This window comes from Mobula hypostoma, chromosome 7 (assembly GCF_963921235.1).
Source record: "Mobula hypostoma chromosome 7, sMobHyp1.1, whole genome shotgun sequence".
Taxonomy (NCBI): domain Eukaryota; kingdom Metazoa; phylum Chordata; class Chondrichthyes; order Myliobatiformes; family Myliobatidae; genus Mobula; species Mobula hypostoma.
The window spans coordinates 42,257,168-42,833,883 of record NC_086103.1 but is presented as its reverse complement, the minus strand read 5'-3'; the positions used below and the strand labels follow the sequence as shown (position 1 = coordinate 42,833,883).

The window sequence follows — 576,716 nt, the reverse complement described above, 5'->3', positions numbered from 1 at the left end:
TTCCTGCGGTCCACGTAGTCAGAATGAAAGTCAAGTTTTTATCACTCTTAGGTCATGAGACAGCAATACAATGCAAGGCATAAAAATGACTAGAGGTTACAAAAATAAACAAACAGTGCCAAGATAAATGAGCTTTATGGGTTTATAGACCATTCAGAAATATGATTAGAGAAGAAAGAAGCTGTTCCTAAATCATTGATTATGGGTTTTCAGGTTCCTGTATCTTCTTCCTGATTGCAGTAATGTGAAAAGGGCATGGCCCAGATGGTGTGGGTCTTTATTGATGGATTCTGTAGCCTTGAGTCATCGCCTCTTGGAGACATTCTTGATAGTAAGGGTAGATGGACCTATTACGAAACTCTGAGTCCACAACCTGTTGGTGTTGCTTGTGATCTGATGCATTGGAAACTCCATAGCAGGCTGTGATGCAACCAGTCAAAATAATCTCCACAGTATGTCTATAGAAATTTGTTAGTCTTTTGTGACATACCAATTCTCTTCAAACTCCTAATGAAGTAAAGCCGCTAGACCATAAGATCATAAGACATGAGAGCAGAATCAGGCTATTTGGCCCATCAAGCCTACTCTGCCATTCCATCACAGCTGATTTACTATCCCTCTCAACCTCATTCTCCTGCCTTCTCCCTGTAATCATTGACACCCTAACTAATCAAGAACCTATCAGCCTCTGTTTTAAATATATTCACTGATTTGACCTCCATAGCCATCTGTGGCAATGAATTCCACAGATTCACAACCTCTGGCTGAAGAAATTCTTCCTCATCTCTATTCGAAGTGGATGTCCCTCTATTCTGAGACTCCCCCAGTTTAGGAAATATCCTCTCCGCATCCACACTGTCAAGGTTTTTCAATATTTGACAAGTTTCAATGAGATCCCCTCAATCTTCTAAACTCCAGCAAGCACTGGCCCAAAGCGATCAAAATCTTCTCGTATGTTAACCCTTTTGTTCCTGGAATCATTTTTGTGAACCTCCTCTGGATCCTCTCCAATACCAGCACATCTTTCCTTGGATGAGGGGCCCAAAACAGCTCTCAATACTCCAGGTGTAGTCTGACTAATGCCTTAGAAAGCCTCGGAATTGTTTCCTTGCTTTTATATTCTAGTCCTCTCGCAATGAATGCTAATATTGCGTTTGCCTTGCTTTCCACTGACTCAACCTACATGTTATCCATTAGTAAATCCTGCATGAGGACTCCAAAATCCTTTTGCACTTCTGATTTCTGAATTTTCTTTCCATTTAGAAAATAGCCCACGTCTTTGTTGTCTACCAAAATGCATGACTGTACATTTGCCAACACTACATTCCATCTGCTACTTCTTTGCCTATTCTCTGAATCTGTCTGTTCTTTCCTGCTTCCTCAACACTACTTGCTCCTCCATCTATCTTCATATTACCTTCAAATTTTGTCTCAAAGCTATCAATTCCATTATCTAAATGACTGACATATAATGTGAAAAGAAGTGGTCCTAACACTGACCCCTGCAGAACACCATTTGTCAACAGTCTAGTGGTGCCTAGTGTGCCTTCTTCATGATTACATCAATGTGCTCTTCGCAGGATAGGTCCTCTGGGATGTTGAGATCCAGGATCTTGAAGCAGCTGACCCTTCAGAGAGCACTGCTGTATATTCTCCAGCCTTCCCTTCCTGAGAACCTGGGCCTCCGTATCTCCCTCTGCAATTGGGTCCTCGACTTCCTAATCAGAAGACCACAACCTGTGCGGATTGGTGATAACATCTCCTCCTTGCTGACGATCAACACTGGTGCACGGCAGGTGTGTGTGCTTAGCTCACTGCTCTACTCTCTATATACACATGACTGTGTGGCGAGGCATAGCTGAAATACCATCTATAAATTTGCTGACAATGTTGATAGAATTTCTGGTGACGAGAGGGTGTATGGGAGTGAGATATGCCAACTAGTGGAATGGTGCCACAGCACTCAATGTCAGTAAGATGAAAGAGATGATTGTGAACTTCCGGAAGGGTAGAATGAAGGAACACACACCAATCCTCATAGGAGGATCAGAAGTGGAGAGAGTGAGCAATTTCAAGTTCCTGGGTGTCAAGATCTCTGAGGATCTATCCTGGTCCCAAAACATTGATGCAGTTACAAAGAAGGCAAGACAGCAGCTATACTTTATTAGGAGTTTGAAGAGATTTGATTTGTCAACAAATACACTCAAAAACTTCTCTCAATGTAGCGTGGAGAGCATTCGGACAGGCTGGCATCACTATCTGGTATGGGGTAGCTACCGCACTGGACCAAAAGAAGCTGCAGAGGGTTGTAAATTTAGTGGGCTCCATCTTGGGTACCAGCGACAAAGTACCCAGGACATCTTTAGGGAGTGGTGTCTCAGTAAGGCAGAGACCATTATTAAGGACCTCCAGCACCCAGGACATGCCCTTTTCTCACTGTTACCATCAGGTAGGAGATACAGAAGCAGCTTCAGGAACAGCTTCTTCCCCTTAGCCATCCGATTCCTAAATGGACATTGAACCCTTGGGCAGTACTTCACTTTTTTAATATATAGTGTTTCTTTTTTTGCATGATTTTTAATCTATTCAATATGTTTATTATTATTTTATTTTGTTTTTTTTCTTCTCTATTATGTATTATTGCTAAGTTAACAGATTTCATGTCACACATTGGTGATAATAAGCCTGATTCTGACACCTACAATCAATAAATTCCTTGGTCTTGCTGACATTGAATGCACTTGAGCAGCCATGTCCGATGATACTTGAGCTATGCCTAGCCATACAGTCATAAGTTTAGAGAGAGTAGAGCATTGGACTTAGCACACATCCTTGAAGCGTGCCTGCGTTAATTCTTAACAAGCAGGAAACATTATTACCAATCCACACTGACTGTGGTCTCCCAATAAGAAAGACAAGGCTCCAGTTGCTGAGGGAGGTACAAAGGCTCATGTTTTGAAGCTTGATAATTATTTTGCAGTGTTAATGGTGTGGACCACCTTTAAACGGCAGCCTGTTGTACACCTGGTGACCACCTTCTAAGGTACCTCCTAGTTGTAGACTCCTCCACTATTGTAAACACCCTCTCCACATCTGCTGCATCTGGGCCTTTCAACATTCCACAGGACTCTATTCTGTTATTATACTCTATAAGAGCTGGCAAGCATTGGGTGGATGCAGAGTTGAAGGCAGAAGGGAAAGGGAAGAGTGGAATTAGTGACGGATGGAGAGATGATAGATGAATGTAACAAAAGACTGCAGGTAATGTAATTTGATAGGAGCATGGAACCAAGTGGTGTGGGCAGATGGAACAGTTGTGGGAGGCATGTGTGGACGATGGGCAGATGAAATGAGTGAAGTGGGAAAAATAGGGTGATCAGAGGCTAGAGATGGGATGGGTATATGATGAACTGGTTAGAGCACAATTCAGCATCCTCCAGCTGATGGTCAGTGAATGCCTCTCCTGTGTAATAACCTCATTTCCTTCACCAATGCAATATTAATGATGTGCTGACATAATGTAAATAATGATATGCTTAGCATACTGAATGAATGTAAAGCCATGACCAATATGATTTTATTATATAACTGTATATTTTATGAATAAAATCTGTATAAAATCTGTGATTAGGGCATGATGGCTTTCTCTTAAAGCTGGCCATTTCTTCCCCAAGCCCTCACCTGAAGTGTATTCTTAATCTGGGATGCTACCTTCCATGCTTTGCAGTTGTACTTCATCATTCATCCTCCTTGTTTAAAGTTCGAAGTACATTTGTTATCAAAATACTCATACATACAACCTTGAGATTTGTCTCCTTACAGGTAGCCAGAAAAGAAAAAAAAAACCCAAAAGAACAAATAAAAAAAAACCCGTTGAACACCGCTGTGTGCAGAGAGACAAAGCAAATCGTGCAAGCAAATCCAGTTCTGAACAGTTGACAAAGTGAGTTCTGTCCACAGACCCTTAGTCCAGAGTAAACCTCGCTGAGCAGTGAGCTGAACTAGCCTGTCCCTCGTCTCGGGCCTTGACACCCTGATCTCTTCAGTCTGGCCCGGCGCCCGAATCTTCGTCCACACATTTATTTTTCTTTATTTTTTTTCCCCTTTCTTTCTCTCTTTTCTCCCTCTGTCCCTCTCACTATATCTTCCTCTGATGCTCCCCTCCCCTTTTCTTTCTCCCTAGGCCTCCTGTCCCATAATCCTCTCCCTTCTCCAGCCTTGTATCTTCTTGCCAATCTACTTTCCAGCTCTTAGCTCAATTCCTCCCCCTCCTGTCTTCTCCTATCATTTTGAATCTCCCCCTCCCCCTCTCAAATCTCTTACTATCTCTTCTTTCAGTTAGTCCTGACGAAGGATCTCAGCCTGAAACGTTGACTGTACCTCTTCCTATAGATGCTGCCTGGCCTGCTGCATTCCACCAGCATTTTGTGCGTGTTGCTTGAATTTCCAGCATCTGCAGATTTCCTCGTGTTTGAGGAAAGGAAGGAGAAGCCTGGAACCAAAGAAGTTTGGTGGTGTGAGAGAGATAGAAACAACTGTGGAAGATGTGTGTGAGTAACTTGGTATATAATGTTTTTTCACCAATCATTTAGGAAGGCCTCATCTACAAGTCATGTTTTGTAACCTCACTGATCTGGTTAATTAGATGGGACATCCTGATTAGGTAAATGTGAACGTGCCAAGTGGATAGGGCATCCTGAACCTTGGGCAATTTATTCTGCTTTTCTAACAACTGAGGCTAGCAGTAAGCATCCCGTGCCTGGACAGTGAATATCCATCACATGACATTCTTCATTCTAGGCAACTTCCTAGTGAAACTTCCCTGCACCCTCTCTAACATTGTAACATCTTTCCCATAACAAGTAGTATTTACGCTGAGGTGTGACAAATAGGTCCTTAGGTTATGGTTGTTGAACATCCAGTGAGATTCTACAGAAGACAAGGCTGGCATATTGGATTTTGTGCTGAATTTCAGAATCTATGTTGTCTGGTAGAGGTGAGTACCAAAGAAGATAAAGAGTTCTATCTTTTCTCAGTGTCAAATACTAATCTATTTGCTGGTGCTGATAGCTAGGCAGTAACAGGCTGGACTATATAAATGGAAATTAACTATTCACTGGAATTCCTATCAATCAGTCAGAATATGTACGATTAAACACCAATAAAAACAATGTCAGAAATTTGTTAAATTCTCAGACATCCACCAATGGCTATTTTATTAGATACCTCCTATACCTAATAAAGTGGCCGCTGTGTGTATGCTCGTGGTCTTCTGCTGCTGTAGCCCACCCACTTCAAGGTTCGATATATTGTGTGTTAAGAGATGCTCTCCTGCACACAACTGTAGTTAACTGAGTTACTGTTGCCTTCCTGTCAGCTTGTTCTGGTATGGCCTTTCTTCTCTAACCTCTCTCATTAACAAGGCACTTTTTTTCAATAAAACTGTCACTCACTGAATGTCTTTGTTTATCACGGCATTCTCTGTAACTGCTGTGCGTGAAGATACCAGTTTCTGAGATACTCAAACCTCCATGTCTGGCACCAACATGGTCAAAGTCACTTAGACCACATTTCGTCTCCATTCTGATGTTTGGTATGAACAACAACTGAACCTCTTGACGTGCTTTTATGCATGGAGTTGCTGCAGCATGTTTGGCTGATGAGATATTTGCATTAACAAGCAGGTGTGCCTAATAAAGTGGCCACTGAGTGTATTTTCCTGTTTTACACAGTACTGTCAAGCCTGCGAAAATCCTTTTAATAGAATAGTAAGATAACAGTTCCCAATAATTTGGAATTTTACTCCATGGTTGTGAACAGAGCAGAGTGGAAACTAATCACTCTGGTCTCCAACAAAAGTAGAGATAAATATCTGGTGTCATTGGACAAAGTTATTACAGGATCAGAAGCAACACAAATCAGAGAAAAAAATCATAACATCTGTTTAACCACTGATATCTTAGATGATAGATCAAATAATTGATGAATTATTAATTTAATAGATGACATTTCAAAACTATTACAAGATGGTAGAATGGTGGCATTTTGTTCTTTTAGGTGAATTGCTTCTGGATGATTATTGACTGTTGAATGAGAAGGTTAACATTTAGAATATCAAATTATTAAATATTCAGTTTAAAAGTATTGACTATGTCAAATAACGTGTGATTTAATAAGAGAGTAAAGGCATCCTTTGTACAGCATATTATTTATGCCACAGTGACTGTTGCTATAGTAATGATATATAATTCATCCATAACTGAATTAATTATGGATTATTTTATTACTTCCATTCAGTCTTTTTATGTACACACTTACCTTCTTTGTAATAGAACTTCAGTTTAGTTAATTCACAATGATACAGAGAGGAAGCTTGCAGACACAACACCAGGTTTACCTTTCAATTCTCTTTGAAAACACGATCAGTTTTCCAGACGCTATGATTATCGCTGTACCAGAGCTTTACCTGCACCATTGCCAGAAAAGCTGCTTATACTTAGAAACAGGAATTATACTGCATGATTAGCAAATTTACAGCATTAGGGCAGGTCATTGTAAGTTCACACATTTGAAGGTGGATCTGAACTCATTTAAACCGGAAAGCTTTAGATTAGAGTGCTACCTGCAAGTCCCATGCATTTCTGAAGAGGAGGGGGATTTCTAGCATACAACCTATTTAGATCAGGCTCTGTTAACCTTTGAAGAGCGAGGCAGCTATACATAGTATTTTGATACTAAGGCCAGTCAATACTTAAATCAACTTATCCAGAGTCCTGATGAAGGGATCTCAGCTTGAATAGTTGCCTGTTTATCCCTCTCCTTGGATGCTGCCTGGCCTGCTGAGTTCCTCCAGTATTTTGTGTTTGTTCATCCAGCTATTTATTTCCATGTTATTTGTGGGAGGCTGCTCAGTGCTAATTTGTTAAGGCCTTTCCTAGAGCTTACAGTTCTAAACAATTGAATTGGCCATTTTGCACAATGGAAGATCGCAATCTCATGATCCAGATATAAAAATTCAAGTCTTTCTTTCTTCACCCCTTCTAGATTGATAGTTTTTAGATAACACATAAATTCTCTAGTAACAGCAAATATATTATAAGGTGCATGTTGCCAATTAAGTGCAGCACATGATAAAATATGCCAGAGAATAAGTTGGCGGACCTCAAAGGGCAGCTGAAGTTCCCCAACCATATCACAGCCACCACCCTACAACCAGATACTGTCCTTGTGTCTGAGTTTACTAAGCAAGTGGTGCTGCTGGAGCTGACAGTCCCATGGGAAGATCGCTTGGAAGGGGCCTTTGAAAGGAAGCTCTCTGATTATGCAGGACTGGTCAGCAACTGTCAGCCGGCTGGATGGAGAGCGAGGTGTCTCCCAGTGGAGGCTGGTTGTAGGGGATTTGTAGCCCGTTCTTTAGTTAGAGCCTTTAGCATTTTGGGCTTCGAGGGAAAGAGGAAGAGGAGAACCATCCGCAGTACCACCGATGCGGCAGAGAGGGCCTCAACATGGTTGTGGCTCAAAAGAGGGGAGCCATGGAGTCATAAGTAGCTAGCCATCTGGACACAAGCTGGGGTCTGATCAGCCCCGGCTGGGTCACCTGGAGGAGGTTGTATGATGCTGAAAGACCCGAAACACCCGATGATTCCAGGAACATCACTGAAGATGTGTCCAGAAGGAAAGCAATGGCTTGTGCATTGGGGCAAATCATCACCCTTGTACACAGCTCAAGTTCAAGTTTATTGTCATAGGTGTACATACACAGGGTATAAATCTCATGAAAATTAGCTTTTTGCAGCAGCAGCTCTCGACCCAAAACTTCACGAATCAGGTTCAAGTTCATTTATTGTCATCTGACTGTACATATATACAACCAAACAAAACATCAAAACAATTTTGTTGTTATTTATGAATACAGTAAGATACGCCGTGGCCAAGATTCAAATGGAATTATTAGTGTTCTCTCATCCTTCTGAAAAATCCTAAGTTAATAAAACTCTGAATTTCCCCCATAGTAATGAAAGTTCATTGAGCTGAAATGCTAGCCATTTCTCTTTCCAGAAATGCAGATTATTTTCAACATTCTCTTTTGTTATTTCAGAAATAAAAGCAGTTTCCCCAAGGATTTGTCTAGGAACGAGTGATCATTTGAGATCCAAATCTGGATGTCCAGAACATGGTAGTAGGAAGTCCCTCTAAAACTCTCCACTGATTGTAGGTAGAGAGTCTGTGAGGAACTTTACTCTCTCTGTTCATCATTAGTCTAATAGAATGGTTTAAAGTGAAAGTAATGTCATTAAATAGTCATACTAATTTCAAGTGAAGAAAAAAAATAAAAGAACTTGCCTGTCTTTTGTATCCGGATGCTGAAATAAAGTTTCACTTGTATAAAGTGCAAATAAGTGGTAACGCAATACACCTATGATTTTTTAAAGAAAATTGATATTGTAAAATATTGTGAAGAGAATGCTTATTTTGAGATAAACTTTGGAGATTTGTTACTTAAAATGAAGTTTAGCTGCATCTGTGTTAAACATTTGTGACATTTGGAAATCCAAATCTAATTAATTAAACAGGTGGAAGCCAAGTGGTCAGGGAAAAAAAAATCTACCATTCAAAGCAATTAACTTGGAGTAAGAAGTGTGGAGGTTTCATCAAATTTTCCATCATGCTACAGATGCTGCAAAACACAAAATCAGATATGAAGCATCAGTTATATATTTTGTTAGGTTAGGGGATTTTTATGAAACAAAATCTATTTGATTCAGCTATTTGAAAAATGTGGTGCTATTCTAAATGGAAAATGTGGTTCAATTGGCAGTATTCTTACCTCTGAGTCAGAAAATATGATTTCACGTCTCGCTTCAGAAAAATGAGCACAGAAATTTAGGTTGTCTCTGCAGAATATGCTAAACTGGTGCTGGTCTGAAAGTACTGAGTAACTTTTTGATGGGATTTTAAAGAAATGTAGGTAACAGAACCCATGGCAACAAGTTGGTGAGGAGCAAGGTAACTATTCCTGAAGCTGTGACCAATATTTCAAAGTCAGGTCAAAGTCAAGGTATATTTATTATTGAAGTATGCATATGTCAACATATATTAGCTAAAGATTCATTTTCTTGCAGGCATTTACAGGAAAATAAGGAAATATAATCGAATTTATGAAAACTACACATAACATAGTATGGCAAAAGAAGAAAAATAGTGCAAATAATTAAAGAAAAAGTAAAAAAGTAACACCGAAAACATGAGTTACAGAGTCCTTGCAAGTGTGTCTATAGCTTATGGAGTATGAAGTTATCTGCACTGGTTCAGGAGCCAGAAAGTTGCAGGATAAAAACTGTGGAACATATTACATGATTAAAACAGATATCTCTACAATTAAAATAGATAATTGTTATTTGTGTTTGTTGGACTTTGCAGCACGGAAATTATTTGTCACACTTGGGTGTTGATGGAACTATATTCAAGTAAGCAAGTGGAGAATCTTTCGTAGATCTGGTACTTTGTAGCTGGTGGAAAGACCTGAGCATATCAGGATGCCATTACTTGTTGCAAGATAATTGTCTTTGACCTGCACTTGTTGCGGTTGCATTTATATAATTGGAGACTCAGAGATTTTTAAGGTAGGGGGCTTGGTGAAAGAAATGTCATTAAATATTGAGGAAGTTGATTTAACTTACTTGGTTGTAAAGTGATGTGGGGCAAAGATAAAATAATGTGAGAATTCATTCCTTTTCTTATTTTGCAGTATTAGTTGTAGCATTTTACCACAATGAAACTGCAGTATCAATACCCTTTTAACCAATGTACCTCAACCTTAACTATACAATGTGTTTCTGATTTCAATTGTGCCATATAATACTCTGCACAGAGGCAATAGACCCTCTTTCTCCTGCTGTTGTATGTTTTATAACAGGCAATTCTATCAATAGGATGTAAGGATGGAATATAGCAGGCAGCCAAAATAAAAGAAATCTGCTTCACAATCTTTTAGTTCTATAAAAACAGGAATGAAAGGAACATTTCAATTTTAAACCAAAGATGCCAAGATTAGATCATGGGCATTCAAGCAAGCAGTGAGGAAAAACTGAGACAGATTGCAATGCAATCATGTGAATAAAATAGTCTGTTTTACACTACTATAATACATTAACAAGAGTAGAACTGTGGCATGCTTTAAAGTGAAAGATTTCAAATGTCAAAATGAGTAAAGTGGTGTAATTTTTGGTGTTAATAACTTTCATTGTGAAAATGAAATAAATATTAATTATGTTAATACTGCCACAAGATGCAAATCTTTTATGCAAATAAAGTAATCTGAGGATTTTGATAAATTACCAAGTCAAGTCAAGCCAAGTCACCTTTTATTGTCATTTCAACCATAACTGCTGGTACAGAACATAGTAAAAATGAGACAATGTTTTCCAGAACCATGGTACTACATGAAACAATACAAAAATTACACTGAACTACGTAAAACAACACAAAAACTACACTGAACTACGTAAGAAAAAACACAAAAACTACACTAGACTACAGACCTATCCAGGACTGCATAAAGTGCACAAAACAGTGCAGGCACTACAATAAATAATAAACAAGACAATAGGCACAGTAGAGGGCAGTAGGTTGGTGTCAGTCCAGGCTCTGTGTATTGAGGAGTCTGATGGCTTGGGGGATGAAACTGTTACATAGTCTGGTCGTGAGAGCCCGAATGCTTTGGTGCCTTTTTCCAGATGGCAGGAGGGAGAAGAGTTTATATGAGGGGTGCGTGGGGTCCTTCATAATGCTGTTTGCTTTGCGGATGCAGCGTGTGGTGTAAATGTCTGTGATGGCGGGAAGAAAGACCCCAATGATCTTCTCAGTTGATCTCACTATCCTCTGCAGGGTCTTGCGATCTGAGGTGGTACAATTTCCGAACCAGGCCGTGATGCAGCTGCTCAGGATGCTCTCAATACAACCTCTGTAGAATGTGGTGAGGATGGGGGGTGGGAGATGGACTTTTCTCAGCCTTCGCAGGAAGTAGAGACGCTGCTGGGCTTTCTTTGCTATGGAGCTGGTGTTGAGGGACCAGGTGAGATTCTCCGCCAGGTGAACACCAAGGAATTTGGTGCTCCTAATGATCTCTACGGAGGAGTCGTCGATGTTCAGTGGAGAGAGGTCGCTCCATGTCCTCCTGAAGTCAACAACCATCTCTTTTGTTTACATTCAGAGACAGGTTGTTGGCTCTGCACCAGTCCGTTAGCCGCTGCACCTCCTCTCTGTATGCTGACTCATCATTCTTGCTGAGTCACGGTCGTGTCGTTGGCGAACTTGATGATGTGGTTCGAGCTGTGTGTAATAACAAGAGTCTAGATCAAGGGTTCCCAACCATTTTTATTCCATGGATCCCTACCATTAACCAAGTGGTCTGTGGATCCCAAGTCAGGAACCCCTGGTCTAGATGGCCTAATATGTATAAAACTTTCGCTTAAGTGATTAGTACAAAGATGTTGTATATTGTTTCACGATATCAATGGCCATCATATTTATAATAAGTAGTTGTTCCTAATTTGACCAGAATAATGTAAGGAGCATAAAATGTCAGAAAAATGGAATTTACATGGATGAGAAAAAAATTAAAAGAAAAAGGCTCGAATACATCATCAAACTAAAATGGAAGAAGGAAGGCAACAAAGGTACTAGGCACAAGTGTAGGGGAAATAAATCAAATTTGAATATCCTGTTTGGCAGAAAGAGGGAGTGGCTGATTATTTGGTTTATAAACTGCAGATGGATGAATTGAAAGTGCAGATTGTTATTAATGATTATGATATAGTTGGGATCACAGAGACATGGCTCCAGGGTGACCAGGGATGGGAGCTCAACGTTCAGGGATATTCAATATTCAGGAGGGATAGACACGAAGGAAGGGGAGGTGGGGTGGCGTTGCTGGTTAAAAAAGAGATTAACGCAATAGAAAGGAAGGACATAAGCCGGGAAGATGTGGAATCGATATGGGTAGAGCTGCGTAACACTAAGGGGCAGAAGACGCTGGTGGGAGTTGTGTACAGGCCACCTAACAGTAGTAGTGAGGTCGGAGATGGTATTAAACAGGAAATTAGAAATGTGTGCAATAAAGGAACAGCAGTTATAATGGGTGACTTCAATCTACATGTAGACTGGGTGAACCAAATTGGTAAAGGTGCTGAGGAAGAGGATTTCTTGGAATGTATGCGGGATGGTTTTTTGAACCAACATGTCGAGGAACCGACTAGAGAGCAGGCTATTCTGGACTGGGTTTTGAGCAATGAGGAAGGGTTAATTAGCGATCTTGTCGTGAGAGGCCCCTTGGGTAAGAGTGACCATAATATGGTGGAATTCTTCATTAACATGGAGAGTGACGTAGTTAATTCAGAAACAAAGGTTCTGAACTTAAAGAGGGGTAACTTTGAAGGTATGAGACATGAATTAGCTAAGATAGACTGGCAAATGACACTTCAAGGATTGACGGTGGATATGCAATGGCAGGCATTTAAAGGTTGCATGGATGAACTACAACAATTGTTCATCCCAGTTTGGCAAAAGAATAAATCAAGGAAGGTAGTGCACCCGTGGCTGACAAGAGAAATTAGGGATAGCATCAATTCCAAAGAAGTAGCATACAAATTAGCCAGAGAAAGTGGCTCACCTGAGGACTGGGAGAAATTCAGAGTTCAGCAGAGGAGGACAAAGGGCTTAATTAGGAAGGGGAAAAAAGATTATGAGAGAAAACTGGCAGAGAACATAAAAACGGACTGTAAAAGCTTTTATAGATATGTAAAAAGGAAAAGACTGATAAAGACAAATGTAGGTCCCCTGCAAACAGAAACAGGTGAATTGATTATGGGGAGCAAGGACATGGCAGACCAATTGAATAATTACTTTGGTTCTGTCTTCACTAAGGAGGACATAAATAATCTTCCAGAAATAGTAAGGGACAGAGGGTCCAGTGAGATGGAGGAACTGAGCGAAATACATGTTAGTAGGGAAGTGGTGTTAGGTAAATTGAAGGGATTGAAGGCAGATAAATCCCCAGGGCCAGATGGTCTGCATCCCAGAGTGCTTAAGGAAGTGGCCCAAGAAATAGTGGATGCATTAGTGATAATTTTTCAAAACTCGTTAGATTCTGGACTAGTTCCTGAGGATTGGAGGGTGGCTAATGTAACCCCACTTTTTAAAAAAGGAGGGAGAGAGAAACCGGGGAATTATAGGCCGGTTAGCCTAACGTCGGTGGTGGGGAAACTGCTGGAGTCAGTTATCAAGGATGTGATAACAGCACATTTGGAAAGCGGTGAAATGATCGGACAAAGTCAGCATGGATTTGTGAAAGGAAAATCATGTCTGACGAATCTCATAGAATTTTTTGAGGATGTAACTAGTAGAGTGGATAGGGGAGAACCAGTGGATGTGGTATATTTGGATTTTCAAAAGGCTTTTGACAAGGTCCCACATAGGAGATTAGTGTGCAAACTTAAAGCACACGGTATTGGGGGTAAGGTATTGGTGTGGGTGGAGAATTGGTTAGCAGACAGGAAGCAAAGAGTGGGAATAAACGGGACCTTTTCAGAATGGCAGGCGGTGACTAGTGGGGTACCGCAAGGCTCAGTGCTGGGACCCCAGTTGTTTACAATATATATTAATGACTTGGATGAGGGAATTAAATGCAGCATCTCCAAGTTTGCGGATGACACGAAGCTGGGTGGCAGTGTTAGCAGTGAGGAGGATGCTAAGAGGATGCAGGGTGACTTGGATAGGTTGGGTGAGTGGGCAAACTCATGGCAGATGCAATTTAATGTGGATAAATGTGAAGTTATCCACTTTGGTGGCAAAAATAGGAAAACAGATTATTATCTGAATGGTGGCCGATTAGGAAAAGGGGAGGTGCAACGAGACCTGGGTGTCATTATACACCAGTCATTGAAAGTGGGCATGCAGGTACAGCAGGCGGTGAAAAAGGCGAACGGTATGCTGGCATTTATAGCGAGAGGATTCGAGTACAGGAGCAGGGAGGTACTACTGCAGTTGTACAAGGCCTTGGTGAGACCACACCTGGAGTATTGTGTGCAGTTTTGGTCCCCTAATCTGAGGAAAGACATCTTTGCCATAGAGGGAGTACAAAGAAGGTTCACCAGATTGATTCCTGGGATGGCAGGTCTTTCATATGAAGAAAGACTGGATGAACTGGGCTTGTACTCGTTGGAATTTAGAAGATTGAGGGGGGATCTGATTGAAACGTATAAGATCCTAAAGGGATTGGACAGGCTAGATGCAGGAAGATTGTTCCCGATGTTGGGGAGGTCTAGAACGAGGGGTCACAGTTTGAGGATAGAGGGGAAGCCTTTTAGGACCGAGATTAGGAAAAACTTGTTCACACAGAGAGTGGTGAATCTGTGGAATTCTCTGCCACAGCAAACTGTTGAGGCCAGTTCATTAGCTATGTTTAAAAGGAAGTTAGATATGGCCCTTGTGGCTACAGGGGTCAGGGGGTATGGAGGGAAGGCTGGGTTCTGAGTTGGATGATCAGCCATGATCATAATAAATGGCGGTGCAGGCTCGAAGGGCTGAATGGCCTACTCCTGCACCTATTTTCTATGTTTCTATGTTTCTATAATACTGCAAATTCCTCGCTAGGACCGGGTTTTTCTTCATGTCACTCCACTAAACATTTATAATCAGTTTGCACTGTTGCATCCCTACTGTGACCTGCAGTTACGATTCAAATAGCTGTAGTTGATGAATATCTGAGCTACTTGTAACTGGTAGATGAACGCATCCTGGAAGTGTTCAACAAGCAAAGACAAATTGACTGGAAATTGATAACTATCAGCTAACAAATGAAAGCCAGCTGAGATTTGATGATTTTATCCTTTAGTGAAACAATGAAAAGAAGCAGGTGATATGAACAATCAAAAGTACCACATTGTAGCAACATTAAAGCATATGAATTGAAGGGGAAATGGTAAAATGGATGAAAGCTTTGGGTGAAGAATAGAAACCAGAGAGTAGTAGAGAATAGCTGTTTCACAGTCCACAGTCCAGAGAAGATCTCTTGATATCAAGGATACACCCCTTTGTGATATAAAATAATGTTCTAGAGCAGGGTATACAGAAGACCTCTTCAAATTCTGAACTTAAAACAAAACCTGGAAATATACTTTTTTCCTTGGACCTCCCCCCTGAATTGAGGATGTTGTAAGTTCTTAGGAGACTTTTGATACCGGTGTGGGACCCATAATCTCTTCAACGGATGAAGCAAGTGACTTATGATGTGGCCTGTACCTATCACTGTATATGCAGGGCTCTTGTCTGCATGGCTTCGAGGTTCTAAATACCATAATGAATATTCCCAAGTCAAATAGGGACGTACTTACCAATATCAAGGACTTCAATAGCAAACACGAGGAATTCTGCAGATGCTGGAAATTCAAGCAACACACATCAAAGTTGCTGGTGAACGCAGCAGGCCAGGCAGCATCTCTAGGAAGAGGTACAGTCGACGTTTCAAGCCGAAACCCTTCGTCAGGACTAACTGAAGGAAGAGTGAGTCAGAGATTTGAAAGTGGGAGGGGGAGGCAGGGATCCATCCTCTCATATCCCTTTTGCCAATCACCTGTCCAGCTCTTGGCTCCATCCCTCCCCCTCCTGTCTTCTCCTATCATTTTGGATCTCCCCCTCCCCCTCCGACTTTCAAATCTCTTACTAGCTCTTCCTTCAGTTAGTCCCGACTAAGGGTCTCGGCCCGAAATGTCGACTGTACCTCTTCCTAGAGATGCTGCTTGGCCTGCTGCATTCACCAGCAACTTTGATGTGTGTTGCTTCAATAGCAAACCACTTTTGTAAGTAATGCCATACCATAGGCACCAGGTACCAATGAGCCAATGACATTTAATGCCAAGTTATTTATAATAACACCACAATTAAATAATTGTGATCAGTTTGGAGACTATTCCTTCATTTTTATATGCAAATCATTTTTATTACAGACTCAGCTAATTTAGTATCTGTAGAAAAGGTTATCCCCTCAAAGTGTTTAAGAAGAACCTGCCTCAATGACTATCGCCCAGTAGCACTTACATACACAGTGTTTTGAGATATTGGTCATAAAACACTTGGATCACTCCCATTTGCCTTCTGGTGCATCATATCCACAGCAGATGCCATCTCATTGGCTCTTCACTTAATCCTGGAACATCTGGATAGCAACATCAGGATGCTCATTATCGACCACAGCTCGGCATTCATTACTATCATCCCTTCAAAACTGATCAATAAGCTTCAAGACCTTGGCCTCAATGCCTCCTTGTGCAGTTGGATCCTGGATTCCCTCACTTGCAGACTGCAGTTAGTTCAGATTGGCAGCAACATCCCCTCCACAATCTCCATCAGCACAGGTGCACCACAAGGCTGTGTGCTTAGTCTCCCGCTCTACTCACTTTACACTTACGACTATGTGGCTAAGCACAGCTCCAAAGCCACATTCAAGTTTGCTGCTGACACCACTGTCGAAGGCCAAATCAAGGTGGTGACGAATCAGCATATAGGAGGGTGATTGAAAATCTGGTTGAGTGGTACCACAACAATAACTCCTACTGATTGTCAGCTGATTATTGACTTCAGGAGGATAAAACCAGAAGTCTGCGAGCCAGTCCTCATCAGAGGATCGGGGTGGAGAGGATCCTGAGCCCAACATGTCAGTGTAATTATGAAGAAAGCACAGCAGCCCTGTGTTTCCTTATGATTTTGTGAAGATTCGGCATGACATCTGAAATTTTCACAAAGTTCTATTGATGTGAGGTGGAAGCTATATTGACTGGCTGCACGACAGCGTGGTACGGGAGCACCAATGCCCTTGAACAGAGAATTCTACAAGAAGTAGTGGATACAGCCCAGTCCACCATGGATAAAGCCTTCCTAACCATTGAGCACACCTACATAGAACATTGTCACATGGAGGCAACAAGCATCTTCAGGGACCCCCTTCGCCCAGGTCTTGCTATCTTCTCCCTGCGGCCAACAGGAGCCTCTGGACTCACACCACCAGGTTCGGGAATTGTTATCACCCCTCAACCATCAGCCTCTTGAACTAAAGGGGATAACTTCACTCAGCTTCACTTTCCCCATCACTAAACTGCTTCCACAACCTATGAACTCACTTACAAGGACTCTTCATCTCATATTCTCGATACAGTATTGATTGCCTTTTTTTTGTATATTTGTGCATTTTGTTGTCTTTTGCAAACTGGTTGAATGCCTTTGTTGGTGCAGTCTTTCATTGATTCTATTATGGTTATCATTCTGTTATGGATTTATTGAGTACGACTGCAAGAAAATGAATCTCAGGGTTGTATATAGTGACATAGATATACTTTGATAATAAACTTACTTTGATTTAGTGTAACCCTTTTCCATCTAACTATTAATCAGGTACTATTCATCTTGAACCATTGCGTGAAGATTACAGAGGTGTCTGTGACTCAGGGACTCTAGTCATCCAGTGTATTTGGTTATACCTAATCGTATTATCCTGATATTGTACACCCCAGGGAGGAGGCTCTATTCTTTCAAATTATATTTTTATATAAGGTTAAAATGCTTTAAGTAGAGTGACAGTGCCTACTTTTATAACTCTTCCTTCTGTATAAAGGACACTAAATGTGAAATGGCCTGCAACTCAGGTTACTCATGGTATGAAAAGGAAAAAAACCCCTCAGATGCTAGAAATCAGCAGCAGATAGGGATGCCTTTCATGTTGACAGCGAATTCACCGTTAATTTCCAAAAATGCATTTTCACTCTAATTCAACCCCTCTGAACCTATTGAACTCTGCTCAGGAAGGAGCCAGCCTGGCATCATCATCACAGCTGCTGATGTGGTCACATGCTTTTGTGGTCAGCTAAATTGGGCTCTACTTCACAGAGGCCAAGTCTTAGCTCTCAGACACTCTGATATCTCCCACTGAACCACAAGCCCACTGCTGAAAATGCCTTTCTGTCAGAAAGTTACTTTCTCAGGAAATCTACTTTTCTTAGTCTTTACAGTCATACTTTTTCCAATCTCACACAGCCTACTATCTTTTTCTCAAGATCCAGAATCACTGTCTTATCCAATCCTCCACATCTCTACCATGCATGACTAATCTCTGCATCTTCACCCTCCAACAGGGTGGTCTGAGGATCCTGCTCCTCCTTGAACTGTTGCACAACCAGTCCTCTCATTTGCCTGGATGAACTTATTCTTAACTTAATAATCTCTCTTTAAAATAGTAAGACTACTACAGGACCTTGGCCAATTGGGCCATTGGGCCGAGGAATGGTAGATGCAGTTTAATTCACATAAATGCGATGTGTTGCATCTTTGTAAGGCAGAACAGGGCATTACTTACCCAGTAAATGGGTGGGAACTGGGGAGTGTTATCTAACAGAGAGGCATAGGAATAGGAAACAGTTCCCTGTAAGTGGTGACGTAGGTAGACAGGATGGTAAAGAAGACATTTAGTATACTATTCCACATCAGTAAGGATATTGGGATGTTATGTTGCCACAGTACAAGACATTGGTAAGGTCACATATGGAGTACTATATATAGTTCTGGTCAATACGTTGTTTTACCCTGGTTAAGATTTCTACTGCTATGCTGTGAGGTACTTTGTTTTAGCAGTTTTCTGTAAAAGCAGTGTCTTGCTGGTAAGAGTGTTTTGGCTTCAGCTAAAGATAAGGAGCCACGCTGTCCAACATAGGAATGTGTGGAAGCCAGTCAGGATTGTGGGATAGGAGAGAAGGTTCTAGAGAGCTGTGGGGAAGAGTTTTCTGAAGGACAGAAGTCTGGTTTGGGGTCTTTTGTCCGGAGCTGCGGAGCAGGGCACAAGGGAAGAATGCCCTTGAAAGGAGGGTCCCCATTGCAAGAGGGTTTTGTACGGATGAATGGCTCCAAAGAGGAAGGGCCAATTCTCCTGAGAGAGAGCCAGTTCATTTAAAATGGTCTTTAAACGAAGTCCAGAACGTGATGGGTGCTTTATTGCAGATGGTAGGTCCAGCGCGTGAGTAAAGAGATACACTCCTGACTACTCCAGTATGAACTCCAATGTTTATGTGCACATTGGACTGGTTTAATTGTAATAGGCCCTTTTATTTTTCTTTTCTTTTTCTGTAACTGTTTGTTAAAGTTGAAAATTTGGTAAATATACTTTCTTTATCATTTTATACTAGTGCATGATGTCATTTCTGGGCTACTGATAACAGTGTATGGGCAGTGTTTAGACGGCATTCGCTATGATCTATGTTCCTTAACTGGAACATCCTAACTTTCCTGTTTGGTTGAACCCAAATCATACCAACCCTAGGTGTATATTGTTTATGAAAACCGGCCTTCTCGCCGCTCAGTTACATGGCTGTTAGCAGAGTTAACTAATGAGCCAAGTTGGTGTACGAGCTCTGGTGAGAGGGTTACATTTGGAAAGGGTCAAAAAGATATATGAGGATGTCACTGGTACTGAAGGGTTTGAGTTGTAAGAAGTGGCTGGGGAGTAGGAGCCTTACTGAAGTTAATAAAATCAAAAGGGATGTAGATAATGTAAAAAGCCATTGACTTTTCCCAGAGATAGGGGAGTCCAAAGCTGGAGGTTAAAATGAAAGGATAAATACTTACAAGAGATCTGAAGGGCAACTTTGTCACACAGAGGGTGGTCCATATATGGAAAAGAGTTGCCAGAGGAAACGGTAGAGAGTTGGGTACAATTATGACATTTAAAGACACTTGGACAGGATACATAGATAGGAAAGGGATATGAGCCAAATTCAGACAAATAGAACTACCTCAGTTTGTGAACTTTGTTAGCATGAGCAAATTGGATTAAAGGGCCTTTATTCTGTGCTGTATGATTTTGTGCTCCATGATTCTGAAAGTTCATATTAAGGGTTCAATATGAAACGTTAAGTCAGATGATATCTGATTACTAAGTGTATGGAAGTTTCACTGTGCCCGTGAGAAAAGGCATTTATGAAGAGGAGACTTTGTGCAGTCCATAAACACACCAGTATGCTCACACTCACACTGGCATACCCTCCTTTTGTTGAAGACCTTCGGTACTGGCAATATTTGCTGCAATTTCATAGCCACATTGGTGATTCCCGTGACAAAGATCTCACACCCACACAGAAACCCCTTGCAGCAATTTAAGATTCAAGATTGTTTAATGTCATTTCCAGTTTACAAGTGTAAAGGAGAACAAAATAATTATTCCTCCAGATCCGATGTAGCACAAAAAAACACTAAAATCAAGAGCGCATTAAAAAAAAACCACAATGAGTACAAATACATATGATATCTTCTATACATAGATTGATTGTATCCACTGTACATAAAACGATGGTAGGTGTTTCTGCACATAACTCTGTCAGGAAATGATAAAATAGTGGGGGAGGGGTTGTGGTGTGGTGGATTAGTTGGTGGAGGTGTTAGTAAGCCTTACTGCTTGGAAAAAGTAACTGTTTTTGAGTCTGGTGGTCCTGGTGTGGATGAACATATCCCCCTCCCTAATGGGAGTGGGACAAACAACCTATGAGCAGTGTGGATGGGATCCTTTATGATATTGCTGTCCCTTTTCCAGTACCTTTCTCTATACATGTCCTTGATGATGGGTAGGTTGGTGCTGGTGATGTGTTGGGCAGTTTTGACTCCGTGTTAGCCATCAGATTTCTGCATGGTCCATCACCGATGAACGCTACCTCATTATTTGCTTTTGTACTATTAATTTTGTAACTTTTAGAAATTTCTATGTCTTGTACTCTATGCTGCCACAAAGCAACAAATTTTACAACATATGTCAGTGATAATAAACCTGATTCTGATTGTTTCTTCGTGTGTTTCCCCAATTATTCTTCCAATAAGCTTTCAAGTGTGTTATTTTTTTTTCTGCTTGTTGCATCAGTTTTAAGAACAATGTTTATTTATAAGCTACTTTAATCTTGTCAACCCATTGCCTTGTTATAATTCCTTGGATTCTGTTCTCTGGCTGAAGGTGTTCTGATCTGACTACTTGTACTTTGTTATAATTATACATGTAAAAAGCTAAATAATTGACACTTAATTGGATTCCCCTGTGGATGTAGACATGCTGCGGTTGCAATCGAATCAACAATTTTACTTGTCAAAGACAAACAGATTGTTACATTAAAAAGTGGGAAATTAATCAAAAAGATTAATAGAAATTAGCCATTACAGCAAGGTGGTGATTTGAATTCTCAGAACACTTTTTTTGGTAATGTTTTTCCATAGTCCCCATTTTCTGGGACATATAAAAAATGAGTTACAGTTTAAATTAAAATGAAAGTGCAATGTATTGGCTTGGAAAACTAGGTTAACTCCTTTTTTAAAATTCCGCATGGCACTGCCACGACTCTGGTTGCTTCAGAAGCATATGACTCATGCCTCAAGTCTGCTGCTAAAAATTTTAAATCTTGATATGATACTAAAGGTATATTAATGGGGTATCTTGTTAAAAATTATCAAATATTGAAAGTCCTAGATGGAGTGGACATGGAAAGGACGTGGGAGAGTCTTGGACCAGAGGGCACAACCTCAGAATACAAGGATGTCCCTTTAGAACAGAGATGAGGAGGAAGTTCTTTAGCCAAAGGGGGGTGAATCTGTGGAAGTAATTGCCACAGATGGCTGTGGAGGCCAAGTGAGTAGGTATATTTAAAACAAAGGTCGATAGGTTCTTGATTATTAAGGACATAAGAAGTTATGACGAGAAGGCAGAAGAATGGGGATGAAAGGGATAATAAATCAGCCGTGATCGAATGACAGAGCGGACTCAGTGAGCTAAAAAGCTTAATTTTGTTCCTATGTCTTATGGTCTAATGCTTGGAAACCAAGCTTAATATATTTCCTTTTTCCTGTTGTGTGATCAGGCAATGCAGAAAATCCTGACTGTTGCAAGCACACCCTTAATCTGAGTTTTGTAGTAACAAACTAAACCTGATAATGTACAAATATATTGTCAGATTACTGAACTCAATGTAAGTAATATCTAGTTAGGTTTCAATGATAACTTCTTCATAATTAACCTTGCAATCTTCTATCCTCTCTTTTGTAGCTGAGGTGTAGAGATTGTTAAAGGGTATATAATCAGTTTTGGAACTATCAATATAAACAAGAACCAGCGATCCATTGAATGCTTATTTCGTATCTGGGAAGCACAAACTTCTTTGATATCTACAAATATCAATCGGTGTTGAAGTCACAGTCTAAACAAAGATTTCTTTCTATTAGACAGACACTGTGATGTCACACAGCAATAAGCCACTTGATTTAAGGATCTTGGAAACTAAGCACAGTATTTATAAAGACATTATGTATGTGGATATACTTCAATATTGCAAGAGAGCACCATGATGACTATGAGACAGGCTGACATGTGTCTTCATAGAGACTGCAGATGCTGGAATCTGGAGTAAAGATCAAACTGCCAGAGGAACTCAGTGGGTCAGGCAGTAGCTTGGCGGCAGAGAAATAGTTGATGTTTTGCGTCATCACAGATGCTGCTTGTCTCGCTGAGTTCCTCCAGCAATTTGTTTTCTGATGCCTTCCTGTAATCAAGTTCTGCATCTTTCACTCAAAAGGGCAACTAATTATCCTGAACATAAACTCAGTGGCAACTTTATAGGTATCTCCTGAACCTAATGTTCATGGTCTTCTGCTGCTATAACCCATCCACTTCAAAGTTCACCATGTTGTGCATTCAGAGATGCTCTTCTGAACACCACTGTTGTAGCACGTGGGTTATTTGATTTACTGTTGTCTTCCTGTCAGCTTGAACTAGTCAGGCTATTCCCTTTCTGACCTCTTTTATTGACAAGTCATTTTCGCCCACAGACCTGCTGCTCACTGGATGTTTTTCCTTTTGATTTTCCATGATTCCCTGTAAACTCTAGAGACTGTTGTGTGCGAAAATCCCAGGAGAACAGCAGTTTCTTAGATACATAAAGCACCCTGTCTGGCACCAAGAATCATTCCATGGCCCAAGTTAAATCAAACTACTTCCCCATTCTGATGTTTGGTCTGAAACACAACTGAATGTGTTGACCATCCCTGCATGCTTTTATGCATTGATTTGCTGCTGCATGATTGGCTCATTGGATAGTTACATGAATGAGCAGGTGTACAGATGTACCAAATAAAGTGGCCGCTGAGTGTGTGGGTCATGATGGGAAATTTTGACAGAAGGCTCCCTGAAATGGCATCTATGTTTCAAGTTTTGGGAATGACATCCCAAGACACTGACCAGAAAACAACTGAATTCATGTGACATATTATATCCTCATGTAGGTCAGCAAGTCCATTAAAGTTGAGATATCTACCAACCAGGATAATTCATGCTGTTGGGATGCATGTTGTGGTATCCAAATCCTCCCATTTTACACACAGTGTTGCTACATTCACCTTATGATGTTGCTTCTTAAGTTAATGGTGACCCTGTTGATCTAAAAGAAACAGTTTAATTTGATACCCAGCATACAAAAAATTAGAAATCAGTACTTCCCCATTATCTTGCAAAAGGAATAAGCAATCCTAGTGAAGATTGTTAAAGATGTTCACAATCAAAATGCATGGACTATACATGAATAACTTAACCCATATTAATCATATTCTGGTATGTCAAGTTGCATTAAAGAGCTTTATTTGTTTATGCCTTTCTGTATGATAATAACTTTAAGATGCATTGTAATCTTAACCTGATGAAATCCTTTCTGGGAAACTTTTTGCCCTGTATTTCTTCTTTACATTGGGTTGCCTGCTGTTCTCCAGCAAGCATTCCTTCAGGGTAGTCCTGTGGCAGACATATCTAATTATCAACAGGTTCATATGAGGGGTGATTGATAAGTTCATGGCCTAAGGTAGAAGGAGTCAATTTTAGAAAACCTAGCACATTTATTTTTCCTACATTTCCACACTTAGTCCAGCGGTCGTGGAGCATACGGATCCCTTCTTTGTAAAAGTCGGCGTCTTGGACCTCCAGAAGTGGTCCACAGCAGGGGTGATTGATAAGTTTGTGGCCTAAAGTAGAAGGAGATGAGGAGAAACTTCAAACTTTCTGCATTTTCACTTAAAGAGTTGAACTGTACCTGCATGTAACAAGAGCTGTATAACTCATCTCCTTCTACCCAAGGCCATGAACTTATCAATCACCCCTGCTGTGGACCATCTGGAGGTCCAAAACGCTCTCATTACATGCACGTGCAGTTCAACTCTGAGTGATAATGCAGAAAGTTTGAAGTTAATAACTCATCTCCTTCTACCTTAGGCCACAAACTTATCAATCACCCCTGCTGTGGACTACTTCTACAAAGAAGGGATCAGTATGCTCCACTAAGTGTGTATATATAGGAGGGGACTATGTTGAAAAATAAATGTGCTAGGTTTTCTAAAATTGACTCCTTCTTCCTTAGGCCATGAACTTATCATCCCTCGTACTTGTTGACATCCTGGCAGACATATTTAGTCCTTTGAACCATTTTGGAGAAACTTGACCACTGAATGGATTTGTTGCCCCCTTTCAGGATTGTGGAATTCACGTCATCACTTTTACATTGTATTTTCCTATTCCAATACTATTTTTCTTCAATGCTTTCCATCTGTAGCTTTGTTTTATTGATTTATCTCTTCGTTCTGTTTAGAGACATTTCCATTGGCCATTCTTTTTGCCAGAGTGCATTAAAGTCAGTCTGAAGTTTAACCTGAGACATTAACTCTGTTTCCCCATCCATAGGTGCTCCTAACCCACTGAGTGCTTCCAGCATTTTCCGTTTTTACACTTCTGATGTGCATGAATGAATGAGCACAGACCAGAAATTGACAGTGAAATTACATAGGACATAGAACAGTACAGCATAGTATAGGCCCTATGGCCCATGATGTTGTTCTGACCCTTTAACCTTCTCCGAGATCAATCTAACCCTTCCCTCCCACATAGCCATCCATTACAATCACCATCTTTTAAGCTAGTGTATGTATCATTTTTAAAAATTCTAGATACAAATAAATATGCAAAGGAATAGATGGAAATCATGGCATGAGGATATGGAAATATGTATGGAAATCATGTGGAGATACCAGCCTGGCTTGGGAGATCAATTATTGCTGCCATCAGAATTCCTCTACTCTTGGGCTTCCTTACAACATGATGATTGACATTAGCAGGCAGATGATTTGAAGGCTTATCTTGCTGACTCCAGTTGAGGTGAGATTTTCTCAGACCTTCTACAGGTGTATTGAACAATGCCATGCTGGGCTTGTTGATCTTGGTGTGGCCGAGGGGTTGAGATGACTTTGGAAATATAGATAGACTCAATCTTGCAAAGCATTGCAGTGATATACATCAAAAGGGCAAAGGAAGATAGGTACACTTGAACAAGAGCTTTAATGAGAGTACTTACCAAAATGCAGTCTCAGGCTTGCAGATGATTAGGCAGATCAGATGTTTGAATAGCATTTCAAATGAAACTATGGTGCCACTGAGTGTAATCTTTGATCGAGTGATATGATAACTCTTTTGCAGTTGCAATATTCCAATGAATCGGAGGAAGTTTATTTCGGGCCTTTCTTATCAGAATGAGTAATTCTGCTATTTTGTATTTTTTCTGATCTTAAGTATATACTAGTGCAGTAGACAGCAAGTTCTCCTTTGTGGGCTTTGTTATCTGTGGAAGTTACCATGAATACTAATGCAAAGTGGCTGGCATTGTGGTACGTCTGCAAAACTGCCCCTATAACCTGGTTTGATTCTGAACTCTGGGGTTCTCTGCAAGTTTCTCTTTGGTCCCCTGGTTGCTCTCACAAAGAAATACTGCTGGTGTCTTTGATACAAGTTTAGATAATTGACTGGTGTAGGTGGTGGGAGGAGATTTAGTGAAGGGGCATTGATAGTCATGAGAGATTATAAGTTACAGGAATAAATGGGGCAATGGCACTGATGGTAATGCCATGAGTCTGCATCAATGATGGTCAATATGGCCTTTTGCTATTTTATCAGAAATATAACCTGATGTAGTCATGTAATATGAAAAGTAACAATATCCTGCTTAGCACTACCCTGCAGAAATTCATTATAGTGACTCCAAGTCTCCAGACCAAACTCTCTCTCTCACACACACACACACACACACACACACACACACACATATATATATTTAAAAACAAGTTCTACCTAGGCTGTGTGCTACTGGACAGGGAGTCTTGCATCAATGTGGTGCAAGGGAACAATGTTACGGGATAAGCGGTCACCCAAATTAGATTAAAGTGAGGAAGAATTCCTCCTTGCAGAGGATATGGCATTTTTGGAATTTTCTACCGGAGGAAGGTGTCAATTGAATACATATAATGTCTAAATAGACACACGTTTGTTCCATCAGGGTATCCAGGTTTATGGCATACAGGCATGGAAGTGGAGGCACAAGGAAGACTGCAGATGCTAGAAACCTGGAGAAACATAAAAATGTTGGAAGAACTCAGTGAACCAGGCAGCATATATGAAGAGAAAAAAAACGTCAATTTTCAAAGTTCAATGTAAATTTTATTATGATGGTGTGTATCGCCACTGCTCTACATACCATCCTGACATATTTGGAGAAGAAGGATGTTTATGTGAGAATGCTGTTCTTGGACTACAGTTCAACATTCAACACCATATCTCCATCCAGGCTCGACAAGAAGCTCAGAGACCTCAGCCTTGACCCTGCCGTGTGCAGCTGGATCCTGGACTTCCTGTCGGATCATCAGCAGGTTGTAAGAGTGGGCTCCCTCACCTTCAACCCTCGGACTCTCAATACAGGAGCCCCTCAGGACTGTGTACTGAGTCCCCTCCTTTACTCCCAGCATACCCATGACTGTATCGCCACCCACTGCTCTAATCTGCTAATTAAATTTTCCATGATTCAGGACATTTACGAGGACAGGTGTGTAAAAAGGGTCTGTAGGATCATTGGGGACCCAAGCCATCCCAACCACAATCTATTCCAGCTGCCACCATCCGGGAAGCAGTACCGCAGCATAAAAGCCAGGACCAACAAGCTCCAGGACAGCTTCTTCCACCAGGCCATCAGACTGATGAAGTCACACTGATCTGAGTGTACTCTATATTATGTTGACTGTTCTATTAATTATAAATTACTATGATTGCACATTGGACATTTAGATGGAGACGTGAAGATTTTTAATCCTCATGTATATGAAGGATGTAAGAAATAAAGTCAATTCAATTCAAAATATATGTCAACACGTTCTACCCAGATATTTATGTTCTTGCAGGCATTCGTGGTAGAACAAAGAAATACAATAGAATAAAGAAAAACCTTTAAGCACACCTACACAGAGCGTTGTTGCAGCATCCATCATCAAGGAACCTCACCCGCAGGACATGCTCACTTCTTGCTGCACCATCAGGAAGAAGGTACTAGAAACTCAAGACTCACAACATCAGGTTCATGTACAGTTATTACTCCTCAGTCATCAGGGTCTTGAACCAGAGAGGATAACTTCACTCAGCTTCACCTGCCCCATTACTGAACTCTACCTAATGCTAACCTATGGACTCACTTTCAAAGACTCTTCATCACATGTTCTTGATAGTTATTGCTTGCTTGCTTATTTATTTATCTAGCTATCTATCTTTCAATCTACGGTATATACTTTGATAATAAATTTACTTTGAGCTTTGAAAGTCTACACACAAAGAATGACAAATTATGAAAAATACAAAAAAGATAAATAAACAGACAGATAGATAGATAATTAAACAGCCCTGGGAAAAGTTGCAGAGTCCTTGAGAGCTTGTCCAAAGGCAATGTTGAATAATCAGTTCAGTGTTGTGATGGGTAATGATGTCCACATTGGTTCAGGACCCTAATGGGTGAAAGGGTCATTGTAGTGTACAGATCTATCTCTTTCAGTGCAATGACTTCCTTTTGCACTAATTATTGACTGATAACTTACCCTTGTGCATTGATTTGTTGCTCTCTCTGCAAAGTGAATATACACGTTAATTTCACCTCCAAATGCGTACCTTTATTTATTTGATATGTAATTGTACAAACACTAAAAATTGGCGATGAGTACAAACCTGAATGACAGCGAATATCACCAACTGTACTCGTAGTAACAAGACGACAGAACTCAGAGGAAGGGAGAGAGACGGTGAGAAGGAAGAGTGAACCAGTACAGAGAGGGCAATCACAGATGCTAGCACAGGGATGCGTGAGTGACAGTGCACAGTACACAGTGAAAAACACACAGCTAGCCAAACAAAAGTGAAAATAATATGGTGATGGCCTTAATCAGGGAAGCTGACAAATTTTATAGTGCTAATGAGGACTGGAAATCATATATTGAGAGGGTTGAACTGTAGTGTAATGCTAGCAATGTGGATGAGGAAAAGAAAGTCTCCACATTTTGCTTAATGGGTGCTAAAATTTAGTCTCTTACACAGCTTAGTAACTTGTGTGGGTCTTTAGCATTACCAAGGTCTTTTCTAATGGTAGCTTAGAATACAGTCTGTTGTAGGCAGCCTCTGAAATTACTGACCCTGTATCCACCTCCATTTTCAGTTTTACATCAGATACATCTGTTGTGATCTATATGATTTTGTGGTCTGCATCAGCAATACTATGCAGTTCGAGGTATGACAGCTTAACTTTTTCAGACACTGTCTTGTCTGATTGAGTTTCACATTCAGTCACTTTATGCATTTGTTTAGTTTTGTGTTGCAACTTTTCACTCAGTGTGGTTTTTCTCTTTGGTTGTGCTTTTTGTCTCTATGTGGCCTTGTCTGTGATACTTTTGGCAAGCTTTTTCTTTTGAACCAATAGACATTTGTATCATTGGAAGATTTACCACGTCAATAACACTTTATGGCTTTTTGCACCATTAAGGGACATTTTGTGCATCTCACATTCTAAACTCTTTTTCTGTATTTCTGATGCATCCTTTGCTGCTGTCTCCATTGATGTCCATTTTCATGTTGTCTTTTTCTGACTGTGGCCTCTTTTGAGTGCATTAACTATGCGTGCCATATACAAGTCTGTCCCTTAATACATCAGAAAGTCCAAATCCAAAGTCAGAGTATTGGGAATGTTTGGGCCGTTCTGTAATGTATTCAGAAATGCTTTCATCCTTTGACTGGTTCCTTTTGTGAAATTTAAATCCCAGCTATTACTAGCAGTTTTGGGCTCCAGTGAATTTGTAAAATTTCAACGATTTCATGATATCTATGAAGCTGCTGGTAGCGGAGTGTTTGTCATTGCTATGTTGCCAATCTGTGAGTGAACAGCTATTTGAGTAGGAAATAGTCCTTAAATTCCAAATGCATTCTTTGAGAATGGTGTGGTCAGAGGCAGCTATGATTGATATGCATGAGTCATGGGAGCTGCAAAATTATCTGGAATTGATATTTACAATAATCCTTTGATCAACCATCCAACTGCATATTCCTATTAAGGAATATACAGTATATGTGTTGTAAATGGGAGCTGTTATGGTCTTATAAGTTTAGCCCCTGAATGGTCACCCAATGAGGAAGTCTTCAATGCAGTAGATTTCTGCTTTGCCTACTCCTATCAGCTGAGGGTGAAGATGCTGGTTTGGTATTACGTAGCACAGGGAATCAATGATAGCAACAAATTTCATAAGTGACATTTATCAGTAGGCATGGGCTGCAAAACCCTTGAGCCCTGGGGTTTTGAGGGTGAGAATGACCTTGACTTACACTATAAGAACAGTGGAAGGGCATGGGTGAGAATGTGCTTCAGGCTTTTTGAGGATTACTTTGAGGAATCATAGCCTTCAAGACCTTGCATCTTGGTGAAGTGTAGGACATCCTGTGAAATCTGAATGGAAAAAGCGTTGTGACTCTTGAAATGTGGTCCCATAGATGGATTCACGTAATCATGAATCCCGGGGTTCATGTAATCATGAACAAGAGTGTTTGGTCTTGACAAATAGACTTCTTAAATTGGATTTGCATTTGGCACAGCGTTTCTGAATGCTCAGTGGAATTAGCTATTTGGTGTGAGTGAGTAGATGTATTTTTGCTTTGATTAGCTATTTAAATGATATATTTCTAAGCAATCGGCATTTGTGAAAACTGGTTGTTCTGTGAGCAACTGGCCTTTTTCAGTCTAACATGGTAGAAATGGTGTCATCTAGGTGTGTCTGATGATGGAGCAACAGTGCAAACTAACATAAAAATCCTCCTCCAAAATAAGAATTGACTGTTAGCAGACTTGAAGTTAAATTTCTAACCCACTAACTTGTAATTACCCTCCCTGTCGGTCTGAGAAATGGGAAGGTACAAATAACATAAAGAGAGTGATTTCCCAGCTGACACTAATAAGAACCACAGGAATTAGACCTGAATAGTGATTCTGGGTACGTTCAGTACTGCGTACGAATCTCATTAAACCTGAGAAAACCGCTATGGCAAAGAATGGCTAGCTTGAGAGGCCTTCCAAGTATCAGGCTGATAAATGCAGATTACAGCTTCTCACAGTGTCTAACAACCATCGCCACAAGACATTTGTACAAATAAAGATTTATAGCTGAAAATCTTAGCACTCTCATTTCTTCTAGGGTTTACTGTAATCACAATTGGCTTATTCTGGCTCCATACTTCATCATCAGACAATCACGTTTGCTTGCCTTGCATTTGAGCATAAATCTTCATTGTATAAATGTTGTTTCAAATGTAACATGGTTCCATAAGGGTAATGACACAGAATACTAGGAAATTGATTTGACCTGTTTTATTATCTGGTAATTTACCCACTATTAGTCTTTTGTTGCTGAATTCTGGAAATCTCCAGTCACATTTTGTCATCTCAGTAGACCAAAATGAATCATTTTATTCTCTTCTACACATGAAATGGTGAAACTGTAGGAGTGTAGCATTGTGAATTATCTAAATTCCTATCGTCAGTTACAAAGTGCAATTTATCAGGAGAAAATGATACGTAGATACTAAAAGACCCCAGCAAAGCAGCTAGAAGAACTTAGTGAAGTATTATTAATGCTTAAGCAATAAACAAAACTAATATTAAAGGAAGTGTCCTTAGACAAAATGCTCTGGAGTCTTGATTTGGCAGTTGCTTACTAAGCTAATTCTGGATCTTCTGATTCCTCATCTGCTTAATGTTATATGGTTTTGCTTTTAATTATTTTTTCCAGTTCTGTTCAGTTCATCCAGATAAAATGGTTGCTATGGGAACTCAGATGAGTGGCAGCTGTTTCAGCAGTACCCAAGCTCTTTCTTGATATCATTTTCCATTCTACTGCTGATGCAGTTTGTTTTATCTTATGTTATTGCTCAAACCCGGTGAATTTTTATAAGTTTTTCTATCACTGACATTTACTCTCTGTGGCCAATTTATTAGGTACACCATGCAGACATGGTCAAGAGGTTCATTTGTTGTTCAGACTAAACATCAGAATAGGGAAGAAATGTGATCTCAGATAATCTTGACCATGGAATGAACGTTGGTGCCTGATGGGGTGGTTGGAGTATTTCAGAAACTGCTGATCTCCTGAGACTTTCACACACGAGAATTTCTAAAATTTACAGAGAATGGAGAGAAAAACAAAAAAAAATCCAATGAAAGGTAAAGTGCCTTGTTAATGAGAGAGGTCAGATGAGAACGGCTAGACTGCTTCAAACTGACAGAAGCGCAACAGTACTGCAACTCAAATAACCATGTTTTATAATAGTGGTGTGCAAAAGAGCATCTCTGAATGTACAACACATTGAACCTTGAAGAGGATGGGCTACAGCTGCAAAAGACCACAAACATACACTCGGTGGCCTCTTTATTAGACACAGGAGGGACCTAATAAAGTGGCCATTCAATGTATATCCTCTACTATTGAGTTAGCTCCACCTGCCGTGAATTAACCCATTGCTTGGAATGAACATTGACCAAGCCTTCTGATCTGTTTCAAGACCTTCTTGACAAAGACACATTCAAAAGAGATGGCTCATGTTTTCTTATTTTAAATTCATAGTTAGCAATTCACTCTGTGCACAAAGTGCACCAGAGGACAAAGAATCTGTGAAGACCACACTTATTATTCAAATCCATTTGCTTTCAGACATCAGTTCAACAGAAACATGACATTTAGCATCAAATTGAATCTCCTTGAGACAGCATATGAGGATATAAAAATCACTATTTTAAACAACATTTTAATAATGTAAACAAAGATCAGAACTTGTTCATTTGATTGATAGATGACGACATATGAAATAAAATTTGCAAATCAGATCATTAAGTTATTTTAGTGTCAGATCAATTTCTAAGCCGTCATTTTGGGTTACTGCTGCATTTAAAACTTGCAGTTGTTATAAATGCAGTGCTAACCCAAAATTACTCTTTAGAAATAGGCCCCTTAGACTACTTCAGTTCTTTACAACTATCTATCTTAACTATGCCTCACATACTTTATACACCGACAGTATCTCCTCTCTCATTCTTCTCCATTCCTGGGAAATCAAACCCGGCCTATTCAGTTTCTCTTCATTACTGGAACTCTCCATACCTGACCACATCCTGGTGAATCTCCTCTGTACATTTTCCAAAATTATTACAATCTTTCTACAGTGTAATGACCAGAAGGTCTTGATCTATGTTTGTTTAAAGTTCCATTAATGAGACAGTCTGCCATAATTACTAGCAATTCTGGTCAAATTTATTTGGACCTTGTTTGCACATGTAAAGTGCTTCCCATTGAGTGTCAGCTTACCACCTTTACAGCTCGACAGGCACAGGCCTGTGCTTGGTCAGATTACAACTTTAGATCCAGTGTACGCAGTACACTTTTTTTTACTGTATGTTAAATGTGTCAAGCTGTCAATGAAGATCTTATTTCACCCCACCTAGCAATCCATTATTTTCTTGAATGTTTCTTTTGTTTTATTCATTACTATTTTATTTGTTTTGGTGTCTTTCTGAGACAATTCTTTGGTATGTTTTCAAGTGTCAATTTTTAAATCTTACTTAATATCTGTGTTAAGATAGATAGTCCGCATCATTCTATTTTGGTCTTTAACTTCGCTTTGTCCTTTATTGCAAGGGAGTTATTGTTACAATCATGAAAAATGTTGGTGAGGCCATATCTAAAGTACTGTGATTTCACATCAATTGTGATGAAGTACTTTGAGTGGTTGGTCATGGACAAAATCAACTCCTGCCTAAGCGAGCCCTTGACCCACTGCATTTTAACTACTGCCACAATAAGTCTACAGCAGATACAATCATACTGGCTCACCACTCAGCCTTGGACAACCTGGACAACAGCAATGCTTACGCCAGGCAGCTGTTTATTGATTACAGCTCAGCATCATACCCTCAGTACTAATCATCAAGCTTCAAAACCTGGGCCTCTATACCTCACTCTGCAACTGGATCCATGACTTCCTCATTGGGAGACCACAGTCAGTGTGGATTGGAAATAACATCTTCTTGCTGACAATCAACATGGCACACCTCAAGAATACATGCTTAGACCACTGCTCTACTCTCCCTACACCCATAACTGTGTGTCTAGGCACAGTTCAAACATCTATAAATTTGCTGATGCGACAACTGTTGTTGGCAGAATTTCAGATGGTGCCGAAAAGGCACACAAGTGTGAGATAGATTGCAACAAGAACCCTGAGTGACGTTGCAATAAGAATCTTGCACTCAACATCAGTAAAACCAAGGAATTGATTGTGGACTTTAGGAAGGGGAAGTTGGTCCTCATCGAGAGACCAGCTGTGGAAACATGAGCAGTTTAAAGTTCCTGTATGTCAAAATCTCTGAGGATCTACCTTGGACCCAACATATTGATGCAATTACAAAGAGGACACAACACCAGCTATATCTCAATAGCAGTTTGAGGAGATTTGGCATGTCACCAAAGACTCTACCAAATTTCTACAGGTGAACCGTGGAGAGCATTCTGACTGGTTGCATCACCGTCTGGTAAGGAGGGGCCACTGCACAGGATCAGAAAAGCTACAGGGGCCAGCTCCTTCATGGGCACTAGCTTCCCCAGCATCAAGATCCCCAGTATCAACATCTTCAAAAAGTGAGCACCCAACATTATGAACCCCCATCATCCTTGCTACCAACAGGGAGGAGATACTGGAGCTTGATGACACACACTCAATGTTCTAGAAACAGCTTCTTCCCCACTGCCGTCAGATTTTTGAATGGATAATGAACCCATGTACACTACCTCATTATTTTTCTCTCTCTATTTGCCTACTCATTTAAGTTAATATAGACATTTCTCTTTTTATTGTGTCTTGCACTGTACTGCTGGCACAAAACAACAAATTTCACAATATATCCCAATGATATTAAATCAATTCTAATTCTGATTCTGAGTACGTTTAGTCCCCTTATTTAAGAAAAGATATACTAGCATTGGATGCAATTCACAATGCATTCACCAAATCATTTCCTAGAGAGACTTGTCATAGTATAAGTGGCTAAGGAAATTATATGTGTATTGTTGATGCTTGGAGGAATGAGGGGTAGTATTATTGAAACACACAAGATCCTAAGAAGGTATAAAAGATCACAAGAAAAGCAAATGTTGAATGGTTTCCACCGGTGGGAGAGTCATGAATAAAGAAACATAGTTACATGATTAAGGACTGATCATTTAAATATTAGGTTCATAGGAACTTCTTCTTGCGGAAGTTGTTAAATTGCCATAATTCATTACCACGGAGAGTAGTGAAAGTTGGATCATTGGAGGTAGTTAAAGACTAGTTAGACAAGTTTTGAAAGTTCAGGGAATTGAGCGTCATGGGGAACGTACACAGAAGGGAGTTGGGGCAAGGGTCAGATCAGCCATGATCACATCGAAAGGCAGGGCAGGTTTTGAGGACCAGTAGTCTATTCCTGCTCCTGTTTTCTTGTGTTCTTTTGTTCTACTTTTACTACTTCACAGTTTTTCAAAAACTCTTTCAGATCTTACAAACTGTCCCTTAAACCAAAGTTGGCATTCCAGTGTCTACATGGTGCATTTTTTAATCTTTTTCTATTTCCATCCTTTTATTCTGTTCCTTACAAGGTTTTCTTATTTCCCATTCAGGTGAGGGAACCAACAACTAAAATATGAGATCCAAATTTAATCTTAGTTGAATGCACAAACTGCCCCAGCCAGAGAAACAGGAAGCTATGAAGTGAACACCGTTTGCTTTCAGGCATCGGTTCAACAGAAACATGGCATTTAGTATCTGAGATGCTATCAATTTGATGGCATTCCAGATGCTAACAGATACAGATCACATTTGTTCCATTTATTCACGCAGCACTTCTGTCCAAGTTGATAATGAACTAACAAGATAAAGAGTCCTTAAAGTGAGACCACCCGTTGTGGGAATACCAGAAATAGAATGACCGTAGTTATCCCCTTTTGTTTAAGAGCCTGACGGTTGAGGAACTGTAACTAATCCAAGTCCATTCGGATTGGCAAAAACATCTCTGCAATCTCCATCAGCACAGGAGCACCACAGGGATGTGTACTTAGGCCCCTGCTCTACTCGCTTTATAGATATGACTATGTGGCTAAGTACAGCTTCAACACCATATACAAGTTTGCTGATGACACCTCTGTTGTAGGCTGTATCAAAGGGGGTGATGAATCAGCATACAGGAGGGAGATTAAAAACTTGGCTGAGTGGTGTAATGACAACAACCTCTCACTCAATGTCAATTAGACCAAGGAACTGATTGCAGACCTCAGGAGAGGGAAACCAGAAGCCCATGAGCCAGTGGTCATCAGAGGATCAGAGGTGGAGAGGGACAGTAACTTTAAATTCCTGGGTGTCATTATCTCACAGGATCTGTCCTGGACCCATCATATAAATATAATTGTGAAGAAAACACTACAGCACCTCTACTTCCTCAGGCGTCTACGGAGATTTGGCGTGTCGTCAAAAACCTTGGCAAACTGTGTTGGAAAGTGTGCTAGTTGGCTACGTTACAGCCTGGTACAGGAACACCAATACCTTTGAGCAGAAAATCCTACAAAAAGTAGCAGAACCGGTACATCACGGGTAAAACTCTCCCAACCTTTGAGCACATCTACAGGAAACATTACTGTAGAAAAGCAGCATCCGTCATCAAAGATCCTAACACCCAAGCCAGGCCCTTTTCTCTCTGCTGCCATCAGGTAGAAGGTACGTGTGCCTCAGGACTTGCATCACCGGGTTCAAGAACTATCTCTCAACTATCTCTCTTGAACAAAAGGGGATAACTACACTCATTTAAGGAGTCTGTTATATCGTTATTTCATACTCGTTATTCATTGCTATTTAATTATCCTGGCATTTGCATAGTTTATTGCCGATTGTTTACAGTTACTGTTCTATAGATTTGCTAAGTATGCCCACATACAACCCCTGAGGTTCCTTTTCTGTGGGCATACTTAGCAAATCTGTAGAACAGTAACTGTAAACAGGATCTGTAAACTGTGCAAATGCCAGGATAAATAAACAGCGATGAATAACGAGCATGAAATAACGATATAACAGAATCCTTTTCTCCGATAATACATTTCACTTTGAACTTTGAGCTTTGAACCTGGTGATGCGAGTCCTGAGGCACTTGTACGATCTACCTGATGGCAGCAGTGAGAAAAGAGCATGGCCTGGGTGGTCAGGATCTTTGATGATGGGTGCTGCTTTTCTATGGCAATAATCTGAAAAGAAAAGAAATGTTTTTTTTAAGTAGTTTATAAAAATACAGAGTAGATGATAATTTTTGTGGCATAGGCATGCTGTATTTGATGACCGCAGCAATGCTGAATTTGTGTTTTCTTCACTCATGTTTGCATGATGCTCAAGTATATCATACAAAGATTAGATTATGCATTCCTTCACTTTATAAATAGTTCTTGAATAGATTAATTTGTACAGTATTTTTATGAACATTGCTTCTCTAAGTTATTTCCTAGGTAGTGTATGACAATGGTCAGTAAAGCATGGCCAGACGCTTCATTTCATTTTGCTGCTTCTTCACAACAGCACTACCGTGATTCAGAATTTAATACTGAAATAAATTAAACTAAACTCCACATTTTTATGTCATAATGCACACAGATGCCATCGTACTAGCTGGAAAAAGGCCATTGATGCTAAGTGCTATTTCCTTCAGTTACTTCGGTATTGGATAGGCTCTCTTTCTAACAAGACTTTAATCGTTGGAGCTTTCTGTTAATTCAGCTGCTTGAAATGGAAAAAGTGATTTTGAGTCTTTGAGGGAATTCTGATACTGTGAATCCAGATACAGTGGCAGCATAAACTAATCATGTCTGTTACCAAGTAAAATACAGCCTCCTGAACCTGCTTTTCTATTGAATAAGATTACACTTGAACTTTTGCATCAGCCGCACTTCCCCCCATTAAATCCATTACTCTTGATTTCCTCAATTCCAGAAAGCTGTCAGTCTCTATTTTGAACATCAATATTTGAAGCTCTTAGACTTCCAGTGATTCATAATACTCAGCATTTTACTTTTTATACCGCAGTAGGTAAATGACATTATTATACATTTGTTCTATCTACAAAATCTACATCTATTCACTTTGGAAATGTCTTTCACTAGGAAATCTTCTTGTCCTCATTTACCAGACTATGAGCCTCTGCATCCAGCACATCACTCTCCACAACTTCCAGCATCTTCAATGGGGCCATCTCAACAAACACATCTACCTTCCCACTTCCCCCTACTCTCCACTTTCTGCTCCCTCCACGATAATTTTTGGTGGCCAAGCACAGCAGTTAGAGTTTTATGTGCTGAAAAGTAGAAGATCAACATTCTTCACATGTGAATGACTGAGAGAAATCCAACTAGGCCGGCACATAATCGAAGCACTCAATGTGTCATCAATAGGCAACTGCAGCCCAAATGGTAGCACTAGCCACAGACTGTCACAGCTGCTTAATGCTAATGAGAAGGTGTTTGAGAAGGGCATTGGTAAACTCAAAGGCACGAAGGTCAGAATTGAACTGGATGAAGCAGAAACATTAAGACTGATATACTGCATCCAGTACTCCCGATGTGGCCTTCTATATATTGGCGAGACCCGGCGCAGACTGGGAGACCGCTTTGCTGAACACCCACGCTCTGTCCGCCAGAGAAAGCAGGATCTCCCAGTGGCCACACATTTTAGTTCCACATCCCATTCCCATTCTGACATGTCTATCCACGGCCTCCTCTACTGTAAAGATAAAGCCACACTCAGGTTGGAGGAACAACACCTTATATTCCGTCTGGGTAGCCTCCAACCTGATGGCATGAACATCGACTTCTCTAACTTCCGCTAATGCCCCCCCCCCCTCGTACCCCATCCGTTATTTATTTTTATACACACATTCTTTCTCTCCCTCTCCTTTTTCTCCCTCTATCCCTCTGACTATACCCCTTGCTCATCCTCTGAGTTTCTCCCCCACCTTGTCTTTCTCCCCAGACCTCCTGTCCCATGATTCTCTCATATCCCCTTTGCCAATCACCTGTCCAGCTCTTGGCTCCATCCCTCCCCCTCCTGTCTTCTCCTATCATTTTGGATCTCCCCCTCCCCCTCCCACTTTCAAACCCCTTACTCACTCTTCCTTCAGTTAGTCCTGACGAAGGGTCTCGGCCTGAAACGTCGACTGTACCTCTTCCTAGAGATGCTGCCTGGCCTGCTGCGTTCACCAGCAACTTTGATGTGTGTTGCTTGAATTTCCAGCATCTGCAGAATTCCTGTTGTTTAAAGCGCATCCAGTGCCTTAAGCCTAATCCAAAAGAGGATGCTGAACTTCACAGTTTGGAGGCATCTGGCATTCTCTTCAAGGCTGAGTGGAGCGATTGGGCCATGCCCATTGTCCCGGTGGTCAAGAAAGGGAGGGCTGAAGCTGTTCGCATATCAGGGGGTTTCAAAGTGAGCATCAACCCTGTGCTACGTACTGTACAGTATCCTCCGCCACGAATAGAAGTCATATTCGCATCTTTGGCAGGCAGAGTTAGGTTTTCAAAGATTGACTTGTCACAAGCCTATTTGCAAATGGAGTCAAGCAGGAAGTTCCTCACAATCGACACTCACAAGGGACTGTTCCAGTATAATCATCTTGTCTTTGTTCTTGCATCAGCTCCAGCAATTTCTCAAAAAGCCATCGTCCAAGTGCTCCAAGATATCCTAGGAACACAAAGTTACCTTGATGACATCATTGTGACTGGCGAGAATGATGAAGAGCACCTTCAGAACCTTGGTAAGGTGTTTACCAGGATGAGTGAGTATGGTCTGCGCGCAGGAGAGAGAAATGTAAGTTTTTCAAGAATGAAATCTCATATTGTGGACGTGTCATTGACAAGCAAGGCTTACATAAGTCACTAGAGAAGACTGAGGCAGTGCTATAGGCACCCAAACTGGAAAATGTGTCACAACTCAGGTCAAACTTGGGCCTTGTAAACTACTAGAACCGGATTCTCCCAAACTTTGCTACTGTGTTGCACCCATTTAATACATTGTTGCAGACAGGAGCAAAGTGGGAATGGTCGGAAAGATGTGAAAGAGCATTTGAGGAAACAAAGAGAGTAATATTATCAGACGAGCTGCTCACCTGAGCTATCGGTGGTGGCCGGGGATAGACAGACAGATTGAAGACTTGACCAAGAACTGTTCAGGATGGAACAACATTCAAAATGGAATCCCACGGGCACCATTACACCCTGGGTGTGTCCATCTTTATCGTGGCAAAGAGTGAATATTGACTTTGCAGGGGTCAATCATGGACTCCATGTTTCTGATTGTTGTGGATGCTCATTTGAAGTGGGCCGAGGTCATACCAATGAAGTCAACCACCTCAGCAAAGACTGTCTCCACTGAGGATTTTCTTTGCTGGAAAGGGCTTACCTGAAAAAAAAAATTGTGAGTGACAACGGACCTCAATACATATCAGAGGAGTTCAGACTGTTCATGAAGAAAAACATTTCCAGTCTGCTCCTCACCACCCAGATGAGTTAGCTGAAAGGTTTGTCCAAACCTACAAGAAGTCCATTAAAGCTATGGACAAGGAGGACATTTCTCTTCGGCATAAGGTAGACAACTTCCTTTTTGTGTATTGAACCCTGTTGAGTGATGACAAGTCAAATACCCGCAATGCTGTTCGTGAACAGGAATCCAGAATCTCACATAGACCTCCTGAATCCAGATCTACGGAGGAAAGTACAGAATAAACAGTTCAGCCAGTTGCCGAGTGAATCAGCAAGCAGCTTCGAGGTCCCAGTGGGTGATTACTGAGAAGACAAGTGGACGCCTGGTAGGATTGGTCCAAGAAGTGCACCACTGACGTACTCAGTGGATGTTGGGAACACCAGTACCTTTGAATGTATGCTGACTGACTGCATTATGGCCTGGTATGGGAACAACCAGTACCTTCGAGTGGAAAATCCTACAAAAGGTAGTGGATTCGGCCCAGCAAATCACAGCTAAACCCCACCCCAACCGTTGAGTTAATCTACATGAAATGCAGCATCCATCATCAAAAATCCTCACTGTTGTGTGTTTACAACACAGCTTTGTACTTAATTATATCGACTTGATGCTCATGCTCTGAACATGTCTTTATTTCTCATTCTCGCTTCCATGCTCCCTCATATCACATGCTGTTCTGTCCCTGACTGATGACATCATCACCATACTTGTCAAGTGTCAAACTACATTAACTGACCCTATCATTTCAATGCATGACACTCACCTCCCAGGCCATGCTCTTCTCTCACTGCTCCCATCAGGAAGAAGCTACGGGAACCTCAGGACCCACACCACCAGGTTCAGGAACAGTTACTTCAACCATCAGGCTCTTGAACAAAAGGGGATAGCTACAGTCATTTAAGGACTCTGTTATATTGTTATTTCATGCTCGTTATTTATTACTATTCATTTACATCTACATTTGCACCGTTTGTTTACAGTTTACAGCTACTGTTCTATAGATTTGCTAAGTATGCCCACAGAAAAAGAATCTCAGGTTGTATTTGATGACATGTATGTACTTTGATAACAAATTTTACTTTGAACTTTGATCATTGTGTAGGTTTTAAGCCAAGCAGCTTTCTCATGGTTATTATGGGGACCACACCATCTCTGCTGCTTGTGCAAAATGGTGCAGTACACAGGATAAGACACATTGATCACGGGTGCATGTGCCTTTGGGTAGCCTCTGGTTCTGATGAAACGTTGCAGCTTTATGATTCAGTGGGGATTCTGTACACATTAAAGAACCGGATTATGAAAAGAATGCTACAACCGAGTGGAAGGCCAGGTCCAAAATGGGCTGCGGCATGAAGCATAGATAGCTATGGAATTGCAAAATATGTTTTGAAACAAAATGGGAGAAGTAAGGAGGGATAATAATATCTGAGGAAGAATGGACAATAATATGGAGGTATCAATGGACATGTACCAGTTCACAGAAATGGAGGGAGCTTAGGTGGAAAAACTTGATTAGATATTTTATTACACCCTCTCAGAAATCCCATTATGATAGTAATCTCCCTGTTTGCCGGAGAAGTTGTGGAAATCAAAATGCAAACCATTATCATATTTTCTGGGAATACCGCGTTATCAAAGACTATTGGAGTGGGATATATAATGCCCTACAAGACACCTTTAAATGTGAAATACCCTTAGAGAGTAAGACCATATATTTTGGGTATATAGCTCAAGAATGGTTGAAAAGAGATAAATATTTAATGAATATACTGCTGGTGGCTGGTAAAAAGACCCTTACCAGGAAATGGTTATCACAGGAAAGCCCAGCTTTAAATGTATAGATGGAAATTACAATGGACATTTAGAAAATGGAGAAGATAATAGCATCTGTTAATCATAAGTTGGAACAATTTGATTCATACTGGGAAGAATGGTTTAACTACATAATATCTCATAGGCCTGATTTTATTCTCACAAGTCAATGAATATGTTGTAAAAAAAAATCACTCCCTACTACATAGTTTTCTTCTTTCGATTGTTCTTTCTTTCTTCTTCTTTCTATAAGTGTATACCTCAGATAAATATTATGTGGAGATTTGTGACAAATATGATTATATGATATATATGTACAGTATCTGAAATATATCTTATGGAAATGTTTGTTTGATGACGAACTTCAATAAAAAATAATTTTTAAAAAATTGCCAGAGTCAAAGGAAGACGACAGTGGGAAAGGTTGGAAGTTTCTCTCATGAGCCTAAACGGATAGTTCCATTTAATTTGCTCAAAGCATTTACTGAAACTTTCCACAGGCATAAAGATTGAAAATGAACATTTTCTCAAGCAATAATCCAAAATGGATGGTAATGTTTTGACAATCTGATCTACTTCAGATGACACTTAGAGCTGAGCAGACCTCCTCATTACACTTGTGATTTAGTATGAACAAAAGTTCATCTCCTTTATTTATACGCTGCATACAAGATCAGTGAGTTCTGGGTCAATGTTTCCTCTCTCCTGCTCTGACTTCAGAATCAGAATCACAATCTGGTTTATTATGACTGATGTATATTGTGAAATTTGTTGTTTTGTGGCAGCAGCACGGTACAGAAAAAATTACCATAAAAATTACATTAAGAAATATATAAAAATAAATAAGTAGTGCAAAAAGAGATCAAAACAGTGAGGTTAGAAATCAGAAATCTGATTGCAGAGAAGAAAAGGCAGTTGATAAAGCACTGAATGTGTGTCTTCAGGCTCCTGTACCTCCTCTCTGATGGTAGTAATGAGAAGAGGGCATGTTCTGGGTGATGGGGGTCTTTAAAGTTGGATGCTGTGTTTCTGAGGCATTGCCTTTTGAAGATGTTCAAGATGGTGGGGAGCTAGTGCCTGTGATGGAGCTGGCTGGGGTTACAACCTTTCGCAGCATTTTCCAGTCCTATCCATTGGACAGTTCGAATTCTCTGCATGGTACAGACACTTCCTCTCCCTATTTTCACTGTCCTCCTGCAGGTAATGCATAGGCTGTAACATATGCAGCCAAAAATGCCCATTTAATATATATTATCACAGAGAAGAAAAGAAGACCTGAATCAAAAGGCACATTGGCTGGCAGATGGAGTAAGTCAAACCTCTTATTTCTTCCAAGGAACTCACAATGGCTTGAGACCAGTCCAAAGCATTTGTCAATGTGCGGACTGTAGGTGGCTGGGGTGCTGGGCAGGGCATGATTCAGGTTCATCTGATTTTAGAGTTGCTTATCCGCCTGGTTAAAACATGTTTCTGAAGGTATAAATCAGTGACAGTGCAGTTCAGGAAATGCACAGTGAACATTTTGCAGCAACAAAGTGTGAGATTTATGCAACCCTTTAGTCCAATTTTAGATATCTCAGGAAGCACAAACCAAATCCATCAGTAGCAAGCATTTACTGCTTTCACCATATTGCATGCTTTAAGGTATTTTACTAGGTTTATGAGGATAAGAAATAATTTTTTTTAATACAAAATGGCATTAAAGCTGCATTAGGAGTAGCATGGTACTGATATTAAAAGTGCCTAAAGATGATGCTCATGCAACATTGCAGGCACTTTATAAAGCAAGTGTTGCCATATGTGGCAATTAACGTGCCCAATGAAAGGACAGCCCAAATCAATTTCACACAATTAGATAAACAACTCTGACCTCAAGGTTTTAGGCCCTCGGCGGACCTGCACACCTCTCACCACTGCTGCAACTTGCCTCAAAGTTCTGCTGTGCAGAAATGCCATGCAACTTGGCCGAAAGGCTGAGACTCACTGAGAGAAATCCTAGAGATACCAGGAGGAATGGCTTTTGGCTATTGGGAAAGTGGATGGGTGTAGGAGGCAACCAAGAAATGTTCCAGAAAAGTAGTTTGATACACTTGACAGGGAAGGCAGACGATCTCACTCTCATTAGTGACACCTCACCTTGGATCAATTGAGGAAGATGTAACGCACTTACTAAGTAAGTGGAGGGGATTTCTCCTTTTCTTATGCAGCACAGAAACAAGCCCTTCAGCCCTAATCTGCACAGAACATTAGCTACCCATTCACGCTGATCCTACATTCATTCCAATTTTATTCACCCACACTCCCATTATATCCCCCCACAAGTTGCTACCACTTCCGTATTAATACAGTAGCAATTTAACCTACCATCTACTTGTCTTTGGGATGTGAGAAGAAACTGGAGCACATGGGGAGATCTCATGGTACACTTACTTCTGTGGTCCATTACCTGCAACTATACGGGCACTGGCTTCCCCTCTCTCATACATTGATAGCCATTCTCTCTCTCTCTCTCACACACACACACACACACTCTCTCTCTCTCTCATTCGCTTTGAGGAAACTATGCGTCATGTCCTGCAATTAGCTAAGAAGATACAAAACCTCTGTGGATAAAGAGTCTTTTGCTTATTATGTGCATATATCAGCTTGCTGTGCGCAGCATGACCTTGTTGTAAGCAAATCCAGACTTCTCATTTAAGTATGTCTTTTGGTTTTATTTCAAGTTTTGAGATTAGTCTTAGTGCCCTCCAGTAACAGGGCACAACAACCTACTATTGTGTTGGGGTTGCGGAAGATTAAATATACCGTCAAGAAGAGAAAAAGATTTTCATTGCTGGTGCTCAACCATGATTACTGTCACCAAATAACAGGAAAGCCTCATACTGAAAATTTCGGATAATTAAAGCAATAATAATTCGATCTGTGAATTTTGAAGCTGCCTCCAAATTCATTACTTTGAAACCACGAGATGTTAGCTTGGTGGGTTATTCATAAAGAGTGTGACATCCACACTATTGTGATTTGCAACTAATTGACATCTTACCTTTGGTTTTAAATGCTTGTGGAGAGTAAACCCTCAAACTTTACCACAGAGACTTACTTGTAAAAATCTGATCGGGCGTTCAGTTGTCAATGTCATCAACGTTTCCATGGTTGCAAGTCCACTGAGACGTCATCCTTTAACACAGCTTTGCAGATCCAAAACCTCATTTCCTTTCTCTACCTTGAGACACTTTACTTTTATGGCTTGCTCTCAGATGCAAACTTGCAACCATCAATTTGATAAATGGAAGCCAAGATTTCAATTAGAATCTTATTTTGAAGTTTAAATGTTGATTGACGTTTTTGGAACCATTATATAGAGGAAAAACTGGTCTTTAGATTATTAACAAATTAAGGACATCTGAAAGGCATTGTGTCATTCCAAAACTTGCTAGGGAACAACACTTCATGATCTATATTCTGATCATACCTAAATCATCACTATGATGGCCACTGCCATGGAGTTTTGTGTATTGGTTGAATGTTAGACCATAAGATATAGGAACAGAATTCAGCCCATCCAACCTGCTCTGCCATTCTATCATGGCTGAATTACTAGCCCTCTCAATGCTATTCTTCTGCCTTAGCCCTGTAAACTTTGACACCCTGCCTAACAAGAACCTATCAAACTTTGCTTTAAGTACACTCAATGACTTTCCTCCACAGCTATCCATGACAATGAATTCCACAGATACACCACCCTCTGGCTAAAGAAGTTCCTTCTCATCTCTGTTCTAAATGGATATCTCTCTATCCTGAGGCTCTGATGACTCCAGTGATCGTTGGCGATGTTCTGTGGGCTGCAGCTATAATATGATTTTAAATATACCTCTTACGAATTACTCTCACTGCAGTCTGCAGCACGTAAGTTCCCTCAAAGCAATGGACTGAGCTGTTGATTCGGAAAAGGCAAAAGGAGGAGGTGTGTGTTTCATGATAAACTCTTGGTTGTGTTCCAATGTGGCGATTTTGTCGAACTCATGTTCCCCCAGCTTGGAACGCCTAACAGTCAAGTGCAGTCCATTCTATTTACCTAAGGAGTTCTCATCCGTGATCCTGACTACAGTTTACATGCCACCAGTGGCCAACTATAATCAAGCACTCACGATACTGCATGATGCTGTCTCCAAGCAAGAAGCAGTCCATCCCGACTTACTTCAAATCATAGTTGGGGACTTCAACCAAACTTGTTTGAAAAAAACCCTGCCCAATTACCATCAACATAAAACCTGTAGCACCAGAGGTCCCAAAACACTAAACCACTGTTATATTAAGATAAGGAATGCTTACCGTTCCATGCCCAGAGAGCACTTCAGGAAATCTGATTACTTGGCTGTCCGTCTCTTCCCTGTATAGAGGTTGAGGCTAAAGAACAAATCTCCAGAAATTAGGACAAAAAAAGAGGTGGTCATGGGACGCAGAGGAGCGGCTATGGGATTGCTTCAAGTCAGTGGACTTGGCTATGACTCATCTAGGTATCTGAATGATTGTAATGGTCTTCATTAAAACAGCTGTAGATGAATATGTCCCCACAAAATCATTCAGTCTTCCTCAATCAGAAAACCTGGATGAACTATAAGATCCAAAAGCTGCTGAGAGCCAGATCAGAGGCATTCAGGTCAAGAAAGTTACAAGAGTTCCAGGTACGATATCTGGAAAGCAATCCCATGGGCGAAGCAGCAATTCAGACTAACCTTGCATCAACAAAGTATGCTGGAGAGTTGTGGCAGGGCCTGGATGCTATCACCTTTTATCAAACACCAAAGGAGACAGCAGGGCTTCGCTTCCAGATTAACTCAATGCCTCTTCTGCCAACTTTGACCACAAAAACATGGCGGACCCATCAGAAACTCCCACAGCCCCCAATGATCCAGTGATTTCAGTCTCTGAGGCCGATGTGCGAGCAGCCTTCAGGGGTACCTGGTCATGTAACGAAGCCCTGTGTTGATTAACTGGCTGGTGTGTTTACTGAGATCGTTAACCTCTTGCCTCAGCAGTGTATTGATTAATAGGTGGGGGGAGCTGCTTAACCTTGCCAACCTTCACTGAGTACAACCATATTCCCAACAACAGAGATGAAATCCTAACTCCTAAAGTTACACATGGTCATTCACATCTTAAGGCCATAGCTGACAAGATCCCCCCACTTGACTTTTCTACTGGGATTGTCCAGTTACTTGGTAGACACACCACCCTGTGCACATAATGTATGTAAACAGTGCAATGATCAGCCCAATGTACCTTGTGCCCAAAGACTGGACCTGGGTTGGGTCACAATGGGTGAAGTCTGCCTCAATGCTGCTTATCAGCCCACTGCCAGCACTTTTAAGATTATTGCCCTGGAAAATGTGCGCCCAAGTCATTTCAGAACCTGTGCGAGTAGAATCTATATGAAAGAAAATATTGTAGGTAAGCAAACCAAGCACCCTGATACACTTATCTCTGCTCAACCAGAGGTCACCTTCTGTCACTCAGAAGATGATTATAAGCTCGCACCTTCCATTGAAAATGAGGTCTTTTTTCAGATCATGAACTAAGTTTAGCAAAGACGAGTCAAACAGTCAGGTAGTTTCCCTTCCCTTCTGCTCTCCACAACTACTCCTACCAAACAACAGAGAGGAGGCCCTTCGTTGACTCATGCACCTCAGTCGCACATTGAGAAGGAAATCAGAAATGAAAGATCATTATGTGGAGTTCATGGAGAGACTCTTCAGGATCAATCATGCCGAGTTAGCGCCTCCACCAGATCCAAACGAATAAAACAGATATTTGCCCAACTTTGGTGTTCATCACCCCAGAAACCTGCATGAATATGAATTATCTTTGATCCAATTGTGCAGTTCATAGGCATATCATTATCTTATAGGGTCCAGACCTCAACAACAGTCTGCTCAGGGTCCTCATACTTTTCAGAACTGAGTCCATTGCAGTGATGGCAGACATCGAACAAATGTGCTACAGCATGTGTGTGAGAGAGAGAGAGAGAGAGAGATAGAGAGAAAGAAAGAAAGAAAATTGGAAGTGTCAGTATCACAGTTGAACAAAGGGAACTATGGTGCTATGAGGGAGCTGGCCAAAGTTCAATGGAACAATGCCCTAGCAGGGATGGCAGTGGAACAACAATGGCAGGTATTTCTGGGAATAATGTCGAAGGTGCAGGATCAGTTCATTCCAAAGAGGAAGAAAGATCCTAAGGGGAGTAAGGGGAGGCCGTGGCTGACAAGGGAAGTAAGGGACATTATAAAGATAAAAGAGAAGAAGTATAACATAGCAAAAATGAGTGGGAAGCCGGAGGATTGGAAAACTTTTAAAGAGCAACAGAAGATAATTAAAAAGATAATACGTGGAGAAAAAAATGAGGTACGAAGGTAAACTAGCCAAGAATGTAAAGGAGGACAGTAAAAGCTCCTTTAAGTATGTGAAAAGGAAAAAAATAGTTAAGGCCAAAATTGGGCCTTTGAAGACAGAAAAGGATGAATTTTATTATAGGGAACAAGGAAATGGCAGACGAGTTGAACAGGTACTTTGGATTTGTCTTCACTAGGGAAGATACAAACAATCTCCCAGATATAATGGTGGCCAAAGGACCTAGGGTAATGGATGAACTGAAGGAAATTTATATTAGGCAGGAAATGGTGTTGGATAGACTGTTGGGACTGAAGGCTGATAAGTCCCTGGGACCTGATGGTCTGCATCCCAGGGTACATAAAGAGGTGGCTTTAGAAATCATGGACACATTGGTAATCATTTTCCAATATTCTATAGATTCAGTATCAGTTCCTGTGGATTGGAGGGTGGCTAATGTTGTCCCACTTTTCAAGAAAGGAGGGAGAGAGAAAACAGGGAATTATAGACCGGTTAGCCTGACGTCAGTGGTAGGAAAGATGCTGGAGTCAATTATAAAAGATGAAATTACGACACATTTGGATGGCAGTAACAGGATAGATCCGAGTCAGCATGGATTTACGAAGGGGAAATCGTGCTTGACTAATCTTCTGGAATTTTTTGAGGATGTAACTATGAAAATAGACAAGGGAGAGCCAGTAGATGTAGTGTACCTGGACTTTCAGTGAGCCTTTGATAAAGTCCCACATAGGAGATTAGTGGGCAAAATTAGGGCACATGGTATTGGGGGCAGAGTACTGACATGGATTGAAAATTGGCAGGCTGACAGAAAACAAAGAGTAGCGATTAACGGGTCCATTTTGGAATGGCAGGCGGTGACCAGTGGGGTACCACAGGGTTCAGTGCTGGGACCGCAGCTGTTTACAATATACATTAATGATTTAGATGAAGGGATTAAAAGTAACATTAGCAAATTTGCAGATGACACAAAGCTGGGTGGCAGTCTGAAATGTGAGGAGGATGTTATGAGAATGCAGGGTGACTTGGATAGGCTGGGTGAGTGGGTGGATGCATGGCAGATGCAGTTTAATGTGGATAAATGTGAGGTTATACACTTTGGTGGTAAGAACAGGAGGGCAGATTATTATCTAAATGGAGTCAAGTTAGGAAAAGGGGAAGTACAACGAGATCTAGGTGTTCTTGTACATCAGTCACTGAAAGCAAGCATGCAGGTACAGCAGGCAGTGAAGAAAGCTAATGGCATGCTGGCCTTCATAACATGGGGAATTGAGTATAGGAGCAAAGAGGTCCTTCTGCAGCTGTACAGGGCCCTGGTGAGACCACACCTGGAGTATTGTGTGCAGTTTTGGTCTCCAAATTGGAGGAAGGACATTTTTGCTATTGAGGGAGTGCAGTGTAGGTTCACAAGGTTAATTCCCAGGATGGCGGGACTGTCATATGTTGAAAGTTTGGAGCAACTGGGCTTGTACACACTGGAATTTAGAAGGATGAGAGGGGTTCTGATTGAAACATATAAGATTATTAAGGGATTGGACACACTGGAGGCAGAAAGCATGTTCCTGCTGATGGGTGAGTCCAGAACCAGAGGCCGCAGTTTAAGAATAAGGGGTAGGCCATTTAGAACGGAGTTGAGGAAAAACTTTTTCACCCAGAGAGTGGTGGATATGTGGAATGCTCTGCCCCAGAAGGCAGTGGAGGCCAAGTCTCTGGATGCTTTCAAGAAAGAGGTGGATAGAGCTCTTAAGGATAGCGGAATCAAAGGTTATGGGGATAAGACAGGAACTGGATACTGATTGTGGATGATCAGCCATGATCACAGTGAATGGCGGTGCTGGCTTGAAGGGCCGAATGGCCTACTCCTGCACCTATTGTTTATTATCTGTTGTCTATTGAGGTCATGCAATATTTTCCATCTGAAGATCTGGCCAAAAGTCTACAGAATCTTAATCTTGGACAGACCTCTCGACTATGCAGCATAGTCTGGGCCTTGGATGGTGCCTTGTTACTGACACCCTTACTTTCCAGGCCACTGACTGAAAGATCCTTTATGCGTCATGGCATGCCATCGACTATCAACAGCCTCTCTGACCCTTTTGGATTTGCTGCTCCAATCAGTGACCATGTTAAGAGAATTGACCTTGGACGCTTGTGGATGGGATGTCCCACTTCCACAAGGATATCATGAGCAGTGGCAGCAGTGGTGTTCTTTCCTTCAGAATCTTAAAGGCCTGAAGATTCCAAGAATGTACACAACAATTCCTCTATCTACAGATCAAAAGAACGAGGTCTGCATCTTCTGTGATGTGTCAACTAATGCTATTGCTACTGTTGTATACCTGAAGGTCACAGGCCCTGCTGGACATGGTGAAGTTGGATTCATCCTGGGCAAGGCAAAGCTTGCTCCCAAATCAGATCGCACCAGACCAAGGATAGAACAGTGCTGCTGTTCTAGCTGTTGAAATGGCAAAGGTGATAACCAAAGAACTGAATACAGAACTAAATGGATATCAAGCCTCTACTAACAGCAAGGTTGTTCTCGTTTATGTGTTTAATGAAACAAGGAGGTTCTATGTTTATGTACATAATAGGATAAAAATATCAGTCAATCAACCCAGAAGAGTCAATGGAGCTATGTTCCTATGGATCTCAACCTGGATGAACATGCCATAAGAGGGCTCCGAGCTACTCTGCTCACCCTCTCCTTGTGGATAACTGGTCCAGCATTTCTTGTTGATCTCTGCCAGGAAGGTCATCAAGGCCGGTATTTTCAAAGTGAAAACAGTTGAGGACTGTGTATTGAGACCTTTCAAGACCAGTCTCTGGGACTATTCTTTTGCCAAAGACTTAATGAAATGATCATTTGACTTTCACTTTCAATAGTTAAGTTTGACATCCTATGGGTGTCAGGCAGACAGAGTGCTAGCCTCCAGAGGCACAGTTCATTTTGTATGGACATCATTTCCTGTATATAAGCTATTTTTCATATCACTTTCAACATGGGTTAATTTGGATTTAATTTGAAGCTCACGGTAGGAAGACATTCATCTCTATCCTCTCATTATTGCCCCTGAAATAGCAATATCTTTTCACAAGTAAGATCTCATTTAAAAATCTTGAAGACAGTTTCCATCTTGGGTGGTTTTTGAGAAAGTGTTAAACTTGCTACATAACTTTGTACATATGCACTTTGAGGGCAGTAGACTTAAACACAAGAATTTTGCTTGGTATATTGGAAAACAGTTTTCTATTCAACCCTTTATATTTAACATTTGATTTAACAGAGCTTAAACTGGATAGCTCCCAAGGAAGAGCACAGCTTATGATGCACGATTAAACAACAGCCATTTCTTCAGATGGAAGCAACTTGTCAACATTGGTGCCAACTTACCTACATAGCACGGGGTGCAGTTTTCTGATTGTCCCAAGAATGATTAAGACTCGTCTGCAATACATAAAACCAGCCTGAATTTATGTTTACAAAGCATACTATTTAACGAACAACCATATTTGTGTTTTACCCACAAATCTGTCACCTTAAGCTGATATTCTGTAACTTCAGCGTAAATCAGAGGAAGTTCTGGGCTGAAGAGGAAACAAGTTGTGAACAGATGGAATAGGTGTGAATATCAATGACATTGTGCCAGCACTGCTCAAGGGCTTTGAGGCAGCCTCACTGTTCATGGTGAGCACTCTCTTCATGAGATAATGGACATGTCCTGTCCTCTAGCAATGTGTGCTGTTGTTGTACTAGTTCTGCATCACCTTCTCTGCAAGAATGAGGATGACCCATGACTTAACTAAATGGATCTGTCTTTTCCTCATAGTCTGTAATCTTTTATTATCAAGCCTTGGTTAGATCATTCAGAACACTATTTCTGGTTCTGTTTACCATTTTGTGAAAAGAATATAATGGCACTGAATAGAGGGTAGGGGTAGTATTAGGGATGTGATGTATACTTATCAAGAAATGTTGAACAGACCTGGAACTCTGTTCTTCATAAAGCGTGTGTCATTAATAGGTAGATTTGAAATTGTGAAATACTTTGATTGGTGGTATACAGAGAAAATATTTCCTTTCATGGAAAAGAATGGAACTGAAGATCGTCAATATCATTTAGTCACCGAGAAATCCAATAGGAAATTTAGAGGAAACTTCTTGATCTGTAGACTGATGAAAATATGGAACTTGCTACCATAGGGAAATCGATAGAAAAAATGAAATTCAGGGGAGGCTAGGATATCAGATGAAGGTGAAAAGAATAAAGAGAAGATTGCAGGAGGCCTTAGTGGGGCATAAACATTCATGTTTCCTGGTGGGTAGCTATTAGCGCAAGACGTCATCCGTTGGTGATGCAGCGTTTGTTCATTATGTGCCATGTCATATGCGGTAGGCAATCACGGTCTTTCCATGACAATGACTATTCTTGGCAGTTTCTTTTCAGAAGTGGTTTGCCATTGCAGTCTTTACAAAACGGGTGACCCCAGCCATTACTGATACTCGTCAGGGATTGGCATCAGTGGTCACATATCCAGGACTGATGATATTTACCAGCTGCTCATAAGACCATCCACCACCTGCTCCCAAGGCTTCACCTGGCCCTGATTGAGAGGGGAGGGCTAAACGGGTGCCACACAATCAACAGCACACGGTTGATGTCTCCTCAATGAAACGTTTGCATGTAAATTGCCAGGATCAGGGGCCAGCTCAACCCAACCAGGCGCTACACCTTGCCCAAGGGTGACCTGCAGGCAAGCAGAGGGAAGGAGGCCTTACACTTCCTTCGGTAGAGAATTATCTCCACCCTGCCACCCCAGGTGACGCAGCACAAGGGTGAGAAAGAAGTGTGCTTTTCAGCTTTTTTCTTGGCGGGTGGCAATCAGAACAAGAGGTCATTCATTGGTAAAGCAGCGCCAGGTTTAAAAAAGGCTCCGGTGCTTTTTGGCTTTTGTTTTGGTGGGTGGCAATAAAAAAAGGTGGAGTGGCCATTGTTGGAGTGGGGCACTGTTAGAGAATTTTGGCTTTGCACCTCAAAAGGCTTAGACAAGAACAGGGCTGGCCAAGCAGTGGTGAAGGTTCTAAGTAAGTAAGTTTCCAGTAAGTTGTTTTTTGGAGACCATATTAAGGAACCGGAGCTGCAGCTCAATGAACTTCGGCCCATACAGAAGACTGAACAGATGATAGATAGGGGCTACAGGAAGGAAGTCACTCCTAAAATGCAAGAGGCAGGAACCTGTGTGACTGTTAGGAAAGAGAAAAGAATAGGCAGCCAATGCAGAATACCTCTGTGCCTGTTGTCCTCAGTAATAAGTATCCTGTTTGGGGCACTGTTGGGTAGACAGCCTACCAGGGAGAAGATGCAGCAACTAGGTCTCTGGCACTGAGTCTGGCTCTTTGGTTTAGAAAGGAAGGGGGAAAAGGAGAGTGCAGTAGTGATAGGAGATTCCATAATTAGAGGAGCAGATATCAGGTTCTGTGGACGTGAAAGAGAGACCTGGATGGAACTTTGCCTCCCAGATGCCAGGGTCAGGAAGTTCTCTGATCAGGCTCACAACATTCTAAAGGGGGAGGGTGAACAGCTGGAAGATGTAGTTACCAATGATATAGGTAGGAACAGGGAAGAGGTCCTGAAGAAAGAATATAGGGAGATGGCCAGAAAGCTGAAAAGCAAGACCTCAAGGGTAGTAACCTTTGGATTGCTGCCTGTGCCACTTTACACTGAGGGTAAGAACTGAATGACTTGACAGATAAATGTGGGGCTGAAGAATTGGTGTGGGGGCAAGGTTTCAGATTTCAGGATCACTGGGATCTCTTCCGGGGAAGGTATGACCTGTACAAAAAGAATGGGTTACACCTGAACCTGAGGGGGACCAATATCCTTGCAAGCAGGTTTACTGGAGCTGTTGGTGAGGGTTTCAAATGGCAGGGGGAAGCGAGCCAGAGTGAAAGCGCTGAGGATTGGGCAGTGATATATAAGTAGACGCAGTGTGTAGTGAGACTATGGGGAAGGCCAGGCAGTTGATATGGCAAAATAGCAGTCAGTGGGATGTTAAAGTGTAACAGGGGGGCAAAATCAAAAAGGATAATGTATAGAGGACTGAAGATACAATATTTGGATGCAAGCAGTATACAGAATAAGGTAGATAATCTTGTAATAAAGTTAGAGATTGGCAGGTATGCAGTTGTCTGCATCTCTGAGTCATGATTGAAAGATCATAGTTTGGAGCTTAACATCTAACAATACACATTGTATCAAAAGGCCAGGCAGGTAGGCAATGGGGGTGGTGTGGTTTTATTGGTAAAAAAATAAAATCAAATCTTTAGAAAGAGGTAACATATGATTGGAAGATGTAGAATCCTAGCGGGTAGAGTTAAGAAACTGTAAGAGGATAAAGACTCTGATGGGAGTTTTATACATGCCTTTGAAAAGTAGTCAGGATTTGGGCTACAAATTACAACGGGTGATAGAAAAGACATGTGAAAAGGGCAGTGTTGTGATAATCTTGGGAGATTTCAATATGCAGGTAGATTGAGAAAATTTGGTTTGTGCTGGATTCCAAGAGAGCGAATTTGTAGAATGCCTACGAGATAACTTTGTCGGGCAGATAATGGCTGAGCCTACTAGGGGAATAGCAATTCTGGATTGGGTGTTATGTAATGACCCAGATTTGGTTAGGAAGCTTAAAGTAAAGGAACCCTTAGGAGGTGGTGATCATAATATGATAGCATTCACTCCGCAGTTTGAGAAGTAGAAGCTAAAATCGATATATCAATATTACAATGGAGTAAGGGAATTACAGAGTCGTAAGAGAGGAACTGGCAAAGCTGATTGGACGGGGACACTAGCAGGGATGACAGCAGAACAGCAATGGCTGGTGATTCTGAGGGTAATTGAGAAGATACAGGAAACATACATCTGAAAGATGAAGAAGTATTCTAAAAGGCAGATGAGGCAACTGTGACTGACAATGGAAGTCAAATACTGTTCAGGATTGCCTAAAGGAGAACTTGCAGTTTGAGTAGGTGGTAAAGGCAAATGGAATGTTTGCAGTCACTACAAGAGGAATGGAATACAAAAGTAAGAATGTAATGCTGAGGCTTTATGAGGCATTGGTCAGACCACACTTGGAGTACAGTTAGCAGTTTTGGGCCCCTTATCTAACAAAAGATGTGCTGCCATCAGAGAGAGTCCAGAGGGGGTTCATGAGATGGATTCCAGGAATGAAGGGGTTAACATATGAGGAGCACATGATGTCACTTGACCTGTACTCGCTGGAGTTCAGAAGAATAAGGGGGATTTCAGTGAAACCTATCGAATATTGAATGGTCTGGATAGAGTAGATGTGGAGCGGATATTTCCTATAGCATTGGAGTCTAGGGCCAGAAGGCACATCCTCAGAATTGAGGAACATCTATTTGGAAGAACGATGAGGAAAAATTTGTTTAGTCAAGGAGTGTGGAATCTGTGGAATTCCTTGCCGCAGACAGATTTGCAGACCAAGTCAATGGGTATATTTGAGACCGAGGTTAATGAGTTCCTGATTAATCAGGGTGTCAAAGGTAATGAAAAAAGGCAGGAGAATGTGATTGAGAGGAATAATAAATCAGCCATGATGGAATGGTGGAGTAGACTTGATGGACTGAATGGACTAACTCTGCTCCTAGATCTTAAGGTCTTATGTTGACCGGCTGGGGAAGTAGTCTGTGTCTATTCATGAATCTTGTGTATGAAACAAAAATTTTATCAATCTTAGATTTAATATTAATCATTGACCTAGTATCAATTGCTGTTGCAGAAAAGATTTCCACTTGCTGCTTTATGCATAATTTGCTTAGTTGTCTTTAGTTTTTAATCCTTGCATCTGGCATCTTTCTGGTAAATCGATGCAACATTCTTGGTGAATGCACAGGTGCAATCTCTCTACTAAAAACCCGGGCCTCTGCATTCAAGTCAGGTGATAGACCAGGTCTCAGAGCAGCGTGGAGAAACCTCATCTGAGGCATCAAGTGGGCAAAGACCACACACGCACAAAAAATTCAGGGACACCTACTGATAATGAACCCCAGCGTTTGTGGCTGGGCATCAAGGGCTTTACTGACTGCACAAGGAAAAACAGTGTCGACCGTACCAGTGACACCTTCCTCCCTGAAGCTCTAAACAACTTTTGTGCACATTTTGAGGCATGAAACAATACTGGCCACAAGAGTTACTGGCCACATGAGAAGAACTCTGCAGAGAGTCAACCTCCATATGGTGGGACAGACAATATCCTCAATCCAGGTGCCCAGGACAGTGTGCTGACCCCACTACTGTGCAGCCAAACATGTCTGACAATAGCCAATAGACAATAGACAATAGGTGCAGAAGTAGGCCATTCGGCCCTTCGAGCCAGCACCGCAATTCACTGTGATCATGGCTGATCATCCACATTCAGTATCCAGTATCAGTATCCTTCTCCCCATAACCTTTGATTCTGCTATCTTTAAGAGCTCTACCCATCTCTTTCTTGAAAGCATCCAGAGACTTGGCCTCCACTGCCTTCTGGGGCAGAGCATTCCACATATCCACCACTCTCTGGGTGAAAAAGTTTTTCCTCAACTCCGTTCTAAATGGCCTGCCCCTTATTCTTAAACTGTGGCCTCTGGTTCTGGACTCACCAATCAGTGGGAACATGCTTCCTGCCTGCAGCATGTCCAATCCCTTAATAATCTTATATGTTCCAATCAGATCCCCTCTCATCCTTCTAAATTCCAGTGTATACAAGCCCAGTTGCTCCAATCTTTCAACATATGACAGTCCCGTCATCCTGGGAATTAACCTTGTGAACCTACGCTGCACTCCCTCAATAGCAAGATTGTCCTTCCTCAAATTTGGAGACCAAAACTGCACACAGTACTCCAGGTGTGGTCTCACCAGGGCCCTGTACAGCCGCAGAAGGACCTCTTTTCTCCTATACTCAATTCCGCTTGTTATGAAGGCCAGCATGCCATTAGCTTTCTTCACTGCCTGCTGTACCTGCATGCTTGCTTTCAGTGACTGATGTACAAGAACACTTAGATATCGTTGTACTTCCCCTTTTCCTAATTTGACTCCATTTAGATAATAATCTGCCTTCCTGTTCTTACCACCAAAGTGGATAACCTCACATTTATCTACATTAAACTTCATCTGCCACGCATCCGCCCACTCACCCAACCTGTCCAAGTCACCCTGCATTCTCATAACAGTAAACAGACTTCGTAGTAAACACCTGAGCAATCACATTGTCAAATTTGCCAATGACAGAACATTGGTGGGGCTCATGACCAACAGCAATGAGATTGAGGTCTGGTGCCAGGCAAATAACCTTTTCTTCAATGTCAACAAGAAAAAGGAGATGGTTATCAATTTCAAGAGAACTGACAGCACTTATACTCCCTTTTATATTGGTGGCAGAGCAGTGGCAACTGCAAGAAGTTTCAGTCTCCTGGGAGTGCACATCACACAAAGTTCTCATGGTCGCAGAACACATCCTACACAGTCAAGAAAGTTCACCAACGCCTTTACATTCTGAGGAGGCTGAGAGAGCTGGACTTCGCACATTCATACTCAGGTCATTCTCCAAATGTGAGTAGAGAGAATCCTAATAAGCTGCATCATTGCTTGGTGTGGAAACTGCACGGGCGCAGAGAGGAAAGCTCTACAATAGGTAGTCAAAGCTGCCCAACGTATCACTGATACCAGCCCACCTGCCATCAAGGACATATATACGGAAAGGTGCTGGAAAAGGGCCAGGAAGATCATGATGAATCCCATCCACCCTACTTACGGACCGTTTGTTCCACTTCCATCAAGGAAGAGGCTTCATAGCATCCATGCCAAGACCACCAGATTCAGAAACAGGTACTTTCAGCAAGCAATAAGGCTGATCAATACCTCCACCCATTAACCCACCCCACCACAACCCCTCCCCCACTATTTTATCATTTCCTTTGAGTGTCACAGAGTCATAGAGAAGTACAACATAGAAACAGGTCGTTTGGCCCATCTAGTCCATGCTGAAACCATTTAAGTTGCCTACTCCCAAAGACCTGTGGCGTGGGACCATTTCCCTACTATCCACGTACCTATCCAAACTTTCTTTAAACTTTGAAATCGAGCTCGCATGAATGTGGCAATTCATTCCACTTTCTCACCACATTCTGAGTGAAGAAGTTTCCCCTCAAGTTCCACTTGAACTTCTCACCTTTCACCCTTAACCCATGACCTCTGGTTGTAGTCCCACCCAACCTCAGTGGAAAAAGCCTGCTTGCACTTACCCTATCGATACCTCTCATAAATCACCTTATGTACAGACACTAGACACTCCTCTACCTAGTGTTACATTATGTTGACACAATGAATCTCTATAGACACAATGAATTAAGCTATCATATGAACTCATATTTATTATGTGTATTTTTAATTATTATTGTTCTGTTTATGTTTTGAGTCTTTTTTTTTGTGCTTCTTTGGATCCAGAGTAACATTTTTTTTCATTCTCCTTACACTTCTGCATAAGAAATGACATCAAACAATCTTGAATTTTGAATCTTGAATATTTTCTGCACCAATTATATATCCCTCAATTATTTAATATATCTAAATCTAACTTTGATAATAAATTAACTTTGAACTTTGTGGAGCCGCAGATGAAGGAACTCAGGAAGTGGAAAGAACAACCATGGGGCAGCCAGTGGGTTACGCATAAGGATACTGAGAAGTCACAAGATTCTTCCATCTCTCTCCACCTCAGGAAACACATGCAAAAACAAATGATGCAGTAGTGAACTTCTACTGAGACAGGATAAAACCTCAGATACATAATGCACATATAATTTGCACTAATTAAGTGTGTTTGAACAGGATGAACTTGAAGCTAATTTGTATGCTTGTAACGTTTACTTTTTTGCTAATAAATGATTCTAAACAGTTGAAAACCCATTGGTTACTCACTTAACATTAACAACAGAATATGTAAAAAATTATGAAATATCAGTGAATAACATTAAAATTTCATTAATAGTAGAAAAATCGTTGTACTCCAGAACTCTGAAGTCAATGCTCATGATCAGCTATGTGACTGCAGTTTCTTGACCTCGCTTGCATTGTCAAGGTCAATGATTGTATCTTCAAACATTATCAGCTGGCATCTGCTTACTGCTTAATTCATCACCCACCACTCACCTGTTAATATGCCTATCTGACAGTGGTCATATGTAACATTGGTATGCTCCACCACATCTCTTCAAACTCCGCAGTGTTCAAAAGCACTACATCCCACAGCTTGCAAAGTCTCTGAGCTTTGTAACCACAATAGCAATGCAACCCAAATACTTGAGTGATGTTCAGTGATGCATGGAGCTGTGCTCAAATGGAGGCAGCAAGAGTCAGCTGAAGGGGGATAGCAGCACCTGTTTGCCTTAACAACACTGAAGGAGACAATGACGGGCATTACAGGGATCTACATTTATGAGATCATTATGGACTGGAGTCATTGAAGAGGGCAATGGATATCCCATAATCATTTCCCCCTCTTACATTCCAGCTCAATTTCAGCCCACTCCATTCTGATTTACAAGCTGCAGATGAAGCAGTCTTGCATTACTAAATTAAACTTTTATTTTGTTACACCATATCCTTTCCCATGTTCATACTTTCAGTACAGATAAGCAAAGAAAGCAACTTGAAAAGTAGGAAGGCAGAAATAATGATCACGGCTTTAAATAACTTCATAATCTAATTGCCATCTCTGATGATGGCGCTGCTTAACCAGGACAAAACAGAAGCAGGACATCTACATGGTGAGGCCTACAGTCAGGGAAGGGGGCAAGGATATGATGTGTTAGGTCACCAGAGCTCTGTAACATAGCACTCAGATGAAGTCTTCCATGAGGTAAGCTACAGGAAAAGGCTGATAAGTAAGCATAGTGAAGAAGTCTGGCTCAAACTTGGCATAAGTGAAGCACTGATATCCAAGTTGGCAGCAGTGATGGCAGATTACATTGCACATTGATATCTCACTAGTCTCCATTACAGGGGGCATTCACTTCAGGCGCAGGTGTTCTTGCCAAAATACATAATACTGTACATCCACAAGTGTATGGGCAAACTGTATATGCTGTATTGGATGTCGAAGGGCACAAAACAGCCAAAAATCATGAACTAAAGATCCAAATTTCTTGTTCAGAAACATGGCATTTGGCCTATTTTAACTTCCAAAGCTCTGAAAAATAACTATTCAATTAGTAATATCTTTCCCATATATTCTGCAAATATTTCTCCACTATGTTCAGCGAATTAGAATCATACAGCATGGATTCTGGCTCTTTGCCCCAAATAGTCCATGCTGAGCATGGTACCCACCCAGTTACTTTGGCCCATATCCCTCTAAGGACCATTCCCTCCAAGTGCTTCTCTTCATCTGTATCCCTCGTAATTTTACAAAGAACTATACTTCTCAGCCTTGCTTGACTTCTATATTTACCTCAACTTTCTCGTTTGCCACACTATTACTTTGGGTCCTATACCTTGTAGACTAGTTTAACCCTTCCCAAGTAACTTTAGCAAATCTCCCATTAGGATTTTGGCCTCCCTCCAGTTCAGCCGCAAGCTATTTCTCTTGTACAGGTTTGGCCTGGCATGGTACTGAAAATTTGTGCCAACCAACTGGTGGAATGCTCAAGGTGGTCTTTATCCTCTCACTGTTCCAGTGAGCTATTTAAGTAGTGTTGCACTAACAAACTTGGACTTATCCTCAGCAAGGCCAAGGAAATGATTGTGGATTTCAGAAAGGGGAAGCTGAAAGAATACGCACCAGTCCTTACTGAGGGGTAAACTGTGGAATGGGTGAGCTGCTTCAGGTTTCTGAGTGTCAGCATCTCAGAGGATCTGTCCTGGGCCCAACACATTGATACAATCATGAAGAGGGCACCCAGTGGCTCTACTTCATTGGTAATTTGAGGAGATTTGGTACGTCATCAAAGACACTTGCAAATTTCTGTTGATGTACGGTGTAGAGCATTCTAGCTGATTGCTTTATTGACTAGTATGGAGGCTCCAATGCACAGGGTCACAAGAGGCTGCAGAGGGCTTAAGGCTGGCCAGTTCTATCACAGGCACTGCCCTTCCCACCAGTAAGGACATCTTCAAAGAGTGATGCCTCATGGAAATTTGAAAGACCCTTAAGGACCCTCAGCACCCGGTGCATGCCATATTCTCGTTATTACCATTGGGGAGGAGGTACAGGAGTCTAAAGACCCCACTCACTGTTTTAGGAACAATTTCTTCCTCCCTCCCCCACCATCCGATTTTTGAATGGTCCATTAACCCATGAACATTACTTCATTATTCCTTGTGTACTATTTATTTATTTTTGTAACACAGTGATTTTTCATGTCTTCCACTGTACTGCTGCTGCAAAACATTAAATTTTGTGACATATGTCAGTGATAATTAATCTGACATTGATTCCTTTTTCCCAAAACAGATTCCAATGGCCCAAAAACCTGAATTCCAACCTTGTGCACCAGTAGTTCTACCAGTTCCAATCCAATACAGTCCAGAAGTTTGAATTAAAATGAAACAATTAAATTTTATTCACTAATGAATAATTCATAATAATTAATACGTGAACACTCTTTAATATATGTTATAATGTCACATTAACTGGCTACACCCTCTCAGAAATAAGTGACTCTTTGGACATGGCTTCAATATTGAATTAATAGAGTAAATGTACGTTTATATCGGATGTATTACTGATCATGAAAACCATAGCACCACTGCTCTCTCAAACTCTTATTACCACGATTTGCAAATCTGGGAGGCTGATTCCCAGGGTGAAGCACTCTCTTTCAGATGAGATGTTCAACTGAGACCCTATCATGTGGTCTACATAGCAAGTGATCCTATAACACAGGCTGAAGAAGGAGACATTCCTAGTTTTCGACCCATTGCTTATTTCTCTGCCTGTTCAACTCATTATCCTGCCGTTATCACGTTGATACAGTACCTTACCATTTAAAATACTTTACCCAATTGCCTACATTCCAAAGTTCATAAAGTAATTGACATGGTAAATACAGAGATGATGTTTCTCCTGACCAGGGTGTCTAGAACCAGAAGAGACAGACTCTAGCCATTCAGAACTAGATGAGAAAAACTTTTTGTCACCTGGAATAGATTTTGAACCTATAGAATACTCTAAATGAGGAGACTTCTTTGGTGAGTATATTGGATACAGAGATTGATACGTATTGAATATTAGGAGAATCGTATTTCCTTATGGCATGGAAGGAGGCTATTTGGTTTATCAAGTCCATGCTGGGTCTCACTTCATTCCCAGTGCCCTACTTATTTCCCTGTAACTTGTGTCTAGCATGAACGTTAGCTCCATCGTTGCACTGATTTGCCTGTCATTGCTCTGTACTGGAGTAATTTACAGTAGCTAATTTACCTACCAACCAGTACATTTTGGGATGTGGAAGCACCTAATGGAAACCTATGTAGTCACAGGGAGAACATGCGAGGTGCATAAAGACACTGAAGAACAGGTTCACCAAATGTAAACCCATGTGGTCACAGGGAGAGTGTGCAAAGTCCATAAAGCCATTCTGACGTTCAGGTTCACCTAATACAAACCCATGTGGTCACAGAGAGAACCATAAAGATCAGGTTCAAACCCAGTGCTGCAAGTGATATGTAGTTCATACAAGAGAATGCTGCTGAGATAAAAATTATCTACGATTTATTAAATGATGGAGTAAGTTTCTTGAGGCGGATTGGCTTCTTCTTGCTTCTATTTCTTCTATTTCTTATCACAGAACATGGAGTACATTTCATTGATAGTGAACCAAATCAGTACATTTTCAGATCATGAAAAATATTACGTTCAGCTTTCTTCTTTCCTCCTTCTTGTATAAAAATGATTTAAGAGATGTTGTCTTATTCTGTGTTACAATTCCAAACAATGGCTTTATTAACTTTGTCATATGTACATCAAAACAACAAAATGTACAGTGAAATGCATCATTGACATCAACGAGCAATGCAGGTCGAGGAGTTATAGTTAAAAACAAAATGCTGGACGCACTCAGTGGGTTGAGCAACATCAGTGGAGGCAAAGGGATGGTTGATACTTTGTGCGAAGACCCTGCATCAAAACTGAGATCTCAGAGGGAAGAGAGCTGGTATATGAGACAGGGGATGGTACTGATAAGTGGACCCATATACTGCAGGGAAATGAACAGATAAAGCCGGGTGGGAGAGGGGAACAATGGAGTTCAGAGAAAGGAGATTTTGGGTAATAGATGGTAAAGAAATGAAGTAAAGAAAAGAAAGGAGGTTAGTCAATGGACCAAGGGAGGGGAAAAGAAGGGCAAAGGTAGAGAAGGTGGCTGCAAAGTGATAGAGAGAACCAGGTAAGAGAGGGATTATGGGCAGGAGTAATTACTTTGGCACTGCTGAATATTTGAAACAAGGCTAATCTTATCCAGAGGTGCAGTAGGAACACATGGAGACTTTCAAGGTAATCTGAGCGACTCTCGACACCCTGTAGCCCCGGATTGCTCAAACCAAGTTTCAAGCATAAAACATGGAACATCTATAAAACATGTGGTGCACGGGAGCAGCCCACTACATTCATCCTATCTCAATCTGTCTACATATTTGATCTGTGTCCCTTCATTCCCGCCTGTCCATGCCTCTGGCTGCACAGAAAGCAGAATATAGAGCATTACAGCACAGGAACAGGGCTGTTGGCCCCTAGTGGTGTGCCAAACCAATTAAGCTAATGACACCTAACCATTTATGTCTGCATCTGGTCCAAATCCCTCAATTCTCTTCATATTCATTGAAAAGCCTCTTGTATGCCTTTGTTGTATCTGCCTCCATGACCACTCTGGGCTGTGCCCATTGCCCTGTGTAAAAACCTTGCCATCCACTTCCCTTCTCATTTTAAATCCATGCCCTCTAGTATTAGACATTTCAAGAAAGATAATGCCTGTCTGCTCGATGTATGCCTCTCATAATCGTTTGAACTTCTATCAGGTCTCCCCTCAGCCTCAGCTGCTCCAGAGCAAGCAATCTTAGTTTGTCTAATCTCTTTAGTACATTCCCTCTAGTCCAGGTAGCACTTTTCTGCACCTTCTCCATATCCTTTTTATAATGGGATGATCAGACATTTACGCAAGACTCAGGGGAGGAGTTTAGGAAGATTAGTGGTGCCTAACAGCTTGCGTCTTCAGAAGCAGCTCTATTTCCATCTTTAATATCCCTATTTTTCCTTTCCAGGGTTCTTTTGAAGACCCTGCCCTAAAGTTACACGCAGACTACGGTTCTTTGCGGGAAAGGGACCCACTCTCGGGGTTTCACAAATGGCCGTTACTCAGCACGCCAAGGGCTCGGCCTAAGAGCTTCACTCGCCTTCAGAGGACCAAGATTTTGTGGCTCTGGAGATGGGGCGATTGGAGGTCAGTGTCCGGGCAGGAGATTGTGTGTCATGGGAGACAGAAGATTTAAGGCTGTGTGCCCAGAGACCTGAGATCTTTGGGCACAGAACTCCGGAAAAAGCGATGCAATGGACTTCTAACATCGTAAACCAGCACGTTGTTTGTTATGTCTCCCCTCTCACTGTGAAATGGAGACATTTCTTTCTCCCTTATTAGGGAGAGAGAGAGACTGTGGTATGTTGAATACTGGGTGAACAAGTCATCTTTGGGGTACTGCAGGTCTGTGTCTTTGCTGCTGCTTTGCTCACGCTTGAGTGCTCGGTAGTGGGTGCCAATGTTTTTTTTGCTGGTGGGGCAAGCGGGGGGGGATTGTTGCTTGCTGCTGCTTATGCATGGGAGGGAGGGAGAGCTGGGGGGACTTTGGGGTTCCAACATTTAACTGTCATTCATCCTTTGGGAACACTCCTCTGTTTTGCTTGGATGGTTGCGAAGAAAAAGTATTTCAGGATGTATATTGTATACATTTCTCTGACATTAACTGTACCTGTGAAACCTTTGAAGTTGTGACCTAACTAGAGTTTTATAAAAGCTGCAGCATAACTTCCTGAGTCTTGAACGCAATGCTTTGACTAATAAAGGCACGTATGCCATATGTCTTCTTTACTACTTTACTGATTTTTGTGGCCACTTTCAGGGACTCTAAATGCCTCAGACCTTGCTTTTATATCTGCCTCTATCTCCTCCCTTGGCGGCTGTTCCAGGCACCCACCACTTTCTGTGTCAAAAATCTGCCTTGAACCTTCTCCCTTTCTTTCAGACCAGCCTTTCAACAATTAGTGTAGTTTGCAACATGCGTCTCGAAACATACGTTGAAATGCATCGTTTCCATCATCATTTTCTTTTCTACGATCTGCCGGGGGCAGCTCGCAAGTGTCACCATACTTCTGACACCAACATAGCATGCCCACGACTCACTAATACTAATCGCACATCTTTTGAATAAGGGAGGAGTCCAGCACACCAGCAGGAAGCACACACTGTCACAGGGAGAATGTTACAGCCAGCACTGGGGATCAGACTCTGATTTCTGATCACTGGTGCCATAGAACAACTGTGCTAATCACAACACTACCATTCCACCTTAAGCATTTGTCTTTTCTTCACATAGCATCGCTCTACCCCACCACATTTCCTACCCACATTGCCTGCCGAGTCTGCAGTGAGCTTAGTAAACCACTGTTCTGCTTGTACTTCAAAATGAGGTAGTCTGATCATCTCATCCTCTGAAGTTGATTTTATTATTGGGGTCTGAAGCACCTAAATGAATTTCACATCGAGCTTGGAAGCCGATCTCCAGGTGTTAGCTGCACTTCCCTTTCACATATCACCACAATGAGAATACATTGGACTCACAGTCAACATATTGCTAATAAAGTCACCCAATATCTGCATCACATTCATATTGCAATTACTTCGATGCTGTTATAATTGCAGTGACTTTTATTTGCACAGTTGTATGCAGCAGTGGGAGCCTTGTGTTTGCAATCAGCTACAACCCTAGAGTGTAAAAATATTGGCTTTTCTTTGCTTCTTTTTTTGTTCTTCTCCCGGAACAACCTTCAGAATAAATATTAATTCAACTTCAAGCAATTAAATGTGGAAATGAAATATTCAGTGAAGTAAAGAACATTTTAATGTGTGATGTGTGAATTAAACAGTTGATTATTCAAAACAGTTGGGGCTGATTCAATTAGAATGGTAATATAGTAATTACACCCTGATGTCTTGTTTTGTTATCCACTGGAAATTGAGACGGCTCTGAGATTAGCCGTTCGTTATATTAGCAACACATTAAAAGGTCAGCAAAAAGCAAATGAAATGGGTTAATGTACTTGTTCATTGATGCATTCCTTGTTCTTGCAGTCAGCATAAGGAGGCTGTAATCTATGTTGTCCTCATTCACACTAAAACCTATCTCTAAAATGTCACTTAACTTTGTTGGTATTGGTTGGAAGAGAAGCAGTAAATCCTTGCAATTATTAACAGAAGGAGGGACCCATTAGGTGGTGGTAGAGAAACAGATGAGCGTCGGGGAGTTTTGAACAGTAGCAAATGATCTGAGCTGATTCTGAAACCTGAACTCACCAGCTCTGAATATCCATGAGTCACAAGCAAAAAACAATCTCATCATCTGATGGATCAGTGAAAATGAAGCCTATGATTGATACTCAATTGTGAGTTGACTTTATACTTTTGACGTTGGATGAAGGGAGTTAGTTTAATTGTAGACAATCATTCTCAGCATTGCTTGTCGTAGGAATCCATATGAAAGCAAAGTGCGGCTAACATCTAATGACTGGCTTTTGTGCCCACTTTCCCAAAGTTCTCTGAACCCATCTACACTAGCTCACTAATTTTTTCCTCTCGTTTTTGACTAATTTAATTTAAGTTTAGATGGATACATATCTTTCTTATTGTCATTTATAGTTTTTTATCACATTTTGTGTGCCACTGTCCTGAAGAGACACCGGACTTCTTGGAGGGAGAGGGAGTTTAAAAGAAGTGAGTGGTGGCAGTAGGCACATTTTGCGCATCACATTCCCAAGGAGACATAATTAGACCCTTGTCAATGAACAAGAAAAAGAAGTTGAGTTTAAGCAGAGCAGCCATTCTGTGACTGGGCCAGCTTTGGAGTGGGAAATTGAGACTTTGGCTCATCAGGCTTCAGTGAGAAAAAGTGGAGGCTGTAGATTGATCTTTTTTCTTTCTGTATTTAGTGATTTATTTATGTTTTCTTTCTTTCTTTTTGCACACTTAGAGCAGTGGGGATGCAAACAGGATACTGGAATGCTCCTCTTGCAGGATGTGGGATGGCAGGGAGACCTGCAGATTCCTGCCGACTACACCTGCAAGAAGTGCATCCAGCTGCAGCTTCTAACAGACCACATTAAGGAGTTGGAACTGGAAATGGATGAGCTCCGGATCATTCAGGAGGCTAAAGAATTGATAGACAGGACATGCAGAGAGGTAGTTACGCCTGAGATACAGGACACACTAACTAGGTGACCATCAGGTGGAGGAAAGGGGACAGTGAAGAGTACCTCTTCAACAACAGGTATTCCAATTTGGATAATGTTGTGGAGAATGATTTAGAAGAGGAGAGCCACGGAGGTCAGGTCTTTGGCACTGAGCCTGGCTCTGTGACTCAGAAGAGAAAGGGGCAGAAGAGGTGAGCTATAGTGATAGGAGATTTATTGGTTAGGGGAATAGAAAGGAGGTTCTGTGGAAGAGAATGAAATTCTTGGATGGTCTGTTGCTTCTTGGGTGCCAGGGTCAGGGACATCTTGGACAGAGTTCTCAGCATTCTTATGTTGGAGGGTGAGCAGCCAAAGGTCTTGATCCTCGTTGGTACCAGGTAGGAGAGGTGATGAGGTCCTGCAAAGTGAGTTCAGGGAGTTAAAGGACAGGACCTGCAGGGTTGTGATCTCAGGATTGCTACCTGTGCCACATGCTTCTTGAGGCCAGAAACAGGAAGATCATACACTTTAACATATGGCTATGCAGTTGATGCGGGGAGGGTAAGGGGGGAGGGAACGGCTTCAGATATTTGGATCATTGGGCTCTCTTCCAGAGAAGATGGGACCTGTACAGAAGGGATGCTTTGCACCTGAAGTGGAGGGAGACTAACATTGTAGTGAGAAGGTTTGCTGGTGCTGCACTGGAAGGTTTAAACTAGAGTTGCAGGTGAATGGGAACCAGAGCTCCAGAACAGATTGTGCAGTGGTTGTGGAGAAGGATGTTGTAAAGGGGACATACAAAGTCAAGAATCGAAAGGTTGCGCATGGTGGGACTAATATTCTGAGCTGTGTATATTGCAATGCAAGGAATATTATAGGAAAGGTGGAGGAGCTTAGGTCATGGATCAGCACGTAGAATTATGTCATTGTAGCCTTTAGTGAGACTTGGTCGCAGTACTGGCAGCTCAGTGTTCCGCAGTTCCGTCACTTAAGATGTGATAGAGCAGAGGGATCAAAGGAGGAGGGGGGACAGGTTGTGTTCTTTCAAAGGTGTACTTCATAAGTGGTGAGCCTGTAAAAGTGAAAGTTTGAGAGTACAGAGTTTGTATGTTTTTGTCAGAATAAAAAGGCAAGGAACCTTGGTATTTTGAGAGACATTGAGGGCCTAGTTAAGAAAAAGAATGAAGTGTATAGGGAGTATTGGCAGGCAGGAACAAAAAAGCTAGTTGAGGTGTATGAGAAATGCATGAGAGCAGTTAAGAAGGAAATCAGGGGGGCTAAAAGAAGATTTGAGGTTGCTCTAGCAGACAAGGTGAAAGCTTCCCTTCCACAGATATAGTAAGAGCAAAAGGACTGCAAGGGGCAATATTGGTCCTCTGGAAAATCAGGGTGGTCATCTATGTGTGGACCTGAAAGAGATGGGGGATATTCTAAATGGTTTTTTTTTGCATCTGTATTTACTCAGGAGATGAACACAAAGCCTACAGATGTGAGGCAATGCAACAGCGAAGTCATGGACTCTATACAGATTACAGAGGAGGTGTTTGCTGTCTTGAGCCAAATTAGGGTGGATAAATTCCCAGGGCTTGACAATATATTCCTTCAGAACCCTGTGCAAAGCTAGTGTAGAAATTGCAGTGGCCCTTGCAGAGATATTTAAAACATCCTTTGCTGCAGGTGAGGTGCTGGAGGATTCGAGGATAGCTAGTGTTGTTCCATTGTTTAAGAAAGGCTCTACGAATAAGCCAGGAAATTATAGGCCAGTGAGCCTGTCATACTGTAAGTAGTGGGAAAGTTATTGCAAGGTATTCTAAGGGACAGGGTATATGAGTATTTGTATAGACATGTACTGATTAGGGATAGTCAGCATGGCTTTTTGCATGGTAAATTGCATCTAACCAATTTAATAAAGTTTTTTGAATAAGTGACCAGAAAAGATGATGAAGACAAGGTAGTAGATGTTATCTACATGGACTTTAACAATGCCTTTAACAAGGTCCCACATGGGAGGTTGGACAAGAAGATTCAGTCACTTGATATTCAAAATAAGGTAGTAAATTGGATTAGACATTGGTTTTGCGGAAGAAGCCAGAGTGATTGTAGATGGTTGCCTCTTTGACTGGAGGCCTATGACAAGTGGTGTGCCACAGGGATCAGTGCTGGGTCCATTATTGTTTGTCATTTATATAAACGATCTGGATGATAATATGGTGAACTGGGTCAGGAAATTTACAGATGACACTAAGAATAGGGGTGTAGTGGATAGTAAGGAAGACTATCAAAGCTTGCAGCGGGATTTGGACCAGCAGTGAAATGGGCTGAAAAATAGCAAATGGAGTTTAATGTAGATGAGTGTGAGGTGTTGCACTTTGGGAGGACAAACCAGGGCATAGTAGGTCTTACATGGTGAGCTTTAGGGCACTGAGGAGTGTGGTAGAACAGAGGGACCTCAGAATAGAGATTCATAATTCCTTGAAAGTGGTACCACAGATAGATAGGAGTCATAAAGAGAGCTTTTGGCACATTGACCTTCATAAATCAAAGTGTTAAGTACAGGAGTTGGGACGCTGTTTTGCAATTGTATAAGATGTTGGTGAGGCCTAATTTGGAGTAACGTGTCCAGATTTGGTCATCTGCCTACAGGGAAGATATAAATAAGTGAATAAGTGTAGAACAAATTTAGAGAGATGTCACCGGATTTGAGGACCTGAGTAATAGGAAAAGGTTGAATAGGTTAGAATTTTATTCCCTAAAACATAAAAGAATAAGGGGAGATTTTATATATGTATACAAAATTGGGACTGGTATAGATAGGGTAAACATAAGCAGGCTTTTCCCACTGAGTTTGGGTGAGTCTAGAACTAGAGGTCATGGGTTAAGGGTGAAAGGTGAAATGTTTAATGGGAACATGACGAGGATCTTCTTCACTCAGAGGGTGGTGAGAGTGCGAATAAACTGCCAGTGAAAATGGTGGATGCAGTGTTGATTTCAATATTTAAGAGAAATTTGGATAGGTACATGGATGTGTGGGCTATGATCCAGGTGGAGGTTGGTGGGCTAGGCAGTTGAATGGTTTGGCATGGACTAGACAGACCGATGAGCCTGTTTCTGTGATGTAGTGTTCTATGACCATACTATGTATTGCACTACACTGCTGCAGTAAAACAACAAATTTCACAACAAATATGCCAATGAAATTAACCCCGATTCTGATTCTGATTCTGATTCTGATTCTGATTATAAGCATGAACTGGTAAATAGCACAAGGATAATAACAGCTTCATAGACTGTGCATTGAATTAAAGCATTCAGTCCATTTTTTCTACAGGCTTCTCTTGAACAGTTAAAACATTGATACTCTTTCTTTGTTCTGCGGTTAACATTCCGTTTCTAAGTTTGCTGCTGTTAAAGTTAAGATTAATTTTTAAGGAGGATTTTTTATTACTTTCCATTCCTAAATTTTCCCTACCATGTGGCCAATTCACTGTGAAGATAACAAAATAATTGTATAAATTATGCAACACACATCAAGGTTGCTGGTGAACGCAGCAGGCCAGGCAGCATCTCTAGGAAGAGGTACAGTCGACGTTTCAGACCGAGACCCTTCATCAGGACTAACTGAAAGAAGAGCTAGTAAGAGATTTGAAAGTGGGAGGGGGAGGGGAAGATCCAAAATGATAGGAGAAGACAGGCGGGGGAGGGATGGAGCCAAGAGCTGGACAGGTGATTGGCAAAAGAGATATGAGACAGGAGGCCCAGGGAGAAGGAAAAGGGGGAGGGGGGGAAAACCCAGAGGATGGGCAAGGGGTATAGTCAGTGGGACAGAGGGAGGGGTTTACCCCCCTCCCCCTTTTCCTTCTTCCTGGGCCTCCTGTCCCATGATCCTCATATCCCTTTTGCCAATCACCTGTCCAGCTCTTGGCTCCATCCCTCCCCCTCCTGTCTTCTCCTATTATTTTGGATCTCCCTTTCCCCCTCCCCCTCCCACTCCCACTTTCAAATCTCTTACCAGCTCTTTCTTCAGTTAGTCCTGACGAAGGGTCTCGGCCTGAAACGTCGACTGTACCTCTTCCTAGAGATGCTGCCTGGCCTGCTGCGTTCACCAGCAGCTTTGATGTGTGTTGCTTGAATTTCCAGCATCTGCAGAATTCCTCGTGTTTACGTATAAATTATGTACTCGGGAGTCAGGATCATTTATTTCTTATGCAAGAATAATGAGATAACTCAGTGGTTCAAACTCCTGAATGAATGGATGGTCCTTGGAGGAAAGATTAAGGAGAATGGGATAACATTTCACCAGTTCAAAAAATCAGAGGCTATCTAATCGAAGTATGGAATGAGACACAAGAAGCTGTAGATGCTAAAATGTAGAGCGACACACACACAAAGCAAAGGAACTCAGTGAGTCAGGCGTAATTTACGGAGGGAAATGTTTGGCTGAGACCCTTCAACTGGATTGAAAAATAAAAGGGAGACAACCAGTATAAAACATTGAAACAATAACTCATATTCCAAATGGGTAGTTTACAACTCAACAGCATGGAAACTGAATTCTCCAGTTTCTGGTAAACTGTCCCTCTTTATCATTTTCTCTCTCCTCTTTGTCTTAGCTTTTCCTACACACAACCCACCTCAACATCTTTCTCCTCCTCCACCCACTCCATCTGCCCATCACCCACACAGCCCTCCCTCTGGTTCCCCTACCCCAATACTCTCACTTCCTTCTTTAGATCCCCTGCTCCACCTTCCCCTCAGATTTCATCACCTTCGGCCCTTTCTCAATTCCACCTATCACCTTGAAACTAATGGAGCTGTTCTCACTCTCCCCTACCCCATCTCACTTCTTCCTCACCTAAATCCACCTTCTAGCCCTTGCTCCATCTCTCCTCAGTTTTATACTCACTATCTCTCCTGCCTCTTTCAGGCCAGGTGAAGGGTCTGGACCTGAAATGTCAACCATCTATTTCCTTGCAAAGAAGCTGCCTGACCAGCTAAGAGTCTTGACTGAGGACACTATGAGGATGATTCTTCTGACACAGAAAGCAAAACAGTTTTGCAGTTATCTATTAACCAGGTTCTTTGGCCATGATGAATTTCCAAACATTCTTTTCTCAGATTTATAAGTACTTAGAATTCTCTACTCCAGAGAGCTGTGGATACTCAATACAAGGTTGAGATCAAAATTGATTTGACTTTTGAAGAACCAAGAATGGAACATAAATGTTGAATTAAGGCCAAAGAACAAATTTGCCAGTATCTTATTGAATGGTGGAACAGGCTTGAGGGGCTATTTTGGCTTCTCCTATTTATATTTCATAGGCAAAGAAGGCATTAGTATCTCATTGAAAATCTCAAAATAGTTATATATTTTTTATGAATATAATTAAACCAGGTCCTCGATCCTTTTATCTTCTGCGGAGTTTCTAAAAGTTATGCATATGTTCTTCCTTACTCCAAAAGCTAATTAACTTTAATCTGCTAGAGAGTAGTAAGAATGCTTAATGTTTTCAGACAGTCTTGCTGCTGCCCTTGCAGCCACCATTGTTAGAAGGTTAAAGTATGCAACAGCCAATAGGCTAGAGTTTAAAAAACTGAAGCTTGCATCTGAGAGTCAATGGCATCACATAGTGAAGGGAAATACATGTACACGTGGCTGAGGAGTGGTGAGTGCTGGAGAGGGTAGTTACTAAGTAGCTTGTTGAAAGACTAAGGGAGCATATGTAGAACACAAAAGGAACTTACTAATCAAATTTAACCCTTCTCACTAGCTTTCAACTCCTGGATTTTCAGAAGCCTTATGTTTAAATAAGTCTGTTATATGTGTTCACACTGCCCGGTTACAGTACTTAAAAGGCCAGCCCACGTTCTGTGAGCAGATTGGACACCCATCCTTCATCACACTTATTGGTAGGTTCAATTCCCATTGCTGAATTTTTCCATTATAACCTCTGCCGTGACTGCAACACATCTGGTTTTGGGAGTTAACACTCAGACTCTTCATGTGTTTTTTCTCTTCACTATGTTTTATCTGCTGAATGTTTACATCATTTTTGTTGTTATTTTAAATTTTACTGAGAATTTTTAATACTTGATTGCTTAGAAATGGTTTTGCTGGATGGAGTGAAAAGGTCAAACAGTTCCAGTAGGCAGATACACCACTTACCTTATGGTAATAAGAATGTGGGCTGCAAAGTGTTGGTGTATTGTGCCTCAAGGTCAGGTACACACAAGTTCAAACTGACCTGAAATGTTGCATGTCTAATATAAACAGGACTTACAATAGAAATTAAATACTTTTCCAGGAATATCCAGTGACTCATGTAGATTACTGTCTCCTGAACAATATTAGTTACTGATGAAGAACAATAAATTGATGAAAATTTCCATTTTAAGATAATGTGTGCATTGCTCATGCCCATCTAAATAGTTGCACTTTCTCCAGATCCTCATCTATTTAATTAACATTAACCTTACCAAGCACATTAAAGGTTTGGTCAAAATACTGCTCGAATAATTGCACGTTAATTTTATAGGCTGTAGTGCACTGGCAGTTGTTTAGGCCTGGATGTAATGGGGAAAATGTCCTTTCTCACACAACTGCTGATATTTTCTGATATAACTATGAACAACATTGGGATTTCCCACAAACTATGGACCCTTGAAGTTATGGTAAGTTGTTGAGAAAAACAATCTATGAAATATACCAGATCCAAAATTTCATGCCCCCATGTTGAGCTTGTGTGTGTATAAAGGGAACATCATGCAGGTCAGTGGGTGATATATTCTGAATATAGAAACATAGAAACATAGAAAAAAGGTGCAGGAGTAGGCCATTCGGCCCTTCAAGCCTGCACCGCCATTTATTATGATCATGGCTGATCATCCAACTCAGAACCCTGCCCCAGCCTTCCCTCCATACCCCCTGATCCCCGTAGCCACAAGGGCCATATCTAACTCCCTCTTAAATATAGCCAATGAACTGGCCTCAACTGTTTCCTGTGGCAGAGAATTCCACAGATTCACCACTCTCTGTGTGAAGAAGTTTTTCCTAATCTCGGTCCTAAAAGACTTCCCCTTTATCCTCAAACTGTGACCCCTTGTTCTGGACTTCTCTAACATCGGGAACAATCTTCCTGCATCTAGCCTGTCCAATCCCTTTAGGATTTTATACGTTTCAATCAGATCCCCCCTCAATCTTCTAAATTCCAACGAGTACAAGCCCAGTTCATCCAGTCTTTCTTCATATGAAAGTCCTGCCATCCCAGGAATCAATCTGGTGAACCTTCTTTGTACCCCCTCTATGGCAAGGATGTCTTTCCTCAGATTAGGGGACCAAAACTGCACACAATACTCCAGGTGTGGTTTCACCAAGGCCTTGTACAACTGCAGTAGTACCTCCCTGCTCCTGTACTCGAATCCTCTCGCTATAAATGCCAGCATACCATTCGCCTTTTTCACCGCCTGCTGTACCTGCATGCCCACTTTCAATGACTGGTGTATAATGACACCCAGGTCTCGTTGCACCTCCCCTTTTCCTAATTGGCCACCATGCCTGTGATGATATGGTTATCATGCCTGTGATGATATGGTTATCATGCCTGTAATCTGCAGCTATCTGTAGTTGAGCGATAAAGGCAAACGAATAGTGGCTATAAAGCGACGAGTGAAATCTGGTGACAACGCGGCTCTTGACTCCATGTACATATGGCAATGGAGAATCAAAGGGGCTACTTCATAAAATGTGGTAAATCAAAACGTGAGCATGTTCAGATAACAACAGTGCTGCTGAACCACTTTGTGGGAATAGCACTTGGTAGAGCAGATTGCAAGATTTGTGTTCTTCTGCTCACTGTTGCACAACATCGCCATCAAGAGGATTTAGCAATTGTTTCTGGTCCACAGTAACCACTTCCTGGCCAGGCTCTCCACAACCAGCTCACCCGGCGATTTTGTAATGAAAAAAAAAGTACCAACTGCACCAACAGTTCCTCATCTTACCATCCCTTCATCAATTTGCTAATTACCACTTTGTCTGCTTAGGTTATACAAATAAAAACAAATATTAAACAAAAATTGTAAATCAATTTACGCAAAAATGCACAAAGCACATCACTTAATCAGTCCACTATATTTTCTAGTCTGTAAATCATTGCCACTCCGCGCTACTTGATATAATGTCACATCAACGTTTACTACAGGAGGCCGGAACACATGGTTTGAGGGAGAATATTTTAATATGAACTGAAGACTGGCTAAAAAAAATCAGTCATTTTTATGTTGGCAAGCTGTAACTATTGAGGTGCCAGATGGAGCAATCTAAGGGTTTCAACAATTTTAAATTTCTGATATTACCTGAGTGTACTGTATTTCAAATTGGTGGAGCTACAAAGTGGGAGAGCAAGTTACGAGGAGGGCAGAAGGAACTTGCAAAAGGAGCCATCAGGACAAAATATTGGCAGATCAGATGGAATATAGTGTGGGAAAATGTGAGGTTATCTACTTTGGGGGAAGATTTAAAAAAGAAAGCAAAATATTCTTTAAATTGATGAGAGCCCATGGAATTGTGCAGGAAAGAGGGATTCTGGTGCCCTTGAACAAGAAACAGGAACAATTTGCATGCATGTAAAACAAGTGATGGGAATGCATTTAGAGTGGGCTTTGTTGCCAGAGTTGGTGGACCAGCATTGGAAAGACATGCTACAACTACTGGTGATGCTGTGTATAGCATGCAGTTTTGCTTCCCCTTGAGATGCTATATACTTACATTGGAGGCAGATCAGATAAAGTTTGTGAGTTTGAGTCCAGGAATGGAAGGGTTATTTTCTGAGGAAGAATTGAGTAGGTTGGGACTGTTCTCACTAGTGTTTGGAGACTGAGATACGTTCCTATTGAAACATATGAGAGTCCGGGGGCACTCTATAGCAGAAGTACTGAGATGATATTTCTCCTCATGAGAGGCATAGCTACTCAGAAGCACAGTGTCAGATTAAGAGAGAGAAAGAGAGAGAGATGAGAGTTCGCATCTTCTCTCAGGCAGTTGAGAATGTTTGGAACTCTCTAACTATTTTCAAAGTGGAGAAAGAGAGAGTTTTGGAGCAGAGATAGGGTCAAAAGCTGTGGGAAGTAGGCATACAGACTGAATTGTAGGCAAGGTCTGATCTTATTGAATGACAGAGTTGGCTGGAAGAGCTGTATGGATTCTCCTTGCTCCTGTTTCCTTTGTCTTTGATCTTGAGCTAGAACATGAAAGCTGGAAGTCTCCCAATTTTCACTTGAGATCAAATACCTTTCCATTCCAGACACTTAAGCACCATTGCACATGCACAATGGTTTTAATTTGCACTTGATAACTTCAAGAAGCAAAATTATGTTCAGACAACAATACAACGTAAGTTTGAAACAAAATAACATTTCTGAAGTCTAAGTTCTTTGGATCCACATGTTGGGAATACTCTTTCATAAATCTTATCCACTATGACATGGAGGAGCAGTTTGTTTACAGGCACATACGTTCTCTTCCAGTCTGGATCATCATAATCCATAGACAGCAAATTCAACAGTATGAAAAAAATTGGTAGATTGAGTGCACAGGCAGAAGCAAGATTGGATTCAGGATTGACACAAATCCATGTAAACACGAGGAATTCTGCAGATGCTGGAAATTCAAGCAACACACATCAAAGTTGCTGGTGAATGCAGCAGGCCAGGCAGCACCTCTAGGAAGAGGTACAGTCGGCGTTTCGGGCTGAGACCCTTCGTCAGGATTCATGTTGTAGCTTTGGTAAAATGCCTCTGAGAGGCAGTTAACATGGTCACTGGCCTTTCCTGTGCAGCTTGCCCAGCAGGTTTTGTTATTTCTAAATTGCGGTGAAGTTATTTCACAAGGTGTTTGGCCTAATTATTTTTAGTGCACTGTATCTATTTCTTCATTATTTCCTGTATACGGAGGAGCTGCATCAACTGACCGATGCATGAATTTGAAACTTGCCCAATCCAAATGATGGTTTTGCATTGAAAAGGCAACTCAAGTAATCACCAATGTTTATACTAAAATAGGAACTTATAGAGAAATGCACCCAATTGATGTTTACAAGCTTTTAAACTGATGCTGGGAATAGATATGAAACATGAATGTAATTATTTCTAATTATGCACTTATATATTTGCTTGGTCATGCAATAGTACACACAAATGCATGAGTGGAGTATTTCTTGTAATTTTATTCACTATTTACGATATTTCAACTTAACTATTTTTCTTTTTATGTCAGCGTTCCTGTCATAATGTTCTGTATTTGTATCTTGGGACTGCATTTTTTTTGCAGGACAGAGTAACACTTTACTTACTACATAAACCATATACCCACAGATTTCTGTGAAGTGTTTCTCAACAACCTGAAACTATTGGTGTTTTAAAGATCTTTTGTCAGAATAGGAACAAGTGCCTAAAACTTAAAAGTCAGCTTCATTGCAACACTATAAAATAATTGCTTTGATCTTTTTCTAATGAATTCATTTCTTCAGACTGAATGGTTTTATGGCTTCTGCTTGCGCCCAAGTGATGTTAGAAAACACAAGCAATAGTTTTATCAGAGTTAATTTCAATCCTCCCCCCCAAATAAAAATGATGCATGGGTAACTCTGTGGAACTGACCATGCAGTATGGCTACCGGGTCTGCCTGCTAGTTCACACGGAGAATTCCTCGGGGTTCATTCTTCCTCCTCTCATGACCCTCCTTGTCTCCTCCTTTCAACCCTCACCTGATTAACATTGGTAACAAAACTGCAAGCTGAATTTTAAACCTTCTTTGCTGTGATGAACAAGGAGAAAGGGGTGAACTGTCTCACGACTATCAATCAGTAGCACTTAAATCTACTGTAAGGAAGTGCTTTGAGATGCTGCTTATGGCTGGAACTAACTCCTGCCTGAACAACGACCGGGGCCTGCTGCAGTTTGCCTATCGCTGCAACAGATCTACCAAATCACTGTCGATACAATCTCACTGGCTCCCCACTCTGCTTTGGAACACTTAGACAACAACACAATGTACTTTTAAGCTGCTGTTTATTGATTACAGCTCAGCGGTCAGTCCCATAATACCCCTTGATATTGTGCCGAGAATACACATAAATTAAGATGTTTGCTGGCCTGGGCTTGCACCAGTGACATCAGCAAGTGGTCTGCCACCTGTCTTCAGGGGAAGGAGAGATAAGGAACAATGAAGCAGCATCTGGAGATGTGTAATGAAGGGACGGGAGAGAGATCTGTCTAGAGCGGCTCCCCCTTTGAACCCTGAACTGTTTGAAGTGATGGACAGGCGATACCCCAGCAGGGGGATAAAAAGGGACAGGTTCGCTAAGGCAGAACACACACACGACACTCGAGGTAATGAGACCCTGGAAGCGGTGCGCCTCTCACGCGTCGGTGGGAAGTACCGGACCATAAACGCACAGGGTGGAAAGGTACGATCAGCGGGAACCTGGTGTGTGTCCACCCTTGCTTGGGTGCCGGGTTCACTGCAGAGGATCGACCGCATCTGGAGGAGGGGTCACAGTCGGTGACCTCAGGTGACATCACAAAGGACCCGCCCGAAAATGCTTATGAGCAATATCACCGGTCTGTGAGTGGAAGCCGTTCTGAATGATCAGTTGTTCCCGTTCTTTCTCTCTCTCCCCCCACATTGTCCATCGCCACGGCAACGATTACTGCGAACTGAACTAAATCGAACTGGACTTTTGTGTCACTTTGAAATTGGTCATTTACCCCTAGTCAACGATAGAGCTTGATTGATGGTGTTATCTTAATTCTGTGCATATGTGTGTTTATCATTGCTGAACTGTTGCATTTATTATCCTTTCGATTACTGTGTTGCTTGTTTCTTTAATAAAACTTTCTTAGTTCCAGTAATCCAGACTCCAACTGAGTGATCCATTTCTGCTGGTTTGGCAACCCAGTTACGGGGTACGTAACAATACTAATCCCCAGGCTTTAAAGCTGAGCCTCTCTACCTCTCTCTGCATCTAAGTATTTGTCTTTCACATTGGGAGACCACAGTTTGTGCAGATCGGTGATAACATCTCTTCTTTGCTGACAATCAATACTGTCGCACCTCAAGGGTGTGTGGTCAGCCCTCTGCTCTACTCTGTCTACACTCCTGCTCTCTTTACACTCATGGATAAGCGCAGCTCAAATGACACCTATAAATTTGCAGATGACACCACTGCTGTTGGTAAAATCTCAGGGAGGCGTAGGCGTACAGGTGTGAGCCAGATTGGCTGGTTGAGTGGTGCCACAACAACAACCCCTCACTCAGCATCAGCAAGGCCAAGCAATTGACTGTGGTCTTCGGGAGGTGAAGTTGCGTGAACATGCACCAGTCCTCACTGACGGGTCAGTGGTGGTAAAGGTGGCCGACTTAAAGTTCCTGGGTGCCAACATCTCGGATAGTCTTTCCTGGACCAACCCACTGATGCAATCAGAAAGAAGGCATGCTGGTGGCTCTTCTTCAATGGGAGTTGAGGAGATTAGCTATGTCATCAAATTTATATTAATGGCCTTCTGACTGGTTGTGTCACAGCATGGTGTGGAGCCTCCAATGCACAAGACTGCAATAGGCTGCAGAGTTCCAGACTCAGAGAACCCCATCAAGGGCATAACCCTCCCTACCGTCGAGGATATTTCAAGAGGCTGTGCCTCAAGAAGGTAGCATCCATCATTAAGGAGCCTCATCATCCAAAAGATGTCCTCTTCTTACTACTATCATCAGGGAGGAGGTACAGGAGCCTGAAGATCCACACTCTATGATCCAGAAACCGCTTCTTCTCCTCTGCCATCAGATTATTGAATGGTCTACCAAGGCCGACTCATTATTCCTTTTTGTTTTACTTTTTATTTAATTTGCTATTTATAATAATTTTTTACATTGTACTGCTACCACAAGCAAGAAATCTCCTGTCACACAAGACTATGATTTACTAAGTTGATTCTCATTCTGATTAAATTAGAGCCAAATTTTTATATATTCAGATCCATGATTTAGGGCAAACTTGGATCTGCCCCTCAGAAATGTCACCATGTTTTGGTTGATATGCTGTTAAAATATCAGTACAATATTTTGGTAATAAAATTGCTATGAATTAAAAACACTCAGAAGATGTAATATCAGTTTAAATATTGTAATGAACCTGTGCTGCAAACTGAACTTTATATGAAATTAGCATATCATGAATTTTACATTAAGCATTGCAATCAGAAATGTTACTCTCAATAATAACTTATCTATAGCTATATTTTTATAGATGTTTTGTCCACTTCTGCACTGGCATAGCATTTGGAATGTTTTTGCTACATTTGAACCATAGGGACTTTTCAATAGATGACTGCAATATTCAATAGCCTGTTGAGCACAGAAAGAAAATCCATTAAAAGGCAATTTTCAGCAGCTGGAGTTGGGTAAGCAATTGACTGCATTCTAAAATCCAATTTCCTTTGTTTGTAGATTCTGTCTACTTACTTTAAAACCTGCAGACTGAGTGCATTTTAACAAGCTAACCTTTCCTAAATGCCCATCATCTCCTAATTGTGATTAGTTGGCACTTTCTTCCACAGAGTTTGGTTAATGAAAGTGCAGCCAATGAATGAAGAGAAGGTTAATACGTGAGGCAATATGCAGAGCTAGCTTATAAATAAGGACTGTCAAACACACAGCTATGGTTTGTACATTAGAGCTGGTCTTGTGTTTCATCTGCAATCATATTCACTGACTCATTTTTCACTAAATCAGTTTTCAGATGTGTTTCATCTTTATTTTATGACTGTTTGTAGCTCAGGGTACACTTCGTAGTCATACTAATTTGAACTGGACCAATGACTTTTCCTAGAAGTGAATTTCCTGAGCATAGAAAGGGAAAGGTAAGTATCCATTAGATTTCCCCCACAAAAAGAATCACAAAATTGTCTGAAAACACCTTTAAAATATTGTTAGCATGTATAATACCTGGAATCATAGAACTCAGAAAATCTACAGCACATTACAGGTTCTCTGACGCACAATGTTGTACCAACTATGTAACCTACTCTAGAAGTTGCCTAGAATTTCCCTACCACATAGCCCTCTAGTTTTCTAAGCTCCATGTACCTATCTAAGAGTTTCTTAAAAGACCCTATTGTATTCGCCTCTACCACCTTTGCAGGCAGTGCATTCCATGCTCCCACCACTCTGTGAGAAAAACATCCCTCTGACATCCCAGCAACACACATCAAAGTTGCTGGTGAACGCCGCAGGCAAGGCAGCATCTCTAGGAAGAGGTACAGTCGACGTTTCAGGCCGAGACCCTTCGTCAGTACTAACTGAAGGAAGAGTGAGTAAGAGATTTGAAAGTTGGAGGGGGAGGGGGAGATCCAAAATGATAGGAGAAGACAGGAGGGGGAGGGATGGAGCCAAGAGCTGGACAGGTGATTGGCAAAAAGGATATGAGAGGATCAAGGGACAGGAGGTCCGGGAAGAAAGACAAGGGAGGGGGGGAACCCAGAGGACGGGCAAGGGATATATTCAGAGGGACAGAGGGAGAAAAAGGAGAGTGAGAGAAAGAATGTGTGTATAAAAGTAAATAACAGATGGGGTACGAGGGGGAGGTGGGGCATTAGCGGAAGTTAGAGAAGTCGATGTTCATGCCATCAGGTTGGAGGCTACCCAGACGGAATATAAGGTGTTGTTCCTCCAACCTGAGTGTGGCTTCATCTTTACAGTAGAGGAGGCCGTGGATAGACATGTCAGAATGGGAATGGGATGTGGAATTAAAATGTGTACAGTAGAGGAGGCCGTGGATAGATGAAGCCACACTCAGGTTGGAGGAACAACACCTTATATTCCATCTGGGTAGCCTCCAACCTGATGGCATGATCATCGGCTTCTCTAACTTCTGCTAATGCCCCACCTCCCCCGTACCCCATCTGTTATTTTTATACACACATTCTTTCTCTCACTCTCCTTTTTCTCCCTCTGTCCCTCTGAATATACCCCTTGCCCATCCTCTGGGTTCCCCCCCATCCCTTGTCTTTCTTCCCGGACCTCCTGTCCCTTGATCCTCTCGTATCCCTTTTGCCAATCACCTGTCCAGCTCTTGGCTCCATCCCTCCCCCTCCTGTCTTCTCCTATCATTTTGGATCTTCCCCTCCCCCTCCAACTTTCAAATCCCTTACTCACTGTTCCTTCAGTTAGTCCTGACGAAGGGTCTCGGCCTGAAATGTCGACTGTACCTCTTCCTAGAGATGCTGCCTGGCCTGCTGCATTCACCAGCAACTTTGATGTGTGTTGCTTGAATTTCCAGCATTTGCAGAATTCCTGTTGTTTGCCTCTGACATCCCCCTTGTACCTACTTCCAAGCACCTTAAAACTATGCCCACTCGTATCAGCCATTATCAGCCCTGTGAAAAAGCCTCTGGCTATCCACATGATCAATGCCTCTTGTCATCTTATACACCTCTCATCCTCTGTCACTCCAAGGAGAAAAGGCCAAGTTCACTCAACCTATCTCATAAGGCACGCTCCCCAATCCAGACAACATCCTTGTAAATCTCCTCTGTACCCATTCTATGGTTTCCACGTCCTTCCTATAGTGAGGCGACCAGAACTGAGCACAGTACTCCAAGAGGGGTCTAACCAGGGTCCTATATAGCTGCAACATTACCTCTCAGCTCCTAAACTCAGTCCCATGATTGATGAAGACCAACGCACCTCCCTGTTTCCCAAAGGTATATTATGTCGTTATGTGCATCTGCTATCCCATCACTGCACATTATTCCAGCAAGGACCCTTGCCCTACAGGCCATTCCTTATCGCAAAGCAGGAACAGTGAAATATATTATGGTCACCAGAGAAAGGCTTAAGGAGAAGAAGGAGAGGATAAAGTCACCTAGACTGAACTTCTTAGAACAGAAGATGACGGGATTAGGAGATCTGCTGGGGCCACGACACACAGCACTTGGCAAATGGTTGCCGAGGTGAAGGCTGATCACAATGGGAATCTCTAACTGAGGAAACACTATCACAAATGTGTCGAGGTGAGCATACAAAAACAAAGAATTCATATTCTTGCCTCACTCTTTCATTCTCACTTCTCCCACCCCACACGCACTATGCCTGGCATTCCAGCCCTGATATTACATAAAATATAGAACATACAGCACAGAAACAGGCCCTTCTACACTCACACAATTTACTGCAGCCACCGCTGAGACCAGTATTCATGACAGAGGGAGTAAAATATAAAGGAAAAGTCTTGCTTAGTCTTCTACAAAGTGCCTTGGCTGTTGAAGACCCCATATTTTGTAGGGTAAGGTGATGCAGCTCGAGTGTTAAATGATAGACTGTGCAGGGAGGCAGCACAGCACAATGATTTGTTTAATTTTCCTGAGAAGCATTTAAAACGTGCTGCAATCAAAAACTCTGCTACTCGTGACCCACTCAAATGGTCCATTTGTTCAATGGATTGACATGATTTTCAGCCGGAGTTTCATGATTCTAATTGCTGAATGACGTTCAACAATCATAAACCCTTCAAACAATCTCCATCTCCAATGAATGCTAATGTAATCAATTTGCTGTAAAATGTATTACTCTTGACTGTGATGGCTGCATTGCTTACAAGTAACATCTATATTTGGCAATGGTCCAAAGATTTCAGTACTAGAATCATGGATTACACTTGCAAAGTGGAGCAGAAACACAAAGAATGCCAGGCTTATTGAGGTTAGTGCATTTTAAATGGGCGTTAACTTGGACCCTGCAGCGAGACATAGAATTTTTGATAATTTCTTTCCTCATTAATGAGTCAGCAGGTTATTTGCAACTGCAATGAAGGATGTGATGGGTGTACAAGTATTATCTCCATTTTATCACCTTGTTTTGGGAGTAATAGCTATGCAACAGGGAAAGGTATGTGTACAGGCTTACTTTGTTGAAAGCCTGCCCTGCCCTTATACTGGTAGCTTCTTTCCTCTACAGTGCTAATTGGCACCACAGATATTTATCAGGAATTTCCCCCTGATCTGCCAAATCTGCAGACTCTTCCTCCTCCTTTCTCATTATGCCTGCACCTCTGAACTCTAGAGGCCAAGCTGGTCTAACCGGCTCTCAGAATCCATCGCAGCACGTAGACCAGATGGCCTCACTTGAGAAGGAGAGACGAACAACAACTCTGCCACTGTGGCAGGGCTTTGTACAGAAGTGAGGAGCATGGTGGGGGAGAGTTGGCTGCATCTCAGATGAAGGCTTTGTGGGAAACGTAGCACTGACCACAATGTCTGCTAGTATCTGTGAAAGGACAACAGTGATGGCAAATCCCACTGTCAAGCTGCCATATAAGTTCCTCACGAAAACTGCAGCAAATGAAGTGGTTCTGTTGCGAGCAGAGAGATATTGCAGTGAGCAGCCAACTGAGACATGCAGTGGCTACTTGCAAAGACCCTACGGGGTGAGGAAGTACAGAGGAGATTCTTTTGACTTCAGCAGTTTGGTTATACCTGAGCTTGCAAAAATACTGTTCATCAGACAGGTATAGAGAGGATATTGTTCTTCCAAAATAAGCTCTGGAAACAAGCTGTTCTTAGTTTGGTATGTGTACACCTCCAGTATGGAAGTCCCAAAACAACCGGAATCGTTTCCATCTTGAGCAAAGCAAGATGACGCCAGTGAATCAGAATGACACCATGTAGGTTGCTTACAAAACTTCTAAATTTATTTTTTTTTTGATTACTCTTGCTGCAATCTGCACTATGTAATTTCCCTTTAAGCAATGTAGCTTTGAACTATCTTAATGAACTCGTGATTTTGCAATCTTCTAAAGGATTCAGCGGACCTAACTCTCAAGCGTGCAGGTAGCACCTTTAAGTGGATGAACGTACACTGCCATGGTTGTAAGAGCGGGAGGAGGAGTAGACGCCAAGCCAGACTGAAATGCAGAGGGATTTGACTCCCTCTACGCAGCATCTTGTTAGCAAATGTGTAGTCACTGGAGAACAAGATTAAGGACCTAAAGGGCCTAATCTGCTGTATAGTAAGGAAATGAAGAATTGCTGCATTCTCTGTTTCACAGAGACCTGATTCACTCTGAACATGTTGGATTTGGTAATCAGACCCAAAGGCTTCTTCATACATAGACACAAAATACTCTGCAGATGCTGGGGTCAAAGCAACACTCACAACATGCTGGAGGAACTCAGCAGGTCGGGCAGCATCTGTGGAAACGATCAGTCAACGTTTCGGGCTGGAACCCTTCGTCAGGACTGAAGAGGGAAGGGGCAGAGGCCCTATAAAGAAGGTGGGGAGAGGGTGGGAAGGAGAAGGCTGGTAGGTTCCAGGTGAAAAACCAGTAAGGGGAAAGATCAAGGGGTGGGGGAGGGGAAGCAGGCAGGTGATAGGCAGGAAAGGTGAAGAAGGAATAGGGGAAAACACAATGGGTAGTAGAAGGAGGTGGAACCATGAGGGAGGTGATAGGCAGCTGGGGGAGGGGGCAGAGTGAAATAGGGATAGGGGAAGGGAGGGGGAAGGAATTACCGGAAGTTGGAGATTTCTATGTTCATACCAAGGGGCTGGAGACTACCTGGACGGTATATGATGTGTTGCTCTTCCAACCTGAGTTTAGCCTCATCATGGCAGTAGAGGAGGCCATGTATGGACATACCTGAATGGGAATGGGAAGCAGAGTTGAAGTGGGTGGCAACTAGAAAATGTATGGAGTTCCTCTTCATACATAGGATGGACCAAACTGCTGATTCAGAGAATACAAAAGTTGGGGGTTTGTATTTCATGATAAACTCTCTGAGGTGTTCAGGTGTAGCAGTTTTGTTGTACCCTGACCTAGAACATCTAATGAATAAGTACCAACTGTCTACTTACAAAGAAAGTTTTCTTCCGTGATCCTGACTGAATTTACATACTGTCAAAGCCGATGGTAATCAGGTATTTGAGATATTGAATAATGCCATCACCAAACAAGAAATAGTTCATTCCGATGCATTTCAAATCATAGACAGGCTTGTTTGAAGAAATCTCTGCCTAGTTACCATAAGGTTATAACCTGCAGCACCAGAGGTTCCAAAACACCAGGCCACTGCCATACTACAATAAGGAATGCCTAGTGTCCCACGCCCAGAAATCTAATCACTTGGCTGTTCTTCTCCTACATGCATACAGGCAGAGGCTAAAGAGCAAGGCTCCAAGAAATTGGTACAGAAAAAAGGAGGTTGTGGAGGCAAGGAGCATCTTTGAGTCGGTCAGTTGGGCTGTGTTCAAGGGCTCATCAGTGAATCTCAAAAGTTGTCACAGAGTTTATAAGAAGAGTCATTGATGAGTGTGTCCCACAAAATCATTCAAAGTCTCGCCCAGCCAGAAGCCCTGGATGAACCATGAGATCCACAATCTGCTGAGATCCAGATCAGCGGCATTCAGATCTGGAAACCAAATTAGATACAAGAGGTCCAGGAATGATCTATGGAAAGCCAGCTATGGGCGAAGTGGCAATTCCAGATGAACGTGAATCACTGAAGGATGCTTGACAGCTGTGGCAGGGCTTGAATGCTATTAACTCTTAGAAAATGAAACCAAGTGACATAGGTGACAACAAAGCTTTGCTTCCAGATGCCTTCTATGCTTGATTTGACCAACAAAACATAGAGGAACCTTCACAGCCCCCAATGACTCTGTGATTTCTGTCTCTATGGCAGGAGGGTGAACCCGTGGAGAGCAACTGGCCCAGATGGGGTACGTGGCCAATTATAAAAGACTTGTGCTGATCAGTTAGCTGGGGTTTCCACTGATCTCTTTAACCTCTAGCTATGGCAGTCTGAGGTATCCACCTGCTTCAAGCAGGCTTCAATTATAGCAGCACCCAAGAACGTGGTAATGAGCCTTAATGACTATCATCCAGTAGCACTTGCATCCACTGTGATAAAGTGCTTAGTGAGGTTTCGGATAAAAAAAACATCAACCCTTGCCTAAGAAGCAACTTGGATCCTCTCTAATTTGCCTACTGGTACAACAGGTCCACAGCAGATGCCATTTCATTGACTCTTCACCCTATCCTGGAACATCTGGACACCAAAGATGCATATATCAGGATGCTCTTTATCGACTACAGCTTGGCATTCAATACTATCATCCCCTCAAAACTAATCAATAAGGTTCAAGACTTCGTCTCAATAGCTCCTTGTGCAACTTGATCCTTGATTCCCTCACTGGCAGACACCAGTCAATTCGGATTGGCAACAACATGCCCTCCACAATCTCTATTACCACAGATGTACCACAAGGCTGTGTACTTAGTCCCCTGCTCCACTTGGCTTATACTCATGACTGTGAGGCTAAGCACTGCTCCAATGCCCCATTTTTAAGTTTGCTGACGACACCACTGTCGTAGGCTGAATCAAAGGTGGTGACGAATCAATGTATCGAGGGAGATTGAAAATCTGGCCGAGTGATGCTGGTCAATATGTGTACATATAGCATTAATCTATTTACAGTTTTCTTTTTTAATTTGTATAATGAATGATAGAAAAATGGGGATAAATCTAAGACATATGTATATTATTTATATCAAGTAGTATTGTTGTATCCTGAAGACCAATGCTATTAAATTAATATTTCATGGCACTGCTTAACTTGACATGGTATAAATCCTGAGATATAACATGCCAATAACTGTCTAAAATTCTTGACCTGTCCACACCCAGCTACATGTGTCAGGTCAAGTACGGTTTATGTTCGGATTAGGGTTTAATTATAAATCCAAAATAACCTCTGATTCTCAGCTTAATCTGTCAGGTAGTATGTGGACTGAAGGAAAAATAGAAGAATGTTTTTCTGCCTCCTTGTCTAAGAAGTTTCTTTGATATTCCCAATGCAGTATGAGCTGCAAACTAAGTTGAGGCATCATAAGTTAGCAGCAGTGACCTGGAGTGGTTAAAGGCAGGAGTGCTAAACATTTTTGTGAATAGGTTGTAAATTGGCGATAATCTCCTATAACAATTTTCTCACGAGCAGTGATAATTTTGAGCAGGGATTATCATTGATTAATGAATTAGTAATAATAATTATTGACTTTTTTAAGGAAGAAGAATTGCTGCTTATTCATTATTTAACTGTTAATAAAGTGTATTAGAGACAGAATAATGCTTAACAGCGACTCCTTCAAGATCAACTGCGGAAACAGCTTAATTTCTACCTTTGATGTCTCTTTTACCTTTTCAAGGTAGATGGAGTTCTGTTGGAGATCCTGACCTGGAGTTACATTCAGACTTTGGTACTTTGTAGTGGTAGGACCCGATTTCAGGGGCTCATGACCAGCCACTCTTCAATATTCCAGGATGCGGCCTAGAAGGGGAGCACGCCTTCGCAGTTCGAGGCCTCGTGGCGCTGTGGACAACCCGACTCTGTGCTGGTGACTGAAGTGTTGTGGGAGAAATCAGAACATCAGGAACAGTGGATGGCTATAGGGGGTTCTGTACTCAGCAAATCGCATGCTCTCTCTCTTTCTCTTGTTGGTGGAGGAGAGCTTGTTGCCAATTCTCGAGTCGAAGAACTTGGGGGGACAAAAGACGATGCAGCAGACTTTATCATCGCAAATCAGCAAGTTGTCTTGTTCTGTCTTCCCTCTCGCTGAGTGACACCTCTCTGCCCCTTTATTAGGGAAAAAGAGAGTCTGTGTTACGTCGAGTTTGTCAGGTGAACAATTAGTTTTTGTTGTACTGCAGGTCATGGACTTCCTTGGGGGCTTTGCTATTGCTTGCTTGGTGGGTGGAGGCTGCTGGTGCTTTTTGCTGAAATAAGTGGGGGAGGGGGGGTTGTTGCTTTGCTGTTGATTGTGCGTGGAAGGGGAGAAGGGGGGCTTTGGGGTTCTAATGTTTTTACTGTCACTCGTTCTTTGGGGCACTCTTCTGTTTTTGTGGATGTCTATGAAGAACAAGAATTTCAGGATGTATATTGTATATATTTCTCTGATATTAAATGGAACAATTGAACTATCAATTGAAATAAATGAAGCATTATAAAAATCTGTTCAAAAGTTATTAATATTAGTTTTTAAAGGACAAGCGGAAAATAAGTATCATGGAGGCGCTAAACTACGTATAGTGTATTCTGTTATTATCACTGAATAACCAGTGTTCTCTCATAAAGGACAGAAGAAAAAAATACAGGCAGAGCAAAGCCAATACCAACTGGCACAACCGTTTTCTATACAAATACCGAGGTGTAACCAGGTTTGTGACTATTTCAAAATGTATCATCCAACGTTGATTGTTCTCACAACTGTCCAGCTGGCATGAGTTGTCTACTGTGAAAACATCTCACTGCTGTCGGGTTGTAAAAAAATCATTCACCTCTTCATTTGGCAGTAAAGATAATCATTATGTATATTATTATTATGGGTAAGGTTTAAAGAATTGAGGGGTGGCAACAAATTTTTTCCACGTCCCGTCTTTGGCATGTGAGCCATGGGTTTGTCACCCCTAAGAGCTAAGGATTAAAAATTAAGAGTGATCGCTATCTTTTACTTCCATGGGTAATGAATTTCAGATCTATGTGGGAGTCTGAATTTGAGTTCATAGGTTTTGCTGTGGACAGCAAATTCATTTTAAGTGACACCTTTTCAAATAGCAGAATTTCAGCAGTAGAGCTGGCAAAATCTGGTTAATAATTTTCAGACCAGTGAAGCTGAAAAATCATAGCAGAAACAAAGTCTGGATGTTGCACCATTGAAATATCCTATCAATGTTATTTTCAAAGGTTTCAAAGGTACATTTAATGTCAGAGAAATGTATACAACATACATCCTGAAATTCTTTTTCTTCACAACCATCCACGAAAACAGAGCAGTGCCCCAAAGAATGAATGACAGCTAAATGTTAGAATCCCAAAGACCCACCCAGCTTCCCCACCCATAAACAGCAGCAAAACAACAACCTCTGCCCTCCCCAACCAGCAATAGAAGCATCAATAGCCCCCACCGAGCACTCAAGCTCGCAGCAAAGCATCAATAAAGACACAAACCTGCAGTATCCCAAGGACTACTCGTCCACCGGTAATTTGACATACCATCTCTCCCTAATAAAGGAAAAAGAGGTGTCCCTGTTTCACAGCAAGAGGAGAGACATAGCAAACAACTCGGTGATTTATGATGTTTAAAGTCTGTTGCATTGCTTTTTCTGAGCTCTGTGCCCAAAGAACTCAGGTCTGAGCAGCCAGCTTGCTGCTTATGATCTTCCGTGTACTCCCATGACACACCAGTTTCCTGCGGAGGCACCCAACCTCGAGTCCGCCTGCCTCCAGAGCCATGAAATCTGGGAACCCTAAAGGCGCGCTAGTCTTCTAGGCTGTGTCCTTAGTATATCGAATAGCGGCCAGACGTGAGACCCGAGAGTGGGTTCGGTCATTATTAAAGTGATAAGAAATTTGAGGATGAAATGAAAATTGGGAGTGTGGCTGAATGTAATGGACAGACTTGAAGGATGCAGAAAGTTTCTAATATACCTAATTGGTGCAAAAAATGTGCAAAAAGAATTGAGTAATATTGTAGCTATATTGTCTGATTAAGCATTTTATGTTACTGACCTAATTCATTACGTGTTATTTGTAAAAGTATGTGAATGGCATACATCATCATGCCACCATATCATAAGCGCTTGCCCCGTTGGAAGTAAAAAGAAAGTGCACAAGTTATCCCCAGCTGTCCCGTGTTTTTCTTTTGATTAGTTTTACATTTTGGAGTTGCAAAACATAAAAGTGGTGACAAGTTAGTTTTAAACAAACCTGAAATGACTACCTAACTGATGAGGCGCAGCAAGAATTTGGAGTTAAAAGAAAGGAACAGCACATGGTTTCTTCAGAAAAGGAGAGAAACCATTACGTTTTAAAAAAAGCGGAAATTGTACAAAATTCATGGGTTCATAAAGAGTAGGTACAATTTGATAATAATAAATTTAAAAAGCAGAAATGGTTTGATTGCACAAGGGATAACTTGTTGATGTATACTGAACAAATTGAGCAGTATTTCAAAGCAAATGAAAAGCGAGTGCCAGTGTTGCTGAGTGTAATAGGTGGAAAAGCATACAGTTTTCTTAGAAGTTTGACTGCTGTAACCAAACCAGCCAAAATGAGCTTTGCTGTATTGTGAAAATAATGCTGGAACACTTAGAACTGAAAGGATTGTTGATTGCAGAACCCTTTAGGTTTCATAAGCGGAATCAAAAGGAAAGAGAGTCTATTCCAGCTCATGTAGTTGAATTGAAGAAATTGTCCAAGCATTGTCATTTAATGATGGGTTTAGTGATGCACTGAGAGATCATTTAGTTTGTTGAACCTTGCTAGAAAGTGTTCAAAAACAGCTCCTAACTGCAGCACAACGCACGATTAAAAGAGCAGTTGAAATTGCTGTCCCAGTGGAAACATCAGTGAGAGACACAATTGAATTGCAGACAGTGCTGATAGAAGATGTGAACAAAATTGCAGCTTTGAAACCGAAACCTGCCGGGCAGAGAAAACTGTGTTACCATTGTGACAGCGGTTCACATATACCAGACCAATGCACATTTAAGGGCAAAATGTGCAGAAATGCAACAAAGTAGGACAAAAATGCAACAAAATGACAAAGATCATGTTGGGTAGACAAAAATAAATGGACGACAGAGGGAGGAGAAAGAAGTAAATAGTCAAGTTGCAGTTTCAAGAGCTCTACTCTACGTGCTGTCAATGAAAAATCTGAATTTGATGACAATGAAACAGGCCTGGGTAGCCTTGAGATTTACAACGTGAAGGCTAACAAGAGGGAAGCAATATAGCTTACACCAGAAGAGATAAGTAAATTAATTAAAACGGAATTGAACAATGGCTTGGTTGTTTCAGTAATTTCACAAAATGAGTTTGAAGGACATTTCAAAGATAATGACGTGAAGCCTGCAGATATCCAACTAAGACCTTACACTGGACAAAATATCATTCTTGTATAAATGACATTCACAACAGTAAAACTCAAACATGCCATATTGGTATGTGGTAAAAACAGGAGAGCCAGCATTGAGGGGTCATTTCTTTTTAAAATGTGATTTTTATGGTTGTAAGTCTATGCTGGACTCCAAGAACAATGCCTACAACAGGTCTACCACATCAGTGATCTGTTAGTTGTTCGGAGCCGCTGGCAGGGAGGTCGAAGGAACCGGCGGATAAGTCAAAGAAGGAGAAGCCGGCACTCAGCTTGGAGAAGGAGAAGCTGGTGCTCGGCTGGGAGAAGGAGAAACCGGTGGTCAGTTGGAGAAGGAGAAGCCGGTGGTCGGTCAGAGAAGGAGAGGCCAGCGCACAGGCTGGAGAAGGCTTGGAGGAACTGACCTGGGTGCAGACTGTGCAGCTGCCTGCTACTTGAAGGCATCGGAGTTGGTGCGCAAAAACAGTGTGTAATGTATCCGTGAGTGACTGTCTAGGAGATTCCTCTTGAGTACACATGACAATGTTGGACATTGATTTTATGAGATGCTGTGAGCCTGTTTCCCTTGTTTAGTGGTGAGGCAGGCGACAAGGCAGCAGTGTGGCCTCAGTTGTATTAAGGACCAGGTTTCAAGTGGGCTTACTAGCTGCTGCAGTCCAGGTGACACAATGCTGGAGGCAGTGTAGTGTGGAGTCTGTCCTCAGTTGGGAGCAGGCCTCTCTCATCAGTGCTGCCCTCTAGTGTTCAACCAGCAGAATGACAGGCTGGATTGCTGGGAGCTGCACCATTGGTTGGAGACTTAGACTATATATGTGTTTTCTTGCCTAACGATGTATGTGTTTTTTTTTTCTCTTTCACTATTTTGAATCTATGTTATGTACCTGGGCCCCAGAGGAATGCTCTGTCTCTGTATCCATGTATGGTCTGAATGGTAATTAAACTTGATTTGATTTGATTTGTTGTACCATTGAAGCTGAGAGCTAAAAGTGTTGGAAGAGCTAGATGCCAGTCAACTAGGCGTGGTCAAAATGCAATCAGTGGCTTGAAGCTTTGTTCAGTAGCCTGGGATAAATCAGCAGATCGAGGAGCTCATGATGCACTATCCGGATGCCAAAACATCCAGAAAATACCAAGAACAGTTCATCTACATCCCTAGAATGGCCTGCATTGCCCTGACAGAGGATACATGTGGATCTTGGGGGGCCATGCAAGGGCACAAATTTCTTCGTAATAGTGGACGCAGCTACAAAGTTGCTAAAGGTATTCCTGATAGCCTTCCCTAGAGCCTCGCATACTGTTGGTGTGTTGAGAAGTCTCTTCTCAGACTGGAGTTCCAGAACACTTAGTCAGTGACTATGGACCAGAGTTTGTTGCAGAACAGTTTCAGTTATTTAGAAAATGAATGGAAGAAGACATATGACGTCTGCACTGTACCACCCAGCTACAAATGGCTCGGTGGAAAGGTATGAGCAGAGTCTAGAGGATGCACTACAAGCAACGTCAGTGGAACACACTCCACTGACACTAAACCAGAAGCTCACCAACTTATTGTCTGCATATTGCAATGCAAAACATTCCACAACCAACAACATGCCAGACATACTGTGCCTGGGTCATCGCTTACACTCTTGCTTGGATCTACTCAAGCCCATTCTAAGAAGGAGTATGCAGAACAATTAGCTGAGACAAATTGAGGGCTCTTCAAACAAGGAGGCTCGAAGTTTCACTCTTAGACAAGTAGTCTTGGCAAAGGACTGCGGAGGTGATCAAAAGTGGGTACTTGAAAAGATTAAAGACACAGTGGAGATTGCATCTGATGTCATCTGGAAATGAAGATCAATCAGTTGAGGAGAGCAGGGTCAATTGTTAGAGAAGAAAGGTGTCCAGAGCTGTGAGAACCACTTCCAGTTGTCCCAGAGTCATGGAGGAGGCCCCAGATCCTGAGAATGTTTCAAAGCCACAAGTTTCTCCTACTAAGCAGAGTGATTTACCCCTTTCAGTAACTAAATCTTTAGGCCTACCCCCTACCCCTCCCTCCTCTGTCCTCCTTCCCCTATAGCCCTGCTTCTCTACCCCTCCATCTTCCCACATCCTTCTCAGCTGATCTACTTATTCTCCTGAGAGAGAGAAAGCTTAGTTATCAGTTTAATTGAAAAATTGAACTTTTTGTTTGTTTGCCCTTTCTACTTCAGCTAACTCTGCAATATATTTTGCCTAGAGAATAAAACTGTACACAGGTACTCAGTACAGATGACATAAGCTGCCATCAGCCCCTTTCCACTCTGGTTTGATTGGCTTTGGGGTGACTAATGAGGCCAATGTGGGAAATGCCCTCTGTAGGTGGGGCAGGTGATGCTGACCAGTGGGATGGAGGGGTGGAGGCTCCTATTTCATGGCCTGCAGATTCTCAATACCATCCTAAATTCTCCTTCTCCACTTTGAGAAGTCAAGATCCAGAGGTTCCCAAAGAATAAGGGGTAGATTACTTTCCTTCAAGTAGTTTTGCGCATATCCTTGAATCTTTTTCTTTGTCCGCCTGGTCATCTCTTTCTATGACAGAGCTTAGAATAGCTATTTTGTCAACCTGATAGCAAGCATCTATCAGAGTCATTTGTCAAAATCAGTCAACTTTTGATCCATGGAAATTTTACAGGAGCTTTCTCCTGCTGTTACTATCTGTTTTGACTGTCATTCTAGCCACTTCCCTACATGCCTTGATAGAAATATGAATTTCTTCATCGGAGGCAGTAACAGTAATTGAAACAATACATTGTGGTAGATAGCTATAGGAGATTGTATTTTCTGGAGGAGCCTTGCAGATGTGGAGACTTCATTGTTGTTCTGCTGCTCACTGTGCCTTATCCACTGACTATAGCAGTCGCCACGGGAGGAAGAGGAGAGAGGGGAATCAAAGTCTGACAGCCATGTGCTGGGGCCAGAGAACAGAAGCAGGAGGAAGAGGATATCTTTGTTCAGCATCCACTTCCTCATCTCACAGCAGATCTGACTGGCAACACAGAATGTAAAGGACTCCATTCGGATAGATGACTTCATAAAGAACCTGCAAAATAAGACTCCCTAGTGCAAGTCAAGAGACCCTTTCTACACCATATTCAGGAAGGATAAGATGAAGGAACACATACCAATCCTCATAGAGGGATCAGAAGTGGAGAGAGTGAGCAGCTTCAAGTTCCTGGGTGTCAAGATCTCTGAGGACTTAACCTAATCCCAACATATCTATGCAGCTATAAAGAAGGCAAGACAGCGATTATACTTCATTAGGAGTTTGAAGAGATTTGGTATGTCAACAAATACACTCAAAAACTTCTATAGATGTACCGTGGAGAGCATTCTGACAGGCTGCATCACTGTCTGGTATGGGGGTGGTGGGGTGGGGGGTGGCTACTGCACAGGACCAAAAGAAACTGCAGAAGGTTGTAAATCTAGTCAGCTCCATCTTGGGTACTAGCCTACAAAGTACCCAGGACATCTTCAGGGAGCAGTGTCTCAGAAAGGCAGTGTCCATTATTAAGGACCTCCAGCACCCAGGGCATGCCCTTTTCTCACTGTTACCATCAGGTAGGAGGTACAGAAGCCTGAAGGCACACACTCAGTGATTCAGGAACAGTTTCTTCCCCTCTGCCATCGGATCCCTAAATAGACATTGAACCCATGAACACTACCTCACTTTTTAAATATATATTATTTCTGTTTTGGCACAATTTTTTAATCTATTCAATATACATATACTATAATTGATCTATGTATTTATTTATTCTTATCTTTTCTTTCTATATTATGTATTGCATTGAACTGCTGTGGCTAAGTTAACAAATTTCACGTCACATACTGGCGATAATAAAGCTGACTCTGATATTTTTAACAGCATGCAGAGTGCATTAATATTCAGCAAGAAGAGGACAGGTGACACAGTAAAATCTTCTCACATCCTGTCATACAGATCCCCATTAATCTCTGAGTCATTGCTGTAATTACTTAAATGGTTCATTGCAACACCTTCTTATTCTGGCTTCTGCCTCTTCCTTTCCAGTCCTGATGAAGTGTCTCAGTCCTACACATTGACCGTCTATGCCCTCTATAGATGCTGCCTGACTTGCTGAGTTCTCCCAGCATTTTGTTTGTGCTGCTCATTATAGCATTTTGTTATGTCCCAGAGAATGGCACTTCATTCATTAAACTCAGACTTCCTTATGAAGTCCATTTGTCAATGAGGTCTCCTGTTTGTAGGTCTCAATTATGTAAGATCATCTGACACACCTTATGCGTACATGAAATTTCTTCCAGCATTTCTCCACTAAATGACATTCTGGGATGAGAAGACTGTACCCATCAACTATTGGAGTCACGTTATACGGGCTAGTATGTCTCCATGTTAACCTGCCATTTATCCAATTGACGAGGACATGCATGCCCCTCTGAGCAATTGTGGGCCCTTTCTCCTTTTTATTTGCAAGCTCTGTTTCTTATGGAGAAGTCAGTATAAATATAGTTGCTGTGGGAAACATGCCTTAAAGGAATGCCACTCTTTTCTGCTTGCTTCACGAAGTCCAAAGTATATTCATTATCAAAGTATGTAAGCTATATACAACCTTGAGATTGTCTCCTTACAGGCAGCCACAAAATGAAGAAACCCAACAGAACCCATTAAAAAGAGAAGATTGTCAAACACCCAGTCTGCAAAAAACTGAAACAAATCATGCAAACAGTAAGTAAGCAAATAACCTTCAGAAATAAAGTTCAAGAAAGTGAGTTCACAGCCACGAAGCCAGGCACAGCCAATCCAGGAGTCAATAGTTGCACAGGCCACAGCCTCAGCTCAGTGGAGAGTTGAGTAAACCTTGCTGTACACTGGCCCGACCATTGCCTCTGACTCTGACACCCTCACCTTTTCGAACTGGTCTGGTGCTTAAACTGGCCAAGCCTCAGCTTGTTCCTCACTCTCAGAGCCGGGACCTGCCACTTCGATACACTCTTTGGCCTGGATCCCACTGCCTTGATTCAGCTCATACCCGACCTCTCCAATCTGGTCCAGCGCTTCTGTCAGTGAGACAGCAGGCCATTCTTCACTCTCAGGCCCAGGCCCAGGCCCCACCACTTTGATTCAGCCTGAACGCACCACACTGCAACTGTTCTGCACCTTCCCACCACAAAAATGCCAGGTCGTTATTGGTTGTAGTGATTGTTTGCCAGAAAAAGTGTGATTAATAAAGTAGTTGGTAGTTTGGTTTGCTGCCCGTATGTCATCGTTGTGTTTCACCAGAACCATCTTAAACTGGAAACAGTTTAATGACTCAAGAGAATCAGGAGCCATTTGGTCCCATTTCACAATGATTTGATGGGTGAAGCCCATTGGGTCATGCAGGTCCTGTTTTAGTCATTTTTGGGTAGAAATCATTTTATATTTGAATATTGTACAATATTAGATCTAAACACACTTGTCAGAACTTGTTCTTAACTTGAAAAGCTTCTCTTTTAACTCCACCCAATTTCTTCAAAACAAAGGTGTGCCCATGGGACCAAGCTATACCCTAATCTACACCTATCTTTTCATGGGCTTCATGGAATAGCCCTTGTTCAGCATGACAGGGTGACAGTGGTGTAGCAGTTAGCAAAATGCTAATACAGTGCCAGCTGGAAGATCAGGGGTCAATTCCATCTACTGTTTGTAAGGTGTATATTCTCCTCATGACTGCTAGGGTGTCCTCTAGGTGTTTTGGCATCTTCCCATATTCCAAAGATGTATGGTTTGAGTTAGTGAATTTTGAGCATGCTCTGTTGTCATGGCAACCCTTGTTGCGCTGCCCAGCACAATCCTCGCTGATTGGATTTGACCATAAAAATATAGGCCCATCCATTTCACCATGGCTGATCCATTTTCCCTCTCAAAACTATTCTCCTGCCTTCTCCCTGTAACCTTTCATGCTCTGACTAATCAAGGAACTATCAACCTCCCCCTTAAATACACCTAATGACCTGCCTCCATAGCCGCCTGCAGCAACAAATTCCACAGACTCACCACCTTCTGGCTAATAAAATTCCTCATCTCCATTCTTAATGGATGTCCCTCTATTCTGAAGTTGAACACTCTGGTCCTAGATTCCCCCACCATAAGAAACATCCTCTCCACATCCAGTCTAGGCCTTTTAATGTTCCAGTAGGTTGCAATGAGATCCCCTCTTATTCTTCTAAGATCCAACAGGTACAGGCCCAGAGCCACCAAGCACTCCTCTGAACCCTCTCCAACATTCTTTCTTAGATAAGGGGTGCAAAACTACTCAAAATACTCCAAGGGAGGCCTCACCTGTGCCTTATAAAGCCTCAACATTATATCCTTGCTTTTATATTCCAGTGGTTTTGAAGTCACAAAAACTCCCGAGTTTTTTTGCAACTCAAATTTTTAAATTTTCTGCTTGTTAAGAAAATTGTCTACACTTTTGTTCCTTCTATCAAAGTGCATGACTGTACACTTCCCAACACTGTATTCTATCTGCCACCCCTTCGCCCTTTCTCCTCATCTGTCCAAGTCCTTCTGCAGATTCCCTGCTTCCTCAACATTACCTGCCCCTCCAGCTATCTTTGTATTGTCTGCAAAACTGGCTACAAAACCACCAATTCCATCATCCAAATCATTGACACATAACGTAAAAATAATCAGTCCCAACACTGACCCCTGCAGAACACCACTAGTCACAAGCAAGCCTCCCTTTATTCCCACTTTATTGCCTCCTGTCAATCAGCCAGTCCTCTCTCCGTGCTAGTATCTTTCACAGTTCAAAATACATTTATTATCAAAGTATATATGCAGTATCCAATCCTCTGATTCGTCTCCCCACAGACAGCCTCAAAACAAGGAAACACCATAGAACCCATTCAAAGAAAATATCAAACACCCATTATGCAAAAAAGGGAACAAATAGTGCAAATGGCAAAAAACATGCAAAAAACACACAGCATATTAAACATTAATTTGTAGAGTCCTTGAAATAGTCTAGGAATGCTTGGAGTAGTTCAGTTCAGTTCAGCTTAGTGCTGTGTAGTTCATTGACTGCAGGCTGAAGAGACAGTTGAAGTGTTCTGATCAAAATTGCACAAAATAGCAAAAAAGATGTAACCAGAAACCAGAAGCACATATAACGTTAAATGCAGAGTCCTCAAAAATCAAGTCCAATCCACAAAGCACGCTTACCAAACCTTGCCCAAGACCCAAGATTCCTGTACCTTCCTCTGGCAGCGAGCAAGAGGAAGAAGGAGATCGGTCAAATGCAGGCACAGAACACATGCTTGCTTTTTGCTCACATACTCATTGATTTCAATCTTGCTCAACGCTTTAATCAGCAAGATCAGTGAATAAAATCCAAGAGCAGAACATCCACCTTTTGTCCATCCTGTCTGTTATTTCCTCAAAGAATTCTTCCAACAGATTTGTCAGTCAAGATTTTCCCTTAAGGAAACCATGGTGACTTTGGCCTGATTTTATCATGTGCCTCCAAGTACCCTGAGACCTCATCCTTAACAATCAACTCCAACATCTTCCCAGCCACTGAGGCCAGGCTAATTGGCTTATATTTACCTTTCTTCTACCTTACTCCCTCTTGAAGAGTGAAGTGACATTTGCAATATTCCAGTCCTCCAGAACCATGCCAGAATCTAGTAATTCTCGCAAGGTTATTTCCAATGCCTTCACAGTTTCATCAGTCACCTCTTTCAGAACCCTGGGTTGTAGTCCAAGTGGTCTATGTGACTTAATCACTTCCAGACCTTTCAGCTTCTCAAGCACCTTCTCCCTAGTAATGTCAATTGCATTCATTTCTGCCCCCTAACACTCTTGAATTTCCAGCATGCTGCTAATGTCTTCCACAGTGAAGATGGGTGCAAAATACTTAATCAGTTTGTCCACCGTTTCCTTCTCCCCCATTACTACTTCTCTAGTATCATTTGCCAGCATTCCAATATCTACTCTTGCCTCTCTTTTACTCCTTATATATCTGAAAATAACTTTTGGTATCCTCTTTGTTATTATTGGCAAGCTTACTTCATATTTAATCTTTTCCTTCCTTATGGCTTTTTAACTTTCCTTCTGTTGATTTTTAAAAGCTTCCCAATCTTCTAACTTCTCACTGATTTCTGCTCTATTATATACTCATGCCCTCTCTTTTGCTTTTATGCTGTTTTTTGACTTCCTTTGTCAGCCATAGTTATGTCAATCTTCCCTTAGAATACATCTTCTTCTTTGGGATGTATCTATCTTGTGTCTTCTAAATTGTCCTCAAAAACTCTAGCCATTGCTGCTCTGCTGTCATCCCTGCTAGTGTCTCCTTCCATTCAATTTTGGCCAAGTCCTCTCTTGTTCCTCTGTAATTTCCTTTACTCTACTGTAATACTGATACATCTGACTTTAGCTTCTCTCTTTCAAATTGCAGGGTGAATTTTTATCATATTATGATCACTGCATCTTAAAGGTTCCTCTACCTTAAACTCCTTAATCTAATCCAGTTCATTACAAAACACCCAATCCAGAATAGCCTTCCCCTAGTGAACTCAACCACAAGCTGATCTAAACTTTGTAAACATTCTACAAATTTTCCCTCTTGGGATCCAGCACCAATCTGATTTTCTCATCTACCTGCATATTGAAATCCCCCATGACTATGTTACATTGCCCTTTTATATGCATTTTCTATCTCCCTTTGTAATTTGTGGCCCACGTCCTGGCTACTGTTCAGAGGCCTATATATAACTCACATCAGGGTCTTTTTACTCTAGCAGTTTCTTAACTCTACCCATAAGGATTCTACATCTTCCAATCCTATGTCAACTCTTTCTAAGGATCTGATTTCATTTTTTTATCAATACAGACTACCTGCCTGTCCCTTCAATACGATGTGCATCCTTGGATGTTTATCTTTCAGCTACACTTCAGTGATGCCCACAGCATCATACCTACCAATCTCTGACTGCATTACAAGATCATCTACCTTATTCCATATACTGTGTGCAGTCAAATATAGCACCTTCAGTCCAGAATTTGTTCCCCTTTTAGACTTTGTCCTCATGTTACACTGCAACTCATCACACTGACGGCAATTTCGCCCTATCATCTGCCTTTTGTTCTTGACAATCTCACCACACACTGCATCTAGTTGTGTACCAACAGCCCCATTCTCAGCCCTGTAATTCTGGTTCCCAACCCGCTGCAAATTTAGTTTAAAACCTCTCCAACAGCTCCAGTGAACCTGCCAGAAAGGATATTGGACCCCCTCAAGCTCAGGTGCAACCTATCCCTTTTGTACAGGTCATACCTTTCCAAGAAGTGATCCCAATGATCCAGAGACCTGAAGCTGTACCCCAGCATCAGTTCCTTGGCTTTGTCAGCCGAATCCTCCTATTCTTACCCTCACTGGCATGTAACACAGGCAGCAATCTAGAGATTACTACCCTGGAAGTACTGATTTTCAGCTTTCTAGCTAACTCTCTAAATTTTCTCTTCAGAACCTCCTCTCTTTCCCTACCTACTATGTCACTGGTGCCAATATGTACGAAGATTTATGGCTGCTCACCCTTCCCCTTTAGAATTCCATGGACCCGATCCGAGACATCCCTGACCATGGTACCTGGGAGGCAACATACAAATGTTGCATTTCACTATATGTTTTGATGTATATGTGATGTAAAAAAGCTAATCAATGTTTTCTCTGTTACATCAATGACTGCTTCCTGTACCCATGTAGAACTCATCAACTTTATCACCCTCACTCTTAGGTTCCACCTTGCTCTCAAGTTCAGTTGGACCATTTCTGATGTTTCTCTCCATTTTCTGGATTTCTCAGTCTCCTTCCGAGGAGATATTTATTATCAACCCACTGACTCCCACAGGTTCCTAGATAAAAAACTCTTCCAACCCTGTCTCCTGTAAGGATTGCACCCCTCTTTCCCAGTTTCCCTGCCTCCATCCTATCTGCTCTCTAGATGAGGCTTTCCATTTCATAAATCCACGTGGCTTCTATTGTGGTTGATATCCTCTATTTCCCCAGCTTCTGTTTTCACTCTACCTCCCTCCAAACAGAACAGAGATCAAGTTTTCCACCACCTCACCTTTAACCCTGCTAGTCTCCACATCCAGCACATCATCCATTGTTGTTTCTGTGAGCTGCAACAAGATCCCACCACTAACCACATCTTCTTCCCAACCCTTTCTGCAGGGACCTGTCCCCCTGGTGACTTCCTGGTCTGCTTATCCCTCCTCATCTCTGATACTTCCACAGGAGGTGTAACCCTTGTTTTTACACCTCCTCCCCCAGGGTCGTAAATAGCCAAACATTTACGTTCACCTCCTCCAACCTCATCTACTGCATTTGCTACTTCTGAGGTGGGCTCCTCTGCATCGGTGAGACCAATTGCAGACAAACTGGTCAATTTGCAGAGCACCTGTGATCTGCCTGCAGTGACCATCCTGAGCTCTCAGTTGTCTGTCTTTTCAACTCACCTTCATATTTCCATACCAGTCTATCCACTTCCAGGGTGCAACCCAATGTGTACTAGAGGACCAACACTACATATTCTGCCTGGGTTTGCTACAACTTAATTTTCGGAACATTGCATTTTTCAGTTTACAGATATATTACCTCCTTCATTTCTTTCCCCTTTCCCCCCCTCTCTCTCTCTCTGGAATCTCTTGGCAATCTGCCTACATATTGGCTTTACAGCAGTGAAGTAAGTGGCAGACAGCAGCTCCTCCTAGAATATTCACTGGCATTTTAACCATGTTAAGAACACTGCCAGCATCTAATTTAACTGGTTTTGCAAGTTTTACAGAGTGGGTTGATTCTCTGGACCATGAAAAATCCAGCATCTGATGAAAGATAAAGCACTTTTGAGAGGGTGGAGGTGCTACATCAGCATACCTGCACAGCTAATAGGAAAAAAAAATTCAAAGTTCAAAGTACATACACGGAATACAATTCTGAAATTCATTCTCCTGCAAACTGCCACAAAACAAAGAAACTCCATGGATCCTGGATCCAGAAAACATCAAACACTCAACGTGCAAAGAAAAAGAACAAATTGCACAAATGGCAAATAGTGAGTGAACAACACAATCATCAAACTAGGAGTTCAATAGTATTCAGTTTAGTTCAGTTCAGCATTGTGCCGCTAGCCAATGCAGTCCACAGGGACATTCTTCATCGAAACACCCCAGTCCACATCGATCATCCCAATCAAACGGCTCGAAAACAGTAAAAGAAACAGTAACCAGAATCCAGGAACACATGCAACATCAACCTCAAGGTCCCCCAAACCAAGTCCACTGCCTGGCCGATCAATCCTGGTAAAGTGGATATCAAGACTCTTGCATTTTCCTCCAATAGCAGCTGGCAAGAGGGTGAGGAAGACTGATCAAAAGCAGGCAGGTGACACCAAACAACTGCCTGTCCTCCGCTCTCATCCTCATCAACTGCAACCTTGCTCAATGCCTCGATTGGCAAGAATTTATCCACTTTTGAATTAGAAGTTCCACCCCACAATGGTTTTGTGGGTCTTAAAACCAGGAGCAGGTCATTTGGCTCCTCGTGCCTGCTCCAACATTGTATAAGTTCCTGGCTGCTCTGGTTGCAACTCACTGTCATATTCTATGGTTCCTTCTCAGCTGCTTGCATATTAAAAATCTGCTAAACTCTGCCTTAGATATTTTCAAACAATTTGTCTAAGATCCTTTGAGGAAGTGAGATTCAAAGATTCAGAGAGAAAGAAAATGCCTTGTTTCTGTCTTAAATGTGTGCCCTGAGACCACCCCTCCGCCAACCTTTGAGACAGGACCTCCAGGGACCTCAACCAGATGTCTACATATCAACAGTTGGAGCACCTGCAGGGTTTCAACATGGCATGTGGACAATTCTATCCAAAATCCTGAGCTCTACAAACATAGCCTAGTAAATATTGACAGCATCAACAATGTTTAATTGTAGAAGACATTAGCTGTGAGGGTTTGAGGTACTTGGAGACTAAAATAAATCAAAGTCAGCATGGTTTCTATGAAGGGAAATCTTGCCTGACAAATCTGTTGGGGTTCTTTGAGGAAGTAACAAGCAGAGTGGACAAAAGAGAGGCAGTAGATGTCATTAACTTGGATTTTTAAAAGGTGTTTGATAAGGTGCAACACATGAGGCTGCTTAACAAAATAAAATCCTATGGCATCACAGGAAAGATACTGGCTGGAGAGTGGAACAGTTGACAGGCAGGAGGCAGCTAGTGGGAATAAAAGGGGCCTTTTCTGGTTGGCTGCCGGTGACTAGTGGCGCTCCACAGGGGTTAGTATTGGGACCGCAGCTTTTCACATTGTTTGTCCATGATAATGGAATTGATGGCTTTGTGGCAAGGCTTGCGGATGATAAAAAGATAGGTGGAGGAGTAGGTAGTGCTGAGGAAGCAATGCGATTGTAGTAAGACTTCGACAAATTGGAAGAATGGGCAAAAAGTGGCAGATGGAACACAGTATTGGGAAATGTAAGATAATGTATTTTGGTAAAAGGAACAATAATGTGGGCTATTTTCTAAATGGGAAGAAGGTTCAAACATCAGAGGTGCAGAGGGACTGAGGAATCCTCGTGCAAGACTCCCAGAGGGTTAATTTACAAGTTAAGTCTGTGGTAAAGAAGACAAATCCAATGTTTTCACTTATTTCAAGGGTGATAGAAAATAACAGCAAGGAGATAATGCTGAGCCTTTATAAGACACTAGTCAGGCTGCACTTGGAGTACTGTCAACAGCTTTGGGTCCTATAACTCAGAAAGGATGTGTTGTTATTGGAGAGAATCCAGAGAAGGATTACAAGGACATTTCTGGGAATGAAGGTGTTAATATATGAGAAACGTTTGGCAGCTTTAGGCCTGCACTCACTGGAATTTAGAAGAATGCATGAGGATCTCATTGAAACCTACCGAATGTTGAAAGGACTAGACAGGGTGGATGTGGAGAGGATTATTTCTATGGTGGGAGGGATCCAGAACTAGAAAGCACAGTCTCAAAATTGAGGGGTGCCTTTTTAGGACAGAGGTAAGGAGGAATTTTTTTAGCCAGAGAGTAGTAAATTGGTGGAACGCTCTACCACAGACTGCAGTGGAAACCAAGTCCTTAGGTATATCTAAGACGGAAGTTAATCATTTCCTGATCGGTCAGGACATCAAAGGATATGACAAGAAGGCAGATGTATGGGGTTGAATGGGATTCAGGATCAGCCATGATAGAATGGCAGAGCAGACCCAGTGAGCTGAAGGGCCCATTTCTGCTCCTATGTCTTATGATCTTAAAGCACCCTACCAGAAGGTGATGTTTTCCCCCATTGAATCACCCTAGAAAAATAAACAGTTAGTACTTTACCAAGTAGAGTTGAGTAGGGTCACAAAGTCCCAACTGTCTAAAAGGAATGACAGGAATTCTAATAAGGAATGACATTTTATAGTGTAATCATGTCCTGATTAGTACATTCAATAGAAGCTGCCAGTAATGACCAAAAATGCAGCATTTCATTGTTATTTGCATACAGGGACTACAATAGCCATACACAGCAAGCTAGATACTTTCATCCAACTGGACTACAACAAATGTACACAGGACTGATCTATCAGCCAACACCAACCTTCACCCAAGCTCTTCACAGTCCATATATAGTAGCAGTTTTGAAGATGAGGCTCCATTATTGGAAGGTAAAAATGTGTTTTGCACTTATTGAGAACTGCCAAAGAGTTTTGGCCTGAAATGTCAACTGTACTTTTTTCCCCATCAATGCTGCCTGGCTTGCTGAGTTCCTCTCTCCAGCATTTTATGTGTGTTTCTTGGATTTCCAGCATCTGCAGATTTTCTTGTTTGCTATTGAGTGTTAATCATTTCAACTGCAACAGGAGGTCTGCATAGAATACTGAAGTTAAGATTACAAATGTGTGTGCGTTTGTATTTCTGAACCTTTGTATTTAACTTAAGATGTTATCTTAATTAAATCTGAAGAGTAATGAACCTTAAGAAAATGAAAAGGAGGTCGTAGCCTTGCGGACACAATTTTTTTGGCTGAATAGTTTAAAAACATCTAAATGATTCCTAAAAATTATGCATATTTCCCTATCTACCCACTTTTGATTTTTGGAGATGTATAAATCTGTGTCTTTGCCATTGCCCACCCTGTCATTCTTTAAAGGCTAGGAAAGGAATTGTATCCATTAGTGTTTGACACAGTTGGATGCCAACATAGTGTATGTTCGGGTGAGTTGAGTTTCAAAATCTAAGTAACACACTGAGCCAAAAGAATTGTGCACCAGAGCCAGGAATCAAATCTGTTACCTTCCATATTTTGTGGACCAGTAACGTAATAGCAGGGAAATTAACATTACCATTTGAAATCAGGTCTATTAATTCTCGACAAGCTTCAGGGATAAATCTGGACATAAAGGATGTAAAATCAACATTTCAGAGACAAATGCTATGAATTGAATTGTAATGTACATTAATAATTTCCAAATCAAAATATGGAGCATGAAATCAACATAAGAAATATTTCCGTTCAGAACTTCCTTTTACAATATATGGACTGTCTTTTGAGGGAGTAGACAAATTATTTAGCAACTGTTTATAAATATTGCTGAATAGTAATTCAATACTTTCAATTCTCTGTAACTTTTTAGAACTGGATATTAACTTTGATCACATCTGGCAGAAGACACTAACTGTTCTCCATTCCTCAAAGCAGCAGATGGAACCATTATGAATGAGACTGATCCGGCTGAACCCATGGTATTCTGCTTAGTGTTTGGAGCTACATTACTATTGGTATGTAATGTCGAATATTTTGCTAATATACCAATTTAAAATTGTCTACGTTTGGTTTCTGAATATATGAATTGCTGGTTGTCTGGTATCCATTACTGATGAAGAAAAATTGACTACATTTAGATGCCTGACCCACACTCTATGGGACATTCTGGATCTATTTCCCTGCCCTCAGACTAAAGCTAAACTATACTGTTCACAACCTATTCGGTATGCCCAGATTCTGAACTTGACCATGCTATCATTATAGGCCTCCATTTCTTCCAGCATGTGGCAATAGCAAAGACACTTGTTTTGTCCACTTCCATTGTCCTCGTCTCATACAGTTAGTTGTTTTGCAGGATTTTTAATTCCTTCATGGCCAATTGTGCCAGCTGACATCAATCTCATTAAATGCTCCATCTCTGCTCTTGTCTGCCAATGTCCAAAAATGTACCCATGCCACTGTTGCCTCGAGATTATCTTTTTGTAGTGCAACACCAACAGAAAATGTCTTTCACAACTTGAAAGGCCAAAATTTGACCATGTATTCTAGGTCCCACTATCCAATTTACCTAGCTGCTTAATCTAATTTGATACCTCATTTAAAATAAAATGTATTAAAATAAAATTAGTCACAGGTTGTATTGAATAAATAGCACAACAATATAGAACACAGTGGATGCCTATCGTACCTATGGCATATTAACAGGGACTTAAGAAATTATTTTCAAAACTGCATAAGAAAAAGGAACAGAAGTAAGACATATGACCCATCAGCTCACTCTACCATCCATTATCATGGCCGACCGGTCCCCGGCCTTCAATTCTCAATTCTTTCCTGAAGTTGATAATCATTTACTCCCTCACAATACAAGAATCTATCTCAGCCTCAGACAGAGTTATTGACTCAGTCTAAACAGCTCTTTGGGAAAGAACTCCAAATGTTCAAGATACTCAGGGAAAAAAATTCTCCTGTCTTAAATGGGAAAGCTCTAGGTCAGACTTTGCCCCCTTTGTTCTCTGTTCCCCATGCAGGGGAACTGAATCCACAGCATCTATTCTATCAAACCATTTGCAAATTTTACTAATTAACTTGCACTGCTCTATTTAAAAATAAAAATGTGGAGATTCAGTTTTATCCTTTTTTGTCACTATTGCCCATTTAAGTCTCAAAAAGACCCAATGATGTGGTTTAATGATTGCTTTTTATTCCTCAATATCTTGTTGTTTCATGATCCCTTTGAAATGTAAACAATGTTTGCTTATGATTACTATCTAACATGGCTCTTGGAAACTAAGCTCATAGTCAGGGAAGCACAAACCTGGTCGTGTTGAGATGGGAGAAGTCTTGAAGGTCTTTCCCGTTATTAGAATCACTAATGAACATTACATGCTGATAACAGCTTGCCACACAGTTGTTGCAGTCGATTTAGATTATGAAGACATGCAGTCCTCTTTTATTGTCATTTAGTAATGCATGCATTAAGAAATGATACAATATTTCCTCTGGTGTGATATCACAAAACACAGGACAGACCAAGACTGAAAAAAACTAACAAAACCACATAATTATAACATATAGTTACAACAGTGCAACAGTACCATAACTTGATGAAGAAGTTCACGAGCACAGTAAAAAGTTCAAAGTCTCTCAACTGTCCCACATCTCACGCAGACAGGAGAAGGAAGAAAAACTCTCCCTGCCATGCCCGACCACAGTCCGACTCTGAGTCATCTGAAAACTTCGAGCCTCCAATCAGCTCTCTGACACCGAGTACTGAGCGCCATCTCTGTCTGAACGATTCGACCTCAATCTCGGTCGCCAACAGCAGGCAAAGCTGGGGATTTTGAGGCCTTCCCTCCGGAAGTTTCCCGACCGTGCAGTAACAACAGCAGCGAACTGGCATTTTAGAAATTTCTCCAGATGTTCCTCTGTGCTTTCACGTCCATCTCCATCAAATCAGAATTGTCTACAGCTCCTATTTAACGGATACGATATCATTTTTCACCGGAGGGCTGCGCACGCGCGGCACGCTGCTCTCTCTCCTCCCGCCTTATTATTGATACAAAGCAGAACTTAAGTTTGCAAGGCCTTATCCAGTCTAATCCAGGAATAACTGCCTCAACAAAATGAATTCACGTACCTTGATAAAGAATCTAAATAAACTTACAAGCTGAATACTTAAACAAACCATTACAATTTTGCAGCATTATTTTAATTCTGAGAACTTCCAGAAAAGAGAAAATCTGCAAATGCTGGAAATCAAAGTAATACACACAGGATGTTAGAGGAACTCAGGAGATCAGACAGCATCTATAAATGTTTCGGGCTGAGACCCTTCATCAGGACTGGAAAAAAAGAGATGAGAAGTCAGAGTAAGACGTGGGGGGAGGGGGAGATGGGAACGAAAACATACAAGGTAGTAGGTGATAGGTGAAACGTGGTGCGGGGAAGGCATGAAGAGCCGGGAAGTTGATTGGAGAAAGAGATAAAGGGCTGAAGAAGGGAGGATCTAATAGGAGAGGACAGAAGGCCATGGAAGCAAGAGAAGCAGGAGGAACATTAGAGGGAGGTAATGGGCAGGTAAGGAGATAAGGTGAGAGAGGGAAATGAGAATGGCGAAGGCTGGATGCTGCGGCGGGGGGGGTGGTCACAATTACTGGAAGTTTGAGAAATTGATGTTCATGCCATCAGGTTGGAGGCTACACAGACAGAATATAAGGTGTTGGTTCTCCAACCCGAGTGAGGTCCCATTGCGGCAGTAGATGAGGCTGGGTACTGACATGTTGGAATGGGAATGGGAAGTAGAATTGATATAGGTGGCCACCGGGAAATCCCTTTTTTTCTGGTGGGCTGAGAGTAGGTGCTTAGTGGGTCTCACCGATATACAGGAGGCCTCGCCAGGAGCACCAGATGCAGTAGATGACCCCATCAGACTTACATGTGAAGAGTCACCTCATCTGGAAGGACTATTTGGGACCCTGAATGGTAGTAATTTATTTCATTAGTTTGGGACAGAATTCCAACAAGATACCAGTAAAATAACTGAAAGACAATTGCAGAGTACCTTTAATATAATAAAACTTCCAACATGCCTTCCAGGGGAGTAAACAATATTTACATCCATCATCCAACAACCCCACCATCTAGGCCATGCTCTCTTCTCGCTATCACCCAGCAGGAAGAACAGAAGCCTTAGGTCCCACACTACCAGGTTCAGGAACAGTTATTACTCTACAACCTGAACCAGCATGGATAAGATCACTCACCACAATTCTGGACAAATTCTCTGATCTACAGACTCACTTTTAAGGACTCTTTACAACTCATGTTCTTAGTATTTTTTTTATTTGCAGTTGTTCTTCTTTTGCACATTAGTTGTTTGACAGGTTGGTGTATGCATGGATAGATTGCGAACATTTTCCTGATTTCAGTGCTGGGCATCAGACCACAAATTCACACAGGGTAGAATGAGGCAAGCCAGCCAACAGATTGATGAAGTATTCTAGTCTACTGATGGATGATTTGTGCCACTCCGCATTTTGTTGAGCAAGAGCTACACCTTCATTCAACTTCTCCGGAAACATTAAGAAATTGCATCATTCCAGTGCCAGAATGAATTACACTCACTGCATATAGACGGATGACATTGAACATTGAGAATATTTTGATGAGGTATAGATACCTCAAATCTCACTTATGCTTTCCAGCTCCGATGAATGAACAACCAAACTTGGTGGAGCCAGAATCCACAATGTTTCTTATTTTAACTATTTTTCATCCTCAGTCTTAATGAAGGGTCCTGGGCTGAACTATCAATTATTAATTTCCATCTATAGATGCTGGCTGGCCTGTTGAGTTCCTACCAGCATTTTGTGTGAGCTCCAGATTTCCAGCATCTGCAGTCTCTCTTGAGTCAACATTTTTAATTGTTTGCTTTTGTTTTTTTTTCTTAATATAATCTTACTCTTTATTACATTTACCATACCAAATTTAATTCTAATTTATCAATTCCCATCTCCTAAGTCTCTGCTTCTTTCCCCTCACACAATTTTCATTGGTCTAGAAGATAGTCTGTTGAGCCAAAAGTCCTAGATATTCTTGTAAAATACAGCAGTTCCAGTAATTTGTGATGCAAAAATAAATGAAGCTGAAGGATCAGGCAAAACAGCCTTACAATCAGGTCATAAGTGAGTTGTCTTAGTCATTGAGAGCTGAGCAATGCAAACTCGTGTCATGTGGTAAATTGCCAGGAGATGGCAGTGTAAGCGTGCACAGAGGAGCAGATAGGCTACAGTTTTGGACTGATTTTAGAGCACATTTTCTCAGTGCGAAGTTTTTGTCTTCTTTCCCTCCTGAAGAGGATTGCTTATACAACTCCTTCAAGATCAAATGATGGCTGGAAATTCAAACAGGCATTTCCAGTTGAGATCCAGACATTTTCCAAGCAAAATGCTTTTGGGAACCTTGTGAGGGAAACTGTTTTTAGGCATTCCTAGGCACACAGAATTTCACAATCTGCTACAGAATTGGACCCTCTTTAAAACAAATCCAATTGTTTTGATCCCTTTACATTAAAAAAAGGCATTTGGAGAATTGTTCTATCCAGAGAGGCTAAATGGGTTGGGTTTGTATTCTTTGGAATTTAGAATAAGGAGTGATAGATGTTTTAGTATTTTCATTCGTGGGAGAGTCTCAAACGAGGGAACACAGTTTCAAGTTAAAGAGTCAATCATACAGTTAAAGAGTAATACAAAATGGAAGCATACCCTTTGGCCCAGTCTGCCCATGTCAACCAAGATGACAATTTAAGATAGCTTTATTTGCCTATGTTTGACCCATATCCTACTGAACATTATCCATGTACCTTTTCAAGTGTCTTTGTACACCACTATAACACTCTTTCTCCTGTACTCCAATGAATAAAATCCTAGCCTGCTCAACCTCAATCCCTTGAGTCCTTGCAATGCTCTTCTAAGTCTCCTTTGCGCTCTTTCCATCTTACTTAAAAGGTCAGAAATCCTGATTCGGGTTTAGTTCGGAGAAGGAAGTCTGAGAATTGGAGCAGGAGTGCGGCAGAAGCCATTTTGATTTTTTATTTTTCTCATCGGAGTTAAGAGAGGCGGGACTGCACAGGCGTGTGACGTCGGGCAGTGAAGCGCGGAAGATTTAAAAAGTACACAGCCGTATACAGCAGGCAGCATCATTTTGCAGGCTGTGGAGTGAGCCGGGAGCAGAGTGAAGGCTTAAGGGCTTTGGCTCAACGGGCTTAGGCGGAAACGGGCGAGGTAAAGTAGGTTTGGTTTTCAATTTTCCCTGTTATTTGAGGAAAGGAGGAAGTATGAGTGTGAGGGCAGCTTGCTGTTCTCGGTGTTGGAAGTGGGAGGTCCTGAAGTCTACTTGCCTCCCGGACGTCCACATTTGTGCCAGGTGCGCTGAGCTGCAGCTCCTAAAGGACCATGTTAGGGAACTGGAGCTGCAGCTCGATGACCTTCGTCTGGTCAGGGAGAGTGAGGAGTTGATAGAGAGGAGTTACAGGCAGGTGGTCACACCGGGGCCATGGGAGGCAGACAAGTGGGTCACAGTTAGGAAGGGGAGGGGGAAGGGGAGGGGGAAGGGGAAGTGTCAGGTACTAGAGAGTAACCTAGTGGCTGTGCCCCTTGACAATTACTCCTGTTTGAGTACTGTTGGGGGGGGGCAGCTTACCTGGGGGAAGCAACAGTGGCCATGCTTCCAGCACAGAGTCCGGCCCTGTAGCTCAGAAGGGTAGAGAAAGGAAGAGGAGGGCAGTAGTAATAGGGGACTCTATACTGTAGTTAGGGGGTCAGATAGGCAATTCTGTGGACGCAGTCAGGAGACCCGGACGGCAGTTTGCCTCCCTGGTGCCAGGGTCCGGGATGCTTCTGATCGTGTCCAAGATATCCTGAAGTGGGAGGGTGAGGAGCCAGAAGTTGTGGTACATATAGGTACCAATGACATAGGTAGGAAAAGGGAAGAGGTCCTGAAAGGAGAATATAGCGAGTTAGGAAGGGAGTTGAGAAGGAGGACTGCAAAGGTAGTAATCTCAGGATTACTGCCTGTGCTACACGACAGTGAGAGTAGGAATGGAATGAGGCGGAGGATAAATGCGCAGTTGAGTGATTGGAGCAGGGGGCAGGGATTCAAGTTTCTGGATCATTGGGACCTCTTTTAGCACAGGTGTGACCTGTACAAAAAGGACGGGTTGCACTTGAATCCTAGGGGGACCAATATCCTGACAGGGAGATTTGCGAAGGCTACTGGGGAGACTTTAAACTGGAATGGTTGGGGGGTGGGAATCAAATTGAAGAGACTAGGAGAGAGGAGGTTACTCCACAAATAGAGAAAGCTAGTAAACAGTGTGTGAGGGAGGATAGGCAGGGGACAGAGAACGGGAGCACTCAGACCGAAGATGTAGGGGAGAAGGAAGAAAAAGATAACAAAGTTGTTTGCACCATCAGGCATAATCAGAGAATAAGAGGTGGAGAGTTTCTTAAATGCATCTATTTTAATGCTAGGAGCATTGTAAGAAAGGTGGATGAGCTTAGAGCATGGATTGATACCCGTAAATATGACGTTGTAGCTATTAGTGAAACATGATTGCAGGAGGAGTGTAATTGGCAACTAAATATACCTGGATTTTGTTGCTTCAGGTGTGATAGAATCGGAGGGGCAAGAGGGGGAGGTGTTGCATTGCTTGTCAGAGAAAATATTACAGTGGTGCTTTGGCTGGATAGATTAGAGGACTCGTCTAGGGAGGCTATTTGGGTGGAATTGAGGAATGGGAAAGGTGTAGTAATGCTTATAGGGGTGTATTATAGACCGCCTAATGGGGAACGAGAATTGGAAGAGCAAATTTGTAAGGAGATAGCAGAGTAAGAACAAGGTTGTGATTGTGGGAGATTTTAATTTTCCACACATAGACTGGGAAACCCATTCTGTAAAAGGGCTGGATGGTTTGGAGTTTGTAAAATGTGTGCAGGGTAGTTTTTTGCAGCAATACATAGAGGTACCAACTAGAGAAGGGGTAGTGTTGGATCTCCTGTTAGGGAATGAGATAGGTCAGATGACAGAGGTATGTGTTGGGGAGCACTTCGGGTCCAGTGATCACAATGCCATTAGTTTCAATATAATTATGGAGAAGGATAGGACTGGACCCAGGGTTGAGATTTTTGATTGGAGAAAGGTTAACTTTGAGGAGATGCGAAAAGATTTAGGAGGAGTGGATTGGGACAATTTGTTTTATGGGAAGGATGTAATAGAGAAATGAAGGTCATTTAAAGGTAAAATTTTGAGGGTACAGAATCTTTTGTTCCTGTTAGGTTGAAAGGAAAGGTTAAAAGTTTGAGAGAGCCATGGTTTTCAAGGGATATTGGAAACATGGTTTGGAAAAAGAGAGAGATCTACAATAAATATACAAACAACAGGAATTCTGCAGATGCTGGAAATTCAAGCAACACACATAAAAGTTGCTGGTGAACGCAGCAGGCCAGGCAGCATCTCTAGGAAGAGGTGCAGTTGACGTTTCAGGCCGAGACCCTTCTTCAGGACTAACTGAAGGAAGAGTGAGTAAGGGATTTGAAAGTTGGAGGGGGAGGGGGAGATCCAAAATGATAGAAGAAGACAGGAGGGGGAGGGATGGAGCCAAGAGCTGGACAGGGGACTTGATAGAGGTTTTTTAAATTATGAGGGGGATAGACAGAGTTGACATGGATAGGCTTTTTCCATTGAGAGTGGGGGAGATTCAAACAAGAGGACATGAGTTGAGAGTTAAAGGGCAAAAGTTTAGGGGTAACATGAGGGGGAACTTCTTTACTCAGAGAGTGGTAGCTGTGTGGAACAAGCTTTCAGCAGAAGTGGTTGAGGCAGGTTCGATGTTGTCATTTAAAGTTAAATTGGATAGCTATATGGACAGGAAAGGAATGGAGGGTGAGTGCAGGTAGATGGGACTAGGTGAGAGTAAGCGTTCGGCACGGACTAGAAGGGCCGAGATGGCCTGTTTCCGTGCTGTAATTATTATATGGTTATATATATAATACCTTCCCCATAATAGGATAAGCAAAACTGTACACTACACTCCGGTTGCTGACTCATTGACGTCCTGAATAACTGCAACAAAATGTTCCAACTCCTATATTGAGTGCCCTGAATGATGAAGGCCAGCTTGCTAAATGCCTTCTTCACCACTCTGTCTACCTGTGACATTCTACAATACCCCCAGGGCTCAGTCGCTCACTGTGAAAACCCTACTCTGGTTTGCCCTCCCAAACTGCCATTTGCTATTCCTCAGTCCATTTACCCAAAGATCAAGATCCCCTATAATTTTTGATAACCTGCTTCACTTAAAACTGAACTACATAGAAATTTCTCAGAAATCTCTGAAATTCTGTACCTCAGGGAGCTGTGAAGGTTAGGTCATTAGAAGTAATTCAAAAAGGCACAGATACATTGTTGAAACATCTGGCAGTAGAGGGCTTCACAAAGAAGGTGCTGAGGCTGTGGTACATCATTTTGAATGGCAAACATGCTTGAGAGGTCAAGCACTCTCGCTCCTATTTTCTTAATTTCTTATGAAACATCAGCTGTCCTATACCCCCAGAACCACCCTCCACACTCTGATCTTGCTCCCAATATCCCACAACAGCCACAGTCCATGATAGATGGCCAAGTCACTACCCTTCAACTTCTCCCATGCCACACTACCTGATAATAACTCCCAGCTATCTGACCATTAACTAATTGTTCTGAACCCCTATTTTGGCTTCAAGATTACACCATCCCCCAATCATCAGCAAGTTAACCAGTTTGATATATAATATGGAGCTCCAATCTTCAGACTGTAGTTGCAAGGCTTTTCTCCTACTTAATTATAGAAATAAACCCACTGGTGTGCTGCATCAATCTTTTACATTCTGTTCACCCCATTTCACACTTTCAGCACATCTATCCACTCCTTGCGATGGATTCTATTTGTCCCAACCATTTCAGATGCTAGTCAGTTACACATCCTGTGTAAATGAATTTTTCTTCATTTTCCTACTGGATTAATTAGGAGCTAGCTTGCATTTACCATGCTCAGTCTTAATTTTCAAGCACCCATCCTCATTTATCCGGGCCAACTCTTTCAGAAATTTAGACATATAACAGGTTTTTAAATATTGACTGCCAAGTACAAGTCATTCTGTAAGTCTTTCATCCATAATTATGATTCTATATCCTATTGACAGCATGGAGACTAGAATGGTGCATTGCATTCCAAATGTAGTCTCACCTGCTTACATACAGCTTAGTTCTGCATTCTGAACCTCTGGAAATAAATTACATTATTTTAACACCTTTAGTTAATCTGCTAACCTACAATACTGATTTCAATACCATATATTCTCAGTCATCCAACAATCCATGGGGAATGAAGGTGCCAGTAGCATGAATTTGCCAATTGCATTAGAATTGTTCAAAACATTATTAAAAATCACACACACTAATATTCAGCATATAAATTATTGAATAAATTCTACATCTTATCCTTATCCTTTTAAATACTTTACACTGGATATTTTAAGAGTAAATCAGATTCAAGCTTATTATCAATGTCTCATAAGATCTGAAATTTATGTACTGCAGCAGCAATACAGTGCAAAGGCATAACATTACTATAAATAAAATAAATAAATAAATAGTGCAAAAAATGATGAGGAAGTGTTCATGGATTGTTCAGAAGTCTGATGATGGAGGGTAAGAAGCTGGGGTAGTGGGGGTCCTTAGTGGTGGATGCCTTCTTAAGGCACTGCCTCTCGAAGGGGTCTCAGTAATGGGGAGGGTTGTGCCTGTGATGGAACTAGCCATCTACAACCTTCTGCAGCCTCTTGTGATCCTGTGGCTCTATACTTGGCTGTGAGGCAACTTGCCAGAATGCTCTCCACCTTACATAGAAACCTCCACGTCTTTGGTGACACACCAAATCTCCTCAACTCTCAATGAAGTAGAGCCACTAGTATCCTTATTTGTGATTCCATCTATTTGTTAGACCCTGGAACTTTTGCTAGTTGCAAAAGAATTGTAGGTGGACAACAACCATATAAATGCATAAGAGTTTACTGTAATGTATTCAAATGCACATTCAATCATTTTCCTCTTTATCCCCATTCAGAAAATTACTTACTGAGGTGAAAGTGCTAATTCTTTTTCTAACCAAGTTGTATCATCACATTTTTCTGCAGCTTTTCTGTTTTATGCTATGTTCTTTCTCATATTTATGTATAGCTCCAAATTTATACTGTATCTGAATGTTGATGTATTTTACATCATACACTAGTATTCTATACATGCACAGTTTGTAAGATATTTATGTAAAATTGATTTCTTTGACCATAAATTCAAATTATTTACTAAATAATAGAGACCCAACTATTTAACTTCTCTGGACAGAATAATCCTCTCATCCTAGGAAATGAAATATGTAAGTTGTGGGTCCTGCATTGATTAGTTTGGAATTCTACATTATATTTTTATCTAATAAGTATTACTTTCCTTTACTTTTACTGACTTCAATTTGTTATTTATTGTTAACTGTCCCTGACTTAAAAAGCCCTAACCTTTATGAGACAATCATGCCGTACCCAACAAAGGTCTTCATAAAAAACAAAATTAAATGTCATGACCATGGTAATAATTTGTCCATTTTTTCTAATGCCTTTTAAAAGAAGGCTATCAGGTTAACAAAACATAATACGTGGTTCAGAATCCATGTATTTTTTTCATGGTTTTCTCCAATAACATGTTCTGTTAACAGTTCCCTCTATATAAATACTTCCTGTGTATTTTTTTTTACTACCAATGCAGAGCCTGTGGTTCCATAACATTGTTATAGCTGGGGATGGTGGTGGGGATAAGCTCATACTATCTATTAAATGCTCTCAATGGCATGCCTCTCAGATAGCCTCTGATCCAAGTCCAGCTCCTGGCCTTCACGTATGGCTTAGCACTAAGCCTGGCCGAACAGTTTTTACTGACAGGAGAAGGGGCAAAGGTGGGTTACTGGTGCCTTAAAACCAGTCATTTCAGGCAGAAGGGGCTTGTTAGCCATTGTTGGCAACTCATATAGGAAAAGAAAATCTCTAATCTAAAACCTCCCTGCTGTCTTGTAGCTATACCCACTCACGGGGAAGGCTATGGGAGTAAACTTCAAGGAAAAATCCAAAGGTGGAGTCTCTAAGGCAGTCCTGCTTTGAATCCAATGCCTGCTGGCAACTCCTGTGATGTTGCCGGTGCCAAACCGCATTGGCCTCTGCTGTTCCCTTGGATTCATTCGTTGCGTGGAGAGGTGGAGCCTACACATGGGAAACAGCTTGCTCTCCATATCATGCTACTCTGGCTTGTGTATCACGGCGATAGCTGGGATGCACATCCATTGTTGACCCCGACTAAAGGTGGGCCTAAAGGCATGAAACTTATTTAAAAGAACAGAAAAATGCTCTAAGTACTTTGGGAATAATAGAATGAAGCACATATAGAAATGCTGAGGAGTGGAGAGAGCAAAGTGGAAGTTTCTGATAGTGTAGAAACACAGTGCTGAAAAAGACTCGTGGCAGCTGAGATAGGGTGGTAAAAGCTTGAAATACATATTATTTGTCTGAAGTAATTTTAAAACATGACCATAGCATTTATCTCTTCGAATGACATAAATCATTTCTCCCTGTCTACTCTCTTGGTTTCCTTCAATATCTTACAATCTTCAGCTTAAATTTTTAACTTCCAGAGACTACAAGCCCTGATCTTGAGTCTCTCTTCAAAAGTTAATACTATGAGACCAAATCGTTCACCTGTGTATTTATAGATCACTTCTTCTTAGGCTTCACCCTTAAGGTGTGATGCCTAGAACAGCTCTCAGTACTTTAGGTATAGTTTCACCTGGACTTTGTAGTAGAGAGTGGCCATCAGTAGTGCAGTCAATTACTGTAACTGTACTTATATTGTGGAAATAATGCAATTTCCTCATAATACAACAAATTATCTAATGCTTGTTAATTGCACACATACGCTTTACCCCAGGGTCGTGACTGACAGTTCTACCAATTAAAACCAAAGCTTTGTTCCCCACATTCTTGTAAAGATTTTTTTCTCTGATCCCATAAAGGCAAAAAAAAACCCTAACAGCCTCAACTTGATACTGTGAGCATCTGAACTAGTTTGATCTTTTTACTCTAATAGACAAATAGCTACCCAGGCTCACCTTCTAATTACTTACTTATTTACTATGACACAGCAGGAGTTATTCAGCCCATCAGTTCTATGCTAGCTTCCAGCTGAGGAATATCCCTTCAATCACATTCCATGTACCTCAGTAACCTATTTGCTTTCACATGGCCATCAAGGTTCATTTGAGTCTTTTGCCATTACAGTAAGGGATAATTTACAGTAGCCAATTAATCCATCTGTTCATCTTTGGGAAGTGGGAGGAAATTTGACAACATGGGAAAAATGCATCATCACAGAGAGAACATGCAAACTCCACAAAGAAAGTACATAATCACAATCAGAATTAGGTTTAATATCACCAACACCTCATGAAATTTGTTAACTTTGCAGCAGCAGTACAATGCAATACATGATAAATATACAGAAAAAAAACTGTATTTTACTATATAGATGTATATTAAACAGTTAAATCCAGATAAGTAGTCCAAAACCTGAAATTAAAAATAAAAGTAGTGTGGTAGTGTTCATAGATTCAATGCCCATTTAGAAATCAAATAGCAGAGGGGAAGAAGCTGTTGCTGAATTGCTGAGAGTGTGCCTTCAGGCTTCTGTATCTCCTAGTTGATGGTAACAATGAGAAGAGGGCATGTCCTGGGTGGTGAGGGTTCCTGATGAATGGAAGCTGTTTTTCTGAGGTACCGCTCCTAGAAGATGTCTTGGATACAATGGATAGTACGTATTATGGAACTGCCTAATTTTACAACTCTTTGCAGCTTACCGTGAACCCAGATTCCTACAGCTGCAAGGTGATAGCACTCACTGCTGTGCTACAGCACTGTCTCGTCATTGCACTCCAAAATCAGCCTCTCACTTGCCATCTGTCCTTTCCTCTGCCATTAATCAGCTTTGCAATGGAAGTTGAAAGCCATCTCGAAGGTTCAGTCCCAGTTCTCTTCATTCAACTAATTATCAGTGAAAATTCTATCATAGTGGAATATGAAATGACAAAGGTAGGATTAGCATTAGGACTGGAAATACCTAGACACTACTCCCAATGTTTACAATAACAATCTTGCTATTGATAAGGATTGCAGCAAAGTAAACTTTGAAAAATAAGTAAGAGAGCACTGGAAGAGGTAATGTTAAAGAAACTTAAAAAACCCCAAAGATCAGTCCTCCACTAAAATTTTGAGAAAAATTGGGTAACATAGATATGACAAGACAAACAATAATTACGTTTATTGAATATGATAGTTACCCAAATTATCCCCTCAGTTTGGAACTTACTTCTGTATGGTGTATGAGATGCAAAAATACAGCGATAATTTAATACATAGAACAGAAATCTACAGTGCATTACATGCTCTTTGGCTCACAATGCCTGCCGACCACGCAACCTACTCTAGAAGCTGCCTAGAATTACTCTACTGCGTAGCCCTCTATTTTTCTAAGCTCCATGTACATATCTAAGAATCTCTTAAAAGATGCTATTGTATCCACCTCCACCACCGTCACCAGCAGTACATTCGAAGCACCCACCACTCTGTGTGAAAAACTTACCCCTGCCATCGCCTCTGTACCTACTTCCAAGCACCTTAAAACTGCGCCCTCTCCTGTTAGCCATTTCAGCCCTTGGAAAAAGCCTCTGGCTATCCAAACGATCAACGCCTCTCATCATCTTATACACCTCTATCAGGTCACCTCTCATCCTCTGTCACTCCAAGGAAAAAAGGCCAAGTTCACTCAACCTATTCTCATAAGGCATGCTGTCCAATCCAGGCAATATCCTCTGCACTCTTTCTATAGTATCCACATCCTTCCTGTAGTAAGGTGACCAGAACTGAACACAGTACTTTAAGCGGGGTCTGACCAAGGTCTTATATAGCTGTAAGATTACCTCATGGTTCTTGAACTCAATCTCGCGGTTGATGAATGCCAACACACCATACACCTTCTTAACAACACTGTCAGCCTGCACAGCAGCTTTGAGTGTCCTATGGACACGGACCCCAAGACCTCTCTGATCATCCACACTGCCAATGGCCTTACCATTAGTACTATATTCTGTCTTCAAATTTGACCTACCAAAATGAACCACTTCACACTTACCTGGGTTGAACTCAGCTCGGTTCTGCATCCTATCGATGTCCTGCTGTAACCTGACAACCCTCCAGACTATCCACAACACACCCAACTTTTGTGTCATCAGCAAACTTGCTAACCCACCCTTTTGCGTCTTCATCCAGCTCATTTATAAAAATCACCAAGATACATCTACCATTTGCTGACTGCCAGGGAAAGAAACAAAAGACTTGGGGACATACTAAATAGATCAGGCAGTATTCATGGAAAAGGAATTCCAAGTAAATGATTCAGGACTATCATTAAGAATCTCCACAGAAGATGATGTTTAAGCAGCTGCGTATTTGCAGTATTGTCTACTTTTATTTAGAAATCTGGCATCTGAAGTTTTTCACTTTTTGATTTTATACTGCAAAGTCTGAGCAGGCCAAAAACATTAATCTATTTAAAAACAAATTTTATCCATAATAAAAATATACACAACTACAAAGTAAGTGCACAGTTCTACATTCCTAGCATCTTTCAGCCTATAGATACAGAGTTAATGGTTCTAAACATTAGTAGTGCATGCGCCCGACTGCATAAATAACATCCAACAGTGGGGGCCCTCTCACCGCCAGTGACAGTCCCACCTGAAAGGAAGGATCCGACATTGGGGCCACTCTCACCGCCAGCGAAACGTCAATATCGTCAGAGTTAAGACTGTCTCGCCATGTCATCTTCACGTTACTACCATAGGGAGGAGGTACAGCTGCCTGAAAAACTTCCCCTCCACCAAGATTTCTGAACCCCTTCCATGTACACGAACTCATGATTAGTCTTTTGTTATTTAGATTTTATAATTAGATAGTAATTCTAATGTCTTACACCGTACTGTTGCCACAAAACAACACATTTCACGACATATGTCAATGATAATGAACCTGATTCTGGGTGCTGGTTAGTAAAGTCTGGCGATGAAACATTCTGCCAGACTGTTTGGACGCAACACTCAGTAGGAAAATAGCATATCTGGAAACAGGCGTCAACTGGGTATTTTCAGTAAAATACTCCATAACTGCCCCCCTCCCCACGACCCTCCGGCCAGGCGAGGCCACATCATTCCCACCACGCCCACAGAGTCCTTCCTCCTGTCGGCACCTCAGCGCTCTGGGCCGCCCACTCTTTTACTGTGTGCCGGGAGGATATTTGAACCTGGAAGTCAAATCCACTTGAGGCCAAAAGTTTCTTTCCCCCATATCTCCCCGCCCCCGCCTCCCAAACTTCAGCCACCCCGTTACTTCGCAACACGCTGCTCGAAGCTAAAGTCCTTGGGCGGAGCTGCCACCTCCTGTGCGCAGGCGCGTGTACACGGAAGTGATGTGTAGCCTTGGTGGCAGCGTTCGGTCGGCTTCCTGTCAGCTCCGACGCTTTGTGTCGGTTTGGGGGTCCGGAGCGGCCGGAGCCTGAGCCCGAACCTGAACCCAGGTAGGAGATCCCTCTCTGCAGTAGGAACCGGTGTCTGGCCTGCTGGACCTCGGTGGCCGAGGCGACTGCTCTGTTGTTTCTGTCACCTTTCTGTCATTGGTGGCTGGCACTGAAATAGGCCTTTGGGGTCCACGTAGCTGGTTTTAATGGAAGCCCAGCTGGCGTGGCCTCCCTTCCCCCCCCTTCTCTCCTCCTCTCTTATTTCTCTTCTCCCCCTTATCTCCCTTCCTACCCCCTTCTTTCCCCTCCAGCACCTTCTCCCTACCCCACCACTCACAACTCTTCTCTTCTACCCCCTCTTCAACTGATCTCCTGTATGTGGACACCTCAAGTCCTTGCAATGTTCACTATATCTTTTACTCTGCACATTCTTGTTTGCAAGTTTGATATGCTTAGATTTGCAAGACTGCCAATATAATGCAAGTACTGACTGCATTTGTAAATATGTCATGTTTCTCAGGTTTCAGCCAGGCTATGCTACAGATGGTTTAAAAAATGTTCGTGTATAGGATAATTGCGTAATGTGTTGTCTTCGTTTGTAAAGTGAACATGATATACTGTAATTTTATTGTATTCTATGCCATACTGTTTATTTCTGGAAGTTTTCCTCAATTTTATTTTCAGATGTACATTGAACTCGAAATTAAACTTAACTGTTGGGCGTGATGTACGTAGGGTGTGGTCATAATAGTTTACAGATAGAAGATGGCGACAGAAGGTCCCCTTCTTCGATGGTGTACTACAATATGTGAATGTTAAAAATGAAGTTGAAGTATTCACAAATGAGAGAATCTGCAGATGCGGAAAATCCAAACAATACACACAAAATGTTGGAAGAACTCAGCAGGCCAGGCAACATCTATGTACAGTTAAGCAACACACATCAAAGTTGCTGGTGAACGCAGCAGGCCAGGCAGCATCTCGAGGAAGAGGTACAGTCGACGTTTCAGGCCGAGATCCTTCATCAGGACTAACTGAAGTCCTGATGAAGGGTCTCGGCCTGAAATTCGACTGTACCTCTTCCTAGAGATGCTGCCTGGCCTGCTGCGTTCACCAGCAACTTTGATGTGTGTTGCTTGAATTTCCAGCATCTGCAGAATTCCTGTTGTTATCTATGTACAGTTGACGTTTCGGGCAGAGTCCTGGTCTCGACTGTACTTTTTTCTGTAGATGCTGCTGAGTTTCTCCAGCATTTTGTGTATTGTGCTTGAAGTATTCTCAACCATGTTCTGCCTGAAGCTTAGAAGAAATTATCCATCTTGGCTTTCTCCTGAGAAAAGCAGCATCTGAAGTTGGTCTCTAACCAATTTAGTGAAAACATTAGATGCAGCAAAGGCTTTGTGACCAGACAACATCCCATCTATAGTTGTATGGTACTACAGCATAAACAGGCCCCTCAGCCCATAGTTATTTGAATCCCAAAGCTAGCTGTTGCTCCAGAAAAATTACAGTACTGGCATCTACCTGACAATGTGTAAAGTTGCCCAGGCAAATGCTATTCACAAATGGCAGGACAAATCCAGTCTAGCTAAATACCATCCAACTATCAGCAAAAGAATGGACAATTCATAGCAAGTGGCACCTACACACCAGTTACTTGCTCGCTGATGGCTCGTTTGGATTCTGCTAGGATCACTTGGCCCTAATGTGAAATAAAAAGTTGAACTTAACTAACCATGATTTTGAGGCATCATTTGACCTAGCATGGCATTGGGGAGTCCTATTAAACACACATTAATGGGAATCATACTTACAATTGATGTATCACATAAATTTATTTTGTGACAGCAGTACAGTGCAAATACACAGGCATCTATAAATTACATCAATATTGCAATAGTGTGCATTAGTTCATGGACCGTTCAGAAGTCTGATGGAGGCAAAGATGTTTCTAAATTGTTGAGCGTATGTCTTTTAGAACAAAGGTATGGAGGATTTTTTTTAAGCTAGAGTAGAATATTTGGCCACAGACTGCGGGGGAGGCCAAGTCCATGGGTATATTTAAGGCGGAAGTTGATAGTTTCCTGATCAGTCAGGGCATCAAAGGATATTGGCAAGAAGGCAGGTGTATGGGGTTGAGTGGGATCCAGGATCGGCCATGATAGATAGATAGATATACTTTATTAATCCCGAGGGAAATTTGGTTTTGTTACAGCCGCACCAACCAAGAATAGAGCGTAAGTATAGGAATACAAAACCCCCAACAATCAAACAACAAAATGCAAACTATGCCAGGTGGAAAATAAGTCCAGTCCAGGAAAATAAGTCTATTGGCTCAGGGTGTCTGACCCTCCACGGGAGGAGCTGCACGTTCGATGGCCACAGGCAGGAACGACCTCCCGTGCCGCCAAGTGTTGTATCACGGTGGAATGTGGCCAAAGTCCAACAGTAAAAAGTTCAATATCCAGTCTGCAAACAAATTCCTTGATCGTAATATGCCCCGGATTGCACCATCCGTTGTTAACCAGATCAGTAAGCACCGAACTCCTTTACGCTTACCGCTCTCAGTGCACTTCCGGTCAGCCCCAACGGTATTACCCACTGAACTCCTATTCTCCAAAAGTCTCTGTTGTCTCGACCCGGTCCTCTTTCCTCGGCTTTGTGATTCCCCCCCTGCATCCTCTGTGTGTTTTCCTCCGGATTTCAGCAGGGGAGTCCGCCGCTTTGTTCGCTAAACTGGCCAGTATTTGCTGTTCCGTGGAGTACACAATGCGACCTTGCTTCTGTCCCGCGTGTCGGGATGTAACCATTTCCAGCGCTAAAGAAAACCCAAATAAAACTCTCTCTACCAGCATGCTAGAGAGGGTGCAGCTTTGACGTGTTACCGTGAGAAAAAAAATACAAAAAATAACGTAAATTAAAAAGTAAGAAGAAGAAAGTAAGAATAGATTGGAACGGCTGTACCAGGCTGCATGCACGACCGGCGCATGTGCACTAAGGAATGATGGAGCAGACTCGATGGGCTGAATGGCTTAATTCTGCTCCTATGTCTTATGGTCTTCAAACTCCTGTTCCTCCTGTTTGATAATAAAGAGAAGGGAGATATCCTTGATATTGAGGGTCCTTAATAATGGATGCTGCCTTCTTGTGGGGGAGGGTTTTGCCCACAATGTCCAGAACACTCTGCAGCTTCTTGCGATCCTGTACATTAGAGGTTCTGTATCAGGCTGTGATGTAACCAGTCAAAATTGCTCCTCAACGGTATATTGAAATATGCAAGAGTCTTTGGTGACATACAAATATCCTCAAACTCCTAATGAAGTGGAGCTGCTGGTATGTCATCGTTGTGATTGTATCGATGTGTTTGGCCCAGGACAGATCCTCTTGAGATGTAATGCCTAGGAACTTAAAGCTGCTCACCATTTCTACTGCTGACCTCTTGGAGTTCTCCTGACTACTTTTTCCTCAAGTTCACAATCAGTTCCTTGGGCTTACTGACTGTGAGTATAAGGTTGATATAGCAACACCACTCAATCTGTCTCAGCTTTGCCATCAACATTGGTGTCATTGGCAAATTTATAGAAGGTGTTTGAGCTGCTTTTAGCCACATAGTGTAGAAAGTGGGGCAGTGTGCTAGAGCTGTGCAAGGAAAGCATTCCGGTAATTTCATTACCGCTTGCAGGAAGGAAGATGATTTTAGTTGTTGCAGGTTAATCCCTGTGATACCATTGTTGGGTTTCATCAGACATTGTTCTCTGCCTGACTATCCTCAGTTGCTTTGCAATTCTTTTCACTCAATCATAAGATCATAGGTGGGAAGATATATTGATGACACAAATGATTAGTTCCACTCTCAACTTCTCAGCCAATGAAACAGGCCATACTTACATGCAGCAAGGCCTATACAAATTTAAACATGGGCTGGTAAGTGGTAGGTATTGTTTGTGCCAGTTTTTTATCATCTCACTACAGAGAGGCTAAGCCATCTACCCTTAACATTTTGTATTATTACTATCATGGAATCAGCTATCAATATCTTGAAGGCCATCTTTGACCACAAACTAAACTGGGCACAGATACTGTCAGTACAGAATTAGGTCAGTGGGTCAGTATATTGTAGTCAGTGACTTATGTTCTGACATACTGAAGAATGAAAGAACAAAGTACAAGTTAGGAATGTTGCAGAGTACTCTTTTTTTTTTCCTGGTGACGCAGCTCCAAAAATACGTAAATGCTTGACTCCATCCAGGCCAAAGCAACCTGCTTGATGTGGGCTACCCCATTCACCATTCTTAAGCACTCATCCCTTCTCACCATTGCAAAGGGGCTTGACTGTTTACATCTACAAAATGCATCGCAAAAGTTCACCCCAGCCACCCTGACAGCATCTTTCAAAGATATACTGCTATCAAGACCAGGGATAAAGGCAGTAGTTGTCTGACAGTAGTAGTACTGTCACCTGCAAGTTCCTCTCCAAGTACAGGTGATGTATTTTTAAAATCAGGGTGGTGCGAATCCTGTGAACTTCATTGTTGCTCGGCCCATGCCCTGGGATGTTTACTCCACAGCACTGTAGGAACCTTCACTAGAAGGACTGTCGCATTTCAGGAAGTCAGTTTACCATCATGTCAAGTGGATACGGGATGGGCAATAGATGCTGTCCTTTGCCAGTAATATTCCAGACACCTGAAATTTAAAAAAAAAAATTCGCTAACTCATCTCCAATTTATTAACTAAACCAGCACTGTTGAATCCTGTTTTATAAGTTCATGTAGTTTTGCAAGGTTTTTAATCACTTTAATCATTCAGGAGAAGATATTTCTTTGTTTTAAATTATCAAAATATTCTTTTATTGTTTTTATTCACAATTGAGAAGTTCTTGAGAGATATTGTGGAACTGTAGGATATTTTAAGATTTTGTTTTCTTTTTTTTTTACAGTAAATATATACAATGGCTGAGTTTAATAATTTCAACACAGATTTCTTCCAGTCAAGTTATAGCATTGATGACCAAGGGCAAACGTATGATTACAGTGCTGCAGGGGACCCCTATCAGAACAGGTGAGTAAGTGTATGGATTGACAGGCAGCTCAACACTCATATATGACAGGATCGCTAAAGGTCATTAGATGTTTTTTATTGATTTACAATATGCTTTTGTAATATTCATGGCTGTATAAGTTATTGTGATTAGATTGCTGAAGGGAAATTCACATCGAAGTTATTTGCTACTAGTAGTCTAAGTTGTACAGCTGAGATATTTCATTGAAGAGGAACAGCATGAATGTTTTGTAATGTCTATGTGGCAGCATTAGTTTGAAAACTTAACTTTTTTTAATATCAATGTTAGGAAAAAATAGGGAAGGGGAAAGAAAAACTACCATCAATTGAGGGTAAAGTATCAGCAAGTTGATTTTACAAGTCCATCAGCTTCTTAAACTAAATTGCTGCAGAAATAATGGGTCCATTGGTTGTGATCTTCCAACATTCCCTTGATTGTGGAAAAATCTCAGTAGATGGGAAAACTGAAAATATCATTGCCCTGTTTGTGAAAGAAACTAACATAGAGATAGGCTGAAGGTTAGGAAGGTAAAAAGAACATTGAAAGAAGGCTGGAGATTAGAAATAGGGAAATTTTGCTGCAGCTATACAATTGGTGAAACCACACCTAGAATATTATGATAGTTTTTGTCTCAATTGTAGGAGGGATAAAGAAGGTTGACTTGGTTGATTTTTGGAAAGAGGAGGATTATCTTGCAAAGCTGTGTAGTTAGGCCTGTGTATTCTGAAGTTCAGAAGAATAAGAGGTGATCAGTTTGTAAATTCTCAAACAGCTTGACAAGGTAGATGCTGTGGAGTTGTTTTGCCTCCGTGGGGAATATAGAACAAAGCGGGCAAAGTCTGAGAACGGGAGCTTTCCCATTTAAGACAGGATGTTTTTTTCTTGAGTTATATTGAACCTTTGGAATTCTCTCCCAAAATGCTGTTTAGACTGAGTCAATAACTGAGGCTGAGCTAGATTTTTGTACTGTTAAGTAGTCAATGATTATGAACTTCAGAAAGGAAATGAGAATTGAAGGCCAGGAGCAGGTCAACTGTGATATTCAATGGCAGAGTGAGCTGGTGGGTCATATGACTTATTCCTGTTCCGATATCTTAAATAATTTTGAGAATAACTTTTTAAATCTGGTATAGGCGTCATGGGCTGCTTTATCATCCACTGTGTTAATTGTAAGATATGCCCCATGACTATTTTTGTTTCAGTCACATTATATTTTACTATATTCTTGACTCTGATGCTCGCAGTTTTATTTTCTAATTTCTGAAGATCTATTGCAAAAATCAAAGGGACGGGTGACTTTTAAATTGGCTCTGCCTAGTGGAAAAAAGTAGTGAGGTACTGAAATAACAGAAACAGTCAAAAGTAATCTTATTGTGGAAATGAGATGTATGATTCTGAAAACAATAAGAATGTAAGAAATAGGAGCAGGAGTAGGCCATCTGGCCCATCAAGCCTGCTCTGCCACTCAATAAGACCTTGGCTGATCTGGTCATGACTCATCTCCATCTCCTTGCCTTTTCCCCATAATCCTCAATTCCCTTACTATGCAAAAATCTATTCAACCTTGTCTTAAATATATTTAGACACGATAGCACGATGTAGTGTGGAAGGACACTGCTCAAGGTTGGTAGATCCATTCCTTTAGTCTCACTTCTCTGTTCTTCCATTGAAGAGCATATCGAACTCCCATTGGAAGGTTATTATTGGATAGGTTTCCACCAGTGCAATCTAATCAAAGCAATTTGGTGTCTTAAATTTCCATATATCATCTCTTAATTGGTAATTAATTTAAATTCTTGTTTTCATGTTATTGACCCATTTTTCCACCAGAAATAATTTTTTATTATTAACTTTCAAAACGTTTCATGATTTTTATGCACTTCCATCAAATCTTCCCACATGGCAATTTTTAAAGGAGAATGATACTAGCTTCTCTAGATGGGTAGATACTTTATTGATCACAGTAGCATTACAAGTGCACAGATATAAATATTAAACATTCCACCGACATGCAGCACAGAGCGTCATAGGAAGACATTCCTGCCTGTGGCCATCAAACTCCTCCCTTGGAGGGTCAGACACCCTGAGCCAATAGGCTGGTCCTGGACTTATTTCCTGGTATAATTTACATATTACTATTTAATTATTTATGGTTCTATTACAGTTGCACCTTAGATAATTAAATAGTAATGAAAACCAATTTCCCCCGGGATCAATAAAGTATGACTATGACTATAACTATGACTAGAGGAGAAGTAGAAAGAATCAAAAATAAGTTACCACAACCAGTCTAACAGGAGGGGGTCATCACTTCCCCGACTATAGGTTGACTCATTATAGAGCCTGATGGCCGAGAGTAAGAATGACCTCATATAGCACTCTTTGGAGCAGCACAGCTGTCTTAGTCTATTACTAAAAGTGCTTTTCTGTTCAGCTGAGGTGGCATGCAGAGGGTGAGAAACATTGTCTGGAATTGCCAGGATTTTCCGCTGGGTCCTTGAGTCCTCGAGCCCAGTCTTTAATTCCCAGTAGCAATCCGCACTGAACTTCGCAAGATATGAAGATTAAAAAAGTTTACTTGAGCACAAGGTGGGAAACTGCTGGAGTTGGGGAGGGGGTACAGGGCCCCAAATGTTTAATAAGGAATAAAGTTTTGTCGTGCAGTCGTATGCTGATAAATACATTAGACAGAAACTGAAAAGAAGGACCAAGAAGTATAATGTTTCATTATTTTTTGCATATAGGCACTATGATGGTCATACACAGCAAGCTGGGTATTTTCATCCAACAGGACCACAACAACCATACACAGGACAGATCTACCAGCCAACGCCAACCTTCACCCCAAGCTCCTCACAGTCCGTATATAGTAACAGTTTTGAAGATGAGGCTCCATTATTGGAAGGTAAAAATGTGCTTTGCACTTAGTGGGTGTTATTATTTTCAACTGCCACAGGTGGTCTGCATAGAATACTGAGGTTAAGATTCCAATCTGTTTAAAATATGTATGTACTTGTACTTCTGAAACTTTGTATAGCTTTAACTTAAGATGTTATCTCAATTAAATCCCAAGAGCAATGAACCTTAAGGGAATGAAAAGAAAATTGTTGCCCTGTTGATGCATTTTTTTGTGCTGAATAGTGTAATATCAATTAAATGATTCCTGAAAATCATGCATATTTCCTTATTTACCCACTTTTGATTTTTAGAGATGGAGAAATCTATGTTTTTGCCATTGCCCATCCTGTCATCCTTTAACAGCTAAGAAAGGAATTACATCCGTTAGTGTTTGTCACAGACCGGGTATCATTGTAGCGTGTGTTCAGTGGTATCTGGATGAGTTGAGTTTCAGAACCTAAGTAACACACTGAGTCAGAACAGTTATGTACCAGAGCCAGGAATCAAATCCGTTGCCTTCCAGATTTTGTGGGCTAGTAATGTAATAACAAGGCCATTAACATTACCATTTGAAATCAGGTCTATTTAATTCTTTATAAGCTTCAGGAAAAATATCTGGACATAAATTGTGTAAATTCCATATTGAATTGTAACTTTACAGACATAATTTCCAAAACAAAACATGAAATATTTTCATTCAGAAATTCCTTTTATAATATGTGTACTGTTTTAGACAGTCCTGAGTATGACTCTAAACTACAACTGGTGATGAGGCTCTGATTGGGGACTTACAGAGTTTTGGGGAAAGTGGAGATACCCCTTAGTCATTTATTGTTCTCAGGACCGCTCTGACCCGGAACGGTAGCACCTGCAAGGGTCCCTGCTCAGGATACGAGTGAAGGCCAACGGCAGACCCGACAGGTTCAGTAACTGAACTTATGACGGAGAAGGTGGATGAGCTAGGACCTCAAATGACAACGGCTATAGTACAGGCGGATGAACATTTGGGAAGAGAAATGGCGATTTCTTTAGTTCACCTAACGGAAGGCAATAGCAAACCACTGTTGTTAGATACTAGGTTTCCTAGAATCTATTTGCTAAGAAAACCATGGTCAAAATCACAAAATGTATCACACAACATCTGCGTCAAGAGGATCTTCAAGACAATTCTGAAGATGCTTTGCCTGGTAAGGTTGATTCTGGGCAACAGGGGATCCCCAACCGTCATCAAGCTACTGCTCATAACATTCAAGTAACACAAAAGAAAATTATTGCCACTTGGAATGTAAGAACCCTACATCAAGCAGGAAGATTGGACAATGTGATAAATGAAATGGGAAGACTAAAGATTAACATCATGGGAATTAGCGAAGTTCATTGCATAGATGCTGAAACATATCACAATAGAAATAAAACACTAATGTATTCTTGTGGAACATCCCATACTAATGGAGTAGGAATTCTTATGGCAAGAAGTGTTTTAGGACATTGGGCAATATCAGAAAGAGTGCTCCTTGTTAGATTCTGAGGACAACCATTTGATGTAGCAATTATACAGGTATATGCACCAACAACAGATGGAACAAATGAGGATATAGATAAATCCTATGAAGAGCTTGAACAAGCAAAGACTGGATGCAAATTCTCAAGATATTGTTATTGTCATGGGAGATCTAAATGCTAAAGTAGGACAAAGTGCTGATGGAAATACCATAGGAAAATTTGGACTAGGGGAAAGAAGTGAAAGAGGTGAGAAATGGGTAGAATGGTGCAAGATGAATGATCAGGTCATTATGAATACCTACTTTAAAAACCATCCAAGATGCTTGTGGACCTGGAAAAGTCCAGGTGATAACACTAGAAATCAAATTCACTATTACTATAAACCAAAGATTTAGAAACTCGGTGACTCAATGCAAAACATATCCAGGTACAGACCGTAATAGTGACCATAACCCAGTAGTATGTCATGTAAAAGTAAAACTTAAAAAACTAAAGAAGCAAAAACCTGAACAATCCCTTGACTACTTGCAATTAATTAAAGAAGAAAACTTCAGACAAAAATTTACAATTGAAGTAAGGAATAGATTTCAAAGTCTAGAAATAGAATCTGTTGAAGGTGATAGCAATCGTGTAGAAATGAAATTTAACTCTAAAGGATGCCTTGGTAGAATCAGCAAAGTCAGTGATTCATAAAAGAGAAAAAAGCACAAAGAATAAATGGATGACAGATGAAATCAAAAATCTACTGGAAGAAAAGAGATGGAAGAAAGCAAATCCTATAGAATATAAGTCCTTCGGTTAAAAAAGTTAAAAGCTTATGTCAAAAAGCCAAAGAAGAATGGTTAATCCAGGAATGTGAGCAAATAGAAAGAATCTCTATTACTGATCCAAAAAAGTTACATCGACCCATCAAGAATATCACTGGTAAAAAGCTCTTCTGTTCTTCAGGTGGATGTTTGAAAGCAAAGGACGGTACCATTATCATAGAAAAAGATGATATTATGAACAGATGGACTGAGTATATTCAGGAATTGTTCGAAGACGATCGAGGCGAAAAACCAGAAATTAAGAAAAACATTGAAGGTCCAAGTATTTTAAAATCTGAAGTTCATAATGCAATAAATAAGATGAAGAAAGGAAAGGCAGCAGGTCCGGATGAATTAGTAATAGAACAAATTCTCGCCCTTGAAGATTATGGAATTGAAAAACTTACTGATTTAATCAATGATATTTGAGACTTGAATAATACCAGAAGAGATGAAAACATCAGTATTTACCACTCTTCTTAAGAAACCTGGAGCAATAGAATGTCAATTACATAGGACCATAAGTTTAATGAGTCATGTGACCAAGATACTTCTAAGAATTTTGATGACAAGAGCTAAAAGTAAGATACAAGCTGAAAAAGGCAGAGAACAATGTGGTTTTGTGAAAGACAAAGGTACAAGAAACGCAATATTGATGTTAAGGATAGAGTTATTCAAGTACAAAAAGATTTGTTTGTTTTATCGACTACACAAAAGCATTTGATAAAGTGAAGCACAATAAGTTATTTGAAATATTACAGGAAACTCTAGCTCTAGATTCAAAAGACCTCCGCCTAATCAGAAATCTGTACTGGGAACAAACTGCCGCTTTAAGAATAGATGGAGAAGTGAGTCAGTTTACGAAAATCAAGAGGCATTGGACAAGGGTGTGTTTTCTCCCCTGATTTATTTAATGTGTACAGTGAAACAATATTACAAAAAATAAGCGACATCTTGGGAATCAAAGTTGGCGGTGAAAACATCAATAATTTCAGATATGCAGATGACACAGTGTTAATTGCAAGTACGGAGGAAGAACTACAAAACTTAATTGATATAATTGTTGAAGAAAGTGCAAAAATGGGTCTATCTATCAATTGCAAAAAGACAGAATGTATGGTGATATCCAAAAAGAAGGAGAATCCTATCTGCAGGCTGAGAATAAATGGGAAAGACATAAAACAAGTACAGAACTTTTGCTACTTGGGAAGCTGGGTGACATCAGATGGCAGGTGCAACATGGACATCAAAAGAAGAATAGGGATGACAAAAGACACCTTTACGAGAATGAAGAATATACTGACTAATAATAAACTAGGCATGACATCCCGCCTCAGAGTACTGAAATGTTACGTTTATCCAGTTATGTTACATGGCTCAGAATGTTGGACAATATCTAGTAACATGAGGAAACGAATTGAAGCAGCAGAGATATGGTTTTTGAGGAAGATGCAAAGAATATCATGGATGAAACGAATATCTAACAAGGATGTCATGAACAGAGCAAATACAAAAAGAGAAATAATGTATGAGATCATGAAAAGACGACGTAACTTCATTGGACATGCAATTAGGAAAGAGGAGTTAGAATGCACGGTAATTATAGGTAAGATTGAAGGGAAGCAAGCAAGAGGAAGACAAAGACGAATGATGATGGAGACAGCAGCCAGAGAACTGGAAATGAATACCAATGAATTGATCCACTTGACCTGAAACAGGAGTGTGTGGACCATGGCAGTCAAAGCTCAAACTGGGCACTGCACCTGATGATGATGATGACTGTTTTAGAAGGAATAATCAATTTATTTGTTAACTGTATTATGAAATATTGCTGATTAGTAACAATATTTTTAATTCTCTTTAATTTTTCTGTAACTTTTTAGAACTGGGTATTAACTTCGATCACATCTGGCAGAAGACACTAACTGTTCTCCATCCACTCAAAGCAGCAGACGGAACCATTATGAATGAGACTGATCTGGCTGGACCCATGGTATTCTGTTTAGCATTTGGAGCCACATTACTATTGGTATGTAACATCCAATATTTTTCTGATATATCAATTTAACGTCGTCTTGGTTTGGTTTCTGAATATATGAAATGTTGGTTGTCTGCCATCCACCATTTGATAAAGAAAAATTGACTACATTTAGATGTGTGAACACAGCCTTTCAGGCTTGACCCACTACTCTAAACTGTGGACCAGTCTGTTACTATTTCTCTGTCCTCAGAATAAAGCTGAACGATACTTTTCACAACCTATTTGATGTGCCCATATTCTGATGTTGTCCATGTCATCTTTGTATGTTGACCTTTATCTTAGATAAATAACCTTAGGAATCTTAATTTAAAACATAATTTATTGTGCCAATACAAATATACATATAAACTTAGTTTCATAAATGCTGTTGTTCCTTTTGTATCAGTGCTCACCCAGACCCTTGGTGCTTTTTATAACACCACGATAAGGATTGTCTGTTGGCTGCTGCTTCTTCCCCCTGCCCCAGTCGTGGAGGTTTTTCATGTGATGGGTAGTCTGCAGTGTTGTCATTGCTTTACATCCAAAATTCTTCATTATTCTATCAGTCTGTGCCATTTAACTTTGATTCCATTGTTTCTGGCTTATCTGGCAAACCTGTGCCATTGGCTCTGGCCCAAGGCTACAGGTAGCATTATCTCATTGCTCTTCGCCTAAGTAAGGATAGTCTCTGATGTCATTCCCTTGCTTTTCTCAAGTTAGGCCTTTTTAAACCCCTTACAGCCAATCCATGCCAGAAACTGGGTTCAGGTTACTTCAGATCACAGACTGCTCAGCACTGCAGATTATCAGTAGGGTCTCCATTATGTCCATTTTCAAATGCTTGAATCTAGCAAGAATTAGTTTGGGAAACCATTCACGAAGTAGTGGTCACAAAATTGTTGTCTGCATTTCTTCCACCATGTGGCAACAGCAGCAAAGACATTTGTTTTATTTGCTTCCACTGTCCTTAACTCATACAGTTAGCTGTTTTGTAGGATTTTTAATTCCTTCATGGCCAACTGTGCCAGCTGATATAAATCCCATGAAATGCTTCATCTCTGTTCTTGTCTCCCTGCTGCCAAAAACATACCAATGCATTGTTGCCTCAAGATCCCCCTTTTAATGCTACACCAGTGGAAACTCATCTTTCACAAACTTGAAAGTCCAAAATTTGGCCACATATTCAAGGTCCCACTGTCTAATTTATCTAGTTGCTTGACATAACTTAATACCTCATTTTCAGTACACTGGATGAACTCAGCAGATCGGGCAGCATCAGTCAGAAACGATGAGTTGACATTTCGGGCCGGAATCCTTCGTCAGGACTGAAGAATGGAAGATGGGGAAGGATTTGAAGAATGCTTGTAGCTTCAGTTGAAAGACCAGTAATTTGAAAGACAAAGGGGTGGGGGAGGGGAAGTATTGACATCATAGCCCTGAAAACAATGGGTGGTAGGTAGAAGAAGGAGGCGGAACCATGAGGGAGCTGGGGGAAGGGGTGGAGTGAAATAGGGATAGAGGAATGGAGGGGGAGGGAATTACCGGAAGTTGGAGAATTCTGTGTTCATACTAAGGGGCTGGAGACTACCTAGATGATATATGAGGTGTTGCTCCTCCAACCTGAGTTTAGCCTCATCATGGCAGTAGAGGAGGCCATATATGGACATATCTGAATGGGAATGGGAAGCAGAGTTGAACTGGGTGACTACCGGGAGATCCTGTCTGTTGTGGCGGACGGAGTGGAGGTGCTCGATGAAGCGGTCCCCCAATCTGCGTCGGGTTTCACTGATGTAGAGGAGGCCGCACCGGGAGCACCGGATGCAATAGATGACCCCAACAGACTCACAAGTGAAGTGTTGTCTCACCTGGAAGGACTGTTTGGGGCCCTGAATGGTTGCAAGAGATGAGGTGTAGGGACAGGTGTAGCACTTACGCTTACAGGGATAAGTGCCGGGTGGGAGATCAGTGGGGATGGACGTGTGGATAAGGGAGTCGCGGAGGGACCGATCCTTGCGGAAAGCGGAGAGGGGTGGAGAGGGAAAGATGTGCTTAGTGGTGGAGTCCTGTTGAAGGTCCTCTCCACCCCGCTCCACTTTCCGCAGGGATCGGTCCCTCTGCGACTCCCTTATCCACACATCCATCCCCACTGATCTCCCACCCGGCACTTATCCCTGTAAGCGTAAGTGCTACACCTGTCCCGACACCTCACCTCTTGCAACCATTCAGGGCTCCAAACTGTCCTTCCAGGTGAGACAACACTTCACTTGTGAGTCTGTTGGGGTCATCTATTGCTCCCGGTGCGGCGGCCTCTACATCGGTGAAACCCGACACAGGTTGGGGGACCGCTTCATCGAGCACCTCCACTCTGTCCGCCACAACAGACAGGATCTCCCGGTAGCCACCCACTTCAACTCTGCTTCCCATTCCCATTCAGATATGTCCATACATGGCCTCCTCTACTGCCATGATGAGGCTAAACTCAGGTTGGAAGAGCAACACCTCATATACCGTCTAGGTAGTCTCCAGCCCCTGGGTATGAACATAGAATTCTCCAACTTCTGGTGATTCCCTCCCCCTCCCTTCCTCTATCCCTATTTCACTCTACCCCCTCCCCCAGCTCCCTCATTGTTCCGCCTCCTTCTTCTACCACCCATTGTTTTCAGGGCTATGACGTTAATGCTTCCCCTCCCCCACCCCTTTGTCTTTCAAATTACTGGTCTTTCAACTGAAGCTACAAACATTCTTCAAATCCTTCCCCATCTTTCATTCTTCAGTCCTGACGAAGGGTTCTAGCCCGAAACGTCGACTCATCGTTTCTGACTGATGCGCCCGACCTGCTGAGTTCATCCAGTGTACTGAAAGTGTTGCTTTGATCACAGCATCTGCAGATTATTTTGTGTTTAATACCTCATTTACAGTGCATTGATTTTAATAATCTCATCTTGTATTTTCAAATCCTTCCATGGCCTTGGTCCTCTCCCTTCTAGTCTCTTTTTACGCTTTACAATTGGCATGCTTTTATGCATCTACCAAATTTATTATAAGTTTTATATTTATTGCTCTTCTGAATCATTTGCTGTATAGGGACAATATTTTATAATTCTTTTCTTTAACCCTGCTTCTGTCTCCATAAAGTATGATCATTTTGTATGAGTTTCTCAATCACCTTTTCCTGTTTAGTAGTATAGTTGAAAATTTTGCTTGATTTCATTCCTGTGTTGTGCTATGAAATGCCGTGTTATGTTAAAAGTACAAGTTAATTAAGGGTACTGTTTATATTGCTGCATTGATAGAAATAGTTTTTACAAAGCTAATAAAAAAAATGAAGGTGCCTCATTTGAAGTACAGATTTATTCAGATTTATTTATTGAAACATACAGTGAAATGCATCATTTGCATTAACAATTAATTCGCTCAACAATATGCTGGAAGCAGCCACATATTCTAGCACCAGTATAACATGCCTACAATGTTCAGCAGAACAAAATAAACATTAATAACGACAACAAAACAAGCCCCTTTCCCACCCTCCTATCCACCCACTCACAAACACAGGCAGGCCTCCAGCCCCAAGACAAGGCATCCAATCTTTTGAATTGGAGAGCAGAAGCGGCTTTTTGATAAAGGATCTGGTGCTTTCCTGGCGCATATGAAAAATAAACTCTTCTCGGGCTTTCAGCCAGGTACAGGTGTCAATTATAACTGACATTTCAATGACAAACTCTGTCATCTTCTTCAGGGATGACGTCTAGGCATGTCTAGTCCGATAACATTTATACCCCTTTCATCTGTCTCTCCTGATTGGTTAGTCGTCATCTCCTACCTTGTTTACAAGTGAATTCCAGTTCTTATTTAGAGTGAGACCTTCATCTTTGTTAACATTCTTTTCCTCTGGTTTTATTTCAAAGGCTTCTGTCACCAGATGTACCTCCTGTACTCCTTGATGCACGTTTCCAGCATGTGTACTGTCTGGCTAATATACGCCACACCACATTCACAGGGAATCCTGTAATTGCCAGCTGACATGAGTCCCAAGTCATCTTTGACCTACATAAGCTGTGACTTGAACTTCCTTATTGGTTTGTGGATAGTATTAATCTGATATTTCTTCGGGATCCTGGTGATCCTTCCAGAAGTCATGGACCCATAGGGAAGAGGGGCAGTACCGATGGGTTCCTCCTCGATTGTAAACAAGGTGGGAGAATGGAAACCTGATTGGATGAGGACTAACCAATCAGGAGGGACGGAACAAAGGGGTACCACCAGACTAGACATGCCCAGATATTATCCCTGAAGAAGATGGCAGAGTTTACCATTGAAACGTCAGTTATAATCGATACCTGTACCTGGCTAAAAGCCTGAGAAGAGTTTATTCATGGCTTTTTGATGTTACTAATAATTTTATGCATGTCTTAAGCTTTCAAGGTAATAAAGTGTTACTGTTTGCTATGCTTAAAATGAGTATCTGTCAATGTCAGTTCTTTGGTATTAATTTACTTATAGTATGATGCAGTTATGTATAGGAATAATATCAAACTTCAGACACATTACAAATGGAATAGAAAATACTGCTGAACCATGTTTGAACCTACATTGTGCAGGAAGTGTAATTTACTATAAAATTATTTTCAGCAAATTTTACAAGATAGTGCACTAGAAATTCATGCACTTTGATAAATGGTCTGGATTTGCTGCAATCTTTTTGTACTTAGATGAGACATGGCAGCATTAAGACTAAAATATCCTCAGAAAATACAAATTTGTGAAATTTTGAAATACTGATTTTTCATATGTTTTGTACAGGATGTTGCAGTATTTTACCACTGTTCTTGAAAATGTTTATGTTATATCAAAATCACATAGCAATTTTCTGTGTGGTGTGGTAGTTATCAAATATATTTCTATACCTGGAAAATCTTTTGCTTTTTCATCCTAGGTTGGAAAAATCCAGTTTGGTTATGTGTATGGTATCAGTGCCATTGGGTGCCTTGGTATGTACTGTCTTTTGAACTTGATGAGTATGACCGGTGTCTCCTTTGGCTGTGTAGCCAGTGTCCTTGGATACTGTCTTCTTCCAATGATTATCCTGTCAAGCTTTGCTGCAGTTTTCTCCTTGCAGTAAGTACCATTCTGATTTAAGTGTAGACATTTTAATAGAACCTGTCTATATAAAGTGTTCAATTGATTTTGGTACCAGCTTAAATTATTGAATTATTTTGAAAAACATTATTGTGCAAGTTCTACATCAGTTTTCTCATGATTACTGATATGTTTGTTTTATTATTTACAGTCGTGCTAGAAAGTTTGTGAACCCTGTAAATTTTTCTCTATTTCTGCATAAACATGACCTAAAATGTGATCAGATCTTCATGCAATTCCTAAGACTAGATAAAGAGAATCCAATTAAATAAATAACACAAAAACATTATCCTTGTTCATTTATTTATTGAGAAAAGTGATCCAATATTACATGTATTTGTTGGAAAAAGCATGTGAGCATTTACTTTCAGTAACTGGTGTGACCCTGTTATACAGCAATAACTTCAACCAAATGTTTCTGCTAACTGTTGATCAGTCCTGCACGTCGGCTTGGAGGAATCTTAGGCCATTCCTCCTTACAAAACTGCTTCTGCCCTGGGATGTTAGTGGGCTTCCTTGCATGAACTGCCTGCTTCAGGTCCTTCCACAACATTTCTACAGGACTAAAATCAGGACTTTGACTCAGCCATTCCAAAACACGAACTTTCTTCTTTTTAAACCATTTTGTTGATTTATTCTTGTCTTTTGGATCATTGTCTTGTTTCATTATCCAACTTCCATTAAGCTTCAGGTTATGGACCGATACTCGGACATTTTCCTGTAAAATGTCTTGATACAATTTTGAATTCATTGTTCCCTCAACAATTGCAGGCTGTCCAGGTCCTGAGGCAGCAAAGCAACTCCAAACCATGCTGCTCCTTCCACCATGCTTCACAGTTGGGATGAGGTTTTGGTGTTGGTGTGCAATGCTCTTGTTCCTCCAAACATAGCAATGTACATTTCTGCCAGAAAGTTCAACTTCTGTCTCATTTGTCCGCAAAACATTGTCTCAGAAGCATTGTAGAACATCTGTGTGGTCTTTTAAAAATTTGAGACGTGCAACAATTTTTTTTCAGAGAGCTGTGGTGTCCATGCTGTCCATCCTTCTTTTAGCACCATTCTTATTCAGTGTGTTTCTTATAGTGGGCACATGAAAAGAGATTTTAGCAAGTTCTAGAGATTTCTGCAGGAATGTCGCTGTTACCCTTGGGTTCTTTTTCACCTCCTTCAGCATTGTATTTTGTTCTCTGGTGTGATCTTTACAGGATGCCCACTCCTAAGGAGAGTAGCAACAGTACTCTCCATTTGTGGACAAATTCTCTCAAAACTGATAACACTCAGATCTTTAGCAATGCTCTTGTAGCCTTTTCCAGCTTTATGCATCTCTACAATTCTTTCTAAGGTCCTCTGAAAGTTGTTTTGATCAAGGCATGGTGCACATAAAGGATCTTTCTTGAGAAGAGCAGGTTCTATCAGTAACCTGACTTTTTGTCTCTTTTTTATCGGGCAGGGCAGCTCTGCCTCCACACCTCCAATCTCATCTCCTTGATTGGAACACCTGACTCCAAATAGCTTTCGTAGAAGGCATTACCCCAGAGGTTCACATACTTTTTCCAATAAATACATTTAATATTGGATTGTTTTTCTAAATAAATAAATGAACAAGTATATTTTTGTGTTATTTATTTCATTGAGTTCTCTTTATCTAATTTTAGGACTTGTGTGAAGATCTGATCACATTTTGGGTAATATTTATGCAGAAATAGAGAAAATCCTACATGATTCACAAACTTTCTAGCATCACTGTATAATATCCTTTTGTAAATTTAATATTACATATTTGTTAAATACAAAACATGACTGCCTTACGTGAGCCAGACTAGTAAATACTTCTGTATTTGCATTACTATATGTTAAAGCTGTTTACTTGCATAGTGTTAGCAACTGTGGATATTCCAGATTGAGTGGGCTATGAAAGTGGGAGAACCTTTATAGAAACACACCATGATATCTTACACAAATTTCGATTGTTATTGTGGGTGAATTAAAATATTCAGAATGACTTGGCTTAGGTGGTACTTTGGGATATTTAAGTACTCATGAAGAAGATAAAAGATGCAATAAGGAAATTGTAGAACAGATTTAAATACTGGAGTTTTACTTCTGTTTATAGTTTATGTCTGGCATTGCAACAGGTGTAGGAAATTAAACACAGATTAACACTGTAAAGTTAGGAAGCCCTGACTATTTATTTAATATGTGGCTTACACCTCAAAAAAATGTTTTGTGTGATATTGTGCACCAAAAGAAAAGTCTAACCATGCACACTTGGCCTTCAGCCTTGCATAGTGGATCATGGTTGCCTTAGTTGTGTAGATGTGTAGAGTAGACATCTAGATAGCAGGTGCATAAAATTCATTGAGCCAGCTCTTACAGTACAGTAGCACAGTAGAGAGATTGAGACCAGAGGCAAGAGGATTAGATAATTCACAACTCCTAATTGTACAGCTATTGTTTGGTAAGGCTCTTAATATCTGTGAACCAAACTGGCTGACTAGTCGTGTGCAATTTTCTAGTGTTCCAAGTGTCTTCAGTGGCACAAAAGAGGTGGTATAGAATGGACTGCTATTATATACAGCACATTATATTTAATTAACTGCTGCAAAAGTAAATCAAGTAATGCGTATAAAGAATGGTTAATCTGATAGTAGCAAATTTGTACCCAACAGATTAAAGGTTTTAATTACATAATCATAAATTGTAATTAATGAATTGATATGAGAGTCAGCCTTGTGTTTGTGTATCCTGGTTAAAGCACAACAGGTGCATGAAGCATTTTATATATCAGCATTTTGGTGGCTAAGATTTTATTGTCATTATTTTGATTTTTTTAAGAAGTTGTATTATACCTGTTAGCTCATCTCTTGAAGTCTTGATTTTTATTGTAGTCTAAATGAAAAGAATCTCTTCTCTCCATAGCATAATTGTACTGCCCCCTTCTGGGTTTAGACTACACTGCATAACATACCTGAGTTGAATTGTCCAAGTTGTTCACTTCTACTACACTTAACATATTGGATAGAAATATATATTTAGTGTTCTTAATAAGACCCTTGCCCAAATCAGAAAGCATTTACTTAAAAATATAGTATCAAATCCTAATATTGATGTTTTCTTTCTCCTTTAGGGGTATGATGGGCATAATCATTGCTGCTGTCATTATCGGCTGGTGCAGTTTGTCAGCATCTAAAATCTTTATCTCTGCCTTGGCAATGGAGGGGCAGCAATTACTGGTAGCATATCCTTGTGCTTTATTGTATGGAGTTTTTGCTCTCATCTCTGTTTTCTAAGGAATTTTGTGAATGGAATGTGGCTCCATATTCTGAATTCAAACAGAAGCAGATACAAATCCCTGGCATTCAAATGGTTTAAAGACTTTGGCTTCCTGCCACCAAAGTAATTATGACTCTTCTGATTCCAAGATTTGGGGAGTAGTTGAAGCACATTCCTAAATTACTGCTTTTTTGCTGCCCAATTCAGAGGCTGAAAATGCTAATTCAGGTTGGAAATCATTTTTGACAACAGATTTTGCTGATTGGCATAATCGTATGAAGAAGTTTTGTCTTTGTAATGCAGTTTCACCATAATGTGTGGAAGAATGATGTTTTTGTGAGATGGGATGTCAGGACCCAGAAAGTATTTCGTCAAGAAGATGTAAATAGAGAGTAGAGTGCAATGCTGAAAAAACAAATTCCATTCTTAATTCATATTCAAAATTCTGTCATGCAATTCGTGCACCCTCTGGACCAAAATGCTTTTGTTCTCCTTCAGGAGTCAGAATTTAATCCTGGGGTGGAAGGAGTTTCAAAATATGTTATGCAAGCTCTATAATAATTGTTTTCAAGGAAATATCCCAGTCCAAAATTTCTTGCTATGCAGCATAAATTGTTTAGTTTGCAAATTAGTTATTATTGGATAACCGTGTTTATTTGGCCTATGGGAAAGGTAACAATATAATTCCAGCTCCATTATAAACCAGTTTTTTTAAAGTTGCCTGTTTTTTTCCCCCTGTTTATGCAACTTTCCCTATCCTGGACATTTGTAATAAATTGATTAATTTCTGGTTCAAGGTGTGTCTTGTTTTTATTTATTTATTTATTGATTGAGATACGTCGCAGAATAGATCCTTCCAGCCCTTTGAGCAATCTCTTGGTTTAACCCTAGTCTAATCACAGGACAGTTTACAACGACCAATTAACCTACCAACCAGTATGTCTTTAGAATGTAGGAGGAAACCGGAGCACCCGGAGGAAACCCACGCGATCGTGGGCTGAACATACATACAGCAGCAGGAATTGAACCCAGGTCGCTGGTACTGTAAAGTGTTGTACTCACCACTACGCTATTGTACCATGTTTTTCATATTGCCAGTTGTCATAAACTATCAGATGTACAGGTTGAGTTTTTCTTAAAGTACTAGCATGCCATCACAAATGGAAAATTCCACAAGGTACTGAGAAGGTTCCGAGGTCTTTGCACACCACAAACAGACAGTTCAGAGAAGTGAGCTCACATATATCATGAACAATATGAAAAATAGAAAATCACTGCACAAAGTGAAAAATTGAGATCTTGATTGTGGATTTGTCAGCATTGGAGTAAACATATGTTGGTTATGCTGATCATGAAACATGGAAAGTTCTATTAAATGAACTGAAAATTGAAGGTAATTGTGAGGCTGGCTGGTAGCAGGAAATTTAAGAAAAGGCACAGCATTACATTTTTAAATATTTGTGGTGGTAAATCATCTGCTGATCATAAAGCAGCAGAGAAATTCATTGATGAGTTTTCCAAGATCATTACTGATGAAAATCTTAACACACTGAATGGCTACATCAGTATGTATGTGTGGAGAACAAGTGTAAGACAAAGACTACTTACTGGTAGCACATTAATTTAGAATTGGAAATGATGGTGACTCCAAGCTATCTCATTATCTTTTCCAAAATCCCCAAAAAATCTGAAATACTTCCAGCTCCAAGCATTTCGGATAAGGGATACTCAACCTGTACAACAATTTTACTGTGAAAATACTAGGGGCGGATAACAGCGTAACAGCATTTCTGTCAAATGATTCAGAATTGAATTTATGGATTTTAAAGCCTTTATAAAGTTAATATTGAAGGTAGAATTTGTGCTCAAGACAGGGCTTTGCTCTAATGGAAAGTTCATTAATGAAGAAGAGAGAGATGTATGACGTATAGGAAACGGAGCAAATAAGGTGCTTGAGGAGTATAAAAAGTGCAAAAAATACTTAAAGAAATCAGGTGGGCTAAAAGAAGACATGTGGTTGCTTTGGCAGTCAAGGTGAAGGATAGTCCAAAGAGCTTCTACAGGTATATTAAGAGCAAAAGGATAGTAAGGGATAAAATTGGTCCTCTTGAAGATCAGAGTGGTCGGCAATGTATGGAACTAAAAGAAATGGGGGAGATCTTAAATAGGTTTTTTGCATCTGTATTTACTAAGTAAACTGGCATGGACTCTATGGAAATAAGGCAAACAAGTAGTGAGGTCAGGGAACCTATACAGATTGAGGAGCAGGAGGAGGAGGTACTTGCTATCTTGAGGCAAATCAGAGTAGATAATTCCCCAGGACCTGACAGGGTATTCCCTCGGACCTTGAACGAGACTGGTGTTGAAATTGCAGGGGCCCTGGCAGATATATTTAAAATGTCGGTATCTACGGGTGAGGTGCTGGAGGATTGGAGGATAGCTCATGTTGTTCTGTTATTTAAAAAAGGCTCTAAAAGTGATCCGGGAAATTATAGGCCAGTAAGTTTGATGTCGGTAGTAGGTAAATTATTGGAAGGAGTACTAAGAGATAGGATCTACAAGTATTTGGATAGACAGGGACTTATTAGGGAGAGTTAACATGGATTTGTGCATGGCAGGTCATGTTTAACAAATCTATTAGCATTTTTCGAGGTGGTTATCAGGAAAGTGGATGAAGGGAAGGCAGTGGATGTTGTCGACGTGGACTTCAGTAAGGCCTTTGACAAGGTTCTGCATGGGAGGTTGGTTAGGAAGGTTCAGGCGCTAGGTATACTTGGAGAGGTAGTAAATTGGATTAGGCATTGGCTCAATGGAAGAAGCCAGAGAGTGGTAGTAGAGGATTGCTTCTCAGAGTGGAGGCCTGTGACTAGTGGTGTGCCACAGGGGTCAGTGCTGGGTCCATTGTTATTTGTCATCTATATCAATGATCTGGATGATAATGTGGTAAATTGGATCAGCAAATTTGCTGATGATACGAAGATTGGAGGTGTAGTGGACAGTGAGGAAGGTTTTCAGAGCTGGCAGAGGGTCTTGGACCAGCTGAAAAAATGGGCTGAAAAATGGCAGATGGAGTTTAATACAGACAAGTGTGAGGTATTGCACGTTGGAAGGACAAACCAAGGTAGAACATACAAGGTAAATAGTAGGGCACTGAGGAGTGCAGTAGAACAGAGGGATCTGGGAATACAGATACAAAATTCCCTAAAAGTAGCATCACAGGTAGATAGGGTCGTAAAGAGAGCTTTTGGTACATTGGCCTTTATTAATCAAAGTATTGAGCATAGAAGTTGGAATATTATGGTGAGGTTGTATAAGGCATTGGTAAGGCCAAATTTGGAGTATTGTGTACAGTTTTGATCACCAAATTACAGGAAGGATATTAATAAGGTTGAAAGAGTGCAGAGAAGGTTTACAAGGATGTTGCCGGGACTTGAGAAACTCAGTTACAGAGAAAGGTTGAATAGGTTAGGACTTTATTCCCTGGAGCGTAGAAGAATGAGGGGAGATTTGATAGAGGTATATAAAATTATGATGGGTATAGACACAGTGAATGCAAGCAGGCTTTTTCCATTGAGTCTGGGGAGAAAAAAAAACAGAGGACATGGGTTAAGGGTGAAGGGGGAAAAGTTTAAAGGGAACATGGGGAGCGCTTCTTCACACAGAGAGTGGTGGGACTGCGGAATGAGCTGCCAGATGAAGTGGTAAATGCGGGCTCACCTTTAACATTTAAGAAAAACTTGGACAGGTACGGAAGGATATGGTCTAGGTGCAGGTCAGTGGGACTAGGCAGAAAAATGGTTCGGCACAGCCAAGAAGGGCCAAAAGGCCTGTTACTGTGCTGTAATGTTTATGGTTCAATAAAAGTTTACAGGTGCTAAGTTTGAGAAGGTTTGCTAGAGCCTTCAATTAATCATGTTGGGGAAGACAGCTAATGCATGTGCATACCAAAATGGTTGCTGCATTGGAAAGCCAGCATTGGATGTCAACTGCATGCAATCTGGCCACAATTTGGCACAGGGCATTGAACAGAGCTTAGATGTCATTCATTCTTGTGCAAGCATGTGCAATTCCATTTGTGAACGGGTACAGCTTGGCTTCTGGCTGATACAGCACAAACAGCAGCCAACACAGATTATCTTCAGTGTCACACTGCTGTCCCATCAGCTCAGTGTGCCATTTTTCTAGCAATCAATTAGTTGTGCAGGTGGCCCTGGAAGATCTAGCAGCAGTACAGCAATCTGTCCTCTGGGCTACTGAGATAAAATACAGCCACCAACTTCCCCTTCCCTCACCTCCACTCAGTTTACTCTCCAGTGAATACTATTAGCTTTGTGATATACTACTTTGGTGTATTTTCCAAGGGAGATTCCATGTGTTCCACACACCCTCCCCACCGCTTCTGCCTGCTGGTACCCTCATCATGATACTAGCTAGCCTGGATTGCACTACCCATGATTGGATGGTGCAGTCCACAGCTCGATTTTCACATTCTAAGCTAGATGAGGCTGTTCTCCAAGGTCCAGCAGCGATCTTCAGAACAGAGGTAACCAGCCAAAATGCAGCAGTCACTGAGGTGCCCCTCCATTGGAAAACAGGCACTAAAGGAATATACAAATATTAAATGATTTGATTCATTAAGAATCATAGTTGTATTGCATAAGGCAGGGCTTTTGATTCACCATATTGACTATCAAACACCTCTATATTAATCCCATTTACTAGCAATAGGTATATAGCCTACTGTGCCAGCAATTTAAGTATAGTCGATTCCAGTTAATTGGGACAAATTGGGACCAGCACATTTTGGCCCAGTTAAGTGGCTGCACCAGTTAGTGGAACTTGCATGGAAATAGTCAAAAAGGTATAAAAAAGATAAACTGAGTATAAAATTATGTATTCAATTGAAATACAGAACAAATTAGAACATTACCAATAGTGATACAGTACTACAAAACCCTGCATTTGTTCCTAATACTCATTACTGGAGGAATTCATCCTGTGTATGCAATGAACAAGAATCAGTGGAGACACCTAGTGCAGATAATGGATTGTCTCCACACTATGCTATTGATGATTGCATCCTCCAATTCTTCAGTTTCATTTTCACATTCAAGGTGTTTGTCAATACTTACAGTAAGACCTACTGCTTATCAGGGAAAGTGAAGAGGTGATAGACAGGAGCTACAGGGAGGTAGTCATCCCTAGGCTACAGGGGTCAGAAAACTGGGTGACTGTCAGGAGAGGGAAGGAAAATGCCCGGATAGTGGAGAGCACACCTGTGGCTGTCCCCCTCAGCAACAAATATCTTGTTCTGGATGCTGTTGAGGGAGATGACCCGACAGGGGACGCCCATGGTGACCGGGTCTCTGGCACTGAGCCTGGCGCTGTTGTGCAGGATCAAAGGAGGGAGAAGAGGAATGTGGTAGTCATAGGGGATTTCATAGTCAGGGGAACAGACAGGAGATTCTGTGAGCCTGATACAGATACCCGCATGGTGTGTTGCCTCCCAGGTGCCAGGATACAGGATGTCTTGGATCGGGTCCAGAATATTCTGAAGGGAGAGGGCGAGCAGCCAGCTGTCTTGGTACATGTTGATACCAATGACATAGACAGGACAAGGGAAGAGGTCCTGAAGAGAGATTTCTGGGAGTTAGGAAGGAAGCCAAGAAGCAGGACCTCCAGGGTAGTAATCTTGGGATTGCTATCTGTGCCACGTGCTAGCGAGGGCAAAAATAGTAGGATCAGGCAGATGAATGCATGGCTGAGAGACTGGTGCGAGGGGCAGGGCTTCAGATTCTTCGATCATTGGGATCTCTTCTGGGGGAAGTATGACCTGTTCAAAATGGACAGGTTACACCTGAACCCGAAGGGGACCAATATCCTGGTGGGAAGGTTTAATAAAGCTGTTAGGGAGGGTTTAAACTAATTTGGCAGGGGGATGGGAACCGGAATGATAGAGCGGAGGAAGGGGAAAACTGAAATAAATCTAAGATAGTGAGCAGTAAAGATGTCAGGAAAGACAGGCAGGCGATGGGGCAAATTTGTAGCCATTGGGATGAGTTGCAGTGCAATAAAGTTGCAGAGAAATCAAAGTGAAAAGTACCAAATACTGGTCTTAAGGTGTTATACTTAAATGCACACATCATAAGGAATAAGGTGGATGATCTTGTCGTACAGCTACAGATTGGCAGGTATGATATTGTGGCCATCACTGAGACGTGGCTAAAGGATGCATGTCTCGGAGCTGAACGTCCAAGGATACACGGTGTATCAGAAGGATAGGAAGGTAGGCAGAGGAGGAGGCGTGGCTTTATTGGTAAGAAATGATATTAAATCATTAGAAAGAGGTGATATAGGATCGGAAGGTGCAGAATCTTTATGGGTTGAGCTAAGAAATCGCAGGGGTAAAAGGACCCTGATGGCAGTTATTTATAGGCCTCCAAACAGCCGCAGTAATGTGGACTACAAATTACAACAGGAAATAGAAAAGGCTTGTCAGAAGGGCAGTGTTATGATAATTGTGGGGGATTTTAACACGCGAGTAGATTGGGAAAATCAGGTCAGCACTGGATCTCAAGAGAGAGAATTTGTAGAATGTCTGCGAGATGGCTTTTTAGAACAGCTTGTTGTTGAGCCCACTAGGGGATTGGCTGTACTGGATTGGGTATTGTGTAATGAACTGGAGGTGATTGGAGAGATTGAGGTGAAGGAACCCTTAGGAGACAGTGATTATAACATGATTAAGTTCACTGTGAAATTTGAAACAGAGAAGCCGAAATCTGATGTGTCAGTATTTCAGTGGAGTAAAGGAAATTATAGTGGCATGAGAGAGGAGCTGGCCAAAGTTGAGTGGAAAGGGACACTGGCGGGAAGGACGGCAGAGCAGCAGTGGCTGGAGTTTATGCGAGAAGTGAGGAAGGTGCAAGACAGGTATATCCCAAAAAAGAAGAAATTTTCGAGTGGAAAAAGGATGCAACCGTGGCTGACAAGAGAAGTCAAAGCCAAAGTTAAAGCAAAGGAGAGGGCATACAAGGAAGCAAAAAGTAGTGGGAAGACAGAGGACTGGCAAGTTTTTAAAAGCTTACAAAAAGAAACTAAGAAGGTCATTAAGAGGGAAAAGACTAACTATGAAAGGAAGCTAGCAAATAATATCAAAATGGATACTAAAAGCTTTTTCAAGTATATAGAGCGTAAAAGACAGGTGAGAGTAGATATAGGACCGATAGAAAATGATGCTGGAGAAATCGTAATGGGATGTAAGGAGATGGCGAAGGAGCTGAACGAGTATTTTGCATCATTCTTCACTGAGGAAGACAGCAGTATACCGGACACTCAAGGATGGCAGGGAAGAGAAGTGTGCGCAGTCAGAATCACGACAGAGAAGGTACTCAGAAAGCTGAATAGTCTAAAGGTAGATAAATCTCCCAGACCAGATGGAATGCACCTCGTGTTCTGAAGGAAGTAGCTGTGGAGATTGCGGAGGCATTAGCAATGATCTTTCAAAAGTCAATAGATTTTGGCATGGTTCCAGAGGACTGGAAGATTGCAAATGTCACTCCGCTATTTAAGAAGGGGGCAAGGAAGCAAAAAGGAAATTATAGACCTGTTAGCTTGACATCGGTGGTTGGGAAGTTGTTGGAGTGGATTGTCAGGAATGAGGTTACAGAGTAGCTGGAAGCATATGACAAGATAGGCAGAACTCAGCATGGATTCCTTAAAGGAAAATCCTGCCTGTCAGACCTATTACAATATTTGGAGGAAATTACTAGGCTAGACAAGGGAGATGCAGTGGATGTTGTATATTTGGATTTTCAGAAGGCCTTTGGCAAGGTGCCACACATGAGGCTGCTTAACAAGATAAGAGCCCATGGAATTACGGAAAGTTACATACGTGGATAGAGCGTTGGTTGATTGGCAGGAAACAGAGAGTGGGAATAAAGGGGTCCTATTCTGGTTGGCTGCCGGTTACCAGTGGTGTTCCACAGGGGTCTGTGTTGGGGCCGCTTCTTTTTACATTGTACAAAGTACATCAACGATTTGGATTATGGAATAGATGGTTTTGTGGCTAAGTTTGCTGACGATACGAAGATAGGTGGAGGGGCTGGTAGTGCTGAGAAAACAGAGAGTCTGCAGAGAGACTTGGATAGATTGGGAGAATGGACAAAGAAGTGGCAAATGAAATACAATGTTGGAAAGTGTATGGTTATGCACTTTGGCAGAAGAAATAAACTGGCAGACTATTATTTAAATGGGGAGAGAATTCAAAGTTCTGAGATGCAATGGGAGTTGGGAGTCCTCATGCAGGATACCCTAACCTCCAGGTTGAGTCGGTGGTGAAGAAGGTGAATGCAATGTTGGCATTCATTTCTAGAGGAATAGAGTATAGGAGCAGGGGTGTGATGTTGAGGCTCTATAAGGCGCTGGTGAGACCTCACTTGGAGTACTGTGGGCAGTTTTGGTCTCCTTATTTAAGAAAGGATGTGCTGACATTGGAGAGGGTACAGAGAAGATTCACTAGAATGATTCCGGGAATGAGAGGGTTAACATATGAGGAATGTTTATCCGCTCTTGGACTGTATTCCTTGGAGTTTAGAATAATGAGGGGAGACCTCATAGAAACATTTCGAATGTTGAAAGGTGTGGACAGAGTGGATGTGGCAAAGTTGTTTCCCATGATAGGGGAGTCTAGTACGAGAGGGCATAATTTAAGGATTGAAGGGCGCCCATTCACAACAGAAATGCGAAGAAATTTTTTTAGCCAGAGGGTGGTGAATCTATGGAATTCGTTGCCACGGGCAGCAGTGGAGGCCAAGTCATTGGGTGTCTTTAAGGCAGAGATTGATAGGTATCCAAGTAGCCAGGGCATCAAAGGTTATGGTGAGAAGGCTGGGGATTGGGACTAAATGGGAGAATGGATCAGCTCATGATAAAATGGCGGAGCAGACTTGATGGGCCGAATGGCCGACTTCTGCTCCTTTGTCTTATGACCTTATGGTTTTATCAAATTATTTTCATTCATCGCTATTTTTTGCACTTCCAAGCCTAAATGCTTGAATCTGCAGTGAGCAAAATAGGTCTAAATTGTCTTATTGCTCATTTCTCACAAACTATTGGTGACAGAAAGGCAACACATCATTCTCTGTAACTTCCACCATCTCCAAAGGGATCTTACCACCAAATTTATCTTTACCTCCCCTTCCCTCCACTTTCCACAGGAATCGGTTGCTCCCTGATTCCCTTGTCCATTTGGCCTTCCCCACAAATCGCCATCTTGGCATTCATTCCTGCAAGTGGCCAAAGTACTACACCTGCCCATTCACCTCCTTGCTCACCTCCATTCACAGCCCCAAACCTTCCAGGTGAGGCAACACTTCACCTGCGAATCTGCTGTGGCCACATTGGTAAGAATTGTCATAAATCGGGAGACTGCTTCATCCACCAAAAGCAGAACTTCCCAGTGGCCAAACATTTTAATTTTGATTCTTATTGCCATTCTGACATGTTGGTCCATGGCCTTCTGTTGTGCCACAATGATGCCACCCTCATGGTGGAGAAGCAACACCTTATATTCTGTCTGGATAGCCTCCAACCTGATGGGATGAATATCAATTTCTCCTGGTGAGAAAAACTTCCTTCCCCCTCCCCTTTTCTTCCCCCATCTGGCCTTTTCCCTCTTCTCACTTGCCTATCACTACCCCCTGAGTCCCCTCCCCCTCCCCTTTCTCCTATGATCCACTTTCATCTCTCAGGTTCCTTCCTCTCCAGCTCTTTACCTTTCCTACCTACCTTTCCTACCCACCTGGCTTCACCTATAACCTCGTAGCTATCCACCTCCGCTTCCCCCAACTTTTATATTCTGGCATTTATCCCCCTTCCTTTCCAGTCGTGAAGAAGGGTCGCAGGCCTAAAATGTCAACTGTTTGTTCATTTCTGTAGACGCTGCCTGATCTGCTGAGTTCCGACATCATTTTGTGTGTGTTGCTTAGTGACAAAAATCACTGCTTTTTGAACATAAACACAAGCAACAAACTATTTAAAAACCGGAAAAAAATCGTCAGATGCTGGAAATCAAAGTAATAACAAAAAATGCTGGAGGAACTCAGCAGGCCAGTCAACATCTATGGAAAAGAGTAAACGGTCAACATTTCGGGCCAAGATCCTTCATCAGTCCTGTGTATTACTATTTTAAAAATGTTTACTCTAGGTATGGTGTAGCATCTAACAGCCACACAAGTGCTTGCGACTGACGCTAGTTAGAGCCTGTTCAGCAACAGTCTGTTGTCCTATTAAGCAGCATAGTGTCAAAAACAAATAAAGTGAATACTGTTTTTTCCTTGATTAGGTTTTGTTCTTTAAGAGTTGTCCCAAATAAGCAGCAGTCCCCGATTAACCCTGGCCCAATTAATTGGAATCCATTCTATTTGTAAATTAGATTTGAATTATCTTGTGTTGTTTCTTTGCATTCGGACCAAATAGACATTGTGGTAACCAAGAATGGGATAGATGATGAATAAAGTAGTTGGGTATCACACAGATGAAGTATCACACTTTGGAAGAAAGTAGCTTCTTCTGTCCATCTGCTGCTTGCTATAGAATTGATGGTGGCATTGTTCCACTTTGATGGTGAAACTGGAATAATATGTACCGGCTTGGACTTCCTTTCCAAGCAAGAATATACTTGTGATAGAGAGAATATAACAGGTTTACCAGTTTAATCTGTAGGATGGGGGGTTTGATTTGAGAAGAGGGTATAAATGATCTTGGGTTTCGAATGAGAGGTGATCTCACTGAAACATACTGAATTTTAACAGGTTAGGTCAGTAATGATATTTCCTTTGGCTTGTGATGTCTAAATTAGTAATTTTGTGACTAGAACAAATTCTTGTTTTATTTCTCCTACTTCAAGGTTATGGTAGGGTACAGGAACCGTGGTGTACAAAGGCTGTAATAAATCTAGTACAGGAACGGTGGTGTACCCCAAGCTACAGTGGGAGGCAAGGGAGGAGATTGTTGAGCCTCTGGTGATGATCTTTGCATCATCAATGGGGATGAGAGAGGTTCCGGAGGATTGGAGGGTTGCGGATATTGTTCCTTTATTCAAGAAAGGGAGTAGAGATAGCCCAGGAAATTATAGACTAGTGAGTCTTACTTCAGTGGTTGGTAAGTTGATGGAGAATATCCTGAGAGGCAGGATTTATGAACATTTGGAGAGGCATAATATAATTAGGAATAGTTAGCATGGCTTTGTCAAAGGCAGGTTGTGCCTTACAAGCCTGATTGAATTTTTGAGGATGTGAGTAAACACATTGATGATGGTAGAGCAGTAGATGTAGTGTATATGGATTTCAGCAAGGCATTTGATAAGGTACCCCATGCAAGGCTTATTGAGAAAGTAAGGAGGCACGGGATCCAAGGGGACATTGCTTTGTGGATCCAGAACTGGCTTGCCCACAGAAGGCAAAGAGTAGTTGTAGACGGCTCATATTCTGCATGGAGGTCGGTGACCAGTGGTGCGCCTCGGGGATCTGTTCTGGGACCCTTACTCCTTGTGATTTTTATAAATGACCTGGATGATGAAGTGGAGGGATGGGTTAGTAAGTTTGCTGATGACACAAAGGTTGGGGGTGTTGTGGATAGTGTGGAGGACTGTCAGAGGTTACAGCGGGACATGGATAGGATGCAAAACTGGGCTAAGAAGTGGCAGATGGAGTTCAACCTGGATAAGTGTGAAGTGGTTCATTTTGATAGGTCAAATATGATAGCAGAATATAGTATTAATGGTAAGACTATTGGCAGTGTGGAGGATCAGAGGGATCTTGGGGTCCGAGTCCATAGGATGCTCAAAGCAGCTGCGGAGCTTTATTTTGTGGTTAAGAAGGCATATGGTGTATTGGTCTTCATCAATCGTGGAATGGAATTTAGGAGCCAAGAGGTAATGTTGCAGCTATATAGGACACTGGTCAGACCCCACTTGGAGTACTGTGCTCAGTTCTGGTCGCCTCACTACAGGAAGGATGTGGAAACTATAGAAAGGGTGCAGAGGAAATTTACAAGGATGTTGCCCAGATTGGGGAGCTTGCTTTATGGAAACAGGTTGAGTGAACTCAGCCTTTTCTCCTTGGAGCGACGAAGGATGAGAGGTGACCTGATAGAGGTGTATAAGATGATGAGAGGCATTGATTGTGCGGATAGTCAGAGGCTTTTTCCCAGGGCTGAAATAGCTGCCACAAGAGGGCACAATTTTAAGATGCTGGGGAGCAGGTACAGAGGAGATGTCAGGGGTAAGTTTTTTACGCAGAGAGTGGTGAGTGCGTGGAATGGGCTGCCGGCAACGGTGGTGGAGGCGGATATTATAGGGTCTTTTAAGAGACTTTTGAATAGGTACAAGGAGTTTAGAAAAATAGAGGGCTATAGGTAACCCTAGTAATTTCTAAGGCAGGGACATGTTCGGAACAACTTTGTGGGCCGAAGGGCCTGTATTATGCTGTAGGGTTTCTATGTTATTGAATCTTTGAAATTCTGGACTTGACTGCAGTGGAGGCTCAATTGATGACTATATATATATATATATAAAAGAGTAATTAATTTATTTAGAGATACAGCATGAAATAGGCCCTTCCAGCCCAGTGAGAGCATTGCTCAGCAACCCACCTATTTAATCCTAGCCTAGCACAGGACAATTTACAATGGCTAAGTAGCCCACTAACCAATATGTCTTTGGATTGTGGGATGAAACCCGAGCACCGGGGGGTGGGGGTGGGGGAATCTCAAGCACTCATGGGAAGGATGTACAAACTTCTCACAGATGGCATCAGAATTGAACTCCGAATTCCGATGCCCCAAGCTGTAATGGCATCGCGCTAACCTCGATGTTGCCATGGCGTCCCACAGTATAATAGGTATTAATGTGATTTTGGATGTTAAGAGAATTGAGGGGTATAAGTTACTCTTTGATTACAGTAGTGCTCAGATATAGCTTGATATATTAATTGTAAGATTGATACCAGGTATATAATATACCTCATGCTTAACTAGCCTATAGTCACATACCAGTGAGAAGCTGAGGGAATAAGAGCCTTTCGTTTTGTTGCAGGGAAATGATACATATGCAATCATAACCATCCTGTAATAAGCAAGCCTGCAATTCCTATAAACTTTCATGCCTTCCCTGCTTTCCGGTATTAGGCAATAGAAAAGATAATGTAATTGCTTCTTAATGTAATTGAATCGAGCGCCTCAGTGAGCTGTCTTGAGCAACAGTGGAAAGCAAACTCCCAAAGTGTTGTCGTTATTTTAGGTTTAGAAGATAGATGTATTAAAATTGATTGCTGAGGTCATTTTTACAGCCGTTGGCAATGCAGCCCTTGCAGATTCTGATAGGATAATTGCATTCTGAATAACGTTGATGGATATAACCTTCTGAAGTCTGCGCCCCATCCTGCAGCAGCCAAGTATATCGTCTGAAGAAGGAGCATGTTCTACTGTTGACAATGTGGCTGATCAGTGTGTAACTATAACTCTGCATTTCTGCTACTCCTTGTATCATTATTCACACTTATCAATAATTTTTCTTGCTCTTCCTTTAAAAATATTCAAAGACTACTTCTACGTAATGCTTTGAGGGGAGTTACAAAGGCACTCAGTCCTCCAGCGGGAGAAAGTAATGCCTCCGTTCTGCCTTAAATGGGTGACCTCTGAATTTTGTAGTGACCTCTGGTTCTAGACTTTCTCAGAAGTGTCTTCTCTGTGTCCACCCTGTCAGCACCACTCCAGGTCTCATGTTTCAATCAGCTTTCCTATCTAAACTCCAGCAATACAGACTGGGTCTATTCAATCTTTCCCCAAAGGACTATTCCAGATATCAATGTAGTAAACTTCTGAAGTGCTTCCAGTGACTTTACCTCCTTTTATTAATGAAACCATCATTGCCAAAGTGATCACACAATTGCCATACATAGGGAGGGAATGTCAACTCAGACCATGAGAGGCCTGCATCGGACATTTTCATGCCTTACAAGGCGTAGATTGGAAGTCTGTGTGGGGCGCCACTCCTCGCACAGACACGAGAGCAATGTGTGGTTAAGTGCCTTGCTCAAGGACACAAACATGCTGCTACAGCTGAGGCTCGAAGTAGCGACCTTCAGATCACTAGACGAACGCCATAAATAACAGAAGCATAACTTTTCATTTTATGCTCCCCCTCACAAACAATAACATTGTTTGCTTTGTGACCTATTTTCTTTGCACTCATACCTCTTGCAGATCATGTTCTAAGATAAACAGATCCCAATGTGGTCCTGTAAGTCGGATCCCTGCAATCTCTTGCCAGTTAGGTGAAATGCTTTTTGTGCACTATCTGCTCATTCTTCCACTGCTGTACCTATATCCAGTTTCTGTTGTACACTTGAGGATAGAAAAAGAATTCTGAAACCCCTGTCTCAACAATCCCTGTAGACTTTAGCAATTTTACAATTACAGTAAACTTGTAGGATTGTAGCAGCAGCTAGCAAGAGAATCAACCAGCAAATAGTCTGTGGATATGTATGGTCACTTTTAAATATCATACTTAAACAAAGCATGAATTTTGTAAAGTGTGATTAAGAAGCTCAAATTTATTTTAAAAAACATTACTAATCATACAGATAAAAGATAAGGGCATTGATCTTTCTCCCATCAGATTTTTGTCAATCATGTGATATTTGATAGTGTAGGATTGCAATTTGTGAAGTAAAAATGTAATTGAGTGTACATATAGTTCTCCACACCAGCAGAGGTCATGGGGTTTTGGTGACCTGTTAGAGTTTTGATCACAAGAGCCATGCTTCCAGATGTGTACTCAGCAGGCTTGAAAAAAGAATTTCCTCAGCCTCCATCTTTTTTGGTATATTAACATATAATTGTATCTTCCTCCAAAAAATAGTATTATCCTGCTTCTTGTTTGGTTTGTAGTGAGCAATGGCCCGTGTCATTGATGAGAATTCATCCTTCTGCCCAAACTGTAATTATTATCTTATTGTATAGTGTTAACAGCTTTGTTTCACATGTTAGTAAATACAGGAGAGAAATGTTGCAAAATCATTAGATGCTCTTCAGGCCGGTGTCAATCTTGTGGGAAAGGAGGAGGAAAAGAGAAAAGCAATGAAGAGATGCAAATGAGAAAATAGATGCTTGAGCAATAATGCAGAGAAGAGAGAACCAAAGTAGTAACAAAATAGTTGAGAGTCAAAATAATTAAACACTTTCAAAGATCTTTTTTAAAAAAATGAATGCTTCTGAAACCCCCTTTTTTTACAGGGCTTCACTAGAGATGTGGCTCGTTAGCCCCTTGCTGACAGCTACCGGTCTCAGCAGTGAGAAAACCACCTTTCTCAAATTCTGTACTTTAGGGTCAAGTGTGGGCATGTGGTCAAGTGGCTAAGGCATTGGACTAGCTACCTGAAGGTCGTGAGTTCGAGCCCCAGCCGAGGGACCGTGTTGTGTCCTTGAGCAAGGCACTTAATCACACATTGCTTTGCGACGACACTGGTGCCAAGCTGTATGGGTCCTAATGCCCTTCCCTTGGACAATATTGGTGTTGTGGAGAGGGGAGACTTGCAACATGGGCAACTGCTGGTCTTCCATACAACCTTGGCCAGGCCTGCAACCTGGAGAGTGAAGGCTTTCCAGGCGCAGATCCATGGTCTCGCAAGACTAACGGATGCCTTTAAAGGGTCACTATGACTTGGGTCCCACCAAACCCGGCAGTTTGGGATGCCTCGCCCACCTGAACCCCTATCTCTGTGAATACTGTGTAATTACTGTCCCCATGTAATCATCCGGCAGCAGGAAGTAACAGATCGTACACTGCATAGAATTATAAAGAAAGTATATTTACAAATTTCAGCTTTATCGAACAGTTAGTAGGACAAAGAAAAGAAAATGAATTTTAAAAAGGCCTATTACAGTTAACCCAGACCATATGTGCATGTAAGTTGGAGCTCATCTTGAAATTGTCTTTAACTCACATGCTGAACCCGCTGCACACACCACCTTCCGAAAGTCACTCGAAATCCATCTCGAACAAATGGGTTCCCCCATGGGAGTATTGGTCCTTCCTCCTCGAAGCCATTCATCCTCAGCCAACATCCTTCCTGTCTTCTCCCAGCTTCCGCAATAAAGACCATGGCCCACACCAGCGTTCGTCTCAAAAACCTCTCCACCCAGTGGTCACTACAACTTTTTCCTAATTCTATCATCCTGATTAGATGACACTACATTCCTAAGCATGAACATCAACCCATCAACCCCTTATCTTTAGCTCAAACCCAAACATGCTGAAAGCAGAGCAGACTGTTCTTACAGAACTTCTAAAATGAAATACCTACAGCATAGTAGTAAAAATTTTAACCAGGGTGTTAAACTTCTAATTCATAAAACCATATATTTATGACACAGTAAACACAAGGAATTCTGCAGATGCTGGAAATTCAAGCAACACACCTCAAAGTTGCTGCTGAACACAGCAGGCCAGGCAGCATCTCTAGGAAGAGGTACAGTCGACGTTTCGGGCCGAGACCCTTCGTCTGGACTAACTGAAAGAAGAGCTAGTAAGAGATTTGAAAGTGGGAGGGGGAGGGGGAGATCCAAAATGATAGGAGAAGACAGGAGGGGGAGGGATGGAGCCAAGAGCTGGACAGGTGATTGGCAAAAGGGATACGAGAGGATCATGGGACAGGAGGCCTAGGGAGAAGGAAAAGAGGGAGGGGGGAAAAACCCAGAGGATGGGCAAGGGGTATAGTCAGAGGGACAGAGGGAGAAAAAGGAGAGAGAGAGAAAGAATGTGTGTATATAAATAAATAACGGATGGGGTATGAGGGGGAGGTGGGGCATTGGAGGAAGTTAGAGAAGTCAATGTTCATGCCATCAGGTTGGAGGCTACCCAGACGGAATATAAGGTGTTCCTCCAACCTGAGTGTGGCTTCATCTTGACAGTAAAGGAGGCCGTGGATAGACATATCAGAATGGGAATGGGATGTGGAATGAAAATGTGTGGCTACTGGGAGATCCTGCTTTCTCTGGCGGACAGAGCGTAGGTGTTCAGCAAAATGATCTCCCAGTCTGCGTCAGGTCTCGCCAATATATAGAAGGCCACATTGGGAGCACCGGACACAGTATATCACCCCAGCCGACTCACAGGTGAGTCTCCGAACCTACTTCTTCGGCAAGGACTCTCCCACTCCCACCGATGACCCCTTCTCCCATCTTCAACCCTCCTCCTCTTCATGGACACCCCGCTCTGGTCTTCTGCCTGCTCTGGATCTCTCTATTGCTAACTGCCGACGGGACATCAACCGTCTCGACTTCACCGTACCTTGTTCCAATTCCAACCTCACTCCTTCCGAATGCTCTGCTCTCCACTCCCTCTGCACTAATCCTAACCTTACTATAAAACCCGCCGATAAGGGGGGTGCTGTTGTAGTCTGGTGTACTGACCTCTACCTTGCTGAGGCACAGCGACAACTCGTGGATACCTCCTCTCATTTACCCCTCGATCGTGAACCCACGAAGGAGCACCAGGCCATTGTCTCCCACACCATCACCGACTTTATCCGCTCAGGGGATCTCCCATCCACTGCTACCAACGATATAGTTCCCACACCTCGCACTTCCCGTTTCCACCTCCTACCCAAGATCCACAAACCTGCCTGTCCTGGCCGACCTATTGTCTCAGCTTGCTCCTGCCCCACCGAACTCGTTTCTGCATACCTCTACACGGTTTTATCCCCCCTTGTTCAATCCCTTCCTACCTATGTTTCTGACACTTCTCATGCTCTTAAACTTTTCAATGATTTTAAGTTCCCTGGCCCCCACCGCTTTATTTTCACCATGGATGTCCAGTCCCTATATACTTCCATCCCCCATCAGGAAGGTCTTAAAGCTCTCCGCTACTTTTTGGATTCCAGACCTAATCAGTTCCCCTCTACCTCCACTCTGCTCCGTCTAGCGGAATTAGTCCTTACTTCTAATAATTTCTCCTTTGGCTCCTCCCACTTCCTCCAAACTAAAGGTGTAGCTATGGCCACCCGTATGGGTCCTAGCTATGCCTGCCTTTTTGTTGGCTTGGTGGAACAATCTATGTTCTGTGACTATTCTGGTATCTGTCCCCCACTTTTCCTTCGCTACATCGACGACTGCATTGGCGCTGCTTCCTGCACGCATCCTGAGCTCATTGTCTTCATTAACTTTGCCTCCAACTTTCAACCTGCCCTCAAGTTTACCTGGTCCATTTCCGACACCTCTCCCTTTCTAGATCTTTCTGTCTCTATTTCTGGAGACAGCTTATCTACTGATGTCTACTATAAGCCTACTGACTCTCACAGCTATCTGGACGATTCCTCTTCTCACCCTGTCTCTTGCAAAAGTGCCACCCCCTTCTCGCAATTCCTCTGTCTCCGCCGTATCTGCTCTCAGGATGAGGCTTTTCATTCCAGGACGAGGGAGATGTCCTCCTTTTTTAAAGAAAGGGGCTTCCCTTCCTTCACCATCAACTCTGCTCTCAAACACATCTCCCCCATTTCACACACATCTGCTCTCACTCCATCCTCCCGTCACCCCACTAGGAATAGGGTTCCCCTGGTCCTCACCTACCACCCCACCAGCATCTGGGTCCAACATATTATTCTCCGTAACTTCCGCCACCTCCGACGGGATCCCACCACTAAGCACATCTTTCCCACCCCCACCTCTGCTTTCTGCAGGGATCTCTCCCTACGCGACTGCCTTGTCCATTTGTCCCCCCCCCATCCCTCCCCACTGATCTCCCTCCTGGCAGTTACCCTTGTAAGCGGAACAAGTGCTACACATGCCCTTACACTTCCTCCCTTACCACCATTCAGGGCCCCAAACAGTCCTCCAGGTGAGGTGACACTTCACCTGTGAGTTGGCTGGGGTGATATACTGCGTCCAGTGCTCCCGATTTGGCCTTCTATATATTGGCGAGACCCAACGCAGACTGGGAGACCGCTTTGCTGAACACCTACGCTCTGTCCGCCAGAGAAAGCAGGATCTCCCAGTGGCCACACATTTTAATTCCACATCCCATTCCCATTCTGACAAGTCTGTCCATGGCCTCCTCTACTGTAAAGATGAAGCCGCACTCAGGTTGGGAGAACAACACCTTATATTCCGTCTGGATAGCTTCCAACCTGATGGCATGAACATTGACTTCTCTAACTTCTGCTAATGCCCCACCTCCCCCTCATACCCCATCCGTTATTTATTTATATACACACATTCTTTCTCTCTCTCTCTCCTTTTTCTCCCTCTGTCCCTCTGACTATACCCCTTGCCCATCCTCTGGGTTTTTTTCCCCTCCCCCTTTTTCTTCTCCCTGGGCCTCCTGTCCCATGGTCCTCTCATATCCCTTTTGCCAATCACCTGTCCAGCTCTTGGCTCCATCCCTCCCCCTCCTGTCTTCTCCTATCATTTTGGATCTCCCTCTCCCCCTCCCACTTTCAAATATCTTACTAGCTATTCCTTCAGTTCGTCCTGACAAAGGGTCTCGGCCCGAAACATTAACTGTACCTAGAGATGCTGCCTGGCCTGCTGCGTTCACCAGCAACTTTGATGTGTGTTGCTATTTATGACACAGGGAGCCTTTGTGTGGCTGTGTCAGTTGGAATAAATGCTACCCAGTCTACTCGCATCTTTCTGTACCAATTAGAAGTTACAGTATGCCTCCTGTTAGTTAAACACTTTGCTAAAAGAAATTGCTCACTCCTGTATCTAAGCCCCTCTTACAAGGGGTGATTGATAAGTTTGTGGCCTAAGGTAGGAGATGAGTTATTATCTTCAAACTTTCTGCATAATCACTCAAAGAATTGAACTGCATGTGCATGCAACGAGAGCATTTTGGACCTCCAGGTGGTCCACAGCAGGGGTGATTGATGTTTGTGGCCAAATGTAGAAGGAGATGAGTTATACAGCTCTTGTTACATGCACGTGCAGTTCAACTCTTTGAGTGAAGATGCAGGAAGTTTGAAGTTAATAACTCATTTCCTTCTTCCTTCGGCCACAAACTTATCAATTACCCCTGCTGTGGACCACTTTCTGGAGGTCCAAGATGCCGACTTCTGCAAAGAAGGGATCCGTATGCTCCACGAACGCTGGACTAAGTGTGTAAATGTAGGAAAAATAGATGTGTTAGGTTTTCTAAAATTGATTCCTTCTCCCTTAGGCCATGAACTTATCAATCTCCCCTCATAATTTTATCTTGTTATTTGTTATTAAGGATGGAGGATGGATCTGGATTTGTGGAGTTTGAGGAGGTCAATGCAAGCCTCCCCTGATGGACAGCAGGTGTCTGACAGGGCCGTGGGTGGTTATTTTGTAAGATGGTATATTTTACCTGCAGCGTTTCTGTTTACTCCCAATGAATGTACATATTTGAGGTTCTCAGTGCAATTCTGAATGTTTCAAAGTAAATTTATTATCAAAGTACCTAGCTGTCACCATATAATACTCTGAGATTCATCTTCCTGTAGGCATTCTTTGTAGAACAAAGAACACTCAGAAGAATCAATGAATAAAACGACACACAGACAAAAACTGACGAAGTGCAAATACAATAAACAAATGAATAAATAATACTGAGTGCATGAGTTGTGAAGTCCTAGAATGTGAGTCCATAGGTTGTGAAATCAGTTCAGTGTTGAGGTGAGTGAAGTTATCCATGCTTGTTGATGAGCCTGAAGGTTGTAAAGTAGTAACTGTTCCTGAACCTAAGGCACCTATACCTCCTTCCCAATGGCAGCAGTGAGAAGAAGGCACGGCCTGGATGATGAGGCTCCCTGATGATGGATGCTGCTTTTTTTTGTGGCATGCTGTCAGGACCAGAGATCATCAGCAGTCAATGGAAATGCTGCATTGCTGCAAGAAGGCTTTGAACATATCCTTGAATGTCATCTTTTGAGGACCTGGTAATCTCTTGCAGGTATTTGTGTCAGGACTGTGAATGATATGGCCTGCTCAATGAAAAAGACTTGGTGTAACCTGGGCCTCAAAGTCGGGAGTGCTTAAACCCTAAAACTGGGTTGTGTTTTAGCTTCCCATGGAATACTTGCGCACATTAATTATCTTCTGAAAAATACCCATATTATAATTGCCTGTACAGATAGAAGATAGAACATAGACCAGTACAGCACAAGAACAGGCCCTTTGGCCCACAATGCTGTTCCAAACCTATTAAATTAGTAAATTAGTAATCAGATGGCCAATCTAATCCCCACTGCCCACACAATGCAGATCCTTCCATTTTCTTCCCATTGAAACATTTAAATGTTTAGCAGGAGAGCTGTGCAGTTGCTGAATGTCATTTTGGTGACCCAGTCAGCAGCGGGCGCCGCGCATAGCGAGGAAGTTACTCACAGGGCAGCGGCATTTTTTTAAAAAAAAGGAGAGCTTCATGGACGTTTGTTGTCATTTTAGTGGCCCAATCAGTGCGGGAGCAGTGCAGAGAGGATTAAATAGAAGTACAGAAGAGACAAGCAGCGTGGTCATTGTTGGAGTGGGCGAGTGGTGAGAGTGAGAACGTCGGGCTTGGGTTCAAAGGAGGCTTCAGATCAGAAGTGGCGTTGGCTCTGGGTAGGTTGTCCAGGTAAATTTCTGTTAAGTTTCCCTTTTTTCTTACTGTGTCAGGGGTAATTAATGTAGTTTAACTGGCCCTTGTATGTTCTTCATTCTGGTTGTTGGTGTTCTCCCAGGGAACTATATTTTTGTGAAGTGCATCCAGCTGCTGTTCCTTGAAGACCATGTTAGGGATCTGGAGCAGCAGCTGGATGACTCTCGGCTTATATGGGAGAGTGAGGAGATCATCAATCGGATTTACAGGGAAGTAGTCACCCCGAAGCTGCAGGAGGCGAGTAGCTGAGTGACTGTCAGGAGAAATGGAAATGTGAATAGGCAGTTAGCGCAGAGCACCCATGGCCATTCCCTTCAATAATAACTATACCATTTTGGATGGTTTTGTGGGGAATGACCTCCCAGGGAAATGTCACGGGGACCAGGTTACTGGCACTGAGCTCGGGTCCTTGGTGCAGAAGGGAAAGAGGAAGAAGAGGGGAACAGTAGTGATAAGGGACTCAATGTCGGAGGAACAGACAGGAGATCCTGTGGACATGAACGGGACACCAAGAGGGTATGTTGCCAGGGTCAGGTATGTCTCAGATCGTGTCCACAGCATTTTGGAGGGGGAGGGGGAGCAGCCAGATGTCTTGGTACATATTGGTACCAATGACATAGGAAGGAAAAGCAATGAGGTCCTGAAAAGAGAATTTAGAGAGGTAAGCAAAAATCTGAGAAGCAGGACCTCCAGGGTAGTAATTCCAGGATTGCTAACCATGTTGCACTCCAGTGGGGGTAGAAAATTCGCAGATAAATGCATGGCTGAGACACTGGTGCAGGGGGCAGGGCGTCAGATTCTTGGATCATTGAGATCTCTTCTGGGGGAGATATGACCTATTCAAAAGTGATGGGTTGCACCTGAATCCAAGCGACGAATAATCTTGTGGGAAGGTTTGTTAGAGCTGTTGGGGATGGCGTAAACTAATTTTACAGCGGGGTGGGAACTGGAGTGAAGGAACTCAGGGTAAGATGGACAGTAAAAAAGCAAAGATCGCATGCAGTCAGACTGTCAGGAATGGTAGGTCGTTGATAGGATAAAATTGCAGCCAACAGAGTGAGTATCAGTGCATTAGGGATGTAGAATCTAAAAAGGTAGCAAATACAGTACTCAAAGTGTTATATCTCAGTGCACAGAGTATAAGAAATAAAGTGGATGATCTTGTTGCACTTTTACAGATTGTCGGGTATGATGGTGTGGCCCTAAGTGAATGGTGGCTGAAGGATGGTTGTAGTTGGGAACTGAATGTCCAAGGTTACACGTTGTATCAGAGGGATAGGAAGGTAGGCAGAGGGGGTGGCGTGTCTCTGCTGGTAAAGAATGACATCAAATCATTAGAAAGATGTGACATAAGATCAGAAGATTTTGAATCCTTGTGGGCTGAGTTAAGAAACTGCAAGGGTAAAAGGACCCTAATGGCAGTTAGTCTCCAAACAGTAGCTGGGATGTAGACTACAGATTACAATGGGAAATGGAAAAGGCGTGTCTAGAGGGCAATGTTATTATAGTTGTGGGAGATTTTAACATGGGAATGGGAAAATCAGGTTGATAATGAATCTCAAGAGAGTGAATTTGTTGAATGCCTATGAGATTTGTTTTAGAGCAGTTTGTCATTGAGCCTACTAGGGGATCAGCTATACTGCATTCGGTGTCGTGTAATGAACCAGAGGCGATTAGGGAGCTGAAGGTAAAGGAACCTTTAGGAGACAGTGATCACAATATGACTGAGGTCAACTTTAAATTTAATTTGAGAAAGTAAAGTCTGATGTAGCAGTATTTCAGTGGAGTAAAAGAAATGACAGTTGTCTGAGAGAGGAATTGGCCAAAGTAAATTGAAAGGAGATGCTGGCAGGGATGACAGCAGAGCAGCAATGGCTTGAGTTCCTGAGAAAAATGAGGAAGGTGCAGAATAGATGTATTCCAAAAGTAATCTGTAAAATAGTACAACCATGGCTGACAATGGAAGTCAAAGCTAACGTAAAAGCAAAAGGGAGGATACAACAAAGTAAAAATTAGCAGGAAGATAGAAAATTGGGAAACTTTTAAAAACTCACAGAAAGCAACTAAAAGAATCATTAACAACAGGAATTCTGCAGTTGCTGGAAGTTCAAGCAACACACATAAAAGTTGCTGGTGAACGCAGCAGGCCAGGCAGCATCTCTAGGAAGAGGTACAGTCGACGTACAGGCTGAAACCCTTCGTCAGGACTAACTGAAGGAAGAGTGAGTAAGGGATTTGAAAGTTGGAGGGGGAGGGGGAGATCCAAAATCATAGGAGAAGACAGGAGGGGGAGGGATGGAGCCGAGAGCTGGACAGGTGATTGGCAAAAGGTATATGAGAGGATCATGGGACAGGAGGTCCGGGAAGAAAGACGGGGGGGGGGGGACCCAGAGGATGGGCAAGGGGTATATTCAGAGGGACAGAGGGAGAAAAAGGAGAGTGAGAGAAAGAATGTGTGTATAAAAATAAATAACGGATGGGGTACGAGGGAGAGGTGGGGCATTAGCGGAAGTTAGAGAAGTCAATGTTCATGCCATCAGGTTGGAGGCTACCCAGACGGAATATAAGGTGTTGTTCCTCCAACCTGAGTGTGGCTTCATCTTTACAGTAGAGGAGGCTGTGGATAGACATGTCAGAATGGGAATGGGATGTGGAATTAAAATGTGTACAGTAGAGGAGGCCGTGGATAGATGAAGCCACACTCAGGTTGGAGGAACAACACCTTATATTCCGTCTGGGTAGCCTCCAACCTGATGGCATGAGCATCGACTTCTCTAACTTCCGCTAATGCCCCACCTCCCCCTTGTACCCCATCCGTTATTTATTTTTATACACACATTCTTTCTCTCACTCTCCTTTTTCTCCCTCTGTCCCTCTGAATTTACCCCTTGCCCATCCTCTGGGTCCCCCCCCCTCCTTGTCTTTCTTCCTGGACCTCCTGTCCCATGATCCTCTCATATCCCTTTTGCCTATTACCTGTCCAGCTCTTGGCTCCATCCCTCCCCCTCCTGTCTTCTCCTATCATTTTGGATCTCCCCCTCCACCTCCAACTTTCAAATCCCTTACTCACTCTTCCTTCAGTTAGTCCTGACGAAGGGTCTCGGCCTGAAACGTCGACTGCACCTCTTCCTAGAGATGCTGCCTGGCCTACTGCGTTCACCAGAAGCTTTTATGTGTGTTAAAAGAATCGTTAGGAGGGATAAGACGAAATATGAAACCAAGCTCGCAAACAATATCAAGGTGGATTGAAAAAGCTTTTTTCTAGTATATAAAAATAAAAGAGAGATGAGAGTGGATATAGGAAATGAGGCTGGAGAAATAATAATGGGAACAAGGAGATGGTAGATGAATTAAATGAGTATTTTGCATCAGTCTTCACTGTGGAAGACACTAGCAGTGTGCCAGGTGTTGAAGGGTGTAAGTAAAGAGAATTGAGTGCAGTTACTATTACAAGGGAGAAGGTGCTCAAAAAGTTGAAAGACCTAAAGATACAGAAGTCACCTGGACCAGATGAACTGCACCCTGGGGTTCTGCAAGGTGTAGCAGTAGAGATTGTGGAGTCATTAGTAATGATCTTTCAAGAATCATTGGACTCTGGCATGGTCCTGGAGGTCTGGAAAATTGAGAATGGCACTCCACTCTTTAAGAAAGGAAGGAGGCAGCAGAAAGGAAATCTAGACCAGTTATCCTGACTTCAGTGGTTGGGAAGATGTTGGAGTCAATTGTTAAGGTTGAGGTTATGGAGTACTTAGTGACACAGGACAGTATAGGACAAAGTCAGCATGTTTTCCTTAAGGGAAAATCTTGCTTGACAAACCTGTTGGAATTCTTTGAGGAGATTACAAGTAGGATAGATATAAAGTGGATGCAGTGGATGTCATATATTTGGACTTTCAGAAGGCCTTTGATAAGATGCCACACATGAGGCTGCTTACCAAGTTAAGAGCCCATGGTATTACAAGAACATTGCTAGCATGGTTAGAGAATTGGCTGATTGGTAGAAGGCAGCATGTGGGAATAAAAGAATCCTTTTCTGCTTGGCTGCCAGTGACTAGTGATATTCTGCAGGGCTCAGTATTGGGACTGCTTCTTTTTATGCTGTATATCAATGATTTAGATGTTGGAATAGATGGTTTTGTTGCCAAGTTTGCAGATGATACAAAGATTGGTGGAGGAGCAGGTAGTGTTGAGGAAAGAGGTAGGCTGCAGAAGGACTTAGACAGATTAGGAAAATGGGCAAGAAAGTGGCAAATTAAACACAATGTTGAAACTGCATGGCCATGCACTTTGGTAGAAGAAATAAATGTTCAGACTATTTTCTAAACGGGGAGAAAATCCAGGAATCTGAGATGCAGAGGGACTTGGGAATACTTGTGCAAAACACCCTAAATGTTAACTTGCAGGTAGAGTCAGTGGTGAGGAAGGCGAATGAAATGTTAGCTATCATTTCAAGACGTCTAAAATATAAAAGCAGGAATGTGATGCTGAGGCTTTATAAGGCACTGGTGAGGCCTCACCTTGAGTATCATGAACAGCTTTGGGCCCCTCATCTTAGAAGAGATGCATTGGTAGTGGAGAGGGTTCAGAGGAGGTTCACAAGAATGATTCTAGGAATGAAAGGGTTATTATACGAGGAACATTTGATGGAACTTGGCCTGTACTCACTGGAACTTAGAAGGAAGTGAGGGGATCTCATTGAAACCTTTTGAATGTTGAAAAGCCCAGACAGAGTAGATGTGGAAAGGATGTTTCCCATGGTGGGGGAGTCTAGGTCAAGAAGGCACAGCTTTAGGATAGAGGGGCATCAATTTAAAACAGAGATGCAGAGAAATTTCTTTAGCCAGAGGTTGGTGAATTTGTGGAATTTGTTGCCACGTGCAGCTATGGAGGCCAGGTCATTGGGTGTATGTAAGGTGGAGATTGATAGGTTCTTGATTGGCCATGACATCAAAGGTTACGAGGAGAAGGCCGGGAACTGGGTCTGAGGAGGTGAAAAAGGATTAATCATGATTGAATGGCGGAGTAGACTCGATGGGCCAAATGGCCTAATTCTGCTCCTATGTCTTATGCTCTGAATATCCCTAATGTACCTACCTCTCTCACAACCACAGGCAACACATTCAAGCACCCACCATTGTCTGTTCGAAAAAAACTGGCCCATCACATCACCTTTGAAATTACCACCTTTCACCTTAAATGCATTCCCTCCGATATTATACATCTTAACCGTAGGAAAAGATACTCTGTCTATTCTATCTACACCTCTCATAATCTTACAAAACTCTATCAGATCTTCCCTCAGCCTCCGCCTCTCCAGAGAATGCAACCCAAGTTTGTCCAACCTCTTGTTATAGCACGTGCCCTCTCATCCAGTTAGCACCCTAGTAAACCTTTGCACCCTCTCCAAAGCCTCGACACCTTTCCTATAATGGGACCACCAGAAATGTATGCAGTACTCTGGATGCGGCCTAACTAGAGGTTTATAAAGCTGCAATAAAGGCAAAAGCATGACATATGCCTTCTTAACCATCCTATCAACCCGTGTAGCCACTTTCAGGAGCTATGAACTTCAACCGCAAGATCCCTCTGCTCATCAACACTGTTAAGGGTATTGCCCTTATCAATGTGCTATCTCTTTACACTTGACCTACCAAGCTGCAACGTTTCACAGTTGGCCAGGTTAAACTTCATCTGCCATTTCTCCACCCATATCTGCAACTGATCTCTTTCCCATTTTATTCTTTGCCAGTCTTTCATGCTACTCACAACACCACTGATCATATCATCTGCATCTTTACTAACCCACCCATCTTCATTTTCATCCAGGTCATTTATGTACATTGCAAACAGCAGAGGCCCCATTCAAGTTCTCTTATCTTGCCATCTTTATCCTCCATTCTGACTGAACATATTTGACCTGTACTCTGTGTAGTTGGTCTTGAAACACCTTCCGCATGTCGGAAGTGGATTTTCCCCAAAACAGCTGTTTTCAATTAACTCTCCCTAGTTCCTGCCTGGTGCTCTCATAATTTGTCCTGCTCCAATTTAGTAATCTCCCACAAGATCCATACTTATCCTCATCTATAGATATCTTAAAACTTAAGAAGTTGTGATCACAGTTTCCTAACAGCTCACCTAGGCTCACCATCCAACACCAGGTCCAGTATAGGCCCTCCTCTAGCTGGATTATCTACATATTGATTTCATATACCCTCCTGGATGCATCTAACAAATTCTGCCCCATCTAAACTTTTTGTCCTCAGAAGGTCCCAGTTTATATTAGGAAAGCTGAAGTCCCCCATGACATCAGCCCTTTTGTTTTTACACCTTTCCTTAATCGGCCTGCATGCCTATTCCTCAATGTCCCAGTGGCTGTTGGGGGAGTCTGTAGTACAATCCCATCAGAGTAATTGCACCTTTCCTATTTTAGTGCTCTACCCATGTATACTCAGTGGGCGAGTCCTCCATTATCCCCTCTGAGTACAGCTGTGGTATTGCACAACTCATCTGCCCTCTCTTTAACCTCTCTATCTATCTTTACTAAAACATCAAAACCCTAGGACATTAAGCACACATTCCTGTCCCTCTCTCAACCAAGTCTCTGTAACGGCCACAACATCATAGTTCCATGTAATGATCTATGCTCCAAGTTTGTTACCTTTACCCATAATACTCCTAGTATTAAAATACACACACTTCAAACTATCTATCCCATTGTATCCACTACTTTGCGCCTGCTTGTTTTTACTTGCCCTGACATTTACCTTTCTCTCCATCCGTCCACTTTCTGTACTGGTGCGCTGGTTATCCATCCCTCTGCCAAATTATTTTAAACCCTCCTGAGTAGCACTAGAGAACCTCCTGGCTAAGATGCAGGTTCTCCTCCAGTTTAGGTGCAACCCTTCCCTCTTGTACAGGTCACCCCAGCTCCAGAAACAATTCCAATGATCCTGGACCTGAAGCCCTGGCCCCTGCACCATTTCCTCAGCCGCTAATTCATTTATAATATCATCCTATTCCTGCCCTGACTGGAACGTGACACCAGGAGTAATCCAGAGATAACAACCTTGGAGTCTTTGCTCTTCAGAATCTTTCCTAACTTCTTACATTCTTTGCAAGGAATCGATTGCCCCTTTCTACCAATGACAACTTCTGCCCGCTCATCCTCCCCCTTGAGAATATTCTGCAGCTGCTCTGAGACATTCTGGACCCTAGCGCCTGGGAGGCAACACACTATCCTGGGTATCTCTTTCACGGCCAGAGAATCTCCTGCTTGTCCCCATAAATACAGAGTCCCCTATCACTATTACTCTGCCTAACTTTACCTTTCCCTTCTGTGCCTCAGTACCACTGACCTGGCTGCTGCTGTTGTGCCCTGACAGGTATAATGAAGATCTGTAAGCAATGATTTTGCTTCGGTTGTAAGGAATCTCCTACTTCATTTTCCTTTACTGTAACTTTAAACTTTATGCAACAGACACGAGCTGTGGGAAATGTTCCTTTTTCAACCTAGTTGCCCACCTGTAATACTATTTAACCTCCACTCCCGAATTGGTTTCAGTAGCGTAACAGTGGAAGTCCCTGCATATCTGGATCAGAAATCTGCATTGTAAGCATTCTTTACTCCATCAATCTTTCTAGAGGAGGTCAGAATTAACACCAAGACCAGTAACATTTGAATTTTATTTGCAAAATGGTTCATAAACAAAGTGGCTCTCACCTCAATGATTACCATTTAAATGGATGAGGGATACTAGATACATGAGAACATCAACTACCACCAGATTCTCTCCAAGTTATGTGCTATTTTTGAATACAAATATTCCACCATGCTCTCAAACTGATGTTCAGAAATCCAACCAAATAGTCTCCAAAGATTATGTTAACCATAGAGATTGAAGTTGGCGCGTGGCCAAGAGGTTAAGGCGTTTGTCTAGTGATCTGAAGGTCGCTAGTTTGAGCCTTGGCTGAGGCAGCATGTTGTGTCCTTGAGCAAGGCACTTAACCACACATTGCTTTGCGATGACACTGGTGCCAAGCTGTATGAGTCCTAATGCCCTTCCCTTGGACAACATCGGTGGCGTGGAGAGGGGAGACTTGCAGCATGGACAGCTGCCGGTCTTCCATAAAACCTTGCCCAGGCCTGCACCCTGGAAAGCTTCCAAGGCGCAAATTCATGGTCTCACGAGACTCACGGATGCCTATTATTAGAGATTGAAGTGGTTTTTGGAAAAGGTCTTGACCCCACCTATAGATTATCAAGTGGGAATGGGTATTAAATATTGCTGCCACCTGTATGACCGAATAAACTTGATGGGCTGAATGGTAATTCAGCACCTATGTCTTATGTGTCATATCACAAGAATGAAACTTTAAATATGCAAGGGCAGAATCTTGGGATATACATATAACATATAATCAGTACTTTGTTCACATCTGATAGCAACTACAAGTCATTCTGTTGGGTCATCTAATCCATCTTTATTGTTACTGCATGATTGGTTAGATTTTTTCAGGGTTTTTGTACAGTAAATGCATACTTATAAAAATTCTAGATGGTGGAGGGGAAGAACTGATTTTGGTAGGTTATTTAAATATCTGTATAAATTCTATATCTACTTTTATTCATGAGCACAGTTGTATTCCAGTTACACATGGTTGCACACATGTCAAGATTTTCACATCTAATTTGTGTGCTTCATCAGGCATACAATGCAGATCTCCTAAAACAATAAGTGAATGTCAGAGAGCCTTTCTTTCTCAGCTAACGTTTAATGACACTTCCTTCGTTCAATATTACACCTGTGAAACTAAAGGCTATAAACTGATGTAATATTTTCATACTTCATGGATATATTGCCATATTCAAAAAGAAATGGGAGAAGGTTGAAATGACATCACAAGACAACCCTTGCCATTAAAACAACCATATGCATCTAATTTTAAACATATTCATATGTAGTTGGCTTACTAAAGTAGAGTGATAATATTGGTAGTTAAACAGTATGATTTAAGTTCCACTTCAGGCACTAGACATGATCAATGATGTTTGAAGGTACACCTTGGTAACTCCTATTGGAATTGCTGCCTGTGGTCCTCTATTTATCCAGATCTGAGGGACTAACCTGGCTAGTCCAAAGCAAACTGGATCCAGCAGTGTAGTCTTTAATAGTGGCAAGGCCACAAGCAGAACTATGAAATTTTGGTCTCTTAAACTACTAAACTTTGACAACTAGCAAAGTCCTCCCACCAGCGGTTAAAGTTACTAAAGGGTTGGAAGTGTCTCTGATAGGAAACTAAAATAAATAACTTGAAATGTTATACATTAAAATATTTTGATATTATTATTGAAATGGTTTCCTAAAAATCACAAAGCATTTATCAATATTTAAAAGCATTAAATGATTGAAACATAATTCTTAATATAATTCATCTTCTCTACAACCTCCTAATCCACTGCTCTGCTATTCCTATTGAAATTAGGTAATTACTTCCTTGCATCTGATACCTCCAAGGTAATGTTATGGAATGCTGTAATGTCTAGTGACAGGTCTGGCCTCTGTTATGCTGGTGATTCAATTTTTGACAGTCTTGGAGCAGGCGCGTCTTGGAGTTATAGGTATTCATGGTTTCAGAGGAAATTGCAGGAAACTGCAAGTGAGGTCTGGCCTGTTGCTTATCATGAGACACTTAGTCACCTCAATCCATGTTCAAGTTCATCCATCCAGGTTTCTACCTCACTAATAATGAAATTTGGAAAGAGTCCCTCCTCATTCTTCTACACTAGGCTTTGATATGGTTCATTGTATCAGCCTTTACTGTTGTCCAGATGAATGGGACAGAATTCATCTGGTCATATTCATGTCTATCCTGCCTCCACAAATTTTTACCTGCAATCATTGTTCCTCTCACTTCCTCCTCCTTTTTCCCGTGTTTCCTAAGCACCACTTCATCACTCCTTCCTCATCATTCTCAAACATAGCCAGCATACGCAGATGAACCCCAGCTCTTCATAATCTCCTATTCTTGCATCGTTGGGCTCCTTGCCTAACATCTAGTTCTGAGAGAAACAGAATTTCCTCCCATAACGGGAAGAATATCTGAGATATCAGACATTATCTCAGACATTGTTCCCTCATTAATTTTGACAAGACTGCTTGGTAATTTTTTGAATCTCACCCACTGTTAATGTTACATTTGATTGGGTGATATGTTTTGTATCACTATGCACTCTATTTCATCTGCATTTGCCTTTGCAATCTTTGGTCTATCTTTTGCTGAGGACCAATCCCTGCTGCTGTTACTTTTCAAACTTACTGTACTTATCTAACATACTTCTGATCAGCCTTCCTCATTCTCCACTTTCGAAACTTGAAGACCTACAAAGCTCTTCTTTCTTATTCTAACTAGCACCCAACTCTGCCCAAACAATATCTCAGTGTTTAATGACTTACATTGGTGCCCAGTACACAAATGCCTTGATTTTTAATTTATCATCTTGCTTTTCAATCACATGCATTGCCTCATCTGTCTCACACCTTGTCTAATATCTCCTTATGTAATTTGGTGTCATTTGGTAGCATTTTTGTGAAAAGCACTGAAGTGTTTTAGTAAGATAAAGATGTTACGTAAGTATGATGTGTTCCTGCTGAAAGAATGCATTAACAATCACAGTGTTATGAATAAAAATTCTTTTGAGTGGCACATTGATACTACTTGAGACTAATAAGTAAGTGGATTGAAGCAACTAACTTTAAGATTTCTACAATGTGACATTAAGTTTGCAAATTATAGCAAGAGTATCTTATTGTATAGCTCTGGTTTTTATGATGTTACTAGGAGGTTTTTGCAAGTAGCCACTTACACAGTTTTCTGAAGATTATTGCTTGTTGAATTTCGTTTGCTGGAAATTGCAAAATGTAATATAAACGTACTGTCTCTGTGTCTGTGTCTGCGGGTGGGGCAGATGCATTTGGAAAAGAAGTAAGTAATTTCATCAATTGATAGCAGAATATGGAGGATTTGTGGGTTGGTGATGGGAGGTATGAAGTGACAGTGGGGGATGCAAGTTTTAGCAGTAATAGGTAAGTTTTAAGCAGGTGATTGCATCAACAAGATAGGTAAATATATATTAGTCTAAATACTACTAATCTGACTACCACATTGAATGTGTTGAGTAATAAAAGGAGAAAGATTACATTATCAAAAGGTTCCATTATGCTAGATGCTACTTGCACAAATGTATAACAAAGATAAGGGGGTTAAGTGCATTAAAATGTTCAAATTCATTAGATCTGTTCTGGCCTATAGAGCCAAGTGTATCCTTTACAGACGATGATTTTCACTTGAAGCAGGCTAACACCAATGCCTTAATTGACATTGTAAAGAGAATTACAGGGGAAATTCAAAAATATATAATATAAAAGATGTGGAAAGGGGATGAGGGAAGAGATCTTCTAGTTTTGCTATCCACAACACACATAAAAAATGCTGGTGAATGCAGCAGGCTAGGCAGCATCTATAGGAAGAAGTACAGTCGACGTTTCGGGCCGAGACCCTTCGTCAGGACTAACTGAAAGAAGAGCTAGTAAGAGATTTGAAAGTGGGAGGGGGAGGGGGAGATCCGAAATGATAGGAGAAGACAGGAGGGGGAAGGATGGAGTCAAGAGCTGGACTGTTGATTGGCAAAAGGGATATGAGAGGATCATGGGACAGGAGGCCTAGGGAGAAAGAAAAGGAGAGGGGAGCCCAGAGGATGGGCAAAGAGTTATAGTGAGAGGGGCAGAGGGAGAAAAAAGAGAGAGAGAAAGAAAACAATAAATAAATAAATAAATAAATAAATAGATAGATAAATAAGGGATGGGGTATGAATGGGAGATGGGGCATCAACAGAAGTTAGAGAAGTCAATATTCATGCCATCAGGTTAGAGGCTACTCAGATGGAATATAAGGTGTTGTTCCTCCAACCTGAGTGTGGCTTCATCTTGACAGAAGAGGAGGCCGTGGATAGACATATCAGAATGGGAATGGGACATGGAATTAAAATGTGTGGCCACTGGAAGATTCTGCTTTCTCTGGTGGACAGAGCGTAGGAGTTCAGCGAAATTGTCTCCCAGTCCGTGTCGGGCCTCGCCAATATATAGAAGGCCACATCGGGAGCATGTGTAGCACTTTGTTCCGCTTACAAGGATAAGTGCCGGGAGGGCTCTTTCTGCTATCCACAGGGATCGCTCCCTATTAGACTCCCTTGTCCATTCGTCCCCCCCTTCCCTTCCCACCGATCTCCCTCCCGGAACTTATCTTTGTAAGCGGAACAAGTGCTACACATGCCCTTACACTTTCTCCCTCACCACCATTCAGGGCCCCAGACAGTCCTTCCAGGTGAGATGACACTTCACCTGTGAGTCGGCTGGGGTGATATATGGCGTCCGCTGCTCCCGATGCAGCCTTCTATATATTGGCGAGACCCGACTCAGTCTGGGAGACCATTTCGCTGAACACCTATGCTCTGTCCGCCAGAGAAAGCAGAATCTTCCAGTGGCCACACATTTTAATTCCACGTCCCATTCCCATTCTGATATGTCTATCCACGGCCTCCTCCACTGTCAAGATGAAGCCACACTCAGGTTGGAGGAACAACACCTTATATTCCGTCTGGGTAGCCTCCAATCTGATGGCATGAACATCGACTTCTCTAACTTCCATTAATGCCCCACCTATCCTTCGTACCCCAGCTGTTATTTATTTATCTATCTATCTATCTATCTATCTATGTTTGTTTGTTTGTTTGTTTATTTATTTATTTTCTCTGTTTTCTCCCTCTGTCCCTCTCACTATAACTCCTTGCCCATCCTCTGGGCTCCCCCCCCTTTCTTTCTCCCTAGGCCTCCCATCCCATGATCGTCTCCCTTCTCCAGCTTCGTATCCCTTTTGCCAATCAACTTTCCAGCTCTTAGCTCCATCCCTCCCCCTCCTGTCTTCTTCTATCATTTCGGATCTCCCCCTCCCCCTCCCCCTCCCACTTTCAAATCTCTTACTAGCTCTTCTTTCAGTTAGTTCTGACGAAGGGTCTCAGCCCGAAACGTCGACTGTACCTCTTCCTATAGGTGCTGCCTGGCCTGCTGTGTTCACCAGCATTTTTTATGTGTTTTGCTTGAATTTCCAGCATCTGCAGATTTCCTCGTGTTTGGTATCCACCACTTGTTTTAATTGGTATTGGTACAATATTATTGTTGGTATTCGGTAATTAACACTGAGAGTGCCTCTATGCCTTGCTTCTCTCCATCTAATTCACTCCCCTCAACCTGTCCATCAACAACCAGCTCTCCTATCTTCTCTGTGTAGCTCTGAAGGCTTTTCTCTGCTTTTGTCATTTTCTGTCTCATTCTGTTATGTGTCAGAAAGCAAATTGCTTACGCATGTCTTAAAAGCACATGACAAAGACTAATTATAGACCTTGTTTGCTTTTAAAAATGCAACTTTTTTTCTATTTTAACATGAAGTTTACAGAAGAAAGACTCTCTGTGTGGTTGCTCCTTCAGATATTGCCAATACTGCATAAGCCAATGAATCGGGCATGCCATAGGGTATACGAAGCTGAATTCACAGGAGAATCACACATAAATACTCACCCTTTTCAATTAAAAGCTTGTTACTGAGCACAACTGACTTATTTATCGAAACAAGGTTTTCAAAATCTCTTCCAGCTTATTCTCAAATAAGTTGACAACTAATTGATTTTAATGAAGACTATACTTTGTTTCTCTTGCTCAATAAATGTGCTGAGTCACGGTGGGCAGCGATGTACACCGCACTTTTGCAGATTTGAGTGATGAATGAAGGCCAAGCCAGTTACTAAGGGGAAAATAAATGTATGGATTTGATGATAGAAACATAGAAACATAGAAAATAGGTGCAGGAGTAGGCCATTCGGCCCTTCGAGCCTGCACCGCCATTCAGTATGATCATGGCTGATCATCCAACTCAGAACCCTGTACCAGCCTTCCCCCCATACCCCCTGATCCCTTTTGCCACAAGGGCCACATCTAACTCCCTCTTAAATATAGCCAATGAACTGGCCTCAACTGTTTCTTGTGGCAGAGAATTCCACAGATTCACCACTCTCTGTGTGAAGAAGTTTTTCCTAATCTCGGTCCTAAAAGGCTTCCCCTTTATCCTTAAACTGTGACCCCTCGTTCTGGACTTCCCCAACATCAGGAACAATCTTCCTGCATCTAACCTGTCCAATCCCTTTAGGATTTTATACGTTTCAATCAGATCCCCCCTCAATCTTCTAAATTCCAACGAGTATAAGCCTAGTTCATCCAGTCTTTCATCATATGAAAGTCCTGCCATCCCAGGAATCAATCTGGTGAACCTTCTTTGTACTCCCTCTATGGCAAGGATGTCTTTCAGTTTGTTCTCTGACACACCATGATATAGCAATATTAAAAGAGATTTGGCTGATAGTGTGGGCCACCACTGGCTCTGTCTAGCCTGGCAAGATCCTCTTCCGCCTCACCTTGGCATTGTGTTCTAATCCTTTTCACTTACCTAAGCATCTGTTTGTAGGCCTTCCGTGCCACCAGCTAATGTGCTTTCCCCAGCCAGCAGATTACAAACTTATCAGAATGGAAGGTTGCCATTCAATTTGCTGACTAAAAATAAGTCAATCAAAGTGGCCATCTGTTGTTTTGCTACTGGAACAAGCAGTAGATTGACCTTTCCATATGGCCCCCTTGATCACGATTTCCCCATGGACAGCAGGTAAGCAGCTGCAGGAATATGCCTGGGGGGTGCCTATTTTGTTGGTTGGAAGTGTGTTAAAATTAGTCCAGGATGCTGAAAACATGCCCCCAATGGTGCAATGCTTAACATTATGGAAACATTTATATCCATGAGATAAATGAAACAGAGAGCACCTTCCAGAGTAGCTTAACTGGAGATGTGCATCTTTGTTTTGTGGCTGCCTGCAAGAAGATGAATCTCAAAGTTGTAATAAATGTACTTTGAACTTTAAATCAGGAAATTCTTTATGGCCTTCTGAAGTGAAATACATGTGATGAAAGAGAAGAGAAAATGGAACACAGGAGTTAATTCAAACTGATTTGGCTATCCTTGCACACAAATCTGTGGCCAATGTGGAGGTGCAACAGGTTATTCATTTGAGAAAATTGAATAGAAGAGCAAGAAAGTCTTTTTGCAATTAGAGTCATAGAGAAGTACAACACAGAACAGGGCCTTCGGCCCATCCAGTCCATGATGAAACCATTTAAACTGCCAGTTGGTGAAACTGCATTTGGAGTGTAGAGTCTAGTTTTTGTCTTCTTACTTAGTTGCTGTAGACAGCACACTGTACAAATTTCAGGAATGGTAGATCTGTTGTTTGAGGAGAGATTGAATAAAGTTATTTCCTCAAAGACTTCCAACAGATTTATGAGGTAAGATTTTGTTTTAAGGAAACCATGCCCACTTTGACCAATAGTATTTTATCGTTTGCCTCCAAGTACCATAAAACCTCATGCTTAGCTGGCCAATAATTTAATGTCTTTTGCCTGCTTCCTATATGAACGACTGAAGTAATATTTGCAATTTCCTAGCTCTCCAGAACCATACAGAATTTACTGATTCTTGAAGGATCACTACTAATGCCCCCATGATCTTTTCAGAAACCTATTTTAGAACTCTGTGGTGTACTCTATCTCGTCCAGGTGACTTATCTACCTTCAGACCTTTCAGCTTTCTAAACACCTTCTCCTTAGCAATAGAGACTACACTCACTTCTATCCCCTGACATTTCTGAATTTTTGGTATACTACTGCTGTCTTCCACAGTGATAACTGACGCAATATGCTTATTCATTTCCACTGCCAAACCTTTGTTCCCTATTACTATCTCTCCAGCATCATTTTCAAGCACTCTGATGTCAACTCTTCCCTTTCTTTTAATCTTAGTGTATCTAAAAGAAACACATTGAAGCTGCAAACATGAGGAAATCTGCAGATGCTGGAATTTCAACACACATCAAAGTTGCTGGTGAACGCAGCAGGCCAGGCAGCATCTCTAGGAAGAGGTACAGTCGACGTTTCGGGCCGAGACCCTTCGTCTGGACTAACTGAAAGAAGAGCTAGTAAGAGATTTGAAAGTTGGAGGGGGAAGGGGAGATCCAAAATGATAGGAGAAGACAGGAGGGAGAGGGATGGAGCCAAGAGCTGTACAGTTGATTGGCAAAAGGGATATGAGAAGATCATGGGACAGGAGGCCCCCTTCCACTTTCAAATCTCTTACTAGCTCTTCTTTCAGTTAGTCCTGACGAAGGGTCTCAGCCCGAAACGTCCACTGTACCTCTTCCTATAGATGCTGCCTGGCCTGCTGCGTTCACCAGCAACTTTTATGTGTGTTGCATTGAAGCTGCCTTTTTATTATTAGGTAGCTTACCTTTATATTTCATGTTTTCTCTCCTTACTGCTTTTTTAGTGTCCTTCCATTGCTTTTTAAAATAAATTCTTAATTTTCTAGCTTCTCATTAATGACTGTTATATTTTATATTCTGTCTTTTGGTTTTATGCTGCATTTGACTTCTGTTATCAGCCACTGTTGCATTATCCTCACTTTGGAATGTGCCTTCTTCCTTCAGATAAACAAATCTTGCGTCTTCCAAATTACTTCGAGAAACTCCAGCCATTGCCACTCTACTGTCATCCCTGCGCATCTACCCTTCAATCAACACTGCAAGCTCCTCTCCCATGCCCCTGTATTTACCTTTACGCAACTGTAATACTGATACAATTGACTTTAGCTTCTCCCTCTCAAATTGCAGGGTGAATTCTATCATATTATCATTGCTGACTCAAAAGGTTGCTTTACCTTAAGCTTCCTAATCTACAAACATTTGTAGGTTTGGTGTTGGTTCATTACAGAACACGCAATACAGAATTGCTTTTTCTCTGGATGACTTGAACACATGCTGCTCTAAAAAGCCATCTCAAGGGTTCCTACAAATTGGGGTCCATCATCAACCTGATTTTCCCAATCTGCATACTGAAATCCCCCATGACTAGCGTAACATTGCCCTTTTTACTTGCTCTTTCTATTTCCCATTGAGATTGATACCCAACATCTTGAGTACTGTTTGGAAACTCATATATAACTACCATCAGCGTATTTATACCCTTACAGTTTCTTAACTCTACCCACAAGGATTCTACATCTTCTATTCCTATGTTACTTCTTTATAATGAGTTGATTTCAATTTTTTTTATCAACAAAGCCTCCCCACACCCTCTGCTCACCTGCCTGTTCTTTTGATACCGTTAAGTTCCCAGCTGAAGTCTTCCTTCAACCATGACTCTGTGATGTCCACAAAGCATGACCTGCCAATTTTGAATTGTGTTCTGGGGGTGGGGGGGTCACAGCTTGAGAATAAGTGGTAGGGTTATATAGGACTGGGAACCAAAGCATAAGGGATAACCTTTGGAATGCAAGCTAAGTCACTGTATCATTTGAAACAAATAGATCGATGTCAAGACAGTAAGGGAATCAAAGGATAAGGGATAATGCTTGATGCCGAGATAGAAGATCGCCATGATCAATAAATGGCAGTGCAGTGTCGAAGGGCTGGATGTTTTCCTCCAGCTCCTATTCTGAGATGCTTACATTGTCCAGAGTGTGTCAATGGAGTGAAATAATTTGGAGCTGAATGGAACCCAGATCCAGCACGCACAATGACAGTAGCATCTTCATTAAACTTTATTCTTCTCATCCAAAGCTTCACAAATGAGTTTAAATGAGATTTGGTCAGTATCACCATGGGACAGTCCTGGCTACATTTCCCACTATGAACTCGGCAATAGCATTTCAAAAAGATCATTGGCAAGTAAAGGAAAGCACCATTTCAATGAATTTAAATTGCATTGATTAATGGTTTTGGAGAAACCAGCAGATGTCCTGATTATATTTGCAAATGATTCACAGAAATATACTGTATTTATTTAAAACTTGTGTTTGAATGAATCTTTCTAGCCACAAGGGGGTGTTCCAGGTGTTACCAGCAGATGGACATGTAACTGGGTTTATCTCATAAATAGTAATGTTACAAGGGTGTAACAATAGAGCAGACTTGTAGAGACTGTAATAAAGACATCAAAAGATGGGGTGAGATTGTAAAAGAAAATGAGATTAAACAGTTTGTCAGTGCAGGAAAAAAGAGGTTACAATCAGAACGTAGTAAGGCATTAATGAAAGGTGAATAAAGTAACAGCGAGGATGCTGTGCAATTATAATGAGATGCAGTGATTGTATGATGAGGCAAAGGAAGCAGAATTGATTGTAAAGGAGAAATGCTATCAAAATAAATTAATCATTCCTCAATGTTAAATTGAAGAAAAGATCATTATTGAGGATGTAGCAACTTTCAGCACAGTTTTCATTTTCCTGTATTATTACTATCTATTCAGTGTGAAATATTTGCTCTTCTTCTGAACCTCTCTTGATCATAGAGTGCAAATTGTGTCACTAGACATTGATACTGCAATGAAAAAGTCTGAAAATAACAATCAGTTGAATTGGCATTAATCCCTTTTATCATTCTTTATGTGTCCTAACTTTTCTTCCAAATGACTAGTCCGGAGAGGAAGTAAAATTCTGCATTCAGAGTCGGCGTTCTCACAAAAATATGTATCTGGAAGCTAAAGCAAATTTTGAAAGTTATCTTTACTTCCTTTTTGCTTTGTTCCAAGATTGAAGAGATGTAAAGAGCTGCTGGTTTTTTTTTCTCTGATTTAACCAAGAGAAGAAGTCCCTCAGTGAAGCACAGTACATGTTACATATTGTGGTATAACACTGGATGGATCTTGGGCTCCTTGAACCACAATATGATATTGACATAATTATACTGGTTTTGTGATTCTGTTCAGGCTCCTACTTTAATAGATAGTTTTTTGGTGATTTTACTTCTGTATTTTCATTTTTAAAAATGATATGTAAGATTCAATAATAGATCAAAATGATAGCACTTGATTTTCTGTCTTTTAATGGGAAAACGTGGTGGGGGTGGGGGCTGAAGGATTAGTGGTGATAGAAAAAAAACTTTCAATACCAATCTCACTGAAATTCACTCCTTGAAATTTCCATTTCCATAAATTTAGTTTCTCTTTTCAAACACTTTTGCTGTGCCTTCTCCCTTGATTTCAGTAATCAGGATAGGATTTATTTAACATTTAGAAAACAGTACTGCCCCATCTGTTTACTTAAATTCCTGTTCTAAATTATTTCTAGACAATGGCAGATACAATTATTGTTCATCTGTTTTCTTATTGCTTAAACTTTAATTAATCTAACTTAAACTTTGATATAACCAGGCAGGCTCTGAAGGATAATGGAATATAGTTGCTAACACTGGAGAATGACAATTCTGTCTTTATAGTTCTGAAAGAAAAAGGGCTTCTAGATTTCCATCTTTATTACTTGCACGTCAGATTACTCTGTTTGAAATCTGTGTGCTTTGCATGGAAAGTGTACTTACTTCACACTGTGAGTTGTTCCTCCTTAGATCAGCAATTCACTTAAAAAGAAAAGCTGAAGGCATTTATTTTGGGCTAAGTCCGGTGTAAATTAGGCACAGCTACACCTGTGAAAATTGCCCAGGCATTTATCCAGTAGCTGTAAGATAAATCTATCAGGGGCGGGCGGGAACTTTAACCGGCATGTTTCAACTGTGACACTTCAAATGGCTCCTGGCGTTGAGACTAATCTTGTGTACTATTTTTGCACTTGATTGGATAAATTTCATATCTCTAATCAAAGCCCAGTACAATGGAGGAATGTATTGTTATCAATCTGCAAAATAAAAACACTGGATAATCTCCTAACATGTGTTCAGAGAATAAATACAAACTTAATAACCTTGTTGAGTCTTTCAGTCTGAGTTTCCATTAAATTAAATATATGCCACTGAAAATAAAGTTCGCTACATAATAGCACAAAAGTCACAAAGACTATCACAAAATGATACAACTGAATTTTTAAATGTTTCCAAGGATTTGAATGCAGAGTGTGAGTTTTGAATTTATGTAGGTTCTCAAATTTGGCAGACATCACTGTCAGCTGCCTTCATAAATCAATGTATTGAGTAAAGGAGATGGGATGTTATGTTGAAGTTGTATAAGATGTTGGTGAGGTCTAATTTGGAGTATTTGGAGTTCTGGTCACCTCACTATAGGAAGGATGTGGAAGCATTGGAAAGGGTACAGAGGAGATTTACCAGGATGCTGCCTGGTTTAGAGAGTATGCATTATGATCAGAGATTAAGGGAGATAGGGCTTTACTCTTTGGAGAGAAGGAGGATGAGAGGAGACATGATAGAGGTATATAAGATATTAAGAGGAATAGATAGAGTGGATAGCCAGCGCCTCTTCCCCAAGGCACCACTGCTCAATACAAGGGGACATGGCTTTAAGGTAAGGGGTGGGAAGTTCAGGGGCGATATTAGAGGAAAGTTTTTTACTCAGGGAGTGGTTGGTGCGTGGAATGCACTACCTGAGTCAGTGGTGGAGGCAGATACACTAGTGAAGTTTAAAAGACTACTAGACAGGTATATGGAGGAATTTAAGGTGGGGCCTTATGTGGGAGGCAGGGTTTGAGGGTCTGCACAACATTGTGGGCCGAAGGGCCTGTACTGTGCTGTACTATTCTATGTTCTACGTATTGTGTGCAATTTTGGTCACCTAGCTACAGGAAAGTTGTAAACAAGATTGAAAGAGTGCACAGAAATTTACAAGGATGTTGTAGGGTCTGGAGGACCTGAGTTATTAGGAAAGATTAATTAGGTTGGGACTGTATTCCTTAGAATGTAGAAGACTGAGAGGAGATTTGATTGAGGTATACAAAATTATGAGGTGTGTAGGTAGTGTTAATGCAAACAGGCTTTTTCCACTGGTTGGGTAGGATTAAGGTCTAAGGGTGAAAGGTGAGAAGTTTGAGGGGAACATGAGGGGAAATTTCACTCAGAGGGTTGTGAGAATGTGGAATGAGCTGTCAGCACAGATGGTGCATGCAAGCTCAATTTCAATGTTTAAGAGAAGTTTGGATAGGTACATGGATGGTAAGGGTATGGAGGGCTATGGTCGGTGCAGGTTGATGGGAGTAGGTAGTTTAAATGGTTTTGTATGAATTAGATAGGGCAAATGGTCTGTTTCTGTGGTGTAGTCTGTGAATTTACAGTAACAGCCTGCAGCCTTGAAAATGCAGCTCATTATTTGGCATAATTGATCTCCCGATTTGAGGAGATGAGCCAATTACATTGATGGATGAGTGTTAGTGGTGGAATTGTGCATAAACAAGGAGAATGACAGTAAATTGTTCTGTAATGCACATGAAGTGGACATTGTACATATGTACAAGCGTAGAATTGATGTGTTTGTTCCAGTCTTAGCAGTCAGTATGTTTGCAAACAGATGCACTTGTGTACTGGAGCTCAAATAACCAACTTCAATCTCTGAAATGCAGAGACACAAGCAAAATTTATATTCAGTGGCCACTTTATTAGTTACACCTGCACACCTGGTCTTTAATGCAAATATCTAATCGGCCAACCATGTTGCAGCAACTCATTACATAAAAGTGTGCAGACAAGCTGAAGACGTTCAGATCAAACATAAGATTGGTGAAGAAATGTGAACTGACTGACTTTGAAGTTGGAATGATTCTTGGTGCCAAGCAGGGTGGTATGAGTATCTCAGAGAATGCTGATCTTGTGGGATTGTCATGTACAATGGTCTTTAGAGTTTAAAGAGAATGGTGTGTGACACAAACAAAAAACATCCAAAGAGAAGCAATTCTATGGACAAAAATGTCTTTTAATGAGAGTTCAGAGGAGAATTGTCAGACTGGTTCAAGGTGACAGGAAGGTGACAGTAACTCAACTAACCATATGTTTCAAAAGTGGTGTGCAGAAGAGCATTTCTGAATGCACAATACATTGAAACTTGAAGTGGATGAGCTATAGCACCATGAGATCACGAACATACACTCAGTGACCACTTTATTAGGTACAAGAGGTACCTACTGAGTGCATAGCCTTGATGTTTTTGGTAAATTTTGTTTATTTACTGTCAGAAATTGACTGGAATTAGGCTGAATGAAAACACAATTTTAAAGGTAGCCAACAAAAAGCATGCAATAAGACTAATGCAAATGCATACAATTTTTATATTGCATGCAGCAACACAACTATTGTTAGTTTAATATATCACCTCTGCTAAACTACAGGTTTATGGTGTGGTGGGGTGGGGGAAGGGGTTGGTACGATTGAATAATACGATCAAGGTGATAAATTGCATAATGCGATACGGATGCAGGGATTATGAAGCATAATAGGAATGCAAATTGTAATTGAAACATACCTGGTGCAGGATGATTACAAAATTAATTCTTCCTGATTATTAATGTAACTTCAGCAACCAGCTATGAGAATAATGCTGTTTATTTACTGTGCTATGAAATCAAGTGAATGGGCCGTGTCACTCGAACTGGCCATTGTTGATTAGCAATAAAGTGAAGCTGCATTTTAATCTCAACCAGTGGTGAAAGTAATTCCACACACAGTGGTAGCTCATTAGAAGAGAAGTTAGAGTGGAAGTATAAGGAGATTCTTCAAAAAAAAGCTCTGGAGAGTTGGTAGAGGTAGAGGGAAAAGAGATCTGCTAAGTGTGTACGAGCAGTAAGACATTCAGGTTCATAGCCATGAGTTAATGTGAGGAGAAAATGATTGAAGTCATGAACATGAGAAAATCTGCAGATGCTGGAAATCCAAGCAACACACACAAAATTCTGAAGGAACTCAGCAGGCCGGGCAGCAGCTATGTAGAAGAGCAAGCTGTTGACGTTTTGGGTTGAGACCCTTCATCAGGACTGGGATCTTGGCCTGAAATGCCGACTGTTTACTCTTTTCCATAGATGCTGCCTGGCCTGCTGAGTTCCTCCAGCATTTTGTGTGTGCATTGCCAGCAATTAAAGTCAATTCAAGGGTAGCAATATAGACAAACTGTAGATGCGGTTCTACAGGAAATTCATTAACCTTTTATGTATGATGAAGGCTATTGTATAAATATCAAAATCTATCTCCCACAAAGTTGTCACCAATCCAACACATTTGTTTCCGTGATGCATCCACATCAAGGAATGACAATCTCAATCAATCATGACTGAACTTTCAAATACACCATCTCCCTCATATATTTAATACCATTCAAAGTGTCACACTATATGCCATGCCTCACACTAGCAACTCTTCAACTATCAATGCTCACAAACACATATTTCCTGTATCAGGTAGAATCAGGTAGAACAAAATCTTTGATAGTTCCACCAAACTATAGTGAAAAAGGTGGCTACGCAGCTCACAACGTACAACAGATTTTTGGCCATCTACAGCATGGTTTTCACATAGACTATTACTGATGATTGCACAGAAGCTATTGAAGAGAACAACATTCTTCAGAGTTAAAGTTGAGTTCATTGTCAAAGTAAAATTTATTATCAAAGTAGGGATTTACAGAAAAAAGAAATATAATAGAATTTATAATAAACTATACAGGAACAATGTCCAACAGACAGCCAATGTGCAAAGGAAGACAAATGGTGCAAATGGAAAAAATATAAATAATACTGAGGAGGTGTTGTAGAGTACTTGAAAGCGAGTCTGTCGGTTGTGAAAGCAATTCAGAGTTGAGGTGAGTGAAGTTATCCACACTGGTTCAGGAGCCTGACGGTTGTAGAGTTATAACTGTTCCTGAACCTGGTGGTGTGGGACCTAACGCTGTTGCACCTCCTGCCTGCCACGTGCACAAGAACATGTATGCACAGTGCAATGAAAACTCAATTGTAGCAGCAAAACAGGCATATGATATCATATAAGCAGCATTCACAAGAAAAACATAAACATAATTTATACAAAATTTTGCACAAGAAAACAATTAGAACAAAAAATAACTAAGTTCATTTTATTCCAAAAGTTTACAAACTGCTCATAGTGTTACAAAAGTGTAGTGATTAGAGCTTTGCTGGTTAGTTCGAGAACCACACTGAAGGGAATTGGCTGTTCTTGAACCTGGTGGTGTGAGACTTAAGGCTTTTGTACTTTCTGTCTAATGGTAGCTGCCAAAAGATAATATAGCCTGGGTGGTGGTTACCTTTGATGATAGATATTGCTTCTTAAGGCAATATCTCATGTAGCTACAACTAATGGTGAGGAGGAACGTGCTCATGATGTATAGGGCAGAGTCCACTATTCTTTGCGGCTTCTTACATTTCTCCACAGCTGAGTTGCCCTACCAGACCGTGATGTAACGTTAGGATTATTTAACAGTATATCTATTAGGATACCTGATAATAAGTGGAACCTCTGTAACTTTCTCTAAAAGTATCACGCAGGCATCCTTTCATTGTGATTGAAGCAATATGCTGAACCTAGGGTAGATCACTTGATATGTTATTACCCAGGAATTTAAAGCTGCTGACTCTTTCCATCAGTGATTCCCCAACGTAGACTGCCATGTGTTTGCCCCCCTTCCTCTTCCTGAATTCAACGTTCGGCTCTTTAGTTTTGGTGACTTTGAGCGACAGGTTGTTTTTTCACGTCACTCAACAACATGACCTATCTCACTTCAGTTAGCTGAATCAAGGCCGCCTGTGGTTCGTCCAAGTGAAGACGGCATTGTAGCTGTGCTTAGCCACACTGTGTGTATAGAGAGCAGAGCAGGGGCTAAGCACAGAGCCTTGAGATGCACATGTATTAATGGTCTGTGAGAAGAAATGATTGAGGTCTGCTGATTGAGGAAGCCAAGAGCTTAGATGCAGGGGGAGGTAGAAAGTCCCAGGTCTTGAAGCTTAATGTTGCATTTGGATGGGATAATTTTGTTGAATGTTGAGTTGTCATTGATAAACAGCAGCCTGACGATGATCTCCTGTTGTATGGATGGTCCAGAACCAAGTGAACAGCCAGAGGAATGGCATCCGCTGCTGATCTGTTGTGGCAGTAGGCAAATTAGAGTGGATCCAGGTCATCTCTGTGGCAGGAATTATTGAGGCTAGTCACCAAGCTGTTAATGGGCACTGGTACAATAGATTCCTTTTTGAAGCAGGTGGACACCTCAGACTGCAGAAGTGAAAGGTTGAATATGTCTGTAAATACTCCAGCCTGTTGGTCTGTCTGCACTGCTCTCTTAGTACTTGGCAAGATAGTTGTATCTAATCCTCTTCCTCACGTCCCATAATCTTATTATAAGGGTGCAAGGTAAGGACAATGAGTTCAAAGAACCCTTGATATCAAGGGGATATTGAGGAGCAATGCACAAGATGCTGCAGTAACTCAGTGTGCCAGGCAGCATCTATGCACAATCAATATTTCAGGTCAAGTACATTAACTATCCATTTCCTTTCATAGATGTTGCCTGACCTACTGAGTTCCACCAGTATCTTGTGCATTGCTGCAGATTCTACTATCTGCTGTCTCTTGTGTCACCAGGGGACACTGAGGGATGAATTAAAACAGCTTAAGGCAGATCTATAGAACTGAAAACAGAAGAGACCCTTCAGGAGGATAGAAAGTGTAGAGGACTGCTTAAAGAAAAATTAAGAGGACAAAGGCATGATATATTGCTGGTGGATAAGATAAAGGAAAATCCCATAACATTTTGTAAATAGCTGATGGCAACTAAGCATGAGAGCTAGAGATCAAAGAAGCATTACGTGTTGAGTCAGAAGATGTAGGTGAGGTGTTATATGAATTCTTCTCATTTGTATTCACTAAGAAAAAGTATATTGTAATTGGATAATTTGGGAAAGAAAACATAATTGTATATATTATAATTAAAAAAGCTATATTAGATAAATCCACAGACCTGATGAATGATTCCTGGATGCTCTGAGAGGGGATTGCTGGTATCCTGAAAGAGAGTTTTAAATACTTGCTGGCCATACTTGACAGCAAATGTGATACTTTTACTTAAGAAGGACAACGGGGATAAGCCAGGAAATTATAGGCTAGTGAGACTAATGTCAATATTGGGGAAGATATTGGGAAACAAATTTATGGTCATGCTTCACCTACACTTGGAATAGCAGGATTAATTAAAGATCTTCCTCTAACATTATAACTTTGTTAGGGGAAGATCCTGTCCAATCAATTATAATGAATTTTCCAAAGAGGTGACAAAATATATTGATGAGGGGAGTATAGTTGATATAGTGTACGTGGACTTTAATAGGGCCTTTGATTATGTCCTACATAATCTGAAAGGGTCCATGGGATCTAATGCAAGCTTAATCTAAAATTAGCTTGATAATAGGAGACAGAGGGTGATCTTGGAAGGTTTGATTTTGTGTTGAAAGTCTGTGACTACTGGTGTCCTACAAGGCTCAGTTCTGCCTTCTATATCATTGTGCACATTAACAAACAAATTGGATATGAATGTAGGAGATAGGATTAATACATTTCAGATGATAAGAAAATTAATGGTATTGTTGATGGTGAAGAGAACTGTTAGCATGGTATTGGTTACTTAGTAATATGGGCACAATAATGGCAGATGGAACTGAGTCCCAATAAGTAAGAGATGCACTTTGAGAGGCTGCAGACAATGAGTGTGGGTCCTAAGGAGCAATGAGGAACAAAGGAACATGAGTGCACAAGTCCACAGATCCCTAAAGGTGACATCACAAGTAGATAAAGTGATAACGAAGGCATAAGGAATACTTGCCTCTAATAACTGGGCCGAGGTTGTAAAATAGGGAGGTTATGGTACAAATTTATCAAACATTAGTTAGGCTACAGGTGTAGTATTGAATGAGATTGCATTGGGACCTTACTTAAGTCCATATAGTGTAAGTCATGTCTACTGTCCTGCCCTCATCAATTGCCTTACCCTACATTCTAATGAATAGAACGGTAGTCACTGGTCTCAAAGGGCTCCCCCATTGTTCCTTGGTCACTTGTCTTGATCTATTACCCAAGAGTTGGTTGAGATTTACCCTCTCCTTAGTAGAGTCCTCTACATATTGCCTAAGGAAACTTTTTTCAGTGCATTCAAGCCATTAACAGTCTTAGTTTATATTATGGAAGTTACTACTACCTAAAGTTATGAAAGTTAAAATACTCTACTATGACAATGCTATTTTTTTATAACTCTGTACAATTTCCCTGCATATTTGTTTTTTTTTCCAATTCCTGTTGACTTTTTGGGGCCTATAGTACAATCCCAGCAAAGTACTATTCCCTTCTCCTCAGTTCCACCCATAAAGCCACACTGGGCAGTACAATTACTGTATAATGAAGAAGGTTTCAAAAGTTGGCGGGGGGGGGGAGGTGGTGGGTGGGGAGTCTTGATCAGCTAAGTCAATGGACCAAGGAATGGCAAGTGAAATTTACTTTGTGTAAGTGTGAAGTATTGCAATTTTAGTAAGTTAAATCCAGAAATAACTTTCACAGTGAACAGCGGAGCCCCAGGAAGTGCTGTAGAACAAGTAGATGGTCCACTGAAACTGGTGTCACATGTAGACAGGGTGGTGAAGAGGCTTTGGCACACTGGCCTTCATAAGTCATCGTACTGAATATAAAAGTTGGGAAGCTGTGGTTTACAAAATGCTGGTGAAGCCCTCTTGTATCTGTTTGGTCACCATGCTACAGGAAAGATGTTATTAAACTAGAAAGAGTGCAGAAAAGATGGACTGAATTTTAGGGAGAGCTTGGACGAGCGAGGACTATATTCCTTGGAGCATGGGAGACTGAGAAGTAATCTTATAGAGGTGTATGAGGAGTGTAAGTGCACTCAGTCCTTTTCCCAGGGTTGGGGTATCAAGAACTAGAGAGAACAGCTTTAAGAGAAAGGGCAAAGATATAAGAGGAACTTGAGGAGCAACTTTATTTACATAAGAATGGTGCCTTTGTGGAAGCAGCTGCCGGAGGAACTTGTTGAGGTACAATAATAACCTTTAAAAGACAGTTGGATAGTTACACAGATCGGAAAGGCTTAGAAAGTTATGCCCAAATGCTGACAAGTGGGACAGTTTGATTGGGGCATTTTGGTTGGCATGGACAGTTGAGGCAAAGGGCTTTTTTTTTGTCTATGCCATATGTCTCTATGGTTCTATGAGGAAAACTTTTTTTTAACACAGCAAGTGGTCAGGATCAGGAATGCATTACTGGGGTGAGATCATAGAAGGGGACTTCACAGTAATATTCAGAAAGAACAGGAAAAGTTTTCAAAGGAAAAGGTTTGCAAGGCTTTGGGGAGAGGCAGGTGAATGGGAATGGCCTTGCTTAGAAGTAGAGTAGTCTCCATGAAATGAGTGGCTGCTTTCTGTGCTGTGATCTTTATGTGATTCCACAATTGTCAATACTGGGAAGGTGATATATAAATTTGTGATTGTAGTTATAATCTTAAAAAGATAAAAATTATTTCATATAATTTTTGACATGGCTGTGCTCGCTTTCTGCATTTGCTCTTCTGCTTCTTCCAGTTAGAACATTGAACATAAAACAGTACAGCTTTGGAACAGGCCCTTTGGCCGTTAATGTTGAGCCAAACTAATTAAATTAGTAACCAAATACCTAACTGAGCTCATTACTTCTGCCTACACAATGATTATTCTTCCATTTGCTGCACATACATGCGTAAATGAGAGCCTCATCACCTCTGTCTGTAGTGAGCTTTATTTGTCAAACGTACATCAAGACATACAGTACAATGTGTTGTTTGTGTCAAATCAAATCAGTGTTTCATTTTTGCCTCCACCACCAGCACCCCTGGAAGTCCATTCCAGGCACCCACCACTTTCTGTAAAAAATTTGCCCCACACATTTCCTTTGAACATACCCCCACTCACCTTAAATGCATGTTCTCTGGTGTTAGATATTTCAGTTCTGGTAAACAATATAGTTGCTATGTCTATGCCTCTAATAATCTTTTAAACTTCTATTAGATTTCCCCTCAGCTTCTGCCCCTCTTGATAGAAAGCAACGCAAATATGTCCTGTAATTGAGACAGCATCTGATAAATGTCTTCTGCATCCTTTCCAAATCCTTGACATGCATCCTATAATGGGACAGCCAGAATTGAATGCAATTCTCCAAAGGTGGCCTAACAAGAATCAAAGGATCAGAGGGATCTTGAGGTCCGAGTCCATAGGGCGCTTAAATCTGCTGCATAGGTCGACTCTGTGGTTAAGAAAGCATACGGTGCCTTCGCCTTCATCAATCATGGGATTGAGTTTAGGAGCCGAGAGGTAATGTTGCAGCTATATAGGACCCTGGTCAGACCCCACTTGGAGTACTGTGCTCAATTCTGGTCGCCTCACTACAGGAAGGATGTGGAAACCACAGAAAGGTGCAGAGGAGACTTACAAGGATGTTGCCTGGATTGGGGAGCATGCCTTATGAGAATAGGTTGAGTGAACTCGACCTTTTCTCCTTGGAGCGATGGAGGATGAGAGGTGACCTGATAGAGGTGTATAAGATGATGAGAGGCATTGATTATGTCAGAGGCTTTTTCCCAGGGCTGAAGTGGTTAGCACGAGAGGGCACAGTTTTAAGGTACTTGTAAGTAGGTACAGAGGAGATGTCAGGGCTAAGTTTTTTACGCAGAGAGTGGCGAGTGCGTAGAATGGGTTGCCAGCGACAGTGGTGGAGACGGTTACGATAGGGTCTTTTAAGAGACTCCTGGACAGGTATATGCAGCTCAGTAAAATAGAGGGCTATGGGTAACCCTAGGTAATTTCTAAGGTAAGGACATGTTCAGCACAGCTTTGTGTGCTGAATGGCCTGTATTGTGCTGTAGGTTTTCTATGTTTCTAAGAATTTTATGGAGTTGCATGATAATTTTCTGACCCTTGAACCCAATTACTCTACTAATAAAGGCAAGCATGCCATATGCCTTCTTTACCATCCTTTCAACCTGAGTAGCTGTTTCCAGGGAGCAATGAACTGGACCCTAAGATCTCCGTGCACATCAGTTTGGATTAATACTAAATTGTTAAGGATGCAGCAGGCATCGATGATTTTGGAGAACTTCTCGCGGTATGACTTAAGTTGCCTTTGACCAGTTCAGTCAACAGAAGCATTAATTAAAGGCAGTTCTGCACAAGGATATTGTGGCTCACAGCATTTATTTAATGATCAAAATAGATTTTATTCAGAAAAAATGTATTAACAAAAATAAACTGTGCATTGCCTTTTAATTCTTTACACTCATAGCCAATGCTTTCAGTTCTGTTCCATTACACATCAATATCACTGCTGCAATTCATGTGGCCCCCTACCAAAATAACCGAGGGAGTTCCTCACCCAACCCAACCTCTCCCTGTCATACAGCAGGACAACCCTACACTGTGGTCCTTCCCCACCGAGCCCTTGTGGTGGCAGCCCCAAGCTTCAATGTGTCCCTCAGCACATACTCCTACAAGCCAGGAGAATGCCAATCAGCAGCATTACTCAATGTGCTGGCGGACCAAAGTGTGACTTTATTGTAGTGCACAACGTGACTTCCTTTCATACAGACCTCTGTCTGGTGTCAATAACCAGAGGGAAGGGGAAGAACACATGACCTCAGGCACCCATCCTTTAATCCAGCATGGGGACAGACTGCAGCAGGATAATGAGTCATGACCACTGCCTGGATATTGAGTTTTGAACACCATATCTTTCTTTTGCTATTGGTCACCAAGCAATTGGACACTCAAGGAGTGAAATCCCTTGCAATGGCTGTTCATCTCCACATTCTGGTGCTGTGGCCTGAAGATAATATAAGTGCTGATGGTAGTTAAAATGCCCCTTGAATGCGATGTTGCACTAGAAATTGAGAAATGCTGATTCTCTTGCATCACTCTGAGGTGACATAGGGCCAAAACATTTATTTTCACTATCATCTCCATTCATGGTTCTAGCTTTAACAGTGGCCTCAAAATGTTGCAGATCACACTGACCACTCTTTCAGCAAGCGGAGTCTCCTTTAACTTTGCTACTTAAGAAACAAGACTGCAGGTGGATAGGATCTCCAGAGGAAATGCCTTTTCTAGCAGATTATTTTCTATGCAAGGTATTTGGCCACTTTCCCTATCCTTGCATTCCCAAAGGTACATCTATAATTGCCTTCCTGCCTTGAAGTTATGGGGGTAGGACTCGTCAAAATGCTCATAACTGTGACTGTTCAGAAAGATGTGATGTAGGTTGACTCAGTTTTCTTCTCCTAGATTCTGTGTAATCTGCTGAGCATTTCCAGTATTTGGCTGAAATTAATGTCTGGATTCAGCCTCAGTAATCTGTCAAGGCGTGGAAAACCCCAGTAATCCAAATAAGAAGATATCAGCACCAACCCATTCAATTGCATTAAATTGCTGTCTTTTATGTAAGTTTTATGACTATAAAATTAACAAGGTCCAAGGACATAAGCTTTTAAAGGGTTAAGATTTAAAAGTGAGAATCTCTAAAGCTAACTTTCTTCTTATAAAAGGTGGCTGGGTTATTCTGCTTGTTTATCTTTTTCAGTGATCAGTTATTTGGACCTTTCAAGTAACAAATTCAGAACCAGGCATGCTCTCTCCTGATACAAACAGACTATGTATTCGCACACCAACATTTTCAGCCATAATACATGAAATAGATGCAGGACTCGAACGGAATTGAATTTTGTGGTTTATTTTACGCAATTGAATTATCTACTATCATTATTAACGATTTGGCTTTTTGTTTATGGCATGATTATTTTTTTCTAGAAGGAAAACAATCAACTCTATATCGTTTTCTTTACATATTTAATTGCGCTATTTTTAGCCATCTAGCGTGATTACAAGTGTGGGTAGGCGCTGTTTGAAGGATTTTTGGATCCCATTGCGCACTTCTAGCTTTCAGTATTTATTCGCTGTTATTTGTTACCAGTATCAGCATCGTTCCAGTTTATTGCAGCAAATACCCTTTGGCGAGGATATTGAAGCTCAGCATGATGAATGGGATCACTTTGTATCAGCCGTGGTCTAAACTTTTACCAGGCGTTACAATGGACTACGTATTTGGAAACTAAATCTCCAATGTCGTATTTCTGAATCGTTGAACTCTTGGCGTAGACTGCTATTAGGGAATTGAGTGCACGCCTCTATGGATTGCCAGATCACCTTAGCCGCTCAATTCCAGCTGTATCTAATTATTTGTTCCATAATTCTAAAATTTCTCGTCACGTCTCAATGGATTTGATCCCTCGACACACTAGCACGAGGAAACGAAGGCGAGACCGCGGTTTCACCACTTCACCGTGTGGATCCACTACACTCGGTCTCCTCGTGGCTAAGGTTCAATGACAACTTTGATGGACCCGCGGGTGACAACAGGGTGGCGGTGAAACCGCGCACGCTTCCGTCAAGTGGAGCAAGATGGAGACGGGGAGGTGTGAGGGAAGCCGGACAGGCGGCGTCTCCGAAAGTGTCCAAGTCTGAAAGTGGCCAGCGCGTCAGCGACAACTGGCGCGAAGCCGAAGCCGAAGCTGTAAACAGAGAGAGACGTTTCTCTAATTCGCCCGTGAACCTGAATCATCCGGAGTCCACAAGTTGCAGAAGTAAATCTCGACAGGAGGCGGTGTGTGATCTTGGGGAGATGATGTAAGAGCCGCTTCCCAGCAGCTTTCCATCTCTCTCTCTCTCTCCCTCTCTGTCTCTCCGCTTCTCTGAGATGTGACACTGAGAGGTTGGAGCAGCGAACCCGGCGGCGTCGGCTCCGAACTCCCCCGCAGGAAAGCAGCTTGGACCGGGTCAGTCTGTGTTACCCGAACCTCTCAACTTGCCCTAGCACATACGCTCGCCCGCTCCTGCGGTGAGAAAGGAAGCCGGGACTCGCACCGAGCCAGTGCCGGGAGGGAGAGAGGGAGGGAGATCCTGGACACTTCGGCCGGTGCGGAGAGCACAGGGCTCGGTCAGCCGGCCAGAAGTCGCTGGCGGCCGGTTGGTGATGGCGTTAAATGCCAATTGCAGGACAACAGCCGTGCCAGCCCGGGACAGCGGCGGAGCGCTGCCCGAAGTGGTGGAGTTGAATGTGGGTGGTCAGGTGTACTTCACTCGGCTCTCCACCCTCACTAGCCTCCCTAATTCAGTGCTCGGCAAGATGTTCGGCCACAAGAGGAACTCCGGCAGCCCAGAACTGGCCCGAGACAACCGTGGACGCTTCTTCATCGACAGGGACGGCTTCTTGTTCCGCTACATCCTGGATTACCTGCGCGACCGCTCTGTGGTCCTGCCCGATCTCTTCCCGGAGAAGATGCGTCTCAGACGGGAGGCTGAGTTCTTCCAACTGCCCGATTTGGTTCGGATGCTGAGTCCGGACGAGAGGCAGAGTCCCGGCCTCGAAGACCCATTGCACAGCGACCAGGATGAGCTGTCCCAGGGCAGTGACCTTCCACGGGGTGTGAGCCAGACAGCCGAGCGCAGGGCAGGATTTATCACCCTCGGTTACCGGGGCTCCTGCGTTCTGGGGCGGGACAGCATGCAAGGCGACGCCCGGCTCTTCCGCCGGGTACCTCGAATCCTAGTGTGTGGCCGCATCGGGCTCCTCAAGGAAGTGTTCGGAGATAATGTGAACGAAAGTAGGGACCCAGACCGGACACCGGACAGGTACACGTCCCGCTTCTATCTTCGCTACCGGCAACTCGAAAGAGCATTCGACACGCTGGCCGAGGCAGGCTTCACTCTGTTAGGCAGCAATTCGTCCGTCACCGGCTCAGCCTGCGGCCAGGCAATCGATGATAGGGCATGGAGCAGCTACACCGAGTACCTCTTCTACCGTGAGTACAGCCTTATTCACAGTCCTTCTTACACCTGACTCCAGTACATACTCTACATGCCAACACAGCCGCTTACACCCTTAACTTACATCAAAATGTCGAGCTCACACCCATTATCCATTCCTAACACCATCTACTGCCAACACATCCCGCTCATCGTCTCCATCCATCCGCGACAAATTCTCTCCACACCCTCTATCCGTCTCTTACATAATCTATCTACAGCCTCCATCCATCCCCGACATATTCTCCATATCCTCTATCCATCTCTGACATATTCCCTCCACAACTTCCATCCATCCCAGACATAGTCTGTGCACCCTCTCCATCCATCCGCAACGCAACCCGTTTACTCCCACCGACCGCTCTCAGCACATCCTACACCCACCGTCCATCCCCAAAGCACTCTTGGTACACCCGCCAACTACCCCCAACATATCCCGTCCATTACTACCAGCTACCCCTACCCCAAGGCATTCCGACCACACCCAATGTCCATTGCCAGCACGTGCTCTCCACCTACACTTGTCATTCGTCATCGAAAATATTTTGTCCACATTCACCATCCAACGCGAATACATCCATTCTTCAAGCGGTGTTCACCTACAGCTCGTAGACCCTACTTTCTACCACGTTGAGTCCGGCCCCAACAGTTTGTTGGCCTATTTGCGCGGGAGACAATCTGAGCAGTTTACCACATCCCTCACACTGCACCGGTTATCTACACAAATCCTTTTAGTGGGGGAGAGTCAGCACAAACTTCGCTGTCGGTGCATTGGGAGCAGCTCCAGAGATTTGTTACAGTTTTGCAATAACATTTAGTTATGAACGGGGTTGGTACCGATGTCACGTGGACATCGAAGGTGTTTGAATGGCAGTTATTTATTTGACGGCGCTTGTATAGATTGTACCGTACCTTACCCGTATACAAAGCGTATGCCTGCTGACTCTTCGGGGGACGTTTTGAATAACCGAAGTATCTGTGTAAAAGGAGAAGGGAAGGATGCATTTACAGGGTAAGGTCTGTTATCAAAACGAGAGAACCAGCCAAAGGCGCCTGTTCCCAACGCCCCCTCAGTGGGGGAAGTTTGCCTTTTCAGAGTGAGTGTTGTACAGCGGCAACTGTAATGGGAAGCCATGATAAACTAGTTCATGATTTGCAATTCTGACCAATAGGTGCGTTAATAATCGGGCAGGTACTTTCTAGCCGGCAGTAAAACTTGAACTTCTAACCTCTGCCTTCAAATATGAATTCTACTTCTTTTGCATTTTCTCTTCCGCCTCCGGGCTTCAAGCGCTGGGAATCGGTTCGGTCAATACCCCCAACTAATCGCAAGAGGCAGTAACGAGCTATATTTCTCCTGCCTAGTTCTGTGGGAGACGATGCAGCATCAGCGAGTGCCTATGGAACTCTTGATTCTGTTCCCTGAGAAAAGTGAGTTTATTACAATGTGATATTTTATTGCAATATGAGATTTTACCACCAGTGGCAGTGTGAAATAGACGGCGCACGAGGAAGCAACAAATCAGTGTTTCAGTGTTGTGGTTTTAAATTAAATCCTGAGAAAATTGGTGGTGGCAAGTCTCAAGTGCTTTCTGTCAAGAATGGACTTGTGCACGGACAGAATGCACCTTCTAATGGGTTTCTGACTAAACGTGATCATATAGCATAGCTGTGGTACCACTGAGTCACACAATCCGACAGAACTTGGCACGCCTGGTAGTGCTACTTGAAAATATTTCCTTCATTTTTAATACCTGTAATTAGTACCGTACATTGTTGAAATGCAACGCCATTTATTTAGATCGCGCAGGTCATGAAAACAACAGTCCCGAGCAATTCGTAATGAAGGGATAAGTTTTAGCTGAAATAAACTCTAAGGAGGACAGGTAAGAATTCTGCGAATTCAATTAAACTGTTATCAACAACTTTTATTCAGCTCACGGTCTGACTACTGTATTCTGGCATGTGTCTGCTTCTTTTCATGTACTGTACTAGGAATCACCCAAAAGCCTTCTTCCCATGCCTAGCAGACTGTTGTTTACCATCAGCCGTTGTTCCTTGACCTGCATTGGGTCTCAGTTGAACAATATCTTGTAATGTTCTCACCTTCATCTTCAAATCATTCTTTGGGCTAGTCCTCCTTGCTTCTATAATTACTCTTATCTACAATTTCCCAAACTATTTGCATTCCTCCAATTTTGGCTTCAACATATGTCAAGACTCAGAGCTCTGGGATCTTTTCCCTGAATCTCATTGCCCTGCTATCTTGCTTTCTTCCTTTAGGGTTGTTAAATGGAATCTATGGTACCTAATGGATAAGCTGTCCTTCACCTGGTCTAATTTCCAGTAACAGAATTCATCTGATGATTCTGTACTGTGAAACACCTTTGGATTTTCTTTGTCATGCAAGAGGCGCAATATACCTAAGGGTTATTGTGCATTTTAATGTTATCAATGAAAATGTATCAGTTAGGTGAGCACATTGCCAACTATTCTACATCATGTAGGGACAACATATGTTTTTAGAGCAGCAATCCAGTACAATCTATAGGGCTAAAGCACTGTCATCACTAAATCCTGTGGATTAACTGTACAACTTCTCACATCAGTTGACAACCTAATACTATTTTCCATAATGTGGCAACTTAAAACATTAGTGTGATCTCTGCTAAACAGTGAGCTGCCCAAGTTCATTGTTGCCTGCTCACAAAACCACATGTACCTGGAGCAGGCCCCTGTCTGCAGGTAAGATGGCTCCGAAATGGCGGAATTGTTTTATTTCTACAATTTACAGATGAATAGTTTGCCTCTGAAATTCTTTATTGGAGTTGATCCAAGCATAATAGCATACAATACTCAGTAATTGCTTACTGAAGACATTGTTTAATAATAGTTATTGAAAACAGTAACTGAATCAAGTTAGTTTAATGTACATGATGTATTTACTAAATTATGAGGAGCTACTTACCAATGACTTTGATGATAAGAATTAGATCTGTTCTCATTTTGTCTCACCGGTTGATGAGACAATAGCTCGGTATTGCTTGGACACTTAATTTTGCCTGCTACTTTACAGCTGAATTCACAATTAATGAGCTTAATCCATTTTCCATACATAGGTATTTGTAGGAGTTGATTTCCAAGCAAATGCCAGTTGAGCAAAATATCAATTTATTCATTATGAAAACATTATTTTATACATTAGGGATCTAGAGTAAGAGACAAACTGATGGTAGGCAAGAAACTCAGCAAGCCATTAAAGTTCAAAGGTCAAAGTAAATTTATTATTGAAGTATGTATATGTCATCATATACTATACTAGCCTGAGATTAATTTCTTGTGGGCAACAGAGACTGTCCAATGGTCAGAGTCGACCATGGATGTTGCATCCCAGCTGTCTACATGATATACAAGCCAGGGCGCTACGATATGGAGAGCAAACTGCTGCCCATGTAGCAGGCTGCCCTTCTCCACAAAGGTGACAAAACTAAAGCTACCTCAGAGACTGATTCACTTTGACAAGAGCAGCTTTGCAGGAATTGCCAGTCAGCATTGAACTCAATGTAAGACTCCCTTAGGGACTCCAGCTCCGAATTTTTCCTCAGAGATTACTTCTGAAGCCTTTCCCATGAGTGGGTATAGACGCAAGGTAGTGGAGGGTTGAGATCAGAGCTTTCCTTCTCCTAGGTGAGCTGCTAACCACAGCTGATGAGCCCCATCTCCTTGAAGCGGCCGGCTTTAAGGTGCCTTTGCTGCTTCTCCTGTCAGTAGGAATGGTTCTGCCAGGCTTAGTAGCTAAGCTATACGTGACAGCCAGCAGCTAGACTTGGTTCTCAGAAGCTATTTGAGATACACGCCATTGGGATCATTTAATTACTAGTGGGAGCTTAGCCCCACTACGACCCCTGGCTATAACAACCTTAAGGAACATGTGGGCATTCACAACAGAAAAAAGAAACACAATAGAATCACAGAAAAACTACACCTAAAGACAGACAAACAGCCGATGTTCAAAAGATGACAAACTGTGCAAATACAGAAAGAAATCAAATGATAAATAAATAAATGAATAAATAATGAGAAAATAAGTTGCAGAGTGCTTGAATGTGAGCCCATAGGTTGTGGAATCAGTTCAGTGTTGAATTCAGTGAAGTTATCCACTCTTATTCAGGAGTCCAAGGGTTGAAGGGTAATAACTGATCCTGAACCTGGTGATGTGGACCTAAAGCTCTTGTACCTCCTTCCAGTTGGCAACACGGAGAAGGGAGCATGGTCTGGATGGGAGCCCTTGATGGTGTGCTGCCTTATTGTGGCAGCACTCCTTGTAAGTGTGCTGACGTTGAGTGAGGGGCTGTCTTTGTGGCATCCTTCAACCAGATTTTCAATCTCCCTCCTATATGCCGACTTGTCACCAGCTTTGATTCCGCCAATAGCAGTGGTGTCATCAGTAAACTTTAACATGGTATTGGAACTGTACTTAGCCTCATGGTTATAATTGTAAAGCAAGTAGACCGAGACTAAACACACAGCCTTGTGGTGCACCTGTGCTGATGGTGATTGTGGAGAGACGTTGTTACCAATCTGAATTGACTGGGGTCTGCAACTGAAGAAATTGAGGATTTAATAGGACAAAGTGGTATTCAGGTCTAGGATTTGAAGCTTTCTGATTAGTTCTTAGGGAAAGATAGTATTAAATGCCAAACTGTAGTCAATGAAGAGCATCCTAATGTATGCATCTTCACTGTTCAGATGTTCTAGGGTTCAGTGATGAGCCATTGATATGGCATGTGCTGTTGACCTATTGTAACAGTAGGTGATTCATCTACAATTTAATGATGAAGCTCAATTTGCAATGCTATGCAAAATTAAGGGAGCAGTTGTTCTCTGATTCTCCCCGAGTCAGCATTTATCTTTAGAGATAGACACAAAATGCTGGGGGAACTCAGCAGGCCAGGCAGCAAACAGTAAACAGTCGATGCTTTGGGCTGAGACCCTACATGATGAAGGGTCTCGGCCCGAAACGTCAACTGTTTACTCTTTTCCAAGGATGCTGCCTGGCCTGCTGAGTTTTGTTTGTGTTGCTTTGGATTTCCAGCACCTGCAGATTTCCTCATGTCTGTTGTAATAATTGTATTTCCCTCATTAGAAGAAGAAAATTGTGGATTAAGAAAAAGCTGTGGTCTGCCCTGATGAATTGAATTTAGATTTGATGAAATTACCAGCGGGATCACAAGAAAGAAAGGAGACATTTTTTTCAGACACTGGGAAGACTGAAACCTATGTTTGCCTTCCATGCCAGTCATGATGAACAGTATTTTTATGATATATGGGAGACCACTGTATGGGAATGAAGCACTATTATTTTGCCTTTCAGTGCAATATAGGGTTCTATTATTTTTTTTATTATGTGTAATGGATTATCCTTGCACTTTTTGCCCAAATAAAGGCTTTGGAGCAATTCGATGTTCCTTTCTGCAATGGCCTACTTGATGTTTCTCTCTACTACTGTAGATACAAGTAAAAGGGTCTTGGGTAATGTATATCAGGGTTTTATTTTTCCCTATTATAATAAAAAATATACATATATAGTTTTAAATTATTTTAATGCATACTTAGTCATGAACTTTAGATGTATTTCATCCTGACCTTTTGCGTATTGTGCTCTCATTGTAATACAAAGTACTATACTGACATTTTTCTACATGGTGACTTATTAATATAGTAGTGTCATCAATAATCGGATTAGGACTTCATTCAAGAAAAAGATGTAGTGTGAGGTACTGCTTATATTACAAATAATTTATTTTTACTTTTCCTTTGTTTTTAACACCTTTGATTATAACTCAAGCATAACATTTTTATTTACTGTCAGCTCACAGAAGTAATTCCTTTGGGGCTTTACAAAATCTTGACATTCGAAACAGGAACAGCTAAAGAAGTCTGAAGGGTAAATTTTGTTTGCAACAAGTTTTGGCCCAGTCCACCGAATAATTGCTGAGTTCTCATGTTCTGTGCACACGAGATCCAAAGTGTCCATGTAACAGAATTTCCTCTTCAGTCTCCCATTATAACAGGGAAATGGAGACCATGGAGTGGTGTGTGACCTGCCTATCTTCTCCTCTCTCCTGGATTCACCTATCACCTTCCAGCTCGCTCTCCACACCATCCCCCACTCTTTACACTGACTTTCTTCCCTCTTCCTTTCCAGCCCTGAAGAAGAGTCTCAAACCAAAATGTATACTGTACTGTCCATTTCCCTCAAGAGATGCCTTTTGACCTACTGAATTCCTGAAGGAATTTTGTGTGTCATTCTATAACCATTCTTTTATTTAACAATTTCCTAGACTATAAGAGGCCAGGAAACCTTTGTAACTTCTCAACCAAGGGCCAAGAGGCTTACCTGTCTAATCATGTGAAGAACGGGTCTAGTTCATTACCCTGACATGAAAATACCAATGCAAAACTGAAATGTTTTTTCTGTTTCCATTTTGAGCTTAGCTAATGCAATTTCAGGTGGCCCAGTGGCTCAGCAAGAAATGCTACTCCACATAGCTTCAGCAGCCTGGGTCAGTTCTCGACTCTGGTGCTGACTGTATTGAGTTCTTCTTGTAACTACATAGATTTCCCCTGGGTGCTGTCATATTCCTAAGATGTGCTGGTTTCTAGGCTAATTGGCTACAATAAATTAACCTTAGTGTGTAAGTAGTTGGCAGGTGAATCAGGATGGAGCTGCTAGCCTTGTGAGAGAATAGGTTATAGGGGAATAGTGAAGGAATGTGATTGTTGTTGGACCAGGCATCAAACTGATGGGTTTGAAGAGGAAATATGAGAGCCTTGATCTGAGAAGAGGCATGGTAAAATTTGTAGGGGATGGGGTGGAAATTTGGATCTCCCTAGTAAATGCAACATTTTATTGGCAACGATCTGAGAAAATGTTGTTGAAGAGGCATCTCCTGTAGATTTTATTTTCCCTTTTTGGTTAATTATATGATTAAATGTGAACATAATAGGTTGTTAAAGGTGTTTGATTACTATCAGTAGCCACATAATAATCTTTAATTAACAAAACGGAATCAAGAGCCTCTAAATTATTAAAGTCTAAAAAATGGTATGTTACCATTTGCTCTGCAAATGTCAAGTTAATAGTTACATAAAACCTGGAATTTATTCAGTCATTCTTTTAACCACATACTAAATGTTAGAATGATTATTCATTCCTTTGGTTGGAAAATATAAGACATAGGAGCAGAATTAGGCCATTCGGCACATCGAGTCTGTTCTACCATTCCATCATGGCTGATTATTATCCCTTTCATCCCCATTTTTCTTCCTTCTCCCCGCAACCTTTATATGAACACAATAAACATCAAGAAAACCCTGCAAGATTATGCTGATAACCAATCATATTACTGTCTTCAAGTAAATAAGGTTTGAAGTTGCATTTTCCAGTCATTAATGGGGAAAACCCCATGAATCATAGCATTATTTTACATAGCATTATTTGTTTATAAATTTTCTATAAATATTTTTGATGTTCAGTATATTAATTTTTATATTCTAATATGTTGATTTAAGCTCACTATTTAGATATACAGAAATGTTTGCCACAGAGATGTAAACAATGGGAGGAAAGAACATGTAAGATTAGCTTTATTTGTCACATGTACGTTGAAACATACAGAGAAATGCATCATTTGCAACCAGTTGAATCGGAGAGGATTGTGCTGATCTGCCTGTATGTGTTAATACACTTCTGATGCCAATATCGCGTGCCCACAACTCACTCACCCTAACCGCACACCTTTGGAATCTGGGAGGAAACCAGAGCACCCAGAGGAAATCTATGCGGTCATGGAGAGAGCAAACAAACTGCTTACAGATAGTAGTGGGAATTAAGTCACAATTGGACCATGCTTTCTTTCATAGGCCTGTTTGCGTAACATTGACAGATATTTGAAATTATATTGCTCTCATCCTGTTATTTTACATGTGCGCTATGGGATAGTGAGACAATAAAAGTCCTTCCATTTATGAAACAACTTCCATAAACTCACCCCCATGTCTCCAAAACTTTACGCCAAAGCAATAAGATTTATTAATGTTGGTTGAGGGGACCACATTTGCCAAGACTAGAGGAGTAATTCCATTGCATTTTTAATTTTTGAAATAGGTTGTTGACCTCTTGGAGAGAACAGAGAGATTTTGGTTTAAATCCCCACTTAATTACAGCACTTCCAGTAAATCAACATTGTGGAGGAGATTTTAAAAAACGTAAACACGAGGAATTCTGCGGATGCTGGAAATTCAAGCAACACACACAAATTGCTGGTGAATGCAGCAGACCAGGCAGCATCTATAGGAAGAGGTACAGTCGATGTTTTGGGCCGAGTCCCTTTGTCAGGACTAACTGAAAGAAGAGACAGTAAGAGATTTGAAAGTGGGAGGGTGAGGGTGAGATCTGAAATGATAGGAGAAGACAGGAGGGGGAGGGAAAGAACTAAGAGTTGGAAAGTTGATTGGCAAAAGGGATACAGAGTTGGAGAAGCGGGAGGATAATGGGACAGGAGGCCTAGGGGGAAAGAAAGGGGGAGGGGAGCCCAGAGGAAGATGGAGAGCAGGCAAGGAGTGATTGTGAGAGGGACAGAGAGAGAGAAGGAAAAAAAAGGGGGAAATAAAAATAAATAAGGGATGGGGTAAGAAAGGGAGGAGGGGCATTAACAGAAGTTAGAGAAATCTATGTTCATGCTACCAGGTTGGAGGCTACCCAGACGGAAAATAAGGTGTTGTTCCTCCAACCTGAGTGTGGCTTCATCTTGACAGTAGAGGAGGCCATGGATAGACATGTCAGAATGGGAATGGGATGTGGAATTAAAATGTGTGGCCACTGAGAGATCCACATTGATTTCTCTAACTTCCGTTAATCCCCTCCGTCGACTGTACTTCTTCCTAGAGATGCTGCCTGGCTTGCTGCGTTCACCAGCATTTTGTGTTTGTTGGAGGATATTTTTATTCACTTATCTCGAAATCGGAGAGTGCTTTCCATTGAGTCAAAGGAATAAATAATAATTAAGCTGGACAACAAAAGTTTTGCTTCCTAATACTTTTAGGTGTATCTTATTGATTTTGATCTACTGATCATGAAAATCACCATGAAAATGCCTATCATGCAACAATTTTTGAAATCGCCTATATTTGCTGTTTCAATTCAAAATTCAAGTCCAAGTAACTGATACCAATATTAAGGAAGATATTTTTGTTGGTCCACTAATCAAACAGGTCATCAATGACATGCAATTTGAAGAACTTATAGTGGAACTGGAAAAAATCACATGGAAGGCATTCAAATATGTTGTTGAAAATTTTATGGCAACTACAGAGCACCAAGCTATGTGCAGCTGGCTGACAAACTGCTTCAAGTATACAAAAGCATGAAGTGCAACATGTCACTGCAGATTCATTTTCTGCATTCCCATTTAGACCTTTTCTCTGCAAATCTTGATGCTGACAGTGATGAGCATCATGAAAGGTTTCACCAGGACATTGTCGTCATGGAGAAATGGTATCAGCGCAACTGGATTACATCAATGCTAGCTGATTATTGTTGTACACTTAAGTGAGAACCCTCAAACACTGAGTACAATTGAAAATCATCAATAAAACATTTTTAGCTCAGTTGAACTATTGCAAAGCTTCAGCACCATTATGCAATTAAATGCATTATATTCAATAAAAGTTAATTTCTTGTTTGTCCAAATTCCTACGTGATACGAGTAATCAAATTATATTTGTGTTCAGCTTCCAGTGGTCTATCATAAACAAAAAAAAATTCTGAGGAAATAACACTTTTGAAAAAAATTGTTGTTCAAGTGTCATCTGAGATGAGGATAAAATTACTATCTAAGAACAAAAGAATATAAAAGCATAGGAAATTGAAGCAAGAGTAGGCCATTGTGTTCCTTTTACCTCAGCATTTCCTGTACTAACCTTCCTACCCCTTGATTAGTCATAGTCATAGTTGTACTTTATTGATCCCAGGGGAAATTGGTTTTTGTTACATTTGCACCATAAATAATAAATAGTAATAAAACCTTAAATAGTTAAATAATAATATGTAAATTATGCCAGGAACTAAGTCCAGGACCAGCCTATTGGCTCAGGGTGTCTGACCCTCTAAGGGAGGAGTTGTAAAGTTTGATGGCCACAGGTAGGAATGACTTCTTATAACGCTCTGTGTTGCATCTCGGCAGAATGAGTCTCTGGCTGAATGTACTCTTGTGCCCAACCAGTACATTATGTAGTGGATGGGAGACATTGTCCAAGATGGCATGCAACTTAGACAGCATCCTCTTTTCAGACACCACCGTCAGAGAGTCCAGTTTCATTCCCACAACATCACTGGCCTTACGAATGAGTTTGTTGATTCTGTTGGTGTCTTCTACCCTCAGCCTGCTGCCCCAGCACATATTAATCAATCTCTGTCTTATTCTTAATAATTTTTCTAACAAAGTGGAAAACTTTACATTTTTCCACATTATATAACCTCTTGGTAACCCTCTGAAGCTTCTCTGCATCCTAGTCATAGCCCACTCTGTTACCTTGCTTTGTACTATTGAGAAACTTGCACTTGATTCTCTCATTTGTTTCATTTGGTTTTCAATACGTACCTGGATTTGGTTCTCCATTCCTTGCCTAGGAGTTGCAAGTATGTTTTCCATTGTTACCTTGAACATAGGAACTCACATAAACTGTGAAAATAAATCTTACTTTTAGCTCGTAAAATGCAGTTTCTGTTTCTTCAGCTTTATTGCTGTCAGGTATGTCTGCCTCTGCCAATGGAAGGACCGAAAACAAATGAAACTAGCAAAAAGCAAGGCAAAAGGAAATATGTTTAATGTGAATCTTGGTTACAACTTCGCTTATTAAGTCCCAGGTCCAATTGAAAATTGGAAATATGAATTAAGATGTTGGGCATATGGATGCTCAAGAAATGTCAAAAAGATTGATTTAATGATTCTGTTCTATTCCTAGACATCGTTTTATGGCCTCACAATAGTCAGAAGCTAAGTACTTTTTCTCTCATTCCGCTATCATAATGTGCAACACTCATATTATGCAAGACTGTAAAACTAATTAATTCAGTGGGCTAGGGAGAAGTTTCACAAGGAATTCATGCAGTTACGTTTATTTAATTATGCAGTTGTATCTGACTTTCATAAGCAGCAATCTCAGTGTTCATCATGTTTCTTTTTCCTCTTAGCAGCTTTGGGTTAGTGGGGATGTTGTTGTTAATGGAGCGGATGAATTAAGTTTGACCATAAATCAACTCACTAAATCCTACAATTTGATGCTTTATAAAGCCATTCCTACTTCTTCAGATTGCTTATATGCCATCGTAAGAGGAACTTTTTGGAGAACTGGATATCAATAACTTATTGGAAATGGAGACTATTGTTAAATGTTTGGACTAGTTAACTAGAAGCTTGGAAATAGATCTTGAGGCACAAATTCAAAAATTGCTATTGGTTATGGGGAATTTAGTGTCAGTCAATTTAAATGGTTAATAACCTGGAATTCTAGAAACAAAATCTTTTCTTGTTATAGAAACATAGAAATGTAGAATCATCGAAAGCCTACAGCACAATACAGGCCCTTTGGCCCGCAATGCTGTGCCAAACATGTACTTACCTTAGAAATTACCTAGGGTTACCCATAGCCCTTTATTTTTCTAAGCTCCATGTACCTATCCAGGAGTCTTTTAAAAGACCCTGTTGTATCCACCTCCACCACCATTGCCAGCAGCCCATTCCATACACTCACCACTCTCTGCATAAAAAAACTTAGCCCTGACATCTCCTCTGTACCTGCTTCCAAGCACCTTAAAACTGTGCCCTCCTGTGTTAGCCATTTCAGCGCTGGAAAAACGCTTCTGACTATCCACATGATCAATGCCTCTCATCATCTTATACACCTCTATTAGGTCACCTCTCATCCTCTGCTGCTCCAAGGAGAAAAGGCCAAGTTCACTCAATCTGTTCTCATAAAGCATGCTCCCCAATCCAGGCAACATTCTTGTAAATCTCCTCTGTATCCTTTCTGTACTTTCCACATCCTTCCTGTAGTGAAGTGACCAGAACTGAGCACAGTACTCCAAGTGGGGTCTGACCAGGCTTCTATATAGCTGCAACACTATCTCTCGGCCCTTAAACTCGATCCCACGATTGATGAAGGCCAATGCACCGTATGCGTTCTTAACCACAGAGTCAACCTGTGCAGCAACTTTGAGTGTCCTATGGACTCGGACCCCAAGATCCCTCTGATCCTCCACACTGCCAATAGTCTTACCATTAATACTATATTCTGCGATCATGATTGACCTACCAAAATGAACCACCTCACATCCATCCGGGTTGAACGCCATCTGCCACTTCTCAGCCCAGTTTTGCATCCTATCAATGTCCCATTGTAACCTCTGACAGCCCTCCACACCATCCGCAACACCTCCAACCTTTGTATCATCAGCAAACTTACTAACCCATCCCTCCACTTCCTCATCCAGGTCATTTATAAAAATTACGAAGACAAGGGGTCCCAGAACAGATTCCTGAGGTACACCACTGGTCACCAACTTCCATGCAGAATATGACCCATCTGTAACCACTCTTTACCTTCTGTGGGCAAGCCAGTTCTGGATCCACAAAGCAAGATCCCCTTGGATCCCATGCCTCCTTACTTTCTCAATAAGCCTTGTACGGGGTACCTTATCAAATGCCTTGCTGAAATCCATATACACTACATCTACTGCTCTACCTTCATCAATGTGTCTAGTCACATCTTCAAAAAATTCAATTGGGCTCGTAAGGCACGACCTGCCTTTGACAAAGCCATGCTGACTATCCCTAATCATATTATGCCTTTTCAAATGTTCATGATCCTGCCTCTCAGGATCTTCTCCATCAATTTTCCAACCACTGAAGTAAGACTTACTGGTCTATAATTTCCTGGGCTATCTCTACTCCCTTTCTTGAATAAGGGAACAACATCTGCAAACCTCCAATTCTCTGGAATCTCTCCCGTCCTCATTGATGATGCAAAGATCATCGCCAGAGGCTCAACAATCTCCTCCTTTGCCTCCCACAGTAGCCTGGGGTATATCTCATCCAGTCCCAGAGACTTATCCAACTTAATGCGCTCCAACAGCTTCAGCACACCCTCTTTCTTAATGTTTGTATGCTCAAGCTTTTCAATCCACTGTAAGTCATCCCTACAATTGCCAAGATCCTTTTCCATAGTGAATACTGAAGCAAAGTATTCATTAAGTGTCTCTGCTATCTCCTCTGGTTCCATACACACTTTTCCACTGTCACACTTGATTGGTCCTGTTCTCTCATGTCTTATCCTCTTGCTCTTCACATACTTGTTGTTATTGCTGACCACAAAGCTGATAGCTGGTTATTCAAACAAATAATGTCCTTAAGGGAAGGAAATCTATTGTCTCTACCTACTTTGGTCTTTAAGTAACTGCACAACCATAGTGGATTGTTCTTTCTTAGTATGGTCTTCCATACTATTCACTTGCATTAAAACTGTTATGTTGAAGTATAATAAGAAAAAAAACAGATGGACAATTTAGCTTTGATCTAAAGACCTGATTCAGATGTACTTGGGCAGGTCACCATTCCAAAGTCCAGCTCATGTGACTAATGTTTAAGTTGATAGAGCTGGCCGAAAGTTAAGGCAATGAAAGTTTTATTCAAATAATCATAACATTCAGGGAACTACTGATTCCTTCATTACAAAATTGGATGTATCTTTTTCCACCAGGACATATACAAATAGAGATTGTGGCACTATAGTTTACAAGTGAGATGGAATGGCCTTAGGTGTCCTCAAACTTTTTTGATGTTATATCATGTTAAGTCAAATATTGGCAAAGAACAATTGCCATCTACTCCACTTTGGTTGCTGAAACTGTACTCTGCCATGCCAGACAGCATATGAAAGAGTCATTGAGCGTAATGGCATTACCGAATCTATGCAGGTCGGGTACTTCGATAGACTTCACTGGCTCAGCTGAAAATCATATCTGCCAGATGTGTCTGTGGTTGACAATGAGATAATTAGAATGAGGAGTGAACCAAAAACCTCATCCTCACCAACTTGATCCTGGACACCGGTGGGAGTAATTGCTGTTCAATACTTATATAGGCAGAGTGCTGTCTTCACAAACTCTCTTGTGCCATGTGACGCGATTATCATGCTCAACGTGATATAGTCAGAGTAGGTCTGCAGCTTATAGCAGTGTCCTTCAGCAGCAGGAGCATGATTATAATAAACCACAATCTGTAATATCGTGTGCACGAGACCCAAATGCAGTTTTTTCCAAGTTAGTGAAAATGCTATTCAATAATTTGAAAGCCCAAATGGCTTATTCCTACTCTTCATATTCTCAGGTTCCTATACATAATTAATTGAATATGGCAATGCATGTTGAAACAGTGGCTAAGAGAGTATGTGGGTAGAGTAAAAGATCAAGGAGGCCATGATGCAGCCTCTGTACCTCCTTCTGCATCGGGAGACACAGTCAGTACGGTGATAAGTTCTCCTCGCTGGCAATCTACCCAGTCACACCACAAGGATGCGTGCTTAGCCCACTGCTCTACTCTCTCTACACTCAGGACTGTGTGGCTAAGCACAGCGCAAGCGGGAGGAGAGAGGCAGTGCGCCACGCGTGCGCAGCCCTCCGGTGAAAATGATATCGTATCTGTTAAGTAGGGGCCGTGGATAATTCTGATTTGAGGAAGATGGACGTGAAAGCACATAGGAACATCTAGAGAAATTTCTGAAACGCTCATTCGCTGCTATCGTTACTGCATAGTTGGGAATCTTTCGGAGGGTAGGCCTCAAAATCCCTGGCTTTGCCTGCTGGTGGCGACCGAGGTTGAGGTCGAATCATTCGGACAGAGATGGCACTCAGTACTCGGTGTCGGAGAGCTGATCAGAGCTTGAAGTTTTCGGATGACTCAGAGTCGGACAGTGGTCGGCATGGCAGAGAGAGTTCTTCCTTCTCCCGTCTGCGTGAGATGTGGGACATTTGAGAGACTTTGAACTTTACTGTGCTCATGGACTTCTTCATTAAGTTAAGGTATTGTTGCACTGTTGTAACTATATGTTATAGTTATGTGGTTTTGTTAGTTTTCTCAGTCTTGGTCTGTCCTGTGTTTTGTGATATCACACCGGAGGAAATATTGTATCATTTCTTAATGCATGCATTTGTAAATGACAATAAAAGAGGACTATGTGCCTTCACAATCTAAAAAAAATGCTATTTATAAATTTGCCAATGACACCACTGTTGTTGGTAGAATCTCGGGTGGCGACGAGGAGATTTGTGGGAGTAAGATAAATCAGCTGGTTGTGCCATGTCACGACAACATCCTTGTACTCAACATCAGTAAGACCAAAGAATTGATTGTGGACTGAAGAAGCAAATGAACACGCACTAGTCTTCATTGACAGGTCAGCTGCGGAAATGGTGAGCAGCTTCACATTCCTGGATTGTAACATCTTAGACGATCTGTCCTGGGCCCAACACATTGATGCCATCACAAAGGAGGCATGTCAGCAGCTCTGCTTCACTGGGCATTTGAGGAGAATTAGTATGTCAACAAAAACTCTTGCAAATTTCTACAGATGTAGGATGGAGAGCATTCTGACTGGTTACATCACAGTCTGGAGGGCATCTTCTAAATAGTCATAGTCATAGTCATACTTTATTGATCCTGAGGGAAATGGGGTTTCACTACAGTTGCACCAACCAAGAATAGAGTATAAATGTAGCAATATAAAACCATAAATAATTAAATAATAATATGTAAATTATGCCAGGAAATAAGTCCAGGACCAGCCTATTAGTTCAGGATGTCTGACCCTCCAAGGGAGGAGTTGTAAAGTTTGATGGCCACAGGCAGGAATGACTTCCTATGACGCTCAGTGTTGCATCTCGGTGGAATGAGTCTCTGGCTGAATGTACTCCTGTGCCCAAGCAGTACATTATGTAGTGGATGGGAGACATTGTCCAAGATGGCATACAACTTAGACAGCATCCTCTTTTCAGACACCACCGTCAGAGAGTCAGAAAGATGGTGTTCAAGAAGGCAGCATTCATCATTAAAGACCCTCACTATTCCAGATATGCCCTCTCAATGTTTTAGGAACAGCTTCTTCCCCTCCACCATCTGGTTGACTGGTTATGAAACCATGAATTCTGCCTCATTATTTGTCTTTTGCAATATTTATTTATTTTGTAAGTTTTAATGATTTTTAATGTCTTGCACTTTGCTGATTCCCCTAAACAATGCATTTCACAACATATTTCTGTGATACTAACTCTCATTCTGATTCTGATATTTTCTAAGACACTGGCCTGACCAGAAATAGGATCCTGTGTTCATTTCTGGCATCATAATAATTTGAGAAAGATGTAAAGGCCTTTGGGGAAGTGCAGAAAATTGGTAGAATGTGAAGACCAGGAGCGAAAGGATGAAGATAGTTGGCAAAAGAAACAAAAGTGACACGAGGAAATGCCTTTTTACAACATGAATTGTAATAGCCTGGAATGCACTGCTGGCATTTGCGGTGAGATTGCACTGAAGTGGGACTAGTTGGATTGGCCTTACATAGGAGGCCATACAGACTCAGCAGGTTAAATGAGTTCCTTCCATGCAGTCACTGTTCGGTGAATTCATGTATTAATGATGGACAATAACTACTGGAGTTGTCAGAGAACACAACATCCCAAGAATGAATAATAGAGATTAATTTTGTTTGTCAGGCTTATCTCAGCTTTTAAATACAGACGAGAATATTTAAGAATGCACTCGTTGGTTGGTTGTCAAGAATTGACTGAAAAACTATAATTTAGATATTTCATTGGTGAAGTTGAATATCAATTTGTAATGAATGAAATGCAGTACGGGCTATACCCAGAAATTAGCTGTTAATTTATTGCATCCCCTTGTTAAACTCTAGGGAATATCCGTCCTCCATATTAAACTAGGAACACTGTTTTGGTAAAGTAAGGCATCGATTTTCTTTTCTTTTCTTGAGCACATTTCATACTAAGGCACAACTTAAGACCTCCCTGCCATTGAGCACATCTACAAGGAACACTGTCAAAAGAAAGCAGCATCCTTTATCAAGGACCCCCACCATCCAGACCATGCTCTCTTCACACTGCTGCCATCAGGAAGGAGGTACATGATCCTTAGTTCCCACAGCACCAGGTTCAGGAACAGTTATTATTTGACAATAATCAGGCTGCTAAACCAGCATCGATAACTTCACTTATCTCAACACTGAACTGATTCCACAACCTATGTTCTCACTTTCATCGAATCTACAACTTTATTTACTCTCTCAAGTCAACTTCCAATCTAATTTCTTAATCACAGACCATCTGATGTTGTCAATCTCATTTTATTTGTTAAATGCTAGGTTGGGTACTCAAGCCTTTGAAATCTGCTTTCACTGACTCATCTTTTAAAAGTCCATGCTATTTTTTAAAAAAATTCTTTGCTATTATTGGCACCTATCAGCCTTTGGTTTTGCCACCATCAGTCACACTATCTGACTAATCAGTTGAATTTAGTGATGCATAACTGAGCCAAATATCTAGTTCTATATTGGTTATAAAGATTACTTGCATTGAAGATAATTTTCTATGATGTGAAATTCTTAGTTTCTCCCTTTATTGGAACTCTTTGCAACTTTTGTGCTCCATATTAACAATCTAAGGTCGCGTTCAGATCTCTGCAGAACGTGGTTTCACCCTTACTACTTTATATCGTCTTATTAGTCTCATACATGCCAATTTCTGTTTTCCTCTCCAGACTAGCAAATTGATTGGTTGCTGTCTCTGTCAGTGCAGAAACTTTTGTCGGCTGTCTTCATTCTTATGGGGATTTATCTTTGCCATTCTTACATCCCAGGTTTCTTTTGTTCTTATCCTATATTATTGCTTGTTCGTTGTTCTTTCACTTTACAATTGGAGGCTGAATTTTAAGTTGTTGCATCTGGTCTTCTGAAAATCTCTTTGAAAGACAGTCTATTGTTTTAAACTTCTTTAAAACCTCTTCTTACCTCCCTTATGGCTTGTGTCTTAATCCCTAATTCCTTCATATCCTTAATTTTTTCTATATAATTCTGCCCTGTGTTCTTTTTTGGAGGACCACCTAGAAGCAAGTTATGTTCACTGCTTAAGTGCTAGATGGAGCAAATTTACAGAATGGGAATGGGACATGGAATTGAAATGTGTGGCCACTGGGCGATCCTGCTTTCTCTGGCGGACAGAGTGTAGGTGAGTCGGCTGGTGTGATATACTGTGTCCGGTGCTCCCGGTGCGGCCTTCTATATATTGGCGAGATTCGACACAGAGTGGGAGACCATTTCGCTGAACACCTACGCTCTGTCCGCCAGAGAAAACAGGATCTCCCAGTGGCAACACATTTCAATTCCACGCCCCATTCCCATTCTGACATGTCCATCCATGGCCTCCTCTACTGTCAAGATGAAGCCACACTCAGGTTGGAGGAACAACACCTTATATTCCGTCTGGGTACCCTCCAACCTGATGGCATGAACATCGACTTCTCTAACTTCCGCTAATGCCCCACCTCCTCCTCGTACCCCATCTGTTATTTATTTTTATACACACATTCTTCCTCTCACTCTCCTTTTTCTCCCTCTGTCCCTCTGAATATACCCCTTGCCCATCCTCTGGGTCGCCCCCACCCCTTGTCTTTCTTCCCGGACTTCCTGTCCCATGATCCTCTTGTATTCCCTTTGCCAATCACCTGTCCAGTGCTTGGCTCCATCCCTCCCCCTCCTGTCTTCTCCTATCATTTTGGATCTCCCCTCCCCCTCCCACTTTCAAATCCCTTACTCACTCTTCCTTCAGTTAGTCCTGATGAAGGGTCTCGGCCTGAAACGTCGACTGTACCTCTTCCTAGAGATGCTGCCTGGCCTGCTGCGTTCACCAGCAACTTTTATGTGTGTTGCTTGAATTTCCAGCATCTGCAGAATTCCTGTTGTTTCTATATAGGCTATATATTTTATTCTCTTTGTGACTATATATTTTTCTGAAATCACAGCATTATGTTCTATTTGTGCAATGGGCTGTGTCTTGTTGATAATATTTTTGCAACTTGGTCCCAGAGGAAGGTTATATACATGGATGGTTGGATGATAATTAAACTTGAAACTTAATGAATGGCATTAAAAGCACACAAAACTGATAAGAATATTTAGTAAAATTGAAGAGAATAGGAATTAATGTATATCCATATGTGGGATATTTGAATTTAATAATATCAGGGGAGCTCATTTGTACATATGGAGTATCCATAATCTATGCGCATGTAACCCAGGGATGGCATGTAATAGGAGAAATCACAATGTTAAACCATTCTAAAAGTCTGCTATAGAGAAAAAGAAGGAAACATGGGTTAGATGTTAACAGATGTCTCATTATATTTGGAAGCAACCTTTCAGCTTATTTAAATTATACCAAACTGGCGTAGTACTTTTAAAGAGGAAGTCTATCTTGGCACATACTGTACCCTTACACAAATTAAATCTTCCGCCAAATTCTTTAAAATCATTGGCACTGGTAAAGTAATCCACTACAACACTGCATGTTTTTATCACCAGAGGTGGCATTTCTTCTCCTTCATGCAAGTAATATAGTGAAGAATGACACAACAGTTGAAGGTTCTCTTTAATGAAGCTATCAGATAATTCGCACGAGGCAAGTAGATCAACCATGATATAAGTGAAAGGCTTACTCCTTATCCAATTCTTTCAGGGAAGTTCTATTAATACACAAAGCCATGGCTTGGTATTGGCCACAGCGATGTTGACCTTCTCGTGAGTTTGAAGGAGAAAAAAATGTGGTTATCCGGCTACTGCAAGATACGTTGTTCCAACTGGCTGTCTCCCCAGTTCATCGGATTTATTTGCTTATGCTAGGGTAAAACTATCTGGCTCTGTACAAAGAAAACCAAAAGCAGTTTTAGAATCCCAGCCTTCTTTGTGCCTTGATCATTTTATAAATTATTGGAAGTGTGGTGACTTTATAGCTTATAGCTCATGCATTGTATATTTTAACATCCAGGTCTCGGCAGTGGTTGAGTGTGTAGTTTGAGAAATGCCACTGTGGTTCTGGAGATTTATCAGTGGCTAATTAACCTCCCTGTGAATGTGTTCTGTTACTTTTAATGGTCTCTTGCAATGAACAACTGTCAGTTGTACATTCTTTCCAGGCTGGATGGTAACTTGCAAGAGAATTGGTCCAATTTCGGTATGCTGGGCAATGGGCAGATTGATTCCAACAGTGTTGGTTGCTTTCCCTTGGACCAAAGTGCCTCTTACTCAATACACTAGCTCAACAGTGCTGTCCAGCAGAACACAGTATGGATTAGCTGAAGGCCTCTGCCAGTGCTAGTGGGTGGCTACACTCAAAGAAGTGCTTTGATAACCCTCATGGCTCACACACTATAAAAACACATTAAAAATTTGTTAATATTTTTGAGGTTGACAAACATTCAAAAACATCTAGGGAGTTTTAAAAATTAAAACAAATATTGAAATAAATTATAACACTGAAAATCAGCCACACACAATTAAAGGAATTACATACATTTAAACTAACCAGATTAGGTAGAATTAAATAGTCTATTTACTATTTTTCCTGGTCCCTTTATGGACCAGGTTAAACCTAGCAGGGGGTTGGTGGAGTACATATCTCAACATGACAGCTGAGAAATCTCTGCTGAACTCCATAAAAATCTACCCACGCAGAACGGGGAAAGTCGGTAAGACGCTATTGCAGAAGATGTCACTACTTTGTTAGGCCAACACCAGAGTTGGTATTTGTGAACTTTAAAAAGAAAAGCAGTTAAGTCTAAATAAAACACATGCACCCAGATGGAAGATGTGCTCTAATAAACTTCCCTCAAGATGGATGTCATGGAAAAATGTGAGGATAGTACTGTCCCCAAAAATTATTTGCCATTTGATTTTGCCTGAATTCTGTAAAAATGTAACAAAAATACCAATCTCAGTTTCAGTTTTGAGATTTCTAATTGCTAAAGGGGAGATGTCCATGAATCTGTGAGACGAAGTGCTACACATCATTATCCGTGAATGAGCTAGCCAATATGTGTTTATATCACCTTGTTCTCAACTTCAATAGAAGTGTTTTCTAGCTACTGTAAGATGTCACTTGATCATTCAAAAGAGCTCAATTTTGATTACATTTATTCATCTATTAAAACTTGCCACATATAACTGTTGCTTCTCTGACAGGTAGGAATTTAGTTGAAGGCAAGACGTGAAGAAGGGCTGTAGAGCTGTAGTTCCCACCTCTCACTATACGTCACCATGTATGAGATCCCATGTGAGTGTTGAGACTCCACCCTGAGACGGAGTTTTGGATTTATCTGGATAATGCTGCAGCATGGTACCGTATAGCTGCTGTGAGTAGCCAATATATGTTGGCAAGTATTCCCTGGCATCCCTCTGGCTGAAATCTCAATTCATACAGTTTCCTTGACAACAATAACGTAATAACATTTAAGATCTTTGCATGCACAGATGAAGTCCCTGGATTAAACAAGAACTCTACACACTCATGCATAAGCAGTCATCAGTAAGTTCCTTTTAATATCCAGTAATTTTTGAAGAATAAGTGTTATGTGTTTTAAGCAAAGCAGTGTTTATACAGTTTATGAGGTATATCTTCTCAGACAAATAACTTAGTTCACTCAAGCAACTAAACTCACCTTAAACCTCAAATTAACTTCTGTAACTATATACAGATGGAGATATCTAAATGGTGTATAACTGGTAGAGTTGATCTGATAATAGATGTGGTGTGTGGCATTTCAATAACTTTTGATTTATTTAAGCAACACACGCAAAATGTGGAGGAGCTCAGCAGGCCAGGCAGCATCTATGGAAAAGAGTCCAGTCAATGTTTTGGGTTAACTGTACTCTTTTCCATAGATGCTTTCTGGCCTACTGAGTTCCTCCAGCATTTTGTGTGTGTTGCTCAGATTTCCAATATCTGCAGATTTTCTCTTGCAGATTTATTTATCCAGGTAATGAATGCTAGTGTGAATGTCCAAAAATCCTCTTTCAAATGTTTTGCTGAAATGATGCCATTTTGGAGAATGTTCCATCCAATAGGCATTTGGTAGAGGGGTTTAAATTGTTATTTCACTTATTAATATTGTTTGGAGAATTTGACAGGTAATGAACCTGCTATTGTAGATGTAGATGGTGATGTATTCACAAAATACAAAAAAAAATCTTATACAACTTATAAGTAAAGTTGAGAACATTATTACCTTGATTTGATTTTTTTTTGCTATCAGGTTTGAACCTTAATTGTCTTTGTCAGTGAGTGGTCAAGTCATTATGACAGTTTGTACGTAGACCCGTGAATGAAAATGAGAGCCATCTTAATCCTGTTGAGAATTACATATAAACCCCACAATTGCTACCTTATCGCTAAACGGATCGCTGGTAAGCGCATTAAAGCTTCCAAGGAGCACTTAAAAAGGTGCTATGGAGATAGGGATAATGCTGGAGAGGAGAACATGGGTACCTGTGTGTGTGTGTGTGTGTGTGTGTGTGTGTGTGTGTGTGTGGGGGGTACTGGGAGGGGTGTAGTTTCCATATGTCTGATTAAGTCTGAATGACCTCATACCACAATAAATTATAAAAAGATGAAGTGGCCAGTGATTGTAGCATGCAGCTCTGATGTAAATTATTTACATAGAAAACTGAGATTGCCAGGTGCTAATTGCAAGGCACCAATGTCACAGTATCCTATTGCTGATTTCAAGACAATATGTTTCTAGCTAACCCTTGAATGTTTGTATGTTGAAAGTTCTACACACAATCTTGACGTTGTGCTGATAGGGGAGGAAATACCTTGCATTGCTTGTGTTGATATTAGTTTATCAGTGACTCCGGGAAGTGAGCTGCACTTAAAGTGATCCTTGCATGGAAGCGCTGGAGCAATTTCCAGTTTGTGAAGTTGTTTGTATATCGGAGGGTGGCATGGTAGTGTAGCGGTTAAGCCCAAACGCCTTACAATACAAGCGACCACCATTCGGGATTTGATTCCCACTGTAAGGAGTTATTACATTTTCCTCTGGTTGCTCATATTCCAAAGACGTATGGTGAGGGTTAGTGCGTTGTGGCAATGCTGTATTAGTACCGGAAACGTATGGCGAGGGTTAGTGCGTTGTGGGAATGCTGTATTAGAACCGGAAACGTATAGTGAGGGTTAGTGTGTTGTGGCAATGCTGTATTAGTACCGGAAACGTATGGCGAGGGTTAGTGCGTTGTGGGAATGCTGTATTAGAACCGGAAACGTATGGTGAGGGTTAGTGTGTTGTGGGAATGCTATATTGGTACCGGAAACGTATGGTGAGGGTTAGTGTGTTGTGGGAATGCTGTATTAGAACCGGAAATGTATGGTGAGAGTTCGTGCGTTGTGGGAATGCTGTATTAGAACCGGAAACGTATGGTGAGGGTTAGTGTGTTGTGGGAATGCTATATTGGTACCGGAAACGTATGGTGAGGGTTAGTGTGTTGTGGGAATGCTGTATTAGAACCGGAAATGTATGGTGAGAGTTCGTGCGTTGTGGGAATGCTGTATTAGAACCGGAAACATATGGTGAGGGTTAGTGTGTTGTTGGAATGCTGTATTAGTACCGGAAACGTACAGTCAGTGTTAGTGCATTGTAGGAATGCTGTATTAGTACCGGAAACGTATAGTGAAGGCTAGTGCGTTGTGGGAATGCTGTATTTGTACCGGAAACGTACGGTGCAGGTTACTGTTTTGTGGGAATGCTGTATTAGTACCAGAAGCGTACGGTGAGGGTTAGTGTGTCGTGGGAATGCTGTATTAGTACCAGAAGCGTACGGTGAGGGTTAGTGTGTTGTGGCAATGCTGTATTAGTACCGGAAACGTATGGTGAAGGTTAGTGTGTTGTGGTAATGCTGTATTAGTACCGGAAACGTATGGCGAGGGTTAGTGCGTTGTGGGAATGCTGCATTAGAACCGGAAACGTATGGTGAAAGTTAGTGTGTTGAGGGAATGCTGTATTAGTACTGGAAGACGTATGGTGAGGGTTAGTGTGTTGTGGGAATGCTGTATTAGTACCGGAAACGTACAGTCAGGGTTAGTGCATTGTGGGAATGCTGTATTAGTACTGGAAGACGTATGGTGAGGGTTAGTGTGTTGTGGAAATGCTGTATTAGAACCGGAATCGTATGGTGAGGGTTAGTGTGTTGTGGGAATGCTGTATTAGAACCGGAAACGTATGGTGAGGGTTAGTGTGTTGTGGGAATGCTGTATTAGAACCGGAAATGTATGGTGAGGGTTAGTGTGTTGTGGGAATGCTGTATTAGTACCGGAAACGTACAGTCAGGGTTAGTGCGTTGTGGCAATGATGAATTAGTAGCTGAAACGTATCGTGAGGGTTAGTGTATTGTGGGAATGCTGTATTAGTATCAGAAATGTACGGTGAGGGTCAGTACGTTGTGGGAATACTGTATTAGTACCAGAAATGTACAGTGACAGTTAATGCGTTGTGGGAATGCTGTATCAGTACCGGAAAAGTACGGTGAGGGTTAGTGCATTGTGGGAATGCTGTATTAGAACCAGAAATGTACGGTGAGGGTTAGTGTGTTGTGGGAATGCTATATTAGTACCGGAAACGTATGGTGAGGGTCAGCGTGTTGTGGGAATGCTATGTTAGTACTGGAAACGTATGGTGTGGGTTAGTGTATTGTGGGAATGCTGTATTCGTACCGGAAGCGTACTGTGCGGGTTAGTGTATTTTGGGAATGCTGTATTCGTACCGGAAGCATACGGTGCGGGTTAGTGTGTTGTGGGAATGCTGTATTAGTACCAGAAACGTACAGTCAGGGTTAGTGCATTGTGGGAATGCTGTATTAGTACTGGAAGAAGTATGGTGAGGGTTAGTGTGTTGTGGGAATACTGTATTAGTACTGGAAGACGTATGGTGAGGGTTAGTGTGTTGTGGCAATGCTGTATTAGAACCGGAATCGTATGGTGAGGGTTAGTGTGTTGTGGGAATGCTGTATTAGAACCGGAAACGTATGGTGAGGGTTAGTGTGTTGTGGGAATGCTGTATTAGAACCGGAAATGTATGGTGAGGGTTAGTTTGTTGTGGGAATGCTGTATTAGTACCGGAAATGTACAGTCAGGGTTAGTGCGTTGTGGCAATGCTGAATTAGTAGCTGAAACGTATCGTGAGGGTTAGTGTGTTGTGGGAATGCTGTATTAGTATCAGAAATGTACGGTGAGGGTCAGTACGTTGTGGGAATACTGTATTAGTACCAGAAATGTACAGTGACAGTTAATGCGTTGTGGGAATGCTGTATCAGTACCGGAAAAGTACGGTGAGGGTTAGTGTGTTGTGGGAATGCTATATTAGTACCGGAAACGTATGGTGAGGGTTAGTGCGTTGTGGGAATGCTGTATTAGAACCGGAAACGTATGGTGAAGGTTAGTGTGTTGTGGGAATGCTGTATTAGTACCGGAAGCGTACGGTGAGGGTCAGTGTGTTGTGGGAATGCTGTATTAGTACCGGAAACATATGGCGAGTGTTAGTGTGTTGTGGGAATGCTGTATTAGTACTTGACGACGTATGGTGAGGGTTAGTGCGTTGTGGGAATGCTGTATTAGAACCGGAAACGTATGTCGAGGGTTAGTGTGTTGAGGGAATGCTGTATTAGTCGCAGAAATATACAGTCAGGGTTAGTGCGTTGTGGGAATGCTGTATTAGTACCGGAAACGTATGGTGAAGGTTAATGCATTGTGGGAATGCTGTATTCGTACCGGAAGCGTACGGTGAGGGTTAGTGTATTGTGGGAATGCTGTATTCGTACCGGAAGCGTACGGTGAGGGTTAGTGTGTTGTAGGAATGCTGTATTAGTACCGGAAACGTACAGTCAGTGTTAGTGCATTGTGAGAATGCTGTATTAGTACCGGAAACGTATGGTGAAGGTTTGTGCGTTGTGGGAATGCTGTATTAGTACCGGAAACGTATGGTGAAGGTTTGTGCGTTGTGGGAATGCATTATTAGTCCCGGAAATGTACGGTGTGGGTTAGTATGTTGTGGGATTGCTGTATTAGTACCGGAAGCGTATGGTGAGGGTTAGTGTGTTGTGGGAATGCTGTATTAGAACCGGCAACGTATGGTGATGGTTAGTGTGTTGTGGGAATGCTGTATTAGAACTGGAAACGTATGGTGCGGGTTAGTGTATTGTGGGAATGCTGTATTTGTACCGGAAGCGTACGGTGCGGGTTAGTGTGTTGTGGGAATGCTATATTAGTACCGGAAGCGTATGGTGAGGGTTAGTTTGTTGTGGGAATGCTGTATTAGTACCGGAAGCGTACGGTGAGGGTTAGTGTGCAGTGGGAATGCTGTATTAGTACCGGAAGCGTATGGTGAGGGTTAGTGTGTTGTGGGAATGCTGTATTAGTACCGGAAGCGTACGGTGAGGGTTAGTGTGTTGTGGGAATGCTGTATTAGAACCGGAAACGTATGGTGAGGGTTAGTGTGTTGTGGGAATGCTGTATTAGAACCGGAAAAGTAAGGTAAGGGTTAGTGTGTTGTTGGAATTCTGTATTAGTACAGGAAACGTATGGCAAGGGTTAGTGTGTTGTGGGATTGCTGTATTAGAACCGGAAACGTATGGTGAGTGTTAGTGTGTAGTGGGAATGCTATATTAGTACCGGAAGCATATGGTGAGGGTTAGTGTGTTGTGGGATTGCTGTATTAGAACCGGAAACGTATGGTGAGGGTTAGTGTGTAGTGGGAATGCTGTATTAGTACTTGAAGATGTATGGTGAGGGATAGTGTGTTGTGGGAATGCTGTATTAGTACAGGAAACATATGGCGAGGGTTTGTGTGTTGTGGGAATGCTGTATTAGTACTTGAAGACATATGGTGAAGGTTAGTGTGTTTTGGGAATGCTGTATTAGTACCGGAAACGTATGTTGAGGGTTAGCTTATTGTGCGCATGCTGTATTAGAACCGTAAATGTACAGTGCGGGTTAGTGTGTTGTGGGAATACTGTATCAGTACCGGAAACGTATGGCGAGGGTTAGTGTGTTGTGGGATTGCTGTATTAGAACCGGAAACATATGGTGAGGGTTAGTGCGTTGTGGGATTGCTGTATCAGAACCGGAAATGTACGGTGAGCGTTAGTGTGTTGTGGGAATGCTGTATTAGTCCCGGAGACGTATGGTGAATGTTAGTGTGTTGTGGGAATGCTGTATTAGTACTGGAAGACGTATGGTGAGGTTTAGTGTGTTGTGGGAATGCTGTATTAGTACCAGAAACGTATGGTGAGTGTTACTGTGTTGTGGGAATGCTGTATTAGAACCGGAAACATACGGTGAGGGTTAGTGCATTGTGGGAATGCTGTATTAGTATCAGAAATGTACGGTGAGGGTCAGTACGTTGTGGGAATACTGTATTAGTACCAGAAATGTACAGTGACAGTTAATGCGTTGTGGGAATGCTGTATCAGTACCGGAAAAGTACGGTGAGGGTTAGTGCGTTGTAGGAATGCTGTATTAGAACCGGAAACGTATGGTGAGGGTCAGCGTGTTGTGGGAATGCTATGTTAGTACCGGAAACGTATGGTGCGGGTTAGTGTATTGTGGGAATGCTGTATTCGTACCGGAAGCGTACGGTGCGGGTTAGTGTGTTGTGGGAATGCTGTATTAGTACCGGAAGCATACGGTGCGGGTTAGTGTGTTGTGGGAATGCTGTATTAGTACCAGAAACGTACAGTCAGGGTTAGTGCATTGTGGGAATGCTGTATTAGTACTGGAAGACGTATGGTGAGGGTTAGTGTGTTGTGGGAATGCTGTATTAGAACCGGAATCGTATGGTGAGGGTTAGTGTGTTGTGGGAATGCTGTATTAGAACCGGAAACGTATGGTGAGGGTTAGTGTGTTGTGGGAATGCTGTATTAGTATCAGAAATGTACGGTGAGGGTCAGTACGTTGTGGGAATACTGTATTAGTACCAGAAATGTACAGTGACAGTTAATGCGTTGTGGGAATGCTGTATCAGTACCGGAAAAGTACGGTGAGGGTTAGTGCATTGTGGGAATGCTGTATTAGAACCAGAAATGTACGGTGAGGGTTAGTGTGTTGTGGGAATGCTGTATTAGAACCGGAAACGTATGGTGAGGGTCAGCGTGTTGTGGGAATGCTATGTTAGTACCGGAAACGTATGGTGCGGGTTAGTGTATTGTGGGAATGCTGTATTCGTACCGGAAGCGTACGGTGCGGGTTAGTGTATTGTGGGAATGCTGTATTCGTACCGGAAGCATACGGTGCGGGTTAGTGTGTTGTGGGAATGCTGTATTAGTACCAGAAACGTACAGTCAGGGTTAGTGCATTGTGGGAATGCTGTATTAGAACCGGAAATGTATGGTGAAGGTTAGTGTGTTGTGGGAATGCTGTATTAGTACCGGAAGCGTACGGTGAGGGTCAGAGTGTTGTGGGAATGCTATGTTAGTACCGGAAGCGTATGGTGAGGATTAGTGTGTTGTGGGAATGCTGTATTAGTACCGGAAACATATGGCGAGTGTTAGTGTGTTGTGGGAATGCTGTATTAGTACCGGAAACGTATGGTGAAGGTTAATGCATTGTGGGAATGCTGTATTAGTACCGGAGGCATACGGTGCGGGTTAGTGTATTGTGGGAATGCTGTATTCGTACCGGAAGCATACGGTGAGGGTTAGTGTGTTGTGGGAATGCTGTATTAGTACCGGAAACGTACGGTGAGGGTTAGTGCATTGTGGGAATGCTGTATTTGAATCGGAGTTGTACGGTGAGGGTTAGTGTATTGTGGGAATGCTGTATTAGTACCGGAAACGTATGGTGAATGTTTGTGCGTTGTGGGAATGCATTATTATTCCCGGAAGTGTACGGTGTGGGTTAGTATGTTGTGGGAATGCTGTATTAGTACCTGAAGTGTACGGTGAGGGTTAGTGTGTTGTGGGAATGCTGTATTAGTACCGGAAGCGTATGGTGAGGGTTAGTGTGTTGTGGGAATGCTGTATTAGTACCGGAAGCGTACGGTGCGGGTTAGTGTGTTGTGGGAATGCTATATTAGTACCGGAAGCGTATGGTGAGGGTTAGTGTGTTGTGGGAATGCTATATTAGTACCGGAAGCGTATGGTGAGGGTTAGTGTGTTGTGGGAATTCTGTATTAGAACCGGAAACGTATGGTGAGGGTTAGTGTGTTGTGGGAATGCTGTATTAGAACCGGAAAAGTAAGGTAAGGGTTAGTGTGTTGTTGGAATTCTGTATTAGTACCGGAAACGTATGGCAAGGGTTAGTGTGTTGTGGGATTGCTGTATTAGAACCGGAAACGTATGGTGAGTGTTAGTGTGTAGTGGGAATGCTATATTAGTACCGGAAGCATATGGTGAGGGTTAGTGTGTTGTGGGATTGCTGTATTAGAACCGGAAACGTATGGTGAGGGTTAGTGTGCAGTGGGAATGCTGTATTAGTACTTGAAGATGTATGGTGAGGGATAGTGTGTTGTGGGAATACTGTATTAGTACAGGAAACATATGGCGAGGGTTTGTGTGTTGTGGGAATGCTGTATTAGTACTTGAAGACATATGGTGAAGGTTAGTGTGTTTTGGGAATGCTGTATTAGTACCGGAAACGTATGTTGAGGGTTAGCTTATTGTGGGCATGCTGTATTAGAACCGTAAATGTACAGTGCGGGTTAGTGTGTTGTGGCAATACTGTATCAGTACCGGAAACGTATGGCGAGGGTTAGTGTGTTGTGGGATTGCTGTATTAGAACCGGAAATATATGGTGAGGGTTAGTGCGTTGTGGGATTGCTGTATCAGAACCGGAAATGTACGGTGAGGGTTAGTGTGTTGTGGGAATGCTGTATTAGTCCCGGAAACGTATGGTGAATGTTAGTGTGTTGTGGGAATGCTGTATTAGTACTGGAAGACGTATGGTGAGGTTTAGTGTGTTGTGGGAATGCTGTATTAGTACCAGAAACGTATGGTGAGTGTTACTGTGTTGTGGGAATGCTGTATTAGAACCGGAAACATACGGTGAGGGTTAGTGCGTTGTGGGAATGCTGTATTAGAACCGGAAACGTATGGCGAAGGTTAGTGTGTTGAGGGAATGCTGTATTAGTACCGGAAGCGTATGGTGAGGGTTAGTGCATTGTGGGAATGCTGTATTAGTACCGGGAACGTACGGTGAGGGTTAGTGCATTGTGGGAATGCTGTATTTGAACCGGAGTTGTACGGTGAGTGTAAGTGTGTTGTGGGAATGCTGTATTAGTACTGGAAACGTACAGTCTGGGTTAGTGCGTTGTGGGAATGCTGTATTCGTACCGGAAACGTATGATGAGGGTTAGTGTGTTGTGGGAATGCTGTATTAGTACTGGAAACGTACAGTCAGTGTTAGTGCATTGTGAGAATGCTGTATTAGTACCGGAAACGTATGGTGAAGGTTCGTGCGTTGTGGGAATGCCTTATTAGTACCGGAAGCGTATGGTGATGGTTAGTGTGTTGTGGGAATGCTGTATTAGAACTGGAAATGTATGGTGAGGGTTAGTGTGTTGTGGGAATTCTGTATTAGTACCGGAAACGTATGGCGAGGGTTAGTGTGTAGTGGGAATGCTGTATTAGAACCGGAAACGTATGGTGAGGGTTAGTGTGTAGTGGGAATTCTATATTAGAACCGGCAATGTATGGTGATGGTTAGTGAGTTGTGCGAATGCTTTATTAGAACTGGAAACGTACCGTGCAGGTTAGTGTGTTGTGGGAATGCTGTATTAGTACCGGAAACGTACAGTCAGTGTTAGTGCATTGTGGGAATGCTGTATTAGTACCTGAAACGTATGGTGAGGGTTAGTGCATTGTGGGAATGCTGTATTAGTACCAGAAACGTACAGTGAGGGTTAGTGCTTGGTGGGAATGCTGTATTTGAACCGGAATCGTACGGTGAGGGTTAGTGCTTGGTGGGAATGCTGTATTTGAACCGGAAACGTACGGTGAAGGTTAGTGCATTTTGGGAATGCTGTATCAGTACCGGAAACATACGGTGAGGGTTCGTGTGTTGTGGGAATGCTGTATTAGAACCGTAAACGTATAGTGAGGGTTAGTGTGTTGTGGGAATGCTAGATTAGTACCGAAAACGTATGGTGACGGTTAGTGTGTTGTGGGAATGCTGTATTAGAACCGTAAACGTATAGTGAGGGTTAGTGTGTTGTGGGAATGCTAGATTAGTACCGAAAACGTATGGTGACGGTTAGTGTGTTCAGGGAATGCTGTATTAGAACTGGAAATGTATGGTGAGGGTTAGTGCATTGTGGGAATACTGTATTAGAACCAGAAACATATGGTGAGTGTTAGTGTGTTGTTTGAATGCTGTATTAGTCGCGGAAATATACAGTCAGGGTTAGTGTGTTGTGGGAATGCTGTATTAGTACCGGAAACGTATGGTGAAGGTTAGTGCATTGTGGGAATGCTGTATTAGTACCGGAGGCATACGGTGCGGGTTAGTGTATTGTGGGAATGCTGTATTCGTACCGGAAGCGTACGGTGAGGGTTAGTGTGTTGTGGGAATGCTGTATTAGTACCGGAAGCGTACGGTGAGGGTTAGTGTGATGTGGGAATGCTGTATTAGTACCGGAAGCGTGCGGTGAGGGTTAGTGTGTTGTGGGAATGCTATATTAGTACCGGAAGCGTATGGTGAGGGTTAGTGTGTTGTGGGAATTCTGTATTAGAACTGGAAACGTATGGTGAGGGTTAGTGTGTTGAGGGAATGCTGTATTAGAACAGGAAACGTAAGGTAAGGGTTAGTGTGTTGTTGGAATTCTGTATTAGTACCGGAAACGTATGGCGAGGGTTAGTGTGTTGTGGGATTGCTGTATTAGAACCGGAAACGTATGGTGAGGCTTAGTGTGTAGTGGGAATGCTGTATTAGTACTTCAAGATGTATGGTGAGGGATAGTGTGTTGTGGGAATGCTGTATTAGTACAGGAAACGTATGGCGAGTGTTTGTGTGTTGTGGGAATGCTGTATTAGTACTTGAAGACATATGGTGAAGGTTAGTGTGTTGTGGGAATGCTGTATTAGTACCGGAAATGTACGTTGAGGGTTAGCTTATTGTGGGCATGCTGTATTAGAACCGTAAATGTTCAGTGTGGGTTAGTGTGTTGTGGGAATGCTGTATTAGAACCGGCAATGTATGGTGATGGTTAGTGTGTTGTGGGAATGCTGTATTAGAACTGGAAACGTATGGTGAGGGTTAGTGTGTTGTGGGAATTCTGTATTAGTACCGGAAACGTATGGTGAGGGTTAGTGTGTTTTGGGAATGCTGTATTAGTACCGGAAATGTACGTTGAGGGTTAGCTTATTGTGGGCATGCTGTATTAGAACCGTAAATGTTCAGTGTGGGTTAGTGTGTTGTGGGAATGCTGTATTAGTACCTGAAACGTATGGTGAGGGTTAGTGTGTTGTGGGAATGCTGTATTAGTACCGGAAATGTACAGTGAGGGTTACTGCTTGGTGGGAATGCTGTATTTGAACCGGAAACGTACGGTGAGGGTTAGTGCATTTTGAGAATGCTGTATCAGTACCGGAAACATACGGTGAGGGTTCGTGTGTTGTGGGAATGCTGTATTAGAACCGTAAACGTATAGTGAGGGTTAGTGTGTTGTGGGAATGCTAGATTAGTACCGAAAACGTATGGTGACGGTTAGTGTGTTCAGGGAATGCTGTATTAGAACTGGAAACGTATGGTGAGGGTTAGTGCATTGTGGGAATACTGTATTAGAACCAGAAACATATGGTGAGTGTTAGTGTGTTGTTTGAATGCTGTATTAGTCGCGGAAATATACAGTCAGGGTTAGTGCGTTGTGGGAATGCTGTATTAGTACCGGAAAAGTATGGTGAGGGTTAGTGCATTGTGGGAATGCTGTATTAGTACCGGAGGCATACGGTGCGGGTTAGTGTGTTGTGGGAATGCTGTATTCGTACCGGAAGCGTACGGTGAGGGTTAGTGTGTTGTGGGAATGCTGTATTCGTACCGGAAGCGTATGGTGAGGGTTAGTGTATTGTGGGAATTCTGTATTAGAAGTGGAAACATATGGTGAGGGTTAGTGTGTTGTGGGAATGCTGTATTAGAACAGGAAACGTAAGGTAAGGGTTAGTGTGTTGTTGGAATTCTGTATTAGTACCGGAAACGTATGGCGAGGGTTAGTGTGTTGTGGGATTGCTGTATTAGAACCGGAAACGTATGGTGAGGCTTAGTGTGTAGTGGGAATGCTGTATTAGTACTTGAAGATGTATGGTGAGGGATAGTGTGTTGTGAGAATGCTGTATTAGAACCGGAAATGTATGGTGAGGGTTAGTTTGTTGTGGGAATGCTGTATTAGTACCGGAAATGTACAGTCAGGGTTAGTGCGTTGTGGCAATGCTGAATTAGTAGCTGAAACGTATCGTGAGGGTTAGTGTGTTGTGGGAATGCTGTATTAGTATCAGAAATGTACGGTGAGGGTCAGTACGTTGTGGGAATACTGTATTAGTACCAGAAATGTACAGTGACAGTTAATGCGTTGTGGGAATGCTGTATCAGTACCGGAAAAGTACGGTGAGGGTTAGTGTGTTGTGGGAATGCTATATTAGTACCGGAAGCGCATGGTGAGGGTTAGTGTGTTGTGGGAATGCTGTATTAGAACCGGAAACGTATGGTGAAGGTTAGTGTGTTGTGGGAATGCTGTATTAGTACCGGAAGCGTACGGTGAGGGTTAGTGTGTTGTGGGAATGCTGTATTAGTACCGGAAACATATGGCGAGTGTTAGTGTGTTGTGGGAATGCTGTATTAGTACTTGACGACGTATGGTGAGGGTTAGTGCGTTGTGGGAATGCTGTATTAGAACCGGAAACGTATGTCGAGGGTTAGTGTGTTGAGGGAATGCTGTATTAGTCGCAGAAATATACAGTCAGGGTTAGTGCGTTGTGGGAATGCTGTATTAGTACCGGAAACGTATGGTGAAGGTTAATGCATTGTGGGAATGCTGTATTCGTACCGGAAGCGTACGGTGAGGGTTAGTGTATTGTGGGAATGCTGTATTTGTACCGGAAGCGTACGGTGAGGGTTAGTGTGTTGTAGGAATGCTGTATTAGTACCGGAAACGTACAGTCAGTGTTAGTGCATTGTGAGAATGGTGTATTAGTACCGGAAACGTATGGTGAAGGTTTGTGCGTTGTGGGAATGCTGTATTAGTACCGGAAACATATGGTGAAGGTTTGTGCGTTGTGGGAATGCATTATTAGTCCCGGAAATGTACGGTGTGGGTTAGTATGTTGTGGGATTGCTGTATTAGTACCGGAAGCGTATGGTGAGGGTTAGTGTGTTGTGGGAATGCTGTATTAGAACCGGAAACGTATGGTGAGGGTTAGTGTGTTGTGGGAATGCTGTATTAGAACCGGAAACGTATGGTGAGGGTTAGTGTATTGTGGGAATGCTGTATTTGTACCGGAAGCGTACGGTGAGGGTTAGTGTGTTGTGGGAATGCTATATTAGTACCGGAAGCGCATGGTGAGGGTTAGTTTGTTGTGGGAATGCTGTATTAGTACCGGAAACGTACGGTGAGGGTTAGTGTGTTGTGGGAATGCTGTATTAGTACCGGAAGCGTACTGTGAGGGTTAGTGTGTTGTGGGAATGCTGTATTAGTACCGGAAGCGTACGGTGAGGGTTAGTGTGTTGTGGGAATGCTGTATTAGTACCGGAAACGTATGGTGAGGGTTAGTGTGTTGTGGGAATGCTGTATTAGAACCGGAAAAGTAAGGTGAGGGTTAGTGTGTTGTGGGAATTCTGTATTAGTACCGGAAACGTATGGCGAGGGTTAGTGTGTTGTGGGATTGCTGTATTAGAACCGGAAACGTATGGTGAGGGTTAGTGTGTAGTGGGAATGCTATATTAGTACCGGAAGCGTATGGTGAGGGTTAGTGTGTTGTGGGAATGCTGTATTAGAACCGGAAACGTATGGTGAGGGTTAGTGTGTTGTGGGAATGCTGTATTAGTACTTGAAGATGTATGGTGAGGGATAGTGTGTTGTGGGAATGCTGTATTAGTACAGGAAACGTATGGCGAGGGTTTGTGTGTTGTGGGAATGCTGTATTAGTACTTGAAGACATATGGTGAAGGTTAGTGTGTTTTGGGAATGCTGTATTAGTATCGGAAACGTACGTTGAGGGTTAGCTTATTGTGGGCATGCTGTATTAGAACCGTAAATGTACAGTGTGGGTTAGTGTGTTGTGGGAATACTGTATCAGTACCGGAAACGTATGGCGAGGGTTAGTGTGTTGTGGGATTGCTGTATTAGAACCGGAAACATATGGTGAGGGTTAGTGCATTGTGGGATTGCTGTATTAGAACCGGAAATGTACGGTGAGCGTTAGTGTGTTGTGGGTATGCTATATTAGTACCGGAAGCGCATGGTGAGGGTTAGTGTGTTGTGGGAATGCTGTATTAGTACTGGAAGACGTATGGTGAGGTTTAGTGTGTTGTGGGAATGCTGTATTAGTATCGGAAACGTATGGCGAAGGTTAGTGTGTTGTGGGAATGCTGTATTAGAACCGGAAACGTACGGTGAGGGTTAGTGCATTGTGGGAATGCTGTATCAGTATCAGAAATGTACGGTGAGGGTCAGTACGTTGTGGGAATACTGTATTAGTACCAGAAATGTACAGTGACAGTTAATGCGTTGTGGGAATGCTGTATCAGTACCGGAAAAGTACGGTGAGGGTTAGTGCGTTGTAGGAATGCTGTATTAGAACCGGAAACGTATGGTGAGGGTCAGCGTGTTGTGGGAATGCTATGTTAGTACCGGAAACGTATGGTGCGGGTTAGTGTATTGTGGGAATGCTGTATTAGTACCGGAAACGTACGGTGAGGGTTAGTGTGTTGTGGGAATGCTGTATTAGTACCGGATGCATACGGTGCGGGTTAGTGTGTTGTGGGAATGCTGTATTAGTACCAGAAACGTACAGTCAGGGTTAGTGCATTGTGGGAATGCTGTATTAGTACTGGAAGACGTATGGTGAGGGTTAGTGTGTTGTGGGAATGCTGTATTAGAACCGGAATCGTATGGTGAGGGTTAGTGTGTTGTGGGAATGCTGTATTAGAACCGGAAACGTATGGTGAGGGTTAGTGTGTTGTGGGAATGCTGTATTAGTATCAGAAATGTACGGTGAGGGTCAGTACGTTGTGGGAATACTGTATTAGTACCAGAAATGTACAGTGACAGTTAATGCGTTGTGGGAATGCTGTATCAGTACCGGAAAAGTACGGTGAGGGTTAGTGCATTGTGGGAATGCTGTATTAGAACCAGAAATGTACGGTGAGGGTTAGTGTGTTGTGGGAATGCTGTATTAGAACCGGAAACGTATGGTGAGGGTCAGCGTGTTGTGGGAATGCTATGTTAGTACCGGAAACGTATGGTGCGGGTTAGTGTATTGTGGGAATGCTGTATTCGTACCGGAAGCGTACGGTGCGGGTTAGTGTATTGTGGGAATGCTGTATTCGTACCGGAAGCATACGGTGCGGGTTAGTGTGTTGTGGGAATGCTGTATTAGTACCAGAAACGTACAGTCAGGGTTAGTGCATTGTGGGAATGCTGTATTAGAACCGGAAATGTACGGTGAGGGTTAGTGTGTTGTGGGAATGCTGTATTAGTACCGGAAGCGTACGGTGAGGGTTAGTGTGTTGTGGGAATGCTATATTAGTACCGGAAGCGCATGGTGAGGGTTAGTGTGTTGTGGGAATGCTGTATTAGTCCCGGAAACATATGGTGAATGTTAGTGTGTTGTGGGAATGCTGTATTAGTACCGGAAACGTATGGTGAAGGTTAATGCATTGTGGGAATGCTGTATTAGTACCGGAACCATATGGTGAGGGTTAGTGTGTTGTGGGAATGCTGTATTAGTACCGGAACCGTACGGTGAGGGTTAGTGTGTTGTGGGAATGCTGTATTTGAACCGGAGTTGTACGGTGAGGGTTAGTGCATTGTGGGAATGCTGTATTTGAACCGGAGTTGTACGGTGAGGGTTAGTGTATTGTGGGAATGCTGTATTAGTACCGGAAACGTATGGTGAATGTTTGTGCGTTGTGGGAATGCATTATTATTCCCGGAAGTGTACGGTGTGGGTTAGTATGTTGTGGGAATGCTGTATTAGTACCTGAAGTGTACGGTGAGGGTTAGTGTGTTGTGGGAATGCTGTATTAGTACCGGAAGCGTATGGTGAGGGTTAGTGTGTTGTGGGAATGCTGTATTAGTACCGGAAGCGTACGGTGAGGGTTAGTGTGTTGTGGGAATGCTGTATTAGTACCGGAAGCGTATGGTGAGGGTTAGTGTGTTGTGGGAATGCTATATTAGTACCGGAAGCGTATGGTAAGGGTTAGTGTGTTGTGGGAATTCTGTATTAGAACCGGAAACGTATGGTGAGGGTTAGTGTGTTGTGGGAATGCTGTATTAGAACCGGAACCGTATGGTGAGGGTTAGTGTGTTGTGGGAATTCTGTATTAGTACCGGAAACGTATGGCGAGGGTTCCTGTGTTGTGGGATTGCTGTATTAGAACCGGAAACGTATGGTGAGGGTTAGTGTGTAGTGGGAATGCTATATTAGTACCGGAAGCATATGGTGAGGGTTAGTGTGTTGTGGTAATGCTGTATTAGTACCGGAAACATATGATGAATGTTAGTGTGTTGTGGGAATGCTGTATTAGTACTTGAAGATGTATGGTGAGGGATAGTGTGTTGTGGGAATGCTGTATTAGTACAGGAAACGTATGGTGAGGGTTAGTGTGTTGTGGGAATGCTGTATTAGTACTTGAAGACATATGGTGAAGGTTAGTGTGTTTTGGGAATGCTGTATTAGTATCGGAAACGTACGTTGAGGGTTAGCTTATTGTGGGCATGCTGTATTAGAACCATAAATGTACAGTGTGGGTTAGTGTGTTGTGGGAATACTGTATCAGTACCGGAAACGTATGGCGAGGGTTAGTGTGTTGTGGGATTGCTGTATTAGAACCGGAAACATATGGTGAGGGTTAGTGCGTTGTGGGATTGCTGTATTAGTACCGGAAGCGCATGGTGAGGGTTAGTGTGTTGTGGGAATGCTGTATTAGTCCCGGAAACGTATGGTGAATGTTAGTGTGTTGTGGGAATGCTGTATTAGTACTGGAAGACGTATGGTGAGGTTTAGTGTGTTGTGGGAATGCTGTATTAGAACCGGAAACGTATGGCGAGGGTTAGTGTGTTGTGGGAATGCTGTATTAGAACCGGAAACGTATGGTGAGGGTTAGTGTGTTGTGGGAATGCTGTATTAGAACCGGAAACGTATGGCGAAGGTTAGTGTGTTGTGGGAATGCTGTATTAGAACCGGAAACGTACGGTGAGGGTTAGTGCGTTGTGGGAATGCTGTATCAGTACCGGGAATGTACGGTGAGGGTTAGTGCGTTGTGGGAATGCTGTATTTGAACCGGAGTTGTACGGTGAGGGTTAGTGTGTTGTGGGAATGCTGTATTAGTACCGGAAACGTACTGTGAGGGTTAGTGCATTGTGGGAATGCTGTATTAGTACCGGAAACGTATGGTGAGGGTTAGTGTGTTGTGGGAATGCTGTATTAGTACTGGAAACGTACAGTCAGTGTTAGTGCATTGTGAGAATGCTGTATTAGTACCGGAAACGTATGGTGAAGGTTCGTGCGTGGTGGGAATGCCTTATTAGTCCCGGAAACGTACGGTGAGGGTTAGTGTGTTGTGGGAATTCTGTATTAGTACCGGAACCATATGGTGAGGGTTAGTGTGTTGTGGGAATTCTGTATTAGTACCGGAAACGTATGGCGAGGGTTAGTGTGTAGTGGGAATGCTGTATTAGAACCGGAAACGTATGGTGAGGGTTAGTGTGTAGTGCGAATTCTATATTAGAACCGGCAACGTATGGTGAGGGTTAGTGTGTAGTGGGAATGCTATATTAGAACTGGAAACGTACCGTGCAGGTTAGTGTGTTGTGGGAATGCTGTATTAGTACCGGAAACGTACAGTCAGTGTTAGTGCATTGTGGGAATGCTGTATTAGTACCTGAAACGTATGGTGAGGGTTAGTGCATTGTGGGAATGCTGTATTAGTACCAGAAACGTACAGTGAGGGTTAGTGCTTGGTGGGAATGCTGTATTTGAACCGGAAACGTACGGTGAGGGTTAGTGCTTGGTGGGAATGCTGTATTTGAACCGGAAACGTACGGTGAAGGTTAGTGCGTTGTGGGAATGTTGTATTAGTACCGGAAACATACGGTGAGGGTTAGTGCATTTTGGGAATGCTGTATTAGATCCGGAAACGTATGGTGAGGGTTAGTGTGTTGTGGGAATGCTAGATTAGTACCGAAAACGTATGGTGACGGTTAGTGTGTTGTGGGAATGCTGTATTAGAACCGGAAACGTATGGTGAGGGTTAGTGTGTTGTGGGAATGCTGTATTAGTCCCGGAAACGTATGGTGAATGTTAGTGTGTTCAGGGAATGCTGTATTAGAACTGGAAATGTATGGTGAGGGTTAGTGCATTGTGGGAATACTGTATTAGAACCAGAAACATATGATGAGTGTTAGTGTGTTGTTTGAATGCTGTATTAGTCGCGGAAATATACAGTCAGGGTTAGTGTGTTGTGGGAATGCTGTATTAGTACCGGAAACGTACGGTGAGGGTTAGTGTGTTGTGGGAATGCTGTATTAGTACCGGAAGCGTACGGTGAGGGTTAGTGTGTTGTGGGAATGCTGTATTAGTACCGGAAGCGTACGGTGAGGGTTAGTGTGTTGTGGGAATGCTGTATTAGTACCGGAACCATATGGTGAGGGTTAGTGTGTTGTGGGAATGCTGTATTAGTACCGGAAGCGTATGGTGAGGGTTAGTGTGTTGTGGGAATGCTGTATTAGTACCGGAAACGTATGGTGAGGGTTAGTGTGTTGTGGGAATGCTGTATTAGAACCGGAAACGTATGGTGAGGGTTAGTGTGTTGTGGGAATGCTGTATTAGTACCGGAACCATATGGTGAGGGTTAGTGTGTTGTGGGAATTCTGTATTAGTACCGGAAACGTATGGCGAGGGTTAGTGTGTTGTGGGAATGCTGTATTAGAACCGGAAACGTATGGTGAAGGTTAGTGTGTTGTGGGAATGCTGTATTAGTACTTGAAGATGTATGGTGAGGGATAGTGTGTTGTGGGAATGCTGTACTAGTACAGGAAATGTATGGCGAGGGTTTGTGTGTTGTGGGAATGCTGTATTAGTACTTGAAGACATATGGTGAAGGTTAGTGTGTTGTGGGAATGCTGTATTAGTATCGGAAACGTACGTTGAGGGTTAGCTTATTGTGGGCATGCTGTATTAGAACCATAAATGTACAGTGTGGGTTAGTGTGTTGTGGGAATGCTATATTAGTACCGGAAGCGCATGGTGAGGGTTAGTGTGTTGTGGGAATGCTGTATTAGAACCGGAAACGTATGGTGAGGGTTAGTGTGTTGTGGGAATGCTGTATTAGTACCGGAAACGTATGGTGAATGTTAGTGTGTTGTGGGAATGCTGTATTAGTATCGGAAACGTACGTTGAGGGTTAGCTTATTGTGGGCATGCTGTATTAGAACCGGAAATGTACAGTGTGGGTTAGTGTGTTGTGGGAATGCTATATTAGTACCGGAAGCGCATGGTGAGGGTTAGTGTGTTGTGGGAATGCTGTATTAGTACCGGAAATGTATGGTGAGGGTTAGTGCGTTGTGGGAATGCTGTATTAGTACCGGAAACGTACGGTGAGGGTTAGTGCATTGTGGGAATGCTGTATCAGTACTGGAAACATACGGTGAGGGTTAGTGTGTTGTGGGAATGCTGTATTAGAACCGGAAACGTATGGTGAGGGTTAGTGTGTTGTGGGAATGCTGTATTAGTACCGGAAACGTATGGTGAGGGTTAGTGTGTTCTGGGAATGCTGTATTAGAACTGGAAACGTATGGTGAGGGTTAGTGCATTGTGGGAATGCTGTATTAGAACCGGAAACATATGGTGAGTGTTAATGTGTTGTTCGAATGCTGTATTAGTAGCGGAAATTTACAGTCAGAGTTAGTGCGTTGTGGGAATGCTGTATTCGTACCGGAAGCGTACGGTGAGGGTTAGTGTGTTGTGGGAATGCTGTATTAGTACCGGAACCATATGGTGAGGGTTAGTGTGTTGTGGGAATGCTGTATTAGTACCGGAACCATATGGTGAGGGTTAGTGTGTTGTGGGAATTCTGTATTAGTACCGGAACCATATGGTGAGGGTTAGTGTGTTGTGGGAATTCTGTATTAGAAGTGGAAACATATGGTGAGGGTTAGTGTGTTGTGGGAATGCTTTATTAGTACCGGAAATGTATGGCGAGTGTTAGTGTGTTGTGGGAATGCTGTATTAGAACCGGAAACGTATGGTGATGGTTAGTGTGTTGTGGGAAGTCTGTATTAGTACCGGAAACGTATGGCGAGGGTTAGTGTGCAGTGGGAATGCTGTATTGGAACCGGAAACGTATGGTGAGGGTTAGTGTGTAGTGGGAATGCTGTATTCATACCGGAAGCATATGGTGAGGGTGAGTGTGTTGTGGGAATGCTGTATTAGTACTGGAAACATATGGTGAGGGTTAGTGTGTTGTGGGAATGCTGTATTGGTACTGGAAGACGTATGGTGAGGGTTAGTGTGTTGTGGAATGCTGTATTAGTACCGGAAACGTATGGCAAGGGTTAGTGTGTTGTGGGAATGCTGTATTAGTACTGGAAGACGTATGGTGAAGGTTAGTGTGTTGTGGGAATGCTGTATTAGTACCGGAAATGTATGGCGAGGGTTAGTGTGTTGTGGGAATGCTGTATTAGTACCAGAAGTGTACGGTGAGGGTTAGTGTTTTGTGGGAATGCTGTATTAGTACTGGAAGACGTATGGCGAGGGTTAGTGTGTTGTGGGAATGCTGTATTAGAACCGGAAATGTATGGCGAGGGTTAGTGTGTTGTGGGAATGCTGTATTAGTACCGGAAATGTACGGTGAGGGTTAGTGTGTTGTGGGAATGCTGTATTAGTACCGGAAACGTACGGTGAGGGTTAGTGCATTGTGGGAATGCTGTATTTGAACCGGAGTTGTACGGTGAGGGTTAGTGTGTTGTGGGAATGCTGTATTAGTACCGGAAACGTATGGTGAGGGTTAGTGTGTTGTGGGAATGCTGTATTAGAACCGGAAACGTACGGTGAGGGTTAGTGCATTCTGGGAATGCTGTATTTGAACTGGAAACATATGGTGAAGGTTAGTGTGTTGTGGGAATGCTTTATGCGTACCAGAAGCGTACGGTGAGGGTTAGTGCATTGTGTGAATGCTGTATTAGTACAGGAAACGTATGGCGAGGGCTAGGGTGTTGTGGGAATGCTGTTTTAGAACCGGAAACATATGGGGAGGTTTAGTGCGTTGTGGGATTTCTGTATTAGAACTGGAAATGTACGGCGAAGGTTAGTGTGTTGTGGGAATGCTATATTAGTACCGGAAGCGCATGGTGAGGGTTAGTGTGTTGTGGGAATGCTGTATTAGTCCCGGAAACGTATGGTGAATGTTAGTGTGTTGTGGGAATGCTGTATTAGTACTGGAAGACGTATGGTGAGGTTTAGTGTGTTGTGGGAATGCTGTATTAGTACGGGAAATGTATGGCGAGTGTTAGTGTGTTGTGGGAATGCTGTATTAGAACCGGAAACGTATGGTGATGGTTAGTGTGTTGTGGGAAGTCTGTATTAGTACCGGAAGCATATGGTGAGGGTTAGTGTGTTGTGGGAATGCTGTATTAGTACTGGAAGACGTATGGTGAGGGTTAGTGTGTTGTGGGAATGCTGTATTAGTACCGGAAAGGTATGACGAGGGTTAGTGTGTTGTGGGAATGCTGTATTAGTACTGGAAGACGTATGGTAAAGGTTAGTGTGTTGTGGGAATGCTGTATTAGTACCGGAAATGTATGGCGAGGGTTGGTGTGTTGTGGGAATGCTGTATTAGTACCGGAAGTGTACGGTGAGGGTTAGTGTGTTGTGGGAATGCTGTATTCGTACTAGAAGATGTATGGTGAGGGTTAGTGTGTTGTGGGAATGCTGTATTAGAACCGGAAACGTATGGTGATGGGTAGTGTGTTGTGGGAAGTCTGTATTAGTACCGGAAACGTATGGCGAGGGTGAGTGTGCAGTGGGAATGCTGTATTGGAACCGGAAACGTATGGTGAGGGTTAATGTGTAGTGGGAATGCTGTATTAGTACCGGAAGCATATGGTGAGGGTTAGTGTGTTGTGGTAATGCTGTATTAGTACCGGAAACATATGGTGTGGGTTAGTGTGTTGTGGGAATGCTGTATTAGTACTGGAAGATGTATGGTGAAGGTTAGTTTGTTGTGGGAATGCTGTATTAGTACCGGAAATGTATGGCAAGGGTTAGTGTGTTGTGGGAATGCTGTATTAGTACCGGAAGTGTACGGTGAGGGTTAGTGTGTTGTGGAAGTGCTATATTAGTACCGGAAGCATATGGTGAGGGTTAGTGTGTTGTGGGAATGCTGTATTAGAACCGGCAATGTATGGTGATGGTTACTGTGTTGTGGGAATGCTGTATTAGAACTGGAAACGTATGGTGAGGGTTAGTGTGTTGTGGGAATGCTGTATTAGTACTGGAAAGGTATGACGAGGGTTAGTGTGTTGTGGGAATGCTGTATTAGTACTGGAAGACGTATGGTGAAGGTTAGTATGTTGTGGGAATGCTGTATTAGTATCGGAAATGTATGGCGAGGGATAGTGTGTTGTGGGAATGCTGTATTAGTCCCGGAAATGTATGGTGAGGGTTAGTGTGTTGTGGGAATGCTGTATTCGTACTGGAAGACGTATGGTGAGGGTTAGTGTGTTGTGGGAATGCTTTATTAGTACCGGAAATGTATGGCGAGTGTTAGTGTGTTGTGGGAATGCTGTATTAGAACCGGAAACGTATGGTGATGGTTAGTGTGTTGTGGGAAGTCTGTATTAGTACCGGAAACGTATGGCGAGGGTTAGTGTGCAGTGGGAATGCTGTATTGGAACCGGAAACGTATGGTGAGGGTTAGTGTGTAGTGGGAATGCTGTATTCATACCGGAAGCATATGGTGAGGGTGAGTGTGTTGTGGGAATGCTGTATTAGTACTGGAAACATATGGTGAGGGTTAGTGTGTTGTGGGAATGCTGTATTGGTACTGGAAGACGTATGGTGAGGGTTAGTGTGTTGTGGAATGCTGTATTAGTACCGGAAACGTATGGCAAGGGTTAGTGTGTTGTGGGAATGCTGTATTAGTACTGGAAGACGTATGGTGAAGGTTAGTGTGTTGTGGGAATGCTGTATTAGTACCGGAAATGTATGGCGAGGGTTAGTGTGTTGTGGGAATGCTGTATTAGTACCAGAAGTGTACGGTGAGGGTTAGTGTTTTGTGGGAATGCTGTATTCGTACTGGAAGACGTATGGCGAGGGTTAGTGTGTTGTGGGAATGCTGTATTAGAACCGGAAATGTATGGCGAGGGTTAGTGTGTTGTGGGAATGCTGTATTAGTACCGGAAACGTACGGTGAAGGTTCGTGCGTTGTGGGAATGCTCTATTAGTACCGGGAACGTACGGTGAGGGTTAGTGCATTGTGGGAATGCTGTATCTGAATCGGAGTTGTACGGTGAGGGTTAGTGTGTTGTGGGAATGCTGTATTAGTACCGGAAACATATGGTGAGGGTTAGTGTGTTGTGGGAATGCTGTATTAGAACCGGAAACGTACGGTGAGGGTTAGTGCATTCTGGGAATGCTGTATTTGAACTGGAAACATATGGTGAAGGTTAGTGTGTTGTGGGAATGCTTTATGCGTACCAGAAGCGTACGGTGAGGGTTAGTGCATTGTGTGAATGCTGTATTAGTACAGGAAACGTATGGCGAGGGCTAGGGTGTTGTGGGAATGCTGTTTTAGAACCGGAAACATATGGGGAGGTTTAGTGCGTTGTGGGATTTCTGTATTAGAACTGGAAATGTACGGCGAAGGTTAGTGTGTTGTGGGAATGCTGTATTAGTACCGGAAGCATATGGTGAGGGTTAGTGTGTTGTGGGAATGCTGTATTAGTCCCGGAAATGTATGGTGAGGGTTAGTGTGTTGTGGGAATGCTGTATTCGTACTGGAAGACGTATGGTGAGGGTTAGTGTGTTGTGGGAATGCTTTATTAGTACGGGAAATGTATGGCGAGTGTTAGTGTGTTGTGGGAATGCTGTATTAGAACCGGAAACGTATGGTGATGGTTAGTGTGTTGTGGGAAGTCTGTATTAGTACCGGAAGCATATGGTGAGGGTTAGTGTGTTGTGGGAATGCTGTATTAGTACTGGAAGACGTATGGTGAGGGTTAGTGTGTTGTGGGAATGCTGTATTAGTACCGGAAAGGTATGAAGAGGGTTAGTGTGTTGTGGGAATGCTGTATTAGTACTGGAAGACGTATGGTGAAGGTTAGTATGTTGTGGGAATGCTGTATTAGTACCGGAAATGTATGGCGAGGGATAGTGTGTTGTGGGAATGCTGTATTAGTACCGGAAGTGTACGGTGAGGGTTAGTGTGTTGTGGGAATGCTGTATTCGTACTAGAAGATGTATGGTGAGGGTTAGTGTGTTGTGGGAATGCTGTATTAGAACCGGAAACTTATGGTGATGGTTAGTGTGTTGTGGGAAGTCTGTATTAGTACCGGAAACGTATGGCGAGGGTGAGTGTGCAGTGGGAATGCTGTATTGGAACCGGAAACGTATGGTGAGGGTTAATGTGTAGTGGGAATGCTGTATTAGTACCGGAAGCATATGGTGAGGGTTAGTGTGTTGTGGTAATGCTGTATTAGTACCGGAAACATATGGTGTGGGTTAGTGTGTTGTGGGAATGCTGTATTAGTACTGGAAGACGTATGGTGAAGGTTAGTTTGTTGTGGGAATGCTGTATTAGTACCGGAAATGTATGGCAAGGGTTAGTGTGTTGTGGGAATGCTGTATTAGTACCGGAAGTGTACGGTGAGGGTTAGTGTGTTGTGGAAGTGCTATATTAGTACCGGAAGCATATGGTGAGGGTTAGTGTGTTGTGGGAATGCTGTATTAGAACCGGCAATGTATGGTGATGGTTACTGTGTTGTGGGAATGCTGTATTAGAACTGGAAACGTATGGTGAGGGTTAGTGTGTTGTGGGAATGCTGTATTCGTACTGGAAGATGTATGGTGAGGGTTAGTGTGTTGTGGGAATGCTGTATTAGAACCGGAAACGTATGGTGATGGTTAGTGTGTTGTGGGAAGTCTGTATTAGTACCGGAAACGGATGGCGAGGGTTAGTGTGTAGTGGGAATGCTGTATTGGAACTGGAAACGTATTGTGAGGGTTAGTGTGTAATGGGAATGCTATATTAGAACGGCAAGCATATGGTGAGGGTTAGTGTGTTGTGGTAATGCTGTATTAGTACCGGAAACATATGGTGAGGGTTAGTGTGTTGTGGGAATGCTGTATTAGTACTGGAAGATGTATGCTGAGGGTTAGTGTGTTGTGGGAATGCTGTATTCGTACCGGAAATGTATGTCGACGGTTAGTGTGTTGTGGGAATGCTGTATTAGTACCGGAAGACGTATGGTGTAGGTTAGTGTGTTGTGGGAATGCTATATTAGTACCGGGAATGTACGATGAGGGTTAGTGTGTTGTGGGAATGCTGTATTCGTACCGGAAACCTATGGTGAGGGTTAGTGCGTTATGGGAATGCTGTATTAGAACCGGAAATTTACGGTGAGGGTTAGTGTGTTGTGGGAATGCGATATTAGTATGGAAGCGTACGGTGAGGGTTAGTGTGTTGTGGGAATGTTGTATTAGTACCGGAAGTGTACGATGAGGGTTAGGGTGTTGTGGGAATGCTGTATTCGTACTGGAAGATGTATGGTGAGGGATAGTGTGTTGTGGGAATGCTTTATTAGTACCGGAAATGCATGGCGAGTGTTAGTGTGTTGTGGGAATGCTGTATTAGAACCGGAAACGTATGGTGATGGTTAGTGTGTTGTGGGAAGTCTGTATTAGTACTGGAAACGTATGGCGAGGGTTAGTGTGCAGTGGGAATGGTGTATTGGAACTGGAAACGTATGGTGAGGGTTAGTGTGTAGTGGGAATGCTGTATTAGTTCCGGAAGCATATGGTGAGGGTTAGTGTGTTGTGGTAATGCTGTATTAGTACCGGAAACATATGGTGAGGGTTAGTGTGTTGTGGGAATGCTGTATTAGTACTGGAAGACGTATGGTGAGGGTTAGTGTGTTGTGGGAATGCTGTATTAGTACCGGAAACGTATGGCGAGGGTTAGTGTGTTGTGGGAATGCTGTATTAGTACTGGAAGACGTATGGTGAAGGTTAGTGTGTTGTAGGAATGCCGTATTAGTACCGGAAATGTATGGCGAGGGTTGGTGTGTTGTGGGAATGCTGTATTAGTACCGGAAGTGTACGGTGAGGGTTAGTGTGTTGTGGGAATGCTGTATTCGTACTGGAAGACGTATGGTGAGGGTTAGTGTGTGGTGGGAATGCTTTATTAGTACCGGAAATGTATGGCGAGTGTTAGAGTGTTGTGGGAAAGCTGTATTAGAACCGGAAACGTATGGTGATGGTCAGTGTGTTGTGGGAAGTCTGTATTAGTACCGGAAACGTATGGCGAGGGTTAGTGTGCGGTGGGAATGCTGTATTGGAACCGGAAACGTATGGTGAGGGTTAGTGTGTAGTGGGAATGCTGTATTAGTACCGGAAGCATATGGTGAGGGTTAGTGTGTTGTGGTAATGCTGTATTAGTATGGGAAACAGATGGTGACGTTTAGTGTGTTGTGGGAATGCTGTATTAGTACTGGAAGACGTATGGTGAGGGTTAGTGTGTTGTGGGAATGCTGTATTAGTACCGGAAATGTGTGGCGAGGGTTAGTGTGTTGTGGGAATGCTGTATTAGTACCGGAAGTGTACGGTGAGGGTTAGTGCGTTGTGGAAGTGCTATATTGGTACCAGAAGCGTACGGTGAGGGTTAGTGTGTTGTGGGAATGCTGTATTAGTACTGGAAACGTACTGTGAGTATTAATGCGTTGTGGGAATGCTGTATTAGTACCAAAACTATATGGTGAGGGTTAGTGTGTTGTGGGAATGCTGTATTAGTACCGGAAACGTACAGTCTGGGTTAGTGCGTTGTGGGAATGCTGTATTAGTACTGGAAGCGTATGGTGAGGGTTAGTGTGTTGTGGGAATTCTGTATTAGAACCGGCAACGTATGGCGAGGGTTAGTGTGTAGTGGGAATGCTGTATTAGAACCAGAAACGTATGGTGAGGGTTTGTGTGTAGTGGGAATTCTATATTAGAACCGGAAGCATATGGTGAGGGTTAGGGTGTTGCGGTAATGCTGTATTAGTCCCAGAAACGTATGGTCAATGTTAGTGTGTTGTGGGAATGCTGTATTACTACTGGAGGACGTATGGTGAGGTTTAGTGTGTTGTGGGAATTCTGTATTAGTACCTGAAACGTATTGCGAGTGTTAGTGTGTTGTGGGAATGCTGAATTAGAACCGGAAACGTATGGCGAGGGTTAGTGTGTTGTGGGAATGCTGTATTAGAACCGGAAATGTATGGCGAGGGTTAATGTGTTGTGGGAATGCTGTATTAGTACCGGAAACGTACGGTGAAGGTTCGTGCGTTGTGGGAATGCTCTATTAGTACCGGGAACGTACGGTGAGGGTTAGTGTGTTGTGGAAGTGCTATATTAGTACCGGAAGCATATGGTGAGGGTTAGTGTGTTGTGGGAATGCTGTATTAGAACCGGCAACGTATGGTGATGGTTACTGTGTTGTGGGAATGCTGTATTAGAACTGGAAACGTATGGTGAGGGTTAGTGTGTTGTGGGAATTCTGTATTAGTACCGGAAACGTATGGCGAGGGTTAGTGTGTAGTGGGAATGCTGTATTGGAACTGGAAACGTATTGTGAGGGTTAGTGTGTAATGGGAATGCTATATTAGAACGGGAAGCATATGGTGAGGGTTAGTGTGTTGTGGTAATGCTGTATTAGTACCGGAAACATATGGTGAGGGTTAGTGTGTTGTGGGAATGCTGTATTAGTACTGGAAGATGTATGGTGAGGGATAGTGTGTTGTGGGAATGCTTTATTAGTACCGGAAATGCATGGCGAGTGTTAGTGTGTTGTGGGAATGCTGTATTAGGAACGGAAACGTATGGTGATGGTTAGTGTGTTGTGGGAATGCTGTATTAGTACTGGAAGATGTATGCTGAGGGTTAGTGTGTTGTGGGAATGCTGTATTCGTACCGGAAATGTATGTCGACGGTTAGTGTGTTGTGGGAATGCTGTATTAGTACCGGAAGACGTATGGTGTAGGTTAGTGTGTTGTGGGAATGCTATATTAGTACCGGGAATGTACGATGAGGGTTAGTGTGTTGTGGGAATGCTGTATTCGTACCGGAAACCTATGGTGAGGGTTAGTGCGTTATGGGAATGCTGTATTAGAACCGTAAATTTACGGTGAGGGTTAGTGTGTTGTGGGAATGCGATATTAGTATGGAAGCGTACGGTGAGGGTTAGTGTGTTGTGGGAATGCTGTATTAGTACCGGAAGTGTACGATGAGGGTTAGTGTGTTGTGGGAATGCTGTATTCGTACTGGAAGATGTATGGTGAGGGATAGTGTGTTGTGGGAATGCTTTATTAGTACCGGAAATGCATGGCGAGTGTTAGTGTGTCGTGGGAATGCTGTATTAGAAACGGAAACGTATGGTGATGGTTAGTGTGTTGTGGGAAGTCTGTATTAGTACTGGAAACGTATGGCGAGGGTTAGTGTGCAGTGGGAATGGTGTATTGGAACCCGAAACGTATGGTGAGGGTTAGTGTGTAGTGGGAATGCTGTATTAGTACCGGAAGCATATGGTGAGGGTTAGTGTGTTGTGGTAATGCTGTATTAGTACCGGAAACATATGGTGAGGGTTAGTGTGTTGTGGGAATGCTGTATTAGTACTGGAAGACGTATGGTGAGGGTTAGTGTGTTGTGGGAATGCTGTATTAGTACCGGAAACGTATGGCGAGGGTTAGTGTGTTGTGGGAATGCTGTATTAGTACTGGAAGACGTATGGTGAAGGTTAGTGTGTTGTAGGAATGTCGTATTAGTACCGGAAATGTATGGCGAGGGTTGGTGTGTTGTGGGAATGCTGTATTAGTACCGGAAGTGTACGGTGAGGGTTAGTGTGTTGTGGGAATGCTGTATTCGTACTGGAAGACGTATGGTGAGGGTTAGTGTGTGGTGGGAATGCTTTATTAGTACCGGAAATGTATGGCGAGTGTTAGAGTGTTGTGGGAAAGCTGTATTAGAACCGGAAACGTATGGTGATGGTTCGTGTGTTGTGGGAAGTCTGTATTAGTACCGGAAACGTATGGCGAGGGTTAGTGTGCGGTGGGAATGCTGTATTGGAACCGGAAACGTATGGTGAGGGTTAGTGTGTAGTGGGAATGCTGTATTAGTACCGGAAGCATTTGGTGAGGGTTAGTGTGTTGTGGTAATGCTGTATTAGTATGGGAAACAGATAGTGAGGTTTAGTGTGTTGTGGGAATGCTGTATTAGTACTGGAAGACGTATGGTGAGGGTTAGTGTGTTGTGGGAATGCTGTATTAGTACCGGAAATGTGTGGCGAGGGTTAGTGTGTTGTGGGAATGCTGTATTAGTACCGGAAGTGTACGGTGAGGGTTAGTGCGTTGTGGAAGTGCTATATTGGTACCGGAAGCGTACGGTGAGGGTTAGTGTGTTGTGGGAATGCTGTATTAGTACCGGAAACGTACTGTGAGTGTTAGTGCATTGTGGGAATGCTGTATTAGTACCAGAACCATATGGTGAGGGTTAGTGTGTTGTGGGAATGCTGTATTAGTACCGGAAACGTACAGTCTGGGTTAGTGCGTTGTGGGAATGCTGTATTAGTACCGGAAACGTATGGTGAGGGTTAGTGTGTTGTGGGAATGCTGTATTAGTACTGGAAACGTACAGTCAGTGTTAGTGCATTGTGAGAATGCTGTATTAGTACCGGAAACATATGGTGAAGGTTCGTGCGTTGTGGGAATGCCTTATTAGTCCCGGAAATGTACGGTGTGGCTTAGTGTGTTGTGGGAATGCTGTATTAGTACCGGAAGTGTACGGTGAGGGTTAGTGTGTTGTGGGAATTCTGTATTAGAACCGGCAACGTATGGCGAGGGTTAGTGTGTAGTGGGAATGCTGTATTAGAACCAGAAACGTATGGTGAGGGTTTGTGTGTAGTGGGAATTCTATATTAGAACCGGAAGCATATGGTGAGGGTTAGGGTGTTGCGGTAATGCTGTATTAGTCCCAGAAACGTATGGTCAATGTTAGTGTGTTGTGGGAATGCTGTATTACTACTGGAAGACGTATGGTGAGGTTTAGTGTGTTGTGGGAATTCTGTATTAGTACCTGAAACGTATTGCGAGTGTTAGTGTGTTGTGGGAATGCTGTATTAGTACCGGAAACATATGGTGAGGGTTAGTGTGTTGTGGGAATGCTGTATTAGTACCGGAAACGTACAGTCTGGGTTAGTGTGTTGTGGGAATGCTGTATTAGAACCGGAAACTTACGGTGAGGGTTAGTGCATTGTGGGAATGCTGTATTTGAACTGGAAACATATGGTGAAGGTTAGTGTGTTGTGGGAATGCTTTATGCGTACCAGAAGCGTACGGTGAGGGTTAGTGCATTGTGTGAATGATGTATTAGTACAGGAAACGTATGGCGAGGGCTAGGGTGTTGTGGGAATGCTGTTTTAGAACCGGAAACTTATGGGGAGGTTTAGTGCGTTGTGGGATTTCTGTATTAGAACTGGAAATGTACGGCGAAGGTTAGTGTGTTGTGGGAATGCTGTATTAGTACCGGAAGCATATGGTGAGGGTTAGTGTGTTGTGGGAATGCTGTATTAGTCCCGGAAATGTATGGTGAGGGTTAGTGTGTTGTGGGAATGCTGTATTCGTACTGGAAGACGTATGGTGAGGGTTAGGGTGTTGCGGTAATGCTGTATTAGTCCCAGAAACGTATGGTCAATGTTAGTGTGTTGTGGGAATGCTGTATTACTACTGGAAGACGTATGGTGAGGTTTAGTGTGTTGTGGGAATTCTGTATTAGTACCTGAAACGTATTGCGAGTGTTAGTGTGTTGTGGGAATGCTGTATTAGAACCGGAAACGTATGGCGAGGGTTAGTGTGTTGTGGGAATGCTGTATTAGAACCGGAAACGTATGGCGAGGGTTAGTGTGTTGTGGGAATGCTGTATTAGTACCGGAAACGTACGGTGAAGGTTCGTGCGTTGTGGGAATGCTCTGTTCGTACCGGGAACGTATGGTGAGGGTTAGTGCATTGTGGGAATGCTGTATTTGAATCGGAGTTGTACGGTGAGGGTTAGTGTGTTGTGGGAATGCTGTATTAGTACCGGAAACGTACTGTGAGGGTTAGTGCATTGTGGGAATGCTGTATTAGTGCCGGAAATGTATGGTGAGTGTTAGTGTGTTGTGGGAATGCTGTATTAGTACCGGAAACATATGGTGAGGGTTAGTGTGTTGTCGGAATGCTGTATTAGAACCGGAAACGTACGGTGAGGGTTAGTGCATTGTGGGAATGCTGTATTTGAACTGGAAACATATGGTGAAGGTTAGTGTGTTGTGCGAATGCTTTATGCGTACCAGAAGCGTACGGTGAGGGTTAGTGCATTGTGTGAATGCTGTATTAGTACAGGAAACGTATGGCGAGGGCTAGGGTGTTGTGGGAATGCTGTTTTAGAACCGGAAACATATGGGGAGGTTTACTGCGTTGTAGGATTTCTGTATTAGAACTGGAAATGTACGGCGAAGGTTAGTGTGTTGTGGGAATGCTGTATTAGTACAGGAAGCATATGGTGAGGGTTAGTGTGTTGTGGGAATGCTGTATTAGTCCCGGAAATGTATGGTGAGGGTTAGTGTGTTGTGGGAATGCTGTATTCGTACTGGAAGACGTATGGTGAGGGTTAGTGTGTTGTGGGAATGCTTTATTAGTACCGGAAATGTATGGCGAGTGTTAGTGTGTTGTGGGAATGCTGTATTAGAACCGGAAACGTATGGTGATGGTTAGTGTGTTGTGGGAAGTCTGTATTAGTACCGGAAACGTATGGCGAGGGTTAGTGTGCAGTGGGAATGCTGTATTGGAACCGGAAACGTATGGTGAGGGTTAGTGTGTAGTGGGAATGCTGTATTCATACCGGAAGCATATGGTGAGGGTTAGTGTGTTGTGGGAATGCTGTATTGGTACTGGAAGACGTATGGTGAGGGTTAGTGTGTTGTGGGAATGCTGTATTAGTACCGGAAACGTATGGCGAGGGTTAGTGTGTTGTGGGAATGCTGTATTAGTACTGGAAGACGTATGGTGAAGGTTAGTGTGTTGTGGGAATGCTGTATTAGTACCGGAAATGTATGGCGAGGGTTAGTGTGTTGTGGGAATGCTGTATTAGTACCAGAAGTGTACGGTGAGGGTTAGTGTGTTGTGGGAATGCTGTATTCGTACTGGAAGACGTATGGCGAGGGTTAGTGTGTTGTGGGAATGCTGTATTAGAACCGGAAATGTATGGCGAGGGTTAGTGTGTTGTGGGAATGCTGTATTTGTACCGGAAACGTACGGTGAAGGTTCGTGCGTTGTGGGAATGCTCTATTAGTACCGGGAACGTACGGTGAGGGTTAGTGCATTGTGGGAATGCTGTAATTGAATCGGAGTTGTACGGTGAGGGTTAGTGTGTTGTGGGAATGCTGTATTAGTACCGGAAACGTACTGTGAGGGTTGGTGCATTGTGGGAATGCTGTATTAGTGCCGGAAATGTATGGTGAGTGTTAGTGTGTTGTGGGAATGCTGTATTAGTACCGGAAACATATGGTGAGGGTTAGTGTGTTGTCGGAATGCTGTATTAGAACCGGAAACGTACGGTGAGGGCTAGTGCATTGTGGGAATGCTGTATTTGAACTGGAAACATATGGTGAAGGTTAGTGTGTTGTGCGAATGCTTTATGCGTACCAGAAGCGTACGGTGAGGGTTAGTGCATTGTGTGAATGCTGTATTAGTACAGGAAACGTATGGCGAGGGCTAGGGTGTTGTTGGAATGCTGTTTTAGAACCGGAAACATATGGGGAGGTTTACTGCGTTGTAGGATTTCTGTATTAGAACTGGAAATGTACGGCGAAGGTTAGTGTGTTGTGGGAATGCTGTATTAGTACAGGAAGCATATGGTGAGGGTTAGTGTGTTGTGGGAATGCTGTATTAGTCCCGGAAATGTATGGTGAGGGTTAGTGTGTTGTGGGAATGCTGTATTCGTACTGGAAGACGTATGGTGAGGGTTAGTGTGTTGTGGGAATGCTTTATTAGTACGGGAAATGTATGGCGAGTGTTAGTGTGTTGTGGGAATGCTGTATTAGAACCGGAAACGTATGGTGATGGTTAGTGTGTTGTGGAAGTCTGTATTAGTACCGGAAACGTATGGCGAGGGTTAGTGTGCAGTGGGAATGCTGTATTGGAACCGGAAACGTATGGTGAGGGTTAATGTGTAGTGGGAATGCTGTATTAGTACCGGAAGCATATGGTGAGGGTAGGTGTGTTGTGGTAATGCTGTATTAGTACCGGAAACATATGGTGTGGGTTAGTGTGTTGTGGGAATGCTGTATTAGTACTGGAAGACGTATGGTGAAGGTTAGTGTGTTGTGGGAATGCTGTATTAGTTCCGGAAATGTATGGTGAGGGTTAGTGTGTTGTGGGAATGCTTTATTACTACCGGAAATGTGTGGCGAATGTTAGTGTGTTGTGGGAATGCTGTATTAGAACCGGAAACGTATGGTGATGGTTAGTGTGTTGTGGGAAGTCTGTATTAGTACCGGAAACGTATGGCGAGGGTTAGTGTGCAGTGGGAATGCTGTATTGGAACCGGAAACGTATGGTGAGGGTTAATGTGTAGTGGGAATGCTGTATTAGTATCGGAAGCATATGGTGAGGGTTAGTGTGTTGTGGGAATGCTGTATTAGTACTGGAAGACGTATGGTGAGGGTTAGTGTGTGTGGGAATGCTGTATTAGTACCGGAAAGGTATGGCGAGGGATAGTGTGTTGTGGGAATGCTGTATTAGTACCGGAAGTGTACGGTGAGGGTTAGTGTGTTGTGGGAATGCTGTATTCGTACTGGAAGATGTATGGTGAGGGTTAGTGTGTTGTGGGAATGCTGTATTAGAACCGGAAACGTATGGTGATGGTTAGTGTGTTGTGGGAAGTCTGTATTAGTACCGGAAACGTATGGCGAGGGTTAGTGTGCAGTGGGAATGCTGTATTGGAACCGGAAACGTATGGTGAGGGTTAATGTGTAGTGGGAATGCTGTATTAGTACCGGAAGCATATGGTGAGGGTTAGTGTGTTGTGGTAATGCTGTATTAGTACCGGAAACATATGGTGTGGGTTAGTGTGTTGTGGGAATGCTGTATTAGTACTGGAAGACGTATGGTGAAGGTTAGTTTGTTGTGGGAATGCTGTATTAGTACCGGAAATGTATGGCAAGGGTTAGTGTGTTGTGGGAATGCTGTATTAGTACCGGAAGTGTACGGTGAGGGTTAGTGTGTTGTGGAAGTGCTATATTAGTACCGGAAGCATATGGTGAGGGTTAGTGTGTTGTGGGAATGCTGTATTAGAACCGGCAACGTATGGTGATGGTTACTGTGTTGTGGGAATGCTGTATTAGAAATGGAAACGTATGGTGAGGGTTAGTGTGTTGTGGGAATTCTGTATTAGTACCGGAAACGTATGGCGAGGGTTAGTGTGTAGTGGGAATGTTGTATTGGAACTGGAAACGTATTGTGAGGGTTAGTGTGTAATGGGAATGCTATATTAGAACGGGAAGCATATGGTGAGGGTTAGTGTGTTGTGGTAATGCTGTATTAGTACCGGAAACATATGGTGAGGGTTAGTGTGTTGTGGGAATGCTGTATTAGTACTGGAAGATGTATGCTGAGGGTTAGTGTGTTGTGGGAATGCTGTATTCGTACCGGAAATGTATGTCGACGGTTAGTGTGTTGTGGGAATGCTGTATTAGTACCGGAAGACGTATGGTGTAGGTTAGTGTGTTGTGGGAATGCTATACTAGTACCGGGAATGTACGATGAGGGTTAGTGTGTTGTGGGAATGCTGTATTCGTACCGGAAACATATGGTGAGGGTTAGTGCGTTGTGGGAATGCTGTATTAGAACCGGAAATTTACGGTGAGGGTTAGTGTGTTGTGGGAATGCGATATTAGTATGGAAGCGTACGGTGAGGGTTAGTGTGTTGTGGGAATGCTGTATTAGTACCGGAAGTGTACGATGAGGGTTAGTGTGTTGTGGGAATGCTGTATTCGTACTGGAAGATGTATGGTGAGGGATAGTGTGTTGTGGGAATGCTTTATTAGTACCGGAAATGCATGGCGAGTGTTAGTGTGTTGTGGGAATGCTGTATTAGAACCGGAAACGTATGGTGATGGTTAGTGTGTTGTGGGAAGTCTGTATTAGTACTGGAAATGTATGGCGAGGGTTAGTGTGCAGTGGGAATGGTGTATTGGAACCGGAAACGTATGGTGAGGGTTAGTGTGTAGTGGGAATGCTGTATTAGTACCGGAAGCATATGGTGAGGGTTAGTGTGTTGTGGGAATGCTGTATTAGTACCGGAACCATATGGTGAGGGTTAGTGTGTTGTGGGAATGCTGTATTAGTACCGGAAACGTATGGTGAGGGTTAGTGTGTTGTGGGATTGCTGTATTAGAACCGGAAATGTACGGTGAGGGTTAGTGTGTTGTGGGTATGCTATATTAGTACCGGAAGCGCATGGTGAGGGTTAGTGTGTTGTGGGAATGCTGTATTAGTCCCGGAAACGTATGGTGAGGGTTAGTGTGTTGTGGGAATGCTGTATTAGTACCGGAAACGTACTGGGAGGGTTAGTGCATTGTGGGAATGCTGTATTAGTACCGGACACGTATGGCGAGGGTTAGTGTGTTGTGGGAATGCTGTATTAGTACCGGAAACATATGGTGAGGGTTAATGTGTTGTGGGAATGCTGTAATAGTACCGGAAACGTACAGTCAGGGTTAGTGCGTTGTGGGAATGCTGTATTAGTACCGGGAACGTATGGTGAGGGTTAGTGCATTGTGGGGAGCTGTAGTAGTACCGGAACGTATGGTGAGGGTTAGTGCATTGTGGGAATGCTGTATCAGAACCGGAAATGTACGGTGAGGGTTAGTGTGTTGTGGGAATGTTATCTTAGTACCGGAAGCGTATGGTGAGGGTTAGTGTGTTGTGGGAATGCTATATTAGTACTGGAAGACGTATGGTGAAGGTTAGTGTGTTGTGGGAATGCTGTATTAGTACCGGGAATGTACGATGAGGATTAGTGCGTTGTGGGAATGCTGTATTAGAACCAGAATTGTATGGTGAGCGTTAGTGTGTTGTGGGAATGCTGTATTAGTACCGGAAACATATGGTGAGGGTTAATGTGTTGTGGGAATGCTGTAATAGTACCGGAAACGTACAGTCAGGGTTAGTGCGTTGTGGGAATGCTGTATTAGTACCGGGAACGTATGGTGAGGGTTAGTGCATTGTGGGGAGCTGTAGTAGTACCGGAACGTATGGTGAGGGTTAGTGCATTGTGGGAATGCTGTATCAGAACCGGAAATGTACGGTGAGGGTTAGTGTGTTGTGGGAATGTTATCTTAGTACCGGAAGCGTATGGTGAGGGTTAGTGTGTTGTGGGAATGCTGTATTAGAACCGGAAACGTATGGTGAGGGTTAGTGCGTTGTGGGAATGCTGTATTAGTACCGGAAACGTACGGTGAGGGTTAGTGTGTTGTGGGAATGCTGTATTAGTACCGGACACGTATGGCGAGGGTTAGTGTGTTGTGGGAATGCTGTATTAGTACCGGAAACATATGGTGAGGGTTAATGTGTTGTGGGAATGCTGTAATAGTACCGGAAACGTACAGTCAGGGTTAGTGCGTTGTGGGAATGCTGTATTAGTACCGGGAACGTATGGTGAGGGTTAGTGCATTGTGGGGAGCTGTAGTAGTACCGGAACGTATGGTGAGGGTTAGTGCATTGTGGGAATGCTGTATCAGAACCGGAAATGTACGGTGAGGGTTAGTGTGTTGTGGGAATGTTATCTTAGTACCGGAAGCGTATGGTGAGGGTTAGTGTGTTGTGGGAATGCTGTATTAGAACCGGAAACGTATGGTGAGGGTTAGTGCGTTGTGGGAATGCTGTATTAGTACCGGAAACGTACGGTGAGGGTTAGTGTGTTGTGGGAATGCTGTATTAGTACCGGACACGTATGGCGAGGGTTAGTGTGTTGTGGGAATGCTGTATTAGTACCGGAAACATATGGTGAGGGTTAATGTGTTGTGGGAATGCTGTAATAGTACCGGAAACGTACAGTCAGGGTTAGTGCGTTGTGGGAATGCTGTATTAGTACCGGGAACGTATGGTGAGGGTTAGTGCATTGTGGGGAGCTGTAGTAGTACCGGAACGTATGGTGAGGGTTAGTGCATTGTGGGAATGCTGTATCAGAACCGGAAATGTACGGTGAGGGTTAGTGTGTTGTGGGAATGTTATCTTAGTACCGGAAGCGTATGGTGAGGGTTAGTGTGTTGTGGGAATGCTGTATTAGAACCGGAAACGTATGGTGAGGGTTAGTGCGTTGTGGGAATGCTGTATTAGTACCGGAAACGTACGGTGAGGGTTAGTGTGTTGTGGGAATGCTGTATTAGTACCGGACACGTATGGCGAGGGTTAGTGTGTTGTGGGAATGCTGTATTAGTACCAGAAACGTATGGTGAGGGTTAGTGCATTGTGGGAATGCTGTATTAGAACCGGAAACGTATGGTGAGTGTTAGTGCATTGTGGGAATGCTGTATTAGAACCGGAAACGTATGGTGAGGGTTAGTGTGTTGTGGGAATGCTGTATCAGAACCAGAAATGTACGGTGAGGGTGAGTGTGTTGTGGGAATGCTGTATTTGTACCGGAAACGTACGGTGAGGGTTCGTGTGTTGTGGGAATGCTGTATTAATACCGGAATTGTATGGTGAGGGTTAATGTGTTGTGGGAATGCTATATTTGTACCGGAAGCGTATGGTGAGGGTTAGTGCGTTGTGGGAATGCTGTATTAGTACCGGAAACGTACGGTGAGGGTTAGTGTGTTGTGGGAATGCTGTATTAGTACCGGACACGTATGGCGAGGGTTAGTGTGTTGTGGGAATGCTGTATTAGTACCGGAAACATATGGTGAGGGTTAATGTGTTGTGGGAATGCTGTAATAGTACCGGAAACGTACAGTCAGGGTTAGTGCGTTGTGGGAATGCTGTATTAGTACCGGGAACGTATGGTGAGGGTTAGTGCATTGTGGGGAGCTGTAGTAGTACCGGAACGTATGGTGAGGGTTAGTGCATTGTGGGAATGCTGTATCAGAACCGGAAATGTACGGTGAGGGTTAGTGTGTTGTGGGAATGTTATCTTAGTACCGGAAGCGTATGGTGAGGGTTAGTGTGTTGTGGGAATGCTGTATTAGAACCGGAAACGTATGGTGAGGGTTAGTGCGTTGTGGGAATGCTGTATTAGTACCGGACACGTATGGCGAGGGTTAGTGTGTTGTGGGAATGCTGTATTAGTACCGGAAACATATGGTGAGGGTTAATGTGTTGTGGGAATGCTGTAATAGTACCGGAAACGTACAGTCAGGGTTAGTGCGTTGTGGGAATGCTGTATTAGTACCGGGAACGTATGGTGAGGGTTAGTGCATTGTGGGGAGCTGTAGTAGTACCGGAACGTATGGTGAGGGTTAGTGCATTGTGGGAATGCTGTATCAGAACCGGAAATGTACGGTGAGGGTTAGTGTGTTGTGGGAATGTTATCTTAGTACCGGAAGCGTATGGTGAGGGTTAGTGTGTTGTGGGAATGCTGTATTAGAACCGGAAACGTATGGTGAGGGTTAGTGTGTTGTGGGAATGCTGTATTAGTACCGGACACGTATGGCGAGGGTTAGTGTGTTGTGGGAATGCTGTATTAGTACCAGAAACGTATGGTGAGGGTTAGTGCATTGTGGGAATGCTGTATTAGAACCGGAAACGTATGGTGAGTGTTAGTGCATTGTGGGAATGCTGTATTAGAACCGGAAACGTATGGTGAGGGTTAGTGTGTTGTGGGAATGCTGTATCAGAACCAGAAATGTACGGTGAGGGTGAGTGTGTTGTGGGAATGCTGTATTTGTACCGGAAACGTACGGTGAGGGTTCGTGTGTTGTGGGAATGCTGTATTAATACCGGAATTGTATGGTGAGGGTTAATGTGTTGTGGGAATGCTATATTTGTACCGGAAGCGTATGGTGAGGGTTAGTGTGTTGTGGGAATGCTGTATTAGTACCGGAAACGTATGGTGAGGGTTAGTGCGTTGTGGGAATGCTGTATTTGTACCGGAAATGTACGGTGAGGGTTAGTGTGTTGTGGGAATGCTGTATTGGTACCGGAAATATACGGTGAGGGTTAGTGTGTTGTGGGAATGCTGTATTCGTACCGGAAACGTACGGTGAGGGTTAGTGTGTTGTGGGAATGTCGTATTAGTTCCGGAAGCATATGGTGAGGAATAGTGCATTTTGGGAATGGTGTATTAGGACCGGAAACATATGGTGAGGATTAGTGTGTTGTGGGAATGCTATTTTAGTACTGGAAGTATGGCAACACTTGTGAGCTGTCTCGTCACAATCTTCGGACTGTGTTGGTCGTTGATGCAAAATGATGCATTTTACTGTATATTTCAATGTTTTTATGTACATGTGACAAATAAAACTAATCTTTATTTTGGTTTTGCATATAAAGTGCTGATGTATTCAATTTCTAGTTTAAAGACCTTGTATGGTCGTAGAGATAGGGTGAAACATTTGGAAATTGGTTTCTGCACTAACAGACACATCACTGATATGCAGCTGGTATTTTCATAGAGTTGGTCATAAATCTATGGCAGCATACTTCCATTGCCAATACTGTATAAACCTTGAGTGCAAACCTCAAAAGGCAAATGCACATTGCCCTGAAATCAGTAATAAAGCATCAGTGAAAAAAAAGCTATACTTATAACATGGTGCCTTGAGTATAGCATTTGCAGCCTCAGCTATCATTTCTTGGAAAAATGGACAGTGCATCATTGCTCGCCCCTTCCTTACAAGAATATGGTAGGATACAGTATTATGTGGGGAAATGTACATCAAACACTTTGGCAGAAAGGAAAGGAAAGTAGAATGTTGCTTAACTGAAGACAGGCTATAGAGTGTTTTTGTACAAAGAGATGTGTCCGCATACATGAAGTAAGGGAGGATTGCATGCAGGTAGAGCAAGTAATGAGAATGTTGGACTCTAGGACAAGGGGATTTGAGTGATAAAATAAAGCATCTTGCAACAGCTGTACCTGCTTTGGTGAGACTACACCTGCACAGGTAGTTCTGGTCTTCTGATTCAAGAAGGGACATTCTTGCATTGGAGACATTCAGAGAAGGTACATCAGCTTGATTCCTGGTACAAAAGAATCAGTGTTATGCTGCAAAGGTGAGTGACTGGGCTTATAGTTACTGAAATTTAGAAAGATGAAAGGTAATCTGATAGAAATTCATCGAGTTGTAGGGAATTTAATGGTGTCGAGGGTACTGCCCTTTGTTGTGATCTAGAACTTGGTGGACGTAGTTTGAGAATGAAGGATTGCCTATTCAGACTGAGTTGAAGAGGACTTTCTTCTCTGAGGATGGTGAATCTTTGGACTTTTCCCCAGAACCTCGGAGTCTGAATCACTGTTTATCTTCAAAACAAAGGTGGGCTGATTTTTGGACTGCAAAACATCCATAGGAAAGTTAAGGATTAAGAAGATCAGGAAAGAAAGTGGAGCTGAGATCAAGATGAGATCAACCATTATCCTATTGAATGCTGAAGCAGGCTCAAGGGAGCACGTGCCCTATATCTGCTCCCATTTCTTGTGATCAAGTAACTTTATTTCCGGTTGGATACTGATGATATAGTTAATATTATCTCATCATGTGAAATACTCAAACTGGCAAAGGACATCATGTGAAAAATACAGTGAAATCTTGGTGTCGCAGCCAACTTCAGGATTCTATCAAAGAACAGCTGTTGAGCAAGGATAAGAGATACATAGCCAACAGAGTAAACATAAAACCTTTCAGATATTGAAAATTTAAATAATAGACTACATTTGGCTAGCAGCTTTTTTGGTACCGTACTTCCCAGTACCCATTCTTGTCACTTACACAAGCATTTTACAGTTTTTGTAATGTGTGCTCTGCCCACTAAGGTGAGGAACATAGTAAGTAATTGAATATATTTGGAGAATTTTTATTATTTTGATAGGATGTGTCAGCATTAAATTGACACTGTAAAATGAAAAATGTACTGTGATATTCAAAAACTCCATTTTGCAGACAGCCTGATGTTTATCTACCCTGCCTTTCCATTGGGATGTATTAGCCATTACTGAATCCTGTAACATCTTTATGTACAGAAGTTGTATAGTGCAGATAAATGGATCCAATCTCTTTAAACAAATTTGAAATAGTAAATTACTGTGGCTCCAACCACTGTGGGAGAAATCATGCTGAACACAATCATTATACAACATGCTGTGAGTAAATCTGAGCAAGCAAGCTTCTGAACTTTATAAAATAAATGCCAATTACTTGTTGCCAGATTATAGAACTAAAGAATTCTGTTGACACAATTAGTCCTGAATGTCCTACCTCAAAATTGTTATAAATTGTTTTTAGGTGTGTTTCCAGTCAGCTCATAAAATCAAATGCTATTAGTAAGAGAGGAAGTTGATTACAGCATGTAGCACAATGCATCAAAACTGGAAGAGGCTGATTGGAAGAAGTTAGATTTTAACACAATATTTCATGATAACAATTACATTAAAATAAAAAAAAAGTCTAAGAAAGAACCTGTGCTGCATATTTAATCAAATCCTAGTGCAGTAATTGCCAGACACAGTTATTTAGTTTACATTTATTGGCTGTGACTAAAATTATTGATAATACAACATAATGTTTTAAGCTGTGTCAACCAGAGAATGTTTTCCTAGAAATTAGATTAAACAATGCATATGTTTCTAATGCTGTGCAATTCAAAGTTGGTTTTTAACCTGAGTGGATTGTGTTACTGATCACTTCCAAGTCAGATGGTGCCTTTTGTGAAGTTAAATTGGGACTTTGTACCTGATCTCTACATGTCATCTACATGTTAGCACCATATCAATAACAGCACCCTGACTCAAGTTGGAGAGTGACATTTGTGCTACAGAAGTGAAAGACAATGACCATCTCCAGCTAAGAAAAACTCGGCATTGCCATCACCATTGCATTTTGGAGATGATACAAAAATAGGCTGAAAGGCGTGTAGTGATGAGGATATTATCATTCTGCAACACAACTGAGCAAACGACTGAAAACCTGGCTAATGAACTTTAATGTGCAGAAGTGTGAGGACAATTGCTTCGGTAAGAAAATTCAAAGGTTGGATTATTTTCTAAGTGTAGCGTGAAGTATAGAGTGATCTAGGTGTTCTAAGGGAAGTTATCGGGCAGGTTCAACAAGTATTTACGAAGGTAGGCAGCAGGGTTGGATTTGAGAATAGGGAGGCTTTGTCACAGTAGTACATGATGTTGGTGGCCTTGCCAATAATGCCCAGAGCCTGAATGTAATTTGATAAGAATTGCCTCAGACAAATGCGGAGCATGAAATCCCCACTTGACCTGAATTAAAGGCCCTCAATGCTGACTTCAGTGTTTTAATTGCAACATCTGATGATCTCCTTTTGCACAGGTCAGTCATTTTACTTTTGCTTCCTTGCTGTTTGCAGATGTTTTATTACCTGAAACACAGAGCTTCATGCCTCAGATTCTGTGTTACTGATTATCCTGGACTGTACAATTACGTGGTACCACTCACAGCATGTAACCACAATATGGCAGTGGATCATTGAGGATTGTATTGTCCCATTGCCAGCAATTCTCCTCACCTCCACAGCATCTTTTATGAAGCTCAACCACTGTTTACCATTAGACCCTCTGGTCGATGGTATTCTCTGGATGGAGCTTGACAAGGACTGAGTAATACATAAATCATTCTTTTTTTAATTTATTAGTTTATGGGATGTGGGCATGGCCAGCTAAGCCAGCATTTATTGCCCATCCCTAGTTGCCCTTGAGAAGGTGGTGATGAGCTGCCTTCTTGAACTGCTGCAGTCCCTGAGGTGTAGCTACACCTGCAGTGCTGTTAGGGAGGGAATTCCATGATTGTGACCCAGCGACAATGAAAGACCGGTGATATGTTTCTAAGTCCGGATGGTGAGTGATTTGGAGGGGGATTTCCAAGCGGAGGTGTTCACAGGTATCTGTTGTTCTTGTCCTAGATGGTAGTGGTTGTGGGTCTGGAAGGTGCTGCCTTAGGAACTTAGGTGTGTTGTTGCAGTACATCTTGTAGATAGTACACACTGCTGCATTCTGCCAGTGTAGAAATTGTAGTTTCATTCAGCAGGAGGTGAGGGCTGTAACACTGACAATGGGACATTGGTTTATGTGTGCTAGGCACCGGAAAGAAGTTTGACATGCCAGTGGAAGTTCTAACAGAAATTGGCTGGTTCAGTTTCTCAGGGTTCATACTTTGCCAGGAAATGATTGCTAAAGCAATTATTGAATGAGAACAGGGAAGTTCAGGTAACTATTGTGTGAAGACCATAAGACCAAAGGACATAGGAGCAGAATTAGGCCATTCAGTTCATTGAGTCTGCTCTACCAATCATCATGGCTGATTTATTACCCCGTTCTCAACCCCACTCTCCTGCCTTCTCCTTGTAATTTTTGATGTCCTTACTAATCAGGAATTGATCCTGTAAATATACCCAATGATTTGGCTTCCACAGCCACCTGTGACAATGATTCATCACCCTCCTTCCTCATGTCTGTTTTAAAGGGACATTTGACTACTCTGCTACTGTGTCTCTGGTTCTAGACTCCCCTACTATAGGAAGCATCTTCTTCATTTACAATGTGTTTAGATCTTTCAATAATTGATAGGTTTTAATGAGACCCCCCTCATTCTTCTAAGCTTCAGTAAGTACAGTCCCAGAGCCATCAAATGCCCCCATACATTAATCATTTAATTCCCAGGATCATTCTTGTGAATCTCCTCTGGACCCACTCCAATGTCAGCACATCTTTTCTTTGATAAGGGCCCAAAACTGCTTCCAAATGGTTCAATCCAAGTGCAGTCTGATCAATGTCTTACAAAGTCTCAGCATTATACACTTGCTTTTGTATTCTGTTCCTCTCAAAAGGAATGCTAACATTGCATTTGCCTTCCTTACTGCAATTTAACCTTTAGGGAATCCCGTATGAGGACTCCCAAGTCCCTTTACACCTCTGATTTCTGAATTTGCTTCCTGTCTAGAAAATATTTTATACCTTTGTTCCTTCTGACAAAGTGCATGGGCACACAATTTCATGCACTGTATTCCATCTGCCACTTCTTTGTCCATTTTCCTTATCTGTCTAAGTCCTTCTTCAGACTTCCTGCTTACTCAACACTTCCTGCCCCTCCACCTATCTCTATATCATCTGCAAACTTGGCCACAAATCCAACCATTTTTTCATCTATATCATTGACATATAATGTGAAAAGAAGCGGTCCCAACATCAAACTTTGTGGAACATTGCTAATCACTGGCAGCCTCTAGAAATGGCCCTCTTTATTCTCGCTCTTTGCCTCCTGCCAGTCAGCCAATCTTCTATCAATGCTAATATCTTTTCTGTAATATCATGGATCTTATATTGTAAGCAGGCTCAGTTGCAGCACCTTGTTAAAAGCCTTCTGAAAATCAAAATAAAAAACATCTACTGACTTTCTTTTCTCAATCCTGCCTGTTATTTTCTCAAAGAATTCCAACAGATTTGTCAAGCAAGATTTTCCCTTAATGAGATCATGCTGCCATTGGTTCATTTTATCATGTGCCTCCAAGTACCCTGAAACTTCATCTGTAATAATGGACTCAACATCTTCTCAACCATTGGGAAGGCTATCTGGCCTACAATTTCCCGCCTTTTGCCTCCCGCCTTTCTTCAAGCAGTTTCCCACCTCAACCCACTAACCCAACCCTCCACACACCCTACCCACCACTACTTTATCATTTGCTGAAGAGTCGCCTTATGTGCAGACAGTCCAAGTGTCACTTTACAGGCATACAATCAATCTATGTATAAAACTTAAGTATTTATTGTGTTTCTTATTACTTTTTTTTTGTTGCTGCATCAGATACGGAATGACAATTATTTCATTCTCCGTTACACTTGTGTACTGGAAATGACATTAAACAATATTACATCTTGAATTTTAAAGAGTGGAGCACCTGCACTCTTGTTCACAATTGCCATCTTGAGCTTCTGGTTGCATGAAGTTTAACTGCCCTTCTCATTCTCACACTGATGTCTCTGTCCTTTACTAAAGAGGTCAAGTGCAAATTGGAAAAACAGCATCTTATTTTGCACGAGTAACGTATAACACTCTGGTGTGAACATTGAATTTTCCAATTTGAAGCAACTCACACCCCTGTTGTGCTGCTCCCACACACACACTCCTGTCCACCTTGATTTCTTCTCCCTTTGTTCACCATTGCCATGATCTCACACTCCCGCCTCCCCCACTAATTGGGTTCGACATATCACGGATTAGCTTCTCTAGCTCCCTCCTGTAGTATGCTATTCTATAATCACAATCCTTTCTCTTCCTTCTCAGTCCCAATTCGAAGGCTCGGCCCTGAATGTTAACTTACACCTTCTGTCTCCAGAGATGCTGCTTGACCAACTGACTTCCAGATTCTCTTTTTTTGTTTCAGATTCGAGCAGTTTCTTTTGTCTACAAATTAATATCTTCAATTTAAAGCATAAAATTACCACAACATTCACACTTTGGCCCATTGGATGTAAGTGCTGTCTGAATTTCTTTCCAATGGTTTAAATTTTGCTCGATTTCCCCCATCAGAGAAATGGTTTCTATCTGTCAGTCAGCTTTTATACACTAGGTGATCCAAACCAGGTTTCTGCTACTTTAATCCTCTAGTCTGAATGTTATTCTTTTGAATCTGTATTACAACCACTTCCAGGTGAATATAACCATCCTGACATGTAGGGGACAAAATTGAATGTGGTACGGCATGGCTGGAACAAGCAAAGCGTAAGTTCCTCCCTTTTGTAATCAAACTTTTGGAAAGATGTAATAATAACAGAGTTGTCGTGATGGAAGATTTTAATTTCCCAAATAACAATTGGCATCTCCCTAGAGCAAAGAGTTTAGGTGGGGTGGAGTTTGTTAGGTGTGTTCAGGAAGGTTTCTTGACACAATATGTAGATAAGCCCACAAGAGGAGAGACTGTACTTGATTTGGTATTGGGAAATGAACCTGGTCAGGTATCAGATCTGTCAGTGGGAGAGCATTTTGGAGATAGTGATCATAATTCTATCTCCTTTACAATAGCATTGGAGAGAGATTGGAACAGACAAGTTAGAAAAGTGTTTAATTGGAGTAAGGGGAATTATGAGGCTATCAGGCAGGAAATTGGAAACTTAAATTGGAAACAGATGATTTCAAGTACAGAAGAAATGTGCCAAATGTTCAGGGGATATTTGTGTGGAGTTCTGCAAAGGTTCGTTCCAATGAGACAGCGAAGTTATGGTAGGGTGCAGGAACAGTGGTGTACAAAGGCTGTAATACATCTAGTCAAGAAGAAAAGAAAAGCTTACAAAAGGTTTAGAGAGCTAGGTAGTGTTGAAGATCTAGAGGATTATAAGGCTAGCAGGAAGGAGCTTAAGAAGAAAATTAGGACAGCCAGAAGGGGCCATGAGAAGGCCTTGGCGGGCAGGATTATGGAAAACCCCAAGGCATTCTACAAGTATGTGAAGAGCAAGAGGATAAGACGTGAAAGAATAGGACCTATCAAGTGTGACAGTGGGAAAGTGAGTATGGAACCGGAGGAAATAGCAGAGGTACTTAATGAATACTTTACTTCAGTATTCACTGTGGAAAAGGATCTTGGTGATTGTAGTGATGACTTGCAGCAGACTGAAAAGCTTGAGCAAGTAGATATTAAGAAAGAGGATGTGCTGGAACTTTTGGAAAGCATCAAGTTGGATAAGTTGCCGGGACCGGATGAGATGTACCCTAGGCTACTGTGAGAGGCAAGGGAGGATATTGCTGAGCCTCTGGTGATGATCTTTGAATCATCAATGGGGATGGGAGAGGTTCCAGAGGATTGGAGGGTTGCCGATGTTGTTCCTTTATTCAAGAAAGGGAGTAGAGCTAGTCCAGGAAATTATAGACCAGTGAGTCTTACTTCAGTGGTTAGTAAATTGATGGAGAAGATCCTGAGAGGCAGGATTTATGAACATTTGGAGAGGTATCATATGATTAGGAATAGTCAGCATGGCTTTGTCAAGGGCAGGTCGTGCCTTACAAACCTGATTGAATTTTTTGAGGATGTGACTAAACACATTGATGGAGGTAGAGTAGTAGATGTAGTGTATATGGATTTCAGCAAGGCATTTGATAAGGTACCAAAGCAAGGCTTATTCAGAAAGTAAGGAGGCATGGGATCCAAGGGGACATTGCTTTGTGGATCCAGAACTGGCTTGCCCACAGAAGGCAAAGAGTGGTTGTAGACGGGTCATTTTCTGCATGGAGGTTGGTGACCAGAGGTGTGCCTCAGGGATCTGTTCTGGGACCCTTACTTCTTAGTGATTTTTATAAATGACCTGGATGAGGAAGTGGAGGGATGGATTGGTAAGTTTGCTGATGACACAAGGGTTGGAGGTGTTGTAGATAGTATGGAGGGCTGTCAGAGGTTACAGTGGGACATTGATAGGATGCAAAACTGGGCTGAGAAGTGGCAGATGGTTTGTTTACATGGACTCTCAATACTTTCACAACTGCAAAGTTCTTAGTTTCTGACCATTTGAAAACTGAATTCTTTACTGATAGCATACAATAGACAATGAGTTTGAGATAGGATGCATGAAGTGCTGTAAACATTTCATTGTTCAGTACACAGTCGAAATGGAGGTTATAAATTATCACCCATAAGAGCAGTGTAATTTCTCAAGAAGACTACAGTAAGTGGTGGATTGTTACATATAAATTCAGTGCAAAATAACCTTGTTCACTTACATCAGTGTTGGCTCATACCTTGAGTGACAAGGAAATCACCCAGAGACACAAGAAAGTGCTGATGTTGGAATCAGGAGCAAAACAGAAGCTACTCAGTGGGTTGGACAGCATCTGTGGAGGCAAGGAGGTTGTGTTATTATGCGTGCATAATAAAGAACTTCAGTTCCTAGTGGGCAATGTGAAGGGTTCAACCAGAACTGGAAGCTACAATGGTGACCTGAGCAGCAGTTCAGTAATAAAATGTTCTAATGTAAACCTACGCCAAGTTCATCTTTATTAAGAACAAACATAACAGGTAGTTGACATTTTGACTCATGTCTCTGCAACTATGGATGGAATTACCCATATCATCCCCCCTTTGAGTTGTTTTATTCTTCTCACTATATGCAGCCAAAACTTAACACAATGAGCTACAAGTCATATAGCTTTACACTATCAATTGTGGCCTAAATTCAATGTTATTTTTCCAGGAACTATATCTACATTAGAAGTACAGAATCCTTTTTGCATTATCAATGCAAAAATTTGGATCTCCAATAAGCGCTGATTGCTGCATCAGACACTCATGTATTTTAATTTGTGAAGCTAGCAATTTATGAGTTCTAATTAAATCTCCAGTTGTGCAGTGCTTGAAGAGTATGGCTGAAGAAAAGACCAATGTATTCAAAATTTTCTCAGGAACTGGGAGAAGCATGGTGCTCCTTGTGCCTCCATAATAATGGGCATCCTGCCTTCACCCTCTCCTGATATCTCTCCCTCTTGCTGCTGGTCTTAAAATATGGGCCTCAGTACCTGGTGAACTGGGTTGAGTATAGACAACCTCTTAGTTTCTGTAAAGTTCACCAGAAATTTAATGAGGAGTGGGGATGTCTTTGATTTGATTTCTTGGGCTTTCTCTTCCTTCACACCGCTCAATCAATTTGGAGTGCAAATGAATCGAGACCCAATTAGGTCTGAAAGTGCAAGCTTTTCAGACTACTAACTTAAACATAAGGAAAATGAACACCAGCCTCATATGGTCTCCCATTGGTACAGATACAAGCTGAGACGCTGTTAGAAGAGGTATCTCAAGAGATAGGCTTCTGAAATTTGATTAAGCCACAATCTAAAATAGACTCAAGAGAGGTACAGAAGGGGGTGAAACTGTGCACCAGAAATATTGCATGAGACAGGCAAGTCTTATTAATGGTATGGCATCAGCTCCAACCAGCATCGTTGGATTGTTAAATCTTAAAAATCATACAAATTGAACACAAGGGACTAATTTAGATGGTAGCTATGGATCACTTAAATTGAAGCCAGAGAGATGGGAAAGGGAGCTAGAGGAAAATTCAAAGTGGAAAATCCAGATTCCTTTTATGATTTGAATATGTATAAGCAAGTCAGAACTAAGCATAAGTGTGGTCATTTTGACACTAGATTCACTCACACTGGGAGGGATATGCCTTCTAAAGTTATTAAAATCAAATCATAGATAGAAAATACAGTGATCTTGGAGGATACCAGCAATTTCCCTAGCCAGCAGCTTCAGCGAAACAAAGCATTGTCTCTCAGCGATATTTGTAAAATATGGGAAGCACTGGACTTTCGGCAGGGACATCAGCTTTGAATAGAAAATGATTTCATGTAACAGGCTGTGTTAGGTTGCCTTGAGGAAGATAAGTGCCTGGAAATTGATCCCCTGTCAGTATCACTAAACATACTAGAATTTTGGCTGAACATCTGCTTCCAAAATTCTGTTCCACTTCAGTGGAACCAAACATAGGAAACAAAATACACTATTAATGCCATTGCTGCTATTTAGTGGTGCTGGCTGGGAAGGTATTTCTAGTCAGGGTTGTAAACTACAAGGATAGCATAGACACAAGAGATTCTGTAGATGCTGGAGTTCCGGAGCAACACCCACTAAGTGTTGAAGGAACTCAGCAGCTCAGACAGCATCTATGGAGAGGAAGAAACAGTCGACATTTTGGGCTGAGATCTTTCTTTACGGTTGGCAATGAAGGGTGAAGAAGCCAGAATTAGAAGATGCGTGAGGGGCAAGAGTACCATTATCGTTAACATCAATGGACCCTTGGAAAATGCTCTAATTTTCAGACCTCTTCTGCTATTGCCAGCAAAAAACATGCTGCTGGAGGAACTGGCAGGCCAAGCAGAATCTGTGAGGCAAAGGGACAGTCAGTGTTTCAGGATGAGACAAAAGGACTGTGAGAGTAGCCACTACAAAGAAGTGATGAGAAGTGGTGAGGCAGGAGCTGCCAAATGATAGGTGAAACCAGGTAAGATGCTGTCAATGCAACCTCAATCCCTCTCCGTGAATCCATCTGTCACTTGCCAGCTTCTGACTCACGTCTTTGTATTGGCCATCTCCTCTCTAAACTCTTGGTCCTGATCCAGGATTTCTACCCCAAACATCTGCTATTGCTTTGCCTTTTACTAACTGGCTCACTGAGTTCCTCCAGAAACTTGCTGTTTTTTGCTCCATATCCCGGCATCTGCAATCTCTTGTGTCTGTTCTGTCATCAGACTGACTTTATGTTGTGTTGTTACATTGTCAGCAGCCTGTTTGCCACAGAACTGAGAGGATAAATACAAGTAACGCGCACAAAATGCTGGAGGAACTCAGCAGGTCATGCAGCACCAATGGAAATGAATAGATCACTGATGTTTTGGGCTGAAATCCTTCTTCAGGTCCTGAAGAAGGGTACCGGACTGAAACGTCAACTATCTGACCTGCTGAGTCCCTTCAGCATTTTGTGTGAGTTGCCCTGGATTTCTAGCATCTGCAGACTCTTTTGTGTTTATGATAAATACAAGTAACCTTTATGTCATGCTTTTCTTTATGTAAGAAGAAATACACATCCAGTTTTGCAATGAAACCAAAATTAAAAAAAAAAGCTCAGATGCCAGGAATCTGAAATAAAAAGCAGAGTGTGTCAGAAGACAAATAGCATATTGGTTCATGTAAGAAAGTTGGACTTTAGTAATGGGAAAGTTTTGTTACAATTGTGCAGAGTACTGGTGAGACCAGCTCTGGAGTACACATAGTTTTGATCCTTCTCACTCATCTAATTCCTTGATTGCCCGATTAAATGGCTGAAGCAAATAGATCTATTTTATTTAGAATTTGGAAGAATGAGGAGTGATCCTATTGAATCATATAAGATCTTAAAGGTGGCATGACAGGGTAGATGAGGCAATGAACCACATTTCAGATCAATGACCTTTAATCAGAATCTGGAACATGTTAGACAATGCAAATTTTACATTGGAGAAAGGGTAGGAGCCTTGGAGTCATGGAGTGATTCATCATAGGAATGGACCATTCTGCTCACCATGTCCATGCTAGCCATCAAATATCTATGTACACGATTCCAATCTTCCAGCACTTAACATTGAGTCTGAAAGGGTGTAATGGGTGGAGTTTGAGGTGAGGTGTCGTTCCTTGAACTCATGCTATATTGGAACAGTACAGGATACTGCTTAGTGGTTCAGAGTGAGAAGGGGATAGAATATTGAGGTGACGAAACAGGGGAACCCGAGGGGTTGCTTTTGGAGAAAATGGGTGTTCTGCAAAATGGCTATCTAATTGGCTCATCTCAAATCTGAGGAGACTGCGCTGCGAACAGATAATATTTGAGGTATTAAATTTAAACAAGAGTATTTGTCAGTGTTGTGGCTCAGACCTGGTTGTTCTTTAGGTTTGTAGGGATCGTTTTGGGGACAGCATGGGGGTTTAGGGGTCAGGTTAAGGTTTAGGGACAGGGATGAGGAGGATGAGGGGTCAGGAGTAGTAAATGAAGAGTCTGAGTCTATGTCTGTGAGCTCCATGTTTGAACATCAGCAATCCTAGAGGTCAAGTGGCAGACACTGAGGATATCAGCATTTCCCAGTTGGAGACTGGTCTTGGGTCAGAGGCCTGTATGGATCAAGGTCGATGACACCCCCCCTATCACCCCGGGTCACTGGGGTTGGATGTCCATGCAAGACCTGAAGCTCAAACCTTGGCAAAGTCTGGAGGGCAAAGCTGAAGATCCAAGTTGGAGCACAGCGGGTCCAGGGGTAGAAGCTTGAATGTCAAAGACTGAAAGTAGAGGTCTGAAAGGGTCACAAGGGCAGGAAGGAGCCACGAGAGGCAGGGGGAGTGGGGTTGGAAGTCTGTGTGAGTCGGGAAGTCAATGACTGAACATCAAACCCAGCAAAGTCCGGAGAGCAAAACTGAAGATCCAAGTCCAGAATATGGTGAGTCCAGAGGTAGAAGCCTGAGGAGTCAGAAAGACACAAAGGAATCACAGGTGACTGGGGTTGGAGGACTGTACGAGTCTGGAAGTTGGGGCTGGAAGGTAAATCTGTGATTGGCACGTTCTGGGGTGAAGTCTGAAGAGGTGTGTGTGTGTGTGTGTGTGTGTGTGTGTGTGTATGTATGTGTTGGGGGTAGGGTGTGTGGAAATGAGTAGATGGGTGTGAGGGAGGGATGGCAAAGTTTTGCTGTTGTTGTCTTGTGTTTTGTTGTTGTTTTGTTGCTTGTATGGTTCTACAGAACATTGTGGACATTCTATTTTGGCCCTAGAATATGTGGAAGCACTTGTGGACTGCCCCCAGCACCTCCTTGGGTCTGCTGGATGTTAACGCAAATTTCGCATTTCACTGCATGCTTCAATGTATGTCGGCCCTATGCAGGGTCTTAACCAAAAATGCCAACAATTCTTTTCCTCCCCACAGATTCTGCTGTACCTGCTGAGTTCCTCCAGTAGGTTGTTTGTTGCTTTGAATTCTAGCATCTGCAGTCCCTTGTGTTTTGTGCTACGTGGGACCTGCTTGTAACTCTCTCTAATGATCTATCACCGCATACGCACTCTGGCACATTCATTACAGCACTGCATTCAGCAGTTGTTGTGGAGCAACGTACTACACATGAGAAAATACATCTCCCTAGAGTATAATCAACTGAAAATAGAAAATTCTTTAATCGTAATGTGAAAAATGATACGGCCTGGAATTCCCATTAGAATACATAAGATCATCAGAAACTGAAGTGAGAATATGCCACAAGCCCCTTGAGGAATTGTGTTTGATCCTCAACTATTTTCCCACCCCTTCTCATTTCCCATCATTGCCTTAAAGTCTCACCCTTGAATAAACTGACAAGTGAATATTTGCAGCACTCAAGAGCAGAAAATTCCCAAATTTCACAGCCCTGCAAATGAAGAAATTTTTCATCTTTATTCTGACACAATGCTCCATTGGATCTACATTGGTCAACCAGGGCTAAGATGTTCTGTGTGTTGACCTGGGAAATTCTCTCATATGTGATCACCTCACATTCTTTTAAACTCCAGACACTTTCAGTGCTAATACAGAATCCAGTGGTGTTCATTCAGTGTTAGAGAACTAATACAAAAGCTTTAGAAACTTAACAATGTTTTGCACTAGTTTAAAAATGTCACAGTGAGAGTTGGCCTTGTCAACAGTATTGTCCCTACGCCCATGTTGGATTAATCTCTGCTAATTATGCCCATTTGTAACCTTTCAGACTTCACAAAATTGTAATTTTTATGTTTGCTGACCCAGAGACAGGATGAAATTGCTTAAATATGCACATTATCACAGAAAACAGAACCTTTGATTGTTGAATCTTTATCTGCTCTGTGCAAAAGCAATCCAGCTAGTTCCACACCATTACATACTCCCCTCAATCATACAAACTCTTTCTTTTCAGATATTTATGCAGATCCCTATTAGATTTCATAGTTGTACTGCAATTCCTCGAAGTGTATTCCAGACCTTGCAAATCATTTGCATTTTTTGTCCCCGGGTTCATATTTCTTCTGTCAATGAGAACAATTTCTACTTACTCTGTATTCACCCCTATTGACTTTGAATACCTCTGTCAGACCCCCTTGTTAATCCAAGGAAAACAATATTTAGTGAATGATATGCCCCAAAGATCACTATTAAGGCCTCAAATATTTTACAGTTTATATAGGTGACTTGGATGAATGCACCGAAGGTAAAACAGTTAAGATTCTATATATCACAAAAAGATAAACTTCACAAGGTGAGCTTCACAAACACAAGTAAATCTGCAGATGCTGGGAATCTAAGCAACACATACAAAATGCTAGAGGAACTCAGCGGGTCAGGCAGTATCTCTGGAAAGGAGAGAACAGTCAACGTTTCAGACCGAGACCCTTCATCAGGACTCCTGAAGAAGGTTGTGCAGGTTCATTCAAGAACTGAATGTTGAAGGGAGTAATAGGTTGTGAAGGAGGCTACAGGGAGATATGGAGTAACAGACAGAAAATGCTGGAGGAACTCAGCAGGTCAGGCAGCATCTATGGAGGTAAATAAATGGTTAATGTTTCAGGCTGAGACAATTCATCAGGACCAGGATAGGTTAAGTGAGAAGGCATAGATCTGATAACATGATTATTTATTTAACTTATTTATTGAGATACAACACAGAATAGGCTCTTCTGGCCCTTCGAGCCACCGTGCCCAGCAATCCTCCGATTTAATCCTAGCCTAATCACGGGACAATCTACAGTGCCCAATTAACCTACCAACTGTACGTCTTTAGACTGTGGTTGGAAACTGGAGCACCTGAATGAAACCCACACAGTCACGGTGAGAATGTACAAACTCCTTACAGGCAGCGACGGGAATTGAACCCGGGTCGCTGATACTGTAAAGCATCTACTACTGATACTACTGTGCTACCATGCCCCAAGAAGAAATGGAAAATATTCCGTGATAGCAAGAAAGTTAAAGAATATATATCTAAGTGGTGAGAGAGGTTGCAGCAAATTTTTGGTCACCTCTGAATTAGCCCATTCTCACTTATGTTAACAATCTGTCATTTGTCATGTGCTATTTTTCGCTGCTCTGTTTAATCTTTATTACTTTGGTCATCTGAAGAGTGCTGGCTGTAATTTATTTAATTTTTTTTTCCTCTTGAGAATGTACGCAGACTGCAGTTGAAATACCTCTTCTGTAAATGCTCCCACTGTTCAATTACAGTTTTACCAGAAAGTGTTGATTCAATTTTACTCTGAAATTGGCACTTCTCCAACTGACAATTTTTGCTTTGGAGATGACTCAATCCTAATCCATAGCTAATTTCTTAGTTGTTCCCTCACTGTTATTTGCTCCACTTAGCCTGTATTTATAAAGACGGTGGTGCTATATTTCTCGTTGAGCTGGAAACAGACCGATCAATAAAGTTCTCCTGAACACATTGTCTTGCCCTTCCAATTTACGTTAAACCTCTGATCTATAGATTTTGAACATTCTCCGAATATATTGTAAATTTCACCCCCCCCCCAATATCTTTCCCACTAGTTGGTAGCTCGCAAAGTGTTGCCTGTGGTGTAATTGGAACTGTACTGATCAGATGGATACTGCTCATGATTCCAGGTTTTTCACCCAATATTCTCCTGAATGAAAGCCATTTTACCACCCCCATGGCCATCATCATTGCTATTCTTTCTTCTCTTTTCTGTCTTTCCGGAACTCTTTGTACCTGGGAATGTTTGACACATTTTTGCCAGTCAGGGATTTGTTGCTGCCAGGACATCAAACCCGCATGTTTAATTGTGGCTGCTGCTCATCAGTCTTGTTTAAAATGCTTTTTGTCTTTTCATGCATACATTAGGAACTTACTTTATACCTAATTATACTCTCTCTTAATCTTGTCTCAAAATTTTCCTGCTTCTTGTTCTAGTGCTATTAATCTTTTGCGATCCTTTTTGTCATTTTTACTTTACTTTTCCATGTTACCTTCTTGTTCATATTTCCCTGCCAAACTAGTTTAAACTCCCCGTCCCCACAGCACCAGCAAACCTTCAGCTGGATGCTTACCCAGCTCAGTCAAGATGTAATCACTCTCCAAGAAACAGTTCAAAAATCCTCAAAATTTAAGGTCCCCCCTCCTGTACCATCTCTCTAGTGATACATCTATCTGTACTATTCTCCTAGTTTTATATTCACAGGGAGCAACTCTTAGATAATTTTGATAACTTTTGAGGTTCTGCTTCTTGATCTCTTTCTTAGTTATTTAAATTTGCCGGCAGGACTCCATCCCTTTTCCTGCTTATATCATCGATGGGTTTATGGGGCATCATCATGCAAAGTTCCTTCTCCCTCGTCAGAAAAATCAGCATCTGTTCATTGAAGTCTTTCACCCTGGTCCTGTGAAAGCAACAATACCTGCTGAGGCTGACAGTGCCGTGGGAGGAGCGTCTAGTGGAGGCCCATGAGAGGACGCTTGCCAGATATGAGGAACTGGTCAGTGACCGTCAGAGGCAGGGATGGAAAGAAAAGTGCATGCCTTTTGAAGTGGGCTGCTGGGATTTTCGCTGGGCAGTCTCTTCACAGAGCCCTTAGCACATCGGGCGTCATGGTACGAGGAGGCAGACAGCCATCAGCAACACCACTGAGGCAGCAGAGAAGGCCTCAAGATGGTTCTGGATGAAGAGAGCGAATCCATGGGGATCTTCAGAACATGCTACTTGAACACAAGTCGTGACTTTATCAATCACAGCTGGGTCACTTTGATGAAGGTGTCTGATGTTGAGAGGCCCGAAACACTTGATGACCTCAGGTTACATCGCTGACGATGTGTTCAGACCATCACGTGATATATTCTTCAAACCTGTTTGTTTCTGTAACTATAATTATTGCTCCCTTGAACTTTCCTCTCCCTCCCTGTGATATTGATAAACACAGGGTCCTGATGCAGGCCCTCAAACCAAAATATCAACAATTCCTTTCCTCCCTCAGATACTGCTTGACCCTCTGTGTCTTTCAGCAGATTCAGTCTGAATGAATCCGACTTTGAAAACTAATATAACTTTGAGCAGATTTTGTAGCTCGTTCATCAAAAGTACACCAAGAGCAAACTGTAGGCAGAGGTGAGATCTTATCCTGACAGCTATGTAACAAATAAACATTAGCACGGCGCCAAGGATGCTCGTCTGCGACAGTTACGTATTCTTGGGAGGTGTTTTGCACTGACTGCAAGGCCAGTGTTTAGTGCTCATTCCTAATTGCCCTTGAGAAGGTGTCAACAGCTGCAGTGCTTGTGATGAAGATTAACAGATGTGTGAGTGTAACATGAGTACAACACCATTGCTTTCTATTTATATCATTGGGGCAAAGCCTCACATTGAATTTGATTTCCCTGAAGAAGATATTGAAACTCACCTGAAGACATTTTACTGGCTTATGTTGCAGTAGTTTGGCCTTTTCATCTTCTCTATCCACCAGAGATGCTGTCCCAGTGTACAGGAGGATATTCGGTGTTGTTCCTGTGCCTGAAAAGGAAAGTAGAGGAAACTTTAGGCTAATGAGGCTAATATCAGCGGCAGGAAAATTCTTGGAGAAGATTCTTTTGGATAGAATATACTTACACCTGGAAAAGACATTGGACATTGTCAATGTTGCTTTGTGTCGGGGAGGTTAAGTAATACAGATACGAATGACTTTTTGTTTTGAGGACATGATAAAGATGATTGAAGGGGGTAGGATAATGTATTTTATTTATACGGACATGAATTCAGCTTTTAACAATGTCCCTCATAGATCTAAAAGACTTAGGCACATGCAGCGCATAGAGACACGGTAGATTGGATTCAAAATTAGTTTGGACATAGAAAATAGAGGGTAGTGGTGGAAGGGTGTTATTCTCACTAGAATGTGAAGGATAATGAGGAAGATTGTCAAAGGATATAGCAGGACATAGATCAGTTGGAATGTAGGGAGAGAAATGGCAGATGAATTATAAATCAGACCAGTGTGAGGTGTTGCAGTTTCAGATGTCCAATGTAAAAGAAAGATACACAGTAAATAACAGGGTCTTTAAGAGTATTATGTAAAGAGAGATCTATGGAGTGAAAGTCCATAGCTCATAGTAGCAACACAGTGGATAGAATGAAGGCATATAACACATTTGCCTTCAGGTAAGGATGGTGAGAACAGAAGTCAGTGAGTTATATTGCAGCAGTATATGACTTTGATTAGGCTGCGTTTAGAGTATTGCGTGCAGTGCTGGTAGCTGTATTGCACCAGTACTCAAAAAGCTCCACAGGTGTACCATGGAGAGCATTCTGACAGGCTGCATCACCATCTGGCATTGTGGGGGGGCGGGGGGTGGTTGGGAAAAGTGAGGGGGCTACTGCACAGAATTGAAAGAATCTGCAGGAAGTTGTAAAATTAGTCAGCTCCATCTTGGGTACTAGCTTCTGTAGCATCCAAGACGTCTTCAAGGAGCTATGCCTCAGAAAGGCAGCGTCCATTATTAAGGACCCCCATCACCTGCTACCATCAGGAAAGAGGTACAGAAATCTGAAGGCACACACTCAATGATTCAGGAACAGCTCCTTCCCCTCTGCCATCTGATTCTTAAATGGACATTGAATCCATGAACACTACCTCATTTATTAATATTATTTAAACGCAAACAACAGGAATTCTGCAGATGCTGGAAATTCAAGCAACACACATCAAAGTTGCTGGTGAACGCAGCAGGCCAGGCAGCATCTATAGGAAGAGGCGCAGTCGACGTTTCAGGCCGAGACCCTTCGTCAGGACTAACTGAAGGAAGAGTGAGTAAGGGATTTGAAAGCTGGAGAGGGAGAGGGAGATCCAAAATGATAGGAGAAGACAGGAGGGGGAGGGATGGAGCCGAGAGCTGGACAGGTGATAGGCAGAAGGGGATACGAGAGGATCATGGGACAGGAGGTCCGGGAAGAAAGACGGGGGGGGGTGACCCAGAGGATGGGCAAGAGGTATATTCAGAGGGACAGAGGGAGAAAAAGGAGAGTGAGAGAAAGAATGTGTGCATAAAAAAGAGTAACAGATGGGGTACGAGGGGGAGGTGGGGCCTAGCGGAAGTTAGAGAAGTCAATGTTCATGCCATCAGGTTGGAGGCTACCCATACGGAATATAAGGTGTTGTTCCTCCAACCTGAGTGTGGCTTCATCTTTACAGTAGAGGAGGCCGTGGATAGACATGTCAGAATGGGAATGGGATGTGGAATTAAAATGTGTGGCCACTGGGAGATCCTGCTTTCTCTGGCAGACAGAGCGTAGATGTTCAGCGAAGCGGTCTCCCAGTCTGCGTCGGGTCTCACCAATATATAAAAGGCCACATCGGGAGCACCGGACGCAGTATATCACCCCAGTCGACTCACAGGTGAAGTGATGCCTCACCTGGAAGGACTGTTTGGGGCCCTGAATGGTGGTAAGGGAGGAAGTGTAAGGGCATGTGTGGCACTTGTTCCGCTTACACGGATAAGTGCCAGGAGGGAGATCAGTGGGGAGGGATGGGGGGGACGAATGGACAAGGGAGTTGTGTAGGGAGCGATCCCTGCGGAATGCAGAGAGAGGGGGGGAGGGAAAGATATGCTTAGTGGTGGGATCCCGTTGGAGGTGGCGGAAGTTCCGGAGAATAATATGTTGGACCCGGAGGCTGGTGGGGTGGTAGGTGAGGACCAGGGGAACCCTATTCCTAGTGGGGTGGTGGGAGGATGGAGTGAGAGCAGATGTACGTGAAATGGGGGAGATGCGTTTAAGAACAGAGTTGATAGTGGAGGAAGGGAAGCCCCTTTCTTTAAAAAATGAAGACATCTCCCTCGTCCTAGAATGAAAAGCCTCATCCTGAGAGCAGATGCGGCGGAGACGGAGGAATTGCGAGAAGGGGATGGCGTTTTTGCAAGAGACAGGGTGAGAAGAGGAATAGTCCAGATAGCTGTGAGAGTCAGTAGGCTTATAGTAGACATCAGTGGATAAGCTGTCTCCAGAGACAGAGACAGAAAGATCTAGAAAGGGGAGGGAGGTGTCGGAAATGGACCAGGTAAACTTGAGGGCAGGGTGGAAGTTGGAGGCAAAGTTAATAAAGTCAACGAGTTCTGCATGCGTGCAGGAAGCAGCACCAATGCAGTCGTCGATGTAGCGAAGGAAAAGTGGGGGACAGATACCAGAATAGGCACGGAACATAGATTGTTCCACAAACCCAACAAAAAGGCAGGCATAGCTAGGACCCATACGGGTGCCCATAGCTACACCTTTAGTTTGGAGGAAATGGGAGGAGCAAAAGGAGAAATTATTAAGAGTAAGGACTAATTCTGCTAGACGGAGCAGAGTGGTGGTAGAGGGGAACTGATTAGGTCTGGAATCCAAAAAGAAGCGTAGAGCTTTGAGACCTTCCTGATGGGGGATGGAAGTATATAGGGACTGGACATCCATGGTGAAAATAAAGCGGTGGGGGCCAGGGAACTTAAAATCATCGAAAAGTTTAAGAGCGTGAGAAGTGTTACGAACATAGGTCGGAAGGGATTGAACAAGGGGTGATAAAACAGTGTCGAGGTATGCAGAAACGAGTTCGGTGGGGCAGGAGCAAGCTGAGACAATAGGTCGGCCAGGACAGGCAGGTTTGTGGATCTTGGGTAGGAGGTAGACAGTCCACTGATGTCTACTATAAGCCTACTGACTCTCACAGCTATCTGGACTATTCCTCTTCTCACCCTGTCTCTTGCAAAAACGCCATCCCCTTCTCGCAATTCCTCCGTCTCCACCGCATCTGCTCTCAGGATGAGGCTTTTCATTCTAGGACGAGGGAGATGTCTTCATTTTTTAAAGAAAGGGGCTTCCCTTCCTCCACTATCAACTCTGCTCTTAAACGCATCTCCCCCATTTCACGTACATCTGCTCTCACTCCATCCTCCCACCACCCCACTAGGAATAGGGTTCCCCTGGTCCTCACCTACCACCCCACCAGCCTCCGGGTCCAACATATTATTCTCCGTAACTTCTGCCACCTCCAACGGGATCCCACCACTAAGCATATCTTTCCCTCCCCCCTCTCTCTGCATTCCGCAGGGATCGCTCCCTACACAACTCCCTTGTCCATTCGTCCCCCCCATCCCTCCCCACTGATCTCCCTCCTGGCACTTATCCGTGTAAGCGGAACAAGTGCTACACATGCCCTTACACTTCCTCCCTTACCACCATTCAGGGCCCCAAACAGTCCTTCCAGGTGAGGCATCACTTCACCTGTGAGTCGACTGGGGTGATATACTGCGTCCGGTGCTCCCGATGTGGCCTTTTATATATTGGTGAGACCCGACGCAGACTGGGAGACCGCTTCGCTGAACATCTACGCTCTGTCCGCCAGAGAAAGCAGGATCTCCCAGTGGCCACACATTTTAATTCCACATCCCATTCCCATTCTGACATGTCTATCCACGGCCTCCTCTACTGTAAAGATGAAGCCACACTCAGGTTGGAGGAACAACACCTTATATTCCGTATGGGTAGCCTCCAACCTGATGGCATGAACATTGACTTCTCTAACTTCCGCTAGGCCCCACCTCCCCCTCGTACCCCATCTGTTACTCTTTTTTATGCACACATTCTTTCTCTCACTCTCCTTTTTCTCCCTCTGTCCCTCTGAATATACCTCTTGCCCATCCTCTGGGTCACCCCCCCCGCCTTTCTTCCCGGACCTCCTGTCCCATGATCCTCTTGTATCCCCTTCTGCCAATCACCTGTCCAGCTCTCGGCTCTATCCCTCCCCCTCCTGTCTTCTCCGATCATTTTGGATCTCCCCCTCCCCCTCCAGCTTTCAAATCCCTTACTCACTCTTCCTTCAGTTAGTCCTGACGAAGGGTCTCGGCCTGAAACGTCGACTGCGCCTCTTCCTATAGATGCTGCCTGGCCTGCTGCGTTCACCAGCAACTTTGATGTGTGTTTATTAATATTATTTCTGTTTTTGCACTATTTTTAATTTAATTATTTAATACACATACACACACATGCACACATATACATATATTTACTGTAATTGACTTAATTATTTTTTTCCTATATTATCACGTACTGCATTTTACTGCTGCCACTAAGTTAACAAATTTCACAACATATGCTGGTGATATTAAACCTGATTCGGATTGTGATTCTGATTCTGTATTGCAAGAAGAATGTGGAGGCTTTGGAGGGGGTGCAGAAATTGTTCACCAGGATGTTGTCTGGATTGTAGAGTATTATTTATAAGGAGAAGCTGGATTGTTTGCTCTGCACTGCTGGAGGCTGAGAGATGATCTGAAAAAGTATCTAAAATTATAAAAGGCATAGCTAGGGTAGCTAGACAAGAGCTTTTTTTTCACCCAGGGTGGAAATGTTAAATATTATCGGGCCTAACTTTAAGTTCAGAGGAGAAGAGTTTAAAGGAGAAGTACAAGGCACATATTTTTAACACAAAGGCTAGATGACGTCTGGAATGTGCTGCTTAGGGGAATGGTGGAAGTAGAGATGGTAGCAAGGTTTAAGAAGCGGTTGGACAGCATGTGAGCAGGTGGAGAATGGAGGGGTATAGACCATGTGCAGGCAGATGGGTTTAGTTTAAACTGGCATCATTGTTAGCACAGGCATGGTGGGCTGAAGGGCCTGTTCTTGTATGTTTTATTGCCACAAGATGCTTTTACTATGTTGAGAAAGCAATCTGTGGTTGTTGTTATTTTCAAAATAGATTATTTTGCTCCTAGAATCATAAAGGAATTTCTGGTTAATGCCCAGCATAATAGCTTGACAACCTATGGTGTACATTAGTTCAATATGTGCCATTTGTGTGACATGGGAGATCATGGTCTTTTCATGATCATGATTGTTCTTGGCAAATTTTTTGTACAGAAGTGGTTTGCCATTGTCTTCTTCTGGGCATTGTCTTTACAAGACGGGTGATTCCAACCATTATCAATATTTTTTGGAGATTGTCAGCTTGTCGTCAGCATCACATAACCAGGACTTGTGATATTTAACAGCTGCTCATATAACCATCTGCCAGCTTTGTTCCCATGGATGCACATGATCCTGATCGGGGGGCTAAGCAGGTGCTACACCTTGTTTAAGGTGACCTGCAGGCCAACAGAGGGAAGGAGCACCTTACACCTCCTTTGGTAGAGATGTATCTCCACTCTGTCACCCTCTGTAGTGTACAGTGGTGCACAAAGCATAAATGTGTCTTGGGATCCAAACAAGAAGATGTAGTGCAGTGTGAAACCAATTGCATTCTAATGCATTTTAACCCCATGAGCAATATTCCTTCTAAATGTGCAAATGTGTGTGCGTACTATTAGTGGACAAAGGAATTTAAACTGCACCATAAAGGTTATCACTCTCTACCTCACTGGCATGTTAAGTATATTTCATGATCGTACACAATCGCATTTTCTTTTCTGGTTTCTGATGCAGATGCTGTTGACAATGCCGAGTTTGTCATGATTTGTCTGCAGATTTGAGAACTGGCTCATTTATACTGTTTTTATTAAAGAAATTATTGATTCACTATGTCGAATTCCAAAGAAGGAAAGGGCGTGAAGCACAAAAGAACTGCTAGTTCATTTAAAGTGGAATGGCCTAATGAAATAGTAGAAACTGCTACACTGAAAGCTCATGAGGTCAGGAACATGCAGCTATGAGAAATATTTATGTACAATATAGAAACTGTTGTTACTTGTGTGTATTGACATGATGCAAAAGTTGTTGGAGAATTTACAAGTGGGAGGAAGTGGAGTGATATTTTGAAACTTACATTTTTAAGTCATTATTTAATAAACAATTCACATATGGACAGTGTGCGAAATCTCCAGCGAGAAAATCCTTCTGCTACAGACCTGCTACATATTTTTTGTGAGAGTGCAGATGAATGAAAACGAAACCATCAAACCCAGAGAAGATCAAAGTTCTTATTGACAATGTTTTGTTAGCTGTTAAAATGAATACCTCTTTATATAAAATTCAATCTGTACAAGTTGTTATCACTGGGCTAAAAATTGCACAGCACAAGAATTTTGCACACGCTGGTCATTACAAATTAGAGGGAACATTGTTCCTGTGTTCCAAAATTAAAGAATGATTTGTAATATTTTATATGTAATGTATTATACATTCCGGAAGACTGTTTCAAAGCTCTTTAAGGATACTGTAAGTACTTAATTGAAATATTGTCGCTATTGTAATGTGAAAATTGTAGATGTCAATATGTGTGCAGTAAATCCAAGTGTCAACAGCTGAATTATCACTTGCAGGAGTGCAGAATGAGTGGTAAGTGATGGCCAGGACACCAGAGGGGCCTCCTCTACTTGTCACAACATTAGTGCCACGGGATCATTGATGTCTATTTGAGGGAGCTAGTTGGAGTTTAGCACCCTCTGTGAAAGTTGGCATCTTGAGTTGTCAGACATCCCACCCTGCAAAAACTCATTTCAGGGAGGTAGCAGCACCGTTTCAGGGAGGTAGCAGCCCCGCCCCGCAACCCCATATCCCACCCCCCCCCCCCCCGGTCGACCTCCAAGGGTGTATGTAATACTTTGTTTAGTGATTTTGTCTAATCTGTAAACTAAGTTGGGTGTATGCAGAAAATATGACATTAAAATATGTACTTATATTATATTATATTATCATGGAGTCATTTTTTTATTCTGTTACAACTTTAAGCAAGTCTACAGGGAGTTTGGCCTCATCATGTAGGACATCAATAGAGTAGCTCCATAGCAGCTAGCCAGCTAGTTTAAATAATGTTAGCTATGCTAATGAACGAATGACACCCGCCAAACTCACCTCAACATGTCTTTTACATTTTAACCCACCATGGGCAATAGAAAAGTCACTGTTGCAAACAGTGCAGCGAGCAACACTGTCATTATTTTTGAAGCCGACTGTAAAGCCTGCCCACAGAGAAAATTGATAAGTCTGCTTAGCACGAAGAGAGACCAATTAGGATGCTCCCTCTCGCTTTCCCTCTCAAAAAAATCAATTTCTGGGATATTGTATATAGTTTGTGGGCATCAGGGAGCCGCTATCAATATGCAGGAGACTCCTGGAACTTACTGTAGACTCCCAGAACTTCTGGGAGAGGTGGGATGTCTGAGTTGTGTAGCATTGACTTTGTACTATAATGAATGAGCAACCTAGAATTTGGTACTCAATTTGCTAGAATGAAAAAGGTAAAACCCTTCTGACTCAGAGGCATCAACTATTTATAGTCCCAAAGCTGCATGGCTTTTGTTGGCCTGGTTTATTATTGTCACACGTGCTGGGAGAGAGTGCAAAGCTTGTCCATACTATTCATACAGTTCACTGAGATCCAAAGGTAAAACAATAGCAATGCAGAACAAAGTGTAACAGCTACAGAGAAGGTGTGGTACAGGTAACCAATAGGATGAAAGATCTGAGCAAAAATTTTATTCAAGATTTTTGAATTAAGAATGATTTAATTAGGCAAATATTAGAGTGCCAGCGCCTTATCAGATCTGCTAGACATGTAGAAATGCATAAAAAATGTAAAAGTATGCAATCCAGAAACAAGCTGGTTGGCCTAACCAAATGGTGCTGGTGTTCCTGCTTCCCCAATCGGAGTTATGATTTCATGTTACTGGAGTGGGACTTGATTGAAATCTTCTGCCTTTAAGACAAGGGATAAGACTGTCTTAGCACATTGAAAATGTTTTACATTTTGTTAACTAATTTAAAGTGCAATGTTCATCATAAATCAACTGTAATGAAAACATTGATCATATTGTCTTAAAATATTATTAACTTTGAACTTTATCTTTGAGTTGATGTTCAACAACAGCTCTAGGTCAGAGAGAAGGATGTAGTTTATTGGCATTAAACTGGTTTCTGAATTTTTATTGAGGCGTGAACTTTATAAGGATCAAACTATTAATTAGTCTGGCTCATCACTAACCTAGAGCTGACCTCTTAGTTTCAGTACAATTCAGTCTTGCTCTGGATATTAAGTGCTGCTGTAATACACTGTCCTGGAATATATTTCTTACCTCTGGATGATGGGCACCAAGAAATCAATGAATTCCTGTCAAACCCATGATCCTCTTTTGGGGGATATCTTGCAGTTCTGATAAGGAATAGTGGGGCAGATTGTCCCGAGCTTGACTTGTACTCAAATTCAATAACCGTAGTGCCTACCTGACTGTAATGATGTATCTCGGATACCAGGGATTGTTCATGTCGAACCACTAAGTTTCTTAGAATTCCAGAATGTAAATAAGTATATGGATATAACTTGGATGAAATAAAATAGAGGCCTATGTGGAACAGAAGCGTTAGAATGACTTTGGAGTAGGTTGCAAGATTAATACAACGTTATGGACAGAAAGGCTTGCTTGTACTGTGCTTCACTGTTCTATGTCCTATGTTAATACACAACTTAAAAAAATAATAAAATAAATAAGGTACTCATTTGCACTCAATGAGTAAGTTGCATGTGGTAACTCAGGCTGCATTCTTTAGTTTCCTGAGATTCTCTGATGGTCTCTTGAAAGCTCAAAGCTGTGTTTTAAATATTTAGGATAATCAGAGAGATTTAAAAACAGGCCAAGTTAGCTAAATTAATTTTAATAAATTAGATGATAAAAATAAGAAAAAAATAGAAACAATTTGAAATCCTAGAAGTTAATTAGAATCATTATAAGTAAAATGAGTAAACCACTTATTTTGAGATCAGCAACCACGCTGAAATATTGAGGTCATACTGCTGAAACTGAGGGGCCAGGTGTGAAGTGCATCCAGCTAGTCAGCTAATTACAGCAGAGCTCAACTGCTAGATGTTGTCAAGAGAGCTATTCCAGAGTATGTCAGTGATTAAATGACTCACATGGTAGTTGGTGCTCCACAATTGATCCATCAACTGGGTGAGCATGATCTGGTCCATTATAACACCGAGAATCCTCACCCAGGATATATTTATAGTATTGATGATAACGTTGAAACCCACAGTCCTGCTGCAGGGCTTAACTTTCTATTGTACTGGGAAATATTATGAAACACATGGCCATAACATATAGTGTGACGAATTATGCTGATGTGGATTGTAATGACCTTGATTTGGGGTATTATGAAAATTTATCACCTTGTCCTTGGACACTATCAGTAGTATTTACCTGCAGTTCCATGCATCCTGGCTGCTCAGCCCTGACATGTAGAACTATATAGTTCCCAGTCAAGTGAAACAAAGTTCATTGATAACTTTGTGCAGGGAACCCACAGCTTAAATCATCTTGGGAATATCTGACCTATTTTTATCTCAGCTTCAAACTGCAGATTTATTTAATAATATGTGAAATGTGCTGATGGGTTAGTGTTCTTTGAGATTTTATCAGAGGTAGCTGTGAGAGTGCCAAATGTGTAAAGATTTATCTGGGTCCTGTCAAATGCAATATTTTTTAAGATCTGATTTGATGAGTCCTTCCAGAGTGTAATATTGAATTCGTCTGCCAGATATAAAACATTTTGAAATAATGGTAAAAATAGCATTAATATTTTAGTGTGACATTGAAAGTCACGAAGAAATTAGATTTCTTTGGTGCGCTGCAAATTTATTTTGGCGGTTGGTTGAATATCATCAGTCTCACACTCACTAAAAATATTAATTTCTTCAAGACACACCATCTTTTTTTTACGGTCATTGATACATTTAAAAAATATGTGAGCATCAATACCAGACCAATCTCCTTTCAGGGTAGATGCGTCATCTGTTGGTCTCAGGTCAGGTACAGAGCTGAATAGTTTGAAGATGTAAGCAGATTGACTAAAGCAGCTGTGGGCTAATGGGGAATATACAAGGTCCAGTTTAAGATTCATACAAAAAGTAAGAGAATATTTTCCAATTTACAGGGGTTTGTAGAGACTATTTTTGTTGCTGACCTTCAAAAAATATTTGGGCATTTCCCCTTGTCGGAGTAAGCTGGCTCCATCGCACATAGGGGGGCCCTTTTTGTCATTGGAAAAAGAAATTGTCATGATACGAGCTCAGAACAGAAGAGGATTTGCCCACAAAGATCTGTAAAAGGTTTTGACAAACTACTATGTGTGCTCTTCTGGCTTAGCAACTTTCAAATCCGGTAAAACGTTGAATGCATTAAAAAACATTTGTAAGCTGTTAAATATGTGATGTTTGAACTATATAAAACAATATTAAAAAAATGTGAAAACTCCAACTTAATCATGAATAAATACCCCAGATATTTAAGAAGCAGCTAAATTAACCTTAGTCATTCTCAGCTATTCCCTTCCATTGCAATCAAAGTTCAAAGTAAATTCATTATCAAAGTGCGAAATGTTACCATATACAACCCTGAGATTTATTTTCTTGCGGGAATACACAGTAAATTCAAGAAACATAATAGAATCAATGAAAGACTGCACCCAACTGGGTTGACAAGCAACCAATGTGCAAAAGACAACAATCTCTGCAATTACAAAAGAATGAATGAAGGAATAAATAAATAAATAAATAAGCAAGCAATACATATCAAAGACATGAGATTAAGAGTCCTTGAAAATGGGTCTATAGGTTGTCAGAACAGTTCAGTGATGGAGCAAGTGAAGTTATCCACTCTGGTTCAAAAGCATGATGGTTGAGGGGTAATAACTGTTCAAAAACCTGGTGGTGTGGGTCCTGAGGCTCCTATACCACTTTCCTGATAGCAGCAGTGAAAAGAGAGCATGGACTTGGTGGTGGGGTTCCTTGATGATGGATGCTGCTTTCCCGCAACTGCAATCCATGTCGTTGTGCTCAGTGGTGGGAGGGCTTTACCTGTAACGCACTGATCCACTACCTTTTATAGGATTTTGAATTCAAGGGCATTAGTGTTTTTGCATACCACACTGTGATGCAACGAGACAAGGTACTCTCCACCTCACATCTATTGAAGTTTGTCAAAGTTTAGATGTCTTACCAAATCTTCACGGACTTGGAAGAAAGTAGAGGGACTGCCGTGCCTACTTTGTAATTGTGCTTACGTGCTAGACTCAGGACAGGTCCTCTGAAATGATAACACCAAGGAATTTAAAGTTGCTGTCCCCCTCCATCTCTGATCTCCCAATGAGACCTGGCTCATGGACCTCTGGTTTCCTCCTCCTTAGTCTTGCTGACGTTGAGTGAGGGGTTGTTGCATGCGGATTCCTCACCACCTTTGATTTGGCTAATGACAGTGGAGTTGTCAGCAAACTGAAATATGGCATTGTAACTGTGCTTAGCCTTATAGTCGTAAGTATAAAGTGAGTAGAGCAGGGGCCTAAGCATATAGGCTTGTGGCGCACCAGTGCCGATGGAGATTGTAGAGGAGATGTTGCCAATTCTGTACTGACTAGGACCAATTCGAACTGATTGTCAATATAAAGGTAGTTTGCCCATGCTCACTGTGCAAGTTGATGTCAAAGTGTCCCAATTGCTATCATATACTGGAGTCTTCTGTTGGAGAGTCATTGGATGAAACACATGCCAACTGTAACTGCATTTCAAGACTTTTGAGAGGAAATGTAGATAGCTAAGGAGAGAGCAAAAAAAATTCATATTAATATACCCAGCCTTTTTCCTACAGATGTTATAATATCAAACAAATTCTGGGAACTGATGAGATACTGAGATTGTGTCACATCCATCCTTACAATTACAGTGATAAAAACCTGTCTGATTGAAGAATATGCAAAAAGCTGACACTGCATTTTAGAGTGTGTTGCTAAAAGTTCAATGCAAGCTTGCTAACAGAAGACATTACTCTGTATAATGCCTTTCACCTTCTGAACAAATCAATGCATTTTAAAGTCAAATTACCTCAGAAATGCATTTACTTTAGTGATGTAGGAAATGTAGCCACAAAATTATACGCGGTGATTTCTCACAATCAACAATGTATTTATGATCAGATATTCTGTTTTAGAAATGCTTGCTGAGGTATAAATATTGATCAGGACACAAGGTTATTGAAATAGTCTCTTCTCAGTCCATCACAGAGTGTAGAAGGGGCCTTAGTTTAACAGTAGGTTATTGAGAGAGGTGATAGGGAAGATTTCTCGGGCCTTTTCAGAGATCTTTGTATCATATTTAGCCGTTGGTGATGTCCCAGAGAACAGGAGGATAGAAAATGTTGTTCATTTGTTTAATAAGTGTAATAGAGACAATTCAGGGACTGATGGGCCAGTCAGTGGCAGGGAAAATGTTGGAAAAGATTATCCATAATAATCTGGATAGGATCTACTCACATCTAGAAAAGCATAGATTTATTAGGGTTGGTCAGCTTGACTTTGTGCTGTGGAGGTCATGTCTTACAAACAAGATTGAGTTTTTTGAGGAGGTGATGAAAATGATTGAAGAGGGTAGGACAGTGGATATTGTATACATAAACTTAAATAAAGCTCATGAAAAGATCCCTCATGGGAGGTTGATCCAGAAGATTAAGGCACATGTGATCCATGAATACTTGGTAGATTCGATTCAAAATAGGATTGGCCACAGAACATGAAGCGTAGTGGTGGAATGGTGTTATTCTGACTAGAGCTCTGTGATCAGTAATCTGTGAGGATCAGTGCTGAGACCTATATTGTTAGTTATAAACGGTTTGACCTAAAGTGTCGGTAGGCTGGATTAGTACATGGATAATGAAGAAGATTGTCAAAGTATTTAGCAAAGCTGGCAAAAAGGGCAGAGAAATGGCAGGTAAAGTTTAATTCCAGCAAATGTGAGTTCTTGCATTATGGGAGGTCAAATGCAAGGGGGAAGTATACAGTAAATAGCAGAACATTGATATACAGAAGGATCTTGGGGTGAATGTCCTTAGCTCGCAGAAAGTAGCAACATAAATAGTTCGGATGGTAAAGAAGCTGTATGACACACTTCCTTCATCACCCAGGGTGCTGAGTATAAAAGTCTGAAGTAATATTCAACTGTATAAAACTTCCATTCGGCCAAATTGGAGTATGGTGTGCAGCTTTGCTCACCAAATTAAAGAATGTGGAGGTGTTAGAGAATGTGTAGAGGAGTTTCAGTGGGATTTTTTTCTAGATTACAGACTATTACCAATGAAGAGATGTTGGATTGTTTGCACTGGAGAATCAGCGGCTGAGGTGTGAGAGGTACATAAAGTAATGATGAGCATAGACATGGTAAATAATGGGGATCTTTTCCCTGGAATGGAAATATCAAACACTTGGCTTTGAGGTGGATGGGGTGAAACCTTATAGGAGATTTACAAGGCCAGTTTTTAAATAGAGTGTGGAAGGTACTTGGAATGCACTGCCACTGGAAGCAGAATCAATAGGAACATTTAAGAGTGATTTGGGCAAACATCCCTCAATGGAGGGATAGAGAAGATGTGCAGGCAGATGGGAGTAGTTTGGTTTGTCATTGTAATTGGCCAGAGATGCTGGGCAACAGAATCTATTCCTGACCTGTACCGTTCAATGTTTTAACCTCATCCAAAAGATGGTACGTCAACAATACAAAACTCCTTTGGTATGGTACTGGAGTAAATCATCATTTTTTTCTGCTCACAGCAGCTTTCTCACCACCCTTGTAGGATAGCTGGTTGCATGCCTCTTCAACTGCCCATCCTATTTCCACATCGGAGACACAGGAGGCTGCATAGGCTGGAACCTGGAGCAAAATCATAATCTACTGCAGAAACTCAGTGAGTCGAGCAGCATTTGTGGAGGAAAAAGAATTGTCAATGTTTTGACAGCTGTTATGCAGGGTTACTACCAGAAATGTCGACAATTCCTTTCCTCTTCCCCCAGAGATTCTGTTTGACCTGTTTAGTTCCTTCAGCAGTTCTGTCTAATTCTGGTGTTGGGTCAATGCTATATTACAGTGATGGTTCGAAGAACTTCTTCAATATTAATTGAAGATGAGGATGTGAGTGTGTCTTCCTGTGAAAGGATTAAGGAGTTTTAATGGAGCAAACAGAATCTGAAAGATAAGTTTATAAAAAACTATTATACTTCCTTTCACTATCATATGAGTCGAAAAAGAAAATAAAAATCTAAAACATTAAAACTTGGAGCTGAAGCTAAAGAATAAATAATTTAAAATATCAAATTAATGTATTCTGCAAGCATCCAGGAATGATGAAACCATAACTTGCTATCTGAGTTTTATAGTGCACTGAATATTTTAATAGTCTTGGAGCTGGTGCAGCAAAACATAAGACTATCATTCCATATTGGCTTTCTAGATACTGTCTTAGGATCTCGGATAATTGGATGGATGTTTCTGTTCAATTAGTTACCCTCATAATTGACCATTTATCCATTTGTAGTGGAACATTCAACAACATGATTATGATCATAGCACAAAATGCCTCACTGATAAAGCAAAGGATCCTTCCTGGCATGAAGTGAAGTAATTAATTCCTTGTTTAGAAACTAGGTCTGCAGTTTGGGAGCCAATACATAAATAAATGTAAAGAGAGAGTTTCAGAAAAAGAAATAATTGTCACCTGAAGTAACTGAATGACTCATAATCTGTTAGTTGCACAATGATCTCTGCTAATAAAGGTGACAGTAACATGCCAAATATCCAATGTCAACAAGAAGTAGAAATTCTGACAGGCTCATTTTATGGTATTTATCAATAGCGATTGTAATGCGACTTTGATGAGTATTGATTTATAGTGTGAGGATTAAGATGTTCAAAAGTCATCTGCTATAAAAATAGGTCTCCATACTTAATGTTTGGCTAAGTACACTCCATATGCCTAAAATGCAGTATTTTAATTAGGTATCATTAAAGCAATATATATTTCTGTAAACGAAGTCAAAATTATAAGATCCATCTGTGATACAAAATTAAAGTGCAATGGACCATCATATTCCATTTGGAGTGTACTAAAAGTTTTTATCATTCTCTTAATCATGAAATTGCTAATTGTAGCTAACCAAGATTCTTTTTAATACTGAAAATCAAAAAAATAACCTGCAGAGGCCGGAACTCTAAATCAAAAACAAAGAAAATGCAGGAAATACTTATCACCCAGAACTGGTGAAGGGTCTTTGAATGGAAACATTGATTTTGTTTTTCTTCCCACAGATGAGGTCTGGTCTGCTGAGTATTTCCAACACTTTCTGTTTTTTTGTTCCATTTAATCTTGTTCCCGCTCTTCGCTCAATGACATTTTTTAAAAGAAATACCCTATTGGATAGATCAAGCATGGGCAAGCATGTTTAACCTTAATACAGCCCAAAGTAGACAAGCAGAGAGCTTTTCACCTCAATGCATCACATCATTATTATTTCTAATTGATTTCAACTCAGTTCAGTCTGCCGCCTACACTCTTGATGTGCCTAATAATTTCAAGAACAGTAGAATTACAATTGTGTAAAAAGGACAGGAAAAGGCTATCTAGTCCATTAAGAGTTCCCATCTAGAAATAGTGCAATTCCATACATTATTGATTCCCTCCTCCATCAGGAACAGCAATAACAGATGAGATCAGATTCTGTTCCAGCTAGGTCCCTGATTGCCACAGTGTGTTACTGCATACGTTTATGCATTTTGCGGTTTTTGTTAATGGTAGCTTGTCTACCTTTTCCTATTATAATCTCCTGGAGCACATATTTCAGCTACGGATGTCATGTTAAACATTGCTTCTTGCTGCAGCCCATCTTTCAATTCAAATTCTCATCCTGTTATTCTTCCGTGCAATGCTTCAACCACCATTCAGATTGAAGTGCTGAAATTAGATCAATCCTAGTGTTTCTACTTTTAGCTAAACCAGATTTTGAATTGAGCATTGTCAAGTCTGATAATGGGAAAGGCACAATGTACAGGTTGGGTCATGTTACAGTTTAAAAATTGCCATCTATTTGTGATGATCAAATAAGGAAAATTTAACTTTGAATACCAGTAACAAAATATGGTCTTGATAATTATTCTCCTTATGAATGCATTCTGGTTAACCCTTGTAATAGCTTTCTTTCTCTTGCGTTCAGTACTGACAGAACCCTTCACAGCTAGTGCAAATGTCATCCAGCAACGGCAATCATTGACTGACAGTGCGATGGTGTCTCTTTTGCTTTTGGACATTTACACATTGAGATTAGTTGATATCAATACTGCTCAGTTAACGAAGATCTTAGATCATTGGGATTTGTGTATGACACCCATAATACAATAGACAACCATATGTGAGCAGTTTTCCTAGACTTTATATGATCTGTACTATAATTTTGATTTTAAGCAATATCAACATGAAAAAATTGAATTTATCCAATAATGGATGTGATCTAATAAACATGATACCAGACTTTCAGATTTCAGTTAGTGTTTGTTGTCATTAAAATAAGTAGGATTGATGCAAAATTATTTGATTTAAAATGAAGTCCCATTTATGTTCAAACTGTATTGTGCAGAAGAGGAATATATTAATCTCTGTCATAGTTTTACTTCATGTGCTTTGAACATAAAATTGCTGTCATTAACATTTACACAGAATAAAAAAACCCAATGTAAATTATTTTACCAGCTTTCTTCCCTCTTCTCCCAGGGGGCGGGTACAGAGGACTGTGGTCCAGATGCAGGTTTTTGAGACTGGGCAGTTTAAGTGGTTCGGCGTGGACTGGTTAGGCTGAAGGGACTGTTTCTGTGCTATACTTCTCTATTACTCTATTCCTAAATCATGACCTGCTAGTAACATGGGAAAAGTAATGATATATCCTGAAAGATTGTAGTGATATAGTTTATTTTTCATTATTCTATTCTTACTTTTATCAGCAGGCTCCAATTGTGCTGGAATATTTTGCGACCATTCCACTGTTTCTCAAGCATCCGAAAGTTACTAACTTTTTATTTTACCCATAGCCTGGAAACTTCCAAAATACAACCATCCACAGATTGCATATCATATTGGTCCTTTGACCATTTTGACAATTTTCTACCAGAAATTCCTGGCTGTATCTCTGTGTGGTCTCTCTGCTGTCGTTCCTGTGGATGAAACTCGAGCTATGTCTAGAGTCATGGGTTGGGGTGAGGTGGGGGGGAGTTGAAATGTTTAAGAGGAACATGAGGGGGGAACATTCACTCAGAATGTGGTGAGAGTGTGGAATGAGCTGCCAGTGGAAGTGGTGAATGTGGACCATTTAAGAGAAATTTGGATAGGTACATGGATGGGAGGGATATGGAGGGTTATGATCTAGGTGCAGGTCAATGGGACTAGGCAGATTAAGAGTTCAGCATGGACTAGATGGGCCAAAAGGCCTGTTTCTGTGCTATAGTGTTCTATGACTCTATGATTCTAAAAGAACAACTGTTGTACAAGTATCATTCTTCATGAGCCAAAGCACTATAAAAGTGCATTGACTCATGACCGTTTTCCCTCATGACCTCATCCTTTCTTTAAGCAGCAAAATGCTGCCTGAACTGTGGCATATTCCTTGAAGAGCTTGTTGCAGAGGTGGCAGCTAGTGGGTTAAATGCCAGCAGCTGCAAGAACTTGCAATAAATCAAAAGAGAACATTTTAATGAAAGTGATGCATTATGTCGTTATACAGGAAAACCTGACAATGCTAATAGTGAGCCTAAAAATTTGCGATTGCAATTTATGTTGGGTTTTAAGAGGATATATAAAACTGTCTTAATGATTTTAAAATGTAATACAGCAGTTTCTACTCTGCACAATTTTACACAGAGGATTTAGGAAGCAGAGGAGTGGGTGATTTCTAAGAGCTGGCTGATGGTAGACAGTAGCTGGCAGTGTGTGATTGCAGTTGATTAGTAGTTGGTACTGTAGTCTACTTTGCCATTGATAACCAATCAGTGCATTATTTTTCACAAGATGAGGTTCAATTCAGGGTCAGCCTACAGCCCAGTAATCAACATGATTCCATGTGGAATTTTTTGTGTGATGGATGGCTTTGTCTGATTGTCATCCAGTAGCTGAGAAACAAGGTAATGTGCCTTAATGACTGCCACCTCTGGTTTCTGTGACATCCACCATCAGGAAGTGTTTTGAGAGACTGGTCATGGACTGCCTCCCAGACAACCTCAATCCACTGCAATTCACTTGCTGCCAAAACAGGCCCACAACCGATGTCGTGCCCCTGGCCCTATGCTCATCTCTGGAACATCTGGACAGTAGGTATCTATACTAGACTATTGTTTATTGACTACAGCTCCGCCTTCAGTACTATCATCCTAAGCAAGCTCATCTCCAAACTCTTAAATCTGAGACTCAACACCTCACTTTGCAACTTGATCTTTGACCCTGACCAAAAGACTACCATCAGTACGGATAGACAGCAACTTCTCCATCATGGATATTCTAAACACTGATGCTCCACACGCCTGCATCCTCAGCACCCTACTCTACTCCCTGTGCATTCACAACTGCATTGCCAGATGCTGCTTCAAGTCCATCTGCGAGTCTGCAGGTGATACCACCGAGAAGGGCTGTATATCAAAAAATGAGACAGACTACAGGAAGGAGATACTCCAGTGATATGGTTTCATGACAGCAAGTCACAATGTCAGCAAAACAAAAAAGCTGGATGATAACTTCAGGAAGGGGTGAGGGGTGGTGCACATGATTCCGTTTCTATCAATAGTGCTGAGGCTAAGAGGGTTGAGAAATTCCAGTCTCTAGGAGTAAACACCACTATTAGCGTGATCTGGTGCAACCAGGATGATCCCATGGCCAAGAAAGCTCACCACACCTCTACTTACTCAGAAGGCTAAAGGAATTTGGCATGTCTCCTTTGACCGTCAATGGTTTTTATTGTTGCACCATAGAAAATGTCCTGTCGCAGCTCGGAATGGCAACTGCTGTGCTCATGATCACAGGGAAGTGCAGAGAGTTGTAGACACAGCTCAGCATGTCACAGAAGCCAGCTGCCCCTCCATGGACTCTGACTGTGCTTTTTGCTGCCTCAAAAAGGCAGCCAGCATAATCAAAGATCTCACCCACCCCTGATTTTTCTCATTTCTCACCCTCCCATTGGGTGGGAGATGCACATAGTAGCGGGTTGAAGAACAGCCTGTTATGTGCTTCCCCACTGTTAGAATCCTATTGAATGTTTTCGAAGTATAATAAGGTCAACTCTTGACCTCACAGTCTACCTTGTTGCGACCATGCACTATATTATTTACCAGCACTTTTTCTATTCTGTAACACTTTATTCTGCACTCTGTTACTGCTTTACCTTGTGCTACTCAATGCACTGTTATAATGAATTGATCTATATGGATGATATGCAAACCAGGGTTTTCAATGTAATTCAGGCCATATGATAATAATAAATGAATCTACCAATTTACCAACTTGCTTGCAGGTGAAGGCAAAGCCTACAAATAACATAGAACTTGCATCTGATTATTACAGTTAACCATTTTAACACCATATGAAATTAAGTTCGAGAGAAACACGTTTCAGATATTCCTGAATAATGAAGTTGGCTCCTCTTTACTTGACGTACATCATAAGAACATTAACACTTTAACAGTACCATCTGTCATTGCATCAGAACTTCTCTCACCACCCTTTGGTTGTCTCTCTGTGACCAAGCCACATTTTGTGCCAAACCTTTTCACCTTACTCTATATCAACCAAAAGCAATTTGAATGGCTCTTCAGAAGTCCTGTAAGAGATTAATTTGCTTCGTCCATCATATTTGATGATTTCAGACAGGGGGTCTCAAGCTCAGTCTGATTCACCAAGGATGCAGTTCGTTTATGCTGGGCAGCAAAGGGGCAACTGAGGAAAGGAGAATCCAGATTTCTGACACTTGACTGGTATTCAGTGACTCCTACAGATATGGGGATGAAGATTAACATCTATGGAGGAGTCATTGCAGAGGATCAGAAAAAAAGATTCAGAAGGTTGCAAACTCAGCCAGCTCTAGCCTCCCCAGCTTCATGGACATCTTCAAAAGGCGATGCTTCAAAAAGGCGGCATCCATTATTAAGGAGCCCTTCTTATTACTACCATTAGGGAGGATGTACAGGAGCCATTGAAAACGTACGCTCAACATTTTAGGAACATCTTCTACCCCTCTGCCACTAGATTTGTGAACAGACAATGAACCCACCCATGGACACTACCTCATTAATTTTGCTCTTTTTAAGGACTAATTATTTAATTTAATTTTTATATGTATTTCTTATTGTAACATAGCTTTTTAATATATTGTACTGTAATGCTTCCACTAAACAACAAATTTCACGACAGATCTCGATGATATTAAACCAGATTATGATTATAATTATTGCGACTGGATTGCTGTGTACACAGCATGCAGAGCAGGCAAGCCTCAACCTAGGACCAGGGTCATAGACAATTTACGCTTGTCCAATGTGAAGTGCCTTTACCTGGAAATAGTTTCTGGGAGCATTCGATTGTCAGGACTAGCATTGATTGCTAGCTTGAGAATGAAAACCTGATGAAAGGTCTTCGATCTGAAAGAGTAGCTTTGTCTCTCTTCCCATTGATACAGCCTGACCTGCTGAGTATTTACAGCGCTTTCTGTTTTAAAATCGATTGCTAGCTCTCCTTGTCTATGGTGTTGTAGCAATATGTAAATTCAGTAGCTGAGGCAGCAGAATTGAAACAGGAGAGACTGCACATGCTGGAGTCTGGAGCAAAACGCAGACTGCTGGAGGAACTCAGCGGGTTGAGCAACATCTGTCGAAGAAAGGAATTGTCAACGTTTTGGGTCAAAGTCCTGCATCTACATTGAGAGTGGCGAGAGAAGATAGCCAATGAAATGCACCGAGTGGACAACGGTATCTTGCTAAAATCTGTTTGCTATTTTATAAAATAATAGCACTTAGACAGCTAATCTTCTGTGAACCAATTTTGGCAAGTGGAAGAATTCTACTAGTCAGTGTTTCCTTTGAAACAAACTTGTACTTTGCTGGCATTCAGGGCTCAGCGCTAAGGATATTCTTTTGGTATTCTGTGAAATAATGGTAGAGTTCAACAGGACCATAATGGATTTGTAGGACTTTAATATAGTTAGAAATTTCCTCTGAATAGGTTTGCCATTAGTCCGAATAGATTTTAACTCCATGATGAATCATCAATAGTATCACCAATTCAGTGTGACATGGGGTGCATAAAGATATCAGCCTTAACCAAAACTAGAGCAATAGCATGGTGTTGTACTGCTTCATTGCATATTTTTACACATTGAATTACCTCCACGGCATCCAATTAACATTTCAAATCGGCAACCTTTATTAGTGTAGGGGCAGAAACTTTGAATGGGGCACCAAACGAACCATCTAACCTATCTGCCCCTTTTTCAGATAGTGTAGTGGACTTCTTAACACCCACTTGAAAAGGCAAATAAGCTCTTGGTTTTGCATTTTGTTCAACAAATGACACCTCCAACAGTGCAGAAAGTAATTCTGTTCTGGAACGTCAGGCCCCATTATGAGCTGAAGTCTCTGCAGTGTAGTTTGAACCCTCGTCATTCTGCATTAGAGATAACAATGCCACAAGTGAAGCAACTCTTGACGATAGTAATAAAGAATGCAAACTGTTAAAGAAATAAAATAACATTATCATTTTAAAGACAAGAAGAATTATTCCAGGTGTGCTCTGAATTAAAAATGTAATGTGATACTATTCTTGTTTTTAATTAACATTTACAATCTTCAGTGAGAATACAAAGAAAGTCAATCTCACTTATGTCTGCCAGCAATATAACTATATATTGGATTAGGCATTCAGCATTCTTCTTATCTGCCTTGATTGACTCTGTGTTGCTTCCATTCAAAGGTGTGAAAGGTATTTAAATATTCAGGGATCAAGTATTTTAATTATAAGTAAACAGCTATCACAATTATAGCAGAAGAATAGTACATCAATCACCTTACAGTCCAAATGCAGTAACCCTTCTTGCTCATTTAATTGGTCCTTTGATTTGTGGACCCATGGGTTTCTGTCAGCTTGTGTAAGTACTGTCTACTGTCATCAATGATGCCCTTACCTGCATCTCTTCCATTTCCCGCACTTCGGCCCTCACCCCATCCTTCCGCCACCACAACAGGGACAGAGTTCCCCTTGTCCTCACCTACCACTCCACCAGCCTCTGGATCCAGCACATTATCCTCCGCAACTTCCGCCACCTTCAACAGGACCCCGCCACTAAGCACATCTTTCCCTCTCCACCCCTCTCCGCTTTCCGCAGGGATTGGTCCCTCCGTGACTCCCTTATCCACATGTCCCTCCCCATGGATCTCCCACCCGGCACTTATCCCTGTAAGCATAAGTGCTACACTTGTCCCTACACCTCCTCTCTTGCCATCATTCAGGGCCCCAAACAGTCCTTCCAGGTGAGGCAACACTTCACTTGTGAGTCTGTTGGGGTCATCTATTGCATCCGGTGCTCCCAGTGCGGCCTCCTCTACATCGGTGAAACCCGACGCAGATTGGGGGACCGCTTCGTCAAGCACCTCCGCTCTGTCCGCCACAACAGACAGGATCTCCCGGTAGCCACCCACTTAAACTCTGCTTCCCATTCCCATTCAGATATGTCCATACATGGCCTCCTCTACTGCCATAATGAGGCTAAACTCAGGTTGGAGGAGTAACACCTCATATACCGTCTGGGTAGTCTCCAGCCCCTTGGTATGAACATAGAATTCTCCAACTTCCAGTAATTCCCTCCCCTTCCTTCCTCCATCCCTATTTCACTCTGCCCCCTCCCCCAGCTGCCTATCACCTCCCTCATGGTTCCGCCTCCTTCTACTACCCATTGTTTTCCTGCCTATCACCTCCCCGCTTCCCCTCCCCCACCCCTTTGTCTTTCAAATGACTGGTTTTTCAACTGAACCTACCAGCCTTCTACTTCCAACCCTCCCCCACTTTCTTTATAGGGCCTCTGCCCCTTCCCCCTACAGTCCTGACGAAGGGTTCCGGCCTGAAACGTCGACTCATGGTTTCCACGGATGCTGCCCGACCTGCTGAGTTCCTCCAGCGTGTTGTGAGTGTTAGCTTGTGTAAGTAGATGTCAAACAATTGTAACCCTCGGGTTCCTTTGGCTGTGTAGGACTAGGGAAGACGATCTCTGGCCCCACCAAACATGTGAAATTGAGATGCGAAACCTCCCATTTGTGTGAATGCTGTGTGATTTGTTACCCTGTTACAAATCGGTACCCCGAAATAACAGACAGTACACCATATGGAATTAAACGATTTAGCTTTATAATTCTTAATTTGACTAAAGGGTTAGTAAAGAAAAACAAAAAGAAAAGGACCCATTTTAATGAAACAGTCTGATGTGCACAAGTTGGAGCTCATGGTTTCCCCTTCACCGATCCTCCTTTGATCTCCCCGGCCTTCGTCAGGTCAAGGCTCCACTCCGGTGTCTTCTCTCTTCACCTCCAGCCGAACAAAAGACCCAGATCACCCTGGTGCCAGGCACCCAGCACAAAACACACTCCCCTCATTGGATGGCTCACATTCCAAAGCACCTGTTATCTCTGACCATAACCCAAACACTGCTTCTAAGGAAACACCATTACATTAGGAATGATTCTACAGAAAGACCATTACATTAGCAGTGAAACCTTTCCCGAGGTGTTACACTATCATTTAATAAATGGAAGTATGCTACTTTCAAATATACACTTCCATGTCATATACTTAATTTGTTTAGCATAGGAAAGGGGTAGGCTACCTATTTGTGGAGAAGTTGAATAGTATTTTCCTTCTTTCCATTGGATAATAAAGATAAAAATATTCTAACATCTCGGAGCTTTGAATACATCACATTGGGAGTGCTGTCAGCATTTATTTTGAAAATGGGAGACATTCGGAGAGGAAAGGAAGAAACTGGAGAAAGGAGCTGATTTTGAGATCATTGTCTTCTTGGACCGTTATTGAGTATTAACAGAGCAACGTCTAATATTGTACCATCTCACTGCTCAGGTTAAAGTAAAGCCTTAAAATGGACCTGAAATTATGGTATTGATGTCTGTATATGAGCATAACTTTTATCTGTTTAAACATCGTATCTGTTAATTTGGCTTTGGTGTCAAGCCAACTAAAATGCCACTAAAAGATTGAAAAATAGATTAGAAAAGAATTTCAGACAAACCAACTAGTATTTATCTGTTTGTGATTCTATGATATATTTCAGAATGACAATATCACAATGCTGTCAGAATAAGATACTGTCAGATATCACAGAATAAAAATAACATTTGGTTTAACAAGTTGTTATCTCCCTCATGCATTTTACTAAAATTTCTGATGAAAGGGCCTGCAGAGTTTCTCACTGTGTAGATAAAATCTTTACAGCCACGTATTATGTACATTATACAAGCTGATAGAACATTGAGCAGTACAGCACAAGAACAAGCCCCTCAGCCCATCAAATCTGCGCCAAGCACAATGTCAAATTGAAATAAGTCTTTCTTTCTGTCCATACATGATCCATATTCCTCCATTCCCTGTGTATTCGTGTATCTAACAGGTAATTACATGCCATTCTTATATGCACTTCCATCACTACTGCTGACGGGCTCTTTCAGGCAGCTGTTACTCGCTGTATATAAAGAACTTGCCCTGCACATCTCCTTTAAACATTCCCCTTCTGACCTTCAATGCATGTACTTTGGTATTTCACATTATTACCTTAGAAAAAGGATTCTGACTACCTCTCCTAATCTTATACACCTATCAAGTCTTCCCTTAGCCTCTGACACTCTGAAAACAATTCAAGTTTGTCCAAACTCTCCATGAAGCTTATGTCCCCTAATTCAGGCAGCAAAATGTAAATCTCTTCTGTGCCCTTTCCAAAGCCTCCTCATTCTTCCTATGATGTGGCAAATAGAATTGCACTCAGTACTCCAAGTGTGGCTGATCTTTAAGTTTTTTTTAGTTAGCTGTAATAATGACTCCCTTATTCTGAATGAAGACAAGCACGCCACATATCTCTTTTATCACCCTATCTGCTTGCATGGCCACTTTCAGGGAACTATTGACTTGGATCCAATCTCCCTCTGTACATCAATGTTGTTAATGGGTCCTCCTATTAACTGTATACTTTCCCCTTAAATTTGACCTCCTCAAATGCAATACCTTACACCTGCAGGTACTAAATATCATCGGCCTTTTCTTTGCCTGTATCTATAACCAAGCAATATTCTGCTGTATCCTTTGACAGCCCCCTTCACTGTCCACAACTCCACCAACCATTGTGAAATCTATAAACTTACTTACATTATTATCCATGTCATTTAGACATGTTATAAACAACAGAGGCTTCTTGATTTCTTTCCAACTTTGAATAGATAGATTTGGTGAGTTCAGTCTTTAGGTGTTAGCTGACACAAAATTATCTATCTTGTCAATTTATGTATTCCAAAGTGTGAGGGTATATATGTCCTTAAAAATGTTCATGCCTTTCATCTTATGTCTACTTTTCTCTCAATTCTACACTCAATACAAATAAAATACGTTACTTACAACCATCTACTCTATTATTCAATTTTCGAAGCAGTTTCCGTTATAGGCAATGTCTTCATTCATTTAACAAAAACCTACTTACATATGCCATGGGTTGTTAGTTGATGAATATGAATTAATCTGTTTGGTCACTTTCTGTTTCCCACAGAGATCGCTCCCTAGGCAAGTCCCTTATCCACTCATCCCTCCCCACTGATCTCCCTCCTGGCACTTATCCTCGTAAACAGAACAAGTGTCACACCAGCCCCCACACCTCCTCCCTCATGGCCATTCACGGCCCCAAACAGTCCTTCTTGTTGAGGCAACACTTCACCTGTGAGTCTGTTGGGGGTCATCGACTGTACGTGGTGCTCCTGGTATGGCTTCCTGTATATCGGTGAGACCTGATGGAGATTAGGAGACCGTTCCATTGAGCACCTTCGCTCTGTCTGCTACAGAAAGCAGGATTTTTGTGGTGACCACTCATTTCTACTTCTCATTCCCCATTTTGTCATGTCAGTCCATGGCTTCCTTTACTGCCATGATGAGGCCACACTCAGGTTGGAGGAGCAACACCATATATTCTGTCTGGGTAGCCTCTAGCCTGATGGCATGAGCATCGATTTCTCGAACTTCCAATAATTGCCCCTCTCTCTTCTACCATTCCTTATTCTTGTTTCCTTCTCACAGCTTCTCTTCTTACCTGCCCATCACCTCCCTCTGGGTCTCTTTCTCCTTCTCTTTCTTCCATGGTTTTCTGTCCTGTCCTATAAGATTCCCCCTTCTCCAGCCCATTATCTGTTTTACCAATCAACCCCAGCACTTTACTTCACCCCTTCCCCTTCTCCTGGTTTCACCTGTCACCTGCCACCTTGTACTTCTTCCTTTTCCTCTCCCTCTCCCACCACCTCTTATTCTGTCTTGTCCTCTTCCTTTCCGGCCCTGAAGAAGGGTCTTGGCTTGAAACTTCGACTGTTTACTCTTTTCCATAGATGCTTGGCCTACTGTTCCTCCAGCATTTTGTGTGTGTAAATCTGATTGGTACTTTTCTCTGAGGTATTTAGGTGGGAGGTTAGATATGTGTGTTGAGACTGTTGAATAGCGGAGAGAAAATTGGACAACTTTGTTTAGTTCAATTAATAATTGCTGCAGTACAATGTAATACCGAACATTGGTAACAAAGTGATCATCTGAAATCATTATTGCACTTCTCTGAATATTCTGTTATGCACAGCTGGACGTTTACGGAGACAAGAGAAGAATTTCTGGTTGCTAAGGGCAATATTGCAAAAGCATAAAAGGAACAAGGAATTGCATAATATTATAATTTGACTGCAACCAATTTTGCCAGAATTCCCAGCAGTCATTTCAGGTGCCCTAATTATGGGCAATAACTTCATTAAATGTTACAATACATTCACATGAGGATTAGTGGAATATTTCATCTGCTCTAGCTGACATTGCATTTCACCATTGTGAAGAAAATTCCATGAATTAATTGAGTTTGTGATTTTAGCATTGTTGTTTCATAATAAATTGTAGTGCTATCAATGTCTGTTAACACCTCTATGTAAAACATGCTGTGGATTATTTGGAGGTTTGAATATTTTTCTTTAGGTAGAATCTAAGTAGCATTTTCTTAAACACAAGAGGTTCTGCATATGTCAGAAATCTGGAGCACTGACACATAATGCTGGAGGAAATCAGCAGGTCAGGCAGCTTCTATAGAGAGGAATAAACAGTCGATATTTTGGGAGGGTCTTGGTTTGAAACATCAACATTTTTTTCCATCCATAAATACAGACTGACTGACTGCTAAGTTCTTCCACCATTTTGTGTTTGTTGCAGCGTTTTCTTACTAGCCAGTGAGTTGACAACAATTAAAACTGTTATGTTTTGTAACTTCAAAATATTTGCTTCAAAATACTGTTCAATTAAGGACATAGAAACAGAGGAAACCCACAGCACAATGCAGGCCCTTCCCCCACAAAGCTGTGCTGAACATGTCCTTACCTTAGAGATTACCTAGGGTTACCCATAGCCCCCTGTTTTTCTGAGCTCCATGTACCTGTCCAGGAGTCTCGTAAAAGACCCTATCGTATCCGCTTCCACCACTGTCACCGGCAGCCCATTCCATGCACTCACCACTCTCTGCGCAATAAAAAGTTACCCCTGTTATCTCCTCTGTACCTACTTCCAAACACCTTAAAACTGTGCCTTCTCGTGCTAGCCATTCCAGCCCTGGGAAAAAGCCTCTGATCATCCACACGATCAATGCCTCTCATCATCTTATACACCTCCATCAGGTCACCTCTCATCCTCCATCGCTGCAAGGAAAAATGCTGAGTTTACTCAACCTATTCTCATAAGACATGCTCCCCAATCCAGGCAACATCCTTGTAAGTCTCCTCTGCACCCTTTTGATAGTTTCCACATCCTTCCTGTAGTGAGGTGACCAGAACTGAGCACAGTACTCCAAGTGGGGTCTGACCAGGGTCCTGTACAGTCTACAACATTACCTCTCAGTATACCTGAGACAGTTACCTGTTGAGCAATCTGATGTAGCCAGCTATTGCTGCTTTGATTAAATGATTTTTATCACCCAGTACTCACTCTTTATGAACCCATGAATTCTTCCGTTTACAGTACTGCTTTTTTTTCAAACTTGACAGCCTCTGCATGTGTTGAGCTGTTTTTTTCATTTGCCGTTCCTCATTTTGCTTCTTTTCTTAGTTTGAATGGTCACGCTGCACTTCAACCGTTTGGTGTTCATCTTGGGTTCATTTCAAAAATACCTCGTCGCTACTGTTAGGTTTTGTAACTTGAAAACATTAAGCTAATTCAAAGGAAGACACAGGAGTCCAAAATGTGAGTCTAACTTTAAGCGAGCTGCACACGTACCACGTGGTAGCGTGATGACATATGCCATTCCTGTATGTTTACTTATAACCATAATGAATTATATACACAATGAAGAATGCTTAATTGCATAATATATTTACAAGATTACTCAAAATTGTTACAAGAGTCACCCTTGTAATAATGATCAGTTCAGGCACAGAGAATCTGTATTTACCGACAAGTAAGTTTAATTGTTTCAACTAAAAAGCACGTGGGTTCACAAACTATCTACCTGTGCGCTCCCTGCTGGAATCCCTGACACTGCATGAACAGTCCACAAAGAGAAAAGGTACTACCCGGGAAAAGAGTCTACGCTGGCCAGGTGTCCCTCGTGAACCCGATCTCCATGTGCCCATGATGTCCTCCTCCTCCATGCTGGTTGGTCTCTGGCTGCTGGAGAGTTATCGCCCCTGCGTATTTGGAGCTCCTGAGTCTTATACTGTTTCTCATTAATTGAACCACTGGATCTCCATCCCATTGGCTCAAGGTCACCTGACCTACCTGGGTCATCTTCTTACTGATCGTTGTACAGGGCTACAGCCAACATTGTTTCATGGCTCTGTCCAACCCAGCCTTGTGTACTCGTGTCTTTACACTCTGACTGATCCGAACCAGTTAAATGAGCCAACCCAAACAGAGTCTAATGAGATTACAGATTGCTTCTTTGGTAGGTCTGGCATTTTACATAAAAAGTAGCTACTTCTCTGAGAATGGTTTCAGATTTAGCAGGTCATTACCGGAAGTTCTTTGTGTCCACATTCAATTGCTCTGATTAGATTATCCTAGAGCAAGAATCAGTTCAGAGTCCACAAAATTGGGGGGAAAAACAGTATACAGCACTCCTTCCTGCTTAGCTATAAACTCCAACTCAATAGTGCATCTCAACTATATATGCAGTATGCTAATTAATACAACTACATTCTACAGACATCCACAGCATAATAAATTTTATATTGTCCCATTTAGGCCTAAAAATTTAATTGCTGTGGAGGATGTCTTACTCTTGTGGGATAACATCTTTCCTGACGGGGTTGGTTTTATGCTGCTTGGCAGGTGAGGCTTGCAGCTGTGAAAACAATCTCAGGTTTTGGGGCATGTTCCGTGATGGTTGCTGGAGTTGACTCTGAGACTGCAGGAAATGGTTCTGACAGCGGTAGCCACCTTTCTTCTTCCTTTTTCTTTTTCTAGTTTCTGCATCTCAAATTTTGGCAAGGTACATATAGTTTAGTAGAGTATTCTCTTATTAATCCTTCTGTTGCTCCCTTTACAATCTGATTTTTCCTCGTGGCTTCCTCATCCACAACATAATCTGACAAATCCTCTGTTTTTGTATCTCCATTGACTCCTTTCTTTTTGGTCTTCCATTCATTCAGCTGGGCTTTGGTTTTTGCATCTACTTTTATAAGCAGCTTTTTGTTTCCCACTTCAAGTTCATGCAATAACCATTAACACATGCAAAGGAGACTCTAGTTCTTTATCCTCACAAAAGCCGAATGCTTGCAACTTTCCTGAAGCTCCTTGAACTCTATACTAGTTTAAAACCAAGCCACATTTCAAAAGTAACTGCCTGATTAACTTATCAAAAGTTTTCTCAAATATGTTTCCTACAAAAACTGTTGTAGTCAGACCACTGCTTTTGTGACTTTCATGATTCCTCTGAGAAGCATGATCTTCCCATGTCCAATATGCTTTCCAACCAGAGGCACTGAGCTTGGCACCAACACACATGCAAAGGTACATGGTGTGGAGACAGTTGTGGTATTGTGGTATCACCTAGTACCATTTTGATATCACTTTAAATTGACTCATTTGCAAAGGATGTGGCATGCAAATGGTGGATGGATCTCCGATAAAGTTGTAGCTTCTCACCACTCACAGTTTCCATTGATACAGCAATTTCAACTGCCCTTTTAAATGTAAGATGTGCTTACATTTACATTTACAGTTAGGAGCCATTTTTGAATGCTTTTGTGTAAGATTGTACCACTCCTCACTTATTTTTAGTTCGAATGTCTTGCTGTGCTTCATCAGGTTGGTAGTTGTCTCGGGTTTATTTCAAAAAGTGTGTCGTCACCACTGTTGTGATTGTAACTTCAAAGCATTAAATTTATTCAAAGAAAGACATGTTAGTCCAAAATATGAGTCTAACTTTGTGTTTACTTTAAACGAGGCACACACATATCTCGTGGTAGTGTGATGACATATGGAGTTCGCTTATGTTTACCTATAACCATAATGAATTATATACACAACAAAGAATGCTTAATGAAACAATATATTTACAAGATTAATCAAATATTACTGAAATATTAATACACAATGGAAACATTGACAATATTTCAGGGGGACAAGAAGACAGAATGCCATGAAAAAGACATGTTTCATTGTCAAAGCTGAGGAGGTGACAAAGCATTCAAGTGAGCTTAGCTGACTGCAAAATTCTCCGGTCTCTGCTTGTTGAAATGATACAACAATTGGAACTGGACTGGCTGCATGAAGTGTCATTCTAATAAATCTTGTTGCTGATCTTTTCACACCTGTTTGGTAGTGACATCTGCCTTTGCGGGATGTATTTAGTACCAGCTGCAACTTAATTCAATAAATTTAATTTGATTTCCTGTACAAATGCAGTAATCAGTTGAAATTTTCAAGGAGATGAGTAGTAAGCTATCACTTTTTCATGAGGCTAAAGATGAAGTGGCAGTAATCCGTGATGATTTGTAAAACCTACAACTTGAGGAGCATCTCTTTTTCATCACAAACCCCCGAAGGATTTTCACACCAATACAGGGATTGATATTAAACTTGCCATTATTTTCACAGCAGAAACTGAACTAATATCTAATTTTGCCTCTTGGATGATACTGAAGCTTATAAGTTTAATCAAACTTTGCTATTATTTAGATAGACAGAGGAGCATAGTGGCTTTTCAGAGGCATAAAATGTTGCTGAGTCTGGTCTATGTTAATTACACCTGAACTGTCAACATATATTGCGAAGTACCTACATACTTGGCATAGTTTCAGGATATACGGTACAATAATGTTTCTGAAATAAATTACTTTTGGATTGTCCTAAACCATTACCAGTAGACTTGACAGTTTTAATATAATACTGCTGCTTGCTCCAATACATTGATTTGCATACAAAACAGTACAATTTTAAATCCAAAAAAAAAAGTAACAACATTGTCCAATTTCACAAGTATTGTCATAACTACGTTTGTAGTTTCTACACAAGGGAAGAACAAGCCCCTTACACCTGCTCTGGCATTCAGTTAAACCAATGACTTAATTGTTTACCTCATATCCCTCAATTCCTTTAAAATGATTTATTTCATTCTTGAAAATATGCTAAGTGTCTAAGCCTCCACAGCCCTTATGGCTAAATAATTCCAAAGACTATAGGTGAAGAAATTTCTATTCCCCTCTGTCCTGAATGGCCAACCCCTTATTTGCTACTAACCATCCCCTCAGGAGAAATATCCCTGTATCTACCTTGTTACCTTTCATAAGAGTTTTGTACTGAATGTTTCATGAAATCACTTCTCATTCTTCCAAAATCTAATGGACATTGGCCCAATCAGCTTAATGTCTCCTCATAGGACAAACTCACCATCCCAAGAATCAATCTAGTAAACTTTTAAATATGCAGACTGTATTTGAAGTTTCCTTTTTAGCAGAGGTGCACTAAAGACATAATTAAAATTCTAAATTTAACATTTGGAGTGAAGATAGTAGTGGTTTTGTAGTATTGCAATAACAAAGCACGTAGCTAAATTGATTAAACATAAGCTAATTAAACCACATTTCTGCCTACTCAACACAATGTGCACTTGACCTTCCAAAGTTTGATAACTCTCTGAACCCTTTAATATCAATCTGTATTAAGTCTTGACCCTGAAGTAGAGTAATGACTTTGATTTGGCAGGTGTAGTAGATACCTTTAAGCAGGTAAAGATTCGCATGAGTGAAGGTTATGAAATTTTTATGCAAGGGGGTGATAGACACTTTACCACAAAAAAAAGTAGATGTTAATTATTGGGAAAGTGGCATTACCCAACTTATCAGTGGGCAGGGCTCACCACTCCTTCCGTACTCTGTCCCCAATCACTCACTTGAAGCATTATCCTTTTGCTCATACATTCATCTGTAGTATTCTGCTGTGGAATAGAATCATTACACTGCAACTTAACTACTGATGTTAGGGCAATATTGGTTCTGGAGTGTCGTCACTGTGGTTAAACAATTTCCTTTCAGCTCTGAAGATTAGTTCCCCTCCCAGAGGACACTTGTTGGAAGTGAGGCACAGCACTGCAGTGAGAAAGAACAAACAATATTGTCAGGACAATGATGCACCCTGATTTGACAGCAGTTGTGGAGGGCAACAGATATTTCAGGTAGAGACAAGTCATCTGCTGTCTTCTTTTTGAATTCCTCCATCATTTTCTTTGTTGCTCCAGATTCCAACATTTGCAGCCTCTTCTGTTCTAACCTTGTTTGACATTGGCTTTCATAAAGTTTGGCTCTGCTTCAACACATTGGTTAGTATCATGGTTTACATGTCCGCAGGAGACAAGATGAAGAGTGCCTGGAAGCCAAGTGCCAAGTTCCTGTTAACTTGTTCACTGAAGTATGTGGCTATTACACTCAACTTCTAGAGTCCAGTACCAGTCTGGCTTCGCTATTCAACACAACCCTGAATAATAAAGGTTCACTATGAGAAAGTTCACCTGGAGATTGTGAACTACTTCTCACGCCTCGGTGAAGACAAATATCAGTGATTACATTCAGTGCATCAGCACAATTGTTGACATTAAAGAAAAGGGTATTCGGAGATCAAAACTTCTGACTTAAGTTAAGATCTCACAATAAGCCTTGCTCTCCTGTAGGCTTCTGAGACTTGGACAACCTACAAAAGGCATCTCAATGCACTGGGAACACAAGGAAATCTGCAGATGCTGGAATTTCAAGCAACACACTTAAAAGTTGCTGGTGAACGCAGCAGGCCAGGCAGCATCTCTGGGAAGAGGTACAGTCGATGTTTCGGGCCGAGACCCTTCATCAGGAGTCTCGGCCCGAAACGTCGACTGTACCTCTTCCTACAGATGCTGCCTGGCCTGCTGCGTTCACCAGCGACTTTTATGTGTGTTCAATGCACTGGGAAACTACTAACAGGGCTGCCTCCACTGCATTGTGTAAATTCAGTGGAAAAATATCTGAACAGATATTGGTGTTCACCTTGGAAAACCACCATTGACTCTTGGAACTCAAAATGGAGAAGGGGCATTTGGGATGGTATTGAGAACCAGAAGGCCATGCGTCAGGAGTGCACAGAAGCTGATGACCATCAATGAAACTTGATTAGAGCCACAGAGATGTACAACACAGAAGCAGATACTTTGGCCCTCTGAGTCTATGCTGACCATCGAGTACCCATTTACTCCTATCCTATTTTCTTCTCCCCACATACATATTAATTGCCTCCAGATTTTACCAAACACCTACGTACAAGGGGCAGTTTATATCAGCCAATTAACTTGCTACTTCTGGGTGGCTGGGTAGAGATACGTCTCTACCAAAGGAGGTGTAAAATGCTCCTTCCTGCCACTAGTTTGCAGGCCACCCTTGGGCAAACTGTAGCACCTACTTAGACCCCCACTCAAGGTTAGCTGAAGCCATGGGAATAGACGGTGGATGATCATGTAAGTAGCTGGTGCATATCATAAGCCCTAGTTATGTGACCACTGGTGCCAGGCAGACATTCTCTAAAGAGTATTGATAATGGCTGGAGTCACCCGTCTTGTAAGGCACTGCCCAGGAGAAAGCAATGGCAAAACCACTTTTATAGAAAAAATTGGCAAGAACAGTCATGGTCAAGACGATGATCACCTACGTGACATGACATGGCACATAATGATGATGATGAATTAACCTGCGTGAATGTGAGAGAAAGCAGCAGCACCCATGGAAAATCTACAGTCACAGGAAGAACATGCAGACTCCCTACCGACTGCACCTGCAGTCAGGATCAAACTTGGGTAGCTGGATATATAAGACAGTAGCTTTCTGGGCAGATTTTCTTTGGAATACAAAGGGGTAGCACAGTGGTACCATTTTTTGATAGCTCTTTCACTGCTTCAAATGAACTACCGACTTGGAATAAAGCACACTGAGCAATAAATAAAAATGACTAGGATATCAGAAAATAATGTTCCATCATCCTAAACTCAAATAGTTATGTGTTTCAAGGGGAGTCACTTGAGCAGAAGAGGCAGAAGTAGGAATAACTCGTATAAAGATTCAAGGCTGCTCAACCATTGGATCAGGAAGATTGACACTGCTGGACGTCCTCTTTCCTTCTTCATGCTTAAAGACAGATTTTCAACTTCACTCTGGAGCAGAAAATTCCAAAGAATCACAATCCTTTCAGTAAGGATTGCTCCTCGTTTTGATAATAAATGATTGGCATCCCAACACGTTGCCACATTGGTTTGGGTTTCCAGCTGGAGGAAGCAGACCCTTCTAGACCCCTAGACCTTATTTCAGGAAATCTGACATCTGGCTGCTGTCCTCCTACCAGCTTACAGGCAGAGGCTGAAGACCAAGACTCCTGAGGTAAGGACAACAAAGAGGAGGTTGCAGGAGGCAGAGGAGTGGCTACGGGATTGCTTCGAGTTGGTGGACTGGGCTGTGATCAAGCACTCATCAGAGGATCTGAACAAATGCACCATGGTTGTCACAGACAATTGTATCCACACAAAATAATTCAGCATCTTCCCTAACCAGAAGCTTGGATGAACCATAAGATCTGCAATTTGTGAGGGCTAGATTAGTGGCGTACAGATCTAGCAGCCATGTAAAACACAAGAGGTCCAGGTACAACCTCTAGAAAGCTATCTCACATGTGAAGTTGCAAATTTAGACCAAACCTGAATCACTGAGAGATGCTCGAAAGCAGTGGCAGAGTTTAATGCCTTTTATTTTCACATTTACCATAAAACATGGAAGCAACTTCACAATCTCACACAGTCCCTGATGTTCCTGTGATTTCAGTATCTGAGGTCGACATGAGAGCATCCTTCAGGAGTGTAAACCCATGGAAAACATTCGGACCAGACAGGGTATCTAACTAAAGACTGTGCTGATCGATTGGCTGGAGTGTTAACTGATATCTTTAACCTCTTGCTTTGCCAGTCTGAGGTATCCACCTGTGTCAAGCAGGCTTCAATTATTCTGATGCCTAAGAAGAACCTGGTAACCTGCCTCAATGACTATCGTTCAGTAGCTTATGTCCACTGTGATGAAGCGCTTTGAGAGGCTGGTGATAAAATATATCACCTTCTGCTTGAGAAGTGACTTGGATCTGCTCCAGTTTGCCTACCATCATGACAGGCCAACAGCAGATGCCATTTCATCTTCACTCAACCCTGGAACATCTGGACAGTGAAGATGCATACATCAGGATGCTCTTCATTGACTACAGCTCAACACATAATACCATCATCCCCTCAAAACTATTTAACAAGTTCCGAGACCTTGGCCTCAAGGCATTCTTATGCAATTGGATCGTCGTTTACCTCACTTGCAGACCCTAGTCAGTTCGAAATGGCAACACCATCTTCTCTGCAATCTCCATCAGCACAGGTACACCACAAGGCTGTGTGCTTAGCCCCTGCTTTGCTCACTTTATACTTATGACTATGAGGGTAAGCACAACTCCATATATACAATGCCATATTTAAGTTTGCTGATGACACCGCTAACGTTGGCCAAATCAAAGGTGGTGATGAATCAGCATATAGGAGGGAAGGTGAAAATATGTCGGAGTGGTGCCGTGACAGCAACCTCTCACTCAGTGTCAGCAAAGAGTTGACTATTGACTTCAGGAGGAGGAAATCAGAGGTCTGTGATCCAGTCCTCATCTGGGTGTCAGAGACGGAAAGGAACAGTAGTTTCAAATTCTTCAGTGTTATCATCTCAGAGTATCTGTCCTGGGTCTAGTATGTTAGTGCTATTACAAAGAAAGCATGGCAGTCCTCTATCTTCTTAGAGGTTTGTGTAGATTCAGCATGTCATCTAAAACTTTGACAAACCTTTATAGATGTGTGGTGGAGGGATATATTGACTGGTTGCATCATGGCCTGGTATGGAAACACCAATGCCTTGGAATGGAAAATCTTGCAAAAAGTACTGGATGCAGCCCAGTCCATCACGGGTAAAGCACTCTCCACCATTGAGCACATCTACATGGAGAGCTGTTGTAGGAACACCGTCCATCATCAATGACCCCTGCCATCTAGGTCATGCTCTCTTCTTGCTGCTGTTGCCAACAGCAGTGAGGTACAAAAGCCTCAGATCCATACCAGTAGGTTCAGGAACAGTTATTACCCCTCAAACATCAGGCTCTTGGACCAGAGGGGATAACTTTACTCACCCCAACAGTGAACGGAACATAATCTATGGAGTCCATTTTAAGGACATGTCATTTCAAGTTCCCAATATTTGTTGCTTATTTATTTTATTTTATTCTTTTTGCATATGCACAGTTTGTTGTCATTTTCATGTTTGTCCATCTTGTGTGCAGTCTTTCAATAATTCCATTGTGTTTCTTCCTGTTTACTGTGAATGCCCGCAATAAATGAATCTCAGGGTTGTTTATGGTGACATATATGCACTTCAAAGTAAATTTATTATCAGGGTATATATACATCACCATATACAACCCTGGGATTCATTTTCTTGTTGGCATACACAGTAAATACAAGAAACACCATAGAATGAATGAAAGACCATCTATTAAAGTGGGAGGCCTCAAACATTGCTTTGAGACAGTAAAATGTGAAAATAGTTGTGCCGAATGAATACTTTTTTGAAGGCATTGTATTTTTGTTATTATTTGCTACCTTCTTGCTTATGCATTTAACCAGACTATACAGTATTTCTTTGCAGAATCTTATCACCCTATTCATAATTCTTTCACCTATCTTTCTGTTATCAGCAAACCAGTATACATTGCACTGTATGCCAAGGGTGAAGTTAAAGATCTGAATTTTAAACTTGAGCTGCTGCCCAGCCAGTGCAGGTTAGGAAGCACAAGAAGGGAGCCTATTGTGTATGTCAATTGGACTGGTAACAGTGTGCCTTTTTCACCAATTCGACTGAATAATTCTGGCAAGTCACACAGAATGTATACAAGGAAATATAACCAGGGAGAAGGAATAGTCTAAGTCAAGTGCAGAATTATTAATAAGGATTTTTTTAAAAGCAATTAAATTTTAAAGATGGGTGTAAGACTGTATATGTAAAACTAAACTACTGACCTCAAAGAATCTTTGATAATAATTTTGACAGATCACACCATTAGAAATTCACCTACACTGAAAGCACCAGTCCTAACTTTACGTGCTGAGTTTAATCAGTACCAGTCTACCACAGAGGCTAGACTTCAGTCCACTAACTTTGTATTCTTTAGATGCTGAGCCCATCAACGGGTCCTGTTAAGGCTGCAATGTGGTGGAACAAGACAAACCAAAAAGAGCTGCTTGATTTTGGGGCTTTCTCGTTGTAATGTGTACTCTTGAATTTGATACTCATTTTTACGACAAGTAACAGTGAGCAGGGGTATCCTCATAAATTCCCTTAAAGCAAAACTCAGGCTTCTACATAGCGACACGTTAACTGGGATATTTTGAGTTGAATGATTTAGAATCTTTCAAGGTTCATGTTACTGTTACAGAAGTTTTTTGCAATAATGTCTAATGAGGAATTAATGTCTATGGAAGTACAGATATGAACTGAATAAATCTATGGGCTAAGCAGTTCTAAAACAGCAATCCAAAAATGCTGGTATAGGTTATTAATTGTGTAAATATAAAATACAGTGGGTTGCAAGTTCAGCTTTGAATTTCTGTTCATTCAACATAATTTCTTGTTATCTTTGAGATTAAGTAATTCTAGCATTTTCGTTGAATTATATGATCTGACACCACCTGTTGGAGAGACTGGAAATATGTACTGGGCAAGTAACTAACATTGTGTAGAGCAGAAGGAAGAAGATGACTATTGCTTATTATTTCTTTTATTGTTTGTACCAGGATCTATCCATCCTGTGAATTGGGGTCTGTTTGACTAGTTCCTTCCATTCATTCTGCTGGTGTGATATTTGTTCAGTGCTCATATTCCAGGGTTATGGTTAGTGTTTCCCCTTGAATGAGATGAAACTCAATTCTATGTTTGGTAAATGTCAGGGAATCCTTAAATTCTATTCCCAGATCTCCTTTTACATTGATTGTTTACTTGTCATCTTCCAAGCCAGAGTTGCATCTTTCAAGAAGGCAGCCACAATATTTACTGCTGTTTGTCTTTTCCATATTACTAAATCACTAGAGGAATGTTTCCTCTCAGATACTCTTCCACCTGTCTAGCTTTATTCCTGAGAACTAAATGTAGTCGATGGCTCCAGCCGACACTGGGAGATGTCCTGCTCTCCCACTAGTTTTCAGGTCTGAATACAAATGAGAGCCCCTCAGGAATGAAGCCAAAGACAAGGTCATAAGACTTTGGCAGAACCCACACTACAACATCTAAAATGTAATTAAAAGATATTGTGCACAAAAGGCAACTAATTATCATTGTCTGGAGTCTATCTTCTGTTCTCTTGCTCTAGTGCTTGTGTATAGTGTTCTTCCTGAGACTACCATTGGTAACAAGTTATTCCTTGGTATCTGAACTGAGAAGAAGCTGATGATGTAGGGAGAAGGTCAAAGGAGGAGATACCCATAGCAACTACAGTCTATAAACTGAGGATTCTTGATAGAGGGGATCCTGGGATGTGAGGAGGAGGATTCAGTATAAGGATACTACCAGCTTTAATGACTCTAACCTGAAGCTGCAGGAATGGGTGTCCAAGTGGCGAGAGGCATCTCCTTGGGAGCAGGTCTACTTTGTTCCTTTTGCATAAAGCTTTGTGCCACATTTTCTTGAAAGAGATGTGTGGTAGTAATACTAGGAACTTCTGGATTGATTACTAGATCACATGTTCCATCTGTGAGATGTGAATGAGAGGCCTACAACCAGACCGGATTTCCACCACAGAGCAGAGGCCATGATAATCAGTACCAACTGATGGAAGTTGGTGGGCATAGGATGAGGTGTTACACAAGACACAGGTACTGTAATATACATTACCTCTATCTGGTGGTAAAAGAATAGTGTGTGGCATTTGAAGTTGCAGTCCATAACTGATCATTCAGATAAGGTAATTGGATATTTGTGTCTCTGCATTCAGGCTTTCTGTACTTGACATCTAACATTGACTTTGAGGGCTTTCAGCTCTCACTAGCCTCCTGTGAAAGCCAAATGTTTCTTCTTTTCTTCCCATCCACTGACACCCTGTACAGTACCTAAAATTGATGGAGACTGCACTCTCCATGTTCAGAGCTTCCCATGATCTGCTGAAGAATTTCTATCTGAATCCCCACCCTTTAAGCAATGAAAGCTAGTGGCTGGGTTCCTCCTAAAAATGTCTGACCAATGAGCAGGATGGCCAGTGGCAGCTTGTTGCTACAATCATGGAAATGAGCGGAATACCATATTGGCAGTTTGCCTACATTCCGCTGAAATAGCACAAGCTAATTGCATGCTACTATCTTTCTTCAAGGGTCATTGAATTTAACTTCCTTCAGATTTCTGCTTTTGCTTTCAGAATTATATACTTTTGCTTCAATAAACAAACCTTTTATTTGTGTGATTTAAAGATTGTGAATACGTTATTGCTATGTTAATATTGGTCATAGAGTCAGTCTCCCAATAGTATTAGTCAAACAGATCTTACACTGACTGGCACTTCATCTGGTCCTGGCTGGCTGTTTGCCCAGCACGGTATAGTATGGGCTGACCTAATCAACGTAAGACACAAAAGCAAAATTAGGCCATTCAGGCCATCAGGTCTGTTTTGCCATTCAATCATGGCTGATTTATTTTCCCTCTACATCCATTCTCCTGCCTCTCCCCCCAGCTCCCAACCCCATAATGTTTGATGCCCTTGCTAATCAAGAACGTACCAACCTCCGCATTAAATATATCCAAAGACTAGGTCACTACATGCATCTGTGGCAATGAATTCCACAGGCTCACTAGTCTCTGGCTAAAGAAATTTCTCCTCATCTGTTTTAAAGGAAGGTACTCTCATTCTGAGGCCGTGCCTTCTGGTCCTAGACTCTCCCACTTTGGAAACACCTTCTCCCTGTCCATCTGCTCTCAGAAATGGCTGTCATTTGGTTGTTCACCACTGAGTACTGTGATGAACAGGAAATGTAGAGGAGGCTTGACTCAGAGGCAAAGCAGCAGAGATGATTTAGCAGTGAACAACTTATTTACTAATAAACTGAAAAACAACAAGCCACAAGAGGCTACAAAATTAGAGAGATCAGATACTTAGCACAAGAACTGAAGGCTAGGAACAGTTGGTTGATGCTGGCTGGTTCACATGAGTGAATAAAGATTGTGGATGACAGCTGGTTTGAAGGGACTGTAGGTGATGATTTAGAAACATGTGGCAGGTGACTTGCGAGCTGGGTGGAAACTGGCAGAAGCCCGTCTGTGCAGACCTGACAGGCCTCCTCCACCCCTCCCCCCAACTATGGCCTGCACTCAAAGTCCCAGGGAGATCCGGATGGGTTCGGGGGAATTCCTTGATGAGCAATGGATCCAAGATGTAACAGGACGGCACTGAAGACTTTTCCTCCAGGCCAGCAGTTGTCCAGGTACTAGATGCCCCAACCACAAAGACGCAAATCCATCAACCCAGGCCACAGCAATTTAGCAGGATGCCAATAGCTGTTAGCCTGGTGGCAATGGCAGTAGGCATGGTAGGTAGCTAGGAAGGCCCTCTTCCAAGCAGTCTGGCATCGTAAAACCAAGGCTCTGGCGGATGGCTCCTCTGCAGGGAACAATGGGTGACATACCTGTGCCAGAGGAGCTGTGTAGATTATGCGACAGTTTGGCCCAGAGCAGATATTTCTTCCATGTAAAGGGTTAGAAGCGATGAAGCATTGCAGAAATTTCTCCACTTGTTGACTGGCTTTCTGACTGGCCATTAGTCTGTGGTTTATAGCCAGAGGACAAACTCACGTGTGGAGGAGGGAGCAGAAGGCTCGCCAGAAATGGGGGATGTATTGTAGGCCCCAGTCGACACAATATCTTGAGGGAAGCCTTTGAGATGAACTACATGTTGGAGGACCAGATCTGCCATATTTTGAATTGATTTTATTTCTTACATCCTTCACAAACGTGAGGAGTAAAAATCTTTGCATTATATCATCGTCAAAATGTGTAATTTATGGTAATTTTTAATAAGTAGTATGTATAACAGGACAGTCAATATAACATAGAAATACAATTGTATCAGTGTGAATTAATCAGTCTGATGGCCTGGTGGAAGAAGTTATCCTGGAGCCTGTTGGTCCTGGCTTTTGTGCTGCAGTACCGTTTCCCAGATGGTAACAGCGGGAACAGTTTCTGGTTGGGGTGACTTGGGTCTCCAATGATCCTTTGGACCCTTTTTATGCACCTGCCCCTGTAAATGTCCTGAATAGTGGGAAGCTCACATCTACAGGTACGCTAGGCTGTCTGCACCACTCTCTGCAGAGTCCTGCGATTGAGGGACGTACAGTTCCCATACCATGCAGTGATGCAGCCAGTCAGGATGCTCTCAATCGTGCCCCTGTAGAAAGTCCTTAGGATTTGGGGACTCATGCCAAACTTCTTCAACTGTCTGAGGTGAAAGAGGTGCTGTCGTGCTTTTTTCCTCAGTGGTGTGTATGCCGAGGAACCTAAAGCTGTTCACCCTCTCAACCCCAGATCCATTGATGTCAATAGGGGTTAGCCTGTCTCCATTCCTCCTGTAGTCCACAACCAGCTCCTTTGTTTTTGCGACACTGAGGGAGAGGTTGTTCCCTTGACACCACTGCATCAGGGTGATGATTTCTCTGTAGCCTGCCTCATTATTATTTGAGACAAGGCCAATTAATGTGATATTGTCATCAAATTTAATTAGCAGATTGGAGCTGTGGGTGATGGCACAGTCAAGGGTGTACAGAGAGTAAAGGAGCAGCTTAGGACACAGCCCTGGGGGCCTCCTGTGTTGAGGGTCAGAGAGGCAGAGATGAGGGAGTCCACTCTTACCACCTACCAGTGATCTGACAGGAAGTCCAGGATCCAGCTGCACAAGGCAGGGTGAAGGCAGAGTTCTCTGAGCTTCTTGTCAAGCCTGGAGGAAATTATGGTGTTGAATGCTGAACTGTAGTCCAAGAACAGCATTCTCACATGAGAATCTTTCTCCGGATGTGCAAGGACAGAGTGTAGAGCTGTGGCTATTGCGTCATCTGTTGATTGATTGTAGCAGTAGACAAATTGTAGGGGGTCCAGTGTGGGTGGTAGCATGCTGCAGATGTAGTCCTTGACCAGCCTCTCAAAGCATTTGCTTATTATTGAGGTGAGTGCGACAGGACACCAGTTGTTCTGACATGTTACCTTGGTCTTTTTGCGTACGGGGCAATGGTGGATGCTTTGGAGTAGGAGGGCACTCTACTTTGGGAGAGGGAGAGATTAAGCAATGTCTGTAAACACACCTGCCAGTTGTGCCACGCACATCCTCAGTACCCGCCCTGGGATGCTGTCCAGTCCCGCAGCCTTGCGACTGTCTACTCGCCGCAAACACATGCATACCTCAGCCTCAGAGATGACTAAGGTGCAGGTCACTTCAGCAGCTCTCCTCGGGAGCTGACAGAGGTTTGGGGAGGTAACAAAGTGGGCAACCTTGGTGAACTGGTCCACCATTGACATGATTGCTGTGGCCCCTTCAGAAGGTGGCAAACCCGCGATGAAATCTATGGCGATGTGGAACTATGCTCGTCAAGGGATCAGCAGGGGCAGCAGGAGGCTAGAGTGCTGCTGGTTGGAGAAATTGGGCTGGGCACATTGAGGACAGACAGCGATGAACAGATGTGTATCTGCAATCATGGTGGGCCATCAGTAGCAATGTCGTAGAAAATAGAGGATAACCAGAGAGGGGCGAGGAGTGGACCAATTGGAATGCTTCAGAGCGCGTGGTGCCATCACGTACTTGCAGTTGTCAAGTGTGTTGATTGGAGCAGGGTCAGGTTCTTAAGGTCCCAGACAATCAGAGTGAGGAACTGGGAGGATGGAATAATGAGGCGAGGGCTGAGGGTCAATCTCTGTTTCAGCTATGTCAAACTGTCGTGATAGGGTTTCCTCCTTAGTGTTCTTGGAGCTGGTGAAGTTGAAATGCTTGAAGAGAACCTGACGTGGGCTGAGTTGGTGGGCGGATCTGTTGATCAGTTCAGGTTCTGGCTGCCAGTCCAGGTCAGGAAGGGCTCGGGTTATCTCCATTCTGCCAAGGCCCGTTTGCTGGTGCATAGCTCCCTGGCTCCTACTCCATAATGGCACTCTGTAGAATTGAACTTATGTGAGAAGGTGCAAGGGTGCGATTTCCAATCTGGTCCTTGCTGGCAGAGGATGGCCTCACTGCCCTCATCAGATGTGTTCTCCCTTACCACAAAAGTTCCAGAGTAGTTCGGATGGCAGAGAATGGGGGTGGTGGTGAATCGTCTCTTAAGCTCTTCAAAAACATGGGTCCATGGTAGTAGACCACATTATCTGTGAGGTAACTGATTTGGTGAGGGAAATTAGAGGAATGACGATTCGGCTATAGTTCCTGATAAAACAGCAGTAGAAGTTAGAGAAGCCTATAACAGCTGTAGCTACACACACAAAATGCTGGAGGATTTAGCAGGTCAGGCATTATCCCAGGTCCCAGTGATTCAGGCTCAGACCCTTCTTCAGGACAAGAGCTGTAGCTGTTTGAGGGAGCATGGCTGGAGCCATTCAAAAACAGCTCACACTGATGCCTTGGGGTGACAGTACACACCACAGGATGGAAATAACTGGGGTATAGACCCAGCAGATCTCTAACTTACACTAGCATTGGTTTTCAATGAGACGCAGAAGGACTGAATGGATGTGACAGATGTGGTTTGGGGGGGGGGGGTCCTTGGAGAAGATGAGAATGTTGGCAAAGTAGAAGTAGACAAACACACATCTGTGTAGCATGTCTCAGAGGATGTCATTGATGGAAGGCTTGGAAAATGGCTGAACTGTTGGCAAGTCACTGGTTCCATAGTGGCCAGTGGGTGTTATGAATGCAAGCTTCCACTCACTCCCTGGCAGAAGTAGATCCGGTTGTACATGCTCCAGAACTGCAGTTTGAAGATCTGATCCCCACATAGTGTTTTGCAAGGGGAGAGAGTAGTAATTCTTCAGTCACCCATCTTTCTTTTGTCACAAAGAATCTTGCACTGGCTGGGAGACTGGGATGGGCGAATGAAGCCGTGCTGTAGTGCTTCAACAATGTAGTCATTCTTTGGAGAATCTCAGGAGGCCAGAGGTCCTCAGGGAGTTGTGGTGCCCGAGAGGGGGCCATTCACACAGTCGTGTGGTTTATGAGGTAGCGAGGTGCTGCCTTCCCTTTTATTGAAGACGAGTGCCAAGCTGTGGTACGCCTGTGGGAGTTTGGTGAGGCTGAGAGTTTCCTCCGTCTCCTCAGACTTGTGGGGCAGAACCAGTTGAGGCTGCAGGCAGATGGGTCCCCAACTCAGCAATGAAGTGGGCGAAGTGAGGGTCGTGAGTGGGGAGCCAGGCTGAGAGGAGTCTTGTGTGGGTCGATAAGGAGGAATTGGATGGACACGCGGTGCTCTTCAGTGCTCAAGTGCACAGGCTGTGTGAAGACTCTGGGCATCCCAACCCCAACGGATGTTCACCAATGGCCGTGACGTAGAAGGGGTGAGAGACACCCGGCTGCCCTTAGAGAGGAAGCACGCAGTCACGGCGGGCACATTCAGGGATTTTCGTGAGCAGTGTTTTATAGACGGTAGCAACTGTATTGTAATTTAGGTGTAACTACTGTCTTGTAAATATTGATTGTCTTATGTCTGTGTGGTGTAAATAAACTTTATTAGTTTTGATATAAAAAAGGGGTTGAGCGACAGGCCCAGCAGGGGGCAAAGATGCCAGAAAGAGTCCAGTCCAGAAAGTTGCCTGCTGTGCTGGAATCCACCAGAAACTCCTGTGTGCATGCAGTTGTTGGAGGTGTGGAGGAGGACAGAGAGTAAGATTTAGGCCATGGTACTGCAAGAAGAAGCTGGGGGGTGGGGGTGGGGGTGGGTGGGGGAAGCTTATTAGCTCGGCTAATTGTCTCTGCCTGGCAGTGCTGTTTTCCCCCAGACCCAGTGGGCATTTGATGCATGGGTGATTGGTGGCTCGGTAAGCACAGCAGATGTTTCTCCACCAGGCTCACAGCCTTGAGGGGGTTAAGGGAGCTCTTCCTAACCACCTGGGTTCTGCAGGCATCGATGATGAGGGCTCTGCAGTCCAAAATGGTTCTCAGAACAAAAATGGGGTTCTGGCTGATGACCTGGAGGGTGGTTCCGTCAGACTTTCGTCAATTCGGAGGAGTAAAGTGATGAGGCTTTAGAAGTTGGTGGACATTCCCTGGGTAAACAGATCGTCTTTCAAGTGCTTTGAGAGGCCATGATGGTAATGAGTCAGCAGCACTTCCACATTCCTGCCACACTCCACAATGAGGGTCACAGCGCGATGCAGTATTGCACCCATATTAGACTGTCTCAGTACTTTTATATTTGTATGCTGTAGCACTTACTTTTTATTCGCAGTTAGTTTGTAAATAATACTACTCTTTTGCACTTCTGGTCAAATGTTAATTGTATTTCATTGGCTTTGTATCTGTACTCGGCACAATGACAATAAAGTTGAATCTAATCTAATCTAATGAATTGCACAGTGTAATCCAGCACCAAGTGTAAGCCTTGATACAGCTGAAGTGTTCCATCTGCTTCCTCCCTTCCACCTCCCAGATGGTCAAAAACCTGGTGCATCTTAGCGATAAAACCTTCATATTTATTGCAAGCAGTAGTTTTATTGTCCCAGTTAGCAGCAGCCCAGGTCAGAGGTCACACAGTCAAGAGAGAAATGACAAAGGCAATTTCGGCTTGGTCTGTAACATACACAGATGGCTGGAGCTCAAATTGTAAGACCATACTGGGACAGGAAATTGTGGCATCGGTTTCGGGACCCACTGAAGTGTTCAAGCACCGGAATCTGGTGCTCTGAGGGAGAAGGTTGACTGGCACAGGGTTGTTGTATTGAGATGGAGAGTTGGTTGAGAGTGGCAAGCAAGTTGTCAATGGTTTCCTACTGTTTCAGGATTGTGCTCCTATCGATGGACAACTTCCTTTAGGAAAAACATACACTGCTGGGTCATTCATCCTTTCAGGAAATGTAGAGGAGGCCTACCCTAAAAGCAGAGGAGACAATTTAGCAGTAAATGATACTTTACTAATAAAGTGCAAAGTAACAACCCACAAGAGTCCACAAAATAAAAGAGAGGACAGATACTTATCACAACAAGGTAACTGAAAGAACAACTTGATGAGGCTGACTAGTTCACATGACTGAACAAGGATTGTGGATGAGGGCTGGGTTTAATTGGCTGCAGGTGACGAGTTGGAAATGACTGGCAGGTGGTTCCTGTTAGCTAGCTGGAGACTGGGAGGTGCCTGCCTGTGCAGGCCTGACATGAACTTAGTAACCTGGAGTCATTCTGATGTATTCAATTGTACATCTGACAATCTTATATCATGCATATCTACTCAGATAAAAACTCTGCAAAGTGTTGGAGCACAGCTCATGATTTATTTTTGAGAGTATGTAATGTTCTTAGAATATTGCAGTTATTTCAGCCTGACACATCTAGAATTCTGAGCAAAAATGGGATCAAAATCTGTGTAACTTGCTGCCAGGTTAGCACAGTTGCCCAGTCAGTAGAGCTGCTGCCACACAGCTCTGGTGACATGGGTTTAATCTTGTCCTTTGGTGCTACGTGCGTGGAGTTTGCACCTTCACTCTGGAACATTGTGGGCTTCCTCAGAGTGTTCCAGTTTCCACCTACATAGTGTAATAGGCAGCTGTAAGTTGTCCCTACAATGTAGGTGAGTGATAGAATCTGAGGGAGTTGGTGGGAATGTGGGGAAAATGTGAAAAAAAGATGTTAGTGACTGATTCGTGAAAAAGGGCACTTCATGTTCTCGTGGGCCTACTGCTGCACAGTTTGGCCTTAAACTCTACGAGATTTGCGCCAACAGTTACGTAATAATGGAGAAAATCTAAATTGTGTTTATAGGAAAAAGAACTTTGATTCATGTTTCATCATTTTCCAAAGCACCTTATTACACGAAACTGCTTCCGAAGTGCAATAGCAGCTATGAAGCTAAATCTTAAGTGGTAGAATGTTTAATTCTTATTTTGTACTTCTCATGTACTCAGATAACAATAAGCAGCTGAGCCTTTATTGTGAAGAAACACAGTATCCCACATGGCTCGTATGAGGAATAGAGCTGATGAATTGAGATACAGAGCTATCAACAGCTGGTCGTATTTATTATGAGGTGCAGCCAGCTGCTGGCTACAGCACTGCAAATTAGGATATTTGGAGGACAAAACAGAATTGTGAGCATCTTGCTGGCAGGGCTGTCCGTTACAGAGAATGACATAGGCGCTTCCAAAATATACAGCAGCTTCTAATGCGAGGTCACGAGCCTATCTTTGTTTATCCAACAAGAACTTTAAAACAATTATGGTTACAATGTCGAGTGTGACAGAAGATTGACAGACACTGCCCTACATTCCTATCAATGAGGATTACATCATCCAATTGTGATGAGTAATGCAAATTGCTGTGTTCGATGTGTTCAAATGTATTTGACCTAAAATTATACAATCTTGCAGGTGTGAATTTTTAACATGCAGCATTGTGACAGCTTGATTTGGGGAAAGCTAAAGTAGACAGAAAGAATGTCAATATAAGATAGCTAACATTTACCATTGAGGATTTCATTGGAGAAAAACATATCAATGCTCAGGGATGCTCTTTGCTGAATTTGAAACAAGTAGCAACAAACTAAGACTGTTTTCAGACAAGGTGACCTGCTGTTGTAGGAGTCAGTCAGGACATTTTTTAAAAATCCTTTAAATTCTGGGGTTCTGATAGGAGTTGCTGAAAGAGCTCTGTGACTTTACTGGATACTGAGGCTTTACAGCATGTTCCGTTCTCCTTGAACCTTTACTAAGCCTTTTTAAGACTTGTGCGCCTCACTAATTTATCAGTACCAGGCGTAGCTGGCGACACAGTGACAGACAATGATACCATCTTCGGAACACATACGAAATGCTGGAAGAGCTCAGCAGGTCAGGCAGCATCTATGGAGACGAATAAACAGTTTACGTTTTGGGCTGAGACCCTTCATCAGGACTGGAAAGGAAGGCGGAAGAAGCCAGAGTAAGAAGGGGGGGAGGGGAAGTTGTGCAAGCTGGTAGGTAAGTAGGTAATAGGTGAAACCAGGTGAAAGGGAAGGTTGTTGGATGAGGGAGAGGGGTGGGTGAAGTGAGAAGCTGGGTGGTTCCAGCATCTGCGGAATCTCTTGTGTTTATCATCTTAGGAACAGTTTGTTGAAGTATGCGCACAAAAAGCAGATGGTTCTAGGGCTGGTAATTTGGAACACACTAAGTTCCTATGTTTCAAATGCAGAGGGGAATTGAAATTTTCTCCACTACTTTCTCTCCAGGCAGAAAAATAAAGCTGGAAAATAGAATTAGGGCCTTGGAAAATGTTGATCATTCTTGGATACAGAACAACATTACATCATATTTAGTGCTTTTGCCTACTCTCACAACTTGTACTGATTTCAAGTGTAGGCTGTCATGAAGGATACAGATTTGTGTTACCGTGCTGGACTCAACAATGTCCCAGTGCCTGAGAAAGACCACTTACTGAAAGACATGCCTTGGCTGGAGATTGAGACATTTATTGGAGGATTAAGTTATATACCAGTTTAGGTGTTAGATTAATAGCACAGGATCTGCCCCAGTCTGTTTGATAGCAATACATTTATAATCCATTCCCTCACAGCCAGTGCTATACTCAGCATCTTGAATTCCACAACAGAGATACAGGACTCCAGGGGATAGAATTTTCACAGAGATTCCACTGAGGTGATCCGCATTCAGATTTATTTATCATATGTGCATTGAAACATCCAGTGAGATGTTTTGTTTGGTTTACACCATGATGTGCTGGAGGCAGCCCACAATTGTCACCACACATTCCGGTGCCAACATCACATGCCCACAATGTTCAGCAGAATAACGCAAGCAGCAGCAACAACAACAGTGAAACAAGCCTTCTTTAACACCCTCCCACTCCGTCGCACCCCCATACAGATAAACAGGCATCCAAACCCAGTACAGACCACCTCCAGGCCTCCAGTCATTGGTCCTGGACCCTCAGACTTGCAAATGTCAGGCCTCCAACTCTAGCCCCTGGCCTGGACTCTTAGACTCGATTTTTGGGCCTCAGCCCCTCGACTTGCCAAATATGGTATTCTACCTTTTGGCTGTTTACCTCCTCACTCACTGACTTTTGTCTTCAAACCTTTGTGCTTCTACCCCTGGACTCATTGACCTCTGGACTTAGACCTTCGCTCTGCCCTTTGGTCTTTAGTGACCTCTGGATATCGACCCTAGGACTAGCCAGTCACAGGTTTGACCGTATCATCCTTTTTGGAATTGTAGTAACAAATTAAGTCAATTTATACTTTGTTCTTGAAATTCCTGATTACTGTAACGTCTCCAGTTGATTATTGTTTCCAAATTGCAAATATGTAATGTGTGCAAATAGGAACAAACACGTGCAGCCCAGTGTTAGATTAGGTGGTGCAGCTCCAGCAAACCTGGTTCAAACCCGACTTCCGGTGCTGAATGGGTGATGTATGCATGCTCTCTGTATGACTGCACAGGCAGCTTCTGTGTACGCCTGCTTCCTCCCTCACACGAATCACATGCTGATGGTTAGGCTAATTGGCTGCTGTGAATTACCTCTAGTGTCAGTGGCTGGTGGGAGACTCAGAAAGGTAGCAGTGGGCAGTGTAAAAGAGGATAAAAAACAGGGAAGTAAGTGGGGAGAAAGGATTGCTCCAAGAGCTGGTATAGACTCGATGGGCCGAATTACCTCCTGTATGAGAGAAGCATGAATTCTATCCTTGCAGTTTTATGGATAGAGATCTTTTGACAACTATGTTCCCACTTCAGTTGCAGTCGTGTGAAAACATAACATGTTGTCTGCCCATGGCTTACCCAGTGCTGTTTTGCTTGCTTTTTCCTGTAACAGTGACTGAAATATTTCCAAATCATTTGCACTCTCCTGCAGCAGGGAATTCAAGTCAGTTGATGCATTTGAAAGAAAAGAAAGGATTAGCTTTATTTGCCACTTGTACGTGGAAACATCGAAACACGTCGTTTCATTTTGTGTCAATGACCAACGCATTCCGAGGATTGTGCTAGGGGCAGACCACAGGTGTCACCATACTTCCAGCACCAACTTAACATGCCCACAACTCACGAACCCTAGTCCGAACCAAACATCTTTGGAATATTGGAGGAAATTGGAATGCCTTCAGGAAACCCACATGGTCATGGGGAGAACGTTCTGTCTCCTTAAATACAGTGGTGGGAATCGAACTCCGAATGGTGGTCACTAGCACTGGAGAGTGATTTTGCTAGCTGCTATGCTGTTGTGCTGCTAGAACGCATTCTATTTCTAAGAATTTATTCAATTCCAAACTAATTATATAAAGCCTCTTTTATCACATTCTTATGGTTCCCTAAGGGGGAGGAGAAGCAGTGAGAAGACAAGGTACAAATTGGCACAAACAACAAAAGGAATGAGGTCCAAACAACACACACAAAATGCTGGGGGAACTCAGCAGGCCAAACAGCATCCACAGAAAAGAGTGAGCAGTTAATGCTTCAGGCCAAAACCCTTCCCTTGCATAGATGCTCCCTGGCCTACTGAGTCCCTCCAGCATTTTGTGTGCATTGCTTGGATTTCCAGTAGATTTTCTCTTGCATCTGGAAGGTCCAGAATAGTGAATATAGGGATCTAGGAAGGAAGTTAAAAAGCACAACCTCAAGGGTAATGATCCTGGAGTGCCTCTGAGACAACACCAAGCACCTCAAATATCTCTGAAGGGAGAAGGTGAAGGCCAAGAACTTGCAGCAGAAGAACTCTGGACGGATGCAAACAGCTGAACCACCTCACCTGCTAAGGTCCATGGCTCCACCTCAGAACCCACAGAACTGCAGTGGAACCAAATCACTTACAGTTTATGTAGTGTGTTTGTACCTTAGGACTTTCAGGTCCATGAACGTATTTGGATACATAGGGTCTCCATTTCTCCTTTCAGAGTAGCCTGCACTAATTCTGCTTCGGATTTGCTCCAGGGTGTTTCCATTTTAATCGTGAAGGTGAAAGTAACAATAAGTTGTTCAACAGTAAAGATAGAACAAAGATGGTAAACTTTGAATTCTCCCTTCAAAATTTGGCAGCCTAATTATTTTAGATAAAGAGTACATTTTTCACCATCACGGCAATGCATATTGGCAGTCTTGTTGTTTAGAAAATATTGCCTCATGTCTGAGTGTAAGAGTAGAACTGTCGTTTAGAACGTGTAAGCTTTCCGATTGCCACTCATTCTTAGTGTTGCGTGTCAGCGTTTTGAATAGTCTTTCCATTCTAAGTCACTACACGGTTTACAATAATATCATGTATCATAGCATCAAGCAGGATTCCCTCAAGATTAACTTGCAGGTTGGGTTGCTGGTAAGGAAAGCGAATGCAATGTTAGTATTTATTTCAGGAGGATTAGAATATAAAAGCAAGGATGCAATGCTGAGACTTTATAGAGCATTGTTGCTCTGAGCAGACTTAGAGTATTGTGAGCAGTTTTGGACCCCTTATCTAAGAAAAGAAATGTTGGCATTGGGGAAGGTCCAGAGGAGGATCACGAAAATGATCCTCAGGAACTAAAAGGTTAATATGTGATGAGTGTTTGATGGCTTTAGACCTGTACTATCTGGAGTTTAGAAGAATGAGGGGAGACTTCATCGAATACTGAAAGGCCTAGTTAGAGTGGTCGTTGAAAGGATGTTTCCTCTGGTGGGGGAGATTGGGACCAGATGACACAGCCTCAGAATGCAAAGATGTTGCTTTGCATCACAGATGGTGAGGAACTTCTTTAGCCACAGGGTAACTTTCTTCAGTCACTGGGTATATTTAGGTATAAGTACATGAAAAGCATATGTCATCATGCCACAGCATCAAACATGCATGCCTTGCTGAAATAAACTATGAATGTACACCAGCTATCTCCCAGCTCTCTTGTTTTCCTTTCAATTAGTTTTTATATTTTTGAGTCACAAAACATAACGGTGTCGATGAGGTATTTTAAAAATAAACCCAAGACGACTACCTACCAGTTGAGGTGCAGCGGGACGCTTGAGTTTAAAAAAAGCGCAGTGAGAAGTGGTTGAGTAAAAAAAAAACTGCATAGCGGCACGTGTACTTCAGAAGGTACAGACCCTGTTAAGTTTTTAAAAAGTCAGAAAATGGACAGATTCACAGGTTCCTAAATAGTAAGTACCAGCTGATAACAATCATAAAACACAGAAAAGGCTGGCTACATCAGAAAGATTGGCATGTTTGATTATGCAACAGATAACTGGATATTATATACTGAGCAACACAAGCTGAATTTTAAAACAATGGAATAGCCGATGAGAAGCGAGTTCCAATTTTGCTGAATGCTTTGAATTTAAAGGGATACAGTTTGCTTAGAGGTTTGATTGTTCCAAACAAACCAATTGAAATAAGCTTTACTGATATTGTGAAAGTAATGCAGGAATATTTAGAATCAAAACTATTGTTGATTGCAGGATATTTTAGGTTTCAACATGGAATCAAAAGGTGGACGATTCCATATCAATGAACGTGGATGAATTGAAGAGATTGCCTGGGCATTGCCAGTTTTGTGATAGGTTTAACAATGCACTGAGAGATTGTTTAGTTTGTAGACACCTCTTGTGTACATACATCTATTGATGCTTCTGGACACATCTTCAGTGATGTTCTTGGAATCATCGGGTGTTTCGAGTCTTTCAACATCATACAACCTCCTCCAGGTGACCCAGCCGGGGCTGATCAGACCCCAGCTTGTGTCCAGATGGCTGGTTACTTATGACTCCATGGCTCCCCTCTTCTGAGCCACAGCCAACTTGAGGCCCTCTCTGCCACATCAGTGGTACTGCGGATGGCTCTGCTCTTCCTCTCTCCCTCGATGTCCAAAATGCTGAAGGCTCTAACTAAAGAACGGGCTACGAATCCCCTACAACAAACCTCCACTGGGAGACACCTCGCTCTCCATCCAGCCTGCTGACAGTTGCTGACCAGTCCTGCGTACTTGGAGAAAGCATTCAGAAATGGCTCCTAACTGAAGCAGTTTAAAAGAGCAGTTGAAATCTCTATATCAATGGAAATAGCAGTCAGAGACGCTAGTGAATTACTGCCATGAATGAAAGTGAGTATGGACAAATTTACAAAGTCTAAACAGGAACCAGTCTGGCTGAAGAAATTGTGTTAGTAGGCAACACACACAAAATGCTGGAGGAATTTAGCAGGCCAAGCAGTATCTATGGAAAAGAGTAAACTGTCAGCGTTTCAGGCTGAGACCCTGCATCAGGACAGTTGAGGGGTCTCGGCCCGAAATGTTGACTGTTTACTCTTTTCCATAGATGCTGCCTGGCCTGTTGAGTTCCTCCACCATTTTGTGTGTGCCACTTTGTTTTTCCATCATCTGCAGATCTTCTCGTGCTCAAAACTGTGTTACTGTTGTAACAGAGGCTCAGATATATCAGACCAATGCAGGTTTAAAGGTGAAACTTGCAGAAAGTGAAACAAAATAGGACGTACACAAAGAGCAAGTCATATACAGTATACAAAAATAAATGGACTGTACGGGGAAGAGAAAAAGATAAAAAATCAAGTTGCAGTTTCAAAAGGAGGACTAATCTGAATGCTGTTGATGAAAATCTGATGATGATGAGAGTGAAACAGAACTGTGTAGCTTTGAGATTTACAATGTCAAAACCAGCAATAGAAAGCAATATAGCTTATACCAGAAGTGAACGTCAAATTAATTATAATGGAATTGGACACTGCCTCAGAGGCTTAGGTCATTTCACAAAATGAGTTTGAATGGCATTTCAAAGATACTGAACTGCAGATATCAAACTAAGAACTTACACTGGAGAAAAGATAATTGATGCAGGAGTGACATCTGACAGTGAAATACAACAACCAACAAGCCACATTGGGCTTGAATGTGGTGAAAGGAGGTGGCTAGGACTGCGGGATTGTGGGGCCGTCAGTGGCTGGGACAATGACAAAGTGATTAGAAATCCATTCACCATTTACATGCCGTATCTCCTGCAATAGACTCAACTGAAGGTGATTTAAGGAAGGTACCAGATGATGCTACAGCAGCATTCAAGAATGGCATTGCATAACTCAAACATATTAAGAATACATTAACAGTTAAATGAAAATGCTACAGCTAAATTTTACAAAGCCGGTCCGGATCCTGATACCATCTGTGATAAAATAGCCAGTGAGCTAGATTATATGGATGCCGAAGGAATTCTTTCCAAGATTGAATGGAGCCCATGGGCAATGCCAGTGGTCGCAGTGGTCAAGAAGAATGGGTCTGTTACGATCTGTGATTTTAAGGTCACCATCAACCCAGTACTGAAAGTAGGTCAATACCTTCTTCCCAGGATAGTGGATATCTTTGTAAACCTTTCTGGGGGAAAATACTTCAGCAAAGTTGACTTAGCTGAGCCCTGCCCACAGATAGAGATGGAGGAAGAGTCCAAAGTGTTTCTCACCATAAACACTCACATAGGGCTTTATCTCTATAATAGGCGTATAGACTGCACCTGCACCAGCACTCTGGCAGAAAGCTATGGGCCAGGTGCTGCAAGGCTGCCCAGGCACTCAGTGTTACCTGGATGGCATCATTGTTACTGGTAAGGATGACAAGGAGCATCTCCAAAATCTCAAGACACTGGTAGAAAGATTAGAAGATTATGGGTTCCAAGCATGATGCAACAAGTGTGAATTCTTTAAAACAATCGTCTCTTAGTGGTCACACTATTGGTGCACAAGAATTACACAAGTGTGCTGAGAAAATCCAAGCTTTGGCAGATGCTTGGATGTGTTGGCCCCAGGATGTGTCACAGTTGTCCTTTTTAGATTTTGTCAATTACTATAACAGGTTCCTGCCAAACCTGGCTGCTGTGCTCCACCCTTGAACTTATTATTACAGATTGGGAAGAAATGGCAATGGACAAAGCAGCGTGAGGTGGCTTTCTGAAAGGTAAAGGAAATAGTGATGTCAGACATTGTACTCACACATTATGATCCATTTTGTCCAATGAAGCTTACCAGCACTGTTTGGGATGCCCCTATGTCCATAAAAAATGGTATCTGGAGCAGTGAGAACCAACTTCTGCAGTCTCATAGTCAACTCCTACCATGGAAAAGGCCCCAGAACCTGAGACTCTTTCACAGCCACAAGTCTGCCAAGAAAAGTGATCCACCTTGCCAGGAAAGATGTTATCCCTCAAGAATTAAGAAATACTCAGCAGTGATTAAATCTTTAGGACAAAATCTTTAGATTAAATCTTTAGGACAAAATTTACTATGCTGTAGATGTCTATATAGTAGCTGTATTATATTGTATACGGTATATATAGTTTGTATATGTAAGTTGAGATGCATTCTCTATTGAGATGGAGTTTATTGCTAAGAGGGAGGAGTGTTGTGTATTTAATATTTCAGTAATATTGTAATATATATTGTTTGATTAAGCATTCTTTGTTGTTTAATTTGTTATGGTGATATGTACAAGGTATGTGAAGTACATATCATCAAACCACCGCGTCATATACGTGCCTCGCTAAACTACGAATGTACACGAGTTGTCTCCCCTTGTTTTCCTTTTAAATAGTTTTTACGTTTTGTGATTACAAAACATAACAATTGATAGATTGTAAAATGACCAAAGGGATCAGTGACTTTGAAACCTCATTCCCAGTACAAATTATGCAAATCTCTGCAAATAATATGAAGAGAGCATCAACTAGCAGCAGACAGCAGGTTTATTGTGTTGATACTCTGGTGGAAGTGATGCCATCATCCAGATGTTAGGCTGCGTTTCATTTCATTGTTTAAACTGTATTTAGGCTTCTTGGCAGTGCTTTGAAATAGCGAACAAGAGGAACAAGATGTCACTTTCTACCTTTTTTCTTCACTACTTCAATTGAATACCACACCAGGGCCCCCATGCCCCCACCACCCATATTTCTATAGCAGTGGGAGCAAAACATTTTGTCTGCCAACCTTACACTGCTGGGATCAGTGACTCTTCTGATGTTCTGGACTTAGTCCAATTTGTGTTTAAACTGTATTCTTTTTCACACTGGGAAAAGCACCTATGAAGTGGGTGGTTAATGATCACCGTGGGCCTCAGACACCCACGGCACTGAAAAGTGGGTGGCTTTCTTTGGGTAGAAAGAGAAGTGTATTTTGTGCTTACATTTTAATAATCTAGGCAGATGGGAAATGATTGATTGCCCTGCAGTCGTTTCCACTTCTTTTGGGAGCATTTAATATTTAAGGGCTCATGTACCGTACCTTAACAATGCTCCATTCTTGTTATATTCTGGAATTCTTGGCACCTAACATTAATATTGTATTGATAATGATTGACAGTGTGTTGTCACTATGCCATTATCAGCTGCTTTGATATGCTGCCTGGAGAGGAGCAGTTCAGAATATGAAGAAATAAGCCATTAGTAGAACATGGAGGTGCAGTGATATCTTTTCTGGAGAATAATAAGGAGTGAATTCTGTCCCTGCCTGTGTGAATGTGGGAGCACTAGCTATAATATTCATTGTTAATATATTGCATTTGTGTGTGTTTACATACTGTAACGTGACACACCTGTGGTGCCAATAAAGGTAAAGACAGAAATCTTCAGCTGGTCAGGCAGTGTTTCGAAAAAGAAAAACAGTAAATTTTCTGGTCAACGACTCTTTATCAGTTTATGAATTACTCTGCTTCCAGCCAATTGCATATAGCCCCCAGATCCTAAGGACTTTCTACAGGGGCACAATTGAGAGCATCCTGACTGACTGCATCACTGCCTAGTATGGGAACTGTACTTCCCTTAATCACAGGTCTCTGTGGAGAGTGGTGCGGACAGCCCAGAGCATCTATCTGTAGATGTGAACTTCCCACTATTCAGGGCATTTACAGACACAGGTGCGTAAAAAGGGTCCCCAAGGATCATTGGGGACCCGAGTCACTCCAACCACAAACTGTTCCAGCTGCTACCATCCGGGAAACAGTACCTCAGCATAAAAGCCAGGACGAACAGGCTTTGGGACAGCTTCTTCCACCAGGCCATCAGACTGATTAATTCATACTGATACAATTGTATTTCTATGCTATATTGACTCTCCTGTTATACATACTATTTATTACAAATTACTATAAATTGCACATTGCACATTTAGACAGATAAGTAACGTGAAGATTTTTACTCTTCATGTATGTGAAGGATGTAAGAAATCATTTCAATTCAATTCAATTATTTCATCTCAATAAATAAAATCATGTAAAAGATGAACCCCATGAACAATAAGTGGCCTGGAACAGATTAGACAATCACTTTTCACCTATATTTACATTCAATTAACATTTACTCACTTAGAATTCTTTTAAAACTGAACTTCATTCCCAAGTTGGTAAAGGAAATCAGGTACATGCGCAGTATGACCCACCCATTGGTTGAAACGATGTCTGACATGTTTGAAAGTTTTCAGTATTTCTGTTTTATTCCAGATATGTACTAGCAACACACCTTTGATTTTTGACAGGTCATTAAAGTTGCATCTAGAAGTGAGAGAGATACTTATTCATTTCGAGCATGCTTACATTCACACATCCAATGTAGCATTAAATGAACATCTGCAGTGAAAGAGACTGTGTTCCACCATCATAATTTCAATATGCGTCAGCCTTCGTACAATCCTAAAAGAAAATAAGCTCACATTGATTGCTAGTGTTAAGTGTCCTGAAGATTTTCAATTTTTACTTAACTGTAATGTTTTCTTTTCGAGTGTTTTGTAGGTTTTTTAATTATGAGCTATAGCAAGTAACTTTCCACTTAAGGGTTCTCTGCCAGATTCATACCTGCAGTATATATTTTCATGCTGGAGATAATTTTTGAATTTGTATGATTAAATAACATGGATATGACCTAGTCATTACAATGATAGTGAATCCATTGAAACCAATGGAATTAGAGCTTTAAAAAAAAAACAGAAACTAAGGTGATGGTTTGCCACAACCTTCTGAATGAGATTCCACAAAATCAAAGTAATTCCTGCTGGTGCTGGCAATTAGAGTTTGGTCCAATTAACCAGCAACTGAACTGGAGTAGACATATACACAATGTATCTACAAGAGCAAGTAAGAGGCTAGAAATCTTGCAGTGAGTTAATCACCCCTTCAATCCCCAAAGCCTGTATGCACCACTTACAAGGCTCATATCGGGAGTGTGATTTGTGTGGATGAGTGCAGCTTCGACAACACTCAATAAGCTCAACACCATCGATGATAGAGCATACCACCTGACAGGCACGTCATCCACAACCACTCACTCACTTCACCACCAACGCACCGTAGCAGCAGCTTTCCTGGCCCTGGCTGTACTGCAGCAACTCACCAAGACAACTTAGACAGCATTTTTAACAATTCTTGACTCCGAGGTAGAAGGACAAGAGGAGAAAAACATGGGAATACCACCACCTGGAAGCCACACGCCATCTTGAATTGGAATATATCATGATTCCTTCACTCGCAATGGGTCAAAACCATGGAACTCCCTCCCTTATAACATTGTGGATACACATGCACACATCAAGGATAAGTAATTAAATCCTGTGAGGGCTACATCTCTGAACAAATGAGCTAAAACACTGGGTTCAATAAGCATTGATTTAGTTCTTGCTCATGCCAGTTTGCTTTCGACAATATTGGTTCATTTCCAAAGTCTGTTTAAAATACAGCTGAGCTAGAATTTTTTGTTGATTGTTAACGATGGATGAGGTGGGTGGTCAACCTCTGTAGCACTTGTGGGATTATAATCTGTCACAATATGCATTGCAATGTATTTCAATGTCAATAATCACACAACCTTAGAAAGTACTTTCACTAGTTTTGATTTGTTTTAGCACTTAACTTTACAAGAAAGTTATTCCAACTCATTTAACTAGGTACAAAGCAAAATATAAGAATATTTACAGCTGGGTCCTAGTTTATATTCAGTAAATATATCAAAAGTTATCATCAGCACCTTGCAGCAGTTAATATAATGACTGTATAGATGAAAAAGTGAACTAGAAATTATCCTGCATGATGATTAGTAGCTAAAATTGAAGATGTAAAATAAAAATTGAAAGATTTGCTATTCCCATTAATGGAAGGAAGATGTTCACGTCAGTTAATGAAAGGAAGCATTCATCATAAAATCCATAATGCTGCAGATTGGAAGTAATTTCAGCAGTTTTTATTCAACATATAATGAGATTAACTTCACCTAAAAATCATCAGCTGGTAGGGTTTATTCACTGTCATTTATGTTTGCTCCTTGAAGAGCTTCTGAAATGTTTGCTCAGTCTAATGCATAAGTAGGTGTTCATGGAATTGAGAGACAACAATGATCCTTGAAACTTGAGTTAAATATCCATGCAGCAGCCCCTGAGCAGTGGTGCCCTCTTTGAGGTGAGAACTGCACCGGTCATTGGTTTCTTCTTGTTCTACAGTTGGTTAAGTGTCCCATGGGATCTGTAGTGGTATCTTTACAAGTATACTGTAAAGGGAGGAGAAGATGGCGCCGCGATGCAGCTCGCAGCAGCCACTCCGGTGGTGATGTCTGTTATTTGTCAAGTAAGGTGCCATGCACAATCCTGATTTGATGGAGGCGGACGTGAGAGCACAGAGGAACATCTGGTGAAACTTCTGAAACTTCTGCTTCACTGCTGCTGCTACTGTGTGGCCCAGAATCTCTGGAGGAGAAGGCCCTGAGTCCTCGGCTTTGCTTGTTGCTCGGCGGCCGGGGCGGGGTCGAAGTGCTCGGCAGAGCATGGTGCTTGGAGAGGCTGTGTCGGAGGGGCTGGTTGGAGACTCGAAGTTTTCGGATGGACTCAGAGTCCGCTGCAGTTGGGTGCTTCCAGTGGTGCTGCATCAGCAAGTTGGCGGCGCTTGGCGGTTCACGGCAGGGAGAGTTTCTCCCTTCTGCCGCCTGCGTGAGATGATGAGGCTATCGGGATTTTGAGACTTTTTTTTTACCGTGCCCATGGTCTGCTCTTTATCAAATTACGGTATTGCTTTGCACTGTTGTAACTATATGTTATAATTATGTGGTTTTGTAAGTTTTAGTCTTGGTTTGTTCTGTGTTTTCTTGTGATATCATTCTGGAGGAACTTTGTATCATTTTTTAATGCATGCATTTCTAAATGACAATAAACAACTGAGTGTCCTCATCTTCTAATCTAATACTGTGGCAATGAAAATATTCTTTGTAACAGGCATTCTGATTTAAAACAACACACATAAAAAATGCTGGTGAATGCAGCAGGCCAGGCAGCATCTATAGGAAGAGGTACAGTCGATGTTTCGGGCCGAGACCCTTCGTCAGTCTGATGAAGGGTCTCGGCCCGAAACGTCAACTGTACCTCTTCCAATAGATGCTGCCTGGTCTGCTGCGTTCACCAGCATTTTTTGTGTGTGTTGCTTGAAACTCCAGCATCTGCAGATTTCCTCATGTTTGCGTTCTGATTTAAAACTCACTTTCTCAATTAGTAGCATTGTATTAAAGTTTCTAAGATGATGTTCATCTAACAAGCTGTTTTAATTCATTGTTTCGTCTGTAGGTTTACAAGATTATTTTAATTTATCTTGTTTTTAAGACGTAAGTGTTTGTGATTGTTCATGTTCTTGAAGTAAAAGGAAAACAAAAATCCAATAAATTGCATTTACTGCCAATTGTTATTTTCACACAATAATGAACTGAGAGGTGGTTGAGCAATTATTTTCTTTTTACTTGCAATATGGTAAAGGAGATGGAGTGTGCAACTTGAACAGCTAATTTTATGGCTCCATTGAAAGAACAAATGATAGTATGCTTGAGTTATGTCTTTCATTACTTGTGGTTTTCCATAGTTCCCTTATACTTTTTTCACTACATGAAACTGTTGCTCTGCTTGAGAAATAATTATTGTAGTTTTGTCCCCATTAAAATCAATGCTGCTTATAAATGTCCCTGAACTAAAACTACTTATGTATCATTGAGGTGTACTTTGGAAAGTAATGGCAGTGATGGGCTATTGATGATTTGAGAGGAACAGGAGCCGATGATTTAACAACAGTACTGTATGTTATTTGCTTCAAACTTGGAAGTGGAAGAAAAGACTTGCTTGCATTTTTTCTCTGTGATGAGGGAAGGAAAGAATCTTCCTCTGCTCTTTAAGGGGAAGGGAATTGGGGACTAGACTGACAATACAGCAAGTGGAAGCACTGACTCATAAATGGAAAATAGAACAGGCAAATCCAGGGGAAGCATGGGTGGAGAAAAAAAGAGAAGCGCAAGAGGGCCAGTAGGCTTAACTGCATTTACTTTTACTTTAAAGCAAATAACCTCATGATAAAACAGATGGATTAGCAGCATATGGGAATATAATATTGTTTCAGTTGTGGAAGGGCAAGAGTGGTAGCCCACTTTCTGGGGTATAAATGTTTCAGGTCTGATAGCGAGAAGTGCAAAAGATGAGAGGCTGTTGTACTGCTGATCAGGAAACACATTACCTTAGGACTTAGCAAACGTACCCTAGAGCAGGGGCTCCCAGACCTTCTTTATGCCATGGACTGCTACCATTAACCAAGGGCTCCATGGATCCCGGGTTGGGAGCCCTTGTCCTAGAGGGACCAACTAATAAGGCTATGAAGGGTAACACTTAGGAGTTAAGAAGTCCTACAGTTAGGGCCCTACAAATGGGTGAGGCAAATTTCAAGCACCAAGGTTCAAAGTTAAATATATGATCAAAGTGCATACACTCAGTGGCCACTTTATTTGGTGAAACACTCTGGTTCCTTTGCCTGCGTAAATCTAGGGAGGACAATCTCTGGCCCGGCCAAATGTGTGAAATTGAGCTGCGAGCCCACCCTGAAACCCTCTGTTTGTTCATCGTCATTCTCTGTAAACTCTAGAGACTGTTGTGCGTGAAAATCCCAGGAGTCCAGCAGTTTCTGAGACACTCAAACAACCCTGTTGGGTACCCACAATCACTCCATGGTCAATGTCACTTAGATCACATTTTTTTCCTGTTCTGATGTTTCGTATGGCCAACAATTGAACCTCTTGACCACGTCTGCATGTTTTTATGCATCGATTTGCTGACACATGATTGGCTGATTCGATGTTTGTATTAATGGGCAAGTGTACAGATGTTCCTCATAAAGTGGCCACTGAGTGTATGTGTAGGAGATCAAGGGTAAATCTTACAGAGTTTATAAAATGACGAGGCATAAATAATCAGCTTCTCTTTACTCAGGCAGGGAAGTCTAGAACTGGAAGGCACAGATCCAATTTGAAAGGGGAGAAATTTAAAGGAGATCTGAGGTGTAAATCTGTCCAAGCAGGGGATGGTGAATATTTGAAATAAGCTGCCAGAGGAGATAATGGATGCAGATACTATCACAATGTTTAAAGGCATTTGGACACTTATTTGATTAGAAAAGGGAAATATAGAACAGCACAGCACAGGAAAAGACAGTTCAATCCCCCCGCCCCCCAGTGCTGACCATGATGCCAATTTAAACCAATTTCATCTGACTGCAATACTCCAGCCTCTGATAGTTCATGTTCCCTTCTAGATGACGCTTTAATATTGCTACTGTATCCGCTTCCATCATTTCAGCTGGCAGTTCCTACCAAGCACTTACCCCACCCGGTGTGAAAAAAATCACTCTGTAAATCTCCTTTTAAAATTTCCACCTCACTTTATGGGATTAAAATAGGTAGGTATCACAGATGTTGTGGACAATTGTGGCCTGTTTATCAGAATCAGGTTTAAGATCACTGGCATGTGTCATGAAATTTGTTGTCTTAAACCTGAATTAGTGCTGTATGTCTCTGTGATTCTATCATCTTGTGCATGTTAATCACCCCGATGTTGTTTCTTTGCGGGTGATGCTACCCAAAAGAGCGGCAATCTTGTTAATTCTGACATTATCATGACTTTTTTCCAGGTTATTTTAGTAATTGTATGTTTTTGCTTTTAAAACATCAGTTTACATGCTTTAATAAATATAAGAAAATGGACTGTCAAGGTATTGGATTAATAAAGCCATCTGTCAGATAATTTTTTATAAAATTAGTTTCAGAAATCAATTTGTACCCTAAATATATTAGTTGTTACTTTAAGACTTCAAACAGTGAGAGTGAAGTGGAAGCTTAGTGGCTACATTGTTAAGTGACAGAGATAATGCATGTAACTATCTTACACTAACTGCATTTTTCTAAAGAAATGCTTTGCTTTTTATCAGAAGCTGTTAGCTCTGTCTTTAAATGGACCTGTTTACTGAGTAAATTGACTTCAGCTACTTGTTAGACTGTTTGCTGTGAGTCCGTATCAGCCCTCCCCCTCCCAACCGCACCAGTTCATTGGCTGACACAGCTTTGACAAGACCCTTAATAACATTAATGCAAGTAAATAAATTCTGCTGTAAAATGTTGTTTCAGAAAGTATTTATTTTATAAACATTAATATGTGTTATTGTCTTAAAATCAATTGGAAGAGTAATTTATCTGATTTGTCTTTACTTTATATTTAATAAAGCACGGTGAACAAAATACATGGTTGCCTTCAATAAGTCTCACCACCTTCCCTAATCCTCAATATTGCTATAATGTGAAGGAATAAGTAGTATCCTTGCAAGTGGAACAAGTGCTACACCTGCCCCTACACCTCCTCCCTCTCTAACATTCAAGGCCCTAAATAGTCCTTCCAGGTGAGGTGACACTTCACCTGTGAGTCTTTTGGGGTCATATACTGGGTCTAGTGCTCCCAGTGTGGCCTCCTGTATATCAGTGAGACCCGATGTAGATTGGAAGACCGCTTCGCCAAGCACCTACGCTCTGTCCACCAGAAAAAGCAGGATCTCCCAGTGTCCACCCATTTTAATTCTACTTCCCATTCCCATTCCGATATGTCTATCCATGGCCTCCTCCACTGTCATGATGAGGCCACACTTAGGTTGGAGGAACAACACCTTATATTCCATTTGGGTGGCCTCCAACCTGACAGCATGAACATCGATTTCTCGAACTTCCAGTAGTGCCCCCCCACCTCTCCTTCACTGTTCACCATCCCCCTTTCCCTCTCTCACCTTAGATTCTTGCCCCTCTGATTGACTTCCAGATTGACTTCCCTCTTGTCCTCCTACCCCTTTTTCATTCTTCCATGGCCTTCTGTTTCTTTCACCTATCCAAGCTCGTTACTTCATCTCGACCCCTCCTGGTTTCACATATCACTTTGTGTTTCTCTTTCCCCTCCCCACCTTTTAGATCTACTCCTCAGCTTTTTTTCTCCAGTCCTGCCGAAGGGTCTCAGCCAGAAACGTCAACTGTACTTTTTCCCTTAGATGCTGATGCTGCCTGGCCTGCTGAGTTCATCCAGCATTTTGTGTGTGTTGCTTGGATTTCCAGCATCTGCAGATTTTCTCTTGTTTGTGATTGAATAAGCAGTATCATTGCATTGGCAGTGCTCTGAATAGGTTTATTGATAATTCAAATGAACTGTGTTCTTCAAGTATAGCATCTTCAGTTTGAAACTGTTTTCACGTGGCATCAATTACTTTTTAATGTTATTCCACATGGGAACAATATAGATTATATTGTGGCATTTACTCAATATGTTAATTTGTGAAATAGTAATGTAACGACAGGCTTTTGGGTTCTTCAAATTACTTGTTCCACTTTTCTTTAATGAACTGTTCTGATTAACTTCGAAGGTTTTAGTGATAGTGATGGAAAATTAGTTCCTTTAAAGTTCCTTGAAAGTTAAAGTATATTCCTGTTCTGAAATCAGTGCCTTGTTTGATTAGAGCATTATCAGTGCTTTAATTTATAAAATTACAATATCTGCAGCTTTATCATATACTAATTTTCACATTTATGTCTTTTTCCTTAAATATCTATATTTCTGGTTAAAGATTCATTGTAATAATACGGAAAGAAAAATATCTGAGTTCAGTTTCAGTGTGTGCAGCGTTATTTTGCATAGACTGATTGCAGATGTCTTTGCAATGGAATTTCCTGATGTTTTAATCTACCATGTGCTCACTGAACAAACTCTGGCCTAGAAGTTTGATGGTACCCTACCCTTTTATTGGATGGAAAATAGACCTCCAGGCTGAGTGTTTGGGCTGTCCCCATTTAACAAACAGCCTCTGTTTTTACAGATCACCCTTAAATAGACTTTGTCTGTGAAATGCACAGGTTGTTTTGGTATGATATGTTTGGTAGTAACTATACCCTCATAATATTATAATCACATCAAAAGTGCATAAGCCTGATAAGAATGAATAATTGCTAAAGGGTGGCAGAGAGAGAATGGAAACTAGTTCTGCTGTTGCTAGGACTGAACGTATGTCTGACTTTTGAATTTAATAATATTGCGGGAGTTCATTTGTATGTATGGGGTGTTCATAAGTTAGGCACTTGTAACCCAAGGGCAGCCTATGTTTGCACATGAGACAGTAAGAAGTTCATCATACCACTTACTGAACCAGGCATCTCTAAAAATATCTGGAGGACACATCAGCACTATTAAGATTATAGATTTAAATAGGGACCCTGTACTTGTTGAATCTTCTTCTGATACTGAGCTGCTTGGTATCTAATTCACATGTGTTGAACGTTCCTGACAAATTTTCATGATACCCGACAGGATGAAGCATTCAGCTATGGTATTTAAAGTCCCATTGCTGCTTTGTCATTTGAAGCTGATGGTTAAAACCTGGTCATTTTTTCTGATGCTGTTAAGCTTAAATCAAGCAGCTAAAAGATTGTTACGGATTCTGCACGATTTTAGATGTCTGAGGCTGCCTCAGGCCTGGCACTTGGGGGCAATGATAACAGAATCAGCGGAGAGAAAGTACATGAGTAACATGAGGAGGAAGATGAAAAAATGTGCTAAGGAGGCCATATCTACATTGGGTAAGCAGAAGTATTTTCTTATCTCTAGTTTGTAGAAGTACTTCAGAAGAGGTGATTTTGATTTAAAAATACTTTACCAGTATTCTACCTACATCACATCCTGTTATGGAGGCTCCAGTGCACAGGGTCACAAGAGGCTGCAAAAGGTTATAGACTCAACCAGCTCCGTTGCTGGCACAACCCACTATCCACTATCAAACACATCAAGAGATGGTGCCTCCATCTCTAAGGACTCTCACCATCTAGGACACGTTCTCTTCTTGTTACTACGATCAGGGAGGAGGTACAGGAGCCTGAAGACCCACATTCCAAGATTTAGGAAAAGCTTCTTCCCCTCCACAATCAAATTTCTGAACAGTCCATAAACCTATGAATGCTACCTTGTTATTCACACAAAATGCTGCAGGAACTCAGCAGGCCAGGCAGCATCTGTGGAAGAGCGTAAACAGCCGATGCTTCCTCCAGTATTTTGCATGTGTTGCTTTGGATTTCCAGCATCTGCAGATCTTCTTGTATTTGTGATCTACCTTTTCTTTTTTTTGGCACTTTTTAAAAAAATTGTAGGCTTCTATGTCTTTGAACTTGTCACATACTGTTGCCAAAAAACAACAAATTTCACCTCCTATAAGTCAATGATAACAAACCTGTTTCTGATTCTGACCATGAAAGCATTTCCTTTGGCTGTCAAGATGTCTGAGGTACTTAACTTTTTTCACTACTCCCCTCCTTTTCAGGCTGATGCAGGTGACGTCAGTAATACCTCACTGTGGATGTCTACCACAACTGGAGAAGTCTGTAAGGATCATTAGACTGTTGCATTCATCCACAGATAATGTGAAGGAGAATGGAAATATTAAGGCTGGTTAATGTGACAAGATTCCCCAGAGTGCCATGGATGACACTCAGACTGGTTAACATGCCCTGATAATAGGCTCCACATCCTTATCTGCTGAATGAGATCCCAGTCCCTCATTTTTCAGCTGGTTTGTGATCCCGCAGACCTGTGAGTAATTTCTTGGCAACCGAATCACCATAGTTCCATGCCAATCCTCTGTGTCACTTGTATTTCACCAGAGGGGTCTAGCCCAAGGTTGCCTGAGATTGTCAAGGGCTTCCCTCTGCAAACCTGGCTTATGATTCCTGTCGGGAACTCTGGCACAGCTGCATATCTGACACAAAACAAGAGCCAGTACGCTCTCAGATATACCATTAACCAGACGATTAGCAGGCTCAAGCAATGCTTTGTTTTCATTGATCATTCTAGGGGGCAGGGGTTGGTTTTTTTGCATAATCTTGTTCTGCATAGGACCGGCTAACATGCAAGCCCCATGTCCTCCACAGTTGCTTTTGGGTGTGCTCAGATGCCCAACTCAAAGAATTCTGTTTTTTACTAATGTTGAGTAATGTTGGGTTGAGAGGAAGTCAGTCATGAAGGAATGGCAGACTAGACTTCATGAGTTGAATGGCCTAATTCTGCTCCTATGTCCTTTTTCTTATGGTTATAAAACCTGCTCAATGTATTTAGAGTAATTAAATTATCACATCTTTTCAGCAACTGACTCAATTATTGTATATATTTTTTTAAAGTAGCAAATAGAGGAAATTATCTCGGCATCATGGACTGCCACATTTCATCAATACTGATAAGCAGTCAGAGAAACATTATAGCATTATATACTTTTCAAAATATTTTACTATATTGGTTAATATATGTTAATTATTCTTATTGGCTAAACTCCATTCATGTTCTCATATTTGCATTTGAAGTTAAAAAACACAGCCAAAGCTGAGGAAAGAAACATTGGATCAATTAAAAAAGAGCTTGGTTACATTTTCTGTAGACAATTTTGTTTATTGGCAATGTGTAAAAGGCTCTTTGCATAAGATGATTTAAGGTAAAAAAAAGCGTGTTTTTAAAAAAACTACCAGGAAAATGCCAAATTGATCTCACTGATTGGAAAGAAAAATATAACATTTCAAAAGGCAACACCCAGAAATAGTTCATCTCAGTACTATTTCTTCATAACCAATTGAAGAAATTAAAAGGAATTAAAATGTGTGGCCACTGGGAGATCCTGCTTTCTCTGGTGGACAGAGCGACAAACATTTTAATTCCACATCCCATTCCCATTCTGATATGTCTGTCCACGGCCTCCTCTACTGTAAAGATGAAGCCACACTCAGGTTGGAGGAACAACACCTTATATTCTGTCTGGGTAGCCTCCAACCTGATGGCATGAACATTGACTTCTCTAACTTCCGCTAATGCCCCACCTCCCCTTCGTACCCCATCTGTTATTTATTTATATACACACATTCTTTCTCTCTCTCTCCTTTTTCTCGCTCTGTCCCTCTGACTATACCACTTGCCCATCCTCTGGGTTTTCCCCCCCTCCCCTTTTCCTTCTCCCTGGGCCTCCTGTCCCATGATCCTGTCATATCCCTTTTGCCAATCACCTGTCCAGCTCTCGGCTCTATCCCTCCCCCTCCTGTCTTCTCCTATCATTTTGGATCTCCCCCTCCCCCTCCCACTTTCAAATCTCTTACTAACTCTTCCTTCAGCTAGTCCTGACGAAGGGTCTTGGCCTGAAACGTCGACTGTACCTCTTCCTAGAGATGCTGCCTGGCCCGCTGCGTTCACCAGCAACTTTGATGTGTGTTGCTTAAAATGGAGGGAAGCTGTTTAAAATAAAAGGATCTTATTTTCTGTGATTATAACTTAAAATGCATAAATGGACTGGTGAAGCATCGTGTTCATTGTACAGATTTATATTGGGCTGAGTGTAGAGAAGCTACCAATCATTAAAGGAGTTGTTGAGGACTAGCCACTAAGGTGCCTGAAACCCTCCTTTCTTGCATTTTTTGGGAACATAAAAATGCAGCCTGCACAGAAATACTGTAACCTGCTGATAGCAGAGCTCACCCACTAAGGACTGACTCCGAGCTTAACCCTAACTCAGGAGGCCAAATCAATGTACAAGTTGGATGGTTTTCCATGGTTGACCAGCCCCTCAGGACACATATATACACAGTACAAGCCATGAGCTACATTGAAATGCCATCAGTGGCCTAAAAATGATTTGGATCTCCACTGAACCCTACCTCTATTTTTTATTGAGTCATAGAAAAGTACAGCACAGAAACAGGCCCTTTAGCCCATCTAGTCCTTGTCAAGCCACCTACTTACCTTGGCAGTCCCAGCTACTTTGTTCCCATTGCAGACAGAAGCAGAGTGACCCTTCTCAACAGCCTCTCCCAGCTTTCAACTCTACCACCCTGCCCTGACTGTTTCATGTAACTTTTATCAACTTATTTCTGAAACTGTGACAGAATTGATATGAATCCATCGTGTGAGATTAATAACTGAAGTTGCACTTCATAGTGCGGACTGGCTATATTGTGGTTTCATTAATCAATGTTTGAAAGAATATGATTATGAGTACAGTGCTTTGAATAAATCTTAATTTTCAAAGTCTTTAAATCGGATGGCATTGTGTTTGTTGACAATGAAGCCCTAAACTCATACGAAGGCCTTAAGCCCTATCAGATATAAATAGCCTTGAGTACCTCACTAAAGGGAGATTATACTGTAACTACCCAATCCTCAAAGACTAGTACTCTTCCCTGTTTATTCTCCGTGGTGAAATTTGCTACCAATACTCCACTATTTGAGCAGTGGGTCCCACCTCCCTGCCAAGGAGAAGATAATTCCAGCTAACAAAGTAGTTTAAAACACAATTAATTTATTTTCAGTGATACATGTTTAAATCCAAGCAACATTCTTAAAACTCACTTAAACTTCACAGAGGATTTCTTTCTTATACGTTTTGAAATTACAAACCATTTCCAAAACAGAAAGGATTTCCAGAATACAGATACAATTCCTATAAGCTAAAAAATTATATCAACGATACAGACGAATGAATTGTCCATTGCAAAAATCGAAAGTAGAAGAATAGACTCTAGTTCACCCCATGTTTCTTTCAGGTTTCTTGATTTTCCTAGACCATTCCTAATAAGCCTGAACTGCTCTCGACATCTATACAGTTTCTTTGTCACTTGGGTGACTTCACACACATGGTATACTGTATGATATTTACTCAGTTATCCATTTTACACAAATGGTCTATAAGCTTTTAGGAGGCAGAATTCTTAGCTACTTACAATTAACACTGTAAAGCTAACTTCCTTGAGTACATACCCCTTGCAACATGAATAGATCCGTTTGCAAGCCTCCTTGAATTAAGCAGATTAGTCAGCATTGTCTGTTTTGAAACAAGCTAAATTAAATAACCTATTTTCTTATACTGAACCTCTCAAGCATCAATAAACCAGTGACCCAACATCCTGCTTCCTACAGACAATGTATCTGATATATACAGAGCTTGTTTGAAAAGCTGCTGTAGACAGTGTCCTGACGAAGGGTCTCGGCCTGAAACGTCGACTGCACCTCTTCCTAGAGATGCTGCCTGGCCTGCTGCATTCACCAGCAACTTTTATGTGTGTTGTAGTCAGTGCTTGTTTTTAACTTCATTCTGATTACTGTTTGCCATTAACATTTTAAGAACTGAAGACTGGCGACCAGAAGCTAAACAAAGGATATTAGTTGGAAGTTTAAATCTCAACTATTTGATCTTTATGAGTGGCAGCTTCTGTGTTTAGAAAGCAGAGCTTAGCAAAAAGAAGAGGCCCCCTAACCCAGGAAGCAAATATCCAACACATGACAATGATTCTAGGAAAAATAACTTGAAAAATGACATTGACAATATTGTTGGGGATATCTATGGGCTATAGATTTTATGAACTAGAGTAATATGCTCATTTATCTAAAAAAGATAAATTGATATTAATGAATATCAGGTTTATATTAGAAATGGAACTAATTAATTTGGTTAGTTCGAGAAAACTGGCAGGTGAATGATGTATCAGGAAGATATATTTTGACTCCGGAAACAGAAGTGCCACACCTTTAATACTATGATTTACTTTTCAAAATATTTTAGTATGTCTATTATTCTGATTGGCTAAACTTCATTCATGCTCTCATTTTTTCCATGAAATCTAAACCTTAGGGTACCATCTTACAGGCAAATGCAATGGTCCAATTTTATTTTTCTTGATGAATGGATTATTGTCGAACCTTTCCCTGGAGATCCGTTATATTAGGTGTGATTAACAATCACTAGAAGAGGAGAACTTAGAACTGGAATTGGAATTGTTTTATTAGTGTCACACGCACCAAGATACAGCAAAACGCTTGTTTTGCACACTATTCATACAGATCATTGAGGTAAAACAAAGCAAGTCGATAACAGAATGCAGAATAAAGTGCAGCAGCTACAGAGCAAGTGCAGTGCAGGTAAACAACAAGGTGCAAGATCATAACGAAGTAGGTTGTGATGGCAAGAATTCTTCTTATACTAGAGAGTCATTTAATGGTGGGGTAGCAGCTCTAAAGGGATGTCCTTATATCCTGAGGTTGTGCCCTCTGGTCCTGGACTCCGCCCACTATAGAAAATATCCTCTCCACATATAAGACCATAATGGTAGATATATGAATAAAATTAGTAAGTTCTGAAAATGTCCACCACGTCACCTTGCATCTGTGGAATTAGAAACAAGGGTAACATTTCAGGTCAAAGACCCTTCATGCTGAAACATTAGTTCCATAGTATTGCCTGAGTGGCTGCATTGTCTGATACTATTTCTCTTTACTCTAATATCCTTTAAAATGCCCTTGCACATTCCTGAGCAGTGCAGCTTTCGACAAAGCACACGTGTCCATTGACAGAAACTGAACTGAAAAGTTCTTTCAACACAAAATGAATCTTTGCACAAATTGGTGCCATCTCCAATAGCACAGATGGAGATAGACAACAATGAAAGGGCACTGTGTAGCATTGCAGAACACATGCAACAAACAAAAAAAAATATATAAAGTTCATGGTATTCTGCCCAAAGTTTACACATCCATCCTCTTGTCTTTTGTAGGTCTGCCAACCACTCTGTGTGCACCCCAGTGAAGCAGAACTACTGGATTGTCCTGCTGGTTCAGCCACTGCCCTAGCCACCAGCTCTGGACATGGAGGAACTGTCATCTTGGCCACCATCTCCTACACACTGGCAGCTAGCAGTTTCAGGGGACTCGGGTGGGATGAGGTCAGATCTCAAAGTCTCCTGAAACCAGTTTTGATTTTTTTCCCCTTGAGTTTCTAAAACACTTAATGGATGTTTACTCTGACTGCATACATCTTCTGCCTAACCCCCTACAATCATCTGGTGCTGGAACTGTTCATATCTGTCCTTTAGGTCCTTGGGACTCTTTCTAGTGTCCTACCTTTCATTCTGTTCATTGGGCAGGGAGAGTCAATCTGCAAGGTGAAGTACACCATTCTCGTTGACCTGGGCTACCATCATTTGGAGTACTTCATCTTGGTCTCAATGAGGCAAATTATCTCTTCTGGCTTCAAGGAAGAGAATTATGCAAAGAAATGGAAAAGCAATCCGGTGAATTCCATCATGTTACTGTGATTTTATGCAATATACTGTATATTAGCAAGTTATGCTTAAAATTTAATGTTGTGGATATTAAGATGCAAAGGCGCATGCTATGCTTATGTTGGCCCCAATTATATATGATATAATGAGCCCTTATTTGTCCGATTGGATGTCCATATAATTTGTGCAAGTGTAAAACAATGCTAGTGACTTCAGTAACTCAGAATTTGTTCACGTATCAGTGGTCGTTCTTACCCAGCTGAGATATAGTCTCCTGGTTGACGTTTGGGTGCATGCCATTTGCACACACAGAACTATTGTTGCTACTGGCATTTGGTACAGCATTGTTGGTTATTCCTATTAGTACAATGGCAGGCTATGACCTGAAGGAATTGGCAAACTACTCTTTCTGAAGGTAATGAGTAAAGGGAAGCATTGCAATGATTGATTGCTTCGATGAGTTTGGGTTATGTCAGTTTTCATCAGGGGTTACACCAAAATGTACTGTTTGAGCTGTTGCTCCTCGATGCAGCCATTTAATCTCTACTGGGTGCGGTACTGACCATCCTTCCTGCTTGCTTTATGCACACAGCAGTGGCTTCTTGTGATACCACAATCTAGCACCAGCAATGTCACCATTTTCCTCAGGGCATGTAGTCATCTTGGACAGAGTTGTGGGAAATTCTGACTGGGGTCTGTCATGCATGGGAAATGACTGCCACTTAAAAGAATCATTAACATTCTCTTTTTTAAAATGTAATTTAATAAACACATGCTCAGCTTTGTGCCTCAGGGAGTGGACTTTCCTCTTTAACTTCCTAAATCCTGAATAATATTACTTCATCTGCATAGTTTTAAGATGTTGAGAAACTGGTTTTTATGAGATTGCTCTTACATCAGCTTGCAGTGTATTATCAATTAAGAATATTTTCAATTTAATAGGTGTTATGAACATTGGCTCTGAAATAATTTTGTTATCAATCTTCAAAACAGTATATGTAAAGAAAGATAGAGGAACATTTCATCAAAAAGAGTTGGGTGTGGAACCTGAGCTGCAGATATTATACATCTTCATTCTGAAGTTGAAAGAAATAAATCAAATCAAACTTGATTTTTGAAGTGTAATATAGCTTCAGGACAAAGATGCAATGCTAATATATTGACTCAGAATAAATTTTCTTATGAAGTATACCAGAGCTGTTTGAACCCTATTTGAATAAGAAATGTTTTAATTTGAAATACTGTCTGTGTGTGTGCAGAAAAATCCAAACATCATTAGATATAAATGAATACTTCAGAGAGTGATAACAAAGAAACATGTGAAACTTTCATGACATGTCAGAAAGGTTGACCATCTCAGACTGATGTGAAAAGCAGGGATCCTCAAAATATCATCAGAGGAAACAAAAGCAAAACCTGGAAGGGAGAATGATTAAAGTTCCCATGTTTCCAACTCATATCACTGGTTTATTTGCTTGAGTCACTTCATTGCCTATAGTATTTTAAAATTCTCTTCATTACCATCAAGATTAATGATTCTAGCCACTTTGGACAGTTCCAGAGGGATGATTAAACTTTAATAAGCAACTTTGACTTACTTCATAAAGAACTATGGAATATTTCCATTGCATTTAGCTAAAAATGTGAAATATGCTGCATTAAGAAGCAAAAGGTAGTGCAGTTGTTATAGTATTCAGTCTGAGTAGGGTCTAAATAACATTTGTCTTTGCATTCAGATTTTATTTTGTGAACGAATGGAACATAGTCTGATGCTGTAGGTTGTTTATGGCCTGTCTGAATGCCACCTGTTCTGCTGTGTGTTTACAGGTGGTATGCCACAGCTCTTAATGAATGTTCCTACACTGGAGAGGTGCTTTCATACATAATAATATCAGGAAATGATCCAAACAGGCAGCTTCTGAGGAAAGAATAACATTTCAGAACCATTTTGGACTTGCATGAATGAATGCGTGTAGAGTAATGCTTGTGAACGCAGGACTAACATAATTGGTATCCGAATTGCTTCAAATATAAGGTGTGAAGTTCTAATATCAAGATAACCAAGTTAGATTTGCAGTACACAGTCAGTCTGGTAAATTGATTCTGTTTTAATCAAAAATTCTGAGTAAACTTTGAGGGTATCCTGTCACCTTGATTCTCGTGCCCTGTATTTCCCACAATCTAGGCTTCATTTATCATTTACAAAGTATTTAATCACCTCTTCCATTTTTTTTTAACACATTCTTACTTTGTGCTTCCTGATCACTTCCTTGTCCCTAGATCTTTCCTCTTCATGTGTTGTGTAATGAAAAAGTATTAATGTGTCCAACCTTGGTAGATATATTGTGACAAAACAGTACATCAAATGGAAAATATAAGTTATACTTCAAGAAAAATAAATTAAGAGGCAATACTGAGGAAAATTACAAGAAACATTCAAGATGTTATAAAAGGTTGACTAAAGAGCAAAATCTGAGCATATCTAGTGCAATAATGATTCATAATATATTGTGTTGTGCATAACATAATGTAATTTACAAAATACCCATACTGCACACACGCGATAATCATAGAGTGGTTTCTCAGTTTAAATCTATCCAACTAAGAAAGCAAATGATTTATAAAGCAAACTTAATTTTGTAGTGCTCATTTATGACTTGTATTTGAAAATTCATCAAAGCAGTTTTATGTAATAAGTGAAAACCATAAATGGTGGCATTTCATATTTTTATCAAGCATTGGCCAGTTCTGTGCCAAAGTTAATGTTTCTTTATAGAATGCGGCTGGATATTTAGTAGGCCAATCAACTTGCCCAGACGCTGTTAATAAGGTCTCTTCAAACTGTTTAACCTTCCAATGTATTTTGCCTGTACAGCTGCTTGGAAAATGAGCTGAGTTTGAAAACTGTTCAGGTGGTTATTTAAACATGTCATGGTCCCTTCTGAATAAAAACTCACTTGTTACAGCTGATGTTTCAATTCCCTTTGGCGTGTTTAACAGAGCTTACATTTGTGTATATGGCTTTCTTCAGCCATGTAGGATTTCAAAGCAACAAAATCAGGTGGAAGGCATGATAAACGTTTTTGATAGAAAAGATGAAGACCAACACAATCCATGACATTGGTGGGAATAGTCAAGACGTAGGAGGCATGTGGCTCAGTTCCTGGCAGCAAGCGTCTTCAGCAGCCAATGTCTGCTGGAACTAGAAGTTATGTATTATCAATGGCTGTGAAAGTGATTGCTGCCCTTAACCTTTCAACTCTATATCTTTTTAGGAAATTAGTGGAAGTCTTATTTCTTTATTAATCAGTCAATTAAACAATCAATTTATTTATTAATTTAATTTAATTGTATTTTATTTCTTATATCCAAGAGAGTAAAAATATTTATATTGCATCTCTGTCGCAATGTACATGCAATAAAGAGTGGAAATGTGGAAGGATATTGCCCGAACATTGAAATTGCATACATAATTGTTTTGTGTACATGTATGTACAGTCGGACACTCAATCAGATCAATATACATTGATAAATCCGATGGCCTGGTGAAAGAAGCTGCCCGGAGTCTGTTGGTCCTGTCCAATTAGAGATGGGCAATAACTGTCCAGATTATAAGAATTAAAACAAGTAGAGGATTGTTTGCTAGGATTGCTTTATATCACCTCTCTAGATGGAATCCCACATATACGTGATAATATTAACTGCATACTTTGGGGCCATATTGTTCTATCACTAACAAGGGATTCACCTATCAATGTACATTTTGTGTGCAGCTACATGGAGGGGTTACTGGAAGTGGGCCTTAGATTCCATGCGATAAGATTTGATGCTTTCACACAGTATCAGTCTGGCTCAACCGAACTTTTCTCTTCTCAGTTTAAGTACTGCCTCCTAGGATATGACGGATTCCCTTTCAATCTTTGCCCATGACACTCCGGAGAACTCCTAATTAATGAAGAGCACAGCTGGAGTCTAGAGGTCTGTGAACACCAAATTGTCACTAAGCAAGATACTGAATTGGAGTGAGTTCTGGAGTAATCGCAAAGGAGAGTGTTTTGTTCTGGGTGGCAATGGCAACAGAGGGTTTTCAAATTCAAACTTAGTTTTTAATACATGTGTACATCTAAACAGAATAGTGTTCTGCTGGGGCCAAGGTGCAAAACTTAGTTCATACAGACACACACACACACACACAAACACCACATGTAGTTACGATACCAGATACAGTCACAAAATAGTATTAGCATAAGTCCCTGAGTGGCATGGCCTAAAGATTAATGACACATGGGATATTGTCCTGGAGCCTTGTTTCTGCAAGAACACGTGCACACCCGTTCCTTATCTTGGGCTGGGTCAGCCATGAACCAAGGCATTCCAACTTATCTTACAGGGAGTGGACACTGGAGAGCCTTTCCGGTGGGAGAGCTGGCCTACAGGGGCAAGCCTTCAGCCCAGCACAGATTCCAGCACTCCCACCATGCCCCTGGAACAGGCAAGGCTCTGGCATGAGGTCGTGGTCTGCACAACAACCGAGGCCATGCAGCTCCACCGTGACTGGTCTCACCGACGAGCCAATGAATTGCACTTGCAGAATCTTGCATTACCAATGTCTAACAGGATCTTGGAATCATGAGAAAAACGTTTAAGGTAAACACTGGCACCATTTGTTGGATCTGGAGAGGCCGCTGTAAACAAGCACGCCACCATCTTATTGGACTGAGTGAAGCTCTCTGGAAACAGACAACTCCAGCTCACCAGTGATTCAGTCAGAGCCCTCCATCTACTAGGTGTGTGTACTCCATCTACATAGACTGTGTGTAGTCTGTTTGTCAGTACTCAACCTCACGTCTCATGTCCTTTTAATATTCTCCTTCTCAATAGCAGTTACTCTGGTTAATAATCAGTGTCCAGCAGAGGAAAGCTTGAAGATGCTGATATCCACTCGATCAGGATCCTCATTCTTTCCATGAGTTTCAGCTTGTGCTCATTTGAGACTAATCAATCAAAAGATGGTACAGTAATCTAAAATTGTATAACTTTATCCAGCAAAGTGTTCATATTTGTTTCTATGCATGTGATCCTGATCGTGCACAATAAAGCAAACTAATACAGTCTGAAGATTTATCACCTTTTGCTCAACATGTGAAGATTTTGGAGGATTAAAAAGGTGGTAATGAATTTGTCCCACCGAACCTCTGATCTTCACACCTCAATGTAAAATTAGTATTTTGTTTTTCATTCTTTTACCGGTTTTCTGCAAGTTCTGTCTTTGGTTGGTGGGGATGTGGATGTGCCATTTAACTCCACTGCATTCTCTTCTGTATCCATCCCATCTCTGGCAGCCTAGCACCAACCCTGTCCCTCTCCTTTGTGTTAAAGTGGAACAAAAGTGTGAGCAAGTCAAGATTACATGTTTCCCCCCATGGATTACTGCACTGGGAGGAGTGACAATGAGGCAGGCACTTTGCAATGCTTAAGGTTTGTGGTGAATCGAGGCAATCAAATGGTGGAATGAATTCTAAATCAATCCTGATTGTAAAAGACACTGCTTAACAAGGCAAAATGAACTGATGGGGTGCTTGTAGCATGGGTACAGCTAATTAGCAGCTCGACTTGACTTGGTTAGTTAGATTAAATAACCACTTTCTACAATGCATCCACGACCTGGATATTATACCTCTGCTGTTCAGCTACATCAAGCCACACCTCCTTGGTCACAGAGCTAAGCTCTTTTTGCATCGTTGCTGCAGTGAAGTCGTGGTCCTGAAAGCAGGCACAGATGCATCGTGGTTGTGCATTAAAACCTATTGTACAAAGGATTGTCATTGGTCTTTCATAACATGCCACTCTCTGCTCTAACATTTCATCCTGACACCTCTAATTTCCAATTAAATACTTTTGTCTCAAATGCGATGTGAACGTATGATGTTGTTCTGCATCATTGCTGCTCGGCCACTTTGAGATACAAAACTTAAATGTTGAACGTAACTGGTTCAGTTGCATTCCATTTACAGATTGTGACAATGCCTTTAACCTCTGGCTATCACATACAATTTTGCCTCTTATTGTTTTGTGCAAACTTCATATTAATATTTGGGTCATTATATAGGTTGTCAGAGAGTGCATTTGAGATAATCTTCGAAAGAAAAATGTTGTATCAGATAATATTTATTAAATGATATTGTTTGTTTTTGACCATAATGTAATTTACATTAAAAGGCATAATTGAAAAAAAGTCACCAAAGAATCTCCCATTTTCCACCTCTCCCTCATTGCAGACAACAGACTACCCATTACAATAATATAATTAAAAATACTTTCAGTTGAGGAAAGTTTGCTGTGATGCTCAGAAGATTAAAGCTATCAGCATTTTTTCAAGCAGATGGTGTTTTAATAGTCTGATTGATTTCTTACGTGAAGCAAACAAATCCACATTCTAGAATCTGAAATCTGGCCTGACACACAGTTTATAATTTGTAATTGTCTGAAATGCCCGTAAGCAGAAGGAAAGCTAGAGCCTTGATTTAAAATGTAATTAGTTTCATAAATTGATTCTCTAAGTAATCCTCTTAATCTTACTGAGCTATACACTCACATCCCCTCTTCTGACAAGGTGAATTAAAAATAAAATAATTACATACGGAATTGTCTCTGTTCCACCAAAAAAACTGATGCTAATATCTGATTCTGGTGCCAAGAATATGCTAAGAAGTGGCTCATGGATTATTCATTGTTTTGAATGGATCAATACCAACAAATAATGGGCCATTACGTAAAGATTCATTATTTATATTGTAGTTAATGTTAGCTGCGGATCACTGGCAGTGATCTCACCACTTCCTGCAGCTTGTGGGACCTTGCTGTGTACAAATTGGCTGCTGTACTTCCTTACGCTGCAAGGAGACTACACTTCAAAAGGAAGTAATTGGTTCTAAAACATGATGTCCTGAGATTGTAAAAAAATGCCAGTCAATCAATTTTTCTGTCAGTATTTGAAGAGTCATATTTTAGCCCAGTCTTATACCAGTTTTGTTTCATCAAAGTACATCCTCAGTGGGGCATCTGGCCTTTGGCTACTCATATAATGGTTGGTAAATTGATTATTTTAGTAGTCAAATTTGTTAGAAGTAAAATATGACGCATAATGACAGTGTTGAAGTTAGACAGTCTTCTGACAAATGTGGTAATCTAATCTTGAAATGGTCTGGTCTCAGTTCTCCACACTAGCCTATTTACCTCAATTACAGAAAGTGGAGATGTGTGTCTTTTCCCTTTGGGAGGGATTATGTTCAATATATTGTGGGTAAAATGGAACTGCGAGCATTTTCAGTCATTTACTGTAGGATTGCTAAAACTTTGTGAATGGATATCTAACACCTGCCGGATTTAAAACATTTAATTTTATTCTTACACAGGACTTTGCACTAATTTATTAATATCTGAATAATCATAGTTTAGGTTTCAGTTCGTTCTCTTTTATCTGGGGATGCAGGGCCGGATTTAGTGGGGCCAGGGCCCCTGGGCTGGAGGCCCTGATGGGCCCCTGCCGACACCGTAAAATGCTGCTGTACCAAGCAAAAAAAGGCAAGAACAAGAGCAAAGGTCATACTGGTCTAAATATCAAAGCTGTGGACCAGGACATTGCTTTAGTACAATACGTAGGCTATAAACTTACAGGCCTTAAGAGGGAGGACAGAAAGTAATGCAGATTCTTAGTTTGAAGGACAGCATCTAAAGCACTCAAAAATTGACCTAGGCTTAGTTGGCTTCGTAAAGTAATGAGGGAGACGAAGTATGATGTACCCAATCTTACATCTTTATTTAGCTATTGCTGCACATACCATAGGCCTTATTTCTCAAACAATGCCAAAACATTTTTACCTCGGTATTTTTCTCAACCGTGTGTTCTGAGAAAGTAAAATGGAAATGAGAGACAAAAAGGCTAAACGAGATGGCAAATGAGATCTATCGCATACTAACCTTTTGCTGTGCTGTGTGGCTTGCAGAGTAAAGACCACTTATTACTTACTAAGTTTGTAAACAGTCAACTATTAGCCTATTGCCACAAAACAGGAACAGCACTGACACACAAGCCTAGATATTTACAAAGTCAGATGCTTGTTTTTCAAAATTAAAGCCTAGTTCTTTTGGATTTCTTCGTAGCAAAATCCTTGATCAGATCACTAAAATCCAGTTTCCGAACAAGATCACTTTCAAGTGACATCAGAGTAAGATGATTCAGCCTGTCCTGTCCCATTGTGGATCTGAGCCTGTTCTTCACTGGCCTGAGCTTGGAGAAAGATCGCTCACCACTTGCATTTGTGACAGGGAGAGTCGGGTAAAGCCTCAAAGCAATGCTTACATTTGGGAAGATGACCTGCATGTTTTTTTTTCTCTGAGGAAGCATAAAAGCTCTGTTGCGGATGAAATACCTTTGCCACTTAAAAATTCCCTGAAATGGGAATTCTCAATACGTCGGTCCAGTAGACACACTCTGACTCAAACTGTTTTTGTAGTTCTGTATCTATCCTTCCGCTGTCAGACGCTAGTGTAACATAGGTCAGTGTTGTTTTCCTGTGGTGTTCCTAATTTTCATGCTCTCCTATGCGCTCAGCAGCATGTTTCCAGTCGCTAAAGCCAGTTTCGAAGATGGACTGACGGTTACCATCACTGAAGATGCAGCATGCAAAACAAAACACACAGCCGGTGGAAGGGGAATATAAGAGCCATTGCCTTGATATGTACTCACCGTTTACGAGCTTGCGTTTGAAGTGAAATTTGGAGAAAAAACGTCTCTGCTGTTTGTATACTTGTTCCAAAGCTTTGATATCCACATTCTTATTCTGGCAGGACTCTGGCCCTTTCTTAGCCCAGTATGCTCAGACTGAATCATCTAACATTTCCTTTCCCCAGCGAGCAGGATCAGTGCTGTAAGGATCCTCAGTAGCGGTAATGTTAACATTAATGTTAATGGCTGCCCAACTTGGTTGTTCGGAGGCCTCTGTGGTTGGGAATCCCAAAGTCATGCTCTCTGCCTCTTCGACGTTTGCTGCTGACTGTGGCAAGGACGGTGGTCCTGTGCTAACGCTGGTGCTAGCGCTAGCTGTTGAACAAGTCTCCATTTGTCCACCGGTCTTAGACTGTGACAAGAGTGATGGTACTGCTGCATCATCGAGAACAGGTTTAAAAAACTCTGTCAATTTCAATGTCTTTTTTAATGCTTCTTTCTCACGGTCCTCTTTTTCTTGTTTCTTTTCTGTGCTCCACTCTCTTATTTTTTTTTGTCTGCCATGATGATAGCTACCTATTTTGGGTCCCTCTGCGGTTCGGGCCCCTGGACTGCAGCCCAGTCTAGCCCTGCCTAAAGTCTGGATGTGATAAGTGGTTTTTTAACTTGGAGGAAATATCCTTGTCCCTGCCTTGCCCCACCAGCCTTCTGGGATCATAATCATAAGGATATTGGCCAGATGCTCAGCACTGATGGTCAGAGGCCTCACAGTTTGGATTCTGTGATAAAACTTGGATCCCACCAAGAATTTAGATAGGTATTAGGGAATCATAATTTGTGAAGATGATGTCTGGGTGTAACTTAATCTGTTTTAAAAATTAGGCATTTGTTCACAGCTAATCATGGAGAGCAGGCCTAGAGTTAATGAGGATTGCATTAACTTTGTCAATATCTTCTGTCCAAGCCTGGAAAGAATGGCTTTGATGGTGCCCAGGGAATAATGCCTCACGCTGAACATCTCAGCACATCTGGAGATGAAGTCTGATGATTTATTTTAACAACCAGAGTTTTCAGTCAGAAATGAAAGCAATCAATACCACCTTCCTTAAAGAGATACACTCCCACTTTAAATAGCCTTCCACAAGGCAAAGAAAACTATCAGATTCCCAAAAATATCCAGAAACTGATTTTGTGAACTAACGTATTAGGGGTTTAATGGTCACCTGGTCTCACCTTCTCCAACCTACCTCACAGATGTCAGTTTTTAAGTGGCTGTCATCACCTGGTATCACGCACAGAATTGATTGACTCTCTGGGAGCTTGCCTGCTTTCACTTTTGACAAGAAAACAAAGGAAATTATGAAATGGAGCAGGGTCCCTGTAATCCTTATGCACTGTTGGCCAAGTGCCAGAGTTAACCTGAGGGACTAATGTTCAAGGAAGAGCTTAAAGTGACTGCAGGGCTGGTAACTTAGACTGTAGATTAACTATGTGTTATTTTCAGATACATGTATAGGCTGACTCATAGGTGCCATTGAAATGTCCGTGTAAGCTGTCTTTATTATTGAGTTCAAGAACAGCAACCAGAGTTGGACAATAAATGATGCTATTATCAGTAAAGCCAAGATCCTTAGAATAAAGTATAGGCCTGAAGAGCAACCTATGAATATGTTTCTTCCTTATTTTATAAGACCTCAATCATTGCAGAATGCATTTGTTTTTGAGAAGCAAATAGCAACATTAATCCAAATATATTTTCTATTTCTTTGCTTACAATTTATATTTTAATAGTATATAAACAATTAATTTTTTTTAGTGTTTCACCCAGCAGTACTAGGATTGTGGCAGTTATGATGAGAGTTGAATTTAAAATAAGAATAAATAATTATGTTTGCATACCTCTGTCCCAGGAGTGCACAGTGCCAGAACTGTGCATGCAAAGGAAAAAGGAAATAGGAACTAACAAGAGACTCTGTCAATGTTCATGATGCATATTATTACAAGTCTCTAAAGAGGCAACTCAATGTCAGGAGCAAATTATTCACCAGATAGCATCTAGAGTTGTGGGTGTCACAAAATAATGCTTGCAGGCAACCGGTGTGTACCCTCCAGGGAATCTATCAGATGACAATCTCAAATAAAAACAAATGCATCTGATTAAACAACATGCAAATACCACCACCATTCTATTTTGGTTGACTGAAAATTCTTTCAGTGACCTGACTGGTTCTTTTTTGCAGCTCTTTATTCTAGTTTCATGATACTCACAGTACTTTTAACTCATAGTGTTCTAATCGCACAATTCCCAATTTTCTTCTTCTTTTGTGATCTTTTCTGTGGTCATAAATGCTGTATATCTCAGGTTCCAGGGAATACTCCCTCAAGAGAATTTATACCTGCTGGGTTTGCTTTACTCTTGCTATTCAGCATTTAACCTGCTATCATATACAGCTGGCCAATCTGTTAAACTAACTATGAAATTAATGGCATCATACACACAGGTACTCAGGTCATTCAGATGATTAAAGTTTGTCCACACAGAATTCACAAATCTTTACCCAAGAATTTGAGATGCATTAGGGTTAGGGTTGGGTTGGTCGTCTCGTAGATAATTAAAATGATAAATGGTAAATAACTAAACACAGTGTTAATTTCAACTTGAATTTTTGATACGTGCAGATAATGTGGCTTATGGAAAATCACAATATAGACCATTTTCTCGGAGCACAACTCTTCCATAAAGCAGGGTCTACCTGCAATTATATGTGGAATAAACCAAATTACAAAAATCTAAGTAAAACTATGTAGACTAATTTATTGGTGAACCTGCTGTGGCATTTTTTTTGGTAGTCCATGGTGAGGTGGGTATAACTGCATTGTTTACAAGACATTTAGATAGATATGTGAGTAGGAAGAGTTTAAATTGTAATCAAAGTTCAAAATAAATTTATTATCCAAGTACATATATGTAACCATATACAAGTCTGAGTTGAATTTTCTTGTGGGCATACTCAAAAAATCCATAACAGAATTATAACCATAATAGAATCAATGAAAGATTGCATCAACTTGGGTTTTCAACCAGTGTGCAAAAGACAACAAGCTGCATAAATACAAAACAAAAGAAATAATAATAATAAATAAATCAGCTATAAACATCGGGAACATGAATCAGAATCAGAATCAGGTTTATTATCACCGGCATGTGACGAGAAATGTGTTAACTTAGCAGCAGCAGTTCAATGCAATGTATAATCTAGCAGGGAGAGAGAAAAATAATAATAAATGAATGAGTAAATCAATTATGTGTATTGAATAGATTTTTAAAAATGTGCAAAAAACAGAAATACTGTATATTTAAAAAAAGTGAGGTAGTGTCCAAAGCTTCAATGTCCATTTAGGAATCAGATGGCAGAGGGGAAAGACATTGGAAGAAGAACCTTTGAAAGTGAGTCCATTGGTTGTGGGAACAGTTCAATGATGGTCAAGTGAAGTTGAGTGAATAGGCTAAACTTGGGGATATAGGATTAGCTCACGTAAACAACTTGTTTGGCATGGAAGTATGGGGCTGAAGAGCCTGTTTCTGGGCTCCTTATTCTGTGACTGTAATGCACAAGAGGCAGAAGATGTGGTTGGAATAAAATGAGCATTTTCATTTGTCCTTATGAAAGAAAAGGATGCTACCAAATCTCAGTAGCAGGGTCAGAATGTTGATTGGTAAGGGGGGAAAGCTGATAAAGTACTTGAAAGGTGGTCCAAATTTAAAATGAATAGGTCACCTGATCTGGATGCAATATATCTTGTGTTCCTGAGGGAAGTAGGGTGGAAAATGTTTGACATTTTTATGGTAGGATGATCCAGAAGTTTAAGACACATGGGTTCCATGCTGATGTGGTAGATCTGATTCGAAATTGGCTTGGCTCCAGACTAATGCAGGGATCTTTCTCTGACTGGAGATCTATGGCAAATGGTACTTAGCAGAGCTCAGTGGTGGAACCTCATTTGAAAATGTAGCTGGGATGATTCATAAATTTGCAAAAGTTGGCAGAGTCATGGGTAGTAGAGAAACTTGTCAAAGGATACAGGAGGATATAAAGCAGTATGGAATATGGGCAGAGAAATTAGAGTATTGTGTGCCATTTTGGTCATCACAGCACAGGAAGAACGTAGATGTTTTGGACAGGGTGCAGAAGGAGTTCACCTGGATTAGAGTATTAGTCATATGGAAAGACGACCTTGAATTGCTTTCTCAGCAGCACTGGAGGCTGAGAGGAGACCTGATAGAAGCTTATAAAACTATAAGATGCATTGATAGGGTAGGTGGTCTGGAGGTTTTTATCTATGGCGGAAATGCCATATAATAGAGAACATGGGTTTAGTGAGGGGAACGTTGAATGGAGATGACCAAGGTAAGGTTTCACATAGAGAGGGATAGATACCAGACACGTGGTACCATTGGAGATGGTGGAAGCTGATACAATGTTGACCTTTAAGAGGCATTTAGATGGGCACATGAGCACGCAGGGAATGGGCCGAATGCTGGCAGGTGGGAATACATTAATTTGTCTTCGCAGTCTACACAGACATCATGGGTAAAATGTCCTGTTCCTACTGTTTTACGTTCACTGTTCAGTAACACCTTGTTAAGATTTTTAATCCTCTTTGGATTCAGTGGTGATGTCAGAGGATGGGAAAATTGACAAAGAGCATTGGGTGGGAGAGCCTGTCTGAAATAGTGAGATGCTGGTTTGTGGACTGTCGCTTTGATGGACTCTGGATCAAGGATTCTTTGGGGTTTCTGCTTCGATGTTTCTATCATTCGTTCTATGGGGTTTCTTGTTTTGTGCCTGTCTGTGAAGAGTACGAATTCCAGGCTGTATACTGTATACATACTCTGATATTACATAAATCTTTGAAGAACCTCCCAGGCAACTACCTATTAGTCAGTTCAAGTCCCTTGGCAGGGAAGCTTTAAGGAATAACTACCAAGGGGAAAAAAGACACGGGAGAAATCTGTGTTACAAAAGGAGAGGTAGCATAGATTTTTAAAAGCAAATGTTTTAGCATAACGTGATCAATATTTACTATGGTATACAAGAGGTATATCCTCTACTTAGATATTTGAGAAGTTTGTTGATGACGTGCCATATAAAAGCAAGGCAGAGCTGTGCAAACTGAAAGGGTTAGTGGTAGCATGGGTGACCATTGATGATGAGAGGACTAAACGTCAAGATTTGAAGTAAGTGTTTGTTTTTCAGACTGGAGAATGGTAGATAACTCATAATCCTAACGACCAGTGTGGGGATCACTACGTTTTATTTACTTCAAGAATTAGAAAAATGTGTGCAAGGTAAAATTGTAGATGACAAACTTGCTGAGTCTCTAAGGGGTGTAGAGGACAGAAAATGACACAGGTAAGCTGGAAGAATTGATATCACGCGGCAGTAGTTAACTTTCTCAAAATGGCAAGGGTTATAGTAGTGTTTTGTGTGGAAAGATATTATACTGACAGCACTGCTGTGTCAGGAACCTGCCCTACCTGCAGCCGTGTGTTGCTGTGTCAGGAACCTGGACTGAACCCTTGTCCTCTGCATTGCTATGACCCCCCTGGACCCAGCCCCCCATGCCAAGAAAGTGGCACAAAATCCCCACTGGTGATCTTGCAGCAGAGGATCACTCACAAGTCAGTGTAGAGAGGCAGCCTGCAGGGCTGGTGTTGCTCTGCACTAGGTGGAGGCAGGGGTTGTACCCAGACCAGTACAGTGAGTGCAGGCCAGTTTTGAGGACTGTCTCCACTCGCTCCATGTTTTGCCAATTCACCTGGATCCTCGTTATAGTTGTCCTCAGTGCCTGCTAAGTGTTGTGGAAGATGCTGTCTCCACCTCCCCCCCCACCCCACCCCTTCTTTTGGGTGTACAGCTTTCCTCAGCTGAGAGATTTCTCTGCGGATGCACAGTCAATCGTCTGGGACAAACTATGTGACCAAACAGAGGACAATGTTTGCAGGACTATGGTAAAAGAACAGGTGGAAATGCAACTGGACAGTTTACTTTACAAGTACAGACCTATAGGCTAATTGACCTCTCTGCAGTAATAATTCTGTTTTTCCATGACTCTGGCAACATAGAATGTAGAATATCACAGCACAGTACAGGTCCTTTGGCCTACAATGCTGTGCCAACCTATATAAATGTACTCCATGATCAATCCAACTCTTCCTTCCCACACAGCACATAACCCTCCATATTTTGTACATGCATGTGTCTGTCTGAGTCTCTTAAATTGTATCAACCCCCAAAAACACCCCAGCAGTGCATTCCAGGCACCTACCATTCTGTGTAAAAAAAAACTACCTTTGACATCTCTAATAAATTTTCCTCTTTTCACCTTAATTGGATGTTCTTTGTTCGAAGTTCAAAGTTATCGGAGTACATACAACCCTGAGATTCATTTTCCTGCAGGTACATTCAGCAATCTATTGAATAGTAGTTATAAGACAATCAATAAAAGATCTAGTAGAGTGCAGAAGACAACAAATTATGCAAATATAAATAAATAGGAATAAATAATGAGAATATGAAGTAATAGGATAAGGAGTCCTTAAAGTGACCATTGATTGTGGGAACTTCTCAATGGATGAGCAAATGAGTGTAGTTATCCCCTTTTGTTCCTCTTTGGTATTAGCCATTGCTGCCTCAGAACATCAAGGTAAAGTATATTTAATTGTCTCAGGAGAATGTGACAACTAAAATAGCTAATTAATAAATGAGAAGTTAAAGAGAGATGAATAACCATTTAAAAATCCTGGCACATCAATAATTAAATGTAGCTTCATTATCTACAGGGCAAACAAGTAGCTGTACTTGCAAAGCTACACAAATAATTAGCTACTATTGGAAGTTAAACAATATAGTATTTACTAAGAATCCAATGGGTACATTGCTGTCAGTGTTATATTGCTTTGCCCTTAAACTGCCTCAGCTGAAACATTACCATTATTATATAATTGCCTGAGCATTTTCGATGGTTTTAAGGCCCCAGCTGAATATCACTCATGAAGCAACATTAGTAGCAATTAGAATGATAAGAAAAAAAGTAATGAAAGCCAATGAACTCAGTTGTATAATGCTTTCTGTCTGTGCTGTTTGAGCGAACAGAAGTGTAAAATTGATCACTAAATACAAAGGGCATTTCCTTCCCTGCATTGCACAATACATGAAATTCAGGCACTGCTCGTTTGTGTGCGGCGTATCTGTGTGTGGAGGATCCAGCTTGCACAGCAGTGGCGTCTGCATGTGTGATTACTGTAGCAATATTGAAGAAACCACCTCCTTAGGGGTAGCAGGCACGAATGGCAGGATGAAGGCTTGCGTCAATGGGAATTAAAGAAGAAGTCTCCAGCTGAGCCACTGAAGAAGTGCATGGAATCCTCTCTTACGGGTGGGGTTCTTCCAGTACTCCCGCTAAAACTCATTGTCTTCACTGAAGTGGATCTTGGGCTGGAAGCCTGCAGCTCAGACACCTCAAACATCCAGTTGTCTGTCAGGAGAAGCAAGGTGTAACTCCCACCACATCTGACATAATGTCATCCATATTTTCTGCTGAATTTGAAGGATGGGTTTTCATTGACAGCTACCTCTGAAGGACTTCCTGCATGTGCAGGTCAGTTGATGCTTCTTCCTTGGCTGCTGAAATTGTAGGTGATTTCTGTGTATAACTGCATGAAAGACCTGTGATTCATTTCTCTGCATACATAATTCCGTGTGCATTGCGAGCCTAAGCAAATTGTTCCGATATGGAGGAAGTTCGTGCAAATCCTTTGTGAGGCCTCATTTTAGGCTTAAGGATTACTTGTCTCTTTCTTTTTATTTTGTTGAAATATTAATGATTTCTAACTTTGAGCAATATCAAAGCAAAGTACTTCTGAACTACTTCTGTTATGTATTATTTTTCTGATGGATTTTTTTCTTTCTTGTTCATTTTTTGACCTTAAAGAGAGTTTCAAATTACACTAATGACAAATGATTTAAGCCTTCTTCTTGACATTTTAAAGTTACAAAAGTATTGCCTTATCAAGGATTATTTGCATTTGTACTGACATTTCTGGGCCATTATGTCCAGTCAGCACACTTGTCTGAACAAACCAAAGCTACCTGTGAGTCATGCCGTAATTATATAGACCATAGTAATAAAGCAGTAACACCAAAGCACCGGTACAAGATTCGATGTATGGCATTAGTAGGTTATTCTGTGTGTCAAGCACAGAGTATATCAACTTCGGATTTCTAATGAGCTCTCTATTGACCTGCATGGAAATATAAACAAAAAATGGATAAGCATTGTAATAAAAACAGTACAATTTGGAATTCTGCATTGGTTCTGTTCAATTCAGCATGGTCCTTCCTGCACTAGTACCTTTTTAATGCTTGGATGAACACATCTATCTCAAAATGTTGGAAAGAATCTTAATCACCGACACGAAAGATGTGTCTGAGTACTGTAATGGAAAAGAAGTGCCTATCTGCTCTCTTTGAAAGACAGCAAAATTCTATTCCTGTAATGCAGAATTTTCCCTTGTGGATCCTCCATCTCTGGCATAATGATCTGCTTGTCAATTTCATACCTTTTTTATAACCTCAAGCTCCATCATTATCGTCGTGTGCACAGGTTTCTTTGAGAGCAGGGCTCTCAGTGTTTCAATAAGATGAAATCACTTTGGAGAGAAAAAAATGAAAATCCAGAAATTATGGACATTCATATGAAGATCAATGTCTATTTGTTTAGGGTAACACCTACAAAATGCTGGATGCACTCAGCAGGTCAGGCGGTATCCATGGAAATGAATTAACAGCCGACATTTTGGGCCAAGACCCTTCTTCAAGACTGGAAAGGAAGGGGGAAGACACCAGAATTAAAAGGTGGGGGGAGGTGAAGGAGGACTAGCTAGAAGCTGATAGGTGAATCCAGGTGGATGGGAAAAGTGAAGGGCTGGAGAAGAAGGAATCTGATAGGACAAGAGAGTGGACCACAGGAGAAAGGGAAGAAAGAGGGAGGCGAGAAGAGTAAGAGGCCAGAGTGGGGAATAGAAGAGGAGGGTGGGGCGGGAGGAATTACCAGAAGAAGACATCGATGTTTGAGTTTGGAGGCTACCTAGATGAAATATGAGGTGTTGCTCCTCCACCCTGAGAGTGACCTCACTCTACTTTCCTATCAGATTCCTTCTTCTCCAGCCCTTTAACTTTCCCATCCATCTGGCTTCACCGATCACCTTCTGGCTTGTCCTCTTTCCCCCGCCCCCACCCCCCGCCTTTTAATTCTGGCATCTTTCCCCCTTCATTCCCAGTCCTGAAAAAGGGTCTTGGCCTGAAATGTTGACTGCTTATTCATTTTCACAGATGTTGCCTGACCTGCTGAGTTCCTCCAGTATTTTGTGTGTGTTGTTTTGGGTTTCCAGCATCTGCAGAACCTCTTGTGTTTATGTTTTTCATTTGTTTAGATTTTTAAAAAATGTAAGCACAAAGGTGCCTGGAGAAATTGAATTCAGTGGTAAAACTTACAGCCATATCATGGATAAGAATATTTCAACATTTGACAGTTGATCTTTTGCACAAAGGATAGCTAAATGCTAACGACTTTCAACATCTGTTAAAGGTGCTAAATACTGCATCCACATTATAAACACTTCAGATAATAGATCATCATGATGATCATGGAACTATGGTGTAATTGATTGTAAGTAGCACACACAAAATACTGGATGAACTCAGCAGGCTAGGCAGCATCTGTGGGAAAAAAAAGTACAGTTGACGTTTCGGGCCGAGACCCTTCGGCAGGACTGGAGAAAAAAGATGAGGAGTAGACATAAAAGGTGGGGGAGTGGGGAGAGAGAAACATGAGGTGAGAGGTGAAACCAGGAGGGGGAGGGATGAAGTAAGGAGCTGGGAAGTTGATTGGTGAAAGAGATACAGGGCTGGAGAAGGGGGAATCTGATAGGAGAGAACAGAATATCCCGGAAGAAAGAAGAGCAAGGAGGACCATCAGAGGGAGGTGATGGAAAGGCAAGGAGATAAGGTGAGAGAGGGAAAAGGGGATGGAGAATGGTGAAGCGGGGGGGGGGTCATTACTGGAAGTTCAAGAGATTGATGTTCATACTATCAGATTGGAATCTTCCCAGACGGAATATAAGGTGTTGTTCCTCAAACCTGAGTGTGGCCTCATCGCAACAGTAGAGGAGGGCATGGATTGACATATCGGAATGAGAAATTTAATTAAAAGGGGTGGCCAGTGGGCAATATAGCTTTGTCTGGCAGATGGAGTGTAGGTGCTCGGTGGAATGGTCTCCCAATCCCAATTGGGTCTCACTGATATACTGCAGGCCACACTGGGAGCACCGGGCACAGTATATGACCCCAACAGACTCACAGGTGAAGTGTTGCCTTACCTGGAACGACTGTTTGGGGCCCTGAATGATAGCGAGGGAAGAGGTGTAGGAGCAGGTGTAGCACTTATTCGCTTGCAGGGATAAGTGCGAGAAGGGAGATCAGTAGGGAGAAGGGAGTTATGTAGGGAGTGATTCCTATGGAAAACAGAAAGTGGGGGGCGGGGGGAGGTATGGAAAGATGTGCTTGGTGGTGGGATCCTGTTGGAGATGGCAGACGTTCTGGAGAATTATATGTTGGGCTTTTTTGTGCTACATAGACTGTACCTTTTTCCATAGATGCTGCCTGGCCTACTGAGTCCTTTCAGCATTTTGTCTGTGTTGCTTGGATTTCCAGCATCTGCAGATATTCTCTTGTTTATAATTGATTGCAGCTTGCTCCAATTTCCTAACTGCGTCCTCTTGCCAAACATTTTGAATAGATCATTTTAAATACAGTCTTCTCTCCAAAGAAGATGGATGCATGCAAGTTGCTTCAGGTACTTATCTTTATGTAGCTGATCATTTAACAAAACAAAGTTAAACATGCACAAAATGCTGGAGGAACTCAGCAGGTCAGGCAGCATCTATGGAAATGAGTAACCCGTCGGCGTTTCGGGCCGAGACCCTTTCTCAGGACTGAGTAGAAAAGGGGAAGACAGCAGAATAGAAAGACATTGCTCCACGGCCTCCTCTTGTGTCAAGATGAGGCCACTGTGAGGGTGGAGGAGCAACAACCCGATGGCAAGAATATTGACTTCTCCTTCCAGTGAAAACCTTTGCCCCATTCCTCTCTTTTCCACTCTGACCTTTTACCTCTTCTCACCTGCCTACCACTTTCCCCTCGTTCCCCACCTCCTACCCTTTCTCCATGGCCCACTCTTCTCCAGCCCTTGACCTTCCCCACCCACCTGGCTTCACCTCTCACCTTCCAGCTGGCCTCCTTCCTCTTCCCCCATCTTTCTATTCTTCTCTCTTCCTTCTCAGTCCTGAAGAAGGATCTCAGCCTGAAACATCGACTATTTATTCATTTCCATAGATGCGCCTGACCTGCTAGTTTCCTCCAGCGCCTTGTGTGTTTTGCTTTGGATTTCCAGCATCTGCACACTTTCTTGTGTTTAAAATTAAACATGAGTGTTTTTATAGCATTTTATAATGAGCCAAAAGAATATTTGCTGTGGACACAATCAGACAAATTATTTTCCTCCTTTTATTTTGAATGATTTTATTCATTCTGTTCTCTCTGAAGAGATTGGTTCAGATTTTCCACTTGGGTGTAAATACTATCTCCCACGCATAACTCCAAGGGATTTTAATGCAACCTTCTTCAGGGACCTGTTCTTTTCCAGCTAAACTATTTCTGACATTTCCTGCTTAAATTAACATGGAGTGGGCAGATTATAATTTAAGCAAATGATAGAAGTGTGTGAGATGATCTATGTTCCATGATTTGTAACCTGGCAACATAGAGGCTGCCTGTGTGTTCCTGGCTCTGGGGGAAAGAAGGGAAATTTCAGAATTAATTCTAACTTCATCATGTTCCCAAGGCTAATGTCACAGTTGCCTACAAGAGCTCTCTCAATGGTTGTGTATTAGCAAGGAATTCACTCCAGGGTGTATTCAAACCAAGACAAATCATTTTGCCATTTGATGTCCTCTCATACATTCATGCTAAACCAAGGTCACTGGATAGTAATCAAATGCTGAATCACTCCAATCATGTCACCCTAGGCTAATTGCACTTCCAGTATTGCGTGCAACTGATCAACTTAGCATACTCCAGCCATTAATTTTAAGAGTTCTTCATCTGTGGGATTCGGTTATCATTAAGCCTAACTTGCTGTGCCTCAAACGATATTTTTGGAGAAGTCACCTAAATTCTTGACATAAAACAGATGGAATACCTGTTAGCGTCCTGTTAGATGTTGTAATGAGAAATTAGAGAAAATGGAAAATCTTTGCTTGGTGTTCAAATAGTCAGTTGATCACAAGGTTTAAATTTCATGATATGCTCAGCATGAAGGTCATTAAAGCTAATATCTGATTCCTAATTCATAACAGAAAACTATATTAAGTATTTATAGGAAAAGGGTGAATGGATTAGTACTTTGTTCCCTGGAGTGTAGGAGAATGAAGGGTGATTTGCTCGAGGTATACAAAATTATGAGGGGTTTATGTAAGCACGAGCAGGCTTTTTCCAGTGAGGTTGTGAGATGAGAACTAGAGGTCATAGGGTAAGGGTGAAAGATGAAATATTTAAGGTGAACATGAGAGAAATCTTCTTCACTTTGAGGATGGTGAGACTATAGGATGAGCCAACAGCGGAAGTGGTATATGTGGGTTCAATTACAATGTTTAAGAGAAATTTGGATACATACATGAATGGGAGTGGTGTGGAGGTCTATGGTTGAGGTGTAGGTGGATGGGAATAGGAAGAATAATAGATCATGGACTAGATGGGCCAAAGGGCCTGTTTCTGTGTTGTTGTGCTCTATGACTCTATGGCTACAGTGTATGTACATAATTTGATTTACTACCTGTATTCTCTTCTTCCATGACTTCAGGACTGCATGTGTATGAAATAACCATTTATACATGATTTCTTGTTCATCAACTTCTCCATGGCTGATTTTAATGCCATTCTTTGATTGGGCAGCTGACTCCACAATTAAAGTGAGATATGTCAGGTTTCACCAATTTCTCTTGCCCAGAGAAGCAAGCTGTTTTGTCCAGGGGCTCCAATAGTTCATAGAATGGAATTACCCAATGAATGCAAAAATGGTGGTATGATAAGCAGTTCACACTGCTAAAGTTGGTTGCTGAAGTAGCAGTCTGCAGTTTGTTTCCAAAAACTTATTAATTGTTTCATTTCCTTTTTATTACTGTCTTGTTCAACTTTGGACTGATTTTTTTTCTCACACGTGCATCAAGCCTTATTACTTTTGCACTTATCAGAATTACATTCCCTCTGCCAATTCTTCTTGTAACCTGTGACTCCTCACTATCAACCACACTAGCAATGATCATATTGTTTGAATACTTACTAATTATATGTTCAAATTGCGAATGTATAAGAGTTCCAGTATCACTCCCTATGGAACACTACTGGTCACAGACTTCCAGTCATGAAAATAACTTCATGCCATCACCATCTGTTTCCTATTACAAAGTAAATTTTGGCTGCAATTTGCCAACTTGTCTTGGATCTCCTTGGAGAAGTCTTCTTTTGTGGGACTCTGTTATGCTGAAATCTATGTAGCCTACATCAACTGCATTGCCATTGGTATATTCTGTTAGTTCTTCATAATTCAATCTGTCTTTTTTTGACAAAGTTTGTACCCGAAAAACATGCAACCGGTAATTGGAACATTGTGGGTCTGTAGTTATGGGTGCTGAGGGTAGTGGGTACGGGATCAGTTGATGGTTTGATAGATTGAGGTGACATTCATTATTTGCTTCTTATGCCTAGTTGATCTATTGTGCAAGTCAGCATATATCAGACAGGTAAATAAAGTGAGTAAAAGTGAATGGGACCCTTTCCTTCACCTCAGAAATGATCTCCCACTGCCGGAATGCTCAAGGCATCTCCTTAGAGTGGGTTCAATAACCAGTCCTCCTGTCCTGCTCAACTAGCAAGGAAAGTTGAGGAATCATGTTCACTAATAACTTTTAATAATTGTTCCAACGATGTATTCAGGTTAAGTTTTCAACCAATCATTCACTGGCATGCGATATTTTTGATCTAACAACAATGAAACCATTCAAGTTTTTTTTCTTAGTACCTAATTTCAATTATGCGGGAAATGTAATTCTCCTTTTTGGAAGATAAGTGCTTTGAATCTGGAGGAGTCATTTAGTTCTCAATGCTAAATATTTCATACTTCAAGACAGCACAGTTCAGCCCAAAGGCCTAAATATCTACATGCCAGTGTGCATTTTATTTGATTTATGATGAGTGGAGAAAACCATAAATGTTTTTAATGTCACTGATATCTTTATGAATGCTATATATATTTCAACATCTTTTACCATCGGCATTTGTGGAAAGACTTACATGTGCTATTATCAGAGACCAAAACAGTCTGGGATATTTATATTGATTTTAATAAGGGTTTTAATTGCTCATTATGACTAAAAAAATCACTCATTGGTTCAAGATATTAATAAAATAATTACCATAATTCAGTAGACAGAAATGCATGAAGCTGTTTCATTATAGTAGCAAGCCTAGATTTTCTTCTGTGATTTTACCTGAATCAGTAACAGTTGCCTGGTACCTGATGTTTCATGGGAGCTTCTGAGGTCAGGGGATTTTAAAGGAGTCGATGTTGTCATTGGTGCATCTTGGAATTCTGCCCAGTGTTTTCCTGAAATCAACATGGGTTGTAGCTGGGAAATGGGTAATACCAACTTCTTTAGGCAGGAGCTGGTCTCATGGACCTTTCATGACAATTCTCGGGGATGTTTTCTCAGCTTACCCATCCTTTCAGGTAATCATTGCCACAGCAACAGTAGTTGCTGCAGAAAAATTGGTAGGCGTGCTGTTTTCAAAGAGGTAATCAGTAGTGGACGTGTACAGTAATGTGAGCCTGAACACATTGGCCGCTAATTAAAAAAAAAGTTGATTGTTTGCAGAGAATGGAACGGCAGTCAGTACAACACTTTTAAAAAGGGAATCTAAGCCATGTCCTTTATTGGCAATGACTTGCATAATTTCCTGTAGGCACTTACATTTAAGGGAGCAGCAATTGTCAGCCTTGATTCTGTTTCTAGCTGGCGTTGCTGCCTCTCTGACAAAGTTTCAGGATTCCTTGAAAATATCAGCATATTTTTTAATTGTGTTCTTGTTGTACAGGTGACACAATCCTAATTTAGAGATAGGAAGAACAAATGAAGTATGTTATTAAAGTAAAAATGGAAATGGCTGTACAGATCACTATTAAGTACTTTTAAGGCCCAAAAGAATACAGGAGCAGGTCCTTTATCTCACAGTGCCTGTGCTGAATATGATACCAGTTTAAACTGCATATCTGCCTGGTCTCGATCCCTCAATTCCCTTCCTGCTCATGTGTCTACTGAAATGCCTGTTGAAGGTTGTTATCACAGATCGTACTAATGAAACACAATAGGAATGCTATCATATCTGCTTCCATCACTAGTCCTCCGGAGCCCGTGCTTTTTTTAGCGCAAGAAACAACCAAGAGGAGGAGAGCTACTAGGCATAGTCTCGGAATCAAGGACTCTCAAAATAGATTCTGTCACATTTACATAACTTATCAGTAACATGAGACACCTGAAACAAAAGTTTAGAAAAAGCAGATGATAACTTCCTTCAGTATTGACAAGAAACTCCTCCATGCATTTTATAGTTCCCATGGGTAGAATCAGTTTCACTGTAATCGTTGGAGGAATTTCTAACTCTATGAATAATTTTACTGGAGGAATTTCTAACTACATAAATAATTAGGAAACAAATTTTTCATTATTTTGTAACCTATTCTCTCCAGCAGCTAAAGGCTTTAACTCATTCTTCACCCTGACAGACATGCTGCTGCTTTACATTATAAACAGTTATGTTCTGCAGTTACCGACTGTTCTCTAGAAGCTGTGGTGAGCTTTGTTTAGCTTTCCCAGAGAGCATCCTTCAGTGATTCCACTCTCAGTGCCTTGTGCCAAAGTGTGGATTGCATCCATGTTTCTTTTTATTCTAGGTAACTCAGTTAAGGTTAGTGGAAACTAAGAAGTTAAAATATCATTGAATGTGGAACGAAGAACATTACAGCATAGTGCAGCCTTTTGGCCCACAATGTTGTACCAACATTTTAAACTACTCTAAGATCAATCTAACCCTTCCCTCCTACATAGCCCTACATTTTTCTGCTAATGTGTCAGCCTCTACTATCACTCCTGGCAGGGCATTCCATGCACCTCTGTGTGAAGAACTTACCTCTGACATCCTCTGATACTTTCCTCCTATCACCTTAAAATTATGACCCCATTATATTAGCTATTTCTGTTCTGGGAAAATGTCTCTGCCTATCCACTCAATCTATGTCTTATCATATTGTATATCATTGGTGAGCTTTCTATATTTTTACTGAACCCAACCGAGTTTCGAATCACACAAGCTAAGACAAGAATCTGAAATGATAGAATCCACGTGGGATGGGTTCTGCACCCCAGTATAGTTTTAGCTTTAAAAATGATAGTCTCTTTGACCTCTGACTACACACTCACCATCCTTGAAAGCTCTGGCCAACTAACCTGGTTTTCAGCTGGATACATTGCAGCAGGAATCAGACTAAGGCTGTTTAGATAAACGCTCAACAGCCACTTATTATCTACCTCCAGTACCTCATAAAATGGCCACTGAGTGTACATTCATGGTCTTCTACTGCTGTAATCAAGCCATTTCAAGTTCAACGTGTTGTACATGCAGAGATGCTCTTGTAATGCATGGTTATTTGAATTATTGTCGACTTCCTGTCAGCTTGAACGAGTCTGACTATTGTTCTCTGAACTCTATCATTAACAACCCATTTCATCCACCGAACCACTGCTTACGGGATTTTTTTTTTGTTTTTTGCACCATTCTCTGTAAACTCTGGAAACAATTGAGCGGGAATATCCCAGGAGGTCAGTAGCTTCCAAGATACTGAAATCACCCTGTTTGGCACAAACAACCATTCCACTGTCAAAGTCACTCAAGTCACATTTCTTCCCATTCTGATGTTTGCTCTGTGAACCTCCTGACCATGTCTGCATGCTCTTATGCACTGAGTTGCTGCACATGATCGGTTGATTACTTATTTACATTAACCGGTTTACAGGTTTATCTAATAAAGTGGTCTCAAACTGTATAATTCAAAATTTTCATAAATTATTTGAATACCACTTGGTCCAAATGTAAAAAATATCATTACTGCTATTTGTTGTTGAAAAAGACTCATTTCCAGAAATGTTACTTTTTAATTAATTTCTTTTAATTGAATAAAATGCATTCTTACTTGTGTTTCATAAGTACTGTCTGAGTCATTTTCAGTTTTTCTCTGCACTATTTATAAAGTTTTGTTAAATGGGCATCTTGATCTTGTTTATAGCACCTCCACAGGACAAAGTAATGGAAGTTGGGGTTTAAGTGCTTTCTGACTCATTGCCAGGTAACAAAGCCCTTTTACTGCACAGCATTCACAGAAAATTTTATACAAGCAATTCTTTTGTATTTACAAATCTTCGTGGACTGACTTTTAGTTCATAATTTATTTGCTGATCCCTCTGAGCACTCAGGGTGTTTGATAGCGAATAATGAATGGAAAATGTTCATTCAGTCTGTATGCTTGTTTCTGCTCCTTCAAGGCCATACAGGGCATGTGGCAGAAACAATATTAAACTTCATTAATATTTAAACTGGAGTTCTGTACTTGTACTATGGTTATTTTCTAAAGCTGGTTTGCTACAGTGGGACATAGAACCATACAATATAGGAACAGGCCCTTCAGCCCTCTATGAACATGATGCCAATATAAATTAATCCCATCTGCTTCCTCATGGTCTAAATCCTTCCATCCTCTGCCTGTTCACACGACTGTTTAAAGATTCTTAAACATTACTATTATATCTGCTTCCACCGTTATTCCTGGCAGAAAAATTGTAACCCATATTTTACTCCAATGTATTCATTATCATCTGCCTGCTGTAAAACCCACAGATTTTTAGCTATTCCTAACCTTTGGCCTAATAATTTCCTCTATCACATTTCCAGCCCAGCATGTGGGGCAGGTCTCAGTTAGACAAGTTAGACACTAAGAATTAATGTTTCAGTTCAATGATCCATCTTCATGCCATAAAATTAGTTTGCTGCTTTTCTTTAATGGCTTAAATTTCTTATATTTCTTTGTTCCTGTAATTAATTACAAAGTTCAAAGTAAATTTAATATCAAAGTACATGTATGGCACAGTATACAACTGTGAGATTCATTTTCTTCTGGGCATACTCAATAAATCCAATAACCATACTCGAGTCATTGAACGACCACACTGACAGGACAGATGACCAATGTGTAAAAGACAACAACGTGTGTAAATACAAAAAGAAAGAATAATAATAACAATAATAATAAACAATAAATATTGAGAACATGAAATGAAGAGTCTTTAAGAGTGAGCCCATCAGTTGTGGGAACAGTTCAGTGATGGGGGAAGTGAAGTTATCTCCTAACACTCAAAAGAAAACAACCCAAGTTTGTCCAACTTCTTCTTACAGCCTCTAGTCTCTAACCCAGGCAACATCCTGATGAACTCCTTTTGTACCCTTTCTAAATCCTTCCACATCCTTCCTGAAACATGATGACAAGAATAGCACACAATAATCGGAATACTCCTAACCAAAGTTTTATACAATTGGAACATGATTTCCTAAACTTTAAGTTCAGCACCACGTCTGATACAGACAAGTATACTGTACACCTTCTTTAACATCCCATCTACCGTATTGCCACTATGGACTTGTACCCTAAGATCCCTTTGTACATTAATGTTCCTGAGAGTCCTGCCATTTACCGTTTAATTTCTATTCATTTTTGCCTCCCAAAACTGCAACATCGTATAGTTGCCCAAATTAAACTTCATCTGCCATTTCTCTGCCCATATTTCTAACAAGTTGATATCCTAAGAAATACGCATAAAATATTGGAGGAACTCATCAGGTCAGGCAGCATCTATGGAAGCGAATAAACAGTCGACGTTTCAAACAAGAGAAAATCTGCAGATGTTGGAAGTCGAGCAATGCACACAAAATGCTGGAGGAACTCAGCAAGCCAGGCAGCATCTCGGAAAAGAGTTCAGTTGACGCTTCAGGCTGAGATCCTTCTTCAGGACTGGAAAGGAAGGGGGGAAGATGCCAGAATAAAAATGTTGGGGAAGGGGAAGGAGGAGTAGCTAGAAGGTGATAGATGAATCCAGGTGGGTAGGAAAGGTAAAGGACTGGAGAGGAAGGAATCTGACAGTAGAGGAGAGGGGATCGTAGGAGAAAGAGATGGAGGAGGGGGCTCAAGGAGGTGACAGGCAGGTGAGAAGAGTGAGAGGCCAGAGTGGGGAATAGAAGAAAAAAGAAGGGGAGGGAATTTTTTTTAACCAGAAGGAGGAATTGATATTCATGCCATCAGTTTGGAGGCTACCCAAACAGAGTATAAGGTGTTGCTCCTCAATCCCGAGGGTACTCTCAATATCCTTCTGTGTTCTTTAACGGCCTTCCTCTTTATGTAGAACTCTACCAATTTTTGTATCATCTGCAAACTTATAAAACAGCCCAGTTATATTTCCATGCAGATGATTTATATACACAGTATCACAATGGAAATCCCATCAGCGATCCTTGATGAATACCTCTGGTCACAGACCTCCAGACAAAAATAGACCCCTCCATCACAATCCATTGTCTTCTTAGGCCAAGCCAACTTTGAATCCTGTCTACTAAGTCACTGTAGACCCCAAATATCCTAACCTGGATCGGCTTACCATGAGTACCTCATTATCCGACACTTATTTACAAATATTTGGAGAAATAGTGCAGTAAAAGGCCCTGCTGACCTGACAAGCCCATGCCAGCTAATTACACCCTTGTGACCAATTAACTACTAACCTGCATGCCTTTGGAATGAACTTTCCATGGCGCCTTGAAGTGATACAATGGAGAGGGAAGAAATGAACAGTGCTGATTTAAGTTTTCACAAATAAAACCAAATGAGGTGTTTTCTGTTTAATGAAATCCATAGCTCATTTTATTTGACTTTAAAGCCTAGACACAAAAGCACGCTAAAAATGCTTTTATAATGGCATCATCGCATCAGACCAGCAGCTTATAGCAAAACCCCAACTCCATGTCGGTGGTTGTGAATTACGTACACTTCTCCCAATTGTGTTACCCTGCACAGGCCTTCCCAAAATTCAACAAAACCGGCCTAGAGCTCAGATGAGCTGCCTGGCTTGAGTCCTGTGTGTAGTGGGTGGAGGAACCGCAGGTGCCTCTGCCTCTTCCAGGGGTGAGGTCATGGTCATGTCGTGATGCCAGGGGCATGGCAGTGGAATACTCCAAATCTTGGTGGGCCAGTTTAAGGTGATCTACTGAAGTATGTTCAGGTTTACTCCTCTGATCTAAGATACAAGTCTTTTCATCCAGTTCCACAACATGGAACGGGCCATCGTAAGGGGTCCTAAGTGGATGTTGGTGTGGGTCATGGCGGACGAAAACAAACGAGGTGGAATGTAGGTCAAAGGAACCCAGGATTGCTTTACGCCATGATGGGAGGTAGGAGTAGGTGAAAAGAAATTGAATTTACTGAGGAAGCTGGGACGCTATTGAGAGGCCGATCAGCCAGTCATGGGATCAGGAACGAAATCACTTTGTATTCCTTAACAGCCGTGGATGACTGCAGGTCCTCTTCTGGAGCATTTGTGAGTCTCAGCGGGACCCATGGCAGATGATCGTGTCAACACTCATTGGTCAGGGAAGCCCTCAGAGCAGACTTTAAGGAGTGGTAAAACCACTCGTATAGGCCGTTGGACTGTGGGTAATATACTGTGGTGTGATGTAGCCTAATGCTGAAGTTCTGGGCCATTGCAGCTTAAGATATGAATTGGAGACCATGGTTAGAGGAAACATCAGATGGGGTGCCAAACTGAGCTACTCAGGTGCTGATATACAGCTGAGCCATGTCTGCGGCCATCGTTGATGCTAGAGGGATGACATCTGGCCACCTGGTAAGAAGGTGCATGAAACTGCTGGGGTGGGGGGAGGTGAAGAGGACCAACAAGACCCACATTGACATGGTCAAACTGTTGCTCAGGGACCTCAAAAGGTGCCAGTGGTGCCTGAATATGACAGGTAATTTTTGCCTGCTGGTACTCCATCAGGCTGAAGTCCAATCATGCACGCCCTTTCTGGGGCAGTGCCAAGCAAACTTTAGCACCACCAGTTTCTGTGAGGCCTTCTGGCCCGGATGCAAGAGGCCATGTATGGAGTTGAAAGCAGTTCGTCTCCAGTTTGCAGACACAATGGGGCGAGGGTGACCGGTTGAGACATCGCACAGGGGAGGAACAGCAGCTTCCTCGAACTTAATGTCAGCCAACCACAGGCCTGTGACTGCAGTTTGGCAAGCATGGACCTCTGGGTCAGTAACTTGGTCGCTGCCATGCCGGCATAGTCAATCCCTATGTGTACGGACTCTACAACTGGCTGTGAGAGGCAATCGGCCACGGCATTATTTTTCCCCTTGTTATGTTGTATATCAGTTATGAACTCTGATATATAGGCCAGGTGGCATTGCTGCCATGCAGGCCAAAGTTCTGATATTTTGGCCATTGTGTGCATGAGGGGTTTGTGGTCAACAGATGCTGTGAAATGGCAACCCTCTTGAAGAAAATGAAAATAGTGGACTGCCAGATAGAAGCTGAGAAGCTCAGGCTCAGACATGCTGTACTTCCTTTCAGGGGGTTGGAGCTGCTGACTGAAGAAGGCAAGGGGCTGCCACACGCCTTCGACCAGCTGTTCACGTACAGTGCCTACAGCATAGTCTGAGACGTCAGTAGGAAATGCTGTTGTTGCCTTGGGGAGCAGATGCATCAGTAGGGTTGCGTTAAAAAGAGCTTATTTGTTATCATCAGATGCCCTGGTCATATCCACTGACCAGATAACCACTTGATTTAAGCACACTATACAGGGGTACTTAAGTTCAACAGTTTGTGGAATGAAGTGGTGGTAGAAATCTATCATGCCTCAAAACTCCTGTTGTTTTTTTGTAGTGTGGAGCAGTGGGAAATCCATAATAGCAGCTACTTTTGATGGGAGGGATTTCGAACCTTCTGTAGAGATGCAATGGCCGAGAGAGTCAACGGCTGACAAACCAAACTGGCATTTAGCAGGGTTAGTAATCAACTCATGTTGGCTTAAGCACTTGGAACGTGTGTGGAGATGAGATACGTTTTCGGATTTGGATGCACTGGTGACAAGCATGTCATCCAGGTAAACAAAAAGAAAATCTCAGTCTTAATACAGAGTGCATCAGCTGTTGGAAAGTCTGTGCTGCATTTTTCTGTCCAAACAGCATGAGCAAAAACTCAAAGAGGCCAATTGGGTTTATCACAGCTGTCTTGGGTATGTCCTCCGAGCACAGGTAGCCCCTAACTAGATTGACTTGGGAAAAAATTACCTTTCTGACTGTGGTGATATCACGTGCAATGCTATGCCAGTACATGATTGGACAGAGCACTGAGCATGTGCGAGATTGCCAGACTGTTCCAGCCCGTGGCTGGGTTAAGACATGTTTGTTTATTACTGTAAATAAAAGTTCTCTAATTCTTCCAGAATATGATTCTTTACTGTTAACCCATGGCACGTTTAAACAGAAGTAACATAACATGGTGTCAGAAGTGGTTCTGGAAGAATAATACGGGAGAATCGAGAATAGGGAATCAAAGATAATCAAAAAAAAAAGAGAAGAAAAAATTCGAACTGTGAACGGTAAAATGGAAGGTTCACAACCCCTCAGCTGACTGGCAATGTAGCTGAGAATTGGAGGATATTCAAGCAACAGTTTGAACTGTACTTATCAGTGATCGATTATGAAGAAAAATCGAAAGAAAACCAAAGCTACACTTTTGCTCCATGTAATCAGGAATGACGCAGTAGAGGTATATAATAATTTTTTCTTTGAAGATGGAGATAATTTCAATTTAAAGTTGATAATGGACATATTTGAAGTATTTTGTATACCTAAGCATAATTTAATGTATGAGCAATATAAATTCCGCACATATGCGCAGAGAGCTGCTGAAACAATTGATCAGTATGTTACTGAATTAAGATAGCGTAGTAGAACATGCGAGTTTGGATTGCTCACGGACTCTCTCATTAAAGATAGACTTGTTTGTGGCATTCGAGATAATGATCTGAGAGAAAGGCAGTTGAGAGAGCAAGATTTAAATCTTGAAAAAGCTTTGGCGCTTTGCAAAGCTTCTGAGACCATGACGTTGCAGGTTGAAGAGCTTTTTGTCGAAAACTGCAATGTAAATGCTGTAAAAAAGTGCGAATACATCAAGAAATATGATAATACGTCGAAACTGACAGAGAGCAGGACAGCATTGGAAAGAAAAAGTCATGTGATTGCTGTGCGCGGGACCATCGTCCAAATCAGTGTCCCGCATATGGCAAAATTTGCAAGGCTGCAGTAAGATTAATCATTTTTCACTCTGTTGTAAAAGTAGAAAGAAGGAAAATAAATTGAAACAAGTAAATGCTGTGCTTGAAGATGAACGTGAGGAATTTTATATAGATGTGCTTTGTGAAAATAAATGAAGTAAGAATGACTGGACTATTCCATTGCAAGTGAGTCAAAACAATATTCCATTTAAACATGATACTGGAGCACAAGTAAATGTTTTTGCAGAATCTGAATTTAATGCTTTAAAGCCAAGACTGAAGTTATATCAGACAAATATAAAAGTGACTGGGTTTTCAGGTGCAGACATTCCAGTTAAAGGAACATGCGTGGCAAAGGTATCACATGAAAATATTGTGCATACGCGTTCATTTGTGGTCATGCCAAAATAATGTACAGTAAATTTTGGGTTTATCTGCCTGTTAAAGACTTTATTTGATGAAAAGAATTTTAGTCCTGGATAGCGACACAGAGTCAGAATACAGTGACTTGATAAAAGAGTATGAAGACTTGTTTAAAGGGCTTGCAGGAGAGCAGTCGCTTAAAATTGACAATACAGTAAACCCATAATACATACATGTAGAAAAGTACCTTTTACATTATGTCATCAACTGAAAACAGAGCTAGACAGAATGGAAAGGCTAGGGGTCATAAAAAAAATTGATGAACCAATTGAATGGATCAATTCACTTGTCATTGTTGATAAGAAAAATGGAAAACTGAGGATTTGTTTAGATCCAAGAGACTTGAATCGGGCCATTAAAAGAGAGCATTTCAATTTGCCTACTCGTGAAGAAATTATACCACAGTTTGCTAATGCAAAGTATTTTAGTAAATTAGATGCATCCTCCGGATTCTGGCAACTCAAATTAGATGAACCGAGTTCAAAACTGTGTACCTTTAACACTCCTTTTGCCAGATACTGTTTTCTTAGGCTCCCTTGTGGAACTGCATCAGCTGCTGAAGTGTACCATAAAACCATTCACATGTTATATGAGCACATTGAGGGCGTAGATACATCCATGGATCATATTATTATTTGGGGATTGACTAAACAAGAGCATGACGCCAGGCTCAGACAAGTATTTGAGGCCACACGCAAGGCTAATCTGAAATGGAATAAAGACAAATGTCAGCTAGGAGTGACTGAACTTATCTTTGTGGGTGATATGATCAGCAATGAGGGTGTGCGTCCTGATCCATTGAAGGTTTCTGCTATTGAGAACATGCCAAGGCCGCAATGTAAAAAGGTTGTTCAAAGGTTCATGGGAATGGTCAACTACATGGGAAAATTCATACCCAATCTCTCGGAACAGCTTGCTCCATTGAGGCAGCTAACAAACAGAAAAGAGAAACAAATGGAGCTGGAACCATGAACAGGAGAAGGCATGGCAAAATCTCTAGAAAGTACTCACAAAAGAACCTGTGTTGAAATTCTATGATGCTGAAAGACCCATCAAAATCTCATGTGATGCATCTGAAGCAGGCTTAGGGGCAGTATTACTGCAGAAACATGATCAGAAATGGCTACCACTGGCATATGCATCTCGTTCATTATCTGATCCAGAAACAAGGTATGTCCACATTGAAAAATAATTGGTCAGCATTACGTTTGCTTGTGAGGGATTTCATCAGTTTGTGGCAGGGCAATCTATTGATGTTGAAACCGATCATAAGCTATTGATTGCATTGTTTAACAAACCTTTAAGCGACTGTCCTTTGCGAATTCAGCAAATGATGATCAACTTGTATAATTTCTTAATGCATGCATGCATTTCTAAATGACAATAAACGAGGACTGAGTGTTCTCATAATCTAATCTAAATTGCAAAGATATGTGTTGAGTGTGCCATACACACCTGGAAAATTCATGTACGCAACTGACACACTTTCCAGAGCTGCGGATCTAACAACAACAGACAGTCACAAGCACGTTATTGATGTTCAGGTATTTATTGATATGGTCATAGAAACTGTACCTGTTGCACCCAAAAAGTTGGAACTGCTGTGTCTTGAGACAGAGAAGGACAAAATTCTCAATCAGGTAATACAAGTGGTGTTGGATGGATGGCCAGATAATAGGCATGACTGTATCTCATTAGTACAAGATTATTGGAACCACAGATCAGAACTGTCTGTTGTGGATGGGATATTGTAAAAAGGTAGTAGAATTTTTATAACTAAAAGTCTCCGTAAAGAAATGCTTGATAAAATTCATGAAGGCCACCTAGGCATTGAAAAATGTAAGAGAAGGGCATGGGAAATGATGTTTTGGCCCAGGATGAATCAAGAGATTGCAGGATTGGTGTCTTCTTGTCAAATATGCCTTAAATTCCAACCTAGCAACCCTAAGGAGCCCTTGCATCCACACCCGAATCCTCAGAGACCTTATCAGAAGGTAGGCGTTGATCTTTTTATAACTAACAACAAAGACTATCTATTAATAATAGCTTACTACTCATTGTATCCTGAAGTGTGTTGTCTGGGCAGAACGACTGCAGAAAATGTAATTACATGCATGAAATCGTTTTTCTCAAGACATGGTGTACCTGTTGAAGTTTTCACAGACAATGGTCCACAATTCAGTAGTGAATGCATAAAACGTTTTGCTTGTGAATGGGGCTTTGTTCATACAACATCTAGTCCATTTTTCCCTCAGTCGAATGGATTAGTTGAGAAATCGGTAGGAATTGTCAAGAAACTGATGCACAAAGCAAAAGATAGTGGAAGTGATTTTTATAAAGCCTTGTTAGCCTACAGCAGTACTCCACTTGAACGTGGATTTTCGCCTGCACAGCTCTTGACGGGACGATATTTGAGACCTAGTCTGCCAATGGATAAGAACCTTCTGAGAACAGAGGAAGGTAAACAAGTGAAAAGATGGAAAGATGAACACAAAGCAAAGCAGAAAGTATACTTTGATAGACATTGTCCTCCATTAGCTGAACTGCATCAGGGAGATGAAGTGAGAATACAAGACAAAATGAACACAAGGACACAGAAAGCTACGGTAGTTGAAGAAGTACAACCCAGATCATACATGGTCCAAACAGACGAGGGAACAGTGGTAAGAAGAAATCGCAAAGACCTCAAAAAAGAGCCAACTTCAGTTAACTGATGCAGACAAGACAAAACATGTAAATAATAACAAGGAAAGACAAGATCTGTGTGTACCACTTAGAAGGTCTACTCATGTTCGTAAATGCACAGAGAGACTTGTTGATTTATGTCTTTGCTTTGATTAACGTTGTTAATTGTTTTTCTTTTTAAGGAAAGGAAGATGTGGTGATATCATGTGCAATGATGTGCCAGTACATGATTGGACAGAGCACTGAGCATGTGCGAGATTGCCAGAATATTCCAGCAGATGGCTGGGTTAAGACATGTTTGTCTATTACTGTAAATAAAAGTTCTCTAATTCTTCCAGAATATGATTTCTTACTGTTAACCCACAGTACGTTTAAACAGAAGTAACATAACACTGGCTAGAAGTACCGAAAAGTCTTGGATATGTGGGGTCGGGTAGTAATCAGGGTTGGTGACCTCATTAAGGTGTTGGTAATCGCCACAAGGGCAGCAACCACCATCAGACTTAGGGACCATATGAAGGGGTGAAGCCCAGGGGCTATTTGACCGGCATACAATTCTGAGTCTTCCCATGTTGGCAAACTCAGCCTTCATGGCTGCCAGCTTTCTGGGTCCGTTCTTCACACGCTTGGGCATGGACTGGCGGGCCAGCTGTGGAAATATGGTGCTCGACCCCATGTTTTATGACTGTGGTGGAGAATGTGGGCTTGGTGAGGTCTGGGATGCGCCCAGCAGTCGAGTAAACTCACATCTGGTGGTACATGCACTTGACAGAATTGTTATGGGGAACTTTCTGGGTGAGCAGGGTAACAACTCAAAGTCCTTGACACTCACAAGCCAGCAGTTCCTGAGATTGACCAAGAGTCCTTGGGCACACAGGAAATCTGCACCAAGGGTCTAGCCACTTTAGGCAGGATGAAGTTCCATGTGTAACATTGCCCACGGAAGCAGAGTGTGACCCATCGAGTTACATAAGCCTGGATCCCGCTGCCGTTGGCGGCCTCCAAAGAGGCTTCATCGCTCTTTGCCTTCTCACTAACCGGCAGCACACTCACTTGAGCACCTATGTCACATCGCCCTGAAAGGGTGTCTGTAATGAACAGTAGACGATCCTGGCAACTTGAACCCACGAAGTTCACAGACCACTGATGTCCCCATGTGCTGCTGGCACTGTCGAAGCTGCAAGGCAGTCAGCAGTTGCTAATGTTTTTGCCAAAGTGAGCATGGTAAATTCTCAGGCCTGGCATCATCTGTTTCACAGCCATGGGTGTCCTTATGTTGGGGGCCTTGCTGACTGGGCTTATTGAGGTAGGGAAAGGTAGAGGAATGATGCATGGCTGCCTGGCTGAGTGTAGACTATAAGGAAGTTTAGCAAGCTCCCTATAGTCCTTCACGGGTACTTTAGCGAGGACTATGCAAACTTGATCAGGCACTTGCTGCACAAAGAGTTCTTTAAAAATAAAATGAGGATGATGATTTCCCGCTAGAGACGTCTTGTGGTCTATCAGCTCAGAAGGCCTTGCATCACTGAGACCGGGTAAGGAGAGCAGCTGTTTGGCACGCTCAGACTCCATCGTCCAGAAGTCTGAAAAAGGTGAGTTTTCAGTGATCGGTATTTATCATGTTCAGGCAGGTGTTCAAGCAGACTGACCACTCTGGTAGCCTTGGAATTACTGAGTGACACTACCACATAGAAATATTTGATGTTGTCAGCAGTGATTTCTCGCAGAGCCAACTGGGCCTCGGCTTGTACAAACCAAGCAATGACATTTTGCTGCCAAAACTCCGGCAGTTTCAAAGCAACTGCGGTGGCTGACATGTTCAATAACTCTGGAATCGTCCTAAAGCATCAGGGTCACCAATGTAGGTTTTCACAAATAAAACAAAGTGAGACATTTTGTGTTTACTGGAAACCATAATACCCAAAAACCTAAAAGCAAAAGCGTGCTATAAATCCTTACATAACAATATCATCACATCAGAGCCGCCTTTTAAAGTGAAACTCCAACTCAAAGTTGGTGGTTGTGAATTATGTACATTTCTCCTAATTAATTACCCTACTCTGAGAGTAAGATGCTTAGGATATATGAAAATGTAGAGAAGAAAATTAAGTGCTATCTGGTGCAGTAGAAGTGTAGCAAGAAGATTGTTGAGGAGTAGCAAGAAGTGGTGGGTGGGGAAGATGCAGTATTTGAGTAAAGACTGAGCTTGGAGTTGGAATTGGTTTATTTTTGTCATGTACCAAGATAGAAGAAAAACTGTCTTACATACTGTTCATACAGATCAATTCATAAAACAATAACAAGATAAAACAATAACACATGCGGAATAACACGTAACAACTACAGAGGAAGTGCGGTACAGGTAAGCAATGAGGTGCAAGACCAAAATGAGGTCGAATGTGAAATCAAGAGTTGATTTTATTGGTACTAGGGAACCATTTACTAGTCTTATAATAGTGGGGAAGAAGCTGTCCTTGAACCTGGTGGAATGTGCTTTCCAACCTTTGCATCTTCTGTCCTACGGAAGAAGGGACAAGAGAGAATGCCCAGGGTGGGTGGGTCTTTGATTATGCTGTCTGAGGTAGTGAGAGTGTAGAGCGAGTTCAAGGAGGTGATGTTGGTTTCTATGATGTGCTGAGCTGTGTCAACAACTCTCTGCAGATCCTTGGATCACTTGCAGAACCGTTGCCATACCAAGCTGATCTGCATCCAAATAGGATGCTTTCTATGATGCATTGATAAAAATTGAGAAGGGCCAATCAATGAGGACATGCCAAGTTTCTTTAGCCTCCTGAGGAAGCAGAGATGTTGATGAGCTGTCTTGGCCGTGACACAATGTGATTGGACCAGGACAGGCTGCTGGTGATGCTCACTCCAAGAAAGTTGAAGCTCTCAATGCCATTGATGTAGACAGAAGCATGTGCATTGGCCCTCCTCTTGAAGTCAATGACCAGCTCTTTTGTTTTATTGATATGAGAGGAGAAGTTGTTGTCATGACACCAAGTTACTAAACCACCTATTTTCTGTACTCAAACTCACTGTTATTTTGAGATCCAGCTTAATATAGTGGTATCACCTGCAAACATGTAGATGGAGCTAGAGCAGAGTATGGTCACACGGTTCAAATGTACAAGGGACAGAGCAGGGAGCAGAGGATATTTCCTCAAGGAGCACTTGTGCTTAGAGTAATCATGGTGGTAATGTTGCTGCCTATCCTTGCTGATTGTGGGCTGTTTGCCAGCAAGTCAGGGATTCCCCTGCAGAGGGAGCTATTAACTCTTAGGGTCCAGAATCTCATGATGAGCTTGGTAACTGATGAGGTTATTGAACATTTCACCGAAGATGAGTGGCAGCTCTGTGGGCGATAACGCCTTGTTAATGAGGAAGTCAAAGTCACTGAGACCACAATCCTTCCCCATTCTGACATTTGGTCTGAACGCCGGCTGAAACTCTTGACCATATCTGCACACTTTCATGCATTGAGCTGCTGCCACTTGTTTTGCTGATTAGGTATTTGCATTAAGAGCAGGTGTACAGGGGAAGAAATGTCATCTAAGTGGCTTTGACCGTGGGGTGGTTGTTGGTGCCAGACACGGTGGTTTGAGTATCTCAGAAACTGCTGATCTCCTAGGAATTTCACACACAACAGTCTAGAATTTACGGAGAATGGCATGGAAGACAAAAAATATCCAATGAGCGGCAGCTCTGTGGACCAAAATGCCTTGTTAAGGAGAGAGGTCAGAAGAGAATGGTCAGACTGGTTCAAGCTGGTTTAGATGTTAGAGAATCTGTTCCTATAGGAGAATGGTCAGACTGGTGCAGATACTAGAGAGTACCCCTGTGGCTGTCCCCCTTAACAATAAGTACTCCGGCTTGAGTACTGTTGGGTGGGGGGAGACGACCTACCTCGGGGAAGCAACAGTGGCTGTACTGCTGGCACAGAGTCTGGCCCTGTGGCTCAGAAGGGTAGGGAAAGGAAGAGGGTGGCAGCAGTGATAGGGGACTCTATAGTTAGGGGGTCAGACAGGCGACTCTGTGGACTCAGGAAAGAAACACGGATGGTAGTTTGCCTCCCAGGTGCCAGGGTCCGGGATGTTTCTGATTGTGTCCATGATATCCTGAAGTGGGAAGGTGAACAGCCAGAGATCGTAGTACATATTGGTACCAACAACATAGGTAGGAAAATGAAGGAGGTCCTGAAAATAGACTACAGGGATTTAGGAAGGAAGTTGAGAAGCAGGACCTCAAAGGTAGCAATCTCAGATTTACTGCCTGTGCCAAGTGATAGTGAATATAGGAATAGAGTGAGATGGAGGATAAATGTGTGGCTGATGGATTGGAGCAGGGGGCAGGGATTCAGATTTCTGAATCATTGGGACTTCTTTTGGGACAGGCGTGACCTGTACAAAAAGGACAGGTTGCACTTGAATCGAAGGGGAACCAATTTCCTAGCAGGGAGGTTTGATAAGGTTACTGGGGAGAGTTTAAACTAGAATTGCTCCAGGGTGAGAACCAAACTGAAGAGATGGAGGAAGGGGTGGTTGGCTCACAAAAAGAGAAAACTTGGAGACAGTGCGAGAGGGAAGATAGGCAGGGGATAGAGAAGGGATACGCTCAGACTGATGGTTTGAGATGTGTCTATTTTAACGCAAGAAGCATCATGAACAAAGCGGATGAGTTTAGAGCGTGGATCAGTACTTGGAGCTATTATGTTGTGGCCATTACAGAAACTTGGATGGCTCAGGGGCAGGAATGGTTACTTAGAGTGCCAGTCTTTAGATGTTTCAGAAAGGACAAGGAGGGAGGCAAAAGAGGTGGGGGTGTGGCACTGTTGGTCAGAGACAGTGTCACAGCTGCAGAAAAGAAGGAAGTCATGGAGGGATTGTCTACTGAGTCTCTGTGGGTGGAAGTTAGGAACAGTAAGGGGTCAATAACTCTACTGAGTGCTTTTTATTGACCATCCAATAGTAGCAGGGACATGGAGGAGCAGATAGGGAGACAGATTCTGGAGCGATGCAGTAATAATAGGTTTGTTTCCCAAATATTGATTGGCATCTCCTTAGAGGAAGGAGTTTAGATGGGGTGGAGTTTGTTAGGTGTGTTCAAGAAGGTTGCTTGACACAATATGTAGATAAGCCTACAAGAGGAGAGGCTATACTTGATCTGGTATTGAGAAATGAACCTGGTCAGGTGTCAGATCTCTCAGTGGGAGAGCATTTTGGAGATAGTGATCATAATTCTATCTCCTTTACAATAGCATTGGAGAGGGATAGGAACAGACAAGTTAGGAAAGCGTTTAATTGCAATAAGAGGAAATATGAAGCTATCAGGCAGGAACTTGGAAGCATAAATTGGGAACAGATGTTCTTGGGAAATGTATGGCAGAAATGTGGCAAATGTTCAGGGGACGTTCCAATGAGAGGGAAAGGTCGATAGGGTACAGGAACCATTGTGTACAAAGGCTGTTGAAAATCTAGTCAAGAAGAAAAGAAAAGCTTATGAAAGGTTCAAGAAAACTAGGAATGCTAGAGATTTAGAAGATTATAAGGCTAGCAGGATGGAGCTTAAGAATGAAATTAGGAGAGCCAGAAGGGACCATGAGAAGGCCTTGGCGAGCAGGATTAAAGAAAATCCCAAGGCATTCTGCAAGTATGTGAAGAGCAAGAGGATAAGGCATGAGGGAATAAGACCAATCAAGTGTGATAGTGGAAAAGTGTGTATGGAACCGGAGGAGATAGCAGAGGCACTTGATGAATACTTTGCTTCAGTATTCACTACGGAAAAGGATATTGGCAATTGTAGGGATGATTTACAGCAGATTGAAAAGCTTGAGCATATAGACATTAAGAAAGTGGATGTGCTGGAGTTTTTGGGAAGCATCAGGTTGGATAGGTCTCCGGGGCCGAATGAGATGTACCTAGGCTACTGTGGAAGGTGAGGGAGGAGGTTGCTAAGCCTCTGGCAAAGATCTTTGCATCATCAAAGGGGACAGGAGAGGTTCTGGAGGATTGGAGAGTTGCAGATTTTGTTCCCTTATTCAAGAAAGGGAGTAGAGACAGCCCAAGAAATTATAGACCAGTGAGTCTTACTTCATTGGTTGGTAAAGTTGATGGAGAAGATCCTGAGAGGCAGGATTTATGAACATTTGGAGAGGCATAATATGATTAGGAATAGTCAGCTTGGCTTTGTCAAAGGCAGGTCATGCCTTACGAGCCTGATTGAATTTTTTGAGGATGTGATTAAACATATTGATGAAGGTAGAGCAGTAGATGTGGTGTATATGGATTTCAGCAAGGCATTTGATAAGATACCCATGCAAGGCTTACTAAGAAAGTAAGGAGGCAGTGGATCCAAGGAGACATTGCTTTGTGGATTCAGAAATGGCTTGCCCACAGAAGGCAAAGAGTGGATGTAGATGGGTCATATTCTGCATGGAGGTCGGTGATCAGTGGTGTGCCTCAGGGATCTGTTCTGGGACCCTTCCTCTTCGATATTTTTATAAATGACCTAGATGAAGAAGTGGAGGGATGCTTTAGTAAATTTGCTAATGACACAAAGGTTGGGGTGGATAGTGTGGAGGGCTGTCAGAGATTACAGCGGGACATGGATAGGATGCAAAACTGGGCTGAGAAGTGGCAGATGGAGTTCAATCCAGATACTGTAAGTGTGAGGTGGTTCAATTTGGTAGGTCAAATATGATGGCAGAATATAGTATTAATGGTAAGACTCTTGGCAGTGTGGAGGATCAGAGGGATCTTGGGGTCCTTTGGGGACACTCAAAGCTGCTGCGCAGGTTGAATCTGTGGTTAAGAAGGCATATGGTGCATTGGCTTTCATCAATCGTAGGATTGAGTTTAAGAACCGAGAGGTAATGTTGCAGCTATATAGAAACCTGGTCAGACCTCACTTAGAGTAAGTACTGTGCTCAGTTCTGGTCGCCTCACTACAGGAAGGATATGGAAACCACAGAAAGGGTGCAGAGAAGATTTACAAGGATGTTGCCTGGATTGGGGAGCATGCCTTATGAGAATAGGTTGAATGAACTTGGCCTTTTCTCCTTGGAGTGGCGGAGGATGAGAGGTGATGTGATAAAAGTGTGTAAGATGATGAGAGTCATTGATCATGTAGATAGTCAGAGGTTTTTTCCTAGGAATGAAATGGCCAACATGAGAGGGCACAGTTTTAAGGTGCTTAAAAGTAGGTACAGTGGAGATGTTGGGATAAGTTTTTTACGCAGAGAATGGTGAGTGTGTGACTGCCGGCGACGGTGGTGGAGGTGGATGTGATAGGGTCTTTTAAGAGACTCGTGGATAGGTATACGGAGCTTAGAAAAATAGAGCGCTATGGGTAACCCTTGGCAATTTCTAAAGTAAGTATATGTTTGGCACAGCATTGTGGGCTGAAGGGTCTGTATTGTGCTGTAGGTTTTCTATGTTTGTATGTTTCTAAGCTGACAGGAAGGTAACAGCAATTCATATAACAACATGTAACAACAGTGGTGTACAGGAGACTATCTCTGAACGAACAACACATCGACTTTATGGCTACAGCAGCAGAAGACTATGAACATATACTCAGTTCCTAATGTGTCTGTTACCTAAGAAAGTGGCCTCTGAGTTTATAAAGACAAGCTGTAGATCTTGGGTAAAGGAATTGCAGTTAGTTGGAACTGCAATTAGGTCATTAGGAGTTAGAAGCATGTTTAATTAAAGTGTAGACTTGTTAGGTGATATACAGATGAATTGATAAAGCATGGCAGTGGCAAGTGGAGAAAGAAAGCCGAACAAAACAGATTAGTGTCAGGAGGATGCCAGGAGGGTGCAACACAATAATGAGCTTCACTTTCAATGTTCTTGACATCATTTGAATCCCTCAAGCATACTGCAGATGCAAGGCATGTGCCAAGCTGATTGAAATAGATGGGATAATGCTCTACTGTGCTTTATAAGACAGCAACACATGCACCCTGTGGTGGAGTTGACTGTAAGATAGGTTTGGACCTAAATACATGACAACAGTTTTAAGAGCAAACATCTCTCTTGCTGGGCTTCTGTACGAGCTGCAATTCACCAGTCTGGCAAGAAATACCATTATTTGATTTTGAAAAGCTGCTTATTACTTGTGTGAGTGGATTTGATCATGGCCACAGAGCATTGAAAGGTCAGGTATTTGTAAAGTCAAAACAATCAAGCATACACTGGTGAATAGACTGATAAAGTTTAAAAGGAAAACCTAATTAAAAGAAAGAAAATAGATTGAATATAAATCCTAATACTGCCACCAGTGATTGCCTGACTACCAATCGTGGAATGAGAGAATCCACCCAGAACGCTGGATAGGATTAAAACAAATTGAAAGGTAAATCTGTTAACAAATGAAAAATGATGTTTGAGTTGTGATTATAAGAAGAAAATCTAATGATACAGTAATCCCAGCACTGAGACTCTCTGATAAAAGTGTGGATTAGAAATAGAACTACAGCACTGTGGCCCTGATAGATGGTTGCTCCATCTACTGAAGCTTAATGCAGGGAGTAAAAGATTGCCATATGTCCCTTATAAGACAGTAAGTGCATTCAATCAGTGAGCAGCTGACATTATCACGTATTAAGTATTTGAATACATCTCAAACAGACTGGGCTGCAAGAAGGACCAAGTGCTGCAAAATACTGATGCTGTCTTCAGGTGCATGATAAGTGGAAGTGTAAGCAAACAACCAAACAGGGGCATTACGCCTTTTTCTTAACAAAATTACTGACATGGTAACAATCTTATGGAATTCCATGGAGACTAATTTCAAAACTGCAGGTGATATTGCAGGTGCAATAGAAGGTGAATTTTTACACATTTAGCACAAGTCACTGCTATTGCCACCTGTACTGGTTGTGTACTTCACCTTAGTAATCGTTGTTTTCATATGCCACACTTATCTATACTTAGTAATTGTTGTTTTCTGTATTTATCTGACTCTGGACTGAGCAGACAACCCTTTTTCATATCTATATAAAGAGTGTCTAATCTCATTTCTATAATTTTGCCCAGCTTCAACATATTTTTGGAACATGATATAAGCATCTCCAGATTTTGCTATTCCAAATCATTGATCACCTTCCTCCCAACCTTCAGCCTCCAGTAACTTTGCATGTCCAGAACTTGGCTGCATTCTTTAAACTATATGCTCCACTCATCACCTCTATATTTGCCATCCAGCTTTGCCTCTGGCTTCTGATTGCCTCTATATTAAAATGCTTTTCTTCATGTACAAAATCTCTTCCTGATCTCCAACCCTGCCTCTCCAAACCTTTTTACCCCTACAGAACTTCGTGCATTCTTCCTTTCCAACCTCTTGAGTATCTCTCTTCAGCTTCACGAAGAAAGCCCTGTGTCACCAAGGAGCTGAAAAGGCCTGACAGCTAACTAATCATGCACCCTGGCTTAGCCGGCTGACAAACTACCTGCTATTTAAAAACATTTAAAAATTATTAAAATCAAGCACATTTAAAATGTTAGACATCAGTTAAAAGTAATGAATGAAGTTAAGCCCTAACATTAAAGAAGACATTTGGGCAATTAAAACTAGTTAATTGAAAAACATGATAAGATCTCATATCATTTTCTGTTATACTGTAGCTGCTCCTACTTTCTCCAAATCGGAATGTGGTCTGGAAAAGGATGTCAAAGAATAGGTGAAGTTCAGGACTTCTGCATTTGTACAGAGCGCTCAAGTTGGTTGTTCTTCCCTAGAAGATCTGTAAGGAACGGTGCACATTTCCAAATATTCTTTGATTCTTGAGTATCCCTGATTGCATTATTTATTGACTTGAACTTCATGTTGTGCAGCAGAATTAAAAACAATCTTATTAAAGATGGAGATCCAATGAAACAAAAGTTTAAACTGCGGTGATTATAGGAATATAATATTAAAGCACAAGATTTAAATCCAAGCACACTTAGGCTTGTCATACAGGTTGCAGTCATGGTTACCTGGAAATTACCTCATGCAGAATCTCCTTTACTTCAGGAAATATCGTTGTTTGATGCTGATTTACTCCATCGATTGCCTGCAGAGATTATTTTGAGCCTTCACATGCGTTTTCAATTCATATATACTGTCACTTATTAGTCCCACTTTCTTTAGTCTCAGTGAACAAATCTGTGAGCCCTCAACGTACCTGAAGCTTGTAAAAATTTTCAGCTCCTTTTACTTCTACTTAATTTTAACTGACTGTATTCTTTCAATATTTGCCTGAATCTCCTATTCCGGAGCGATTCAGCTGCCTGCAAGAGAACGCGAAAACATGCATCTGTACAAATTTATAGCGATGCTTATTAGCCGACCAAGGACTATGATGATCATCTGCTCAGTTTGATTTCATGGAAATCAAAGTTAAATTTTAGCTTGGCTCCTTCCTGCTTCAAAACATTTCCAATAGTAATGTTCACAACGGCAGAATTTTTATGAAGCAGCATACACAAAATGATGGAGGCATCAATGGAAAAGAGGAAAAAGTCGATGTTTTGGGCTGAGACCCCAGAGCTGATGAAGGGTCTCAGCTAGAGCCAATCACCCATCGGGATTGATTAGTAAGAGCAAATGAAAGGAAGGCAGGGGCAAGTGCAGCGGCTGTCATCTGAGTATACAGGGTCAGAGTGGTGATCTTAAGGCTTTGTCTCCACAAGGTTTCAATCCGAGAAAGCAAAGGAAAGAAAAGCTCAAGTTTTTTTTTCCTTCTCTTCTTGATATCTGCTCAGCTGGTACAGTAGAGATGCTAGGCAGGATAGTGAAATGCTCCTCTTGCAGGATGTAGGACCTCCAGTGTTTCTGATGACTACAACTGCGAGAAGTGCATCCAGTTGCAGTTTCTAACAATCCGTGTTGAAGAGCTGGAGCTGGAGCTGGATGAACTCCAGATCATTTGGGAGCTGAAATGATAGATAGGACATAGAGTGAGGTGGTTACACCAAAGGTGTAGGGCACAGGGACAGTGTAGGGTGACTGTTAGGAAGGAGAAAGGGGTTAAGGAACCAGTGCAGAGTACCCCTGTGGCCATCCCCCTCAACAACAGGTATATCACTTTGGATACTGTTCTGGTGGGGGGGGGGGAGGGGGGGCAGAGGGGATGACCTAAGAGAAGAAAATCATAGTGGCTGCAATCTCTGGCACTGAGTCTGCCTCTGTGACTTGGAAATAAAAGGCACACTGTGGTGATAGGGGATTTGTTGGGTAGGGGAACAGACAGGTGGTTCTGTGGGCGAAAACGAGATTCCTGGATGGTATGTTGCCTCCCAGGTGCAAGGGTTTGGGATATCTTGGACTGAGTCCTCAATGTTCTTAAGTGGTAGGGTGAACAGCCTGAAGTCGTGGTCCATGTAGGTACCCATGACATGAGTAGGGTGAGTGACGAGGTTCTGCATAGGGAGTTCATGGTGTTAGGTGCTAATTTAAAGGGCAGGACCTCCAGTGTTGTGATCTCAGGATTGCTGCCTGTGCCACGTATTAGTGAGGACAGAAATAGGAAGGTTATATAGTTTAATATGTGGCTAAGGAGTTGGTGTAGGAGGGAGGGGAGAAGATTTTTGAATCATTGGGCTCTCTTCCAGGGAAGGTAGGACCTGTACAGAAGGAACGGTTTGCACCTGAACTGGAGGGTGACTAATAACCTAGTGGGAAGGTTTGTTGATGCTGCATGTTGGGGTGTAAACTAGAGTTGCAAGGAACTAGAATGCCAGAACAGTTAGTGGAGAGTTTGCGGAGGCAGATGTTGTTAAGACCTCAGACAAAGTCAGGAATCAAAAGGTTGAGCATGGTGCGACTCGTGACCTGAGCTGTGTACATTTCAATGCAAGAAGTATCATAGGAAAGGCAGATGATAGTGCTGAAGATGAGGTGGCTGGTTTACAAACAGAGGCAATGTGTAGTGAGGAGTGGCTGTTGATAGGGCAATGTAAACAGCAGACAATATCGAAAAGGGTGAATAGAGGTCTGAAGGTGTTGTACCTGAATGCACGCAGTATATGAAATAAGGTAGATGAACTTGCAGCACAGTTACAGATTGGCAGCTAAGATGTTGTAGGCATCACTGAATCATAGCTGAAAGATTATAACTGGGAGCTTGACGTCCAAGGATACACATTGTATTGAAAGGACAGGCAGAAAGGCAAATGGGGTGGTGATGCTCTGTTGTAAAAAGTGAAATCAAATCATTAGAAAGAGATGACTTAGGGTCGGAAGGTGTTGAATCATTGTGGATAGAGCTAAGGAACTGCAAGGGTAAAAAGACGCTGATGGGAGTTGTATATAGACCTCCAAACAGTAGTAAGGATGTGGCCCACAAATTACAATGGGAGGTAGAAAATGCATGGCAAAATGGCAGTGTTACAATAGTCAAGGGGGACTTCAATATGCAGGTAGATTGGGAAAGTCAGGTTCATGCTGGATTACAGGAGGGGAAATTTCTAGAGTGCCTATGAGATGACTTTTTAATGCGGCTCGTGGTTGAGCCTACTAGAGAATCAGCTATTCTGGATTTGGTGTTACAAAATGAAGTAGAATTGATTAAAGAGCTTAAGGTAAAAGAATCTTCAGGGGAGGTGATCATAATATGATTGAATTCACCCTGAAATCTGAGGTGAAGCTAAAGTCAGATGCATCAGTATTACAGTGGACTAAAGGGAGTGACAGAGGAATGAGAGAGGAGTTGGTGAGAATTGATTGGAAAAGAAGACTGGCAGGGGTGATGGTAGAGCAGCAATGGCTGGAGTTTCCGGAAGCAATTCAGAAGACATGGGATATATACATCCCAAAGAGGATGAGGTATTCTAAAGGCAAGATAACATAACCATGACTATCAAGAAAAGTCAAAGCTAACACAAAAGCCGAAGGGAGGGCATATAATAGAGCAAAATTTTGTGGGAAGTTAGAGGATTGGGAAGATTTAAAAAAACAACAGAAGGCAACTAAAAAGGTCATTATGAAGGTAAAAATGGAATACAAAAGTAAGCTAGACAATAATATTAAAGGGGTTACCAAAAGTTGCTTCAGATACATAAAGTGTAAAAGAGAGGTGAGAGTGCATATTGGACCACTGGAGAATGATGCTGGAGAGGTAGTAATGGGGGCAAAGAAATGGTGGACAAACTGAATTAGTATCTTGCATCAGCCTTCACTGTGGAAGACACAAGCAATGTGGTGGAAGATCCATGTGTCAGGGAGCATGAGGTATGTGATGTTACCATTTGTAGAGAGAAGGTTCCTGGGAAACTGAAAGGTCTGAAGATGGATAAGTCATCTCAGACACCCCAGAGTTCTGGAAGAAGTGGCTAAAGAAATTTTGGAGGCTTTAGTATGATCTTTCAAGAATCAATAGATTCTGGAATGGTTCTGGAAGGCTGGAAAATTGAAACTGTCACTCCACTCTTCAAGAAGGGTGAGAGGCAGAAGAAAAGAAGCTATACGCCTGTTAGTCTGACCTCTGTGGTTAGGAAGATGTTGGAGTTGATTATTAAAGATGAGGTCTCAGGATACATTGAGGCACATGATAAAATAGGCCTAGTCAGCATGGTTTCCTCAAGGAGATGGAATTCAACCCTGAGAAGTATGAGGTGGTACACTTTGGAAGGACAAACTCCAAAGCAAATGGCAGGATACTTGGTAGTGTGGAGGAGCAGAAGGATCTGGGGTTACATCTCCACAGATCCCTGAAAGTTGCCTCACAGGTAGATAGGGTAGTTAAGAAAGCTTATGGGGTGTTAGCTTTCATAAGTCAAGGGATAGAGTTTAAGAGTCGCGATGTAATGATGCAGCTCTATAAAACTCTGGTTAGGCCACACTTGGAGTACTGTGTCCAGTTCTGGTCGCCTCACTATAGGAAGGATCTGGAAGCATTGGAAAGGGTACAGAAGAGATTTACCAGGATGCTGCCTGGTTTAGAGAGTATACATTATGATCAGAGATTAAGGGAGCTAGGGCTTTACTCTTTGGAGAGAAGGAGGATGATAGAAGTGTACAAGATATTAAGAGGAATAGATAGAGTGGATAGCCAGCGCCTCTTCCCCAGGGCGCCTCTGCTCAATACAAGAGGACATGGCTTTAAGGTAAGGGGTGGGAAGTTCAAGGGGGATATTAGAGGAAGGTTTTTTACTCAGAGGGTGGTTGGTGCGTGGAATGCACTGCCTGAGTCAGTGGTGGAGGCAGATGCACTAGTGAAGTTTAAGACACTACTAGACAGGTATATGGAGGAATTTAAGGTGGGGGGTTATATGTGAGGCAGGGTTTGAGGGTCGGCACAACATTGTGGGCTGAAGGGCTTGGAATGTGCTGTACTATTCTATGTTGAAAAATATTGCCCCACAAATCTGTCGGAATTCTCTGAAGAAATAACAAGCTGGATATTCAAAGGAGAATTGATTGATATTGTGTACTTGGATTTTCAGAAGGCCTTTGACAAGGTGCCACACATAAGGCTGCTTAACAAGCTACGAGTCCATGGTATTACAGGACGGATTCTGGCATGGATAACGCAGTGGCTGACTGGCAGGAGGCAAAGTGTAGGAGTAAAGGGAGCCTCTTGTGGCTGGCTGCCAGTGACTAGTGGTGTTCCATGGGGGTCTGTGTTGGGACTGATTCTTTTTATATTATATGTCAACGATTTGGATGATTGCAAAGTTTGCAGGTGATATGATGATAGGTGGAGGAGCAGGTAGTTTTGAGGAAGTAGAGAGGCTACAGAAAGGCTTAGACAGATTAGGAGAAAGGGCAAAGAAATGGCAAGTGGAATACAGTCTCTGGAAGTATATACACTTCGGTAGAAGAAATTAAAGGGTTGGCTATTTTTTAAATGGTGTGTAAATACAAAACTCTGGGGTGAAAAGGGACTTGGGATCCTTGTGTAGTATTCCCTGAGGTTAATTTGCAGGTTGAGTCCGTGTTGTGCAATGTTGGCATTCATTTCCAGTGGACTAGATATAGAAGTGAGGATGTAATGTTGAGACTTCATGAAGCACTGTTGAGGCCTCACTTGAAGTATTATGAGCAGTTTTGGGCAATTTATCTTAGAAAGGATGTGCTAAAACTGGAGAGGGTTCAAGGCAAGTTCACAAAAATGATTCCAGGATTGAACGGTTTGTCAAATGAAGAGCGATTGATGGTTTTGTGTTTGTATTCACTGGAATTCAGAAGAATGCGGGGTGACCTCATCGAATGGTAAAAGCCTTGATGGAGCGGATGTGGAGAGGATGTTTTCTATGGTGTGAGAGTGTAAGACCAGAAGGCACAGCCTCAGAATAGAGCGGCGTCCTTTTGGAATGGAGATGAGGACGAGTTTCTTTAGTCAGATAATGGTGAATCGGTGGGATTCTTTGCCACAGGCAGCTGTGGACACCAATCTTTATGTGTATTTAAGCCAGAGGCTGATAGATTCTTGATTGGCCAAGGCATGAAGAGATACAGGGAGAAGGCAGGAGACTGGGGCTGAGAGGAAGATTGGATCAGCCATGATGAAATGGCTCAATTCTGCTCCTATCTCTTATGATCTTATGGAAACATCAACTGTTTACTCTTTTTCGTAGATGCTGCATAGGCTGTTGAGTTTCTCCAGCATTTTTATGGATGTTATTTTGGATATCAGGCAGGTACAGATTTTCACAAATTTTTATGAATACCTTTTCACTGGAGAATTATAATCACCACAGTGAAGGTATTATTAGATTAAGAGAAAAGGGAAATGTTGCAAAAATAATTATAAGCTTAGTCTGAGAGAGTTTTAAGAAGCAGCAATATAGGACCAAAAAATTAATAGGAAGAACTTGGAATCTGAAAGAACGGACTATAGAAAGTGATTGTAAAAGCTTACATGATTGTCAAAAGAAAAGGAACATCAAAAATAAATGTGGGTCCCTCAGACACAAAGGGAGGAGAAATTATAACAGGGAAGAAAATACAGAGACACTAAATGAATATTCCGGTTATATCAAATTTGCAGCCATCCTAGTAAACATGGCGTAATGATGAACCAAAGGCCTAATAACCTGAAGTAATCAATATGATTGAAGAGAAATTAAAACAGAGTGAAAAGACAATGAATCTGGATTTGATAGAATTTATACAAGAGTCATGAGAAGTAAATGGTATGTGTGGTAAACCATATATATGTTGTAACTGGGTTAAATGTCTGGACACGCTCCTCTGCTGACTGCTCCTGTGGCTCCTCCCACAGACCCCTGAATAAAGGTGATTTCACCCTGCTCCTCCTCCTCAATCCAGGGCAGACACTCAGCATGGAGGTCATATTGTACAGCAAATAAAAGCCTTTCAGTATTTTACCCAACTTTAGTCTTTTGGAATTATTGAAGGTGCTTCAGTATGAAAGTGTTACGTTACTGAGATCGTCCAAAAGTCTTTCGATTCTGGAGCAGCTAAGAACATTTCTACTGGAGTAGAGAGAGGAAAGGGAGGAGGGGAGGAAGAGAGAGAGAGAGAGACAGGGGGGTGATGGGGAGAGGGAGAGGGAAGAGTGAGGATGAGAGTGAGAGTGAGAGAAAGAGAGAGAGAGAAAGAGAGAGAGAGAGAGAGAAAAAAAGAAAGGCTAAAGGCCACTTAACTTGACAATAGTTGGCAGGACTTTGTATCAGAATACTCAGGCAGTTAGTGATCTTTTGTGATCTAATAGACCTTTCTGGGACGTAATCAACTGCATAGATAAGGGAGCTAGAAGAAATGGAATATTAAATAAAGGCATTTTGATAAGGACTGTATCAAATGGATGTTGCTTTAACTGGAACCTCATGGGGTCCCAGAGTAACATGTCATGGTAGAGGAATGTTTTCTGGGGAAAAAAGGGATAACAGGATGAATTTCAGTTTTGTTGGCTGCCACAGAGATCAGCAATGTGCCATCAGTTACTTACAATTGAGTTAATAAAGAAGTAGACCAAATTTAACACATCCGATTTTGCTGAGAAGATAAAAATGGGTGGGAAAACGATCTATGAGGAGGAAGCAGAGTGTCAGCAAAGTGATATTCACAGGTTAAGAGACATAGCAAGGTAGAGGCAGATGGAAAATGTAAGATTATTACCTTTCACAGGAAGAACAGAAGAACAGAGACTGAAAAATATTTTCACCTACTGCAACTTTTCAAGTGTTGTTCAGGAGATTTTAGTCTAAAGCACAATTTCTAGGCATGGTTGGTACTTTTTACATTTATTATGTAGAAATACAACTTGATCTTCCTTGTGCATTGCACACATAGGCATCCGTTAGTCTTGAGACCATGGATTTGCGTCTTGAAAAGTTTCCAGGGTGCAGGCCTGGGCAAGGTTGTATGCAGTTGCCCATGCTGCAAGTCTCCCCTCTCCACGCCACCGATGTTGTCCAAGGGAAGGGCGTTAGGACCCATACAGCTTGGCACTGGTGTCATCACAGAGCAATGTGTGGTTAAGTGCTTTGCTCAAGGACACAACACACTGCCTCAGCCAAGGCTCGAACTAGTGACCTTCAAATCACTAGACGAATGCCTTAACCACTTGTCCACGCGCCAACACATTGCACACATACTCATGGAGATAATGATGTATACACTCAGTGACCACTTTAATAGGTACACCTGATCATTAATGCAAATATCTAATCTTGTGGCTGCAACTCAAGTATGCAGACATGGTCAAGAGGTTCAGTTAACATCAAAATGGGGAAGAAATGTGACCTGAGTGACTTTGACTTTGACTATGGAATGATTGTTGGTGCCAAGCGGGGGTGGTTTCAGTATCTCAGAAACTGCTGATCTTCTGGGATTTTTATGTACAACGGTCTCTAGACTTTACGAGGAATGGTGCGAAAAACAAAAAAAAAATCCAATGAGTGGCAGTTCTGTAGGTGAAAATGCTTTGTTAATGAGATGGGTCAGAGGAGAATGGCTAGACGATTCAAGCTGAGAGGAAGGCAACAGTAACGCAAATAATAATTTGTTACAACTGTGGTAGGCAGAAGAGCACCTCTGAACACGCAACATGTCGAGCATTGAAGTGGATAGGCTCCAACTGCAGAAGATCAGGAACATTCACTCTGTAGGCACTTTGTGATCACTGAGTATATGTATAACTGGCAAATGTTGATATACAGATGAGCCAAATCGTGTTGGTTCATGAAACACAGCATGCTTCAACACATCTGTAAGCATGGCCCTACAGCAGGGAATTTAGGAAGATAATTAGAGGAAATAAATACATGGTTTGCATTCTTAACAGCTTGAGCACAAAGGGAAGAGTCTTGCTTCAGCCGTGCATGGCAACAACATGATCAACAAGCTGGCTGTAGAAGAGAAAGTTACATCTGATGCATTTAATCTATGAGGTCTGGGCTGTGTCTGGTACTAATCTAATAATGATGTTAAAAGAGAGGATGACTTCATAAGAATTTAGACAAATCCATAATTTAGAATAGGCAGGTAAAACTTAGTGCAGAGAAATGTGAAATCATACATTGCAGAGTGAATTAAGACAGATAATATTAACCTTCATGGCAAAATGCTTAAAGGCACAGAGATAATGGGATTCAGAAATACTAATCCTAAGAAGTGAACAGTAAAGTACCCTTATTCGAAATGCTTGGGGTTAGAAGTGTTTCGGATTTCGGTATTTTTTGGATTTTGGAATATGTGAGGTACCAGTAAGCAGACTTCATCTTACACTTGTTCAACACACATCTGCATTTAACAGCAACAATTATCACATACCATTAGTATAATGAAAATATAATGTGTGCTGGGTAACAAAAGCAGGACAACAGTATCAGGAGTATACATGAATCAGCTGTTGAACAACAACAAACTACAGCAGGCTTTCAGTCTCCGCTACAACGCCATGATTTGATTAAAAATTTACAGTACACTCCTCCAAGAGGAGCTCCAAATGGAACTGAATTTTCACTCACCACCATTTTGCCATGAGGTTCCCACACACTGCCTCTGCCTCCCAGAATCCCCTCAGAGACTGCAGAGTGTTGGAACGTCCAAACGATCTCCAAACTGCAAATCACAGGCTCCAACAGTTCCAGAATCAGATTCAAGAGAAACAAGAAATGTAAAAAACATAAAATAAGTGAAATATATGGTTTCATGATCTATGCAGCAGATGTCAACCAAAGCAGGTCACATCTTGACTGGAATGTTGACCGTCCCTTTACCTCCACAAATGCTCCTGAACCCGATGAGATCTTCCAGTTTTCTTTTGTTCCAATTATTCATTGTCCTCTGTATGTTATTCAGCAATTGAGCTGTCCATGCATTTTAAAAATTGGGCATTGATGAATGTGGCTTTCATGTGATAATGCTCCAAGTAGATGTGCTCAATGATGGGGAGGACATTACCCCTGATGGACTGGGCTCTACCCATTACTTTTTGTAGGTTTTTCCATACAAAGACATTGATGTTTCCATACCAGCCCAGATGCAACCACTCAGTATACTCTCCACCACACATCTATATAAGTTTGTCAAAGTTTTAGATGACATGCTGAATATTCTCAAGTTTCTAAGAAAGTAGACATGTTGTTGTGCTTGCTTTGTAATGGTGCTCATGTGTTGGACCCTCCTACAAGTCTCCCTCCTATATGGTGAGTTGTCACCATCTTTGATTCGGTGTATGACAGTGGTATCATCAGTATATATGGCATTGGAGCTGTGCTTAGGCTGACAGTCATAAATGTAAACCGAGTAGAACATGGGGCTAAGTACATTGTCCTGTGGTGCTCCTGTGCTGATGGTGATTACAGAGGAGATATTGTTGCCAATCCAAGCTGACTGGGGTCTGCAAGTGAGGAAATCCAGGATCCAGATGCAGAAGGTGGTACTGAGGCCAAAGTCTTGAAGCTTATTGATTAGCCTTGAGGAGTTGATAATACTGAATGCTAAGCAGTAGTCAATGAAGATCATCCTGATATATGCATCTTTGCTGTCCAGATGTTCCAGGCTTGAGTGAAGAGCCAATGAAATGGCATCTGCTGTGACCTGTTGTGATGGTGGGCAAATTGGAGTGGATCCAAGTGGCTTCTGCAGCAGGAATTGATACGTTTCATCACCAATCCCTCAAAGCACTTCATCACCGTGGGTGTAAGTGCTCCTGGATGATAGTCATTGAGACAGTTTAGCACGTTTTTCTTAGTCATCGGTATATTTGAAACCTGCTTGAAGAAGGTGGGTACCTCAGAATACTGAAGCAAAAGATTAAAGATATCGGTGAACACTCCATCGAGTTGATCGACAGAGGTCTTTAGTACTCACTCAGCTACCTCTGCCTGGGCCATATGCTTTCCATGGGTTCACCCTCCTGAAGGGTGCTCTCATATCAGCCTCAGAGACTGAAATCACCATGATTTTGAGGGCTGTGTGAGTTTGTGAAGGTCCTTCATGTTTTGATGACCAAAGCACGAATAAAAGGCATAGAGCTCATCTGGGAGCGAAACCTTGTTGTCACCGATGTTGCTTGATTTTACTTTGTAGGAGGTGATAGCATTCAAGCCCTGCCACAGCTGTTGAGCATCCTTCAGTGATTCAGTCTGGCCCAGGATTGCCACATTGCACATGAAATGGATTTCCACAGACCATACCTGGACCTCTTGCATTTCACGTGGTCACCAGGGCTGAATGCCACTGACCTGGCCCTCAGCAGATTGCGGATCACATTGTTCATCTAGGGCTACTAGTTAGGGAAGACTCTGAATGATTCTGTGGTGAAACACTCATCTACGGCTGCTTTTATAAAGTCTGTGACAACTGTGGTGTGCTCATTCAGATCCTCTGATGAGTTCTTGAACACAACCCATTCCACTGGCTCAAAGCAACCCCGTATTCATTCCTCTGCTTCCTGTGACCATCTCTTTGTTGCCTTTATATCTGGAGACTTGCTCTTTAGCCTCTGCCTATACGCAGGTAGGCAGATGACAGTTAAGTAATCAGATTTCCTGAAGTGCAGTCTAGACACGGAACAGTAGGCATTCCCAATTGTACTGTAACAGTGGTCGTGCCTGTTGAGACGTCTTGCTTCTGGATCGATGCATGCATTTTTTGATATGTCGTTGTCTTATGCAATAAAACTCAATTATAAAAATGATTTGTTACCTTCCACAAGTATAGCACCTGTAGGTGGCACCAAGAGAACTATTTTATATGACTGATATTATTTGGCTTGTGCATTGTACTGAGTCTTGTCTATTAACCACACTAAGTAATGTTAAAATGAAAAGGTACTGAACATCAGTTCTTTACTTAGGTTAATTCCTGGGATGGTGGGACTGTCATATGTTGAAAGATTGGAGTGACTGGACTTGTATACACTGGAATTTGGAAGGATGAGAGGGGATCTGATTGAAACATATGACATTATTAAGGGATTGGACATGCTAGAGTCAGGAAACATGTTCCTGATGTTGGGGGAGTTCAGGACCAGAGGCCACAGTTTAAGAATAAGGGGTAGGCCATTTAGAACGGAGTTGAGGAAAAACCTTTTCACCCAGAGAGTTGTGAATCTGTGGAATGCTCTGCCTTAGAAGGCAGAGGAGGCTAATTCTCTGGATGCTTTCAAGAAAGAGTTAGATAGAGCTCTTAAAGATAGTGGAGTCAAGGATATGGGGAGAAAGCAGGAATGGGGTACTGATTGTGGATGATCAGCCATGATCACAGTAAATGGTGGTGCTAGCTCAAAGGGCCGAATGGCCTACTCGTGCACCTATTGTCTATTGTCTATTTACATGGTCTTCTGATTCAACTCCGAAAACAGTGGCAAGGGTTGCACTGAAGGAGGTACATGTTGTTCATGATTCACCATTAGGCAAAGTGTCAGAGCAGCTGTGTCACTCCATAGTTGTATCAGAAACCATGCGGAATGGGAATAGCCAGGTAAGTACAACATTTGTTGTAATTATTTATCATGATTTAGCACTGAACCATCAAAATGAATCCTATAGCAAAATAAAACTCAATACCATTCCAGCTCCTGGCCGCAGAGTGAAAGCAGGATCCTGTCGATGTTGGTAATTTGAAAGAATGCTCAGCAGAGCCCCTCCCATCGGTGCTGCTCTCCAGTGTTTGCTCAGTGGAAGACAAGCTGGGTTGCATTTGTCTTTGTTGTACTAATGGGTGACTGCTGTGGGCTTGCTCTAGCCGACAACAATGCAACCTGCATTAGAGATGTCCCCTCCAAAAACCTGACAGGCAACAGCTGGAACCTCTTTTTCCTTTGTTCTCAATGCGGAATCTGAGAATAAAAATTGCCTCACTGTGCATTCCACTATTTTCTGAACACAGCTAGATGTTTTATAATCTATGTTGTGTATCTTAATGCATAGAAGGCTGCCTTACAGTAATAAACACAAAGACTTTTTTTGACCATGACGTATAAATAGATCCCTGTTAATGAGGTTTGAAAACTGCTTTATTTCAGCAAAGTTTTCATGGAATCTCCTATTTTGTTAATAGCATTAATCTCTTCATTCTTTCATGGGGCATAGAGATCTCGATTGTTGTCTTGGATGTGTCATATTCAGCATATCTTCCTGTGCATATTGTTGCTGAATCTGCAGATATAAATTAATCTCACAAGCAAAAGGGTCAAGACTGTGTGAATGCTAAACCAGTGGAACTACGTTTTGTATCTTCAGCATTGAACTTGGGTCAGAGACCTACAGCCGTAAAGCACAGAAAAAGGCCCTTCAACCCATCTCATCGATGTTTATCTTTTTGCTCATCCACAGTAAACCCATTTGCTCACATTATCCCTTGTAATTTTGTGGACAAGTAATTAGACTGAAGATAACTCTGATTTGTTGATTAAGACGTAGACATGATGTGGATTTTTAGAAGCTGTTTTGGATCCAGCTCGTCCTTATGTAAGAGGTTATTTTCAAGCTGTATGTGCATGAGTGTGCCCAGCTCACCTCCCCATATACCAGAAGATCCAATCCTGCTTGGATTCTTAGCCTTTCAGGCCATCACTCATCCACTCAATCATCACCCATAATGGTCCTGTTGATGCCCATAACCTTCTCTGATCACCTGGCCAACTAATTACCTTGAACGGCCTGCCTGTACACACTCTTCTCTGTCATTCTCTTTCCATCCTCTCTTTCGCTCTACAGGAAATAAAACATTTCTTTCCTCTTAAAACACGCAGTTACAGGCCTCACACTTATGTGGAGACCATGTGAAACATTCCATTACTCCTAACCATGCCGTATTGAATCTCCTGAGTGAAATGATTTCATCTCATTTTATCTTCACGTAGAATTCAGATCCAGAATTGTTTATCACATGCCCATCAGAATATACAGTGAATTGTGTTGTTTGTGTTGAAGGATGTGCCGGGGCCAGCCTGCAAGTGATGCTGCACATTCTGGCACCAACATAGCATGCCCACCAGAACAACACAGAGCACAGCAAGACATAATATACCAAACAACATTGCAACAACAGCTCTCTTCCTTCTTCCTACACACCCACGCACATCCATAGTCCTCAAATCACAGACCAGGGCGTCTTTGGCCTCTAGTCTCCAGCAGACTTCTGGATTTGCAGATATTGGCTCTTCAACTTCCACAGTGGAATTGCGGAGATTCGCAGACCCAGGACTATGGCCAAAGAGCCTTAACTTCAGGACTTCCAATCAACCTTTGTAATTTTATGTTCGGTATTGACCCAGGGCTCGCCAATGACAATGAATGAGGTCCCTGGATGAGCACCCAAACTCCAGGCCACTACGTCTGGACTAGCTGATGACAGGACCCTGAATCACCTCACTGATCTGTTGGCCAGACATCTGACCACGTCCACATTGCTGGTCTTCAAATGCATAGTGGAGGCTTAGACTTGGGCCTGTCTTCTATAACCCAAATACTTGTCCCTGCACCTAGCCTGACCTCTAGCTTCCCTCTCTGTCCCCACAAGCATCCCCACAAACCTAAAAAATCTTAGAAAAATAAACTAAGTGTGAGCCACGACCTCGCCAGAATTTGGATAACCTCTCTTAATGACATAAGATCCTCCCTCTCTCATTTTTCTTGATTTGTTTCATGTGGTGAAATTGCAATGCAGCCTGATGCCAAAGGGAAACTGTGTTTGAACCGTCTGTCCTTGAAGTAGACTAAAGGCAAAATATTTTTTCTGGCTGTGTATTATCACTGTTTGAAAGGAAGATGTATACATACAGAGGTCCTTGGGGGCTAATTGCTTTTTTGTTTTTGGAATTTTATCTCCATTTTAGATACAGATTTAAAGTAGTCCTCCACTTGCCTTGATTGGGTTATGAAGGTCAGAAGATAGCAACAGGAATCATTTGCTTTCTGTTTTTTAAAAATTTTTCAAGATGTACATTTATTGTTAGGCTTCCTGATGTCCAAAGTTTAACCTACCTATGATTGGAGTCTGGGACGAAAAAGGAGACTTGAAAACATATTTTGTAGGATCGAGACAGTTCTAACCAGTTAGAATCTGGTTCGAGCTATCTCCATGCCACAGTAGACAGATAAGACACTCACAGAAGGGAACAGGAGCTGAGTGCAATGCATATTAACTCAAACTTGCTGTCTTAATTTGTCTGTATACAGAGTCTTGGTGAATGAATGTTGGATTCTGTCATTTACTATTGCAGACATCACAGAATAAATACTAAAATATTGAAATTTCAACCCGGTTCTCTCAACACCTAGCTGAGTCTCAAAGCCAGAGTCTCAGCCTTCCCAGCTCTCCATTAGTTGGAGTCTGAAACTCTGCCAACAATAGTTGTGTGCTCGGTAAATTTATAGATGGCGTTTGAGCTGTACCTAGCCACACAGTCATGGGTGTAGAGAGAGTAGAGCAGTGGGATAAGCACACATCCACCAGCATCCAGGACACCACCAAAAAGTGATGCTTCAAAAGTGCAGCATCCATCCTTAAGGATCCCCATCTAAAGGAGAGCTGAGTATACCCGTCACCCAGGACATGCCCTCTTCTCATTGCTACCATCAAGGAGGAGGTACAGGGGCCTGAAGACACACACTCAGCATTTCAGGAACAGCTTCTTCCCCTCCATCATCAGATTTATGAATGCACAATGAGCCCGTGAACTCCTCCTCAGTATTTTTCACTCATGTTTTGCACGACTTATTTATTTTCATATGTACTTCTTATTGTAATTTATTTTTTTTCTACAATGGTACTGATGCCTCAAAACAACAAATTTCATGACATATGCCAATTATATTAAACCTGATTTGGTTTCTGATTCTGAGGCCAAGTGTTTTGCCAACTCCGGGCTGTCAGCGAAACCCACCGTAGATGAAAAGGCTGAGCAACTCCCGCAGCCAGTGGTGCTACACGGACCGTGAGTGAATTCGAATCTATCTACCGTCCCACAACATGAGGGACTAAAAATCTTTGCGTTATGACTCCGTAGCAATGTACAGACATGTGAATTTAAAATGGCTGGTAGGAAGAAGTTGTCCCATAGCCTGTTGGTCCTGGCTTTAATGCTGCGGTACTGTTTGCCAGACAGAAGCAGCTGAGACAGTTTATGGTTGGGGTGGCCGGTGTCCCACTGTTGTGCTTTTTTTTGCCACAAAGCCGGTGTGTACAGTCCAGGTGAGATCACCGGTGATGTGTATACCGATGAACTTGAAACTACTCACCCTCTCAACTGCAGACCCATTGACGTTGATCGGGGCGAGCTTGTCTTCATTCCTCCTGTAATCCACGATCAACTCTTTTGTTTTTTGGACATTGAGGGAGAGGTTGTTATCCTGGCACACTGTGTCAGGGTGTCAATCTCTCCTCTGTGGGCTGTCTCATTTCTGCTAGAATCAAGTCCGGTCAAAGTCGTGTCATCTGAGAATTTGATCAGCAGAGTGGAGCTGTGTGTGGCGGTACAGTCGTGGCTGTAAAGGGGGTAGGGGAGGGGACTCAGAGCACAACCCTGGGGGGCACGTGTGTTGAGGGTCAGAGGGGCAGAGGTGACGGAGCTCAACCTTACCACTTGTCAACGATCCGATAGAAAGTCTGGGATCCAGCTGCACAGGGTGGGGTGCAGGCCAAGGTCTCTGAGCTTCCTGTCAAGTCTGGAGGGAATTATGGTGATGAATGCTGAACTGTAGTCCAGGAACAACATTCTAACGTATGCATCCCTCTTCGCCAGGTGAGTGAGGACAAGGTGTAGTGCTGTGTCTATGGTGTTATCGGTAGACCGGTTCCGTCAGTAGGCACATTGTAGGGGGTCCAGTGTGGGTGTTAGCATAATGCAGATGTAGTCCTTGACCAGCCTCTCAAAGCCTTTGCTTATAAATGAGGGGAGCGCAACAGGATGCCAATGAGAGAGTGACTGGTGAGCAATTTACTGATTTACGGAGTAATGAGCATTTCCGCTATGAAAGCTGGAAAAGTTACAGCAGTTGTAGGAGTAAACTATGCCAGCTTAGACCCATTCAACCTGTTGCTATTTGTAGCACCTTGGTGCCTGCAAATTGATTGCCTCGTTTCCAAAGTAACAACAGTAATTGTAAAAAAATTACTTAGTTATCTGTAAGGCACTTTGGGACAGACCAAGGTCATAAAAGGTGTGGAGTAAATGCAAGCCTTTCTTTCAGTGTTTTCAGTTAATTAGTCTGCTTGAAATGCATGGTTCCCGAACCTAATATACAGCAGCAAGTAACATCCATTATAGATACACCAGTGTGAAAACTGAAGGCTATCATTGAGCCTTGGCTACTTTTGAAAAATATATTGAATGCTATTTTTAAAATGGGGGAAGGTGCTTTCAGATGCGAATGCCTGCTATGAATGTGTTAAAATCAGAAGCAGTATGGGTGATAGTGCTGCCCAGTTTTGGTGGGGCTGTTAGGATAACTGCTGATCACACAAAGCTGGGTTGGGGAAGGAAAGTTGTTTGCTATAAAGGAGACAAAAATTGACCAAAAAATATTAGACATGTATTTTTCCCACACAGTAAAAGGAAAGATATGCCCGACTGGGTGTGAACACCCCAATCTGGCAACTCTGCTTCTGCCCAAGAGAGCCATTATTCTGGAGATCTGTTGCTACAGTAACAATCGTCTGCATTCTCTGAATCAGCACAGCTTGGGACTTAACTCCAAAACTGCGCCGTGAATGAATGTAGCAGCAGGACTCTGATTGAGAACATTTGTTTCTATGTGTACGCGGTGTAGTACCAACTGTTTGAGTTAAAGCAGCCATACATTTATCCCTGTGCTTCTATAGAGCTTCTTCCTTATTTTTTAATGTTTCCCAAAGGGAACGTTTCTTGCCCATTCATTTCAGGAAACATTTGGAAACAAAAATCAAAATGTCTCTGATACATTTATCCACAAGTCTAATTTCTAAATGTGTATTAAATTGTTTGACATTGGAACCACTGTGAAGTAGCATTGCCACCCTGGAGACGTGTGCCATATTGCCATCGGATTCATTGCTAATGCTGATTCTAGTCCTTTGAAAAACAAGTCATAAAATTTATCCAATTCATTAACATAGCATTAGGGTGACTTAAAATCAAAGTGGTGTGCTAAGTGGCACAGTCTGCATGGCAGCCAGATAGTAGCAATGCACTGCTCAGTGAGATTGGCATGGAATTCATGGTCATTGAGATACAATCCATGAAGGAGGTCCTGTGGGGCAAGGAGATGGCTTCAACTGTCACTTCTAGATGTGAAACAGTACATGAAATGGAATAGTACAAAAATAAATTTGAAGTCCTCAGAGGGTAGGTTGGGCGAGCTGCACGCTGCTGAATATATTTGCACCAAGATCTTGGCCAAGTGAAGGAGTGTGCATGAAAATCAAGACCAAAACTCACAGTCCACTGGGAAATGATCCCTGCCTTTTGCATGGAGAGGGTCCAGAGGAGGTAATGAGAATGGTTCCAGGAATGAAAGGGTTAACCTATCAGGAGTGTTTGATGGCTCTGGGCCTGTACTCATTGGAGTTTAGAAGAATCAGGATATATCTCTTTGAAACCTACGAATATTGAAAGGCCTGGATAGAGTGGATGGAGGAAGGATGCTTCCGATTGTGGGTGAGTCTAGGACCAGAGGGCACAGACTCAGAATAGAAGGACATCCCCTTAGGACAGAGATGTAAAGGAATTTGTTTAGCCAGAGAGTAGTGAATCTGTGGAATTCATTGTCACAGGCGGCTGAGGAGACAAAGTCATTAGACGTTGTCACAGGCGCGAGCAAAGTTTGATAGGTTCTTGATAAGACCATAAGATATAGGAGCAGAAGTAGGCTATTTGGCCCATTGAGTCTGCTCCGCCATTCAATCTTGGCTGATCCAATTCTTCCAGTCATCCCCACTCCCCTGTATTCTCCCCATACCCTTTGATGCTCTGGCTAAACAAGAACCTATCTATCTCTGCCTTAAATGCACCCAATAACTTGGCCTCCACAGCTGCTCGTGGCGGCAAATTCCACAGATTTACCACCCTCTGACTAAAGTAATTTCTCCGCATCTCTGTTCTAAATAGACTTCCTTCAATCCTGAAGTCATGCCCTGATAAGTCAGGGTGTCATTTGTTATGGGAAGAAGGCAGGAGAAAGAGGTTGAGAGAGATAATAAATCAGTGATGATGGAATGGTAGAGCGGTATTGATGGGCCAAATGGCCAAATTTTGCTCCTATGTCTTATGTTCCAAAACTTGGATAACAGACAGTTGGCATTTCAATATTCTCACCAGAAAATCCTTCAAATCCACAAGGTCCTCCCTCACACAAACATTCTCTCTGTTGAATTCTATTTATGGTAAGCTGGCTCTATTGAGGAGGCCCAATCATTTGCACGCCCAAAACTGACACTCCGATGTCTGTCTCTGGAGGAGATTACCAGACAGAGAGAGGAAAACATTCAAGAATTTTCACAAAACATCCTGGCTTTAAAAAAAAGCTATATTGTGAAGAAACAGCTGGGATTGCTTGGTTCATGTTGACTTTAAGTAGAGATGGAGTACTTGAAATAGCACCAAGACAAGTTCATATGTGAGCAGCAAATGCAAGGGGTGTATTTCCTCAATAGCAAACACCCTTGCCATCAAGCACCACCTTCCCCATCTGCAGTAGAATCAGTGCCTCCCACACAAGCCTCCCCATCGCCTCAGTACCTACAGAACTAGAGGGAAAGTAAGTCATCCTGAATGTCAGAACATGAAAAAAATTTGTAGTGTAATTGATTGAGTCAGTACAGGCAGACTAACAAAACTGCATATGAGGGATGGCCAAATCATCTACTATAGCAACCACCTCTGATTGTTGTCCTAAGTTGACAGTAATCACAGGAGGCTGGAGAAAGCTACTTGCTTTCCTCAGGGGCTACAATTTTGCAGACTTTGTGAAAGAAATGTAATTTCTTAATGGGGAATCCAGTGCAGTCTGTGTAGCCTATTCCTGTCCCTTTTCCTCATCTGGGAGATGAAGCTATCGATGCCAAGTAGGAGTATTTATGTGCATATCTCTTCTTGTTCCTGCTGCTGTTCAACACCGTCTGATGGCTGTCAGACTGCAGGGCCCTTGTTGAGTCTCCAGCATCAGCTACCACCATCTGTTGGCAAGATTGTGCAGTATGCTGAACACAGACATAAAGTGTTCATTACTGCTTGTTTATACACCCTACTCCTGTGGGTGAGGCATGGAATGGGATTTGTCTTCAGAACTAAGGAGGGTTTAATCACAGCTATCCTGGTAATTCGGTGATTGTTCTATTTGTGTGTGACTGGTGTTGTCAGATAGCACCCTGGTGTGAACAGCCAGGGAGACTGAGGGTAGCCCTCATTCTTCACAATGCTGTGAGAAGACCATGTAACCCAAAATGTCCAGCAATGCATGCTCCCTTGGGGCTGAGAGAATCATGTGTACTTCATGGAAACTTGCCATTGACCATGCGGTTGCTCTCACGATGATTAGCTTATTTAGGGAGTCATAACATTTATGAAAAAGTTATCTGAATATCTTACCATAAATAGAATTCAACACAAAGGATGTTTGTGTGAGAGAAGATCTTGTGGATTATAGCCATGTGAGTACTTGTGGGCAACACCAGTGATTGAGATGTCACCTATTCCTCACTCAGATCAAAATTAGTAACTTCCTTCCACATGGTGTCTGAGTGACCCCGTTGATCAAAACATGGTAGAAACTCTGCTGCAACCACTTGGACAGATTCGTTGTTGAACAACTTGAGAGTCAACAAACTCTAGGCCTCAGTACAGAGAATTGTCCAGGTGTGAAAACATTGCTGCACACCTTCCTGCACAGCCACATTTCTCAGTGTTAAAAGCCTTGGTAAATATACAGTGAATCTATGAACACATTTTTCATTTGAAAGATCCAGGTAAGAGTTAGGAACAGAAAATCCTGGAAGTACTCAGCATGTCGGGCAGCATCTATGGAGAGAGATGCAGAGACAATATTTCATATCAGGGCCTTTCATTAGAGTTGTGATCAGAACTAATATCATGTGCTGATGAAAGGTCACTGACAGGAACTTTTAACCATGATTTTCTCTCCACAAATGCTGCAAAAGATGCTGCAATGTTACCGCATTTTCTGTTTGGGCTTAAGATTTCCAACATCTGCAGTTTTATTGCTAGAAGATTCAAGTAGGATCAGATGTCTCTGAAGTATCTGTGGGTGGAGATTCTTCGCTGATGGACATGCCCAAGGTCCACAACTGTCTGGTCTGACCTGTGATACCTAAAAGACGCTGTCACCACAGACGTATCCGGGAATAAGTATTTCAATATTTGTACTATTAGGTCTGCTTTGTTAATGAAGTATCTATTTAAGTAGCAAAAACGTAACGAGCTAGTGTAATATACTTCAGATTTACCAGTCTTAAATCACACCTTTGAGCTGCCGTTGATGAAATGCTGGGGGAATGGAGGGGTTAGGCAGTCCGCAAATATTGTTGGGTGTCGCCCTGGTGCTAGGAAAACATCACATATACTACATTGTGGATCATGGCTTTGCCATGTGTGCAATTTCATCAGGAGTTAGTTGAGTAAAACAAATTATTGTGTGATTAGCATATTATACAGGAGCCAATTGATCCATTTTCTAGGTGTTAGTTTCCAATTTAAGTCACTTTTGATCTGTTTGTATGTGGGCAATCATCAGCAGCAGGGTCTCATATTAATCTGTTGAACTACTTAGAAAAAGTAGTATGGTAGTATAACTTGTAATATCATGGAACTACAAAATTTTGAAATGTTTAAATGCAGAAATAACAATTTCAATAATAAGATATAGAAATACTTGTGTTTATGAAATGTTTGTAACAATAATTCATTCATGTTTCATAAGCCAATCTAATGGTTTAAATGTTTGTTAAACCAATTGAGGGAAGCGCAATGTTTTGCAAAGTGTCTCAAAAGAAAATGCCAACGTTTCCTTACTCATGAGGTCCAGTAATAAATGCAGAACATTAACTCTGTCAACACGAACAATTTTTATTTTTAGAATCAACATCAATCTGCTCTCCTGCTATTAAATGGAACAAATAATAACCCTATAGTGATGGAATATTAAAGTCAAATTATGGGCCAGATACAGTAGGCCCAAATTTGCTTTGCTATTCTTGACACTGGAGATTTGAATGTAGAGGGCCAAAAAAGATGATTCTTAAGTAACAAGAAGTCATTTAGCCTTCATGATGACCACGCTTCAGTGAGCATACCACCAAGGTCCCATCCCACAGCATAGCCTGACAATCTTCGGCAGGAAACAGAATTTTAAAACAGGTTTTAAATGTTTTTAGTATTTAGATACTTTTAAAAATTATTAAAATTGCCTTAAATCATTTCAAATGTTAGAAAAGTATTAAGAGAGCATAAAAGTAAGAAAATAACCAGTTCACCAATCGTGAGTTGGAGAGCGTCGAGAGAGGAGGTGGCGCACAGGTCCATGAGGAAAGTTTAAAGGGGAAAGCTTTGTGGGAACTCAGCTATAACCGGCGCACCAATCCTGAGTTGGAGAGCTAGGAAGGTTCAGGATTAAAAGGAAGACACTGCCTAGCGGAGCAATCATCAAAGGAGCGGTCATTGATGGAGTGATCTGAGTCAGAGTGGTAGGGCTTTGGCTCAGTGAGGTAAGTGGGTAGGTGGACTACGTTTTGTTCCTTGCATTTTTTTTTCTGGAGGAATAGACAGCATGTCTGTTCCGTTAGTACTTTGCTCTGGGTGTCAGATGTGGGAATCCTGGGAATCTTCCAGTCTCCCAGATGACCATATCTGTGCCAGGTGCACCGAGATGCAGCTCCTGAGAGACCATGTTAGGGATCTGGAGCTGCAACTTGATGACTTGCAGCTTAATAGGGAAAGCGAGCAGGAGATAGATAGGAGCTACAGCGAGTTAGTCACCCCAAGGCTGCAGGAGTTAGACAAGTGGGTGACTGTCAGGGAAGGGATGGGAAGAGCTCAGATAGTAGAGAGCACCCCTGTGGCCATCCCCCTCAGTAATCGTTATCTCATTTTGGATGCTGTTGGGTGGGGGAGGGGGTGACCTGACAGAGGACGACCACGGCGATCGGGTCTCTGGCACTGAGCCTGGTTCCATGGTGCAGGAGAGAAGATGAGGAATGCGGTAGTCATAGGGAATTCCATAGTGAGGGGAACAGACAGGAGGTTCTGTCAGTCTGATAGAGATACCCGCATTGTGTGTTGCCTCCCAGGTGCCAGGGTACAGGATGTCTTGGATCGGATGCAGAGTATTCTGAAGGGAGAGGGTGAACAGCCAGAAGTCTTAGTACACGTCGGTACCAATGACATAGGTAAAAAAAAAGGAAGGAGGCCCTGAAGAGAGAATTCAGGGAGTTGGGTAGGAAGCTGAAAAGCAGGACCTCCAGGATACTAATCTTGGGATTGCTCCCTGTGCCACATGCTAACGAGCGCAAGAACAGCATGATCAGGCATATTAATGTGTGGCTGACAAACTGGTGTTTGGGGCAGGGCTTCGGGTTCCTGGATCATTGGGGCCTCTTCTGGAGGAGGTACGACCTGTACAAAAAGGATGGGTTACACCTGAACCTGAAGAGGTCCAATATCCTCGCAGGCAGGTTTACTAGAGCTGTGAGGGAAGGTTTAATCTAATTTGGCATCAAGATGGGAAGCAGAGTGATAGGGCTGAGGAAGGGGAAAACAGAGATAAATCAAAGATAGCGTGCAACAGAGATGATAGGAAGAACAGGCAGGATATGAGGCATAATCACAGCCAGTAGGATGATTTACAACAGAAAGCAACAAATACTGGACTGGAAGTGTTAAATTTGAATGCACGCAGCATAAGAAATAAAATGGATGATCTTGAAATTCAGCTGCAGATTGGCAAGTATGACATTGTGGCCATCTCTGAAACTTGGCTAAAGGATAGCTGCCATTGGGAGTTGAATGTCCAAGGATATACAGTGTATCAGAAAGATAGGTTAGTAGGCAGAGGGGGTTGTGTGGCCCTGTGTATAAGAAATAATATTAAATCATTAGAAAGGGATGACATAGGATCGGAAGGTGTAGAGTCTCTGTGGGTTGAGTTAAGAAATGGCAAGGGTAAAAGGATCCTAATAGCAGTTATATACAAGGCGTGTCAGAAGGGCAATATCATAATTGTTGGGGATGTTAACATGAAAGTGGATTGGGAAAACCAGGCCAGTACTAGATCTCAAGAGAGAGAACTTGTGGAATGTCTAAGGGATATCTTTTTAGAACAGCTTGTTGTTGACCTCACTACGGGATTGGCTGTGCTGGATTGGGTGTTGTGTAATGATTCAGAAGTGATAAGAGAGCTTAAGGTTATGGAACCCTTAGGGAACAGTGATCACAATATGATCAAGTTCACTTTGAAATTTGAGAAGGAGAAAATAAATTCCAATGTGTCAGTATTTCAGTGGAATAAAGGAAATTACAATGGCATGAGAGGGGAAATGGCCAAAGTTGACTGGAAAGGGACACTAACAGGAAGGACAGCAGAGCAGCAATGGCTGGAGTTTCTGTAAAAAAAAATGAGGGAAGTGCAAGTCAGATATATTCCAAATAAGAAGAAATTTTTGAATGGAAGAAGGACACTACCATGGCTGACAAGTGAAGTCAGAGCCAAAGTAAAAGCAAAAGAGAGGGCATACAAGGAAGGAAGTAACTGGAGAGATTATGGAGGCATTAACAATGATCTTTCAAGAATTGATAGATTCTGGCATTGTACCGGATAACTGTAAAATTGCAAATGTTACTCTGCTATTTAAGAAGGGTTGGAGGCAGCAGAAAGGAAAATATAGACCTGTTATCCTGACATCAGTGGTTGGGAAGTTGTTGGAATTGATTGTTAGGGATGAGATTATGGAGTACCTGGAGGTACATGACAAGATAGGCCAAAGCCAGCATGGTTTCCTGAAAGGAAAATCCTGTTTGACTAACCTACTGTAATTTTTTGAGGAAATGGCAAGCAGGGTAGACAAAGGAGATGCAGTAGATGTGGTGTACTTGGATCTCCAGAAGGCCTTTGACAAGGTGCCGTTTAGCAAAACAAGAGCCCATGGAATTACGGGGAAGTTACTAGCACGGGTGGAGCATTGGCTGACCGGCAGAAAACAGAGAGTGAGAACAAAGGGATCCTATTCTGGTTGGCTGCCGGTTACCAATGGAGTTCCACTGGGGTCAGTGTTGGGACCGCTGCTTTTTACGATGTATGTCAATGATTTTGACTGTGGGATTAATGGATATGTGGCTAAATTTGCCGATGATACAAAGATAGGTGGATGAGCGGGTGGTGTTGAGGAAACAAAGAGCCTGCGGAGAGACTTCGATTGCTTAGGGGAATGGGCAAAGAAGTGGCAAATGAAATACAATGTTGGAAAGTGGTATCAACAAGAGGTATCATCCACTTGTATCACCCACTATTGTGTCACCACACAATATCATTAAACAATGAGGCCTACACAGCAATATTTATGTAAATCTTCAGAAAGCAACAGTACTAAATACCAAAGTTTCTTAGCAATTGAGAAATGAGTGTGCTTGGCAATGCCTGTTCTTCATGTTTTACCAGTTTCTACCGAGAAAAAAATCCTAAAATAATAAAAGTAATAATAACAACAATAAGGAATGTTTCCTGGAAGTCATTAATAACTGAATATAATATGTTTTCCAATAATTTAATTATGAATAGTGTTAGAGTGATTATTCAATGAAATGAAAGAATCATAGCAAGTTTATATAGAGGAAAATTTAAGGGTAGGTATAGAAAATGGACGTTTCTAATTTATGGAAAAATCGGAATATGGGGCTTTCTGAGGAACAGAACACTTAAAGAAGCTGGGATTGCCTGTAATGAAAAATGGTTTAAGAACTCAGAAATAAAGTATATTTTCTAAAATATGAGTAGCAATTTATCTCTTTTTCCTAATCTCTAGCTTAAGAATGCATATTTAAACAAAATAGAATTCTAAACTTAAACATATAATTCCGGAGGCTGCTTCTCCAGAGCAAATGCCTGTCATTGGCTTAACTTATTTGGGAGTTAAGGAAAACAGATGGTTCTTTTTGAACCGTTGGAGGTAAACTTCCTCTTTTCCAGCACCAATTGTTATCAGGTATTAGTTCAAAGGAGTTTTTATGGTACTCTGCATCTGAGGATTTGATTGTGCAGCCAATTACATTACAGAATTTTAAAATTGAAAACCTACAGTTTTTAATAAAGTTTCCAAGTATGCTAACTCAGGATTGGAAATATACACTTCAGTGAGATGTCACAAGTAAATCTATTGGCAATATTTTCACATTTTTAAAATCCATTGTGTTTGAAATATTTATTTATAGAAAAATACAAAGCATATTTATAAAATTAGTTTAGAGTACTTGCCAAATTATAACTATGACTGAGTGTGCCATTTAAAGCTTTTTCACATCTAATGCAACAGAGCAACAGTGTGTAACATATTCGAGATATTTTAGAGAGGAGTTAGATTGTGCTTAATAAAGAATGTTAGCTCCGTGCCATTTCTGATGAATTGATTATATTGAAGAATACTTTGAATTAGCACTGTTTGTTGAGGAGAGCTTCACCCTTATCCTTATTTCTGTGCTAAAATCGGCATGTGCAATTATCCCAGGATTGTTGGATTATTGTGTCACTATCGACGAATCCCGGTAATGATTTCTAAAAGCAAAACTTTAGCTGATTCTGTTGAACCCAAGCCAAGTGACAAAGTGGTCAGGCCAGCAGTGTTGTTATCTTTCAGCTACTGTGACTCGGGTTGAGTCCTAACCTCCAGTGGTGTCTGTGTGAAGCTTGTACTCCAAGCTAGGTGTCTGGAGAACTGGGGAGTTAATGGACATGCGAGTGAGAATGGATTGCAGGGAAATGAGTGAGAGAGTGGGTATGATGGAATTGCATTGACAGTTGACTGGAGTTGATGGGTTGGAATGAACTATCTATGAGGAAAGCAAGCTGACTGAAATATATTGCTGGAAATACATTTGTTTGAGAAGAGCAGAATATGCTTAAAACTACAAAAAAAAAAGTCGTGTACCTCTTCCTAGAGATGCTGCCTGGCCTGCTGCGTTCACCAGCAACTTTGATGTGTGTTGCTTGAATTTCCAGCATCTGCAGAATTCCTGTTGTTTGCGGTTTAAAAAAAGTCGTGAACTAGTTAAGTGCCTTGATATATGTAGTATTTTACTGAGCTGAATTTCCTTTCAGTTCGTTACCCATATTCACCTCCATAAATCAGGTCATTAGCTACTGTAATCCTCATCCATGCATTTAACAATTCTATACTTTACTCTATCAAGCTTCTGCTAGCTAGCCTTCTATTCCTTACCCACTGTAAGTTTCAATCAGCTGAAGTCGACTGAGCAGTTCCACTGTTGATAATCTAACTAAATCTTACCATGCTTAATGTGAGCCTATTTTCCTATAAAAGCCATCACAATGGACCCCTAGTTAAATTTTCAGGTTGGGGTTCAGATACAAAATGTTAAATCCAACCTAACCCCTGGCTAGCAAAGATTAGATTAGATTAGTTTATGAGGACACTCAGTCCTCGTTTATTGTCATTTAGAAATGTAAGCATTAAGAAATGATACAATGTTCCTCTAGTATGATATCACAGAAACACAGGACAGACCAAGACTAAAACTGACAAAAACCACATAATTATAACATATAGTTACAACAGTGCAAAGCAATACCGTAATTTGATGAAGAGCAGACCATGGGCATGGTAAAAAAAGTCTCAAAGTCCCGATAGCCCCAACGTCTCATGCAGATGGTAGAAGGGAGAAACTCTCCCTGCCATGAACCTCTAGCGCCGCAAACTTGCCGATGCAGCACCCTGGAAGCACCCGACCACAGCCGACTCTGAGTCCGTCTGAAAAGTTTGAGCCTCTGACCAGCCCTCTGACACCGAGCACCATCTCTGCCGAGCACTTAGACCCCAGCCCCGGCCGCTGAGCAACAAGCAAAGCCGAGGACTCGGGGCCTTCCCCTCCGGAGATTCTGGATCACACAGTAGCAGCGGCAGTGAAACAGGCATTTCAGAAGTTTCACCAGATGTTCCTCCGTGCTCTCACATCTACCTCCATCAAATCAGGATTGTGCACAGCCCCCTACTTGACAGATAACAGATATTCATCACCGGAGTGGCTGTTGCACGCTGCATCGCGCCGCCATCTTCTCCTCTCCTAAAAACAAAATTCAAAAATTCAAAGTAAAGGAAGGCATTTGACTACTCTGTCTAGTTCTCTTTCACATGATGCCAGGAGAAGAAGGTTCCTTCCTCCCTTACCTCATCTTCCTTATCTTGAGATCTTTGTGAAGCCTCATTCAACATACATGTCTTGAGCCTCTGTGATCTTATTCTGAAATGGAAAGACAGGAATCATTATGGAATATGCATTGCATTTCAGTTTTAGTCACTCCATCAGCTGCAGTTGCTTGATTGCAAAATGGAGATACTATTCTAGATCTACAACTTTTATCAAACCTGGCTGTGAAAACAAAACACAAGGTCCAATATTTTCCTTATTTTTTACTAATCCTAAACATTTTTCAAGCAACCAGGTTGTGGATTATTAAAAGAACTAGGTTACTAAAGCATAAAAATTGCAGCCTAATAACAGAAGTCAGAATAATGAGTTGGTTAGGAATAGTACGATGCCATATGCTCATGACTGTTCTGTATACAGTAGTCTGATAGTCCTTCATTGGGTGCAAGGAATGTATGGTTTGGGGTGCTGGAGCAGTCTCAGCAAATTTCGATTACATTAGCCTGACTATAATAAGGAACATAAGATTAGAACAGGGATTCCAACCTGAGGCTCACAGAGCCCTTGTTAATGGTAAGGCTCCAAGGCATAAAAAAGGCTGGGAACCCTTGCATTAAAAGCTGGTGAGATTCTGTTGCAGGGAAATAACACATAGAACTTGAAAGTTGATTAAAGAAAATCCAGGCGATTTCAGGCCTGGAGCCTTGACTTCAGTGTAGCAGGGCAGTTAGGGAAGTCATTCTTGAGCTTTGAAGTATTTTCATAGCTATTGCTTAATAAAAAGCAGGCAGGACTTTGAAAGGAAACATCTGTTAGATAAATCCTGATCGCTGAGAGCCAATATACGAATTGATTATGGTAATGATACTTTTGACATACAAGAGCCTATGAGCAGAGTTTCAAATGAAATAGCACAACTTGTACTCAGAGCCACGAGATATTGCAAGGTAGATTATGAAATGGATTTAGAGTCACAGAGTACCACAGCACAGAAACAGGTCCTTTGTAACATCTAGTCCATGCTGAAATATTAATCTGCCTCCACACCACTCCCACCCATATACCTATCTAAATTCCTCTTACATTTTGAAATCAAACCCACATCCATCACTTCTGCTGGAAGTTTGTTCGACACTCTTCCCACCCTCTGCGTGAAGAAGTTCCCCCTTGTGTCCCCATTAAATATTTCACTTTTGATCCTTAACACATGATCTCTAGTTCTAGGCTCGCCCAACCTCAGTAGAAAAAGCCTGTTTGCATTTACCCTATCGATATCCCTCATAATTTTGTATACCTCTCCCCTCAATCTTCTGTGCTTCAGGGAATAAAGTTCTAGCCTATTTAACTTGGCAATATTCTAGTAATTTTTATCTGTATATTTTAATCTTATTGCTATCTTTCCTGTAGGTAGTGACCAGAAATGGGCGCTATACCTCAAATTAGGCCTCACCAATGTTTTAATCAACATCAACATAACAAATCAACTCTGTACTCAGTACTTTTGATTTATGAGGGATAATGTGTCAAAAGTTCTCTTTACAACTCTATCTACCTGTGTTGTCACTTTCAAGGAATTTGCCCGCACTCCTCAGTGCCCTACCACTCACCATGTAAGTCCAACCCTGGTTTGTCCTCCCAGAGTGCAGCACCTCATGCTCGTCTACATTAAATTCCATCTGCCATTTCTCAGCCCATTTTTTCAGCTGGTCCAGATCCCGGTATAAGATTTAAAAGCCTTTCTCACTGTCCACTACGAACCCAATCTTGGTGTCACCTGCAAATTTGCTGAATTTGGTTTGTACTAGGATTCATATAAGTGCTGTAATGTTGGACTGGTGGCGATTTGGTGAGATGGATTGTGGTGGTGGGGTGGAAGTTGAGCAATATCCTGTGAAAAGTGGTGGTTGGAACAATCTACATAAATTTGATCAATATAACAAAACAAAGCTGATCAAATGAACAGAGAATTTGAAAGTGACAGCAGTAGAGATAATGAGTCCATTCTCAATCCACAACGTTACTTCAAATTAGCTGGGTTACTGTAAGAAGCCCAGTGCATTTTAAATATTGAACTTCAGTAAAATTCATCATCTTAACATAAATTGCACCCAAAGGTAGTATGACAAGCTCTGATTACATAGTATAACCAATACTGATCACTGTGACATAATTGCCTCCTGTGGGCCTTGACACCTCTGAAACTTCACAGTAATCTTGTTCCCTCCCTTTAGGAATCTCTGTTTTGATACAATTGGCTAGATTATCACAAGAATATATGGTAATTATTAGGAACCATAAAAATGACTGGAGAAGTTCCTAATGGTAAGTGGCTTATTGCTGCCTTATGTACCAAGTTTCTTTGTTTGTCCCGAGGCAGAGGAGAGTGCATACGGAATCCATGAAAGTGAAATTTGTTTTCATGATGGGTTGAGCTGTATCCTCAACCCTCTGCAATTTATTGCAGTCTTGGGAAGAGTAGATGTCGTACTAAGCCATGATATATCCAGACAGAATGATTTCTGTGGGACATCAATAAAAATTGGTGAGGCTGAATGGGAAACTGCCAAATTCCTTTAGAGTTCTAAGGAAGTAGAAGCACTGGTGTGCTTCCTTGGCCATAGTGTCCATGTGATTAGACACAAGTTTGATATTTACACTTAAGAGCTTGAAGCTCTGAAACATCTCTATCTCAGAACCATTGCAGGGGCATGTGTTCCTCCTCTCTTCCTTCAGTCAATGACCAGCTCTTTTAGCTGACATTGAGAGATTGAGGGAAAGGCTGCTATCTTAATTTCACACTGGTGCTGTCTACCTCCTTCCTATACTTCACTTGGTCGATATTTGAGATCTGGCCCACTATGGAGGTGTCATCTGTGAATTTGTATAATATTTGTATATGGGGGCAGTACCAGTGCTAAGGATAAAAGTGACTAAGGTGTTGCTGCCTTTCCTTATGGATTGTGGTTCTATTCATCAGAAAGTCGAGGATCTTACTAATTAAGGAGGTGTAGAGCCTAGGAATTTGAAGATAAGTCTGTTTGGAATTATGCTATTTAAGGCAGAGTTGTGGTCATTAAATAGAAGTGTGTGTATGCATCATTGTTATCCAGATACTCCAAAGATGAGTGTAAGGTCAGGGTAATGGCATTTGCCGTGAACCTGCTTTGGTGGAAGTTGAAATGCAATGGGTTAAAGTTGTCTGGGAGGACAGAGTTAGTGTGTGCTCTGATCAGGCTCCAGAAGCATTTTGCAATGGTGGATGTCAGAGTCATTGGTGATAGTCATGAAGGCATATTACCTTATTTACTTTGGCACTGGGATGATAGTGGTCTTCATAAAGCAGGCAGGAACCTTAGAATGGAGTAGGAAGAGTTTAATAGTGTCTACAAATAATCCTGCCAGCTATTCCACACTGGATCTAATGACATGGCTGGGTTCACTTTCCAGGAGACTAATCTGATGTTTACAATGGTGACTGTGGTTGTGGGCCTGCCAGAAGCTATTGGAACGGGTGGGGTCATTTCATTGCTCTTCTGTTCAAAACACACATAGAATGGGAGAATGCACGAGCTCTTCGGGAAGGGATGCATTGTTGCCAGCAATACTTCATTTTGTACTCTGGGCTGGTGGGAATTTTGTTTCAGACTGGTGCTGCCTCTTGGCACCCCTGATAACTTTACAAAGATCACACCTCAATTTCCTATAGAGGTCAGGGCCACTCAGTTTGAACGCTGCAGACCTAGACCTGTAGGGAGTGGATCTCTCAGTTCATCTACAGTTTCTGGATTGAGACCACCCTGGCTAACCTTTCTGGTAATATTACTGCACATTGTTGAGTAACGTGAGCACTTCAAGTAATCAACAGAATCAAAATGTTTGTGGGCATAAATGAAGCAGTAGTGGGAGTTAACACTCCTCTTATTTGTTATCTGAGATTTTCAGAAGTACTTGGAATAGTTGTACAAATGGTAACACAAATTGAATTTAATATTTACATGTAAATATTGGGCCTTGAGTAAAGAAAATGAAATAAGCATGCAATAAATAGAATGTTATTAGTAAAGAGAAACTTAAAACAGATTTGAGAATAACATCATTTTCAATGTTGAGGCTCAATGTCAAACAATTAAAATGCAAATAAATGTTGGGTTATGCAGAATAATAAATGCAGCTGGATTATGCTAAACCTTGTTAAGGGACTGATCTTACTACACTTGAAATTTATGTGGTGATCGCCAAACAATGCAAGGGACAAGCAGGTGTTGAGGAGAATGCTGAAAACAACATGAAGGGCTATGGAAGGACTTTGGGTTAATTTACCACCTACAGGAAGAAGCTGTACAGGGGTTACTATCAAAGAAAAAAATTAAATAAAGTCAATAAGGCAATGTTAGGATGTAAGAAAGTTAAGCTCAGTGCAAGAAACTGAGCATTTAAAATTAATAAATGATTAAATTAATAAAGAGTAAGTTTAAAGTGTATTTAGAGAACTAAAATCGGGCATGTGTAATTTAGTGAAACATCTATAATTTAGAGAACGAAAAGTGTATTTTGGGACCTGATATATTTTTCTATTAAGTAAAACTAGCTTCAGAACATAGTTAAACCCTCCATAATAACTATTCTGTTATCAGAGCACATTTCAGTTTTCTGTTACCCGCCAATTCTATTGATCTTAGATAGTTGTTTCCAATTGACTGGTTAATTGTGACTATATTTACGTCATTAGTCTGTGCTATCTGGATTGAGTCTGCTAAAATAATACTGCTACTCTTCAGTACAGTTATACTGCCCAGTGGCACTGAACATGCTTTTCATGAGCATCTGGGCTCTGTGCTCCTCTGCTGTAATTCACTCCATTCAACTGCTGGCCAGGAGTGAATTTCTTGACAGAGGTATCTTTGACAAAGTAACTTAATCACCATTTCTTTTGAATCTATATATTATCCTGTCTGACTGTCATGCTAATTCACATTAAGGGAGGTTGGAAAAATAATTTAGAAACCGAATGTGTAATTTTTTACAATAGAAGGCATGCTTTTAATCAAATTGTGGCAGAAATTGTCTTGTGTAGCACCATGTTTTTGTACATTAATTGATCAAATATTAGTGAAAAATCAAACTCTGAGAACTACCCCAAGTTCTAGGTCTTTGTGTATTTGATGCACTGATAAATGGAAGATTCTGGAAATGGTATGGAATGGAGAGCTTCGTACAGATGACAGCCAATTCCATTAACACATATATTGCCCATGCTATTAATCCAGAAATTATCTTTGCAAATGCCTGTGAGATCTGCTTCATTGTGTGATAAAGGGGACTGACCTATACTTGCTGAATTTAGGAGCTCGGCTTATCTTAAAGAAAAATGTTTAGCCATTTCTCCTTCCTGTGCCATACAGCACACAATTATTGGTTATCACCTTTCTCAACTTCACAATCCTCACTTGACCGCCAGTCCCAACCACTGTTCCCCATATTCCACCTAGCTCCTCAAGCTTCTATTTTATGGAACTGACCTGTCTCTAATCATACCTCTGACCATCAAACACCAAAAACTTCCAGATATCAACATCAGGCCATTGAGTCTGCTCTGCCATTTCATCATGGCTGATCCAATATTTCTCTCAGCCCCAATCTCCAGCCTTCTCCCCGTGTCCCTTCATGCCCTGACCAAACAAGAATCTATCAACCTCTGCTTTAAATACACATAAAGGCTTGGCCTCCACAGCCGCCTGTGGGAAAGAATTCCACAGATTCCCCGCTCTTTCCTTGTCTCCATTCTAAAAGGTCACCCCTCTATTCTGAGGCGGTGTCCTCTAGTCTTTGGCTCTCTCATCATTGGAAACATCCTCTCCACATCCATTCTGTTAAGACTTTTCACCACTTGATAGGCCTTTCATGTCTTCCAGACCGCCATAGCAATCTCCCAGTCAATCAATGTTGTTATCCTCATATACCACAAAACTACCCTCCAATAACAAAAATAATCCACCTAAATCCCTAACAGCCTGATTCTACCCTGTCCCCTGTACCATTTGATCAATGCTAGTACTGTCTGATATATAGTAATACCCAAGTATCCCACCCCAACCTGCATCAGCCCCACTGCATCATAAACATCTTGTCTCCAAGGCTTTGGACTTGGCCCTGAATTTTCCTTCTCAGATTCTGCAACTGTGAATAAAATGCCTTGTATGCATGAAATCCTTTGGTTACCCAATGCCTTCAACTGAATATTCTGCTGAATTTACCAGTAGTGGGCTTTTGATTAAAATGTTCTTTATTATAGATTGACTGTTTAAAATCCAGTTTCTCTGCACATGGCTCAGTTGCAAGTTCATAAACTAAATTAACACATGATGTGATTTGCATTCATTCTTACATTTTCTCTTTGCTTCCAACTTCTCACCACTGGTGCCTGAGCCAGAAACCTGATGCAGCTTTTGTGGTACATCTCTTTTGATTACTATGAATCCTCGTCACTCTGCAGGAAAAAACATGAATTAAACCAAGCCCTTTGAAGGGTATCTGATTTTCTACTTTTCACTGAAGTAAGAGTGCTTCTGAATTGTGCAGCACTTAATTGGTAAGTGCTTTTGAGAGGATATCAAATTCCCGACTGACGCAAAAGTGTTTGTGAGGGATGGTCCTGGGATTTGAATTTGACACTTCCTGCATGAAACTGATGGGCCATTTGAAAACCTAGGTATCTCCTTCACAGATAGTTTTCATTTGTAATATTCAGTCTCTGGATAATTGAGAGATACAAGTAATGAAGTATTCATGAGCTACTTCTTCTGTAAATGATTGTGATATACATGAAGGTAAGTGAATTTTAGAACATCGGTCCAATAAAGATTTTGAATAATTAATATTCCACACTTCACTTCTAGTTACTCAATTTAATTTGTCCTTCCTGAAGTTTGCCTGTGGTATTGTGCCTTAGTCACTGAGAAATCACTGATGAGGTTATTCTGGGGAGACAACAAGCAGAAACATTGGCAGCAAGATGGAGAAAATGGGCATGTAATTGACTATTGTGGAAATTCAAGTCAGAATCTGAATCAGGTTGTTATCACTGTCTTATATGACATGAAATTAATAGTTTTGTGGCAGCAGTGCAATGCAAAGAATAAAATTATTATAAATCACAAAATAAATATATAGTGCAAAAAAGGAAATAAGTGAACAGTAATTAAACATCATCTTTCACTGTGTGACAATAACCTGTAAACGAGTGGTAGCTTCCAAGCAATTTTCCAGATTGTCACAAAACATCTTTTATTGTTGATCAAAACAAGGACAGGCTCCAACATAGGTAATAAATAAAATTAATTTAGGGAGGAGGATTATCTGTAAGTGTCTTCATTTACTTTCTATGTTCCAATATCAAAGAGTATTTCTTTGATAAAATTTGATGCAGAATTTTAGCACTGCTCAAGGATTTCATTTTATCATTTTGTACAGACATGCATGACAACCGACAGATTTATCTATCGATCTAAAACATCCTCAGAAGCATTTAGAATATCTCTGAGATACATCGTCAATATGAATCCACAAAATGCAGAACAAACCCAACCAGCAAATTACTGCCACAACATCTATCCTCTGCAGAATAATGGAAGGTGGGATGGATAAGGCTTCCTTGTGGTATTACCCACCAATAACTGGATCCTTGATTCTTGGTTTGGTCATTGCCAAAAGTACTCACTTCCAGACACCATTACAACTTTACACTCAGTAGCCACCTTATTAGGTACGCCTGTATACTTGATCAATAATGCAAATACAGTGGATTCTGTTAATCTGGGCTATTAATTCCATCAATTAATCTGGGCAGTTGCCTATTTGGGACAACTCTTAAAGAACAAAAAGTAATAGCTGGGATTCCCTTTATTTATTTGGGACACTATGCCACTTAGTTTGGACAGGACAGTTTCTAACTAGTGTAGCTGTTAAACACTATACCATGCTTACAGCAAACAGATTTTAAATAGCATCAGTTACTTGCACTTGTTTTTGGAAATCAGTCACTGGTTGTTGATGAGAAATAAGCAATAAGAAGATTCAGAACTGTTTTGCTCAGTGTGGTTTCAAGCATTCAGGCTTGGAGATGTCAGAAATGGGTGGGAGTGAAAATGAAATGATTTCAGTACTTCATCAAGCTTGGAGCTATGAAGAATTTGAAGGTATCGACAATCATTTTGAATGTTACTATGAAAATGAAGATTTAGAGGATGCAATCATCAATAGTATTGTATGAAAGCAGACCGTTATCTACATTAGGTTCCTGTGCTGATTTTGATCATTTACATTCAATCAAAAGAATACGTACCGTGAATGAATTGCTTCATCGATACCGATTTGGAACTAATACACAGTTTTATAGTATTGTAGTAGTATCGATAGTGTTCCAATTTGTTCCGTATGTCTTTTAAATAAATAGTTTGTTACTCAGTTAAATGGTAGTTTGTCTTTTTTTATATACCTTTTTAACTTTTCCATGAAACTTTGAGTAATTGGGGCAGCTGCTTAATTGGACCAAAATGTACTGGTCCCGAGGTGTTCCAATTAATCAGAATCCACTGTACCTAATCAGCCAATCATGTGGCATCAACTCAGTCATATAAGCATGCAGACATTGGACATGAGGTTCAGTTGTTATTCAGACTAATATCAGAATGGGGAAGAAATGCATCTTTGACCATGGAATGATTGTCGATACCAGATGGGATGGTTTATGTATCTCAGAAACTGCTCATCTCCTGGGATTTTCATGCACAACAGTATCTAGCGTTTAGAGAATGGTAAAAAAAAAATCCATTGAGCTGCAGTTCTGTAGGTGAAAATGCCTTGTTGATGAGAGAGGACAGGGGAGAATGACTAGACTGGTTTAAGCTGACAGGTTCAGAAATTCATAGTTTCAAAATACATTTATTATCAATGTATGTGTGCAGTTTACAACCCTCAGATTCATCTTCAATGAAAACATCAAACACCCACTGCGCATTCAGCAAAAAAAATGTGCAAATAACACACAGAATATTAAACGTTTGACCGCAGAGTCCTTGAAACGGTCTAGGAATGTTCGGTTTGGTTCAGGTGAGTTCAATTTAGCACTTTTTCATTTGTTGACTGCAGGCCACAGAGCCAGCCTATGTCAAAGCGTCCTGATCAAAATTGCGCAAAAGAGCAATGAAAAAAGAGTAACCAGAAACCAGGAACATATGTTACATGAACTGCAGTCCTCTAAAAACAGGTCCAACCCATGAACAGTGGTGATAAAATGCTGCCCAAGACCCAAGACTCCTCCCCTGCACCTTCCTCTGGCAGCAGAGAATGATAAGGACAGGGAGACCAGTCAAATGCAGGTAGATGGTGCTCAACACCCGCTCTCCTTACTCTCTCATCCTCATTGATTTCAATCACACTTGACACTTTAATTGGTGAGTAACGCAGCTGATGATGGCTCCATGATCCACCATTATGCTGTACACTCTGTTCTCAAACTTGCCGAATTCCCCCAGAGACAGCAACAGCACCAGTTCACTCAGTTGGCCCAAAAACACGTCATCGGAATGTAAGTTACAGGCTCCAATAGTACGTAGCTTAGTCGTAGAATCATATTTAATGGAAGAAGGAGAAAGAGAAGAAGTAGTTTTGTGAACTGTCTTCAGGATGTTACTGCTGGTCGCATTGGTCGCTGGTGCCATCTTGAATAAGGTGGTAGTAACTCAAAAACCACATGTTAGGACAGTCAACACGCACAAAACGCTGGAGGAACCCAGCAGGCCAGGCAGCATCTTGTTTGTGATATTACAACAGTGGTGTGCAGAAGAGCACCTCTGAATGCACAGCAAGTTGAACCTTGAAGCGGATGGGCAACAGCAGCAGACGACCATGAACATATACTCAGTGGCCGCTTCATTAGGTACAGGAGGTAGCTAATAAAGTGGCTACTGAGTGTAGTTCAAACACAAGCTGAGATCCGGAGATGAAGCAAGATGGTTGTCCTTAACACCAATAAAAAAACTTAGGACTAAGTGCATCATCAACTTATAGAAATGGTTATAATTAGCTACTGGGAAGCAATGGTAAAACTCTTCATTCTAGAACACAGAAATGGTTGTAAATGTTGAAGGTCAATCACTTAAGGCCTAGTACATGAGCACAGATTTCTTAGAACAGAACACAATTTCAGATAAATACTGTTACGTACCCCGTAACTGGGTTGCCAAACCAGCAGAAATGGATCACTCAGTTGGAGTCTGGAGTACTAGAACTAAGAAAGTTTTATTACAGAAACAAGCAACACAGTAATCGAAAGGATAATAAATGCAACAGTTCAGTGATGATAAACACACATGTGCACAGAATTAAGATAACAGCATCAATCAAGCTCTATCGTTGTCTAGGGGTAAATGACCAATTTCAAAATGACTCAAAGTTCAGTCCAGTTTAGTAGTTCAGTTCGCAGTAATCGTTGCCATGGCGGTGGACAATGTGGGGGAAGAGAGAGATAGAATAGGAACAACTCATCATTCAGAACGGCTTCACTCACAGACCAGCAGGATGGCTCACAGACCAGCGAGATGGCTCACAAACAGCTTTTTGGGCGGGTCCTTGGTGATGTCACCTGAGGTCACCGACTGTGGCCCCTCCTCCAGATGCGGTCGATCCTCTGCAGTGAACCCGGCACCCAGGCAAGGGCGGACACACACCGGGTTCCCGCTGATCGTACCTTTCCACCCACTCGTGAGAAGCGTACCGCTTCCAGGGTCTCGTTACCTCGGGTGGCGTGTGTGTCGTCTTAGCGAACCTGTCCCTTTTTATCCCCCTGCTGGGGTATCGCCTGTCCATCACTTCAAACAGTTCAAAGGGGGGAGCCGCTCCAGACAGCTCTTCCTCCCACATCCCCTCATTACACATCCCCAGACGCTGCTCCATTGTTCCTTATCTCTCCTTCCCCTGAGGGCAGGTGGCAGACCAACTGCTGATGCCACTGATGCTAGCCCAGGCCAGCAAACATCTTAATTTTATGTGTATTCTCGTAACAATACTTCTTTCAGAAACTACTTAACCAGATGTAAGGATTTTGCAGAAATGTTCAATTTAATTCACCCTCTTCATATAATGGAGCAATTCAGATTTGCACTTCAGGCATTGGGAATTTACGTCACCAAGTACTTTCACATTGGGCACATGCTAGGCAATAATGATGTCCCTTTTGAGAGGGTATATGCATCTTCTTGATTTTTTTTGATAAAATGCCACATTATCAACAGGCACTGGTGAATCAATCAATTCACTCTGTAAGGGCATATCACTGCCTTTTTATTTAGGATCCAGGCAAGTTGACATTGAGGTATCTGAAAGAGCTAAGATTGGACTCTTCCACATGCTGGTTGTGAATGCAGGTGGCTTGGCATGAGAAACAAATGCGTCAATGTAGCAATTTTTTAATGAAATTCTAACTTAAGTTTTTAAAACTGGTTTCAGAATTCTTTGATTAAAATGTCAGGATAACATAATAAAGTATATTTGCTGCACGGAAATGGGCCATGTACTCCAGCATATCCATACAGAATATTTACATTATAACTTAACATTAATATATCCTTCACTGCCTTTTTTGTCCATGAATCTTACCATCTTCTTTTGAAATACTTTGTAAGAGATTAGCTTTATTTGTCACATGTACATCAAAATATGGAAACAAATTTGTGTCAAATCCAATCAGCCAAAATTGTGCTGGACAGCCCATAGGTATCGCCATACTTTCAGCACCAACATAGCATGCCCACAACTCACCAACACTAACTGTATGTCTTTGGAATATGGGTGGAAACTGGAGCACACAGAGGAAACCCACATGGTCACATGGAGAACATACAATCTCCTTGCAGGCAGTGGCGGGAAATAGGACCTTGGTGATTGCTGGTGCTGTAATCATGTTACACTAACTGCTATGCTCCCATGTCACCTCCTACACTACTATGCAATATTATCTAGCTAAAGCAGCTGCTCCTTTTGGTGGTGAGTTCTACCTTCATGTTGTGTATTTAATATGTCAGTAATATTTGAGTAATATTATACTGAATATTATTGTTTGATTTATCAATTCTGTTCATTTAAATAATTCATTACAGGTTATATGTAAAAGTATGCGAATGGCAACAGTCATCACGTCACCACTTCATGTATATGCGCATCTCACCTAAAGTAAAGCAAAGGTAGATTCGGATTCCCGGCTCCCTTGTTTTCCTTTCAATTAGTTTTTAAGTTTTGTAGTTACAAAACTTAACACTTCTGACTATTCTCTGGTTAAAGGCATTTCTGAATTATCCATCATAATTAATGACCCTAATGTTCTAAAAGGAGTGCTAGAAGAGATCAAGCTGGCAATATGTGAACAGAATATTGAAAGAGGTAGGGCAAGTAGAAAAAGTAATTAAAGAAAATAATGGCAAAAGGAACAAGGAAATTACGACCAACTTCAGTTCTGAGTTTTGATCACAATTGAATTAGTGTGTCCAGTCTTTAGGGAAGAAATAACAGCTTTTGTGAAGAATGTAGAAAAGATTTACTAAATAGGTTCCAGGGATGAGGGACTTTAATATACATAGACTGAACAACTGGGGCCATTTTTCCACAAACCAAGAAAGGGTCAGAAAGAGAGATTTTAAAAAAAAAACTTAAGAGGTAGGCAGAAAAGTTGTCCTGAGGTAAGCTGCAGAGAGTTGTAAAATTAGTCAGCTCCATCATGGGCAGTAGCCTCCGTAGTTCAAGGAGCAGCACCTCAGAAAGGTGGTGTCTATCATTAAGGACCCCACCGCCCAGGACATGCCCTCTTCTCATTGCTATCATTAGGAAGGAGGTACAGAAGCCTGAAGACACACGCTCAGTGATTCAGGAACAGCTTCTTACCCTCTCCCATCCAATTTCTAAATGGGCATTGAACCCATGAACGCTACCTCCTACTTCTTTTATTTTCCTGTGTTTTGTGCTACTTATTTAATTTAACAGTTTACTGTAATTCACAGTTTTTTTTTCTCTCTATACTCATGTACTGCATTGTACTGCTGCTGTAAAGTTAACACATTTCATGACAAATGCTGGTGATATTAAACCTAATTCTGATTCTGATTCTGACAAAGGAGTCAAGAACTTGAGAAAGAATGAATGTTATTGGCAAATGAGCCAATGCTTTCATAAGCAAAAGTTCCTGCACATGCTGAAAATGCAGAGTAATACACGCAAAATGCTGGAGGAACTCAGCAGGTCAGGCAGCATCAATGGAGAAGATGAACAGTTAAAGTTTCGGGTCAAGAAAGGCCCTGATGAAGGGTCCTGGCCTGAAACATCAACTGTTCATTTCTCTCCATAGATGCTGGTTGTCCTGCTGAGTTCCTTCAACATTTTGTGAGTGCTTTCATAGGACACTTTTTTCTCCACAGTGGGCAGACTGTGTGTAGACAATATATATGTTTGGAATGCACGATCGAGGAGTAGTAAAATCAGATTGCATTGTACCATTTAAAAAGTAGCTTCTAAAGCATTTGCAGGGCTATGAGAGAGGCTAGGAGAGTGGGTTTGGCTAGATTGCTTTTACATGGAGCTGATAAGGACTCAATTGTCTGAGTTATTTCCTTCTGTGCTGTGATAATTCTATGATTCTAAAATGGCCTGTAGCTTCCCCACCATGGGAGGAGTACTTTTTCATATCTGTCTTATCACAATCTTAAACACCTCTGACTAAATCCATGGTGTTATCACATGTATAGGGATCGAGTCCATATATTTTCTGACTTGCACAACCTTGTTTTTGTGGTATTCTGCAATTTGATCTTTTTCACCTTCTCTCGCTCCTCTGTAACAATGTTAGAATCATTTTTATGATCAACTTAATAATGAAAAAAATCCACAGTAATCCACTATGAAGACATCTAACATGTTGAAATTGAGCAATTAGGTAACAGGACCATATTGTGATAATCGCACTATGTTATGGAATTTGTATTGAAACTTTGGACATTTAAGTCATAAAGCAGTGAAAATAATTTAGTTCATCAGAAGTATAACATGATAATAAATGTTATATATTTTGGATAACCTCATTAAGAATTTAATTTAACAAGTATTGCTCCAATTCCTTATTTGTACAAGAAGACATAAAGTTAAAAACAAGAAGATATAGCTCATTTCACCAACCGTGTTCATCCTGCTTCTACCAAGCATTTGCTAATTTTACAAAATGTATACTTATTTTGCATATGCACATCTCTGAGGAAGAAAAATATGTTTTATCTAAGCAAACACGAGGAATTCTGCAGATATTGGAAATTCAAGCAACACACATCAAAGTTGCTGGTGAACGTAGCAGGCCAGGCAGCATCTCTAGGAAGAGGTGCAGTCGACGTTTCAGGCTGAGACCCTTCGTCAGGACTAACTGAAGGAAGAGCTAATAAGAGATTTGAAAGTGGAAGCTGGAGGGGGAGATCCAAAATGATAGGAGAAGACAGGAGGGGGAGGGATGGAGCCAAGAGCTGGACAGGTGATTGGCAAAAGGGATATGAGAGGATCATGGGACAGGAGGCCCAGGGAGAAGGAAAAGGGGAAGGGGGGAAAAAGAACCCAGAGGATGGGCAAGGGGTATAGTCAGAGGGACAGAGGGAGAAAAAGGAGAGAGAGAGAAAGAATGTGTGTATATAAATAAATAACAGATGGGGTATGAGGGGGAGGTGGGGCATTAGTGGAAGTTAGAGAAGTCAATGTTTATGCCATCAGGTTGGAGGCTACCCAGATGGAATATAAGGTGTTGTTCCTCCAACCTGAGTGTGGCTTCATCTTTACAGTAGAGGAGGCCGTGGATAGACATGTCAGAATGGGAATGGAATGTGGAATTAAAATATGTGGCCACTGGGAGATCCTGCTTTCTCTGGCAGACAGAGTATAGGTATTCAGCAAAGCGGTCTCTCAGTCTGCATTGGGTCTCACCAATATATAGAAGGCCACACCAGGAGCATCGGATGCAGTATATCACCCCAGCCGACTCACAGGTGAAGTGTCGCCTCACCTGGAAGGACTGTCTGTGGCCCTGAAAATGGTGGTAAGGGAGGAAGTGTAAGGGCATGTGTAGCACTTGTTCTTCTTACAAGGATAAGTGCCAGGAGGGAGATCAGTGGGGAGGGATGGAGAGGACGAATGGACAAGGGAGTCGCGTAGGGAGTGATCTCTGCGGAAAGCAGTGGGGGGGGAGAGAAAGATGTGCTTAGTGGTGGGATCCCGTTGGAGGTGGCGGAAGTTACGGAGAATAATATGTTGGACCTGGAGGCTGGTGGGTGGTAGGTGAGGACCAGGGGAACCCTATTCCTAGTGGGGTGGCGGGAGGATGGAGTGAGAGCAGATGTGTGTGAAATGGGGGAGATGTGTTTGACAGCAGAGTTGATGGTGGGGGAAGGAAAGCCCCTTTCTCTAAAAAAGGACAGCTCCCTCGTCCTGGAATGAAAAGCCTCATCCTGAGAGCAGATGCGGCGGAGACGGAGGAATTGTGAGAAGGGGATGGCATTTTTGCAAGAGACGGGGTGAGAAGAGGAATAGTCCAGATATCTTTTATCTTTTATCAAAGCTTTTATCTAAGCTTTGGTATTACAGGTTTAACAAATTTATTCTGGTGTCTCCAGTTCTGAGTCAGTATAATTTAAGTTGATAAAGTTATTTTTCTGTTCATTATTCCTTCAACATTTGCAAGACTTAATTAAGTCTAATAGTCATGAATATAACATCATATAAGTGAATGCACATAATATGGCTAATTGGAATTCCACACCTGAACGAGATGTGGAATATCGAATTAAGGAACTCATTAAAATTTGTCACTAACAAAGTAACAGCAATGAAGAAAATAACAACACTAAAGAGACGCAAGTGCAGCGTTTTAAAGAAAGTCAGTGAGATCGCAGTAAAGTCACAATTAAAATATCAATTCAAGAACTGCTCTTTTCGGCTGAGAAAATTCATATACATTGTGATCTGTTGGAAACTGCGCAGTTTTAGACCATTTAACTTCATGACTGCAAGTGACACTGTGATTGAACATGTTGAAATTTTTAATAATAATGATAACTTATTTCTCAAGCACTTTTCAGACATTGTGTTTCAAAGTGCTTTACAATGGGATAAAATGGAAACTTGAAAGTAAAATAAAAAATAACCATAAAGGTGAAAATAAAAAGACAAAAAGATGTTAGTTAAAAACAAGATTAAGTAAGTGGGTTTCTAGTTGGTGTTTGAAAGTGTCAACTGAGTCCGCATCCTTCTTAATTTTAGGTATTAAGTTGTGCAGTCTATGAGTGTAGTTCAAAAAAGCTGACCTGCCAGTTATTTTTGGAGGGAGATTGTTTAAGTTTAAGAGATCAGTGGAATAAGACGTGAAAGCTCGAGCAGGGTCATGAAGCCTAAGTGTTTCTGCAATGTACTTCGGTCCCAGATCATAAGGAGCTTCAAAAACAAGTCGTAGCACTGTAAAATCAATTCTGATAGACGCAGGAAGCGAATGCAGAGCATTTAGGATGGGAGTACTATGTCCCTCATCTTGGTTTTGGTTAAAATTTAGCAGCGGTGTTCTGAATGAGTTGAAGTTTGTCAATAGATTGCTTTGGAAGGTTAGTAAAAAATGCACTGTAATATAATGTCAATTCGATATAAAGGTGTGAATTAGTTTTTCAGCATCATCACGTGATAGAAAAGGACATACCTTTGCAATATTCCCTAAGTGTAGAAATGCTGCTCTGGTCACTTTCTTTACGAGGAACTTAAAAGTCAAATCTGAGTCAAGGATAATGGCCACGCTTGTTACTTCTCATTTTACAAGGGAGGGCTAAGTTCTGAGGTTTATCAAGAAGTTTACCCCTTTTGGCTTTGGGACCAACCAAAAGTACTTCAGTTTTATCTTCAAGCAACACACACAAAAGTTGCTGGTGAATGCAACGGGCCAGGTTAGTCCTGATGAAGCGTCTTGGCCCGAAATGCCGACTGTACCTCTTCCTAGAGTTGCTGCCTAGCCTGCTGCGTTCACCAGCAACTTTTATGTGTGTTGCTTGAAATTCCAGCATCTTCAGATTTCCTCGTGTTCAGTTTTATCTTCATTTAGTTTTAGCAAATTATTGCTCATCCATTTGTTTATTGCAGACATGCCAGAAGTCAGCGAAGATAGTGTTACCACCATCAGGTTCAACCAAGATATACAATTATGTGTCATCTGTATAACTGTAGACATCAAGTTTATGCTCTCTAATCATGTCTACCAAAGTGAGCATGTATAACAAGAAGAGTAGGGGACCAAGACAACCTTCTTGAGCAACACCAAGGGGTACATCATATCTCTTAGAATATTGCTCTCCAAGACAGACACACATTTTTCTCTGAAAGTTATAGGAGTGAAACCAATTACAGGCAGTACAGTACCAGAGAGACCAACCCAATTCTCAAGGCAATTCAGGAGAATATTGTGGTCATTTGTCTTAAAGGCAGTCCTTAGATCTAGAAGAATTCGAACTGAGACTATTGGCATCAGTGCTGAGACTAAGTAACTAACAGTTTTGGCAAAGGCTGTCTTTGTGCTGTGGTTTGCTCTAAAACTCGATGGAAACTCTTCTAGAATATTGTACTCATTCAGAAGGTTGTTGAGTTGGTTGAAAATTACTTTTTCATGATTCTTGCCCAGGAAGGGAAGATTTGATATTAGTTAGCTAGTACCTCATGATCAAGGGTTAGCTTTTTTAAGTAGGGATTTGACAGCTGCAATGTTAAAGGCATCTGGAAAAACTTTAAGTTGATTAGAAAGCAACAATAGATTTGCAAAAGATCTGGTTTATTCCCAATGAACATAATTGGATACTTAAAGAAGTGTTGGATGAAGGAGGTCAATGGACATGATTGATATGAATTTCCAAAGACACATAATAAATGCCTGCTATTGCAACATGTGGTTATTTCTACTGAAAACCTACTAAAAGCCCATTAACTAAAGTTGAAGTGCATGGGATTAAAGATAAATTATATAATAGGTTAGGAATTTGCCTGATTAACAAGAAACAGTCTGGAAAATTGACTAGTCTTCTTGGAGGAAATATACAACACTTAGAGTCCTGTGGAGTTCTGTGTCAGTGTCTTAACTATTCACCCTATTTTTAACAGTTCAGGCATACACTCTGGCCGCTTTATTATGTACACCTGTGCACCTGCTCATTAATGCAAGATTTTAATCAGTCAATCATGTGGCAGCAACTCAGTGCATAAAAGCATGCCGACGTGGTCATGATGTTCATTTATTGTTCAGAATGGGGAAGAATGTGATCTAAGTGAATTTGACTGTGGCATGATTGATTGAGTACCTCAGAAACTGCTGATCTTCTGGGATTTTTACACACAACAGTCTCTAGAGGTTACAGAGAAATGTACAAGCAAAAACAGAAAAAAAGATCCAGTGAGTGGTGGTTCTGTGGGTGAAAATGCCTTGTTAATGAGAGAGGTCAGAGGAGAATAGCTAGACTGGTTCAAGCTGACAGGAAGGTGGCAGGAACTGAAATAAGCACATGTTACAATAGTGGTGTGCAGACCTTTAAATGAATGGGTACGGCAGCAAATTACAAAGATTAAATGAATTAGCAGAAGAGTGGCAAATGTATTTTAGTGTAAATGTGGGTTAATACACATTGACTGTAGAAAGGATAGAATGTCGTACTTTGTAAATGGTGAAAGAAGGAGGTGTTAAGAATTTTAGGGTCCATATATAGATCATAATGATGATAGAAAAGGAAAGGTGTCAAAAGAAGCATAGGCAAAAATGTGGGGTATTGAATGTATTACATGGTCATTTGTTGATTTAGCCTCTAATAACACACAGTTTATAAAATAGAAATAATGCTGAATTATATGTTTGCTTGGAGACTGAATATTTACAGAACAGACTTTGTCTTCAGATAAATTTATACAATGAGAGTTTAATCTTCATAACTACAACTGGCTCTGGAAATTTGGAAATATAACAGAGAAGAAGTCAAGCTGGAGAAAGATACCTGAAATCTCCCATTTATCCTCTGTCTCAATAGTTTATAAGCTTTTATCACATATTACATCCAATATAGGCTCAAATGTATAAGGATAATGGTTGCCTTTTAGTTGTGTGAATATACCTTTGTCCCTGTAGGGGCTGGAGAACAAGCAAGAGGCTGGATTTCTATTTTTTATTTCTCTTTTTAGGAAAATAGTCATGAGGAGCCTGCATGGAACAATATTTCAAATACAAAATACTATGGGTGTTAGGGATCTGAGAAGAAAAAAATACAGTGGAAAATGCTGGAGGTGCTCAGTAAGTCAGGTGTTATCCATGGAGAGAGAAACAGAGTTAATCCTTCAGACTACTGACCTCTTACTTGATCTATGTACAGGTTGTTGTTCCTATAACAGTCCTCCCTGATATAAGACTTAGGGCCAGATATAAAATGAATTGGTTCCCTCTGGGTTGAGACTGTTTTAGTGCTGGGTTCTGTGGTGTCTGACAACAGACCTGTCCGTCTAGAGCACCAACATATGACCTTCAGGATTTCTCAGACATACGGAAGGATATCAGGGGTTGCAGTCCAAAACTTTCTGAAGAACACACAACCAAAAACCAGTGATTCGTTTCTGATTTGCCAGCTGTCAGTCAGCATAATTCAACTCTCTAGTTACATTTTTACAAATTATTTTTGCTAGAAACCAAGGCTTCTAACTTTGCACCGGAATTGACAGGAATTAATTTAACCCCTGGAAACAAATCAGGATTTGAGGGAAGTTGTTTCCTCGCAAAGCCCTTGTTTGCAAACCATGATGACCTCGGGGAATGAGAACCCATTGAAGTGACTCTGATATAGTACTTGGAATAGCATCATCTAGTGAAAAGGGTTATTCAAGAAAATGTAAACATGGTGGTTACTTATAAAGCTTGCATATGTTGGACCATGTTGTGATAAATCAGGCTTTACATTGTTTCCATGGAGATCAATTGGATTGAGTTATTGTGTAAATTTTAATGAAGTTGAAGCAGAGTATTCCTTTCACTGGTAAGATTTGTTAGAAGGAGGATGGAGTTGCAGCTCAGTCATCTCAGTTACCTACCTGTAAAGTTGAGCCTAAGTTAACCTTTCATTAGCATTTAAAGCAATATTAGTTGGAACAGCACCCAGTGCCCAACATAAGAGTCAGTACCTTTTGCAATACAAATCAATATGAACGTTTAAACTGAATCATGTACTGAATGGAATACTTTACAAGTAATACTTAAGCGTTGACATTCTTGCGGGATGATTAGGGTAGGTGGTAGAAATTAGAAACAAGAAGGGGAGGGTCACTCTCGGAGGCCTGTATTTATAGACCCCACAATAGTCAGCAGGAACCTGAGGAGCAGGAGGGTAGAATAATTGCTCATAATTGTATGAAAAACAGGGTTGTATTAGTAGGAGATTTTAAATTGTCTGGTATTGACTGAGCCACTCAGTTAAGTGACTGGATGAGGTGGAATTTGTGAAATGCATCCATGAAAGTTTCCCATCTCAGTATATAGGGCCCTTCTCAGTAGGGTGCAATACTGGACCTCCTCTTAGGGAACAAGATAGGCAAGTAATTGAAGTGGCAATTGGGGAGCAATCTGACTATAGTTCCATTACTCTGAAGGTAGTGATGGAAACAGATAGGTCAGATCCACAGGCTGGGGCCTGAAGCTGGAGCAGAGTGAATTTTGGGAGAATTAGATAAGATCTAACAGAGATTGCAGTACACATGACACACTCAAAGGTTGATTGGGTGAGCCTACAAATGCAAGTGGGAGACATTGAAGATTGTGATATCAAGCGTCCAGGAGCAGTATGTTCTTGTTAGGGTAAATCTGGCAAGTTTAGTGAACCTTGGCTGATGAGAGATATTGAAGCTCCAGTCAAGAAAATGAAGGCAGCCGAACTTGGACTTAGGAGGTTGTGATTGAATGAATCCCTTGATGATGTTAAAAAGATTAAAAAATACTCTTAAGAGGAAAATTAGGATGACAAATAGAGGATATGAAACGAATCTGGTAGGTAAGGTTAAGCAAAATCTTAAGAGGTTCTATAACTGTATTAAAAATGTGGAGCAGGTGGTTCCTATTAGAGGTCAGCTTAGGTCTTAAGCCAGAGGAAGTAAGTGGGATTTTAAACAAATATTTCTCATCAGTACTTACTGAGGAGAAAATTGCAGTTGCTCAAGAGATATGAGAAACAAATGGAGATGTTCTGAAGATACAGGAGAATCTCCAGTTGCTGAAAATCCAGAATAACATGCACAAAATGCTAGAGGAACTCAGAGGGTCAGGTGGCATCTATGGAGAGGAGTAAAGAGTCAACATTTTGGGTAAGACGCTTCGAGATCTATAAGTTAACAGCAAATTCTGCTCTTAGGTAGTTATTAAAATTTTACATAACCAGGTCTTCCAAATCATCCTCATTTAACCTTGTGAATCTTTCCCTTTTTTATTCCTTTTGTTTGTTTTCCTTTCTTTCCTTAGTTAACCAGCTTTCACTACTCTTCAGGGTGATGATTGCAGAATTATTGATTGACTGATGACTGTTTGATTTCTGCGGCATCTGATGTCCTATAGCATCTATGCTCCTGGGTCTTCCCGAATTTGTTCAGTTGGCTAACATGTTACATCCTACCTTACCACTGTCCAGCATTCTTCTGTAGACTGAAGGGTTACCTTATGCTCTGTTTCATGTGGATAAAATATTTGTGTGCCTGGAAAGTTCCTGGCTGATTGTCACTTTTTGTCCGACTTTGTATTCAGTGGGATTTACCTTCCTGTTGAAGTAGGGTTCCTTTTTCCCACTGTGACAGAAGCTACCATATTGGTCATCTACACATTACTCGCTCCTTTTTAGTTAACTGTTATTAGTACTATTACTTCAGGTTCTGACAGGTCTATCTCTAGCAGTGGTTCAACTTTATTTCAATGTAATGCCTATGGTTTCCCTTGTATATGCGTCCCTTGTTCCTGTTGTCTCTGATCTTTTGCCACTTCTTCCTCCTTTTGTTTTAGCACAAAGTTCATCATTTATACTCTTAGTATCCTCCTGTTATCTATCAGGTTAACCAGCAAAAAAGTGACTATCTTAATCTGTTTTATATAGATAGCTTTTCCTGTAGAAAAAATCCATTGTACTATTCTGTTTTGGCTCCCATGTAACAGTAAGTAGATTGGTGTGTGTTCTGTTATTAATGGGTCCAGTATTACTATGTAGGCAAAATACTGTACAGTGTTGTTTACAGAATTTTTGTGCTACTGGGTCAATAGCCTTGGTGCATATGCCACTGGCTCTTGTTTGTCTCGTCTCTCTTGTAACTGTACTGCCAAAATAGTAGCTAAGATTGTTCTCCCCCAGGAGTCTGTAAAGCTGGTGTTGTGGATATTCCTTCTGTTAGGTCTTTAACCACCTGCGTTTAACAATCTTCCCAACACCATGGAGAACCTTTTTTAATAACTCCATTAACAGGTGGCTTTTTATAGTGAATCCGTCCATAAGTCTTCGTGGTAATAACCAACTAAGGCCCTGGAAAGGTTGCAAAGCTTTGGAAACAGGTAAATGTACTCTTTCTACCTCCATTATTTCCTGACTGTCCAGGACTTTCACAAAAGTTACTTCTGCCTTTTTAGAATTCATCTCCAGCGCCATCTGACCCAACAATCCTAGCAGTTCAGCCGAGAACTTTAAACTTTCTCCTTTCTCTTGGACCAGGTATCCAGGTTACAAAACATTAGCCATTGAGTCAGAATCAGGTTTATTATCACCGGCATGTGACGTGAAATTTGTTAACTTGGCAGCAGCAGTACAATGCAATACATAATATAGAAGAAAAAAAAATAATATATAAAAAATAAATAAGTATATCAATTACAGTATACATATATTGAATCGATATTAAAAATTTGCAAAAAGTAGAAATAATGTATATTAAAAATGTGAGGTAGTGTCTAAAGATTCAATGTCCATTTATGAATCAGATGGCAGAGGGGAAGAAGCTGTTCCTGAATTGCTGAGTGTGTACCTTCAGGCTTCTGTACCTCCTGCTTGATGGTAACAGTGAGAAAAGGGTATGCCTGGGTGCTGGGGGTCCTTAATAATGGATGCTGACTTTCTGAGACATCGCTCCCTGAAGCACTACAGCACAGAAACAGGCACTTCAGTCCATCTAGTCCATGCCAGTCTGGTTAGCTGCTTCGGCCCACCTACCTGCACCCAGACCATACAACTCCATGCTTCTGTCAAACTTAAATTTATTTATTTATTGAGAAACAGCGCGGATAGACCCTTCTGGCCCTTTGAGCCGTGCCACCCAGCAATCCCCCCATTTAATTTGAACCAGGGTTGCCTGTACTGCAAATCCTTATGTTAACAACCATGCTACTGTGCTACAATATTGCAGTTGGCCTCATATCTACCACTCCTTCCACATTTGCACCACCCTCTGAATGAAGAAATTACCCCTAAGGTTCCTCTTAAATATTTCACCTTTCACCCTAAATTGATGACTTCTAATTCTAGTCTCATCCAGTCTGAGGGCAAGAAGCCTGTAAGCATTTCCTCTATCTATATCCATCATAATTGATAAGATCTGCATTCATTCTCCTACACTTAATGTCACAAGAACAAAGGTGCTGGTTGTGGACTGCAGGAGGAATAGAGACATCAATAGATCTGGGGTTGAGAGGGTGATCAGTTTTAATTCCCTCGGTATACACCTCACCGAGGATCTCATGTGGTCTATACGTACCGGCTATGTGGTGAAAAAGGCACATAAACTTCTCTTTCACCTCAGACGGTTGAAGAAGTTTGGGATGGGCCCCCAAATCCTAAGAACTTTCTACAGGGACACAATTGAGAGCATCCTGACTGGCTGCATCACAGCCTGGTGTGGGAACTGTACTTCCCTCAATCGCAGGACCCTGCAGAGAGTGGTGCAGACAGCCCAGCGCATATGTAGATGTGAACTTCCCACTATTCAGGACATTTACAAAGACAGGTGTGTAAAAAGGGCCCGAGGGATCATTGGGGACCTGAGTCATCCCAACCACGACATAAATGGTACCACAGCATAAAAGCCAGGATCAACAGTCTCCAGGACAGCTTCTTCCACCAGGCCATCAGACTGATTAATTCATGCTGATACAATTGTATTTCTATGTTTTATTGACCGTCCTGTTGTACATACTATTTATTACAAATTACTATAAATTGCACATTGCACATTTAGACGGAGACGTAACGTAAAGATCTTTACTCCTCATGTATATGAAGGATGTAAGTAATAAAGTCAATTGAATTTCATTCCGGGGAATAAATCTATTCAACCTTTCCTATAATGCATGTCCTCAAATCCCAGTAACACCCTTGTAAATTTTCTGCACACTCTTTAAAGCTTATTGATATCTCTTCTGTAGACAGGTTACCAGAACTGCATACAATCCTCTAAATTCACCAATGTTTTTTATGGGTTCAAAATAACATCACAACTCCTGTACTTAATGCCCTGATTTATGAAGGCCAATGTGCAAAGAGCTTTCCTCATGACCCCCATTTATCTGTGATGGCACTTTGAAGGAATTATAGATCTGTATTCCTAGGTCCTTTTGTTCTACCACACCCCCCATTGCCTCTATCATTCACTGTGTAAGTCTTACCCTGGATTGCCCTGCCAAAGTACAACACCTCACACTTGTCCGCATTAAATTCCATCTGTCATTTTTCAGCCCACTTTCTTAATTGGTCAAAATAACTTTACAAGCTTTGATAGCCTTCCTTGCTGCTCACTACACCCCCGCAAATTTACTGATCCATTTCCCACATTATTATCTAAATCATTAATATACAAACTTTGTAGATGATAAACAATAAATTTACAGGCTATTGGTCTCAGGATTCCTTGTTCTTTCAGACTTGTTATTATCTTACCCACCTCCTCAACTGCCACTTCAGGAACCCATACTCTGGAACCGGGGATCTTAAAACTCTATGACAGCATCCCTTTCTAGGTCTATCCACAATCATGTTCGAATTTTGTAAACATGCCTTTATGTTTTTTTAATTATCCACTGTGCATCCAGCTTCTCCAGTCTCAGTTATCTTGTTTTACACACTCTTAGTCTCATTATCTGCTGGGTTTTCAGAATGGTATTGTGTTACAAAGCAATATAACAAATTTCCTGACTTGCTGGGTTGAAGGCCAACCCATCCTCATTTATAAAATCATTTCCCAGTTTATGTTCTCTTCCTACATCTAATTTCATTAGCACAACCAGATTCCTGTCTTACTGTGAAATCTATGTTTTTCTCTCTGATCTCAGGGGATGGGTGTTTGGGCATCACAAACTCATGATAGAGACACCTCCTTCCCAAGAATGATCCTCATTATGGTAATGATACTGTCCTCTTTGCTAGATAATCCCATTTCACTTCTCCACTGTCATTATCCTCATTTTACCTAGAAAGCACACAGAAATCCCCTCTGGATGTAGAGTTGCCTTTTCAACTGATCAATTTGTTTCTGGCACTAAGTGTGATCGCTTGAATTGTCTCGCTCTGCTTTATTAGCCTTGTGCAGTAACTGGACTGCTGCTTTTAATACCTAATTTTACTTTGTTTACCCCTGCAGTTTATATTCTTTTTTCCTTATCTCTTTCAAGCAACAATTTCTGTCTCTACTCTGATAATGATTCATATTTATCAAATTATTAGCACAAGTGCTTGCTGACCCATCCAAGTGTAGCTTTAACAGTATGAATTAATTTTCTCCATCCTTCAAGACTTTTCTCAATTTTTACTCTCCCTCTCTTTCATGTCTAGCTCTTCAGCAAATCTGTGCTGTTGACATTTCTTTATCTTTCTCCGTTTATTCCTTTCTGTTTCTGAATCTATTTCCACAACTCTCCTGCACTTGAATAAGTCCCGGAAGTGTACAAAAATGCAGGCCACTTCTTTCCCACATATTTAAGATCTATTTCTCAAAATCATCAGATTCCTTTTCTAAATCTATACTTTTTGCCTGGGTTCCTGTTGGCAGTTTAGCTTCCATTGTGCCCTTCACCATCTGACAATACTTCTAGGCAAATAATCACATTCAGAAGGGTTCTGTTTTGAAACTCCTGTATTAATGCGTGTAATAAATACTTAACCTGCACCATTATGTTTATTTTCTATTAAGCCAGGATATTATTGACACACTTACAAACTGCCCAGGTTCACAATGAGGGGTCTTCCCGACTCTTCGTCCCGAACCTGGAGGATTAGCTCTTCCTTGCATTGCAGGTCTCCAGAGTTGGCATTGCCAATACCTTATGCGATCTCATTTTTGAGCATTCTTTTGCATTCTTCAGATGCCTGCTGCTTTCCTTACAACCATCTCGAGGCAATAAATCTGTTCTTTTTCCATATCCTTTTCCTTGCTTTCCACCTTATCTCTGCTCCCAATGTTCAACAATGTTCAGCTTCACAGTCCAGAAGTCACCCATTCATTCATAACAAACTCAAAAGACCAGATGCAAGTGTTCTACTGTGCAACATTGATTATTCAAGGTTACTTCATGTTTCTCATAGCTCCGAGTCTGAACCCCAACACAGCTAATTTGTTGACTGGAAAAGCAAAAGAAAGAGAGTGTCAATAGAACATGATACTGGCGTTGCAGTTTCACTGATATCTGAGTAAGAACTTAAGCAACATTGCCATATGGTACAGTTCATATCTGCATTAAGGGAGGTGTTGTTATACAGTGCCTGTAAAAAGTATTCACCCCCCCCCCCCGGGAGGTTTGCATGTTTAATTGTTTTACAATATTGAATCACTGTGGATTTAATTTTTTTTAATGTTTTTGACACTGATCAACAGAAAAAGACTTTCGTGCCAAAGTGAAAACAGATCTCTACAAAGTGATACAAATTAATTAAAAATACAAAACACAAAACAATTAATTGCATAAGTATTCACTGCCCCCCCCCTTAACATGACACACCAAATCATCACTGGTGCAGCCAATTGGTCTTAGAGTCACATAATTAGTTAAATGGACATCACCATTTGCAAAGATGTTTCAACTGACTATAGTAAAAAAAAACTGCTGGTGAGTCAGTATCCTGGCAAAAGCAACACCATGAAGACAAAAGAACACTCCAAGCAACCCTGTGAAAAGGTTATTGAAAAGCATAAGTCAGGAGATGGATACAAGAAAATTTCCAAGTCACTGAATATCCCTTGGAGTACAGTTAAGTCAATCATCAAGAATTGGAAAGATCATGACATAGTTGTAAATCTGCCTAGAGCAGGCCATCCTCAAAAACTGTTCAAAAAGAAGACTAGTGAGGGTATCTATGAAATCTCTGGAGGAGTTACAAGCATCAATAGCTGAGTTGGGAGAGACTGCGCATACAGTAACTGTTGTCAGGTGTTTCACCAGTACAGCTTTATGGGAAAGTGACTAAGAGAAAGCCACTGTTGAAAAAAACACGTGAAATCTCAGCTAAAGTTTGCCAGAAGGCATGTGGGAGACTCCAAAGTTAGTTGGAAGATGGTTCTATGGTTTGATGAAACCAAAATTGAGGTTTCTGGCCATCAGAATAAATGCTATGTTAGGAGTAAGCCGAACATGCACATCATCAAAAACACGCCATCCCTACAGTGAAGCATGGTGGTGGCTGCCTCATGCTGTGGGGATGATTCACTGCAGCGGGCCCTGGAAGGCTTGTTGAAGGTAGAGGGTTAAATGAATGCAGCAAAGTACAGGGAAATCCTGGAGGAAAACCTGATACAGTCTGTAAGAGAACTGCGACTCGAGTGAAAATTTGTTTTCCAGCAAGACAATGACCCCAAGCATAAAGCTAAAGATACACAGGAATGGCTTAAAAACAACGAAGTTAAGGTAAGGTCCTGGAGTGGCCAAGTTAGAGCCCAGACCTCAATCCAACTGAGAACTTGTGGCTGGATTATTCACAATCCCCATGCAATCTGACAGAGCTTGAAAAGTTTTGTAAAGAAGAATGGGGAAAAATTGTTGTGTCCAGATGTGCAAAGCTGATAGAGACCTATCCACACAGACTCAAGGCTGTAATTGATGCTAAATACTGACTTGAAGGGGGTGAATACTTATGCAATAAATTATTTTCTGTTTTGTGTTTGTATTTTATTTAGATTCCTTTGTAGAGATCTGTTTTCACTTTGACACAGAAGGTTATTTTCTGTTGATCAGTGTCAAAAAATCCAAATTAAATCTACTGTGATTTAATGCTGTAAATCAATAAAACATGAAAACTTCCTGGGGGGGGGGGGGTGAATAATTTTTGTAGGCACTGAATACTAAGCAAATTGCACAGCATTTTGAAGTAAATTAAATCACCTGTGAACAGAGTATGCCACATTTGCTAAGTGAATTGGGTAGAACGTCATACAATTTGCTTAGAAGTTTGACTGCTCCAACTAAACCAGCCGAAATGAGCTTTGCTGATATCATGAAAGTAATGTAGGAATATTGAGATTTGAAACTGTTGTTGATTGCAAAATGCTTTAGGGTTCATAAGCGGAATAAAACAGAAGGGAAGTTCATCACAGGTTATGTGGATGAATTGTAGAGATTCACTGAGTATTGTCAGTTCAGTGATGGGCTTAATGAGGCACTGATAGACTGTTTAGTTTTCAAGAAATCCTTCAAATATGGCTCCAAAACTGAAGCATAACTTACATTTAAACGATCAGTTAAAATTGCAGTATCAATGGAAACAGCGGACAGAGACACAATTGAGTTGCAGTAAGGAATAAAAGTGAGTGTAACCAATACTGAAACATCTAAAGAGAAACCGGCCTGGCTGAACAAATTGTGTTACTGCTGTAGCAAGGGATCACGTACACCAGACTCTGAGACTGAGTCTGACTGAGGCCTCTGTTGGTCAGAGTTTACCATGGATATTGCATCCTAGCTGTCTAGATATGCAAACCTGGGAAGAACGATACGGAGAGCAAGCTGTTGCCCATGTAGCAAGCTTCCCCTCTCCACACAGCTGATGAACCCAAAGGAACAGGTAGAGACCGATACAGTTTGGTACCAGCAACCTTGCAGGAGTTGCAGTCTGCATTGAACTCAGTGTAGGACTGCCTTAGGGTCTCCAGCTGTGGATTTTTCCCTTGGAGTTTACTCTTGAAGTCTTCTCCATGAGTGGGTATAGCCGCAAGGCAGTAGAGGTTTGAGATAAGAGTTTTTCTTCTCCTAGATGAGCTACAGAGCACAGCTGATAAGCCCCATCTGCCCGAAGCGACTGTTTGTAAGGCACAGTAATCCACCTTTTCCCCTTCTTCTGTCAGTAGAAATGGTTCTGCAGGGCTTAGTAGCTAAGCCACATGTGAAGGTCAGGGTTAGTCTTGACGAAGGGTCTCGGCCTGAAACGCCGACTGCGCCTCTTCCTATAGATGCTGCTTGGCCTGCTGCGTTCACCAGCAACTTTAATGTATGTTGCTGTGAAGGTCAGGGGCTGGACTTGGTTGTTAGAGGCTATTTGAGGCACACGCCATTGGGAGCATTTAATAGGTAGTGAGGGCTTAACCCATTACCACCCCCGGCTATAACAACCTTAAGGATAAACGAGACCAATGTAGATTTAAAGGTGAACCGCAGAAAATGCAATAAAGTAGGACATATCTCAGGCAGACAAAGATAAATGGACTGTACAGGGAAGAGAAAAAGCTAAAGGGACAAGTTGCAGGTTGAAAAAGAGCACTAATCTGCATGTTGTTGATGAAAAATCTGATATTGACAAGAGTGACATAGGACTCAGTAGCCTTGAAATTTAACATGTGAAAACTAACAGTAAACGAGCAATATGGCTTACGCCAGAAGGGAATGGCAAATAATTAAAATGGACACTGGCTCGACTGTTTCAGTCATTATGCAAAATGGAAGCCTGAACTGAAGCTTGCAGATATCCAACTTATACTGGAGAAAAGATAACTTCTGCAGGAATGATATTTGTAACAGTGAAATACAACAACTAACACATTACATTGGGATTGTTTGTGGTAAAAACAGGAGGCCCAGCATTGCTGGGACGTGAGTGGCTGAGACAACTACAACTTGATTAGAGATCCATCCACCATTTGCATGCCACACCCCCTTGCAACAGAGTCAACTGATAATGAATGAAGAAAGGTACTGGATGATGCCTCGGCAGTGCTCAAAGATGGCAATGGAAAACTCAAACATATCAAGGGTAAGACAATGTTAAATGAAAGACACCAATATTTTGCAAAACCCATCTGGTTCCTTATATTCACCATAATAAAGTAGCCAGTGAGCTAGATCACATGGAGGCTGGAGGAATTCTTTCTAAGGTCGAGTGGAGCCCATGAGCAACACCAGTGGTCCCAGTAGCCAAGAAGAATGGGTCAGTCAGAATCATTTGTGACTTTAAGGACACCATCACCCAGTATTGAAAGTAGATCAATATCCTCTGGCCAGAGAGACATTACTTATTGTATATTTATATGCTGTTTTTATGAATTGTGGGGTAGCTAAGGTAATCTACTATTTAAACAAAAAAGACAGAGAAAATAAGGGATTACAGCTACTCTGACATCAGTCGTGAGAAAACTGCTGGATTTCACAATTAAATATGCAATATCAGAGCATTTGGTAATTGCAGCAGGATGAGTCAAAGTCAATGTAGGTTTACAAAAGGGAATTTCTGCTTGGCAAACTTACCAGAAATTTTTGAGCATGCTATGGGTAGCGGAAGAGACCAACAAGGGATGTGATATAAATGGAGTTTCAAAAGGATTCTGTCAAGGTCCCAAACAAGAGATCAGTGTCCAAGATAAAAACACAGATGACTGGGGAGTATTTGCTGACATGGATCGGGAGCCGGGGATCCAAGACTGGAAACAAAAGGTAAGAATAATCGAGTGCTGCTGGAGAGTCCTGCTCCGAAATGTCGGCTGTAATCTTTTCCGTGGGTGCTGCCTAGCTTGCTGAGTTCATCTAGCATTTTGAGTGTGTTGCTTGGATTTCTAGTATCTGCAGATTTTCTCCTGTTCGTGTTAGGAATAATCGAGTTCTTTTCTGAGTGGCAGGCACTCATATGGTGCTGTAGAATGCAGTGCTTGGAAAATAGCCAATCACATATACATTAATAATTTAGGTAAGGTTGCTAACTGAATGTACTATGTCCATGTTCATGACGCTTAGTTGGATTGGGGCTTGTGATGAGCACAACGTGCAGGGAATGCAAGCTTTATTCCAAAGTTTTACCTGCTTGTTTTAAGCTTGCTTTGTATTCTTGCTTTTCTTTTTTAATCTGCATTTAGACAAAAAAACAAATGTGAATAATGGGGTGACACGGTCGCATAGTGATTAGCACTCTTTACGGTAACAGTGGCCTGGGTTCATTTCCCGCTGCTGCCTGTCAGAAGTTTGCATGCTTTCCCCGTGGTCAAGTGGGTTTCCTTCGGGTGCTCCGGTTTCCTCCCACAGTCAAAAGACATAATGATTGCTAAGTTAATTGGTCATTGTAAATTGCCCCATCGTTAGGCTAGAGTTAAATCGAGGGTTGCTAGGCAGCACGGCTCAAAGGGCAGGAGTGGCCTGTTCCATGCTGTATCTCAATAAATGAATTCAAAAGGCATTAAATCTAATGCAATCTGAAAGCATGTTCAGAAAATTATATCTCCTTACTGTCGAAGAGTTTAATTTAAATGCAATGTTATGTCATTTTATAATACAAATATGATGGGTAATATTTTTCAAAAAACATTGTTAATGATAAATTTCATATATTTCCAAGAAGAAGCAAGCTCTCAAAAAATCTTGCAGATTACATTAGCTTATTTATTGCTAGGTGATGCTTTTGTAAATTTATTGACATAAGTGAACATTAAGATTTTTTGCATCAATTACTGATTTTAATTCTTGCATTGGTCACTGTGTCTCGCTTATTTTCTCTCTCAATCCTTCTTTCCAATTTCTTCAATCACATGTAGTTTCTATTATTTTGCTTGTTCTATAAATGTTGGTAACAGATATCCAAAATAACATAATCCTTGTTGGTCCATTTCTTTGCTTATTTTTTTCTTTCTAGATGGAACCAGAGATCACTACAACACAGAAACAGGCCCTTCAGCCCATATAGTCATGCTGAATCATTATTTTGCCTCGTTCCATTGATCCACATTTATACAATAGCCTTCTATACCCCTCTCATCCATGCACTTATCCAAATTTCCCTTGAAAGTTGAAATCTAACCGGCATCCACCGCTTCCACTGGCAGCTTGTTCCACACTCTCACCTTCCTCTGAATGAAGAAGTTCCCCTAAATATTTCACCTTTCACTCTTAACCTATAACCTCTAGTTCCAGTCTTACCCAACCTCAGTGGAAAAGGCCTGTTTGCATATACCTTATCTAAACACCTTATCATTTTCAAATCCACCCCCCCCCCCCCACATTGCCTTACTCTCTGGGGAATAAAATCCTAACCTACTTAATCTTTCCCTATAAGTCAGATCGTCAGGTCCCAACAACATCCTTGTAAAATTTCTCTGTATTCTTTTAATCATTCCTATCTTTATTAGGGAAAAGTCGTAAGATGACATTATTATCAAAGAGCCATACTGATTTCGTATTGATGTGACAAAGATTCTTCCTTCTATTAGCGTGGTTTTACTTAACTGAATTATTCTTTGAGTATCTTCAGACCACTATCCAATGGATAGATTGGCTACTTTGGCCCATTTTCAATTCTGGCAGGAGGCAGATTCCGCAAAAGTCTCAGGCACATATATATCACTAGGGTGCCTAAGACCTTTGCACAGTACTGTAGTAATTTTATGTATTACACTGAGAGTGGGAAGGGGGTAGGGAGACGGGAATCACAGTTGGGAAAAGGGGAAGAAGCAGGAAGCACCAGAGAGATATTCTGTTATGATCAATAAACCAATTATTTGGAATCAAATAACCTTGCACTCACGCCACCCCTGCCCTGGCATCCCTTCTCTGCCACCTGTCCCACTGTCCTCCCGTGATGTTCTACCCTTGCCATTCCCAACATCCTTTGTTCCTGCCAGATTTACAAACTTGCTCTCCACTCCACGTTGACAAATACAGTACTGGACAATCATCTTAGGCACCCTAGCTACGTATAAATATATATGTGCCCAAGATCCTTGTGCAGTTCTGTAGTTCTGTAACAGATGAGAAACGGGAAGCAAGTGCAGAGTTTAAAGCAAGAGAGTGTGGCGGGAAGAGCAGGCCTGTTGACAGGAAGCGAGGAAGATGTGATAGGCTAAACTGCATTTACTATAATACAAGAAGCCCGAGAGGTAAAACAGATGAACTCAGGGAATAGATCAGCACATGGAATTGAGATATTATAGCGAATATGAAAACATATTTGATGGATGGACTGGCAGCTCAATGTTGCAGAGTGCAGATGCTTCCAGTGTGTTAGAGGAGAAGGTAAGAGGTGAGGGAAAGTTGCAGTATTGATCAGAGAGAACGAAACAACAATACTTAGAGAGGATGTTGTAGGGAGGGTGTCAAGTGCGGTTATAGGGGTAAATCTTAGAAAAAAGAAAGAGATGATCAATTTGATGGATTTATACAATAGAGTCAGCCCCCTACCAGTAGTCAACAGGAATTAGAGGAGCAAGTTCGTTGGGAGATCAGAGGTAGGTGTTGCAATAATAGGGATGTAAAAGTAGTTGATTGTAACTGCTCTAACATTGACTGGGACTGCCATTGTTTTACAAAGTTTGATGAAGCAGAATTTGTTAAGTGTCTCCAGTAAAGTTTTCTAAAGCTATGTATGGAGTGTTATCTAGGGTTACAACAGAATCTAGACCCATTGCAAAAGTAGGCAAAGGAAAGGCTGATGGAATTTAATTCAGGTAATTGTTAAGTATGATAGTGTAATGGTTAGCACAATGCTTTACAGCAGGGAGCTGTCAGATCAGGGTTCGACTCCCACTGCTGTCTGTAATGAGTTGTACGTTCTCCCTGGGTTCTTCCAGCTGCTGCTGTTTCTTTCCACATTCCAAAGGTGTAAAGGTTAGGGTTAGTAAGTTCTGGGCATGTTATGTTGGCGGTGGTAATGTGTAAAGGTTAGGGTTAGTAAGTTTTGGGCATGTTATGTTGGCAACGGAAATATGGTGACACTTGTGGTCTGCCCAGCACAATTTTTGCTTATTTGATGTAATCCTTAAAAGAAAAAATGGAGAGGAAGTATTTCAAGGATATGCACCAAAAGTAGGCAAATGGGACTAGTGTAGATTGGCATCTTGATAGGCTTGAACAAATTTGGCCATAGGACCTGTTTCCTTGCTGTGTTACTCCATGAACCATTGAATCTACATGTGCTGAGGTGTCAGTTATTAGATGCTGCTTGTTTGAGACATCATCTTCATCATCATCATGTGCCGTGTCATATGACATGGCCGATCATGGTCTTTTGACCATAATTGTTTTTTGCAAATTTTTCTACAGGAGTGGTTATGCCATTGCCTTCTTCTGGGCAGTGTCTTTACAAGCCAGGTGACCCCAGCCATTATCAATACTCTTTGAGAAATACATGTAAAATTAGAGGTGGTCAGCACTGCTATGCTGCAAAGTTTAGGCTTCCATATTGTGCAAAGCTGTAGTAATGAGTCAAATCCCCCTTGTTTGATGTTTCACTCTTTTTCAAGTGGGCCTCTCAATGGCTCAAGCATTTCATAGATCATGCCTTTGCCATTGTCTGTGATCAGTCAATTAAAATCTTTAACTGCGAGAGTTGGAACCAGGGCACCCTTAGCACTAATAACTTCCCCCTTTAACCTAACATTGACCAGCCACCTTCAGCTTGTACATTCCTTTTCTTGGATTGCAACAAAATGCACCAGCACTATAAATAATTCTGATGATCAAATAACCTTCTACTGCCTAGAGAGTCTCACAGATACTGCCTGACAAGCTGTGCATTTCTGTGCTTTTCAGATTTACAGTATATTCAGTATCTTTTAAAAACTTCCATCCTGAATTTTCATTCTTTACTTTTAATATTTGTGGGCCAGAGACATCTAGAAGTGTGGGTTCTTGTGTTTCTTCAAAGAAACCTTGAGCATAGCCTTGAATCTTTTTCTTTCTCTTCATGGTAACCTCTTCCCAAAACAGAGCTCAGAAATGAATGTTGGTTTTGGGAGTTTAGCGTAAGGCATGCAATGGGTTTTACTCGATCTTGTGAAATGTAACCCGGGCTGCAATACTCAGGATTAAATGACAATAAATTTTACGTGCTTCCTCTACCATGTCAATCAGGTATGCTTAATCAAACATCATGCTCCTTGTATATGTTTTCAAGTGTGATCTAACTGAGTCCCTGTGAACTCGAGGATGTGTAGGTAATTCTCAAACACTTACCAGCAATCCATTCTTCCAAGGAGCTGAAACAGAATTAACATCCTGGTGGTATAGATATGTAACCTAACGGGTCTGTACACTGAAAATCAAACAGTGCTAATGAATTATAGCTAATAGAGCAACAACTCCTCCCTGGGGTTATGAACGGATTCCAGATTTCTGATTTGTGAACTATTTGTAACCCGAGCTGTTCACAAGTTAGAAATGTGACCACAAGGCAAAAGATCCTTGCAAGCCCCATAACAAGTCTATTCAGTTGGTCTCCTAAATGTTCATTCACATGTATAGCCTGTACATAGGTCTGGTTGTTCTAAGCAAGTGAGTACCAATAACAGCCCAGGAAGTGGATGGCTATGAACAACTTTGGACCTTGCCAATGTGATTCCCAAGCTATAGGTGATAAATACAGGTGATAGACGTCACTCTAGCGGTAAAATCCACATATTATTTCTAAATGTTAGATTTACTGAATATATCTTTTCGATTACATTCCAGACTGATCCAACTTCAAAATATACAGTTGTAAGATGTATATTTCCATTTAACTATGAATTAAAGCAGCAATGAAATAAGTTCACGTTAGAGGGGTATGCCGTGCTCAATATGACCATACAGTTGCAGGTGCTCATTGTTTTTCCCAGTTTAATTATATCTACCTTACTGTCCTTCGTTGAGTTGGAGAATCTAGATGAGACCCTTCGCCATGTTGGCCTTCTCTTGCGACGACACAGTTCTTTTCACAGAAGGATTTGTGGCTGTTTGTTCTAATCAGCTGTGGAAAGGTTTTGCTCAGACTCCTACAGTTTGTACCGGGAAGCTGTGAGCCAAACGGAGACAATAACACCTTGGAATTGGCTCTGAGGCTAAATGAGAATAAAGGCATCAGGGAGTGAATGGGAGAACACATTACACACAGCTCACTGGTGCCTCTACTTTCTGAGGAGGCTGAAAGAGCTGGACGATGCACATCTATACTGATGTCATTCTATAGATGCACAATAAGAGCATCCGAACAAGCTAATCACTGAATGGTATGGAAACTGCACTGTGGCATACAGAAAGGCTCTACAAAGGGTAGTCAAAAATGCACTATGCATCACTGGCACCAACCTACTCATGAACAAGGACATATACACAGAAAGGTGCCAGAAAAGGACAGTAACATCATGAAGGATCCCACACACCCTACTCATGGACTGTCTGTCCTGCTCCCATCGGCGAGAAGGCAACGCAGCATCCACACCAGGACCACCAGTCTCAAAAACAGTTACTTTCCCCAAACAGTAGGACTGATCGCACTTCTACCCACTGACCCAACCACCTCTGCTTTATTAGTCCATGTCAGTAACCTTATGTACAGACACTCCTCTGCCTAGCATCACTTTATGGACATACAATCAATCTATGTATAGAAGCTATCTTATGTGTTTGTATGTATTGTGTTTTTTTTTAATTATTATTGTGTTCTTTTTCTTATTGTGTCTTTTTTTTTGTGCTGCGTCAGATCCAGAGTAACAATTATTTCATTCTCCTTTCGCTTGTGTACTGGAAAAGACATTAAGCAATCTTGAATCTTGTAATCGCTACCAGGTCAAAGGATGAAAGGATTTGGAACCTCTAAGAAGATAGGGAAAACCATTGATTCAAAAACTGATGTAAGAAGACGTACATCATGCCTATCTATCCAGGCCAGCACTTGTGTCCTAGATTAAAACTGATCTTATTGAAATTTTCTGATGCTAGACTGCAATTTTCTTGCAAGAGTGCTTCACATCCCTACCTGTCATCCGAAGGAAATGTGACTCGCCTGAGTGTATTCAATCACTCTGCTGCTTCACCTACCACTGTGTTAAAGCATCAAGGCAATTTTCCATGCTGTGAGTTGTTTTCCAGAAACTTCATTGGCAGCATAGTTCTATTGAGGTGTCAGTTTTGGAGCTGCATCTGTTCTTGAGATGATAGGAGATGGGTCTCTTCAGATTGGACAGCTGCTCATCGGCGGTGAAACTGCATGAGCAAGTGTGACAAGATAATATCAATGAGGCATGGCAGTCATAGTAGTGGAAGCTGCATATTCTTGAACTGATTCTTTCTTAACCACACAATTTGGCAAGCCCTTATGTTATTTCCAGACCTTAAAGGCGTTAACTTAATTTCTTCACCCACTTGGGATAAATTTAGAGCCCTTCCTTGCTATTTTATTGTGATAGCTAAAATTAAAGCTGCTAGTTTTATATTAGGAAGGGAAAACTCTGCTCAACAGCTTGGCTATAATTTGCTGCACAATTATTGTCAAGTGAATCGTATTATTTTTATTAACAATTTATTGCATGTGCAATTAGTATGAGCTATTACTTCATAAGTAGGTAGTGTTAGTGACTGAATGTATTAGCAGACTGGAGCAAATGAGCACCACTGTTTAATGTGCTGAGTAATCTGTACTTAACTGTTAATGGAAGTTCAGAAATAGTGTGCGGAGAATTAGGTGTATTGATTATTGTTGGCAGTTGCACATGACATGATAGCATTTCACTTTGCTGTTTTGTGTATCGTGGGCTCTTTGCATAAAGGGTGGTCGATGCCTTGTTGTGAAAATGATAATGGATTATATTGCAGTTTTCATAGCATCAGGGCATCTGAAATCCATTTGCAACTAACAAATTATTTTTCAAGTGGTTTTGTTGGCACACAGTAGCTAATTTACTGATACTAAGGACCTGGGAAAACAAGTAAGATAAATAAACAGTTAATCTAGTTTTGTTTGAGAGATAGATATTAACCAGGACATCAAGATAATTTTAAAATCCAGTAAAACAGGGTGAATGTAGATGGGGGAGGGAGATGATGGAAGGGGATGGAAATGATGGTGGCTTAAGATACAGGATGTTTGTAAATCAGCAAATGTACTCTTTTGGACATGAAACCACTTTGGGATTACATGCAACTAATATTAATTTTTCACATCAGCTCAAGTGCCACCATACATCTTTTTAATACTGCAGTTTTCTTCCTAACATTGATAAGGAAAATAAACTCTCATATGAAATCAAAAATGAGTAAATTAACCTATTATTCTTGGTTCCAGCTTTCAAAACAGGCATTTCTCATTTCCCTTCCCAGCCATTCCATCCTATCCCATTGGTGACCTGCTTTTCTAATAATATTGGATCCATAATAGTGATAGACTGTAAGTGGTTAACAAATGTCAGTCTTAACCTGCCCTAGAACTAGACACTTACCCATTGTGGAAATGGCTAAATTGATCTGTTGTGTAAATATAAATGTTTTTGTATTGACAAAAACATTCTTCAATTTCAAAAATATGATTCTTTTGGCAATCATTTTCTCTGTTCCATCTGAGCATATAGGAAATGCAGACATTCAACAGGAATGCTAAATGCAACATAACCCAACTGAGACCCTGTATTTGAGTGCCAGGTGGTGACAAAGATAAGGACAGAAGCTGCATGTAAGCCTGATTGAAGTATTAAAACATTCTAAATTCGTAGAACTAACTAACTTTGTTCAGCCTCCTGTGACATTTCTCCAAAAGTCAACAATGGTAGCAAGACAATTGATTCTTGTCAATGTTACATAATCACATTTGCAAACAGAGTTCAGGAACAAGCCTGTATATAGAATTTTATTTTTTGTTGTGTTTTTATTTTATTGTTGAGGAATTGGTTCCATAAGCCCATGTGCATAATCTGTATACTTCTGAACTATTTAATTAAATAATGTAATCATTCACTGGCACATGAAGGATACACTTAATTGTGGACTATTATTTTAAAGGTGACTGCATTGGAGAAGTAACCCTTGTTATTAATTAACTCAACCAATACACATCAAAGTTGCTGGTGAACGCAACAGGCCAGGCAGCATCTCTAGGAAGAGGTACAGTCGACGTTTCAGGCCGAGACCTTTCGTCAGGCCCTTCATCTGTACCTCTTCCTAGAGATGCTGCCTGGCCTGCTGCGTTCACCAGCAACTTTGATGTGTGTTGGTTGAATTTCCAGCATCTGCAGAATTCCTCTTGTTTGCGTTATTAATTAACTGCTTGTTTTTCCAAGAAAATATTCATTATTTTAGTGAGACATTTTATAAGGTTCCCCATGGTAGGCTCATTCAGAAAGTCAGGAGGCACAGTATCCAATGATAGTTGGCTATGTGGATTCAGAATTGGCTTGCCCACAGAAGACAGAGGGTGGCAGTAGATGGAACATATTCTACCTGGAAGCCAGTGATGAATGAATCTGTACTGGGATCCCTGCTCTTTGTAATTTTTATAAATGACTCGGATGAGGAAGTGGAAGAGTGTGTAAGTAAGTTTGCAGATGAGATGAATGTTGGTGGTGTTGTGGATAGTATAGCAGGTTCAAAGTTCAAACTATACTACCTTGAGATTCATTTTCTTGCAGGCATTTACAAGAAAATAAAGAGATACAATATAATTTATGAAAACTAAAAATAACAAAGGCTGGCAACAGCCAATATGGAAAATAAGACAAATCATGCAAATAATAAAAAAGTAAATCAATAATAATGAGTTGTAGAGTCCGTGAAAGTGAGTTTTTAGATTGTGGAGTCAATTCAGCATTGACATGAGTGGGTTATCCATACTGTTTCAGGAGCCAGATGGTTGCAATGTAATAACTGTTCCTGAACCAGGTAGTATGGGACCTAAGGCTCCTGTGCCTCCTGCCTGATGGTAGAAATGAGACAAGATCATGGCTCGGATGATGGGGGTCCTTGATAGTGGATGCTATGCTCCTTGTAACTGTGCTCAATGATGGGGGTGAGGGGGGGGGGGCTTTGCCTGTGATGGTCTGGCCCGTATCCACCACTTTTTGGAGACATTTCCATTCTTGGGCATTGGCATTTCCATACCAGGCTGTGATGCAACCAGTCAGGATACTCTCCACTGTACATCTATAGAAGTTTGACAAAACTTTAGATGACATAGCAAATCTATGCAAGTTTTTAAGAAAGTAGAGGTGCTATCATGCCTTCTTTGTGATGGCATTTAGGTGTTGCTCCCAGGACATATCGTCTGATAAGCTAACACCAAGAAATTTAAAGTTACTTACCATCTCCACTTCTGTTCCCCTAATATGAACTGGCTCATATGCCTCTGCTTTCTTCCTCCTGTAGTCAATAATCAGCTCTTCGGTTTTGCTGATGTTGAGTGAGAGATTGTCGTTGTGGCACTATTCAAACAGATTTTTAATCTCCATCCGTTTTTCCGATTCGTCACCACTTTTGACTCAGCTGATAACAGTGGTGGCATCAACAAACATAAGTATGATATTGGAGTTATACTATGCATAAAGCAAAAAGAGCAGAGGACTAAGCACACAGCCTTGTGGTGCACCTTTGACTGTGGAGGAGATGTTGTTGCCAATCCGTGTTGACTGAGGTCTGTAGCGTGTAAATTGAGGATCCTGTTACACAGGAAGGTACTAAGGACTAGGTCTAGGAATCTAGTGATTAGTTTTGAGGGGATGATGTTGAATGCTGAGCTGTAATCGAAGAAGAACATCCTGATGGATGCATCTTCATTGTCCAGATGTTCCAGATCTGAGTGAAGAGCCAATGAAATGCCATCTTCTGTGGACCATTTGTGATGGTAGGCAAATTTGAGTGGATCTAAATTACTCCTCATGCAGGAGTTGATATGTTTCATGCCCAACCTCTGAAAGCACGTCATCACAGCGGACATAAGTGCTGTGTGATTGTGGATTGTCAGATGATGGATCTCTAGGTTCATGCAGGGCTTCTGGTTGGGCAACACTCTAATTGACATGCTCATCCACGAGTGTCTTTATAAAGTCCGTAAAAGCTTTGCCATATTCATTCAGCTCCTTTGACGATTCCTTGAACATGGCCTAGTCCACCAATTCAAAGCAATCCCATAGCTGCTCTTCCTTGACCACCCCTTTGTTTTCCCTGTCTCTGGTGCCTTGCTCTTTAGCCTCTACCTGTATGCAGATAAGAAGATGACAGCTGGGTGGAGTTGAGGGATGGAACAGCACACATTATTGATGGTAGTGCATCAGTGGTTGAGTGTGTTATGTCCTCTGATGCTGTACATGATGTGATGATAGTAGCTGGACAAACATTTCTTCAAGCTAGCCCAATTAAAAACCCCAGCAAAGCTGTGGAAGCAGAGTAAGCTGTTTCTTGTTCGTTAATCATGGTACTCAATACATCGAGTGCTTGCTTGACATCTGCCTTTGGCAGTATGTAAGCTCCAGTCAGATCATGGCAGAGAATTCTCTCAGTAAGTAGAACAGTTGGCACTTAATCGTTAGGTATTTCAGGTTGGGAGGACAAGAGTGCAACTAGGACACTATATCTGAGAATCACAATGAATTTATCTTGAAGCAGACGCTGCCACATCTACCTTTCCCTGGCCCTGCCGTTCGGTCTATCCAGTGGGTTTGAAAACGCTTTGGGCTGTAGCATCATGTTCAGAGTGTTGGGAGGGTGTGCCTTGTCTCAGTGATACACAGAATGCAGCAATCCCTCAGTTCCCTCCAATACAGCAATCTTGCCCTGAAGTCCTCTGCCTTGCTCACCAGTGACAGTATATTAGCCAGTCATTTGCTAGGTAGTGAAAGATGCTGAGAGTTGGGAAGAGAAGTGGCAGGTGGAGTTCAATCTGGAAAAATATGAAGTGATTCACTTTGGAAGGTTGTATTTGAAGGTAGAATACCTGGTTAAAATCGGGATTCATAGCAGTGTAGAGGAACAAAAGGATCTTGGTTTCCATATCCATTGATCCCTCAAAATCACTGAGCAAGTCCATAGTGTTTTTAAGAAGGTGAATGGTGTGTTGGCCTTCTTTAATTAGGAGATTGAGTTCAAGAGCCGCCAGGTAATGTTGCAGCTCTTACATTAAAATCAAGAGTGCCTACCGTACTATCCATGCCTACACTTTGGTAAGTCTGATCACCTGGCTGTACTTCTACTCCCTGAGTATAGGCAGAAACGGAAGACTGCAGCGCCAGTAGTGAGGACCAAGAAGATATGGACTAGGGAGGCACAGGAGTACTTACAGAACTGCTTTGAATCAGTGGACTGGACTGTATTCAGGGAGTCATCTTCGAGCCTGGATGAGTATGTCACAGTTGTCTCCGACGTCATTAAAACCCGTGTGTATGAGTGTGTACCTACAAAAGCTTATTGTACGTTCCCAAACCAAAAGCCATTGATGAACCAGGAGGTATGTAGTTTACTGAGGGCTAGATCTGTGGCATTTAAGTCTGGCAATCCAGGTCTGTATAAGAAAATCATATATGACATGCTGAGGGCTACTTCTCGAGCTAAGAAACATTTCTGGGAGAAGCTGGAGGTGACATCGGATACATGTCAATTCCGGCAGAGTTTGCAGGCCATTACTTCTTACAAAGCAAAACCCAACATCATGAATGGCAGCAATGCTTCACTACCAGATGAGCTCAATGCCTCTTATGCTCCCTTTGAAAGGGAGAATAAAACCACGGCTATGAAGATACCTGCAGCATCCAATGACTCTGTGATCTCTGTCTCGGAGCTGGATGTCAAGTTGTCTTTCAAGAGGGTGAACTCTCGCAAGGCAGCAGGACCTGATGGAGTACCTGGTAAGGCTCTGAAAATCTGTGCTAACCAATTAGCAGGAATATTCAAAGACATTTTCAATCTCCCACTGCTACAGTCGAAGATTCCTACCTGCTTCAAAAGGGCAACAATTATACCAGTGCCCAAGAAGAACTGCGTGAGCTGCCTCAACAACTAACGTCCTGTAGTACTCACACCTACAGTGATGAAATGCTTTGAGAGGTTGGTCATGGCTAGAATCAACAGCTGTCTCAGGAAAGACTGGACCCACTGCAATCTGCCTATCGCCACAATAGGTCTACAGCAGACACGATTTCAGTGGCTCTCCACGCAGCCTTGGATCACCTGGACAATGGAAACACCTATGTCAGGAGGCTGATTATTGACTATAGCTCAGCATTTAACACCATCATTCTCATGGTAGTGATCAAAAAGCTACAGAACCTAGGCTTCTGTACCTCCATCTGCAGAGAGATGAGTGCTTAGCCCACCGCTCTACTTTCTCGACATCCATGACAGTGTATCTAGACAAAGCTCAAATGGCATCTATAAATCTGCATGATGATACGACCATTGTTAGCAGAATTTCAGATGGTGATGAAAGGCCGTACAGCAGCCAGATATACCAGTTAGTTGAGTGGTGTTGCAGTAACAGCCTTGCGCTGAACATCGGCAAAACCAAAGCGCTGGTTGTTAGCTTCAGGAAAAGTAAAACAGAGAAACACAAACCAATCCTCATACAGGGATCAAAAGGGGAGAGAGTGAGCAACTTCAACTTCCTGGGTGTCAATATATCTGAGGACCTGACCTGGACACAATATATTGAAGCAGCTATAAAGAAGGTGAGACAGTGGAGTTTGAGGAGATTTGGTTTGTCAACAAAAAACATTCGAAAACTCCAACAAATGTACTGTGGAGAGCATTCTGACTAGCTGCATCACCTTGTGGTATGGGGGGGTGTGGGTGCTACTGCATAAGATCGACATAACATGCATCAACGTAAAATTAGTCAACTCCTTCATGGGCACTGGCCTCCATAGTATCAACGTAAGACATCTTCATTGAGCAGTCCCTTAGGAGGGATCCATCGTTAAGGATCTCCATCACCCAGGGCATGCCCTCTTCACACTATTACTGTCAGGAAGGAGGTACAGAAGCCTGAAGGCACACACTCAGTGATACAGGAATAGCTTCTTCCCCTCTGCCATCCGATTTCTAAATGGATATTGAACCCGTGAACACTACCTCACTACGTTTTTGTTTCTGCTTTTCTCGCAGTGCTTATTTTTAGCTAACTAGTCGACATACAGTATATCTACTTAATGTATTTCAGTTTTTATTCTCTAATTATCATGTATTTCATTGTACTGCTGCTGTAAAGTTAACATAAGCCAGTGATATTAAATCTGATCCTTTATGTTCTATATTCTTTTATTAGCAAATCACTGTTGTTGAATTTATTAAGTGGTTTATTTTAATACCCTACTGATTTATGTTAATTAAATCTACAAAACAAAAACCTCTATTTGGATTGCTGTAGTTGAAAATATGCAGAGTGTAGAATACTTTCAAAGAGGGGAAGTGCTGGGATAAAATAGTCAGCAGTGCACCCCTTGGCATTTGTAGGTATTTTTAACAATCCTTATTACATCTCCTGCCTGATGTCTGTTATTTTTCGATCCTCAGAAAACAGGACACTTCTGAACTCTGCTCTCACCAGAGGACGGCTCAGGCAGAATTAGCTTCCAGAGCACCAGGCTGTATCCACAGCAATGTTGAAATTAGCATTCGGCCCAGGAAAACAGCTCACTAATTAGGAACTTTAATTACTTGCTGGGTCACTGCTGCATTTGCCGATTAATTTTATTAGTTGCCGCCACAGCCACCTTTAAATGGCTCTGACGCTGATGGATTTGACAGGGTTCGGCAACCTCCATTACATTGGGTGCTAATGCTGCCGTGCTCAGTTGCTGCATATCCTACAATCATTGCATATGATTCATCCTAACTTGCAGGTAAAGTTGTACAAGGTTATTCCCTTTTAACCGCAACTGTCCTCTTTAATAAAACTAATCTATTCTGTTGTCCACCAATGATACTTATGCTCCCCATAGTGGTTCTGTTTATAAAGTTCCATATTTCAAACAAAATAATTACACTATTTATCTTGACGCCCACATTAGGAGTTAACTAATGTTTCTGGCAGGGCAGAGGATTCAGCATAGTGCTGTCTAGCATGATGTTCTAATTAGTTTCTGTTCCTTTAGATCCAAGGTTACATTCAGGGGCTGTGTTCTTTGATCTAAAGTTTGCAAAAGTAATCACTATGCACAGCTGTCACCTTAAAGCAGTTAAGGTAAGTCATACAGTAATACAGACAGAACTAGGACCTTCAGCTCATTACATCTGCATCAACCATCTTACACTAATCCAATTTTATTCACCCTACATTCCAATCAACTCCCCTCAGGTTCTTATACTGTGGGCAATTTGCAGGAATCACTTAACCTATCAGCCTGCACGCCCTTGGTGATTAAGTTGGCAACATAATTTAGATTTCAGAAAGGTGCTTAGTTCCCTCCTAATGTCCAATGTGTAATGATACCAGCAGAACATCAAACATAGCAAAAGAAGAAGCCCTTCAGCCCATCATGTCTGGGCTGATCTTGACTCCAATCTAACTACTCCCATCTACTTGTGTATGCTATGTATGACTCTATTCTCTGCTGGTTCATATGCCTATATAAGTTATTCTTAAATATTGCTATCATCTGTGTTTCTACCACCTAACCTGCCAGTATCTCCAGGACCTACAGTCTCTGTGTAAAAGAAAACTTTACCTTGAAAATCTCATTTCAATTTCTCCTCTCAACTTAAAGTCCTCTAGTATATGGTGCTCTCCCTTATCCATTCTCCCTTTGCTTCCCACAATTGTACATATTTCCATCAGGTTGTTCCTTAGCCTGAGACAACTGCTGAGTTTATTCAATCTCTCTTTCTTTCTAGCTAATGCATTCCAATCCAGGCAATGTTCTGGTCAACCTCTTCCCTCCAGAGGCTCAATACCCTTCCTAGAGTGTCATTACCAGAAATACATACAAAATGTGTGTTGTCCAATATCTTAATATTGGTGCTTCCATATCCTTGGGACTATTGACTTCCCAACAGAAAAATAGTCCTCCAAAATAATTTTATTAGCCATTTTTATTTTTTGGCAGAGAGCTCCTTTTTAGAATTTTTCCCAAACTAATAGTGGGTCATAGAATTATATTACACAAAAAAGCCTCCATTTGGCCTCCCTCTTAACTGTGTCAGCAGCTTGGTGGATTTTTCTGATTAATCCCCCGTTTTAGATTCCTTTTCATTTTTGTTCTAGTATTAACCCAATTTGGATTAACTCAATTTCCATTATTATTTCAGTCAGGATTCAGCAACGTACATTTCCTGATGCCACATTTGTTTTTTCAGACAGTTAGATTGCATTCTTTGTTAACTGAATTAATTGCTACTAGAAACACTTTCCTCATCGCTGTATTGAATTGATTTCAGTTGTGGAAGGCATCTACTGTATGTCTTCCAGGCTTTTCTATCCATGTACCCCTTCTGGAAATTATAAGGTTCAATAGCATTTGTAAGCATCTGCCCTGGGTCCTCTGTGAAAACTTCATCATAGCAACATATCAAAACAAAAAAAAATGTCATTATTGATAATACCTCTGGATTTGATAACCTTAAAAATGCAGCACCTTTGTTCCCTGAAGGAGATCTATTTATTTTTGGTCTAGTTCAATCTTTTGAAATCCATCCTGAAGTGCCAATGATGCACATCTAGCTTCTTTCTCTTGTGATTAATGATAGGTGTAACACCAGAGGAGATAAATAAGCAAAGTAGGTTTGTTAAGGTGTCTTCTTCTTAACCTTCTGAAACTTTTTACTAGGAATGTTATTCAGCTTTATAGCATGGCTGTGGTGATGTCAAAATGTCCATGTTCAATAGCAATGATGGATTACACTTACTTATGTCAGAAGATAAACTTGTCAGTATTATGAACTATTTTTATACCAATAATGTTTTTTTTCACAAAATTTATATTTTATCTGAATGGACAGAAACTGAAGATTTATTTTTAACTCTGCACAGGTTTGAAAAGATTTCTTTTACTGAATAAGATATAAAGAATAAGTCAACTCCAGTCATTTAAGATTGATGCAGCTATACTTCTGCAAAGCATAGGGGAATGTGGGAAGTACGATGACTTGACAAACCTGAATTAGATTAAAAAGTGTAAGCATTGTAATTAATATTGTCATTGTGACCCTTTATCTGGTGTGGACAGCAGTGACAGCTCACTTTGTACAAGTCATCAGATTGTAGGCAGGCACCCTTGATTGGCTGAAAATTGGTCGAATCTCAGAACCTTTCATCAGCTTACCTTTACTTCTGCCACAAAATGACTGTTAGCACTGTGAAAAATACACAATTAGTGAATAATAAACATATAAACCAATCATCTGCATGTGGTGATACAGTAAAAAGACATGGATTTCTCTAGCTATTATGTTAGGTCTTAACTCACTGAGCTGTCAATGTGCCATATTTAATATGCATAAACTCTATCCCCAAAAGAAACGTCAGTTTATGCATCATACTGAAGCAGAATATTGTTCCCCAAATGACTCCTGATAACATTAAAACGAACTGTTGTCACAGTTCATGAAAGTACTTATGTATCTTTGACAACATCTTTGTTTTAATTGTAATGAAAGAATTTGAGAGCTGTTCAACAAAAGCAAGTGAAAGAAAGCAGGAAATTAGGGATTAGTTAACATGATAAACTGCTAGTATCTATTGTCAAAAGAACAAAAAAGAATGAATACGTTGAGCATCTGAGCAACTATATCATGCAGCATCTGTGAAGAGAGGAAAATAATATTTCATCAGATCTAGACCAAAGAGGCTTCCAATATGAATCACAGAATGTTAGAATGCAGGTACAGAATTGCTATATAAGGAATTGAGCGTAGGAGTAGAGAAAAATAATACTATTATTGCTTCTTTTTAGACAGGCAACCAGGGAACCCCCTCCCACTCCATCTCTGTAACTCTTTAGGTAACTGATATAGGATCAGCAAAGTCTGTCACAGATGGGGCAAGGCTTCAGGTTCTCAAGGCCATCCAGATTTTGAAATACCATAGAGCAAGGAATCCGTCTGTTAATCTCCAACCCCGGTGAGATAGAGATATACCTACCCCAGCATGCAAAGCCATTTCTGATGGACTGGGTGGATGAGATCAACTACAAGATCCAATGGCCAAGAATGCGATGCTGCATCGCTTTGTGGAGAGTAAAGGGCATGACGAGACACAGAAGGCATCATGGCTATCCACTGCAGCCGAGGAAATCCCCAGACATAATGATTTTTTGTGCCATTGGACCAAGATTTTTGAGGCCGAGAGAGTGAAACTGCCCCAGTGCAATGGCTTTCTCACCATAAAACCCCTCCTGCACAGATTACATCATCGTTGGAAATGACGGACAACCAACCCACATAACAGAACTCATGAAGAGAGTGCCATTTTGGGTGTTGGCATGTAGATAATGTAGCCCACCAATGGGAGCATGCTGAGCGCAATCTGACTCTTGATGCTTAGAGAGGATGCTAACTTTGGTTCACTTCTCGTCCCTGTGGACTTGGACATCTCTTCTCTTATATTTCAATCCTCCTGCTGTGAAGGCCAGCTTATCATTCTCCTTCTCAATCGTATGCTAATCTGCATGCTTACTTTCAGCAACCTGTCCACAAGGACTTCTGTATCTTGTATCTCCTCCATCTTCAGAAATATCACCACGTCTTTGCGGTCTAGGCGAATCGAAGTATGGTGGTCAGGGAATGAAAAATAACTGCTGCCTAATTGAACATAAACTTTGAGCCACATTTGACTTCTCATTTTCCTCAGATGACCAAAGACTCTGCTGGCCCATTTTAATCTCACTCCCAATCCCACACATACATGTCTTTCCACGGCTTCCTCCACTGCTTAGTCATGGCAATTTGCAAATTAGGCAAACATCATCTCATATTCCACCTGGGCAGTCTCCAACCTGGTGGCATGAACATCAACTACTCAAACTTTTGGTAACCATTTCCCCCTCTCTCCATATTCTCCCTTTTTTCTTTTCACATTCCTCCCAATTCACCAGCTTCCATCACTTTCCATCATTCACCTGGCCCACCCTCTCCATCTGCCCATCACCCACACATCCCTCGCACTGTTTCCCATCCTCGCCTCCCTCCCTTGTATTCTTCCCATGGATAGCACAGTAGCATAACAATAAGCATAATTCTATTACAGAGCTAGCAGCCTCGGTTCATATCTGGCACTGTCTGGAAGAAATTCGTACGTTCTCCCCCTGACTGAATGGATTTCCCCTGAGTGCTCTGTTTTCCTTCTGCATTCCAAAGATTTACAGATTAGGATTTGAAAACCGCAAGCATGCCATCTTGGTGCCAGAAGCATGGCGTTACTTGTAGGCTGCCCACAGCACATCCTCTAACTATGTTGGTCATTGACTCAAGCAACACATTTTACCGTATGTTTCGATGTTTTTATGTACTGAACATGTGACAAAGCTGATCTTTGTTTCTTTAATCTTTATTTCCCCTCCTATTTGATTTTCTCATCTTTGACCTCTTATTATACCACCTGTCACTTCCTAGTTTCTGGTATCATTCCCTCTCTCCCTTCTCTCCCTCATTTGCCTAACCCTCCCCCCACCCCGTGAACCCACCCAGATCTTTCTCCGTCTTTTTATAGTGACTATCTTCCCTCTTACTTTCTGTCCAGATTGAGGATCTCGATCAGAACTGTTGACTGTCCATTTCCCTCCACCGATGCTGCCTAACCCTCTGAGATCCTCCAGTGCTTTGTATATTGGTACATTTACAGAGATTTTGGAGTGAGATGTTGTTAAGGGAGAAGTCTGTGGGCAAGTTGTTACAGGACTACTCTTTTGTGAAGCTTATACTTCAATGGGTGAGAAGACGGTGACTTGGAATTTGTTAACACACAGCATTATCTGCACACTGTTGTTAGACTGAAGAGATGTCATCTGAAATATCACATAAGAAATTGGCTTAAAGGTAGTGCAACAAAGACTCACTAGACAGATTTCAGGGATAAGTACAATTCTCTTTTGAATTGTACTTTACAGAGCTGTTGATCATTGGGCCTATATTTGCTGGAGATGAAACAAATGAGAAGTGATCTAACCGAAAGTTATGAAATTCTTTAGTGGTTTGGAATATTGGATTCTGAGAGGATGATGTCCCTGAATGACAAGGCTAGAACTAACAGACATAACATTATGAGGATAATATTTAGGTCTGCGATGGTGGAAAGTTACTTAAACTGTAAATCTAAGGAGATTTTTTTCTCTGAGGGATGCGGATGCTCAACTATTGAGAATATTTGTTTATTCTTTGATAGGAAGGGTTTGGGGGACAGTGTAGAAAAGTGCCACTGTGGTAGGACAGTAACAGTGATCTTGTTGAATGATGTAATGGCTGAATGCCTTACTTCTGATGTTATTATGTCTTAACATTCTGGTTAATGTGTATGTGTCCCCACTTAAATGGCATAACATCATATTTTATGTTTGGCGAACAACTAACTTAAATATAAAATTATTAATTAGGCTAGCATTTTATTTTGCAGTAGAGTCTCATGGTTTTTCTGTGTGTAAAAGTATTTTCTAACTTTTCTCCTCTATGTTCTAACTTTGATTTAAGAAAATGTTCTCTTATCTACAATTTCCTTTCAATTTTAATTTCTCTGTCTTGCAAGGAATATAAATTAATTTTGGCAATCTCTCCATACAGTATTCTAAGCATTTGCAGCTTGCTAACATGCTTGGAAGAGCTATTTGCTTCCCAGAACACAGTTCCTAGACTTCACATGGCAATCTAAAGTAGCCTTACTAGGTCTTGTAGAATTATAGCTAAATCTCATCCGCTCGATAAATGGAATAATGCTTCTGTAGTAAAGAATTAGACCTCCTGATTTTTTTGCACTTCACTACCAAATTTTAGTGAGTCATGTATACAGACACTTTGGACCTTCACTGTTTCTTGTTCTTCACTGCTTAAAGAATGACTTTGGAATAAATACTTCAACTCAGATTTTGTTAGTACAGTGAGCAGCTGTAACCAGTTCATGAGTTATTCTAACAGCACATAATGAAGTGCTTTTATAATGCCATATTTGTCAGGTATATTTTCTGTTTATTGCTATTCCATGGGTGTGATAATTGAGTCAGTCAAGTGCAAATATGGCAGTAATTTCCGTATGTGACCTTTTCAGCTGACTTATATAAAATGCAGAGGAATCTGCAACATTTATATCATCCATCTATTGAAATGAAGACTTGTTACTTAAAAGCAGTCACTTGAGATTGTCTCAGGCACCAAGCTACATAAACAAGTAACAAGGGTCAATGTGTTTTCGTTAGAACATAAAAAATAGAAGCAGGAGTAGGTTATTTGGCACATTGCACCTCAACCTAAGATTATGGCTGACCTTTTATCTCAGTGCCATTTCTCTTGATCCATTCATATTTGGAAATCTATTAATCACAAAATTTAATTTACTTACCACCTGAGCTCCCGCTGCCCTTTTGGTTTTACAGGCCCCAGCTGGAAAAAAAAGTCTTCTGTCAGTTCCAAATAGTTCAGTTCTGAAAAGGTAGTCACTTATATTGAGACCTTGGTTCTAGACATCTCAACCAGAAGTAAAACAGTATTCTGCCTCTCCCTTGTCAGGAATAAAAAGAATTTTGTATATTTCAGTAAAATCACCTCTCATTCATCTAAACGCCAGATAATGTAGGAAGACTCTGCATAATCTTTCCTCCTGTGACAATCTCTCCATCCTAGGAATCAATCTAGATAAACCTTTATTTATCTTCCTTCATTGCAAATCCTTTCAAATTATGTTCAAGGATCAATCAAGACTGATTCACCCATCTAACATGTTTAGATAATATAAAGATTTAGAAGCATTACCCTTTCCTGTTAATATAAATGAAATACTAGATCTGGGAAAAGCATTTATGAAGAGCATCAATTTAGTAATGCATGTGATGCTCATTTGATTGTGTCAAATTAAAGAGCAGCAAAACTTACAAATGCATAGAAGCAGTATTAATTGCTTAAACAAGAACTTATAAATCTCCAGTTAGGGTGCGACTGGAGTACTGCATACAGTACTGGTTCCCCCATTATAGGAAAGATGTCGAGCCTTTAGAGAGGGTGCAGAAGAGGTTTACCAGGATTTGCCTGGGTTTGAGGGCATGTGCTATAATGAGAGGTTGGACAAATTTGAGTTGTGTTCACTGGAGTGGCAGAGGTTGAAGGGAGATCTGATAAATGTTTATAAGATTATGGGAGGCATAAATAGAGTGGACAGACAGTATCTTTTCCCCAGGAGTGGAATGTCAAATACCAGAGGGCATGCATTTAAGGTGAGAGAGGGAAGTTCAAAGGAGATGTGAAGGGCAAGTTTTTTACACAGAAAGTGGTGGATGCCTGGAATGTGCTGCCTGGGGTGGAGGTAGAAGCAGAAACATTAGGGACTTTTAAGAGACATTCAGATAACCAGATGAATGCGAAGAAAATGGAAGGATATGGACATGGTGTAGGCAGAAGACATTAGCTGCTTAATGGGTTCTGTACAACATTGTAGACTAGTGGTCGCCAACCGATCGATCGCGATCGACCGGTCGATCTTTGAAACTTTCCCAGTAGATCCCGAAAAAAGTGAAAAATAAATACACAAATACTGTTGTAATGTAAGCATTATAAAAATAAATAATACTAATTAGGATAATGGTAATATAACAATACTTCCGCTACTGAAAACTGTTTGTAAAGAGAGATTGTTTCCCGGTTGCGGGGTTTTACTTCCGGTCTTTTCTACCGCGGTGCATGGCGGGGGAGCTACACACATGCACACTGGGCAGAAAGAACGGAACTAGAACCCCACAACCCGGAAACAACCTCTTTTGAGACAGTCTGTGAAGTGCCTGTCAGTTAGACAGCTCCTGTACTTAGATTTCATAACTGTCATCTGCTGCAGCACAGCGCCCTCGCAAACCTCCTGACAGACTGAATATCTGAATGGACAGTTTCCTTTGTTAGACTGAATATTGAATCTGCCATGTTTTTCAGGTGTTTTGTATTGGTAAACTGTTACTGAGACACTAGTATAAGTTTCAGAGGTACGCAAGATAATTACATCACTGTTTTTTGTTTCGCAGTTCTTTTACATTTGGGGAACGTTGGAATTTAAAGGGGGAGAAGTGTTGTAATGTGAGCATTATAAAGATAAGTTAATACCAATTAGGATAATGGTAATATAGCAATACTCCCGCTATGGAAAGCTGTTTGTAAACAGAGGTTGTTTCCGGGGTTGCGGGGTTTTACTTCCGGTCTTTTCTGCGCATGTGTGTATAAGCCCCTCCGCTGCATTGGTTTTGCCATCCCACATAAAGTTGTTCCTTTGGACATGAAGTCGTAGAGCGGTCCTTTTTCAAAGTAGAAGTTATTACAAAAGGTATGAAGTATTGTAATATTCTTAAAGAAAGATGGCTATGGCCTGTTTGATATGTTAGTTACAGTGTTTTCTTAGTTGAATTAATTTGAAAGTTTGACAAAAGCATTTTATGTAACTCAAATACAATTAGCCCAAATAAAAGGCCTCAAGTTGGAAGTACAATCTGAGTTGTTTTTTCTCTAAATGATTCAGTGGGTAGATCTTGCCTTTCACTAAGGCTGAGGTAGGGGATCTTGGGCTTAAAAAGGTTGGTGACACTATGCCGCTATGTTTCATGTTCGAAGAACTCTTTGAAACTATTATCTTCAGGATCATTGAGAGAAACTGTCATTGTCAGGCTGATAGCAGTGTAAAGAAGAACTTTAAAATTTGGATGATGGAAGTGGCAGGCAATACCCATTGAGATTTCCTTTCAATCTCACACAGAATCCCAGATGAATAGTAATCATGCAATACACAGAAGCATATCAATGTAATGCAACAGATTGTATAGAGATCTGTAACAGTCCAAAGCAACAAAAAAGATGGTGTTTGGATGCTCCACGAGGCTTTTCTCATTTATAATAAAACACCATATAGCTATATTAGAGCTTAAATCCATCCGTCAGACTCCCACTGGAGAAATGCAGATAAAGGACATATAGATCGAAGAAGAGGTTGCAGTGTGAAATAATGATTCATGCTCCCCTCAAATGCAGTTCCCACTAGACACTCGATTTTATTCAATTTAATGAAATGGGCCAGATCACACTTGATCTGGGCAGCTGCTCTCACTCACCGCTCATGCTTTTGACACAGTCTTACTCTGCAGATCCACTCATGCTGAAGGCCGTGGTGCTGTAGGCATCCTGTGAAGTGGAGCAGATCTCAAGCGAAACCTGACCTCAGGTTGTGGGTCCAGAGAGATTACCCACAGACTGGACTGAAAGCCACTCAACATTTTACTACTGACAAAAGCCAGTGGATTGCTTTTAAACATACTTGATGATCAAGGACAATTACAAAGATTCATTTATTTATTTATTGAGATACAGTGCAGAATAGACTGGCACTTTGTGCGGCCCAGCAATCCCTGATTTAACCCTAGCCTAATCATGGGACAATTTACAATGACCAACTAACCTATCAGATAGCACGTCTTTGAACTGTGAGGGGAAACCGGATCACCTGGAGGAAATCCAGGTAGTCATGGGGAGAACATACAAACTCCTTACAGGGGCAAGATGTTTGTGCTCTTCCCTTGTGCAGTGCTGAGTCCCGTAGTGAAGCAGGAGGACAGATGGTCTTGACTGCATTTCTGTAGCTCATCGTCAAACTGAGATATCGCTGCCCCACTTCGTGTACCTTTAGGCAAAGAGTTGGGTTTTGCCTGAATTATGATGACATCACCATCTTCCCCTTTATTGATCGCAGCACCCAAGGTTGAACTTTAGCAATAGGCGATTGGCTGTGATCGTTAATCTATAACGAAAATGGCAGAAGCAAATCAAATGAAAAAGCAGTGTAAACAATATCATGTGGAGTATCTGAAATATGGGTTTATAACAACACCAAGCAGCCAACAGCAGCCAATGTACCAGTTGTGTGAAAATTTCAATTGCGGTAATAAAACCATCCAAGCTTCATGAACATTTGAAGAGAATACACTCTGATAAAGCAAACAGGAGCTTGGTTTATTTTCAGTCACTTTGTGAATACTTTCAGAAATGGAAAGCACTTTATACCATCTGCCAGCACTCCACCACAAAACAGGGATGGTTTGTGTACTTCATACAACATTTCTTGCTACATCTTGAAAGCCCAGTTGGAGGAGACTCTGCCAGCAGTAAGGGAGGGTCTGAGTACGGTTTTGCATAAGTCACCAGACCATAGAGGAATAGATGAAACATCTGAGAATATGGAAGTCACGTTGTGCAACCTACTTAGGACAACTAAGTTGGTCTGCAGTTGGATGACTCAATGTTGCCAGCCAATGAATCTTTACTTTTTGGTTATGCTTGCTTTATAAAAAGATGAAAACGTGGTTCAAGAGTTGTTATTTTCAAGGGTACTAGCAACATATGAAGGGGAAGTTAATATTTTGGGTTGTTGAGCATTTTTTTAAAGAGAAGGACATTCTGCTCACCAACATTCTTGCTTGTGTGCCAGATGGATCACCATCAATAACAGGACGGCTCTGTGGAGCTATTACTTTCTTGAAAGAAGCTGTACCTATCCTACTTACCATTCACTGTTTCATTCAAAGAGAACATCTTGTCACAAAAAAACCGAAGTGACCAGCTGCACAGTTCATTAAATACTGTTAACACAGTGGTAAGTAAAATCAAATCCCATGCTCTCAATTCTTGACAACTTCGAGAGCTTTGCATTGAGAAGGATGAGCAGTTGGCCTGCTTGCTGTTACACTCAGAAGTCAGATGGCTCTCAAAAGGAAACTGTCTGAGATGCTTTTCTGCACTTCTTTGAAACTGTGATAAAATTCTTTGAAGGCTTAAATACTTAATTCAATAATCAACTCAAGATGTTAGGCATGACATTCTTTATTTGTCAGAATTGTTCGCAAAGTTTAATGAAATCAATCTTCAAATTGCAAGGAAATAAGGTGAACCTAATCAAAATCAAATCTGTCGTCTCCACATTTCTGTCCAAGTTAATCCTATGTAAATGCAACATTGGCTGTTGGGACCTTCTCCAATTTGTTACCCTTAGCTTCTGCTTGGGGATCTGAGACTCCTTCTGAGTGACATTTGTCCTACTCTTCAGAAGCTAATATTACCTCACCAAGCCTATCCATCTTATTGAAAGGTGATAAAGCAATGAAGTCGTGAATAGTTGGACTACTAATGTATGCTCTGAAATTGTTCATGAAAATTGTTTTTACTGTAATTAAGTAAGTTTATTTGCAGTTTTAAATAAATCTTTATATTTTTTGTAATCATTTGTCACTGCTTTGAATTTGCAGTTCATATTTTCTTCCACTGTGCATCAAATATCAAAATTCTTTTTAGTTTTTATGTAACATCTTGAAAGAAGCGGGGGCGCTGGGGATCTGGTTTGGGAGTCAAGGGGATGGTAACCCAAAGAGTTTTCAGAATAACTGCTTTAAATCTTAAAGGTTACAAGTGAGATGTACCTATTTAAATTACCTATATCTTAACTAGCATTCAAAATACCTTTAGCTCAGGCAAGAATATTTCGCGCCGTTTGTAAGGAGTTTGTAAATTCTCACCGTGTCTGCATGGCCTTCCTTTTGGTGCTCTTGTTTCCTCCCACAGTCCAAAGATGTACCAGTTGATGGATTAATTGATCATTGTAAATTGTCCTGTGATTAGACTCGGGTTAAATCGTGTTGCTGGATAGTACGGCTCAAAGGGCCAGAAGGGCCTGGTCTGTGCTGTATCTCAATAAACAAATAAATAAAATAACAATGAAAAGAATCTAGTGCTAAAAATAAAAATATTTCCATAAGATATAGACGTCTTGCTACCATCCAGTACACATTATTTATGACAGTTCCAGGAGCATTATACTGTTGTATATTTAGCTATATGTTGAATATACACTTTATTTCAACCTGAACTTCTACAGAATATTTTTGTTATCTGTCAATATTATTTTATGTGCAGTATTTTGCACGATGCTCCCAGAGGAACGTTGTTTCATTTAGCAGTGTACCTGTGTGTGGTTGAATGACAATGCATTTTAACTTGTACTTTGGCCTGTCCAGTCTATGCTGGTCCACAGTGCAAATCTCATCAATCCCGTTTCCCAGCTATTTCACTTTGACTTCTTTCTATTTTATAATAATGTAGCTTGGCAAAAGCACTATTCACTCTTCCTGTTCTTTTTGTACATCTTTGTTGAAACGCTTCAAACAAGGTGAACAAGGATAAAAATATAATGTACCAAGACAAAATATAATGTATTGAGCCTATAGTGTTGCAGTTTAGAAGAATAAGGGTGATCTCACTGAAATGTGTAAAAATGCAAAGAGGATGTTCTTTACATCCTTTACAATCTAGAATTTGATGCATGGTTTTGGAATAAGAGATTGTTTATTTAAGATGTAAATGAGAGTAGATCTTTGCTATTTTCCACCCCAAAGAGCTGTGGAGATGGAATCATTCATGCTTGAGATAGACTTGGGCCAGATACAGAAGGCATGGGGACTAAGCTAGAGAGTCTAGTTGGAGCCACAATCATCATGAATAGTAAACCAGGCTTGAGGAGCCTTATAGCTATTCATATTCTTATGAATAACTAATTAATCACAACTGAATTAAAGCTCGTCCTTCTCATGATGTTTTGTGCAGAGGTTGAGCTTTGCTGCGGGATACTTAGGGAAGAAAATTAAGACACTGTTCATTGTGGCCACATACCAAGTTTTGCTCACTTTAGGGGCAATGTTTAACTTAATCTGGATGTTCTTTTATTTCTTATATTTTATGAGTCATCATTTCATCTGGTGGACCAACCTGGAACTGCTTTTCTTTTTAATGATGGTATAAAGTATATCTTAAATGTAAAAGCAAAATGTGTCAAAGAAACAGCACAAGTGCTGAAATATCTCAGGAATGATATTATTTAAATTTCTGCATGTAGGTGCATGATGAGTGGGGTTTGGCGGGATATGGTCTGCGTGCGGGTAGCGGAGACTAGATAAAAGTTTAGAACGGCATGGGATAAATGGGCTGAATGGCTGTTTCTATGCTGTAGTGCTCTATAACTCTATACATTATATGCCTTTTGTACTATTGTGGGAGAAACTAAGTCACATGGTGGCAAAAGTGACTATAACTAGTCATTCCTGGGGCAGCTAGCACAGTGATCCTGCTGAGGTTAAGTTTCCTTCTTACCGTTGTCTCTCATGCCCATGTCCCTCATAGCCAATCCCTGCAACAGTGATAGTTTCTGATTAATCAATTTCTTCCTGATCCATCAAGCAGTCCAGGTCCTTGCTCATCAATCTCACTCCTGACTGTCTGGGTCTCATAATGGTTTCCTTCTGCTTAATCGTATTTTCTCTGTTCCAGGTGGCTCTTCTCGTTGGCCTTCACCTCACTGTGAATGTGGCTGCCGGAATGATAAAAGTGAAAGGGATGGAGAGAGTGTAACGTCGTGCAATGAACTGTCCACCTCGAGTTGCGACAGCCAGTCTGAGGCCAGCTCGCCACAGGAGACAGTGATCTGCGGCCCAGTGACCCGGCAGTCCAACATCCAGACCCTGGACCGGCCGGCCAAGAAAGGGCCGGTGCAGCAGGTGCAACAAAGCGAATTTCGCAGGAAGAGTGATCTCCTGAGGATGCTCACCAGTGGATCCCGGGAGTCCAACACGAGCAAAAAGAAAGTCAAAGAAAAACTGACTATTGAAGAGGAGCTGGAGAAATGCATCCAAGATTTTCTTAAAATTAAAATACCTGATAGGTTCCCAGAACGGAAGTATCCATGGCAACTAGAACTGCTACGGAAGTACCACCTATAGGCCAGGTCCTTGCACAGGACAGCCTTCTCTTCCATGCTTCTGGGCTCTCCTGGGTCCGTCTTTCCCTGTTCCCAAGCTGCAGCTATTTTCCTCTCCACCACGCACCTGGTCCCTCATTGCACCATGTTTCCTCCTCCGAGCTTTAGACGGCTTTCTTCTCTCATCGCCAACTATGTCCGAAAAGTGTTCATCTCTTTCACTAAGTCCCAAGCTAAACGAGGACAAGGTCATTAGGGAGACGTGCTTGAGTTCTGATCGCTTATACGTTGCTGATCAAACTTCATTGGAAATCTGAATCACTAATATTACATTCTGAGAGAGTGAGATAAATGGGACAGGGGATCGTGTCGCATTTTAAACTTTCAGACACCCCACTTAAAAATGGAAGCAAAATACTTGTTCTGAAAATCAACAGGGAGCCAATGTGTTCCTGCTCGTACTGGTCTCTTGGTTCTGGCTCTCTCCTGCTCCCTGCTCTGATACCTGCATGTATTTAAGTGTGCAGATTGTGAATCAGACTTCAGTTACCGTGCTATTCATTGTAATATTATTAGTATTTATCACAGAAAAAAAGATCTGTTCTCACTTGGAAGTGCTGTCAAAAAGAAATTAATTTACTCAACAGTTCCATTGCGAAATATCTTACAGCTGCATCACAAGCGAATTTCACCAGCTTGCTTAAATTAACAAAGATATATGCATCTTAGAAGAAAAAGCACATTGAAAGTTTTGACTACATTGTGTCAGTAATGAGGGTCTAAGCAGAGATTCCATACACTGACTGTTCAAGTGCCCGACTCTAAAGTGAAGGATCCATTTTTACTCTAGATTCCAGTGGCTGCAGAAGTTGCCATTCGCTCTTCCTTCTACAGGAATAGTTTGGTGCAAAGCAGATTTAGCCAAACAAAATGTGACTGTGAGATTCAGTATTCACTGTGTGATGTTTTAATTGGATAATGACTGACAGTCTATTGATGAATAGTATTCTTATCTTGGAGATCTGTGGAACTCTCTTGCAACGTGTGACTTTTTATTTCCAGTAAGTTTGTGATACTTATTTCCCTGCTGGGATGTTGAAGCACAAGTCTGTCTCTTCCATGAAATACTGCTACAATGGTGGGTCTCTGATGATCAGTTTACCAATTTCAGGTTAAGATCATGAAATAAAACCCTTTTGAGGGCTATGTTAGTATCCCTGCACTGTGTATGAACTTAATAGAATATTTATATTTCAATTGTTTGAATGTTTGGTACTGAAAGCTGTGATTTATGTGTTATGCTTTGGTCTCTTTGTGGTCTGTGCCCCTTGTTATTATATTAGTGCAGAATCTAGAAATGAATAAACCACTTCTTAGAGGGTTAATTAAATAAAACAACACATATCATCTGTTCCTCCCCCTCTCTTTCAGTTGGATACAAAGAAAAGGGATCATAAATCTTACAAAGGGCCAACTGAATAATGGCAGGCATATAGGTGCATTATCAAGGGAGTTTTATTGTCACTTTTTAACTCACTGTCTTTTAAATGTGCAATAAGATGATGTAATTTCGTGTTGGTTGAAAATATCAGTCATTTTGCGTGATGTCATTGTGACAAATACAATCTGAGGGTCTTCTAGGTTATTTTTTCCAACTGTAGGAAGGCCCTTTAAAGGACACACCTCATTTTGTTTCAGTTATTTTGCTTACCAGTTGGAAATGTGGTTTTTCCTCACTGTAATAATATCATTTGTGCTGAGGAATGACATCCAAAGTATCACCTTTCAAATAAGAAAGCCCATTCTGGATTGAGACACGGGTTCAGCACATGTCTTGTCAGTGGCAAATTATTGACAGAAAAGTATTGCCAATTTGGCAGTTCCAGCCTCTACTTTTTTGATCATCGAGATCACTCATGTCATTTCAAGTAATAATTTGAAATCAGCTGATTCCAAAGGCCACCAAGACACCATTTTAGACTGTTGGGCTTACTGGATTCTGTAGTATGCTGGCTTTTGTGAATTAAGGTGATATATTACACAGTGTTCTTGAATACCTCCATCTAACTGGTCAATCTTTCTGTGGTACTGCACTGTTCTGGTTTACAAATTACGGACACTAAAGAAATGTGTGACTGACAGCTTGTAATGTTTGAAAATGTGTATAATTTAAATATACAGTATATTGAAATGCACAATATTTATAAATAAAGATATATATACACAAAACAGTCAGGTTGCTGATATACTATACTACAATATGAAGCAACACAATTAGTCAATTAAAACAAAATGTTACGAATATTTGGACATTGATATATCGGACGTTAACTCACTCCCTATCCATTGTTCCTTGTCATCTTAAACAGAAGTGATTCTGCAGATGCTGGAAATCTAGAGCAACACACAAAATGCTGGATGAACTCAGCAGGTCAGGCAACATCTATGGAAAGGAATAAATAGTCGATGTTTCAGGCCAAAACCCTTCATCAGGACTGGAAAGAAATTTCCATAGATCTTGCCTGACTTGCCCAGTTCCTCCAGCATTTTGTGTGTGTTGCTTTTTTGATCTGTTGACTATTTCCATAATTTTCTGTTATATTTTAGATTCCAAGCATCTGCAGTGTTTTGCCTTGAGATATTTAATGAAATGTAAGTGATAATCTGAAGAAATCATTACACATTGCTACAAACAAGAACGTTAACATAATCGACTGAACCTGAGACTTTTCGTGGAATGCGTCACATCTATTGAAATTTCAAAGGAGATGGTTGCAGAAGGCAATTTTTTGAAGTTTCATTTGGTCTTTCCGCTGCATTTAGTAATTGAAGGGTAGCTTGCTTGTTTCCTATTGGTATCAAATACAACCAAATCTTTTGAGTTAAAGGCATGAGATAAGTGTCTGTTTCTTATTGAAATGAGTACTCAACTAGAGAATAAAGTAAAAATAAGCAAAGACGGCCTGATGATAAGAGAATCCTTCTGTTTTCCTCTCTAATAATTTAAAAGAATAAAAAAGTTGGTTGATCTCTGTTACACATGCACAATTTTCTACCCCTATTTCCTATAAACAATAAAACCATATGATTATTTATACTCCTAAGCAATAAGAGAAAAATATTCCCTTTTAACTGCCACTGCAGGTGTGTAATACAGCTGTGAGATTTTAACAACACCATGGCTAGAAACTGAATAATGTTTCAACTCTCCACTTCGATTCAATTGATATTTCAAGAAGAGCAGGTGAATAATAGGATTTTTTCTTGCCTTTATAGTAACCTGGGAGATGATCAGTTATAGAGCACTGCGTGTCATTTGATTTAATAAAGAAACAAAACAGATAGATGCATTCATGATAAATGTTTATTCAAAGATGAGTATAGATTTATTTCTATAAATAAACAGCATGCAATTGAGAAATATTACACATTCCATAAAAGCTTATAGCTTATAATTCACAGAGAATGATATATTATTGACGTTTCGTTGTGCAATGGAATTAATGAAAATGTGAGTTGTAATCTTTCTTTTCTGCCAGCATTACTTCTCAAGGAGAGCAGGCAGAATGTTTTTGTCTGATTTGATTTGTAAGAAAATTTCAGCCAAATAGAGTGTGACTGGAATAAAAATGGAGTCCTGGAAATACTTAGGAAATCGGGAAGCATTTACGTAGATTAAAAAAAGTTTTTGGTCATTGACCTTTGATTAAGTCACAGCTCTGCTGAAAGATCATCAACTTGAAATGTTAACTGCTTCTATCTCCATAGGGGCTACCTGACCTGCTGAGCATTTGCTGTATTCTGTATCATTATTTCATGCTTCTGGCACTTGGAGTTTTTTCACTTTAAATTACATGGTGATCCATTTGTATGCCAGCCCCATGCTAGATTTGACTACAGACTACATTGCTCTAAAAGCAGGTTCAAACTTAGGAAAATATGTTCTACTTCCAAACGCTGTGTTCTTGCAAGCAGGGGAATTAAACAAAATAATATTTCTCCAGAAAAGGAAAAAAGGACAAGGGTGAAATGCACAGAAATGAATTCACATTTCTCATCTGGAGAATTTATTCCAGACTGCCCATTGTTCACAGCCTTTTAAAAGGTGGAAAAACGTACTGTAAGTGAAATAAAACGATTGAAGCCATTATAAAAATGCGCTAAAATAGACATTTAAATACATCAATAAGGAGAGTGTGCAGGCATATGTTGTGGGTATGAATCAATGAAGATTTTGTGAAAATCTTTTATGAAGATTTTGTGAAGGCTTGGCCTTTTCCCCTTGGAGCGACGGAGGATGAGAGCTGACCAACTGGAGGTGTATAAGATGATGAGAGGCATTGATTGTGTGGATAGCCAGAGGCTTTTTCCCAGGGCTGAAATGGATAACACAAGGGGGCATAGTTTTAAGGTGCTTGAAAGCAGGTACAGAGGGAATGTCAGGGGTAAGTCTTTCACACAGAGATTCGTGGGTGCATGGAATGCACTGCCGGTGTTGGTGGTGGAGTCGGATATAATAGGGTCTTTTTAAGAGACTCTTCGATAGGTACATGGAACTAGGAAAAAAAAAAGGCTATGCAGTAGGGTAATTCTAGGCAGTTCCTAGAGTAGGTTGCATGAAGCAAAGGACCTGTAATGATCTGTAGATGTCTATATTCTATGTTAAAGAAAGCAAGGGATGATGCCAATGATATATTTAAGGTGAAAGTTGATGAAATATTGAATATGATAATGTAGTAAAAATATTAAGTGGGATACCATCTTTGAAAATGGATAAATGACCAAGTCTGGATGAAATATATCCTAGTATGTTCAAGGAAGGAAATGACAAATTTGATGAGACTTTGACAACAATGTTATTATTCCTTGCTGGTGAACGCAGCAGGCCAGGCAGCATCTCTAGGAAGAGGTACAGTCGACGTTTCGGGCCGAGACCCTTCGTCAGGACTAACTGAAAGAAGAGATAGTAAGAGTTCTTTCAGTTAGTCCTGATGAAGGGTTTCGACCCGAAACGTCGACTGTACCTCTTCCTATAGATGCTGCCTGGCCTGCCGTGTTCACCCGCAATTTTTATGTGTGTTATTCGAAATTCCAGCATCTGCAGATTTCCTCGTGTTTATGTTATTATTCCTTCCTGGCAGCAGCAGTGGTACCAGAGGATTGCTAACATTAAAATGTTGTTTATCCCTGTATAAACATAATTATGCTTAACTTTGATGATGGGCTAATAATTGAAATCCATTCTAATGGAACCATATGAAACTTTATTTGGAAAGGATGGTTTAAACAGGGGCAAGCAGCATAGATTTGTCAAAAGAAAGTCATATTTGACCAGCCTGGTTTAATTTCTGAAGGCAGTATCCAAGGAGGATTGACAATGCAATGCATTTGACATGGTCTACACTCAGTCTAGCAATGCAAACTTTAATGTCTCACATGGCAGCCTGGTCAAAAATGTGTATGATGACGTGACTTAAAGAAAAGTGGCAAATTGGGACAAAATTGTGTGAGTTGCATGAAGCAAAGGGCAATACTTCTTGTGACCATAAGCCTACTACCATGGCAACAAAACTTGATATTTTTACTTTTGCTTTTTGAAAACTATTAATGTTTTTGACCTAAGTAAGGAACGCATGATAAAACAGTCTGGAGATCATGCAATGGTTGACCTTGTGGTTTATGTAGCGTTGTCCCAAATAAGCAGATGCCTTGATTAACTGATGGCCCAATTAACTGGAATCCACTGATCCATGCAGACAGTGGATCAGTGAATTCCAGTTCATTGGGTTACTGGTTAATTGGGATATCTGCTTATTTGGGACAACCCTAAAAGAACAAAAAATAATTGATAAAATAGTTGATATTCCCTTTGTTTATTTGGGATGCCTTGCTGCTTAATTTGGACAGGTGACTGTTGCTGAACAGTTTCTAACTAGCATCACTATACTGTGCCTAGCACAAACATTTTTTTAAATTGCGTTAGTTGCATGTGCTTGTGTTATGTTATCTGTTTGGGCCTATGGACACCGATTCAAAATGAAGTGATTTTTGATCATTTTGTTTTTCATCTTGACTTTAAAATGTTCAGACCCTTCCTAAGATGTCACAAAAAGATTTGATACTTGCTGAAAAAAATTACGTACTGGACTAAATTAAAAGCCATCTGCCTAACTCATCGTCAGCTGGCAGAGACAACTGGAGTGCTGAAGTATACAGTTGCATGCTTGATACTTCGGCAAATTAAAATTGTGAGAAGAATGGGCATGATGCAAGGGATGACACAGAACATCCCAAAAGTGTTAGCGTGAAGGTGAAGAAGGATCCAGATGGTGAAGAGGCCCTCAGTCAACATACACAAAATACTGGAGGAACTCAGCAGGCCAGGCAGTATCTACGGAAATGAGAATAGTCGACGATTCGGGTGGAGCCCTAAGTCAATGGGTTTCCATTGTAACAGTGTACATGTCAGTGGACCAATGCTAAAAAAAACAGGTCAGATGAGCAATACTATCAGGTTTAAAGAAATCAATGGATCATTTATCTGCACTAGGTGTCTGTACTGATTTTGTTCATTTACAGTCAATCAAAACGATGCTGTAGACTGGATGAATCCCTCAGTCGATAAATTTTAGGAACAAATACACAGTTTTGTAGTTCTTTAAAAGTATTGCTAATGTTCCAATTTTTTTCTGTATTTCATTCAAATACGTAATTTGTTATTCAGTTAAATGATAGTTTGTCTTTTTTTATTTTTTTTTTAACTATTTCCATGAAACTTCAGCTAATCAGGGCAGCTGTTTAATTGGGCCAAAATGTACTGGTAATTCAGGGCTATTCTAGCCCAACAAGCTGCACCACACAGCAACCCCCTGTTTAACACGAGCCTATTCACGGGACAATTTACAATGACCAATTAACCTACTAACTGGTACATGTCTGCACTGTGGGAGGAAACTGGAGCACATGGAAGAAACCCACGCGGTCACGGGGAGAATGTACAAATTCTTTACAGATGGTCCCAGAATTGAACACCAGATTCCAGAACACCCTCCTACAAGCCCAGTGACTCTCATAACTACCTCGTCTATACCTCTTCCCACCCCGCCACATGCAAAAATGCCATTCCCTATTCCCAGTTCCTCCATCTCCACCGCATCTGCTCCCAGGATGAGGCTTTCCATTCCAGGACATCACAAATGTCCTCTATCTTTAAGGATCATGGTTTTAATCAATGATGCCCTCACCCGCATCTCCTCCATTTCCCACACTTCGGCCCTCACCCCATCCTCCCGCCACCACCACAGGGACAGAGTTCCCCTTGTCCTCACCTACCACCCCACCACCCTCCGGATCCAGCACATTATCCTCCGCAGCTTCCGCCACCTTCAACAGGAACCCACCACTAAGCACATCTTTCCCTCTCTACCCCTCTCTGCTTTCCGCAGGGATCGGTCCCTCCGCGACTCCCTGATCCACACGTCCCTCCCCACGGATCTCCCACCCGGCACTTATCCGTGTAAGCGTAAGTGCAACACCTCTTGCCACCATACAGGGCCCCAAACAGTCCTTCCAGGTGAGGCAACACTTCACTTGTGAGTCTGTTGGGGTCATCTATTGCATCCGGTGCTCCCGGTGCGGCCTCCTCTACATCGGTGAAACCCGACGCAGATTGGGGGACCGCTTCGTCGAGCACCTCCACTCCATCCGCCACAACAGACAGGATCTCCCGGTTGCCACCCACTTCAACTCTGCTTCCCATTCCCATTCAGATATGTCCATACATGGCCTCCTCTACTGCCATGATGAGGCTAAACTCAGGTTGGAGGAGCAACACCTCATATACCATCGAGGTAGTCTCCAGCCCCTTGGTATGAACATAGAATTCTCCAGCTTCCGGTAATTCCCTCCCCCTCCTTCCCCTATCCCTATTTCACTCTGCCCCCTCCCCCAGCTGCCTATCACCTCCCTCATGGTTCTGCCTCCTTCTACTACCCATTGTTTGCCTGCCTATCACCTCCCTGCTTCCCCTCCCCCACCCCTTTATCTTTCCCCTTACTGGTTTTTCACCTGGAACCTACCAGCCTTCTCCTTCCCACCCTCCCCCCACCTTCTTTATAGGGCCTCTGCCCCTTCCCCCTACAGTCCTGACGAAGGGTTCCGGCCTGAAACATCGACTCATGGTTCCCACGGATGCTGCCCGACCTGCTGAGTTCCTCCGGCGTGTTGTGAGTGTTATCCTGAACTGCAATAGCATCCATACTAACCACTACGCTACCATGGCACCCATAATTGATAGTGAGGAAGAAAGCTTTAGACTCCAGGAAGATGTTGAGGGTCAGGATGAGTTGAGCAGACAAACAGCAAATGGAATTTAAACCACAGAAGTGTGAAGTAGTGTGCTGGAGAGGTCTAGCAAGGCAAGGAAACATTGCAATTACTGGGAGAATATTGAGCAGTGTGTAAGAATAGAGGAATCTTCAACTGTGTGGCCACATATACTTAATAGTAGCAGGATATGTTAATAAGGGGAATATAAAGACACATAGTATACATTAATGAGAAAGAATACAATAGCAAGATCTTTATGCTTGAACTGTACACGATACTCATTAAGCCTCAACTTGAGTATTGCACAGAGTTCTGGTTAGTACATCACAGGAAAGTTTGCATAGGAAATAGTAGAAAGAAGGTTTACAGGGATATAGACAGAAACTTGACAACTATATTTGTGAAGAAAGATTGAAAAGTTAATACAATATGGTTGTCTTTGAAACAGAATAGAAAGAAAAAAAGAGTTAATTGTATTGTTAAAAATTAAAAGGGGCGAGATAGAGTTAATCAGGAAACTAGTTCCCTTAACAGGGAGGTCAAAAGTTAGGGGGCATTGTTTGGCCATGAGTTAATGAGGAGATGACGCAAAGCTTTTTCACACACAGAGTCCTATGGGTTTAGAATTCATAGTTTTGAAAGGGTGATAGAGACAGAACCCTTCTTCAACTTTTACGGATCTGGATGTGTACTTGAAGAGATATGCCCTTACAGGACTTTCACCTTGGAACTGGGAAGTAGGACTAGGTAGGATACCTCCTCTGATGAGTAGAAGCATGATGGGCCTTCTCTGTTTAATGACTTTTTATGATTCTAGGACTACTATAGTAACTAATCCAATAGTTGTAATGAATTAATGGTTGGTACTTAATTATGCATCAACAGAAGTTTTCTGTTGTAAAATGTTATGGACCGTTTATTGCAACAGCTTTCATAGTAAAATGCAGACTCCATTTTAGAAAAGTTAAGGAAATTAGCAGCTCAGCCTATCTTCAGAATGATTCCAAACACTTTACATCCAATTAATTAATTTTGAAGTTCAGTCACTGCCAGATAAGTTTTATTATCACAGGGAGACTTAGCAAACACAGCAGCCAGTTTCTGCATTGCAATTTCCCACAAGCACTAAATGAGATCATTGACTATATAATCTCTTTTTCACAGAAGGAGAAAGTTAGTTAGACCACCAGAATAATCACCATCCTATTCTTTAAAATTTGCCAGGGGATCTCTTATGGCAAGAGGCAGATGGGAATGGTACAATATTTAGCTTAATTTAGCACCTCACAAGAGAGGGAGCTGTGTTAAGTAAACTGTGTTGGAATGGAATTTGAGCTCATAATGTTATTATAAAAAGATATTTAGAATTTATAGATTTTTCATGATACTAGAATGGCCAAGGCCACTGCATAATTAAAGAAGTACTTTGAAGTGAAGTAATAAGCCAAAGGGATAAAAATCAATTCATCCAAAACAACTTTTTGTAGACCCGGCTATAGAACTAAAATGACCAAATTATAAAATGTTAGAGTTAGGAGGGCTTTCTATGAGTAGATCATCTTTGGCAAGCTCTGGGAAGGGATAGAATTGACTCCACCTGGATTGTAATATTTCAGCCTTGTTTAGAAAGTGATCCAAATTGAGAGGAGAGATCAACCTGGGAATTCCAGCAACCAAATCGCCATTGGATCTGTGTGGATGTGAACCATCCTGACTTTTATTAACTCTATCCTTGCAATTTGAGAGGAGGTCAAGTTGTAAGAAATTACCGGAAAGAGCTCCACTACATTTCTGGCAGTGGAGATATGATTCTGGAATGTCAAGACCTCAAAGGCTTTCTAATGTAGATGCCTCATGGGATAGAAAAATTCATCAAAGTTCATCTAATGTCTATCTATTGTACAGAATACTCCAAGATTCTTTTTTTTGTTCCACAATTCTCCAAAATCCCAGCATATTCTACGGTACTGTTGAATTATACAAAACCAAATCCAGGCGAATAAGCAAATTGGAATCACAAAAACTTTTTTGCACAGTTTTCAGGAGAAGATTATCCATGAGTACCTGGTAAATTCTATTTAATCTACTTCATCTGCATGTTTGGAGTGTGCACTTGTGAACAGTTGCTAATACTGTCAAATAATTTTGACTAAATAAGATGCTCTAGAGCTTGTCTGGATGCCTGGTAAAACTAGAATCATTGCTGGACGACCAAACAAAAACCTGAGATCTTGTCAGCTAATTCTTCGTTCAACAAAGTGGCTCCAACCCAAAGGAGCAGTAGCTCTTGTTCAGGAAGGTCCTTGAGTTTATAGCACTTCCACGAGCAGAATCTCAGAACAATAATTCAGGAGGTCAATACTATGATTCAGGCCTTGGCATAATTTCCATAGCAATAAATGGTTTCCAGTGAGGTGAAGACTGAGAGGAAATAACATGGTGGGAGATCATTACAGTTGTTAGTTGACTCTGGAGGTAAAAATGTTGGTTTACTTCACAGGACCTTGCAAAAAGAATTCATTAGTGCAGGTCTGATTAATGTTGTGGTTAACTTGGAATTAATAATTTGAGAGTAGCTTTTGCCTCCAGTTCCAGTTCATACATCTACCATTATTAGCTGAAATGTCTTTACCTTGTAATCTAAAACCCTCAATTTATGCAATTAGTAAGAGAGTTCCAATTAGCTTTTCTTTATCATTTTTCAGTATTTTAAATTCATTAGACATGTAGTACGACACATTTTGGTCTTAATTTCATTAGTACGAAACTATTTTAATTCTGATTTATTATCTGTTCCAGCTAAGAAGTTTTCCGGTTTAAGATGGTACGGGTGAAACACAGTAACGACTTATTGGAAGCAAACAAAACTACTAGCTACTTTATTAATCACACTTTTTCTGGTAAACGATCACTGCAATCGATAGCCTGAAACTTCCCTTTCAGAGTTGAGCTCCTGAGCCACCTGCACAACCTGGCATTTTTGTAGTGTGACCTGAAGTCTCGAAGGTGCAGGGCGGTTGTGACATGGTGTGTAGGGGATGAATTGAGGTGACGGGGCCTGGGTTGAAGTGCAGGAAACAAGCCAAAGTTTAGCCATTGCTGGAGTGGACTTAGAGGTGACTTGAAGTGGCAGAACCGAGGCGAGGAACAAGCCAATGTTTGACCAATTTAATCCAGGTTGGAAAGGTTGGCTATGGGCCGAATCGAGGTATTGGGTCCCAGGACCAAGAGCGTATTGAAATAGCAGGGCCTGAGTCAAAAAATTGAGGAATGATCCACTGTTTGACTGATTTAACCACCAGGCCAGATTGCAAAGGTCAGGGTGTTAGGACTGGAGGCGAGGGATAGGCTGGAGTTCAGCTCTCTGCTCACGAGGTTTACCCTGCACTGAACTTAGGCTGTGGCCTGAAACTAGCAGGTCCTGGATCAACTGTGATTGGCTTTGTGGCTGTGGACTTGCTTTCATGAACTTCAGTTTTCAAGGTTATTTGCTGACTTTTACTGTTTGCATGATTTGTTTTTCTGCACATTGGGTGTTAGGTGGTCTTTTTTAATGGCTTCTATTGGATTTATCTGTTTTGAGGCAGTCTGTAAGGAGATTGATCTCAAGGTGGTATATAGTATACATACTTAGATAATAAAATGGGCTTTGGGCTTTGTTACCATTTCCAAGAATTAAGATAGTCACTACAACAATAATCAGGTAGCTGCCACAGTACTCTTATAGAAACATTGAAAATAGGTGCAGGAGTAGGCCATTCAGCCCTTCGAGCCTGCACTGCCATTCAGTATGATCATGGCTGATCATCCAAATCTGAACCCTGTACTAGCCTTCCCCCCCATACCCCCGATCCCTTTAGCCACAAGGGCCATATCTAACTCCCTCTTAAATATAGCCAATGAACTGGCCTCAACTGTTTCCTGTGGCAGAGAAATCCACAGATTCACCACTCTCTGTGTGAAGAAGTTTTTCCTCATCTCGGTCCTAAAAGGCTTCCCCTTTATCCTTAAACTGTGACCCCTCATTCTGGACTTCCCCAACATCGGAAACAGTATTCCTGCATCTAGCCTGTCCAATCCCTTTAGGATTTTATATGTTTCAATAAGATCCCCCCTCAGTTTTCTAAATTCCAACGAGTATAAACCTAGTCGATCCGGTCTTTCATCATATGAAAGTCCTGCCATCCCAGGAATCAATCTGGTGAACCTTCTTTGTACTCCCTCTATGGCAAGGATGTCTTTCCTCAGATTAGGGGATCAAATCTGCACACAATACTCCAGGTGTGGTCTCACCAAGGCCTTGTCCAACTGCAGTAGTACCTCCCTGCTCCTGTACTTGAATCCTCTTGCTATGAATGCCAGCATACCATTGTTCTTTTTCACCATCTGCTGTACCTGCATGCCCACTTTCAATGACTGGTGTACAATGACACCCAGGTCTCGTTGCACCTCCCCTTTTCCGAATTGGCCACCATTCAGATAATAAACAACAGGAATTCTGCAGATGCTGGAAATTCAAGCAACACACATCAAAGTTGCTGCCTGGCCTGCTGCGTTCACCAGCAACTTTGATGTGTATTCAGATAATAATCTGTTTTCCTGTTTTTGCCACCAAAGTGGATAACCTCACATTTATCCACATTAAATTGCATCTGCCATGAATTTGCCCACTCACCTAACCCATCCAAGTCACCCTGCATCCTCTTAGCACCCTCCTCACAGCTAACACTGCCGCCCAGCTTCGTGTCATCCGCAAACTTGGAGATGCTGCATTTAACTCCCTCATCTAAGTCATTAATATATATTGTAAACAACTGGGGTCCCAGCACTGAGCCTTGCGGTACCCCACTAGTCACTGCCTGCCCTTCTGAAAAGGTCCCGTTCATTCCCACTTTTTGCTTCCTGTCTGCCAACCAATTCTCTATCCACTTCAATACCATACCCCCAATACCGTGTGCTTTAAGTTTGCACACTAATCTCCTGTGTGGGACCTTGTCAAAAGCCTTTTGAATATCCAAATATACCACATCCACTGGTTCTCCCCTATCCACTCTACTAGTTACATCCTCAAAAAATTCTATGAGGTTCGTCAGACATGATTTTCCTTTCACAAATCCATGCTGACTTTGTCCGATGATTTCACCGCTTTCCAAATGTGCTGTTATCACATCTTTGATAACTGACTCTAGCATTTTCCCCACCACTGATGTCAGGCTAACCGGTCTATATTTCCCCGGTTTCTCTCTACCTCCTTTTTTAAAAAGTGGGTTTACATTAGCCACCCTCCAATCCTCAGGAACTGGTCCAGAATCTAACGAGTTTTGAAAAATTATCACTAATGCATCCACTATTTCTTGGGCTACTTCCTTAAGCTCTCTGGGATGCAGACCATCTGGCCGTGGGGATTTATCTGCCTTTAATCCCTTCAATTTACCTAACACCACTTCCCTACTAACATGTATTTCACTCAGTTCCTCCATCTTACTGGACCCTCTGTCCCCTACTATTTCCGGAAGATAATTTATGTCCTCCTTAGTGAAGACAGAACCAAAGTAGTTATTCAATTGGTCTGTCATGTCCTTGCTCCCCATAATCAATTCACCTGTTTCTGTCTGTAGGGGACCTACATTTGTCTTAACCAATCTTTTTCTTTTCACATATCTATAAAAGCTTTTACAGTCAGTTTTTATGTTCCCTGCCAGTTTTCTCTCATAATCTTTTCCCCCTTCCTAATTAAGCCCTTTGTCCTCCTCTGCTGAAATCTGAATTTCTCCCATTCCTCAGGAGAGCCACTTTTTCTGGCTAATTTGTATGCTTCTTCTTTGGAATTGATACTATCCCTAATTTCCCTTGTCAGCCATGGGTGCACTATCTTCCTTGATTTATTCTTTTGCCAAACTGGGATGAACAATTGTTGTAGTTCATCCATGCGATCTTTAAATGCTCGCCATTGCATATCCACCATCAACCCTTTAAATGTCATTTGCCAGTCTATCTTAGCTAATTCACGTATCATACCTTCAAAGTTACCCTTCTTTAAGTTCAGAACCTTTGTTTCTGAATTAACTATGTCACTCTCCATCTTAATAAAGAATTCCACCATATTATGGTCACTCTTACCCAAGGGGCCTCTCATGACAAGATTGCTAGTTAACCCTTCCTCATTGCTCAATACCCAGTCTAGAATAGCCTGCTCTCTAGTTGGTTCCTCGACATGTTGGTTCAAAACACCATCCCGCATACATTCCATGAAATCCTCTTCCTCAGCACCCTTACCAATTTGGTTCACCCAATCTATATGTAGATTGAAGTCACCCATTATAACTGCTGTTCCTTTGTTGCACACATTTCTAATTTCCTGTTTAATACCTCACTATTACTGGTAGGTGGCCTGTACACAACTCCCACCAGCGTTTTCTGCCCCTTAGTGTTATGCAGCTCTACCCATATCAATTCCACATCCTCCCGGCTAATGTCCTTCCTTTCTATTGCATTAAACTCCTCTCTAACCAGCAATGCTACCCCACCTCCTTTTCTTTCATGTCTATCCCTCCTGAATATTGAATATCCCTGAATGTTGAGCTCCCATCCCTGGTCACCCTGGAGCCATGTCTCTGTGATCCCAACTATATCATATTCATTAATAACAATCTGCACTTTTAATTCATCCACCTTGTTATGAATGCTCCTTGCATTGACACACAAAGCCTTCAGGCTCGCTTCTACAACACTCTTAGCCCTTATACAATTATGTTGAAAAGTGGCCCTTTTTGATTTTTGCCCTGGATTTGCCGGCCTGCCACTTTTACTTTTCACCTTACTACTTTTTGCTTCTACCCTCATTTTACACCCCTCTGTCTCTCTGCACTTGTTCCCATCCCCCTGTTGTGAACTAACCTCCTCACGCCTAGCCTCTTTAATTTGATTCCCACCCCCCAACCATTCTAGTTTAAAGTCACCTCAGTAGCCCTGGCAAATCTCCCTGCCAGGATATTGTTCCCCCTAGGATTCAAGTGTAACCCGTCCTTTTTGAACAGGTCATACCTGCGCCAAAAGAGGTCCCAATGATCCAAAAACTTGAATCCCTGCCCCCTGCTCCAATCCCTCAGCCACGCATTTATCCTCCACCTCATTGCATTCCTACTCTCACTGTCGCGTGGCACAGGCAGTAATCCCGAGATTGCTACCTTTGCGGTCCTTTTTCTCAACTCTCTTCCTAACTCCCTATATTCTCCTTTCAGGACCTCTTCCCTTTTCCTACCTATGTCATTGGTACCTATATGTACCACGACCTCTGGCTCCTCACCCTCCCACTTGAGGATATCTTTGACGTGATCAGAAATATCCCGGACCCTGGCACCAGGGAGGCAAACTACCATCCGGGTCTCTGGACTGCATCCACAGAATCACCACTCTGACCCCCTTACTATCGAGTCCCCTGTTACAACTGCCCTCCTCTTCCTTTCCCTACCCTTCTGAGCTACAGGGCCGGACTCTGTGCCGGAGGCACGGCCACTGTTGCTTCCCCCAGGTAAGCTGTCCCCCCTTACAGTACTCAAACAGGAGTTCCTATTGTTGAGTGGCACAGCCACCGGGGTACTCTCTATTACCTGACTCTTCCCCTTCCCCCTCCTAACCGTGACCCACTTGTCTGCCTCCCGTGGCCCCGGTGTGACCACCTACCTGTAACTCCTCTCTATCAACTCCTCACTCTCCTTGACCAGACGAAGGTCATCGAGCTGCAGCTCCAGTTCCCTAACGCGGTCCCTAGGAGTTGCATCTCGGCGCACCTGGCAAGTGATTGCAATGACCTCATCTTGAGCCTCCATGTCAGATCAAATGTTGCTGATTTGGAGACAATGGTAATAGACTTACCGCCTGGTTTTGAATCCAGTTAGAAGCTATGCATGGAAGCACCTACAAAGAGTCCCATACAGACAAATCAATGTTGCTAAAGCAATGCTTCTGCTCCTTGGATGAGCCTTGAACTACAGAGTGGACTGGATCTCAAAGTTCATGGTCATTCTCCACAACTTGGTTGCAACCTGAACTTGGAATTTCCAAGCAACTGTGAAATAAGTAATACAGGAAGAAAGGAAAAATGAAGCAAGGCAAATTCTGGAGCCCCCTTTTTGGCTTGGCAACTGATACAAATGCATTTTCAGTAAACACAGACTCAGTTTCCCATGAAACTACAGTGTAACCATTACCTACCCCTGTAACTCACCAGAACAACAAATACTTGACTGCAATAGCGGAAATGTACTTTACACCAACATATGGTGGCATTCAACAATGACATAACCAGTCATGCAGCAACCAAACATCACTGTGTATTACCTCTGAGCATGTCTTCTGTGTGCTGTTGTCCATGCTGTCTGTTTACGTTTCTGGAAAAGTTGCAAGAATACAGAATGAGCTGGAGTAGTTCTAGGCCTGCAGTTTTGATTACAGTTTTACTGTGAATAGCAATGGCCCACACAGCCATTTTATCGGTGAGATCTGACAGGGGCCAAAGAGGGGTGCATAAATTCTAACATTGCATCCACTTCCCCAAGACTATGTTTAAACAATAATAAAGGCATCCATTAGTCTTGCGAGACCATGGATCTGCGCCTGGAAAGCCTTCACTCTCCAGGACGCAGGCCTGGGCAAGGTTGTATGGAAGATCAGCAGTTGCCCATGCTGCGTCTCCCCTCTCCACGACACCAATGTTGTCCAAGGGAAGGGCATTAGGACCCATACAGCTTGGCACCAGTGTTGTTGCAGAGCAATGTGTAGTTAAGTGCCTTGCTCAAGGACACATCACGTTGCCTCAGCTGGGGCTCCAACTCACAACCTTCAGGTCGCTGTCCAATGCCTTAACCACTTGGCCACATGCCCACACATGTCTAAACAATCTTTATATTAATTAAACAAGTTGTAATGACGACCTGCCTTTCAGTCTGTTTTTGAACACCGAGGTGGAAGTAGACTGAGTTTGCAAAGCTGAAATCTGAACTTGCATTACAGATCTCAAATGTTGGAGTGTATCGGTGTGCAGCTGAGGCCCCAGCCTTCAGGTGGTGCAATGAAGGCTGGGGATTTGAATTAGAGCTGGCATGTGAGACTCTGTGCAAAAACTAAATTAAAGCAAGAGCTGCAAACCTCAACATTGCCTTCAGATTTCTCATGGCATTTGCATGGTGGACATTGTCGGACCCCTGTTGGACAGAGAAATTTCTTTCCTGGTTGAGCACTGAAGCCATGATAACTAAGGTATGGAACACATTTCTGTGCCTGTCCTGCACTGGGACAGATAGGTGTGGGATAATATTACACTATAAATCTGAGAGCCTGTTTTCTAGTACCATCAAATTTAGCCTATATATTTTATATTTGAAATTCTGGTTAGCTGAGCTCTGTTGCATATGAAATTTGATGTGGCTTTTTATGACATAATTATGTCATTAATGAATAAATGAGAAACCTCAACTGGTTCGTAAACACAAGGACATCTGCAGATGCTGGAACTTCAAGCAACACACATAAAAGTTGTTGGTGAACACAGCAGGCCAGGCAGCATCTCTAGGAAGAGGTACAGTTGACGTTTCGGGCCGAGACCCTTCGTCAGGACTAACTGAAAGAAGAGCTAGTAAGAGATTTGAAAGTGGGAGGGGGAGGGGGAGATCCGAAATGATAGGAGAAGACAGGAGGGGGAGGGATGGAGCCAAGACAATTGGTTAGTCACTTACAGAAAATGCAAATGAATAAAATTCCAGATTACATACAAGCATGAAAAAGACCACAGATTCTGGTAATCCCAAGCAACACGCACAAAAATGCTGGAGGAATGAAGCATACCTGGCAGCATCAATGGAAAAGAATAAATAGTTGACATTTCAGGCTGATATCCTTCATTAGGACTGGAAAGAAAGAGAAGAAGTCAGAGTAAGACGGTGGGGGGAGGTGAGGAAGAAGAACAAGGTGGCAGGTGATACGCGAAACTGGGAGAGGGGGAGGGGTTGAAGAAAAGAGCTGGGAATTTGATTGGTGAAAGAGATAAAGTCCATAAGACATAGGATCAGAATTAGGCCATCTGACCCATCGAATCTGCTCCGCCATTCAATCATGGCCGATCCTTTTTTTTCCACTCCTCCTCAACCCCAGTTCCTGGCCTTCTCCCATAACCTTTGATGCCATGTCCAATCAAGAACCTATCAATCTCTGCCTTAAAGATATCCAATGACCTGGCCTCCACAGCTGCATGAGGCAACATATTCCACAAATTCACCACCATTTGACTAAAGAAATTTCTCCACATCTCTGTTTTGAAAGGGCGCCCCTCTATCCTGAGGCTGTACCCTCTTGTCCTAGACAGAGTAGGTGTGGAAAGGGTGTTTCCCATGGTGGGAGAAAGGTTTCAATGAGATCCCCCCCATCCTTCTGAATTCTAGCGAGTATAGACCCAGAGCCATCAAACGTTCCTCGTACAATAACCCTTTCATTCCTGGAATCATCCTTGTGAACGTCCTCTGGACCCTCTCCAATGCCAGCACATCTTTTCTAAGATGAGGGGCCCAAAGCTGTTCACGATACTTAAGGTGATGTCTCACCAGTGCCTTATAAAGCCTCAGCATCACATCCTAGCTCTTGTATTCTAAACCTCTTGAAATGAATGCTAACATGACATTTGCCTTCCTCACCACCTGAAGGGCTGGAGAAGGGGGAATCTGATAAGAGTGGATAGAATCCCTTAGTAAAAAGGGAAGGAGGAGGAGCACCAGATTAAATACTATTGGCAAACTGTAACCAATGCTGTTATCTCAAAGTTTAGTATCAAGCATGCAAATCATATAGCTCACCCACTGGGATGCCATCAGTGCCTTGAGGCTGCAAACCTGCTGAGATCTCTTTAATGTTGGCTTTCCTCTTTGACCTATGGATTCGAAGGATTTTGCTGAGGCTGGTACTATACCAGTGGCTATACCTCATTAGGTGTTTGAGGAGGTTTGGTATGTTACCAAAGATTCTAACAAATTTCTACACATGTACCGTGGAGATCATTCTGAGTGCTTGCATCATCACCTGGCATGGAGACTCCAATGTACAGTATTAAAAAATCTGCAGAGGGCTGCAGACTCTGCCATCTCCATCGTGGGCACCAGCCTCTCCACCATCAAGGACATCTCCAAAAGTCAGTGCCTCAAGAAAGCAGCATGCATCATTGGGGACTATCACTATCCAGGTAATGCCCTCTTCTCATTATTGGCATCAGGGAGCATGAAGGTGCACACTCGGTATTTTAGGAATAGCTTCTTCCTCTCCCCCATCAGATTTCTGAATGATCCAGTAACCCACAAATGCTACCTCATTATTTCACTCTATTTTTAAATATATTTCTTATTGTAACTTACAGAATTGTATGCAGTACACTGTGCTGTTGCCGCAAAACAACAAATTTCACAACATATGTCGGTGATAATAAACCTGATTCTAACTCTGAATGTAGGGTCTATTCACTCATTTGCTTAGACTTGCAGCTTGGAATTGAAATACGCGTGTGTGCATCTGCCGTCAGCGTACCGTAACTTGATGACCGGGGTCGGTGATCTTGGCTCAGGAGTGTATATGACACTCGTGGCAATCTGGTTTGAAACACAGGACATGCAGCAAGAATTGCCTACCATAAGTAATCAGGATGAAAAGTTAAGAACGTGGGAGTGGTGCTCCCTCCCGATGACCGTGTAGAATCTGGTCATTAGGTTTAAAGTGATCTTGCTGCACTCACATCCCCTCCTGGTCGATGGTAGAATTTGGATGGTAACAATTTTTCCCCAGCTTAGGGGAGACCAAAACTAAGGGGCACAGGTTTAAGATGAAGGGGGAAGGGGGGGTAACTTTTTCATAAAAAGGTAGTGATAAAGGTAGTGTATATGTAATAAGCTGCCAGAGGAAGTGGTTGAGTATCATTTAAGAAGCATTTAGATAGCTGCATGGTGGGATAGGGCTTACAAGGATATGGACTGAATACAGGAAATTTGGACGAGCTGGAAGTGCACTGTGATATGGAGCAAAAGGCCTGTATTCCTGCTGAATAGCTCAGTGGCTCTGTGACTCCTGCACTGTCACCAGAATCATTTTTCATTTCTTCTAATGAATCAAAATTGCCTGTGTCCATAGGAATGTGGCTGCTACTGGATAATGAATGTCTGGGCCTCTTGAATATTTCACTGATGCATTATTTAATAATGAAAGAGTCACATTGATAAATTGTAAGCAAATGCATTGAACTGGAGTAATATATGAAGATAATGGCATGTTGTGATTGTATTTCTGCACTTATTATGAATGGATAAAATATATTTTGGGGAAAAAAAGAGAACACAACATTCCAAATTATTCTCTCATCCACAGTGTTGAACACCACATTCTTCACGACTGATCAAGGCTCCGAATCTCTCCAGGACCCACACACTAGAGTAGGAGTCCTCCGTGACCTAGAGGAGAAGAAGCATTTCTAAGTTTAGAATATTTTTGTTGTGGAAATAATTTACATGTTTCATTCAGCAGAAGCAGTGGTGCAGAATGGAAACCATTAATTTATCAGCTTTCCACTTTTCACATCTTGAGGAAGAGGGAAAAGGGATTGCAAGTGCATGTATTTACATGTTCCTTCTGTCCTTGTGGAACCCGGACACACTCACATATGTAAGTGTGTGGATAAGTATCCTCATGTGCATGCAAACACACAAACACAGACACATTTGCAGAACTAACTAGGATTTATATAGGAGCCACCTAAGTATTTTAATGTTCAAACTTTGTTTTAAAATGCAACACTTCAATGATTATTATTTTTAATATGTGCATTGACTATATAGTTTGACTATGTTACCACCTGCCTATAACAATTGAGTTTTAAAACGCAAACAACAGGAATTCTGCAGATCCTGGAAATTCAAGCAACACACATCAAAGTTGCTGGTGAATGCAGCAGGCCAGGCAGCATCTCTAGGAAGAGGTACAGTCGACGTCCCGACGAAGGGTCTCGGCCTGAAACGTCAACTGTACCTCTTCCTAGAGATGCTGCCTGGCCTGCTGCGTTCTCCAGCAACTTTGATGTGTGTTGCTGTAATAATTGAGTGTTATACTCTTAACTATGACTGCAGACAAATGATTCTTTAGCAGCACAACCACACATTTTAATGAAAACCTCAAAATAGCAGATCTGTTGAATACTTCTGTCCACCTTGTATAAAGAGCTTTTTGTATATTGAGTCTGGCTATAATTTAACCTATTGGGTCTAATGCTGATGACAAACTGGCACCCTATAGAGATGGTTTAATGGAAATGTCCATCACTGTCAGAACATTGCCGCCAGTGGTGGAAACAGAATCATAACAAACAGCACCCCTGCTGAAATAGGGATTATTTTAAAGCCATATGATTGAATGGATCCTTTCTGTAACCTTTCCCATCACATTTTTCAGTGATTATTTCAAGGTTCAAATTTCTGAAGTTTAATCATAAAAAACATGCTTGCAATTAGCTGAAGAAAATGATTTCAGCAATCATTTGGAACCATGTTAAATCATTTGTTAAAATGCAGCCCAATGTTGAAATGAATGGGCTTATGCTTTCTGGAGACACAAGATAGACTGCAGATGGTGGAAATCTGGAGCAACACACAAATGCTGAAGGATCAGCCGATCAAGCAGCAATTATGGAGGGAGAGGGTCAGTCAACGTTTCAGATTGGGATCTTTCATCAGAACTATAAAGGAGGATGGGGAAATAGCCAGTATTAAGTGGAAGGGGTGGAGAGAGTGGGCGGAGCAGGAGTTCGTAGGTGATGGGTGGATCGAAGTCAGAGGGGGAAGGGAGGCAGGTGGGGGAAGGGGAATGGGAATGAAGTAAAATGCTGGGAGGTGTTAGGTGGAAGTGGCATATGGCTGAAGAAGATGGAGTCTGTAGGAGAGGATAGTGGGCCATGGAATAGAGAGAAGGAGGTGGGGAGGGGAACTGATGGGAGGAGGGTGGGAGAGAGAAAGGTTATTGGGACCAGTGGGATAAAGGAAATCAAAAGGGGCAACAGACGGGGATCACGACAGGAAGTTGGAGAAACTGATGTTCATGCTGTCAGGTTGGAAAGTACCAATGTGAACTCTGAGGTACTGTTCCTTTAATTTTTGTTGGGCTTCAGCTTGGCTATAGAGGAGACCATGGACAGATTTGTTGGTGCGGGAATGGGAAACTGAATTAAAATAGATGACCACTGGGAGATCTCAGGTGTTATGGTGGATGGAACAAAGGTGCTCGATGAAGTAATACCCCAATCTGCACCAGGTCTCCTCAATGTATAGAAAACTACACCGGGAGTATTAGATCCAATAACAGACACCGATGGACTCACAAATTGGAAGACTGCCTCACCTGGAAGAACTGTTGAAGACCTTGAATGTTGGTGAGGGATAAGGTGTAGGGACAGATGTACACTTGGTGTGGTTTCAGAGATAAATGTTGGAGGGGGATCAGCAGTGAGAAATGAGTGGACAAGGGATCACCAGAAAGAGCAATTCCTGAGGAAAGTGGGAATTTGAACCACATCAAAATCTCAGTGCTGCAATCAAGTCACAGCTCAAAGTGAACTGACCCATGCTAATATAATAAAGTTATAACTTCATTCTCATTATTACACTTTTTACAGTTGAGCATTCCTGATCATTCTAAGAATCCATTCCATGCAGTATTGCCAACCTTAATGATCCACCCATAGTAGTAATTAAGATCACGTAAGGATTTGATTTATCTCAGAAGTTGTTTATGATAGCAAGAGGTTGGAATCAGAAGATGTAGAAATAAATTTGACAGATTCTTGCTTCCTTTTCAGAGGATGAATTTAAGATCAAGGCCATGATGCAAACTGTCATAAAATACTACATCTTGAAGCAAAGTAAAATAGACGCCACGTCTTCTCTCTGAGGATGAAGTTGAAAGAATAACAATCACCAAAGCTAATTGAATGTCAGATTACTTGGGTAGACTGTAGGAAAGAAGTGAGAAGATAATGATATAATTCTTCTGTAAACAGTATTTTGAATAGTGAAGTTATATATAATCAGCAAGGAAAGGAGGCAATCACATAAGGATGCTTCCTATGTTGCGAGAAAGATCCTTATTCAAAGTATGAAAGGGCAATTATAAAATAAAATACAGGATAAACATTTATTTGTTCAAATCAATATAAATCACAATGAACTTCTAAATATAATGGCAGAAGCAAAAGCCTTTGAATCATTAGATGAGAGATTGAATGCTGTAATAGTTGCATATTAGAATCTGTATGGATGAATGATTCAGGATATTCATTCATACTAGCTCCAGTTGTAATGTCAGTGTATTACTGATGGGAGATTTGATCCTTTACTATTAAGAATAAATGGGCTGAACAGCACAAAGTGACTTTGCATCCAAGCTAAGTGTATAAATGTTGATAATGTTTTATCAGCATTATCCTTGTCCAACTCAGAATCAGAATCAGGTTTAACATCACAGTCAGATGTGAAAGTTGCAGTTTTGAGGCAGCAGTACGTTGCAATGTATAATAATAAAAACTATAAGTTTCAATAAGCATGTGTAAAAAAAGAAAATTAAATTAAATAGGTAGGGAAAAAAGAGAGGTAATGTTCATGGTTCATTGTCCATTCAGAAATCTGATGGCGGAGGGGAAGAAGCTGTTCCTGAAATGTTGAGTGAGTGTCTTCAGGCTCCTGTACCTTTTCCTTTATGGAAGCAAAGAGAAGAGGGCATGTCTGGGGTAATGGGAGTCCTTAATAATGGATGCTGCCTTTTTCAGGCATTGCCTTTTAAAACTACTTGGGCTGCTGGGGAGGCAAGTGTTTCTGATGGATCTGACATGGTTTACAACTTTCTGCAATTTTCTCTGATCCTTTGCATTGACCCTTCCATACCAGACGGTGATGCAGCCAGTTAGATTGCTCTCCATTGTACATCTGTAGAAATTTGGTAATGTCTTTGGTGACATACAAATTCTCCTCAAACTCCAAATGAAATATAGCCACTGTCGTTCCTTCTTTTTAATTGTATCATACATTGGGCCCAGAATAGATCCTCAGAGACATTGACACCCAGGAAATTGAAACTGCTCACTGTTTCCGCTTCTGATTCCTTGATAAGGATTGGTGAGTGTTCCCTCATCTTTCCCTTCCTGAAGTCCATAATCAATTTCTTGCTCTTACTGACGTTGAGTGCAAGGTTGTTCCTGTGACACCACTCAACCAGCTGATCTATCTTGCTCCTGTATGCCTCCTCATCACCATCAGAAATTCTGCCAACAATAGTTGCGTTGCCTGCTAATTTATAGTTGAAGTTTGAGTAGCACTTAGCCATACAGTCATGGATGTATAGAGTAGAGCAGTGGGCTCAGCACACAACCTTGAACTCCATCAGTGTTCATTATCAGCAAGGTGGCGATTTCATTTCCGATCTGCACAACCTGTGGTCTCCGGGTGAGAATGTCAAGGATTGAGTGGCAGAGAGAGGCACAGAGGCCCAGGTTTTGGAGATTGTTGATTAGATCTAAGGGTATGAGTATATTGAACACTAAGCTGTAGCCGTTAAACAGCAGCCTGACATAGGTATTGCTATTGTCCAGATGATACAATGCCGAGTAGAGAGCCTGTGAGATATCATCTGCTGTAGACCTATTGTTGTAAGAGGCAAACTGCAGCTGTCCAGGTCCTTACTTAAGCAGGAGTTAATTCAAACTATGATGAGCCTCTCAAAGCATTCCATCAGAGTAATATGAGTGCTGCTGGCTATAGTCATTGAAACAGCTCACCCTGTTCTTCTTGGGCATTGGTATGATTGCCACCCTTTTGAAGCTGGTGGGAACATTCAACTGCATCAGTGAGAGACTGAAGATGTCCTTGAATGCTCCCATCAATCGTTTGGCACAGGTTCTCAGAGTCCCACTAGGTCCCTTCAGGGCCTCAGGTCTTGTGAGGGTTCACCCTCTTGAAAGATGTTCTGACATTAGCCTCCAACACAGAGATCTCGGGGGCACCAGATGCCGTAGTTTTATTCTCCCTTTCAGAGTGTGCATAAAGTCATTGAGCTCTTCCGAGAGTGAAGCATGACAGATATTCATGATGTCAGGTTTTGCATTTAAGAAGTAAAGGCCTGCAAACTCCGCCAGAGCTGATGTGCATCAATTCCATCTCTAACCACAATCAGCATAGCTTTTCTGCCCTTAAAATTGCCTTCTGTAGTTCGTACCTGGACTTCAGGTATAGTCCCAGATCACCAGTCTTGAAAACCACAGATCTATCTCTCAGTAGACTGCAGATCTCCTGGTTCATCCACAGCTTTTGATTTGTCCAGTATGCTCTTCAATGCACACACTCACCTGCACAGGTCTTGATGAAGTTGGTGACAGCTGTGGTGTATTCATTCAGACTCGAAGATGAAGTCTTGTAAGTGTTCCTCTTGTCTCTTCACCACTGATGCTGCAGTTTTTAGTTTCTGCCTATATGCTGGGAGTAGAAGTACAGCCAAATGATAGGATTTTCCAAAGTGTGGGCATAGCATAGCATGGTAAACTTTCTTGATGGTGGTATAGCAGTGGTTAAGTTTGTTGCCTCCTCTGGTTCCATTAGTGATATGTTGGTGGTAGTTGTTTGGAGGTTTCTTCAAGCTGACCTGGTTGAAATATCCCGCAATGATAGGAAAACTTTGTGGGTGATTATTTACCACTGAACTGAAAGTTATATTACATGAGAAATGAAAGATTCCTGTTGTTGATACAATTCCATCTTCTCATTTTGCCAGTGGAAACCATAGGAAAGTCATTCCAAAGTGTTCCCTAAAAGCAAAATGTTATTCCCAAAGTTCTTTGGAATTCTGGTCATCTATTAGGGACAAGAGTGGAACCCAGTATGGCCTTCTGCTGCAGTGGTCCATCTGTTTCAAGTTTCGACGTTGTGAATTCAGAGATGTTCTTCTGCACACCACTGTTGTAATGCATGGTTATTTGAGTAACTGTCATCATCCTGTTTGCTAGAACTAGTCTGGCAATTATCCTCTGACCCCTCTCATTAAACCTAGGCATTGTCGCTCACAGAACTGCGGCTCACTGGATATTTTTATTGTTTGTCACACCATTATCTGTAAACTCTAGAGACTATTGTGCATGAAAAACCCAGGAGATCAACAGTTTCTGAGCTATTCAAACCACCCTGTCTGGCACCAACAATCACTTCACAGTCAAAGTCACTTAGATCAAATTGCTTCACCATTCTGATGTTTGGTCTGAAAAAGAGCTGATCATCTTGAAACACACATTAAAGTTGCTGGTGAATGCAGCAGGCCAGGCAGCATCTCTAGGAAGAGGTGTTTCGACGTTTCGGGCCAAGACCCTTCGTCAGGACTAACTGAAGGAAGAGCTAGTAAGAGATTTGAAAGTGGGAGGGGGAGGTGGAGATCTAAAGTGATAGGCGAGGACAGGAGGGGGAGGGATGGAGCCAGTCCCAGTGCTCTGCCCGCCAGAGAAAGCAGGATCTCCCAGTGGCCACACATTTTAATTCCACATCCCATTCCCATTCTGGTATGTCTATCCATGGCCTCCTCTACTGTAAGATGAAGCCACACTCAGGTTGGAGGAACAACAGCTTATATTCCATCTGGGTAGCCTCCAACCTGATGGCATGAACATCGACTTCTCTAACTTCTGCTAATGCCCCACCTCCCCCTCATACCCCATCCGTTATTTATTTATATACACACATTCTTTTTCTCTCTCTCCTTTTTCTCCCTCTGTCCCTCTGACTATACCCCTTGCCCATCCTCTGGGTTTTCCCCCCCTCCCTCTTTTCCTTCTCCCTGGGCCTCCTGTCCCATGATCCTCTCATATCCCTTTTGCCAATCACCTGTCCAGCTCTTGGCTCCATCCCTCCCCCTCCTGTCTTCTCCTATCATTTTGGATCTCCCCCTCCCCCTCCCACTTTCAAATCTCTTACTAACTCTTCCTTCAGTTAGTCCTGACGAAGGGTCTCGGCCTGAAACGTCGACTGTACCTCTTCCTAGAGATGCTGCCTGGCCTGCTGCGTTCACCAGCTACTTTGATGTGTGTTGCTTGAATTTCCAGCATCTGCAGAACTCCTCGTGTTTGTGATCATCTTGACTATGTCTGCATGCTTTGATGCATTGAATTGCTACTACATGTTTGGCTAATTAGATATTTGCAATAATGGGTGTAAAAATTTGCATTGCCCTGTTGGTTGCTGTCTTTCATTGACTCTATTGTGTTTCTTGTACTTACTGTGAATGCACGCAAGACAATGAATCTCAGGGATGTATATGGTAACATATATGTACTTTGATAATTAATTTACTTTGAACTTTAATGAGCAGGTGTGCAGGTGTACCTCAAAAAGTAGCTACTGAGTGTATATTGCGTATTCTGCTATACTAACTATCAGCACAAAGCCGAAAAGCACTCTGTCCAAAGTTTATATTATTCAATGGTTTATAGCATCTTATTAAATATGTAGGAAGTGCGTATAAAGATAAATCTTCTTTTCATCTGTGCCTATACATATGATATTTACTTTCATTCAAATTTGTTTTTCATTGATAAGTTTAAAAAAATTCCTTTTGATCTATTTAACATCTAGTTTGTAAATAAAATGTAAAATTCAAGCTAAAATCTGCCACAAAAAATGCTGTCTCAAGTAATGCCCCACTTCCATAACCATCTTGTAAACATATGGAGTTATTTCCTGTTGACAATTTGGAACAAATAGCTTATTGACCAGTTCTCAGAATTTGTTGACAAGTTGTTCAATCAAGATGAGTAAATAGCACATAAACTGAAGCTGGCACTATTTCACATAATTCAGTAAAATATTCATTAACGGACCAAAAACAATGATAGCAATCAATTTCACAGAAGCAGAATCAATTTTTTGTAAACTTTTGTTGATCTTAGCTTAGTCTACAAAGATGGCAGAATATTTCTTTTCAGAGTTTAGCGCTCAGTCTATCTTAGAAACTCTAATTCAACATATTGACCATCTTCTATGTCATGGTCCCGACCGTTAGTTCCTCTTATCCTCCTAATTCCCTTTTCCCTGTGTTCTCCTGGGCTCCTTGATTGTGGCACTTGATTTTCATCTAAACCTGCAGCATAAAAACCCCGGCTTTGCATCCACTCGTTGCCAGAGCGTTGCTGCAGCTAGTGTGGTAATTCACGTTCCCGGCCGCTTAGAATGGTGTATTCTAAGTTTTACTTCAGTGCCGAAGTTTATCTGTGTAACTCTGTCTCTCTGTGTCAGGATAAGTATTGCCTGTCGTTTGCCTTTCCATTTGCCACTCCGTGTCAAGATAAGGATTGCCTGCTGTTTTCCTTTCCATTTAACGTTCCGTGTCAAGATAAGTGTTGCCTGCCACCTATCTCCTGTTTGCTGTTCAGCTCCAGCAATGCCCTGTGTCAAGAAAAGTTTTGCCTGCCTCCTGCTCTTCCGTTCATCTGTTAACTCTGTCTCTCGACTGCCTAGAACTGTGTATTCTAAGTTCCGTTTCTGTGCTGTTTGCCTGTGTTAACTCTGTCTCTCGACTGCCTAGAACTGTGTATTCTAAGTTCTGTTTCCGCGCTGTTTGCCTGTGTTAACTCTGTCTCTCAGCCACTTAGAATTGTGAATTCTAAATTCTGTTTCCGCTGTTTGCCTGTGTTAACTCTGTCTCTTGGCCACTTGGAATTGTGTATTCTAAGTTTTGTTTCCGTGCTTTTTTTTGCCTGTGTTAACTCTCTCTCCATGTTAACAGGAGTATGGCATGCCGCTTGTCGTTCTCCCCCAGCACGCTCTTCCACTTGTCCGTATTCCTGCTCTGCCTCGTCCCGCCGTCCGTCTACAACCTCCGCTGGCTCAGTGGTTGAATGCCGCGTTCTCACCGTAGTGACCCGGGTTCGATCCCTGGTCCAGCCTTACTCGCTCCTCGGCTTTCCTCTGCCTAATCCTCACTCCCTGGCCTTCCCTGCAGCCATTAGTAAACACTGTTCTGATTACGCTACCTCCATGTCAGTGTCCTGTGTTTGGGTTCACCCGTTCTTCGCTGCAACAGAACGGTCTGACCCAATTAGACCCAGTGGACACAAACACTATCCTACAAGCCCTCGCCAGCCAGAGTTTCCTACAGAAACTCTCCCAGAGAGCAACATGAAGAAAGTGACTCAGAGCTCCCAGGTATCAAATGAGATAACTGTGCAATTACAAAGACAATTAGAAGAAGCCAATGTCTTGTCACGAACTGAATCATACTTCAGAGCAAGGATTAAGGGACTGTCGCCATTTGACAAGGTAAGGGGTTGTATGACATGATGTATTACAACATGCAACTTTGATATTCATGTTGATTTGCTTCTTCAAGAAAATTCTACAATTGGTCAGAAAATAGCCTTGACTGAGAAAATTGTCTGTGTTGCCAAACATGAAGTGGCCACACCCTCTGGAACCACATCAAATCCAGGGTCTGGACTTCATACACATATTCCCTGTTGTACAGTGATTGATAAAACATGCTATTGAAACCAGAGAATTGACAACCCTTCTTAAGGATGGTGAAGATTTGATGGATGAAAGTGTTTTGTAATTTTATACCCAGCAGTGGGAAGATTACAGGTTTTCTAGTGAAAGTGTTGAATGGAATCTGTGCCTACCTCAATTGACATTGGGTCCACCGTGAATGTGATGAAAGTACCCAGGATGAGCTGGCTTGTAAGTGTGAACAGGTACTTATTAAGAAACATCTAGAAAATTTTCATATGGAATTCCAGGACTTATTAGATGCTGATAGAAATGAGGACTTGGATAAAAGTATAAGTTAGTGTCTCGAATCCAAGATGGCCTAGGGGAGCTAAAGAAACTTCTAGAAACACATATCCATAACCAGGGCTTGGCTGCCATTGAGAAGTGTGGAGAAGCTGCTCTGAATGATCCCAAGATGTATGTACAGACAATTCCGGATGTTCATAAGAAGTATAATGCATTAGTGATGTCAGCTTTCAACAATGATGCTGGTATTGTGGCTGCTTTAGATAAGGCTTGTGCCCATTTCCTAAATAATAATGCAGTCATAAAAAGTGGCTCAGTCATCAAGTAAATCTCCAGAATTATTGGCACGATACTGTGACTCTCTACTGAAGGAAAGCTCCAAGAATCCTGAAGAAGCTGAGCTTGAAGACACACTTAATCAAGTGATGGTGGTATTTAAGTGTATTGCAGCCATACCAGTTCCAGCACAAGAGAAGGAAAATCGAACACAATCACGAGAGAAGACGACAAAGGCTGAAGATAAAGCAAGGAACCTGGTGTAAGTAGCCAGAACAAACCAACCACTCGTGCAGCTAAGAAAGTAAACAGTCCTGAGCACTTGTCTGTAACTGAGCAAGAAAAGCATCCACTGACTTCCACAAAAAAGAAAACAACAACTGATTTAAAGTCAGGAAAATCTCCAGCATCAGTGTCAGTTACAAGATCAAGAAATCAACCATCTCCTGTGTTTTTAAAAAAAAGGTGTAAAAGAGAAGCAAGTCCAGAGCGCAAAAGACGACAGCGTAAAACTCAAGCTACCCAGATCCAGGCGCATTCATCTCACATTCCACATCTCCCAATTGAAACCTGTGTCTGTCAGCCCATTGTGCACTGCTGCCGAACCCCTTCCACCTGCCCGGGTCGTTGACAATCTTGGCAAGCCTGGTGGATTGCCTGGATGGTGGGGTATTATCACGGTCCTGACCGCTAATTCCTCTTATTCTCCTAATTCCCTTTTCCCCGTGTTCTCCTGGGCTCCTTGATTGCGGCACCTGATTCTCACCTAAACCTGCCCATAAAAACCCCGGCTTTGCATCCACTCGTTATCAGACCGTTCCTTCAACCAGTGTGGTAATTCACGTTTCCGGCCAACTAGAATGGTGTATTCTAAGTTTTACTTCAGTACTGATGTTTACCTGTGTAACTCTGTCTCTCCGTCTCAAGATGTATTGCCTGCCACCTGTCTCCTGTTTGCCGTTCAGTTCCAGCAACGCCCTGTGTCAAGAAAAGTTTTACCTGCCTCCTGCTCTTTCGTTCATCCACGCTGATTGCCTGTGTTAACTCTGTCTCTCGACCGCTAAGAATTGTGTTTTCTAAGTTCTGTTCCCGTGCTGTTTGCCTGTGTTAACTCTGTCTCTTGGCCACTTAGAGTTGTGAATTCTAAGTTTAGTTACCATGCTGTTGTTTCCCTGTGTTAGATTAGATTATGAGGACACTCAGTCCTCGTTTATTGTCATTTAGAAATGCATGCATTAAGAAATGATACCATGTTTCTCCAGAGTGATATCACAAAAAAAAAGGACAAACCAAAGACTAACACTGACAAGACCACATAGTTATAACATATAGTTACAGCAGTGCAAAACAATACCATAATTTGATAAAGAGCAGACCATGGGCACAGTAAAAAAAAAGTCTCAAAGTTCCAATCGACTCCCGATAGTCCCGATAGCAGACGGCAAAAGGGAGAAACTCTCTCTGCCTTAAACCTCCAGCTGCTGACAACTGCCGATGCATTAGAAGCACCGACCACAACCAACTCTGAGTCTGTCCGAAAACTTTGAGCCTCCGATACAGGCTCCCGAGCACCATCCTCTGCTGAGCGCTTCGACCCCGCCCCAGCTGCTGAGCAACAAGCAAAGCCGAGGACTCAGGGCCTTCTCCTCCAGAGATTGTGGATCACACAGTAGCAGCGGCAGTGAAGAAAGCATTTCAGAAGTTTCTCCAGACGTTCCTCCGTGCTCTCATGTCTGTCTCCATCAAATCAGGATTGTGCACGGCATCCTTCTTGACAGATAACAGATATCATTCACCGGAGTGGCTGCTGCGCACTGCGTCGCACCGCCATCTTCTCCTCCTCCTCCTTATCTCTGTCTCTCCATGTTAACAGGAGCATGGCATGCTGCTCGCCATTCTCCTCCAGCCATGCTCATCCCCTTGTCCGAATCCCTGCTCTGCCTCGTCCCGCCGTCCGTCTGCACTTCCCGCTGGCTCAGCGGTTGAACGCCGCGTTTTCATAGTAGCGACCCTGGTTCGATCCCCGATCCAGCCTCGCTCACTCTTCGGCTTTCCTCTGCCTAATCCTCGCTCTCTGGCCTTCCCTACAACTATTAATAAACACTCTTCTGATCACGCTGCCTCTGTGTCAGTGCCCTGCGTTTGTGTTCACCCGTTCTCGCTGCAACGTTCTAGTGTGAGTATGATCAAAGCAACAGGGAACTTGCTGTTCAATATTCTCAGCCTATTTAAGTAAATCTATGATATTGTTAATTTTCCTTGCAGTGTATGACTATGTCTGTGTTTGAATTCTCTAATATGAATAAAGGACTGCTTTTTGGTGACATTTAATTTCCATTTAGCATTAAAAATCTTTGTAGGATTGGAAAGAATTACTTTTGACTTCTGAGACAATGTGTCCTTAATTAGTGACTAAATTCAGAACAATATGGTGAGTTTCATATTATATAATCCTAATCAAACATATGATGAAACAGAACATAGAACATAGAACATAGAACATAGAATAATACAGCACAGTACAGGCCCTTCGGCCCACAATGTTGTGCTGACCCTCAAACCCTGCCTCCCATATAAGCCCCCACCTTAAATTCTTCCATATACCTGTCTAGTAGTCTCTTAAACTTTACTAGTGTATCTGCCTCCACCACTGACTCAGGCAGTGCATTCCACGCACCAACCACTCTCTGAGTAAAAAACCTTCCTCTAATATCCCCCTTGAACTCCCCACCCCTTACCTTAAAGCCATGTCCTCTTGTATTGAGCAGTGGTGCCCTGGGGAAGAGGCGCTGGCTATCCACTCTATCTATTCCTCTTATTATCTTGTACACCTCTATCATGTCTCCTCTCATCCTCCTTCTCTCCAAAGAGTAAAGCCCTAGCTCCCTTAATCTCTAATCATAAAGCATACTTTCTAAACCTGGCAGCATCCTGGTAAATCTCCTCTGTACCCTTTCCAATGCTTCCACATCCTTCCTACAGTGAGGTGTCCAGAACTGGACACAGTACTCCAAGTGTGGCCTAACCAGAGTTTTATAGAGCTGCATCATTACATTGCGACTCTTAAACTCTATCCCTCGACTTATGAAAGCTAACACCCCATAAGCTTTCTTAACTACCCTATCCACCTGTGAGGCAACTTTGAGGGATCTGTGGACGTGTACCCCGAGATCCCTCTGCTCCTCCACACTACCAAGTATCCTGCCATTTACTTTGTACTCTACCTTGGAGTTTGCCCTTCCAAAGTGTACCACCTCACACTTCTCTGGGTTGAACTCCATCTGCCACTTCTCAGCCCACTTCTGCATCCTATCAATGTCTCTCGGCAATCTTTGACAATCCTCTACACTATCTAAACACCACCAACCTTTGTGTCGTCTGCAAATTTGCCAACCCACCCTTCTACCCCGACATCCAGGTCGTTAATAAAAATCACGAAAAGTAGAGGTCCCAGAACAGATCCTTGTGGGACACCACTAGTCACAATCCTCCAATCTGAATGTACTCCCTCCACCACCACCCTCTGCCTTCTGCAGGCAAGCCAATTCTGAATCCACCTGGCCAAACTTCCCTGGATCCCATGCCTTCTAACTTTCTGAATAAGCCTACCGTGTGGAACCTTGTCAAATGCCTTACTAAAATCCATATAGATCACATCCACTGCACTACCCTCATCTATATGCCTGGTCACCTCCTCAAAGAACTCTATCAGGCTTGTTAGACACGATCTGCCCTTCACAAAGCCATGCTGACTGTCCCTGATCAGACCATGATTCTCTAAATGCCTATAGATCCTATCTCTAAGAATCTTTTCCAACAGCTTTCCCACCACAGACGTAGGACTCACTGGTCTATAATTACCCAGACTATCCCAACTACCTTTTTTGAACAAGGGGACAACATTCGCCTCCCTCCAATCGTCCGGTACCATTCCCGTGGACACGAGGACATAAAGATCCTAGCCAGAGGCTCAGCAATCTCTTCTCTTGCCTCGTGGAGCAGTTTGAGGAATATTCCATCAGGCCCCGGGCACTTATCTGTCCTAATGTATTTTAACAACTCCAACACCTCCTCTCCCTTAACATCAACATGCTCCAGAACATCAACCTCACTCATATTGTCCTCACCATCATCAAGTTCCCTCTCATTGGTGAATACCGAAGAGAAGTATTCATTGAGGACCTCGCTCACTTCCACAGCCTCCAGGCACATCTTCCCACCTTTATCTCTAATCGGTCCTACCTTCACTCCTGTCATCCTTTTTTTCTTCACATAATTGAAGAATGCCTTGGGGTTTTCCTTTACCTTACTTGCCAAGGCCTTCTCATGCCCCCTTCTTGCTCTTCTCAGCCCCTTCTTAAGTTCCTTTCTTGCTTCCCTATATTCCTCAGTAGACCCATCTGATCCTTGCTTCCTAAACCTCATGTGTGCTGCCTTCTTCCATCTGACTAGATTTTCCACCTCACTTGTCACCCATGGTTCCTTCACCCTACCATTCTTTATCTTCCTCACCGGGACAAATTTATCCCTAACATCCCGCAAGAGATCTCTAAACATCGACCGCACGTCCATAGTATTTTTCCCTGCAAAAACATCATCCCAATTCACACCCGCAAGTTCTAGCCTTATAGCCTCATAATTTGCCTTTCCCCAATTAAAAATTTTCCTGTGCTCTCTGATTCTATCCTTTTCCATGATAATGCTAAAGGCCAGGGAGCGGTGGTCACTGTCCCCCAGATGCTCACGCACTGAGAGATCTGTGACCTGACCCAGTTCATTACCTAGTACTAGATCTAGTATGGCATTCCCCCTGGTCGGCCTGTCCACATACTGTGACAGGAATCCGTCCTGGACACACTTAACAAACTCTGCCCCATCTAAACCCTTGGAACTAATCAGGTGCCTATCAATATTACAGGTGGGAATTCAAGTCAGACTCCTTACAATGTTGTGAAGTCAATGTTCCTCTTACATTTAAAAGAACAAGTCAACAATTTGCTCCCAGTGATAACACTCCACCCTCTCCCATATCCTCATCTCCCTCTCTAATGTAGGAATAAATAGATTGGCAGGGAATGCTGCCCACTGCCTTCTTGAAATCAAATTATAATGTCTTGATATAACGACCTCTTTCTGGACAGAAAGATTGTTGGTTTTCCATCTGTTGATAGATCAGAAATCAACCAGAAACTTGCACCATACCTAACTATGGTAACACTCTGAATCTGATGCTTTGCATCTGAAATTTTGCATCTGACACTAGTTTAATGGTAAAATAGAAGCATCCTCTGAAATACTTTTGGCAGGCAAGATAGAAGTTTCCTTCAGTACAAACTAGCCACATATTTGTCACAGATGTCTGCATTCATAGAAATTTGGCATTCAGGGATCTATTAACTAAAGTTTCACTCTCTGAGTTTGTGAGTTGTACAGTTTATCTTTTGACAGTTACATCTGCAGTGCTCGGGCTGTCTTTTAATATGAAAATAAACTGATTATGGATATGTGCATGCAAGCAGCAAACCACAGCTGGACCCAACTGAATACATAACCAGAAATTGGTAGCATGTCAATTTTGAAATGAAGTACAAGCAGGGAATGTTGGCTTCCCAGCAAATGGTAACATTGCATATCATAAAAGAGTTGATAAGGATGCAAGTGCTGGGCTGAAAACCAGATTCCTTACAAGAATAGAAAGTATTTTTAATGAGCTCATCATTTATCTCTTTATTATTGATCTCTGAATTGTTCCTACTGTACTTCCAGTATGATACGTTTACGTATGTGTAGTTTGCATTAAGTTAGTGAATCTTCGTGCTGCTATTAGTGATGAAGTCTACTATGACATACTCCAGGAACATAACTTCTAGCTAAAGTTAAACTTTATTCCCCACTGTTTGTTATTTATGATGATGTTATAGGTGCATTTATAAAAGTGAAATTCCATGTCATTTCTGAATGACATTTTTGCAGGAGCTAGTAAAATTCAGAGTTTTTCATCTATCTGAGGAGTATGTGATATACATATATATAAATTACCTATCATTACGTATGGTAAGGAGTAAAGAAATGAGAGATTGATTCACACCCTAAGAAATGATGTTCTCCTGCTATCTCATAGTTCTATTGGAGCTCTATTGTCTTGTTACTTTAATTGAACTTGTCTTTACAGGCTCTTCTAGCTTTCGCTCTGTTTCAATTTCTCTATTCCATGGATGACTCTATTTGATTTTGGCTGGTTTGCTTTCTGGCTCTATTTGATCTTATTTGATCTCTTACCAACTATGTTGCCTTTTCTTTTCTTGGATGTATCTCTTTAAGCTCTCTAACTCTTGTTTTCCAGCAGTTCTTGCTGAAGGTCATTCAGTTCCTATGTATTTAAATCCTATGGAAAGTAGTTTGAACATAACGTCTTGTTTATGCAGACTCGTTCATCCAATCCACCATATACTCAGTGGCCGCTTTATTGGGTGCACTTGTACACCTGCTTGTTAACACCAATGTCTAATCAACCAATCATGTGGCAGCAGCTCAATGCATGCAAGCATGCAGACATGGTCAAGAGGCTCAGTTGTTGTTCAGAACAGACATCAGAGTGGGGAAGAAATGTGATCTAAGTGACTTTGACCATGATTGCTGATGCTAGACGGGGTTGTTTGAGTATCTCATAAACTGTTGATCTCCTGGGATTTTCACAAAAAACAGTCTAGAGTTTACAGTGAATGGTGTGAAAAACAAAAAAAAAACATCCAGAGAGCAGCAATTCTGTGGGTGAAACTGCCCTTTCAATAATAGAGGTCAAAAGAGAATGGCCAGACTGTTTCATGTTGACTAGAAGGTGAAATTAATTCAGATAAGCACACATTACAACAGTGACAGAAGAGCACAACATGTCGAACCCTGAAGTAGGTGGGCTACGGCAGCGAAGACCATGGACGTACACCTAGAGGCCACTCTATTAGCTACAGGAGATACCTCCTAAAGTGGCCGCTGGGTGTCTGCCTGAACAGAAGAGTTAAGTTGATGCTTCTGACCAGCTTTTGTATATTAGAAAAATATTTAAGTTTCCAAGATCATTTGCATGTTTTATGTAGCTGCTAGTTTTTTCCACAGATAAATCTGCAAACTTGTGCAATGCCAGTCTTCCAAGAATCATAAATATCCCTGCAATATTCTGACAAATCAATATAGAGAGATTCTTTTTCAGAGTTTGACTTCAAGCTAACTTGGAACCCTAGCACTTACTGAATTCATACTCTTCAGAGAACTATTTTCAGAAATAACAATATGGGACAATGTACTTGACTTCCAAAATATGTCAATTAACTAAGCTTTAGTTCTTTGCAGTTGAACTTGCAGAAATGCTATAGAGCATAGATTCTTAGAATAGAATGGACAAGAAAATAGAAGTCTAACTACACCTTCTGGAGTTCTTCTAAACATATTGAATGGCATTGAAATGGCCACAAGTTACCTGCCAATCAATACAGCCAACAGCAAGTCTTAATACAATCCAGGTTTCTGTACTATCATTCATTACACAGCTAAATAATTGTCCAATCCTTTAGTGTTTTTTTCACAGATATTCAACAGCAGAATGATAAAATGAGCTTACAAAACAAATTGTTCCTTGGAATAAATCCATATTATAAACCAATGGGAAATTAAGAGTAGGAAATGAAAGGAAATTACTTTTCCCTCTTACTACAAATAAACAGATTATCTGGTCATTATCAAATTGCCATCTGTGGGAGCTTGCAATGTACCAATTGGTTGTTGTGTTTCTGACACCACAATGATGGATCACTTTAACAAGCATTTTATTGACTGTAATGCACTTTATGATATCACAAAACCATTGTGAAATGCATCACTGACACGATTCGCTACGGTTCTTTAATGAAAAAATTCTACTGAGCATCCACCGAGTCTGCAAGTTATTGAGAGTTACTTCAAGTATCACATAATGATGTTGATGGTGGTAAGGGCTGGGTGATCCTGGGAAGGAGATATCTTCCTGCAGGTTTCCTGGACATGATAAACATGTGGTCCAAATTGAATCTTTTCAGCCCAATTGTCAGGACTGCCAGTAAGTCAACAAATAATTTCCACTCAAGAGCTGACAACATCAACTGTCTATTCTTCAAACTTTCAAAGATTGCAAGGCACAAAACACTGGAAGAACTCAGCAAGCCAGGCAGCATTTATGGAAAGGAGTAAACATAGAAACATAGAAACATAGAAAATAGGTGCAGGAGTAGGCCATTCGGCCCTTCGAGCCTGCACCGCCATTTATTATGATCATGGCTGATCATCCAACTCAGAACCCTGTACCAGCCTTCCCTCCGTACCCCCTGATCCCCATAGCCACAAGGGCCATATCTAACTCCCTCTTAAATATAGCCAATGAACTGGCCTCAACTGTTTCCTGTGGCAGAAAATTCCACAGATTCACCACTCTCTGTGTGAAGAAGTTTTTCCTAATCTCGGTCCTAAGAGGCTTCCCCTTTATCCTCAAACTGTGACCCCTCGTTCTGGACTTCCCCAACATCGGGAACAATCTTCCTGCATCGAGCCTGTCCAATCCCTTTAGGATTTTATACGTTTCAATCAGATCCCCCCTCAATCTTCTAAATTCCAACGAGTACAAACCCAGTTCATCCAGTCTTTCTTCATATGAAAGTCCTGCCATCCCAGGAATCAATCTGGTGAACCTTCTTTGTACTCCCTCTATGGCAAGAATGTCTTTCCTCAGATTAGGGGACCAAAACTGCACACAATACTCCAGGTGTGGTCTCACCAAGGCCTTGTACAACTGCAGTAGTACCTCCCTGCTCCTGTACTCGAATCCTCTCGCTATAAATTCCAGCATACCATTTGCCTTTTTCACTGCCTGCTGTACCTGTATGCCCACTTTCAATGACTGGTGTATAATGACACCCAGGTCTCGTTGCACCTCCCCTTTTCCTAATCGGCCACCATTCAGATAATAATCTGTTTTCCTATTTTTGCCACCAAAGTGGATAACTTCACATTTATCCACATTAAATTGCATCTGCCATGAATTTGCCCACTCATCCAACCTATCCAAGTCACTCTGCATCCTCTTAGCATCCTCCTCACAGCTAACACTGCCACCCAGCTTCGTGTCATCCGCAAACTTGGAGATGCTGCATTTAATTCCCTCATCCAAGTCATTAATATATATTGTAAACAACTGGGGTCCCAGCACTGAGCCTTGCGGTACCCCACTAGTCACTGCCTGCCATCCTGAAAAGGTCCCGTTTATTCCCACTCTTTGCTTCCTGTCTGCTAACCAATTCTCTATCCACATCAATACTTTACCCCCAATACCGTGTGCTTTAAGTTTGCACACTAATCTCCTGTGTGGGACCTTGTCAAAAGCCTTTTGAAAATCCAAATATACCACATCCACTGGTTCTCCCCTATCCACTCTACTAGTTACATCCTCAAAAATTCTATGAGATTCGTCAGACATGATTTTCCTTTCACAAATCCATGTTGACTTTGTCTGATGATTTCACCGCTTTCCAAATGTGCTGTTATCACATCTTTGATAACTGACTCCAGCAGTTTCCCCACCACTGACGTTAGGCTAACCAGTCTATAGTTCCCCGGTTTCTCTCTCCCTCCTTTTTTAAAAAGTGGGGTTACATTAGCCACCCTCCAATCCTCAGGAACTGGTCCAGAATCTAACGAGTTTTGAAAAATTATCACTAATGCATCCACTATTTCTTGGGCTACTTCCTTAAGCTCTCTGGGATGCAGACCATCTGGCCCTGGGGATTTATCTGCCTTTAATCCCTTCAATTTACCTAACACCACTTCCCTACTAACATGTATTTCGCTCAGTTCCTCCATCTCACTGGACCCTCTGTCCCCTACTATTTCTGGAAGATTATTTATGTCCTCCTTAGTGAAGACAGAACCAAAGTAATTATTCAATTGGTCTACCATGTCCTTGCTCCCCATAATCAATTCACCTGTTTCTGTCTGTAGGGGACCTACATTTGTCTTTACCAGTCTTTTCCTTTTTACATATCTATAAAAGCTTTTACAGTCAGTTTTTATGTTCCCTGCCAGTTTTCTCTCATAATCTTTTTTCCCGTTCCTAATTAAGCCCTTTGTCCTCCTCTGCTGAACTCTGAATTTCTCCCAGTCCTCAGGTGAGCCACTTTTTCTGGCTAATTTTTATGCTCTTCTTTGGAATTGATACTATCCCTAATTTCTCTTGTCAGCCACGGGTGCACTACCTTCCTTGATTTATTCTTTTGCCAAACTGGGATGAACAATTGTTGTAGTTCATCCATGCAATCTTTAAATGCTTGCCATTGCATATCCACCGTCAATCCTTTAAGTGTCATTTGCCAGTCTATCTTAGCTAATTCACGTCTCATACCTTCAAAGTTACCCCTCTTTAAGTTCAGAACCTTTGTTTCTGAATTAACTATGTCACTCTCCATCTTAATGCAGAATTCCACCATATTATGGTCACTCTTACCCAAGGGGCCTCTCACGACAAGATTGCTAATTAACCCTTCCTCATTGCTCAAAACCCAGTCCAGAATAGCCTGCTCTCTAGTTGGTTCCTCGACATGTTGGTTCAAAAAACCATCCCGCATACATTCCAAGAAATCCTCTTCCTCAGCACCTTTACCAATTTGGTTCACCCAATCTTCATGTAGATTGAAGTCACCCATTATAACTGCTGTTCCTTTATTGCACACATTTCTAATTTCCTGTTTAATACCATCTCCGACCTCACTACTACTGTTAGGTGGCCTATACACAACTCCCACCAGCGTTTTCTGCCCCTTAGTGTTATGCAGCTCTACCCATATCGATTCCACATTTTTCCGGCTTATGTCCTTCCTTTCTATTGCGTTAATCTCCTCTTTAACCAGCAACGCCACCCCACCTCCTTTTCTTTCATGTCTATCCCTCCTGAATATTGAATATCCCTGAACGTTGAGCTCCCATCCTTGGTCACCCTGGAGCCATGTTTCCGTGATCCCAACTATATCATAATCATTAATAACAATCTGCACTTTCAATTCATCCACCTTGTTACGAATGCTCCTTGCATTGACACACAAAGCCTTCAGGCGCTCTTTTACAACTCTCTTAGCCCTTGTACAATTATGTTGAAAAGTGGCCCTTTTTGATGCTTGCCCTGGATTTGTCGGCCTGCCACTTTTACTTTTCTCCTTACTACTTTTTGCTTCTACCCTCACTTTACACCCCTCTCTCTCTGCACTGGTTCCCATCCCCCTGTTGTGAACTAACCTCCTCTCACCTAGCCTCTTTAATTTGATTCCCACCCCCAATCCATTCTAGTTTAAAGTCACCTCAGTAGCCCTCGCTAATCTCCCTGCCAGGATATTGGTCCCCCTAGGATTCAAGTGTAACCCGTCCTTTTTGTACAGGTCAACGTTTTGGGCCGAGACCCTTCAACAGGACTGGAAAGGAAAGGGAGAAGTCAGAACAAGAAGTTGGGGGGGGTAGGGGGGTTGGGGGGTGCGCAGGAGGAAGAAGTACAAGGTGGCAGGTAATAGGTGTTTGCTCTCTTCCTTAGGTGCTGCCTGGCGTGCTGAGTACCACCAGTATTTCGTGTGTGTTGCTTTGGATTTCTAGTGTCTGCAGATTTTCTCATGTTAAAGATTGCAAGAGCTGCACTGCATCATGCTGTCTGGTTTATTGAGCAGAGAATTGTGCTAAAATCATTATCCACAAACAAAACTGGAAGCCAGATGGGACCACTAGTGGTCATTAAATTTTTTGGAGCTCTGTTTAGTGGTCAAAATTAAAACACAAAAATTATGATCTTGATTTTGTAAAATGCTTGGAGTTATGAGGAGATTCAGAATTATATAGGATATATAAATCGTTTTATATATTATTACAATCACTTAACTACATGTTAAGTTCCTATTAACTATGCTTCTAATAATGTTCTGTTCCTATGCTAAATCTAATGAGTCATGTATGTAACCCCATCTGTCAGCTCCATTAAATTCTACAAACCGTAATCCCAAGGTTACAATCCATAGCTGAAGAAATGCTCTATATAATTCACTTCATATAAATACACTTTATGTGGTTTCTTTGGGATTTCTGAGGATATTCTGTTAGAGTTCCAGTGATTGGAAGAACTCCTTAAGGAAATTCAGTGATGATTAGCACTTAATTAAAAAAAAGCTTTAATTCTACACATGAAGCGGAATGCATTCTATCTTGACTGAATTTCAGCTCATAAAAAACTAAAATGGAAAAGGTAGAAACATTGTTGAGGTTTAGTTTCTAGTAGGTAATGATTTTGCCTTGGATTTCTACACTCAGTGACCACTTCATTCGGTACAGGAGTAGAGCTAGTTTTCATCTTCTGCAGCTGCAGCCTATTCAGCTCAAGGTTCACCATGTTGTGGATTCAGAGATGCTCCTTAGTACACCACTGTTGTAATGCGTGGATTGAATACTTTATTTGAGTTACTGTCACCTTCCTGTCAATTTGAACTAATCTGGCCATTCTTCTCTGACCTCTCTCATTAACATGCCATTTTCACCCACAGAATTGTTGCTCACTGGATTTTTGTTTTGTTTTTTGCACCTTTCCATGTAACCTTTTCAGACTGTCGTGTGTGAAAATTCCAGGAGGTCAGCAGTTTCTGAGATACTCAAATCACCCTGCCAGGCACCAACAATCATTCTGCAGTCAAAGTCACTTAGATCACATTTCTTCCCCACTCTGATGTTTGGTCTGAACAACAATTAACCTCTTGACCATGTCTGCATGCTTTTATGCACTGAGTTGCTGCCACATAATTGGCTGTTTAGATATTTGCATTAATAAGCAGTTGTACAGGTGTACCTAATAAAGTGGCCACTGAGTATAAGGGAATTCAATAGAAGTCAAAAGCCTATAGATGCTGGAAAGCTAAAATATATTTTTAAAAATATCCTGAAAACACTCAACGTATCAGGTAGCATTTGTGGAATGAAAACAGTGATAATTTCAAAATGAAAACATTTTGTTGAATCTTTTTTTTCATTTATAATCATTTTAAGTCATAACCACTCCTGTCTGGTAATGAGGAGCAACTTACATGAAACAATTTAAATAAGAACTTCAAGCTGTCTGGCAAATATTCCTCCCTAAATCAGATTACGAGTGTTTGTAATATGGATGCCACATTTTACCACTGAGAAGATTGCTAGGCCCCTGATTTTATTCTTTGTTGCATTCTATATGGGGGCAGATGATGGTCAGAATTAAGGGGACCAGCTTACAGCCGGAATTCAGTTGACCCCAGGTTTGGGAGTTCAGCTCAGGGCCAACAACCCGGATGGTAAAACAAAACTGTTACAGAAACAGCAATGAAGAATCCTTCTACATCTGCGTGCGATAGTATTCCTGAAGTCTCTACCTGGCCCTTGCATGACTGACAGTAAACTGAGTGGAAGATACTGACGCGATGAAGGAAGCCATGAATGCCACCAGAGATGGAGGACCTTCATTGCTGACCCAAGCGCCAGGGGTGCAACACGTAAAAGAAAAACAGAACAGCTGCTAATTTGATTACAATTAATTACTTCCATCATTTCGGTTTCAGATCCAGTCCTGTTCATTTGTTGGAAATAAAGTGATGAAGTTTTCTTTACATCGGTCTGGTCCCTGTCTACCAAGTTCTCCAGATCACAATTCCTAACATCAGGTGAATAGAATCCTGATTACTTAATCAAGAAAGCATACATTCCTTTAAACTTATTCTTATTCATAGTTGGAAGTAAGGGGAAAATCTTCCCAGGGATTATTTCTGAGTTTTTAGTAACCGGATTTCGGATTTTAATCACTTTTTGAAACTTTCCTGTAAAACTAAATATCCTGATGGGGGAAGGAAAGAAAAATGAATACTGAAGTAATGCTAAATGCAGATATAGAAGAAATTCATTTTTTTTTATTTTCCAGTGTTGATTCAAGTACTGACACTTCCAGGGAAAACAGTTAAGTTGTGAAGGTTTATTGTTTTCACAAAGATAAGTAGCAGAGTAAATCAAGTTACAGTTGAGATCTCAAACTCAAAATGCTCTACTTTTATTCAGATATTTTTTGAATGTAGAGTCTACATGCTAAAGGATCATATTCAAATATTGCAAAACAAGATTCCGTTTGAGAGCCCTTGGGAATCAATGCCAGGTGCAATTGTATCTTGCTGAATGGGCAGAAGCCATTTCTTTGTTGCTGCATAGTAGAAATGACCATTAGTGATGGTCAAACAAAATTCACTAAGAATGAACAACGACATGCATAGTTCATATGCTGAACGACGTTCTGAAATGAGCTGAGGTTCCTGGGGATTGCATGGGCTGTGAATAGGAGAAGCAAGCCATGCCCTGCACCAAATGACTGTCAGGGTAAGCCTGGGGTTGTGGACTCAGGATCTATCATCTGAGGCTTGGTTGTGTAATGTATTGTGTGAGTATTCGTAGCATCAGAGTGCGTATGACGTCAGGACGTAGAGAGGTAAAAATGGAAGTCTGTTGAATAGATGTGGTTGTTCAATCTACAGCAGTGTCCGAGTCACATCAATATTACATGGTGTGAGAAGAAATCGCGAAGAAAAAAAAGGAAGAGCAGACACGTAAAAGATGTTGCAGTTACTGCCACCGTCAAGTTTAAGCCTACAAGGTAATCTTACTGAGAACTGGAAAATATGGATCCAGAAGTTTGAGCTCTTTTGCACCGCTAGCGGCGTAGCTGAAAAGACGGAGAAAGTGCAGTGTGCTACGTTTCTGCATGTGGCGGGGGAAGAGGCAATAAAAGTTTGCAACACGTTTGTCTTCCAAGATGATGAGCAAGATAAAATTGAAGCGTTGAAGAAAAAGTTTCAAGATTACTGCGAACCGAGAAAAAACCTACCATACATCTGACATATGTTTTTCATGAGGGCTCAAGGACCAATAGAGACCATAGACGCCTATGTAACAGATTTGAAGAACAAGGCAAAAGACTGTGAGTTCGGACAACTTCATGACTCTTTAATACGTGACAGGATTGTATGCGGCATACGAGATGATCAAGTGAGAGGCAGGCTATTGAGAGAGGCGGATCTTACATTAGAAAAGGCGGTTGATGTTTGCTGTGCCAGCGAAGTCAGGTCAAGTCAGGTTAAAGTGCTCAGTGAAGAGTCTGGAGTGCACAAAACAAAAACTGTGAAAACTGACAAGAGTAGGACAAAGCCAGCTCCATAGGATGATCAGAAGGAAGTTAACTGCAACAGATGTGGTTATAAACAGGGATACAGAAAATGTATCCTCCTGTCCCATGATCCTCTCGTATCCCCTTCTGCCTATCACCTGTCCAGCTCTCGGCTCCATCCCTCCCCCTCCTGTCTTCTCCTATCATTTTGCATCTCCCCCTCCCCCTCCAGCTTTCAAATCCCTTACTCACTCTTCCTTCAGTTAGTCCTGACGAAGGGTCTCGGCCTGAAACGTCGACTGCGCCTCTTCCTATAGATGCTGCCTGGCCTGCTGCGTTCACCAGCAACTTTGATGTATGTTGCTTGAATTTCCAGCATCTGCAGAATTCCTTTTGTATACAGAAAATGTCCAGCCTTTGGTCAGACTTGCAAGTTATGCCAGAAAAGAAATCACTTTGCAAAGATGTGAAAATCAAAGGAGCATGCAAGGAAAATGCATGCTGTGGGACAGAGTGAGGGTAACAGTGACATGTTCATTGGCACAGTTGAAGTGGAACAGGAGGTATGCATCAAGAATATTGACAATGCAGAGATGGAGGATGAAGGTGATTGGACTCAAGATCTGATAATAAACAGGAGGAATGTGACATTTAAGCTTGACACTGGGGCAAAGTACAATGTAATGTCAGTAGAAACATTCAACTCACTGGACATCAGAGGAAGACTGAGAAAATCCACTTGCAAGCTTGTTGCCTATTTCGGCTACAAGACGGTGCCATTGGGCAAAAAAGCACTCACCTGTGTGTACAAAGGACAAAAACACAAGATAGAGTTTGAAATAGTACAGCAACATGTTCCAACAATACTGGGCAAAGCAACATGCATAAAGCTAGGCCTGGTGAAGCGAATCTTTGGAGTTGAAAAAGAAAATGACATTCTCAAAGGCTTTGATGACTTGTTTTCTGGATTAGGATGTTTACCAGGGAAACACCATATCCAGATTGATCTAACTATTGCCCCAGTCGTGCATGCCCCGAGAAAGATTCCAGTAGCTCTCAGGGATCAAGTAGTGGAGAAGCTACACAGAATGGAACAGCTGGGAGTCATAACAAGACAAATAGAACCGACCGACTGGGTGAACAGTATGGTGACAGTGGTCACAGAAAAAAAGACGAGGATTTGCATGGATCCGCAGGATCTTAACCAAGCCATCAAAAGAGAGCACTATCTGCTGCTCACGGTTGAAGAGGTTGTCTCCCGCATGCCTAATGCAAAATACTTTTCAGTATTAGACGCAAATCAAGGTTTCTGGCAGATCAAGCTGGATGAGGAAAGTTCCAAATTATGCACTTTCAACACACCCATAGGGAGGTATCGTTTCCTGTGTCTACCCTTTGGGATTTCTTCTGCATCAGATGTATTCCAGAGATCCGTGTCACAAATGATTGAAGGCCTGGACGGGGTGGTCAACATCATTGGTGATTTGCTGATATGGGGTGACACAATTGAGGAACATGATCAGAGACTGAGGAAGCTCCTGGAGAGAGCACGTGAGTACAACCTAAAACTGAACAAAAGTAAATGTAAGATCAGAACTACAGAGATCAAATACATAGGTCATGTATTCAGCGCTGATGGGCTAAAACCAGATGATGAAGAGGTCAGAGCCTTGGTACAGCTACCACCATCCGAAGACAAGCAAGAGCTATTGAGGTTCATGGGCATGATACAGTATCTTGCCAAATTCATTCCCAACTTATCAGAGGTCAGCGCTCCACTCTGAAAGCTACTAGAGAGCAACACTGAATGGCATTGGGAAGACGAACAAAAGAAAAGTTTTGACACATTGAAGCAGTTGGTTACCAATGCACCAGCACTCAAGTTTTATGATGTCAATAAACCAGTGACGATGTCTGTGGATGCCATTTCAGAGGGAATAGGAGCTGTTATACTGTAGGATGGGAGGCCTGTGGCGTATGGATCACGAGCACTTATGGACTGTCAACGCCGATATGATCAAATCGAGAACGAATTACTCGCCATGGTTTATGGGTGTGAGAAGTTCCACCAATATGTATATATGCACCTCAGCTACCCATGTCTGAGGAGAAGTTGAACATGTTCAGGAAAGTGACTGCCGATGATCCTGAAATGCAAATGCTAGGAGACATTATAATGAATGAATGGCAAACAGAAAGAAAAAATGTTCCAAAGGAAATGCAGAAATACTGGACATTTAAAGAGGAAATCAGCCATGCATCAGGACTAATGTTCAAAACGGCAAAACTCATCGTACCAAACCAAATGAGAAAGGAAATGCTCAACAGAATTCATGAGTCACACCTGGGGATAGTGAAATGTAAGGAAAGAGCAAGGGACATTCTCTATTGGCCAGGCATGTCAACTCAGATAGCGGACATTGTGTCTCAGTGTGCTCTCTGTAATGAAAACAAAAACAGCAATCCAAGAGAGCCTCTGCTTCCCCGCCCCCTACCAGGAAGACCATAGGAGAAGATTGGCACAGATCCCTTTCACTACAATGGTACAGAATATCTGCTTTGTGTGGACTTCTATTCAAAATATCCCGAGATCACCAAGTTAAGTGACACGTCCATTCGAGGTGTCATTACCGCAATGAAGTCGACATTTGCCAGATATCGTATTCCAGATATTGTCGTTAGTGACAATGGTCCACAATATCCCAGTGGTGAGTTCAGAGGGTTCTCGGAAAGCTGGGAATTTCAACATGTTACTTCCAGTCCAGGGCACGCTCAGTCTAATGGACAAGCAGAGAGAACTGTACAAACTGTCAAGAACATGCTCAAGAAGGCACATAGCAGCAACGGTGACCCTTACATTGCTCTGCTTGAATACCGCAACATACCGATTGAGGGTCTAGGGTTCTTTCCTGCGCAGTTGTTGATGGAACGTCGTCTGAAGTCCAAACTGCCAACATCCACAACTCTACTGACTCCTGAAGGTAATGCTCACGTACATGACAAGCAAAAGTACAAGCAAATAAAGCAAAAGAGCTACTATGACAGACATACTAGACAGTTGCCAGATCTGCATACAGGTGAAAATGTCAGAATACAGAGAGGAGGCACTTGGCAACCAGCTGTGGTTGTGAACAGACATCAGCAACCAAGATCCTTCATAGTTCACACGCCGGATGGCAGAGTCTACAGGAGGAACAGGAAGCATCTGCTGAAGACAGGCGAGAGGGAGTTTCCACGTACAGATGCACAGGACATTTCCACAGATACAGACATGGAAACAAACGACTGCAAGAGTGATGCAGACCGCAAAGACACAGAGGTCACTCGAGAGACCGACACTGATAAAGGACAAGCACAGTCACAGTTGTATCACACACAGTCCGGGAGACAAGTCAAACTTCCAGCTAGATACAGGGACTAGACTTACATACAGTCTCACACAGTTTGAGGCAAAGTCACACATGTTATAAGTTCCAAGATGTGAAATAAAAGGTTTATTAGTCTATGTTAGTAAAAGAAAATACACTGCTGTTAGTATTGTAGGATACAATGCAGAATACAGTACAAGATGTTTTTTTTAGTTTATGTCATGGTTGTTGCACTGTAAGAAGGACATACCTAGAGGCATTGTTTTGGTAATTCACAGTGTTGTAAAAAGAAAAAAAATCTTGAGAAGGGGGATGTAATGTATTGTGTGAGTATTTGTAGCGTCAAAGTGCGTATGATGTCAGGACATAGAGAGGTAAAAATGGAAGTCTGTTGAATAAACGTGGCTGTTCAATCTACAGCGGTGTCCGAGTCACATCAATATTACAGGTTGCTATATGTGGACTATTTTGCCTTGTGTGCAGGGCAAGACAATGAGCTGCCCTGTACAGTGGAGCTTTCTGGGCCATTGAAAGTTTATCCACGTGTGGGGTTGTGTGGCATAATTCAGTGAAAAGCTTTACGTTAAGTATTCTGCTGTAGAACTGGTCACCATGCTAAGAAATTAACTTTCTCTCTGTAGAAGTTACTTTGTGCATCTAAGTATATGCAAATTTATTGCGTTTGTTTCAGATTTCCAACACCTGCAGTATTTTGCCGTTATGTTTTAATGAGAAGTTGAAGCAGCCGTGCTTTAATCACAGTGAAGAAAAAATGCCTGATGCCACTAAGATCATGTTAGTTATGGATTCATAAAGTTGAAGTGCACATAAACAATTCTTTCAGTTCACAAAGTCCATGCCAACTATCAAATACCCATTTACTCTAATTCTACACCATCCCTCATTTATTTGCCATGAACTCTTTAGAGAGTGTGCAGAGGAGATTTACCTGCATGTCTGGATTAGAGAACATGTCAGATGAGGGAAGGTTAAGTAAATTAGAGCTTTTCTCTTTGCAGCAACAGAAGATGAAATGGGACTTTACAGAGGGGTATAAAATTATGAGCAAGATTGAAAATGACGAAAACAAGAGCAGAAGGCAAGCAGGTGTTCAGTGCCATCAGCCTGCATTTGACTGCTCTCCTTCTCCCCCTCGTTCGCTGCTGGCAGGAGGAAGACACAAGAGTCTTGGGTCTGGGGTAAGGTTTGATCGGCGAGGCTCATGGCTGTGGATTTGTTTTTAGACAACTCTGTGGCTCATGTTACACCTGTTTCTGGTTTCTGATTACTCTTTTTTAATTGTTATTTTAGGTGATTTTGATTGGAGCACTTCAGTGTGGACTGGGACGATGGCCTGCAGTCAACGACACAGCAGTAAATTGAATTGGACTGAACTAAACTGATCATCGCTGGACTGTTTCAAGGACTTTGTGATTTACTGCTTAATATTCTCTGAGTTATTCACTCGTTTTTGCTATTTGCTCAATTTGTTCTTTATTCGCACGTTGCGTGTTTGATATTTTCTATGAATGGGTTCCATTGTATTTCTTCGTTTTGTGGCTGCCTGTAGGAGATTGTATACCGTAAAGATACTTTGATAATAAATCTACTTTGAATCCTTGAATTTCTGAGAGGCATTGACAGAGTGGACACCAGCACTTTTTTTCCAAGCACAATGGCCATTAACAGAGGACATCCCTTTACAATAAGGTAAGTGGAGAATAATTTAGGGGAGATGTCAGAGCTAAGTTTTTTTTTACACAGAGAACTGCCAGTACATGGAAAACATAGCTGGGGAAGATAGAAGAGTCTGATACAATAAGAACAATTAAAAGACTCTTAGGTAGACACATGGATGTAAGAAAAATGGAGGGTTATGGGTTGTGTAGGAGAGATTGGATAGATTGATCATGGAGTATGTAAAAAGAATTCAATGATGGCTGAAGTGTACAGGGATAAACACTGAGATGGAATCAACAGGTCACTCAGTTTTTAATAAGAACTTCTTCCCCAGAACATGGACAAAGTAAACAGGGAGTGTTGCCATCGCTATGCTTCAATCAAGACTTGACAGGGTTGACACACAAGGAAAAGAGTTAAATACAATTACCAGAAACCTAACTGGCTAGTACTTACGTGTGCATGATTGTCGTCCTCTTTTACCTGCCCACCTACGAGAGCACCCAGAACCCATGGCAGTGTCTGTGGTTGTGACGGGGTCCACCTCCCTTGGCGCAGCTCCCAATGCACTAGAGGCCTGTGCCCAGTGGAAGTTCCGGATACGAAACTTACCCTGGATGTGTCAAGCTGAAACCCAAGAGTGCTTCTCTGGGCCATAACCATCCCAGTCAACAAGGTACTGGACACTGTCCTACACCCAGCAAGATGCTAGGATGCACTGCACAGAATAGACCAGAGACCCATCCACCAAGTGGGGAGGGGAGGTGACTGGAGCAAAGTGGGAGGAAGTCACTGGCTGGAGCTGGGAAACACGGAACACTGAGTGAATCATAATGGATGGTGGTAGGCACAGCCCATTTGAGGATCTGTAGATAGCCTGGTCCCATGTAGCCTGGAGTCAGCCATCTTGAGGTTCTCTACCCTCAATGGAAGATCGCTACACCCCAGCCAGGACTTTTCCCTGGCTTGAGAGGCTTCACCTGTTGGTGGAGCTGCTCAGTCTGCCGGGCCTGTTGTTTCTGGGTGAGCAGCAGAGAAGCCCTGGCCTGCCTCCATGTGTACTTATTATAGCACTGGACCAATTGTTCAACATCAGGGACTGCCACATCAGTTTCTTGGTCAGAGAAGAGTGTTGGCTGGAATTTCTTTTGGCATTCAAAGAGGGATATACCACTGGAGGACAACTGGAGTTTATTATGGCCAATCTCTGCCCAAACCAATTGGGAAATCCACATTGTGGGGCTGGACGAGACAAGGTGGTGCAGGGTTGTCTCCAGCTCATGATTCACTCTGTCAGGCTGACTGTTAGATTGTGGGTGGAAGCCTGATGTGATGTTGGGTGTGGATCCCAAAAGAGAACAGAAAGCCTTACAAAAACGAGATGTGAACGGTGGTCTTTGATCAGATATTTTGTCCACCCAGACAGGAAGAGTGACCCCACTCCAACACTCTGGGGCACACAGAGGCAGGGACAAATAGCTGGTTAGGAGATCCCCCACCTGGGCCTGGATCCATCTGTTTCTATTCCCCGAATCACAAGGTAGGCTCTGAATTGCCATTGTCCTCAGAGATGTCAGACTGGCAGGAGAGGGCATTGACCTTGGTATTCTTGCTGGCAGGATGATAGATGAGGGTAAAATTTAACTAGGTGAAGAAAAGAGCCCAATGGACTTGATGGGATGAGTCTCTTGGTGTCAGAAATGTAGGAAAGGTTTTTAGTGATCTGTAACATCCTGGTTAAGATTTTTCCACCTATGCTGTAGGTATTTTATTTAGCTGTTCTGTAAGTACGCTCTGTTGTGCTCTTAACATGCTTGGGTTTGAGTGAAAGATAAGGGGCTATGTTATTCAGCTTAGGAAAGTTGTGTCAGCCAATCTGGATGGCGGAATCGCGAGTAGGCTCTCGAGAGCCTGGGCAGAGAGGTTTTGGGATGGATACTGGTGTGGATCGAGGACTTTTTGGTGGGAGCTGGGAGAAGACAAGAAGGAAAATGGCTGAGGATGCCATCCCTATTGCACAAGGTACTTTGTGCAGATGGATTGCTTCAAGGAGAAAGGACCAATGCTACTGTTGGGGAGTTCACACAGGAGTGACATTTGGAAGGTGCTGTGTGCTCTTATGTGGGTCCAGCGCTTGATTTAAAGACAATTTCAAGATGAGCTCCAACTTATGTGCACATTTTGACTGGGTTAACTGTAAGGGCTTTTTTAAAATTTCTTTACTTTTCATTTTACTACTAGCTGTTCGATTAAGCTGAAATTTGTAAATATACTTTCTTTATAATTATTTTCAGCGTAAGAGCTGTTATTTCTTGTCAATGGCTAATTGCATGGGAGCAGTATTTACACAGTATTCACACGGGTGAAGGTTTGGGGGCAGCGGGTGGTGTTGAGACATCCCAACTTCCTGGTTTTAGTGAGACCCAAGTCATGTCAACCCTAGATGTATGACGATTGAGAAAACAGGTTTTCTCACTGCTGAGCCCAGTGGCTGTTAGTGAGGGGCTAATGAGCTGCATCTCTAGAGATGCCCAGTAAAAAGCGGTTTCAAATCCATACCAGAAAGGTGCTCTCTGCTCCCTCCAGCCAGCGTCGCCATGACTCCAGGATCTCCTTGACAGTCAGAAGTTCTCAGTTCCTGACATAATAGTTACACTCGATAGGATTGAAGGGATGAGAAAGAAAGCACAGAGATGCAGTCATTTATCTACTGAAGAGCGATGGGAGAGGACAGCTCCAATGCTGCATCAACCTTGGTGATAAACAAATGGGATGGGTCTGGATATTGCAGCACTGGGGCAGTGGTGAAGCATTATTTTCGGTCTGAGAAGGCTTGATCTGCTTCACTTGTTCATAGGAATCCTGCAGAGGTCTTCTTGGTGAGTGCATTTATGGGGGCTGTGATGGAACTGCAGTTTCTGATGAAGCTGCGATAAAAGTTTACAAACCCCATGAAGCACGTCACTTGTTTGACTGTAGATGGTTTGGGCCACTTTGCGACTGCCTGATCTTTACATGGGTCCATTTGAACACTGGAAGAAGCGAAGACGTGGCCCAAGAACAACACCTGGCCTTTCTGGAACTCACACTTATCTGGCTTGGCATAAAGGCTGTTCTCGAGGAGCTGTCTGAAAACCTTCCAGATCTACTGGATATGTTCCTGATGAGAGTAGGAACAGATAAGATTGTCATCCAAATACACAAAAGCAAACTGATTCAACATTTTCTGGAGTATATTGCTGACCAGGGCCTGAAAAACAGCAGGTGTGCAGGCCAGACCAAGTGGTGTCAAAAGGTAATCATAGTGGCCAGTGAGAGTGTTGAATGCTGCTTTCCACTCATCCCCATTCTCGGATGTGAGGCTGGTTATAGGCATTGGGCAGATCTACCTTAGAGAATATGGTTACTCCCTGGAGATTTTCAAATGCAGAGGCCATCAGCAGAAGAGGGCAATGGCTCTTCATGATGGTGTTGTTGAGGGACTGATAATTAATGCAGGACAGAGTTTGTCATCCTTCTGGCTACAAAAAGAAGCCCACCCCTACTGGTGAGGTTAATGGGTGGATAAATCCTAAGGCCAATCCCTCCTTGACACATTCCTCCATGGCCACCACTTCAGGACGAGAGAGGAGGATTAGAACCAGATAAGAGGTCAATGGCCAGTGTAGAAGTAGGGAGCTGGCCTTCTTCTTACTGAAGACCTCAAGAAGGCCAGCATATTTAGCTGGAACACCAGCCAGGTTCACGCTAGCAGCTGTCTTCGGAGGGGATATGCTGACAGGTTTGAGCTGGACCCAGATGGGCAGACAGGAATGCCAGTCCCCACTCTTGGAGAACCTTTCAGGATTAATCAATCATTAGGTTGTGTCAAGATATCCAGGGAAGGCCAAGCACCAGTGGCAGATCAGGTGAATCAACAAGATCTAAAGGGTGCATTTCCCTATTGTTGCCCTGTAGCACAGGTTGGTGGGGTTCTTTGGAAATATGGATCTTGCCAGTGCCCTGAGGCCAACCATCCAGAGCTTTGATATCAATATCTCTCTCAATTGTTGAGTGGGATCTTTGAGCCTGAGAGCTATCCATGAGGTTCTTGGCTGCCCCGGAGTCAATAAATGCCAGAAGCTCAAGGGTCTGGAACCCCTACAACAGGGAAGCTGGAAGCATTACTGGATTAGGAGAAGCTGTTTGCAGGATGAATCGGCCTGTCAGAATCTCCCCACTTACTGAAGAGTATCCTCTTTTACTGGGTGCTTGGGACCTGATGCCCGTAGGGTCCTAGAGAGCCACAGTAGAAGCAGCAACATGCTGTCCTGCTCCAATCTCATTCCTTCTGAAATAGGTGCAGGCCCCCCACCTGCATGGGCTCCTGCACTTATGGTGTACTGGATGATGAGAGAAGGGGTGAGGACAGGCAGTGATCTAAAGTGTAGGAGGCTTGGGGCATTCTCTCTCTGCGCCACTCTGCTCTTTGGTTGTCTATTCAAATGACCAGATTTATCAAGCCATCCAGGCTGTCCTGTTCGTCACGCTCCACAATCTCATGCTGGACCTTTGTGCTCATCCCACGCTGGAAAGTAGTGATGAGCGATCTTTCATTCCACCCCATCTCAGATGCAAGGTCGGAACCTTTCTGCATAGTCTCTCACTGCCCCTCTCCCTTGGCACGGATCCAGGAGTCAGTGGGAAGCTTCCTGGCCCTGTACTGGAAGGCCATACACTCTCTTGGACTCAACTATAAATTGCTGGAAGGACGGGACTTCAGGGGAAACATTTTTTTCATAGGACATTGAACAGGCTGAGTGAAAGTCTATCTAAGAGGTTCACCATGTAAGCCATTTTACGTGCCTCATCACTGAACCGAACCAGCTGAGCTGTGAAGGCCAGCTCACACTGGGTTATAAAATTCCTGCAGCCTTCAGGGTCACTGGAATATCTGCCTGTTGGAGGAATTCTCGGTTCAGGTCCGGAAGCCACCAAGGGAGTGTGGAGCATTCGTACTTAAGGCTGACGAGGCTGCAGTCGAGGAGAATGGGGGAGGTGCTGGTGGTGGAAGCGGAACTGACCTGGCAGAGGGCTGCTGAACAGTGGTGGTGAGAGCATTAATGGCTGCTACCTGATTCTGGCTGTCTGTAGTGAGTTGTTGAACTATTGTGAGAGCTGACACCAGTTCTTCCAGCTTGGATGGGGCTTGTAGCATTGCAGGAGCCATTTCTGCCAACCCACACTCCACTGACTTTAACTTCTCCCCTACCTGACAAAAGAAGTTCAAGGCCGATTTCAGCTGTTCTCTCTCCGCTGGGTCTATTTTCTGGTCAAGTCTTGCTGATGGGAGTTCAGTGATGGTGCAAGAGGACAGGGAGAGATGCCAACATGAAATGAAAAGTTCACTCAATTTTTAATAACATTTTCTTTCCTGGAACATGGGTAAAGTAAGCAGGGAGTGTTTTTTTTTCTGTGCTTTTGTGAAGACTTGACAAAGCCAACACACAAGGAAGAGAGTTGAGTACAATTACCAGAAACTGTAATGGGGTGGAATGTGTGCATCTTCACATGCAAGTGATTGGTCAGTTGCCTACCTGCGATAGTGCCCCAAACCTGTGGTAGTGTCCGCTGTTGTAGCAGTAAGTTTACGCAGGTCGGTAAAACTTAAGAGGATTGTTTGAGTGAGAAAGAGTTTTTCTCTTTGTAGTGAAGGGGGATGAGAGGAGGCTTGATAGAGGTGTACAAGATGATAAGAGGCATAGATCAAGTGGATTGCCAGAGAATATTTTTCTAGGGTGGAAATGGCTAATACAAGGGAGCATAATTTTAAGGTGATTTAAGAAAAGTGTAGGGGGAGGATTTTTGCACAGAGTGGTGGGTGCATGGAACACCCTATCAGGAATCATGGTAGAGATAGGTACATCCGTGGCATTTAAGAAAGTTAGATAGGAATCTGATAGAAATATGGAGAACTATGTATGAGGGAAGATTTAGATTGATCTTAGAGTAGGTTAAAAGGTTGGCCAAAAAGCTTATACTGTGCTGTAATGTTTTATGTTCTATGTTTTACCTCAGACCCTCTCTCTCACCCTAGTTTTACTACATGCCTACACAAAGGGGAATTTTTCAGTGCCTCTCTAACTTATGAACTTCCATGATTTTGGTACTTGGGAGAACACTGGACTACCCTAGTCTGCAAATTCCAAAAGTAGGAAGCAAATTAAAGAGTGTGATTCTAACAGACTGATGTGAAAAAAATGCCAGAGGGACACTTAAAAATAATAAATGAAATGAAAGCTAAATATGGATATCCAGGACCACTCGCACTGAAAAGAATCTGATTTGAAATATACATCTGAGAGTTGTGGGGGGGGGGAAGAGAAAAGCGAAGCACATGGTAGAGAGAAAGAGGAAAACAGAGAATAAATGAGAGAATGAAAGAGAGAGAGAGAAAGAAAAAGAAAAAGAGAGAAGGAAAGGCAACAAGAAATAAAATTCACACTGCTAATAGTCTGCTAACATAGCAAGTGAGAGAGAGAGCAGCTATGGGAAATACCAATGGTAATGAGATAATGCTAATCAGAGAAATCTAATCAAAAAAGCTGAGTATATTGGCATAACAGGAATGAGAGAACAACAATGGAAGAATGCCAGTGGGAGATATTATCCTGAGTTTGCCTAAGTACTTTTTCAAACTCATGCACCATAGCTTGCAAAATAGCAATTCGATCTCATCATAGGTTTATATTAATTTACGACAAACTGTTATTTGCTAATCATCCCCAATCTAGATATTCACTTTTTTCATTAATGATTTTTACTTTACAGAAATTGATCCTACATTTAAATGCTCAACAGAAATTATTTTCACAGTTGGTTAAGCCAAAAGACAATTTGTATTTTTACCATTGTAAAAATACCTTAATTTGCCTCACTTGAGATTTGCCAACCAACATTTGGTACTGCAGAACATAAGGAGTTTAGGTCAGGTAAGAAAATGCTTGCTCAAAAAAAGTTTAACAGATACCTTAAAGGAGAAAAGATGGGTTGGAAATACTGGAAGGTTGATGCAAGAAATGCTGAAGAACAGTCACAGCGATGCAGCAATTCAAATGCATAATCTCTGGGGACAGAAATGAAAGATATCAGAAGATGCAGACAATTAGCAAAGAGGTGAGGTGAGGAAAATTGTTTTAATGCAATGGGCTGTCATGAAGCCTGAAAGAATGTGGAATAATAACATTCAAAAGAAGAACGGTTAAATATTAAATGTTGAACATTTGCAGCGCTACGGTGAAAAAGCAGGGCAGTAGAACTAATTGGGTAACTCTCTCAGAGGCATCAATCAATTATTAGACCAACTAGTCTTTGTCTGTTCATTATCATTCTGTGATTCTGTACAGGATCTAGCTGCTGCTGATGACCTAATCTGCAAGAGGGCAGGCCAGGGAGGGAGTGCGGCTAATACTGTACCAAATTTGCTGACCTGTCATTATATGGTGAGAAATCCATCTGTGATCATCATCAGTCTCTCTATACAATCACACAAAGCCCAAATACTGTTTATGAACATCACCTGTTATTGTGGCCTGGAATATTCCCTATGTCATGCAATATTTCAAAGAACAATACAGCACAGACAGACCCTTTGGCTTTCTGTGTGTATGTACTTGCTGTTGCCATTCATTTTGCTATCATCTTAAGTGGGTGTGTTACAGAAGCTGCCATTTTTATACATCTTCTAGCTTTTCTCCATGAAGGTTAAAAGAGTCAACAGGACTGCACTTCCTTTAGAGATATTCAACTGCACAAACACTATTTCTTTAATTTAAAATGGGTGTGGATGACTCTAATATAAATATTCAGTGCTTGGCTTATTAACAATAACTTTCTGTGCTTCAGTAACTGTGGCACATGGCTACAAACGGCAAGGGAACCAATCTTAATCCACTTTAATTGGAAAGAGTTTACTGAAGTGAAACTCATTTCCAAATATTTTATGCAGGTCAAATGATCAAAAATTCCTGAGAAACTAATGAAAATATGGCATGGGTCAAGCCTGAGTCAACAAATCTGACTCCTCGAACTTGAAAACAATGAAGAAAATGCAGAACTTTGATAACAACAAGGCTCTGAGGATATAATGGAAACAAATCGATTACATATAGCAAGGTCAGAATTTATGAACGCAAGCATTTTGACAGATCATTTGAAGCACTGTATTTTTCAGATGAGCAAATGATATTGAGTCACATTCTAACAAGTGATAGACAGTGCATTTGTCATCAAAGATGTTCCATTACCGGAGCCTAAAGGCAGTAATCTTTCAAATGACTGCAGCATTCTACAGGTTGTATCTTGGGCTGCATTGTATTACAGATTTAATTATACTGAAATTGTATAACAACAATTAGAAATGTACAAATTATAAATAAAGCATTAAATGTCAATAACAGCAAAAAAAAAGTTCTGAGGAGCACCTTGTGCTTACTGTAGAGCTGAAAATTATTTGTTATGGCATGAGGCCAGCTTGCTGCCCTCTGGAATAAATTACTATATTATATGTAAGCTGGACTTTAAGACTACATCGCAGAGATCTTTTCAATGAGCTGGCATAGATGCCACAAGCCAGATGGCCCACTTTCTGTGCTATGAGATTCAATGGGATAAACATTCATCCTCGGGTGCCTGCACTAAACAGACAATATGGTCGTCAAAGGAATTGAATTGCAGAAGTGGAGGATAATGAGCAGCCAGGACTATATTCTTGTATTTAAAGCTAGTAAACTAGGACAAAATTGTACCCTTTGATTCTCTGGTGAATTTGACTTCCAATAAAACTGTTAGAAATACATGGACAAATGAAGAGATGGTGATTTTTTAAAATGCTAATTATTTAATCAAGCTATCCTATTGAATAATGGAGCAAGTGAGAAGGATTAAATAGACTACAGGTTCATTTTACTTATTTCATTATGGTATCAAGAATACATTCTTTTTATTAGGCTTCAGAAAGATTTTTGTCACGATGGTTCACTTTAAGGAAAGTTATAAAATAAAAGATAGAATTCATTTTGAGTGAGATCATTCAGAATGCATAAACAGATGAGATTCAGTGGGAAAGCAACAGTGCAGCTTTATAGTAGCATTCCTACATTGTCTTGTATGGAGATTTTCCCCATTGGAATTATGCCATTTGTGTGCTTCATTATCTTGGGTATTCTGGCAGCTCTGATTTTGCTGCATGGGGAAGCAGCTGAAGTCTCAGATAAATATTCTGTTTTAATAAGGACTGTTAATCTTCAAAAGTGACGTCACTGCATTTCTAATGTCAGTACACTTTTAGTAAGTATGAACACAGCCACAAGCTCAAAATGGAAAATTATCATTCACTCATCTCCATTGATACGGAGTTTGTAAATCCAGAGCTATAGCACTCCTCTCTTCTGTTTGATCCTCACGCCCACCACCCTCTCCACACCAATCCCAACCTCATTGTCAAACCTGCAGGTGGGGAGAGGGGTGTGGGTGCTGTTGCAGCTTGGCAGACTGACCCCTATGTTACTGAGGCCAGGCAGCAAGGCTCAGACATGTCCTCTTACCTACCCCTTGAACAGGACCCAACTAAGGAGCATCAGGCCATTGTTCCCTGCATGATCACAAACCTCATTGACTCTGGAGATCTCCCAGTCACTTACACCAACCTTATAGTTCACTCACCCCACTCTGCTCATTTCTACCTCCTATCCCAGAGCCACAAACCTGACAGTCCAGATAGGCCCGTTATTTCTGGCTACTCCTGTCCCACTCAACACGTGTTTGCATACCTAGAATCATTTTGAACCCCTTAGTTCAGTCCCTTCCTACCTACATCTGCAAAACCTCACATGCTTCAATCACTCAACTCATTAAATTCTCTGGCCTTGATAACCTAATTTTCAGTATGAATATCCAATCCCTCAGCCCTTCTATCTCCCAACTGCTTGTTTCTAGACAACAGGAGTAACCAGGTCTCCTCCACCACCAAACTTCTCCATCTGGTGGAACTGATTTTCACTCAAAACAATTACTCTTGGCTCCTCCAACTTTCTCCAAACCCAAAGTGTAGCTATGTGCACCCATATGGGCCCCAGCTATGCCTGGCTTTTTGTTGGTAACAAGAACTGTCCATGCTCCAAGCCTACACTGGTAATATCACCAGCTCTTTCTCTGATACACTGAAGACTGCATTGGTGCTGCTTCCTACACCCAGTCTAAGCTTGTTAAGTTAATCAACTTTGCCTCCAACTTCCACCCTGCCCTCAAATTCGCTTGGTCCGTTTCTGACAACTGCATCACCTTTCTCAATCTCTCTGTCTCTATCTCTGGAGATGGACTGTCTACTGATTTCTTTTATAAACCTACTGACACCATAGAATCATCGAGGAAGTCAAAAAGAACAACTTACCAGTTGTGCTTACCTACGTCGATTTTCGCAAAGCTTTGGCTCCATTCACCGAGGTAAAATGCTGAAGATCCTGAAAGTTTACGGAGTGCCAGACTGTCTACGGAGAGCAATAGAGTCCAGCTATACCAAAACCATGGTGAAAGTTGTATCACCAGATGGAGAAACAGCAGTGTTTGAGTTCCTAGCTGGTGTGCTGCAAGGAGACACTCTGGCACCCAACATCTTTATAATCGTCCTTGATTATACTCTATGTCAAGCTACCAAAGATCATGACAAGCTTGGTTTTACCAGAAAACCAGGGCAAACCAAAAGGGTCAGACCAGTTACACTCACAGATCTCGATTTTGCAGATGACATAGTCCTGCTGTCTGACCAGATGGAGGAAGCCCAGCAGCTACTGACAAAAGTGAAAATTGAGTGCAATAAAGTTGGACTTCACCTAAACGCTAAAAAGACAGAGTACATGGTGTTTAACTGTGACAAAGGTACTCTCAAGACCGTAAAGAATGATACCATTAAGAAAGTCTTTGACTACAAATACCTTGGGTCAAGAATGATGAGTTCGGAGAAGGACATAAAGATATGGAAGGTGCTGGCGTGGAAGGCTATGAATGACATGAAGGAAATCTGGAAGTCGAACCTGACCAGAGAACTTGAAAAGAGGATCTTCATAGCGGTCATAGAGTACATTTTCACATACAGATGCAAGACATGGACACTCACCAAGACGATGCGAAAGTCTCTAGGTGGTTGCTATACATGAATGCTCTGGATGGCTGTTGACGTGAGTTGGCAACAGCACATGAGGAACATCGAGCCCTATGATGACCTACCGATGTTCACCACTAAAATTGAAGTGAGAAGACTGCAACTAGCGGGGTTCTGTCTATGCCACCCTGAGCTACCTGCCAGCCTAGTCATCATATGGGAGCCCAAGCATGGGAGGATGAACCCTGGGCGCCCTCACAAGACTATCGTCAACACGCTCCTAGAAGATAGCGGCGCGGCTAATGTAGATGAACTGAACACACTGATGAGGGAGAGGGAGAAGTGGAGAGTCCGTCATCGTGCCCGACGCTGGCCCCCTGGGCCTGAGTCGACGTAGTAGTAGTAGTAGTAGACTCTCACAGCCATATTGACTATACCCCTTCCCACTTTGTCACTTGTGAAAATGCTATTCCCTTTTCTCAGTTCCTCCATTTTCATTGCATCTGCTGTCAGGATGCAGCTTTGTACTCGAGAACATGTGAGATGTCCTTCTATGAAGAACAGTGATTTCCTTCCACCATCATTGACGCCGCCCTCATCCGCATCTCCTCCACTTCCCACAAATCTGCCCTCACCTCATCGTCACAGAGCCTCAAGGGGGATGGGGATCCCCTTGTCCTTACCTTGCATCCCACAAACCTCCATATCCAGCATATTAACCTCTGTAACTTGCAGCATCTACAATGTGATCCTATCACTAGGCACATGTCCCCCCTCCATTGTTTGCTTTCCATAGAGATCGTCCTTTATGTAACTCCTTTGGTGATGCATCCTCCTTACTGATTTCTCTCCTAGCACTTATCCTTGCAAGGGGGACAAATATTCAACCTGCCTCTACACCTCCCCTCTACCACAAACCAGGGACCCAAACAGTCTTTCCAGATGAGGTCACACTTCAGCTGAAATGGTACAGTCATCTACGGTATCCAGTACTCTTGGTGCAGCCTCCTCTATATCAGTCAGAACTAACATAGAGATTGAGGATTCACTTCGTCAAGCACCTTTGCTCTAACTAGCACAAAAGACAGGATTTCCCAGTGGCCCCCTTTTCAATTCAACATTCCATTCCCATTCCAACATTTCAATCCATGGCCTCCTCTCTGCTCTGATGAGGTTACATTCAAGTTAGCAGAACAACACCTTACATTCCATCTGGGTAACCTCTGATCTGATGGCATGAACATTAGCTTCCCTGACTTCTAGTAATTTCTCCCTCCTCCTCCTCTCTTTTTCCACTCCCCATTCTGGCTCCCCTCTCACCCCTTCTCTTCTAACTCACCTATACCACCCTCTGGTTCACCTTCTCCTTCCTTTCCGTCCATGGTCCAGTCCTCTCCTATCAGATTCCTTCTTTATCAGCTCTTTACCTTTTCCACCTATCACCTCCCAGCTTTTTCACTTCATCCTCCTCCACCCACTCACCTTCCCCCTCACCAGGTTTCATCTGCCGTCTGCCAGCTTGTACTCATTCCCCTTCCCCCACCTTCTTATTCTGGCTTCTTCACCCTTCCTATCCAGTCCTGATGGAGGATCTCAGGCCAAAATGCTGACTGTTTATTCTTCTCTACAGACGCTGTTTGACTCGTTGGGTTCCTCCAACATTTTATGTGTCTTACTCATGATTTCCAACATCTGCAGAATCTCTTGTGTTTCGGGTTATCTTAACCATTCTTACCAGATGGGAGGTTTATTGGAGTTGATTGATTTACCTTCCTGCTCTGTTTCTGCTACCAATGCCCCGACTACCACTGTAGCCACCCGCATCACTGAGGCTGTTGCATCTCCTGGAAACAGAAAGTGAAAACTGCTCTTACGTTGCATGTTTCATGACCTCGGGTTGTTCGGCAACACATTTCAAACAATGAAATATTTTCATAATACAGCCGACAATGAAATCATTAAAATAATAATGACAAGTTAATTTCATTTAATGTTGTCAATTGAGGAAGGGATTTTATTTGGGAAACAATGAGTATCTCCTCCGATTTTCCTTGAGAATGTTGGATCTGGTGATACTGATCCGGGAAATAAACAGAAGTCAAGAAAGAGGCATACAACCTGGTTATGTTTATTAAATTAAAAGTTTCAGGAACAAATAATGAAGGAAGAAAAGAAGGCGAAGATAAAGATGTTGTGTTGTCTCATTCTCAAACTAGAGAAAAACTACACTCCAGTGATAATGATTAATCTATTAAACAACCAGAATAAGGTAGCATGACATTGGCTGTATACATAGGTGATTATATATATAAGGTATAGGTGATTATATAAAACTATAAGCAAGTATAGGAAAGTTAAACTCCAAGGTAAATACTAGAAAAATAATAATTCTACACTCTAATCCAACAGAGAATGCTTAGGTTCTTTTTACCTCTATTTCAGTTGATGCTCATTGATTAGACAACATTTTTGAAAGGGCATGTCTCCCTTAGTACTTTGCTAGAGCATCAGCCTTGAATTTTGAGTTTTAAATTATGACCTTACCCAGGAAGAGCAGCACTAAGTGAGATGCAGCTGATTGCTTCCTTGTGAATGTAAGCAAAATGAGATCATATGATGTACGATGCTGTGAATAGAACAGTTACTCAATTCAGCTCTCAATTGTTTTGCTAAAACTTCATGAGTTTGATCTTATGTACTTTACTTTCTGATAAGAGAAGAATAATGCTCAGTACCAGGCTGCAGATTAATGGGACTAAGTGCCATTGTAGTTATTGAATTAGTGGTAGATACGGTTGATGGAGAGTGGGTGGGTGGCGGATAGTAAATCATACCTTTAAGGCAAGCTTGACAAACTGCCCAGATCTCTCAGATTCTCCACCAAACCTTCAATAATCCACACAGTTGTCATTAAGCAATAATATTAGAATACAGTGTAAAGGATTTACTAACATTTAAAATGATTAATTAACAATTGTCTGTTGAAGGTCTGCAAAGATTTCTTTGTAGGAATGGACCATTTTCACGACGAAATGCTTGTACCAACATAGAAAAAAAGTAGGACAACATTGTCTGGATTATGAACTCTCACAGCAGTTTTACTTTTACAGTTTTGCAATAGTTCCTTATGGTGACCTTGAACATCTTTGCTTTAGGTTCCCTTCAGGTCTTTAGCTATACACCATCTTGAAATTTGGCGTATGGTACTGTATTAGACACTCTACCTGCAAAGAACAGAGTCCCTTTTCCACCCTGCAGAAAAAAAAGCAAATGGCAGCACGCGCAAGGGCTTCTTCACGATTCCAGTTCCCCACAGAAGCAGACTTGAAAACTTTTCTAGCAGGATAGGTGCCATGGCCAGAATACCCCATTAAACAATTTTCAGACTTCAAAATGGAGTGCTTCAGAAAGTTCAAAAGCTTGCAATGTAAAAGGCATGATACCCATCTATCAAACAGGAATGTAGGAATAACTCCATTCTATGTTTTGGAGTGCTGTTGGAGAGGTAAATGTTAGCCAGGTTTTGGAACAGAAATCTCCAGTTTTTTCTGAAGAGTTTTGTTGAATATTTTCCATCCACATTACAGTACAGATGATGTCTTGGTTTAATATTTCATTAGAAAGCCAGCACCTCCCATGTAATGATAGTCCTTCAGCATTGCATTAAAGGATCAGTCTAGATTCTATGCTCAAGCTGCTGGAATAGGACCTGAATTAAAGACCTTGTTACTTGAGAGGGGAGATGACTTCTACCACTATGTTCATCCTCGATGACTAAATAATGCAAGTTGGTTTGAATTGATGCTAGCCACTGATGCAGCAAGGCAATAAATTGCATGCTTATGACTGACTGGATGCTGAAATCATTGAACATGCAGCCCCATCCCCTTTTCCAGCACTGTCTAATTTAACTTTTAATTTGCTTAAATAAGTTTACAGAACTTCACATTCAATAGACTCTGTAATCTACTAAATATTGGCTCTCACTAAAGTAAAGCTATCAGACATTTACTTTCACTTGTTCATTATAGTATTTAGAAAATACAGTAAGTGTCACCAGTAATGGAATATCTATGTGAGAGGCAAACTGTCTCCACAGTATATAGAACATAATTACTACATAGGCCTAATATTTCTTGGTTTACTTTGTCTTCTGTTCAACAATATTCAGCTTGTTTTTTTCCTGGAATAGTACTCTTCAATGAGATTTTTCCAATATATTTTTAAATTATTAATTGTTCTTTCCAGCAATATATGTTTAGATTTGGCAGTGTGGCTGCTAATACTTGTTGTTTGGTGAGGTGCTTTGCTCTGTATATTTTATACCTTCGTGCGCTGAGTTCTATAAATTTTATTTGATGTTGCACTGTTAATGAGCACCGGCCTTTGAATATTTAAACTTGTTATTGAAGATATTTCCATGACACTACTGCTGAACACATTAAAGGAATGATTTAAAGACAGAACTTGCCGTTATAGCTCTGCAAGTAAGCAAAGACTTAATATCTAACTACAATATATAACAATACGATCTAAATGGAATTTGGAAAAAATTGCTTTGAATTTCAGGGAAGCTCATGTTGGAAAATAACCTGAGTGATTTTGATCAAAGTTCTTTTGAACAATACACACCACCCCTCCCCTAAACAACAATATGGTACTGTAGGTGGTTGTACAAATGATTTTGTTTCAGCATTTCGTGGTCAAGAACCTGATGTTCTTTATGTAAGAGAGAAGTACTGTACCCCTGAGAATTCAAAGCATTTTCAGTGCTTAATAAAAGTCAAATTATATCATAATTCAAATTAAGTTATGTAAATAACCCCACAACACAGTAAATTAGAGCTGAAAATGTGTTTATTGGATAAGTAGAAATAAATGACTTTAAATGAATAGGAAAGGAGTGTAGGACAAATTTTTATCTTCATTGCACCTGTCAGGCAACCAGGCAAGTGAGGAGATAATCAGAGGATCTCCAAATTACATTACTAAACATGCAAATACAATAAAGTCCAACAGAGAAAAGAATCCTAATGTAGCTCAACTATCCAGAGAAATTACATTCCTAAATATCTGGATTTTCTTGATTTGGGATACAGTACTCTTAATGCTATTTTCCCTTATATAATCCCAGTAAATTGGAATACTTGCTAAATAGTTTAAGAATTGTGTATAATGAGGAGTGATGGATTTAATTAGGTTTAAGATTTTGATGGAAATTGGCAGTAACATCTGCAACATCTGACATATCATGTCCAACGTAGTCCTTTGCTAATATTCTGGATTTTGGAATAATTGGGTTGTGTAAAATATGACTCCTTATAAGTCACCTAATATTTAGAAATGATCAAGAAATAAAATAGATTTTCAACTATGACAGGCACACCATCTTCTGAACACTGGCCAGCTGTCTTCCTTCTCTCGTACATCAACTGACAGGAGCATGACAGAGTCCATGGCAGGTGTCAGGGATAAGAAAATTGAAGGCAGTGGTATGCTTGGACACTCAGCTACCTGCTCACCTGCAGGCAATGCATGTATGGATGAGGCTAGATGAGATACAGGATCTGCATGTGATGAGCGACTGAGCATGAAAACCCAGCATCCGGCACACAGGAAAAAATAAATCTGGTGGCTGTACCACAAGAGCAGAACTGGATTTAGAAAAGCAGGAGCAGCTTGTCAATGTACAGTGACATAGGAAAGCATCTTGGCATTGGTATTGGTTTATTATTGTTACTTGTATGCTGAGAAGCTTGTTTTGCCTACCGTTCATACAGATCAAATTATTATACGATGCATTAAGCTAGAATATGGTAAAACAATAAAAATGCTGAATAAAGTGTAGAAGCTAATGAAAGAATGCAGTGCAAGTAAATGATGAAATGGTAGACCATAATGAGGTGGATTGTGAGGCCAAGAGTTCATATTATCATTCAAGAGTCTGATAGCAGTGGGATTGATATCAAGGTGAATGGGAAAGAAAACCATCAGCCTTGTCGATCTGATCATCCGATCTTAGAGGCCATCCCGACCCAGCCAACTCCATTATAAACTTGAACTTCCAGATCGCATCTGATGGGTGGTGTCTCAGTTTCCACTGCAACTCAGATTGGTCAGCCAGTATAGATTAGATTAGATTAGATTCAACTTTATTGTCATTGTACTGTGTACAGATACAAAGCTAGTGAAATGCAGTTAGCATCTGACCAGAAATGCAAAGAATAGTGTTATTTGCAAAATAACTGCGAATAAAAAGTAAGTGCTACAGCACACAAATATAAAAGTACTGAGACAGTACAATATGGGTGCAATACTGCTTAGCGGTGTGATGCGAACTTCAGCAGGGTCACAGCCTCAGAGAGGAAGCTCTTCCTGTGCCTGCTGGTGCGGGAGCAGAGGCTCCTGTAGTGCCTACTGGATGGGAGGAGAGTAAAAAGTCCATGGTTAGAAAAAAGTCCATGGTTAGGGTGAGATGCATCCTCGATAATGCTTTTAACCCTGCCCAGGCAGCGTTTATAGTAGATGCTCTCAATGGTGGGCAATTGGATGCTGATAATCTGCTGGGCAGTTTTCACCACACAGTGGAGTGATTTGCGGTCTGATACGGGACAATTGCCATACCACACTGAGATGCAGTTGGTGAATATGCTCTCAGTGGTACAGCGGTAAAAGTCCGTCAGTATTCTGAGACAGAAGTGAGCTTTCTTGATGCTCTGCGGGAAATAAAGTCACTGTTGTGCCTTTTTGATCAGGATGGAGGAGTTCAGGGACCAGGTGAGATCCTCAGAAATGTGGACACCAAGGAATTTGAAGCTTGATACATGCTCCACTACAGCTCCATTGATGTAGATGGGGACGTGAGTGTGGCTCCTCGCATGCCTGAAGTCCACAATGATCTCCTTGGTCTTCTGGGCGTTAAGGGCCAGGTTGTTGTCGGCACACCATACGGCCAGGTGCTGGACCTTATCCCTGTAGGCTGTCTCGTCATCCCCTCTGATCAGGTTAACTACCATGGTGTCATCTGTGAACTTGATTATGGAGTTAGAACCATGTACAGGAAAGCAGTCATAGGTGAAAAGGGGGTTCAGAAGAAGGCTCAGCACACAGCCTTGAGGCACGCCGGTGTTCAGGGTGAGAGTGGAGGAGGAGAGGTTGTCTAACTTAACTGATTGGGGTCTGTTAGTCAGTTATTGGAGTAGTGCTGTTCAGAAAGCCGTCTTCCAACTGATATTAAAAATGGCTGCAGCAGAGCCAACTCTGCCATGGACAGTCTGAAGTCTGGCAGCAAAAGGGAAAAAGGAGGATATGTGGGTATGGAGCTAGCAACCACATCCCATAAAATCCCAGTGCTACAGAAATGCTAACAGAAGCTTCAATGACCTCATCCCTAGAAGAGGAAGGAGAGGCTGGAGATAATTTAAAAGACTGGCCCAGAACAGAGGAATCTCGCGAGCTGCTCTCGGTGGCCTATGCCCCAGTAGGAATGATGAGCATAAATAAGTAAGTAAGCAGCAGAACCAGGCTGTGAGTTATTGGCTACCCAGCCCAGTCCGTGACCATTCTTGCTGGAGGTGATCATGTAAGGAAATCTATAGTCACCCTCATGGAAAGCGAACAGCCTTCCATGAACACAACTGGAACCCTGACTGAAGCAGATAGGGCAGCCGGAAGCATGTGGAAGATGGATACTAAGGGAATGAAGGAAGGCTTTTGGATGATATTTGCATGGAATTTGGAATGATTTTGTGTTTTGCATTTTTGATTTTCTGTTGTTATTTATTTTGGCATTGTGGTTATGTGGTCTTTCTGTACCCACTTCCTTTACCTTCCCACATACCCCCATCAACCACTGCAGTGCCTAATGGCTCAAGGGAACTGAGTGAGAGTCACCTGGGATACCCTGTACAGTAGATGCAATGGCTCAGTCACAATGGGGGGGCAATGGTGACGGACCAAAATGCAAGACGCAGACACTGAAGTACTAGGAATAGGACTTGATGGGATAGTAGGGATGTTTCAGGATACAGACAAGGAGCAGGGACAAGAACGTAAACTTGGGCTAGGACATGGACTAGACAGGGAACCCAGACAATGAACTATGAACTAGGAGCCTGGCCTTGGGAAAGTGGGACCAGGACTAGGAACCATAAACTAGGAGCCTGTGCTTGGACTCCGAACCAGAGACTGGACAAGGACCCAGTACCTGAGTCTTGCCTCGGGCTCGGACCCCAGAACTGGGCAAGGGCATGACATGGCTACAGGACAGGACGTGGGCTGGGGTCTAAAGGCTTGGGGCTTGAGGCTGGGGTCTTGGGTCGAGGCTTGAGGCTGGGGTCTTGAGGCTTGAGGCTTGAGGCTGGGGTCTTGAGGCTTGAGGCTTGAGATTTGGGTCTTGGGGTTTGAGACTTGAGATTGGAGTCTTGGGGCTTGAGGCTTGAGGCTTGAGGCTGGGGTCTTGGGGCTTGAGGTTTGAGGCTTGAGGCTTGAGGTTGGGGTGAGGGCTTGAGGCTTGAGGCTGCGATCTTGGGTCTTGGGGCTTGAGGCTTGAGGCTGGGGTCTTGAGGTTTGAGGCTTGAGGCTGGGGTCTTGAGGCTTGAGGCTGGGGTCTTGGGGCTTGAAGCTTGAGATTTGGGTTTTGGGGTTTGAGACGAGATTGGAGTCTTGGGGTTTGAGACGAGATTGGAGTCTTGGGGCTTGAGGCTTGAGGCTTGAAGCTGGGGTCTTGGGGCTTGAGGTTTGAGGCTTGAGGCTTGAGGCTGGGGTCCTGGGGCTTGAGGCTTGAGGTTGGGGGTCAGGGCTTGAGGCTTGAGGCTGCGATCTTGGGTCTTGGGGCTTGAGGCTTGAGGCTGGGGCCTTGGGTCTTGAGGCTGGTAACTCGGAGGCTGGAGCTCGGAGACAGACTGGGAAATGTACATCAACATAGAGCTGGGACTTATCCTTCGAAAAGCCAGGACCCATCTTTAACACAACACTAACATGAGACTGGACAGTACATAGACATAGATCCAGGACTTATCCTTAGACAAGCCGGGACTCAACTTTATCTCCACATCAAGGTAGGACAGGTCCATCCATAAGGTAACAGCAGAATGGCCTGACTTAGCCAACAGAGGCAAAGACAAGACAAGACAGATCCCCCCGCAGGGCAATGGCAGAATGGCCTGATTACTCCACGGAGGTGAGGACAAGAAGAGACAAACACCGAAGAATGATAGACAGTTCCATCTCTGCATCGGGGTTGCTCCGAATCGCAGTTACAGCCAGCAACCTTGGCTGGCCATGGAAACAGCTGGATCCCTACCTAGCTTGGAGTGGCTGACGGCCACTCCGCTGGCCCGGGAAACGGCCAAATCCATACCACAAAGACCGCTGCGACTATCGACAGCAAGGCTCCATGAAGCGATGGTTCTCCAACGCGGCCTAAAGATGGCAAGTGGCCACTCAAGCCTTCCACCAGCAGGTGGCTCCCAGAGAATCTTGACAAGACAAACCAGCAGCCCCCACTCGACCCCAGGACTACTTATATTCCAAGCCTCAAGATGGGAATCAGATGCCTATGATTAACCCAACTGAAACAAGGGACGGCTGGAAGACCCAGAGTCCTGAGTCCACAGACCGGACCGTGAACTGGAATGCAGACTTCACGGACTGGACCATGACAGGCTCAGCTTAGAGGATCATGAGGTGTGTAAGTTACAGAAACATGAATCTTGTGATCTTCTCTGCAGATTTTTCCAAGCACTCATGCCTATTCTCTTGGATTAAAAATTTCAGTATGGATTCATTATAATGCACAATGTCCTGCCACAAAAGAGCAGCTGTTGCTACCCTTTGATATGGTACAGTTGTGGAAGATGGTTCAGTGAGTACAAAATGATAAAGTTTCCCTCCCCTGCCTTTGCCTGGTGCTCTCTAGTGAGGAAAATGAGTACATCTCAACCTCATTAATGCAACAGGCTGCTGAAAGCTGTGAAATGTTGCAGACATTTCCTGATCCAGTCTGGCAGGAACAATAACTTATTAGGCTTGGCAAATCTGTTCCGTACCTGTGGCTGCACACACATTGCTTCTCATCTAAGTTGCGCAGAATACTCAAGAATTTGAGAATTTGTAGAATCCTTTGTGTATACATGTGGCAGAATTTGTGGCCACCATATTTCAGCAAAGGCACTCAATAAATTCAAGTCATCTGCTGCAAATCATGGTGGTGAGAAGGACATTGGAAGACTTTTTCCTGCGGTTCCTGATGGATGGAGCAGCCTTGAGAGTAAGGACTCTTGCTTATTTCCCCCTTTTCCCTTCTAGAAAATTATTCTGTCCCAAGTTCTGCAAAATCTTGTAGACTCAGCTCAGCACATCATGGAATCCAGCCTCCGCTCCATGGATTCTGCCTCAGTAAAGCAGCCAGCATAATCAAAGACTCCACTTACCCCAGTTTCTCTCTCTTCTTCCTCTTCCATTGGGAAGAAGATACTGTGGATGGCACGGGTAGAGTAGTGGTTAGCACAACTTTTTACCATACCAGTGACCCAGGTTCAATTCCTGCCACTGCCTGTAAAAATTTGTACATTCTCCCTGTGACTGCGTGTGTTTCCTCTGGGTGCTCCGCTTTCCTCCCAATGTTTAAAAATGTACCAGTTGGTAGACCATAAGACAATAAGACATAGGAGCAGAATTAGGCCATCTGGCCAATTGAGTCTGCTCTGCCATTCAATCATGGTTGATCCTTTTTTCCTATCCCCTCCTCAATCCCATTTCCTTGCCTTCTCCCTGTAATCTTTGATACCATGTCCAGTCAAGAACCTATCAATCTCTGCCTTAAATACACTCAACGACCTGGCCTCCACAGCTGTATGTGGTAACAAATTCCACAAATTCACCACCCTTTAGCTAAAGAAGTTTCTCTGCATCTCTGTTTTGAAAGGGTGCCCCTCTATCCTGAGGTTGTGCCCTGTTGTCCTAGACTCTTCCACCATGGGAAAACATCTGTTCCACATCTAATCTGTTTAGGCCTTTCAACATTTGAAAGGTTTCAATGAGAACCCCCTTATCCTTCTGAATTCCAGCAAGTACAGACCCAGAGCCATCAAACGTTCCTTGTATGATAACCCTTTCATTCCTGGAATCATCCTTGTGAACCTCCTCTGGACCCTCTCCAATGCCAGCACATCTTTTCTAAGATGAGGGGCCCAAAACTGTTCACGATACTCAGGGTGAGACCTCACTAGTGCCTTATAAAGCCTCAGCATCACATCTTTAGTAGGTACATTGGTTAGTCCAATTTGTCCCAGGGTTAAACTGGTTGCTGGGCAACGCGGCTTGAAGGGCCAGAAGGGCCTACTCCCTGATGTATCTCAATAAAATAAAATACCAGCTTGACAGCACATACCATCAGGCTCAAGGACAGCTTCTATCCTCCTGATCTAAGACTACTGAATGGTTCCCTAGTAGAAGATGGTCTCGAGACTTCCGGTAGCGCTCATGGAGTGAAGTCGCGTTCTTGACTCGCTCCATTACCTCTGAGTTTTTTTTTCTCTATGGTCAGCTATACTTTAATTAACCATTAAGGCATCAATTTTTACAATACTTTGAATTAAACTGAATTCTCTGACAATTGGATGATACTTAGATCTGCTATGTCTAAGCACGGGAAAAACGGCAAGGATGGTAAACCTCCGGTTAAACCGAAAGCTATGGATCTCCCCCCGACTGAATCACCGGTGACTTTGAAAGCGATATCGGAGTTAATTCAGAGGGAAATTTCAACCTCTGTTAGGGAGATGATTCGTACGGAAATTGCAGGCTCTGTTAAAGACCTGATTCATACGGAAATCTCAACTAATTTCCAGAAAATTGCCGATTTAATTGATAAGATGCAAACATGTATTGCGGAACATCAGTCGGCTATATCTGATCTTCAAAAATTCGCGCAACAAAGTGAGCTTAAGATGGGGAAAATCGAAGAAACAATTAATGTAATGAAGAAGAAACTTGACTTTTTGACTTTTAAAAACTCTGACTTGGAATCTAGAATGCGACGGCAGAATTTACGAATGATTGGCGTGAGGGAAGCTGTTGAAGCCAACAACCCCATGAAATATTTCTCTCAACTTTTAAAAGATGCATTCCCTACTGTATTTCCTGACCAACCACCGCTACTGGATCGTGTTCACAGAATCCCATCATACTCGTCTAGGTCAGATAGACCTAGGCATGTTATTTTACGTTTTCATTATTTTCAAGACAAGGAGAGACTGTGTCGATTCGCTCGATCTAAAGGTTTCATTGATTTTTCGGATCTTAAGTTCCGATTCGTGGAAGATTTCAGTAAACCAATCTGGGACCAACGGGTCCGTTACAGATCTGTGATGTCGGAATTCTATAAGATGGATTTAAGACCAGCGCTGCTGTACCCTGCACGTCTAAGGATTCGCATGTTAGATGGAGCCCTTCGTTTTTTTGATTCTCCATCGGATGCCCAGAGTTATCTGGATCAACTTTCATCTTCAACATCTTAATTGCCTTTTTTTAATTATCTCCGTTGATCGGAGGCTGTGAATTGGTTGGTTTTAACTTTTCTGTGCCCTATTTGGGCAGAAAAGTTTACTTTTGATTTCTTAATATGGCTGCTAAACTTTCTTTTTAACTGCGTCATTTCTTTCTTTTCCCAGGGGATTCTGGGTGGTTACTTCCCTTTTGTCATCTTACGTATTTCCTGTGCGGCCTTAAATTTTGTAGTTTTTAAAAAAATTTTATTCTGTTTTGCTTTTTATAATCACTTTATGTTAATAATCCTATTTTTTTTGTTGCTGTGTCTATTCATGAGTTTGAGGTTTATTGGGGTTTTTTTTTAATATATATTTTCCGGCTTTTGTTCTGTTCTGTGTGTATTTTAATTGAGCTAACTTTTTTTTACTTATTTTTTTACTGTTTTACAATTAGCTGATCCTTTTCATATTTATACCTTTTTTTTAGGGAGCGTATACCGGAAGTCATGGGGGTAGTTTTAGCGCTTGCTTCTTTCTGGCGGGTCTGCTTTAGATTTTGCCTTGAGGTCTTGGGGTGGGGGGTGGTGGGAGGGGCTTCACGTTTTAGTTTGTTTCTCTTTGGGCTATATACATTATTGAAGTACTGGTTGCATCCTTTTCCCCGGTATCTTTTGTATGTTCTGTTTCCTCTCCGGGTTTGTGGGTCGCGCCTATTGTCAATCCTCCTTGTTGTGGGTTGACTTTAGGATTTATGGAGTCTATTATTAATTTTGTCTCCTGGAATACTAATGGTCTTAATCATCCTATTAAAAGGAAAAAAGTTTTTAAAGTGTTCCGGAGACTTAAAGCACAAATTTTATTTTTACAAGAGACCCATGTACGGAGGGGGGACAGACTACGTTTTTTCAAATTCTGGAAGGGTCAACAATTTCATTCGAACTCCAATGCTAAGATTCGAGGCGTCTCTATTTTTATAGATTCCTCAGTTACTTTTATACAACAGGATATTATCTCTGATCCGAATGGTAGATTTTTATTGGTTAGTGGTTTACTATTTAATAAAAAAGTAGTTTTGGTTAATGTTTATGCTCCTAATATGGATTGTCCGGAATTTTATAAATCATTGTTTGATCAGTTTCCGAATTTGAACGAGTTTTCATTGATTTGGGGCGGAGATCTTAATACCTGTTTATCTCCAGCTTTGGACCGTTCGGCTCCTTTACGGACTTTACCTAATAAATCTGCAAATTTGATTAATTTTTTCCTTTCTGATTCTGGGTCGACGTACATTTGGCGTTTTCTGCATCCTCAGGAAAAAGATTTTTCCTTCTTTTCACATGTTCATCATTCCTATTCAAGAATTGATTATTTTTTCATTGATTCTCGTCTCATTCCTTCAGTGATTAAATGTGATTATGATTCTATAACCATTTCGGATCATGCTCCACTTAAGCTTTCTATTAAAATTATGGCCAATATACCAAACAATAGACAATGGCGTTTTAATTCGCTGTTGCTTCAGGACTCGGACTTTGTTAATTTTATGAATGAACAGATTGAGCTTTTTTTTACAATTAACCATACAGAAGATATTTCGGTTAACACTCTTTGGGACACTTTTAAAGCCTATATTCGGGGTCAGATTATTTCGTATTCCGTTGCTTTGAGGAAGAAACAGAAGCAGGAGGAGATGGCAATTGTGGACAAGATTAAAGAAATTGATAAGAAATATGTTATGGCTCCTTCTGAGGAGCTATACAAACAAAGAACTGAACTTCAAATGGAACACAGTTTGCTACTCTCGTCCTCGATTGTAAACCAATTAAAGAAAACAAGAAGTGATTTTTATGTTTACAGTGATAAAATTGGCAAGCTGCTGGCTAATCAATTGAAATCTAATTATGTTAAATCTCAAATCAATCAGATTTATAACCAAAATGATCGATTGATATTGGATCATGTGGGGATTAATCAAACCTTTTGTGATTTTTATTCTTCTTTATATCAATCAGAGTCTCCTCGAGATTCTAAATATATGAATGATTTTTTAGATAAGTTAGACTTCCCTCAGATTTCACAGGATATGTCTTCTTTATTAGATACTTCCATTACAATGGATGAGATTAAGAATGTTATTTTTTCTATGAATCTGGGGAAAGCTCCTGGCCCTGATGGGTTTACCGTTGAATTTTATAAATGTTTTGCTTCTTTATTGATTCCTTGGCTCTATAAGGTTTTTGAGGCTTCTTTGAAACTTGGTAAACTTCCGGAATCTTTTAATAGAGCATCAATTTCTTTAATACTAAAGAAGGATAAAGACCCTGCTCAATGTGCATCTTATAGACCAATATCTTTATTAAATGTTGATTCTAAAGTTTTTTCTAAGTTATTAGCAAATAGACTAGAAAAAGTACTTCCTTCTATTATTTCGGAAGACCAAACGGGTTTTATTAAAGGTCGTTACTCTTTTTATAATATTCGTACATTGTTAAATATCGTTTATACTCCCTCACAAAATGTTCCTGAGTGTGTTATTTCTTTAGATGCCGAGAAAGCTTTTGATAGAGTAGAATGGCCTTATTTATTTAAGGTGCTTGAAATGTTTAATTTTAGCTTGAAATTTATATCCTGGATTAAACTGTTATATCACTCCCCTGTAGCCTCGGTTCGTACTAACTCTTTAAACTCACCTTTTTTTCCTCTCTTTCGTGGTACTCGACAAGGCTGTCCTCTTAGTCCCCTATTATTTGATATTGCATTAGAACCCCTTGCAATTGCTATTCGATTCGAGAATCTTCAAATATTACTGGGATAAATCGGGGATTAAAGTCCCATAAATTATCACTCTATGCTGATGATTTACTTTTATATATTTCTAATCCTGAGAGATCCATTCCTGCTGTTTTAGAGTTATTAGCACAATTTGGTCTTTTCTCAGGTTATAAATTAAATCTTAGTAAGAGTGAACTTTTTCCGATTAATAAACATCTTCCCTTATATTATAAATTTCCATTTAAATTGATTAATAATTACTTTTCATATCTTGGGATTAAAATTACTTGTAAACATAAAGATTTATTTAAGACTAACTTTTTACCATTAATAGACCATATTACTCAACTTTCATCTAAATGGTTTCCCTTATATTTAACTTTGATTGGTCGTATTAATGCAGTTAAGATGTTTTTTTTGCCAAAATTTTTATATGTGTTTCAGGCATTACCAATTTTCGTTCCTAAATCTTTTTTTGATAAAGTTGACTCTAAAATTTCTTCATTTATTTGGCAGAATAAGAATCCGAGACTGGGTAAAATACATTTACAGAAAGCTAAGAGAGATGGAGGTTTAGCATTACCTAACTTTAGATTTTATTATTGGGCTATTAATATTCGACATATGAAATTTTGGTTACTTGACCGGGACATACTATCTATTCCTAAATGGGTAGTATTGGAATTACAATCTGTTCAGGGTTATACACTTGGTTCTATTTTAGGTTCCTCTCTTCCTTTTGATTCGAAACGCCTTAAGCAGGTCTCTAACCCGATAGTTAAATATGCTTTGCGCATTTGGTTTCAATTCAGAAAATTTTTTGATCTTAATCAATTCGGGTTAGCGATTCCTATTTTAGGTAACATATTTTTTCCTCCCTCTTTTATGGATCGCGCTTTTCAAACTTGGAAGACTAAGGGTATTTTACGGTTTTTGGATTTATTTTTAGATGGTTCCCTTATGTCTTTTGAACAATTATCTAATAAATATAACTTATCAAGAATACATTTTTTTAGATACTTACAAGTTAGAAATTTCCTAAGTACTATACTTTCTTCCTTTCCAATGCTTCCTCCTATATATATTTTAGATTCGATAATTAACCTTAATCCATGTCAGAAAGGTGCATCGGCTATGATTTATAATATTATTATGAAACTTAGGAAAGCTCCATTTGATAAGATTAGGGTAGATTGGGAACAGGAATTGGGGCTTACCATTTCTGTGGATGATTGGGGGCAGATTTTACAATTAGTTAATACTTCCTCTATTTGTGCTAAACATTCCCTAATTCAATTTAAAGTGGTTCATAGAGCACATATGTCCAAAGATAAGTTAGCGCGTTTTTACTCGCATATTAATCCTTTCTGTGATAGATGTTCGGGGCAGATAGCCTCTTTAACTCATATGTTTTGGTCTTGCCCTACTTTGGAAACTTTTTGGAGAGATATTTTCAATATTATTTCTAAGGTATTAAATATAGATATCTCTCCTCACCCTATTACTGCTATCTTTGGACTACCTAAAATTTCTAGTAATCTTTCCCCTTCAGCCCGTAGAATGATTGCATTTCTTACTTTAATGGCGAAAAGATGTATTTTACAACATTGGAAAGAGCTTAATGCTCCAACTACCTTTTTTTGGTTTTCTCAGACGATTTTATGTTTGAATTTGGAGAAAATTAGAAGTAACCTTCATGATTCTTCATTTAAATTTGAACAGATTTGGGGACCTTTTATTCGATATTTTCATTTAATGTAATATTTACCCTTCTTGTTTTTTTTTTCACTGTTTTAATGGAGGTCGGGATTGAGGACGTGATTTTAAGTTTAACTCTGTTTGGTTTCAAGTTAGCCCATTGCTTTGCCTTGCTTTTAGTTAGCTGCACGGTGGTTTTTTTTTGGGGGTTTTTTTTTTCTTTTTTTCCATTGATATATATAAAATTTAGTATACTATTATGTTATCTTGGTTTCTTATGCTTAAATTACATTGTTTGTAGTATTTTCTTTTTGGTATTGTTATCTTTTGGAATTTTATTATACTTTAACATTGTATTAATGTTTATATGGCTTACCTTTTTTGTATACTTACTCAATAAAAAGATTTAAAAAGAAAGAAAGAAGATGGTCTCTTATGATACACCCTTGACCTCACACACTACCTTGATATGCTCTTGCTCCTAATTGTCTACCTGCACTGCACTTTCTCTGTAACTGTCACACTGTATTCTTCATTCTGTTGTTTTTAACCTTGTACTACCTCAATGCACTGTAATGAATTGACCTATATGAAATGTATCCAAGAAAAGTTTTTCACTGTACCTCGGTACCGTGACAATACTAAAGCAATTCCAATTCCATTTCTATTTCCAATTTTCATGCTCCCTGCTGTCCATTCTTGAAGAATAGTACATGAAAGCACTCATCCCTGGTAGAAACTAGATTTAACTGAAGCCTTAAATTGAAGACAGAATCCCTGCTTCAGCTACATATTGTAACTCCTAGTTAGTTTTACAATCTACAAAGGATTACATGTTCTTTAGCTAACATGGCAAACAAGTAAATCAGCAACTAACCAGCAAATAATAACAGAACATTGAACAGTGCAGCACAAGAACATTCTCTTTAGCCTATGATGTCTGTGCTGTGCAGGATGCCAAATCCCTTCTTCCTGTACATGGTCCATAACCTTCCACCCCTGCATGTTCACGTGCCTGCCTTAAAAGCCTCTTGAACACTCTTATCCTACTTCACACATGTTCCAGGTAACCTATGAGCAACATACGCAGGAAATCAGCAAGTCAGACTGAATCTATGGAGGGGAGTAAACTGTCGACATTGCCTGATAAAATCTTTTATCAGGACTAGGGAGGAAGAGAGAAGGAGCTGGTTGACGTATGACTCTCCACCCTCTTTAAGTTTCCCCCTCTCACCGTAAAGCTCTGCCTTCTTGCATTCAATATTTAAATAATATGAAAAGATTTTGGCTATATATCCTATTTATCCCTTCCATCATTTTGAAAATTTCCATTACGTTTCTCAAAAGCCTTTTCTCTCCGGAGGAGACAATCCAAGTTTGTTCAAATTGGATGGCTGGTTGGAGATACATCTCTACCAAAGGAGTTGTGATGCACCCTTTCCCTCTGCTAGCCTACAAGTCTCCCTTGGGCAAGGTGTAGCACTTGCTTAGACCCCTGATCAGAGTCACGTGAAGTCCTGGGAGCAGGTGTTGGGTGGTCATACGAACAGTAGATGCATATCACAAAGCCTGATTATGCAACCACTGATGCCAGGCAGACAATCTCTGAAGAGTATTGATAATGGCTGGGGTCACCTGTCTTGTAAAGACACTGCCTAGAAGAAGGTAATGGCAAATTTGCCAAGAACAATCCTGGCCGTGGATAAGACCATGATTGCCCACATCATAAGACATGGCACATAATGAACAAACCCTTTAATCCAGGCAACATCCTGGTCAACCTCTTCTGCAGCTTCTCCGAAGCTTACTCCGCCTTCCTATAATGGGGCAAACAGAACTTCATAATGCTCAAAGTGAAGCCTAACCAAGGTTTTATGCAACAGTACATGACCTTCTACCTCCTAAGCTCTGTTAAATATTAAATTGTTGTAGATTCAAAACACAACACTGTTGGAGTCCAATATAGTGGTGTTAATTCAGCATTGCTGGCAGATTGATGTTACAGCCTGCCTAAACTGAATCCTCCCAGGGTGTGAGACTGTCTCGTGCACCCTTCACAATGTGGCGTCTGTCATGAGATTTGACTCACATGCAATGGGCAGCACAGCACGGGCCAAGCTGGATTCAAGTTAACTTCCATTGCCCCCCAAGCAATAGGCACTACGCTAATCAACGTTGCAGGTATAGAGTTTTGATTGCTGCTTTACTGACAGTGAGTGAGAAAACATACCACTGGAACAGTTCAGATGCTTGTTTTAAATTATAGGAGTTTCACAGGCCATTAGCAAAATGAGACTTCAGCTTGGCATCCCATTAAGCTGCAAATGCTTCTTTTCTGCAGGCCAGCATACTAACCATGTGTCACAAAAGATAAAGTGTGAGAGAATTTGGCAAATCTGATTTGCAGTACTCCGTTGTTACAGCTGTAAAAACTGGTACAATCAATCTTGTTAATCCAGGTGACTCTGAATGAAAAGCTAAAATCTTATCTCAGTCTGTTTGATGCAGACTGCAAGGAGTACAGCTGCTGCCGTGGTGATTTCAACTGGAACAAATCCAATCCTGTTTAACCTTTTCAGTGTTAATGCTACATGGTGCTGATGGATTGGCAAGAGCAATACCCTTTGGCAGCATAATCGTCTTATCATTATATGATCAATCCTGAATTATAGCAAAGGCACAAACAGACTGAAGCATTCAGTGCTTGAGCATTTATGCCTTCTGTCGCGAGTCTGATGGGCTTCTTTGTTTATATTCCTTGTTAATTTATGGATTAGGCTTTGATTCCTTCTCTTCTTATTTTGGTACTGGATTTAGGCAAAATTCAAGGAAGCTAGATCAAAGATTGATAAATCCAAATGGCTCGATCATAGTTATTCAATTACCTTTTGGAAGCTTGTTCTGCACTAATGTGTCATGCTTGGCAGCTAGTCCTTGAAAAAGAATTTGAATTTGGTGCTTTGTGTTCCCTTCTCCACTCTGGGATACCTGGAATGCACCATACTTGCACACACTGAGAAAAAAACCCACAAATTTATTCTGTAAATTTATAAATTATATTTGATCATATTGATTCTATGGTCATCATGTCAGAAGCTTCTTACTGTATTACTAGAAGCTTCTAGTACAATAATTACCTTTCCCCTTGTCGACTGATTGTGGAAAATGATATATTCTGGAAATCGTAATGATGCTTGACTGTATCTATTTTCGGAATGTTGCCTGTGGAATGCCCTTGAACAATCATCAGAGGGGGGAAAGGACAGTGGTTCAGAAAGGGTAGACAGTAAATACGAGTTGAGAGATGTGCGGGGGGGGGGGTGTCCTGCTAAGGAATGAAAGAACAGTAACTGGCAGAGGTGAGGGCAGTGATCTTTAGAGGAAAGAAAGCAGGAAGTTAACTTTGTGGAAAGAGAACTATGACATGGTTAGTGACCACGTTTTAAACACAAGGGATTCTGAAGATAGTGGAAATTTTGAGCAATACAAACAAAATGCTGGAGGAACACATTAAGTCAGGTAGCATCTATAGCAGGGAACAAACAGTGATGTTTCAGGATGAGATCCTTTACTCGATGAAGGGTTTTGGCCTGATTTATCAACTGTTTATTCCCTTCCATAGACACTGCCTGTCTTGCTGAGTTCTTCCAGCATTAAGTGCGTGTTCCTCTAGTTCACATGTTCCTGTTTAATGCTATTGACTGGGAGGTGAATTTGTAAACAATTACCTCTGGCAAAGTAGCAGCCTTCGCTCAGTGATTCATCTGATCGTCGGCCCAGATCATGTGCTCTTGCTCAGTAGAGGAAAAAATCTTTTTAAGAATAATAGAAAATTATAGCAAAGAAGGAGGCCATTTAGCCCATTGTATTCTTGCTGCTCAGAGATTTAGATCTCTGGTTCAATCTTACTTTGTGGGTCTTGGACTGTAGCCTTAATTGACTTCTTGAATTCACTTAGAGCACCTTTTAAAATGCTGAAAGGAGATCTGCCTCAACCACCCTTTCTGACAGTGACTTACAATGAAAAGTAATTATATCAGAAGAAATATATATTCAATTTTGATTAAGAGGAATGCTCTTCCCATCTTCCTTCTATTTTTTTAAATATTAAGTGAAATCCACAGGGTGGTTACTGGTCCCTTCCCCCCCTCTGCCATTCTTTCTATGATTCTCATGGTTTTATATAGCCCATTCAAATCACCTCTCCCACTCATCTGGTGTTACACCTTTCTCCTTCCCCCTTCCTCCACCACACCCCATTCCCCACCACACCCATAACTTGTTCCCCACCTGCAACACCCACACACACACAATCCAGCCTCTTGCATATACACCACCAACCCATTCACCCACTCTCCCTTCCATTGCACCCATACAATGCACCCCCTCCTCCTCCAGAGATTATCCAGATCTTTCTCTTTCATGCTCACGTTTATCTGGTCACATAATGTATATTCCCCTGCCCTGTTAGAACTTTAAATGTATTCTATTCCATTTGGCATTTTTCTCTCGGCCTGACAAGTCTATTTACGTCCTCTAGCAAAATACCGTTTTGGTCTTCACTAAGAACCACAGTCAATTTTTAAAACATCTTCAGATTTCTTAATCTTTCTCCTCCTTCATGTATCGCTGATATTCAAACAAGGGGGGACTTGCCACTGAGCCCCATTGAATCTTACTGCAGATTAAAATAAAAACATATGAAATGCAAATTTAGTATCACACAAACATTGTGCAGTAGTAATTTAATACATAAATAACATTTTCTCACAGCTACAGTTTTTCCAGTCACAACAATGGTTAACAATCATTACCATTTGCTTCCTGCCACTGAGCCAATTTTGGGCTTAATTTGCCATTCACTCTTGAATTTCAATCTGCCATCTGGAATCTTATAAGAAGCATTGTTAAAATCTGTGTAAACCATAATAAACATGCTACCCTCATCAATTCTCTTTGTTATCTACTCAAAAATTTTAATCAACTTTGTCTGGCTGTTCTTGATAAATGATCTAAGTAATAATTAATAATATTTATTGATTAATACTGTCTCTTTCACCCTAAAGGCATCCATCAGTCTTGCGAGACCATGGATCTGCACCTGGAAAGTCTTCACTCTCCAGGGCGCAGGCCTGTGCAAGGTTGTATGGAAGACAGACAGTTGCCCATGCTGCAAGTCTCCCCTCTCCATGACACCAATGTTGTCCAAGGAAAGGGCAAGGGCCGATACAGCTTGGCACCAGTGTCATCGCAGAGCACTGTGTGATTAAGTGCCTTGCTCAAGGACACAACACACTGCCTTGGCTGGGGCTTGAACTCACGACCTTCAGATTGCTAGTCGAATGCCTTAACCACTTGGCCACATGCCCACACCACAACTTTCTCCCTACAACTTGAAAAAATAGGGAAAAAGTACATTCAGGGCTACTTCAATTCCTTCCTTGCTTAATTTGACAGCGAGGAAGAGACACTATCTTTATCAGCTGTTTTATTCACTTTCAGAAGTGTAAATCTAAAAATTTAGAAAATTTCATCGTTTTCTATGCTTATCTCATCTAGTATTTAACTCTCCTCTTTAACAATATTGTCGGCATTGCTCCCCTAATTTGTGATATTACATCCATACCTTTCATCTACATAAGTTAACATTTTAAGCCTCATCATGGTTTATTTGTCCTTTGCTCTTTATATATTTATAAAACAACTTTGGTGTTTCCTTCCTTTTACTTCTTTACATTTTTGTATGCAGACTACTTGTTTTAATAATTTCCTCTTCAATCCCGCTTCTGTGCTTTCTGTGTTCCTAGCAATTTGGCAGATATTAGTTCTCAAATATCAGACTTTAGTATCTGACTTAAGCTTCCCTTTCAGAATCAGAATCAGGTTTAGTATCACTGGCATATGTTGTGAAATTTATGGTATTTGCAGTTGCAGTGCATTGCAATGCATAATATAAAACCTGTAAATTACAGTAAATATAAATAATAAATATATACACACACACACACACACACACACACATATATATATATCTATATATCTCTGTGTACAGGGCCTATAAAAAGTATTCAACTCCTTGGCATTAATTACAGCCTTGAGTCTGTGTGGATAGGCCCCTATAAATTTTGCACATCAGGACACAACAGTTTTTTCCCCATTCTTCTTTACAAAACTGAGCAAGCTTTGTCAGACTGCATGGGGATCGCGAGCGAACAACCCTTTTCAAGTCCAGTCACAAATTCTCAATTGGATTGAGGTCTGGACTCTGACTTGGTCACTCTGGGATATTAACTGTTGTTTTTAAGCCATTCTTGTGTAGCTTTGGTATTATGCTTGGGGTCAATGTCTTGCTGGAAAACAAATCTTCTCCCAAGTAACAGTTCTCTTGCAGACTGAATCAGGTTTTCCTCCTGGATTTCCTTGTATTTCGCTGCATTCATTTTACTCTCTACCTTCACAAACCTTCCAGGACTTGTTACAATGAAGCATCCCCACAGCATGATGCAGCCACCACCATGCTTTCTGCACAATCACTCAGTTTTTGACAGCGACATGCTCTAGGCAGATTAATATCTGTGCCATATTCTTTCCATTTCTTGATGATTGACTTAACTGTACTCTAAGGGACATTCGGTGACTTGGAAATTTCTTGTACCCATCTCCTGACTTGTGCTTTTCAATAACCTTTTCATTGAGTTATTTGGAGCATTCTTTTGCCTTCATGATGTAGTTTTTGCCAGGATACTGACTCACCGGCAGCTGGACCTTCCAGATCCAGGTGTATTTTTACTACAATCAATTGAAACACCTTGACTGCACATGGTGATCTCCATTTAACTAATTATGTGACTTCTAAAACCAAATAGCTGCACCAGTGATGACTTGATGTGTCATTTTAAGGGAGAGTGAATACTTATGCAATCGATTATTTTGTGTTTTGCATTTGTAATTAATTTAGATCGCTTTGTAGAGAACTGTTTTTACTTTGAACGAAAGAATATTTTTCTGTTGATCTTCATCAAAAATGCTATATTAAATCCTCCATGATTCAATGTTGTAAAACAATAAAACATGAAAACTTTTGGTGGGTGGGGTAGGAAATACCTTTTATAGGCACTGTATATGTATGTGTGTGTATATATATATATATATATATATATATATACCTCCTTCTTAATGGTAGTAATGAGAAGGGGTCATGTTCTTGGTGAAGGTGATGGGGGTCCTTAATGACGGATGCCACTTTTCTGAGGCATCATTCCTTGAGGATGTCCTGGTTTATTATGGAGGCTAGCGCACATGATGGAGTTGACTGAGTTCACACCATTCTACAGCTTCTTTCAACGCTATGCAATACAACTCCCTCCCCCATACCAGAAGGTGGTGCAGGCAGTTAGAATTCTCTGCATGGTACATCTGTAGAAATTTGTGAGCTTCTTTGGTGACATACCAAATCTCCTCAAACTCCTTTCTTACTCTTTCTGTTCATTAGCATTCAGAGGACCCTTGAATTCAGGAATATCACTCTTTTGTCTTTCTTCAAACCCAATCTGCTGTGAATGTATGCCATCTTCTCTCTAACAAGATATTTAAATAATTATTTCCAGTCCACTTTTGCTAAGTGAATTTGTTGCTACCTAACTGAGTAGTTTTTACTCCTGGCGTTTGTTGTCTCCCATGACCATGCCAAATATAACTTAGGTATACAGTAATAACTATTTAAAAATATTATGCCACTAATATCTCTTCCACTTGGCTTAGCTTTATTTCCTAAAACTCTTCAGATCTGACCCCACTCTTATTGTATTTACACTCGTAAGCAATGGCAGAAACATATAGGGTGATGTAGAAATAATGGGAATAATGTTGTCTACCACTGATCAAATCTAATGGTTATAATAATCACAATGAAATATTGATAGGTGACACACCTAGCGGTGTATTTTATGTGCATGAAATGGCTTGAAATTCAGTGGCTCCTTTTCTCATTTGATGCAAGATGGTCTGCTTCGTTGAGATCAAATGGACCCTCTCCTCTCTCTGCTAAGGAGTGAGTGTGTGTGTGTGTGTATAAAAGAAGAGCATAAATTGGTGTAGACTCAATCTTGATAGGTAATATTTGAAGTTTCTTCTAACATTGTTTCATGTTCTGCAGATTCTCACTTCTGACTGACACAATTCTCCACTCCTGCTGAAGAGACTCAGCCCAAAATGCTGCCTGGCTTGTTGCGTTTCTCCAGCATTTTGTGTGTGTTGCTTAAAGCAAAACCTTTCAGTTTGTTGCCTGGGCCTGGCACACAGAATATCTTCCTAGAATTTATCTTTGATAAGTATTTCTATAATCCCTCTATATGAAGTTTGGAGCTCCTCCTCTCTCACACACAACCTCTCATTCCATCGCTCTTTCAGAGAGCAAGCCCTTGAGCCCAAAGACCTTCCTCTGTGATGTGTAATTGGTACAACATAAATTCAATGGTCAAGACCATTATGTTAAAAAGATTCATTAATAATTATACATCTGAATGTTGCAAAATTGTACTAAATGTTATGTAAATTGTATTTTATTTAAATTATACTCAGAGTTCCAGTCACCCAGATTCAATCCTGTTATCTGCTTCTGTCTATGTAGGACAGTATGTCTGTGTGAGTTGGCCCTGACTGACTGTATGCTTTAAAATCTTCATGATAATGGTTCAGAGCAAATCGTTGGCACAATCCCAAACTGTGTGTGGTCCTATCAGGAAAGGTTTAGTCCCATTATTGTGCATGTCTGTGTGTGTGAACTATCTTAACACAGCTTTTGATGTCCTTTTAGGCAAATTTCACCATGATTACTTTGATCTCTCCAGAACAGAGTGAAATAAAATTGTGAAGCAACTATAGCTAGAACCAACCACTTATTATATCTTGTGCAATTTGCATCAATCATAAAGATATATTCATTTTTGCACAATTATTTATGAGGTATAAATGTAATGGTGTTTTATCTTTTAATTATGTGATGTGGTGCATGGCTAATCTATGCTGGCAAGTTTCCTTATAGGTTTACATGGAATTTTTCCATCTGTAATCGGTTTGATCATAGGGTCAACTGCAACTTTTAGTATTCTGAGCTAAGATTCTGCATAGGCTAGCATATAGAAGAATTAACACAGAGAGCATAGCTTTCAGGTGAGGGGGACTTTAAAGGATATTTGCAAGGCAAGATTTTTTACAGTTGGTGTCTGGAACATGCTGCCTTGGGAAGTGTGGAGATAAGTGTGAAATCAGCATATAAGGGGCATTTCGACAAGCACATTAACAGGTAGGGATTCGAGGCAATGAACCACGTGCAGGCAGATGGGATTTGTTTAGGTTTGGAATAGAAGTCCATCACTTTTCACATCAGCTTTTCAAGTGATTAACTTTGGCCTCTGATGCCAACTAAAACTGGTCACAGATAGTGATCAATCTATGAACTGACCCCAGAGCTGCTCAGTTTAAGTCGTTCATGTACAGGGGCATTTTCACCAGGATCCCTCCACTGCTTGGCAACATCACCCCTCTTTTGCTCTCGTCTTTCTGGGTGAATTTGACAAAGGGTCCCATACAGTACACCAACAAGACAGGGGAGAGTGGCCAACCCTGTTGAACTCCAGACTTCATGGGGAAGCTATCTGTTTCTCACCCATTGATTTAGCCTGTATAGAGCAGTTGGATGCATTTCCTGATTCCCTCCCCCAAAACTAATCTTGAAAAGCGTATCCATCATGCATGTATGCGATATTCTGTTGAGGGTCATCTCCTGGTCCAAACTGACCAGACAAGCATCCTGTCCTGCACATAGGTGATGGCATTGCTGAGCAATTGGTAGCAGGCCCTTCATGTTTCATAATCTATATCAATGACTTTGTTGAAGCCATAAATGGGGATTTACCTATTTCTACTGATCAGACTAAGCTAGGTGAGAATGTGAGTTGTGAATCAACGTAGGGAGATGGATAAAATTTAAAGCAGTGTAAGAGAATGTAGCAAATGGAATATACTATAGGAATAATTGATATAAAGAATGGAAATATATTTAAAAAATACAAGATGCTTTTGCATAGTGAGAAAATAATGGTGGAGCATAGAAGGATTTTGGAAAGCTAGTCCATGAGGTGCTAAAAGTAAACTGCCAGTACCACAAGCAATTCGGAAAGCAAAATGGTAGGCTGCTATTTTTTTGAGGGAAAGATGAGCACATGTACATGAAACAGCTTTAATAAGTAATCTTCTTACAGAAGGAAACCTGGACCTGTCCAGAGCAGGTGCAGTGTTGGTATTTATGTTGGTATTGGTTTAGTAATTGTCATATGTACTAAGGAATAGCTTGCCTTGCATACTCATTTTACTGATCAAATCATTACATAATGTTTTGAGCTAGAATAAGGTAAAACAATAGCCATACAGAATAAAGTATAAAAGCTACAGATGTAGTGCAGTGCAGATAAACGATAAAGTGCAAGATCATAATGGGGTAGATTGTGAAGTCAAGAGTTCATCTTATTGTACAAATGGTCCATTCAAGATACTGATAACGGTGGGATTGAAGCTGTCCTTGACCCTGGTGATATGTGTTCTCAGGCTTTTGAATCTTCTGCCTGATGGGAGAGAGAGAAGGGAAAATGTCCAGGGTGGGTGGGGTCTTTGATTATGCTGGCTGCTTTACTGAGGCAGCGAGAGTCCATGGAGAGGAGGCTGGTTCCTCTGATGTGCTGAGTTGCGCCCACAACTCTCTGCAGCTTCTTGTGGTCATATGCAGAGCAGTGGTCTTACCAGCCCGTTCTGCATCCAGTGAGAATGCTTTCTATGGTGCATCAATAAAAATTGGAAATAGACGTATGTTGTTGACACCATGTCACTAAGCTCTCTATCTCCTTCGTGTACATTGACTCATTGTTATTGAGATACAGCCCACTACAGTGGTTTCTTCTGCAAACTTGTAGAGCCTAATTTGTTCACAGGGTCAAGTGTGTACGGGGAGTAGAGTCGGGGGTTGAGGATGCAACCTTGTGAAGCACCAATGATTAGAATCATCATGTTGCTGCCTTTCCTTTCTGATGGCAGTCTGTTGGTCAGAATGTCAAGCATCCAGTTGTGGAGGTAGGCATTAACTCCCAGGGTCCAGGCTATTGAAGGCGGAACTATAATCTGACATAGGCGTCTTTACTGTCCAGATGTTCCAGGGATGAGTATAGGGCCAGGGAGATGGCTTTCACAGTAGACCTGCTGTAGATTTGCTATTGGAATAAAAGGGTTCCCCCATGAGGAGATATTGTGATTGGCCAATATTAGCTGATGTATAGAAGAATGAGAAGTGATCTGTTTAAAATCAAAATTCTGGGAGAGTTATCAAGATGGATGTCAAGAAATTGCTTTGTTGGCTCTAGTATCTAGAAATAGAAAGCACAGTCTCAAGATTAGGGTTTGGTCTTTTGGGATGGCTGCAAAAAGGGAAGTTTGTAATTTCTGTAAACTTTGTGATTCTCTACACCGTACTGTGGATGCCCAGTCTCTCTATATTCAGAATCAAATCAGGTTTATTATCACCATCTTACATGATGTGAAGTTAGTTTTTTTCTGCACCAGCAGTACAGTACAAAGACATACAATTGCTATAAATTAAAAATAAACAGTGCAACAAAAAAGGAATAATGACCATTCATTGACCATTCAGAAATCTGACAGTAGAAGGAAAGAAGCCATCTCTGAATTATTGAGTAACGTACAAAATGCTGGCAGAACTCAGCAGGCCAGGCAGCATCTACAGAAAAAAGTATAGTTGATGTTTCGGGCTGAGACCCTTCAGCAGGACTGGAGAAGAAAGATCAATTTTTTCTTGTTTGTCTGAATTGTTTGAAGTGAGAACAGGGTATGTCTGACTGGTGAGGATCTTCAATGAGGGATGCTTTCTTTTTGTGGCACTGCCTCTTGAAAATGGCCTTGATGGTCGGGAGGTCTGTGCCCACATCTGAGCTGGCTGAGACCAAATCTCTCTGCAGCCCCTTGCAATCCTGTGCATTGGATTCCAGGTTGTTATGCAACCAATCAGAATTCTCTTCACCGTGCATCTATAGCAATTTGCAAGAATCTTTTGTGGCAGACCATATCTCCTCAAACTCCTAATGAAGTAAAGCCACTGACATGCCTTCTTAATGATTCCATCAATGTGCTGGACTCAGGAGAGTTCCGCCAAAGTGCTGGCACCCAAGATTTTAAAGCTTCTCACTTTTTCCTCTACTGACTCTTCAATGAGGACTGGTGTGTATTCTCCTAATTTATCCTTCCTGAAGTCCACAATCAATTCTGTGGTCTTGCTGTCATATGTGTGGGATTGTTGTGCCTACATCCCTCAATCAGGCAATTTAACTCACAGTAATATGTTTTGGTATACATATGGAACCTGAAGGTGGGAATATGGTTTTAAGTCTATTGGAGTCATCCACAGAATCCTGACAATCCAAGTGCTGAACTTCATGTTGATGAGTGGAAGTTGTCTATGTCTGAGATCTCGTAACATGGTATAGGTCTTCCACACAGCTATCACATGATGTTGATAGACTGAAGTCTTCACCCTGTGGAAAGGAGGCTAAAATTACCCGGGATCCAAGTTCTGAATCATGGACATGAAGACATATACTTATAAATGAACACTTACGTAGACACTTGTTGGCATGTATATACTCGTACACATGGACGAGTAGACTCAGCATGAACACACTTGTACACAGCTGCTCTTTTGCATTCCCCCTCAGTCCTACTCTATAACTCCATTGTCCCCTTTTTACTCCATCCTCACTTTTTCCGTATGCCCTATGCCTGCTGATCTTCTCCCATTCCTCTCTGTCTAACTCTTCACCTGTACCTTTGCAAACTTGGCTTAGAATTCAATTCCTGTGCTACTGCTACATTATGGCAACAGGTTTACAACTGTCTCAATGTCATTTCAAGGCTGCTTCATCACCTGCACCCAAAACTTTCCTCAAACTTTCTTGCTGTAATGCGTAGTTTATCCTATTAGCTCTGCTCAGATTTCTATGCTCACTAGTGCTGTGATAGAGCAGAAAATTATCCAGTTTACTTTCAAAGGAGTAAAATGATACAGGATTACATGCCACTTAACTCAAAATATATTGCACTCCTATTTCTTTTAAAATGCTGTTCTCTGCTTCTAACTGCGTAATCCCTGACACGTTGCCACAGCTCTCAATGAGTCATCTGTTTCAATTTATCAGTTTAATTAGTAATCTCATATCTAGTTTAAAAGACTCTTTCTTGTCTATGTGATTCGAAAGGGAAAGTATTTTATCTGTGAACACATAGGTAACCTTCTGAAGTTAATATTAAAATCTCTAACTTCATGTGAATTTATTTCTTTTCCTGTATCAATCACACATCTGTGATCTTGCTCAACTTGTTTTTTTTTACTCTTTTCTCTTTTTATTGGAAATGGAGGATGTACCCAGACTGATCTGTCAGGCATGCCTTCCTGCTTTGTATTTCTCTAGTCCGGCAT

At 41.6% G+C, this 576,716-nt stretch overlaps 2 protein-coding genes across 4 annotated transcripts; both read left to right on the top strand.

Moving 5' to 3' along the window:
- Positions 1–123,155: 123,155 nt before the first annotated feature.
- Positions 123,156–144,732, top strand: yipf5 (Yip1 domain family, member 5). 2 transcript variants are annotated; one of them, XM_063052690.1, is made up of 6 exons: positions 123,156–123,301; positions 128,181–128,302; positions 131,095–131,208; positions 135,394–135,539; positions 140,467–140,648; positions 143,797–144,732. In XM_063052690.1, exons 2-6 carry the CDS (start codon positions 128,248–128,250, stop codon positions 143,957–143,959), a joined length of 660 nt encoding a protein of 219 aa, XP_062908760.1. In that variant the 5' UTR covers positions 123,156–123,301; positions 128,181–128,247; the 3' UTR covers positions 143,960–144,732. The 2 variants fall into 2 exon arrangements, with proteins under 2 accessions (XP_062908760.1, XP_062908759.1); XM_063052689.1 differs by having other exon boundaries at positions 131,048–131,208.
- A 53,615-nt stretch (positions 144,733–198,347) lies between these two features.
- LOC134349267 (BTB/POZ domain-containing protein KCTD16-like) lies at positions 198,348–486,596 on the top strand. 2 transcript variants are annotated; one of them, XM_063053320.1, is made up of 2 exons: positions 198,348–199,415; positions 483,953–486,596. In XM_063053320.1, exons 1-2 carry the CDS (start codon positions 198,587–198,589, stop codon positions 484,399–484,401), a joined length of 1,278 nt encoding a protein of 425 aa, XP_062909390.1. In that variant the 5' UTR covers positions 198,348–198,586; the 3' UTR covers positions 484,402–486,596. The 2 variants fall into 2 exon arrangements, with proteins under 2 accessions (XP_062909390.1, XP_062909391.1); XM_063053321.1 differs by lacking the exon at positions 483,953–486,596 and adding an exon at positions 351,483–353,035.
- The last annotated feature ends 90,120 nt before the right edge of the window (positions 486,597–576,716 follow it).

Coding starts and splice junctions, on each gene's coding strand:
- yipf5 (XM_063052689.1), top strand. CDS start 128,193: ATGGCTGAGTTTAATAATTTCAACACAGATTTCTTCCAGTCAAGTTAT. Junction 128,303..131,047: donor GGGGACCCCTATCAGAACAG/GTGAGTAAGTGT, acceptor TTTTGCATATAG/GCACTATGATGGTCATACAC. Junction 140,649..143,796: donor GCTGCAGTTTTCTCCTTGCA/GTAAGTACCATT, acceptor TTTCTCCTTTAG/GGGTATGATGGGCATAATCA.
- LOC134349267 (XM_063053320.1), top strand. CDS start 198,587: ATGGCGTTAAATGCCAATTGCAGGACAACAGCCGTGCCAGCCCGGGAC. Junction 199,416..483,952: donor CACCGAGTACCTCTTCTACC/GTGAGTACAGCC, acceptor TCTCTGTTCCAG/GTGGCTCTTCTCGTTGGCCT.